This window comes from Rana temporaria, chromosome 6 (genome assembly GCF_905171775.1).
Source record: "Rana temporaria chromosome 6, aRanTem1.1, whole genome shotgun sequence".
Classification (NCBI taxonomy): Eukaryota; Metazoa; Chordata; class Amphibia; order Anura; family Ranidae; genus Rana; species Rana temporaria.
The window spans coordinates 6,016,394-6,593,109 of NC_053494.1; the positions used below are offsets into that span (position 1 = coordinate 6,016,394).

General features: G+C 45.3%; 17 protein-coding genes, 2 long non-coding RNA genes and 1 pseudogene across 30 annotated transcripts in view; 3 read left to right on the forward strand and 17 right to left on the reverse strand.

Moving 5' to 3' along the window:
* The first annotated feature begins 1,332 nt into the window (after positions 1 to 1,332).
* Positions 1,333 to 9,809, forward strand: LOC120942958 (serine protease 27-like). The gene is made up of 5 exons (XM_040355953.1): positions 1,333 to 1,474; positions 4,470 to 4,623; positions 6,580 to 6,854; positions 6,962 to 7,125; positions 9,124 to 9,809. Exons 1-5 carry the CDS (start codon positions 1,402 to 1,404, stop codon positions 9,463 to 9,465), a joined length of 1,008 nt encoding a protein of 335 aa, XP_040211887.1. The 5' UTR covers positions 1,333 to 1,401; the 3' UTR covers positions 9,466 to 9,809.
* A 2,463-nt stretch (positions 9,810 to 12,272) lies between these two features.
* On the reverse strand, positions 12,273 to 50,727 carry LOC120942864 (polyserase-2-like). Its single transcript, XM_040355788.1, has 9 exons — positions 48,652 to 50,727; positions 45,619 to 45,829; positions 43,033 to 43,304; positions 34,921 to 35,090; positions 31,354 to 31,579; positions 18,693 to 18,894; positions 17,636 to 17,907; positions 15,380 to 15,549; positions 12,273 to 12,638 (listed from the first exon to the last, which is right to left on the reverse strand). The coding sequence occupies exons 1-9, from the start codon at positions 48,683 to 48,685 to the stop codon at positions 12,426 to 12,428; spliced, it is 1,770 nt and encodes a 589-aa protein (XP_040211722.1). The 5' UTR covers positions 48,686 to 50,727; the 3' UTR covers positions 12,273 to 12,425.
* Positions 50,728 to 65,948: 15,221 nt separating this feature from the next.
* Positions 65,949 to 168,987, reverse strand: LOC120942965 (serine protease 33-like). Of its 3 annotated transcripts, none has more exons than XM_040355969.1 (5): positions 168,762 to 168,987; positions 127,971 to 128,175; positions 123,890 to 124,161; positions 120,080 to 120,237; positions 65,949 to 66,529 (listed from the first exon to the last, which is right to left on the reverse strand). In XM_040355969.1, exons 1-5 carry the CDS (start codon positions 168,796 to 168,798, stop codon positions 66,152 to 66,154), a joined length of 1,050 nt encoding a protein of 349 aa, XP_040211903.1. In that variant the 5' UTR covers positions 168,799 to 168,987; the 3' UTR covers positions 65,949 to 66,151. The 3 variants fall into 3 exon arrangements, with proteins under 3 accessions (XP_040211903.1, XP_040211904.1, XP_040211905.1); XM_040355970.1 differs by lacking the exon at positions 168,762 to 168,987 and adding an exon at positions 134,782 to 134,872; XM_040355971.1 differs by lacking the exons at positions 120,080 to 120,237; positions 123,890 to 124,161; positions 127,971 to 128,175; positions 168,762 to 168,987 and adding exons at positions 69,929 to 70,086; positions 74,250 to 74,521; positions 75,985 to 76,180; positions 77,910 to 78,717.
* Positions 79,772 to 109,971, reverse strand: LOC120942962 (serine protease 33-like). Of its 2 annotated transcripts, XM_040355961.1 has the most exons (6): positions 109,867 to 109,971; positions 105,088 to 105,283; positions 103,038 to 103,309; positions 100,660 to 100,817; positions 80,746 to 81,029; positions 79,772 to 80,568 (listed from the first exon to the last, which is right to left on the reverse strand). In XM_040355961.1, the coding sequence occupies exons 1-6, from the start codon at positions 109,901 to 109,903 to the stop codon at positions 80,421 to 80,423; spliced, it is 1,095 nt and encodes a 364-aa protein (XP_040211895.1). In that variant the 5' UTR covers positions 109,904 to 109,971; the 3' UTR covers positions 79,772 to 80,420. The 2 variants fall into 2 exon arrangements, with proteins under 2 accessions (XP_040211895.1, XP_040211894.1); XM_040355960.1 differs by lacking the exons at positions 79,772 to 80,568; positions 80,746 to 81,029 and adding an exon at positions 98,808 to 99,524.
* On the reverse strand, positions 139,198 to 189,108 carry LOC120942967 (serine protease 33-like). Of its 3 annotated transcripts, none has more exons than XM_040355975.1 (5): positions 188,940 to 189,108; positions 146,269 to 146,473; positions 144,268 to 144,539; positions 143,037 to 143,194; positions 139,198 to 139,571 (listed from the first exon to the last, which is right to left on the reverse strand). In XM_040355975.1, the coding sequence occupies exons 1-5, from the start codon at positions 188,974 to 188,976 to the stop codon at positions 139,275 to 139,277; spliced, it is 969 nt and encodes a 322-aa protein (XP_040211909.1). In that variant the 5' UTR covers positions 188,977 to 189,108; the 3' UTR covers positions 139,198 to 139,274. The 3 variants fall into 3 exon arrangements, with proteins under 3 accessions (XP_040211909.1, XP_040211908.1, XP_040211910.1); XM_040355974.1 differs by lacking the exon at positions 188,940 to 189,108 and adding an exon at positions 152,414 to 152,840; XM_040355976.1 differs by lacking the exons at positions 139,198 to 139,571; positions 143,037 to 143,194; positions 144,268 to 144,539; positions 146,269 to 146,473 and adding exons at positions 172,624 to 173,168; positions 175,038 to 175,195; positions 184,167 to 184,438; positions 186,464 to 186,668 and having other exon boundaries at positions 188,940 to 189,098.
* A 2,846-nt stretch (positions 189,109 to 191,954) lies between these two features.
* On the reverse strand, positions 191,955 to 239,141 carry LOC120942964 (serine protease 33-like). Of its 4 annotated transcripts, none has more exons than XM_040355966.1 (5): positions 239,013 to 239,120; positions 233,147 to 233,339; positions 200,744 to 201,015; positions 195,421 to 195,578; positions 191,955 to 192,439 (listed from the first exon to the last, which is right to left on the reverse strand). In XM_040355966.1, exons 1-5 carry the CDS (start codon positions 239,047 to 239,049, stop codon positions 192,140 to 192,142), a joined length of 960 nt encoding a protein of 319 aa, XP_040211900.1. In that variant the 5' UTR covers positions 239,050 to 239,120; the 3' UTR covers positions 191,955 to 192,139. The 4 variants fall into 4 exon arrangements, with proteins under 4 accessions (XP_040211900.1, XP_040211901.1, XP_040211899.1 ...); XM_040355967.1 differs by lacking the exons at positions 191,955 to 192,439; positions 195,421 to 195,578; positions 200,744 to 201,015 and adding exons at positions 207,461 to 207,944; positions 208,632 to 208,780; positions 210,619 to 210,890 and having other exon boundaries at positions 239,013 to 239,111; XM_040355965.1 differs by lacking the exons at positions 191,955 to 192,439; positions 195,421 to 195,578; positions 200,744 to 201,015 and adding exons at positions 221,421 to 221,881; positions 223,004 to 223,161; positions 226,533 to 226,804 and having other exon boundaries at positions 239,013 to 239,141.
* LOC120942970 lies at positions 210,471 to 212,587 on the forward strand. Its single transcript, XR_005750266.1, has 3 exons — positions 210,471 to 211,074; positions 211,542 to 211,629; positions 212,494 to 212,587. It is a non-coding gene; the product is annotated as an uncharacterized LOC120942970 (long non-coding RNA).
* On the reverse strand, positions 219,773 to 219,908 carry LOC120944528 (annotated as a pseudogene).
* An 8,584-nt stretch (positions 239,142 to 247,725) lies between the features above and the next one.
* Positions 247,726 to 351,614, reverse strand: LOC120942963 (serine protease 33-like). 2 transcript variants are annotated; one of them, XM_040355962.1, is made up of 5 exons: positions 351,424 to 351,614; positions 253,717 to 253,921; positions 252,261 to 252,532; positions 249,553 to 249,707; positions 247,726 to 248,329 (listed from the first exon to the last, which is right to left on the reverse strand). In XM_040355962.1, exons 1-5 carry the CDS (start codon positions 351,506 to 351,508, stop codon positions 247,964 to 247,966), a joined length of 1,083 nt encoding a protein of 360 aa, XP_040211896.1. In that variant the 5' UTR covers positions 351,509 to 351,614; the 3' UTR covers positions 247,726 to 247,963. The 2 variants fall into 2 exon arrangements, with proteins under 2 accessions (XP_040211896.1, XP_040211897.1); XM_040355963.1 differs by lacking the exon at positions 351,424 to 351,614 and adding an exon at positions 264,937 to 265,963.
* LOC120942966 (serine protease 33-like) lies at positions 298,383 to 311,503 on the reverse strand. The gene is made up of 5 exons (XM_040355972.1): positions 311,283 to 311,503; positions 306,418 to 306,622; positions 303,610 to 303,881; positions 301,134 to 301,291; positions 298,383 to 298,750 (listed from the first exon to the last, which is right to left on the reverse strand). The coding sequence occupies exons 1-5, from the start codon at positions 311,311 to 311,313 to the stop codon at positions 298,418 to 298,420; spliced, it is 999 nt and encodes a 332-aa protein (XP_040211906.1). The 5' UTR covers positions 311,314 to 311,503; the 3' UTR covers positions 298,383 to 298,417.
* Positions 318,427 to 341,006, reverse strand: LOC120942961 (transmembrane protease serine 9-like). The gene is made up of 7 exons (XM_040355959.1): positions 340,741 to 341,006; positions 336,645 to 336,799; positions 333,775 to 334,060; positions 328,314 to 328,485; positions 325,820 to 326,091; positions 323,784 to 323,941; positions 318,427 to 319,514 (listed from the first exon to the last, which is right to left on the reverse strand). The coding sequence occupies exons 1-7, from the start codon at positions 340,973 to 340,975 to the stop codon at positions 319,227 to 319,229; spliced, it is 1,566 nt and encodes a 521-aa protein (XP_040211893.1). The 5' UTR covers positions 340,976 to 341,006; the 3' UTR covers positions 318,427 to 319,226.
* Positions 351,615 to 358,472: 6,858 nt separating the features above from the next.
* Positions 358,473 to 359,495, reverse strand: LOC120942969. The gene is made up of 2 exons (XR_005750265.1): positions 359,462 to 359,495; positions 358,473 to 358,593 (listed from the first exon to the last, which is right to left on the reverse strand). It is a non-coding gene; the product is annotated as an uncharacterized LOC120942969 (long non-coding RNA).
* Positions 359,496 to 362,591: 3,096 nt separating this feature from the next.
* LOC120942865 (serine protease 33-like) lies at positions 362,592 to 383,555 on the reverse strand. The gene is made up of 5 exons (XM_040355789.1): positions 382,910 to 383,555; positions 378,577 to 378,763; positions 372,019 to 372,290; positions 366,681 to 366,838; positions 362,592 to 363,271 (listed from the first exon to the last, which is right to left on the reverse strand). The coding sequence occupies exons 1-5, from the start codon at positions 382,944 to 382,946 to the stop codon at positions 362,957 to 362,959; spliced, it is 969 nt and encodes a 322-aa protein (XP_040211723.1). The 5' UTR covers positions 382,947 to 383,555; the 3' UTR covers positions 362,592 to 362,956.
* Positions 383,556 to 392,764: 9,209 nt separating this feature from the next.
* On the reverse strand, positions 392,765 to 401,699 carry LOC120942866 (serine protease 33-like). The gene is made up of 5 exons (XM_040355790.1): positions 401,139 to 401,699; positions 399,478 to 399,682; positions 396,969 to 397,285; positions 395,224 to 395,378; positions 392,765 to 393,229 (listed from the first exon to the last, which is right to left on the reverse strand). Exons 1-5 carry the CDS (start codon positions 401,227 to 401,229, stop codon positions 392,795 to 392,797), a joined length of 1,203 nt encoding a protein of 400 aa, XP_040211724.1. The 5' UTR covers positions 401,230 to 401,699; the 3' UTR covers positions 392,765 to 392,794.
* Positions 401,700 to 411,413: 9,714 nt separating this feature from the next.
* LOC120942968 (serine protease 30-like) lies at positions 411,414 to 413,792 on the reverse strand. Its single transcript, XM_040355977.1, has 2 exons — positions 412,823 to 413,792; positions 411,414 to 411,855 (listed from the first exon to the last, which is right to left on the reverse strand). The coding sequence occupies exons 1-2, from the start codon at positions 412,943 to 412,945 to the stop codon at positions 411,487 to 411,489; spliced, it is 492 nt and encodes a 163-aa protein (XP_040211911.1). The 5' UTR covers positions 412,946 to 413,792; the 3' UTR covers positions 411,414 to 411,486.
* An 11,986-nt stretch (positions 413,793 to 425,778) lies between these two features.
* Positions 425,779 to 462,734, reverse strand: LOC120942867 (transmembrane protease serine 9-like). Its single transcript, XM_040355792.1, has 10 exons — positions 462,421 to 462,734; positions 460,514 to 460,712; positions 455,498 to 455,769; positions 454,611 to 454,780; positions 452,059 to 452,366; positions 445,594 to 445,679; positions 439,248 to 439,446; positions 429,247 to 429,515; positions 427,488 to 427,657; positions 425,779 to 426,225 (listed from the first exon to the last, which is right to left on the reverse strand). The coding sequence occupies exons 1-10, from the start codon at positions 462,455 to 462,457 to the stop codon at positions 425,899 to 425,901; spliced, it is 2,037 nt and encodes a 678-aa protein (XP_040211726.1). The 5' UTR covers positions 462,458 to 462,734; the 3' UTR covers positions 425,779 to 425,898.
* A 7,513-nt stretch (positions 462,735 to 470,247) lies between these two features.
* On the reverse strand, positions 470,248 to 505,941 carry LOC120944328. The gene is made up of 10 exons (XM_040358380.1): positions 505,812 to 505,941; positions 503,173 to 503,371; positions 501,135 to 501,406; positions 498,772 to 498,941; positions 496,466 to 496,855; positions 486,757 to 486,883; positions 484,065 to 484,263; positions 480,260 to 480,531; positions 471,939 to 472,108; positions 470,248 to 470,828 (listed from the first exon to the last, which is right to left on the reverse strand). Exons 1-10 carry the CDS (start codon positions 505,846 to 505,848, stop codon positions 470,403 to 470,405), a joined length of 2,262 nt encoding a protein of 753 aa, XP_040214314.1. The 5' UTR covers positions 505,849 to 505,941; the 3' UTR covers positions 470,248 to 470,402.
* Positions 505,942 to 514,967: 9,026 nt separating this feature from the next.
* On the reverse strand, positions 514,968 to 569,540 carry LOC120944329 (transmembrane protease serine 13-like). Its single transcript, XM_040358381.1, has 11 exons — positions 569,101 to 569,540; positions 561,447 to 561,633; positions 555,287 to 555,558; positions 551,705 to 551,874; positions 549,335 to 549,561; positions 546,442 to 546,577; positions 528,087 to 528,243; positions 524,635 to 524,869; positions 523,231 to 523,502; positions 519,384 to 519,538; positions 514,968 to 515,330 (listed from the first exon to the last, which is right to left on the reverse strand). Exons 1-11 carry the CDS (start codon positions 569,141 to 569,143, stop codon positions 515,100 to 515,102), a joined length of 2,085 nt encoding a protein of 694 aa, XP_040214315.1. The 5' UTR covers positions 569,144 to 569,540; the 3' UTR covers positions 514,968 to 515,099.
* On the forward strand, positions 531,220 to 536,115 carry LOC120942960 (E3 SUMO-protein ligase ZBED1-like). Of its 3 annotated transcripts, none has more exons than XM_040355957.1 (5): positions 531,220 to 531,731; positions 532,463 to 532,623; positions 532,749 to 532,866; positions 533,804 to 535,349; positions 535,550 to 536,115. In XM_040355957.1, exons 4-5 carry the CDS (start codon positions 533,901 to 533,903, stop codon positions 536,036 to 536,038), a joined length of 1,938 nt encoding a protein of 645 aa, XP_040211891.1. In that variant the 5' UTR covers positions 531,220 to 531,731; positions 532,463 to 532,623; positions 532,749 to 532,866; positions 533,804 to 533,900; the 3' UTR covers positions 536,039 to 536,115. The 3 variants fall into 3 exon arrangements, with proteins under 3 accessions (XP_040211891.1, XP_040211890.1, XP_040211892.1); XM_040355956.1 differs by having other exon boundaries at positions 531,220 to 531,727; XM_040355958.1 differs by lacking the exons at positions 531,220 to 531,731; positions 532,463 to 532,623 and having other exon boundaries at positions 532,657 to 532,866.
* A 6,224-nt stretch (positions 569,541 to 575,764) lies between the features above and the next one.
* The window catches only part of LOC120944330, a 110,079-nt gene continuing 109,127 nt past the window's right edge, over positions 575,765 to 576,716 (reverse strand). Inside the window, exon 22 of the mRNA XM_040358382.1 lies at positions 575,765 to 576,474. Coding sequence (XP_040214316.1) covers positions 576,244 to 576,474 — 231 coding nt within the window. The 3' untranslated portion in view covers positions 575,765 to 576,243. The remainder of the gene's footprint in view (positions 576,475 to 576,716) is intronic.

Consider the following 576,716-nt stretch of genomic DNA (forward strand, 5'->3'; position numbering starts at 1 on the left):
TCAGATGGATCTGATGGGTCTGATGGGTCTGATGGGTCTGATGGGTCTGATGGATCTGATGGGTCTGATGGGTCTGATGGATCTGATGGATCTGATGGGTCTGATGGATCTGATGGGTCTGATGGATCTGATGGGTCTGATGGATCTGATGGGTCTGATGGCTCTGATGGATCTGATGGGTTTGATGGATCTGATGGGTCTGATGGGTCTGATGGCTCTGATGGATCTGATGGGTCTGATGTCTCTGATAGATCTGATGGGTCTGATGGGTCTGATGGGTCTGATGGGTCTGATGGGTCTGATGGATCTGATGGGTCTGATGGGTCTTATGGATCTGATGGGTCTGATGGGTCTTATGGATCTGATGGTTCTGATGGGTCTGATTAATCTGATGGGTCTGATGGGTCTTATGGGTCTGATGGCTCTGATGGATCTGATGGGTCTGATGGATCTGATGGATCTGATGGCTCTGATGGGTCTGATGGATCTGATGGGTCTTATGGCTCTGATGGATCTGATGGGTCTGATGGGTCTGATGGGTCTGATGGCTCTGATGGATCTGATGGATCTGATGGCTCTAATGGGTCTGATGGGTCTGATGGCTCTGATGGGTCTGATGGCTCTGATGGATCTGATGGATCTGATGGCTCTAATGGGTCTGATGGGTCTGATGACCCAAGCAGCCATTCTTCTTTATGGTTTGTTTCTTGCCACTATCCTTCTCCCCACCATCATCATGTGCAGTGCAGGGTGATCAATCACACCATCATGGTGGTAGGAGTGCCGCCAACATCCCAGCGCTCGAGGGATGAGGGCCGTTAGCTGTTGTGAGACCACAAGGTAAGCTAAATATTGGTGTCCACTACCTATTGATTGCTAGATGCAGTAGGGATGTGGAAGGAGAGACTATTAGCAAATATTATGTTACTGCCAATTAGGCTTTAATTAATTAGTTAAGAATTAAAGATGTTTCAGTCAATTTTTACAATTTGTCATTATGATTAAACGTCAATTTCCAAAAAAAAAAAGAAGGGAAACCATGGAACAGCCCATGTCTCTGCAGATTTAGCAATGCCTTCATTAAATGGCAAAAACCAGTTGGACGGCTTTCGGAATAGTATATAAGGAGACCTAATGTCCTGTGTCACACCAGGAGAGGGAGACAGAGGAGGACAGAGGATAAGGAGGAGGACAAGGAGAAGTACAAAAGGAGGAGGACAAGGAGGAGGACAAGGAGGAGGACAAGGAGAAGTACAGAAAGAGGACACGGAGGAGGACAGAAGGAGGACAGAAGGAGTAGGACATAAGGAGACAAGAAGGAGGACAGAAGGAGAAGGACAGAGGACAAGGAGGAGGACATAAGGAGACAAGGAGGAGGACATAAGGAGACAAGGAGGTCAGATGACAGAGGACCATAACAACCAAAGAAGCATCATGCAGAAGATTTTACTGCTTATGATGATGTTTCACTTAGGTAAGTACCAGACAACCAACAACAGGTTTACTTTAAAACACTTTTCCTTTTAAGAAAAATGTATTGCAAAATACAGAAGTCACCCCTGAACTAAAGTGTCACAGTTGTCATCGGAAAAAAGAACAGAGGTGAAATCATCCAATGGGGACACTGGATCTGGTGGCAAATAAAAGGAAATTTCCCCTCACTTTGTGAGGTTTTTTCTCATTCTTGTTGAGTTCCCAGGAAAGGATGTAAAGAGGCAGAGGCATTGCTAGGGGGTGCGGGGGGTGACACCATCCCGACGACATTGAGGATTGTCCACCGAGTCCACCGCCGGCCGCGACAGGCATAATAGAAACAGGTGGGGGGTGTCCACTGTGCCACCAGTGAGAAGAATGGCAGTGCCGACTGACTGTGTGCGATGCATGTACAGAATGTGCAGGAAACAGCTGATGAGGGATAAAGAGACGGGGAAAGGTGAGGGGGGGGGGGAGTCTCTCATCTCTGTCACCCCCCTTCTGTCTCACCCCCACCCCCTCCCTCTCTGTCTCACCCCCTCCCTCTCTGTCACCCCCCTCCTTCTCTGTCACCCCCCTCCTTCTCTGTCACCCCCCTCCTTCTCTGTCACCCCCCCTTCTGTCACACCACTTCCCTCTCTGTCTCACCCCCTTCCTCTGTCACCCCCCTCTCTGTCTCACCCCCCACCCCCCTCACTGTCACACCCCCACCCCCTCCATCTCTGTCTCACCCCCACCCCCCTCTCTGTCACACTCCCACCCCCTTTCTATCTGTCTCACCCCCCACCCCCTCCATCTCTGTCTCACACCCCCACCCCCTCCCTTTCTGTCACACCCCCCCATCTCTGTCACACCCCCCCCATCTCTGTCACCCCCCCCCCCATCTCTGTCTCACAGTGGAATCTCTGTAACAGCATAATAGCCGGATAAATAATGGATTTAAACCCATTTACTACTAAATAAAAAGTTTGGGTTATACATACTCTTAAAAAAAATATATATATACACACATACGCTTATTTGTATTTCTTTGCATTTTAAAATGAGAACTTGATGTAATTTTCCCTTTTGATCCATATTTGATCATTTATAAAAAATGTAAAAGCGTTGCAAATTTTCTTTTATTTCCCGTCCTGTATAATATGTCTACATAAACAGCCACAAACCAGCCTCCCTATTTATAAGGATGTATATATAATGAATGAGTGACTTGTAGAGCACTACTCATGCAAACTGAATCGCCTCTAGGCGCTTTTTGCAGCCAGTCTCTTCCTGGCTGGTGCGGTCACTTACCCCGTAGGATCTTGACACGCCTGGGACACACAGTCGTACATACATATATATACTGGGCCAATTTGGACAGGATATAATTAACCTACCAGCATGTCTTTGGGGTGTAGGAGGAAGCCGGAGTACCCGGAGGAAACCCACGCAGACACAGGGAGAGCATGCAAACTCCAGGCAGATGGTTTCGCGGTCGGGATTTGAACCAGCGACCCTTTTTGCTGCTAGGTGAAAGTGCTAACCACTGTGCTGCCCCATATATACATGAAATTGGCTTTATTTATATTGATGCACATAAAAATACAATTATATATATATATACTGTATATACAGTACTTTAAGGTCAATATCCACAATAAAAAAGAAAAAAATTGCAGCCTCACTGTGCCCATCAAATGCAACCACTGTGCCATCAATTATCACCACTGTGCAATGCCATAAAATGTAGTCACTGTGCCATCAATTATCACCACTGTGCCATGCCATCAAACACAATCACTGTTCCATGCCATCAAACGCAGCCACTGTGCCATGCCATCAAACGCAGCCACTGTGCCATGCCATCAAACACAGCCACTGTGCCATCAATTGTCACCACTGTGCCATGCCATCAAACGCAGCCACTGTGCCATGCCATCAAACGCAGCCACTGTGCCATGCCATCAAACACAGCCACTGTGCCATCAATTGTCACCACTGTGCCATGCCATCAAACGCAGCCACTGTGCCCCTCAATTGTCGCCACTGTGCCAATTGTCACCACTGTGCCCTTTAATTGTCACCACTGTGCCCATTGTTGCCACTGTGCATGTCACTGTGCCCTTTAATTGTTGCCACTGTGCCCATTGTCACCACTGTGCCCATTGTCACCACTGTGCCCTTTGTCACCACTGTGCCCATTGATGCCACTGTGCCCTTCGATGCCACTGTGCCCTTTGTCGCCACTGTGCCCATTGATGCCACTGTGCCCTTTATCTCCTCTGTGTCCATTGTCGCCGCCGTGCCCTGCAAAATGCACTTACCTTACTCCTTCCACGTCCCTCGATGTCTTCTCCCTCCTTGGTGACGCTTCAGCCAATCAGGTTATCGATAACCTGAACCTGATTGGCTGAGACGGCCGTCAGTCTTATCCAAGGAACGCACCCCCCGTACGTTCCAAGGATAAGACATCCGGGAGCCGAGAGCTGTATTCGAAAAGCCTATCAGAGCCGCTGGCTCTGATAGGCACTTCCGCACAGCCAAGCAGCTGCCGTTATTCAGGTGGCCGGAGCTCAAGTTCCAGCCATCTCTGAATAGACCAGCGGCAGCTGGCAACAATAACATACATTCATGCAATGCATGAATGTATGTTATTAGACTTAGTGGCGGGCGAGAGCCAGAGGGGGCGGCGCTCCAGCGCCCTCTATGGACGAACCGCCACTGCTGTATATACAGGCTGATTTTTCTGTTGTGGGTTTAGTAACACTTTTTTACTTTTTTACGCTGTTTGCTGGCCCTTTATGGATGCTGATTAGTGGTTGTTTATGTATACATGTATGGTCTTTGAGTTGTGTATGCAGTAATTATTAAAGAAATTTAGTCTTGTGGGTTCCCATGTTGTATATATAAAACTTTATAATATAATACGTTGAGTTTTCACATAATTAAATACATAGGAAGAATTCAGTATGCATACAACTAACACGTTCTACCTGTTTTCCATAATCTTACAGGCTGCGGGCAACTAATGCGCATTGTCGGGGGTGATGATGCTGCGAAGGGGGAGTGGCCCTGGCAGGTCATCCTACAGAAGGACGGATTTCCATTATGCGGGGGGTCCCTGGTTGCCGACTCTTGGGTGCTGACTGCGGCTCACTGCTTTGACAAGTAAGTTCAAGGACTGCGGTGGAAATTTGTTAAGGAGGGACCAAAATGGGCAGCTATATGTAATCTCACCCTATTTAAAGGGAACCTGTCAGAGCTTTAAGAAATTCCTAATGGCAGCTTCTTGTAAAAGAAGAGGTATTATACTGCCCCCTCTGGTGGTCTGTGTCTTCAACTTTCCAACCGTCCCAGCCTTTGTATGACTCCAGGTTCCAGCACTGCTTTTTACCAATTTCATCGCGACTTGCATAGACTTCTTATAACCACTTTACAACCGGGCCTATTTTGGCACTTCTCTCCTTCATGTAAAAATCACAAGATGCCAGATGAAGGGTCAGGTGCCAGATGGAGGGTCAGGTGCCAGATGGAGGGCCAGGTGCCAGATGGAGGATCAGGTGCCAGATGGAGGGTCAGATGCCAGATGAAGGGTCAGGTGCCAGATGGAGGGTCAGGTGCCAGATGGAGGGTTAGGTGCCAGATGGAGGATCAGGTGCCAGATGGAAGGTGAGGTGCCAGATGGAGGGTGAGGTGCCAGATGGAGGATCAGGTGCCAGATGGAGGGTGAGGTGCCAGATGGAGGATTAGGTGCCAGATGAAGGGTCAGGTTCCAGATGAAGGGTCAGGTGGCAGATGGAGGATCAGGTGCCAGATGGAGGGTCAGGTGCCAGATGGAGTGTCAGGTGCCAGATGAAGGGTCAGGTGCCAGATGAAGGGTCAGGTGCCAGATGGAGAGTCAGGTGCCAGATGGAGGATCAGGTGCCAGATGGATGATCAGGTGCCAGATGAAGGGTCAGGTGCCAGATGAAGGGTCAGGTGCCAGATGGAGAGTCAGGTGCCAGATGGAGGGTCAGGTGCCAGATGGAGGATCAGGTGCCAGATGAAGGGTCAGGTGCCAAATGAAGGGTCATGTGCCAGATGGAGAGTCAGGTGCCAGATGAAGGGTCAGGTGCCAGATAGAGGGTCAGGTGTCAGATGAAGGGTCAGGTGTCAGATGAAGGGTCATGTGCCAGATGGAGAGTCAGGTGCTTCAAACCAAAGCTCTGGTGGTGGATGGCGATGTGACCATGGAAGGAAGAGGAGTCGAGGGTATTACACTATACCGCGCTGAGCCAATCATGGCAAGCGATGTATTCTAATAATGAATACAAAGCCTGCTCAGATTGGCTTTGAGATTCAGAGAGGCGCAGGCTGATGATATTACGACCTTTGCCAATCCAAGCAGGCTTTGTATTCATTAATTGAATACATTGCTCGCTGTGATTGGCAGAGGTTGGAACATCATCAACTCGCGCCTCTCTGACTCTCAAAGCCAATCCGAGCAGTCCTTGTATTCATTAATAGAATACATTGCTCGCCGTGATTGGCTCAGAGGACATTAATGCACATCCAGCGGGCTGATATCCATATACTGGCGTATAAGATGACCCCCGATTTTTGGGGGATTTTTTTAAGTATAAAAGGTGATGAGTTGGTCTATTAAAACAGCCTTTCCCAACCTTTTTAAGGTGGAGGAACCCCTGAAATAGTATTCTGGTCTCAGGAGAACCCCTGCTAATTATTACGTTACCTACTTTATCTCAATAAATGGTAATGTGATGGTCAAGTAGAAGAATGCTCCTTACATTTGTGGTCAGTGGGAATAATCCTCCTCTTTGAGATACATAAAACAGTGGTTTCAGTGGCAACTAAGAGGCAGGAATTGCCTATTGCTCAAGGAACCCCTAGCAACGTCTAAAGGAACCTCAGGGTTCAAAGAAACTTTGGTTGAGAAAGGCCATATTTAAAAGATAATGAACGGGAACCATTAGTTCAATTTTTAGGCAGCAGGAAAAAAAACACATTTGTAGGAACATTACTTTTATTAGATTTATGTGTAATCAATCTTAATCCCCAAAAAGTTTTGTCTCTTCACCCAAATTTCTTTTTATGACAATTTCTGACTGTTGCTCCTTCCCTCAGGCCTGTGAACCCCTCAGATTTTACCATCTACCTTGGAGCGCACAAGCTCACGGACCTCCAGGACCCCAATATAGTGTCCAGAAGAGTAAAACAAATCATCATACACCCCAAATACTCTCCGCTGGGATCCGGCGCAGACATCACACTGATGGAACTGGAGCAACCTGTCAACTTCACCACGTTCATCCTTCCTGCGTCCCTCCCATCAACAAACATCGATCTGCCAGAGGGAACCCTCTGCTGGGCAACCGGCTGGGGTCACATTTCTGAAAAAGGTGAGGGCCAGCTAGGTGGAAAATGAAACCTTTTGTATGAATAGAACATCAATATCATTATATCATCATTGAATAAATAAAAAATGTATTCTCACTTTCATCCATAGAACCCCTCCCCAACCCGAAGACCCTACAAGAAGTTCAGCTAGCTCTGATTGACAACCAACACTGCCAAGCCATGTACAGCATTGGGCTGCCCCCCGGGACCAAAGTGATCAAGGAAGACATGATGTGCGCTGGATTCGAACAGGGCAATAAAGACTCGTGCCAGGTATGTGGCAACCAATATTCAAGTATCTATGAAATATTTAGGTCAGTGCCTCAAAAAGTAGACGTATATGGGGGCTGCACCTCAAAAAGTAGACGTATATGGGGGCTGCACCTCAAAAAGTAGACGGATATATGGGGGCTGCACCTCAAAAAGTAGACGTATATGGGGGCTGCACCTCAAAAAGTAGACGTATATGGGGGCTGCACCTCAAAAAGTAGACATATATATGGGGGCTGCACCTCAAAAAGTAGATGTATATGGGGGCTGCACCTCAAAAAGTAGACGTATATATGGGGGCTGCACCTCAAAAAGTAGACGTATATGGGGGCTGCACCTCAAAAAGTAGATGTATATATGGGGGCTGCACCTCAAAAAGTAGTCGTATACGGGGGCTGCCATTGCTGGCCTTCTTTTGAAAATGCTGTTTGGTGACCATATCTGGCCTCAGCACTTTTGAGTCGCATGGAAAAAGTATACTGTATGAGAGATTTAGAAGTTATTGGAATTCCCAATTTCTTTACTTTTATTACAATTTTGCCTCATCTGTGCCAATCAGTACCCCCTGTCAGTGCCACCTGCCATTGCCACCTTCCAGTGCCCACCAGTGCCACCTATAAATGCCCACAAGTGCCACCTATCAATGCCCACCAGTGGTGTAAATCAGTACCTCATCAGTGCCACCTATCACTGTAACCTACCAGTGCCGATCAGTGCCCATTATTGCCACCCATTAGTGCCCATCACTGCCACCTATCAGTGCCCATCACTGGCAGCTGTCAGTGCCACCTATCAGTGTCACTTCTCATTGCCCATCACTGCCACCTATCAGTGCCCATCACTTCCAGCTGTCAGTGCTGAAAATGGGTCTGGACAGGAGGGGGGTTTAAGTGCCCGGTAAGCAAGTGGTTAAACCAGTGGATTGGCATTAAAGAGTTTGTAGTCAACCACTAGAGGTCTCTTCGATTCAATATTCTCTGTTTCTTCCTTGGTGACTGCTCTGATAAGACATCAACCACTCATGGGGTGTATTGTTTTTATTGGGCCAGATTCAGAAAGAATGGCTTTAGTTTAGGCGGGCGTAGCGCATCTCATATACGCTACGCCGACGTAACTTAGAGAGGTGAGTACTGTATTCACAAAGAACTTGCGCCCTAAGTTACGGCGGCGTAGCGTAAATGGGCTGCCGTAAGCCCGCGTAATTTAAAGTAGGCTGGTAGGGGGCGTGTTGTATGGAAATGAATCGTGACCCCACGTAAATGACGCGCCTAACCAACGGCGCATGCGCGCGCATGCTCAGTATCACGTCGAATTTTCTCCCTAAGTTACGCCGGCTCAATGCTTAGTCGACGTGAACGTAACCTACGCCCATTCCCATTCACGTACGACTTACGCAAACGACGTAAAATACGACGCTGTTCCGACATTTTCGACGTCCATACCCAACATGACTTACCCCTGCTTTATGAGGGGTAAAGTTACGCCGGACCGACGCCTTACATAAATAAATCCGACGGGCGCAAGTACGTTTCTGAATCGGCGTATCTACCTCATTTGCATATTCAACACGGAAATATACGGAAGCGCCACCTAGCGGCCAGCGTAAATATGCACCCAAGATACGACGGCGTAGGAGACTTACGTCAGTCGTATCTTGGCCGAATTCAAGTGCAACTGATTCTAAGAATCAGTCGCATAGATACGACGGCGCTCATTTGGACATACGACGGCGAATCTGGAGATACGCCGTCGTATGTCCTTTCTGAATCCGGGCCATTGTGTTTTTAACGACTTTCATCATGAAAGGGAGCTATAAATAAAAAATATAGTTTTGCACATACTGTAACTGATCGTGATCTGGTGGCCGTGTGAGGTCAGAAGTTATCCAAGACCAATTACACAACATGTCTAAGGTGGAAAATCATTCAGGGGAGGGTTAGGCCAATAACATGTTTACACACTTTTTTAAAATTGCTTCTTTTTATTCAATTTTTTTTCTAGGGAGACTCGGGTGGCCCGCTGGTGTGCAGTGCAAATGGGGAGAGGCTGCAATTTGGTATTGTCAGTTGGGGTTTTGGCTGTGCAGAGCCGAATCATCCGGGTGTCTACACAAGGGTTCAGTATTACAAGTCCTGGATCCAGCAATACATCCCGACCGTTACATTCAGTGAAGGAGGAGCTCCGTCACATGCCGATAGAATCTTTACCAAAAGAAGGTTCCTTCGGAGTAGTGGAGACTTGAAGATGACTTCAGAGGAACAAACGATGAGCGGGGCTTCCAGAACTTATGTCTGGTCCATAGGAAAGGTTATGTTTGTCCTCTTGTGCCTGGTGATGTTTTAATACTTAACTCAGCTTCTCCATCAGAGGGGCGGCCAACCCTCAATGAAGGTTTCCATTAGATATAGTGCAAGATTTTTACCTCAATCCACTTATTGGGTCCACAACCTGACTGTTCCCCTCTTTTCTTCAAAGCGTGTTTTGTCTCAACAAACCTTCACTTCCTGCCTTCTTCAAAGGGGTTCTTCAATGAGTCGCCTGCTAGGGCTCACTTCCTTCCTGCCTTCTTCAAAGGGGTCCTTCAATGAGTCGCCTGCTAGGGCTCACTTCCTTCCTGCCTTCTTCAAAGGGGTTCTTCAATGAGTCGCCTGCTAGGGCTCATTTCCTTCCTGCCTTCTTCAAAGGGGTCCTTCAATGAGTCGCCTGCTAGAGCTCATTTCCTTCCTGCCTTCTTCACAGGGGTCCTTCAATGAGTCGCCTGCTAGGGCTCACTTCCTTCCTGCCTTCTTCACAGGGGTCCTTCAATGAGTCGCCTGCTAGGGCTCACTTCCTTCCTGCCTTCTTCAAAGGGGTTCTTCAATGAGTCGCCTGCTAGGGCTCACTTCCTTCCTGCCTTCTTCAAAGAAGTCCTTCAATGAGTCACCTGCTAGGGCTCACTTCCTTCCTGCCTTCTTCAAAGAAGTCCTTCAATGAGTCACCTGCTAGGGCTCATTTCCTTCCTGCCTTCTTCAAAGGGGTCCTTCAATGAGTCGCCTGCTAGGGCTCACTTCCTTCCTGCCTTCTTCAAAGGGGTTCTTCAATGAGTCGCCTGCTAGGGCTCACTTCCTTCCTGCCTTCTTCAAAGGGGTCCTTCAATGAGTCGCCTGCTAGGGCTCACTTCCTTCCTGCCTTCTTCAAAGGGGTCCTTCAATGAGTCGCCTGCTAGGGCTCACTTCCTTCCTGCCTTCTTCAAAGGGGTCCTTCAATGAGTCGCCTGCTTCCGTCAGTGGGGGTCACTTCCTTCCTGCCATGTCTACTATGTGTCCTTCCGCAGAGCTCACATCCACAGCCACTAATACTAATACGAGTCCTGACCTCAATCCGATAGAACACCTTTGGGACGAATTAGAGTGGAGACTCCGAGCCAGGCCTTTGAGGACATTTTAAGACATTTTCCCAGTTTAAGAGTGTCCAATTGGCAATATTTATAACTTATTTATTTTAAAGGGGTTTTCCTCGTTGTTCCTTTCTGGGGTCTCTCCTCCTTTTACTACAGGTGATCATAGATTTGTCTTTGATATATTCTAGAGATATTTTAGATGTTATGATTTTTGTGTAATTTGTGTTTTTCATAATTATATAAAAGTACTTGTTTACTTTATAGTGATGAAAATGCAAATAAATATATAAAAAAAAAAACATTAAAAACACAAAACGTTTACAGCTTATGTGTCTTCTTCCAGCTCCTTGGGAAAGGGACAGTAAAGGATTTACTTGAAACAACACGTTTTATTTTAAAATAAAATAGTTTATTTAACAAGTTCATAAAAAAATAATATTTGATTAAGAAAAAAAATAAAATGCTGGCAGGCTCTCTGAATAGTTATTATTTTTCGAACAGTTAGTGAGTTTAAAGAAGAATTCCAGGTACAGTGGAACCTCGGATTGCGAGTAACGCGTTTCACAATACAAGCATTGTGTATTTCTAAGAATCCTGACTCGGTTTGTGAGTGTTGTCTCACAATACGAGGATTCAGGCCAAAGTGGTGTGCAGTACCACGTTTATCCTGAGGTGGGGGGGGGGGCGCCGGAGCCGAGCAGAGCCGATGGGGCACTATTCCTCCCACTGACTTCAACGATGGGACACTATTCCTCCCACTGACACCAATGATGGAGCACTATTTCTCCCACTGACTTTAACGATGGGGCACTATTCCTCCCACTGACTTCAACGATGGGCCCCATGCCACTAGGGGGCCCCCTCAGGGTTGCCAGCCTCAGTAAAACCAGGGACAGCATGTAAAAATCTGTGTTTTTAAAAAAAATCCCAAGATTATAGCTGCCTCGCCTCTCCAGTACCTTTTCAGTGTGTATGTATTCTGTGTGTGTATACTGTGCATACTGTGTATGTGTATATTGTGTGTCTGTGTGTATACTGTGTATGTATAATGTATGTGTGTGTGTGTATATTGTGTGGCCCCAGAATCTATTGCCTGGGGACCCCATAATCTCCTATTGCCCGGGGTCCCCACAATCTCCTATTGCCCGGGGTCCCCATAATCTCCTATTGCCCGGGGTCCCCACAATCTCCTATTGCCAGGGGGCCTCATAATCTCCTATTGCCTGGGGGCCCCATAATCTCCTATTGCCCGGGGGTCCCCATAATCTCCTATTGCCCGTGGACCCCATAATCTCCTATTGCCTGGGGGCCCCATAATCTCCTATTGACCGGGGGTCCCCATAATGTCCTATTGCCTAGGGGGCCCTTAATCTCCTATTGCCTGGGGGCCTCATAATCTCCTATTGCCTGGGTTCCCCATAATCTCCTATTGCCTGGGGTCCCCATAATCTCCTATTGCCTGGGAGCCCCATAATCTCCTATTGCCTGGGGTCCCCATAATCTCCTATTGCCCGGGGGCCCCATAATCCCCTATTGCCTGGGGGCCCCATAATCTCCTATTGCCTGGGGGCCCCATAATCTCCTATTGCCTGGGGTCCCCATAATCTCCTATTGCCCGGGAGCCCCATAATCTCCTATTGCCTGGGAGCCCCATAATCTCCTATTGCCTGGGGGGCCCCATTATCTCCTATTGCCCGGGGTCCCCATAATCTCCTATTGCCCGGGGCTCCCCATAATGTCCTATTGCCCGGGGGTCCCCATAATTTCCATTTCCCCTGGGCCCCATAATCTCCTATTGCCCGGGGGCCCCATGAGTTGTCAGTCCGCCCCTGGTTATAACCCAACCATACTTTATTTCCAAAAAGCTTTGCCTTATTACTACTTTAATGAATTTCTTCCAGGTCCCAGTTGTCATATTGTGGAATTAATTTAGCAGTATTATCACAGTGAGGATAAATGAGTAGGTGCTGGGCAGAAGAGCTGACACTCCATTCTCCGCAATCCAAGCCTCATAGAGAGGCACATAGGTGTAGACGCCTGGCCGGTATGACGCGGCACATCCGCTGCCCCAGCTGACAATTCCCGCCTGGTACCAGGTCCCAGAGACTTTACACACCAGAGGTCCTCCAGAGTCACCCTGCAAGATACAGATTAATATGCAATTAAACAATGTAGTATTGACCGCCAGGTATGAAAATTACCGATGTGTGGGCCGATAGGAGTACCGTATATACTCGAGTATAAGCCGAGTTTTTCAGCACATTTTTTTGTGCTGAAAATGCCCCCCTCGGCTTATACTTGTGTCACCTTTTTGCGCCTGATCTCCCAGACTTTGGGGACTCGGTACCGGCCGGCCGTAGCTCCCCTGGACCCCAAACTTGGCACACACATAGCCCCCCTCTATAAGTGTGAAAAGTTTGTTGTACGGGAGACCCAAAGCCGGGGAGCACCGATGTTTCAAAGTCGGGCACCCCTTCCATAGACACCTATGTTAAACGGTAATTTTCTACGGTAACTTTGGGGACCTGGTGCCCGGCCGGCCGTAGGTCCCCTGGACCCGAAACCTGGCACACATGCAGCCCCAGTTCTCCTCTACAAGTTTGCTGTCCGGGGGACCTACGGCCGGGGAGCACAGATTTTTCAAAGCCAGGCACCCCTTCCATAGACTCCCATGTTAAACATAAGTCTAGTCATGGGCACAGTGAGGAATAGGCACAGTGAGGAATGGGCACAGTGAGGCATGGGCACAGTGAGGCATGGGCACAGTGAGGCATGCACATGGACACAGTGAGGCATGCACATGGACACAGTGAGGCATGCACATGGGCACAGTGAGGGATGCAAATAGACACCCTAGGCTTATACTCGAGTCAATAAGTTTTCTCATTTTTTTGTGGTAAAATTAGGTGCCTCGGCTTATATTCGGGTCGGCTTATACTCGAGTATATACGGTAAATGTTGGTTCTGGTTTATATACCGTAAACAGATGAAAATATAGTGTAGGTGGACCTTGTTCTCATCCTAGGCAGCTACCTCTCTGATGGCGACTATTGAAGCGTTTGCCAGATGGAAAATTCTTGAATGTGTCAGAGAAGAGACTAGTAGAAAAGTTAATTTCACGTAAAGAACTTTTTAAAATATTTAAAAGAGAAGTATCGGTTATATTTTTATTCATACTTACCTCGGTGGATGGAGCATCAGACCGATGCTCCTCCTGTCCCCCACTGTCTCTGCACTGAGAACCGAGCCACCGAACATTGTCGATGGCTCGGTTCTCACTCCTCCCCGAGAGGAAAGCTGCTGACGGTCTCTGTCTGAAGCTTAGGGAGGGAGAATTCAAACGACCAGTCTGAATATTGAACATGGTCTAACCAATCCCTTGGGAGGTGGGCCCAGATGGTGGCTGGAATGCTGATAAATAGTCTGGAGCCCTGAAGATGGCTTAGCTGTGCCTACGGCATAGCTTTGTTTACGATGCTTCAGTTTATGAATGAATGGGAATCTCTGTACAGAGCTATTCCTGTTCATTCATTCTGTGCTGTTGAGGCTGCAGAGATGGAGATTGAGATGTCCTCAATCTCCTTTCTCTGTCTAAAAAAAAACCTACTGACACCAGTGGCGAAAGTACCGGGGTTGCAAAGGTCGCACTTGCCACCGCTCCCTGATTTTCCACCACTTTGGGGAGACCCCAAGATGAGAGGAAGGGGGCCTTTTGTGGGACTATAATAAATGGTCCCATAATGGGAGTAAAGGGCTCCAGGATCAGTGGGAAGGGCCCTGGCCAGGGGGGGCCCTCATGGTTTCTTGCACTAGGACCTTGAAGTTATGCCTCGGCTAATTGGCCCTCAGCTATGAACTAATAGACTCTTCCAGTTGATGTTTTGGAGGATCCAACATCCCTCTAAATCCCCTTACAAATGTCTGCCAGCAAAAAAACGTTAAAAAAGACAAACCCTAGACTGAACAATGACATACCTCCCAACTTTTCAACTTCAGAATGAGGGACAAATGAGCATACCTCCCAATGAAGTTGTTGAGCGGGGGGGGGGGGGAATTCTGTGGATCGGAGTTGTTGAGAGGGGGGGGCCGCGGATCACAGTTGTTGAGCGGGGGGGGGGTTATAGACAATCGCGGGACCGCGGGACAATCGGGACGGTTGGGAGGTATACAATGAGCCAAAGTGAATGGACTGTAGTTGTGTGTCTGTCTGCCTCTGCACTGCCTTGGGAATGAACCTAATAATCTACAGTGGCCCCTCCATCTGCCAGAAGAAGCACTCCAGTAAGAAGGGGTTTGCGGGACTATGTATATAACCATGCTTAGTTATGTGTATAACATGAAATATAGCTTAAAACGGGACTTTTGAGTATGAAACAGTGTACAAATCATTCCCTTAGGGCAGTGGTTCTCAACCTTCCTAGTGCCGTGACCCCTTGATAAAATTTCCCAGGTTGTGGGGACCCCTAACAATACAATTATTTTCATAGCCTGGGTTGTCAGCACCCAAGACGGGTAATTTGCGCCCCTAACCCATAAACATTTAGAGCTCCCAAGGTTCCTTTCCACTTGTACAATATTAAAACCCCTTTGTGGTGTCTCGTAGCAGAGACACTTTTGCCGAAATCAGGAGATAGGGTCTCCTCCAGCCTCTCCCACTTCACATTCCACACCAGTCAGCTGACTAGTCTCTGCCCCCAAGCCATGCCGTGAACTGAATGGGTGGCTGCAAAGAGGTTGAGTGGGCGGTCGCAGGTTCCAGGAACAGCCCTGGATTCGGTGACCCCTGTCAAATCATCATTTGACCCCCGAGGGGGTCCCGACCCCCGGGTTGAGAACCACTGCCTTAGGGCTTATGACTTTTTAAGTTTGGTTACCCACCTGGCATGAGTCTTTTTGCCCATCGATATACCCAGCACAGATCTGATCAGATGCAATTATGGACTTGCTGTAACTGATTCCTGAATATTCATGGTACCACTGGTCACAGGTGTCTCTGCTAATAAAGGGGGTCATTACTTGCTGGAGGGTCTTTGGGGCTGGAAGGACAACTGCGGAACAAATAAGAAAGACATTAATGTGGTTGCTAGTTCTCAGAACTAACTCAGCGTGGCGATGAGCAATTCTGGAAACCATTTATAGCTTGATACACAATCTACATAAATTTGGAGACCATGATCACCCAACACCGATACATTTTCATCTAGCTGGGAACCAATGGGTAGAAAATTTAAAGACATTATCAGGCTGTCAAAACAAGAGTCATGTCTCCTCCTTTCAGGCAGGGGTAACCCAGATTTGAGTAAGGATAAAAGTAGGAATGCGCTATTCTATTCGATTCTAAAAAAAATCCCATGTAAAGTGCAATAATGCCTGTGCAGAAAATAAACTGTGATTTTGCTCCTGGCGAATATCCAATGTGTAGAGCTTGACTCACTCCAAGGCCCCGTACACACGACCAAACATGTATGCTGAAACTGGTCCGCGGGCCAGTTTCAGCAGACATGTTCGGTCGTGTGTAGGCGCGAGCGGGCCGAATTCCAGCAAACATTTGCCCGCCGGGCCTTTTCCCAGCAGACAAATATTCCTGGACGTGTTTTAAAACCGTTCGCTGGAATCCTGCCCGCTCGGACATGTATGGTCGTCAGTACAGACCTACCGTACATGTCCGAGCGCCCGCCGTCCCTCGCATGCGTCGAATGACTTCGACGCATGCGTGGAAGCCTTTAAATGGCAGGCCCGCCCACGTCGCCGCGTCATCGCCGCGTCGACGACGCGGCCACGCCCCGCGTAGTGTTTACGCGCGGACTTCTGTACGATGGTTAGTACAACCATCGTACAGAAGCCCTCTGGCAGGCATGTACGGTGAAAACGGTCCGATGGACCGCTTTCATCGTACATGTTTGCTCGTGTGTACCGGGCCCAAGACAGCCCTCAAAATTTGCACTCGCCTGCTCGCATTTGGCGAGTACATTTTTGAGCAGTGCGAGTATGGACAGGGCTGTTCTATGTATCCAGTTCCCCTCCCGCCGCGCACACACTCGCAGTGCGAGCTTTGCAAAGTTATGTACCAGCCAGCGCCGCCCCGCTCCACCTTCCACACATTGCCGATTGGCAAAGCCCCTCCCACACTACACAGGCTAGCAGCAAAGCAGAGCTTTGAAAGGAAGTGTTCCAGACAGTCAGAGGCGTACTAAGTGGGGGGGCGGGGCGCCCCGGGTGCCACACACTGGGGGGTGTCAGACCGGCACCCCTCCGTGACTGAAGCGCAGAAGCGGAGACATTGGGCGGCCGCGGGTTTAATCAGCGCAGTGACAGGCAAGTAACACAGACTGACTGTACATACACAGAGCCTGTGTAGCTGCAGTGGCTTTGCAAATGGGGGAGTGTTCGCCGCGCTCGAGTGACACCCGTCAGCTGGCGCACCCGGGACCCAACTATTCCCTCTCTTGTGCCCGCGCTGCGGCTCTGTCTGATCAGTCTCGGCTGTGACCTGTCTCACGCAGCCGAGCAGAGTGAATCCGCCGCCTCCTCCTCCCCCTCCTCCCCCCTCTCCTCCCTGTAGGCTACACGTGCCATGCACCATGTCCCACGGACCTGCGCTGATCATCTGAGCCGAGGCGACAGGTCACGGGCGAGGTACATTATGGGTCTGAAGGGGGGGGTCTGGGTCTGCATTGTAGGTGGGGGGTGTCTGCACTGTAGGGGGGGGTCTCATGTCTGCATTGTGGGGTGTCTGCACTGTAGGTGGGTGTCTGTATGTAGGGGGGCTGCACTGTAGGGGTGTCTGTATTCTGGGGTGTCTGCACCGTAAGGGGGTCTGCACTGTAGGGGGGTCTCAGGTCTGTATTGGCGGGTGTCTGCACTGGGGCAACAGGTGGCGAGTAACTCTTAAGGCCTGGCTAGTAGCTCAGGACTTGAAATTTTGAGGCCTGCTCTAAGCGACGCAGTGCCGAATCGCAAAAAGTGCTCTGGTCAGGAAGGGGGGGAAATTCTTCCAGGGCTGAAGTGGTTAAAATGCTGCACTAGACTGCAAAAAATGAAAGAGCAACTCTTCTACCAGAGTGGAAGAACAGAGGATTGGCCAACAACCCTTTACATCTATATTTATGACCATGACCTCGGGCTCAGACTCACCTCCAGAGGCAACATTGCCCCATCCGGTTACCCAGCATGACATGTTGGGGTAGAAGGTGATGGAGGCTGAGGGCAGACAGATGGGTTGGATGAAGTTGGTGAAGGTGATGGAGTTGGAGAGTCTCAGCAGAGCGATGTCGCCCCCGGAAACAGAAGACTGGTATGTGGAATTAATAAGGATCCTTTGCACCTTGGAGACAACCGCGTTGGAGTTATACTGCGACAGTATGTAGGTCCCGAGAGACACTTGGTAGTCAGCAGCAGACTTTGAGCTGAAAAAGAAATGATGATAATACACAGAAGTCAATAAATGAATTTCTTTTAACAGCTACAGAAGTTTGACATTTTCTGGCAAATGTTAAAGCGTTTCTAAACGTAGGAACTAATAGCTAGATTCCGAGAGACTTAGGCCGGCGTATCAGTAGAGCTGAGCTGTATGCGACGGTCGGAAGGCTGTCAATCAAATAGGAACGCCCAGTCCCGAAGACCATACCCGGAAGCCGCGGAGAACATCTATCTCTAAAACGGTAAGTACTGCATTGATTTTAAAAAAAAACACCGGATTGGGCTTCCCACAATTAGCCTCAATCTAATGTTAAAAAAAGAAATTTGGGTGTACCCCCGCTTTAAGTGGTTAAGGAGATTCACTTTCCTCACTTCCTGTCCCGCTGTCTTAAGAGAAAATCCGTTTGGGATGCTGTTCCAAAACAAAAAATTGGATAAACTGATACATTAATCTAAATAAATAAATAAATAAATTATTTATTCCGGCTCAGCCTACAACCTTGATGAAGGGGGCTGGTGAGCCCCGAAACGTGTTGGGTATTTCTTGTGCCTTTCTGTCCTTGGCATTCTCATCCCATATTCTCTAACAATACAAAACTGGCAGAAGTTCTAATTCTTCCCCCTTTACTCATCTACTTTTTACTATGTTCACAATAACATATTGTACATCTCATGAAAAAAAAGAATAATAAAATCGCAGAATGCTGCAGGTTCCGCAGTGAATGGGTATTGAGCCCTCCCATCATCTCTATGGTGTAAGATGGGAACTTACTACTGAAGGCAGTGAGCGGCAGTGAGAACCGACTTGCTGCTGATCAGGGACCCGCCGCAGACATGGCTGCCCAGATATCGCAGGCTGACCTGCCACGGCCACGCCCCTTCCGCCGCCGCTGTGCCACCGACGATTCGCCCCGACACCGATGGAGATCCGCAGGCCGAGGACTGCCCGGCTGAGCCGCAGAGCTGCCGCAAAACTGTGGAGGAAATCATAATGGGAGTGGTCAAGTCACGCCACGTTGACACAAAATTACAATTTTTACAAATAATTTGGATTTTTTTTTATAATATTTTATCGCTAATTTACTTTCTGTAATTCAGAATAAAAGAAGACGGTAGCTATGGAAATGATGAAATATGGGCCAGATTCACAGAAAAAGTACGCCGGAGTATCTGCTGATACTCCGGCGTACTTTCAAATTTCCCGCGTTGTATCTTTATTTTGAATTCACAAAGATACGACGGCATTTGGCTTCGATCTGACAGGTATACGGCTCCGTACGCCTTCGAATCTTAGGATGCAATACTTCAGCGCCCGCTGGGTGGAGTTCGCATCGTTTTCCGCGTCGGGTATGCAAATTAGCTGTTTATGGCGATCCATGAAGGTACGCGAGTTCGTCGCATTCTCTTACGTCGTCGCTAGTCGGCTTTTCCCGTCGCAAAGTTACGGCTGCTTTTTTTTTTGCGTAAGACGTCCGGGAATATGAAAGTACGTAACGCACGTCGCCGTTCAAAACATTATGTCGGGGCAACGTCATTTCGCGCAAAGCACGGCGGGAAATTTCAAAACGGAGCATGCGCAGTACGTTCAGCGCGGGAACGCGCCTAATTTTAAATGGTACACGCCCCATTTGAATTAGGCGGGCTTGCGCCGGACGGCTTTACGCTACGCCGCCGCAAGTTTACAGGCAAGTGCTTTGTGAATCAAGCACTTGCGCTGAAAACTTGCGGCGGTGTAACGTAAATGGGATACGTTACGCCGCCGGATTTCTACATGAATCTGGCCCTATATTTTTATAATTATAATTTAATGTAATAATTATATAATTACAATTTATAATCATAAATTAAAATATTATACTTTGTTATATAAACACATTATGCAATTATCATTTCTAATAATAAATTGGGATTTATAAATGATACATTTTATATCAACTTTCTCTAATTTAGCTTAACCACTTCAGTACCGGGCACTTTCACCCCCCTTCCTGCCCAGGCCGCTAATTCTCAGCTTTCAGCGCTGTCACACTTTGAATGACAATTACTCAATAATGCAACACTGTACCCATTAGTGTTGCTCACGAATATTCGCATTGCGAATATTCGGCTCGAATATGGCATATTCGAGAAATCGCGCTATATTTCGAATTTCGCGGTGAATATTCGCAATTCCGAATATTCGCATTTTTTCAATTTGATTTTTAAAACAGATCACATCCTATCGACGTCTAAAAGCATTGCTGGTATGATTAGAGACCCTGGGCCGAGTAGCTAAGCTGAGGCGATCCTTTTATGTTGCCGAATATATAAAAAAAAACATTGCGATTTTTCGCTATTGCGAATGCGAAAATGATTGCGAATTTTCGATAACTGTGGTAGGAGAACTCTGATTGTCTCTGATGCAAAAGGGGGGGGGCTTTGTGTATGTTTCTGTTATGAATATTTGTATGTTTGATATTATTTTTTTTTGTAAGAAGGAAAAAATTGCGCATACCTTAAAAAAAGGGGAGAATACAGCAGCAACTCAAAAATGTTATACAACATAATTTAATACAAGACAGAAAATGGAGTCGCTCTACAAGAATAAAAAATATGTCTAGTGACAAGACATGTGGGCAAATTTTAAAATAAGCAAGCGCAAATAACTTGTGAAATACACAGTGAAACAAATATATAAAGAAATATAGTCCCAATAATAGAAAAATAATCTTTCATAAAAATGTCTTTGATATGTGAAGTGAAAAAAAGTCCAAAGCATGCAGCATGAACGTGTTCAATCTTCAAGGTGTTTGATTGACAAACGGCTGTGACAGATGGATAGAGTAAAGAATCACCACCAATGCAAAACACTTTTTATTTTCTATTGTAAAATATCACGAATATTCTGAGCCAATCAGAGTGCTCCTTCTGCATTTGCCGAATATTCGCAATTATTTTGTATTGTAAAATATCAAGAATATTCTGAGCCAATCAGAGTGCTCCTTCTGCATTTGCCGAATATTCGCAATTATTTTGTATTGTAAAATATCAAGAATATTCTGAACCAATCAGAGTGCTCCTTCCGCATTTGCCGAATATTCGCAATTATTTTGTATTGTAAAATATCACGAATATTCTGAGCCAATCAGAGTGCTCCTACAGCATTTGTCGAAATTGCGCAATAAATATCGCATTCGCATGTTGCGATATTTCGATAAAATATCACGAATATTCTGAGCCAATCAGAGCGCTCCTCCAGCATTTCTCGAAATTGCGCAATAAATATCGCATTCGCATGTTGCGATATTTCGATAAAATATCACGAATATTCTGAGCCAATCAGAGTGCTCCTACCGCAGTTATCAAAAAATCGCAATTATTTTCGCATTCGCAATAGCGAAAAATCGCAATCATTTAATTTCGATAAAATATCACGAATATTCGAATTTAGCGAATATATCTCGAATATTCGAATATATATTCGAGATATATCGCGAAATCGAATATGGCATATTCTGCTCAACACTAGTACCCATATGAAAATGTTATCATTTTTTCCAGCCTGCGCCGTCGTATCTTAGGGTGCAATATTTACGCTGGCCGCTAGGTGGCGCGTCCATTGAGGCCGGCGTAGAATATGCTAATAAATAGTTACTCCGATTCACGAACGTACGCTTGCCCGTCGCAGTAAATTTACGCCGTTTCCGTAAGAGATACGCGGCGTAAAGATAAACATGCCCCCTAGGTGGCGTATCCAATGTTAAGTATGGCCGTCGTTCCCGCGTCGCAATTTGAAAACTTTACGTTGTTTGCGTAACTCATCCGTGAATGGGGCTGGACGCCATTTACGTTCACGTCGAAAACCAATGACGTCCTCGCGACGTCATTTAGCGCAATGCACGTCGGGAAATTTTAGGGACAGCGCATGCGCAGTACGTTCGCCTAATTTAAATGATCCACGCCCCCTACCCGGATCATTTGAATTAGGCGGGCTTGCGCCGGGGGATTTACGATACGCCGCCGCAACTTTACAGGCAAATGCTTTGCGAATCAAGCACTTGCCCGTAAAACTTGCGGCGGCGTAACGTAAATGAGATACGTTACGCCGCCGCAGATCTACGAGAATCTGGCCCACTATATTTATTACTAGTTACATGACGCTTAGCAGAGGGCGTGACGTTACACAGAGTCTCAGCCTGAAATGGTTACATAGGGCCAGATCCTCAAAAGGGATACGCCGTCGTATCCCTGTTTCTATCTTTGGAACTGATCCACAGAATCAGTTTTCCATAGTTAGGCAGAAGATCCGACATGTGTAAGGGACTTACACAGCCGGATCTTAGGATGCAGTACCGCATCCGCCGCTGGGGGCATTTTGCGTCGAAATGCCGCTTCGGGTATGCAAATTAGCACTTACGGAGATCCACGAAGCTTTTACGCTTCGTTTTTTCTCCGGAAGTATTAAGTTGCATGTGTAAAATTAGGGCTGCTTTTACAAGGCCTAAACTGTTTACACCTTGTAAAAACAGACCCTTCTGTCCAGCGACGCGTTTTTTTTTTTTGTTTTAAATTTTTTTTTTTTCGCCGTATCTTTTTTTTTTCCCGACGCAACTTTATTGACCCGACGCGATCCACAAAGCTCGGCGTAACGTAATTTTGCGCTATGCACATCGGGAAAATGACGTCACGAGCATGCGCAGTACGGCCGGCGCGGGAGCGCGCCTCATTTAAATGGGAATCGCCCCCATTTGAAGAGGAACGCCTTGCGCCGGCGGAATTTAAGTTACACAGCCGAAAATTTCTAGGTAAGTGCTTTGTGGATCGGGCACTTAGGTAGAAATTTTAAGGCAGTGTAACTTAAATGGGAAATTTTACGTTACGCTGGCTCTTTGTGGATCTGGCCCATACCGCTCATGTTATACTTGAGAGTCTTCATAGAAAAAAAGTCAACTTACCGACCAACACCAGCAGAGCTTCCACAGCCGTCATGATGTCTCAGGTGGCCTTGTGTCGTCCGAGTCTCACCACAAACCCGATCTTTGGCTCCAGACTTCACATTTTATCCAGGGGGGACATGGTGAGGTCGGTGGAGATGCAACCTTCTGAATGGCGCTGAATCCCCCCCCCCCCCCCCAGGAAGATCTGGTGGACTAAGCAAACTAAGACCTACATGAGGAGGCTGAGACCTGCCAGACTTGGCCGGGGAAAGTCCTTAATGTGCGTAATAAATAACCATAACAATACCACACAGAGACGGACATCTACACAGAGAAGTGCGGGACAAAAGTTCCTCGCATAACAGGTTATAACAAGTAGAATTACCTGCCGAGCAACTGATACAACAGAAGAGCGAGAGTGACGCTCACCTGTGAAAAGTTATTTTACGGTCAGTTGGCTGTCTTTATCTGGGTTGGGCTCCAAGGAATTCACCAACGGAGGCGGAGCTCCTTCCACCATCCCATCGTCTCTCTTTTACTGTTTAACCACTTCCTTACTGGGCACATAAACCCCCTTCGTGCCCAGGCGAAATTTCAGCTTCCGGCACTGCGTCGCTTTAACCGACAATTGCGCGGTCGTGCGACGTGGCTCCCAAACAAAATCGGCGTCCTTTTTTCCCCACAAATAGAGCTTTCTTTTGGTGATATTTGATCACCTCTGCGGTTTTTATTTTTTGCGCTATAAACAAAAAAAGAGCGACAATTTAAAAAAATATATATATATTTTTTACTTGTTGCTATAATAATTATCCCAATTTTTATTAAAAAAAAATATTTTTTTTCTCAGTTAAGGCCGATACGTATTTTTCGACGTATTTTTGTAAAAAAAAAAAAAATCGCAATAAGCGGCTGGTTTGCGCAAAAGTTATAGCGCCTACAAAATGGGGAACAGAATTATGATTTTTTTTATTATTATTTTTTTTTTTTACTAGTAATGGCGGCGATCTGCGATTTTTATTGGGACTGCGATATTGCGGCGGACGTATCGGACACTTTTGACACAAATTTGGGACCATTCACATTTATACAGCGATCAGTGCTATAAAAATGCACTAATTACTGTATAAATGTGACTGGCAGGGAAGGGGTTAACACTAGGGGGTGAGGAAGGGGTAAAATGTGTACCCTGCATAGTGTTCTAACTGTGTGGGGGGAGGGGGGTGACTGGGGGAGGTGACCGATGCTGTGTCCCTATGTACAAGGGACACAGCATCGGTCTCCTCTCTCCTCTGACAGCACGTGGAGCTCTGTGTTTACACCCCATCATTACACACAGAGCTCCACGTCCCTGCTGTGTGCCCGACGATCGCGTGTACCCGGCGGACATCGCGGCCGACAGGTACACGCATCGCTGGGACAGTGTTTACCCGCTGCGCGCCACCCAGTGGCGCGCGCGGGTAATGCTTTTAAAAAGACGTCCAAAGACGTCCACCTGGCACTTGAGAGCCGCGCTGTGTTGACGTCTTTTGTCTATAGCGCGGGTCTCAAGTGGTTAAAATAAATCTGAACTTGGTGGCCTTTAGTGTGTTAAAGCAACGGCCTTCATTTTTTTTTTTTATAAAATGTATTGATGTGTTTTTATCTTTATTTTTATCTCCTGCAGCTTCTTTATCTACTTCACATCTACAGGCACCCACTTCAACGTCAGCTGCACATGGTGGCCTTGTACCGGCTCCCTGATTGTGGCAATGGTGGACCATGCAGGGCCGTCTTAATAGCATCATGGGCCCCTGGGCAAAGTAATGCTCTGGGGCCCCTACAGTGATGACAGTGCAGGTAAACAGACATCAAGTAGGTAGGAGGCAGACTGCCCCCCCTGTGTATCTATCACTCTCAGTGCCATCATGGGGCCCCCCAATTTCGGGGCAGCGTGGGCTCAAGGACCAGCTGCTTTGGGGAAAGTGCAGGGGCCCCCAATGCAGCTGGGGCCCCTGGGCAGTGCCCAGGTGTGCCCTCTCATTAAGACAGCCCTGGTCACAAGCAGGGGGCGGGGATTGTGCTCCTCCAGGCATTCATGGCCAGGACAAGTACTGTCAGTGAGTAAAGAGGTGATGTGGTGTTTTTTTTGGGGGGCATCAGATTGGCCCGGGGAGGGGGGGGGGTGGCTGTGTCAGTTTCATTCCGGGACACTGTATTGTCCTGGAATGAAGGTACCCGGGACAGACCTGCAAATTGTGGGACTGTCCCGGGCAATACGGGACACATGGTCACCCTTGTGGTCACCCTAGTTCGGGCCTCCTGTCATGCTGCCCATGCTACACCACTGACTTTATCCGCTGATGATTCAACAACAGATTTTCAAGATTAAATTATTTTTTTAAATCAGCACTTGGGAAAATTCCATCAAAAGATCAAAAACACTCCAGCAGCTAATATCCCAAATAGGTCTCCGAATGTGTACAATATATTCCCAGCACTTAGAGACTCACCTAACGACTACAAATTGTCAATAAGAAAAAAAAGTTTCAAATTGTCTTTCGTATGGTGCAATATAAAGAGTTTTACTAATCGCCCAACAGGAAGTTAGGCCCAGATTCTGAAAGGGCTTACGACGGCGCAACGCCATGTGCGCCGTCGTAAGTCCTAATCTGGCCCGTCGTATCTATGCGACTGATCCTTAGAATCAGTTACGCATAGATAACCATTAGATCCGACAGGCGTAAGGCTCTTACGCCGTCGGATCTTAAATGCAATTATTTTTTTCGCCGCTAGGTGTCGCCTCCATCATTTTCCCGATCGAGTATGCAAATCAGCTAGATACGCAAATTCCCGAACGTACGCGCGGTCAACGCAGTGAAGATACGACGTTTACGTTAGATTTGCGACGCGTAAAGTTGCCCCTGCTATATGAGGGGCAACCAATGTTAAGTATAGCCGTCGTTCCCGCGTCGAAATTTAAAAATTTACGTTGTTTGCGTAAGTCGTCCGTGAATGGGGCTGGACGCCATTTACATTCACGTCAAAACCAATGACGTCCTTGCGACGTCATTTCGCGCAATGCACATCGGGAAATTTTAGGGACGGCGCATGCGCAGTACGTTCGGCGCGGGAACGCCCCTAATTTAAATGATCCACGCCCCCTACCCGGATCATTTGAATTAGGCGGACTTGCGCCGGGGGATTTACGCTACGCCGCCGCAACTTTACAGGCAAGTGCTTTGTGAATCAAGCACTTGCCCGTAAAACTTGCGACGGCGTAACGTAAATGAGATACGCTACGCCGTCGTAGGTTTACTCCATTCTACCAGAATCTGGGCCTTAGACTTTATATACCAATGGGTCTTGTTCAGCTTGTGCAATAATGAAAATAGCCACTAGGTGTCACACTCTACCTTCAGAAACCAACATTTCCATCATAGTAATTTCTAGTTGATAAGGAAGTGTGTGTCTCTAAGTGCTGAGAATATATTGTACAAACATTGTTCATGCTATGGTAATACTTTTTCTTAACCACTTTGGCTGCTCAAAGACCGGGCCATTTTTTGCGATTCGGCACTGCCCCGCTTTAACTGACGATTGCGCGGTCGTGCGACGTGGCTCCCAAACAAAATTGACATCCCTTTTTTCCCCAAAAATACAGCTTTCTTTTGGTGGTATTTGATCACCTCTGCGGTTTTTATTTTTTGCGCTATAAACAAAAAAAAGAGCGTCAATTTTGAAAAAAAAAGCAATATTTTTTACTTTTTGCTATAATAAATATCCCCCAAAAAATATCTAAAAAAAACGTTTTTTTCCTCAGTTTAGGCCGATACGTATTCTTCTACATATTTTCGGTAAAAAAAAACCGCAATAAGCGTATATTGATTGGTTAGCGCAAAAGTTATCGTGTCTACAAAATAGGGGATAGTTTTATGGCTTTTTTATTATTATTTTTTTTACTAGTTATGGCGGCGATCTGCGATTTTTATCGTGACTGCGACATTGCGGCGGACACATCGGACACTTTTGACACTATTTTGGGACCATTGTCATTTATACAGCAATCAGTGCTATAAAAATGCACTGATTACTGTGTAAATGACACTGGAAGGGGTTAACCACTAGGAAGGGGTTAAGTGTGTCCTAGGGAGTGATTCTAACTGCGTGGGGGCGTGGCTACATGTGACACCACACTGATCACTGCTCCATATGACAGGGAGCAGTAGATCAGTGTCCTGTCACTAGGCAGAACAGGGAAATGCCTTGTTTACAGAGGCATCCCCCTGTTCTGCAGCTCTGTGACCCGACCAAGATCACGGGCCACCGGCGAACATAGAGTTTGCGGGGGGCCGCGGTCACAGATAGTGCGGCGGCGTGCACGCGCCCATCGCACAGCTTCTTGAAGGGGACGTACAGGTACGTCCATTTGCCTACCGCTGCGATTCTGCCTACGTATAATAGTGTGCAGCGGTCAGGCCCGTCGCGACAAGGCAAGCAAACCAAGCAATTGCTTGGGGCCCCCGAGCTGGCCTGGGGCCCCAAGCAGGGCCCTTGCCACGCTTCCTATAAATGCTGCAGCCACCTGAGTGCTCTATAGAGAGCCTCAGGCGGCTGCAGCACTGCTGCCTCTCTCGTCACTCCTTCCCCTTCCCTGTAGCATGGCCGAGCTCCTCTTTCTTCTGTCAGTCCGGCTGGGTACCGCGCGGTACAGGAGATTCAGTTTCCTGTTCCCGGCCAGACTGACAGGAAGTGCACAATGAGTGCTCTTAAAATGTATCGCTATGCTGTGGTTCCTGAAGGCTTTGCGTGCGTGCATTCGAGGGGGGGTTGTCCATTTTGCTTGGGGCCCCCAAATTCCTTCAAACGGCCCTGGCAGCGGTTGGCAAGTGGTTAAAGGTCCAATGCAGGGGTCTCCAAACTTTCTAAACAGCCTTTAGGCTTTAGGGGTCTGGACTATGGCTGGTGGGAGTAAGAAATGCCATGCCCTCAATGGGAGTAGGCAATATCCCATCATGTGTTTTAATTGGGGGAATAGTGCCCCATTGTTGGTATTAGTGGGAAGAATATCCCCCCATCATTGAAATCAAATGGAGGAATGGTGTCCCTTGTTGGTGTGAGCTGCGGGAATAGGGTCCCTGGTGGGAGTAAGAAATGCCATGCCCTCAATGGGAGTAAGCAATATCCCATCATGTGTTTTAATTGGGGGAATAGTGCCCCATTGTTGGTATTAGTGGGAAGAATAGCCCCCCATCATTGGAATCAGATGGAGGAATAGTGTCCCTTTGTTGGTGTGAGCTGCGGGAATAGGGTCCCTGGTGGGAGTAAGAAATGCCATGCCCTCAATGGGAGTAGGCAATATCCCATCATGTGTTTTAATTGGGGGAATAGTGCCCCATCATTGGCATAACCCGGAGAAATAATGCCCCAAGGGCCAGATATGAATACTTATTAAAAAAAAAAAGGACAAATTTAAATCAAAAAGTTGTGTTTAATAACAAGACGGTGTAAAGGACATTAAAAACAAGATTAATCAAAAGTGCAATTATTAAACAATTTACATCTCTCTTCTGCTCTCAGAGCTCAGCTCCACATTTGCACACATAACATACTCTATATTTACAAAAAGCACATGGTGAAAAAATATTCAAACAGGAAAAAAAAAATATATATAATTTGTTCAGTCTTAATGGAGTTTCTGGAAGCCGCATTCTGATAAAACCTTATAGGATGTAGAAGACCTTCAAGATTCTACATTATCTAACAGTTGACATACTGCACGTTCTTCTTAATTTGTAAATACTTTTTACATTATGTGCACCAACAATACAACTGGGCCTGACGCTAGCCGGCTAAACAGTTAGGACTAAAGACTGTCCCTTTACAGCTGCTACACAGGGAACGTTACCTATTGTTTATGCTATAGGGGGCAAGGCACCATATCCTAGACATTCTCCTAGAGTGAACTCAAGACTAGTTATATTATTATTATTATTCACATTGCTGTTGATGTTTATTGCTGACTTTGCTGATTTACTGTATGTGTTGATTCCAGATTAGTGGTACAGAACTCTATTCTTTTTTTAACACTATAACTCTGATTCTTTAGTTCCAGAACTGTAGCATTCTAGAGATTAGGTTCTGGTTTACAGAAGGATCATCACGTTCAAGTCTCACCCAGATCTTGTAGGTCATCTATGGAGACCCCTGGCTTTAAAAAATTTACAAATGTCATAGTTAAAAGCTCAGAGGAATTTCGAAAGACCACTGAATCATTAGTAGCCATTCTTTAAAAGTTTACATACTGTATATTCTTCTTATTTGTTATTACTATTTACACTTGGCATTGGTTGTGAACATTTGGCTCAGTTCTAGAGCATTAGTTGAATGTCTAATTCTGAAGCGGACAATAATAATTATCATTCTTTACCCCCAGAACAGTAGCTTTATACGAATTAGGGGCCAGATTCACAAAAGAGATACGACGACGTATCTCCTGATACGCCATCATATCTCTCAGAGTATCTATGCGGCTGATTCATCGAATCAGTTACGCATAGATAGCCCTAAGATCCGACAGGTGTAATTGACTTACACCGTCGGATCTTAGGATGCAATACTTCGGCCGCCGCTGGGTGGAGTTTGCGTCATTTTTCAGCGTCAGGTATGCAAATTAGCTTTTACGGCGATCCACGAAGGTACGTGCGTTTGTTACGTCGTCGCTAGTCGGTTTTTCCCGTCGCAAAGTTAGGCCTGCTTTTTCATGGCTTAACTTTAGACGAGCCATGTTAAAGTATGGCCGTCGTTCCCGGGGCGAATTTCAATTATTTTTTTTTTTTGCGTAAGACGTCCGGGAATACGAAATTACGTTACGCATGTCGCCATTCAAAAAACACGTCGGGGCGCCGTAATTTCACGCAATGCACGTTGGGAGATTTTCTAACGGAGCATGCAGGGAACGTTCGCCGCGGAAACGCGCTTAATTTAAATGGTATATACATATTCGCCAGCACACCAGGGATATGATTTGCTTTCCGGTTCCCAGCCGGTGATCGTTTCAGCACCCTTTTACTTCTTGGCCATTTCGCCGGAAGGTGTGCAATCGTAATATTTTTGAGAGTAATTTAAATGGTACACGCCCTATTTGAATTAGGCGGGTTTGCGCCGGACGTCTTTACGTTACTCCGCCGCAAGTTTATACTCAAGTGCTTTGTGAATCAAGCACTTACGAGGAAAACTTGCGGCGGTTTAACTTAAAGACGATACGTTACGCCGCCGCAGTTCTCTATGAATCTGGCCCCTAGGTTCTTGTTAACAGATGTTTACAGGTGTTTTACTTGAAGTTCAAGGTAGTCCTAGACATTGGAGGTCTTCACAAATGGATATCCAAATCTTTTCATAAATTATTAATGCCTCAGTTACAAGTTTAAAAGGCATTTTAAAACCATTAGCAGCCATCATCTAAAAGTTTACGTACTGCATATCTTTCTTAATTGTTTAAATACTCATTCGGTTTGGCATTAGCGTTAATGCTGGCTTCGTTTTATGGCTCATTTGAATGTTCCATTCTGAAGCTAGCAATGGTATTATGATTCTTCAGCCCTAGAACCACAGCATTCTAAGATTAGGTTATTGTTGTTTACTAGACATGTGCATTTGTTTTCGTTTGAATGCATTTTCATCCAAATTTCAGGGATTTTCGCGAATGTGCAGAATACGAAATCCGAAAGATCCGACATAAAAAATTATTTATTTTCGTTTTGTTGTGACAACAGTTTGATATAGATAGAAGATTCGACATGACGGTGACAATAGCGATCTCTGTCTATCGAACCTGCGGTTGAATGTGCCTAACATAACTCTATTAGTCCGAGATTATTCTACATAGAGAGAAAAGATTTGACATTATAGAGACATGAAGATTCGATGAAGCAGCTAAAAACATACGATCGCCACGAGCGGACATTTATGGTCAAATGCTCGGCCCATAGGCTATAGAAGAATTCTAATGTTGGTTGAATAGTAATAATAATTAATAAATATAATTATCACTAGTGTCATACAACATTAGAATTCTACTATATCTTGTGGGCGGAGCATTCGACCGGAAATGTACGATTGCGGCGTTGTACAGTTTAGCTGCTTCTTCAAATCTTCTTAGAACATCCGACAGACACCATAAGCCTTCAATGACTGATTCTGAACCTGACAATATAATTATGATTCTTCAGTCCAAGCACCATAGAATTTGGAGTTGGTTGTCCACTTTTGAGCCAAGTTTCATGTTTTTCTTTTGATGGCCAATTCTTAACCTGACAATATAATTATGATTCACCAGTCACAGAGTACAGATTAGGGTCTTGTTTACAGAAGATCCATCAAGTTTAAGGTAGTTCCAGACCTTGGGGGTCTTCATCCACAGTAATTATTAGCTTGAATAACTCCAGGCTCAGACCATGGAGCCATTATCAACCAAAAAAATAAATAAAAAAACTTTGTAAAACATGACATCTTGGCAAAGGACAAGGCAGTGGCCAAGTCAGCCATGAATAATTAGACAGACCACTAGGAGAAGCAATGAGGCCGAGAGGCCAGAGGAAGAACTGGGAAGTGTACTCTTGTAATTGTTGATCCACGACTCGTAGGCTGAAACTGAAGTGTACACGCCAGGCCTGTTTGGAAGGGCGCAGTCATCTCCCCAACTCACAATGCCAACCTGATACCACATCCCATTAGCTTGGCAAACGAGGGGTCCTCCTGAGTCTCCCTGGAAAAAGAGAGTTTGTTATTTAATCACACCAAATCTTTAATGTGTATGTCAAGCCAGAAAAAAAAAGTTTGGTTTTGTCTAGTTTCAGACGGCGTGGAGAAACATTAGAACTCCTATTGGGTTAAATTGCTTTCTGGGACTCCATAAGATAGATTTTCCCTCACTTCCTGTTCTGACAGTGGTTTCACCAGACAGGAAGTGAGGGAAAATCTCCAACAGGTCCACAGACAGTAATACAAATTCAGCAGTCCTCTCCTACTCTATAAAGAAAAGCATTCTCATTTCTTTCTGTGTTGCTGTTTACCTTACAGTACCGTATATACTCGAGTATAAGCCGAGTTGTTCAGCACATTTGTGCTAAAAAAAACACCCCTTGGCTTATACTCGAGTCTCGCTGCCTCACTGTGGCCATCTGCAGCCTCACGTACCTGATCTCGAGCTGTGACATGCAGTCTTAACTGCAGTTGGTGGCTGTGCAGTGTAACAAAGCCCCACCTCCTTCCCGAGGAGGCAGGGCTTTGTTACACTGGACACTGGACAGGCGCCTGACGATGTCACAGCTCGAGATCAGGTACATGAGGCTGCAGATGGCCACAGTGAGGCATGTATATGGGCACAGTGAGGCATGCATATGGGCACAGTGAAGCATGCATATGGGAACAGTGAGGCATGCATATGGGCACAGTGAGGCATGTATATGGGCACAGTGAGGTTGCAGATGGGCATTGTTGACTTTCTTTTCCACTTACAGTAGCTACTGCATTTCCCACCCTAGACTTATACTCGAGTCAATAATTTTTCCCAGTTTTGTGGTAAAATTAGGTGCCTCAGCTTATATTCGGGTCGGCTTATGCTCACCCCCATAAGTTCCGTTGATTGGCCACTGATTCCTCTACCAAATGATTGCAGCAGCAGCCAGGAACACAGCAACATCCTGCACCCAGGTCTTTATTTACAATGTCCCTGGATACCTGGATGCCTCCTTCCAATACAGACATTTCTCCAGTGAACTCTCAAGACTGGATCTTCAGTGAAATCCTTGCTTAGCCACCGAAATTCTCAGAAAACAGGCCCCCTAGCTTTAGCATAGCTGGGACCTTGAAGAGCACAGATATCAGGGTTGCTGGAAGGGCAGCAACCCTTCAGACTGGGAACTTTTCCTCCTGGACAAGAACGCTATCTACTAAATCTATATTTATACTCTCCCAAGTCACCTACTGGGCATTCTCCCCCATGGACTGGCTGAGACCACACAAATATTCAGGCTGTGAATCTGCCCCCTCCAGAAGATGGGGGGGAAGCAGTTGAGCCAGTCAGTCAGTGAAGCCCAAAACAATCACAAACTGCTCCACTGATTACAGTTGAGCCAAAAGGAACTTAATGGATTTACTTTTCCTAGCAACCTTTCTAGGAATGTGCCACACATATAAAAAATGGCCTAATAACACCTCTAGCATTGTTTTGTCAGCCTCTTAAATCAAAGTTAGTTAGTTATGTAAACATTTTTTTTTAATTCTTGTTAATTACAGAGCTACTAGCTCTTATGTTAATATCCCTTTGTCTCAGGTGGTGGGTGTGGACTTTAGGGAAATGAAGTCATGGCAGGAAGTGCATCATTAGACTTGAAGCCCACTCACAAAATCTGCATATAAATCTGAAAAATAAATTTGCTGCATTGGCTTCATTTCCATTGTGGATGGGTCTAGGGGAATCTCATGTCTTCCAGTATTCCTTAAAGGGGAGTTCCAGGCTATTTTTAGTTTATTAAAAGTCAACAGCTACAAAAAGTGTAGCTGCTGACTTTTAATAAACAGACACTCACCTGTCCCACGGGCCAGCGATGCGGCTGCCCAGAGCCCAGCTCCTCTCCCCCTCCTCTCCGCCGTGCCAGCATTGGAACTGTGAGCACCTGGGCCATGACAGCTTGTAGCTTCATGGCCGGGCGCACACTGTAATTGCCCGAGTAGTGCTGCGCTTCCATTAATTCCATTCCATTTCCATCAATGTGAGGAGTATCAAGGACACCTCTAGAAGGAAAGCGGTGCTAACTTTTCTTTCAACTCAGCAGAGTGATGTCTACATGCTTGAGGAGTGCGCTTTTCCTCCCTTGAGAAGGTACACGCATCTGACCACTCAGTGGACCCTTGGTCCCTCCTACTGGTCCGGGGGTGGCGATTGTAAATCCGCAGGGGTTGCCATTCTTGTCAGGGGCGGGCGCTTCACGGTTGACTCCATCCACAAGCTAGTCCGTGGCCGTCTTTTGGTCATAGACGGCTCGAGCCGTGGGATCCATAGGGAAAGGTACCGTGAACTATTCGTGGTGCCGACCCTATGGATCTGGGCGTTCCAGGATTGACTTTATGCTCACTTCAAGAACAGTAGTGCTTTGCTTCAAAAAAATATACCATATGTAGCTTTAGTGGGGCTTCAAAGCGTCTTTAAAGCCTCAATAGAAGTCTATGACAAAGGTTGCTTAAAACCCCACGGAAACCTCATGGAAGCCCCATCGAAGCCCCACCAAGGCCTCATCGTAGCCCCATTGAAGCTCCACCAAATCATCATCGAAGCCCCACGAAGCCTCATCAAAGCCTCATCTAAGCACCAAGCAAGAGCAAGGTGTAAACAGGACTGTAATCTAACCATTTTATTTAGTGACAGGAGCTTCGACTGGCGTACAGAGAGCTTTGACAAAGCCTGTCCGAAGCAATGTTTTGAAGGAAGTGTAAACTAGTCCTAATAGAGGGGAAATCGTCCAATGAAGACACTAGTTCTGGTGACATCCCAGGATTCACTCCACACCGGGATTTCCTCTCACTTCCCATTGTAGCTATATGACAGGAAGTGAAGGGAAATCACTTCAATGGGACATAGATGGCGGAAAAAAAACCTCACAGGGATTATAACCCTTAGTTGCTCTATCCAAAATGTTTTGCCTTTAGTTACACTTTATGTTTTGGATGGAATGTGAAAAGGGTAAGAATCCCTGTCAAGTTTTAAAATGCTACCCGTGTCAAGCTGGTGTGGTCCAACCTTCTATTTGTCTTGGGTGTCCTGATGGGACATCCAAAATGTTACAGTTGTCACCAGAACAGCAGTAAATAAGAAATCTTCAACTTTCTGTTGTATCTCAAACAAAGGCAAACAAATAAAAATCTTCCCAAATGGGACACACAGACTGGTTAGTCATTCCTCCCTCTATAAAGTATATAACAAAGCTTCATCAAAATCAAACCATTCAATTGTTTTTCTCCAAGTTTTATGAATGAAGACACCATGATATTTAGATGTAAAACGCCATTCATGTGATTGTTTTTTGGTGGGTAGGTTTTTGTACTCACCAGGCAGGCGTCCTGCTGTCCAGACTGGTACCCGGCACAGATCTGATCAAACTTGATGACAGTCTGGGTGGGAGTGTACGCAGAGTCAATACGGTACATCTTGTCACATGACTCCCGGCTGATCAGTGGCACCATGACTTGCTGGAGGGTCCTCGGATAACCCAGGTTTACTGGAGAGAGGAGAGATAGATTTATAATCTAAATAAAATGGAGCATTTAAAGCTGAAATTTATTCTGTTTATTTTCTTTCTTCCCTGGTTCCTTCGTTTCAAATCCTTCAAATTGCTAAAGAAAGTAGATGGAAGGAGAAGACAAAAGAAAGTAGACAGAAGGAGAACACAGACGAAAGGAGAAGACGGAAGATAGTAGACGGAAGGAGAAGACAGAAGAAAGTAGACAGAAGGAGAACACAGACGAAAGGAGAAGACAGAAGATAGTAGATGAAAGGAGAAGACAGAAGATAGTAGACAGAAGAAGAACACAGACGAAAGGAGAAGACAGAAGATAGTAGACGGAAGGAGAAGACAGAAGATAGTAGACAGAAGAAGAACACAGACGAAAGGAGAAGACAGAAGATAGTAGATGAAAGGAGAAGACAGAAGATAGTAGACAGAAGAAGAACACAGACGAAAGGAGAAGACAGAAGATAGTAGACGAAAGGAGAAGACAGAAGATAGTAGACAGAAAGAGAACACAGACGAAAGTAGACGGAAGGAGTAGACAGAGGAAAGTAGATGGAAGGAGAAGACAGAATAAAGTAGACAGAAGGAGAAGACAGAAGATAGTAGACGGAAGGAGAAGACAGAAGAAAGTAGACAGAAGGAGAAGACAGAAGTTAGAAGACAGAAGGAGTAGACAGAGGACAGTAGACGGATAGAGAACACAGAAGAAAGTAGACGAAAGAGAACACAGAAGAAAGTAGACAGAGAGAGAAGACAGAAGAAAGTAGACAGAGAGAGAAGACAGAAGAAAGTAGATGGAAGGAGAAGACAGAAGCAAGTAGACAGAGGGAGAAGACAGAAGAAAGTAGACGGAAGGAGAAGACAGAAGAAAGTAGACAGAGGGAGAAGACAAAAGAAAGTAGACGGAAGGAGAAGACAGAAGAAAGTAGACGGAAGGAGAAGACAGAAGAAAGTAGACAGAGGGAGAAGACAAAAGAAAGTAGACGGAAGGAGAAGACAGAAGAAAGTAGACAGAGGGAGAAGACAAAAGAAAGTAGACGGAAGGAGAAGACAGAAGAAAGTAGACGGAAGGAGAAGACAGAAGAAAGTAGACAGAGGGAGAAGACAAAAGAAAGTAAACGGAAGGAGAAGACAGAAGAAAGTAGATGGGAGGAGAAGACAGAAGAAAGTAAACGGAGAGAGAAGACAGAAGAAAGTAGATGGAAGGAGAAGACAGAAGAAAGTAGACAGAAGGAGAAGACAAAAGAAAGTAGATGGAAGGAGAAGACAGAAGAAAGTAGACGGAAGGAGAAGACAGAAGAAAGTAGACGGAAGGAGAAGACAGAAGAAAGTAGACAGAGGGAGAAGACAAGAGGATAGCAGACGGAAGGAGAAGACAAAAGATAGTAGACGGAAAGAGAACACAGAAGAAAGTAGACGGAAAGAAAACCCGGAAGACAGAAGGAAGAAAGAAGAAGAACAAGAAGGAAGAAGATAGAAGACAGATGGCATAAGGAAGAATAGGCTGTGATGGTCGAGTGGTTAAGGCATTGGACTTGAAAAGAAGAAGAAATAAGTAATAGGACTAAAAAGACTGAAGGAAAAAAAAAGTAAGAAGAAAGAATAAGAAAAAAAAAGGAAGGCAGAAAAAAAATTACAGAGAATGAAGAAGAAGAAAAAAGAATAACTGTGTCCAGCACTTTCTGGGCACCAGGACTAAAACTACATCTTTATATATATTTTATCTATGTATTGAATGTTTTGCCTGGGGATCTGCTTTGACTGGAGACAACTTTTAAAGTCATCAAACAAAACCCATCACCCAAATCATCGGCAATAAAATAAATCATGGAGACTTGTGAGAATCTTGGAACACAGCAATCCATCCCAGACATCAAACCCCCTGCCAGAACACACGCCGATGTACAAGAGAACATACAAGAGGTTTCTGAGAACTGGCTCCGTTTCTAAATGGCACCATGCCTGGAACACTTCCCCTGGACGGGCGCCAACCGCATGATTAACAAAACCCATTACCACAAAGCCAGGGACTGTTTTATTAAAACAAGATTAGGAGATTTGCCTACAAGGTTTATCAGGGGATTAGAATAGAGTGAAAATGGATTAACCTGATTAAAGTAAATGGATCTGCTAAATATTTAAAACATATCTTAATTAAATGCAGTGTATCAGACACTAAGTGTGTATTTATTTGTAGTCAGGGCGTTGACAGATGTTTGGATTCAACAACTGCAACAAAAAAATAAATAAATCTTAATTCTCTCTAGTTCAGATACAAAGGGAAACCAAAGTATACAAATATCACAAGAACATTTAATGCAACAACCTGCCCCTCTGCTCTAGCAGGCAAACCCCACCCAGTTGAAGAATACTATTGCTGTAAAAGACCTTCAGCATCTATCACATTTATAAGTGTGCCATGTGCTTGCTCCTTTCCTGCACCCTGCCAGCCATGGGCGTCCGCTCCATAGGGCAAGGGGGGGGCAATTGACCCCCCCTGGAAAATCGAGAAGGTGTTGAAGAGTCTCGCGGCTGTGGGCTGTCTGAGCAGTCCCGGGCCGGATGTCACACAGACACAGCGAGCAGAGTGAAGCCACCTCCACCTCCAGTGTTTATGTTTACACAGGGAACCTGCTGTGCCCATGCCGTGCTGATGGCTGATCTGAGGTACTGAATGGGATGGGGGGGAGTCCGTCTGTGCTGAAGGGGGGGTTTGTTCTGAATAGGGGTCCATCTGTGCTGAAGGGGGGTCTGTGCTTAATGGGGGGGCTGTGCTGAAGGGGGGGTCCATCTGTGCTGAATGGAGGGGTCTGTGCTGAATGGAGGGGTCTGTGCTGAAGGGGCGGTCTGTGCTGAAGGGGGGTCCATCTGTGCTGAAGGGGGGTCCATCTGTGCTGAAGGGGGATTTGTACATTCTCTAGGCTATATTTATATGGGCATGGAGTGAAGCTGAATTACCTCAAGAGTTATTTCACACTGCCAGCTGGCTGCGCTATCTGGCCGCTTTACCATCATTTAAGCTGCGCTATTTGGGTGCTAGCAGGGTGCTTTTAACCCCTGCTAGCGTTTTAAGAAAGGGTTAAATGCATATTGCATATATAGCGCCGCCCCCCCTGAAAAAATTTCAGCGGACGCCCATGCTGCCAGCTCCTGTGTCCTGCAGTGATATTTTTGGAGGACATATGCACCCGATGGGTCCTTGACATATAGTCAAAAGAGATTGAAGCAATCACATCACAATTAGGGGTATGATTGAAAAAAAAAAATAAACAAAAATTCACATAGCTATCTGGCCCGAGAAACTGCATGTGCAAGCAAATCGAATGTTACTGGATTAATGATGGTAGAAAATAATCACTTGTGCATTATGATCATCAACTTCATCTAGTGGTCATAATGCAGAAAATAAAATAAAATGTTATTAGTTTATTTTTTGGCCACTAGATGGAGATAATGATGATAGAAAATACAAATGTATTCGTATTATCAGGGCTGTCTTAATGAGAGGGCACACCTGAGCACTGCCCAGGGGCCCCAGCTGCATGGGGGCCCCTACCCTTTCCCCAAAGCAGCTGGTCCTTGAACCCAGGCTGCTCCTCTACATCCCAGATATCCCCCCAGCACTCTGACCCCTCTACACCCCAGATACCCCCCAGCACTCTGACCCCTGTACACCCCAGATACCCCCCAGCACTCTGACCCCTCTACACCCCAGATACCCCCCAGCACTTTCACCCCTCTACACCACAGATATCTCCCCAGCACTCTGACCCCTCTACACCCCAGATATCCCCCCAGCACTCTGACCCCTCTACACCCCAGATATCCCCCCAGCACTCTGACCCCTCTACACCCCAGATATCCCCCCAGCACTCTGACCCCTCTACACCCCAGATATCCCCCCAGCACTCTGACCCCTCTACACCCCAGATACCCCCCAGCACTTTCACCCCTCTACACCACAGATATCTCCCCAGCACTCTGACCCCTCTACACCCCAGATATCCCCCCAGCACTCTGACCCCTCTACACCCCAGATATCCCCCCAGCACTCTGACCCCTCTACACCCCAGATATCCCCCCCAGCACTCTGACCCCTCTACACCCCAGATATCCCCCCCAGCACTCTGACCCCTCTACATCCCAGATATCTCCCCAGCACTCTGACCCCTCTACACCCCAGATATCCCCCCAGCACTCTGACCCCTCTACATCCCAGATATCCCCCCCAGCACTCTAATCCCTCTACACCCCAGATATCCTCCAAGCACTCTGACCCCTCTACACCGCAGATATCCCCCCCAGCACTCTAATCCCTCTACACCCCAGATATCCTCCAAGCACTCTGACCCCTCTACACCCCAGATATCCCCCCAGCACTCTGACCCCTCTACACCCTAGCTATCCCTCCAGCACTCTGACCCCTCTACACCCCAGATATCCCCCCAGCACTCTGACCCCTCTACACCCTAGCTATCCCCTACCTCCTTCCTACTTGATTTCTGTTTACCTGCACTGTCTCCATTGTAGGGGCCCTAGAGCATTACTTTGCCCAGGGGCACATAATGCTATTAAGATGGCCCTGCGTATTATTATTATTATTATTTTTATTATTAATAATTATTCTTCAACATTTATATAGTGCCAAAAAACAGACAGAATAGTAAAAATACAATAAAATATAAGTGGGTTAAGAGGGCCCATAGGATCATCAGTTCCATCTAGTGGTATTTTTCTGGAATTGCACTTTTCTTATGAACAAAGAATAAGGTAATGAATGTATGTGAGGGGCGGTATGGAGGAGGACGGGCCAGAGAGGGAGATCTGATGTTCAGTTGACAAGTTGGGATTCCAGTGCAGCAGAGTCACCATGCTGTCAGCTCAGACAGGAAGTATGGAGCTCACTGGATTTTCGGCAATTTTCAGTAATTGCCGTGTTTTTTTTACAGAGGTGAATGGGGAACAGTACACAAGGTGCAGAGATGTACAGAATGTTTTGTTCTGTGTGACATGCATTTACAGCTAATTGGAAAAGCAGCGATGTCAATAGTCACCCGACTGGAAAGTGAGCCCAGGCACATAATCAGTCACATTGCCGTGCATGGAGTCATCAGAACTATTTCGATTAACTTTGTGGCTAATTGTCCCACTGGGAGGTGTGATTATAGTTTTCTATGCATCAGGATGTTTAAAAAAAATAGAACTGGCTGTACTTTTTCCAGGAATAACTCTAGTAAAATTCCAGAGATTTAGGCCCCTTTCACACGGACGGACCGTACAGGTCTGCCTGTCAGTTTTGATGGCGGACCTGAACGCAGAGGTGTATTTAGGTTTTGTGTTGCCCTAGGCCTGACTAAACTCATGCGCCCCCTAATTTAAATACGACCCACCCTTCCTGTCAAGGACACACCCCTTCCTATTTAAGACCCGCCCTGTCCTGCCAGTAGCTTCTTTGCAGCGCATTAGGAGCGGTAAATATACCGTTCTTAAAGCGCCCCTGCCCACTGAAATTAAAATGCCGCCCCACGCAAAGTGCCGCCCTAGGCCTAGGCCTTGGGCGGCCTAGGACAAGATACAGCTCTGCCTGAACGGCCGCTCCATGCATCTCTATGGAGCGTCGGATGTCAGCGGAGACATGTCCGCTGACATCCGACCCGATCCGCTAAAAACAGACATATGGGGATACGTCCCCATCCGTCCATGCGGATCGGATAGGGTAAGATGCTGTCCGTTTTCATCAGATCGCTCCATAGGAGACAGCGGCGCCCGACAAGCCCCTCGCCGCTCAGTGAGCAGAGAGGAGCTTGTCATCCGTCGGCTCAGCGGAGATCTGCGGATAGATCTCCTGCTGAGCTGGCGGGAGCAGGCAGACCCCGTAGCGACGGGGTCCGCCTAGTGCGAAAGGAGCCTTATGTCCTGTACACACCATCGGTCCGTCTGGATTTTTTCATCAGTTATCCGATGAAGCTGACTTTCATCAGTCATGCCTACACACCATCAGTTAAAAAAACGATCGTGTCAGAACGCGGTGATGTAAAACACGACGACGTGATGAGAAAAATGAAGTTCACTGCTTCCGAGCATGCGTCGACTTGATTCTGAGCATGCGTGGATTTTTAACCGATGGACGTGCCCACAGACGATCGTTTTTTTTCTATCGTTTTTTTAACCATCAGATAATTTTAAAACAAGTTCCTAGTTTTTTTCACCGATGGATAAAAAACCGATGGGGCCCACACACGGTCCATCAGACCGTTTTCATCAGACGAACCGATCGTGTGTACGCGGCAGTAGGGACAGTCCAAAAAATGTGGGCTTAAATCTGACCTCCAGCCTTCCCTTCAGTCTTGCACCGGCTTCTCTCCTGGACTCAAATGACTTAGGGCCAGATCCTCAAAAGGGATACGCCGGCGTATCTACTGATACACCGTCGTATCCCTGTTTCTATCTTTGGAACTGATCCACAGAATCAGTTTCCCATAGTTAGGCAGAAGATCCGACATGTGTAAGGGACTTACACTGCCGGATCTTAGGATAAAGTACCGCATCCGCCGCTGGGGGCATTTTGGGTCGAAATTCCGCGTCAGGTATGCAAATTAGCACTTACGGAGATCCACAAAGCTTTTACGCTTCGTTTTTTCTCCGTAAGTATTAAGTTGCAAACGCAAAATTAGGGCTGCTTTTACAAAGTGTAAACTGTTTACACCTTGTAAAAGTAGACCCTTCTTACCCGCGGCGCTGTTATTTATTTATTTATTATTATTTTTTTCCCGCCGTATCTTTTTTTTTTTCCCGCCGCAATTTTTTTGACCCGGCGCGATTCACGAAGCTCGGCGTAACGTAATTTCGCGCTATGCACGTCGGGAAAATGACGTCACGAGCATGCACAGTACGTCCGGCGCGGGAGCGCGCCTAATTTAAATGGGACTTGCCCCCATTTGAATAGGAACGCCTTGCGCCGGCGGAATTCAAGTTACACAGCCCAAAATTTCTAGGTAAGTGCTTTGTGGATCGGGCACTTAGGTAGAAATTTTGCGGCGGTGTAACTTAAATCAGAATATTTTAGTTACGGTGGCTCTTTGTGGATCTGGCCCTTACTGCCCATACACGCGGTCGGACTTTTTGACAACAAACTTCTAAATTCCCAGGTTTTCAAAAAGATCCATAAAATACAAAAAAGGTACAGCGCTAAAAATATTGAGTGATAATAACCAAATAAGTGAAAAATAGTGACAAATTCAAAAAAATGTGAATAAGATGATATAAAATAAACGTTTGAAACCAATATTATATTAATGTAAAAGTCCCAAGTAGTGAAGTGGTTAATAATTTGAAAAAAGAAGGGGGGTGCACTGAAAAAATCTTCTTCCACCAAAAAGGGACACCCAGGTAGTGAGATGTAGTCTCCTTACCGAATCCACTGACCGCTATATCAGCGGTCAGTAAGGCACAGGGATGATTATAGTCTTCCCAATCAGACTTTCTCCGGCAGGTGAATGGAAAGGGCAGATCCTCAGCAACAGTCCCCAACACATGGAATAATATGGCTCATATATATTGGAAAAATTAACAAAAACACTCTATAGTGAAGTACTGCAAAGATCGCAGATTTAATAAAGGTTGGGTTGCACTTACAGTTAAGATGAATATGCCTTTCCCCGACGATGTCATTTACAACGAAACGTGCGTAGGAACGGCCGGATTTTGCGTGGAACGTCATCACGCTCACGAGGAGATACACACACACACGGAGACCAGCTGACAGGACTGGATCGGATCAAAACGCCACTTTCTGTCTATCCCATGCCATTTTAATTCATCTTAACTGTAAGTGCAACCCAACCTTTATTAAACCCATGATAGTTTTGGGTTCTTTCTGGTTTCAGATATGACTAGATGCATTGGCACAAGAATACAGAATTGTTTTTACCTCCATACTTTGTATCTCCCCAGCCAGTGACCCAACAACTTGTGCCGGGAGAGAAGACCACGGATGCCGGTGGGATACAGATGGGTTGAATGAACGGGGTGAAGGTGATTGGTTTTGCCAGTCCCAGCAAGGCGATGTCTCCACTGCTTCCCATTCCACTGAACTGGGAATTAACAATGAGCTGGATCACTCTGACCGCCACTTCATTGGCGGAGGGGGTGTCTATTCTGTAGGCCCCCAGGTATACGGTGTAACGAGAGGCTGATGATGAACTGAAATTCAGATAAAAATTGTTCAAATGTTAAAAAAAATCATCTGGACAAACGAGACATACTTGGTGCATCAAGCTGTATACTCAGTCTAATAGGAATAATCACATGTGGTTCCAGCTATATATATATATATATATATATATATATATATATATATAGCGAGAGATAGATAGATAGATAGATAGATAGATAGATAGATAGACAGACAGACAGACAGACAGACAGATAGATAGATAGATAGATAGATAGATAGATAGATAGATAGATAGATAGATAGATAGATAAAGAAAGGAAGATAGATAGATAGATAGATATATAGATAGATAGATAGATAGATAGATAGATAGATAGATAGATAGATGGATAAAGGAAGATAGATAGTTAGATAGATAGATAGATAGATAGATAGATAGATAGATAGATAGATAGATAGATAGATAGATACAAAGAGAGATATAGATAGATAGACAGAGAGAGATAGACAGAGAGAAAGAGAGGGAGAGAGACAGAGGGAGACATAGATAGATAGACAGAGAGAGATATAGATAGATAGACAGAGAGAGATAGACAGAGGCAGGGAGAGATACAGACATAGAGAGAGAGAGAGAAACAGAGAGACCGAGAGACAGAGAAACACAGAGATAGATAGAGAGAGAGACAGCGAGAGAGAGAGTGCTAGACAGAGGCAGAGAGAGAGATAGACAGAGAGAGAGAGATAGACAGATAGAGAGAAGCAACAAGAGATAGACAGAGAAACAGAGAGAGGGGCAGAGGGATAGAGAGACAGACAGAGAGAGAGAGGGAGACAGAGAGAGACAGAAAGAGAGAGGCAGAGAGAGAGACAGAGAGAGAGGCAGAGAGAGACAGACAGAGAGAGAGGAGCAGACAGAGAGAGAGGGAGGCAGAGAGAGAGAAGCAGAGCGAGAGACACAGAGAGAGAGAGAGAGACAGAGAGAGATAGACAGATAGAGAGAAGCAACGAGAGATAGAGAAACAGAGAGAGATAAGCAGAGGGATAGAGAGACAGAGAGAGAGGAAGGCAGAGAGAGAGACAGAGAAAGAGAGAGGCAGAGAGAGAGGCAGAGAGAGAGAGGCGCAGACAGAGAGAGAGAGGGAGGCAGAGAGAGAGAGAAGCAGAGCAAGAGACACAGAGAGAGAGAGAGAGAGAGAAGCAGAGGGACAGATGGAGAGACAGACAGAGAGATAGAGAGAGGTAGGCAGAGAGAGAAACAGAGAGAGAGACAGAGAGAAAGACAGACAGAGAAAGAGAGAGGCAGAGAGAGGCAGAGAGAGAGAGGCGCAGACACAGAGAGAGGGAGGCAGAGAGAGAGAAAAGCAGGGCGAGAGACACAGAGAGAGAGAGAGAAGCAGAGGGACAGAGAGAGAGAGACAGACAGAGAGATAGAGAGAGGTAGGCAGAGAGAGAGAGAAACAGAGAGAGAGACAGGGAGAGAGACAGAGGCAGACAGAGAGAGAGAGTGGGAGACGTGGCAGAGAGAGAGAGAGGCAGAGAGAGAGACAGAGAGAGAGATAGACAGAGCGAGAGACAGATAGAGAGAGAGATAGACAGAGAGAAATATAGACAGATAGGCAGAGGCAAAGAGAGATAGATAGAGGCAGAGAGAAAGAGACAGTGAGAGAGACAGACAGACAGATGCAGATGGACAGCGAGAGAGACAGAGAGAGAGAGAGGCAGAGGCAGAGGGACAAAGAGAGAGAGACAGAGAGAGAAAAAGATGGGGAATAGAGAGAGGGGGAGAGCGAGGATATGGATATACATAGATAGAGGAGAGAGAGAGGGGGGGAGAGAAAAAAAGAATACGATAACACTTATATTTGTCTTATTTTGGAAAAGAGATGTTCTCTCATCTCCGGTCTAGTGTTGAAAAATATAACTGCCGTTCTTTGCTCAGTGCTTAATATACAGATCATGATTTCCAATGGGGGTGGGGGTGGGCACACCAGCATGGTAAAGGAATTTTGGTGTCATCAGCCCCCTAAGTGATGCTGCATAAGAATATATGGAGGGTGCAATCCAGAGAGAGGAGCCAGAAAGCTCAGATCTCAGAAAAGTTGAGGTTTAGCGGCATCACTATGTCAGGGCCGCGGGCCAACATGGAATTTAGACTTTGGTCTATTATGTCTAAATGTAAATATTCTGTACATACAATATATTAAAAACATTTTTTAAAGGAAGTTTTAACCATAAATAACTAAAATCATAACTAAGCTCACATAATTTCAATACCCCCGCCCCCCACACAACCCCTTTGGTCAAATAAACAAGCTGCAGTTGAGAAGAACAGAGACTCACAATTGGAGGCAGTGAGCAGCAGTCATCACCCACTGATTGGAGATGAGGGACCCCCCACATATAGCACGTCCATTAAACCGCAGGCTGACCTGCCAAGGCCACATCCCCTCCATAGCATCTGTACCACCTACTATACGATTGGCCACCGCTGGAGACCCACAAACTGGAGAGCTTGGTACCGTGTCAATTGGGAGGACCGAAAATGACAAAACTGTAGTGAAAATAAATAAATAAATAAATAATAATAATAATAATAATAAATGTAGTGTACACACACCACAGTCACACACTTTCAGTATTATACATTTATATAGCTCTGACATATACTGCAGTGCTGTACAGAGGACACTGAGCTGTCACATCCATCTCTGCACCAGAAGAACTTACACTCTAATGTCCCCGTCCCACACTCCCTTCCCCAGTGACACACTGGAGAGGAAAAAGTAAATATATACAGTGGAACCTCGGATTACGAGCATAATCCGTTCCAGGAGAAATCTCGTAATCCAAAGATACCCAAGGCCAGATACAAGTCCAAAGGAGATCGAAGATTTGCAGTCCAGGGACCTCGCCTGTGGAATGCACTACCAACCACCATCCGACTGGAGTCGGACCACTTGGCCTTCAGGAGAAAGATTAAAACCCATCTCTTCTGAGGTCAAGGGGTTCCTTACCCATGAAATGGATACAGCGCCCAGAGGCGATTCAGTTTGCATGTGTTGCGCTTTACAAGTCTCTCTCTCTCCAAAGCACTTGCATATCAAAGCGAGTTTTCCCATTGAAGTCAATGGAAACTAAAATAATTTGTTCCGCATGCCAAAATCGGCCAAAAAGGCCAGAGGACACTTTGGCTCGTTTCCTGCGCCCCTGTACCTCAGGCCAAATGAGGTACTGCAGGCCTATTTTCGGCTCTGCTCGGCTCCTGCGCCCCCATACCCCAGGCCAAATGAGGTACTGCAGGCCGATTTAGCTTGAATTCTGCTCCTCTTGCAAGTCAACACTCTCAAACCGAGTCAGAATTAAAAAAAAAAAGTTGCTTGCAAATCAAAACGCTCTCAAACCAAGTTACTCTTAAACCGAGGTTCCACTGTGTATATATATATATATATATATATATATATATATATATATATATATATATATATATATATATATATATTGTACACACACACTGAAGCCACAACCCTGTTATTATTATCCATGTATATAGCTCTGACATACCATAGTGCTGTAAAGAGAACACTGAGGGATCTTATCAGAGCTTACACTCTAATATCACTCCACAGTTGAATACGTCATTCATATATAAGATAATATATTCTTTGTAATAAGAGTTTTATAAGCACACAATGCATTATGAAAACATTACAAACATAAACAGTTATAAAATATCTTTCCTTTTTGTAAAATAGTAAATACGGTTTATAAATTGCGGTGTAGATGAATGTCTCTGTGACCCGTAAAGATCTATCACTCTCCATCTACAAATATTGATGTAAAATCAGATTGTGCGATTTGTTGACATTTCTGACAAGGGTTACTTTCTATTTGATTAACAAGGTAATAAAATATAATTTGTAGAGCGGCGTGTTCCTCCCTCCCGGTGAGTAATGTGTGTCTGACATATATGTAAACTCCCAGCGTGTTGGTTCATGTAGTATACATCCCCGCTCAGCTCACGGATGCTGCGTTTGAATGTATTGCCGTGACATGCGAACCGCAGCCTAGATTGCAAGCTCCTACACCCAGACAGCATCTGATATCAGGTGCCCCCGCTCATAGGATGCAGATGTTATTGGGTGCGTATTCATATCTGGGGTCCTAATGAGCCCAGACAGGAGATAGAGAGATACAAAGTAACATTGCTTATAAACATTGATCAGACAGGAGAGAGAGAGATACAAAGTAACATTGCTTATAAACATTGATCAGGCAAGAGAGAGAGAGATACAAAGTAACATTGTTTATAAACATTGATCAGGCAAGAGATAGAGAGATACAAAGTAACATTTAGCCAGATTCAGAGAGAGTTACGCCAGCGTATCAGTAGATCAGTAAGAAGCTTTCGACGTGAACGTAAATGACGCCCAGCCCTATTCGCGAACAACTTACGCAAACGACAAAAAATGTGAAAAATTTGACGCTGGCCCGACGTCCATACTTAACATTGGTACGCCTCATGTACGCCACATATAGCAGGGGTAACTTTACGCCCGGAAAAGCCTAACGTAAACGGCGTATCTGTACTGCGTCGGCCAGGCGTACATTCGTGAATTGGCGTATCTAGCTGATTTACATATTTTTAGGCGTAAATCAGCGTACACACCCCTAGCGGCCAGCGTAAATATGCAGTTAAGATACGACGGCGTAAGAGACTTACGCCGGTCGGATCTAATACAAATCTATGCGGAACTGATTCTAAGAATCAGGCGCATAGATACGACGGCTCGGACTCAGAGTTACGACGGCGTATCTGGAGATATGCCGGCGTAACTCGTACGAGAATCCGGGCCATTGCATTTTTTTTCAAAATTGTCGCTCTATTTTTGTTTATAGCGCAAAAAATAAAAACCGCAGAGGTGATCAAATACCACCAAAAGAAAGCTCTATTTGTGGGGAAAAAAGGACGCCAATTTTGTTTGGGAGCCACGTGGCACGACCGCGCAATTGTCAGTTAAAGCGACGCAGTGCCGAATCGCAAAAAGTGGCAAGGTCCTTAACCTGCATAATAGTCCAGATCTTAACCGGTTGACAAAAAAAATAAAAAAACCCAGTGGGTGATTAAATACCACCAAAAGAAAACTTATTTATGTGAACAAAATAATAATAATGTGATATATTCAAAGTGTGACAGCGCTGAAAGCTGAAACTTGGCCTGGGCAGTAAGGGGATGAAAGTGCCCAGTATTGAATTGGTTGAGTGCAATACAGAGATAAATTATAAAGCAACATTTTTTTTACAAAGAACTGGAATTTAACATTTTACAATTTACAGACTAAATATTATGATTATGGAAGCTGGTTGCAGACTTACCGGACATAAGTAGGAGGTAGGTGGCGCTCTTCATTTAGGCTTTGAATTCGGTAGCTCTATAAACTGGAGGATGAAGCCAGGACACTATATAATGAAGAATTGGATGAGGATGAAAGATGGTTTATTTTTTAATGAGGAGTCAGAAGAGGTTGAAGTGAGCTCTTGAAATGAATATGACCCTTAATAGGATAGATAAGGTTATTCATATGGTAGAGGAGGAAATAGGCTCACTATACGGTGAGAAGGATCGCTATGTGGTGAGGATTTGGAGAAGAATAGAGGAAGCTCTCTATATGGAGAAGAAATGGACAAGGACAGAGTGTGCCCACTGTACGATGAGTAGGTGGGTGATGATGGAGAAAGTTCTCTGTATAGTAAGATAATGGGTTTTAATGGGGTCTGCTCTCTGTGGTGAGGAGTGGATAAGAATCGAGTTAGCTCTCTATGGTGAAACGTTGGATGAGGATGGAGATAGCTCTCTATAGTGAGGAATGGATGAGGAGATAGTCCTCTATGGTGGAGAGTTGGATAAGGATGGAGCCAGCGTTCTATGGTGTAGAGTTGGATGAGGATGGAGCCAGATCTCTATGGTGGAGAGTTGGATGAGGATGGAGCCAGCTCTCTATGGGTTGGATGAGTATGGAGCCAGATCTCTATGGTGGAGAGTTGGATGAGGATGGAGCCAGCTCTCTATGGTGAAATGTTGGATGAGGATGGAGCCAGATATCTATGGTGGAGAGTTAGATGAGTATGGAGCCAGATCTCTATGGTGGAGAGTTGGATGAGGATGGAGCCAGCTCTCTATGGTGGAGAGTTGGATGAGGATGGAGCCAGCTCTCTATGGTGAAATGTTGGATGAGGATGGAGCCAGCTCTCTATGGTGGAGAGTTAGATGAGTATGGAGCCAGATCTCTTTGGTGGAGAGTTGGATGAGGATGGAGCCAGCTCTCTATGGTGGAGAGTTGGATGAGGATGGAGCCAGCTCTCTATGGTGAAATGTTGGATGAGGATGGAGCCAGCTCTCTATGGTGTAGAGTTGGATGAGGTTGGAGCCAGATCTCTATGGTGTAAAGTTGGATGAGGATGGAGTCAGCTCTCTATGGTGTAGAGTTGGATGAGGTTGGAGCCAGATCTCTATGGTGGAGAGTTAGATGAGGATGGAGCCAGCTCTTTATGGTGGAGAGTTGGATGAGGATGGAGTCAGCTCTCTATGGTGTAAAGTTGGATGAGGATGGAGTCAGCTCTCTATGGTGTAGAGTTGGATGAGGATGAAGCCAGCTGTCTATAGAGAAAACGGGAGCTCTGTCTGCTTTAGGCTTCTCTGTCTCGGTACCTTTGCTGAAGGATCTGCTGACACACTGACCCAGCAAAGATCCCGGACTGGCCTCTTATTCTGGGAATCTGGATGGACAGGTTCCAGAGCCCCAAGGGATAGATGGTTGATCTACTCTATATTACATCTACTACAAGTAGATATTTACAAACAATGGGTTGGCACGTGGCACGCGGGAAGAGAAGACAATTTCAGCCTGTGATAAATATGGAGACACCCACTATTGTTTCATTTTCCTTTGGAGGAATTAGTCAATTACAAGTAATATGACTCGTGATAAAGGAATGAATCTTCTGTTCTGGTGAGTGGCGGAAACCTAGAAAACTAAAATATGTTACTATTATTAATTATTTCTCAGAATTTATATAGAGCAAACAGTTTGTTCAAACTTTACAAAATAAAAAGAAACACAACAGTTACAATACAGTTTAATAAATATAAATACTGCATACTTTGTGTCATTCAGATACATATTAATTATTTCATGAGGTTTCAATTTGCTTCTTTGTCTTATCTGCTTGACCTTTTCTGCTCCTTAGAACTATGTCTGTTGTGTGTTTCAAGGAAATTAAGCGCCAATCATTTACTGTGTCTATTCAGTAAAGGAAGGGGCCGATAAATTACATATTTCAGGACAAGAGAGTTGGATAGAGGAAGGAGTAGAGTTCTCCAGCAGTGCAGAATGTTTCAGAAGAGCGGGAGAGAAGAGTTATACCGGCCTACACACGGTCGGAAATTTGCGACAACAAATGTTCGATGTGCGCTTTTTGTCGGAAATTCCGACCGTGTGTAGGCTCCATCTGACCTTTTCTGTCGGAATTTCCGACAACAACAATTTGAGACCTGGTTCTCAAATTTTCCGACGACAAAATCCATTCTCGTAAATTCCGATCGCGCGTGGACAATTCCGACGCACAAAATTCCACGCATGCTCTGAATCAAGTACGAGACGGAAGCGTTCGGTCTGGCAAAACTAGCGTTCGTAATGGAGATAGCCATAGGCATGCGCACAGGGTGTGCCAGGTGTGCCCAGGCACACCCTAATCACCCTGTGCCGGACAGATTTCCCCTGCTGCTTGGCTACAGAGAAAGCGACTCAGGAATCTCTGTCCTGAGCCCCTTTCTCTGTCTCAAAAATGAAATATCAGGGGTCCGTTTAGGCCCCTGAAATCTCACCAAAGCCCCCCCCCCCCCCCAATGGTGCTCCTAAAAGATTGTAAAAGAAAATAATAAAAATGTATTGTAAAAAAAATAAAATAAAAAGTAAATAATAATAATAAAAATAATAAAATAAAATAAAATAAAAAGAATTGTAAAAAACATTGTAAAAAAATAAAAAATAAAATAAAATTGTAAAAATTAATAATAATAAAAATAATAAAATAAAAAGTAATAATAATAAAAATAATAAAATAATAAAATAAAAATAAACTACTGACAACAGTCCCTGCCCACTGACACCATCAACTGTACTACTGACACTGTCCATTGCCCTATATATTAATATATATATATATACACACACACATATACATACATGCATGTGTGTTTGAGCTTTGGGGTGCACACCCTAATGTAATAGGCTGCGCACACCTATGGAGATAGCACATTCGTCACGCTGTAACGGACTGAAAAGCACGAGGCTGAAAAGCGCGAATCCTCAAACTTCTACTAACACGACTGGTATTGAACTTCCCTTTAAAAGTGCCGTCGTACGTCTCGTACGTCACCGCGTTCTTGACGTTCGGAATCTCCGACAACATTTGTGTGACTGTGTGTATGCAACACAAGTTTGAGCCAAAATTCAGTCGAAAAAAAAAAAAATCCACGGTTTTCTTTTTTGAATTTCCGATGGTGTGTACGTGGCATTAGAGGAAGGTGAAGAGTTTTCCAACAGGGAAGAGCATTTTTAGTAAGGGAGAGTTAGCATAAGTAACAGGGTTGCCAACCTTTCGCAGCATTTTTTACTGACAAAATTTACTGACGGAGCACATTTTTCACTGGCGACCTGAGAAATTACAGAACCCCTATTGAAAACTAGCACAGCGAACATATAAATAGTATCAACGTGATATGGAGACACTGGCAATACCTATAACAAAGTAATTTGCTTGATTTACACTTAAAAAGTAAACACAGAAAAAGATGGCCGACTTCCTCAACTCCTTCGACATGTCCTGCCGATCCCGTCTGGCGACGTTGAACGAGAAGCTGACGGCTCTGGAGAGGCGGATCGAATACATTAAAGCTCGGGTGACCAAAGGCGAAACGCTGACATAGACCCCGCCCCTCCTCCCGCCTCTTACACTGAAATATTTTATATACAGATATACGCTATGGACTTCTCATCCTCCAATCCGCTTCTGTCTCTGATATCCCCCCCTCCCCCTCTCTGTACACTGGCCGAACACGTCACAAGACAACGGTTGAGCGTAGATGTATATCCCCTCCCCCGATCATTCCTGGGCCGCATCTTCTGATACATCGCCTCCGGAGAAGGACGCCGCGGCTCGCTGTCTGTACGAAAACACCAGATGTTCCGAGAAAACTGGTCACTGTGCCAACCAGACGATGCTTTCTACGTTTTTCTTTTATTATTTCTTTTCTTTTGTATCCGTGTTGCGTAATCTATAAATTGTGTAAAAAATAAATGTATACGGTGAAAAAAAAAAAAAAGTTAACACAGCGTGAAATGATCAGCCCCTGATATTTACTGGCAGTTGTAAAAAAAAAAAATGACCGATTTTTACTGGTGGTTGGCAACCCTGGTCCCCAAGCAACGCAGCGTATTTTAGGAGATGAGAGTTGGATAGAGGAAGGTGAAGAGTCCTCCAGCAGGGATGAGTGTTTTAGGAGATGAGAGTTGGATAGAGGAAGGTGAAGAGTCCTCCAGCAGGGATGAGTATTTTAGGAGATGAGAGTTGGATAGAGGAAGGTGAAGAGTCCTCCAGCAGGGATGAGTGTTTTAGGAAAGGAGAGTTGGCAGAAGAAGCCGAGTCCCAAGCAGTGCAAAGTATTCCGGGAGAATGGTGTAACGTAAGACTTATATAGGCACACATGATCTAGCTGTGGGCAAGGAAATGTTCTGCAGATCTGGGTAACTTTATTGCAGAAGATACAATATTTGGGGTATTAATTAAGCAATCTGTCTTGTCATCGCTGTCATTCGTCTTGTCATCGCTGTCATTCTCGCACGTTATAATCACGGTACACACACAGGAGTACTATGACTGCTCGTCACACATTTTATGAGAGTACATTGAGATCTCTGACTTTTAACTTTCTTGGCAGAGACCTCAATTCCTAATTTATTCATACACGTACTACCTATGGGCCATATTCCCGTAGATTTCCGGCGGGCGTCGCGTAAGCCATTTACACTACGCCGCCCCAACCTACAGGAGCAAGTGCTGTATTCCCCAAACACTTGCTCCGTAGTTTGGGGCGGCGTAGTGTAAAAGGCCCGGCGTATCCCCGCGTATTTCAAAGGGGGCGGCTTATATTTAAATTAAGCGCGCCCCCGTTTCGATCGAACTGCGCATGCGCCGGGCTAAAAATAGCCCAGTGCGCATGCTCCAGTTCTCGGCGGAAAACGTCAATGACGCCGACGTGTGCGTCATTGACGTAAAGTCGTATTCAAGAACAAGAACGACATACCCGACGGGAAAAGACGATGCAGACCCGACGCCATACTTAACATGGCATACGTGGGACTGGCGTAAGGTTACCCCTCATATAGCAGGGGTAACCTTACGCTTACGCAAACGACGTTAGCGACGGTTACGCGATGCGATTTTGTTCGGGAATCGGCGTATCAGGCTCATTTGCATAAACAAATGAGACCTGAACGTAAACGCCACCTAGCGGCCGGCGGTGAATTACATTTAGGATCCGACAGTGTAAGTGACTTACACTAGTCGGATCCTAGCCTAAATCCGGCGTATCTTGTTTTGTGAATACAAAATAATGATACGCCGGTGGGAAATTCGATTTACGCCGGTGTGTCAGTAGATACACCGGCGTAACTTGTTTGAGAATATGGCCCTATGTTCATATATACAGTATATTGCCTTTCTACTACCTCACACTAACATACTACCTACTGTATCTTGCAATGGGGGGGGGGGGCATCATCCGGAGCTTCTGCCTCCTCCACAGGGGAGGGCTGGGCTGGGCGGCAGGGTGGAAATTGCCTCCCAGGCTGCTCTGACTTATGGCCGGCAGCCGCTGCCCGCTACCATTTTTTTTTTATTCTGGTCTAGGAAGTTGGGCCGGGGGCATGGTCCCGGCGGCCGACCACTAGCTGTTGCATTCTGGGAGTTGTAGTCCACGCTCAAGCTCCCGGTGGGTGGAAAACAAAGCAGCGCAGAGGAAACTACAACTCCCAGAGACCGGATTCTTGAAAGCAGGGTGTGCCAGGGAGTCAGGACGCAGGGCTATGTGCTGGCTGCAACTTGACCCCAGGACCAGGAGCATTACCCCCCCCCAGGAGGCCGTGGCATGCAAGGACCTGCTGAGATCACTGTGGTGAGAGACCCTGACACCCATAGCTGACCCCCCCCCCATACACCCCATGTAACCTGCCCCAGTGATCAGGCTGCATTGATGGGCACTGGAGTTGGCTGCATTGAAAAACCAGATGGGCCATGGATGGTGAGCTGATTCTGCGGTTCAATGGGCCAATTGACTGAAATTTTCCCCCAGGCCTAAGGCTGCCAGCCCTCCCCTGCTCCTCCAGTACACACAAAACCCTTCCTGCTCTGCTAGCTCTGCATATACAACATAGGAGGGGGCGGGGCAGGGTATCCACACAGCCACTCAAGCCTACAGTGTGTATCAACAGAAGCCCGTGCCAGGAGCCTCACCTACCACTGTCAGTTATAGAGGATTCTCTTCTGTGGGGGGAAGAGAGCTCTGTGGGGGGGGGGGGGGTTGGGTATGCATACTGGCATAGCACACGCCTGGATTCTGTACCCTGTACATAGCACACTCCTGGATTCTGTACCCTGTACATAGCACAAGCCTGGATTCTGTACCCTGTACATAGCACAAGCCTGGATTCTGTACCCTGTACATAGCACACTCCTGGATTCTGTACCCTGTACATAGCACACTCCTGGATTCTGTACCCTGTACGTAGCACACTCCTGGATTCTGTACCCTGTACATAGCACACTCCTGGATTCTGTAGCGTAGGACTCTGCTCCTTCCTCTATAACTCTCCTCTCCTGAGATACTCTGCACTGCTGGAGGACTCTGCTCCTTCCTCTATAACTCTCCTCTCCTGAAATGCTCTGCATTGCTGGAGGACTCTGCTCCTTCCTCTATAACTCTCCTCTCCTGAAATATTCTGCACCATTTTTGTAAATGTTCATTAAAAATATAAGTAAATCAGAGACTGTATTTCTCATAGAACAATGGCAATATCATAGTACTTGTATCTGTTATAACAATCTCCCAACAAAAACAAGTTCCAACCATGACACAGGAGGAGAGGAGCGCATATAAACCTCTATTCTGATCTTTTTCCAAATGTGCCCCGCAGACTTCCGGCAGGTAATAACCCGTAGAGTTCTGAGTAAACATACACAAAACATCAATACACTGTACATCAAACAGCCCCATCGTCTCACGTGCGCGCACCACCCATTCCTCTATAACAATGGAGCACATGGGTCTCGTCTCCTCATCATCTCCTATGTAATTATCTTAGGCAATATTCCGAAAATTTTTAAGTGAACGCTCCTAATGAAATGATTTAAGAGCCGGGTTTAATTGTCCCATTGTGTTGAGATTTTTTAATTTGCAGATCACGGAATAATTAAAACATTAAACAATAGGAACATGGGGACGTCAGCTGAAGATACCGTGACTAATGAAAGAACCGCATTGTCACAAGATCGGGATGAGATTCCGAGTTTCTTTCTCTTTGTGAAAAGAGAAAATGGCACACACGTCACAACGCCACTTCACCCATCATGTGGAAATACCTGTTGTACAGCGACAAACAATGCAACCTGGATAGGATCTCACGGCATAAGAATTCGCAAACATAAATATCGCTAACTTATCAACATGTTGAGTATCACGAAAAAAACTCACGCAACACTCAGGTATGATTGGACCCATGGAGAACAATGGGATTCTTTATCGGGAACATCGTTACATGAGTCATGAAGTCTTCCACATTGCTGGGCATGATGCAGGGCTGGACTGGGACAAAAATTTGGCCCTGGACTTCATCCAGACTGGCCCACTTTGACATGTCTCTCCTATGGCGGCCGGACAACTCCCGCACCCCCCCCCCGGCCACCCAAGCCCCCTCTCCCACTTCACTAGCCACTAGCCGTTCTACTTTATTAGAGTAGAACAGTTGGTACTGGTACTCTTATAGGCAGTACCAGTGGGGAAGCTAGACATTATTTCACCCAGGGCAAAGAATCAGTTTGGTGCTCCACCTTATGTGACAAGTTTAGGCAGAAGTGAGAAACTCCCAGGCCATATCTGTTGAGTCAGCTGTCTGTCCCCTCCCCAATGCTCCTCTGTCGTCCCCCCTGCTCCTCTGGTCCTCCCCCTGATTCTCTGTTCCCCCCAGGTGAGCGCTGCGGGGAGGGAGAGGAGGTGAGCGCTGCAGGGAGGGAGAGACAGAGGAGCGGAGGGGGACGGCAGCGGTCCGCTGTCACTGAAGCCGGCCCACTGAGCCATCGGCCCACCGGGAAACTCCCGGTAGTCCCAATGGCCAGTCCATCCCTGGCATGATGTCACAGTCTGTCAGGTCACCTGAGGCCAGGTGACAGATGCACACCGTTGGGGTCATGAGTGCACCGCTAAGGTAGTGGACCCTATGGCTGACTGCTGCGGATGGAACTCTGGGTGGTTAAGGAAGGCAGGAGCCCCAACACGGATCCCACAGGGAGCTAGAGCATAGGATTCCCCAGGGCACGGAGTTTAAGAGCCAGCAGGTGTTCACCAGAGCCTCTAGTGGTGAGGATGGACTGCACTACAACTGGCTCCAGGTCATGGCCCCCAGGGTCTCCCAGCTCACGCTCACAGTAGGCTACAGGAGGATAGAGAGGAAGCAGCAGCCCTGGATAACAAGAGATAGTAAGGAGATAAGCCAAAGGTCGGGGCGACTAGCAGACAAGGATAAACATAGAACAGGCAGGCAGGGATAGTCGAGAACAAGCCAAGATCGGTAACTGGAATCAGACATAGAAGGCACAGCAAGTCACACACGAAAGCTAAACACACAATATTGATCAACACGGATGGCTTGCAGTGCACAGGTTAATATAGAGTTCCCTGATAGGGATAGCATGGAGCATGCTAAAGAGAAGGACCCTAACCTTCTGTGTTGTAGCAGTGATCTCTCCTCAGAGGTCCAACACTCCTTCTGAGTCTCTCCGATTAGAGCAGTGGTTCTCAACCTTCCTAGTGCTGTGACCCCTTGATAAAATTTCCCAAGTTGTGGGGACCCCTAACAGTAAAATTATTTTCGTAGCGTGGGTAGTCAGCACCCAAGGCAAGGCAAGTAATTTGCACCCCTAAGCCATGAACATTTAGCGCTCCCTGAGTCCCTTCCACTTCACATTTTAGGATGTACCACTCTTTCTCTTTGTTCTCCTTTCCTTCCCTTTTATCTCTCTTTATACTAATTTCTTGTTTTTTTCTCCTAATCCTTGTTGGGGGGGGAATGAGAAGAGTAGCAGTGCTGGGGGAGTTCTGATCATCCCATTTAGGTGTTCTTGATCAAATCTGCTGATCTGAGAACTGTAGTGAGGACTTTTAATGGCAAATATAATCACAGGCAATGTTACTCACTTAAAAAGGTAGAGCTCTTGCGCTATCTGTACTAAACACTAGGGGGCACTGCTGCAATCACCTGTTAGTCTGCCTTAAACAGAAAAAATACAAATGTGAAAAAGTGGTAGTGAAGCCTGTCAATGTTACTCACTGTGTCTCTGGCTTCGTGGTGTCTCACAGCAGTGACCCTTTGCTGAAATCAGGAAATAGGGTCTCCTCCAGCCCCTCCCACTTGACATTCCTCACCAGTCAGCTGACCCCTAGTCTCTGCCCCCATCCATGCCGTGAACTGGGCAGCTGCAAATAGGCTGAGTGGGTGGCCGTGAAAAGGCTGGAAATGTGGTGCGCGATTCAGGAACAGCCCGGGGGTTTAGTGACCCCTGGCAATTCGTAATTCGACCCCCGAGGGGGTCCCGACCCCCAGGTTGAGAACCACTGGATTAGAGGAACTTGTGAGCCTTCCTGATGGAGGAGCTTTAGCTCTTAATTTGCTGGAGTGGTGTGAAGCTTCTGCCTTGAGACCACTGCTTCCTCCACACAGAGCAAAGCGACATTGAAAATACCCAACTCTTTTTTGACCACTTCAGCCCCGGAGGATTTGGCTGCCAAATGACCAGGCTACATTTTGCGATTCGGCAGTGCGTCACTTTAACTGACAATTGCGCGGTCGTGCGACGTGGCTCCCAAACAAAATTGATGTCCTTTTTTCCCCACAAATAGCGCTTTCTTTGATCACATCTGCGGTTTTTATTTTTTGTGCTATAAACAAAAATAGAGCAACAATTTTGAAAAAAAATGCAATATTTTGTACTTTTTGCTATAATAAATATCCCCATTTTTTTTTTTTTTTTTTAAAGCTAATTTTTTTCTCAGTTTAGGCCGATACGTATTCTTCTACATAATTTTGCTAAAAAAAAATTGCAATAAGCTTATATTGATTGGTTTTTCTTTTTTTTTTCCTTTTTTTTTTTTTTTTTTTTTTTTTTTTTTTTTTTTTTTTCTTCCCACTTCAGACTCCACCAAAGATAAAAAGGATCTTTTAGGCGAGGAGGGGGCCAGACTCTTGGCCCATATTTCACATGCCGATATCATCTCCTCTATGGTATCGCATCATAAGTGGGTGGTAATCTTTTATTTGATATATATATATATATATATATATATATTATCCTTCTTTTTTTTTCTTTTTTTTTTTTTTGGTTTGCGCAAAAGTTAAGTTAAGTTAAGTTATGGCATCTTTATTATTATTATTATTTTTACTAGTTATGGCGGTGATCTGCGATTTTTATCGTGACTGCAACATTATGGTGGACACATCGGACACTTTTGACGCTATTTTGGGACCATTCACATTTATACAGCGAACAATGATATAAAAATGCACTGATTACTGTATAAATGTGACTGGCAGGGAAGAGATTAACCAGTAGGGGGCGGGGAAGGGGTTAAGTGTGTCCTAGGTTGTGATTCTAGCTGTGTGGGGGGGTGGCTTACTGTGACACGTCACTGATCGCTGCTCCCGATGAGAGAGAGCAGACAATCAGTGTCCTGTCACTAGGCAGAACAGGGAGATGTCTTGTTCGATGTCTGCAGGCACTCGCCGATCGTCGGGCAGAGACACAGAACTGTATTCTTGTCACTGGTTCCCACAAAGTGTCAAAAGTGTCAGTTAGGGCCAGATTCACAGAAGAAATACGCCGGAGTATCTACTGATACGCCGGCGTATTTTCAAATTTGCCGCGTCGCATCTTAATTTGTGATTCACAAACAAGATACGACGGCATTTGGCTAAGATCCGACAGGCGTACGGCCTTCGGATCTTAGGATGCAATACTTCGGCCGCCGATGGGTGGAGTTTGCGTCGTTTTCCAGCGTCGGGTATGCAAATTAGCTTTTACGGCGATCCACAAAGGTACTCACGTGCGTTACGTCATTTTTTTACCATCGCAAAGTTAAGCCAGCTTTTTCATGGCTTAACTTTACACCAGCCATGTTAAAGTATGGCCGTCGTTCCCGCGTCGAATTTAAAAAATTTTTTTTTGGCGTAAGTACGTTATGCACGTCGCCATTCACAAACACGTTGGGGCGCCGTAATTTCGCGCAAAGCACGTCGGGAAATTTCCTAACGGAGCATGCGCAGAACGTTCGGCGCGGGAGCGCGCCTTATTTAAATGGTAAACGCCCCATTTGAATTAGGCGGGCTTGCGCCGGACGTCTTTACGTTACTCCGCCGCAAGTTTATACTCAAGTGCTTTGTGAATCAAGCACTTACGAGGAAAACTTGCGGCGGTGTAACTTAAAGACGATACGTTACGCCGCCACAGTTCTCTATGAATCTGGCCCTTAGGCCCCATACACACGAGAGGATTTATCCGCAGATACGGTCCAGCGGACCGTATCCGCGGATAAATCCTCTCGAGGATTTCAGAGGATTTCTATGCGATGGCGTGAACACACCATCGCATTGAAATCCGCGCTGAAATCCTCTGCCGATGACGTGTCGCGCCGTCGCCGCTATTATGACGCGGCGACGGGCGCGACGCTGTCATATAAGGAATTCCACGCATGCGTCAAATCATTACGACGCGTGCGGGGAATCCCTTTGGACGAATGGATCCGGTAAGTCTGTACAGACGAGCGGATCCATCCGTTGGAATGGATTCCAGCAGATGGATTTGTTGTGCATCACAGCAAATATCCGATCTGCTGGAATCCATCCCAGAGGAGATTTCTCCGCGGAAACAGATCCGCTGGCGTGTACACACCATAGGATCTATCCGCAGAAACCCATTTGCTGGGATTTATCTGCGGATGGATTCTATCGTGTGTATGGGGCCTTAGTGTCTGATTTACTGCAATATCGCCGTCTGATTGCTGCAATTACTAGTATAAAAAAAATCCAGTAAACATCCCATAGTTTGTAGACGCTACAACTTTGCACAAACCAATCAATATACGCATATTGGTATTTTTTATTAATTTTTTACAAAAAATATGTAGCATAATACAAATATTAATGAAGAAATGTGTTTATTTTTTATTGGATGTGTTTTATAGCAAAATTGTTTCGTTTATAGCGCATAAAAAAAACAAAAAAAAAACAAAAAACAAACGCAGAGGTGATCAAATAGCACCACATCAAACATCAGATTTATGTGCCATAGTCAGTCTTTAAAATACCGAACATGCAGAGGCCACGGCTACATTGGAAGATTGGAACGCCCCCCCCCCGGCGTTCCTTCCTGTTATTGCTCTTTACTGACAGCTGATAGACAATTAATTTATCTTGACATTTGCGATTAAGGAGCCTGTCTGTAACATTGTGCAATCAATTAAATGCACAATGTTTTTTTTATTAGAACATCTTAATTTTATAGACAGTGCATCAGAGCCAGAGATGATAATTTAATAAGCTGCATTAAAAAAAATACAGCTAATTATGACTCACATGTACAACATTGTTCACAACAAGGTGCACTTATAGTTATAAATCAGACATAGAAAAAAAATAGAAAAGCCATAATCCAGGCAGATAAAAAAAAAGACCATTATTTACTTACCCTTTCAAATAGTTACTAACTAATAACAAAAAATATATATAGATATTATTATTCTCAGTATATATACATACACCCATATATATATATATATATATATATATATATATATATACACACAATATATATATAAATATATATATATGGGTGTATGTATATATACTGAGAATAATAATAATAATATTATTATTACATATAGATATATCACAATGCACTTGCTCTGTAAGTCGCGGCGGCGTAGCGTAAATGGGGCCGGCGTAAGCGCGCGTAATTCAAATGGGGAAGGGGGGCGTGTTTTATGGTAATATGTGATGACCTGACGTGATTGACGTGATTTACGAACGGCGCATGCGTCGTCCGTGTACATATCCCAGTGTGCATTGCTTCCAAGTACAGCGTAACGACGTATTGGTTTCGACGTGAACGTAAATTACGTCCAGCCCTATTCGCGAACGACTTACGCAAACAACGTAAATAATTCAAATTTCGAAGCGGGAACGACGTCCATACTTAACATTGCTGCGCCTCCTAATAACAGGAGCAGCCTTACGCCGAAAAATCCTTAACGCAAACGACGTAATAAAACGAACGCCGGGCGCACGTACGTTTGTGAATCGGAGTATCTAGGAAATTAGCATATTCTACGCCGACAACAACGGAAGCGCCCCTAGCGGCCAAAGTTATATTGCACACAGTTCTACGCCGCCGCAATCAAGTTACGTCAGTGGAGGAAGCCTATTTTTTCAGCGTAACTGCCTTTGTGAGTCGGCGTAACGCTACGTGGGCGCGGAATTCAAATTACGGCGGCATATCTGGGGATACAAAAGGTACAAAAGGTATGTACCGCCACAAAAGGTATGTGAATCTACCCCATTATATATTATATTGCAGTATACTACCCTCTCTCTCCTCGTGTAAAGGGGGGTAAAAGAGGAAGGCCATAAGCAGGACTTGTGTGCACTCTCACTCTCAGTGTGCCATGGGAAGGATACACACTACAACTTTGATAACAAAAAACATCTAACAAATCTTTACTACATAGGTAAAACATAATAGAAAAAAAATCACACAGTAGTCAGACTGCTACATAGATTTGGATAACTTGGCACATGAATCAAGTTCCCAAAACGGCGTAATGGATCGACACGTTTCGCAGTAACGCTTGTTTCTTCAGGACCAATGCCTTTTGGATGCAACTAATATATCTTTCCTGATGACGGTGGCTTATAGCTGTGGGGGGGGGGATTGGTTAATTCAGCCCACATGTACCCTCGAGTCATGGCAATGAGGGGATGCAGGACACTACTGAAAGATGTAAGCATCCTCGTCACTTGGTTCTGAGGAAGCACAATTGAAAATATAGCAGCACCAGGGCTCGAGTCCTGCGGGAACACGTGGGAATGGCGTCCCTGCACTTTTTTCACAGCAGGAACGCCGTTCCCTTTGCAGGACTCGAGCAGCCGAGCCGTTCCGATTCACAGCGGGCTCTCTGCACCACCTCCGATCGATCAACCGTGCTCCTCGCTATAATGGCCCAACACCCCAGACAGTGCACTAACATAGGACGTCACTCAGTGGGTGGTGCTGGGGGTGATAACCCCGCCCCACTTTAGTCACTGCCCCTCCTGGCCAGGCGAAAGATGCTCCTCTCTGCCCCAGGTCCCGGGGCTCTGGTTAACACACGACAAGCTCTGCCTCTGTCCAATCATGAGTGACATGCGGAGTGTCCCGCCTTCTAAAAGGGATCTGCACTGCCACGCAGGCACATTGGCAAAGTAGGGGAAGACCACATAGCATACAGCTGGTAGATGTGGGCACAGAGACAGTGAGAGCCGTGTGTGTGAGGAAGTCATAGTACTACATACAGCAATGGCATGCTTCTCTCCTTTAGACATACATATAGGTGCCTGAGGAGGCCTCTGGTGTAGCCATGTGGCGCACACGGGGTCCGTAGGGAGCGCCATGTGTTGTCAGCAGCTGCTCCCCTCTTTACATTCCTCAGTTTTTCATAGATACACAGCAAGAGATATCACCCCCCCCCCCCCCGGTCCGCTCCCCTCCATCCCCCTGTACAACACCGCGCTCCCCTCACCCTCCGTTCGGATGTTCTATACACGAATATTGTTACCTGCAGTGTGCTGGGAGCGCCAGTAGGTGGCAGCAGTGTCTTCACTTCCCTCCATCCACCAAGGAAGGTGCAGTGCCTATGAGACAGTCCACCATCCTACATCATTGTCATCTGTGTGTGTGTGTGTCTGCTTCTACATGGTTTCCAGCAACATGGCCCAGGGCTCGAGTCCTGTGGGAACGCGTGGGAACGGCGTCCCTGCACTTTTTTCACAGCAGGAACGCCATTCCCTTTGCAGGACTAGAGCCGCCTTGAGCAGCCAAGCTGCCCGAGCCAATTCTTCACTAAGCGCCGATGCCCAGCATCGGAGCATAGTGAAGGACTCGAGTCGAGTCACTGTCAGGGGCAGGCGAACTGAGCCGAGCAGACTCGGAGCTCCTCCTCCAGGTTCCGACCTCGCCTGCCACCTGTCCTTCAGTACGCGGCTGGTTACGCATGACATCACGTGGAGGCGGAGTCACACAGCAACGCTAGGGTGAGCCCACATCTCCTCTCCTCACACCGTCACACGTACTCTGCCCTGACACTGTGTGTGCAGTGAGCTGTAAAAAAAGCCTATTTTGTACCCCGGCTATAGTCTACAGCTGGTGGTGTGCTGCTGGCAGACATGCTGCAAGGGCCTGGGACACCCTGCGCTATACCATCATCCCTGTCAGTGGAGGCTGCTGATAGATCATGAGATATAGTAGGGACAGACTGGCAGCCAGCTACTACGGCACTCATGCCGCTCCTTGCCCTTACACATACTGGGCCAAATTCTGAAAGAATTACGTTGCTCCACGGCAGCGTAACGTATCTGATTTACGTTACACCGCCACAGGTTTACAGCGTAAGTGCCTGATTCACAAAGCTCTTACCTGTAAACTTGCGGCGGTGTAGCGTAAATCCGCTCGGCGCAAACCCGTCAAATTCAAATCTGGCGGGCACCATTTAAATAAGGCGCGTTCCGTCAGGTAAATTACCTGATGTGCATTGCGCTAAATGATGTCGCACGGACGTCATTTGTTTAGACGTTAACGTAAATGGCATCCAGCGCCATTCACGGACGACTTACGCAAACGACGTAGGGCTCACGTAGGGCTCATCCCTAATTTTACGCGGCGTATCTCGACGGAAATGACGTAAATTTAGATCGACGGGCAGCGCGGACGTTCGGGAATCGCCGTAACTAGTCATTTGCATATTCTACGCCAACCACAATGGCCTCACCACCTAGCGGCCGGCATAGAATTGCATCCTTAAGATCCGACAGTGTAAGTCAATTACACCTGTCGGATCTTAGGGCCATCTATGCGTAACTGATTCTATGAATCAGTCGCATAGTTAGGACGGGCGGATCACAGAGATACGACGGCGTATCAGGAGATACGTCGTCGTATCTCTTTTGTGAATCTGGCCCTCTGTCTCCATCTTCAGGAGTGTTGGATGGGAGGTGCAAGAGAGGCCTCCACATCATTCCAGTCTTTACCAGGTAAGTGATAAACATCAAAAAAAATTCCCCAACGAAAGTGGAATTAACCGTTAAATTTTCCTACCAGTACTTTGATCAATAAGGAATGATGGTGCCAGTCAAATGTATCATTTTATTGATTCATAAATACTCATAGGGTTTTTTTTTTCTACCGTGTTTTTCTGAAAATAAGGCCTACTCCCATAATAAGACCTAGCAGGATTTTTGGGGAGGGCTGCAATATAAGCCCTACCCCAAAAATAAACCCTAGTTTAAAGTGGTTATAAACTGCTAGAATCCTCACCAATGCAGTGTTGTATAGTGTGAAATGTGTGTGTTTGCTGTAGTTTGCTTTAATCAGGTACCTTCTTTTAGTGCCGCTATGTGATCTCCAGCTGCTCTCCCCTTCTCTTCTTCTGGCTGTCAGTGGGGGATCTCGAACCCTCCTCCATTTGCATTGCTCAGAGCGGGCCACGGAATCGCCACTCAGCTAATCTTCACGGCTCTCCCCTTATCTTCTCCTGGCTGCTAGCGGTGGATCTTGACCTCCCCTTCCTCTGCATTGCTCGGCGTGGGCAATGGAATTGCCGTTCATCTGATCTCCGCTGCTATCCCCTTTCTCTTGACTGTCAGTGAGGGATCTCAGCCCCCTCCCCCTGCAATGCTCAGAGCGGGTCATGGAAGCGCCGTTCAGCTGATCTTCACTGCTCTCCCCTTCTCTTCACCTCCTGTCAGCGGGGGATCTTGGCCCCCCTTCTGCAAGGAAGACAGCTCAGGCGAGTCATGGAAGCGTCGAGCAATGCTATAGAGACATACACCTTTTGGATTGTATATTGCTGTAGTGGCGATGATTCTGGCAGTTTACAAGCACTGTTGTTATTATTCAGACTTGGCACGTTGCATGGCAAGCCCTACCCCAAAAATAAGCCCTAGTAGGTTTTTGATGGCCAAAATAATTATAAGACCTGGGCTTATTTTCTGGGAAACACAGTAACAGCTGTGGGTGAAAGAAGGAGAATTGTTCTTTTTTTTAGGGCAGGGTTGATTTTATTTATACTGTATATAGATAGTACCAGTAGAACAAAATGCTACTATTTTTGATGTTCAAGTCCTGCCATAAGCTAAAAATTCAGTGTTCAGGTGAACACAATGTTCTGTCCAAACTGAGATCTCATATCTATTAGTAAACCAACCCCAGTGTCTAGGTCAGAAAAGATGGAAGCTGTCAGTTATATTAATGTGAGCAGAAAAGTAGTCTGGAGCAGGATCATCCAGCAATGGTGTGAAACGCTGGATCTGGATGTGATGGAGCTTCCTTCATATGTCGTTGCTTTGTTCCTCATACAGGCAGTACCTCTTGCATGTGTTGTGGAACGGGTGTACCCCATGTCAATGACCTTTCCTCCACATGTCCTTGTTGGTTTAGGAATTTCTGGCACTTCATTGAATGTAACTTGCAGGTAGGTGCTGATCCAGGCTTGGTAGGATGTCACCAGTGTGTACACCCCAGGGAAGCTGAAGGATGCACAGCCTATTCCCCAGCTCACAATTCCGACCTGGTACCATACACCCCGCACCTTACACACCAGAGGTCCTCCCGAGTCCCCCTGTAAGACATAGATAATCATCAGCTGCACCAACGTCTATCTGTTTGGAATAATTCCAGAAAATGTTTAAAAGCTAAGCATGTATGTAACGGTCACCACCGTTTACGACCTTCCATCCCATCCAAGACAGCTTATCGACACTCTACAATCAGGCAAACGAACAAGACCCATAAGAATTCCCCCCAGACACAAGACACACAGCTCTGTGCTTCTGGTTTCAAATGTAATACAACTTTAATGGTTTCTTTCAGTCTTATATACAGTAAAAGGCATTAAAGGAACAATCAACTCGAGTCCCCACCCACACATCACACCGTGGGGGCTCCAATCACATTCTTTCATTAACAGCATAACAAACAAAACACCATCACACACAATGATCTCTTCTAATCCACATCCCCAGACAGACGCTCTGTCTCCGACAAGTACAATTCACACATAAACAGTATTTAGCATACATAATTAGAGGTCTGGGAGCAGACCTGAATTAACACCTCTACAGCCTTACACAATGGTTAATGGAATATCTTAGGAGTCTATGCAATTAACACCTTTCAAAAGAATGTGTCCCCACATTGAATAAGCCAACAACTTGTGATATCTCAAGACATCCTGCAATATGAACTACTATTAATGTCCCATCTCATGTAATACATGAATTATGATTCACTTGCCACCCCATCTCCTGGCTCAATCTGTGCCCAAAAGTGACTCCCGCTACAATGTACAATTTTCCAGAAATGTGTCTACCTACAGTACTTGATGACCAGCAATATACACATACTTCATTGGATTTCAAGTGGTTATACTGGGATGATGCCTGCATCCATTTTTCCCCACAAATAGAGATTTATTTTGGTGGTATTTGATCACCACTGCGGTTTTTATTCATATATAAACAAAAAAAGAGTGAACATTTTTGAAAAAATACTACATTTTTTACTTTTTGCTATAATAAATATCCCCATTGCGTCAGACAGATTGGAGACTTTGACACTTTTTTGGGATCATTGACATTTATACATATAAAAATGCACTGATTACTGTATAAATGTCACTGACAGGGAGGGGGATTAACACTAGGGGGCGATCAAGTGGTTAAAAGTGTTCCCTGGGAGGTGTTTCTAACTGTGGGGGGATATGAATGACTGGAGGAGGATAGAGATCAGTGTTCCTGATCACTATGAACAGCAGATCTCTCTCTACTCCCCTGTCAGAACAGGGATCTGTCTGTTTACATTGACAGATCCCCATTCTGGCTCTCATTCCCGCTGGCTGGCAGACATTGGGTCCCCCGCTGTGCAGCGGGCATGCGTGCACGCCTGCTATGGCTCTTAAAGGAGCTGACGTACAGCTACGGCGATTTGCAGGGAGGAGCCACCCTGCCGCAGTATAATGATGGTATCTGGTTGGCAAGTAGTTAAAGTAACATTAAAGTAAAATTGTTTCATAAAACATAAGTTAAGTACAATATAATGTATGCATATTACCTGTTTTTTTTTCAATAAATGTAATCTCCTGAGCTGACTTTTGAAATAGTCCCCCAACCAAGCGGACAAACTCTGTGTGTGTATGTGGCGCTGAAAATGCTGCGCATACCGTTGTAGTACAAAGTGGGAGGATGCAAATAGAGGGCCTCCTTTGGGATGGCATAAATCCTGGTAATGTAAGGGGAACCTATAGAGCATGTAATGTGCCCTTTCGGCCGATTGCCTAGTGTAGGAAATTGTGATTCACATGGATATATCACACAAGAGATAAGTAATCAGAGGAAATCTCAATGGCACTGCATCCCAATAATATAGGACAGGACATGAAAACATGAAAGAGAGAGAGAGCTGGGATTTGTTTAGGTGCCAAACACATAAAATTACAACATCTGATAATGTTGCAACTTTTGTAAATATATTTATTTATCTATGAAGTTTTCAACTGTATATATATATATATATATATATATATATATATATATTGATGTATGTATTTGATCTATTTGTCCAGTTGTGGTAGCATTTACCTCCTGAAGAAGCCTATTAATTTGGTGAAACATGTCAGCATTGCTACACCATAACAAGCAGCTGTAAACAATTCACATTGTGGACATTTAATGTGAAATGATTCAGGCCCGGATTCTCGTACGAGTTAAGCCGGCGTATCTCCAGATACGCCGTCGTAACTCTGAGTCCGAGCCGTCGTATCTATGCGCCTGATTCATAGAATCAGTTACGCATAGATTTGTATTAGATCCGACCGGCTTAAGTCTCTTACGCCGTCGGATCTTAACTGCATATTTACGCTGGCCGCTAGGGGAGTGTACGCTGATTTATGCCTAGAAATATGTAAATCATCTAGATACGCAAATTCATGAACAGTACAGATACGCCGTTTACGTTAGGCTTTTCCCGGCGTAAAGTTACCCCTGCTATATGAGGCGTACATGAGGCGTACCAATGTTAAATATGGACGTCGTTCCCGCGTCAAATTTTAAAAATTTTACGTCGTTTGCATAAGTCGTTCGCCAATAGGGCTGGGCGTCATTTACATTCACGTCGAAAGCATTGGCTTCTTGCGGGTTAATTTGGAGCATGCACACTGGGATACTTTCACGGACGGCGCATGCGCCGTTCGTAAAAAGCGTCATTTACGTGGGGTCACATAAAATTTACACACGCCCACATATATCACATTTGAATTAGGCAGGCTTACGCCGGCCTATTTACGCTACGCCGCCGCAACTTTCATTTGAGAATACGGCACTTGCCTGTAAAAGTTGCGGAGGCGTAACCTAAATGTGATACGTTACGCCTGCACTAAGATACGCGATTCTACGTGAATCCGGGCCTGAATGTTTTAAACAAATATTATTTTATTTTTCCTTTTCTAATGGTTTTTAGCACTAATTTAGATAAATAAACTACTTTTTATCAGATGTTGTAATTTATGTTACAAAGAAAAAGAGCCGCTGCTCCAGGTGTATGATGAGAACCTGGAGGTGCCAGCCCCGCCCCGCCTCCGCGGGAAACTTGTAAGAAAAGAAATGGCTGCACATCCAGGAATTTCCGATTGCCTTTTATTGTTCAAAGTGATAACACCAAAGACACCAACACCAGGTCACGTAGACGCATTTCACACATACATCTTGTGCTTAATGATTAATCACAAGATGTATGTGTGAAACGCGTCTACGTGACCTGGTGTTGGTGTCTTTGGTGTTATCACTTTGAACAATAAAAGGCAATCAGAATTCCTGGATGTCCAGCTCTCTCTCACAGAGCATTTTTTTGTATCTCGACATGAATATACATCACTGGATAATGTTATTGATGGTGAATGTTTATTGTGGGACATTTTTTTTTTTAACCACTTCCCGCCAGCTGCACGCATATATGCTCCACCCACCTGGCAGGAATCCTTTTGCCCATCCATGTAGCCAGCACAAATCTTTTCATCCTGGATGTTGTCACCACTTCCCCCTTTGCAATACATTTCTTGACATGTACTGTGATCTATCAGGGGAGTCATGACCTCCTGGAGGGTCCCATTTATAGGCTTGCTTCCTAGTGGTGAGACATAAAAAAAAAGTTAATTTTAAGACATTGTTTGCAAGACTATACATAGGTTTATCACCTTTAATCACTTAACCTCTGGAAGATTTACCCCCCCTTCCTGATCAGGCCATTTTTTGTGATACGGCACTGCGTTTCTTTAACTGACAATTTAACTGTCATACAACGCTGAACCCAATTAAAATGCATGTCATTTTCCCCCACAAATAGAACTTTATTTTGGTGGTAATTGATCACCTCTGCCTTTTTCTATTTTTTTACGCTTTAAAAAAAAAAAAGGCCAACAATTTTGAAAAAAAAAAAACAATATTTTTTTATTTTCTGATATAAAACATATTCTGCTTTATATTTTTGGTGAAAAATCCCAATAAGTGTATATTGATTGGTTTGCACAAAAGTTATAGTGTCTACAAACTATGGAATATATACTGGAATTGATTTATTTTAATTTAATTTACGGTGCTTTAACCCCTTGCCGCCCGCCAATGACAAATTGATGTCGGCAAAGTGGTTTCAATATCCTGAGTGGACGTCATATGACGTCCTCAGGATATTGAGCCGCTGCGCGCCCCCCGGGGGCGCGCATCGCGGCAATCGTTGTTGCAGGGTGTCAGTCTGACACCCCGCAACACCGATCAAGGTAAAGAGTCTCTCACGGAGACTCTTTACCACGTGATCAGCCGTGTCCAATCACGGCTGATCACGATGTAAACAGGAAAAGACGGCAATCGGCTTTTCCTCACTCGCGTCTGTCAGAGCCGATCGGCTGCTCCTGTGACAGGGAAGGTTTGTGCTGATCGATTATCAGCACAGCCCCCCCGAGGATGCCCACTGGACCACCAGGGATGCAAAAAAAAAACCACAGGTATGCCACCCTAGACCACCAGGGATGACAATGACACAAAAAATGGATGCCAATCAGTGCCCGCAATGGATGCCAATCAGTGCCCACAATGAGCATCACTGATTGGCAGGCATTGTTTGGCACTGATTGGCATCAATTAGTACAACACATACGATAGTGCCACCTATCAGTGCCCATCTATGCCCATCCATGCCGCCTATCAGTGCCCATCCATGCCGCCTATCAGTGCCCATCCATGCCGCCTATCAGTGCCCTTCCATGCCGCTTATCCATGCCAATCCGTGCTGCCTATCCGTGCCGCCTATCCGTGCCCATCCGTGCCGCCTATCCATGCCGCCTATCCGTGCCGCCTATCAGTGCCCATCCGTGCCGCCCATCAGTGCCGCATATTAGTTCCCATCAATGCCACCACATCAGTGCCACCTCATCGGTGCCCATCAGTGCCGCCTTATCAGTGCCCGTCAGTGCAGTACCATCAGTGAAGGAGAAAACGTACTTATTTACAATGTTTTATAACAGAAACAAATAAATAAAAAAAAAATAAAAATTTTCGGTCATTTTTTTTCTTTTATTTGCAGAAAATAAAAATCACAGAGGTGATCAAATACCACCAAAAGAAAGCTCTATTTGTGGGTACAAAATGATAAAAATGTATTTTGGGTACAGTGTAGCACGACCGCGCAATTGTCATTCAAAGTGCAACAGCGCTGAAAGCTAAAGCTTGGTCTGGGTGGGACGGTCTATAAGTGCCCTGTATGGAAGTGGTTAATTTTTTTTTTTTTTTAAACTAGTAATGGCGGCAATCAGCAACATAGTTGCATAGTTACATAGTAGGTGAGGTTGAAAAAAGACACAAGTCTATCAAGTCCAACCTAATCGTTTTTTTAAACTGTTGATGCCCAATGCTTTGCCCAATCAGGGCACAGTGAATAACTGTTTTTTAAGGAGAGGGGCCTGGGAAGCTCACGCATACCTGACAGATAAGTCATCAGCTTCCCTTCTGACAGCTGAATGGAAAAAAAAAACATTGCTGGCAATAGAAAAAATGGCATGGGGGTACCAGACCAGGCCCTTACCAGAACCTTATCTGAAAGAAGGGGATGAGTAGGCCCCCCCTCTCCTGAACCATACCAGGCCACTTGACGTCAAACGGTGACCCCGCCCCATGCCAATATAAGTAGTGGCATACCATGCACCCAGCATTAGAGCCGGAGAGCGCGTTGAGTCAATATCGGAAGAAGAACAGAGGGAGAAGACAGCGGAGAGAGGAGACCCGGCAGAGGCAGAAGACAGCGGACAGAGAGAGAAGACAGTGGAGAGAGGAGACCCGGCAGAGGCAGAAGACAGTGGACAGAGGGAGAAGACAGCGGAGAGAGGAGACCCGGCAGAGGCAGAAGACAGCGGACAGAGGGAGAAGACAGCGGAGAGAGGAGACCCGGCAGAGGCAGAAGACAGCGGACAGAGGGAGAAGACAGCGGAGAGAGGAGACCCGGCAGAGGCAGAAGACAGCGGACAGAGGGAGAAGACAGTGGAGAGAGGAGACCCGGCAGAGGCAGAAGACAGCGGCCAGAGGGAGAAGACAGTGGAGAGAGGAGACCCGGCAGAGGCAGAAGACAGCGGCCAGAGAGAGAAGACAGTGGAGAGAGGAGACCCGGCAGAGGCAGAAGACAGCGGCCAGAGGGAGAAGACAGTGGAGAGAGGAGACCCGGCAGAGGCAGAAGACAGCGGCCAGAGAGAGAAGACAGTGGAGAGAAGAAGACCCGGCAGAGGCAGAAGACAGCGGCCAGAGAGAGAAGACAGTGGAGAAAGGAGACCCGGCAGAGGCAGAAGACAGCGGACAGAGAGAGAAGACAGTGGAGAGAGGAGACCCGGCAGAGGCAGAAGACAGCGGCCAGAGAGAGAAGACAGTGGAGAAAGGAGACCCGGCAGAGGCAGAAGACAGCGGACAGAGAGAGAAGACAGTGGAGAGAGGAGACCCGGCAGAGGCAGAAGACAGCGGCCAGAGAGAGAAGACAGTGGAGAAAGGAGACCCGGCAGAGGCAGAAGACAGCGGACAGAGAGAGAAGACAGTGGAGAGAGGAGACCCGGCAGAGGCAGAAGACAGCGGACAGAGGGAGAAGAACCAGAGAAGGCTAGAAGACGCGGAGAGGGGAGAAGAACCGTCAGATGCAGAAGACATCAGCGGAGGAGGCAGAAGAGCCGGAGAGGGGAGAAGAGATCGGAAGAGACGCCAAAGCTGCCTTTATAAATTACTTTAAAAATATGTGTAATGTGTTTTATTTTTGGCACTTTTTTTTTAGATGAATGGGTACAATGTACACCATACTCATTCACATAGGGTGGGGGGCCGGGATCTGTGGGCCCCCTTGTGGGGGCTCACAGATTCCGATAATTCCCCTACCCACAGATCCCAGCCAGGCTTGTGGGGATCTGTGGGTAGGGAACATATCGGAATCTGAAAGCCCCCTTTAATAAGGGGGCCTCCAGATCCCGGCCCCTCCCCTACTCATTCACCAAAGAAAGTGTCAATGATAATTACTTTATTAAAAAAAAAAAAATGTCCCCCGATGTAGATCCATCATCAATCACAAAGCCCGCCACACCGCCAGACCCAAGCTCTACCCGTGAGGAAGGCTGACCGCCAAATGCCTGCTTTTCCATCTGACAGTTCTTAAATGAGATCACCTGGTGGCCCTGCGCCTTACCTATTTAGGAACTGTCACCTTGCGGAGCAGGCATTCGGCGGTTAGCCTTCCCTGCGGGCAGAGCTTTTTTTTCTTTTTTTCGAGTCCGCCGGTGCGGCAGGAATCGTGATTGATGGTGGAGCTACATCAAAGGGCCATTTTTTTTTAATAAAGTAATTGTTTTTATTTATTATTGACACATTTTTTGGTGAATAAGTAGGGGAGGGACCGGGATCCGGAGGCCCCCTTATTCCATTTTTCCGCACCCGGAACCAGGAACAGTCTGTCTAGAACATGGCGTCCTCCCCCAAAAACTCCCGACCGTTCGCTGGAGAAAAGCGACTCTGCCTGGCCTCCAATGGCGCCACCTGCTATTCAAAGATGGAAACGTATCTTTGGAACACAAAATGAACCCACAGGACAGCCCAGCCCGACAGAAACCCAATTTAACCAAAAAAACGTGGATGAGAGCAAAGTAACTCTCTCATCCCCCTCTAAATCTCAACATAGCACCTGCACTGAAAGTACACAGGCGCTACACATGTTTGGATTCTTAGTGGGGAAAATTAGTAAAATCACTTTTAAATATAATTTCATAAACTCACCTCCAGAAGATGTTGCACCCCATCCAGTCACCCAGCACTCCATACCACAGGGGAAGGTGGTGTTGGAAGATGGCAGACAGATCGGCATGATGTACTGAGTATAGGTGACAGGTGTGGCCAGCCTTACCAGGGCGATGTCCCCGATGTCTCCAGTGTCTCTATATTTAGGATTGGTGATGATATTGCTTACATCGGCAACAATTGTTTGAGAGCCAATCACACCCAGCCTGTACAGGCCCAAATACACTTTATAATTCGATTCCTGGATAGGACTGTAGAAAGAAAACAGTATAGAAAATGTATTACTGAAGATCCATCTGCTGCAGTGATGTGCAGTATCATCACTTTTAATGAAATTCGTATTCTAATGAATGAGAAGCAACCTGATCATAATCTTTTTTATTTTTTTATGAATGGCCTGTATATACACTAGCCCAATGTTATGAAGGTATGTAGGGTCATTAGAGTTCATTGTAATGCTAACTCACAGTAATCTCTTTGTGCCATTGCATATACACAAGTGCAACTTAGAAGGTTCAAATGTGCTGTCGTGGAGCATGCCGATAGGCTCCTCTTTCTGCCACTATGTTCTCTCCTCCTATCACTGTGCTGATCCTCCTTCACTGCTCAGTCACAGGCTGGAGGTAGGTCCATGACAACCTAGGCTCAGAGGTGCTGGTTGTCATTTAACCAAGAAGACTAAATACATCTAGAGGCATGCAGAAATATAACCTAGAAATATGAATTGCACACCACATCTCTACACCAATGAAACAATAAATGTACTTTTCAGATGCTCCACATAGTCCAAATAGTAAATTCTTAGCATGACAACCAAAAAAGAAACTAAAATTGTGCTTAAAAGTAATTTATTGTACCCACGACAACAATTTTAAAATTACTAGAGATCTTCTTTTTTTTTTTGTAATGCTTTGATACAGTATACGGCTTGATTTTGTTTACTGGCATATGGCGCTGAATTGACATACTTTGTTAATTATCTTACATGTATTTATGATTTTATATATGTATATATATATCATGCTGTGTTTTATTTTTCCCCTGATTTTCTTTCCTTTTTTTTTTCTTTGGTATTGTTGTTTAGTATATTAAACACTAAAAAGAAAATAAAAAACAAAATAAAATGCAAAAGTTCAATTTTTTTTATAAGAAACAAAGCAAACTAGATGATGCTCTCAAAATATTTTACAACAATAATCCAGATATCATAGCCATCATCGTTGCCCATAGACTCACCCCAGGATTAAAAAACAGCCATTGTAAATCCAGTGTTAGATAAAATCCCATAGGATAATATTCATATCCAGGAATGAAAGCAAAACACTCCTTAATGCGTTTCACAGGAAGGCCTGCTTCTTCAGGAGGCTGTAAGGTCGTAACACACTTGTATCAGAGGAATGTATTTCTCAAGCATCAGTAGGGACTTGCAGCCGCACCGACCTCTACATGAGAGGAGGTTGCAGCAGGAGATAACTAAAATTTTCTGCCAATGTAGGGAATACACCACCAGATGTGACCACAAGTATAGTAGGTCCCGACTCTTTCCCCGAAAAGTCAATGTTGATCAGTGATACATACCTGATAGTTCTATATTTGAACACTTTATAAAAGGTATCAGAAAACATGAATGATTTTGAGAATATGTTTACCCAAAAACCGAATTATTGGAGCTTTGTGGAGAAATGAGTAAATAAAGTTAATATGTCATACTCACTGTATAATGCAATGTGCTGCAGTCAGAACCCACTCTGGTGAGATCAGGGACCCCCCACATCTATGTGATCCTGAATATTGCAGGCTGATCTGCCAGGGCCACTCCCCATCCAACGCATCTGTACCGCCAACTATCCGACTGGACACCACAGGGGAACCGCACACTGAAAAATCTGCAGCACCAAAAGCCTTTTGGGCTGAAATAAGCAAAGAAAAAAAAATTAATTAGATTTTTTTTATATTTCACATTAACCACTTTAATACCGGGCACTTTGACCCCCTTCCTGCTTAGGCCAATTTTCAGATTTCAGCTTTCAGCGTTGTCACATTGTGAATTACAACTGCGCGGTCATGCAACACTGTACCCAAACTAAATTGATATCATTTTTTTTACACACATTGAGGTTTTTTTTTGTGGGTTTTTATTTTTTGCTAAATAAACAAAAAAAAAGACCGAACATTTTGAAAACAAAAAACAAGTTTTTCTTAGCTTCTGCTATCAAATTTTGCAAATAAATAATTTTTCTTCATAAACTTAGGCCAAAATGTATTTTGCTACATAATTTTGGTGAAAATAACCCAAATCAGCATATATTATTTATTTACTGTGGTGCCAGTGGCGAAGATGGAACCAAAGAGCAGGCTGAAGAAGAAGCATGTTCCAGTTCACCCGCGGCACCGGGCAGCTTCTACACCTGTTGATTGTTCCATCTTCAGCATTGGCTCCACAGTGACAGCGGCTCCCAGTCCCCACAGATCCATCTCTCTCTTGCCGGTTTCCAAGGCAAGGCTTCCTGGTTGTCTTCCTGTCTGCAGAAATAAGGACATTTAAAATAGGGTGACCAGACATCCCCAGTTTCAGGGGACAGTCCCCTGATTGAGGACACTGTCCCCAGACCAAGTCTGTCCCTGGTTTTGTCCCCAGATTGGATTTAATAGTGGGCAGGGCCAATTTCGAAGACAGTCAGTGCAGAATTAAAATAAAAAAAATAGAATTACACACACCCGCTCCGCCGTGCCTACTACCATAGGGGGGTGATCTTCATCCGCTCCCCATCCAGTAGTAGCCGGTGATCTGACCATATGGTTCCTGTAAGGACTGCGCAATGCGCAATCCTTGCCGACGGAAATCACAGAACCTCCAGGGCGAAGTGGAATTTGAGGTAAGTGGCCAGTCGGCTCGGACGGCTCTCGCTACGCTAGCTCAGCCTCCTGGCTCTTTTTTTAACATCCTCCAATCCACAGGGATGTTAAGGAATGAGCCTGGATGCCGACCGAAGTTCGGAGATTTCCGTCGGCAATGATTGCGCCTGCGCAGTCCTTACAGGAACCATCTCGATAGGGGAACCATATCGACAAGTCACCGGGGCCGAAGAGTAAGACTTGAGAGGCTGTGAGGCGGACGGCGGCGTGCAGAGAGTCGCTGATTGTTGCCATTACTAGTAAAGAAAAAATATGTCCCCGGATTTCATTTTAAAAATCTGGTCACCTTAATTTAAAAGCAAAATGGAAGGATGAGGTAAGTGAAGGAGGACGGCACTAAGGTAATGGAAGCTATTTAGGGAAAAAAATTACCTTTACAACCCCTTTAAATGGACACCAAAAACGGCATGGTCTAAATAAGAGAGTAGATTGAATTGTTTCTAGCAGATTTTGTATAAGTAGCTCAATGGGGCAAACTTAGCTAAATTTTGCTGAGAAAATCAGAAATTTGGCAGCAAAATCAAATTAGCTAAACTTTCTCTGCTCACCCCTAGTTGTAATAACGTCAGGAATCTTCAGGTCAGTATAGAAAGTTTAGGCAGAGAATTCCCAGATATGATGATAGGAAGCTCAATTTGGCTCCAGTTTTCTTTGTTCAACTTTTTCTTTGGCAGCCCTCCATGAAATCTTAGGTCAGTGCAGAGTTTTTGGAAAGCTACTTACCTGTGGCGATCAGGATGAATATGGTGAGTGTTTCCATTCCGGCACAGTGGGGGACGTTCGGCAGATATCTCTCTCTCTCTCTCGCTGATTTGTGAAGAGCACAATTTTCTGTTCATAAATGTAAATCATTTCAGCTTCCTTGTTTTTTTGTGTGTTTGATAAAGTTTTATTTGTTTTACAAGAGAAGAAAACATGTCATATACAAGTCATTCTCTCTGTTTCCTCTTTTTTATTTGATAACTTATAGTTTCTGCGCCAATTATAGGTGGCTAGGCAAAGCAAGACATGGGTGGTGTTAGGCGAACGAGAAAAGTACAAAGTACAACTTGCGAAAAAGGCCACCAGCAGCAGTTCTTTTTATTGTTTTATAGATTCTTTATTCCTTCTTTTGCTTATTAAAGTTTTTAAATAGTTTTACAAGAGCAGAAAAGGGTGCCATATACATATCATTACATCTCTATTTTGTATATAACTTATACAGTAGTTTCTACAACAGTTTTGGGACGATAGACAAGATAAGACTCATGTAGGGTTAGGGGAGGGAGGAGGCGGAAGGTACAAAATACAACCTGGAAAAAAAGGCCACTAATTTGGTTCTTCTTATGGTTTTTCCAATGTTAACAGATGACACCTGTATTGTCTTGGCAAACAGTCCCTTGTTGTGGTGTATCGGTTCCAGGAATCTTTGGGAAGTAGTGTTGGGTTCAGTCTTTGGAAAGGCAAAAAGGGTATTCCTCTATTTCAGGGGTAGGCAACCTCTGCCCCCCCAGCTGTGGTGAAACTACAAATCCCATTATGCCTCTGCCTCTAGGAGTCATACCCGTGATTGTTAAGCCTCGTACACACAATCGGATATCTGATGGAATCTAATCCGATGGAATTTTTCATCATATATCTGATGAAGCTGACTTTCATCAGTCTTGCCTACACACCATTGGTTAAAAGTGCAGCCCGATCCACTCTGTGATAGAATGATAAGAGACTGTGAAACGGAATGTAGCTTAGGCGGCTGCAGATGGACTTGTTAGCTTCCTGGGCTCCACTCTGAAACTGACAGGCCTCGGGCCCCCTACAGCAGGGCCGGTGGTCCCCCCTTATCAGCGGCCCTGATCCCAAAATCCCAAATTTTCAAAAAAAAGGCTGGTGTCACCTTTTAAACTGAACATGTGTAGTCAAAATAAACTAGCCTTTTATTTTTAAAGTCTGTTTACATGTTTGTCATATGATGGGGACACTCCGAGAGTGGACTGGACAGGAAAGATACACAGCTGCAGTTTAAAGCTGAACTTGAGCCTTCTCTTCAGTCTTGCACAGTTGCACTGGCTCATCTATTGAACTGAATTAGCTTACTCTGATTCAAATGGAGACTGTAAACTCCTCACTAAGTGCTTTAGAAGCTGCAGCAAGTCAGAGAGACAGAACTTCTGGTGGAATCACCTAGATCATGGGTGCCCAACCAGTGGCCCGCGGAGCCCTCTGATGTGGCCTGTGACCTCCTGCACTGGGATGGTGGCTTGGCAAGCTCAGATCGCAGGTTGCTGACCCGTCATCCCAGAGCATCAGTGTTGTGAATAAAGCCAGCGGTAGAGAAAGCAAGCAGCTGCAGCGCAGAGCCACATAAGCTGATGTTTCCTGTATAGCGCCGGCTCCTGTCACAATCAATACCAAATGCACTCTGCCTGGGACAGCAACAGCCGGGAAAAAATGAATGGAAGATTGTTATTAAAAGTTACGTTTATTGCTGAAATCAGTGCAGTTAGCCATAGACTCCTGTTATTACCTGTGGGTTTGATGCGCTTTCAGAAATTGCACCACACCTGCAGGATGTAATAGCAGTCTATGGCACAGTGCAGCTAACCTGCAGGAAAGCCACAGGTGCATGTGGTGCATCAGTGTGAAAGCAGCCTTAGGACCCAATCGGACCCTCCATTCACATTCACCTCTATGTCCATTTACCCCCACTTACCTCCAATACAATCCGCAAAAAAAACAAAAAAAACAGAAGGGTATCCGTCCCCTGCATCTGGGTGGATTGAATTGGAGGGCCAATAGAGTAGCGTGGGCTGTGTCTGTGTCTGTTCAGCATATGCAGCGTGGACACAGACCTGTCATCCACCCATTCCACTCGTTTTGGCCCGCGACCAGTTACCAGGTCGCTTCAGTGGCCCTGGCTCTTCAAAAGGTTGGGCATCCCAGATCTAGATAATCTGATCGTAAATAGGACCGTGTACCTATCAAAACCAGGTAACCGCTCACCCTCTAAAAAAAAAATCCAAACAATTAAGTTTTGCTTTAACAAGCATTAACAGAGGAGCTGGCATATGTAGAACGTGTAGGGAGGGGGGGACTTATTTATTTTACATTTGGCTCCTGTCAAACATGTTAAAATTTTTGGCTTTAGGACAAATGCAGTCAAGCAAAGTTCTGTCCAAACATATTTTTGAACCCAAGTGATAGTTCACTCTTATTAGTAAATCAATTGTTTAGATCAGATGAGATTGAAGTTTTTGGTTATAATAATATTAGCAGAAGAATAGTTGGGAACAGGATCATCAAGGTAAGACGTGAAAGGCTGGATGTGATGGAACTTCCTTCAGATGTTGTTTTTTGCACATGAACATTGGTGTAGGAAGATGCAGTGCTTCCTTCATTTGTTGGTGCAGGAACATTGGTCTTTGTTGGTGCAGGAACATTGGTCTTTGTTGGTGCAGGAATATTGGTCTCTGTTGGTGCAGGAACATTGGTCTTCATATAGGCAGTGTTTCCTTCATTTGTTGGTGCAGGAACATTGGTCTTTGTATAGGCAGTGCTTTCTTCATTTGTTGGTCCTGTTGGTCCAGGAACATTGGTGGTTGTACAGACAGTACTCCTTCCATGTGTTGTTGAGCTGGTGGATCCTGTGTTGATGAAGTTTCCTCCACATGTTCTTGTTGGTTTAGGGATATTTGCCAGATCCTTAAATGCAACTTGCAGGTAGGTGCTGATCCAGGCCTGGTAGGCCGTCACCAGTGTGTACACCCCGGGGAAGTTGGGCTCTGCACATCCCTTTCCCCAGCTCACAATTCCAACCTGGTACCATATGCCCTGGACCTTACACACCAGAGGTCCTCCTGAGTCACCCTGTAAGACATTGATAATCATTAGCGGCACCAATAAGTTTAGGATAATTCAACAAACTTTTTACAAGCTAAACATGCAGAGGGGACTTATTTAAAGCTAGAACAGTCAGAATCTGCAGCAGTTGTGCATGGCAACCAATCAGTTTTTATCTTTCATTTAATTTTCAGCTTCATATGTGCATATTCCCGCTTTGTACTACAACTATACATGCAGAGTTCTGAGTACTGCACAACACAGACAGGACGGGAGGGTCTAAAAACTAAAAAAGCCATGTCCCTTCTCCTCCTCCACAGTGGTGATTGACAACGTCTCTCCATCCCTCTTGTGTCACCTTGTGTGTGGCGCTCAAAACACTGCCCTGTACAATTGTAGGACAAACTGATAGGCCCATAACATCATTGACCACATATTGTTATATCCATGTTAAAAGGTGGGAGTTGCGCTAAAAATTATATATGAGTGACCATACAAAATAAAAATAAAAGGAGCTGTACTAGAGACAGCTCGTAAAGGTGACCAAAAAGATCAACAAATTATGAGTCCCAATAAGTGTGCACATACAAAATTGGTAAAAGACTTGGTTAAAAAATTATTGTTTCTAATAGTAGTCCAAAAAATAAGAGATGAATCCAATTCTGTGGTTAGTGTTGGAACAATATCCGAGTGAAAACGTTCAGGCTTAACCCTTACCAGAAGAATAGATCCCCAAGGATCAAAAAGAGCCATCCATGGTGTAGCCAAGAGTAGATCCAACATGGAACGGTACAGGAGCTCTTACTTCAGTGGACTCAGCCCAGTAAAAAAAGAAAACAAAAGAAAAAAAATAGTGCAAAAACGTATGGTGAACAAACACTCAGACTAACTCCCGGTGGCTAATGTTGACAGACACTGTGAAGTAAAGCTGGAGTACCACCACCATAAAGACACACTGACCCTTACCAGAACTAGGCGACCCTCAAGGGATCAATATTGCATGTCAGTGTGTTACGGTCAACAGCGGGGAGGCGTTTGTCAAGCAAATCCTTTCAATCCAGAGATCAGATAGCCAGGAACCATGAAAGATATACAGACTCCTCTGCTGCCAGTTCCAGTAATGTCTTCTCTCTACTTCCTCCTTGTTATATCCATATACATGGTCAATAAAGGCACCTGGGAGACCCTGGCATTGGGGATTTGCGACTGACATGGATCTACATTGTTGGATGATGTGATTGACAGTGGATGTATATTGTAGGACTTTTTTATGTTATTAAAGTGGTTGTAAACATGCATTGTATGCAACCTAAAAGTCACAATATTAGTTTGCCCACTGTCAGGGACGTGCGCACGCGCCTATGTGGACACTCACGCGCCAATAACCAAATGCCATATAACAATGCCATATAAGTGCAGAAGGTTAACTAGTATTAGTACTTTGCTGTCTGATCTGCAGCTTGTACCCGTAAATAACCTGTTCCTGCGATCCTTGCGTGAATCCTTTATTTGACTCGGCCTCCTCTGACTACGCTTGCTATCTATTATCCTGAATCCGGCTTGCCTTGTTCACTTTGCTTAACCTCTCGTCTGCCTGATATCCTGTTGCCAAACCTTGCCTGCATCTTGACCATTCTCTGCCTGCTGTTTATGCTGATGTCTGATCCTCTGTTGCTGACCTCATATGATGGGGACACTCTCAGAGTGGACAGGAAAGGATACACATCTGTAGTCAGGCCCTGTTCCGAGCCACTTTCCTGTCTCAATATTGTGTCTGGGTTTCAGGGGCACTGGGGTGAATCCCGGACAGGTGGCAACCCTAAGGCCCCCATAACCACTGGGGCAGGTTTGTGGGGAAGAGGGCCTTGCTCCCTTAAACATGAGGACAAGGTGCCAGACACTAAGGTACCACCTATGTTGGGGGCATGTGGCCTGGTATGGTTCAGGAAAGGGAAGATGCCTGTCTCACCCACCTGGCAAGAATCCTTTTGCCCATCATTGTAGCCAGAACAAATCTTTTCATCCTGGATGTTGTAAGCAAGTCCCCCATTGTAATACATTAGTTGACATGTATTGTGGTCTATTAGAGGAGTCATAACCTCCTGGAGGATCCCATTTGATGGTGGCCTTCCTGGTGATGAAAAATAGACAAAAAGATAAATAGAAAGACATTCTTACAAGGCTTTACATACAGTGGGGATCAAAAGTTTGGGCACCCCAGGTAAAAATTTGTAATAATGTGCATAACGAAGCCAAGGAAAGATGGAAAAATCTCCAAACGGCATCAAATTACAAATTAGACATTCCTATAATATTTAAAAAAAAATGATTTTATTTCCATCATTTACACTTTCAAAATTACAGAAAACAAAAAAATGGCATTGTTCTCAATCATCGTCTGGGAAGACCAGGTGATGTCAATCTCAAAGGTTTTAAATGCCCAGACTCATCTGACCCTCCCCCAACAATCAGCACCATGGGTTCTTCTAAGCAGTTGTCTAGAAAACTGAAAGTGAAAATAGTTGTCGCTCACAAAGCTGGAGAAGCTATAAGAAGATAGCAAAGCGTTTTCAGATGTCAATATCCTCTGTTCGGAATGTAATTAAGAAATGACAGTCATCAGGAACAGTGGAAGTTAAAGCAAGATCTGGAAGACCAAGAAAAATATCAGACAGAACAGCTCGCAGGATTGTGAGAAAAGCAATTCAATGCCCACGTTTGACGGCACCATCCCTCCAGAAAGATCTGGCAGACACTGGAGTTGTGGTACACTATTCCACTATAAAGAGATACTTGTACAAATATGGTCTTCATGGAAGAGTCATCAGAAGAAAACCTCTTCTACGTCCTCACCACAAAAATCAGCGTTTGAACTTTGCAAATGAACATATAGACAAGCCTGATGCATTTTGGAAACAAGTTCTGTGGACCGATGAGGTTAAAATATAACTTTTTGGCCGGAATGAGCAAAGGAACGTTTGGAGAAGAAAGGGCAGAGAATTTAATGAAAAGAACCTCTGTCCAACTGTGAAGCATGGGGGTGGATCAATCATGTTTTGGGGTTGTATTGCAGCCAGTGGCACAGGGAACATTTCCCGAGTAGAAGGAAAAATGGATTGAATAAAATTTCAGCAAATTTTGGATGGTAACTTGATGCCATCTGTGAAAAAGCTGACGTTAAAGAGAGGATGGCTTCTACAAATGGATAATGATCCTAAACACACCTCAAAATCCATGGGGGATTACATCAAGAGGCGTAAACTGAAGGTTTTGCCATGGCCTTCACAATCTCCTGACCTCAACATAATTGAAAATCTATGGATAGACCTTAAAAGAGCAGTGTGTGACAGACAGCCCAGAAATCTCAAAGAACTGGAAGACTTTTGTAAGGAAGAATGGGCAAAGATCCCTCAAACAAGAATTGAAAGACTCTTGGCTGGCTACAAAAAGCGTTTATAAGCTGTGATACTCGCCAAAGGGGGCAGTACAAGATATTAACCCTGCAGGGTGCCCAAACATTTGCAGACGCCATTTTTTTGTTTTCTGTAATTTTGAAAGTGTAAATGATGGAAATAAAATCTCAATTTTTTTGACATATTATAAGAATGTCTAATCTGTAATTTGATGCCTTTTGGAGATTTTTCCATCTTCCCTTGGCTTCGTTATGCACATTAATACAAATTTTTACCTGGGGTGCACAAACTTTCGATCCCCACTGTAGATAGTTTACCTTTAAAGCTCAAGCCTATGAAAATCTGTCATAAGAACCAGCAAGCCTGCTAAAGAAGTGTAACAGTATTACAAAAAAGTAACACTAATTTATAATATGTAATTGTGATTGTACTTGGCAGTGGTTGGGAACATCCATGCATTATTCACTCCCCCCCCCCCTCACCATCATCATCATCATCATCATCATCATCATGACATCATGATCACATCATCATTTCATGATCATCAGCCCCCCCCCCCACCATCATCATCATCATCACGTCATCATTTCATCATCACCCCCCCCCCACCATCATCATCATTGCATCATCATTTCATCATCATCAGCCCCCCTCACCATTGCAAGCCCCCCCTCCCTCCCTCACCTCACCATCGTAAGCCCCTCACAACCTTAGTCCTTACTGTGTCAAACTGCTGTCACGGTCCCGCTGTGTCACGAAGCTCACAGGGTTGGTAACAGTTCTGACACGCTGTGATAAATGTCCCGCCCTCCTCCTCCTAGAGTGCGATAGACAGAACACTGGCTCTATCACACGAGCTAGTCTAGGAGGAGGAGGGCGGGACATTTATCACAGCGCGCCCAAACTGTTAACACTGTAATCTCCGTGACACAGTGGGATCGCTGTGTTACAACCTGCCGTGAAACCGGTGTTGCCTGTTAGGGTCGGGTGGGCCGGTTAAAAGTCATGTTGCCCGCGGGCCGTAGTTTGAGGACCCCTGTCTTAGAAGTTGCTTTAAAAGGACTCCCTCCCTTTTTATGACAATAGCTTTACTATTGAAAATAAAATGAAAATGAGTATTAACACGCCCCCCTCCACACACAGACTTCAATACTGTTATGTTCCAGTGTCCAGAATTTCAAATAGGATTTATTGAACCCAACCAACGCACAATCCTGGCAAGTTCACCCATAGCAAACTGGAATGATGTATTGGGTGTAAGTGACAGGTTTGGTTATTAGTGTGAAATAGGAGTGAAATCACTGTTCACAGACTCACCTCCATAAGATGTTCTACCCCAGCCGGTCACCCAGCACTCCGTACCACAGGGCAAGGTGGTGTTGGAAGATGGCAGACAGATTGGCATGATGTACTGAGTATAGGTGACAGGTGTGGCCAGCCTTACCAGAGCGATGTCCCCACGATGTCTCCAGTGCTTACATAATTAGGATGGGTGACGATATTCCTTACATCGGCAACAACTGTTTGAGGGCCGTTCTCACCCAGCTGGTGCATGCCCAAATATACTTTATAATTTGATTCCAGAAAAGGACTGCAGAAAGAACACAGCACAGAAAATGTATAATTGAGGATCCATCTATTGCACGGCAGTGTGATATCAATGAAATTTGGGTGGCTGGCATGTTTGCCTGGTTGCTCCGGTTGTTTTATGGTTTGCCCACCTCTTATTGAGGTGCTGGGGTTGATTTACTAAAACTGGAGAGTGCAAAATCTGGTGCAGCTCTGCGTAGAACCCAATCAGCGTCCATGTTTTTTTTTGTCAAAGCTTAATTGAAAAAGCCGTAGTTAGAAGCTGATTGGTTACAATGCACAGCTGTACCAGATTTTGCACTCTCCAGTTTTCGTATATCAACCCCACTGCTTTGGAAAAACCCTATGGTCAAGATTCAGTAGAGCTGTATCTGTCAATTTATGTAACAGAAAATAGGAATTGTATTACTCACCATAAAATCCCTTTCCCTGACGGGCACAGCCCCCAAACCTCTATTGGAGTTTAAACTTCTGACACTGCTTTTGTCATGAATCTGCAGTAATGTTTTATGCTCTGACTATCTGCTTACCTCTCAGGTCCGTGTCTCAGCTTTAGGCTGCATTCACACTGTAACGCCGCGTACGCGGCGTATTTTGCCGCGATTTGTTTAACTTTTTTTTTTTTTTTTTTCTCACAAATTATTTCAATTGCTGTCTATGGCCGAACGCCAATGCCGCCTGAAAAAAAGGGTCCGGGACTTGTTTTCAGGCGGCAGGCGTACGGCGTTTCGGCGTTCGGCGTTCGACGTGAGATGTGAACCATCTCATAGACAGCAGTGGAAATTCGCCCCTCCAGCGTATCGAGCGTCGCGCTTCAGGCGTTTTGTCGCCTAGGTGTGAATGCAGCCTTAGAGAGCGTGTCCCCACACATGGGCGTTTAAGTATGAGCTCTCAGCATGGCTCCACCCCAGCTTCTCAACAGGAAACACTATTTAACCCCGCACACTGCAAGCCAGCCTTGTCAAGCAAAGTTGTGATTAGGCCTTGGCGTGTCCTTCTGACCATTCTTGTCTGCTAGTGAGCCCGAGCTTGGCGTGCCTTCCTCACCATCCCTATCTGCTAGTTGCCCTGACATTGGCTTGTTCTCCAGACTATTCTGTGTTTACCCCTCAACTGCTGCTTGTGCTCTGTCCGCCAGAGCCAGTCTATGAGCGTGAGCTGAGAGACCCCGGGGGCCGCAACCTTTAGTCAGCTGCAGCCAAATCCATCCTCACCATCAGAGGCTGTGGTGAAAACCTGCTGGCTCTTAGATTCCGTGCCCTAGGGAATCTTACGCTCTAGCTTCCTGTTTGGTCTGTGTCTGTGTTTAGATGGAGCTTCTTTCCTGAACCACCCAGAGCTCCATCCGTAGCAGTCAGCCGAAGGGTCCACAACCTTAGCGGTGAGCTCCTAACCCCAGCGGTGCGCATCTGTCACCTGGCCTCAGGTGACCTGACAACTTTGTTACAAACTGGATTTCCAATAGCAGAGAGGTGTTTTTTTTACCAGAGGGGAGGGGACTACCCACAGGCGGTGCTGTATTCCTTTCTGCCTAGTGTCCTACTCCTGTAGGTGGTGCTATAAAACCCTACAGTCAAGATTCAGAAGAGCTGGGTCCATTAATGAACTTAGAGAAAGGGATGTTATGGTGAGTAACAAAAAATCATGATCTTTATGTTTATCAAATACATGTTTATTAGCTATCTGCTAAGTGATGGTATAGCAGAATGTTTTCTGCTATTCCAAGTTTTTTTTGAAGTGCCCAGGCCATTATCAAACTCTTTATTCACATTAAATGACCATGTAAATGCACTCTTGGTATTTTAGCTTAAAAGCACTTTCCCCGACTTGTTCATTCCTGCTTAGTTGGGGTAGGCGGTACACTCTGGTGGGGGTGGGTCAGTCACGCCTTGTGACTTTTGACCTCTGGGAACCCGCCCTTTGACCTCTACAGAGGTCCATGTACCAATTCCTGAGTCCTAGCCATATTCTTCAAGGGGAAACCCAACTCCAACCAAAAACCCCTAACCTCTAACCCCTAACCCTAACCGCCTAACCCCAACCCCACCCCTAACCCTAAGGGAGGTAACACTTGTTCTGTCTTAGCTTTGGCCCAAAAGGTACTCTTTATGGAGATATTAGATCCCTGATGTCTCTCCTACACTCCCATGCAGCTGATCAAACACATTTTTAAAGATTAAGGCCTCGTACACACGACCGAACATGTCTGCTGAAACTGGTCCGCGGACCGGTTTCAGCAGACATGTTCGGTCGTGTGTAGGCCCGAGCGGACAGGATTCCAGCATACATTTGCCCGCCGGGCCTTTTTCCAGCGGGCAAATATTTCTGGACTTGTTTTAAAACATGCCCGCTGAAATCCTGCCCGCTCGGACATGTTCGGTCGTCTGTACAGACCTACCGTACATGTCCGAGCGCCCGCCATCCCTCGCATGCGTCAAATGACTTCGACGCATGCGTGGAAGCATTGAACTGGCAGGGCCGCCCACGTCGCCGCATCACGCCAACGGCGCGGACATGCCCCGCGTATTGTTTACGCGCGGATTTCTGTATGATGGTGAGTACAGCCACCATACAGAAATCCCCGGGCAGACATGTACGGTGAAGACGGTCCGACGGACCAGTTTCATCGTACATGTTTGCTCGTCTGTACCCGGCCTAAGAGGTAGATTCAAATAGCCCGGCGTAAATTTGTGCGGGTGTAGCGCATCTCAGATACGCTATGCCGCCGTAATTTAGTGAGGCAAGTTCTGTATTCAGAAAGAACCTGCGCCCTAACTTAAGGCGGCGTAGCGTATGTGGTCCGGCGTAAGCCGGCGGAATTCAAATTATCCATGTAGTGGGCGTCTTGTATGGTAATGAAGGCTGACCCCGCGTAATTGAAGTTTTTGACTAATGACGCATGCGCCGTTTGTTCGTAACCCAGTGGGCATGCTCCAAATTAACCCGCAACAAGCCAATGCTTTTGACGTGAACGTAACTTACGCACAGCCCTATTCGCGAACGACTTACGCAAACGGCGTAATCGACGGAAAATTCGACGCTGGCCCGACGTCCATACTTAACATAAGATGAGCCTCATATAGCAGGGGTAACTTTACGCCGGAAAAAGCCTAACGTAAACGACGTAAAAAATATGCGCCGGGCGGACGTACGTTACTGAATCGGCGTATCTACCTAATTTGCATATTCCTCGCGTAAATCAACGGAAGCGCCACCTAGCGCCCAGCGTAAAATTGCAACTAAGATACGACGGTGTAAGTGACTTACGCCGGTCGGATCTGAGGCCCCGTACACACGAGAGGATCCATCCGCTGGAATTGATCCGCGGACCGGCTCCAGCGGATAGATCCCCTGGTGTGTACAATCCAGCGGATCTGTTTCTGCGGATTTTTATCCCCTGGGATGGATTTCCAGCGGATAAAAATTTGAAGACATGCTTTAAAATCTATCCGCTTGAATCCATCCCAACGGATTGATCCGCTGGTCTGTACAGACTCACCGGATCAATCCATCCGAATCAATCCCCCGCATGCGTGGAATTCATTATATGACAGCGTCGCGCACGTCATCATCGCGGCGACGGCGCGACACGTCATCGCGATGGGATTTCGGCGCGGATTTCGATCCTATGGTGAGTACACTCCATCGGATCCAAATCCGCGGAAATCCTCGAGAGGATTTATCCGCGGAAACGGTCCGTTGGACCGTATCCGCGGATAAATCCTCTCGTGTGTACTAGGCCTCAGTCAAATCTATGCGTAACTGATTCGAAGAATCAGGCGCATAGATCCGATGCCGCAACTCAGAGATACGACGGTGTATCTGGAGAAACGCCGTCGTATCTCCTACCTGAATCTACCCCTAACACTGTATCAGTAAACAAATACATGACTGATTTTTATAAAGTTTTTTATGAAAGCAGAATGATTGGTGTCTGGTGGAAGAATTGGTTTATAAAGGTGACATGTTATACTCACTTGTGGATGCAATGTGCTGCCGTCATAACCCACTCCGGTGAGATCAGGGACCCCCACATATATGTGATCCTAAATAGTTCAGGCTGATCTGCCAGGGCCACGCTCCAGCCACCGTATCCGTACCACCAACTATCCGACTGGGCACCACAGGGGAACCGCACACCGAAGAATCTGCGGCACCGAAAGCTTTGTGGGCTGAAATAAGTAAAGAAAAAAAAATATTTAAATTTATTCATCTTTCACAATAAAATATACACACAAATAATACATGAAAATGAATGAAACCATATTTATTGGTTTGTTAGTTTGCCGTGTTTTTTTCTGGCTTAAGATCACAATTTTTTGCCACAAACATGTTCTCCAGGCAGTGTTTAACCACTTCCATACCGGGCACTGACGCACCTTCCTGCCCAGGCCAATTTTCAGCTTTCAGCACTGTCGCAATTTGAATGACAATTGCGCGGTCGTGCTACACTGTACCCAAATTACATTTTTCTCATTTTGTTCCCACAAATAGAGCTTTCTTTTGGTGATATTTGATCACCGTTGTGTTTTTATTTTTTGCACAACAACTAAAAAAAGACAGATATTTTTGAAAAAAAATTACGTTTTTATTTTTTTCTGTTATTTTTTTGTAAATAAGTAAGTTTTCTTCTTCAATTATGGGCACCGATGAGGTGGCACTGATGGGCACCGATAGGCGGCACTGATGGGCACTGATAGGCGGCGCTGGTATGCTGCACTGATGGGCACTCATAGGCGGCACTGGGCACTCTTTGGCGGCACTGATGGGCACTCATGGGTGGCACTTATGGGTGGCACTTATGGGTACTTATGGGTGGCACAGATGGACACTGATAGGTGGGCTCTGGGCATAGATGGGCACTAAGAGATGGCACTGATGGACACTGTTATATCCTCTGTGTTGTGAGGGACACAAGACTCTGGCTGGAACAATGGATGTTTATTCAGTACAGGCTGTACACTGCAACATGCATCTCAGGACATTACATATCTCTGCTTTCTACATGTGCTCTCTCTAAGATGGCTACTATGCCCCTTGACCCTTGTCATCACTGCTGGGTGGAGCCAGCCTTAAAGTGCCAGTACATGTGAAACCCTTCAGGTATAACAGACACTGGGTGGCACTGATGGACACTGAGGGGTGGCACTGAGGGCATTGCTGGGCATTATTTCAGCCAGTGCCCATGTTGCCAGTCAGTGCCCATTTGTGGGCACTGATTGGCATCGATTGTGTTAATTTTTTTTTTTTTATTGGTGTTTTTCTTTTGCTCTATTGAGCACCGGGGGGCACTCCCTGGTGGTCCAGTGTCAGGAGAGCCGCCGATCGGCTCTCCTCTACTCGCATCTGTCAGACGCGAGTGAGGAAGAGCCGATCAACGGCTCTTCCTGTTTACATCGTGATCAGCCGTGGTTGGACACGGCTGATCACGTGGTAAAGAGCCTCCGCCGGAGGCTCTTTACCGAGATCGGAGATGCAGGGTGTCAGACTGACACACCGCTCCACCGATCGCTGCGCGCACCCACGGGTGCGCACCGGCATGAAATCCTGCAGGAAGTCAATAGACGTCCAGTCAGGATTTCACAACCACTTCCCGGACGTTAATTGACTATTAACCGGGCGGGAAGTGTTTAACCACTAGTTGCCAAAGTCAATTCTGAAACAGCTCCAAACGGCGCTGATCGGCTGCGATTGGCGACGTTCGGCTCTGCTCGGCTCCGGCGCCCCCCCACCTCAGGCCAAACGCAGTACTCATATAAAAGAGGTAAATATTGCGCTTACCTAAAAAAACAAAAAACTAGAAAAAAGGAGCTGCTACACAACAATGTGACAAGGATTCTAAAGTGATAAAAATAATAACGTAGCGCTGGTGGTTGAGGAGAAAACTCAGTATCTGACTAAGTGAATGTGAATGTGGGTGTAAAACAGTGAAATTTTTTTAACAAAACAACCAAGCAATTAAAGTGAATGTGCTAATAAGTCCACATAAAAAAGAAAAATAAATAATGCCCATCAATATAAGATGTGAAGTGACGGTGAAGACAATAAACGTGTAGCCGCATGTATCATCATGGGGAAATTTCTTCCAACTAAGTGAAAATAGATGGAATATGCTTACCAGAGCGAATGGATCTACCTGTCAGCGACAGCAGATCATGCATGCATAGGGGATCCCAAAAAGAATCAGCTCAACTTGTCTGGCGACTCCGGGTGGTTGGGACCACGAAACTTGGTCGTACCACCCGACAGTCCTCAGCTAAGGACCCTGGATGGATGGTATAAAAGGAGGGAGTCCGATTGTTTCCAGAAACAGATAATGGCGTCTCACAATCCCAAATAGTAAATGAAAATAAAAGGAAAGAGAATGAGAGGGACACAACTCTCCCATAGTCAGGGATTTTTTTAGTGAGAGACGTCAACGCTGTTTAAATGTAAGCACACTGGACACATATAGTTGAAAAAATGTATCAAAATGTATTAACAAACATTAAAAGCAGATAATCAAATATTGAGCATGGACCACAATAGTTACACAACCGAGGTATAGCGAGATGCAGGTGGCCAACACGTTTCGCACATTTGTGCTTCATCAGGGCCTTGACTGACGTAAGTAATTTTTTCTTATTAAACTTTAAGAAAAACTTAGAAAGTTAGTTTAACTTAAATTATAAAACTTATCTAGTATATTGACTGTCAGCCACTTTATAGTAGGCAAGTAGGCATCACTTTACATTTTCTGGAAGCAGACATGATCGCATTTTATTGACAATATACCCTGAAGAACTGAACAGTCTTTCACACGGATACACAAAGAATTGTCTGCACAAAACTGCTTAGGACAGGAAAACGATGGTTATTTTTCCCCCCTTCCCCTGATGCATCCTCCTGCTCCACAGATGCAAAGGTACCTCAATCCAATGGGTGCAGTTTTCTCGCATCCAGCAGAGTAAGTCTCACTGTCCAGGCTGTCCGGTGACGTCAAGAATTTTGATCGATCAAAAAAATGAAAGATTAATCGAGGAATTAAGCTTTAATTTCCCCAGCACTATTACAATATCAGGAATCTTCAGGTCAGCATAGAAAGTTTAGGCAGAGGGGGCCAAATCTTCAAAGGAGATACGCAGGCGGAACTGCTGTTCCGCCTGCGTATCCCTGTGGCTATCTTTGGAAACGATCCTCAGAAGGATTTTTCCAAAGATAGTCAGAAGATCCGACATCTGTAAGACACTTACACTGTCGGATCTCAGGATGCAGTACCGCATCCGCAGCTGGGGGCATTTCGAGTCGAAATGCCGGCTAGCGTATGCAAATGAGGACGTAAGCAGATCCACAAAGCTTTTAAGCTTTGTGTTTTCTGCCTAAGTTACGATTTGCACGCGCAAAATTAGGGCTGGTTTTACAATGTGTAAAGTTAGTACACCATGTAAAACCAGACCTTTTTTTCGATCGCCGCGTTTTTTTTTTAATTTAGATTTTTTTTTCCCGGCGTGTATTTTTTTTTTTTCCCGACGCAACTTTATTGTCCCGTCGCGATCCACAAAGCCCGGCGTAAAGTACGTTCGCGCGATGCAAGTCGGGAAAAATGACATCACACGCATGCGCCGAACGTCCGGCGCGGGAGCGCGCCTCATTTGAATAGGAATCGCCCCCTCGAGCAGACGACCGCCTTGCGACGGAGGCACTTAGGTTACACGGCGTGTCATTTCTAGGTAAATGCTTTGTGGATCGGGCACTTAGGTAGAAATTTAACGCCTGTGTAACTTAACTGCTGAAAGTTAAGTTAGGCAGCGTTTTTGAGAATTTGGCCCAGAGTTCCCAGATATGGTGATGGGAAGCTCAATATGGCCCAATTTTCTTTGTTCAACTTTTTGTTTGGCAGCCCTCCATGAGACCTTAGGTCAGTTTAGACTTTATGGCGAGCTACTTACCTGTGGCCATTAGGATAAGTACAGTGAGCGCTCCCATTTCGGCAGAGTGGGTGATATTCCAGAGATTTCTCTCTCTCTCTCTGCTAAAGAACGCGATTTTCTATTCATATATACTGTATGTAAATCTTTTCAGCTTTCTCGTTCCTTGTTTATGGTTCATAACATTTTTATTTGTTTGACGAGAGCAAGACACATGACACATAGACGTCATTCATGCCCCCCTCTTTATTATGTGATAACATCATTTCTGCAGCAATAATGACTGTGTGTTTCAGTTATTTTTGGACTTTTTTTACACTGAGAAAGTAGTGTGGTGTTTTTTTTCCACTTCATTCCTAATAATGAGTAGATAGATATAATAAGACTAAGGTAGGTTTAGGAGAGGGAGGAATGCAAAGATACAAAGTACAAAAAAGCCCAAAAGCAGCAGTTCTCTTTATGGTTTTATAGCTGCCCTTTACTTTTTTTTTGCATATTAAAGTTTTTTAATACCGTGTTTCCCCGAAAATAAGACACCGTCTTATATTTTTTTTCCCTCAAAAAATCACACTATGGCTTATTTTCGGGGGGTGTCTTATATGTCGAATTGTGGTGCCATTTCACGGGCAAATGTTTGAATATCAGCCCTGCGCACAACCAAAGCCTTTGCTCTCCTGTCAGCAACCCATTCACTAATCATGTCTTCCAGCTCAGAAAATAAGGGTTGCCTACCTGAACCACACTTGCGCTTCTTGGAATTTCCTCTGTCCACCTGTAGACTGAGAGTGGAGCACAGTGGAGCTGGGGTGATCTCTTTGGGCTCAGTAGCAGCTTTTCCCCCTATCCCCTGGTGTTTGTGTGGGGTGAGAGAGGTGGTACAGAGCTTCTCCTCACTTCTTTACAGCTCTGAGCTCCGCACCAGTACAGTACTACCGCATCACGTGTTGTTTACCGCTCCTCGCCGCATACGATACGCCCATTGCTACGTCTTATTTTCGGGGGATTCGACACGCCATCGCTACGTCTTATTTTCGGAGGGGTGTCTTATATTTCGATCTTGCGTCGAAATCCCGCTACGGCTTATTTTCAGAGTACGTCTTATTTTCGGGGAAACACGGTAGTTTTACAAGAGCAGAAAAAGGTACCATATACAAATCAGTCTATATATCTTTTTTTAAATGTATACCTTAAAGTTGCTAAAACAGTTCTGAGTCAATAGACAAGCCAAGCCAAGACACATGGGGGCCAGATTCACAAAGAGATACGACGGCGTATCTCCTGATACGCCGTCGTATCTCTGAGATCCGACGGTCGGATCTATGCGACTGACGCATAGATCTCCCTTAGATCCGACTGGTGTAAGTGACTTACACCGTCGGATCTTAGGCTGCAATCTCCCGCCGGCTGCTAGGTGTCGCTTCGTTTTTTTTTACGCGAGGAATATGCAAATTCCGATTTCCGCCGATTCAGAAACGAACGCCCGCCCGTCGCTTTTTTTGTACGTCGTTTGCGTTCGGCTTTTCCCGGCGGATAGTTACCCCTGCTATATGAGGGGTAGCTAATGTTAAGTATGGCCGTCGTTCCCGCGCCAAGTTTCAAATTTTTACGTCGTTTGCGTAAGTCGGTCGGGAATACGAATGGCCGGAATTTACGTTGCCGCCGAAAACAATGACGTCCTAGCGAAGTCATTTGGAGCATGCGCACTGGGAAATATCGCCGGCGGCGCATGCGCAGTAAAATCGGCGCGGGAACGCGCCTGATTTAAATTGTACACTCCCTCTAGCCGCGGAATTTGAATTCCACCGGGGGAGTTACGATCCGCCGGCGCAAGTTTGGAGGTAAGTGCTTTGTGAATACTGCACTAGCCTCGCAAAAGTGCGCCGGCGGATCGTAAATCACATAGATTACGCAGATATAAAGATCCGCTAATCTATGTGAATCTAGCCCATGTAGTAGGATTAGGGGAAGAAGGAGGGGAATGGTACAAAGTACAATTTGGAAAAAAGGATGCCAACACTGTCAATCCAAAGGTATCCAACATATTTTGAGGGTTCAAACATGCCACCTTAACCAGGGCTAGATTAAAAACAATGGCCCGGATTCACAAAGCACTTACGCCGATCTCGAGATACGCCGCATAAGTGTAACTATGTGCCGTCGTGTCTGTGCGCCGTGCCCACAAAACTAGATACGCCTGAAAATAGGCTTCCTACGACCGACATAACTTGCCTACGCCGTCGTATCATGGGCGCATATTTACGTTGTGTGCATTTGCTGCTCCCATAGATTTTCTATGCACATATGCAAATTAGGGAGATACGCCGATTCACAAACGTAGTTGCGCCCGGCGCATAATATACGCGGTTTGCGTAAGACTTACGTCCGGCATAAAGTTATTCCCCATATAGGAGGCGCAACTCATGTAAAGGTTTGGACCAGGGAACAGCCGTCGTATTTTACGTCGTTTACGTAGTAGTACGTGAATAGGGCTGGGCGTAGGTTACGTTCACGTCGTAGGCAGTGATTCGACGTATCTTAGGGAGTAGTTTCGACCTGATTCTGCGCATGCGCACTGGGTTGCGTCCACGGGACGGTGCATGCACCATATGTTATTCGTATCTTTATGACGCTCAGTACATCATTTACATGGGGTCACGCCTCATTAGCATGGCTCACGCCCACTTCCATCTACGCTGGCTTACGCCGAGGAAACCCAGCGTAGATTTGGGGGCGAGTGCTTTGTGAATACTGTGCTTGGCGCTCTGCGTTACGCCGGCATAGCCTAAAAAAGATACGCTACGCTGGCATAAATATGCGCCAATGTATGTGAATCCGGGCCAATGTCTATGGTGTACTGAATAGGGATGAACATAAGTTTGTCTCAAACATTGGGTGCTTGTTTGCTCTAAAACTTTGGCCAATCACAGTATGCTCTGAGGTGAGAGCCATCATTTCCCATGTTGGTGGGGGCAAGGGCAACTTCCCGACAACCCTGGGCCGTGGTTTTGGTGGTTTGGGGGCAGGAGGATTATCAGAATCTGGAAGCCCCCTTTAACAAGGGGGCCTGCAGATCCCTCCCCCCCCCACACGTGAACGAGTATGGGGTACCCCTACTCATTCACAAAAAAAAACTGTCAAAAATAAATAAAAACACTAGACAAGTTTTTGAGAAGTTCTTTATTAAAAAAAATTCATAAATTCAAAAACAATGTTCCCTGATCCATCGTCAATCACAGTGCCCCCCCCAAAAAAAGAGCTCTGCCTTACGAGGAAGGCTGACTACCGGATGCCTCCTCCGCTGGGTGAAAGTTCTTAAATAGGTAAAGGGCGTGGCCGGCTGGTGACATCATGGTGGCCTTGCCCCCTTGTGACATCACCAACCGCTGCATGCAGGGTCTGTGACATCACAAAGGGGTGGGCCCACCAGGTGATGTCAACAGGTGGACCCACCAATTACCTATTTAAGAACTTTCCCCCGGCGGAGGAGGCATTCGGCAGTCAGACATCAACAGGTGCAAAGTATTTTTTTGGGGGGGGGGGTCGTGGCGAGCATCGCGATTAACGATGGATCTACAGCCATATGGCTAGATTCCGTCAGTGATGTAAGCGCTATCCTTGCCCCCTTGTTTACGTAGCCGGAGATTCCCAACCAGCAAATTAATGGTGCCGAGTGTTGTCACTTCTTTCTTAACAAGCGTTGGCAAAGGACACTGTCATACATAATATTGGAACAAAAAAAAAATGCTATTATTTTAACCGCTTCTATACCGGGCCTATTCTGGCACTCCTCTCCTCCATGTAAAAATCATCATTCTTTTTTCTAGAAAATTACTCAGAACCTCCAAACATTATATATGTTTTTTTTAGCAGACACTCTAGGGAATAAAATGGCGGTCATTGCAACTTTTTATCTCACACTGTATTTGTGCAATCATTTTTCAAACAAATTTTTTGTTGAAAAAAAAAAAAACAGTTTCATGATTTAAAAAATAACAAGAGAGTGAAGTTATCCCAATTTTTTTGTATAATGTGAAAGATGATGTTACGCAGAGTAAATAGATACCCAACATGTCACGCTTTAAAATTGCGCACGCTCATGGAATGGAGCTCAACTTCAGTACTTAAAAATCTCCATAGGTGACGCTTTATTTATTTTTTACAGGTTATCAGTTTTAGAGTTACAGAGGAGTTATTGTTTAATGGGAGGTAACCTGCGCTGGGATAGGTGGTATAGGCTGCTGCCCCCCTGTGTAGCCCCTAAAAAGGGGATGTAGATGAGTAAGAGGTGTAGATGGGGTGGTGGCGCTGCCTAGTGCACGTAGGGCCTACTCTGATGTGAGTGCCTAGGTGCTCACTCTCTAATGCACGCGGCAATACCTCACATATGTGGTTTGAACGGCATTTACATATGTGGACTTACGTGTGTGCTCGCTTCTAAACACGAGCTACCGGGGACAGGGGGCGTTTAAATTTAATTTTTTCACTCTTTTTTCACTTTTTTTTAACACTTTAATTCCTATTACAAGGAATGTGGCTGGAATCCCTTGTAATAGGAATCTATTGTGACAGGTCCTCTTTATGGAAAGATGCAGGTCCAATAAGACCCCACATCTCTCCTCCAGGCTGTAAAGCATGAGATCAAGTTTTTTTTTTACCGATCCCATGCTTACTAGCCGCAATCGCGGCTTTGTTTTCATCCGGGGACCCGGGCGTGACGTCATAACGTTGCGCCCGGGCCTCCAACGGTCATAGAGATGACTGGTGACCATCTGGTCACTGGAAATCTCTATGTTCGTAATCCAGCACCGGCTGATTCTTTCTTTGGGTCCCTGATGGCACGGGAGAGCCCGGAGAAGCACCAGATGGAGGTGGGAGGAGGGGGACAACCACTCCCATCGCCTGTAAGAACGATCAAGCGGCGGAACTGCACAGAATCGCCGGCAGAAAAGAATGATATCTGAATGATGCCTGGACCCATCATTCAGGTATCCTCCCCGAAATTCAAGGACGTCATATGACGTACTGTGGTAGAGCTCGGCTTCCGTCCAATGAGCTGATATCGTTTGGTATTCGAACAAATGTATGAATAAGAAAAGTTTTTCCCAAACCTGTCTTTGTACCCAGGTGAGAGCTCATCCCTATTTGTAAATCAACCCCATTGTTTAGACAGTTTTCTGTTAGATTAATGTGAGGAGAATAACTAGGATCATCCAGTGATGGTGTGAAAGGCTGGATGTGATGGTGCTTCCTTCAGATGTAATTGGTACAGAAACCCTGGTCTGCACATAGGCAGTGCTTCCTCCATTTATTTCTACAGGAACATCGGTAGTGGTATAGGCAGTGCTTGGTTCTAGAACAGTTCCTCCATGTGTTGTGGCGCTGGTGTACAACGTGTCAGTGAAGTTGTCTCCACATGTCCTCGTTGGTGTAGAGATATTTGCCACATCATTGAATGTAACGCTCAGGTAGGTGCTGATCAAGTTTTGGTAGGCCGTCACCAGTGTGTACACCCCAAGGAATTTGGAGGCTGTGCAGTCTATTCCCCAGCTTGCAATCCCTACCTGGTACCACACATCCTGGACCTTACACACCAGAGGTCCTCCTGAGTCCCCCTGTAAGACATCAATAATCATCAGCTGCACCAACGTCTATCTGTTTAGCATAATTTAACAACACTTTTAAAAACTAGGCATGTAGAAAGAAAGTTAGCAGAAAGTGTTCCTCACAATAATTCCTCCACCACACAAACATTCTGCCTCTTACCAAAGATGTTGATCTCTAATTATGAAGATCAAAAAGCACTCGATGTGTGTATGCCTTTAAGAGCCCCTCCTGCAAGCCAATGCGGTCCTCCTGTTGTTCCAACCAACCAAACACTCAAGGGTTAATGGATCATGGAACCATGCATATATCCTCAAAGTAAGCCAAAGGAGCCAACATAGTGTAAAACAACCACACAGGATTATTTCAGTAAAGCACAAACACTTAGGCCGCTTTCACACTGGGGCGTTGCAGCGCCGGCGGAGGTATTCGGCCACTAGCAGGGCGCTTTTAACCCCCCCCCCCATCTGTGGCCGAAAAAGGATTAAAACCACCCGCAAGAGATAGTGGAGGTTGCTGCGTGTTAGTACCAGGATTGCCCCATCAGGAGGTTAGTCTAGGACAGGGGTCTCCAAACTGCGGCCCGAGGGCCAGATGTGGCCCTTTGCTAGCCTTTTTCCGGCCCTCAGGGCTTTATTCCTCCCACTGATATGAGGCACTATTCTTCCCATTGACTCCAACAAGGGGGCACTTTTTCTTCCACTGATACCAATGATGAGATACAATTACTGCTACTAATAGGGGCACCACTCTTTATCCTACTGATGGCAAACTACGAGGCCATATTTATTCTCACCAATGCTGGGCCGGGGGGATTTTCTACCCCGCTGGCCACAATCCGGTCCTCCTAAAGGCTGAAGAACAATAAACTGGCCCTTTGTTTAAAAAGTTTGGAGACCCCTGGTCTAGGAGAAGATATAGCAGGTAGGGAACAAGCAGAAGTAAAGTCAGAAAACAAGGCAAAGGTCTATAAGAAGTGGTTACAGGTTGGGATTAAGCAGAAGCAGCCAAATGAATTATGAATATATATCGACATGGAGTATCGTACATGGAGTATCGACCATGTTCCCACTCCATCCTAATTAAAAAATAAAGTTTTAGTCAGATCTAGATGAGCCATGCTAGAATGTTCTTGGTGTCACCCACCTGACAGGAGTGGTTTTGCCCATCATAGTAGCCAGCACAAATCTTTTCAACCTGGATGCTTTCATTACTGCCCCCATAGCGATACATTTTTTGACATGTGTTGTGGTCTATTAAAGGAATCATGACTTCCTGAAGGGTCCCATTGAAAGGTAGACTTCCTAGTGATGAACAATAGACAAGAAGATAATTAGAAAGTCATTCTTAGCAAGGCTTTACATAGATAGATCAATTTTAATGCTCAAATGTAGAAAAATTTGTCATAGGAACCAGCAAGGCTGCTGCAGTGTAACACCGTTACATCTTTAAAAAGCAACTTTGAATTATAATGTGTAATTGTGATTGACATTGACAAGTGCGGAAGTCATTCAAGCATCTACCACTCTTATTGGTTCCCACTTGACAACCCATACTTTAGATGTCAAGTCGTGTGGGTGGCAACTCTCCATGTTCAGGCTCTTTTTTAGCCAGCAAGGTCATGTGTGACAAAGGCACCAACCCACTGGCCACCCTTCTCCTGGCAAAATAAAATCGGACACCTTGCCTTGCACGTGTCCTCAACCTGGTGGTGCAGTCATTCATTATGAAGTACCAATGGCTTACACAAGGTCCTTTTTCAGTCCAGAAGGACTTGTAGCCACTTTAGGCAAGCCATACCTGGCCATGGCTAATCTGGCAGAAATGCATCACCAAGATAAGCAGCCCGCCAATCACCTCACCTGTGACACTCACGTGCAATGGATCTCAAAACTAACCATGTTAGCAGCAGTGTTCCTCAGTGTTGCCAACCTACCAGATTAAAATTTAATGACACAACATCCATACTTTACTGGCACAGCCAAGTTTTTACTGGCATTTCCAAAAGTTATAAAATTACAGTTTTAAGTGCAAATTAGTATTTAGGCTACAAACAAATACAATATGCAATTAGCAATATGGTTTAAGGTAGATAATAAGGCAAAAAACATACCGTATTTTCCGGCGTATAAGACGACCTTTTGGATGCAAAAAAATGCATCCAAAGTCGACGGTCGTCTTATACGCCTGTACCTGTCTCCGTCAGGCTGCGGGCATCCATGATTTAAAAGCCGCGCCTCCTCCTCAGACTGTTCCGCGATTGGCGGAACACTCATTTTCCCAGCAGGGCCTCTGTTCAGTGTTCCGCCAATCACGGATGCCTTCTCATCCTCAGACGAGAGGACATCCGTGATTGGTGGAACACTGAACAGAGGCCCTGCTGGACAACTCCCTAGACATGAACTTCCTATTTTAGCCATATCTTTGCACTTCCTGTTTGCCAGATTGTTGTGCTCTCGCCAACCAATATCTCCCTCTTGTCAATCCTGCTGATGCCTGTATCTTCACTTGATACCGACCTTTGTCTTGTTCTACGACTATTCTTTTGCTTGATCCCAAGTTCCCAACCTGCAAACACTCATTACCAATCTTTGTCTTGTTTACTGACTATGCTTCTGCTCGATTCCTTCCTGCTACTGTCTGTATCTTTTTTACCGACCTTTGGCTTGTTCCTCAACTATGTTTCTGCTTGATCCCTACCTCTAACCACTTGTTGCTCACCTTTGGCTTGTTTGACTATGCTTCTGTTTGATCTTTACCTGCTATATCTGCTACTGGACCCCGGCTTGCTCACCTCCTGGACAATATCTGGTACTAACATGCAGCAAAACCCATCTCACGTGTCAGGGGCTCTGGGGAGTACCAGTTAGTGTTTACACCCCGCACCTTTGGTGAGCCAGCGTCATTCGCCAGGATGACCTGCTTGTTCACTTATCCAGCTGGTCAGTGGGAGGCTTTCTACTGGTATAGCTGGCCTCCAAGCCTGACCCCTGCTGTTACTGTGATGTGGCTGAAAATAATGCAGAAATGTACACTGTATGGCCAGATATGGCCATGTGCATGTGCCCTAAGAAATTAATTTGCAGAATGAATTTCCAGAATACTGTATTGCTGATGCTCTCTATGGAAATTGCACTGTTCTGTAACAGCTTAAAATAATCTCCAAAGCATGTAATTTAAAGGATTTGTGCTTTTTTTCCATATTGCCCTTGAAGTTGCATTAAAAGGACCCCCTGCCAACTGTAGGGTATTTTTAGGGCTTCTTTTACTCTGTCAAGTGTTTTCTTGTGGGAGTGTCCAGCTACCCAATGCCATTCTTGACAACAGCTTTACAGAACTTAGGACCCCCACTCCATAGACTTCAAGAGAATTTGCTGTTCCAGTTTTGTGAATTTCAATTCATTGTACCCCCAGGAGCTAAATTTGACTCATCCCTAACCAGCCGTTATGTATTAAATGCAAGTCTGGATCCTTAATGTGGAAAATAAATGAAATCACTTGTGCTTATCATTTCACAGACTCACCTTCAACAGATGTTCTACCCCAGCCAGTCAACCAGCACTCCATGCCACAGGGGAAGATGGTGGTGGAAGATGGCAGGCAGATCGGCCTGATGTACTCCGTATAGATCACCGGTTTGGCCAGCCGTACCAGGGCAATGTCCCCAATGTCTCCAGTGTTTGCATAAACAGAGTTGGTGATGATATAATTTACATCGGTCACAACTGTATAAGGGCTAATCACACCCAGGCTGTACATGCCCAAATACACTTTATAATTTGAAAGCAGGAAAGGACTGTAGAAAGAAAACAATGTGATAAATGATTCAATGACTCAGGCTGAAGGTTCAACAACATAGAGGTTTCAAACCTAGACAATGTTTTGACAGTGATCCATGTATAATGCCAATAGGACCCCCTCCTGCTGTCATGTAGACCTGGACCCTGCTTAGTTCTAGGCAGAGAAAAGTTCAAAGCACCCTTCATGATGCCCCAAGTGTGCACCTGGTTTGCATTATCTACTATGAGTTCAAGGTATTGTATAGGCTGCACTTCAATATTGCAGAGAATTCAGTGCTGCTACCGATATAATCCACAAATCAACAAAGCTCACAGATGTCTGATCCACAGTCGCCCATCTGAGAGTAATGTTCCACAAAGATGATCCGCACAACTGCTGTTGCTTTTAAATCTTGACGCGTTTCAGCCTACATGGCTTGAATGATAACTACAAAGAAAACATGAAACTTTGAAATTTATAGGCCCGGATTCACAAAGCACTTACGCCAACGTATCTCGAGATACGGCGCGTAAGTGTAACTATGCGCTGTCGTATCTGTGCGCCGTGCCCAAAATCTGAGATACGCCTGAAAATAGGCTTCCTACTACCGACGTAACTTGTCTACGCCGGTGTATCGTAGGCGCATATTTACTCTGGGCGCATTTGCCACTCCCATAGATTTTTTATGCACATATGCAAATGAGGGAGATACACCAATTCACAAACGTAGTTGCGCCCGGCGCATAATATACGCGGTTTGCCTAAGTCGTACGTCCGGCATAAAGTTATTCCCCATATAGGAGGCGCAACTCATGCAAAGGTATGGACCAGGGAACACAAGCCGTCGTATTTTACGCTGTTTACGTTGTACGTGAATATGACTAGGCGTAGGTTACGTTCACGTCGTAGGCAGTGATTCAACGTATCTTAGGCAGTTGTTTCGACGTGATTCTGAGCATGCGCACTGGGATGCGGCCACGGGACAGCGCTGTTCATTTTAAGTACTTCTATGATGCTTGGCCCATCATTTGCATGGGGTCACACCTCATTAGCATGGCTCACGCCCACTTCCACCTACGCTGGCTGCTTTGTGAATTCAGTGCTTGCCTATGTGCGCTGCGCCGGCATAGCATAAAAGAGATACGCTACGGCGGCATAAATATGCGCCGATGTCTGTGAATCCGGACCATGGTGTCTAAAGTATCAAAGGCTCCACCTACTAATTGAAATAAATAATTGAAGTAATTGAAAAAAACTAAAACAGCTGATGCAGTTGAAAAAGATTTCAACTCTTTTTTTTTTTTGCAGCCAGTTGTCACCCATCCCACACCATCAATGCTATCCCACATGGGAAATTTATTTGCGCTAGACGAAACTGCTCCACCGAGTTTGCCTTTTAACAGAAATTTAAGGTCATTTCTATTCCTGACTGTACCTGCCTACTGTACACTGTGCTTTCCTGAATAAAAAGCAAGATTTTAGAGCAACAACGGTTGTGCGGATCATCTTTATCGATAGGCTGCACTGCACCTGCATCTATCTATCCGCAGTGAACAGACATATGAATTCAGTAGATGAACGAGAAGTCCAATAATACCACTCATACATGGGGCTCCTAAAACAATCGATGATCAATGATGCATGCTTGACAGTTTTAAATTGAACACTTTATAAAGACAAACACTACATCATAAATCATACCCATAATAGACTTTTAGAAAATAATTACCCAAAAATTGAATTTTTGGAGCTTGATGTAATAACTGGTTTATAAAGGTAATATATTATACTCACCGTGTGAAGCAATGCATTGCAGTCAGAACCCACTCCGGTGAGATCAGGGAGCCCCCACATCTATGTGATCCTGAATATTGCAGGCTGACCTGCCAGGGCCACGCCCTGACCAACGCATCTGTACCGCCATCTATCTGACTGGGCACCATGGGGGAACCGCACACTGAAAATTCTGTAGTACCGAAAGCCTTGTGGCCTGAAATAAGAAAGAAAAAAAATGTAATTTGAATTTATTTCACCAAAAAATATAGACATAAATATTATACAAAAAGAAAGTAAACCATATTTAATAATATGTTTGCCACATGTTTGACTTTTTGATGTCATATCTTTCTGCCACATATTTTTAACACCAACAGCTTTCATGACTGTGGGCCAGATTCAGAAAGGAGATACGATGGCGTATCTCCGGATACGCCGTCGTATATCTGAGTTGCGGGGTCGTAACTATGCGACTGATTCATAGAATCAGTTACGCATAGATTTCCCTAAGATCCGACCGGCGTAAGTCTCTTACACCGTCGTATCTTAGGCTGCATATTTACGCTGGCTGCTAGGTGGCGCTTCCGTATAGTTCCGCGATGAATATGCTAATAGGTAGATACGCCGATTCAGAAACGTACGTCCGGCCGGCGCATTTTTTTACCTCGTTTACGTTAGGCTTTTTTCGGTGTAAAGTTACCCCTGCTATATGAGGCGTAGCCAATGTTAAGTATGGACGTCGTTCCCGCGTCGAGTTTTGAAAAGTTTACGTCGTTTGCGTAAGTCGTTCGCGAATAGGGCTTTACGTAAGTTACGTTCACGTTAGACGTGACGACTTGCGGCGGAATTTCGAGCATGCGCACTGGGATTTTTTAACGTCAAATAGGTAGGGTCACAGTGAATTTAAATAAAACACGCCCACATCACCCCCATTTGAATTAGGCGGGCTTACGCCGACACACATACGTTACGCCGCCGTAACTAAGGGCGCAAGTTCTTTCTGCATATGGAACTTGCGCCCTAAGTTACGGCGGTGTACCGTACCTGCGATATGTTACGCCCGCCAATAGATAGACAATTCTCTCTGAATCCGGACCTGTGTGTTTACCAGTATTTATGCAACCATTTCCTTAACCACTTAAGACCCGGACCAATATGCAGGTAAAGGACCTTGCCCCTTTTTGCGATTCGGCACTGCGTCGCTTTAACTGACAATTGCGCGGTTGTGCGACGTGGCTCCCAAAAACAATTGGCGTCCTTTTTTCCCGACAAATAGAGATTTCTTTTGGTGGTATTTGATCACCTCTGCGGTTTTTATTTTTTGCGCTATAAACAAAAATAGAGCGACAATTTTGAAAAAAAAAATTGAAAATGCCTTACTTTGATAGAAAATTGGATGACGGAGAGTTACCTTAAACTTAATGGAACAAAAACAGAACTTCTGCTGTTCCATGCTAACCGCAAGAGACCAGCGACGGCGTCATGGACGCCCCCTCCCATCCTGGGACAAACCATCACCCCTAGGACCAAAGTCAAAAGCCTCGGAGTCACCTTTGACTCCGACATGACAATGGATGCACAAATAGGCTCAGTAGTCAGCGGATCTCACCATCTGCTGCGCCTGCTACGTAGACTCGCCCCCTTCATCCCAAAAGAGGACACAGCGGTCGTCGTGGGAACAATAATCAACTCCAGACTCGGCTATGCAAACGCCCTGTATCTAGGTCTTCCAAAATACCAGGTTGCTCGTCTACAAATCGTCCAGAACACAGCGGCACGGCTGATAACAGGGAAAAAACCCTGGAAATCAATAACTCCCTCCCTTAGGTCCCTTCACTGGTTGCCCGTGAAGGACCGGATCACATTTAAGGCCCTCTGGCTGACGCACAAATGGGTTCAAGGAATCGCTTCCCAATATCTATGTGAGAAAATAAAATACCACAACCCCAATCGTGTTCTCAGGTCAACTAACCAAAATATACTCCGAATCCCAAAGGCCCGTTATAAGACAAAAAGGAGAACGGAGATTTGCAGTTCAAGGACCCCGACTGTGGAACGCATTACCAACCCATATCCGAACGGAAATGAATCACCAGGCCTTCAGAAAGAAACTCAAGACCCATCTATGAAATGGATACCAAGCGCCTTGAGGCGATTCAGTTCGCATATGTAGCGCTATACAAGTTTTTCATTCATTCATTCATTTACTTTATATGTTTATTGTGACTCTATTTGATATTTAATTTTTTTCCACTAGTACACACATTACTTATAGGTACACATTCACTTTTTAATTAAGAGTATAGATTGACTCCTTTCTAGCAGATTTTATCTAAGCAGCTCAATGAGCAAAATTAAGCTCCAACAATATTTTGCTGAGAGCGAAATCAGAAATCAGAAATTTGACAGCAACAATGAATGAGATAAAATCAACCTGCCCACCCCTAGTTACAATGATCACAAGAATCGTATAGCTGGATTCAGGTAGACGCGCCTAACGTTAGGCAGGTGTAGCATATCTCAAGTTACGGCGGCGTAGAGTAAATGTGCTGGCCTAAGCACGTCTAATTCAAATTGTGAAGAGGTGCTTTATGCTAATGAATCGTGACCCGATGTGATTGACATATCCCAGTGCGCATGCTCCAAATTACGCCGCAAAGACTTATTGGTTTTCGACGTGAACGTAAATTATGCCCAGCCCCATTCACGGAAATTTTTTTAAAATTCGACGCGGTTCTGACGTCCATACCTAACATTGTCTGCGCCATCTTTTTGGTGGAATATCTTTAGGCCTGAAAACCCCTTACGTAAACGGCGTATCTTTACTGCGACGGGCAAGCGAACGTTCGTGAATAGGCGTATCTCGCTGATTTACGCATTCTAGGCGTAAATCAGCATACACACCCCTAGTGGCCAGGCCTAAATAGACAGCTAAGATCAGACGGCGCAGGCGGTCGTATCTTAGCTAGATTTAAGTGTATCTCAATTTGATGGCAGCACAGTGGTGTAGTGAGTAGCACTTTCGCCTAGCAGCAAAAGGGTCGCTGGTTCGAATCCCGACCACGACACCATCTGCCTGGAGTTTGCATGTTCTCCCTGTGCCTGCGTGTGTTTCCTCCGGGTACTCCGGTTTCCTCCCACACTCCAAAGACATGCTGGTAGGTAAATTGGATCCTGTCCAAATCGGCCCAGTATATATATGTATATCTGTGTGTCCCAAGCGTGTCACGATCCTACGGGGTAAAATGACCGCACCTGCCAAGCAGACACTGGCTGGAAAAAGCGCCCAGAGGCGATTCAGTTCGCATGAGTAGCGCTATACAAGTCATTCATTCATTCATTTGAGAATACACTTAAATTTACGACGGCGCAGATTCAGAGTTACAACGGCATATCTACTGATACGCCGCCGTAACTCTCTCTGAATCTGGCTATTAAAGCGGAGCTCCACCCTAGTTTCGACATTAGCCTAATCATACTGCAGACTGTAAATAATGTTAAAACTGATATTTTTGAATTTTATACATGTACAGTACCTTTTATTTCATGGCGTTTCCTGTCTGCACAACTGCGGGTATTCTTCGGGTATTGCGTCACTTCCCGTACCACGCAGTGTGCTCTGGGAGCTTCTCTCATAGCTCCGAGTATTCATTTACATGTAGCTGTAGCTGACGCCGCTGCTTCCCATTACGAGTGCGCATGTGCGGGATCGAGCGGTGGATGCTGGGACATCAGCATCACCGCAACAGGGAAGTGCCTGCTTGTGGGCTTCTAATGCCCACATGTAAAATGGGAACGGCGCAACGAGCGGAATATAAATTAATATTGCACACAGAATGGCACAGCAGAGGACGTGGGACACCAAACTAGTGAGTTTATTTATTGAATGCCATTAACCATTACACTACCCCCCCAAAAAACGTTTAGGCATGGGAGATCTGCTTTAAAGTGGAGGTTCACCCAGAAATGTTAATTTTTAAGATAAGATTCATGCTCATTTTGTGAAGGGGAATCGGCTAGTTGTTTTAAAAACGAAGCAGTACTTACCGTTTTAGAGAGCGATCTTCTCCGCCGCTTCCGGGTATGGTCTTCGGGACTGGGCGTTCCTATTTGATTGACAGGCTTCCGAGAGGCTTCCAATGGTCGCATCTATCACGTCACGATTTTCCGAAAGTAGCCAAACGACGGTGCGCAGGCGCCATATAGAGCCGCATCGATGTTCGGCTTCTTTCGGCTACTCGTGACGCGATGTATGCGACCGTCGGAAGCCTGTCAATCAAATAGGAACGCCCAGTCCTGCAGCCCATACCCGGAAGCGGCGGAGAAGATCGCTCTCTAAAACGGTAAGTACTGCTCCGTTTTTAAAAAAAATACCCGATTCCCCTTCACAAAATGAGCATGAATCTAATGTTAGAAAAAAAAATTTGGGTGAACTCCCGCTTTAAGGTTGAAAGAATTAATGTTGGGGAGGAGCAAGAATGGACTTTATAGGCACCAATTGTGACATAAAATTTGTTTTATTGATGCAATCCCACAAGGGTTATTGGATCAACATTACAGTAAGTACATTTATAAAAAGCATTAAAAACAAAGAAACATTATCACAACAAATTGTAATAATAAACAAAGGATCAGATAAAACCAATACTGGTCCAAAGGAGACATCAAAGAAGTATGATGACTAGCATATGTAGTGGTAGATTTCAATCAAGCTTTAAGGTTGACATAGAAAGTTTTCAGATATGGCAGCCCTACCTAAAACTTTAGGTCATTTGAGATTTTCGGTGAGCTACTTACCCGTGGTGATTAGGATGAGTACAGCAAGCGTTCCCATTCCGGCACAGTGGAGGGTATTCGGCAGAGGTCTCTTTCTCCGTTCTGTGAAGAAAACAGTTTTCTCTTCCTGGTTGTAAACTCTTTCTAACTCTTTATTGATTTGAATTGCTTTACAAGGGCAGAACACACGCCATTTACAAGTCATTCTCACACCCTTCTTTTTTTTTATTTGATAACTTAGAGTTTCTGCACCAATTATGAGTGGATAGACACGCTAGAACACAGGTAGGGTTAGAAGAGGAGGAAGGAAATGGTGCAAAGTGCAACTTCATAAAAAGGCCACTAGCAGCAGTTCTATTTTTGGTTTTACAGGTTCCTTATAATTTTGTTGCTTATTAAAGTTTCTAAATAGTTTTACAAGAGCAGAAAAATGTGCCCTATACAAGTCATTCTATCTCTCTCTATTATCTTAGATAATATGGCCAATAAAGGGATTTTGGCTAAGCCAGTCCCCTTAAAGCGGAGGTTCACCCAAAATAACATCTATATAGGAGCACACTCCTTACACTACTAACATGTACAGTAGACACTTTTTTTTATTTTTTATGTTGTACATACCGTATTTTGGCTGGTTCAGATTCGGCTTCCGGGTACTCACTCCCGCGGGAGTAGGCGTTTCTAGCCTGAGGGGCAATGTAATCTGGGGGTTCGCCCAGATGTGTCATGTCCTTCCGAAAAAGGCACCCCCGGCGGATAAGGAACCCCCCTGTACTGCGCAGGCGCGTCACAAACCTCAACGGAGTTTCCGAAAGTAGCCGAACATGTAGAGCTGCGAGTCAGCTCTACACGGCGCCTGCGCAGTCAGCTCTACACGGCTCCTAGTCAGTGCACAGGCGCCGTGTAGAGCTAACTCGCAGCTCTACATGTTCGGCTACTATCGGAAACTCTGTTGAGGTTCATGACTCGCCTGCACAGTACGGGGGGGGTTCCTTATCCGCCAGGGGTGCCTTTTCTAGCAGAACACCATCCACAGCCTCCAGGAAGTCAGTGCTTGTGGGCTTCACAATGCCCACAAGCAAAATGGAAACTTTATAGAGCTGATTTTAAAAGTTCATCTTTTGCCCGAAAACAGACAGGGGAGGTTTGAAGTCACCAAACACGTGATCTACAAATACATTGAATGCAACAAAAAAAAACGATCTGCTGTGGAACCCCCGCTATAAGGAAAGTGAAAAATAGCACTGAACCTATTAGGTTACCTTATTAATGTTGCTATTTTAAAGTATTGATGCTGATGTAGATAATCTTATTCTCAGGCAGGTGGCTTTTACACCCCAAAGGAACTCCAGGGTCTCCTTGGCTTGTCGAGTAATGTAATAAAAATAGAAATTGAAGTGCCACAACACTTTTTAGAGGTCCAGATAAAACTTTATTCCAAAAATAGTCAGTGGAACAATTCAATCCATTATCCAATGCATTTTGGAGTCTAAAATTTCCCCCTTCATCAGATGGAGATTGGAAACAATGTGAATGGCTATAAATGAACTAGGCCTGTAATGGTATTTCTTCCAGTGTGATTACAAGCACAAGCCTTGTCATCAGCTGGTTTGGAGGCTGTCTGACAGTTAGACACTCCTAAGCACTGTAACTCAATATTGGTCATACTGCAGAGGCTGCACTAACAGCAGTGTGTCATTAATCAGAACCTGTGTGAGTGTGGTACACGGATAGGCTCTGGGGAGCTGGGTGCCATGATCTGGGATCAGGCTTGGAGGCCAGTGGCTTTATCAATAGGGAGCTTCACAAGTAGTCTGTTGGAAATATGCAAGCAGATCCCTTAGTGGATGACATGGGTTCATCTGAGGTACGGGGTCCAAGCACTAGCCAGTCTTCACCAGAGCTCTTGATGGAGGAGATGGGTTTTGCTGCATGCTAATGCTAGCTCGTCGCTGTGACAGACTGGGAGACAGACTTTTGGAGGGGGCTGAATGCTAGCCTCTTGCCTACCGATTATGGACCCTGGCATTTGGGGGAACGGGGCTCTTTGTGAGCTGTGTGACTGGGGACCCCTGAGATGGTGTTACTTTGGATTCAGTTCCATGTCCCCCCAAGACACACAGACTCTGGGAACCCTGTATAGGCCATATTAGAAATAGTGACTGATTCATAATGTTGGGACACATACTGTTAATTGATGCTGATGTCAACTCCAGCCACCTGTCTGTCTGTTGTCTGCTATAATGTAAATGAGTCTAGTATGGCTTGTCACAGCTTCTAAGAGTCTTTCACCCATTGTTGTTTGTGTTAATTAACCCTGCAGTTTAGGCCGATACGTATTCTTCTACATAATTTTGGTTTAAAAAAATCGCAATAAGCGTATATTGATTGGTTTGCACAAAAGTTATGGCGTCTACAAAATAGGGGATAGTTTTATGGAATTTTTGTTAGTATTTTTTTTGTATTTCTATGGCAGCGATCTGTTTTTTTTGTTATCGTGACCGTGACATTATGATGGACACATCGGATACTTCTGACGCTATTTTGGGACCATTCACATTCGGTGCCCATAATTGAAAAAGAAAACCGACTTATTTACAAAAAAAATAACAGAAAAAAATAAAGACTGTTTTTTTTTCCCAAATTTTCAGCCTTTTTTTTAGTTGTTGCGCAAAAAATAAAAAATTGCAGAGGTGATCAAATACCACCAAAAGAAAGCTCTATTTGTGGGAACAAAATGATAAAAAAAATTGTTTGGGTACAGTGTAGCACGACCGCGCAATTGTCATTCAAAGTGCGACTGTGCTGAAAGCTGAAAATTGGCTTGGGCGAGAAGGTGCGTAAGTGCCTGGTATAGAAGTGGTTAAGAAAGGTCTGGATTCTTTCCTAAATGTACAGAATTTAACTGAGTACTGACATTTATAGGTGTATAACAGTAACACACAATGTTGTTGCCTTTCTGCTGGTCCAAGGAGTTCTTCTTCCCATTTTTCAGATGGGTAATCAGTTGAGTCTAGGCTCAAGAGAACTTTAATAAAGCACAGATGTGCAATGTAGAGGTTTTGAAAATGTATTCTGTAATACCGTATATACTCGAGTATAAGCCGAGTTTTTCAGCATATTTTTGGTGCTGAAAATGCCCCCCTTGGCTTATACTTGAGTCTGTGTCCATCTGCAGCCTCATGCGCCTGTTCTCACAGTGCTGTGGAGTCAGTCTAGTCAGTGGCCGTCCAGTGTAACAAAGCCCCGCCTCCTCCTCGTCCTTGTCAGTGATAGGCGGAACACTGAACACTGACTCACTGCTGGGAAACTGAGTGTTCCGCCTATAACGGATGAGGAGGAGGTGGGGCTTTGTTACACTGGACGGCAGCTGACTGACTGTGTGAAACAGTGGGAGATCAAGTATGCGGATCGGAACAGTGATGCATACAATGGGCACAGTGAGGCTGCAAATTGGCACAGTGAGGCGGCAGATGGGTATTGTTGACCCTCTTTTTCACTTACAGTAGCTGCTGCATTTCCCACCCTCGGCTTATACTATTATTATTACGTTTTACCATTTTTTTTGTGGTAAAATTAGGTGCCTCTGCTTATTTTTGGGTCGGCTTATACTCGAGTATCTACGGTAATTGAGAATAATTTGGGTTTGGGACTTACTGTACATAGGTTTGAAGAGAACCCAGCCTGTCCATGGTTTGTGAACCAGATGAACTAATGTCAATTTTTGCTGCCATACCAACCAACTAGCCATAATGCATCTCGGCCCTAGCTAGACAAAACTGCTGGCTTTGCACCCTCTCCCATTTTAGCTCTGGGAGTTGGGCACCTTCTGTAAGTTTATGGACTGTGCTACACCACAGTGACAGGTACGTAGCCTCCTTTTTTGCCCAGAAAGTCATCTCTTTCCTCCACCAGCATTTGAAAGGTAATGTATTATTGTCAGTAGACCACGCTGTCAGTGGCAGGTTCCACATGACCATGGAACAGCAAGCATGGGCAGGGATCCTTCATGTTTTTCATCATGCACTATTTGTATATCTTGGTGGCTGGGAAGGATGCAGGATAGGGCACCCTGCTGAAGCTGAAGCTGTTGGTGCTACTTGATGTCTTGTACCATGGTGCTCCTAACAGCACAGTCACCCCTACCGTCTTCTTTTTAATGTACTTATCCTTCGACTCTTCACAGAAATAACTGCCTGTCAGAAACCATGAATCAGACTGAGACAGAAGTACAGGTAAATCACACTTGTTTAATAATAATAAAAAGATAAACAGAGTAAGCGTAGTCAAAACAGAGCCAGAGTTCAGGAACCGGATCAAATAGTCAGCCAAGCCAAATGTCAGCGAGCCAGAGATAAACGTAGTAGAACAGCAAGCTGGATCTGGAGCCAGAAGGAACTTCAGCCAAGCAAGTCTTCAACAGGAACACAGGAGATGGTCTCTGTGATGTTGACCAAGGCGAAGACAGAGAACATCTGAGCTGGACGGCTTAAGTAGGCAGGACTGATGAGCATTATCATCAACAGGTGAGTCACTGTGGAGAGATAGGAGCTGGCAATTAGCCGACAGCTGAGCGGCCAGCTCAGAGAAGGAAGGGCTGAGCCCAGCCCTAACACTGCCATACTGTTTTGCAGCTAGAATGCCTGGGAAAGCAGAAGCTACACTAGGCCACTGCACTAGTTCGCCTTGTCCTTTGCCTCATTTTCTGTCCGGTGTATAGCTATATGGCATTTAGATGTGGATTTAACCCTTATTTTCTGGAAAGCTGGAAAGTGCAAGATAACATTTTATTTGATCTTTTTTTGTCTTGGCTTCTGTCCTGGCTCTGACCCTGGCTTGTTTCACTGATTTTGATTACTTCCTGCCTCCTGTGTATGACCTCACTTGATTTTGACCACGCTTCTGCTCTTGTTCCTGACTGACCTCCCTGCATGATTCTGGTTCTGGCTCCTGACTTTGCTTCCTGTATCACTCACCTGTCAAGATCTGCCTGTGCATCTAGAGTTACGTTTGTCTTACTGATACCTCTGCACTATCAAGACTTCACCTGCTCATCTAGGATGTCTTCTGCCCTGCTGACAATGCCGCATGGTCAAGTCCCCTTCTAGTGCCTCATCTACTCAGATCTTCAGGCAAGTTCACAGCTGGAAACACATGCTTCTTTGGTCTCCACCTTCAGGGGTACTCTGCACTCAGGAGCAAGGCCTTTGGCATTTCGGCTTCTGACCAGGTACATGAGAACTATACATACTAGGTCCTACAAAGTTCCCCTGGAAGACTTTTAAATGACCAGACTAGAAGCAATAACCAATCCACACCCTTAGGATTTAAAAAATAATTGGACTTGGAGTGGTTAAAAAGAAGTTGTTTTATCGTTTTTACAGCTGGTGATTAGTTGTTCAGTAAAAGTGATCACTGCTTTCCAAGGTGGTTTTTGAGCTCTCCTATTCCTCCAGGAAGGACTGTGGTAAACCATCAGAATAGTTAGATCCAGAGGAGACTGAGACACACCCATTCCCTAATCTCCTCTGTGCCTAATGAACCTGGAAGCGATGATAACTCTGAAACTACAAGCTTCAAAATTGTCATTCCCCAGCTACTGGGCTGAAACAATCCCCATTTATTTCAAATAGTGCCAAGTTCTGTTTGGAACATAATTATTTGATATTTGATAACAACTATTATCTAGAAATCAGAGGAACAGCTATGGGTGCGAGTTTCACGCCAAGTTTTGTCAACCTCATTATGGAATATTGGGTATATAACAATCAATTTAATAATATTCTCTTTTCTTCCCAAATAAAAAAATTACATTTGTTATATAGACAATATTGTTATCATTTGGTATGGGAATTCCTTTTCTGTGCTCCCCTATGTCGAATATTGTAACAGACATAATTTGGGAATCACATTCTATGCTTATGACTGTTATATGTGTTATTCTGCTAACTGTAGTAGGCAGTTTGGATGTGCACTCTGTGGTTCATTAAACCCCTTATTGCAGTTTGATGATTATATAGGTGGACCATAACTGGTTATAGACAGAATGACAAAAGAGCAACTATAAACACAAAGGTCCAGTGAAGGTGTAAGTCATGTATGCCTTCTCCCTGGCTATTGAAGCTACTGCCACATTTCAGCATTGGTGGGGAAATACCTTCGACATCATGAATGTTTGGTTCATGGGATACAAAGGATCCCCCTGTCACCTACCTGTGTGTGTGGGGTGTGGACCCCCCTCCACTCGCCTATGTGTTTACTTCTCCAACTCAGACACAGTCCCCACACAACCACCAGAGGCCCCCTCACAGCAACCAGGGACCCCGCACAGCCACCAGAGGCCGCACTCAGCCACCAGGGACCATGCACAGCCACCAGGGACCATGCAATGCCACCAGAGGGCCCCGTACAAGCACCAGGGACACCACACAGGTACTAGAGGCCCTGCATAGCTATCCAAGACCCCAAACAGCCACTTGAGAAGAAAGAGGTGGGACAAATTTAGATGGGGCGGTGCCCAGGGGGAACCCGATTTGAGTCTTGCCTTGAGCAGCACAAAATCAAAATACACCACTGAGTACAGGAACAGATTAGACAAAATTGGAGCTTGAAGCAAGTGTTGCAAACACTATCACAAACCAGACACTGAAGGTTTGGTTGGCTTAAAACAGGTTTGGCTGCCTACATCAATTACCCTGCAGGTGGGCAGACAGACAGGGGTCTAGAGGTGGGGGGGGTGACCGACAATCAGCCACTCGGTTCACCTTTATAGAAAAGACAATGGTCGGCTGAAAAAAACAAAAACAGGGGTTATGGCTGATATTGTAGCTTCAGCCATAACCCTGGTAAATTACTTTAAAGCTGCAATGTATATACTGTATATACGTATTACTGTCTTTAAGTGGTTTTGAACTATTTAAACAAACTGTATTTGTATAGTCTGTATATTTGTAATAACGGGGTATGGTGTGGGAAGAAACTGTGAAAGTGTTGCAGCTAAATATTCATGCTTTTTATAGAAAGAGCTGTAAAAATGTGAACGTATGTAGGTGCGAGGGTGTTACATGTGATGTGATACTAAAGGTTAACTTTTTCTTGAAGGACGTTGCTTCTGTTATGTAAAAATAACCAAATAATAATTAATTAACCACTTCAATACTGGGCACTTTCCCCCCTTCCTGCCCAGGCCAATTTTCAGCTTCCAGCGCTGTCTCACTTTGAATGACAATTGCGCGGTCATGCTACACTGTACCCAAACTACATTTTTTAATTTTGTTCCAATGAATAGAGCTTTCTTTTGGTGGTATTTGATCACCTCTAGGATTTAAATTTTCTGCTAAACTAAACAGTTCGGCCCAGATTCACAAAGCACTTACGCCGACGTATAACAAGTTACGCCGACGTAGGTGCAAATGTGCGCCGTCGTATCTGTGCGCCAGACCCACAAACAGATATGCGCCTAAAACCAGGCTACACCCTGCTGACGTAGCTTGCTTACGCCGGCGTAGAGTGGGCGCACATTTAGGCTGATTAGCCATTCAAACATGCAAATGAGGGAAATACGGCGATTCACGAAATTGCGTGCGCCCGACGCAGGCTACGCGAGGTGCGCGTAAGTTGTACGTCCGGCGTAAAGTTTTTCCCCATAAAGGAGGTGCAACCCAACAGCAGACATGCAAAGGTCTGCACCAGGGAACACAAGCCGGCGTATTTTACGTTGGACGTGTGTCTGGCTGGGCGTAGGTTACGTTCACGCCGTATGCAGTGATCCGGCGTAGTTTAGGCAGTTGTTCCGACGTGGTTGTGAGCAGGCGCAGGGGGATGCGTCCACGTCACAGCGTATGCGCAGTTCGTGATACGTATTTGTCTGGCGCTCGGCCCATCATTTGCATGGGTCACGCCCACTTCCACCTACGCCGGCGTACGCCTTCGAAACCCGCTCCACGCTGGCGCAGCGTTGGGAGCACTGGCTTGCTGATTTCAATGCTTGCCTCTCTGCGCTGCGTTGGCGTAGCGTACATTGGTTACTCTACGGCGGCGTAATGTGCGCCGTGCTCTCTGTGAATCTGGGCCTATCACTCCAAAGACATGCTGGTAGGTAAATTGGATCTCATCCAAAATTGGCCCAGTATATATGTATATATGTGTGTATGACTGTGTGTCCCTAGCGTGTCATGATCCTACGGGGTAAAAATGACCGCACCAGCCAAGCAGATACTGGCTGGAAAAAGCGCCCAGAGGCGATTCAGTTCGCATGCGTTGCGCTATACAAGTCATTCATTCATTCATTCATTCATTCAAGTTCAGTTTAAACAAATACTCCATCTTTTCATAAAACTGGAATTCTTTTGGCTATGTTGGGAATAGAAGGTACTATGGTTGTTTTATTAAAGGAGTAGAGCATGCTCACTTTGTAAAGTGAATTCTTTACTTAGATCAGTGAATGAGGTGAAGCTGTGCTGCCTTAAATCATCCAATCATGGGTGAGCTAAAAACCTGTTTCTCTCTCCTTCCATATGATTGGGTATTATTTTCAGAGTGAACATTCTCTGTTCCTTTAGTAAACCAACCCAATTGTCTAGGTCAAATGTGATGGCTGCTTTTGGTTAATGTAATGTGAGCAGAAGAGCGGTTGGGACCAGGACCATCCAGCAATGGTGTGAAATACTGAATGTGATGGAGCTTCCTTCAGATTGGATTGTTGTTACAGGAACATCAGTGATGAGGTTTCCTCCACATGTCCTTGTTGGTGTCGGGATATTTGACACATAATTGAATGTAGCATTCAGTTAGGTGCTGATCCAGTCTTGGTGGGCCGTCACCAGTGTGTACACCCCGGGGAAGTTGGGGTAGGCGCAGCCCATTCCCCAACTCACAACTCCAACCTGGTACCATACACCCCGGACCTTACACACCAGAGGTCCTCCTGAGTCACCCTGTAAGACATAAATAATCATCAGCTGTGCCAACATCTATCTGTTCAGGATAGTCCAACAAGAAGTTTTAATCTTAGCACATACCCTTTCCAAGAATGTTTAACCCCTTGCCAACCGCTGCACGACTAGATACATCGACAGAATGGCATGGCTGGGGAGATCTACGTATATATACGTCACCTTTAAGGCCTGGGGTTGTGGGGGCGCGCGCGCCGCGAGCTCCGTGAGTCTGACCGCGGATCCTGTGGACTCAATGTCCGCTGGGAGTCTGACCGCGGATCCTGTGGACTCAATGTCCGCGATCATCTCACGGAGAGGAAGAACAAGGAAATGCTGATGTAAACAAGGCATTTCCCCGTTCTGCCTAGTGACAAGGACACTGATCACAGCTTCCTGTAATCGGGAGCGGTGATCAGTGTCATCATGTCACATGTAGCCCTGCCCCCCTACAGTTAGAACACATCCCTAGGACACACTTTACCCCTTCAGCGCCCCCCTCATGGTTAACCCCTTCACTGCCAGTCACATTTGTACAATGATCAATGCATTTTTATAGCATCGATAAAACGTGAATGGTCCCAAAATAGCGCCAAAAGTGTCCGATGTGTCCGCCATAATGTCGCAGTCATGATGAAAAAACGATGAATGGCCGACATTACTAGTAAAAAAAAAAAAATGTAAAAAAACTTTTGAGCAAACCAATCAATAAATGCTTATTGCGATTTTTTTACCAAAAATATGTAGAAGAATACGTATCGGCCTAAACTGAGGGAAAAAAAATCATTTTTTTATATATATTTTTGGGGGATATTTATTACAGCAAAAAGTAAAAAATATAGGGCTAGATTCAGTAAGAATCACCTATCTTTAGGCGGGCGTAGCGTATCTCATATACGCTACGCCGCCGTAACTTTGAGAGGCGAGTCCCGTATTCTGAAAGAATTTGCGCCCGAAGGTATTTGATGATTTGATGATCAAATACCATCAAAAGAAAGCTCTATTTGTGGGGAAAAAAAGGACGTAAATTTTTGTTTGGGAGCCACGTCGATGACCGCGCAATTGTCAGTTAAAGCGACCCAGTGTCGAATCGCAAAAAGTGGCCTGGTCTTTGGCCAGCCAAATAGTCCGGGGCTGAAGTGGTTAAAAACCCCAAAAAAGCACAAACACTTTCCAATATATTCTTAGAAAAAAATAACATTTTGGTCACATCTAGGCAATAACCGACGTCATGCATGGCTTCTGTTTCCTGTGAAGAAATCCAGACCTGAATGTGAGCCAAGAATGATCTCAGTGTCACTCACCTGGCAGGAGTCTTTTCCTCCATCCTTGTAGCCGGCACAGATCTGATCATACTGGATGTGGTCGGTACTTCCTGCACTCTCTTGCATTACTTGACATGTATTGCCGTCTATTAGGGGAACCATGACCTCCTGGAGGGTCTTATATAAAAAGACGCTCCCTGGAGATGAAACATAGACAAGAAGAAGATTACAAGGCTTTCTTAGGAAGGCCATACATAGATAGATCATCTTTACGCTCCATTCACACTGGTGCACTCCAAGAATGCAAATAAAATTGTGTGTGTGTTCCCGTAATACACAAAACATTTAACTCTTTTTACAGGCTCGCTGTGGGGCCCTTCATTATTAAGGGCACCCAAATGCACCTGTCTAAAGTGCCTGAGAAGTCATGCAGCAAAGCCATGTGTTTTGGTGCGCCATGATTTTAGAGCTTGTAGAAGGAGTTTTTATTCTCCCACAATTGAGAATGCAGGACCCCTGACCCTCTGTTTGGACAGTGCTGATTGGTCCTGTGCTGATCACATGCATTTTCCCCCCAAAAAACTCTCTACGGTAGCAATACACACCAAACTGAGCATGTGCAGCCCGTCCCCAGGCTCTGTAAATATCAGGTTATTTTTTGGAGTCAGAAGGGGAGGATCAGAGAAGACAGGATCCTGCACTGATTGTACTGCTGTGGGTTTAGTAACACTTTAAAGATGAAAAGGTGGACCCGGACATTTAAAAAAAGCTGAAAACCAACCAGGAAATAATAATTGTGAAGCAACCGTGTAAATCGACATATTGAAACCACGTATTTAGTATTGAATACAAAAAATAAAAAATAGCCAGTACTTTTTTACAGTTGATGCACTGTATGTGGGCAATATAAAGTGTCCTTCGCGCTACTAAGGCCCCGTACACACGACCAAACATGTATGCTGAAACTGGTCCGCGGGCCAGTTTCAGCATACATGTTCGGTCGTGTGTAGGCGCGAGCGGGCCGAATTCAAGCAAACATTTGCCCGCCGGGCCTTTTCCCAGCAGACAAATATTCCTCGACGTGTTTTAAAACCGTCCGCTGGAATCCTGCCCGCTCGGACATGTACGGTCGTCAGTACAGACCTACCGTACATGTCCGAGCGCCCGCCGTCCCTCGCATGCGTCGAATGACTTTGACGCATGCGTGGAAGCCTTTAAATGGCAGGCCCGCCCACGTCGCCGCGTCATCGCCGCGGCGACGACGCGGACACGCCCCACGTATTGTTTACGCGCGGACTTCTGTACGATGGTTAGTACAACCATCGTACAGAAGCCCTCTGGCAGACATGTACGGTGAAAACGGTCCGGCGGACCGGTTTCATCGTACATGTTTGCCCGTGTGAACCGGGCCTAAGAGCTAATAATGATATGAAACCAAACAAAAGTGTAAATGCAGCAAAACCTAGTAGTGTTTACAATACACAAGTGAAATAAAAGAGGGGTTTTGCGCAAAAACTAAACACTATCAGAAAAAAGTGATGGTGATGATCAATCAAAAACAAGTTGAAGTGTACAAATATATAAAATATATAGAATAAATTAAATAGTGGTAAGTTGAATGTCCACTAAGCCAGATGTATTTAGATGACAGTGAGAGAGATGATCACATCCATAAAAGGGCTCCCAGAACTCTCACCTCAATACCAAAGGTCTAGAGCATCAAAGGTCTCCTTGCATCATCCACCTCCTCGCAGCCAAAGGACCTTCCCACCTGTCACACTTCACTGGTGCTTCTCCAACCTCTCCAGCTGTCCACAGCCTTCCCTCTATGGTGCTGACACGCACCTCCTCGATTCGATCAGTCCCTAATAGAAACTCTGTTCCAGGGGAGGGGGAGAAAGAGAGAACAAAGAGCCTCCAATAGTGTGATATGTAAAACTCAGGGGGACGTTTATTCAAGAAAAACCTGCGCTTACATCAATGTTAAAATAACGTGCAATGATAAAAAACAACCAACTCCCCACATGAAGACACGTGACTGTGTCGTAACGCGTAAGGATTGGCCGTGGACAGACGTACACCTGGAGTGACGCAAGCAGGTGCCGAGGACGCCGCTGGTTGTTTTTATCATTGCACGTTATTTTAACATTGATGTAAGCACAGGTTTTTCTTGAATAAACGTCCCCCTGAGTTTTACATATCACACTATTGGAGGCTCTTTGTTCTCTCTTTCTCCCCCCTCCCCTGGAACGGAGTTTCCATTAGGGACTGATCGAGGAGGTGCGTGTCAGCACCATAGAGGGAAGGCTGTGGACAGCTGAAGAGGCTGGAGAAGCACCAGTGAAGTGTGACAGGTGGGAAGGTCCTTTGGCTGCGAGGAGGTGGATGATACAAGGAGACCTTTGATGCTCTAGACCTTTGGTATTGAGGTGAGAGTTCTGGGAGCCCTTTTATGGATGTGATCATCTCACTGTCCTCTAAATACATCTGGCTTAGGGGACATTCAGCCTCATTTCTGTTCTCGTTTGACAGTTTGCACTGCAGTTTGATTTATGGGACACTTACCACTATTTAATGTATTCTATATATTTTATATATTTGTACACTTCAATGATCAACTTGTTTTTGATTGATCATCACCCATCACCGTCACTTTTTTCTGATAGTGTTTAGTTTTTGCGCAAAACCCCTCTTTTAACACTGTATATGGGCAGCTTTAATAGACAACAATTTTAAATGAAGAGACAAAGCGGGTTTTTATTAAGCAAAACAAATTAAAATAGAGTGTATTAGTTTACAAACAATAGCCAGAAAAAATTACAGTTACTCTATGCATCCAGATTTATTAACCCTCAATTTAAGAGGGAGAGATAAAGCAGGTTGTATTGTTTATTTAGAGACAAATATATTGTACACATTTGAATTCTATGTAAGTACTGTAGCTTCAGTAGGCCACAATTAAAGAGAGAAAGACCAGGCAGGTGTAATCAAGAAAAAATAAATAAAGTGTATTATTTCACAAAACAGTAGTGAGACATTTTGTGTAGTCCATACACAGCATGTAAGCAGGTTTGTTAGGCCACAATTTAATAGGGAGGGACCAGACAGGTTATATCATGAAAAAAGATTATAGCTTCCTAGTAGATGACAGACTCAGCAATAGCATGCAATGCCAAGCTGCAGCAAGCAAGGTCAGCAGAATATCAGCGTGCATGCAAAAAAGTTTAAAATTATAATTCTACCACTTTACAAATCCCTTGTTCAGCTACGTCTTGAGTATGCCATCTAATCTGGTCACCAGCCCTCATGAAGGATATAGTAGAACTGGAAAGAGTCCAGAGAAGGCCAACAAAGCTAACAAAAGGGCTGGAGGATCTCAATTATGAAGAACGACTACAGGCAGTAAAGTTATTCCCCCTAGAGAAGAGATACTGAAGAGGAGATATGGTAGCGATATACAGATATCTTAATGGTGATTCCAGAATTGGGAGAAAACTATTCATTCTCAGGTCACTCATAAAGACATGTGGCCACTCAATGAAGTTGGGCGAGAAAAGGTTCAACCCTAAACTGCGTAAGGGTTTTTTACTGTTAGGCCTCGTACACACGACCGAGGAACTCGTCGTAAATGAAACAGAATGTAGCATCAAGATTTGTACCCCTCCTCATCCATAGGCCTCAATAAGTAAGATTCATGTTTCAGTTTCATGGATTTCCAATAGGACCAGACCCCCTAATCCAGGCAGAGTCGCCCATCTCTAATTAACATGGTGCACTGGGTGTAAATTACGGACTTCCTAGGATGGAAAATGAGTGAAATCACTTTTGCTTATCATTTCATGGACTCACCTCCAAAATATCTTGCACCCCAGCCGGTCACCCAGCACTCTGTACCACAGGGGAAGGTGGTGTTGGAAGATGGCAGGCAGATTGGCATGATGTACTCAGTATAGATGACGGGTGAGTCCAGCAGCAGCAGGGCGATGTCCCCAGGGCTTGCAGTGTCTGTATAATTACTATTGATGATGATATTGCTAACATTGGCAACAACTGTATGATTGCTGATCACACCCAGCTGGTACACACCCAAATATACTTTATAATTCGATATCTGGATAGGACTGCAGAAAGAAAACAGAACATAACATGTATACATGAGGACCCATCTACTGCAGAAGGCAATGCAATATCATTACTATCAATGAATTTCAGAATCTAATAAATGATATATAACTTGCCTATAATGTGTTCTCTATGAAGGGCCTGTATGTACACAAGCCCAATGGTATGAACTTAAGCAAGGTGATCGTTAAATTGGTTGTAAACCTCAGACATGAAATATGAACAAAGCATATCCTCTATAGTGTGTACTTGTCTCAATCTGGGGCACTAAATGCCATTTCTTCTTTCACTATGTTCCTCTGCTATCAGATGAATCACGTCTGATAAGTTTTCCTGACACCAAGAGAAAAATGTTATGTTATGTTATTGACAGCTTCAGCTCTGTCCCTGTGCTGTATGAAGATGGGCGTGTCCCTTCCCTCCATTCAGCTCTCCCGGACTAAGATAACTTCCGCTCTCCGCCCCACGAATATCAGAGCTGAGAAATCCTGTGTATATTATGTGTAGTGTTGAGCAGAATACGCCATATTCGATTTCGCGATATATCTCGAATATATAGTCGAATATTCGAGATATATTCGCTAAATTCGAATATTCGTGATATTTTATCGAAATGAAATGATTGCGAATTTTCGCTATTGCGAATGCGAAAATAATTGCGAATTTTCGATAACTGCGGTAGGAGCACTCTGATTGGCTCAGAATATTCTTGATATTTTTTCGAAATTTCGCAAAATGCGAATGCGATATTTACTGCGCAATTTCGACAAATGCTGTAGGAGCGCTCTGATTGGCTCAGAATATTCTTGATATTTTACAATACAAAATAATTGCGAATATTCGGCAAATGCGGAAGGAGCACTCTGATTGGCTCAGAATATTCGTGATATTTTACAATAGAAAATAAAAAGTGTTTTGCATTGGTGGTGATTCTTTACTCTATCCATCTGTCACAGCCGTTTGTCAATCAAACACCTTGAAGATTGAACACGTTCATGCTGCATGCTTTGGACTTTTTTTCACTTCACATATCAAAGACATTTTTATGAAAGATTATTTTTCTATTATTGGGACTATATTTCTTTATATATTTGTTTCACTGTGTATTTCACAAGTTATTTGCGCTTGCTTATTTTATAATTTGCCCACATGTCTTGTCACTAGACATATTTTTTATTCTTGTAGAGCGACTCCATTTTCTGTCTTGTATTAATTTATGTTGTATAACATTTTTGAGTTGCTGCTGTATTCTCCCCTTTTTTTAAGGTATGCGCAATTTTTTCCTTCTTACAAAAAAAAATAATATCAAACATACAAATATTCATAACAGAAACATACACAAAGCCCCCCCCCCTTTTGCATCAGAGACAATCAGAGTTCTCCTACCACAGTTATCGAAAATTCGCAATCATTTTCGCATTCGCATTAGCGAAAATTCGCAATTTTTTTTTTTTCAATTCGGCAACATAAAAGGATCGCCTCAGCTTAGCTACTCGGCCCAGGGTCTCTAATCATACCAGCAATGCTTTTAGACGTCGATAGGATGTGATCTGTTTTAAAAATAAAATTGAAAAAATGCGAATATTCGGAATTGCGAATATTCACAGCGAAATTCGAAATATATCGCGAATACTCGAATATGCCATATTCGAGCCGAATATTCGCAATACGAATATTCGTGAGCAACACTAATTATGTGTAATTGGTTGATATTTGAGGGTGTTTTTTTCAAGAGGGTATTTAAAAAATAAAAATACACAGTTAAGTAAAATCTAAATAGTCAAAAAATAGTTTTTTTGTGTCCTTTTTTCTATATTCTTTCTGCATTTTGTTGATATTTGAGATTTTTTTATCCAATATGTTTTTAAAAACAAATTGTATTATCTTGCTTGTTTTGTGTAATTGGTTGATTTTTCAGGGTCTTTATTCAATAGTGAAAAAACAAAAAAAAGTATCCCAAATTGAGCCAAGATTAGCAGTAAGGGTTATAAAAAGAGCGTTTTGGTGAAGACATCAACACACAAAGGCTTGGTCTGCAACTAGGTTATTGGCAGAAAGGTGGCAGTACAGGACCAACGGGTAGAACCATAGTTGAAGGTTATGGTCACAATGAAACAGACATGCAAGCAAAAGCAGAGCGACAGGATGCTGGTAATCAGGTTACAGGCACACAGGCCAGACACATAAAAGCAATATAGGCGGCCAAACCTCAGTATGCAGAACAAAGCCTTTAAAGGGTAACTCCAATTTTTGGGGGAAATAAATAGCAAATTAAAAAATATTGTAGCATATACCATTGCTAAAAAATTATCAGTCATACAGGGGCTCTTTGGTGACATAAACCAGTGGCGGAACTACCAGGGCTGCAGCAGTCGTGATTTCAACCCGGCCCTGGCATTCCGACACTGACCAAGACCCAGCATCTCCCCCTGTACCCCAGGCTGGCAGTTCAATATGTAGTGGAGGGCGGCAATCGGCAGCTTTGTGGTGCTCGCAGGATCTCCCTTCGGCTAGCAGAGAGGGGAGGGGCCTCTGACCCGGGCAGGTATCGGCTTCAGTGTACAAGCAGTGCGACTCAATTGTGTAGTGAATCTGGCCCCTCCCCTCTCCACTATATAGAGGGAAGTGAACTGCTAGCCAGAGGTAGATCCCGTGAGCACCACAGAGCTTCTTGTAGAACAACGCCCAATTTAAATGCCCCACCCCCTAATTAAAGCGGAGGTCCGGCCAATTTTTTTTTTAAAAGCCAGCAGCTACAAATATGGCAGCTGCTGACTTAAAAAAAATTAACACTTACCTGTCCAGCGCGCCCGCCATGTCAGCAGACAAAGCTGAGCAATCGCTCGGTCCTCGGCTGCTTCCGCCGCCATCCTCGGTGAGGGAATCAGGAAGTGAAGCCTTGCGGCTTCACTGCCTGATTCCCTACTGCGCATGCGTGAGGATCGCGACGCGCCATCACTGGTCCCCGCTCACTCCTGGGAACAGTGTTTTCCCAGAAGACAGCGGGGGGTGATAACGTGACAGGCTGGATTCCCCGCTGGGATCTGAACCCAGAAGTGGTGCAAATACCTGTCTCAGACAGGTATCTGCACCCCCCTCCTCCCTGAAAGGTGTCAAATGTGACACCGGAGGGGGGAGGGATCCAAAAAGTGGAGGTTCACTTTTTGTGTGAACCTCCGCTTTAAGATACTTTCTCCACCTACAATGGCTGGCTGAACACATAGAGAAAAAAAAAGGTGTCCCTGAAATTTTTGGGGAAAAGTTGGCAACTATGCAGGGAGGGGTCCCACTGGAGAACACGTGAAAGGGTTCTGTTGTGGGAACACAATAAAGGGCCCAAGATGGGAGAAAAAAGCCCTGGATCAGTGTGAGGGGCCTCAGTGGCAAGGACCCTGGTATGGGGTCAGGGGGGGCCCTTCATGTTTTTTTGGTTGGCAACTATGCAGGGAGGGGTCCCACTGGAGAACACATGAAACGGTTCTGCTATGGGAACGCAATAAAGGGCCCAAGATGCGAGAAAAAAGCCCTGGATCAGTGGGAAGGGCCTCAGTGGCAAGGACTCTGGTATGGGGTCAGGGGGGGCCCTTCATGTTTTTTTTGCATTGGAGCTCTAAAGGTTCTAGTCATGCCTCTAACATAAACCAATCAATGATGATCAGTGGGGCACACTTGGCAGTTTTAAAGTGGACACTTTATAAAAGATGAACACTGGATCAATATAGATGTCCATGGCTGATCTTTAGAAACATTTTTCAAAATTGGTGTCTGATGGAGGAATTTATTTATAAAGGTCACATGTTATACTTACAGGTGGATGCAATGTGCTGCCGTCATAACCCACTCCGGTGAGATCAGGGAGCCCCCACATAAATATTCTCCATCTGCTGTTTCACCTAAAACAGCGACCTGCCAGGGCCACTGCCCGTCCAACGCATCCGTACCGCCAACTATCCGACTGGACACCGACGGGGAACCGCACACTGAAAAATCTGCAGCACCGAAAGCCTTGCCGGCTGAGACAAGCAAAATAAGATATAAACAAATGATTTTGAATGTGTTCCACAATAAAATACATACATAAATAATAAACACAAAAAAAAAAAGGAAACCATATTTATTCGAATGTTGCCTTTTCGAGCATAAAAATATTTTTGATTCATTTTGGCGAAAGAGGTTTTGATGACACAAAGTACATCCATACATTTTTTTAACATCAATCCAATCCAGGTTTTTATTTTATTTTTTTCTTATGTCCCCCAGGTAATGTTTTAAAATGTAAAAAGGAGATCAAGCTGCAATACTCACCTCTTATCTGGCGCTGTCCCCTGCAGCAAATGTTTTTGTTCCAAGATGTTCCCAGTCTTCCAGTTTAAAGGGGTTGTAAGGGTTCTATGCATGAAAAAACATCAGACGATGCCCCCCATTTTACTTATCTGAGCCCTGGAAATTCACGCTCGATTGTTGCCCAGGCTTCTCGTCTCTTCATTGGATAGATTGATAGCAGCGCAGCCATTGGCTCGCGCTGCTGTCAATCAAATCCAATGACGTGGGCGCCGGGGGTGGGGCCGAGTCCTGCAATTGGCGGTTATGGACGCCGAATGCAGGACTCGGGAGCGCGCTGGCAAGAGAGCTTCCCAGAAGGGGGTTATCTGAGGTGGTGAGGAGCTGAGAGAGCCGCCGAGGGACCCCAGAACGGGAGGATCGGGGCCACTCTGTGCAAAACAAGCTGCACAGTAGAGGTAAGTATGATATGTTTGTTATTTCAAAAAAAAAATTATCGAACTTTACAACCCCTGTAATTTACTCCTAGCCAGAGGTGTAGCTTGAAGCTTGTGGGCCCCCGATGAAAAAGTTGACCTTGCCCCTGGGCTGTTCTCACCCTGTGCTCCTCTCCATTCAGGAAATGGCTCACAGCCTGTCCCCAGCCAATGAGAACGGAGGGGTGTGGACCGTGGAAGGCAAAGTGGAAGCCCGGTACTGGAGCGTGGCTGCGGGGCCCTTGGGCAGATCGGAGCTGGACTTTGTGGAGGATATGATAATATGACAGGGAGACTGCAGGGCCCCCCTGGAGCTAGGGTTGTGACCCCTGCAACCCCTTATGCTACGCCCATGCTCCTAGCATATATCTATCTGGAAGACTGATACAATCTTGTGAATAAAGTTTGTCACCACAGCACCCTTCACTCACAATGTATAAATACAAACAGCAACAGTGGCGTCATACTATCTGCTTAATTAAGAGCAGCCCACTGCTGGGAGATCTGAAGAGGAAGATACACTGTGTGTCATGTGATCAGCCTGAAGACCTCCCAAACAAGGTATGTTTAAAAAAAAGTTAACATAAAATGATGTTGGAGAAAACCTCCAGGGGGGGAAGGAGGGCCAGAGTTAGTGTCAGGGTGCAGGTCTGAACCTGTGACCTCTATGGTGTCTGGATGTATCTCTCCTTTCTGAGCCACCTGAGATGCTGAACAGCTCCCCCCGTCTGATCTCTGTGGGTGATCTTGCCTTGTCTCTTGTGTCTCTTTAACCTTGAACTCTTTGCTCTTCCCATGAACTTCCTGATTTAAGCCGTGCCTTTGCACTTCCTGTTTGTCAGATTATTGTGCTCTATCCAGTTGATATTTTACTCCTTTTGTGTACCTGCAGCTGTCCTTATCCTTACTACCACACATTACTTACCGTTGGCTTATTCCTTGTCTATGGTTCTGCTGAATCCCAACCTGCAACCACTTGTTACTGATGTTTGGCTTGTTTACTGACTACACTTCTTCTTGATCCCTACCTGCTACATCTGCTACTAGACCCTGGTGGGGTGATCCTGAGGACTGCAACCTGGTAGTACGATGCAGCAAAACCCATGTCCACCATCAGGAGCTCTGGGAAATACCAGTTAGTGCTTAGACTGTTTATTGTTTAATAAAAAAGGCTGTGATGGCCAATTATACTCCAACTCCGGTGTGGTCTAATTATTTGGTAAAAGGGGGTAAGATAGTGGTAAATGTTGCAAGAAAGGGTAAAAGGGGGTAAGGGTTTTTTTTTGGGGAGTTGAGGATATCTCGAATACACTAGTCATGAACTCAGCCTTAAATAAGCTAGGGTGGAAAAGGAAAGGTACTAGGAATTTTTATTTGAATTCAAATAGAATATAATTTGCACCCAAATGTGCTGGGTACCATCAAAGAACGGGGATGAGGGATTCCCCAGAATGAGGCAGAAAGAACTGAATCAGCTGGATGGGATGTCAACCTTGTTGCCAAGCCGAGTGTAAATACTGAGCTGTCAAATGCTCAACATCCATCACCGAGGTTATGTTAGATAGCAACCGGAAACAAGAGTAAAGATTTCTCCTGCTCCCCTTTGTTGTATTGTTGTTTTGAAGCGCTCAGCTTTCACTTACAAGTGACACCAGTTTCCAGGTAGCTTCAGATCAGTTGTCCGGCTCCCGTGACTCCTCTTTGTCTACTCCGCATTATTAGCTGTGAGCTTTTATGGAGCTGTTGACCATTTGACAGCTCAGTATTTACATCCAACCCTGACATCTACGCCTGCCGATATGCTCTCCATTTTTGTTTTCATCTTTACATGTATCTTAGATCCTTGGAGATAAGAACAAAGCCAACAAGGATTTACAGCACCTGCTTGGAACCTGCGATACATTAGAAGGTTTTGTTAACAGAGAGATATGCAAATCACATAGGGGTTTCTACCTACTTAGTACTGAAAAACAGTATGGAATATCAAAACTATGAGTTTTCATTTCCCAGAAAATTTTGAGGAAAATTTGGAGATTCGGCATCTATGGGGAAGGCAACATTAGACTGGATTGTGAGGATTTTAAGTTTGAAATGAGCTTAAGGCCCTTTCGCTGCCTCTGCTGAGTTGTCACGTACCCAGGGCCGCCATCAGGAATTATGGGGCCCTTTACACAGCTTCAGGAAGAGAACCGTGGGGGGGCTGCCGTTAATTGAGAAGCGGGGGGGGGAGCGTGAATTGAGAAAATTGAGAAGCGGGGGGGGGGGGGGGGGGAGCGTGAATTGAGAACCGGGGGGGATGCCACAAATTGGGGGGGGGTTGCCCTGGGGACCTCTGGGCCCCTTACAAACAAAAGAAATTAAAAAATATATATAAAAAAAAGGGGGGAGAAAAAAAAATATAAGAAAAAAAAATGTTTATATATTTATTTTTTTATAAAAAAGGGGGGACCTCCTGGGGACCTCTGAGCCCTTTAATAAAAACAAAAAAATTATTATAGATAAAAAAAAAAAAAGGGGGGTTGCCATCCGGGGCCTTGGGGACCTTTGATAAAAAAAAAAAAGAAATAAAAAAAATATATATAAAAAATGTTTATATAAAAAAAGGGGTTGTGCCCTTTAATAAAAAGAAAAACATATATATTAAAAAAAAAGATTTTTTTTTTTAATATTTTTTTTTGTTTTTTATTAAAGGGCTCAGAGGTCCCCAGGAGGTCCCCTCCAATCGTCTAACCAAAACCTCCTCCACATCCCCAAGTCCCGCTACAAATCAAAGGGAGAACAAAGATTCGCAGTCCAAGGACCACGGCTCTGGAACGCTCTACCAACGAACATCCGCATGGAAGAAAACCATCGGGCCTTCAGGAAAAAACTCAAGACCCACCTCGATTGAAGGATCAGGACGACACTGGATGGAATAAGCGCCTTGAGGTGATTTAGTTCGCATTTGTAGCGCTATACAAGTTATTCACCCACTCACTCAGGGCCAGATGAACAGGGTCATACACAGGCAGACAGATCAGATGCAGATGTGTAGGCAGGAGGAATGTCAGGATACAGGCCGAGTCGAAAACATATCGGTGGAGCAGCAGCAGGGGGAACAGGTAGAAGCGAGTCAGAGGCAAGCCAGGAGCAATGCAGACAGAGTTCAGGAGTAGTCAAGACAAGCCGGGTCAGTAACAGTAGCCAGATGCAGAGTAACAGGTTGCAGGTATGCACAGGAAAGCTGTAGACAAGACAGCACTAAAGCATAGCAAAGGGTCAGTTTAAATAGCTCGCTTGGTGCCAATGTGAGGACGATGGGGGCATGTGAGAAACAGATGTGTGCTCATGCACACAAATATTTATTGCACGAGCATGCAAGCAATTTCTAATAGCATGAACAGGAACATGAATTAGCCTGTGCCTCCACATAAGACACTGTCTAGAAGAGCCATCCTGTCTGCTTAATTGTCCTTCCAGACAGGGATTGATTTACTAAAACCGGAGAGTGGAAAATCTGGAGCAACTGTGCATGGTGGCCAATCAGTGTCTAACTTCAGCTTGTTCTATTAAGCTTTTCTAAAGAAAACCCGGAAGCTGATTGGCTACCATGCAGAGCTACACCAGATATTGCGCTCTCCAGTTTTAGAAAATCAACCCCAAGGAGTGTAAATCTGAAAATCCACGTTCCAGATGTCAGACTGAAGTAAGCCGAAACACTCAACTCTTCCCGTAAACCCTAAACATCTGCAGCTCCCCCGTCCTCCATGAATGCCCCACCATGTTTTCCACGTCTCTGTGCTCCCATTTGTGGACTCAGGACCAGACATTCACTGGTCTCCTCTTCATATAAAGAATCCAAGAGCGATGTGTATCATTTTATGATCGATGCTTTATTAGCTTTCATGAGGGCAGGTGAGACATTAGGTCGGACACTTTTGACACATTTTTGGGACCATTAACATTTACAAAGTGATCAGTGCTATAAAAATTCACTGATTACTATGTAAATGTCACTGGCAGGGAAGGGGTTAACACTAGGGGGCAATCAAGGGGTTAACTGTGTTCCCTATTTTGTGTTCTAACTGTGGGGAGGATGGGGACTGACTAGAGGAGATGACAGATCGTGTACCCGCTCGTGCACGCGATCACGCCCGCCGGCCATGCGCATCGGCTTCCCTTCCCGTGCAGGGGGCGCGCACACGTGTCCTCTGGTGGCTCTCCTGGGCGAGAGCCATTCTGCCGCAGTATATCTGCATGAGCCGGTCAGGAAATCGGATAATCTACTAAAATATGACTAAGACTAAAATGCCATTTTAGTCAAAAGACTATGACAAAAACTAAATTGAAATTTGATGTAAAATTTAACACTGTCTACAATATAAAATAGTCAATGAAACACAAATTCCCATATACAGTGGTTACATACTTTATGTAATAGACAGAAAAGAAATATATGTACACGCTATATATTGACTATATTATATTGAAGAATGAGTCACCAACCATTTTTCCTGATGAAACTGAAATGTTCAATGAAGTGAACAGTCATTTCTCCGATAATTTCTTCTCTATTGTTGTCATTGTACTATGAATGCACCTGGGGGAATATTGTAAGATGGTGCTGACCTTTAAAAGCATTACTTATATTACAGCCGGGTGTACAAGCAGGAGGGTGTACCAAAGGTTTTATGCTTTGTAATGTCTATTCGTATATATCTCATTAATAAAATATTGAATTTTATAAATAGTATTGATTGAGAAATTTTTTAGTACCTTCAAACGTTCCATTTAAAATATCTAGATTTGCAACTAATGATGATAATGTGGGTACTTTGGTTTGAGTATTGAAGTCCATATATTCCTTTTTAATTGAAAACTCACCGCACTCGTGTTAATTAAATAAATGAGCTGCCAGCACCAAAAGTTTGTGATACTAAAGTTGCCATGTACATATATATATATAAAAAAAACAAGTGCAGCGCAATAAAACCCAAAGTAAAATAAAATTAATAATAAGTATTAACCACTTGCCAACCTGGCCAATTCTGATATTTCTCTCCTACATGTAAAAATATTGGGCCAAATCCTCAAAAGGGATACGCAGGCGGAACTGCTGTTCAGCCTGCTTATCTCTGTGCCTATCTTTGGAACTGATCCTCAGAATCAGTTTTCCAAAGATAGGCAGAAGATCCGACATCTGTAAGAGACTTACACTGTCGGATCTTAGGATGCAGTACCGCATCCACCGCTGGGGGCATTTCGAGTCGAAATGCCGCTTTGCGTATGCAAATGAGGACTTACGGAGATCCACAAAGCTTTTCAGCTTTGTGTTTTCTGCGTAAGTTTACGTTTGCATATGTAAAATTAGTTCTGCTTTTACAAAGTGTAAACTAGTAACACCTTGTAAAAACAGATCTTTTTTTCGATCGCCGCGTTTTTCACAAATCCACAAAGCCCGACGTAACATAATTTCGCGCGCTGCCCGTCAGGAAAATGACGTCACGAGCATGCGCAGTACGGCCGGCGCGGGAGCGCGCCTCATTTAAATGGTCATCGCCCCCTGCAGAAGAGGACCGCCTTGCGCCGGAGACATTTAAGTTACACGGCCTGAAATTTCTAGGTAAGTGCTTTGTGGATCGGGCACTTAGGTAGAAATTTTAAGTCAGTGTAACTTAAATGGGAAAAGATAAGTTAGGCAGGAAATTTGAGGATTTGGCCCATATTTTTTTTGCTAGAAAATTACATAGAACCCCCAAACCCCACAGAAAATAACAAATATAATGATGGGCAGATCATTGTGGCCCCATTTTTCTCCAGCCTTGTTTGACAGCCCCGCATGAGGCCTTAGGTCAGAGCAGACTTTTTAGGTAAGTTACTTACCTGTGGTTATTAGGATGAGTACAGTGAACATTCCCATCCCAGCAGAGTAGAGGATATTCAGCAGATCTCTCTCCCCTTCTCTCTCACTGGTCTATTAAGAACATTATTTTCTTTCCATAAATTTATACCTTTTTTGGACTTCCTCATTCTTCATAACAATGTGGTTTAGGTAGAGAAGCTCTGGTTTCCTTTCAGTCTTCTCTTGGTCTGGCCTTCCACCTATATTACAATTCTCAATCATAATTGGCTCATATGACAACACATTGCATTGTGGGAGGTGTGGGGGGGGGGCTTATTTGTTCTCTTGTCAGAAGACTAATTCTTTTCATCACGTTACAATGAGGTTTGGCTTTGACGTTAAGCTGGCCTTAGATGGGTCAGTGTTTCATCCAATTTAACCAATATGAAGATGATGCTTTTAAAACAAGAGAAAACAAGGGACAGGATACCATTGGCAGATAATATTCTAAGGCCTCGTACACACGACAGTTTTCCTCGACAGAATCCATCAAGAAACTTGGTGGCAGAGCTTTTTTGCCGGTCGTGTGTAATCCCTTTTCATCGAGAAAACTGTTAAGGAACTCAACGAGGAAAAAATAGAACAAGTTCTCTTTTTTCTCGTCGGGAGTCTCAATTTCCTCGCCGTGTTCCTCGTCGGGCTGGTTTTCGACGAGAAACACGTTGGTGTGTATGCTTAGAAACCCGCGCATGCTCAGAATAAAGTATGAGACGGGAGCGCACCTTCCGTAAAAGTAGCGTTTGTAATGGAGATAGCACATTCGTCACGCTGTAACAGTCTGAAAAGTGCAAATCGTCTCTTACCAAACTTTTAACATGAGATTAGCAAAATCAGCCCCAAGGGTTGTGCCAGTGGAATCGAACTTCCCCTGCCGTCGTATATGTGTTGTACGTCACCGCATTTGAGAACGAGGAGATTTGGTCTTGACAGTGTTGTACGCAAAGAAAGCTTGTCAAGTTTCTCGACAAGCCCAACAGGGAACTCGTCGAGGAAAACAATGTGTCTTTTCCGACGAGTTCCTCGGTCGTGTGTACGAGGCCTCACTTGATGGAATTTCATTGCTTTGGTGATTTTAACCTGCTTGTCCAAATCCTTCTCTTGAACATACAGTAAGCGATAAACTTATGGAACCTATGATAGAAATCAGGGGCCCTGGTGTAATAATAATAATAACTGGTTGTTGGCAAATAGTTTTCTTAGTACAGAAATATAAAAAAAATGCCCAGTCAATTAAATGTAAACAAACTGCCAGGGATCCCAAGAGACAGTGGCGTATCTAGGGTATGGCAGCCATGGAAAGTGCCATAGGCGCCATATGAAGGGGGCGCTGTTGGGTGGCTGGGCAGCAAGGCACTTACCAGGGTGTGAGGGTCTCTCCTTCCCTCCTCCCGAGCTTAGGCAAGATCTCCTTTTCAGCACCTCTGCTAATGGACAGCGCTATCCCTGCTGCGTTCAGCCACAGCCCTCCCCTGTTCTCCCAGGCTCTCCCATTCCATCTGGTCGGATTGGCAGCGCACAAAGAAGAAGGTGGAACATCAGTTTCTCCCTCTCCTCTGTGATGAAGGAGAGGCCTTAAGTGATGAAGATTTCATCACTTCCAGTATTGGTTCTGCATTTACCTGGCCTTGAGGGGCAGAGGAGGGATCAGGGGTCTAATAAACCCCAGATTTCTCTATAAAGAGGATATGTCACTACTCAAGGTATCACAAGGGATGATAAATATCACAAATTTTGTTAGCTGTTTTTTTTTGTTAAGGTTATCTGAAAGATGGGTTTCAAATGTTTCGACAGGGGCACAACAGTTTCAGTGCTTGGCATAGGCGCTATTTTCACTAGATACGCCTTTGCCAAGAGATGACCAAATTCACCCAAGGATCTCTGTGTGGAGGGTATGACAGTGGGCAGTATGTATAGGAGAGGAGTGTGGAGGGTATGACAGTGGGCAGTATGTACAGGAGAGGAGTGTGGAGGCTATGACAGTGGGCAGTATGTACAGCAGAGGAGTGTGGAGGGTATGACAGTGGGCAGTATGTACAGGAGAGGAATGTGGAGGGTATGACAGTGGGCAGTATGTACAGGAGAGGAGTGTGAAGGGTATGACAGTGGGCAGTATGTACAGCAGAGGAGTGTGGGTATGACAGTGGGCAGTATGTACAGGAGAGGAGTGTGGGTATGACAGTGGGCAGTATGTACAGGAGAGGAGTGTGGGTATGACAGTGGGCAGTATGTACAGAAGAGGAGTGTGGAGGGTATGACAGTGGGCAGTATGTACAGGAGAGGAGTGTGGGTATGACAGTGGGCAGTATGTACAGGAGAGGAGTGTGGGTATGACAGTGGGCAGTATGTACAGGAGAGGAGTGTGGAGGGTATGACAGTGGGCAGTATGTACAAGAGAGGAGTGTGGAGGGTATGACAGTGGGCAGTATGTCCATGAGAGGAGTGTGGGTATGACAGTGGGCAGTATGTACAGGAGAGGAGTGTGGGTTTGACAGTGGGCAGTATGTACAGGAGAGGAGTGTGGGTATGACAGTGGGCAGTATGTGCAGGAGAGGAGTGTGGGTATGACAGTGGGCAGTATGTCCAGGAGAGGAGTGTGGGTGTGACAGTGGGCAGTATGTCCAGGAGAGGAGTGTGGGTGTGGGCAGTATGCAGAGGGTATGAAATGAGCCAGTATGTAGGGAGAGCAGTGCAGAAGAAATGACATTGAGTGAAATATACAAGAGATGAGTGTAGAGGATACGATAGTGGGCAGTGTGTACAGGAGAGGAGTGTGGAGGGTATGACAGTGGGCAGTATGTACAGGAGAGGAGTCCCTCTATGACAGTGGGCAGTATGTACAGGAGAGGAGTGTGGGTATGACAGTGGGCAGTGTGTACAGGAGAGGAGTGCGGAGGGGATGACAGTGTAGAGGATATGATAGAGGGCAGTGTGTACAGGTGATGAGTGCAGTGGGTATGGCAGCGGACTACATGTGGAGGATAATGGGGATGATATGTGGGATGACATGATAGATTTACTGGAGGTGCCTTTAAATACTGCACTAGGTAAAGAACAAAATAAAGCTATTTTCAAGGGCAAAGCAATGTTCTTACCTGTCATTGTATTTTCATACATAAAAACATTGTTTGCACACCTGATTCTGATTCTTTCTCAAACCTGTTGTACAACTTCCCCTTAATCCTCTGTTGAGGGTTTTTCCTAGAAAGACAGCCTGGAATTCTTTATACTGTATATTTACCGTTGTCCCTCTGAGAACTTTACCAGAACTTTTCACCATCTTTATCCACCTGTAACCGTAAGACGTCTACTTGACTGGGGCAGCATTACCCTCTCACAATTACCCACACCCCATTCCTAAGTAAAGGTTCCCCAAATGAAACACACAGCTTTATTTTCTTTGGAATTAAGAGACATTTTGAAACACAGCAATTTTAAAAAGCTCTCAAGATATAGAATAGTTTTCTTAGTACATTCCTCTAACTCTCGGCGTGCGCTCCAACACTCCGGAGACTGGAACCAGGCGTACAGGAAGTGACGTCAGTGCCGGCGAGCGCACAGCCTCAATGCATTTCGTGATTTCACGTCCTCAGGAAGCTCGGGATTGGTGGAGCACGGACAATATAGATCATCTATTACACATTTTTTGTTTTTCGGAGTGTGGACTTTTTCTTCCAGGTTTGTTTATATTCAATTATTCACTCAATATACAGTTAATGTAATCATATACAGCCGAGATATGCAATTAGTGGACCTCCAGCTGTTGCAGACAGTTTCCCATGAGGCATAGCAATACTGACAGCCACAAGCATGACACCCAGAGGCAGAGGCATGATGGGACTTGTAGTTTTGCAACAGCTGGAGGTCCGCCAATTGCATATCCCTGATATACAGTAAGACATTGGATTGCGAGCATAATTCGCCCCAGAAACATGCTTGTAATCCAAAGCACTTGTATATCAAAGCGAATTTCCCCATAATGCCTCGCACACGCGGCTGGACTTTCCGAGAAAAAAAATCAGACAGGCTTTTTTCCTCGGAAAGTCCGGCCGTGTGTAGCCTCCATCTGATTTTTTTTTTTTTCGGAAGTCCGACGGACCTTAGATAGAGAACCTGTTCTCTTACTTTCCGTCGCATTTCCGACGGACTCACGGCGGACTTTTGCATGGTCAAAATTTCGACCGTGTGTAACGAGGCATAAGAAATAGTGAAAACTCAAATGATTCGTTCCACATTCATTTATTTATAAGTCCTTCAGTTTATAGTCCATATAAAAAGATTACAGCGATGTGATTGGTTGTGTCACCATAAAATGTCCCTCCACACATGGAAGCCTCCGCAAGGGGATTAGAAGCAAAATCCAGCAGGAGTTACAGAGTATAAAAGAGAAGAGAGGAGCCTTCAAGTGAAATATGGTCACATTTAATGAAGATAGAGTTATCGCAGTTTACTGATTATGTAGGTGGACAGTAACTGGTTATAGATAGAAGGACAGAAGAGAAGCTATAACCAAGATAGTCCAGTGAACGTGTAAGAGATGGATGCTTCCTCCATTGCTATTGAAGTCTCCTTCACATTGCAGTGTTGGTGTGGAGATGTTTGGGACATCACTGAAGGTTGCGTTCAGATAGGTGCTGATCCAGTTTTGGTGGGCCATAACCAGGGTGTACACCCCAGGGAAATATTTGTCGGCGCAGCCATCTCCCCAGCTTACGATTCCAACTTCGTACCAGACTCCCTGGACCTTACACACCAGAGGTCCTCCTGAGTCACCCTGGAAGACAAGTAACAACCATCAGCTACCATCACCGTCAGCTATTAGATCTGATATTGAGAAACACAATATGAGGGAGGATGGAAATGCATCTGATTCATCTTTAGGTTCATCTGTTTCCTCCTCAGGCACTCATTTCAATAAAAGACATCTTCACACAGCTTGAATCTTACTCTACCAAACAGAAGAAGGATCCTGAGCATGCACGGGATCACAGTGGTGGCAATTCGAAGACTTATATACAGTTTGTTTACATTTGGGACTAGCTATCTACTTAAAGCGGAGGTTCACCCTAAATTTTGACTTTGGCTCAAGTAAACCTACAGGCATAGACAATAACTAATCCGTTGTTTTTTTTTTTTTTAATCGCGATCCTTACCTTGGTACTGCAGCAGTTTCTCTCCTGTCCATCACTATTCCCCACGGGAGTGGGCGTTCCTAATCACAGGCTGTGATTGACGTGCTTCCGACCGGCGCATACTTGCGCGTCACGAGTTGCTGAAAGAAGCCAAACGTCGGTGCGGCTCTATACGGCGCATGCGCACCGACGTTTTGATTCTTTCGGCAACTCGTGATGCGCAGTATGCGCCAGTCGGAAGCACGTCTTTTACAGCCTGTGATTAGGAACGCCCACTCCCGCGGGGAATAGTGATGGGCAGGAGAGAAAATAGCTGTATAACGGTATGTACGGAAAAAAAACAAAAAAACAACAGCATACTGTCGGTCTCATAGGTCGGCTCCATGTATTGTTAGAATTTTTTTAGGGTTAACCCCCGCTTTAACACGTGGACATTTATTAAATACTGTGAAGCGCCGCACCTTTATTTGCCATTTTGTGGATTGTTGGAGGTTGTATCTTCACCTTGAGGCCCCGTACACACGACAGAGGAACTCGACGTGCTTGGCACGTCGAGTTCCTCGTCGAGTTTTGGGATGAAGCCGCCGAGGAGCTCGGCGGGCCGGCTTCTCCCATAGAAGAACGAGGACAACGAGAAAATAGAGAACATGTTCTCTATTTTCTCGTCGAGTTCCTCGGCGGCTCCATCGAGCCAAAACTGTACAGACGACAGAGTTTCTCGGCAGAATCCGGGTTTTGACCGAGTTTCTCGGTGAATTCTGCCGAGAAACTCTGTCGTGTGTACAAGGCCTCATGTGTGCTAGGTGCTTATTGAATATCTTGTCAGTGCTCACTTTTTCTACTTTATTTCATTTATTTATACATGGAGATCATATCCCCCACTTATGTATTTATACATGGAGATCATATCCCCCCTTATGTATTTATACATGGAGATCATACCCCCCCCTTATGTATTTATACATGGAGATCATATCCCCCACTTATGTATTTATACATGGAGATCATATACCCCCTTATGTATTTATACATGGAGATCATACCCCCCTTATGTATTTATACATGGAGATCATATCCCCCCTTATGTATTTATACATGGAGATCATATCCCCCCTTATGTATTTATACATGGAGATCATATCCCCCACTTATGTATTTATACATGGAGATCATATCCCCCACTTATGTATTTATACATGGAGATCATATCCCCCCTTATGTATTTATACATGGAGATCATATCCCCCCTTATGTATTTATACATGGAGATCATATCCCCCCTTATGTATTTATACATGGAGATCATATCCCCCCTTATGTATTTATACATGGAGATCATATCCCCCCTTATGTATTTATACATGGAGATCATATCCCCCCCTTATATATTTGTACATGGAGATCATATCCCCCCTTATGTATTTATACATGGTGATCATATCCCCCCCTTATGTATTTATACATGGAGATCATATCCCCCCCTTATGTATTTATACATGGAGATCATATCCCCCCCTTATGTAGTAGGGTGTGGGATTGGGGATTTTGGATTATAGCGCTGCCCAAAAACACTTATGGTACAGATTTACTTAAAAATACTAATTTGTATTATACAAGACGTATACAGAGTCAAGGGTGATTAAAAAAAGACAGAGTAATTGAATAGTCATTGATACTGGCCGAGGTATCCATATAAGAATTACTGGTGTGTAGCTAATCCCTACATGTTTCGCCACACAGTGGCTTTTTCAGGGATTTGGTATAGTCACCAGTATTGAACAAAGGCTCTAGTAACGATAAATTTATGTGGTTGTTGGATTGTTCGGGTGCCCGCCCCCTGTGGGGATTCTCTTGGCAGATGGGGTAGGACCTTGCAGAGGGGAGAAAACAGGTATGAGTCATGTCAAACGATTTGATGATGATATAACGTTCATGTAATGTATATGGGGTTTTCTATATTGCAAACACTGATGTAAATGTGTGTTGTTGTTTATTAACTGCTGGATTCACGTAGGGCGGCGTATGTTTTAGCCGGCGTAGCGTATCGTATTTACGCTACGCCGCTGTAAGTCAGAGAGGCAAGTGCTGTATTCACAAAGCACTTGCCTCCTAAGTTACGGCGGCGTAGTGTAAATGGGCCGGCCTAAGCACGCCTAATTCAAATGTGGAACAGGGGGGCGTGTTTTATGTTAATGATTCGTGACCCGACGTGATTGACGTTTTTAACAAACGCCGCATGCGCCGTCTGTGGACATATCCCAGTGTGCATTGCTCTAAAGTACGCTGCAAGGACGTTTTGGTTTCGACGTGAACGTAAATTACGTCCAGCCCCATTCACGGACGACTTACGCAAACGACGTAAAATTTACAAAATTCAACGCGGGAACGACATCCATACTTAACATTGGCTAGGCCAGCTATTTGTTCGACTAACTTTACGCCTGAAAATGCCTTACGCAAATGGCGTATCTTTATTGCGACGGGCAAGCGTACGTTCGTGAATCGCCGTATCTCGCTGATTTACGTATTCTAGGCGTAAATCAGCGTTCACGCCCCTAGCGGCCGGCGGAACTAGACAGCTAAGATACGACGGCGCAGGCCGTCGTATCTTAGCTACATTTAAGTGTATCTCAATTTGAGAATACACTTAAATGTATGACGGCTTAGATTCAGAGTTTGTATCTAGTTTGTATCTACTGATACGCCGGCTTAACTCTTTGTGAATCTAGCTATAAGACTCTGTTTTTGTATTTATTGTTACTAGAGCCTCTGTTCAATACTGGTGACTATAAAAATCCCCTGAAGAAGCCACTGTGTGTCGAAACATGTAGAGATCTGTTACACACCAGTAATTCTTATATCTACCCGCCGCAATGTCACAGTCCTGATAAAAACCGGAGATCACCACCATTACTAGTAAAAAAAAAGGGTCAGGAAGGGGGCAAATCCTTACGGGGCTGAAGTAGTTAAAAAAGGGGAGACGATACAGTTTGGATGAACTTCAATACACGGGCAGGAAGCGAGGAGAATTTCAACCAATGAGGACAAAGACAGCAATTAAAAATGTGACAGGTGAGCCATGCTGAAATGTTTCCGTTTTTACCCACCTGGCAAGAGTCCTTTCCCCCATCCTTGTAGCCGGCACAAATCTGATCATACTGGATGCTCTCGGTACTTCCCCCATTGTTATACATTGCTTGACACATATTGCGGTCTATAAGGGGAACCATGACCTCCTGGAGGACCCCACCTTGAATTAAGCTCCCTGGTGATGAAACATAGACAATGGTCATTCACAACAAGGTAATTATGAGCAAAGCTATACATACTTTGTAGATAGATCACCTTTAAAGTTGTAGTAAATTCCCTTTTTTATCTCTTACCTACAGGTAAGCCTGTAATAAGGCTTAACTCTAGGTGGTGTGAATATCGCCTAAACATACAGGCCCGGATTCACAGACAGCGGCGCACATTTATGCCGCCGTAGCGTATCTCCTGTACGCTACGCCGACACAGCGCAGAGAGGCAAGCATTGAATTCACAAAGCCAATGCTCCCAAAACTGCGCAGGGTTTCCAAGGCGTAAGTCGGCGTAAGTGGAAGTGGGCGTGAGCCATGCTAATGAGGCGTGACCCCATGCAAATGATGGGCCGAGCGCCGGACAGATACGTATCGCCTACTGCGCATTCGCCGTCCCGCGGACGCATCCCAGTGCGCATGCTCAGAATCACATCGGAACTACTCCCTAGGACACGTCGGATCACTGCCTACGGCGTGAACGTAACCTACGCCCAGCCATATTCACGTCCAACGTAAACTATGTAAATTACGCCATCTTGGGTTCCCTGGTGCAGCCCTTTGCATGGATGCTGCTGAGTTACACCTCCTTTATGGGGCATAACTTTACGCCGGACGTATGACTTTACGCATTGTCACTTTTAGGTAGCAATCTGCCGGGAATCCCGACGGGAAAATAGAGAGCAGGTTCTCTATTTTTTTACGGCAGTTTTCCTGTCAGAAAAACTGCTAGGGAGCATACACACAGCCGGGATTCCCGGCCTAAAGCTCTCCTGGCAGTTTTCCTGCCGGGAAAACCGGTTGTGTGTACGAGGCTTTTAAGTCACATTAAAAAGACCTTCTCCCCAATTGTCCCCCTTCCCTCTTCCCCATAGACTTTAAAAGGATTCACTGCTAAGTTCCGGTTTCAACAAACCCCATGTGAATTCAACCCAGGCAGGATTGTCCATCCATATTTAACATGACATCTTGGGTGTAAGTGACAGGACTTGTTTCTTAGTATGGATAATGAGTGAATGAGCTTGTCATTTCATGGACTCACCTCCAGAAGATCTTGTACCCCAGCCGGTCACCCAGCACTCCGTACCACAGGGGAAGGTGGTGGTGGAAGATGGCAGACAGATTGGCATGATGTATTGAGTATAGTTGACAGGTGTGGCCAGCTGTACCAGGGCGATGTCCCCGGGATCTCCATCACTTGTAAAATTATTGTTGACAATGATATTCCTTACATTGGCAACAACTGTATGAGAACTGACCTCACCCAGCCGGTACAGGCCCAAATATACTTTATAATTTGATTCCTGGATAGGTCTGCAGAAAGAAAACAGAACATAACATGTATAAACGAGGATCCATCTGCTGCAGAAGGCAATGCAATATCATTACTATCAATGAACATCAGAATCTAATAAATTAAATACAACTTGTTCATAATGTGTTCTCTATGAATGGACTGGATGTACACAACCCCAATGGTGAGAACTTAGGCAGGGTCATCAGAGTTTACTGAGATGTTAAGACACAGTAATCTCTATTGATGGCTCAGACGTGGGTGAGACCTCAGGCCCCGTACACACGACTGGTTTTCTCGGCAGAATTCAGCCAGAAACTCGATGGGAGACGTATTCTGCAGAGAAAACCGGTCGTGTGTACACTTTTCGCTGAGGAAACCGACGAGGATCTTGTCGGGCCAAAAAGAGAACATGTTTTCTATTTCCTCGTTAGTCAATGGGAAAAGTTGGCTCGCCGAGATCCTCGGCGGCTTCACAAGGAACTCGACGAGCAAAACGATGTGTTTTGCCCGTCGAGTTTCTCGGACGTGTGTACGGGGCCTAAAAGGAAAGATACAAAATAATGCAGCGCTGTATTAATTAACACATCATTACATGCATTTTTTTTTAATGCAAGCCGTAAAAGCACCTGAATCTGACTTTGTTACAGCCTTTTACAGCAGAACTCAGGCCAGGGGAAAGGAGACGAAACGCGAGGAGCCAGCCAATCAGTTAATTTGCTGACATGGATCATTCTAATAGAAGGAGAGAGCAGAATGACAGAGAGATGAGCCCATCAGTGTGCTGCTTCTCCTTCACTGTGTCCAGTCTCAGGTTGGAGGCGGGTTCATGACAGCTAGGGAGGAGCTTATAGTTCAGTTCAGCTCATTTGGCCCCTTTTCTGCAGGAGCCATGAATCATATATAGAAGTGGTATTTTTACATCTATCTATCTATCTATCTATCTATCTATCTATCTATCTATCTATCTATCTATCTATCTATCTATCTATCCAGGGCTGGGACAATGGGTGGGCAGGAGGGACGGTTGCCCTGGGAGTGGTGGGGATTTTGGGAGGTTGTCCTAGAATGGGTGATTTGAAGTGGAGAACTAGTACTAGAAGAGTGGATTTCTGGAAGAGAGATTTGTACCAGTAGGGATGATTGGGGGGATTTGTGCTGGGGGGGGGGTTTGGGGGTAGGATTTGGGGGGGATGTGATCTAGGAGAGGGGGATTTGGAGAGGGGGGGATGGATTTATACTTAGAGGGAAAATTTGAGGGTGAGAAGATTTGTGCTAGAAGGGGGTGACTTGGGAAGGGAGAGGATTTGGGCTGGGGGGGGGGGTTGTTACTGGAAGAGGGGGATTTTTTGTTTGGGGAGAATTTTGGTTTGCTTAGGGAATTCATGCTTAGGGGGTAAGTGTGAAGATTAGTTTATTTTGCTGACACATAATACTCAAATATTTTGGGGGATCGCCGTTTGGCATCTTTGCCTTGGGTGCTAGATGACCTTGCCCCGTCACTCTATCTATCTATCTATCTATCTATCTATCTATCTATCTATCTATCTATCTATCTATCTATCTATCTATCTATCTTCAGGGGCTCTTTTGTGATGTAAACCAATCAGTGATGATCAATGATGCGCCCTTGAAATCCTTGAGCCTTGACAGGAGACATTTATAATAGATGGACAATGTATCAGTCTACATGCCAATCACTGATTCTTGGAAACATTTATATAAATTTATAAACATAAATAAACTCACTTGTTGATGCAATGTGCTGCAGTCATAACCCACTCCGGTGAGATCAGGGAGCCCCCACATGTATATCGTAGATTTCCTTCAATATCTATAATAGCGACCTGCCAGGGCCACTCCCCATCCAACGCATCTGTACCGCCAACTATCCGACCGGACACCAACGGGGAGCCGCACACCGAATAATCTGCAGCACCGAAAGCCTTGCCAACTGATAAGAGAAAAATATTTTACATTAATACAGCTTCCACAATATAAACCTATACATAAATAATACACACAAAAAATAAAACCATATTTTTGGTATGATATCTTACAGGGTACAAAAACCTTCTTGCTGGTTTTTGCCGAGAAACTCGGCCGTGTGTACGAGGCCTTAGAAGAAGCCCAGACTAAAAAGCTCAGGCGGGACTTCTCCTTTAATCTAATGCCGCGTACACACGATCATTTTTCAGCATGAAAAAAACGTTGTTTTAAAAAAAAATTCATTTAAAATGATGGTGTGTGGGCTTCACATCATTTTTCGGCTTCTGAAACACGACAATTTTTTTTTTTTTGAACATGCTGCATTTTTTAACAACGTTTTAAACAATGTCGTTTTTCGGGTTGTAAAAAATGGTCGTGTGTGGGCTAAAACGACATTAAAAACCCGCGCATGCTCAGAAGCAAGTTATGAGACGGGAGCGCTCGTTCTGGTAAAACTACCATTCATGATGGAGTAAGCACATTCATCACGCTGTAACAGACAGAAAAGCGCGAATCGTCTTTTACTAACACGGAATCAACTAAAGTAGCCCAAAGGGTGGCGCCATCCGCATGGAACTTCCCCTTTATAGTGCCGTCGTACGTGTTGTACGTCACCGCGCTTTGCTAGAGCATTTTTTTAAAACGATGGTGTGTGGGCAACGCCGTTTTAATGATGAAGTTGGGAAAACTTTGTTTTTTTTTCATGCGGAAAAACTTCGTTTTTTTTTTCATGCCGAAAAATGATCGCGTGTACACGGCATAAGACTTGGTTCGTGAGGATTTTGTGACACATTTCCTAATATACAGACAGCCACTAGATGGAAACTTTACAAAGCCGTATAGAAAACAATTCAAAAAATGTACCTCCAAGCATGGGCGTCCGCTCCATAGGGCAAGGGGGGGCAATTGACCCCCCCTGTAAATTGGAGAAGGTGTAGAAGAGTCTCACGGCCGCGGCCTGTCTGAGCGGTCCCGGGCCGGATGTTACCCAGCAAGCAGAGTGAAGCCGCCTCCCCCTCCAGTGTTTATGTGTACACAGGGGGAGGGAACCTGCTGTGACCTGGCCGCGCTGATGGCTGATCTGAGGTACTGAATAGGATGAGGGGAGGGGAGGTCCCTCTGTGCTGAAGGGGGGTTTTGTGCTGAATGGGGGTCCATCTGTGCTGAAGGGGGGGTCTGTGCTGAATGGAAGGGTCCATCTGTGCTGAATGGAGGGGTCTGTGCAGAATGGGGGTCTGTGCTAAATAGAGGGGTCTGTGCTGAAGGGGGGTCTGTACATTCTCTAGGCTATATTTATATGGGCATGGAGTGAAGCTGAATTATCTCAAGAGCTATTTCACACTTCCAACTGGCCGCGTTATCGGTAAAGCGCTCCTAAAAAGTGCCGCTTTACCATAATTTTAGCTGCGCTATTCGGCCGCTAGCGGGGCGCTTTCAACCCCTGCTAGCGTTTGAACAAAGGATTAAATGTGTATCGCCGCTGCGGAAGCGCCCCCCCCTGAAAAAATTTCAGCGGACGCCCATGCCTCCAAGCTACAATGCAAGAGTCACATGTACAATTACTTTTACGTAATGGTGTTTTCCGGGTCTAAGCCAAAGACAACTCTCCCTTGGGCAACTTTGCTGCAAACGTCATCTGTTTTTTTTTTTTTTTTTAACATGCTTTTTAACCACATAATCACCTGAACCTAGCCAATGTAAGAAACACAAACTTGGTTTCGTATTAGCATTGAAAAGGAGCAGAATGCAGGGAATGTTCTATATGTTAGGGTGGTCCACCTTTAGGATGGCTGTCCAGATAAAAAAAGTGTCCTCAACTTTGGTAAAGAATGGGGTGGATTCGCCAAAGGCAAACACAAAGGGCCAAATCCTCAAAAAACGGGCTTAACTTAACTTTTTTTTTTTACTACCACCTCAGCTTTTTACCAAATTCTAGAGACACGCTCATGATTTGATGCTTCTTACGTCTCTGTTTGAGGTTTGCATCATGAGTGGTATTTATCCTGTATGCTATCTTTCTCTTTTTGAGTATTTATTAAATATATATATTTGTGTACATAGCAGTATAGATGCCGACCCCCTGTAGGGGCATCCAGGTCACGACCCAGCTGTTTTTCCCCCCGCGCCCCGTATTGGCTGGTCGAAACTGGATTGTTCTCAAACAAGAAAGACACTTATATATATATATATATATATATATATATATATATATATTTTTTTTTTTTTTTTTTTTTTTTTTTTTAATTTGCACCCACCCTCCCTCCCCTCATGGCTCCCAGGAATCTCCCGTTTGTCCCTAGTAAAAGAAACAAGAAAAAAGAAGTGGAAAAAGGAAGAAGACTTAGAACAAGACTTGGCCTCAGCTGTTCGGCTAATGATAACTAGGGAAATGGGAAAGAAGAGGTATAATAAGAATAGAAGAAGGCCGGAGAGGGAAGAAGGTATATGTGTCTCGCTTTAGAATGACAAGGGAAGGGATGAAAATTTTTGCGATACCCTTGCATATATCTAGAATCAATCAGACCCTAACTCTCTCTGCATAGCTCCATGTTTTTTTATATTCCTTCCATTTACCCCATTTCTCCCTATGTTCACTGTTCCGTCTCCTGCCACTTCTTAGGTATAAGTCTCTTGGCTGCATTTAAAAGGTGGGGGATTAGGGACTGCTTGTATTTTTTTACGCCCTCTTGGCTGCCATGAAAGAGGACGACCCATGGGTCTTTCTTGATCTCCTCTCCCGTGATAATCTTTATTTGTCTCAGTATTATGTCCCAATACGTTTGGATTTTGGGGCATAGCCACCATAAATGGGCCATCGTACCTCTTTCTTGGCAGCCCCTCCAGCAGTCTGCGGACTGACCTGCTTTAAATTTGTTTGCTTTGTCCGGGGTGATATACCATCCTGAGAGGCACTTATAATTTGCTTCGGCTGTAAACAGTTTACACTTTGTAAAAGCAGCCCTAATTTTACACATGAAAACTAAAACTTACGGCGAAAAAACGAAGCTGAAAAGCTTTGTGGATCGCCGTAAGTCCTAATTTGCATACGCTAGGCGGCATTTCGACACAAAATGCCCCCAGCGGCGGATGCGGTACTGCATCCTAAGATCCGGCAGTGTAAGTCCCTTACACATGCCGGATCTTCTGCCTAACTATGGAAAACTGATTCTGTGGATCAGTTCCAAAGATAGGCACAGGGATACGACGGCGGAACAGCAGATCCGCCTGCGTATCTCTTTTGAGGATTTGGCCCAAAATCCTTGTGAACCAATTCTTAAGCCCTGTACACACACACGGATATCTGATGGAATCTAATCCGATGGACTTTCATCAGCCTTGCCTACACACCATCGGTCAAAGATCCGACCGTGTCCAACGCGGTGACGTAAAACACTGCGACTTGCTGAGAAAAGTAAAGTTCAATGCTTCAATGCTACGTGAATCCAGGCCCTGGTGTCTAGGCCCGACACGCATGGATCCTTGATTGTTTACGACCCTGAAGCCACTTTAATTTTATGATTGGATGACACTATAATGGTAGTGATCGAATAGGTTGACCAACCATTACACTCATTGTGAAGACACAGGTACACATTTGATGCACATAAAAAGGAAATAGAATTGCATTTTGTACACAGGAATCACTTTAATTGACAGCGCCTCACTACTTTTAATTATTTCATCATATTAGTAGTTATGGATATGCTATTTAAGTGAAGGCCGCAGTCTTGGTTATAAACTCACCCCACATACACAGTGGTAGCGTGAGAGTAACGCACAATACTGGGGTCCGATCAGATCCACCTGAAAAACTGACAGGCAGACCTGATCGGACAGCCAGTGTGAAAGCGGCCTTACTGTGCCTGTCCTATAATGTTATGCCCCTTTCATTTCATCGGACAAACCGATCGCGTGAAAAAAAATAGAACATGTTATAAAATTATCCTATGGATAAAAAAACGATAGAAAAAAACGATCGTCTGTGTGGAAATCCATCGTTTAAAAATCCACGCATGCTCAGAATCAAGTCGACGCATGCTCGGAAGCATTGAACTTCATTTTTCTCTGCACCTCGTTGTGTTTTACGTCACCACGTTGGACACGATCGGATTTTTAACTGATGGTGTGTAGTAGGGTTGTCCCGATACCACTTTTTTGAGACCGAGTACAAGAACCGATACTTTTTTTCAAGTACTCGCCGATACCGATTACCGATTCTTTTTTTTTTTAATGTCATGTGACAGTGGCAGTATTTTTTTTTTTTTTTTTTATACAGTGATTTTTATTTTAATTTTTTTAGGGGGATTGTCAGTGTGTTTTTTTTTTTACATTTTATTTTTTTTTTTTAATTATTTTATTATTATTATTATTATTATTATTATTATTATTATTTTATATTATTTTAACAGAGCTCTGACATCTCCCCTTTAAGACAGAGAAAGGGACTAAGGACACAGATTCCCCAGTCCCTTTCTCTGCAGCCTCAGCCTAAATGAATGGAGGGACTCCTCTCCATTCATAAACTGAAGCATCGTAAACACAAGAGGTTACGATGCTCAGTTTTTTGAATGGACAGAGTCAGTGATCACTGACTCTGTTCATTCTGAAAAAGTAGGAGCCGGGTTTAGCGGCTCCTACCTCCGCTCTCCCCCTGACAGATTGAGGGGGGAGAGCGGCACGGAGCGGGGGGAGAGAAGCCGGTCACGGACCTGGGGGAGAGAAGCAGAGAAGCCGGTCACGGAGCGGGGGGAGAGAAGCCGGTCACGGAGCGGGGGGAGAGAAGCCGGTCACGGAACGGGGGGGAGAGAAGCCGGGCACGGAGCGGAGGGGGGGAAGCCCGTCACGGGGCGGGGGGAGAGAAGCCAGTCACGGAGCGAGGGGAGAGAAGCCGATCACGGAGCGGGGGGAGAGAAGCCAGTCACGGAGTGGGGGGAGAGAAGCCGATCACGGAGCGGGGGGAGAGAAGCCGGTCACGGAGCGGGGGAGAGAAGACGAGCATGGGGGAAAGATGGGCACGGAGCGGGGGGGAAAGACGAGCACGGGGGGAGAAGACTTGCAACTCCCCTGCCTGCCCATCGGGTGTATCGGGTGAGGCATCGGAGCATTTCCCCCAATACAAGTACTCGGGGAAATGCTCGGTATCGGTACTGATACCGATACTAGTATCGGTATCGGGACATCCCTAGTGTGTAGGCAAGACTGATAAAAGTCAGCTTCATCGGATATCTGATGAAAAAAATGCATCGGTCCGTTTTCATCGGATAAACCGATCGTGTGTAGTGTACGTGGCATTAGAGATCAGTGGAAATTACTTGTTTCTCTGAAATTTTTACTCTAGTGAAACACATTGGAGACCTGTGCTTGTGCCAGAAAACAAATACAAATCGACAATGCAAAAACCATTACAAAAAAGAAAGAAAGAGGCACCGTCTAAATAAATAGAACGAGTATTATCTTACTTTCCAGCAAGTGTTTTCTAAGCCGCTCAAGAGACGAAATTTCGAGTTCCCACCTTTAGTAAAATTTAATGAGCCAAATTGGTAATTCAATGGAGCTAAGATCTCTTTGTTTATCTCAAGTTACAATGATCTCTTAAATCTTCAAACCTAAATAAATAAAGGAAAGGAATAGAATGTCTTATCTTCTACCAACTTTTGCCCCAATTTCATGAAAAAAATTAATCAACATCAGAATCTGTAATTTTTGCAGAAAAAATCTTTTATCTGAAATCCCTCGGCTCCCCCCTGATTACAATGATCTCGCGAATCTTCCGGACAGCAAAAAAAAGTTTAGACAGAGCAATCCAAGATATTAAAATGGACCTCAATCTTCTTTGTTTATCTTTTTGCTTGACCACCCTCCGTTAGACCTTGGGTGAGTGCGGATATTTAGGTGATCTACTTACCTGTAGTTATTAAGACGAGTAGCGTCAACATTCCCATCCCGGCATAGAAAAAGATATTCAGCAGATCTCACTGACCTATGAAGAGCAGAACTTTGTGTTCATGAATTTAAACCTTCTCAGCTTCCGCATTCTTCATACCGATATATTTTGGATAGAAGAGCTGTGGTTTTCTTTAGAATAAAAGGTCCTTTAAGGTCATTGTAGAATACATTTTTTGCCTTGCACACATCAGTGGGAGTGGCCCTCAGCCGTGACTCCAGCCCTTTCCAGTCAGTCAAGTCTTGATCTGACATTCTACCTGCAACCTATTTCCGTGCTAGCTGACACATTGTTTACATTCTAACACACCTCACTGAGGAAGGTGAGTGGGCCGTGGATGTTATAGGTGGTTATTCACAAACAGTTTCTCACAGGGCTAAACTGGGACACAAATTTGTCCCTGGACTTCATCCAGACTGGCCCACTTTGACAGGTCTCTCCCATGGCGGCCGGGCAACTCCCGCACCCCACCCCCGGCTATCCAAGCCCCCTCTCCCCCTTCACTAGCCACTAGCCGTTCTACTCATGCACATCGGTTCTCCACTGTACTACCTACTGCTCTATTGCTGAAGATCTATGTGTGACATGCTGCCATGCTGCATTTTCTTCTCCCATTACCTGGGAGAAGGAGGCCTGAAGAAGAGCAGTGCTGCTGCCTGTCCTCCCGCAATAGATCTGACAGTCTGGGAGGAGGCGGAGGATGGTGATATCAGGGCAAGCAGGACTTCCATGCAGGTTGCACCCACCTCAAGATTCCCATCCTCATTCCGCACATCTGGCTGCTGGCTTCTTTTCGTCCTGACTCTCTTTTCTCATGCTTGTGCTGCACTGCAGGCTGGGGATGGAGTGGCAGGAGAGCGTTCTGATCCTACAGGGAATCCTAGCAGCTGGTTTTAATAACATTTATCTGTCAGCACCATTTTATTCTGCAGGGCCCGTACTTTCAGAAAATATACAATGGCCCGGATTCACAAAGCACTTACGCCGACGTATAACAAGTTACGCTGACGTAAGTGCAAATGTGCGCCGTCGTATCTGTGCGCCAGACCAACAAACTAAGATACGCCTAAAAATAGGCTTCACCCCGCCGACGTAACTTGCCTACGCCAGCGTAGGATGGGTGCACATTTAGGCTGGACGCATGGTGGCGCTCCCATTGATTAGCTATTCAAATGAGGGAAATAGGGCGATTCACGAACGTACGTGCGCCCGGAGCAGGCTACGCGAGGTGCGCGTAAGTTGTACATCCGGCGTAAAGTTATTCCCCATAAAGGAGGTGCAACCCAGCAGCAGACATGCAAAGGTCTGCACCAGGGAACACAAGCCGGCGTAGTTTACGTTGGACGTGTGTCTGGCTGGGCGTAGGTTATGTTCACGCCGTACGCGGTGATCCGGCGTAGTTTAGGCCGTTGTTCCGTCGTGATTGTGAGCATGCGCAGGGGGATGCGTCCACGTCTCGGCGCATGCGCAGTTCGTGATGCGTATCTGTCTGGCGCTCGGCCCATCATTTGCATGGGGTCACGCCTCATTTGCATGGCTCACGCCCACTTACACCTATGCCGGCGTATGCCTTCGAAACCCAGCACAGCGTTGGGAGCACTGGCTTGGTGAATTCCATGCTTGCCTCTCTGCGCTGCGTTGGCGTAGCGTACATTGTTTGAGCTACGGCGGCGTAATGCGTGTGCCCGCTCTCTGTGAATCCGGGCTAATGTTTGTAAGTAAGTAATTGTCTGGCACATAATGCAGATATTATCATGTGTACAATAAAAAATTGCACTGGAGAGAAAGTGGTTAAAAGGCCTGTCACTCTAATGCCTTGTACACACGATCGGAATATCCAAATGAAAAAGTCAGACGGACTTTTTCCATTGGATATTCCTATTGTGTGTAGCCCCATCTGAGTTTTTTCATCGGAAATTCAGATGAATTCCATCGGAGTTTAGATATAGAACATGTTCTATTTTTCTTCAATGGAATTACGTCGGAATTGCGATGAGATTTGGCCGGGCAAAAGCCTGATCGTGTGTACGCGGCATAAGGGAAAAGAAAACAACTGTACACCTAAAGCGTAAATCACTAAGGTCCACTATCCACTATTGTAGTCAAACAAACACATTGTAACATTTTGGCTGTTGCCATTTTGTATTGGGAAATTGCTACAATGTATTATTAGCAAAAGTAATATCCAACCATCAGCCAGGTTCCAAGAATAAAGCAAACCATTTTATGTATACAGATCAAAAACTACTAAAAAAGAACACCCTCTACTAATATTAAGATGTATTTATTTCTCTTAGAGCCGGTTCACACTGGGGCGACTTGGGATCCGACTTGAAGTCGCCTCAAGTCGTCCCAAGTCGCGCTGTCGAGAAAAACAATGCAAGTGAAGGGGAGCGGTGTTAATACACACGACTCGAGTCGCTCCGACTTCAAAAGAAGTTCCTGTAATACTTCAATCCGACTTGTAGGCGATTTGTACCCATTGATTTCAATGGAAGTCGCCTCCAAGTCTGATCCAAGTCTGATCACTGTCTTAACTGAAGCGACTTTCCAGGAAGATAACATACATTTCTCAGGCAAACCTCTCCCTCCCCCTCCCTCCCCTCCCTCCCCTAGAGATGATTGTTGTTTGATTGGCCACTGGAAAGTCTCCTGTCCTGGAGACGACTTCAAGTCGTGTTGTAAATCGCCCCAGATCGCCCTGTGGTTCATGCTCAAGTCGTGTCGGAGTCACCTCTGAAAGTCGCGCTGGAAGTCGTGTCGCCCCAGTGTGAACTGACTCTTACTCTAGTAGGACGGTTGGATATACTCTCTCTGGTCCATTAAACCCTTTATCACAGTTTACTGATTATGTAGGTGGACAGTAACTGGTTATAGATAGAAGGACAGAAGAGAAGCTATAACCAAGATAGTCCAGTGAACGTGTAAGAGATGGATGTTTCCTCCATTGCTTTTGAAGTTTCCTCCACATTTCAGTGTTGGTGTGGAGATGTTTGGGACATCACTGAAGGTTGCGTTCAGATAGGTGCTGATCCAGTTTTGGTGGGCCATAACCATGGTGTACACCCCAGGGAAATATTTGCTGGCGCAGCCAATTCCCCAGCTTACGATTCCAACTTCGTACCAGACTCCCTGGACCTTACACACCAGAGGTCCTCCTGAGTCGCCCTGGAAGACAAGTAACAACCATCAGCTACCATCACCGTCAGCTATTAGATCTGATATTGAGAAACACAATATGAGGGAGGATGGAAATGCATCTGATTCATCTTTAGGTTCATCTGTTTCCTCCTCAGGCACTCATTTTAATCAAAGACATATTCACACAGCTTGAATCTTAGGCCCCATACACACGAGAGGATTTATCCGCGAATACGGTCCAGCGGACCGTTTCCGCGGATAAATCCTCTCGAGGATTTGTGCGGATTTCCATGCGATGGAGTGTTCTCACCATCGCATTGAAATCCGCGCCGAAATCCTCTGGCGATGACGTGTCGCGCCGTCGCCGCGATTATGACGCGGTGACGTGCGCGACGCTGTCATATAAGGAATTCCACGCATGCGTCAAATCATTACGATGCATGCGGGGGATCCCTTCGGACGTATGGATCCGGTGAGTCTATACAGACCAGCGGATCCATCCGTTGGGATGGATTCCAGCGGATAGATTTGTTTAGCATGTCAGCAAATATTTATCTGCTGGAAATCCATCCCAGGGGATAAATATCCGCGGAAACAGATCCGCTGGAGTGTACACACCATAGGATCTATCCGCTGAAACCCATTCGCTGGGATTTTTCAGCGGATGGATTCTATCGTGTGTATGGGGCCATACTCTACCAAACAGAAGAAGGATCCTGAGCATGCACAGGCTTACGGTGGTAGAAAATTGGAGACTCCTATAAAGTTTGTTTACATTTATCTCTTGATTTTTCTTTAATAAAAATATATGCAGGAAGCCCTAAACGTAACGCACTTTGTTATTTGGATTACCTGTCTGTGAGCTCTCCCTGCTTGAAACCAATCACCCACAATATATACAGAATATAATAGTATGTACAGTGGAACCTCGGATTACGAGTATAATCCGTTCCAGTAGTCGCATATCAAAGCGAGTTTCCCCATTGAAGTCAATGGAAAATGAAAATAATTTGTTCTGCATTGATTTCAATGGGATGCAATACCACATGCGGCCAGAGGCGGGAGGCACCAGGAGAGCCTCGGAAACGACCGAAAAGGCCCGAGGACACTTCGGCTGACCTCGACAAACCTCAGAAAGACTTCCTACCCGAGATTTGCCGAGGTCAGCCGTCCGGTCCTCGGGCCTTTTTGTGCATTTCCGAAAGGCACTGAACAGCGACGTTTGGTTATGCTCGGCTCCAGCGCCCTCCACCTCAGGCCAAAAGCAGTACTGCACACCGCTTTGGCCTGAGTCGTGCTCGTTTTGCGAGACAACATTCGCAAACTGAGTCACCGTTTTTTTAAATACGGTGCTCGTATTGCGAAACGCTCGTTAACCACGCTACTCGTAATCCGAGGTTCCGCTGTATAAATAATATATTTTAGCTCTGAAAAAGGGAGGGGGGCATTCTTAATCTCCAAAAATGGGTCGTTGGATTGTCTTGCAGATTTCATTGGATTATTTCAATAAAATAAATACTTTTTGGACTTTAATTTTTGGGTGTAGTGCTCCAATTTTTCCTTCAAGATTTTATGGTTGTCTGTGCCCAAAGTGGCCAACTCCCCCGCACTTCCTGTCCAAGTGACACCAGGACTAGAAATATGTCAAAGGGAATAAGGTAACTGACAACAATGAGGACACTGTGAAAAGGTTGTCACCTTTCCCTACACTGCTGATATATTATTTTAGTGATTTACTATGGCCTATATTCACGTACGGCCGCTCTACGTTGCGCGGGCGTAGCGTATCGTATTTACGCTACGCCGCCGCAACTTAGAGAGGCAAGTGCTGTATTCACAAAGCACTTGCGTCCTAAGTTACGGCGGCTCAGCGTAAATGGGCCGGCGTAAGCGCGCATAATTCAAAGTAGGCTGGTAGGGGGCGTGTTGTATTTAAATGAGGCTTGACCCCATGCAGATGCATGGCCGAACGAACAGCGCATGCGCACGCATGCTCAATATCACGTCGTATTTACGCCCAAAGATACGTCGGCTCAATGCCTGTGAAGTGAACGTAACTTACGCACAGGGCTATTCGCGTACGACTTATGCAAACGACGTAAAAAGATACGCCTGTTCCGACGTCCATACTTTGCATGGGCTGCGCCACCTAGAGACATGCTTTATCTTTACGCCGGCGTATGTCTTACGTAAACGGCGTAACTAATTTGGACAGGCGTAAGTACGTTCGTGAATTGGCGTATCTTGCTCATTTACATATTCGACGCGGAAATCAAGGAAGCGCCACCTAGCGGCCAGCGTAATTATTGCAACCCAAGATACGACGGCGTAGGAGACTATGAATCAGGCGCATAGATACGCCGGCGGCCATTCGGACTTACGACGGCGTATCTGGAGAATTTCCCCAGCGACAAAGACAGCAAATTAAAAATGTGACAGAACATCTCAATCTTTCCAATCCATTCCAAATAAAAAAATAATAATTTTGGTCAGATCTAGGAAATAGCTGAAGCCATGCATTTCTACTGATTCCTGAGAAGAGATCCAGACCTAAAGGTGAGCCATGCTGGAATGCTCTTGGTGTTACCCACCTGGCAGGAGTCCTTTCCCCCATCCTTGTAGCCGGCACAGATCTGATCATACTGGATTTTATTAGTACCTCCCCCATTGTTATACATTACTTGACATGTATCGCGGTCTATCAGGGGAACCATGACCTCCTGAAGGACCCCATTTGAAACTAAGCTCCCTGGTGATAAAACATAGACAAGAAAATGGTCATTCACAACAAGGTAGTTCTTAGCAAAGCTATACATACTGTACATTGTAGATAGATCCCCTTTTTATCTTTCACCTACAGGTAAGCCTGTAATAAGGCTTACCTGTAGGTACCGTAGATATCTCCTAAACTTGAGCTGTTTAGGAGATATTTGGAGTGCATGCAGCAGGGGACCTCACCGGTGCATGCGCTCTGAAGGTCCGGCATACCAGACCTTAAGAGTCTGCGCTGTGAGTGGCAGTGATCTCATTGTTCCCCTGGCCACTCATGTAGTCGGAGGCCTTGAACCCAAAAGGTAAAGAATGGGTGCCCCCCCCCCCCCCATATGCCATTCCATCTGTGACCTGAAGAGCAAAGGATAAGCTTTCCCTTTTAAGCATTGATGCGGTTCCATATGCAATTCCTCTCACCATAACAGGTCAGTGCATATACTTTTCATCTAATATTCCTTGTGTGAAAGTATGAATACGGGGGATTACCCAACTTTATCAGCAGCTATGGTAAAATGGGTATTAAGGATATGGTGCTTTGGTGTACTTAACAATAGTATGCAGTCATGTGTTGCAGCTTTGCCTGTGTCATAACAAGGTCACACTTCTATTTCTGAGATAAAGAGCCAAGCTAAATTATATTAAAACAAAAAATATAGTCTCAATATATATCTCAAACAAAATAAACCTAAACCACAAACCCCAACCCTGAAAACACTAACATAGTAGAGTAGCACTCTGTCAACTTTCCCTATCTACTCCAGATCTCTCCAACACACACCGACAAATCGCTGCTGGGGACCCTGTTTTTAAAGAGAAGGGGCTGGACCATAAGACAACTCTCATTATTGATCCTTCTAATCCCTAAGGCCGCGTACACACGATCAATCTAAACTGATGAAAACAGACTGAAGGACCGTTTCATCGGTCCAAACCGACCGTGTGTGGGCCCCATCGGTCAGTTATCCTTCGGTCCAAAAATTTAGAATTTGCTTTAAAATTCAACCGATGGACGCCTAACCGATAGGTCAAAACCGATGGTTAGTACGCAAAAGCATCGGTTAAAAACCTGCGCATGCTCAGAATCAAGTCGACGCATGCTTGAAAGCATTGAACTTCATTTTTCTCTGCACATCGTTGTGTTTTACGCTACACCGCGTTGGACTCGATCGGTTTTTTAACTGATGGTGTGTAGGCACATCAGACCATCAGTCAGCTTCATCGGTTAACCAATGAGAACGGTCCTTCGGACCATTTTCATCGGATGGACTGACCGTGTGTACAGGGCTTAAGACCACAGTTTTAGTTATTAATTTCCAAGCCATGATGGCTTGGGTTGAGCTCATGTTCAATGTTCACCCCCACTCCCATGCTTGTTATTGAAAGGATTGGTGCTTTTTCTATGTTACCCTAAGGCCTCGTACACACGATAGGTTAACCAGAGGACAACGGTCTGATGAACCGTTTTCATCGGTCAAACCCGATCGTGTTTGGACCCCATAGGTTATTTAACCATCGGTTAAAAAAAAGCCAACTTGCTTTAAATGTAACCGATGGATTGCTAACCGATAGGTCAAAACTGATCGTTAGTAGGCACGACCATCGGTTAAAAATCCACGCATGCTCAGAATCAAGTCGACGCATGCTTGGAAGCATTGAACTTTTTCAGCACGTCGTTGTGTTTTACGTCACCGCTTTCTGACACGATCGGTTATTTAACTGATGGTGTGTGGGGGCGACGGACCATCAGTCAGCTTCATCAGTTAACCGATGACAACGGTCCTTCAGACCGTTCTCATCGGATGGACTAATCGTGTGTACGAGGCCTTAAAGTCACATTAAAAAGACCTTCCCTCTTCAAATGGATTCACTCCTGAGTTCCGATTTAATGGATTTCTGACAGAATTTAACCAACTCCATATGAATTGGCCATATTTGGTGTTGCCTTCTTAGTATGGACAATTATTGAAGTCACGTTCGCTTATCATTTCATGGACTCACCTCCAGAAGATCTTGTACCCCAGCCTGTCACCCAGCACTCCGTACCACAGGGGAAGGTGGTGGTGGAAGATGGCAGACAGATTGGCATGATGTACTGAGTATAGGTGACAGGTGTGGCCAGCTGTATCAGGGCGATGTCCCCGGGATCTCCATCACTTGTAAAATTACTATTGACGATGATATTCCTTACATTGGCAACAACTGTATGAGAGCTAATCACATCCAGCTGGTACATGCCTAAATATACTTGATAATTCGATACCCGGATAGGTCTGCAGAAAGAAAACATAACATAACATGTATATATAAGGATCCATCTGTTGCAGGAGGCAGTGCAATAATATGACTATCAATGAACTTCAGAATCTAATAAATGAAATACAACTTGTTCATAATGGCCCAGATTCACAGAGAGCAAGGCGCACATTACGCCGGCGTAGAGCAAACACTGTACGCTATGCCAACGCAGCGCAGAGAGGCAAGCATTGCATTCAGCAAGCCAGTGCTCCCAAAGCTGCGCCAGCGTGGCGTGGGTTTCGTAGGCGTAACTGCCTAAGCTACGCCGGATCACTGCCTATGCCGTGAACATAAAGTACGCCCAGCCAGACACAAGTCCAACGCACAATACGCCGGCTTGTGTTCCCTGGTGCAGACCTGAGCATGTCTGTTGCTGGGTTACACCTCCTTTATGGGGAATAACTTTACGGCGGACGTACAACTTAAGTGCATCTCGCGTAGCATGCGCCGGGCACACGCACGTTCGTGAATCGCCGTATTTCCCTCATTTGCATGTTTGAATGGCTAATCAATGGGAGCGGCACCATGCGCCCAGCCTAAATGTGCGCTCCCACCCTACGCCGGAGTGTGCAAGCTTCGTCAGCGGGGTGTAGCCTGGTTTTAGGCGCATGTCTGTTCGTGGGTCTGGCGCACAGATACGACGGCGCACATTTGCACTTACGTCGGCGTAACTTGTTATATATAAGTGCTTTGTGAATCTGGGCCAATGTGTTCTCTATGAATAGGCCTATATGTACACAAGCCCTGTATGAACCCTGTATGCCCTGTAAGCCCTGTATGAACTGAAGGCAGGATCATCAGAGTTTACTGTGAGGCTAAATTGCAGTAATCTCTATTGATGTCTCAGAAGATGAGCGGGATCTAAAAGGTGGAAAAGATCAACATAAAAATATTTAAACAAGGTAGAGATGAAAGCTATAAAATACAAAATACATCATTACATGCATTTTTTTTTTTTAATGCAAGCCGTGTAAGCTCCTGAATCTGACTTTGTTACAGCCTTTTACAGGCCCCGTACAGCAGAACTCTGGGGAGCCAATCAGTTCATGTGCTGACATGGATCATTCTGATAGGAGGAGATTGCAAAACGACAGAGCTGCTACTCCTTCACTGACTAGTCTCAGGCTGGAGGTGGTTCCATGACAGTTAGGGAGAAGTTTAGCCCGTTTGTCCCCCTTTTCTGCAGGAGCCATGCATAATGTAGAGAAGTGGTATATTTACATCTATCTATCTATCTATCTATCTATCTATCTATCTATCTATCTATCTATCTATCTATCTATCTATCTATCTATCTATCTAATTATCTATCTAATTATCTATCTATCTATCTATCTATCTATCTATCTATCTATCTATCTATCTATCTATCTATCTATCTATCTATCTATCTATCTAATTATCTATCTAATTATCTATCTATCTATCTATCTATCTATCTATCTATCTATCTATCTATCTATCTATCTATCTATCTATCTATCTATCTATCTATCCAGTGCTTTAACTGGGCCGGAACGCGACGGTACTCAGTACCGCCACTTCCAAAAATGGCCCTGGAGAGTACCAGCACCTCTCCGTGCGCCCAGTACGTGGGTTTCCCGCACCGGAACCAGGCGCGTCGTTAGGCCCGGGCTAAGAAGGCTGGAATGGCCCAGAGTGTCCGAGCGCCGCTGAGCAATTTGTCGCAAGAGACACAGCAGGTCCCGCCTATGATGGATGGACGTCACTGCCAGCCACTGTCCAATCCGGGACCGCGGGACGCGTGACACGTGACGTCCATCATAGGCGGGGTAAGCTCAGAAGGCGGGAATTACAAATTTACACTGCCGCCCGGCGCGCCATGATGCGGCTCTCCTCCTCGGCTCCAGGGTCACGGTCGCCCGGGCCAGGCACATTCGGTGCGACAGCACTGCACCCCACATCCCAGTTTGCTTCATCAGCTCTCCTTTCCTCTGAGCCTCCTCGAGTCCTCTCCTCTGGCTGCATCTCTACCACCACGGGCTGAGGTAGGTCACTCAGTGTTCCAGTGTTTTATCCACCTGTAACTGTAATAGATAGTAATGCTTTGTGTGATCCCGCCTGTAATAGATAGCAGTACCATTTTTTTTACCCAATTTCTGATCTATAGTTGTGCCAGTGTGTTAGAGTGTGCAGAATGACACTTAAATGTTTTCATTGCAGTGTCAGTGTGCATGCTAGTTACGCTATAATATGGAGTTGTACCAGCGTGTTATCAATTCTATTATTTATATTGTATAAAGCTGTGCCAGTGTGTGATCCATACTAATGGTATATAAAGCTGTGCCAGTGTGTGATCCATACTAATGGTATATAAAGCTGTGCCAGTGTGTGATCCATACTAATGGTATATAAAGCTGTGCCAGTGTCACACTGGCACAGCTTTATATACCATTAGTATGGATCACACACTGGCACAGCTTTATACAATATAAATAATAGAATTGATAACACGCTGGTACAACTCCATATTATAGCGTAACTAGCATGCACACTGACACTGCAATGAAAACATTTAAGTGTCATTCTGCACACTCTAACACACTGGTTCAGCTTTATATAATATTTGATGGATAGCACACTGGCACAGCTTTAATTTAGGATGCACACTGGCACAGCTTTAATTTAGGATGCACACTGGCACAGCTTTAATTTAGGATGCACACTGGCACAGCTTTAATTTAGGATGCACACTGGCACAGCTTTAAATATAGGAATAGCAGCCCACTGGCACAGCTTTAAATACCATTAGTATGGATCACACACTGCCAGTGTGTGATCTATACTAATGGTATATAAAGCTGTGCCAGTGTGCATCCTAAATTAAAGCTGTGCCAGTGTGCTATCCATCAAATATTATATAAAGCTGAGCCAGTGTGTTAGAGTGTGCAGAATGACACTTAAATGTTTTCATTTGTTCCAGGATCAATGTAATATATCTATCTATCTCTCTATCTATATCTCTCTATCTATCTATCTATCTATCTATCTATCTATCTATCTATCTATCTATCTATCTATCTATCTATCTATCTATCTTTCTATCTATCTATCTATCTATCTATCTATCTATCTATCTATCTATCTATCTATCTATCTATATCTCTCTATCTATATCTCTCTATCTATATCTATATATCTATCTATCTATCTATCTATCTATCTATCTATCTATCTATCTATCTATCTATCTATCTATCTATCTATCTATCTCTCTATCTCTCTATCTATATCTCTCTATCTATCTATCTATCTATCTATCTATCTATCTATCTATCTATCTATCTATCTATCTATCTATCTATCTTCAGGGGCTCTTTTGTGATGTAAACCAATCAGTGATGATCAATGATGCGCCCTTGAAATCCTTGAGCCTTGACAGTAGACATTTATAATAGATGGACAATGTATCAGTCTACATGCCAATCACTGATTCTTGGAAACATTTATATAAATTTATAAACATAAATAAACTTACTTGTGGATACAATGTGCTGCCGTCATAACCCACTCAGGTGAGATCAGGGAGCCCCCACATAAATATCCTCCATCTGATTCGTTATCCTGGACAGCGACCTGCCAGGGCCACTCCCCATCCAACGCATTCGTACCGCCAACTATCCGACCGGACACCAACGGGGAACCGCACACTGAATAATCTGCAGCACCGAAAGCATTGCCGGCTGATAGAAGAAAAATATTTTACATTAGGTAATACAGCTTCCACAATATAATATATACATAAATAATACACACACAAAATAAAACCATATTTTTGGGATGATATCTTACAGGGTACAAAAACCCTCAGGGTTGATTCTGATGACACAAATTTCAGCCACATATATTTAACATCAAGCCCAACATTTTTTTTTTATGTCCCTAAGGCTTAACCACTTAAGTCCCGGACCTTTAGGCAGGTAAAGGACCTGGCCAGTTTTTGCAATTCGGCACTGCGTCGCTTTAACTGACAATTGCGCGGTCATGCGACGTGGCTCCCAAACAAAATTAGCGTACTTTTTTTCCCAAAAATAGAGCTTTCTTTTGGTGGTATTTTATCACCTCTGTGTTTTTTTTTTTTTTTGCGCTATAAACAAAAATATAGCGACAATTTTGAAAAAAAAATGCAATATTTTTTACATTTTGCTATAATAAATATCCCCCAAAAACATATACATTTTTTTTCCTCAGTTTAGGCCGATACGTATTCTTCTACCTATTTTTGGTAAAAAAATCGCAATAAGCGTTTATCGATTGGTTTGCGCAAAATTTATAGCGCTTACAAAATAGGGGATAGTTTTATTGCATTTTTATAAAAAAACATTTTTTTTTACTACTAATGGAGGCGATCAGCGGTTTTTTTCGTGACTGCGACATTATGGCGGACACTTCGGACAATTTTAAAACATTTTTGGGACCATTTCATTTTTGGGACCATTTCATTCATTTTCACAGCAAAAAATGCATTAAAAATGCACTGATTACTGTGATAATGACAATTGCAGTTTGGGAGTTAACCACAAGGGGCGCTGAAGGGGTTAAGTGTGACCTCATCTCTGTTTCTAACTGTAGGGGGTGTGGCTGTACGTGTGACGTCATTGATTGTGGTTCCCTATAACAGGGAACACACGATCGATGACGGTGCCACAGTGAAGAACGGGGAAGCTGTGTTTACACACAGCTCTCCCCGTTCTTCAGCTCCGGGGACCGATCGCGGGACTCCAGCGGCGATCGGGTCCGCGGGTCCCGCGGCCACGGTCACGGAGCTTCGGACTGGGTCGCGGGCGCGCGCCCGCGACCCACGGCTGGGCATTTAAAGAGGACGTACAGGTACATGCTTGTGCCCAGCCGTGCCATTCTGCCGACGTATATGTGCAGGAGGCGGTCCTTAAGTGGTTGAGCACCTCTATACCGCGCCTATTCTGGCACTTCTCTCCTTCATGTCAAAATCATAATTTTTTTGCAAGAAAATTACTCAGAACCCCCAAACATTATATATATATATTTTTTAGCAGACACCCTAGGGAATGAAGTGGCGGTCATTGCAACTTTTTATCTCGCACAGTATTTGCGCAATAATTTTTCTGGGGAAAACAAAATGGTTTCCTGAATTAAAAAATAACAAAACAGTAAAGTTAGCCCATTTTTTTGTATAATGTGAAAGATGATGTTACGCCGAGTAAATAGATACCTAAATAGATCTTCATCCACATCAGTGCCTGACCTTTACAAGTTTCAGTCTATAATTTTAATGGTCGGTTTATTTTATCAGTGAGAGTCAGAATAACATCAACAAAAATCCAGAAAAACGCGTTTCAAAAAAGTTATAAATTGATTTGCATTTTAATGAGTGAAATAAGTATTTGACCCCTTCGCAAAACATGACTTAGTACTTGGTGGCAATACCGTTGTTGGCGATCACAGAGGTCAGACGTTTCTTGTAGTTGGCCACCAGGTTTTCACACATCTCAGGAGAGATTTTGTCCTCTTTGCAGATCCTCTCCAAGTCATTAAGGTTTTCGAGGCTGACGTTCGGTAACTAGAACCTTTAGCTTTCTCCACATATTTACTATGGGATTAAGGTCTGGAGACTGGCTAGGCCACTCCAGGACCTAATGTGCTTCTACTACTTTGTTGACTTGGCCGTGCGTTTTTGGTCATTGTCATGCTGGAATATCCATCCACAACCTATTTTCAATGCCCTGGCTGAGGGAAGGAGGTTCTCACCCAAGATTTGACGGTACACGGCCATCGTCCCTTTGATGGGGTGAAATTGCCCTTTCCCCTTAGCAGAAAAAAAAACCCAAAGCATAATGTCTCCACCTCCATGTTTGATGGTGGGGATGGTGTTCTTGGGGTCATAGTCGGCATTCCTCCTCCTACAAACACAGCGAGTTGAGTTGATGCCAAAGATCTTGATTTTGGTCTCATCTGACCACAGCACTTTCACCCAGTTCTCCTCTGAATCATTCAGATGTTCATTAGCAAACTTCAGACATGTGCTTTTTTAAAGGAGAGGGTCCTTGTGGGAGCTGCAGGATTTCTGTCCTTCCCGGTGTAGTGTGTTACCAATTGTTTTCTTGGTGACTATGGTCCCAGCTGAGATCATTGAGAAGGTTCTACCGTGTAGTTCTGGGCTGATTCCTCACCGTTCTCATGATCATGACCACAAGTTGAGATCTTCCATGGACCCCCAGACCGTGGGAGATTGACAGTTATTTTGTGTTTCTTCTATTTACAAATAATCGCAACAACTGTTGTCACCCTCTCACCAAGCTGCTTGGCAATGGTCTTGTAGCCTATTCCAGCCTTGTGTAGGTCTACAATCTTCTCCCCGACATCCTTGGACAGATCTTTGGTCTTGTCCATGGTGGAGAGATTGGAATCTGATTGAGTGATTGCTTATGTGGACAGGTGTCTTTTATGCAGGTAACAAGCTGAGATTAGGAGCACTCCCTTTAAGATAGTACTCCAAATGTCAGCTCTTTACCTGTATAGAAGACAACTGGGAGCCAGAAATCTTCCTGATAGGGGATATGCTCAGACTTCACCTTTTTACTATTAATATATTTAAAGAATTTTTTGGGGGTTTGTCCTACTATCTTCTACAATCTGTCGTTCATTTTGAATTTTTGCATCCTTGATTTCCTTTTTACATATCCTGTTATATTCTTTGTAACATTTAAACGACACTAGTGTTCCTTCATTTTTATATTTTTTTAAAAGCTATTTTCTAATTGTTTATAGCTTTTTTAACTTTGACCGTGAGCCACATAGGTTTTATTTTTAGCCCTTTGAACTTATTGCCCATGGGAACATACTTTGTAGTGAGGTTCCAAACAGTCTTTTTGAAGAATTCCCATTTCTGTTCTGTGTTCATCGGTGCCAATATTCCCTCCCATTGTATATAATTTTAAAGGGTGCCTTGAGATTGTCTATAATTTTAAAGGGTGCCTTGAGATTGTCTATAATTTTAAAGGGTGCCTTGAGATTGTCCATAATTTTAAAGGGTGCCTTGAGATTGTCTATAATTTTAAAGGGTGCCTTGAGATGTTCTATAATTTTAAAGGGTGCCTTGAGATTGTCTATAATTTTAAAGGGTGCCTTGATATTGTATATCATTTTAAAGGGTGCTTTGAGATTTTCCATAATTTTAAAGGGTGCCTTGAGATTATCTATAATTTTAAAGGGTGCTTTGAGATTTTCCATAATTTTAAAGGGTGCCTTGAGATTATCTATAATTTTAAAGGGTGTCTTGAGATTGTATATAATTTTAAAGGGTGCCTTGAGATTATCTATAATTTTAAAGGGTTCCTTGAGATTGTCTATAGTTTTAAAGGGTGCCTTGAGATTGTCTATAATTTTAAAGGGTGCCTTGATATTGTATATCATTTTAAAGGGTGCCTTGAGATTTTCTATAATTTTAAAGGGTGCCTTGATATTGTATATCATTTTAAAGGATGCCTTGAGATTTTGCATAATTTTAAAGGGTGCCTTGAGATTATCTATAATTTTAAAGGGTGCCTTGAGATTGTCCATAATTTTAAAGGATGTCTTTAGATTTTCTATAATTTTAAAGGGTGCCTTGACTGAAAAAATGTTGAGAAACACTGATCAAGCGTCTCAAGACACGAAATTTCGAGTTCCCACTTTGGTAAAATATCATGAGCGAAATTGGTAATTCTACAGTAATTTAGCTAAAATCATTTTGTTTATCTCAAGTTACAACTATCTCTTAAATCTTCAAATCTTCTAAATAAATAAAAGAAAGAAAGTAGAGTAGAATGTATTATCTTCTACCAGCTTTTGCCTGAGCAGCTTGGAGGGGCCAGATTCCAATTTTGGCAAAACTTCAGCTGTAAATCTGCAGCAAATGAATTTTATCTGAAATCCCTCCACTCCTCCCCGATTACAATCATCTCAGGAATCTTCCGGTCAGCAAAAAAGTTTAGACAGAGCAATCCAAGATATGAAATTTGGCAGCTGTCCGTGGCCTCAATTTTCTTTTGTTGAACTTTTTGTTTTTGGCAGCCCCCTGTGAGACCTTGGGTGAATGCAGACGTTTCGGTGAGATACTTACCTGTGGTTATTAGGATGAGTACCGTCAGCGTCCCCATCCCGGCAGAGAGAAAGATATTCAGCAGATCTCTCCGTCTCACTGATCTACGAAGAGTGCAATTTTGTGTTCATGAATGCAAACCCTTTTCAGCTTACGTATTCTGCATAATTATATAGTTTGGATAGAAAAGCTCTGGTCATTGTAGAATACAGTTTTGCCTTGTACTCATCAGTGGGAGTGGCCCTTAGTCTTGCCTCCAGCCCTGCAGTGACAATGACATTCTAGTTAGTCAAGTCTTGGTCAGACATTCCACACGCAACCTTTTTCTGTGCTAGCTGTCACATTGCTCACATGCGAACACACCTCACTGAGGAAGGTGAGTGGGCCGTGGATGTTATAGGTGGTCGTTGACAATTGGTTTCCTGACTATAACAATTATTTAGAAAAAGTCTGTATTTAGACAATGAAATGTGAACAGGCAACAAGGGATCCCGGTAGATGACTTTAACCAAATATGGTTATGATGTCATGAAGGATCCCTGGCCTAGTGCCAGGATCTGTAATTTAGTGAGGGAAATCGTAGGCGGGTGCAGTCTGCTTTCTCCACTGCAGGTGGTGCTCAACCACAGCAGTATTGCAGAGGGAAAAAAAATCCTAGAGGCCTTATACCGCATACACACGACCGTTATTCATGTCATTGAAAAAAAAAAAAAAGTTTTTCTCGTCGTGATTACTCTCAAGCCTGCCTTGCATACACATGTAGGGCCGGCCTTAGGTGTTCAGGCGCCCTGTGCGAGCTAATCCTGTGGCGCCCCCCCCTCCCCATCTTCACCCCTCGCCCCCTGGTCACCTAAACATACACAAAGAGGAAAAAAATATTTGCAATATTTTTAACAGTTTGCACCCCTTTACATTACACAGCACCCTGCACCCCTTTACATTACACATCCCCCTGCACCTCTGGACCCCTTTACATTACACAGCACCCTGCACCTCTGGACCCCTTTACATCACACAGCACCCTGCATCACTGGACCCCTTGACATTACACAAACCCACTCAGTGCAAACTCCTTCCATTCAGCACATGCACAGAAGGTCCCCTCCCCCTCTGTACACATAAACAGAGAGGAGGGGGAGTCGGCTTCACTCGGCTGTGCCTGTGTAACATCAGGTGTTCTGTGAGAAGTGCCGAACACCACTAATCAGGACAGCTCAGCCGCGGCCGTGAGAGGAGGGGGATGGATGGTGCAGCGATGTCACCCCGCTCCCCACCCCTTTGTATCGCGGTATCTGCCTGTGCCTGGAGTCTCTCTTCAGCTCTTATTTGCTGCCTAAAGTCATGGAGTGGCGGCGGCGCTGTCACCGCTTAAGTCACGGAGGGGGACGCCCCCCCAGTGTGTGGCACCCCGGTGCGGCCCGCCCCCCACTTAGTACGGCTCTGGCCGCACAGCGCCCCTATTGCCCATGGCACCCTGTGCAGCCGCACAGCTCGCACACCCCAAAGGCGGCCCTGTACACACGATCGTGAAAAAAAATGCTCGAGCAAAGCGCTGTGGCGTACAACACATACAACGGCACTATAAAGGGGAAGTTCCAATCCAATGGTGCCACCCTTTGGGCTGCTTTTGCTGATTTCGTGTTAGTAAAAGTAACATTTTGGTAAGAGATGATTCGCGCTTTTCAGTCTTCGTGCTTTTCAGTCCGTTACAGCGTGACGAATGTGCTATCTCCATTACGAACGCTAGTTTTACCAGAACGAGCGATCCCATCTCGTAACTCGCTTCTGAGCATGCGCGTTCCCCCCTCGTTAAAGCATACACACGATCATTTTTCACGTTTTCACGACGTGAAATAGAATGACGAGAAAAAATAGAGCAGGTTCTAAATTTTTAACGCCCATTTTTCTCGTCGAGAAAAATGCTCTGGAGCCTAAACACGACCGTTTTTCACGAAAAAAAATTGCATTTTTCTCGTCATGAAAAAACGGTCGTGTGTACGCGGCATAAGTTCCTATACGGTTTCCTGGCTCACAGGGGGGAGCTATCCATTTGGATGCTAGAGCTCCATGTGACTCAGGCAGCCATATTGGGTCATGCAGAGTCTATTTAAGACCCTGGCTCCCAGGCTTCTCCTTTAAAAAACAAATTAAAAAAAATTCAATTTCAATATACACGCAAGTGCAAAAGTGCATGTAGGTCCTGCACGTATATACAAACAGTTATTTTACCACATCAGAGCTATTTCAGAGCCTGGCCCTTGGGTTTGGCACATATTCACGTGTGGGTAGTGTAGGGACAGGTCACCCATCTGTCAGGGTCAGTATTAGCGTCAGTAATTTTACCACACATGTGAGGGGTCATCACGAACATCAGAGCAAGAGCAATAATTCTAAATTATAACCTGTAAAGAATTTTAACGTGTCACCTTTTAGGCACCATAGTTTGCCGCCATTTTCACAGATGCACATTTTTGAGTCTTGACATGTTTTGTATCTATTTATTTAACACGAGCTCATCATTTATAGTTTACAAAAAAGCCTGTTCTAAATCATTTTCTAAAAAAAGTCAGATTCTTACATGTGTGAAACATTAAAAAGTTGTCCCAGACTCAAGTGGTTAAAAGGAAGTAGAAAAGTTACCGCGCTTAAAGTGGAGTTTCCACCAAAAATACAATACAGCATAAATGTGCATATAACATCCTGAAAAAAAAACATTTGGATAATTTTTTTTTTTACTCACCTGGAAATACCTGTTGCTATGTGGTCCACGAAATCTGCCTTCTGAATCACCTTAGATTGTGTCGTCATCTCCCTCGGCTCCTCAGCGCGCTACTGCTCCTGGGAAATGTGTGTCATCATTTCCCCGGATGCAGTGCGCATCCCCTAGCGCTGGAATCGCAGGACTTTGAAACAGGAAGTGACGCGATTCAATGAAGATTTCGGTGGCTTTTTCCACTGTTCTTCATTATTGATGTTGGTTGCATAGCCGGCCAGCCATTACTATTCATGCTGTTTTTACTTTGATTTTATGAACTGTATATACTCGAGTATAAGCCGACCTGAATATAAGCCGAGGCACCTAATTTTACCACAAAAAAAATTTATTGACTCGAGTATAAGCCTAGGGTGTCCATCTGCATGCCTCACTGTGCCTCACTTTGCCTCACTGTGTCCATGTGCATGCCTCACTGTGCCCATGCCTCACTGTGCCCATGACTCACTGTGCCCATGCTTCACTGTGCCCATGCCTAACTGTGCCCATGACTAGACTGACATTTAATATGGGAGTCTATGGAAGGGGTGCCCAGGTTTGAAAAATCGGTGCTCCCCAGCCGTAGGTCCCCCAGACAACAAACGTTGCACACTTGTAGAAGAGAAATAAGGCTACGTGTGTGCCAAGGTCCGGGTCCAGGGGAGCCTACGATCGGCCAGTACTGGGTCACCAAATTCACCAGAGAAATGACCGTTTAACATGGGAAGTCTGAGGAAGGAGTGCCCCGGTATTGAAAAATCGGCCGTAGGTCACCCGGACAAGAAACTTTGCACACTTGTAGAGGAAGAGTGGGGCTACATGTGGGTCAGTACCGGGTCCCCAAAGTCCGAGAGATCAGGTGCAAAAAGGTGACTCGTGTATAAGCCAAGGGGGGCATTTTCAGCACCAAAAAATGTGCTGAAAAACTCGGCTTATACTCGAGTATATACGGTAAGTGTTTTATACCATAATAAATTCCTACTGTTTTACCCGATTGACGTTATGGTAAGCCCCTTTTATTAAGTGGTTAAAAGGCTCATCATCCGAAGGGAAAAGGATACAAGTATATCCCTAGAGTGTAAAACACCAAGTTACTTATATCCACAATTGAAGTCAAACATAGACACGGTGTAATTTTTGGGCTGTGGCTACGTTTATTGGGAAATTAATACAATAATATGTAACAGTAATACCCGACCTTCAGCAAATTTCCAAAAATAAAACAATCCATTTTATTCATACCCATTAAAAACAAGTAAAAAATAACATTGATAACTCTTCTCAACCTGTGTTCATTCCTTTTACTTTAGAAGGCAGTTTGGATGTACTCGCTGTGGTCCACTAAACCTTTTATTGCAGTCTACTGATTGTAGAGGTGGACTGTGGACAGTAACTGGTTATAGGTAAAAGGATAGAAGAACAGCTATAACCATGAAGTGAAGGTAGGAGTGATGGATGCTTCCTCCATGGCCTCCACATTCCAGTGTTGGTGGCGGGATATCTTGGACATCAATGAAGGTTGCGTTCAGGTAGCTGCTGATCCAGTTTTGGTAGTCCGTCACCGAAGTGTACACCCCGGGATAATATGGTTCAGCACAGCCATTTCCCCAGCTTACAACTCCAACCTGGTACCAGACTCCTCGGACCTTACACACCAGAGGTCCTCCTGAGTCACCCTGGAAGACAGCAACAGCCATTAGCTTCACCAGAGTCTATCTATCAACTGTTTCTTCAGAATAATTAAAAATGTTTCATTACATTTTTTCATAAATGAAAATTTAAATAAAAACGAGTTGAGCACATACAGAATCTACATTATTCCGGGAACTGAAAAAATAGGCAATCAACACAAGTTTGTTTTGGCAACGTTGATGAATGTGCAGCATTTAGTTTTCTCTTTATTAATTTTGACCAGGACCAAAATTAAAGGGGGTTGTAAAGGTTCCTTTTTTCAAAAATAACAAACATGTCATACTTACCTCCACTGTGCAGCTCGTTTTGCACAGAGTGGCCCCCGATTCTCGTCTTCTGGGGTCCCTCGGCGACTGTCTCGGCTCCTACCCACATCAGCTAACCCCCTTATGGGAAGCGCTCTCCCAAGTGGGTTAGCTTGTGGGTGCGCTCCCGTGATACGGTCGACGGCCATAGCCGCCGACTGTATCACTCGGCCCCGCCCCCGGCAAGCCGTGTCATTGATTTGATTGACAGCAGCGGGAGCCAATGACTGTGCTGCTATCAATCATCCAATGAATGAGGCGAGAAGTGTCGAGAAGCCCAGCCAGAAGCCAGTGCGTTCACAGTCGGGATCCACTCAGATGCCTGGGCTGTCAGCTGGCTCAGCCTATCATTGAGCTGCTAGGAGACTGAGCCAGCCACTCCTGCCCTCTGCACAGCGCTCCAGTGAGCGCTGGGGCAGAGCAGAAAGCCAATCACTGGCTCACTGAGAACTGAGTGATCAGCGGTCTTTGATTGCTCAGTTCTCGGTCTTATAAGCCGCAAGAACAGATGCAGCATCAGACCTTTCCTGTGACAGTTTGTGCAGCACTTAAAAAAATAAAAGACAATACAGTTACAAAAAAAATCAATACAGCATAGCTCCCAACTGTCTCTGATTTCAAGGGACTGTCCCTGATTTGGAACACAGTCCCTCTGTCCTCGTCATTTGTCCAGGGCCGTCTTTAATATTGATTGGACCCTGAGCAAACATTTTCTTGGGCCCTCCCAAATCCACTTATCAACAAACAGTGTGGACTCAAGGGGCAGCTGCTTTGGGTCCCTCAACAATGACTGGGCCTGGGGCAGCTTCCCCTTTTGCCCTGTGTTAAAGACGGCCTTGCATTTGTCCCTCATTTGGGTCTGATCTCTATAGTTGTATATAAAATGCGCTTTTTATCTTTCAAAAAGTGCTTCCCAGTGCTAAATCTTTCATCTGATTTCTTAATTGCTGCATTTGTAAATTTTAAAGGCCAATATAAGGGAATAGTAGTGGTAAAAAAAAAGCCCTTTGTTTATCTAACCTTTTGTTATGGTTAATTCTCCTTTAGGGGGGGTGTTAAGGGGGGGCGTGTCCTATGTCTACATACAGTAGGTGCCGTTGATTTTGTGTTTTCAGTGCGATGGGATCGCGCTGGAAACCGGCGATGTGAGGCTGTGCTTCTCGCGCTCGCCGCCGCCACGAGATGTCGCGCATCTATAGAAATCCATTGGGGGCGGCGAGCTGGAGGAACGACATAGCTCAGCGCTGGCTCCCGCGACGGGCATCGTGGGTGTCAATTTCGTCACTAGCAGAGGCGAGATTAATACAATATTGGTGGCAGGTATTGTACATTTGCTTGTCCCTCATTCCCATCTCAAAATGTTGGGAGGTATGATCCGGAGAAGAGGAGAAATGTCCCCACCCGGGACAAAAACAGCAATTACAGCAATTAACCTTTTCAATCCATTCCAGTTGAAAAATAACATTTTGTTGTGCATTGCTTCTGCCTTCTATGAAGAGATCCAGACCTAAAGGCAAGACATGCTGGAATGTTCTCGGTGTCACTCACCTGGCAGACATCCTTTTGCCCAGTCTTGTAGCCGGCACAGATCTGATCATACTGTATAATGAAGTCATCTCCCGCATTGTTATACAGTTTTTGACATGTATTGTGATCTATTAGGGGAACCATGACCTCCTGGAGGACCCCAAATTGAACGACATCCCCTGGTGATGAAACAGACAAGGAAATTATTACAAGGTCATAGTGTTATGGATTATTCTAAAATTCCTATTTTTAAGTTAGGCTAAAATGTTTTCTCTTCTTATATTATTTTAATTTCTTTTTATATATGCATGTGTGAAAAATATGTATCACAATAGTGTTTATTTTCCTTGAAAAGATTTGTCAGATATTGTTTTAAAGGCACAGGGCTAGATACAGGTAGCCCTGCGTAATCTTGTGCGGGCGTAATGTATCTCCGATACGTTACGCCGCCGTAAATTAGGGCGCAAGTTCCGTATTCTGAAAGAACTTGCGCCTCTATGAGGCGAACGTGTGTAGGCAAGACAGGCTTGAGAGGAATCACGACAAATCACGTCGAGGAAAACGTCATTTTTTTTGCATGACATGAATAACGGTCGTGTGTATGCGGCATAACACCATATGGTGAACACAGGTAGCAGCAACTATCTCTACCCGGTCTCCCTATTCTCTCCAGGTCTTTCTAAAGCCTCGTACACACGATAGGTTAACCAGAGGACAACGGTTTGAAGGACCGCTTTCATCGGTCAAAACCGATCGTGTGTGGGCCCCATAGGTTATTTAACCATAGGTTAAAAAAAAGACAACTTGCTTTCAAATTAACCTATGGATTCCTAATCGATAGGTCAAAACCGATCGTTAGTAGGCACGACCATTGGTTAAAAATCCACGCATGCGGGGGTGTGGCCTAATGATGGCGGAGTAGAGAGCACGCTAGTTCCAGAGCTCCTCTGACCTCCATCCCCCTCCGGATTGCATATGAAAATAGACGGACAAAATATGGCCTAAAATTGTGTTCCCTACCCGATAGAGTGAAAGGGTGTGATACGAGGCAGTTCCCGAGACCTAAGCGGTGCACTGGGGATGAAGAAGGAGGAGGGGAGACTCACTAGAGCCCGTGTCCAGGCGGAGATACAGCAGTACTTCCCTCAGACAAGAGCTGTGGCGAACCGGATTCGCGCGTCGGAGTCACGTGGGAATGCGGAAGTGAGCGGTGCGGCAGTGCCTGTACACACGGAGACGGAGGAACGAGGAGAGCCCTCCTCGGCTGTGGTCGCTGCAGACGTCGGTGTAACAGGAGTGGAGGGAGCTTGCAGCCCGTGTTACGAGGAGCGGCGGCTGCTCAGGATGGAATCACAGCACGGAGGGCAAGGTCCAGAGCTGGGGTCACTGAAAGAATTGCTTCTAACCTTGCCAACGCGAGCAGACATACTCGCACTCCCCACACGGGCAGAGATGGAGGCCCTGGTGCTGCGGATGGAGGAAGCCCACCGGAGAGAATTGGAGTCAGTCCAAGTGGAAGTGCAACTCCTGACAGATAAGTTGACTAATGTTGAACTGGAGGGGGGTATGTTGGAAAAACGGGTGGAGAAATTAGAACAAACCCAGAGCATACAATCACTGCAAGTAGATCTTATACAGCTAAAAATGGAAGAAATTGAAGACCGAAGTAGGCGCAAGAATCTGAGGTTTAGGGGGGTACCTGAAACAGTTGGGAAAGAGTCGCTGCAGCAGTACATAGAATCAATATGTCACCAATTAGTGGGAACATCCCTATCCTACCCTTTGGATTTTGAGCGACTACATAGAGCACTGGGACCCCCATCATTAGACCCAAACAGACCAAGGGATGTGATTGGCTGCTTTTTCCACCTCTCACATAAAGAACTGGTGAGCCGTAAGGCATGGGAGGCAGGAGGAATCCTATATGAAGGATCCCGGATTCAGATATTGCCAGATCTCTCCCGAGCTACCCTCCAAAGAAGGTCTATGTTACGCCTGGTACTAGACAAAATTAAACAAGCAGGTGGGACTTATCGATGGGGATATCCCATAGCGGTTATAATTAAGAGGAACACACAGACATTCCACCTGCAACAGCCTAGGGAGTTACCCGAAATGTTTAAATTCATGGAGATGGAAGCTATAGAAGTTCCAAATTGGCTACAGCAATTACCAAGACGGAACAAGCCAATAGGGAATCTGCCAGGAATAAGAAGGCCTGAGAGACTAGAAAAGGGTCAAGAGAACTCAGTGGCCACCTCATAGGAGATGGTTACCCTTTATCTTACAGTGGGACGGTGCCCGTGATAAATAGAGGGGTGGTCGGGACTATGCCCATGGAGCCCATGGTGCTTTAACAGTCCCCCTTTCTCTCTTCTCTTTTCTTTTTTATTATTCCTTTTTTTTTTCCCTTCTTCTGTCCCTCCATATAATTTTTTTTTTTTTTGTGTTTTTCCCTGGCCCTTTTTACCCCCTCCCTCTCATTCCCTTATCCTCTTCTTTTTTTTTTTTTTTTCTTTTTCTTTTTTTTTTACGCCCCTCTTCCGAGGGACTATTGTCCTCTTAGCGCGTAGGAGGAAGTGCGTTAGACTATGCTGGACGGTTAATGTGAAGCAGAGGGAGTGCTCCCGGCACCTGGATGCTTGCCCCCAACCCTGCGGCCCCTTGAGGGCTCCCTCGTGCACCTTTCCGTATTGGAGATGGGCATCCTATGGGGTGACCCACGAATAATTATAGTTATTGAACATTTGGTCATGCAGACTTAAGATATGCTCGTTGATCACATTTTAGTGGGGAAGGTTTTTCCCTTTTTTTTTTTTTTTTCTCTTCACAATATATTTGAAATGAATATTGGGTAATTAGATATAATAAGATATATATATGCATAAACACACGGAAAATGTAATAGCACAGAGGATACACAGCACAAGAGCGATACACGGATATGGTCACAGAATTCTAAGATCATAAGATCAGATGGACACCTAAGTTTTTTTTTTTTTTTTTTTTTTTTTTTTGCGTGTATGCTTCCTTTTTTTTGTTATTCGCCTGCCCTTTTTTTTTTTCGAGAGGGCAGGAACACAACATAATAGATCCTAGGGGTTAAACTAGGAAATAGTAGAAATATAAGCACGGTAATAATATGAATAATGTTATGAATATAAGATGTCACTTGTCACTTTGCACTGGGGAGGGGTGGGAGAGGTGGAGAGAGAGGGGCGGGGGAGCCCTCGGCCACTCTCTCACACCTCCTGGAACATTTAAAGAGTGGAGTAGGATAAGAGCATAGAATAATATGCTGTAGAATGTTTAAAGATAAGTGGGCAAGGAGGGGGGAGGATAACACGAGGGGGGCAGGAAGGGGGGAGGAGGGTTAAGAAGGTAGAATGCATTAAGAATGAAAAGGGGAATGGGGGAGATTAATGAGATGGGGATGGGTGGAGGAGAGGGGGGGGAGGACTGAGGTAAAGCAATAGGGGGGACAGGGGAGGTAGGGGAAGAGATGGGGGGAACGGATGAGGGGAGGCGGAGGATCAGGATGGGTAGGAGACCGAGAGGAATACATAGGTAACTAATAAAATGGAGGGGGAGGGGGGAGGGGTATGCTGGAACATATAGCATTATTTATTTATTTTTTCTTTCTTTTTTTCTGTTTTTCTGGGAAATTGTCAAGTATTTTTTCCTTTTTATTTACACTATCTGGAAGAACTTGATAGAGTGCTCTGCCGAAACTGGGTCAGCCCCAGGATTAGGATTTTACCCACTGACCAATTGGGAACGGGGGTCAAAAGTGGGGACGCTCTCGGAGTGAGACATAGAAGGGGGAGGGAGGGGGTGGGGGAGTAACGAGAGTAGTGTGAGTGAGCAGGAACAGGGTTTATACCCCAAATTTTTTTTTTTTTTTTTTTTTTTTTTTTATCCCATCTCTGCTCGTCTATTCGGTAGATGGAGGGGATAAAAATAACCTCCCTAAACGCTAGGGGACTTAACACCCCCGAAAAACGCAGGATGTTGCTGAGTGATATGTGGCGCACGGCAACCGATATAGTTTATATCCAGGAAACGCATTTTAGGTCGGGAGGACTCCCGATACTACAGAGTAAGCACTACCCATTTACTTATCATGCGGAAAATCAAGAGGCAAAATCGAAGGGGGTTTCTATCCTGGTATCCAATAGAGTCCCATGGATACTAGAAAATAAGTATCAAGATACAAAAGGGAGATACCTCTATTTAAAGGGGACGATAAGGGGGACTAAGGTGACCCTGGCGACGGTGTATTTACCAAACAAACAACAGGATGTGTTTCTGAGGAAGGCTATTAAGAAGCTGATGGCAGTCGCGGAAGGTAAAATAATTCTAGGAGGAGACTTTAATATACCTTTGAACCCAAAGCTTGATTGCTCCGGGGGGACGTCATCTGCCCCGGAAGGGGTCAGACGGGGTGTCTTGGAGAAGTTATACGAGGCCCAGCTGGTAGACATATGGAGGGTGATGCACGGAGAGGAGAGAGATTACACTTTCTACTCCAATCCACATCAGACATATTCCAGAATTGATATGTTTATGATTCCCCACTACTTGATCTCATCTGTGACTGAAGTAACTATAGGTAGCATAACGTGGTCAGATCATGCCCCGGTGAGTCTCTGTATTTCATTATCTGGAGCAGAGATGACTCAAGATAGGAGGTGGCGACTAAATGAGAGTCTTTTACAAAATGAAGAGGTGAGGGAGGATGTGGCTCGGGAAATTACAGAATATTTTAAATTGAATGATACACCAGGGAGCAATCCAGGGATGATTTGGGAGGCCCACAAGGTGGTAATTAGGGGAGTGTTGATTAGACACGGATCAAAAATAAAAAAGAAACGTGAGCAACAGGTGAAAAATCTATTAGCAGAAATCCAGAAACTGGAACTTCAGCATAAACGAATACAGGCTCCACAAATCGGTAGAGAATTGGGTTATCTGAGGAGGCAGGTTTCAGAAATTTTACGGTATAAGGCCAAAGCAAAGATACAAAGGGGAAAGAAAATAAACTATGAATTTGGGGATAAGTGCAGTAAATTATTAGCTGGGAAACTGAAAGAGAAGAACCAACTAACGTATATTCCACAGATTAAGGGGAAGGAGGGGCAATTAAAAAAATACCCAAAAGAAATAGCGGAGGAGTTTGGGAAATATTATTCGAATCTGTATAATTTGCCCCAGACATCAGTAGCCCAATCAGAGATAGATGAATTCCTCTCAACAATTGACCTGACCAGGCTTTCATCAATTGCCCAGGCCAGTCTGGATACCCCAATCTCAGTCGAGGAACTAGAAGTAACGCTAAAATCTATGAAAGAGGGGAAAGCGCCGGGACCAGACGGCTACACAATGAGATACTATAAAGAATTTATATCAGTACTGGGAAGTAGGATGGCGGGGGTCTTTAACGAGATGGGCCGGTCTGCTGCATTTCCGCCGGAGGCTTTACTAGCCCATATTACAGTGATCCCCAAGGAGGGGAAGGACCCGGCGGAGTGCGGCAGTTATAGGCCGATCTCGTTATTGAACTCTGATCTAAAACTGTTTACAAAGATTCTGGCGAGTCGGTTACAGGTGTGGCTCCCTGAGCTGATAGACATGGACCAAGTAGGATTTGTTCCCACGAGAGAGGCAAGAGACGGTACGATAAGGGCCCTTAACTTGGTCCAAGGAGCTATAGCGGGGGATATCCCTGCCGTGTTCCTAAATACTGATGCCGAGAAGGCCTTTGATAGAGTGGGATGGAAGTACCTGTTCTCTGTGCTGCAACACGTGGGCCTGGGGGAGAACATGATGAGATGGATTAGAAGTGTATATACAGACCCACGTGCTGCGGTGAGAGTTAACGGGATCTTCTCTAAGACATTCCCAATTACCAATGGAACGCGGCAGGGATGCCCCCTGTCCCCGTTACTCTATGTACTATCTCTAGAACCATTACTAAATAAAATCCGTCAAAACCCAGATATACAGGGTATTCAAATAGGTGAGGGCAGCCATAAGATAATTGCATTCGCTGACGACCTGATGTTTGCCATATCTAATCCACATGTTTCTCTTCCCAATCTGATCAAAGAAATTACAAAATTTAGCGAATTTACCAATCTTAAAATAAATCAGGTAAAATCGGAAGCAATGTGTGTAGCAGTCCCATCTAAGATGCAGAAAATCTTGCAACAAAATTTTAGATTCAAATGGAAGGCCGAGCTAAAGTTTTTGGGTACTCTAATTCCAGCAAACATACAAGAAACTTTTAAAATAAATTTCTTACCCCTCTGTAGCTCAATAAGAAAGCTGCTGGAGAAATGGCAACATGGGCTACACTCATGGTTTGGTAGAAACAATATAGTCAAAATGAGTCTACTTCCAAAAATTACATATCTGTTCCAGACCTTACCAATTAAAATACCCCCAACTTTTCTTCGGCAGCTTGACTCACTTCTGATGAGGTTTATTTGGGCTGGGAAGAAGCCAAGGATAAAAAAAGAGGTGTTGAGACTGCCCAAGAGTTTTGGAGGGATAGCAGTCCCAGATATAGTTAAATATTATCAAGCAGCCCATCTGACGAGACTGATAGATTGGTGTAGGAATGGACAATACAAAAGATGGGTGGAAGTAGAACAGCAGTCCTGTCCAATAGCATTACGTCGAGCTCCCTGGTGCTACAAATTACTGCCAAGTAAGATGAAGAAACACCCCATAATTGGGTCAACATTATCAATTGCAGCTAAAATATGTAAGAACCCAAAATTTTCTTCAAATCTTTCTCCCATTTTCCCTGTACTAGGAAATCCAGGATTTGCACCAGGGACGGTGGGAGCAATATTTAACAAACTAACTGAGAGGGGTAAGGTACAGGTATCCCATTTTTTACAAACAGATAACTGGCCATCAATCGAAGAGTTGACGAAGACAGGAGGTGGTTATGAGTTAAGTATCTGGCAAGCATTACAAATTAGACATTTTTTAAGATCTCTGGGAAATCCGTCTGAATATAGGCGACAGTTAACAAAATTTGAAAAATACTGCGATGAAGAGGAGCCAATACAGCGAGTGAGTTCAAAAATGTACAAAATTTTAAACTCCCCTCAGGAAGATGTGGAGCTACCAGGAATTATCAAATGGGAAAGAGACCTAGGGAGGAGCTTTACACAGGCCCAACGGAGTCATGTAGTGCATCTAGCATTAAACTCCTCAATCTCTACACGGACACAGGAATGTAACTATAAATTACTGTCCCAATGGTATTACACTCCAGTAAAGTTACATAAACTGTCTAGAGAGAATTCAGAGTACTGCTGGAGATGTGGAATGGAGCAGGGTACCTTGCTGCACATCTTTTGGGCCTGTGTAAAGGTCCAAGGTTATTGGAAGGAAGTGCGGAGAATAGCTCAAAAATTTACGACGTTCCAGATACCGGATGATCCTGCCCTATTTTTACTTCATAGCTCACAAATCCCAGTAGGAGAGTATAAAAAGTCGATACTACGGCATCTGATAAATGCGGCTAGAATGGGAATAACGCTTCAGTGGAGAGATAGTAGACCACCATCAATTGCAAGATGGCTTAATAGAGTCAGAGAGATTGGAGCCATAGAGGACTTAATCCTTTTTTCTAAGAACAAAAGAGAGCGGTATGTGGAAACATGGACAGAATGGAACCAGTTTATAAAAACGGAAGAAGGGAAGAGGTTAATGGAGGAGTAGGGAGTTGAAGGGGGAGCCTAGCCAACCGGAGAGGGATATGAATGAAACATTTGGGAGTGAGTCCCGATGTAGGACGAGAGGAGATGGGAATTTAGAAGGGGGGGGGGTTTCCCCCCCCTCCCCCTTTTTTTTTTTTTTTTTTGTTTGTTTGTTTGTTTGTTTGTTTGTTGTTTGTTCCTGCTTTTGGGATGCTTGTGATGTGTTGAACAAATGGGAGGGGGTGCGAAGGGGGTAGGGAATATAGGAGGATTAAGGATCAGAAGAGAGCATAAACCAGAACTCCGTGGATCCCCGGAGAGGATTAGCTACTATTTAGAAGTGACGAGGAGAAATATATGTGTGCAACCTTATGCTTAAGTTATGAACAGGCTAAATGTAATGTTAATTTTGAATATTGTTGATCCTAAACAAAAAGAAAAAATAAAGAATATAAATGTGAAAAAAAAAAAAATCCACGCATGCTCAGAATCAAGTCGACGCATGCTTGGAAGCATTGAACTTCGTTTTTTTTCAGCACGTCGTTGTGTTTTACGTTGCGTTATTAAACCGATGGTGTGTAGGCGTGACGGACCATCAGTCAGCTTCATCGGTTAACCTAAGACAACGGTCCATCAGACCGTTGTCCTCTGGTCAGTGCCGGCCCAAGACATTGTGCTGCCTGGTACCAAGAATGAAATGCTGCCCCCCCCCAAAAAAAATTACGCCCACCAAAATGCCCCCACATCCATTATTTTATATCATGATAACTAAAGTGGACCTATCATGGCTCTATACATGTATATAGGAGTATAAAAAGGACCTGTTATGGCTCTATTCATGCAATTAACACCACAGTGGAGCGGAGAGCGGAACGGGAGGAGCAGTCGGGCGGCAATTAGCCCCACAGTGGAATGGAGAGTGGAGCTGGCAGAATGGGATGGTGTGCAGGCAGGAAATTTGCTGCCCCCCTTAAAGTGCTGCCTGGTACAATGGTACCTTTGGGTCCCATGGTAGGGCCGGCCCTGCCTCTGGTTAACCTATCGTGTGTACGAGGCTTAATGCACCGTACACACAGTCAGACTTTTGACCGGCCAAAATCACATCAGGAATTCCGACGGAATTCCATCGGAGTAAAAGAGAACGTGTTCTCTATCTAAACTCCGACCGAATTCCTCTGAATTTCCGATGTAAAAAGTTTGATGGGGCATACACGCGGTCGGAAATTATGATTGTGTGTACGGGGCATAACACACACTGACAAAAGACTGCTGCCACTTTTAGAGGGTTACGCATTTCAAACAGGATTCAACAAACCCACCGGCAAATCTAACCCAAGTAAAACTGCAAATCCCTAATTAACATAATGCATTGGATGTAAATGACAGACAATGAATCTCACTATCACTTTCGCTTATCATTTCATGGACTCACCTTTTAAAGATCTTGTACCCCAGCCGGTCACCCAGCACTCCGTACCACAGGGGAAGGTGGTGTTGGAAGATGGCAGACAGATTGGCATGATGTATTGAGTATAGTTGACAGGTGTGGCCAGCTGTATCAGGGCGATGTCCCCAGGGGTAACAACACTTGAATATTGACTATTGACGATGATATTGCTTACATTGGCAACCACTGTATTAGGGTCAATCAAACCAAACTCGTACATGCCCAAAAATACGTTATAATTCGATAGCTGGATAGGACTGTAAAAAAAAAAAAAAAAAACATAACATATGAGGATCCCTCTGCTGCAGAAGGCAATGCAATATCATTACTACAGAATCTAAAGAATTAAATACAACTCGTTCATAATGTGTTCTCTATGAATGGACTGTATGTACAGAAGCCCAATGGTATGAACTTTGGCTGGTTCATCAGAGCTTACTGATGCCTGAAGGTTTAGCACATCAGAGACTTCAAATCTAGGCAGTGCTGTGACCGTCAGGGCCGATGAAAGAAATCATGGGGCCCCGTTAGCTCCACCCCTGGTCCAGCCCCTGGTCCCACCTTCCGCCCCACCTATGGCCCCTCCCCAGAACCCGCCTTGAAACAAAGTGTGGGTTTTTCTACAAGTGATATTTATTTTTCTCACCCATGCTGCCAATGCCGTAATGTTCTGCAGACAGTGCCACCCATGACGCTAATGCCAAAAACGCATGTGCTGCCTGCAAAAACAGTACCACCCATGCTGCCAATGGCATTATTCCATTGGCGGCATGGGTGACACGGTCGGCAGCACAATATGGCATTTACGGCATGGGTGGCACTGTCAGCAGGTAGCACATGCGTTATGGCATTAGCGTCATGGGTGGCACTGTCTGCAGCATATTACGGCATTGGCAGCATGGGTGGCACTGTCTCTGCAGCACATTACAGCAATGGTGGCATGGGTGGCACTGTCTCTGCAGGCAACACATGCATTATTGTCCAGTGCCACCCATGCCGCCAATGCCGTAATGTGCTGCAGACAGTGCCACCCATGCCGCCAATGCCGTAATGTGCTGCAGACAGTGCCACCCATGACACTAATGCCATTATGCATGTGCTACCTGCTGACAGTGCCGCCAATGCCATACTGTGCTGCAGACAGTGCCACCCATGCCGCCAATGGCATAATGCCATTGGCAGCATGGGTGGCACTGTCTCTGCAGGCAGCACATGCATTATGACCCATAATGCATGTGCTACCTGCAGACAGTGCCACCATGCCATGATGTATAGATGCTGGCTGCTGCTGTAAATGTTGAATCCCCCCCCCCCAAGCAAGCACACACGACACACCTTAGACTGCCGGGCCCCATGAGTCACTTCCTACCTCATCCTGCCTGGACTGGAGTGGCCACACAAACTATTCCAGTCGGATGCCAGCTGCTTCTTCTGCCGCCGCCGCTCTCCTCACTGCTTCACTCACGCGGAGGGAGAGGAATCATGGCGCGGCGCCAGGAAAGGCAATATAGAAGATGCACTGGCTGCGACTTTAGCCAGAAGGAGGAGCGGGCGCGGGAAAATGCCTCTTCCGCGCCCGAAATTTAAGAAATTGTCCCTCCCCCTGCAGCCACTAGCAGTACATTGAAGTTACAGTGCTATCAAGAAAAAAAAAAAAAAAAAACATAAAAAGAAAGCGGTGCCTGGGCGTCGGACGGACGATGGCTGGTGGATTTTTTTTTTTTTTTTTACATTAATTAGCTATCAGTTCAGGTTGCCCGGGCCCCCCTGCTGGCCGGGCCCAGTACAACAGGGCCAGTTCTAACGGCCTATCAGCGGCCCTGGTGACCGTGGCCCCTAGTTCTAGGCAAAAAAAAATTCAAAGCACCCTTCAGGATGCCCCAAGTGTGCTCCTGGTTTGTATTATTCAAGTGGCGAACTATGAGTTCAGGGTATTGTATAGTCTACACGTTATGTACATCAATCTTTGCTTTACTGACACATACACTGCTTTTCTGATACATGCATGTGTGTTTGTTTTCTGGGGTGCACACCCTAATGCAATAGGCTGCGCACACCAGTGAGATAGATAGATAGATAGATAGATAGATAGATAGATAGATAGATAGATAGATAGATAGATAGATAGATAGATGTACATCACGTGTAGACTATACAATACCCTGAACTCGTTCAGCACATGAATAATACAAACCAGGATTTTTAGAAACATTTTCTCCAAAAGCAGAATGATTGGTGTCTGATGGAAGAATTGGTTTATAAAGGTCACATGTAATACTCACTGGTTGATGCAATGTGCTGCTGTCATAACCCACTCCGGTGAGATCAAGGAGCCTCCACATAATGATTGTCCATCTGATAGATAATCTATAACAGCGACCTGCCAGGGCCACTCCCCATCCAATGAATCCGTACCGCCAACTATCCGACCGGACACCAACGGGGAACCGCACACTGAATAATCTGCAGCACCGAAAGCATTGCCAACTGACACAAGCAAAAAAAAAAAAAAACGTAATTTGAATTTATTTATATTTTACAATAAAATAATATTATACATACTGTAAATACATAAACATAAATACATAAAAATGCACATTAAAAATGAACCTATATTCATTTGTATGTTAGCTGTCAAGTGATACAAATCCATGATCCATGCTGGCATAGGAGATTTTGATGACACAGATTTCATACTTGTATTTTCACCATCAAGCCCAACACATTTTTTTTTTTAATGTCCACCTGACAGTGTTTAGAATGCAAAAAGGAGCTCAGGCTGCAATACACACCACTTCTCTGGTGCTGCCCTCCGCAGTAATTCCTTTGGAGCACAAGACATTCTCCGTTTTTTCGATTAATTGACACCCAGCGCTATTCTACCTGGAGGACTGAGATCGTAGAAACCTTCATTCACGATTCAACAATGCAGAGAATGATTCTGTCCTCATTATGTCTGTGTCATTAGAAACGGCCCACCATCAGGGCAGGACTTAGGGTGGTGGGGGTCCAGATTCAACTATACTGGTATACAGGGCCGCCATCAGGGGGGTACAGGCAGTACACCTGTAAGGGGCCCGGATGGCAACCCCCTTTAAAAAAATAAAACGTTTGATTTTTTTTTAGGGGTCCGGAGGCCCACAGGACCCAAGATGGCAAGCCCCCTTTTTTTTATTTTTTCTAAAAAAAATATATATATTTTTTATATTATTTTATTTCTTTTTTTTTTCTTTTTAGTTCTTTTTTTAATATATATATATATATATATTAAAGGGCCCAGAGGTTTCTTTTTTTTTTTTTTTAAGGGCCCAGAGGTCCCGGATGGCTACCCCCCTTTTTTTATATACATTTTTCTTTATTTCTTCTTTCTCAATTCTTCTCAATTCGCGGCAGCACCCCCCCCCCCCAGGCCCATGCCTGAAGCTGTGTAAGGGGCCCCATAATTCCTGATGGCGGCCCTGCTGGTATAAGCACCCCATAATGAAAAGTGACGGGTACAGTTCACCCACTTCAAAGGGGTATGCCTAGGGAAGCGAAAACGCATAAAAAGAATGTGTGTATGGAGATAAATAACCCAATATCTCCACAAAGAGCCCGGCAAGGAAAGAGCTTCCGCTGTACCTGTCAGATGGAGAGGGATCATATAATTTCCGCCGTACGAGCCGTCACGTCTGTCCATCGGTAGCCGCCGCAAATAAAAATAGTGTCATTCGGATGCCCGCACATGCGCAGAAGAATGACTGGGCGTAATGATGTCATCGCACCCACGTAAGGACATGATGTGTACTGCGCATGGGCATGATGTGTACTGCGCATGGGCACAAAAAAGCACTGACACAGTCAGAGTGCAATGTATTCAAAGGGCAAATCCAGCAATTGGAGCCAAAGTAACGACATGCCACATCCAGCAAAAGGACAGACATAGGGCATAATATTGCAAAAATAGCTTCAGAAGGGTAATAATAAACAAAAGGAAGTTTGTCTACTTGGACGGAGGACAAACAAGATCAATGTGCCTAAAAACAGGTAAAAATGCTAGACCAATCAATACACTTTAAATGAAAAAATAAATGACTGGCATATTATTGAAAAAAATTAGACGCAAACAAGCGGGGCCCCCTATTTGGCGGGGGGCCCATGGGCTTGAGCCCAGTCAAGCCAAATGGTAAGTCCGTCCCAGCCCACCATGGTGTAGATCTGAAGATAAAGAGGACCCTGCATGTCATGTGATCAGCCTGATGACTTGGTTATTGGGTTAGAGCAGTGTTTCTCAACTCCAGTCCTCAAGCCGCCCCAACAGGTCATGTTTTCAGGATTTCCCTGAGATGAAACAGCTGTGGTAACTACTAAGGCATTGAAACTGATCAAATCACCTGTGCAAAATAATGGAAAGCCTGAAAACATGACCTGTTGGGGTGCCTTGAGGACTGGAGTTGAGAAACACTGGGTTCGAGGTTAAATAGACAATTGTGGGCTCTAAAGAGACATCTGATCTAAATACACATCTGTTTGACTTATTTCTAGTAGATTTTGTCTAAGTAATTCAATGGGCGAAATTGAGCTACGACAAAAATTTGCTGAGGGTAAAATGAAAAATTTAGCAGCAAAATCAAATTGGCTAAAATCACCCCCTAGTTACAATGATCTCAAGAATCTTGAGGTCGGTGTAGTAAGATTAGGCAGAGAGATCTCAGATAGGATAATGAGAAGCTTGTTGTGGCCTGGTTGTCTTTGTTCACTTTCAGGTGAACTACTTACCTGTGGTGATCAGGATGAGTACAGTGAGCGCCCCCATTCCTGGAGAGTTGGATGATGTTCAGCCGACGTCGTTCTCTCTCCGATCTGTGAAGAACACAGTTTTCTGTGCATAAATCTAAACCGTTTCTGCTTTTTGAGTCTTTTTTATGTTTGATAAAAGTTTCTATTTGTTTTACAACAGGAGAACGTGTCCTTTACAACTCATTATCTCTCTCTCTCTCTTATTATCTAACGTATTGTTCTATAGCAGTTAGTAATAGATAAAAACGACAAGACTTTAGTAGGGTTAGGCGAAAGAGTAAGGAAAAGGTACAAAGTACAACTTGGAAAAAAAAAATGCTATTGTGTTTTTTTCGATATGGAATTCCAGTGTTAAGCACATGACACCTGTATTCAATGGGCAATCTATGTAATGTAGATAAGGGACACTAAAATTGTAGACGTGTTTATGTCAACATATAATTAGACAGTGTAAAAATATCTAAAATACATTACACCATAAACTTCAGTGGAATAACCATAAACTCGGAAAATATAATCAACAGTGATTATTTTCAGTGTCATGACCATAAAACTCAGACAAAAAGTATGTACCGTATATACTCGAGTATAAGCCGAGTTTTTCAGCACATTTTTTTGTGCTGAAAATGCCCCCCTCGGCCTATACTCAAGTCACCTTTTTGCGCATGATCTCCCGGATTTTTGGGGACCCGGTACCGGCTGGCCATAGGTTCCCTGGACCCCAAACTTGGCGCACATGTAGCCCCACTCTTCCTCTACAAGTGTGCAAAGCTTGTTGTCCGTATGACCTACGTTTTTTTTTTAAAGCCGGGCACCCCTTCCATAGACTCCGATGTTAAACAGTTATTTCTCCGGTGACTTTGGAGACCTGGTACTGGCCGGTCAAAGGTCCCCTGGACCCGGAACTTGGCACACATGTAGCCCCATTTCTCTTCTACAAGTGTACAAAGTTTGTTGTCTGGGGGACCTACGGCCGGGGATCACCGATTTATCAAACCCAGGCACCCCTTCCATAGACTCCCATGTTAAACGTCAGTCTAGTCATGGACACAGTGAGGCATGGGCATAGTGTGGCATAGGCATAGTGAGGCATGGGCACAGTGAGGCATGGGCAAAGTGTGGCATGGACACAGTGTGGCATGGGCAAAGCAAGACATTGACACAGTGAGGCATGGACATAGTGAGGCAAAGTGAGGCACAGTGAGGTATGCAGATGGACACTCTAGGCTTATACTCGAGTCAATACGTTTTCCCATTTTTTTGTCGTAAACTTAGGTGCCTCGGCTTATATTCGGGTCGACTTATACTGGAGTATATATGGTATTCCTCCACCACTAAAATGTCCAAATAACACCCAATGTGCTCAAGTAATAAGACCTGCCCACCAGATAGCCATGACCTCTTTAACTAAAAAGAATGTCTCAATGCGCTTGAGTGTACAATCAAACAAATGGGCTGCTGTGCCCGGGAAAACGCGGGACACATGGCGTCAAGTATTCACGCACGTGAGAAGCTACGTTAGCGAGTTAAGGCACATATAGTTGTCATTCGAGAATTCTTATGCACATGTGCGCAAGTAGGCATGTCTTTGTGCATGACTCTTCATACGATTTCTCTGACAGGAGCATAGAACAGGACACGCTTCTCCGCTATCTCATATCCACCTGGAAAAGGACTTCATTCTTTCAGCAAACACACAAGGACGGCAGGGAGTTTCATGTGATGAATTTACAGAAGAGGTGTGTGGAGGGTATGACAGTGAGCAGTGTATACAGGAGAGAAGTGTAGAAGGTGTGACAAGGAATGTGTAGGCAAATGCAGCCACAATGCAGAGGAAGAGAAAGTCGGAACATGGGTCCTCTATGGTTTCCTGAGTCCCTGGGGCAGCAATCCAATTGGATGCTGGTTGCCCATGTGACTCTGGAGACCATCTTAGGTGTGACAGAGTCTATTTAAGAGCCTGGCCCTTGGGTTTGGCACATATTCACTTGTGGGTAGTGTATGGTCAGGCCGGGTAGCTATAAAATGATAACCTGTAAAGACTTTTAAAGTGTCAACTCTGAAAATTTTTGGGCACCATAGTTGGGCACCCTTTTCACAGACACATTTTTGAGTCTTGACATGTTTGGTATCTATTTATTAAATTTTATTATATTTTACAAAAAAGTTAGTATTATATTGGGGTTTTCTTGTTTCTTCAGGGCCTTAGCGTTCAGAAAATATACAATGTTTGCCTGTTCTAAGTAGTTTTCTAGAACACATTAAAAAGTTGTCCCAGACAGCAAGTGGTTAAAAGGCTCATCATCCGAAGGGAAAAGGAAACAAGTATAGTAGAACCTTGGATTACGAGCATAATCCGTTCCATGAGAATGCTCGTAATCCAAAGTACTTGCATATCAAAGCGAGTTTCCCCTTTGAAGTCAATGGAAATGAAAATAATTCTTTCCGCATTGACTTCAATAGCATGCAATTCCGCATGCGGCCAGAGGCGGGGGAGGGGGGGTGCCGAATTGCTTCGGGAAACGGCCGAAAGGGCCCGAGGTCACTACAGTTGACCTCAGCAAACCTCAAAAAGACTTTGTTCCCGAGATTTGCCATGGTCAGCCGAGCTGTCCTCGGGCCTTTTCATGCATTTCCGAACGGCACCGATCAGCGACGTTTGGCTCTGCTCGGCTCCGGCGCCCCCCACCCAACCTCAGACCAAATGCGGTACTGCAGGCCCCATTAGCTTGAATTCTGCTTGTTTTGCGAGACAACACTTGCAAACGGAGTCAGAATTCTTAAAAAAAAAGTTGCTCGTCTTACAAAAAGCTTGATAACTGAGTCACTCCGAGGGTTCCACTGTACTGTATATCCCTAGAGTGTAAAACACCAAGTTACTTATATCCACTATTGAAGTCAAACATAGACACAGTGTAATTTTTTGGATGTGGCTACGTTTATAGAGAAACAAATACAATGTATTATTTGTAAAAGTAACACCCGACCATCAGCAAGTTTCCAAAAATAAAACAATCCATTTTATTCATACACATAAAAAAAAAAGTAAAAAATAACATCCATAACTAATATCAACCTGCGTTCATTTCTGTTACTTTAGAAGGCAGTTGGGATGTGTCTCTGTGGTCTGGTAAACCCTTTATTGCAGTCCACTGATTATATAGGTGGACAGTAACTTGTTATAGATAAAAGAAGAGTAAAGCAGCTATAACCAAGGCGGTGGTCCAGTGAAGGTGGGAGTGACGGATGCTTCCTCCATGGCCATTGAAGTCTCCTCCACATTTCAGTGTTGGTGGCGGGATATCTTGGACATCACTGAAGGTTGCGTTCAGATGGCTGCTGATCCAGTTTTGGTAGTCCGTTACCTGGGTGTACACCCCGGGGTAATATGGTTCAGCACAGCCATTTCCCCAGCTTACAACTCCAACCTGGTACCAGACTCCTTGGACCTTACACACCAGAGGTCCTCCTGAGTCACCCTGGAAGACAAGTAACAGCCATTAGCTTCACCAGAGTCTACCTATCAACTGTTTCTTCAGAATAACGAAAAATATTTCATTGCATTTTTCCATTTTTATAAATGTACACTCAAACAAACTAGTTGAGCACCTAGTGAATATCTGCTGAATCTACATTATTCCGGAACTGAAAAAATAGACAATCAACACAAGTTTGCTTTGGCAAAGTTGATGAATGTACAACATTTCATTTTCTATTTATTACTTTTGGTCAGGACAAAATATGAAGTTATTAAGATATATATATACACACACACACACTATATTACCAAAAGTATTGGGACACTGGCCTTTACACGCACATGAGTTTTAATAGAATCCCAGTTTTAGTCCGTAGGGTTCAGTATTGCATTAGCCCAGCCCTTGCAGCTATAACAGCTTCAACTCATCTGGGAAGGCCGTCCACAAGGTTTAGGAGGGTGTCTATGGGAATGTTTGACCATTGTTCAAGAAGCGCATATGTGAGATCAGGCACTGATTGATGTTGGACAGAAGGCCTGGCTCACAGTCTGCGCCAGGGGTGGACTGACAACTCATGGGGGCCCCGGGCAATAGAAGATTATCGGGCTTACAGATGGCCACCACGCCAGGAGGCAGTGCATAGGCAGGGCAGCTAAAATCCTCAGGATTTTCACATCAAAAGCATGTCGGTTTCGGACATATCAGGGACAGATGTAAAGAAAACACTGATTTTTATATACTGTCCCTGGTTTTATTGAACCTGGCAACACTGATGGGGCCCCCTAGTGGCATGGGCCCTCGGGCAGTGCCCGAGAGTCCCAATGGTCAGTCCGCCCCTGGTCTGCTCTCTAATTCATCTCAAAGATGTTCTATTGGGTTGAGGTCTGGACTCTGTACAGGCCAGTCAAGTTCCTCCACCACAAACTCACTCATCCATGTCTTTATTAATCTTGCTCAGGTTAATGCGGTCCGCATTGAAGAAGGGTCCTGTGCATCTTCTGGTCCAATTCAGGTGCAAATACAGGCACAAATATAGGGATGTACATATTAGACCCAATGCTGTGAGCCTTAAAGTGGTTGCAAAAGCAGAAGGTTTTTTACCTTACTGCAATGTATGCAGTAAGGTAAAAAAAATACTTACCTGAACCTAATCTCAATCCAGCGATGTGCACGAAAGGCTGAGGCTCTCTCATGTCTCTCGCTCCTCATTGGCTCAGATGCAGCAGAAGGAGCCACTGATGTCCATCGGAGCCAGTAAGGAGGGAGCAGTGGTGGGGCCGAGTCGTGCTTTATGTGTCTTATGGGCATATAGAGTGGGGCTCTGGAGCAAGCATGCATGAGTGCCCCCATAGCAAGAGGCTTACTGTGGAGCCAGGAGTGCCAGCGGAGGACCCAAGATGAGGAGGATTGGGGCTCCTTGGCAATGATTTTGCACAGAGCAGGTAAGAAGGGGCAGGGATGGTGATGACATCATTGCCCAAATATTTATATATTGCCATATTTAGGTAATTATGTCACCCGCTTCACTACCCACCCATTTGCTTATGCGATTTTTGGGTCACGTTTTAGCAAATTTCAGCCCTGATAAAGGGAGCATTCTCACAAAATGGGTTGGATATTTTTGTGGGTTTTAATGTATTATTTTAATAAAATAAATAATGTTTGGACTAGCGTTTTTGGTGTGGTTGTTGTCTATGTCTAAAGAGGCCAGTTTCACCCTCACTCCTGACCAAGTGAGATCAGGACTAGAGATAAAAAAAAAAAAGGTAAGGTAACTGGAAATAATGATGTCACTGTGAGAGGTTTTCACCTTTCCCCACATTACTAATACATTATTTTAAAGAAGACGTATAGCTAAAGCTATTTTGGCAACACTGTGTCACGTCTACCCCAACGCAGGTGGTCAGACACTATAGCTGGCTACTGTGTTCTTCACCTATAGCAACCCCCTTTCCCATAAGGCAAGCAGGCTACTCGGTTGCCCCCAGGTCTTAGACACAATGCTATAGTGCCTGGCTACCACACCACACAGGTGAAAACTGAGCAAAGAAAACAGGTACTTGTGGTTGGCAGACAGGTAGCATGGTTCTATGACAGTCCAAGTAAAAGGCAGGCTGAGTTCAGGGAATAGTGTAAAATCTGGTCCAAGGTCATACACAGGCAAATCCAATATAGCAGAGCAGGGCAGACAGTCAGGCGGCTTGATCAGGAATTATCACTCTCTATCACAAGCATGCGAGTCAAAGTTTGGTTGGCTTATAACAGATTTGGTTTGCACCCAGAGATTGACCACATGAATCACCTTGCAGGTGGACAGACAGATAAGGAGAGTGCCATAGTCAAAACCCGGATGCTGGAATGAGGAACAGGAGCACTAGATGCTCCTGACATACCCCCCTGGGAATCACAGGAGTGCAGTTTGTGTTCTATTCCTGTGACCCATTTTCAGTCAAAGCCTTTTGTTGGCTGGTGTCACTCAGCCAGCCCAGGCTCTGCAGTCAGGATGCACTCAGATGCCTGGGCTGGCAGTTGGCTCAGCCTATCATTGAGCTGCTAGGAGACTGAGCCAGCCACTCCCGCCCTCTGCAGAGCTCAGCGTTCCAGTGAGCGCTGGAGGGGCAGAGTAAAAAGCCAGTCACTGGCTCTCTGCTCACTGAAGACTGAAAATTGAGTGATCAGCGGTCTTTGATTGCTCAATTCTCAGTCTTAGAAGCCACGGGGACAGATGCAGCATCGGACCATTCCTGTGACAGTTTGTACAACACTTAAAAAATAAAGGGAGACAATACAGTTACAAAAAAATTCAATAGAGGGCAAGAAGTGTGGAGAAAGTTCCCCATCCAGGCTAAAGACGGCAATTACAGCAATTAACCTTTCCAATCCATTCCAGGTAAAACAATTACATTTTGTTATGCATTGCTTCTGCTTTCTATAAAAAGATCCAGGGCAAGACATGCTGGAATGTTCTTGGTGTCACTCACCTGGCAGGCATCCTTCCCCCCTTCCTTGTAGCCTGCACAGATCTGATCATTCTGTATAATGAAGTCAACTCCTCCATGGTCATACATTTGTTGGCATGTATTGTGGTCTATTAGGGGAACCATGACCTCCTGGAGGACCCCATAGTCAATGACATCCCCTAGTGATGAAACATAGACAAGAAAAGGATTACAAGGTCATAGCTATAGCAAAGCTCTACATAGATCACCTTCAGGCTGGGTTCACACTGATACTACACGACAGTCATACAACTTTCATCCTACTTTGCTCTGCGACGTCAGTCCTACATCGGTCCTACATTGGTCCGACATCCATCCAGCTTGAATGAACAGGATACTACTTTGATCCAGGGCTGGACTGGGACAAAAATTTGGCCCTGGACTTCATCCAGACTGGCCCACTTTGACAGGTCTCTCCCACAGAGGCCAGACAACCCCCGCACCCCCCGCCCCAAGCCCCCTCTCCCCCTTCACTAGCCATTTTACTTTATTAGAGTAGAACGGCTGGTACTGGTACTCTTATAGGCAGTACCAGTTGGGAAGCTAGACATTATTTCTCCCGGGGCAAAAAATCAGTTTGGTGCCCCCCCCCCCCCTTATGGGACAAGATTAGGCAGAAGTGAGAAACTCCCAGGCCCCTTTCACTGAAGCCGGCCCAGTGAGCCATCGGCCCACCGGGAAAATTCCCTGTAGTCCCAATGGCCAGTCCATCCCTGCTTTGATCCAACTTTATGATAGTCTGACTTGTCCTTTGACCAATCAAAACAATCCCAGTGTGAGATAAATTCCTTTTACTGCTGCTGTAATCCCCATGTCGGATGTCAAAAGTCAGTTGGTAAGGACCAGGATCCTACCGTATTTGCCGGCGTATAAGACGACCCCCTAATTTTCCAGCTAAAATGTTGGTTTTGGGATATATTCTCCGTATAAGACGACCCCTCACTGTGCCATTATTACATGCCTCGCTGTGCCATTATAACATGCCTCGCTGTGCCATTATAACATGCCTCACTGTGCCATTATAACATGCCTCAGTGACTGTGCCATTCCATTCCCTACCAATGTAGGACTGATGTCGCAGAGCAAAGTAGGATGAAAGTAGTATGACTGTCGTGTCGTATCAGTGTGAACCCAGACTTAGGCCGGGTTCACATTGGTACGACAAACGCTCCGACATTGGGAGCTCATGTCGCATGACGTGTGAAAATCAATGTTTCCCTATGGGAGCTGTCCTAACTGGTCCGACACAAGTCGGTCCGACTTTAAAAATGCTCCGCGTCTGAGGCAGAGGATGAGAGGACATCCATGATAGGCGGATACTGAACAGAGGCTCTGCTGGGAAAATTAGTGTTCCGCCTATCACGGAACAGTCTGAGGAGGAGGCGCGGCTTTTGAATAATGGATTGCCGCCGTCTGACACCCTCTGACACAGGTACCCGGCGTATAAGACGACCCCCGACTTTTGGGGCATTATTTTAGATGCAAAAGGTCGTCTTATAAGCCGAAAAATACGGTACTTTGATCCGACTTCAATGATATTCAATGGGCTAAAGTAGGATCAATGTAGGACCAAAGTAGTACACAGAGAATTTTTTAAGTCGGACCGACTTGTGTCGGACCAGTTCAGACAGCTCCCATAGGGAAACATTGATTTTCACACGTCATGCGACATGAGCTTCCAATGTCGGAGCGTTTGTCGTACCAATGTGAACCCGGCCCAAGGCTGGGTTCACACTGATACGACACGACAGTCATACTACTTTCATCCTACTTTGCTCTGCGACATCAGTCCTACATTGGTCCGACATCCATCCGACTTTCATGAACGGGATACTACTTTGATCCGACTTTGTGATAGACTGACTTGTCCTTTGACCAACCCAAAACAATCCCAGTGTGAGATAAATTCCTTTTACTGCTGCTGTAATCACAATGTCAAGTGTCAAAAGTCGGATGGTTAGGACAAGGATCCTACTTTGATCCGACTTCAATAATATTCAATGGGCTGAAGTAGGATCAAAGTCGGACCAAAGTAACGCAGGAACTTTTTTCAAAGTCGGACCGACTTGTGTCAGGCGGCTCTCCAGTGGCGTTTCGTCCATAGAGGGCGCAGGAGCGGCACCCCCTCTGGCTCTTGCACCGCCACTGAAATACATAGATGCATGCATTGCATGAATCTATGTATTTTCGCCGCTGCCGCCGACTAATCAGATGGTCGGATGGTGAGCGCCGGCCACCTGAATAACGGCAGCTGGTTGACTGTGTGGAAGCAGGGCTGGACTGGGACAACAATTTGGCCCTGGACTTAATCCAGACCGGCCCACTGACAGGTTTCTCATTATGTGGGTGGCCGGACAGGGAGAGGAGGTGAACGCTGCGGGGAGGGAGAGGAGGTGAGCGCTGCGGGGAGGGAGAGGAGGTGAACGCTGCGGGGAGGGAGAGGATGTGAACGCTGCGGGGAGGAAGAGGAGGTGAACGCTGCGGAGAGGGAGAGGACGTGAACGCTGCGGAGAGGGAGAGGAGGTGAGCGCTGTTGGGAGGGAGAGGACATGAACGCTGCGGGGAGGGAGAGGATGTGAACGCTGCGTGGAGGGAGAGGACGTGAGCGCTGCGGGGAGGGAGAGGACGTGAGCGCTGCGGGGAGGGAGAGGACGTGAGCGCTGCGGGGAGGGAGAGGACGTGAGCGCTGCGGGAAGGGAGAGGACGTGAGCGCTGCGGGGAGGGAGAGGACGTGAGCGCTGCGGGGAGGGAGAGGACGTGAACGCTGCGGGGAGGGAGAGGACGTGAACGCTGCGGGGAGGGAGAGGACGTGAACGCTGCGGGGAGGGAGAGGACGTGAACGCTGTGGGGAGGGAGAGGACGTGAACGCTGCATGGAGGGAGAGGAGGTGAATGCTGCGGGGAGGGATCGGAGGTCAGCGCTGCAGGGAGGGAGAGGAGGTGAGCGCTGCGGGGAGGGAGAGGAGGTGAGCACTGCGGGGAGAGGAGGTGAACACTGCGGGGAGGGAGAGGAGGTGAACGCTGCGGGGAGAGAGAGGAGGTGAACCCTTGCGGGGGGAGAGGAGGTGAACGCTGTAGGGGGGAGAGGAGGGGGAGGGAGAGGAGGTGAACGCTGCAGGGGGGAGAGGAGGTGAACGCTGCGGGGAGGGAGAGGAGGTGAGCACTGTGGGAAAGGGGAGACAGAGGAGCAGAGGGGGCGGCGGTCCGCTGTCACTGAAACCGGCCCACTGAGCCATCGGCCCACCGGGAAACTCCCTGTAGTCCAGATGGCCAGTCCATCCCTGTGTGGAAGTGCCTATCAGAGCAGGCGGCTCTGATAGGTTTTCCGAGTACAGCCCTCAGGCTGTAGTCGGCTTCCGAATGCTTATCTAAGGGACGTACGGGGGGGTGTGTTCCTTGGACAAGACTGACAGGCGTCTCAGCCAATCAGGTTCACCGGTTCTGGTTACCGGTAACCTGATTGGCTGAAGCGTCATCGAGGGCGGGAGAAGACATCGAGGGACGTGGAAGGAGGATGGCTGACCCCCAGAAAGGTAAGTGCCGGGCTGGGGGGGGGGGGGGGGGGCATTTTACAAGGAACAGAGGAGACAATGGGCACAGTGGTGACAATGGGCACAGTGGTGACAATGGGCACAGTGGCGACAATTAAAGGGCACAGTGGCATCAATGGGCACAGTGGCGACAATGGGCACAGGTTAGCGACAATTAAAGGGCACAGTGGCATCAATTGGCACAGTGGCGACAATTAAAGGGCAGAGTGGTTACAATTAAAGGGCACAGTGGCGACAATTGATGGGCACTGTGGCTGTGTTTGATGGCATGGCACAGTGGTGACAATTGATGGCACAGTGGCTGTGTTTGATGGCATGGCACAGTGGTGACAATTAATGGCACAGTGGCTGCGTTTGATGGCATGGCACAGTGGTGACAATTGATGGCACAGTGGCTGCGTTTGATGGCATGGCACAGTGGGTCAGCACCAAGGATCAATGCTGTCTGGTCTACAGTGTTCCCTGTGTTCCCTGCTATCTGTTGCTAATAGCTGTTCCTGTTGACTGACCCGGCTTGTTCCTGATTTCTCCTGCTATCTGCCTGCATCCGTCTCCCGGCTTGTCTCTGACATGGCACCTGCCTGCTCCCTCTACTACCTTGCTGCCGGCCTGTTACCAACCCGACCTGCTCCTTGACTCCGCTCTAGCCTCCGCATCAGTTTCTGATCTGCTCACCACTGTGTGACCCAGCCTGCCTGTAACCGTCTGTGTTCCGGTGGTCACAGAGCATCCATCCCACCAGCTGCCGAACCTGCTTCTTGGTCCAAGGCATTCAAGCACCAGCCTGTTCCATTTTCCAGTCTACCTGCTGTTGCTGGTCCTACTGCTGTGTCGGTGTTCCTTCACAACTCCGCCAGAATATCCGGTCCAGCACTGCTGCTAGTAACCCTGCCAGGCACTCGTGCGACTCTGCACTCTCGTGCCTCCTGTCTGCTCAGGGGCCTCGAGTCAGAGGTGTAAGAGAGGCTGTCCTCTGCATATCAGACTCTACCACCTGGTACGTGACACACTCCGTGTAGAATATCCCATTTTCCTGATCTAAGCTTCGTGTCGCTTCCCTTTTTGCAGGAAACAACGAATTATGGTGCTCTTGTACTATCCTGACTTGGAAGAGATGAGTCCAATCGTGTGTATGAGGCTTTACACACACTGACAAAAGACTGCTGGCACTATTAAGCCTCATACACACGATCGGACTTCCATCGCACTTTTCCGTGGATTTTGGTCCGAATGGGCGTTGGATGTGAACTTGTTCTTCATACACACGGCAGAACATTATCAACCAACTTTTACTGTTTTTTCAGCTCTTTACCGCCACCCTTTGGGCAACTTCTGCTATTGTTGGCTGATGTTTAGCATTGGTTCTGAGCATGCATGTTTGTACTTTGGATTTTAGTCCAATGAACTTGTGTACACACGATCGGATTATCCTCCATAAGATATTTGTTGTCAAAAAGTTTGAGAGCGTGCACAGCGAACATTTGTCCGTTGAAAAAACAATAATTGTCCAATGGAGCGTACAGACGGTCGGGTTGTCCGAAAAAACACGTCCGTCGGACCGTTGTTGTCAAAAAGTCAGATCGTGTGTATGGGCCTTTACAGGGAAAGGGTTCTACGCATTTCAAACAAGATTCGATGAACCCCCTGCAAATCTAACCAAAGTAAAATCGCAAAGCCCTAATTAACATGACAGACGTGGCTTCTTAGTATAGATAATGAGTGAAATCACTTTTGATTTTCATTTCATGGACTCACCTCCAGAAGATCTTGTACCCCAGCCGGTCACCCAGCACTCCGTACCACAGGGGAAGGTGGTGTTGGAAGATGGCAGACAGATTGGCATGATGTACTCCGTATAGGTGACAGGAGTGGCCAATCGCAGCAGGGCAATGTCTCCAGCATCTCCATCACTTACATATCTACTATTGACGATGATAGAGCTTACATTGGCAATAACTGTATAATAGTTAATAACACCCAACTCGTACATGCCCAAATATACGTTATAATTCGATAGTTGGATAGGACTGTAAAAAAAAAAAAAAACAGAACATGTATAAATGAGGATCCCTCTGCTGCAGAATGCAATGAAATATCATTACTATCAATGAACTACAGAATCTAAAGAATGAAACGTGTTCATAAATGTGTTCTCTATGAATGGACTGTATGTACAGAAGCCCAATGGCCAATTACTTGCATATAACCCTTCAAAATTAGCACTTTTGATTTTTCCTGTTCCCCTCCCATAGACTTCAATGGGGTTCACCCGTTCGGAATAGAGCATTTCCCTTGTTCGGGAGCTCTGCTGCAAACCGAACAGTTGTTCGGCCCCACCCTACTCCTTAGCAGAGGCAGTGGCCCGGATTCACAAAGCACTTACGCCGACGTATAACAAGTTAGGCCGACGTAAGCGCAAATGTGCGCCGTCGTATCTGTGCGCAAGACCCACAAACAGAGATGCGCCTAAAAACAGGCTACACCCCGCCGACGTATCTTGCTTACGCCGGCGTAGAGTGGGCGCACATTTAGGCTGGGAGCATGGTGCCGCTCCCATTGATTAGATGGCGGAAATACGGCGATTCACGAACCTGCGTGCGCCCGACGCAGGCTACGAGAGGTGCACGTAAGTTGTACGTCCAGCGTAAAGTTAAGCCCCATAAAGGAGGTGTAACCCAGCAGCAGACATGCAAAGGTCTGCACCTGGGAACACAAGCCGGCCAAGCCGGCGTATTTTACGTTGGACGTGTGTCTGGCTGGGCGTACGCAGTGATCCGGCGTATCTTAGGCAGTTGTTCCGACGTGGTTGTGAGCAAGCGCAGAGGGATGCGTCCATGTCCCGGCGCATGGGCAATTCGTGATACATATCTGTCTGGCACTCGGACCATCATTTGCATGGGGTCACGCCTCATTTGCATGGCTCACGCCCACTTCCACCTACGCCGGCGTACGCCTTCGAAACCCAGCGCAGTTTTGGGAGCAGTGGCTTTGTGAATTCCATGCTTGCATCTCTGCGCTGCGTCAGCGTAGCGTATATTATTTGCGCTACGGCGGCGTAATGTGACTCTTTGGTGATGTAAACCAATCGATAAAGATTAATGATGCACATTTGGCAGTTTTAGGCCTCGTACACACGATAGGTTAACCAGAGGACAACGGTCTGATGGACCGTTTTCATCAGTCCAAACCGATCGTGTGTGGGCCCCATAGGTTATTTAACCTTAGGTTAATTCAAAATTAACCTATGGATTCCTAACCGATGGGAAAAAAACGATCGTTAGTAGGCACGTCCATCGGTTAAAAATCCACGCATGCTCAGAATCAAGTCGACGCATGCTTGGAAGCATTGAACTTGGTTTTTTTTTCAGCACGTCGTTGTGTTTTGCGTCACCGTGTTCTGACACAATCAGTTTTTTAACCGATGGTGTGTAGGCACGACGGACCATCAGTCAGCTTCATAGGTTAACCTAAGACAATGGTCCTTCGGACCGTTCTCATCGGATGGACCGATCGTGTGTACGAGGCCTTAAAGTCAACACTTTATAAAATATGTAGACTGGATCTATTCACATTTACATGACTGATTTTTAGAACAACAAAATCCAAAAGCAGAATGATTGGTGTCTGGTGGAAGAATTGGTTTATAAAGGTCACATGTTATACTCACTTGTGGATGCAATGTGCTGCCGTCATAACCCACTCCGGGGAGATCAGGGAGCCCCCACATAAATATTCTCCATCTAATTCATTATCTATAAGAGCGACCTGCCAGGGCCACTCCCCATCCAATGAATCCGTACCGCCAACTATCCGACTGGACACCAACGGGGAACCGCACACTGAATAATCTGCAGCACCGAAAGCATTGCCAACTGCTACAAGCAAAAAAATAAAAATATATTTATTTATCTGCTATAATAAAATAATGATATACATACTGTAAATACATAAACATATATACATAAAAAATACACACAAAAATGTAACTATATTCATTTGTATGCTAGCCGTCAAATGATACAAATATATGATCCATAGGTGATTTTGAAGACACAGATTTCATCTTTGTACTTTCAACATCAAGCCCAACACATTCGTTTTTTTAATGTCCACCAGGCAGTGTTTAGAATGCAAAAAGGAGCTCAGGCTGCAATACACACCACTTCTCTGGGGCTGTCCCCCCCCCTCCCTCAGTAATTCCTTTAGAGCTCAGGTTTTTTGGATTAATTAACACTAAAGCCGTGTACACACGATCGGTTTTACCAATCAAAAAAGTCCGATGGACTTTTTCCATCGGACAAACCGATCGTGTGTGGGCCCCATCTGTCTTTTTTCCATCGGTGTTAAAAAATAGAACATGTTTTCAATTTTTCGGATGGCACATGTTTTCAATTTTTCGGATGGAAAAAAAAAACGATAGTAAATTCCGATCGTCTGTGTGGAATTCCATCGGAGAAAAAAAACATGCATGCTCAGAATCAAGTCAACGTATGCTCGGAAGCATTGAACTTCATTTTTCTCAGCACAACGTGTTTTATGTCACCGCGTTTTGGACGGTCGGAATTTAGTCTGATAGCGTGTATGCAAGACTGATGAGAGTCAGCTTCATCGGAATTCCAACGAAAAATTCCTTTGGATTTTATTTAATCGGAAATCCGATCGTGTGTACAGTACACGGCATTAGCGTTATTCTATCTGGAGGACTGAGACCGTAGCAACCTTCATTCACGATGCAAACAATGCAGAGAGTGACTCTGTCCTCATTATGTCTGTGTCATTAGAAACGGCCCACCATGGTGTAGATCTGAAGAAAATGGGGACCCTGCATGTCATGTGATCAGCCTGAAGACTTGGTTCCTGGGTTAGAGGTTAAATAGACATCTGTCTGCTCTAAATACACATCTGTTTGACTTATATTTCTAGTAGATTTTGCCTAAGTAGATTTAATGGGCGAAATTGAGCTACCGTATTTTCCGTCGTATAAGACGACTTTCTGGATGCAAAAACATGCATCCAAAGTCAGGGGTCGTCTTATACGCCGGGTACGGTCTCAGTGCTCACTTTTTTTGCCGGCAGTGACAGTCTCCGTGCTGCGAGCGCGAGCGTCAATGATTTGAAAGCCGCGCCTTCTCTTCAGAGTGTTCTGTGATAGGCTGAACACAAATCTTCCCAGCAGCGCCTCTGTTCTGTGTTCCTCCTATCACAGATGCCTTCTCATCCTCGGGCGAGATGAGAAGACGTCCGTGATAGGCGGAACACAGAACAGAGGCGCTGCTGGGAAAATTTGTGTTCCGCCTATCACAGAACACTCTGAAGAGAAGGCGCGGCTTTCAAATCATTGACGCTCGCGCTCGCAGCACGGAGACTGTCACCACCTGCAAAAAAGTGAGTGTTTGCTGTGATTGCACTGGGGGGCCAACAAGTTCAGGCACAGTGGGGGCAAGTGATGGCACAGAGAGGGGAAAGTGATGACACAGTGAGGGGCAAGTGATGGCACAGTGAGGGGCAAGTGATGGTACAGTGAGGGGCAAGTGATGGTACAGTGAGGGGCAAGTGATGGTACAGTGAGGGGCAAGTGATGGCACAGTAAGGGGCAAGTGATGGTACAGTGAGGGGCAAGTGATGGTACAGTGAGGGGCAAGTGATGGCACAGTGGGGGCATGTAATATAATGGCACAGTGAGGAATGTAATGTAATGGCACAGTGAGATTTGAAAAAGCCTGTTTCTGTCAGCGGTTTTGGCTACCCCTCAGCTTCCAGAAAGACTAGTAAGAAGGGGGTAGTCTTATACGGCGAGTATATCCCAAAACCAACATTTTTCCTGGAAAATTAGGGGGTCGTCTTATACGCCCAGTCGTCTTATACGCCGGAAAATACGGTACAACAAAAAATTTACTGAGGGTGAAATCAGAAATTTAGCAGCAAGTTGGCTAAAATCACCCGCTAGTTACAATGATCTCAAGGATCTTGAGGTCGGTGTGGTAAGATTAGGCAGAGAGTTCGCAGATAGGATAATGAGAAGCTTGTTGTGGCCTGGTTGTCTTTGTTCACTTTCAGGTGAACTACTTACCTGTGGTGATCAGGATGAGTACAGTGAGCGCCCCCATTCCTGGAGAGTTGGATGATGTTCAGCCGACGTTGTTCTCTCTCCGATCTGTGAAGAACACAATTTTCTGTTCATAAATCTAAACCGTTTCTGCTTCCTCAGTCTTTTTTTTGTGTTTGATAAAAGTTTCTATTTGTTTTACAGGAGAACGCGTCATATACAAGTCATTATCTCTCTCTCTCCTATTATGTAATATATTGATCGCTACCAGCTATAAGTAGATAAAAAAGACAAGACCTGGGTAGGGTTACACAATGGAAGAAGGAAAAGGTACAAAGTACAACTTTGGAAAAAAAAAAAGATATTGTGGTTTTTCGATATGGAATTCCAGTGTTAAGCACGTGACACCTGTGTCCAATGGGCAAACTATCGCTTGTTATTGAGTTTCCTGCATCAGCCTGATCTATTTTGACAAAACCTTTCCTTTTATAAAGGGTGGGTGCCTATACTTCAGTTTGAGATTCATGGGTTATAATTCAAGAGGTTCAGTGGTAGCATGAAGGGATAGGGGATAGGCTTGAGGGTCAGTTTGTAAATGACTGCCATTGAGTTTCGATATGTATTTTTATACATCTCACCAGTAAGCTAACCCTAAGGCGAGATGGGCCAAACACCCAACTGATTTGGTTCATGCCAGAACTTTCGAACAGCGCAAAAGTTCGGAGCCGAACAATAAACTCCATTAAAGTCTATGGGACTGGAACTTAAAAAAATCAAAAGTGCCAATTTTGAAGGCTTACATAAAAGTAATTGGGCATACAAAGGGTATTGGGGCCCGGGTACTGCCTTGGGGGACATGTATCAATGCTAAAAAAAAAAAATGTTTTAAAAAAGATTGTTTTTAAATGAGAAGTGATTTAATGATGCTTAATGGGAAACAATAAAAAGGAAAAATCCTTTAACTACTTCCTGTCCGTGCTAAAGCCGAATGGCGGCTACAGCGCAGCCCTACTTTGCTGGTTGGCCATCATATGACGTCCTCCTGTGCTCTAGCAGCCTGCGCGCTCCCTGCAGGACGCAGTGTGCTCTGTGATCAGTGAATAAAGTTCAAGGAGTTCAAGGAGTAAGGGGTTGATAGCCAATGATAGCTGATCATGTGATGTAAACAGAGCCAGTAATTGGCTATTTTTTTCTTCACGCTATTAGCGTGAGGAGAAAAAAAGAGCAGATCACCAGTGGCTGTCAGAGGGACATTGGTCCCTATCATGGAAAGCAGTGGCCCCCTCATCTGTCCCCAACAGTACCACCTATCAGTGCACAACATGCTGCCTATCAGTACCCACAGTGCCACCGATTAGTGCCCACAGTGCCACGTATCAATGCCCATCAGTGTCTCATCACCAGTGCTGCCCATCAGTGCCACCCATCAGTGCCATCTATCAGTGCCAACCATCAAAGCCACCTATCAGTGCCCATCACTGGCGTCTTATTAGTGCCACCTTATCTGTGCCTATCAGTGCAGTCTCATCAGCGCAATTCAATGAAGGATACAAATTACCAATGAAGGATAAAAATAATCAAGTGGGAAAAAGCTGCTAACACAATATTGTTGGGTGCAATAAACAAAATATGGGGTAAAGCGCTACACCTTTACCCCATACTTCTAGAGGTAATGTTGATGAAAGCAAGAATTTGCCTTGCTGTTTAAATGATATGCACCTGTCAAACTGTTGTTGAAAAATTGGTCCGTGGGTGTTAATTGTGCCCATGAAACCTATACCAAAACATGTCTTCCCAATAAAATCAACACCCACAAAGCTAGGCAGCCTAAACAGTCTTGCACATATTCAACATCCCAAAAACATTTAATTGGCGACATCAGCATCAGGGGCTTGATAGCTGCTGCTAATCCAGGAATGATTAATTTTGATAAAAGTCAGCCGGTCATTGGGGTCTGTGGACAGACGCTCTCTTTATCTGTCACAAAATCTCCGGCAGCACTAAATTCCCATTCAGAAAGCATGTTAAATGCAGCCCTGCAGCTCAATTGCATACTGGACATTATTCTCCTGAAGAACCCCAATCAGGGGGTGATACACATATAGAGGGGAGGACCCGAGCCTGTGACATCACGCAGCCGCCTCTGCGTTCAGAAAATACACAGTGTTTAACTGTTCTAAGTGGTTTTCTAGAAAAAAAATCAGATTTTTACATGTGTGAAAACATTAAAAAGTTGTCCCAGACAGCAAGTGGTTAAAAGGCTCATCATCCGCAAAGGAAACAAGTATATCCCCCTAGTGTAAAACACCAAGTTACTTATATCCACTATTGAAGTCAAACATTGACACAGAGTAATTGTTTGGCTGTGGCTAAGTTTATAGAGAAATAAATACAATCATTTGTAAAAGTAATACCCGACCATCAGCAAGTTTCCAAAAATAATACAATCCATTTTATTCATACACATTAAAAACAAGTAAAAATTAACATTCATAACAAATATCAACCTGCGTTCATTTCTGTTACTTTAGAAGGCAGTTGGGATGTGTCTCTGTGGTCTGTTAAACCCTTTATTGCAGTCCACTGATTATATAGGTGGACAGTAACTTGTTATAGATAAAAGAAGAGTAAAGCAGCTATAACCAAGGTGGTGGTCCAGTGAAGGTGGGAGTGACGGATGCTTCCTCCATGGCCATTGAAGGCTCCTCCACATTTCAGTGTTGGTGGCGGGATATCTTGGACATCACTGAAGGTTGCGTTCACGTGGCTGCTGATCCAGTTTTGGTAGTCCATCACCTGGGTGTACACCCCGGGGTAATATGGTTCAGCACAGCCATTTCCCCAGCTTACAACTCCAACCTGGTACCAGACTCCTCGGACCTTACACACCAGAGGTCCTCCTGAGTCACCCTGGAAGACAAGTAACAGCCATTAGCTTCACCAGAGTCTACCTATCAACTGTTTCTTCAGAATAACTAAAAAGATTTCATTCAATTTTTCCATTTTCATAAATGTACACTCAAACAAACTAGGTGAGCACCTAGTGAATATCTGCTGAATCTACATTATTCCGGAACTGAAAAAATAGGCACTCAACACAAGTTTGATTCGGCAAAGTTGATGAATGTACAACATTTCATTTTCTATTTATTACTTTTGGTCAGGACCAGCTGCTCCCGCCCCCTGCACAGCTCAGCGTTCCAGTGAGCGCTGGAGGGGCAGAGTAAAAGGCCAGTCACTGACAGTCACTGGCTCTCTGCTCACTTAAGACAGAAAATTGAGTGATCAGCGGACTTTGGTTGCTCAATTCTCAGTCTCAGAAGCCACGGGGACAGATGCAGCATTGGACCATTCCAGTGACAATTTGTGCAGCACTTAAAAAATAAAGGGGGACAATACAGTTACAAGAAAATTCAATAGAGGGCAGGAAGTGAGGATAAATTTCCCCATCCAGGCCACAGACAGCAATTACGGCAATTACCCTTTCCAATCCATTCCAGGTAAAAAATAACATTTTGTTGTGCATTGCTTCTGCTTTCTTTGAAGAGATCCAGACCTAAAGGCAAGCCATGCTGGAATGTTCTCGGTGTCACTCACCTGGCAGGCATCCTTTTGCCCATTCTTGTAGCCGGCACAGATCTGATCATTCTGTATAATGAAGGCACTGGTATACATTTTTTGGCATGTATTGCGGTCTATTAGGGGAACCATGACCTCCTGTAGGACCCCATTTTGAATGGCATTCCCTGGTGATGAAACATAGTCAAGAAAATTATTACAAGGTCATAGCTATAGCAAAGCTACAAAAAAATGATCGTTTAAGAAAAGAAATACAAAAATTGCATTGATACATGTCCCCCAGGGCAGAATCTGGGTCCCTATACCCTTTTTATGGCCAATTACTTGCATATAAGCCTTCAAAATGGGGACTTTGATTTTTCAAGTTTGGCTCCCATAGACTTCAATAGGGGTTTACTTTTTGGGTCAGAACCTTCTCTCTGTTCAGGAGATCTATTGCGAACCTAAGGCTACTTTCACACTGAATCACCGCTAAAGTGGCGGTCATTATTGCCATTCTTTAGCAACGCTTTTGTGCCGATTTTTGGGTGCTAGCAGGATTTTTTTTTAAGGTCACGTGACAACAGGACCTTAAAAAATCGAGAAAAGACCAGTTTTGCAACGCTTCTGATACGCTTTTCAGGTGCTTTGGAAGCACTGTCCATCCATTGCAATGGGCAGGGGCGTTTTAGGAGCGCTATTTACAGCGCTCCTAACCCGTCCCATAGATTCTGCTTGCAGGACTTTTTCTAACGCCCCACAAGCGCACCCCGCCCCAGTGTAAAAAGACTGTTGGGTCCATGCAGAAAGGGGTACACAATAATATGTAGCCCAACACACTGTATTTCACAGCAATGTAGCATAACACCATGTAGTGAACACAGGGAGCAGCAACTATCTCTACGGGGTCTCCCTATCTACTCCAGGTCTCTCTAAGACACACTGACAAAAGACTGCTGCCACTTTTAGTGGGAAAGGGTTTTACGCATTTCTAGCTGAAGTAAAATCGCAAATCCCTAATTAACATGATGTATTGGGTGTAGGGTTGTCCCGATACCACTTTCTTGAGACCGAGTACGAGTACCGATACTTTTTTTCAAGTACTCGCCGATACTGAATACCGATACTTTTTTTTAATGTCATGTGACAGTGGCGGTATTTTTGTTTTCTTTTTTTACACAATTTTTATTTTGTACTTTTTTTTTTTTTATAGTGATTTTTCACTGTCCCTTTCTCTGCAGCCTCAGCTGAAATGAATGGAGAGAGGCTCCTCTCTATTCATAAACTGAAGCATCGTAAACACAGGTTACGATGCTCAGTTATGTGAATGGAATGGACAGAGTCAGTGATCACTGACTCTGTTCATTCGGAAAAGGTAGGAGCTGGGTTTATCGGCTCCTACCTCCACTCTCCATCCTGACAAATTGAGGGGGGAGAGCGGCACGGAGGGGAGATAAGATGGCACGGGGGGAGAGCGGCACAGAGGGGGAGAGGACGGCATGGGGGGAGAGCGGCACGGAGGGGGAGAAGACAGCAGGGGGGGACAAGACAGCACGGGGGGAGAAGACAGCACGGGGGGACAAGACAACATGGGGGAACAAGACCGCATGGGGAGACAAGACAGCACAGGGGGACAAGACAGCACAGGGGGGACAAGACAGCATGGGGGAGAGTGGCACGGAGGGGGACAAGACAGCACGGGGGGACAAGACAGCACGGGGGAGAGTGGCACAGAGGGGGACAAGACAGCACAGGGAGAGCGGCACGGAGGGGGAAAAGACAGCACTGGGGAGAAGACAGCACGGAGAAGACTTGTAACTCCCACCACCACCCGATACCTGACTACCCAGGTATGGGTGAAGCATCGGTGCATTTACCCCAAGTGTAAGTATTCAGGAGATGCTCGGTATCGGTACTAATACCGATACTAGTATCGGTATTGGGACATCCCTAATTGGGTGTAAATGACGGACATGGCTTCTTAACATGGAAAATTAGTGAAATCAATACCATTTCATGGACTCACCTCCATAATATCTTGCACCCCATCCAGTCACCCAGCACTCCGTACCACAAGGGAAGGTGGTGGTGGAAGATGGCAGACAGATTGGCATGATGTACTGAGTATAGTTGACAGGTGTGGCCAGCCGTATCAGGGCGATGTCCCCAGAGTCTCCATCACTTACATATCTACTATCGATGATGATAGTTCTTACATTGGCAACAACTGTATGAGAGCTGATCTCACCCAGCCGGTACAGGCCCAAATATACTTTATAATTCGACACCCGGATAGGTCTGCAGAAAGAAAACAGAACATAACATGTATGAATGAGGATCCATCTGTTACAGGAGGCAAGGCAATATCATTACTATCAATGAACTTCAGACTCTAATGAATGAAATACAACTTGTTCATAATTTGTTTTCTACACAAGTCCAATGGTATGAACTCAGGCAGGATCATCAGTTTACTGAGATAGTAAGTAGAAGTAATCTCTATTGATGGCTCAGAAGTGGAATACAATTGTGTGTAAACAATTTGGGCTCCATAACAATGACAGGGTCCAGGGCAGACTGCGTGTAAGACTGGACTATGATGTAAGAATTTTTAAAAATGACCAATTTTGGAGGGTTTTAGTTGCCACTCTATCAACACTGCAGTTTTTAATTTATAGCTTTTTGTTCTTTTTGAATCATATTTTTATATTAAATTGATTAATAAAATTGTTTTTATCTTTATGTAATTTTTCACTTACAATATTCAACTAATAAACGTTTAGGGCACGGCACTGCGTTACCCTAGGCACCCACAGTTCAATCCTGTGTTGGTGCTTTGGTAACTTTTAGACCTAAAACCAAAATTGGATCAATTTACATTTATCACATACAGTATATGTAAAAAATACTTTTGCTGGAAATATACTTAGAACCCCCAACGCCCAACAGGCGCTGTGATTGGACGCCTATCAGGAAGAGGACGGGAGAAGACATCGAAGACTCGGAGCGTGGAGTATAGCAGCGTGACCCGAGACAGGTAAGCGCTGGGCGGGGGATGCACACTGGGGCACAGTAGCGGCAATTGATGGGCACAGTGGCAGCAATTGATGGGGCACAGTAGCGGCAATTGATGGGCACAGTGGCAGCAATTGATGGGGCACAGTAGAGGCAATTGATGGGGCACAGTAGCGGCAATTGATGGGGCACAGTAGCGGCAATTGATGGGCACACTGGCAGCAATTAATGGGGCACAGTAGCGGCAATTGATGGGTACAGTGGCAGCAATTGATGGACACACTGGCAGCAATTGATGGGTACAGTAGCTGCGTTTGATGGCACAGTGGCGGCAATTTATGGGTACAGTAGCTGAGATTGATGGGCAAACTGGCAGCAATTGACGGGGCACAGTAGCGGCAATTGATGGGCACAGTGGCAGCAATTGATGGGCACACTGGCAGCAATTGATGGGGCACAGTAGCGGCAATTGATGGGCACAGTGACAGCAATTGATGGGCACACTGGCAGCAATTGATGGGGCACAGTAGCGGTAATTGATAGGCACAGTGGCAGCAATTGATGGGCACACTGGCAGCCATTGATGGGTACAGTAGCTGCATTTGATGGCACAGTGGCGGCAATTTATGGGTACAGTAGCTGCCTTTGATGGGCACACTGGAAGAAATTAATGGCACACAGTAGCTGCAATTGATGGGCACAGTGACAGCAATTGATGAGTACAGTAGCTGCGTTTGATGGCATAGTGGCGTCAATTTATGAGTACAGTAGCTGTGTTTGATGGGCACACTGGCAGCAATTGATGGGGCACAGTGGCGGCAATTTATGGGCACAGTGACAGCAATTGATGGGCACAGTGGCTGCAATTTATGTTTTTTTTTTTCAGTTTGTTTGCGCCCCCCAAAAATGTTGAGCCCCAGTCGCCACTGATAAACAATGTATCAATAAAGATGTCCATGACTGATTTTTAGAAACATTTTTCAAAAGCAGAATGATTGGCGGCTGATGGAAGAATTATAAAGTTATACTCACTGGTGGATGCAATGAGCCGCCGTCATAACCCACTCCGGGGAGATCAGGGAGCCCCCACAGAAATATGCTGCATTTGATTCTGTATATGTGAGACCGACCTGCCAGGGCCACTCCCCATCCAATGAATTTGTACCGCCAACTATCCGACTGGACACCAACGGGGAACCGCACACTGGATCTGCAGCGCCGAGAGCATTGGTGACTGACGGAAGGAAAAAATAAATGAAAAATTGAGTTTGAACTTGTTTATCTTCCACAATAAAATAAGTACATCAACATACTGTATATTCATAAATAATACACACATTTTTTTTTTAAATTATATTCATTTGTATTTTAGCTTTCAAGAGATACAAATTCTTTGATCTCGAAGGTTACTGGTATTATTACTCCCACAAACTCTGCCTTGGCCCTACTTGCATTGACTTGACCTCACAATTTTGTGGAATAGTTGCCAACATACTACTCTCAGATAGACTAATCCTCACTAGACACTGGAAACAAAATGTGGCTCCTTTTTTTTTTCTTCCAAAAAGTTTTTATTGAAAGGTGTAATCAGAATTACAGCAATATCATACAGAGGAGGACATAACAAAAGGCATTCTTATTACAGATCAGACAGTTGAAATAAATTAATATCAACGGTTGTATTAGTCAGTAGTGTATATTTAGGTTTTGTGCTGCCCTAGGCCTGACTAAACTCGTGCACCCCCTTATTTAAATATGGCCCACCCCTTCCTGTCAAGGCCACACCCCTTTCTGATTAAGACCCAACTTTTTAAATAAGACCCCTCTCTTTCTCAGCCCCCTCTCTTTCTCTTTCTCAGCCCCCTCTCTTTCTCAGCCCCCTCTCTCTCTCTCTTTCTCAGCCCCCTCTCTTTCTCTTTCTCAGCCCCCTCTCTTTCTCAGCCCCCTCTTTTTCTCTTTCTCAGCCCCCTCTCTTTCTCAGCCCCCTCTCTTTCTCAGCCCCCTCTCTTTCTCTTTCTCAGCCCCCTCTCTTTCTCAGCCCCCTCTCTTTCTCTTTCTCAGCCCCCTCTCTTTCTCAGCCCCCTATCTCTCTTTCTCAGCCCCCTCTCTCTCTTTCTCAGCCCCCTCTCGCTCTCTTTCTCAGCCCCCTCTCTCTCTCTTTCTCAGCACCCTCTCTCTCTCTTTCTCAGCCCCCTCTCTCTCTTTCTCAGCACCCTCTCTCTCTTTCTCAGCCCCCTCTCTTTCTCTTTCTCAGCCCCCTCTCTTTCTCAACCCCCTCTCTTTCTCTTTCTCAGCCCCCTCTCTTTTTCTTTCTCAGCCCCCTCTCTCTCTTTCTCAGCACCCTTCCCTCTCTTTCTCAGCCCCCTTTCTCTCTTTCTCAGCACACTCTCTCTCTTTCCCAGCCCCCTCTCCCTCTTTCTCAGCCCCCTCTCTTTCTCTTTCTCAGCCCCCTCTCTTTTTCAACCCTTTCTCTTTCTCAGCCCCCTCTCTCTTTCTCAGCCCCCTCTCTCTTTCCTTGTCAGCACTGGATGTAGCTTTACTCCAGTCTGTTTATCTCTTGTTTTAACTCCTTTCTTACAATCATCTGCCTATACCGGTTGTAGTAGTCAGTGGTGTATTTAGGTTTTGTGCTGCCCTAGGCCTGACTAAACTCGTGCACCCTCTAATTTAAATATGACCCACCTCTTCCTGTCAAGGCCACACCCCTTTCTGATTAAGACCCAACTTTCTGATTAAGACCCCTCTCTTTCTCAGCAACCTCTCTTTCTCTTTCTCAGCCCCCTCTCTTTCTCAGCCCCCTCTCTTTCTCTTTCTCAGCCCCCTCTCTTTCTCAGCCCATTCTCTTTCTCAGCCCCCTCTCTCTCTCTCTTTCTCAGCCCCCTCTCTCTCTTGTTCTCAGCACCCTCTCTCTCTCTCTTTCTCAGCCCCCTCTCTATCTCTCTTTCTCAGCCCCCTCTCTCTCTCTTTCTCAGCCCCCTCTCTCTCTCTTTCTCAGCCCCCTCTCTTTCTCTTTCTCAGCCCCCTCTCTCTCTCTTTCTCAGCCCCCTCTCTCTCTCTTTCTCAGCCCCCTCTCTTTCTCTTTCTCAGCCCCCTCTCTTTCTCAGCCCACTCTCTTTCTCAGCCCCCTCTCTCTCTCTTTCTCAGCCCCCTCTCTCTCTCGTTCTCAGCCCCCTCTCTCTCTCTTTCTCAGCCCCCTCTCTATCTCTCTTTCTCAGCCCCCTCTCTCTCTCTCTTTCTCAGCCCCCTCTCTCTCTCTCTTTCTCATCCCCCTCTCTCTCTTTCTCAGCCCCCTCTCTCTCTTTCTCAGCACCCTCTCTCTCTCTTTCTCAGCACCCTCTCTCTCTCTTTCTCAGCCCCCTCTCCCTCTTTCTCAGCCCCCTCTCTTTCTATTTCTCAGCCCCCTCTCTTTTTCAACCCCCTCTCTTTCTCTTTCTCAGCCCCCTCTCTTTCTATTTCTCAGCCCCCTCTCTCTTTCTCAGCCCCCTTTCTCTTTCTCAGCCCCCTCTCTTTCTCAGCCCCCTCTCTCTCATTCTCAGCCCCCTCTCTCTCTCTTTCTCAGCCCCCTCTCTCTCTTTCTCAGCACCCTCTCTCTCTTTCTCAGCACCCACTCTCTCTTTCTTAGCCCCCTCTCTCTCTCTTTCTCAGCCCCCTCTCTCTCTTTCTCAGCCCCCTCTCTCTCTCTCTTTCTCAGCCCCCTCTCTCTCTTTCTCAGCCCCCACTCTCTCTCTTTCTCAGCCCCCTCTCTCTCAGCACCCTCTCTCTCTCTCTTTCTCAGCCCCCTCTCTCTCTCTTTCTCAGCACCCTCTCTCTCTTTCTCAGCCCCCTCTTCCTCTTTCTCAGCCCCCTCTCTCTCTTTCTCAACCCCCTCTCTTTCTCTTTCTCAACCCCCTCTCTTTCTCTTTCTCAGCCCCCTCTCTTTTTCAACCCCCTCTCTTTCTCTTTCTCAGCCCCCTCTCTTTCTCAGCCCCCTCTCTCTTTCTCAGCCCCCTCTCTCTTTCTCAACCCCCTCTCTTTCTCAGCCCCCTCTCTTTCTCTTTCTCAGCCCCCTCTCTCTTTCCTTGTCAGCACTGGCTGTAGCTTTACTCCAGTCTGTTTATCTCTTGTTTTAACTCCTTTCTTACAATCATCTGCCTATACATTGATGTACAACATAATTACTTGATTAACTTTATCCTCTTAAAGTGGTATTAAAGCAAAGCAAAATATTTATTATACTGCAGATTACCAATTTATAGATGGGTGGCTGCATTAGTTTTGTTTTTGTGTTTTTAGGTTTTCTCTTTTATATTCACCTGGTGATCCTGATAGTAAGTCTGTTGTTTTTCAAAAGAACAGGCTATCTTGCACATGTAGCAGTTAGATGGTTGAATCAAACCATTTAACACTGGCAAAGGGGGTGGAGTCAGGGGCGGACCCAGAGGGGGCGGCAAAATTTGGTTCGCCTAGGGTGTCAAAAATACTTGCGCCGGCCCTGCCTAGTATCCATGCGCCTGGCCCCTTTCAGGACACCGGGCACATGAATTACTATGGCAGGGGTGGCCATTTTTTTTTAAAGCACCTGATTAGAGCCAGAGGCTCTAATAGGCTTCAAAATAGGGTGGGCTTGGGATGCAGAGCATTGCGTCCAGAGCCCACCCAGGTGTGTTGCAACAGTGAAGGAATATTTGCTGTTGCCACACTGATCCTCCCCCCAGCCAATCGGAAAGTGGGTCTGATACCCATCACCCGATTGGCTGAAAGGACAGGCAATTCTATTGGACGCCTAGGAGAAGGGGAGGAGACGCACGGTGGAAGCGAGGAGGAGAAGACACAAGAGTGGCTGCCCGATGCCCTCAGCAGCCTGATGCTTGCGATGCCCCAATCGCTGTCGCTGTTCAATGTGCCCCTTTCAGGACACCAGGCGCATGAATTCCTATGGTGGGGGTAGGCAAGGGGGTGTTTTTTGAAGCACCCGATTAGAGACAGAGCATTGCGTCTAGAGCCCACCCAGGTGTGATGCAATAGCAAATAAACATTGACTGTTGCAACACTGATCCTTCTCACAGCCAATCAAGAAGTGGGTTTGAGACCCATCTCCCGATTGGCTGAAAGGACAGGCAATCCTATTGGACACCTAGGAGGAGGGGAGGAGACGCATGGCGGAAACGAGGAGGAGATAAATCAGGAACCGATGCGCGCCGCAGCCTGATGTCCACAGATTCCCTGAATCTCGCTGCTGCCAGATGTGCCCACCGCTGCCTGATGTCCCCACTGCTGCCCAATGTGCCCACTGACACCTGGTCCCCGATGTGTCCACCGCCCCGATGTGCCCACTGATGCCCAATACCTGATGTGCCAACCACTGCCCGATGTCCCCGCCACTGCCTGATCCCCGATATGTCCGCCACTGCCCGATCTCAGCCACTGACTGATGTGCCCACCGATGCCCAATACGTGATGTGCCCACCACTGCCTGATGTCCCCGCTGCTGCCTGATGTGCCCACCATTGCCTGATCCCACAATGTGCCCGCCCGATTCCCACCGCTGCCCGATGTGCCTGCCGCTGCCCGATCCCCACCGCTGCCTGATGTGTCCGCCGCCTAGATGGGGTAAGTGCCGGCAGACAGAGGGGGGGAAGGGTTTGAGGTGCCATGGGGGATGGTCGTTTGCCACCCCCCAAACAAAATTGGCTAGGCCACTAGAGCATAGCTCTAACTTTAGGCGGCCTATCCCTTACGGAAACGATGTAATTCGATGGCGTAGGCCTGGCGTACGTTTGCGTTTGGTCGTGAATCTGCGTATCCCCTCATTTAAATAATCTACGCCGGCCGCAATGGAAGCGCCATCTAGCGGCCAAAAGAAACATTGCAATCTAAGATAGAACGGCGCAAGCCGTCCTATCTTAGATATGTTTAAGTGTATCTCTGTTTGAGAATACACTTAAACATAGGTCGGCTTAGATTCAGAGTTAGGTCGGCTTATCTGTAGATTAGCCGGCCTAACTCTTTGTGAATCTACCTAAATGATCTCAGGAATCTTCAGGTCACCAAAGCAAGCCGACCGTTCCCAGATACGATGGTGGGAAGCTCATTGGGGCCCCCGGTTTTGTTTGTTTAACTTTTTGTTTGTCGGCCCTCCACGGGACCTTAGGTCTGCGCAGACTTCTAGGCGAGCTACTTACCGGCGGTGATCAGGATGAGTACAGCGAGCGTTCCCATCCCGGCAGAGAGGGTGATAATCGGTGGAGGTCCCTCTCTCTGATCGGTGAGGAACGCGATTTTCTGTTCATAACTGTCAACCTGTTCCGCAATCTTTTTTAGTGTCTCATAAACTTTCTATTTGTTCATAAGAACACGTCATATACAAATCACTCTCTCGCACTCTCTCTCTCTTTATCTCTCTTTTTTATTAGGTAACTTATTGTTCTTTAGCAGTTATGAGTGGATAGACAAGACCAGGGCAGGAGAGGGAGGAAGGAAAAGGTACAAAGTACAGCAACATAGTTATTCTTTAGCGGAATTCCTGTGTTTAGGAATCAGGACAGGACACCGGTATAAAATGGGCGCACAGTCCCTTGTTATGGTGCATCGGTCTGTTCCAGGAATCATCGCGGAGAAGTGTGAAGAAGTGTCGGGTTCAGTCTTTCTCGAATGGGGTGAAAGATATTCCTCTGTTTGCTGGAAGTGGAGCCAACACAGATTTTATACTACTTATAGTGTGTATCGTTGTAAAAATTATTGCATCTCTGCAAACTTTATCTACTGTGATAAACCTTTCCTTTATTAACCCCTCCAGCCCCGGAGGATTTGGCTGTGAAATGACCAGGCCGCTTTTTGCAATTCGGCTCCGCGTCGCTTTAACTGACAATTGCGCGGTCGTGCGACGTGGCTCCCAAACAAAATTGGGGTCCTATTTTTCCCCACAGATAGAGTTTTCTTTGGTGGTATTTGATCACCGCTGCGGTTTTAATTTTTTTCGCTATAAACTTAAAATAGAGCGACAATTTAGAAAAAAAAAAAAAAGCAATATTTTTTACTTTTTGCTATAATAAATATCCCACCCCAAAAAAAAATTATATATATATTATATATAATATATGTAGCGCCTGGTTACTTTTCAGAACCGGTGCTAGTGTAAATTTAGAGGGGGCCAAAGAGTTAATTAACTCTGACCAGGTTAATTTGTTTAAATTTGGAGCCTCTTTTTTCTATTGCAAAGAAAGTGGCGTGCAAAACACAACCCAAAAACTCCACCCGGTGCAGGAAAAAATGCGCACACACATAAAGAGTGACACAAAAAACTGTGACGGGTGCATCGTCAAATGGCCCTCCGAAAAGGGCCCAACCCTGATCCCCCGGGGCGTTAGGCTCCTGGCAGGGACTTAGGTAATCTGTGGTCCCTGCAGCCGAAGCCGACACGGACCCAACATTCTTGGATGGTCTGCCGAAACAGAACCCTCCTCGTGAGGCTCCCCCGAAGGGAGACCCCATGAGAGCAGGCGAACTAAGCCAGAAGGCCATGTCCACCTACTCCCAAGACGTTCAGGGCTGGCCCGAGGACCGGCACCCTACTGATCACACACAAGGTGTACAAAAGTGTACCAACAAAAAGAAGACAAAACATGACACACGGGGTAAAATAAAAAAGAAAGTGGGGGAGAAGGAAGGTGGGAGAGGTGAGTGGAAAGTGACCATCGTGCAATACAATGGCCGGCCCGTCCGGCCAGGAAACAAAAATTCCCCTGGTCCTAGCCAAAAGGCTTGGCCCTAGAGGCAGGTGTTAAAAAGTGTGTTGTGGAAATCGTGACCAAAGTGCCATATGGTATGTGCCCCTTAAACACTTGTGCAATGTATGGCACCCCTGGACTGCCACTCCAGGGGCACTATATCCACAGGCTTTTCAACAGACCCTGACCCCCTGGTCCGGACCAGCAGCACCCTTCCCAACCAGGAAGGTCGGGGAGAGCCCACCTCAGCAGGCTACTCCCACAACCCCCATCCTTCCCACCTAATCACGTTCGGGAAATACTAACCGCTCCTCCCGACGAAAAGAGGGTCAAGGGTTCTCTCCCGAACAACTCACTGGGGCAGGCACCACCAAATCCAGGCAAGAGGCCAGGGGCCCAGCCCTCCAGCTTCGACCTCATGCCTCTCCGTCCAAATCAGATGGCTTCCACCTCCACGCCAGCAGGTTTAGCGTCCGCCGACTGCCATCCCTTTCCACCTCGCCGTGTACTGGGGACAGTCAGCATAGCACCACCTACTGGCAACTGATAAGAGCAGATACTACACTTGATCTTAGCCAAAAGGCAGAGAAGCGATAAATTTGGAGCCTCTATCCCAGCTTTGGCTGTGCTGTGGGCTCATGCTGTCATTTCTGGGGTGCGGCCCCACCCCAGACCAACAGGTGGCAGCAGTGGAGTCAAGGTCATGGATACTTTTTCCCGGCAGCCTATTAGGAGGAGGCTTCCTCGCTGTGCATGCTGGGAGGGGTATTTATGGGGCAGACGCCATCTTCCTGGGTCTTTTCCTCGTGTGGCTCCCACCTTCAGGGTAGCCATTCCACGGCAGCCCGGCAAATGGCCTTCCGGGCCGGGGTGCACGTGCTATGCAAAGATCGTGGTTTCGGGACCACGTTGGCCCAGAGCAATTGATCTACCGCTTGGGACTCAGTAATCGTCTGGGTCCCCAATCTAAAGAGGTCCTGGGCTGTCCGTTCTGTTGGAGGAAGCTGTTCGGTGGAGAGTCTGCCTGAGGAGTGTCAAGAGAGGCTGGTGTTCCAATAGGGGCCAGACCATCCGCCGCTGGGGGGAGTGTGTGCCCGCCGCGTCAATCAGGTACCGATGCACGTGCCTGGCAGTTGTGATGTTCGCCAGGCACCCGCGATTGGCAGTCACAGAGCCAGGGACGTGGATCTCTGTGTGTAAACACAGATATCAAATAACATATATGTGTGTAAACACAGAGCTCCACGTCCTGTCAGGGAGAGGAGACTGATGGTGTGTCCCTTGTACATAGGGACACCGATCGGTCACCTCCCCCAGTCAGTCCCCTCCCCCCACAGTAAGAATCACCTAGCAGGGTACACATTTAACCCCTTCCTCACCCCTTCCCTGTTAACCCCTTCCCTGCCAGTCACATTTATACAGTTATCAGTGCAGTTTTATAGCACTGATCGCTGTATAAATGACAACGGCCCCAAAAATGTGTCAAAAGTGTCCGATGTTTCCGCCGTAAGTTCGCAGTCCTGAAAAAAATCGCAGATAGCCACCATTACTACTGTAGTAAAAAAAAAATACAAAAAAAACATAAATCTATCCCCTATTTTGTAGGCGTTATACGTTATAACGTTTGCGCAAACCAATCACTATACGCTTATTGCGTTTTTTTTTTTTTAACCAAAATTATGTAGAAGAATACGTATCGGCCTAAACTGAGAAAAAAATCTTTAAAAAATGTTTTTAATTGGATATTTATTATAGCAAAATGTTATTTTTTTTTTAAATTGTCACTCTTTTTTTGTTTATAGCACAAAAAAATTCAACCGCAGAGGTGATCAAATACCACCAAAAGAAAGCTCTATTTGTGGGAAAAAAAGGACGCCAATTTTGTTTGGGAGCCACGTCGCACGACAGCGCAATTGTCATTCAAAGCATGACAGTGCTGAAAGCTGAAATTTCGCCTGGGCAGGAAGGGGGTATATTTGCCCAGTAAGCAAGTGGTTAATCATCCAATAATATGCAAGCTAAAAACTAATTTTTTTTTTTTTTTGGTTTTTATTTTTATCTTTCATTCCATGTGATCGGGTATTCTTTTCAAAGCTAAGGGCCACTATTTTTTTTTTTTTTTTTTAGTAAAACATGGTATAGGTCAGCTGAGATGGACATTTTTCATTATATTAGTGTCAGCAGAAGAGTAGTTGGGATCAGGATCACCCAGTACTGATGGGAAAGGCTGGGGGTCACTCCATTGTGTTGATCATTTTTGATGATTGCTCCTTCTTTCGATGTTGTTGTTGCTAAAGAAACATTGGTGTAAGGATAGGCATTGCTTCCTACAGAGCCGATGTTTCCTGTGTTGGAGAACTTTCCTCCACATGTCCTCGTTGGTGTCGGGATATTTGACACGACGTTGAATGTAGCGTTCAGGTAGGTGCTGATCCAGTCTTGGTAGGCCATCACCAGTGTGTACACCCCGGGGAAGTTGGGGTAGGCGCAGCCATTTCCCCAGCTCACAACTCCAACCTGGTACCATACGCCCCGGACCTTACACACCAGAGGTCCTCCGGAGTCACCCTGTAAGACATAGATAATCACCAGTTGAACCAACGAATATCTTTTCAGGATAATTTAACATAATGTTTCAATCTTGGCATTTACACAAACTGGTTGAGCACACGGTAAATCTGTATGGAATTGGTACTGTAGAAGAACTTTAGGAAGTAGCAACCAGGTCAATTTCCATTTTGCTTAACCACTTGCTTACTGGGCACTTAAACCCCCCTCCTGCCCAAACTAATTTCCAGCTTTCAGCGCTCTCACTCTTTGAATGACAATTGCACGGTCATACAACACTGTACCCAAATAAAGGGCCCCCAGAACCCCCCACCCATGTTGAGGGCATGTGGCCTGGAATGGTTCAGGAGGGCACTTGCTTCCCCCCCCCCCCCGCCTTTCCTGGTCTGCCAGGTTGCATGCTTGGATAAGGGTCTGGTGTGGATTTTGAGGCAGACCCCATTCCAATTGTTTCTTATTTTTTTATTTTATATTAGAGGTTCCCCTTAAAATCCATACTGGACCTAAGGGTCTGGTATAAATTTTGGGGGGGACCCCACGCTGTTTTTATTTTGGTGTGGGGTTACCCTTAAAATCCATACCAGACCCAAAGGATCTGGTATAGATTGCAACAATTTTTCTTTTATATTCAGCTGTCAAGAAGCCCGCTGACAGCTGATGACTTATCCAATGCTTCAGCCAATCAGGTGCCCTAGAACGGGCGCCGTTCAGCTCGAACAGTTTGCCCATCTCTACTCATTAGTTAGTATATTAGAGAGGTCTGTGCAGTGGTTCTTCTATGGTTAATCCCTGGCCAGCATTTTTGGAACAATGAGTGGCTACACCATGGCTAGAAAGATGTCTTTGGGTTAAGGGGAAAAGTAATTTGGAAATTGTACATAGGGTGCAGTTGTACATGTGAAGAAGACATTGGCAGGGAAAGATGAAGCAAGCCTAAAGTTTAGCTTTCAATAATTATTAATTTTAGCCCAAAGACAGTAATTAAGAACCTGAAACAGAATCTAACACTTTCCAACATACTCTGAATTTTTCATTAACTGATGTCATGCATTGATTCTGCTTTCCGTGAAGAGATCCAGACCTGAATGTGAGCCATGCTGGAATGTTCTTGGTGTCACTCACCTGGCAGGAGTCCTTTCCCCCTTCCTTGTAGCCGGCACAGATCTGATCATACTGGATGGTTTCGGCACGTTTTCCATTGAGATACATTGCTTGACATGTATTGCGGTCTATTAGGGGAACCATGACCTCCCGGAGGGCCCCATGTAGAACTATGCTCCCTGGTGATGAAACAAAGACACAATAATTACAAGATTATTCTTAAGAAGGCAATACATTGATAGATCACCATTATGCTCCGTTCACATTGGTGCAATGCAGGAATTCACTCACAAATGTGCATCTTTTTTAACCACAAAGTAACTTGAGTATTTTTTAGCGTTGGCCAGCTTTCTGGTGATAACAACCAATGCGGCTCAGCAGCCGCTCAGCCATTATCTTATCAGAAGGAGTGAGATGGGATGCCCCCCCTCCTGCCACCTTTTGACGCTCCACTCGGGTCTCCCAGTTCACCGGGAGACCCGAGCGACCAGCCGGCACCTCCGGATTCCTGAACAATCGGCTTCCATCGGGTCTCTGACGTAATAACCCAAAAGCATTGTGACAACATTTAAACAAATCCACAGTATTCGAAAACGTAGATTTGGGCGTTTTGAATACTTTTAAGTGCAGTGAGTGGTTTGGGGTCTTTTAGAAAACGCATATGTAAGTCACGCCTGCAAGTGGAAACGGTGCTAAGATCACACATGTGAGGTATCACCGCGATCATGAGAGCAATAATTCTAGTAAAAGACCTCCTCTGTAATCCCCCGTACACACGATCGGAATTCCGCTCAAGCTTGGCTTGCATACACACGGTCATAAAAAAGTTCTCTGAACTTTCGACCGTCAAGAACGCGGTGGCGTACAACACTGCAGAGCCTGGTTCAAGGGACAGCACTCGAACCCCACTTAACTAAAGCGCTATCGCTCAGCTAGATCTGGCGTGGATCAGCCTCCAGGCTACCACTGAGCGATCAGCAGTCATTGTCAGTAAATACACCAGCATACACCAGCATGATGAATTTCTCTCCCTGTGGTGCAGGCCGCAATTCGGCCGCCACACAATCTAGCACTGAGTCCTTTCTTGCAGATCCAGGCCATGCTCCCAAGAGAGTGATCCCACTGCCACATAGGCTTTATATCACCTCTCTCAACATCCAGTTCAACTCTCCAGCCAACTGGGATTTGTAATCCAGAACAATCTGACTTAATGTAAAATGACTCCCTGGACTACATGTCCCAAGATGCTTTGCTCCACTCTCAGCCATTCTACTTTCCTGATGTGATGATACAGAGTCCGGGCTGTGCACTAAGAGCGAACAGCCTCACTGTAGCAATTCTGTAGAGTGTCTATTGATGATAATGCAGGCAATATTGGCCAGCTCCTGGCTACAGTAGTAAAGCAGCAACTATCTCCCCCTGCAAACATTCTGTCAGCTCTCTCTATCTACTTCAGGTCTCTCCAACACGCCCTTCTCCCGCCTCCCACTTCAATTCCCCCTCCCAGTACCAATTCCCTGCAAATCCTCCTTCCTAGCAAAAATTGTCTTCCCCCAATTCTCCTCCCAACACAAATCTCCTTAAATCACCACTCTTGGCAATCCGCCCCCCCCCCCCCACAAAAAAAAATGTTTTCCCTCCTAGAACGATACTTTATCCCTGCCACCCCCCAAATACCCACTGTAACGGTCACCACCGTTTACGACCTTCCATCACATCCAAGACAGCTTATCGACACTCCAACCAACAGGACCCGATCCATCCCATTTCCCCAGAATCAAGATGAGACACGCAGCTCTGTACTTGTTCCAAAACGAAGACAACTTTAATGGTTCACTCTCAGCTTTTATACAGTTTTCAAGGCACATGAACAATCAAACTCTCCACCCACACCCTGGGGGGGCTTCAATACACTTTCAGATGGCTAATTGCTAAACATTCTAGACATGTCGGCGCCGGCCTATAATTATCATGATCTAATCACTGCACATTCCTTCATTAACAGAACTCAAACAAAACACCATCACACAATGATCTCTTCTTAATCCACATCCCTAGACAGACGTTCTGTCTTCGCATACAGCTTGACAGAAAGGTATTCACACCTCTGAGCATCAATAGGCTTAAAGCAGTGTTATCACACAATGAAAGGTCTTCCAGGAGCCTGACTCAATTAGCATGTCACTAGCCAGGGCTAATCATAGAAATGAGTCACTATTGACTGGTTGGGTCACAATTAACCAACAACTTGCAATATCTCAAGATCCTGCAATATGAACTATCAGTGATGTCCCCTGTCCTGTAATTTAGGATATAATTTCTCAGTCACCCTATGGCCCTATCGGACATAAGGTGACCCTAGACATAAGACTCCTTGGTGACGCCGGTACAGGAGTACCCCTCATACTTACAAAGTCTCTGGGTGTCCCGGGTCATTTCGTTACACCCACCTTCCAACACAAATCTCCTTATGACACCCCCACCTCACATGATACCACACTACCCAGGGAAGCCTCCCCTCCTGCCCACCCCTGGTCCTGGCCCTGGTGTCCAGTACCCCATTCCTTTTTTGACACAAGCTTGCCTATTAGCCTTGAATGTGGCCAGAATTTTGAATTTAAAGATTTTCCCTCTTCCAAAGGCTTCCAAAGGATCCACTACTAAGGTTTCATGGATTTCTCACAGTACTTGATGAATCCTCTGTATATCTAACCCAGGCAGAATTTCCCACCATTAATTAACATAATTAGGTAGATTCACAAAGAGTTAGGCCGGCTTATCTACAGATAAGCCGACCTAACTCTGAATCTAAGCCGGCCTATGTTTAAGTGTATTCTCAAACAGAGATACACTTAAACATACCTAAGATAGGCTGGCTTGCGCCATTCTATCTTAGGCTGCAATGTTTCTTTTGCCCGCTAGATGGCGCTGCCATTGCGGCCGGCCTAGATTATGTAAATGAGGGGATACGCCGATTCCCGACGATTTACGAGCGTACGACGGGCCTACACCGTTGAGTTACGTCATTTCCGTAAGGGATAGGCCGCCTAAATTTAGAGCTATGCTCTAGTGGACTAACTATTGTTAAGTATGGCCGCCGTTCCCGCCGCGAGGTTCGAATTTTTAGCGTCGTTTGCGTAAGTCGTCCGCGAATCGGGAGTTACGTCGTTTACGTCCGCATTGAAATCAATAGGGCCGTACGGCGTACTTAGCCGCAATGCGCCCTGGGAAATGTAGTAGCCCGGCACATGCGCAGTATGTCAAGCCTCATTTCAATAATACACGCCCCCTCCCAGTCATTTGAATTAGGCGCGCTTACGCCCGCTCGTTTTAGGCTACACCGCCTAAAATTTGAAAGTAAGTGGTTTGAGAATCACTTTTAACCTAAATAATTTTCGGCGGTGTAGCCTAAAAAGACTTGGCTAGGCCGTCCTAATAATAGGCCATTCTATGTGAATCTACCTAAATGTATTGGGTGCAAGTGACAGGTCTGGCTTCTGTGTATAGAAGATGAGTGAAATCACATTTCCTTATCATTTCATGGACTCACCTCCAAAATATCTTGTACCCCAGCCGGTCACCCAGCACTCTGTACCACAGGGGAAGGTGGTGGTGGAAGATGGCAGACAGATCGGCATGATGTACTGAGTATAGTTGACAGGTGTGGCCAGCTGTATCAGGGCAATGTCTCCAGGTTTTCCAACACCTGCATACTTACTATTGATGATGATATTCCTTACATTGGCAACAACTGTATGAGAGCTGATCACATCCAGCTTGTACATGCCCAAATATACTTTATAATTCGATGGCTTGATAGGTCTGCAGAAAGAAAATAGTACAAATCATGCTGCAGAAGGTAGTGCAATACCATTACTATTAGTGAACTTCAAGTTCTATTGAATGAAATACAACTTGTTCATAATCTGCTTTCAATGGATGGCCCATAGTTATGGAGCCCATAGTTATGGAGCCCATAGTTATGGAGCCCAATGTTATGGAGCCCAATGTTATGGAGCCCATAGTTATGGAGCCCATAGTTATGGAACTCAATGTTATAGAGCCCATAGTTATGGAACTCAATGTTATGGAGCCCATAGTTATGGAACTCAATGTTATAGAGCCCATAGTTATGGAACTCAATGTTATGGAGCCCATAGTTATGGAGCCCAATGTTATGGAGCCCATAGTTATGGAACTCAATGTTATGGAACTCAATGTTATGGAGCCCATAGTTATGGAACTCAATGTTATGGAGCCCATAGTTATGGAACTCAATGTTATGGAGCCCATAGTTATGAAACTCAATGTTATGGAGCCCATAGTTATGGAACTTAATGTTATGGAGCCCATAGTTATGGAACCAAATGTTATGGAGCCCATAGTTATGGAGCCCATAGTTATGGAACTCAATGTTATGGAGCCCATAGTTATGGAACTCAATGTTATGGAGACCATAGTTATGGAACTCAATGTTATGGAGCCCATAGTTATGGAACTCAATGTTATGGAGCCCATAGTTATGGAACTCAATGTTATGGAGCCCATAGTTATGGAACTCAATTGTAGACATGTGCAAAAGGAAAAAATGTGTTTAGTTTCGTTTAGTTTTAATTCGTTTTTTAATTATTTTCGTTAAGTTAGATTCGTTAAATTTGTTAAATTTGTTTTCGGAATTCGATCGTTTTTGACTGAATTCGAAAAAAAAACAGTCGAATTGGAAAACATTTCTACCGGATTCGATAATATTTCTACCGGATTCGAATTCGATCATATTTTGATCGGATTCGAAAATATTTCAACAGAATTCAATAATATTTCATCCACTATCGTTAATATTTCAACCAAATTCGATGATATTTCAACCGAATTTGAAATTATTTCAACCGGATTGGAAATTATTTCAACCGGATTTGAAATTATTTCAACCGAATTTGAAATTATTTCAACTGGATTGGAAATTATTTCTTTTTTTTTACAATTTCTTTATTTTCATTTTTTCAAACAATTTTCTCATCATCTTTACAGAGCATATATATTGTCATTAATATTAATATAATTCAAAATCAAAAAGGTCGGTACATAATTTAATATATTTTCCCACCATCTTATTCTTTACGTACCTTTCAAAAAGGCAAACAAGGATTAGGGTCAGAGGATTCTATGCATCACACATTATAAATTCCTATTCTCTGAGGAACAAAAAAAAAACGGGGAAAGAAAGGAAAAAAAAAAAGAAGAACCAGGGATGCATAAGGACATATAAGGAGCATCTCTCCACCATCATATGCTCTCCCAATATCCCGTCATGGGGCGACGCTTCCCCAGACCCGACCTCTACATCCCCGGTTCTCACCACTCCGTCTCCCCTCTCTTTACCTCTGATTCCTACCTATCTGACTTCATACCTCCCGTCTTCCCCCCCCCCCCCCACAAAAAAAAAAAAAAAAAACCACAAAAAGAAAACAAACTACCCCTCCGCTCCCCCTCCCTCTCCCCCCCCCCCCCCCCCCCCCCCCCCGCCATCTCCCTACCCTCCTCTGACTGAACCAAATCATTCCATGGTGACCATATTTTAATATATCTTTCTCTATTCTTCCTGCTTGTCCATATTAATTCCTCCATTCTGTTTACCTCTTCGACCTTCCTAAACCACATATTCAAAGTAGGGGGTTGTGATTGTTTCCATTTAAGTGGGATGCACGCTTTAGCAGCGTTCAGCAAATGGTGTATTAATGGATTCCCTTTTATTCCCCCCGGTATATTTGACAGGTGTAGGAGGAAGAAAGCCGGGTCGTATGGTATATCTGTCTCGGTAAATTTTTGAACTACTTCCTGGATTTCACCCCAATACTTGTGAATTTTTGAGCAGTTCCAGAAGATATGCACCATCGAGCCTTCTTCTACCCGACATCTCCAACATACATTTTTAATACTTGGGAAGTATCTGTGCAGCTTCTCTGGAGTCCTTTACCATTGTGAAATTACTTTATAATTATTTTCTTGCATTTTAGTACAGGTTGCTGTTGTAAATATAGCCTGTATCATTCTAGTTTTTTGAGTTTCTGCAAAGACTCTTCCCAAATCTTTTTCCCATTTTTGAATAAAGGGCAACTGGAAATTCGCAGCTTGATTATTTAATAACGTATACATCTTTGATATTGTGTGCGTACTTAAATCTTTTCTCATACACAGCTCCTCAAATACTGTTAGTTTACGTTCCACGTAAAATGGAATCACTTTACTTTTTAGAAAGTGTATCAGTTGCGCTGCTTGCCAAAATTCTAGTTTATAAGGTCCACTTTTATCCACCAAATCACGCAATGTAGCCCAATTGCCCCTCTTTCTAAAATGAGAAATCTGGTATATACCTTTCTCGATTAATGCGCTAAAAGGGCCTTTTTGCATACCTGGTATAAAACGTGGGTTTCCCAATATAGGCATTAAAGGTGAGTCATACTTCGATATTTGTTCTCTTAAGAAGAGGTCATGACAAATCCGCAACGTGGTACCAATTGTTGGATGTTTTTTTATGTCCGCTGATATTTCTCTATAGCACCACGGGGTCCTAGATAGTAATTCTCTACACTGTGCTTGTTCTATGTTTGGCCATATCTTTGTTTCCTTATGCCGACACCAGTCTATCACCCTCCCTAAGTGGACTGCCTGGTAGTATTTAAAAATGTCTGGGATGGCCAATCCTCCACGTTGTTTAGGCAAGGATAGAAGAGACCTTTTTATTCTTGATTGTTTACCTGCCCAAATAAACTTAGTAAAGAGTGTTTGTAAGTTCCTAAAAAACGTTCTCGGTAGGGAAATTGGAATTGTCTGGAGGAGATATAGGATCTTTGGTAATACGTTCATTTTAATTATATTACTTCTACCAAACCAAGAGAACATACCCTTGTTCCATGTGTCTAATAATCCACAAATTTTGTTTAGTAGAGGTAAAAAATTCAATTCAAACATTTTTGCTGAGCTAGTGGCTATGTTTGTCCCTAAATATTTCAAACTTTGGTCTGTCCATTTAAATTTATAGCTCGAATTCATTGCTTTTGACATTTCCCTTGGGGTTGATACCATCAGGGCCTCTGATTTACTGCAATTAATTTTGAAATTTGAAAGTCTTCCATATGTACCCATTTCTTTAATCAAATTAGGTAGTGCTACCACTGGGTTTGTGATTGAGAACAGCATATCATCAGCATATGCAGTTATTTTATGCTGTCTATCTCCTATCTGAATACCTTTAATGTCTTTATTAAGTCGTATTTTACATAAAAAGGGTTCTAAAGTTAGTGCAAATATCAAGGGTGAAAGTGGGCAGCCCTGTCTTGTCCCATTGTTGATCTTAAAAGCAGATGATATTACTCCATTTGCCTTAACTTGGGCAGTCGGGTTCCTATACATGCTAGCGATCCACCTTGTCATTCTCTCCCCTAAATTTATGTGTCGCAAGACAGAGAATAGGAATTCCCACCCCACCCGATCAAAGGCCTTTTCGGCATCGGTTCCAAGAAAAACACATGGAGTTCCCACTGTATTTGCTATATGTAACAGATTTATGGCCTTGATAGTATCGTCTCTTGCTTCTCTTGTCGGTATAAAGCCTGCTTGGTCTTGGTGAATTAAGGAGGGGAGGTGTGTTTGTAACCTAAGCGCCAGTATATTACTAAAAATTTTAAGATCTACGTTCAGTAACGAAATTGGCCTATAACTACCACAGGCCTTTGGGTCTTTACCCTCTTTAGGGATTACTGTTATTGTAGCCTTAACTGTTTCAGAATGAAAAAAGGTTTTATCTCCTATCTCATTAAACAATTTGACTAAAAAAGGTATCAGTTCTGGACCAAATGACTTATAATAATATGCTGTAAACCCGTCTGGGCCTGGTGCTTTCCCATTTTCCAGTAAACGTATTGCGTTTCTTATTTCTTCTGGTGTTATTGGTGATTCCAACTCCTCGCTTATAATGTTTGGTAAACCCGGCATTCCACTTAATGCCAGATATTCCTCTATTTCTACTCGGTCTGGTGTCCCCAGTTCCAAGTTATAGAGTGAGGAGTAGAAATTCCCAAAAGTTTCTGCTATTTGGTCCGGTAACTGTACCACCGATCCATCATTACTCTTAATTGAAGGTATGTATGTTTTGGTTTGTATTTCCCTTAGTGCTCTGGCCAGTTGCCTGCCACATTTATTTCCTGATTCGTAGGAACACTTACGTCCAATCTGCAATGCCATTTTTGCTCTGTATTGTAGTAACTTAGTTACCTGAGATCTTACTTTAAATAGTTCTTGTTCATCTTCAATTGTCTGAGCATGTTTATGTCTTGCCTCTAAGATGTGAATCTTTGTTAGTAATTCTGTTAGTTTAGCCTCCCTTATCTTTTTAATTCTTGAGCCATGTTTAATCAGAATCCCTCGTATAACAGCTTTATGTGTTTCCCAAATTGTCCCTTTGGTGCATTCTAAATTGTCATTTATTTGAAAAAAAAAAAGACAGCTCTTTCTGAATGTCCTCTATCACCTCGGGTTCTTGAAGGAGACTCTCGTTTAATTTCCAAATTGTTGGTGTAGAACGAGACCTCTCTGTTAATTTATATTTTAAGAATATTGGTGCATGGTCAGACCAGGTAATTATACCAATCGAGGTCTCTTTAACCAGATGTAATTGATTGTGCGGTATTAAAAATATGTCAATTCGTGAGTATAATCTATGTGGGTTAGAATAGTAAGAAAAATCTTTTTCCTTCGGGTGTTGTAACCTCCATATGTCTATTACCTTTGCCTCCACCATTGCTTTTGAAACCCCCTTTCTTACTTTAGGTGGTATTGATGATGATCCTCCTGAGGTATCTTCGCTAGGTATCAATGGGACATTCGCATCTCCCCCTAAAATTAAATGCCCCTCGGAAAAATCCATAAGTTTACCCAACATTTTTTTGAAAAAGATATCTTGTTGTACATTCGGCGCATAATAAGTTGCAAATGTTGTCATGACCCCTCCTATTTTCCCTTTGATAAACAAATATCTTCCTCCCACATCTATCAACACTTCCCTATATTCCCACGCCACTCTATTTGAAATCATGATAGCAACCCCCTTAGTCTTAGCTTCTGAATTAGTAGAATGGTATACCATTGGGTAATCTCCGCTCTTAAGTAAAGACAGGTTTTAATAAATTATTTCAACCGAATTTGATTGTATGTATTTGTATTATTGTATTTGATTACATTCTATTAAATTCTATTCTGTTCTTTACTATTCTTTGATTTTCATTCTATAGTTTTATTATTATATATTCTATTTTATTGTATTCTTTTTTTAGAAATCGATTTATATTTTTTAGATTTTGATTCAAATTTGCTTTCAATTTTCATTCGAATTTGTTTTCGATTCGAATTGTTTTCATATTCGATTCGAATAGAATTTGTTTTCAAATCCGATTTGACATTTTTCGAATTCGATTCGAATTAGTTTTGAATTCGAATTTAGTTCGCGTTTTTTCGAATTTGTTTAAATTCGTTAATTTTGTAATTCGGAAGTGCAATTGGAAGTGCCGTCGCTGTAAATCTGAGGGGCAGATCTGAAATGAGGGGAAGCTCTGCTGATTTTATCATCCAATCATGTGCAAGCTAAAATTACGTTTTTTATTTCCCTTGCATGTCCCCCTCAGATCTACAACGACTGCACTTTGCAGTGCACTCAGGGCTGGACTGAGACAAAAATTTGGCCGTGGACTTCATCCAGACCGGCCCACTTTAATTTTGCAAACAAGCAAAAAAACAGTATATAAACTGTACGCAAAAAAATATAAGTAGCATAACATAAGGAGTCCTCACTCACCTCTTTTATTATTTCACGTATTCTCCTCTGTATTTTTCTCATCCTTCCCATATCACTGCATGAAGTGGAGGGCAAGCCGTGCAGCCATTACTTTTGACAGGCTGTCACTAAAACCGGCCCACTGAGCCATCGGCCCACCGGGAAACTCCCTGTAGTCCCAATGGCCAGTACATGCCTGAGTGCACTTGTAGTGCAAAGTGGATTTTCCTTTAGTAAATAACCCCACACTGTATGGGTCTACATGCCCAGGACTGATTTTTAGAAACATTGGTGCCTGGTGGAAGAATTGGTTTATAAAGGTCACATGTTATACTCACTTGTGGATGCAATGTGCTGCCGTCATAACCCACTCCGGTGAGATCAGGGAGCCCCCACATATATATTTTCCGTCTGTAACATAAACCTGCCATGGCCACTCCCCATCCAAGGAATTTGTACCGCCAACTATCCGGCTGGACACCGAGGGGGAACCGCACACTGAATAATCTGCAGCACTGTAAGCATTGCCGGCTGAGACGAGGAAAAAACAAAGAATTGAGTTTGAATTTGTTTAGCTTCCACAATAATATATATATATATATATATATACACACAAAGGCCCGGATTCACAGAGAGCGGGCGCACATTACGCCGCCGTAGCGCAAACCAATGTACGCTACGCCGACGCAGCACAGAGAGGAAAACATGGAATTCAGGAAGCCAGTGCTCCCAACGCTGCGTCGGCGTGGCGTAGGTTTCGAAGGCGCAGGCCGGTGTAGGTGGAAGTGGGCTTGCCCCATGCAAATGAGGCGTGACCCCATGCAAATGACGGTTTGAGAGCCAGACAAGTACGTTTAATGAACTGCGCATGCGTCGTGACGTGGACGCATCCCCGTGCGCATGCTCACAACCACGTCAGAACAACTGCCTAAGATACGCCGGATCACTGCCTACGCCATGAACGTAATCTACGCCCATCCAGACACGCGTCCAACGTAAACAACGTAAAATACGCTGGCTTGTATTCCTTGGTGCAGACCTTTACATGTCTGCTGCTGAGTTACACCTCCTTTATGGGGCTTAACTTTACGCCGGACGTACAACTTACGCGCACCTCTCGTAGCCTGCGTCGGGGGCGCGCAGGTTTGTGAATCGCCGTATTTTCCTCATTTGCATATTTGAATGGCTAATCAATGGCAGCGCCACCATGCGTCCAGCGTAAATGTGCGCCCACCCTACGCCGGCGTAGGCAAGTTACGTTGGCGGGATGAAGCCTGTTTTTAGGCGTATCTTAGTTTGTGGGTCCGGCGCACAGATACGCCGGCGCATATTTGCACTTACATGGCGTATCTTGAGATACGTCGGCGCAAGTGCTTTGTGAATTCGGGCCAAAATATTAACATAAATAATACATTTTCATTTGTTTGGTAGCTTTCAGGGGATAAAAATCCTCAGGAGTGATTCTGGCAAAGGAGACTTTGATGACTCGGATCCCAGCCATGTACTTTCAACATCAAGTGCAAAAAATTTACTTATTTTTCTTCTCCGGGCAGTGATTGAAAAAAAAAGGAACTCAGGCTGCAATACACACCTTATCTCTGGTGCTGTCCTCTACAGTTACTCTGCGAAGTGATCCGGTTTCAAATAAAAGTGGTCTCTGTGGCGGATTCGCCGCAAGATCACTTTTATCGGTGTCGGGAGAGGCCCCATCCCTCCCGCCGGTAGAGACGGAGGCGATTGGGTCCTTTTCTGTATGTGGTATGGAGCTGAGTGAGTAGAAGATGCCCCCCCCCACCCATCTCCATACCATTGCAGGGTGGAAGCAACGTTAAAACGTCACTTCCGCCCATAGCTCTTAAAGGGACATATTTTTTTGTTTAACCACTTCAGATCCGCGCTATGGCCGAAAGACGGCCGCAGAGCGAACCAGAACTCCCGGACGGACGTCCCTGGACATCCTGCTGTTTTCTTACGTGTTGCGCGCCGCAGAGGGCGCACATCGTGGAAAAGCTGTGCCCGCTGTGTCAAGCAGCTGCCGATGCGCGTGCCTGGTGGACGCGATCGGCAGTCACAGAGCCAGGGTTGTGGAGCTCCATGTCCTGTCAGGGAGAGGAGACCGATGCTGTGTCCCTTGTACATAGGGACACTGATCTGCCACCTCCCCCAGTCAGTCCCTTCCCCCCACCGTAAGAATCACTCACTAGGTAACACATTTAACCCCTTCCTCGCCCCCTAGTGTTAACCCCTTCCCTGTCAGTCACATTTACACAGTAATCAGTGCATATTTATAGCACTGTTCGCTGTATAAATGTGAATGGTCCCAAAATTGTGTCAAAAGTGTCCGATGTGTCCGCCGCAATATCGCAGTCCTGACAAAAATCGCAGATCACCGCCAATTATTAGTAAAAAAAAAAATGTTTTAAATGTCATAAATCTATCTCCTATTTTGTAGGCGCTATAACTTTTGTGCAAACCAATCAATAAACGCTTATTGCGATTTTCTTTTTTACCAAAATAATGTAGAAGAATACGTATCGCCCTAAACTGAGGAAAAAAAATTGTGATATTTATTATAGCAAAAAGTACAAAAAATAGTGTGTTTTTTTTGGTGATCAAATACCACCAAAAGAAAGCTCTATTTGTGGGGAAAAAAGGACGTCAATTTTGTTTGGGAGCCACGTCGCACGACCGCGCAATTGGCAGTTAAAACGATGCAGTGCCGAATCGCAAAAATCGGCCCAAGTCTTTGACCAGCAAAATGGTCCGGGGCTTAAGTGATTAACAAGACACGTGGTCACTCAATAAAATTAGAAGAAAAGAGGTTTAACCTTAAACTACGTAGAGGGTTCTTTAGGCTGCATTCACACCTGAGCGTCGGTCGTTCGGTCGTTTTTTTGGGCGTTTTTTTCTGGCGTTTTGTCGCGCGTATTTGCGCGTTTGCATACAGCGTCGTGCGACGTTTTTGTACTTCGGCGTTTTTTATTTTAGCCAATAGGAAAAATGATCATCTTTTCATCACTTGTTGCTATGTTGGTAGATTCCCATTACTTTCTATGGGGAAAAAAACGCTCAAATACGCCCAAACCGCACGATACGTGCGACAAAAAAAGGTCCGGGACTTGTTTGAGCTTCGCGCGACAGGCGTTTGGGCGTTCAGGCGTTCAGGTGTGAACAGTCACCATAGGGAATAATGTTAATTCTCCCCTCTGGCGTTTGTGAGCAGTGCGCTTCAGGCGTAAAAACGCCTAGGTGTGAATGGGGCCTTACTGTAAGAGTGGCAAGGATGTGGAATTGCCTTCCACAGGAGGTGGTTTAAAAAAACTATTAGATAAGCACCTGAATGACCACAACATACAGGGATATACAATGTAATACTGACATATAATCACACACATAGGTTGGACTTTTGTCTTTTTTTATCCTCACCTATTATGTAACTATACATTATTTAAAAACGATGTGATGCATTTTTGTACCTCAGTAATTGTATTTCTTTATGTTTTTATTTTTTTTGTTATTCTCTGCTTTTTCAAACCTACACCTGTTTGATTAACATATTTTAGTATTGTAGGTTTCTACTTCACAAAAATAAATTAATAAAAAAAGGTTTGTTCCAAGAAATCCTGAAAAATGTATCAAACAAAGTCCAGAATATAAAGCTTTTTTTTATTTTTCTATCTTATTACGTGTCCCCATGTAGCCTTTGAAAGCATTATAATTAAAGATGAGAAAAATTAAAGCCGGCCATACACGGTTCGAATTTCCAAAGAATTTTCTTTCCAAAATCGTATGAAAGAATTTTCGTACGAATTTCGCACCGTTATGCCGCGTACACAATATCGGTCCATCCGATGAGAATGGTCTGATGGACCGTTTTCATCGGACCAAACCGATCGTGTGTGGGCCCCATCGGTTATTTATCCATAGGTTAAAAAAAAGCAATCTTGTTTTAAATTTAACCGATAGAAAAAAAAAACGATCGTTTGTAGGCACGTCCATCGGTTAAAAATCCACGCATGCTCAGAATCAAGTCGACGCATGCTTGGAAGCATTGAACTTCGTTTTTTTCAGCACGTCATTGTGTTTTACGTCACGGCGTTCTGACACGATCGTTTTTTTAACCGATGGAGTGTAGGCACGACGGACCATCAGTCAGCTTCATCGGTTAACCTATGACAACGGTCCTTCAGACCGTTCTCATCAGATGGACCGATCGTGTGTACGCGGCAATTTTCGTGCGGCAATCAAATTTGAGGAATCTGACATGTTGGAAATTTTTTGAAAAACAAACAATTTTCTGATCAATGATGGTAGAATCGTGCGAGAAATGTAATAGAAAAGAAAATGCGCATTTGCAAGAAAAGAATATTCCAGGAGAGAAAAGAATATTCCAGGAGAGAAAAGAATATTCCAGAAGAGAAAAGAATATTCCCGGAGAGGAAAGAGTATTCCCGGCCACAATTTTTTTTTTCTGTAGCAACATGAAGGTTTGGTCGGCCGAATTTCGAAAATCAATGGTGGCGTCATTGGATCACAAAAAAAGAACTTTCTGATTTTGAAAAGAAAATTTGTTCGAAATTCGACCCGTGTATGGCCTGCTTAAGATTGTGTTTTGTTTCCCCAAAGTTTCTATCCTAGTGAAATGCGTTGGAGTCTTCAGAAAAGTACAACTACATACTATGGGGTAGATCCACAGACAAAGTACGCCGGCGTATCTACTGATACGCCGGCGTACTTTCAAATTACCCGCGTTGTATCTTTAGTTTGAATCCTCAAAACAAGATACGACGGCATCTGGGTTAGATCCGAAAGGCATACACCTTCGGATTGTAGATGCAATACTTTGGCGTCCGCTGGGTGGAGTTCCCGTCGTTTTCCGCAAATTAGCTATTTCCGTCGATCCACGAACGTACGCGCGGCCGTCGCATTTTCTTACGTCGTCTGTAGTCGGCTTTTTCCGGCGTATAGATAAAGCTGGTATTTTGCGGCGTATAGTTAGTTTTGCCATGTTAAGTATGGCCGTCGTTCCCGCGTCGAAATTTGAATTTTTTGTATTTTTTGCGTAAGTCGTCCGTGAATAGGGATGGACGTAACTCACGTCTAAGTTAAAACAAAATGACGTCCTAGCGACGTCATTTAGCGCAATGCACGTCGGAAAATTTCGGGACGACGCATGCGCAGTTCATTCGGCGCGGGGACGCGCTTCATTTAAATGAATCACTTACCTACCTACGCAAATTCTTTGAGGATTCAAGCCAGCCCAATGTAAGTTACAGCGGCGTAGCGTATCTCACATATGCTGCGCCAATCTATTTCATTGTGAATCTACCCCTATATATAACAATAAAATACACACATGAAAAATGAAAAAAAAACAAAAAAAAAAAGAACAAGAAAAAACGAAACTACTACACTAAACTACAAAAAAGGAAGCTTTAAATAAATAATAGAGCAAGTTGCCTTATTTCTAAGGCCTCGTACACACGGGCCAGAATCTCGTCAGGAAAAAAACGTCGTTTTTCCTGTTGAGATTTTTGGCAAGAACCTCTTGCCGCCCGAGTGTACACACTGACCTTTCAAAAGAACCGTGGTTCTTTTGAAAGGCAAGAATGCGGTGACGTAATCGCATACGACGATCTTGCTTCACCCTAACTATGCCGTGGAAGCTACCACGCGTGCGTCAAAGTCATTTCGAGCATGCGTGGGTTTCCATGGCGACAGGTAAGTATACACACTCTCGGGTTTCTCGGCAGGAAACAGGCCGATAATAATCTCGACGAGAAAATAGAGAGCAGGCTCTCTATTTTTCTTGTTGAGATTGTGGCCAGATTTCCAGACGAGAAACCTGAAAGCCTCGTACACACGCTCGGTTTACTCTGCCAGCAGTTTTCTTGCTGGTTCTTGCCGAGAAAACCGAGCGTGTGTACGAGGCTTTACAGATTTTGTCTAAGTAGCTCAAAGGGCAGGATTGAGCTACAACAAAATTTAACTGAAAATGAAATAAAAAAAGTTTGCACCAAATTCAAAATAGATAAAAATCACTCTGCTCACCCCTAGTTACAATGAGGAATCTTCATAGAAAGTTTAGGTAGACAATTCTCAGATATGATCATGGGCATCCTATTGTGGCCTAGGTTTTCTTTGTTCGGCTTTTTGTTTGGCTGCCCTCTGCGAGCACTTAGGTCTCTTTGGAGATCTACTTACCTGTGGTGATAAGGATGAGAACCTTGAGAATTCCCATTGTGGCAGAGAGGAAGATATTCAACAGAGAGCTCTCTCTCTCCGATCTATGAAGAACACCATTTTCTGTTCATATAAACCTTCTCAGCTTCCTCATTCTTTTTTGTGTTTGATAAAGTCTTTATTCGTTTTACAAGAGAAGAATACGTCATAAATAACTCTTTTATTTTTATTTTATTAGAAATTTATTGTTCTGCGCCAGTTATAAGTGGATCGACAAGGCAAGACAAAGTAGAGTAGGGTTAGGGAAAGGTCAAAGTACAATTTAGAAGAAGTAGCACAAGCAGCCGTTCTCTATATGGCTGTGTAGCTTCCTTGTTCCCTTTTTATGTTTGTTAAAGCGGTTGTAAACCCGCATATAATTATTATTATTTTTTTACACCTGCAAGGAAAAAGCCATAATGAGCTGATATGCACCGCATATTAGCTCATTATGAAATACTTACCTCGGAACGAGGTAGGTAACTCACCTGGTCCACGCCGAGCCGAGTCTCGGCGTGTCTTCCGGGTATCGCCGCTCCAGCGCTGTGATTGGCTGGAGCGGCGATGATGTCACTCCCGCGCATGCGTGCGGGAGATTTCCTTTCCGGCATGGGTCGGCAGGGCCGGCCCTTGAGCCGAGGATCCCCCCTGCGCATGCGCCGCTGCAATCAGCGGCGCATTGCGGGGGGAATATCTCCTAAAGGCACTTTAGAGCTGCACTGTGGACGTCTTTCGTCTATAGCGCGGGTCTCAAGTGGTTAAACTGTATATTCTGATTGTTGCATTGATCAATACTATTATAATTATCTGTCCAATAATAAAAATGTATGTCCTTTTAAAAGCAACAAATATTTTTCTGTTTTACTTGTTTTTTGGCACCGCTATAATCCCTACCTTCCTCACCTTTTCTACTGGTTAAAAAGATTCATCACTCTAAGGCCCCGTACACACGACCGGATCTGTCCACTGATATTTGTCCGCGGACCAGTTTCAGCAGACAAGTTCGGTCGTGTGTATGGCCTATCGGACCGTTTTCCGGCGGACATTTGTCCAGCCGACCGTTTTCCAGCGGACAAAAATTTCTTAGCATGCTAAGAAACCTGTCCGCTGGAAGCCTGTCCATCGGACATGTCCGGTCGTCTGTACAGACTCACCGGACATGTCCGATCGGCCGCCATCCCTCGCATGCGTGGAAGTATTTACCTTCCAGGGCCGCGCATGTCGCCGCGTAATCGTCGCGGCGACGGCGCGGCCACGTCACCGCGTATCCTGTCCGCGGGGATTTTGGTTTGATGGTGTGTACAACCATCAGACCAAAATATGGCATCGGACATGTCCGATTAAAACGGTCCGGCGGACCATTTTCATCGGACAGTCCGTCCATGTGTACGAGGCCTAAGGCCCCATACACACGAGAGGATTTATCCGCGAATACGGTCCAGCGGACCGTTTCCGCGGATAAATCCTCTCGAGGATTTCAGCGGATTTCTCTGCGATGGAGTGTACTCACCATCGCATTGAAATCCGCGCCGAAATCCTCTGGCGATGACGTGTCGCGCCGTCGCCGCGATTATATATATATAATCGCGGCGACGTGCGCGACGCTGTCATATAAGGAATTCCACGCATGCGTCGAATCATTACGACGCATGCGAGGGATTCCTTCGGACAGATGGATCCGGTGAGTCTATACAGACCAGCGGATCCATCCGTTGGGATGGACTCCAGCAGATGGATTTGTTTAGCATGTCAGCGAATATTCGATCTGCTGGAATCCATCCCAGGGGAGAAATATCCGCGGAAACAGATCCGCTGGAGTGTACACACCATAGGATCTATCCGCTGAAACCCATTCGCTGGGATTTTTCAGCGGATGGATTCTATCGTGTGTATGGGGCCTTAGGAGATAGAAAACAAATATTTCACAAGAGTGCAAAACATGAAGTTACTTATATCTACTATTGAACTCATAAACACAGTGTAACTTTTTGGCTGTCATTACTTTTGGGGGGGAAATTTCTACAATGTATCATTGGTAAAAAAAATTGTATCCAACCATCAGCCAGTTTCCATAAATAAAACAATGTATTTTATTTATACACATCAAAACATCATGTAAAAACAACATCCGCAAAAAGTATCAAGCTGTTTGGATTACTCTGTGTTCGCCATGATAATTGGTATTTCCTATGTATACAGTGCCCTGAAAAAGTATTCATACCTCTTGGCTCCATGCACACTAGCATTTTTTTTTTTAAGCTAGATAAAAAAATGCTGGATAAAAAAAACGCTGGTAATAGCTTATGTTAGTAACGTTTTAAGAGCATTTAGGAGCATCAGCATGTTATTAGTGTTTTTGTAGTTCCTTTAAATAGGGGGAAAAAAGCTAAAAAAACACTATTTAGGAGCATTTAGGAGCGTCTCTGCTGTAAAATTGCTCCAAGAAGTTCTACAAAAACTTTTTTTTTTTACCGCTCTTAGATACTGAAGCTCAAAAAAGTCTAATAGCCTAAAGTAGTGTGCATGGACACGTGCTTTTAGGACAGTGGTTCTCAACCTTCTGGTGCCGTGACCCCTTAATAAAATTTCCTAAGTTGTGGGGACCCCTAACAGTAAAATTATTTTAGCAGTGTGGGTTGTTAGCACCCAAGGCAAGACAAGTAATTTGCCCCCTTAACCCAGGACATTTAGCGCTCCCTGAGTCCCCTCCACTAGTACAATATTAAAACCCCTTATGGTACAGTTTAGGATGTACCTCTCTCTTTCTTTGTTCTCCTTTCTTTCCCTTTTATCTCTCTCTATCCTAATTTCTTTTTCCCCCCCCCAATCCCTCTCTCTGGTGTCTACAGTCCCTCTGACCTCTAGTCTCTACCCCCCATGCCATGAACTGAATGGGCGGCTGTGAAGAGGCTGAGTGGGCGACCGTGGGCTCCAGGAACAGCCCAGCTGGGCAGCCGCCAGAAGGCTGGGAGAGTGGTACAGGCTTCAGGAACAGCCCAGGATTTGGTGACCCCTGGTAAATTGTCATTTGATCCCCATGGGGGTCCCGACCCCCAGGTTGAGAACCACTGTTCTAGGAGCTAATAACAGCTTCTAGGAACCTAAAACACTAGTGTGTATGGAGCCTGAATCTGTCTTTCTGTCAACCTCACTTGAATGGGTCATGTTTGGAAGCAGAGCTGCCTGTCAAACATAATATGGGGTATAATTTTACAGCCATGTGTACCACCCCATCCAACTGGCATGTAAAGCCTCGTACGCATGATCAGATTGTCGGCAGGGAATTATGTGATGACAGACTGTTGGCCTAAAATCAGACAAAATCAGACAATTATTGTCCAACTTTCCGTCAACAAGTGTTGGATGACAGGCTGGTGAATTTTCGGCGGACAACGGTCTGTCACCCAAAAGTCTAAAGTACAAACACGCATGCTAGGAATCAATGCTCACCAAACACGAAATTAGCAGAAGTTGCCCAAAGGGTGGCGCTAAAGAGCTGAAATTTCACGTAGTACCTCTAGTATGTTACTAAGTTCCTGTTTGTTGGCCGACAATCGTGTGCCGTTAATATGCAAGATAAAATCCAGGCGTACGCCCTTCGGCAAAAAAAAAGTCTGACGCTTTGTCTGCCGAAAATCTGATCGTGTTTACAAGGCTTAAGCCTTGTAAACACGATCAGATTTTCTGCAGATAAAGCGTCAGACTTTTTTCCGAAGGGCGTGCGCCTGGATTTTGTATTGCATATTAACGGCACACGATTGTCGGTGAAAAGGTGAAAAGATGGGTAGGACAGTAAAACTGTGCCTCAGTCACCTATTTTTTACTGCAACCCCATCGGAGAGGAAATGTAAAGAAGACCTTTAGAAGTTTGTAGAGTAATTGTGTACAAAATCACCAAGGCTACATTCACAACGACAAAGGGATATGAATAGCTAAACATTGTCTCAACAACACTCTGTGCTATGGACACATACAACTAGACATGGCCGGTTTGTGTGCTTCTATAAATTCTTCAGAAATACCAACCCTTGTGTCCCGGGTTGGTTGGAGGTTCTATGTGCATGTCACAGCTCTAATAAAAGGTTACATGGAAGTGCTGGCTAGTTCGCTTTGTTCTGTGTTTTGTTTTTTTTTTTTTATGAATTTCGACAAATTCGTTAAAGTGGAGGTTCACCCTAAAACAATTATCTAACATTTACATCCAGCATACTAACGACATGTACAGTATACTGGTATTTTTTATTTTTTCGCCGTACATACCGTTATATTGTTATTTTCCCCCCGGCTTCCGGGTTCTGATTCCCGCGGGACTGGGCGTTCCTATTGAGAGGTTAGATGATTGACGTCTGGTGAAAAACTTCCCATGGCGCATAAAGCGCGTCACCAGTTTTCCGTAAATAGCCGACCTGTGAGTCGGCTCTATATGGCGCCTGCGCAGTCAGCTCTACGCGGCGGGTGCAGGCGCCGTATAGAGCCGACTCGTAGGTAAAACTGGTGTTGCGCTTTATGCGCCATGGGAAGTTTTTCACCAGACGTCAATCATCTAACCTCTCAATAGGAACGCCCAGTCCCACGGGAATCAGAACCCGAAAGCCGGGGGGAAAATAACAATATAACGGTATGTACGGCGGAAAAAAAAAAAACAGCATACTGTACATGTCGTTAGTATGCTGGATGTAATGTTAGATAATTGTTTTAGGGTGAACCTCCACTTTGATTCATAAATATCCAAATTAATAAACAACAATTTAAAGAATTTTTCTGAATAATTGTAAATTCGAAAATTAAAAAATAGAAAATTGAAAAGTTCATAAACGAGTACGTTTGTAAATTATAAATTTGTAAATTTGAAAATCCAAAAATCTGAAATAATAGCTAACTAATAATAACTTAAATATTACTAACTATTAAATTATAGGTATTGGAATTTCCTTTCAAATTTGGCGGGTAGTGAACGTAACGAATACAAATGTATCCGAAGCTACAAATTATCCGAAATAAAGGATGCCGTATCTAAACGAACGTAACAAATTAATAACAATAATAAACAACAACAATGAAAATGTTTTATTATTATTATCTATTATTAATTTGTTGCATGCGTTTTGTTTAGATACGGCATCCGTTATTTCAGATCAATCGTAACTTCGGATAAATTCATATTCGTTACGTTCACTAGCAGCCAAATTTAAAAGGAAATTCCAATACCTATAATTTAAAAGTTAATTATTATTAGTTAGTTCGATATTCTTTCAAATTTTCTGACTTTCTTATTTTTGAATTTTCGAATTTACAAATGTACAAATTTTACAAATTGATGAATTTACAAATGTTATAATTTGCAATTTTTCAAATTTACAAATAATAACTAAAAAACTTAGGCCCGGATTCACATACATCGGCGCATATTTATGCCGGCGTAGCGTATCTAATATACGCTACGCCGACGTATCGCAGAGAGGCAAGCACCGAATTCACAAAGCACTTGCCTCCCAAACTGAGCTGGGTTCCCTCGGCGTAAGCCGTCGTAGGTGGAAGTGGGCGTGACCCATGCTAATGAGGCGTGACCCCATGCAAATGATGGGCCGAGTGCCATACAAGTACTTAAAACGAACGGCGCATTCGTCGTCCTGTGGACGTATCCCAGTGCGCATGCTCAAAATCACGTCGGAACTACTCCCTAAGATACGACGGATCACTGCCTACGACGTGAACGTAACCTACGCCCAGCGCTATTCGCGTACTACGTAAACAACGTAAAATACGACAGCTGTGTTCCCTGGTCCATATCTTAGCATGAGTTGCGCCTCATATATGGGGAATAACTTTACGCCAGACGTATGACTTGTGCAAACCGCGTATATTATGCGCCGGGCGCAAGTACGTTCGTGAATCTGTGTATCTCCCTCATTTCCATATGTGCATAGAAAATCAATGGGAGGACGTAGGCAAGTTACGTCGGTCATAAGAAAGCCTATTTTTAGGCGTATCTTAGTATGTGGGTCGGCGCACAGATACGACGGCGCACATTTGTACATACGTTGGCGTAAGTGCTTTGTGAATCCAGGCCTAACTAACTAAAAAATGTATGAAACGAAAACTAACAAATTTTCCGGCAGTGCACATACCTACTGGCTATTAATTTGTACAGCGTGGCCCGGATTCAGATAGATTCGACTATCTATCTGCGGGCATAACGTATCTCAGATACGTTACGCCGCTGTAACTTTGGGCGCAAGTTCCGTATGCAGAAATAACTTGCGCCCTTAGTTACGGCGGCGTAACGTATGTGTGGCGGCGTAAGCCCGCCTAATTCAAATGGGGATGTTGTGGGCGTGTTTTATTGAAATTTAAGATGACCCCGCGTATTTTAAGTTTTTTGTGAACGGCGCATGCACCGTCCGTGAAATATCCCAGTGCGCATGCTCCAAATTACGCCGCAAATAGTCAATGCTTTCGACGTGAACGTAACTTACGCACAGCCCTATTCGCCTACGACTTACGCAAACGACCTAAACGATGGAAAATTCGAAGCTGTTCCGACGTCCATACTTAACATTGGCTACGCCTCATATAGCAGGGGTAACTTTACGCCGAAAAAAGCCTTACGTAAACGACGTAAATCAATGCGCCGGGCAGACGTACATTTCTAAATCGGCGTATCTAGCTCATTTGCATATTCTACGCGGAAGTCAGCGGAAGCGCCACCTAGCGGCCAGCGTAAATATGCACCCTAAGATACGATGGCGTAGGAGACTTACGCCGCTCGTATATAGGCAACAGTGAAGCGTATCTGATTCTATGAATCAGGCGCCGAGATGCGACGGCCCTCATTCGGAGTTACGACGGCGTATCTGGAGATACGCCAATGTAACTCCTTTATGAATCTAGACCAGTATCTGTAAGAATCTACTGATTTCCACCAGAGTCCACCCCCGGCTGCCCCCTTATGCAGCCGTGTGAACATAGTCTAAAGTTTGTCAATATCCCGCTATCGGCTGACTCTGGGGCAAAGAATAAGAAAAGTAAATGTACTCTGTGACCCAAAAGAGAAGTATGTATATGTAAGTAAATTTTGTATAAATCAATAAAAAAGAAATTGAAAACAAAAGAAGTATGTCTGAAATCGGTTTGACCATGCTTGTCATAATATAAATTATTATTATTATTATTATTTATTTTATTGAAAACCCTGGACCCTAGTAGTGCAATAACTATGCACTACTAGTTATCATGATGCCCTCCCATGACTTAGATATAATTTATGTTGACACTGCAAGCTGCTACACAATAAAAATAGCAAGGGGCCCCCATCAAAGACAGTTCATACAATCTATGTATGCAGCCTTTTGCCTGGAGTTCATTTCAGATTTTCGTCATTGCAAAAGAACTAAAAGTGGCAATCGGTGCTCACCAGTTTACATCAAAGCAATAAAGAAAAAAACAAAAGAAAAAAACAATAGTCAATCTCTGCAATACATGGACATCTCATTATACAGTGGAACCTCGGATTGCGAGTAACGCGGTTAACGAGCGTTTCGCAATACGATCGCTGTATTTTTAAAAACTGTTGTCTCACAATACGAGCAGGATTCAGGCCAAAGCAGTGTGCAGTACCGCGTTTGGCCTGAGGTGGGGGGGGGGGCACCAGAGCCGAGCAGAGCTGAACGAGCAAAGGCCAGAGAACAGCTCTGCCAACCTCGGAAAATCTAGGGAACGGAGTCTTTCCGAGGTTTGCTGAGGTGTCTTCGGGCCTTTCCAGACGTTTCTGAGGCTCTCCGGCGCCCCCCCCAACCTCTGGCCTCATGCGGTATTGCATGGCATTGAAGTCAATGCGGAACAAATTATTTTCATTTCCATTGACTTCAATGGGGAAACTCGCTTTGATATGCGAATACTTTGGATTAGGAGCATTCTCCTGGAACGGATTATGCTCATAATCCAAGGTTCCACTGTATCTGTCTCTTTAAAAATGCTCACCTACTGAAATGTACCTATTGATCTGCCAGAAATTCAGTGAGCTCCTGAATTTGACAAAAAGCTCCTGAATTCCTGTGCACTCATGTCTGTGCCGTATTAACATTTCAAGCCTTATTGTCAGCCCTGTAGACTACAGAACACCATCTATGAGGATGATGCTAGAGGAAGGTGTTTGGTAGTCCTAACAAGCGGCCCTTAATGCGTTTACCACACCCAAGGACCTGTAAGCTGAATATAATAAGTTTTTGTTCTTTAGCCTTTAAGGAGATTCTCAGTTTAAACAAATATCCAGATTTTTCCTGGAACTGGAATTATTTTTTTTGAATGTTGGGAGTAGAAGACAATGTGGTTGATTTCCTAAAGGAGTAGACTATGCTCACTTTGTAAAGTGAATGTTTTACTTAGCTCAGTGAATGAGGTCAAGCTCTGCTGACCTCAATCATCCAAGAATGTGCCCGCTAAAATTCGGTTTTGGTTTACTTTCCCTTAAGACTCGTACACACGGCCGGTTTTCCCGATGGGAAAACTGCAAGGAGAGCTTTTGGCCGGGAATCCCGGCCGTGTGTATGCTCCCCGCTGTTTTTCAGACGGGAAAACTGCCCAAAAACCACCGGACAAAAAAAAGAGAACCAGCTCTCTTTTTTTTCCCGCTGGGAAAACCAGCCGACTTTTGCCCTATGGGAAAAACTGGGATGGAGCATACACACGGCCGGGATTCCCAACCATCGCAGTTTTCCTGTCAGGAAAAACTGTTGTGTATAGGGGAAAGACTGACCGAGCAGGTTCTCGGATTTCCCCTCGGGATTTTCGACGGTAAATTTTCCCGTTGGAAATACCTTACGGGTGCACGAGGCATAACATTAGATTGGGTCTTCTTTGCAAAGTAAATATTTTCAGCACTTTTAGAAGAATAAACCCCATTGTCTAGGTCAGCAGAGATGGCTGTTTTTTGGTTATATGAGTGTCAGCAGGAGAATAGTTGGGACCAGGATCACCCAGCGATGGTGTGAAAGGATGGATGTGATGGAGCTTCCTTCAGATTTGCCTGATGTGCTTGAAGCTGAATTGGCATATGGATAGACGGTGGTGGTGTTTCCTGTGCTCTTGAAGCTTCCTCCACAAGTCATCGTTGGTGTAGGAATATTCGACACATAATTGAATGTAATAGTCAGGTAGGTGCTGATCCAGGCTTGGTAGGCCATCACTCTTGTGTACACCCCGGGGTAGTTGGGTTCTGCACATCCTTCTCCCCAGCTCACAACTCCAACCTGGTACCATACACCCTGGACCTTACACACCAGAGGTCCTCCTGAGTCACCCTGTAAGACATCAATAATCATCAGCTGCACCAACATTTATTTGTTAACGATAATTCAACAAAATGTCTCAATCTTAGCATTCACCTTTTCCACAAATGTGTAATTAAACAAACTAGTTGAGCACTCGGGAAATGTGTATGGAACCGGCACTGCACAAGAACATTAAAGCGGATGTGCCACTAAAAAAAAAATATTAAAAGCCAGCAGCTACAAATACTGCAGCTGCTGACTTTTAATATTAGGACACTTACCTGTCCTGGAGTCCAGCGCTGTCCGCAGCAGAGGACGAGCGATCGCTCGTCACTCTGCTGCTCCCCCCACCATCCTCAGTGAGGGAACCAGGAAGTGAAGCGCTCCGGCTTCACTACCCGGTTCCCTACGGCGCATTACGCGAGTTGCGCTGCGCCGCTGATTGGCTCCCGCTGTGCTCTGGGAGCCGAGTGTTCCCAGAGCACAACGGGAGGTGACGTCATGCCCGGAGAAAACCCGAAGCTGTGTGGCCGGAAGTGGGTGCAAATACCTGTCTTTAGACAGGTATCTGCACCCCCTCCCCCCTGAAAGGTGTCAAATGTGGGGGGAGGGTTCCAATCAGCGTGAGTTCCACTTTACGGCGGAGCTCCGCTTTAAGTTAATTAACTTGAAGAATTTCCCCCTCCGCCCCAGAAGAATTTACCCCTGTTCCTGACCAGCGCACTTTTTGCGATATACGGCACTGCGTCGATTTAACTAACAATTGCGCGGTCGTGCAACACTGTACCCAAACAAAATTGACGTCCTTTTTTCCCCACAAATAGAGATTTCTTTTGGTGGTATTTGATCACCTCTGCGGATTTTATTTTTTGCGCTATAAACAAAAATAGAGCACCAATTTTTGCTAATAAATATCCCCAAAAAATATATATAAAAAATATATCTTGACGGTCGAAAGTTCAGAGAACCTTTGTGTGACCGTGTGTATGCAAGCCAAGCTTGAGCAGAATTCCGTCTGAATAACCACCCAAGGGTTTTCCGAAGGAAAATCATATTGCGTGTACGGCGGCATTAGTGACCTTACTGAGCAATATCCATTCGCAGAGCAGGTATGTATAACCTCTTTTTTATTTTAGAAAAAGAAAACAGATTGTAGTATTACTTTAACCGATGTCAAGCATTGCTTTTGGTTCCTGTGAAAAAGATTTGGACGTAAAAGTGAGCCATGCCAGAATACTTTTGGTGTAACCCACCTGGCAAGAGTCCTTTTGCCCATTCTTGTAGCCGGCACAAATCTGATCATCCTGGATACGGAAGTTACTTCCTGCACGGTAAAATGTTTGACACGTATTGCGGTCTATTAGGGGAACCATGACCTCCTGAAGGGGCCCATTCGCAACTACGCTCCCTGGCGATAAAACACAGACAAGAAGAGGATTACAAGATAGATATACAGTGCCTTGAAAAAGTATTGATACCCCTTGACAATTTCCACATTTTGTCATGTTAAAACCCCAAAAAAACATAAATGTATTTAAGACCCGTGGCTTGGCCTCAGGGCCGGCCTTAGGTGTTCAGGCGCCCTGTGTGAGATAATCCTTTGGTTCCCCACCCCATCTTCACCCCTCGCCCCCTGGTCACCTAAACATACACAAAAATATTAAGTCCCTTATATCCTCCTCCCCTTCTGTGTGTAGGCTGGCTATAAAAAGTAAATACTTTTCTTTTTTCTTTTTATCTGAAAAAGTAGATGCATGCAGGGCCAGGGGCTCAGTGTAACTTACCTTTCGGTGGATGGTGTGGCTTTGCATTAAAAATGGCGCTGCCCGGCGCTTAGACGCCACTGTGCATGCGCCGTCTGCTCGAGAATAGCCAAGCGTTTTCCGGCTTTCCCGAGCAGTGGCGGCGCATGCGCAGTGTGTGTGAGTAACTGACTGCGACCCACATTCTTCGAGCTGTGATGGCCGCACGGTGCCCCTGTTGCCCATGGCGCCCTGTGCGGCCGCACAGCTCGCACACCCCAAAGGCCGGCCCTGCTTGGCCTCTCCCTCCCTCCACATTGGCTGTGATTGACAGCAGTGGGAGCCAATGGCTCCTGTTTCTGTCTCAGCCAATGAGGAGAGGAAGTCCCGGGGACAGCCAAGGCTCTCGGGCACATCGCTGTATTGAGATGGGGCTCAGGCAAGTATTAGGAGTGGCGGTGGGGGAAGCAGCACACGGAAGTTTTTTTTTTACCTTCATCTATAGAATTCATGAAGGTAAAGAACCTTTAGCCTTTACAACTACTTTAAAGGATTAGAGTTTTTCCACATCACACTAAAAGTCACAGGTCACATTAAAGTGATGAAAAGGGAGTAGCCGCTCCAGGTGGGAACCCAGATGAATATCCTCCGTTACAGACAACTCAGGTGCAGGCAATGCACTTAGCAAAGCAGGAACAAAGATTGTCTCTGGACAGCCGCACTGTGAACAAATTGTAGCCTTTTATTAAAAGAAGGACAGCACTACTAGTCACAGCAAAATAAAATAAAACCTGACTGCTGACGCGTTTCGCACTGAAACTAGTGCTTAGTCTAGCTATGACTAAGCACTAGTTTCAGTGCAAAACGCGTCAGCAGTCAGGTTTTATTTTATTTTGCTGTGACTTGTAGTGCTGGCCTTCTTTTAATAAAAATCTACACTGTGCAGCTTGTTTTGCACAGAGTGGCCCCGATCCTCGTCTTCTGGGGTCCCTCTGCGGCTGTCTCGGCTCCTCCCCGCTTCTGATAACCCCCTCTGGGAAGCACTCTCCCAAGGGGGTTACCTTGCGGGCGTGCACCCGAGTCCTTTATTAGCCGAGAAGACCGAGCAAAGGAAGAGCGTGTTTGCGACGCGGGACTTTCCAAGGCTCAGTTAAGTAAAACGGGGGGGGGGGGGCTGGGGGGACGCTAATTATCAGATTTTTTTTTTAGCTTAATGCATAGGACACTAGGGTGAAAAAACATGAACCTTTAAACCCCTTTGAAGGCTCGGTTCACACTGGAAGCGGCTGCGGATTGCACAGGATCGCTGTGCATCTCCATTCTCTGGTCAGGGGTGAATCGGGGCCGAATCTTTGTCTGAATTCAGCCCTGAAACGGAGCCAAAGAGACACAGCATTTCTGTGCAGTGCAATGGAAAAACCCATATCCAATTAGCATAGGTGTGAACCCAGCCTCAAAGGACTCCTTTTTTTTGGTTTACGGTCTCCAAAACCTTATTTTTTTTTGTTTTTAGCTTTGGTAAATATCCTCGTATGGCAGTGCCCAGCTCTCCATGTCCTTTTTTTTTTACAACAGCTTTGTGTATTAGCCTTAAATGTGGGCAGAATTTTGTAAAAAGCATCGCCCCCTCCTATCCCTAATTAATATGATGTATTGGGTGTTAGTGACAGAAGATACTGACTTCTAGGCCGCGTACAGACGAGCATACATGTACGATGAAACCGGTCCGCCGGACCGTTTTCACAGTACATGTATGCCCGGGGATTTCTGTATGGTGGCTGTACTCACCATCATACAGAAATCCGCGCGTAAACAATACGCGGGGCGTGTCAGCGCCGTCGCCGCGACGATGACGCCGCGACGTGGGCGGCCCTGCCAGTTTAATGCTTCCACGCATGCGACAAAGTCATTCGATGCATGCGAGGGATGGCGGGTGCTCGGACATGTACGGTAGGTCTGTACAGACGACCGAACATGTCCGAGGGGACAGGATTCCAGCGGGCTGTTTTAAAACAAGTCCGGAAATATTTGCCCGCTGGGAAAAGGCCCGGCGGGCAAATGTTTGCTGGAATCCTGCCCGCTCGGGCCTACACACGACCGAACATGTCTGCTGAAACTGGCCCGCGGACCAGTTTCAGCAGACATGTTCGGTCGTCTGTACGGGGCCTTAGTAAGGAAAATTAGTAAAATCACTTTTGCTTGCCAATTCATGGACTCACCTCCAGAATATCTTGTACCCCAGCCGGTCACCCAGCACTCCGTACCACAGGGGAAGGTGGTGGTGGAAGATGGCAGACAGATTGGCATGATGTACTGAGTATAGGTGACAGGTGTGGCCAGCTGTATCAGGGCGATGTCCCCAGGGCTTCCACTGTTTGTATAATTACTATTGACGAAGATATTCCTTACAGTGGCAATAACTGTATGAGAGCTGATCACACCCAGCTGGTACAGGCCCAAATATACTTTATAATTCGATACCTGGATAGGACTGCAGAAAGAAAACAGAACATATCATGTATAAATGAGGACCCATCTACTGTAGAAGGCAATGCAATATAATTACTAGACATCTCTATCTCTATCTCTATTATCTCTATCTCTATTATCTCTATCTCTATTATCTCTATCTCTATTATCTCTATTATCTCTACCTCTATCTCTATTATCTCTATCTCTATTATATCTATCTCTATTATCTCTATCTCTATTATCTCTCTCTCTCTCTATTATCTCTATCTCTATTATCTATATTATCTGTATCTCTATTATCTCTACCTCTATCTCTATTATCTCTATCTCTATTATCTCTATTATCTCTATCTCTATTATCTATATCTCTATTATCTCTACCTCTATCTCTATTATCTCTACCTCTATCTCTATTATCTCTACCTCTATCTCTGTTATCTCTACCTCTATCTCTATTATCTCTACCTCTATCTCCATTATCTCTATCTCTATTATCTCTATTATCTCTATCTCTATTATCTCTATCTCTATTATCTCTACCTCTATCTCTATTATCTCTACATCTATCTCTATTATCTCTACCTCTATCTCTATTATCTCTATCTCTATTATCTCTATCTCTATTATCTCTATTAGCTCTATCTCTATTATCTCTACCTCTATCTCTATTATCTCTACCTCTATCTATATTATCTCTATCTCTATTATCTCTATTATCTCTATCTCTATTATCTCTATCTCTATTATCTCTATTATCTCTATCTCTATTATCTTTACCTCTATCTATATTATCTCTATCTCTATTATCTATATCTCTATTATCTCTATTATCTCTATCTCTATTATCTCTATCTCTATTATCTCTATTATCTCTATCTCTATTATCTCTATCTCTATTATCTCTACCTCTATCTCTATTATCTCTATCTCTATTATCTCTATCTCTATTATCTCTATCTCTATTATCTCTATCTCTATCAGGGGCTCCTTGGTGACATAAACCGATCAATGATGCACACTTGTGGACACTTTATCTCTATAAACATTCTATAAACTGTAAAAACAACTTTAGAAACTATATAAAAAATGAACACTGTATTAATAAACATGTACATGACAAATTGCTAGAAACATTTTTCCAAAAGCAGAATGATTGGTGTCTGATGGAAGAATTGGTTTATAAAGGTCACATGTTATACTCACAGGTGGATACAATGTGCCGCCGTCATAACCCACTCCGGGGAGATCAGGGACCCCCCACATAAATATTCTCCATTTGATTCTTTATCCTTAACAGCGACCTGCCAGGGCCACTTGCCATCAATTGCATTTGTACCGCCAACTATCCGCCCGGACACCAGCGGGGAACCACACACCGAATAATCTGCAGCACCGAAAGCCTTGCCGGCTGAGACAAGCAAGAAAAATCTGCTCAGTTTCCACAATATAATTCAAACATAAATAATACACACAATCAATAGAACGATATTCATTTGGTATGTTACTTTTCAGGTGATAAACATCTTCAGGACTCATTCTGGTGCAAGAGATTTTAACTACATCAATACCGGGGGGCACTTTCGCCCCCTTTCCTTCCCAGACCAATTCTCAGCTTTCAGCGCTGTCACACTTTCAATGACAATTGCGCGGTCGTGCTACGCTGTACCCAAATGACATTTTTATCATTTTGTTCCCACAAATAGAGCTTTCTTTTGGTGGTATTTATTCACGACTTCGTTTTTTATTTTTTGAGATATAACCGAAAAAATCTAGGAAATTTGGAAAAAAAACACAATATTTTCTTTATTCTATTTTAAAAGAAATCCAATAAAATCAAATTTTGTCATAAATTTATGCCAAAATGTATTCTGCTACATGTCTTTGGTAAAAAAAAAAAATCCTGTTAAGTGTATAATAATCGGTTTGTGTGATCATGGAGCTTGGAACAACGATCTGTCACCTCCTCTAGTCAGTCCTATCCTCCCTACGGTTAGAACACACACTAGGGAACACAATTAACCCCTTGATCGCCCCCTAGTGTTAACCCCTTTCCTGGCAGTGACATTTACACAGTAATCAGTACATTTTTATAGCACTGATCGCTGTACAATTGTCCCAAAAAATATGTCAAAAGTGTCCGATCTGCCTGCCAAAATGTTGCAGTCTCGATAAAAAAAAAATAACAGATCACCGCCATCACTAGTAAAAAATAAATAAATAATAAAAATGGTATAAATCCATCTCCTATTTTGTAGATGCTATAACTTTTGCGCAAACCAATCAATAAAATAAATACAAATTCTGATATTTATTATAGAAAAAAAAGTACAAAATATTGTATTTTTTTCAAAATTGTCGCTCTTCTTTTGTTTATAGCGCAAGAAATAAAAACCGCAGAGGTGATCAAATACCACCAAAAGAAAGCTCTATCTGTGGGGAAAAAAAGGACGTCAATTTTGTTTGGTCACAACGTCACAGGACCGCGCAAATGTCAGTTAAAGCGGCGCAGTGCCGTATCGCAAAAAATGGCCCGGTCATTAAGGGGGCAAATTCTTCCAGGGTTTAAAGGTAAAAAAAAAAATCTAAATATCTTCCCTTACCTTAGTGCATCACAGAGGTCTTGTTATACAGAAGCCGTTATAGGGAGCAAAGTCTTCCTCTGCTTCCTTCTTCTCTATTTACACAGCACACTCAGCTTTCACTTATAAAGCCTCGTACACTCTCCAATTAGGTGGTACATGCCTTCTCTCCCCACTATAGCCAGTCCAAGCAGTCACACCCCGGGGCGGCGGTATCAGGCCCAAAACATCAAGTTGCACCAAGTGATCACAGGGGGAACAAGGTGACCAACTATATGGCAATATATGGGCTAGATTTACTAGTACAATGGAAATGAATGGACTAATAAATTGGACTTTTGGCGGTACAGGTTGTTAATGTAAAAGATCTATAAATATTTATTTTGTAAAAAATGCATAAATAGAAACTTGTATATGTAATTTCATGAGACAGTATCAGCATATGATATCAGTGCATCTAACACAAAGTAAGAGATACATTTGTACTTATACAGATACATTCATGGCATAAAAGCACATAGCGTCAAGAAGGTATAGAACTCCTATGCCGCGTACATGCGATCGGTCAAACTGATGAGAACGGTCTGATGGACCGTTTTCATCGGACCAAACCGATCTATTTAAATTTAACCAATGGATTCCTAACCGATAGGTCAAAACCGATCGTTAGTAGGCACGACCATCGGTTGAAAATCCACGCATGCTCAGAATCAAGTCGACGCATGCTTGGAAGCATTGAACTTCGTTTTTTCCAGCACGTCGTTGTGTTCTCAACGGATTGACCGATCATGTGTACGCGGCATAAGTGTTTGATGCTGAATACGATATGCATAGTGGTAGATCTTGCATTTACTCTCGACATGTTTTGCATACAGGACGCTTCATCAGGAGCATAAAGGTGGATCAATCGAATCTCAGAGAGTCGATCCAACCACTGATTGTGTGGGGAAGAGTGTACAACGCTTTTAACCTAACCAGCCTCCTAGGCATGTGGTAGGTACTCTTTGTGTCTAAAGGTACAAAGGGAGGACTATGGTACAAACTGTTGGTAAACAGTATATGTAAATGGGCATAAAAGCCCTAACCGGGATCCCACTGGCAGACCTTGGACTGAAGTAGACTCCAAATGGCAAATTGCGCGCCTGCGACCCGGTCCGAAGCTTCATGACTGCGGCCGCGGGATCCGCGGACCCGATCGCCGCCGGAGTCCCGCGATCAGTCCCCGGAGCTGAAGAACGAGGAGAGCTGTGTGTAAACACAGCTTCCCCGTTCTTCACAGTGGCAGCTTCATTGATCGTGTGTTCCCTAATATAGGGACACACGATCAATGACGTCACACGTCCAGCCCCGCCCCCCTACAGGTCACACATAACCCCTACAGCGCCCCCTAGTGGTTAACTCATAAACTGCACTGTCATTTTCACAGTAAACAATGCATTTTTATAGCATTTTTTGCTGTGAAAATTACAATGGTCCCAAAAATGAGTCAAAATTGTCCGAAGTGTCCGCCATAATGTCGCAGTCATGAAAAAAATCGCTGATCGCCGCCATTAGTAGTAAAAAAAAAATTAATAAAAATGCAATAAAACTATCTCCTATCTCCTTTGTAAACGCTATAAATTTTGCGCAAACCAATCGATAAACGCTTATTGCAATTTTGTTTACAAAAAATAGGTAGAAGAATACGTATCGGCCTAAAGTGAGGGAAAAAAAACATTTTTTTATATATTTTTGGGGGATATTTATTATAACAAAAAGTTAAAAATATTGTATTTTTTTCAAAATTTTCGCTCTATTTTTGTTTATAGCGCAACAAATAAAAACTGCATAGGTGATCAAATACCACCAAAAGAAAGCTCTATATGTGGGAAAGAAAGGACGCCAATTTTGTTTGGGAACCACGCCGCACGACCACGCAATTGTCAGTTAAAGCGACGCAGTGCCGAATCGCAAAAACTAGCCAGGTCCTTAACCTGCATAAAGGTCCGGGTCTTAAGTGGTTAAGTAGAACAATGTCTGATCATAACGAAGTTGAAACAGCCAGGAAAAGAGACCAGCAAAAAAAACGGAGGTCCATGCATAGGCGCCGTGATCCCGTGTGTAGAATAGTTTCTATTTATGCATTTTTTTACAAAATAAATATTTATAGATCTTTTACATTAACTACCTGTACCGCCAAAAGTCCAATTTATTAGTCCATTAATTTCCATTGTCAATCTCCCGGGACGTTGGTACATTAAAATTAGTGCATTCACAGTGATTAGTCGCCCTGTGATTATATGCAAGTCTGGCAAGACCCATTTAAATAGATCTACTAGTAGCCTAAATCCCGGGACTATGCTGATCACTAAGTTAAAAAAAGGAATGATAACTCCGAAGAACTTAAAAGTTGTGGGAGCATATATTGTCCGAGGGGCTCAGCAGCGAACTTGGTGATCAGCATAGTGCCAGGATTTAGGCTACTAGTAGATCTAGCCCATATATTGCCATATAGTTGGTCACCGCCCCGGGGTGTAACTGCTTGGACTGGCTATAGTGGGGAGAGAAGGCTTGTACCACCTAATTGGACAGTTTTCCCTTTGAAGAAGCCTGAATCAGGGGTGAAACATGTCGGGAATACATTCCATTTGACTGTCCTATTAAAGTGGAGGTTCACCCTATAAAAAATTTCTAACACTACATCCAGCCCAGTTCTGCATATAAAATGACACTGACCTTTTTTTTTTTTTTTGCCGTAGATAGCGTCAGCCTTAGAATTCACCGCAGCTTCCGGGTAGGGAATCCCGCGGGAGTGGGCGTTCCTATTGACATGCCAATTGATTGACATGCTAAATGACGGTGCACACAGCGCGTCACGACTTCCCGAAAGAAGCTCGGGTCGGCTCGGCTCTATTCGGCGCCAGTGCGCAGGCGCCGAATAGAGCCGACCCGACCCGAGCTTTCTTTCGGGAAGTCGTGACGCGCTGTGTGCGCCATCATTTAGCATGTCAATCGATTGGCATGTCAATAGGAACGCCCACTCCCGCGGGATTCCCTACCCGGAAGCCGTCAGTGTCATTTTATATGCAGAACTGGGCTGGATGTAGTGTTAGAAATTTTTTATAGGGTGAACCTCCACTTTAATTATATTTTTATACTACCACTCTCCAACCAGGGCCAATCCTAGGGTCACAGGTGCCTGGGTGCAGAAATATTTCTGGCGCCCCCACATGGGCGTCGACATTTTACTAACTCCTCCCCTTTATAAATGGCAATGACTCAACCACAGAGATGCTCACCCACGAAGTCTTCATTACCCTGGGATCCTTACATGATCTCTTAACAAAAAAACAAAATACAGGAAGAGAAGCAGAGTACTTTATTGGGACCTGGAGGGGGGGGCTCTCTAATGGACACAGAGAGGGCTTCTGTTAGCTGTTAGGTGCCCCCACCTCTGCAGGCGCCTGGGTGCAATGCACCCTGTGCACCCTGCCTAGGATCGGCCCTGTCTCCAACTATTTACTTTTAATACTGTTTTTATTTTGTTGTTCAAAATAAAATCATTTTAATATAATCTACTCGATATATTGCATTTGTGCACCTAAAAAAAAAAATACATTTCTTTCTTCTTTGTCTATTAAAGGGAAGTTCAATACCAGTCGTGTTAGTAGAAGTTTGGTGAGAGACGATTTGCGCTTTTCGGCTTCGTGCTTTTCAGTCTGTTACAGCGTGACGAATGCGCTATCTCCATTACAAACGCTACTTTTACCAGACCGAGCTCTTCCGTCTCGTAACTTGATTCAGAGCATGCGTGGAATTTTGTGCGGCAGAAATTTTCTACACATGGTCAGAATTTACGACAAAAGGATCTTGACTACGAACTGAAGGACCTATGAATAAAATGGTTGTGGAACGAATCATTTGAGTTTCCATTATTTCTTATGGGAAACATCGCTTTGATATACGAATGCTTTGGATTACAAGCATGTTTCCGGAAACCAGGGCAGGACTTAGGGTGGCGGGGCTTAATAATCGAAGGGGGCCCCTGGAGCAGAGAAGTGGGGGGGGGTGGGTTGTTACCGCCGACCGATCATAGTTGTTGAGGGGGGGGGGGCTGGATCCGCCGACCTATCTCGAAGTTGTAGAGTGGGGGGGGGCAGTCATTTTGGTGCAGTGCAGGGGCCTCCCCAAAGCATCGAAGTTGTTAAGTTGTCGGGCGGGGGGGGGGGGGTACATCCATCCGCCGGAGTTGTTGAGCGGGGGGTGCCGAAATTGCCACGAATCGGGGAGTGCCGCGATTGCCGGAGGGGTTTGCCGTCATTGCTGAGGCTGGGGCCCCCAATGGTAAGTCCAGCCCTGTCTGGAACGAATTACGCTCACAATCCGAGGTTTTACTGTTTATGAAATCTCTCTCTCTCTCTCTCTTCCCCTCTTAAGCCAGCCAACCATGGGTTAATTGGTGTAACCTTTAAACTTGCAATGTCTTGCTTTTTATTTGTAGATCCCACTGCGGGATTGCTTACCTCTTGTATGATGTACTATTGTACCATGTTATCGTCTCAACTACGCTGCTGGCTGGATCTTACATCTTCTATCTGATGTACTGTTTGGACTTTGTTTGTTAATGCCTTCAATAAAAATGTTATTGAAATTTTTTGAATTTATTTTGCCAACAGCTAAATCCATTCTCCTGAAATGACTCTGCTCATTCCTATTACACATTGGCTGTGCCGTACCGTACCTATTGTACCAGCTTGCATCTGTGTGACATTTCTCCTGGTTTATTACCAAAATCTTACCTAGTTACATGGTAAGGGAGGTTGAAAAAAGACACAAGTCCATCAAGTCCAACCTAAGGCCGAGACTCTCTATCCTCATTGGCTGAGACAGCAAGGGGGCGCCACTGGCTCCCGCTGCTGGAAATCAAAGTCAGTGAGCCAATGAGGAGAGAGAGGGGGTGGGGGCCGAACCGCTGCTCTGTATCGGAATGGACAAACCGAGTAGCAGCTTAGCTCGGGTGCCCCCAGAGAAAGCTGTTTGCTTTGGGGACACTCATCAGGAGGGAGGGGCTAGGAGCTCCGACGAGGGACCCAAGAAGAGGAGGATCCAGGATGCTTTGTGTAAAAACACAGAGTGCCCCAGTACATAAATTGCACCCCATCAGAGTGCCCCAGTACATGAATTGTCCTCATTAGAGTGCCCCTGTACATAAATTGTCCCCATCAGAGTGTCCCCATACATGAATTTTCCTCATTAGAGTGCCCCCGTACATGAATTGTCCTCATTAGAGTGCCCCAGTACATAAATTGTCCCCATCAGAGTGCCCCCATACATGAATTTTCCTCATTAGAGTGCCCCGGTACATAAATTGTCCCCATCAGAGTGCCCCTGTACATGAATTGTCCTCATTAGAGTGCCCCAGTACATAAATTGTCCCCATCAGAGTGCCCCGTACATGAATTGTCCTCATTAGAGTGCCCCAGTACATAAATTGTCCCATCAGAGTGCCCCAGTACATAAATTGTCCCCATCAGAGTGGGGTGATCCTTTTTCCAACTCTGGTGATTCTGCTTTTGAAAATAAATAAATCTAACATGTTGGTGTTATATCTTTCCCTTGGATGTTTTAAGTTGCACTAATAAATACAACTGGATACAACAAAAACTGTGTCTGTCTTCATTTCAGGCTGCAAAGCAACAACATGTGATTATTTTAAAGGGAGGGGAGGGGATTATTTTCTATACCCATTGTATGTACACACTATACATGGAATTCCTTCATCTACTTCATAGACTGTATCATATTGTAGAATGTTTAACAACCATTTATTTTGCTGAGGTTAGAATGTCATTGTTCAAATATTCCATCGCTATTGTTGTTGTTGTAAAATGAATGTCCCTGCGGGCGGCAATATTGTAAGATGATGCTTTACTTTTAAAGCATTACCTGTATTACAACATGATGTGGAATGATATGTGAGTACCAAAGGTTTTATTCTTTACAAAGTGCATTCTTTTATGCAGCTTATCGGGCGGGATCTAGTCTATCTTATCTGAGGGGGGGGGGCAGTAAAAAAAAAAAAAAAAAACAGTATGACCGAGATACAGGGAACCAGTATTCCCTGTTGATCTGGCATGCTTCTGTATCACAAATCACAGCCTGGGCAACACAAGTATGTATCAGGCTGTCATTAGAATTATTACAAAAAACCTGTATCAAGTTATATCAAGTCTCCCTATCAGAGCCCCCCTTATATCAGGAGTTTTTATTAGAGTGCCCCCATACTTAAGGGTCGCCATCAGAGTGTCCTCTTACATCACCTGTCCCCATCACAGTGCCCCAGTACATGAATTGTCCCATCAGAGTGCCCTCTTATTTGAATTATCCCCATCACAGTGCCAGGGGAGGGCTGGCAGGGGGGGCAGGGTGGAAATCTCCCCCCTGGCTGGTGACACTATGCACAGCCACCGGCCGCCACTACCAAATGCTGTTTTTGCAAAGCAGGAATATGCCTGCTGGAGCTCTGTTAACACAGGTCACGGCCGCTGCTCACCTCCTGCTGTGCAGCCGTGCCTGTGTCAGCTCCGAGGTAGATGGCTGCAGAACTGAGCTATGTCTCGTCTCACATATAGCTCAGCCTCAGTGCACACCAGCGCTGACATCCCCTTCTCTCTCTGCACAGACACGAGGAGAGATAGAGCTCATCTGCTCCTCCTCCTTCTGAGTCTGCCCTGCCCACACTCCCCAGGCATGTGTGGGCACTGGACAGGAAGTTTTAACCCAAAAAAACATCAGACAGCCTGCCTGCGCCTCAGCCTCCATCCTGGTAAGCTCACCCTCTCTAGTCTCTCCTGCCTCCCAGTGTATAAAAAGAGGTGCTCGGTGGACTTTTTTTTAAAGGGGAGGGGGGCAGGCTTTGGTGAGCAGAGATCCTCTTTACACAATAGTCCACAGCATGCACCCTTAAATCAAGTTTCCCAGAACACCCCTTACATCAGATCTGATGTATATGATTTCTGTGCGGACTCTGATGTATATGGGGTCTGTGCGGACTCTGATGTAAGGGGGGCCTCTGTGCGGACTCTGATGTAAGGGGGGGCCTCTGTGCGGACTCTGATGTAAGGGGGGGCCTCTGTGCGGACTCTGATGTAAGGGGGGCCTCTTTGCGGACTCTGATGTAAGGGGGGCCTTTGATGTAAGGGGGGCCTCTGTGCGGACTCTGATGTAAGGGGAGCCTCTGTGCGGACTCTTGTGATCATGAAAAATTTTAGACTGTTGGGCCACTTGACTGGACTTGCCCCCCAGGCCTAAGGCTGCCAGCCCTCCCCTGCACAGTGCCCTCCCCATCACAGTGCCCCCTTACATTGCTAGCCTTCATCAAAGTGCCCCCTTACATAAACTGTCTGCATCAGAGTGCCCCTCTACATCAGTTTTCCCCCTCAGACTGGCTCATTGATCAGTAGATGGCTTTTCAGAGACCCAGGGGGACTGAAATCCCACGGGGCACAGAGAACCCGAAAGAAAGAATAATGGTTCAACCTACGTAAATCTATTACAGTTGGATAATTTTGTTTTTCGTATTTTCTACTATAATTAAATTATTAACTATTATTATATATTTTGTATTAATAAATAATATTATTAATAATAATAATAATAATAATAATAATAATAATAATAAACTATAATAATAGTTATAAACTATTAAATTATAGGTATTAGAATGTAACGAATACGAATGCATCCAAAGTTACAAGGTATCCAAAGTAACGAATGCTGCATCTAAAAGTATGGAACAGAACGAATATGAATGAATTCGAATTTACGAATCATCTAAGCAACGAATGGCGATCATAACAAATGATCCGATAAACGAAAAGAAAAATACAAATGAAACAAGAACGTAAAAAAAAAAAAAAATTCGGTAGTACACATGTCTAATAAACTACTTTAAAAACACTCCATTCACAAAAATATTTAATGCAAAATAATATATTTCCTTTGTAAAAACAAAAACGTGTTCTGAATAAATAAAAGCAAAGGGTAGAGATTGTCTTTATTTTCAAACAAGCTTCGTGTAAGCATCTCAGTAGGTGAAATTGACGGTTCCCACTTTCGAAAAACATTGCAGAGGACGAAATTGATAATTCTGCAGTACATAAATTTACCGTATATACTCGAGTATAAGCCGAGTTTTTCAGCACATTTTTTTGTGCTGAAAATGCCCCCCCTCGGCTTATACTCGAGTCTCCTTTTTGCGCCTAATCTCCCAGATTTTGGGGACCCCGGTATCGGACCGATCCCCTGGACCCCAAACTTGGCACACATGTAGCTCCACTCTTCCTCCACAATTGTGCAAAGTTTGTTGTCCAGGGAGACCTACGGTCGGGGAGCACTAATTTTTCAAAGCCGGCACCCGTTCCCTAGACTCCAATGTTAAGCGGTCATTTCTCCGGTGAATTTTGGGACCCAGTACCGGCCGGTCATAGATCCCCTGGACCCAGAACTTGGCACACATGTAGTGCCATGTCTTTTCTAGAAGTGTGCAAAGTTTGTTGTCTGGGAGACCTACGACCAGGAAGCACAGATTTTTCAAACCTGGGCACCCCTTCCATAGACTCCCATGTTAAACGGTCATTTCTTTGGTGAATTTGGGGACCCGGTACCGGCCGGTCGTAGATCCCCTGGACCCAGAACTTGGCACACATGTTTCCCTGTTTCTCCCCTACAAGTGTGCAAAGTTTGTTGTCTTGGAGAACTATGGCCGGGGAGCACCAATTTTTCAAACCCGGGCACCCCTTCCATAGACTCCCATGTTAAACGTCAGTCTAGTCATGGACACAGTGAGGCATGGGCACAGTGAGGCATGGACACAGTGAGGCATGGGCACAGTGAGGCATGGGCACAGTAAGGCATGGACACAGTGAGTCATGGGCACAGTGAGGCATGGGCACAGTGAGGCATGGGCACAGTAAGGCATGGACACAGTGAGGCATGGACACAGTGAGGTATGGACACAGTGAGGTATGGACACAGTGAGGCATGGGCACAGTGAGGCATGGACACAGTGAGGCATGCACATGGACACAGTATATACGGTAGCTAAAATCACTCCATTCATACTACAAAATTACCCCATTTCTCCTCTACAAGTGTGCAAAGTTTGTTGTCTGGGAGACCTACGGCTGGGGAGCACCGATTTTTCAAACCCGGGCACCCCTTCCATAGACTCCCATGTTAAACGTCAGTCTAGTCATGGACACATTGAGGCATGGGCACAGTGAGGCATGGACACAGTGAGGCATGGGCACAGTGAGGCATGGACACAGTGAGGCATGGACACAGTGAGGCATGGGCACAGTGAGGCATGGGCACAGTAAGGCATGGACACAGTGAGTCATGGGCACAGTGAGGCATGGGCACAGTGAGGCATGGGCACAGTAAGGCATGGACACAGTGAGGCATGGACACAGTGAGGCATGGACACACTTAGGCATGGACACAGTGAAGCATGCACATGGACACAGTATATACGGTAGCTAAAATCACTTCATTCATACTACAAAATGACAAGGAGTCTCCAAAGCTTCTAAATACACAGAAAGAAAAAAGTTGGTTGTCTTATTTCCTAGCAATGGTTTCCTAAGCAGCTTAATGGGTGAAATTCCCACTTTGCCAAAATTTCACCAAGAGCGGAATCGGTCATTTTGCAGCGAGATAATTTTGTAAGGAATCACACCACCCCTCCCTAGTTATCAGGATCTCAGGAATTCTCAAGCCGACTAAGAATGTTTACACAGAAAGTTCCCCGTAGATGATGAGGAAGACTCCAATATTTAGTTTGACCTTAGGTCGGCACACTTACCTGTGGTTATTAGAATGAGTAGAGAGAGCATTCCCGTCCCGGAGGATATTCAGCAGATCTCTCTCTCTCACTGATCTGTTCAGAACACTATTTTCATGAATTTAAAGCTTCCTTATTCTTCATAACAATGGAGTTTAGATAGAAAGAGATTTTGTTGTCTTTCCGGTCAGTCCTGTCTTGGTCTGACATTCCACCCACCAACTATAATACTGGCCTGGCTGATAAAGAGCTCAGATCCTAGCACACTGCTTTGAGGCATGGGGGGGAGGCTTATGGTGTCATATGGTGTCAGAAGGTGAATTCTTTTTTAGCTCAATACAATGAAAGTTGGCGTAAGACTGGCTATAGACAGGTTGGTGTTTCATCCAATTCAACCAACATGAAAGGTAATTGAAAGAGAAAAACCCGGGAAAGGACTCTTCTGGTGGATAATATTCTGACCTGTTGGAATTTCATCCTCTATCGAGCGATCGCTTTGGTGATTTTAATCTGCTTGTCTAAATGCTTCTCTTGAATGTGGGTGCCAAATGTATGGAATCTATGTTTCTATGTCATATTTTGTTTACTATTAGACCGTTATGCTCCTGATGAAGCATTTTTGAACGCAAAACATGTTGAGTAAACGCGAGTTAAAGCAACCTCCATCACTCCGCATATCCAATCCAGTTCCAAGGATTTAAACGTTTTTTTTATATATTTTCTGGTGCTGCATGGTTTTGTTAGATAAGCATATGTGCACTAGTAGAAACTTGTATGCAATATTTCCTATGTATGTACTGTGATAAATATCCCGATATTGTATTTGTGTGTTTACGAAGCTCGGTATATCATTTCTTTCTTTGTATACTTTCTATTTTTATGAATAAATATACTTATATATTTTTTACTATATTTACTTGTACCATGTAAAGTTCATTTCATTAGCCCACCTTAATTCCTAGTTACATATTATCGGGACGTTGGTACACTGTTACATTGGCATTCACAGCGTTAGTCGCCCTGTGTTTTATGCACTTTTTCTAGCTAGACCCATCGAAAAACATGTCATACTTACCTCCACTGTACAGCTAATTTTGAACAGAGTGGCCCCGAACATCCTCTTCTGGGGTCCCTCGGCGGCTCACTCAGCTCCTCACCCGCATCAGATAACCCCCTCTGGGAAGCGCTCTAACATGGAGGTAACCTTGCGGGCGCATTCCCATGACCAGCCTTCGGCGTCCATAGCCGCCGAATGCAGGACTCTGTGCTGCCCCCCAGCGCCCACATCATTGGATTTGATTGACAGCAGTGGGAGCCAATGGCTGCGCTGCTTTCAATCTATCCAATGAAGAGCCGAGAACCCGTGGAGAGAGCAATGGCGGGATCGCGCCCACAGAAATTCAGGGCTCAGGTAAGTAAAATAGGGGGGGCTGGAGGGTTGGACACTGCAAGGTGTTTTTTCACCTTAACGCATTAATGTAAACAAAGGTTTACAATCCCTTTTAATATGAAGCCAAGATCAAGAACATGGGGACATGATCTCAACAGGAGCAGTGGCGGCCTGACCATAAGGGGTGCCTCCCCCTTGCAGCCCCCTGCATTCAGGGCATCGGATGCATGGATTTAAATGTGTTTTTTATTTTTTTAAGCTCATGTGTATTGGCTTAAAAAAAGGGTGGGCTTGGGACGCAGAGCACTGCACCCTGAATCCACCCAGTTTTGTGACGATACCAAAGTAATATTTGCTATTGTCTTACTGATTCTCCTCCTGGCCAATCAGAAAGCAGGTCCTGAGACCTGATTGTCCAGGGAGTCTTAGGACACCCTGGCCAATGGCGCCTCAGGACACACTTCCTGGTCGGCCGGGAGGAGAAGCAATGGCCCCGGCTCTTAAAAAAACAGGCAGATTCAATAAACCACTTGGTTTTATCTCTGTCATTACTTTTCTACGTTTCTTAGTGGTTGTTGGAAAATATTTTCCTATTTATAGAAATTATTTTGAAAAGGTTCAAATCTCTGGCTGATGAAATGCAACCAGGGATCCCAGGAAACTACATTGATCAAATATTTTCATGGCATCATCAAGAATCAGCGGCAGTGCGTCCACAGTGGGCGCAGGAGCGCCGCCCCGTCTTCTGCACCGTCACTCAAGTCAACAATACATAGATTCATGCATTACATGAATCTATGTATTGTCGCCGGCGCCGCTGCCGCCCACTATTCAGATGGCCGGCCCCCTGTTGAGAGCCGGCCATCTGAATAACAGCAGTTGGTTGGTTTTGGAAGTGTCTATCAGAGCCAGCAGCTCTAATAGGCTTCCCGATTACAGCCGGTGGGCTCTAATCGGCTTCCAAATAGTTAGCCAGGGGACGCACAGGGTGTGCGTTCCTTGGTTAACACTAAGGCCCCGTACACACGACGGAGTTTCTCGGCAGAATTCAGCCAGAAACTCGGTCCGAGCCGTATTCTGCCGAGAAACTCGGTCGTGTGTACACTTTTCAGCAAGGAAGCCGAAGAGGGACTCGTCGGGCCAAATAGAGAACATGTTCTCTATTTTCTCGTTGTTCAATGAGGAAAGTCGGCCCGCCGAGATCCTCGGCGGCTTCCACACTGAACTCGACGAGGAACTCGATGTGTTTGGCACGTCGAGTTCCTCGGTCGTGTGTACGGGGCCTAACACGCATCTCAGCCAATCAGGTTCACTGGGTCTGGTTACCGGTAACCTGATTAGCTGAAGCGACATCGAGGGCGGGAGAAGACATCGAGGGATCGTGGAAGGAGGATGGCTGACCCGAGAAAGGTAAGTGGCGGGTGGGGGCAATCTGGTGGCATCCTGACTCTCCTGTAGTACAAGGGAGGGGGTGAGCACGACACTCCACACCAGGGAAGTGAGGATTTCTCAGAAGAAATAAGGACATTTAAAAGCAAAATGGAAGGATGAGGTAAGTGAAGGAGGACTGCACTGAGGGAAAGGAAGATATTTAGGAAAAAAATTACCTTTACAACCCCTTTAAGTTCTTTTAACCAGGTGGGCTCAGCATAGGATGGTCTGCTTGCAAACACCTAGGGTAAGGTGACCAGATTTTTAAAATGAAATCCGGGGACATATTTTTTCTTTACTGGTAATGGCAACAATCAGCGACTCTCTGCCCGTCGCCGCCCCGCCTCACAGCCTCTCAAGTCTTACTCTTCGGGCCCCGGCTACTACTGGATGGGGAGCGGAGGAAGATCACTCCGCCAGGGAAGGCAAGGAGATAGGCGGGTGGCTGGCCAGGACTTGAGCCAAGGCAGAAGAACATGCGAGCGAAGCTGAATGGGCATGCACCCGAAACTGAAGAAATATTCCCTCCGCTCCGACCAGCACATGATCATCAGAAAGGGGCACAGATAATGGGAATAATACAACCCCCCTATGCTAGTAGGCACGGCAGAGCGGGGGGTGTAATTCTATTTTTTTAATTTTAATTCTGCGCTGATTGTTTTCGAAATTGCCCCCGCCCCCTATTAAATCCAATCTGGGGACAAAACCAGGGACAGACTTGGTCTGGGGACAGTGTCCTCAATCAGGGGACTGTCCCCTGAAACTGGGGATGTCTGGTCACCCTAACCTAGGGCTGCCCACTCCTCCATATTGACACCAACTCATTAAGGCATTTTGGCTATTTACATAATTCCTTCCAAGAGTCAGGTTACTGCGTGCCTCATGGTTAGGGGGTTCCTGAAAGGAGTATTGAGGCACGAGGAACGAGGCTTCCTGAAAATATCACAGCACCCTGTGGCCCCTCCCACCATGCCAGCCATGAACTATGCATAGAGAACGACATCACTAAATTTATAATTATTATTATACAGGATTTATATATTGCCCACAGTTTACGTAGCGCTTTACACCGGTAGGGCAGACAGTAGAGTTACAATACAGTTCAATAGAGGGGGGATCAGAGGGCCCGGCTCGTTAGAGCTTACAGTCTAGAAGGGAGGGTCAAGTGGAACAAAGGGTAATAACTGTGGGAGATGAGATGATGGAGAAAATGAAAATACAGATGTTAGGTGTGGGTTGGCTTCTCTAATGCCCCTTTCACACTGGGGCGGAGGCGGTAAAGCGCCGCTATTTTTAGCGGCGTTTTGCCGTAAATGTCGCTGCGCTATTCGGCCGCTAGCGGGGTGCTTTTACCCCCTGCTAGCAGCCGAGAAAGGGGTAAAACCACGGCAAAGCTCCTCTGCAGGATCGCTTTGCCGGTGGTATAGCCGTGGTGCCCCATTGATTTCAACGGGCAGGAGCGGCGGAGGAGCGGTATACACACAGGCCCAGATTCACAACTGAGATACGCCGTCGTATCTCTGCGTTGCGCCGTCGTATCTATGTGTCTGATTCTTAGAATCAGTTACGCATAGATATCAATTAGATCCGACAGGCGTAAGTCTCTTACGCCGTCGGGATCTTAAAGCGGAAGTAAACCCATCTATTTGATAGTTTAAAAAAACAGTTAACATTCCCGGCATGCCGGAAATACTAGATGTCACATTTGCTTGTGCTCTCAACCAAACTGTCAAACCATCCAATGGCTGGTTTCATAACTGATCACATGTGCAGCATCGTGGCAGTTGCAGATTAAACAGAGGCCAAGATGGCAGCTTCCTTGGCTGAAAACAATAGGAGGGTTTACTTCCACTTTAACTGCATTTTTTTTTGACCGCTAGGTGGCGCTTCCGTCGAATTCCGCGTTGAGTATGCAAATTAGCTAGATACGCAAATTTTTCGAATGTACACGCGGCCGACGCAGTAAAGTTACGACGTTTACGTTAGGCTTTTTCCGGCGTAAAGTTGCCCCTCCTATATGAGGCGCAGCCAATGTTAAGTATGGCCGTCGTTCCCGCGTCGAAATTTGAAAAAGTTACGTCGTTTGCGTAAGTCGTCCGTGAATGGGGCTGGACGTCATTTACGTTCACCTCGAAACCAATGACGTCCTTGCGGGGTACTTTGGAGCAATGCACACTGGGAAATTCCACGGACGGCGCACGCGCCGTTCCGCAAAAACGTCAATCACGTCGGGTCACAGTAGTTTAACATAAAGCACGCCCCCCTGATCCAAATTTGAATTAGGCGGGCTTACGCCGGCCGATTTACGCTGCGCTGCCGCAACTTACGGAGCAAGTGCTTTGAGAATACAGCACTTGCCCGTGTAAGTTGCGGAGGCGTAACGTAAATCAGATACGTTACGCCCGCACAATTTTACGCGGCTCTACGTGAATCCGGGCCACCGCTCCAAAGATGCTGTTAGCAGGACTTTTTTTTAACGTCCTGCTAGCGCACCGCTCCAGTGTGAAAGTCCTCGGGTGCTTTCACACTGGAGAGACAGCAGCGGCTGTCTCAGGTCGGATTGCAGGTGCTATTTTCAGGGTCTCAGTGTAAAAAGGGGTCTAAAGAGAGGAGTTTTCAGGGATCGTCTAAAAGCTAATAGAGTAGGAGATAATCGGACAGAAGCATAAAGAACAATAATAATCTGCCAGAAATCCAGTGAGCTCCTAAATTCATGTGCACTCTGCCTGTTCTGAACTTGCACCTCAAATCAAGTGGACTATAGACCCCCCCCACACCAGTAAACATGACGGGAGAGGGAGGTGTTCTAACACCTAGCCCTAAAGCCTTGTACACACGATCGGACATCCATCTGACTTTTCCATGGATTTTTGTCCGGAGGGGGCATTTTCCGTCAACTTGGTATGCATAAAGACTGCAGAACCTTTTCAGCCAACATACACCAAACCACGTGATTTTTCAGCTCTTTACTGCCACCCTTTGGGCAACTTCTACTATTGTTGTCTGATGGTTAGGGGTTCCAAATTTAATCGCTGCATCGGTGCATCGCGATTTGGGTGTCCCCGATGCGGCACCGATGAATGCGACCGTAATAATCTATGTCTAGCCCCGCCCCTCCCGGGAGAGCGCTCCGTGCGCATGTTACCTCGTTTCTCAGTGTTTGCATATGCCGCGCTCATGTGACTGCCCGGCCCGCCTCTCTCCTCTCTGCTCTCACGTCTCTCCTGGCGTCAGCCCCCGCCCACTGACTGTAACTATCAGATCAGTAGTGAGGCGGGCGGGGCTGACGCCGGGAGAGACGTGAGACGTGAGAGCAGAGAGGAGAGAGGCGGGCCGGGCAGTCAGTCACATGAGCGCGGCATATACAAACACTGAGAATTCCCTGATGACGAGAGAACACCGGCGGCTGGAATGGAGATCGGGGGATGGTGAGCAGGCAGATCGCGCTTCTCATTACAAAGCTGCGATGACACAAGTAAGTTCCCTCCAATCATCCTCTGTGCACAGAGCAGCATGTAAGATGGGCGTGTAGTGGAATCTGAATCTGATGTGTCACCTGTGATAAGTCAGTGTCACTGCAGGCAGGGACTGGGCTGTATGGAGAAGAAATATAGACCATCTCCTGTAGCATGTCCGCAGTCTCTGATCATCTCCTGTAGCATGTCCGCAGTCTCTGATCATCTCCTGTAGCATGTCCGCAGTCTCTGATCATCTATTGTAGCATGTTCGCAGTCTCTGATAATCTCCTGTAGCATGTCCGCAGTCTCTGATCATCTCCTGTAGCATGTACGCAGTCTCTGATCATCTCCTATAGCATGTCCGCAGTCTCTGATGATCTCCTGTAGCATGTCCGCAGTCTCTGATCATCTCCTGTAGCATGTCCGCAGTCTCTGATCATCACCTGTAGCATGTCCGCAGTCTCTGATCATCTCCTGTAGCATGTTTGCAGTCTCTGATCATCACCTGTAGCATCTCCGCAGTCTCTGATCATCTCCTGTACTATTTCTGCAGTCTCTGATCAACTCCTGTACCATGTCCGCAGTCTCTGATCATCACCTGTAGCATCTCTGCAGTCTCTGATCATCACCTGTAGCATGTCTGCAGTCTCTAATAATCTCCTGTACTATGTCTGCAGTCTCTGATCATCTCTTGTACCATGTCTGCAGTCTCTGATCATCACCTGTAGCATGTCCGCAGTCTCTGATCATCTCCTGTACCATGTTTGCAGTCTCTGATTATCACCTGTAGCATGTCTGCAGTCTCTGATCATCTCCTGTACTATGTCTGCAGTCTCTGATCATCTCCTGTACTATGTCTGCAGTCTCTGATCATCTCCTGTACAATGTCCGCAGTCTCTGATCATCTCCTGTACTATGTCTGCAGTCTCTGATCATCTCCTTTAGCATTTTGGGGGGAGAGCCTGGAGCTCCTTTAAGTTGTCTGCTGTGTTTAGACTTTGCTACATGCAGGAAGTGTTGTTTTTTTTTTTAAGAACAGATAGAATAAAAAAAATGGAGTACTTTAATTTTCTTTTGATTAAAGAGCAATGCGCACTTGCGCTGTAATTGTGATGCATCGTGAATCGTTGACATGATAATCGTAATCAAATCGAATCGTGAGGCCAGTGAAGATGCGCGCCCCCTACTCATGGTTAGCATTGGTTCAGAGCATGCGTGTTTGTACTTTGGATTTTAGTACGATGGATAATCCGACGGATCTCGTGTTTTGTCGGACAATTTGAGAGCATGACCATCCAACATTAGTTGTCCGAAATTCCAACAACAATTGTCCGATGGAGCGTACAGACGGTTGGAATGTCCGACAAGAGACGTCTGTCGGACAGTTGTTGTCGGAATATCCGATCGTGTGTCCGCACCTGAATGCAACCACCACATCCAAGGACTGCTAAGTTTAATATATTACATTTTTGTCCTTGACTTTGGATAGACTTTAACCACTTAAGCCCCGGACCATATTGCTGCCTAAAGACCCAAGGGGTTTTTACAGTTCGGGACTGCGTCGCTTTAACTGACAATTGCGCGGTCGTGCGACGTGGCTCCCAAACAAAATTGGCGTCCTTTTTTCCCCACAAATAGACCTTTCTTTTGGTGGTATTTGATCACCTCTGCGGTTTTTATTTTTTGCGCTATAAACAAAAATAGAGCGACAATTTTGAAAAAAATGCAATATTTTTTACTTTTTGCTGTAATAAATATCCCCAAAAACATATACATTATTTTTTCCCTCAGTTTAGGCCGATACGTATTCTTTTACCTATTTTTGGTAAAAAAATCGCAATAATCGTTTATCGGTTGGTTTGCGCAAAATTTATAGCGTTTACAAAATAGGGGATAGTTTTTTTGCATTTTTATTTTTTTTATTTTTTTTTACTACTAATGGCGGCGATCAGCGATTTTTTTCGTGACTGCGACATTATGGCGGACACTTCGGACAATTTTGACACATTTTTGGGACCATTGTCATTTTCACAGCAAAAAACGCATTTAAATTGTGCATTCTTTATTGTGAAAATGACAGTTGCAGTTTGGGAGTTAAACACAGGGGGCGCTGTAACATTTAGTGTTCACTTTGTGTGTGTTTACTAGTGTAGGGGGGTGTGGCTGTAGGAATGACATCATCGATCGGGTCTTCCCTATAAAGGGAATCACCCGATCGATGCGCCGCCACAGTGAAGCACGGGGAAGCCGTATTTACATACGGCTCTCCCCGTTCTTCAGCTCCGGGGAGCGATCGCGACGGAGCGGCTAAAAACAAATAGCCGCGCCGTCGTCCCGGATCGCTCCCCGAGCGGACCCGACCTCCGCATGTACCGGGGGGGGTCCCGATCGGACCCCCCACCCACGTCTAGCAGAGGTTGTACAGGTACGTACATGTGCCTGTCCGTGCCATTCTGCTGACATATATGTACATGAGGAGGTCGGGAAGTGGTTAAGGAGCCCCTTGGTTTAAACAAATACCTCTGTATGTTCATAAAACTCAAATAATTTTTCCTATATTGGCAATAGAAGACAGTGGCCTGGATTCAAGAAGCAATTGCGCCTGTGTAACCATAAGTTACACAGCGCAATTGCTTACTTGCCCCGGCGTAACGAATGCTCCTGATTCAGGAACCTCGTTACGCCGACTGCAGCCTAAGATATGCGCGGCATAAGGCTCTTATGCCCGCATATCTTAGGCTGCATTCTTGCGATGGACGCTAGGTGGCGTTCCCGTTGTGCTCAGCATATAGTATGCAAATTGCATACTAACGCCGATTCACAACGTTGCGCGAGCCCTGCGTACGCAATTTACGTCGTTTCCGTACGGCGGTTTCCGCGCAAGGCTGCCCCTGCTATTAGCAGGGGCAGCCAATGTTACGTATACCCGTCGTTCCCGCGTCGCGAAATTTGAAAGTTACGTAGTTTGCGTAAGTGAATCGTGAATGCCGCTGGACGCCATTCACGTTCACTTTGAAGCAAATGACGTCCTTGCGACGTCATTTGCCGCAATGCACGTCGGGAAAGTTTCCCGACGAAGCATGCGCTCTACGCTCAGCGCGGGAACGCGCCTAATTTAAATGACTCCCGCCCCCTACGGGATAGTTTAAATTGCGCGCGCTTACGCCGGGCATTTTGCCGGCGCGCCCACGCAATTTACGGAGCTACTGCTCCGTGAATCAAGGGCAGCGCAGTAAATTTGCGGGGGCGCAGGGCAAAAACGTTGCCCTGCGCCTCCGTAAAAAATGCGCAAATCTACTTGAATCCGGGCCAGTGTGGTTGATTTATTAAAGGAATAGCACATGCCCACTTTTATTTAGCTCATCCGATTTTCCTAACATGTCCAATCATATGTGACCTCAAATACATTTTCTTTACTTTTTCCTTCCTTGAGATTCTGTATTCTATGCTAAGTGAACTTTCTGTATGCCTGTCTAGGTCAGCAGAGATGGCTGTTTTTGGGTTATATTAGCGTCAGCAGAAAAATAGTTGGGACCAGGATCACCCAGCGATGGTGTGAAAAGCTGAAAGCATTGGTGTTCCCCGTGTTGATACTTCCTCCACATGTCCTTGTTGGTGTCGTGATATTTGAAACATAATTGAATGCAACGTTCAGGTAGGAGCTGATCCAGGTTTGGTGGGCCGTCACCTGTGTGTAGATCCCGGGGAAGTTGGGGTATGCACATCCTATTCCCGAACTCACAACTCCAACCTGGTACCATACGCCCCGGACCTTACACACCAGAGGTCCTCCTGAGTCCCCCTGTAAGACATCAATAATCATTAGCTGCACCAACATCTCTCTGTTCGGGATAGAAGGAATCAAGGAAATGTGTCAATCTTGGCTTTTTGTGAATGTGTAATCACACAAATTAGTTAAGCGAGTTAGGAAGAGCCGATCCACGGCTCTTCCTGTTTATATTGTGATCAGCTGTGATTGGAGGCTCTTTACCGAGATCGGAGATGCAGGGGGCCAGATTCACAAAGGTTAGCGGATCTTTAGATCCGTGTAACCTATGTGTTTTAAGATCCGCCCTCGCAAGTTTGTGAGGAAAGTGTCAAATTCACAACACACTTACCTCCAAACTTGCGACGGCGGATCCTAACTCCCCCGGCGGAATTCTAATTCCGCGGCTGGGGGAGTGTACTATTTAAATCAGGCGCGCTCCCGCGCCGATTTAAATACGCATGCGCCGTCCGGGGAATTTCCCGGCGTGCATTGCTCCCACTGACGTCGCTAGGACGTCAGTGGTTTCGATGCGTACGCAAACTACGTAGTTCCGTATTCGAGAACGACTTACGGAAACTACGTAAAAAAAATACAAATCGACGCGGGAACGACGGCCATACTTAACAATACTTACCCCTGCTTTTAGCAGGGGTAAGTATACGACGGGTACCGCGCTACGGAAACGACGTAAGAACACAGCGTCGGGTCCGCGTACGTTCGTGAATTTCGCGTATCTCGCTGATTTACATATTATTCAGTGTAAATCAGCGGGAACGCCCCCGGCGCCATTTTTAAATCAAAAAAAAGATCCGACAGTGTAACACAGTGTGACACTGTCGGATCTCAGCCCTATCTATGCGTATCTGATTCTATGAATCAGGCGCATAGATAGGACCAGTAAAAATCAGAGATACGATGGTGTATCTGAGATACATCGTCGTATCTCTTTTGTGAATCTGGCCCAGGGTGTCAAACTGACACCCTGCATCACCGGTCGCCGCGCAGTGCGCCCCTACGGGCGCGCGCCGGCATGTTATCCTGCTGGACGTCGATAGACGTCAAGTCAGGATAACAGAACCACTTCCCGGACGTCAATTGTCTATTGACCGGGCGGGAAGTGGTTAACCACTTCCCGACCGCCGCATGTAGATATACGTCGGCAGAATGGCAGCACGGACAGGCACATCAACGTACCTGTACATGCCTGCCTAGACGTGGGTCGGGGGTCCGATTGGGACCCCCCCCGCTACATGTGTCAGTCGGATCCCCTCGGGGAGCGATCCGGGACGACGGCGCGGCTATTCGTTTATAGCCACTCCGTCGCGATCGCTCCCCGGAGCTGAAGAACGGGGAGAGCCGTATGTAAACACGGATTCCCCGTGCTTCACTGTGGCGGCGCATCGATCGTGTCATCCCCTTTATAGGGAGACTCGATCGATGATGTCAGTCCTACAGCCACACCCCCCTACTGTTGTAAACACACACTAGGTGAACACTAAATCCTACAGCGCCCCCCTGTGGTTAACTCCCGAACTGCAATTGTAATTTTCACAATAAAGAATGCAATTTAAATGCATTTTTTGCTGTGAAAATGACAATGGTCCCAAAAACGTGTCAAAATTGTCCGAAGTGTCCGCCATAATGTCGCAGTCACGAAAAAAATCGCTGATCGCCGCCATTAGAAGTAAAAAAAATAATAATTAATAAAAATGCAATAAAACGATCCCCTATTTTGTAAACGCTATAAATTTTGCGCAAACCAATCGATAAACGCTTATTGCGATTTTTTTTTAGCAAAAATAAGTAGAAGAATACGTATCGGCCTAAACTGAGGAAAAAAATGTTTTAGATATGTTTTTGGGGGATATTTATTATAGCAAAAAGTAAAAAATATTGCATTTTTTTTTTCAAAATTGTCGCTCTATTTTTGTTTATAGCGCAAAAAATAAAAACCGCAGAGGTGATCAAATACCACCAAAAGAAAGCTCTATTTGTGGGGGAAAAAGGACGCCAATTTTGTTTGGGAGCCACGTCGCGCAATTGTCTGTTAAAGCGACGCAGTGCCGAATTGTAAAAAACCCTTGGGTCATTTAACAGCATATTGGTCCGGTCCTTAAGTGGTTAAGGTGAGTCATGTTCTTGGTGTCATTTACCTGGCAGGAGTCCTTGCCCCCATCCTTGTAGCCGGCACAGATCTGATCAGACTTGATAGTGACGGCACTTCCTCCATTGTTATACATTGTTTGGCATGTATTGCGGTCTATTAGAGGAACCATGACCTCCCGGAGCGTCTCATATGGCACTGTGCTCCCTGGTGATAAAACACAGACAAGAAGGCAATTGAAGGTTATTCTTGGCAAGGCTAGACATAGACTGATCACCTGTTTGCTCTACTCACACATGTGCATTGTGGGATTGCACTTAAAATTGTGCGGTTTCTCCTCATGCACAAGAAATGACCATCCTTTTTGCAAAAGAACAGCAGTGCCATTAATTTTTAACCAGAGGCGGCTCTAGGCTTTGTGAGGCAAAATTTAGACACGAGGCCCCCACTCACGCAAGCGGCGCGGGCAGAAGGAGCAGCTCAGCTGCTTTAGGGCCCCACATGGACTTGCGGCCCTGACCGCTGTGCCCTATGGCTGACCGCACAGCTTTTACAGATGGCACCTGGAGCCTGTTGGTCAGTCCAGTGATTGAGCAGAGGCAAATTAGGCAGCCGTGAGGCCCTTGTGAGTGCGAGGCCTTAGGCGGAGATGTTTTGCCTTAAACAGCTTCCTATCAGTGTTGCCAACCTACCAGATTGAAATTTACTGGCACAACACCCGAAATTTACTGGCGCAGCCACGTTTTTACTGGCATTTCACAAAAGTTACTAAATTACATTTTTAGGTGCAAATTTCAGTATTTAGGCTACAAACAAGTACGCTAGGCAAATAGCAATGTGATTTAAGGTAGATATTAAGGTAAAAAAACATATTTTTGTTATTTTCGATATAATAAGGGCAAATTATTTAGTCACATCACCCCCTGCCTCCATCCCCCTCTACCACCAACACCCCCTGCCTTCACCCCCCTCTGCGGTGACACAATCTCCCCCTGCCTCCAATCACCCCCTGCCTCCACCCCCCTCTGCGGTGCCACCAACAACCACTGTCTCCATCCTCCACCCTCTGCTGTGCCACCATCACCCCCTGCCACTAACACCCCCTGCCTCCAATCTCCCCCTGCCTCCAATCTCCCCTTGCCTCTATTGCCCCCTGCCTCCATCCCCCTATGTGGTGCCACCGCAGCCACCATCACCCCCGGCCTCTAATCACCCCCTGCCTCCATATTTCTCCATCCCTGAAAAAAGGAGGATTGGGACTTTGAATGAGGTATGCATAAGAAGACTCCGGGAACTGCGATGCTCTCAGGTGCCTTCCCACCCCCCCCCCGGTCACTCAGTTTGAGAGCGGCATCTCGGACGATTCATGTCACCTTGGCTGACCAATGGGAAGCTCTGTCCGGTTTCAAATGAGCGGCTGCTGCCTCTGTGATCCTGGACACCTCTTCCTGTTGTCATGCCAGCGTGACGCTGGTCGGGCTGGGTGGTTCACATGCGATCAGCTGCAGGTTAATCTTGCTCTACACATACCTATATACTGGGCCTTATCTCCATACAGGGAAACAAATGCCTCTTTATTTTTCCCAGCTACTACTTGGGTTAAGGGCTTTTGCCATACCCCATGTACTACTCACCCATATGGGTTTTACTAATGTCATTAAAGCAGGGTTCCAACCACAATTTGCATTTTTTTAAAGTATGTCCTTTCATCAATCATTGTTGGGCTATACTTACGGTCACTTACTAATTGAAAATCCGCCGCCACTCTGCAGACTTATTCACATCCAACACTTTATAAACTTGTCTGCAGATCGGTGTCATTTTGCTTGTGGGCATTGTGAAGCCCACAAGTAATTACTTCCGGGAATCCGCTGGTGACGCGTGCTAAAGGGCCACCCGTCCCGCCCCATTCTCGCACCTGCGCAAGACAGCAGCAGCGCCGCGCCGTCAACCACTTGGGTTGCCATCACAACGGGCGGCGGCGTCTGACATGCCTGCCGTTGTGATGGCAACCAACAACAACTAGAACAGTGTAAGGAGCTGGAATCGCGTCACTTCCTGTTTCGAAGTCCCGCGATTCCAGCGCTAGGGGTAGCGCACTGCATCCTGGGAAATGATGACACACATTTCCCAGGAGCATTAGCGTTCTGAGGAGCTGAGGGAGCTGACAATTTCAGCGACCTATACGTTCCAGTTTGCACATCCTCACATGCTGGAAATGAGTATGTTTTTTGGAGATGGCCATTTTCCCATCTCTCTTACTGTCTCCCATTATTTGGGTGTTATGCTCAAATTTACATATTATACTTGTGTCCTTCTGCAGATCTTACTCCACTACGCATCCGCCCCTGAAGATTGGCAATAATGCCATGAAAGGCGTCTCGGGCTTACACAGATGCTACATGTTTCAGTTTTAGGACTTGTAACGGTCACCACCGTTTACGATATTCCATTCCATCGCCCCACGACAGCTTATCCGACAGTCCGACAAGCCAGCAGACACGATCCATAAGAATTCCCTCAGTAAGACGAGACATACGCTCTGTGTTCTGAGTCAAATAATGAACCCTTTTAATGGTATCTTAGCTTTCTTATATACAGTACAAGCATGTTACAGTTAATCACAGGGACAAGAAACACTCCACCCACACATCACACAATGGGGCTTCAATCACATTCTTTTAGATAATGACATTCAGGTGAGTTACTTACTACTCATTACCCTGACGGTCTGTCTCTGCGACAAGTTCCCCTCACCTGTTACACAAAACACATTCTTTTACTAAACATAATTGACATGCTAATTCCCTACCCCTGAAAGGAGACATCGGACCTTTCAGACTTAATCAGTACAATAGACACAACACAGTATTAGCATCACACAATGGACAATGGAATGTCTTTCAGGAGCCTATTGACCTGTTGTGGGTCAGCATGAAATCACCTGCAATATGTCCAGATCTCCTGCCATACATGAATTATCGGTTATCAGTCACCCTATGCCCAAAAGGGGCACAGGGTGACCCTAGACCCAAGAGTCATTAGTGACGCTGGCACAGGAGTACCCCCCATCCTTTAAAAGTCTCTGGGTGTCACGGGTCATTCCGTTACAGGACTAACCTCTGGTTTAATGATTCTATTTATGAGGATTTTTTAAACAATGCAAGGAATTCGTTGCTGAGATACACCTAAACCTAGCTAAGATACGACAGCCTGCGCCGTCGTATCTTAGGGAGCAATATTTAGGCTGGCCGCTAGGTGGCGCTTCCGTTGAGTTCGGCGTAGAATATGTAAATGATTAGATACGCCGATTCACGAACTTACGTGCGCCCGTCGCAGTAAAGATACGCAGTTTCCGTAAGAGATACGCCGCGTAAAGATGAAGCTGCCCCCTAGTTGGCCTAGTCAATGTTAAGTATGGCCGTCGTTTCCGCGTCGAAATTTGAAAATTTTCCGTCGTTTGTGTAAGTCGTCCGTGAATGGGGCTGGGCGTAATTTACGTTCACGTCGAAAACCAATACGTCCTTGCGGCGTACTTTGGAGCAATGCACACTGGGATATGTACACGAACGGCGAATGCGCACGTTGGGTCACGAGTAATTAACATAAAACACGCCCCCATCCTCATTTGAATTAGGCGGGCTTACGCCGGCCGCATTTACGATACGCCGCCGTAAGTTAGGAGGCAAGTACTTTGGCCCAGATTCACAAAGGAGATACGCCGTCGTATCTCTCAGAGTATCTATGCGACTGATTCATAGAATCAGTTACGCATAGATGGGCCAGATCCACAAAAACCTGGCGTAACTTAAAAAATCCCATTTAAGTTACACTGCCTTAAAGTTTCTACCTAAGTGCCCGATCCACAAAGCACTTATCTAGAAATTTCAGGCTGTGTAACTAAAATTCCGCCGGCGCAAGGCGTTCCTATTCAAATGGGGCGAGTCCCGCGCCGGCCGTACTGCGCATGCGCGAATTTACGTTACGCCGAGTTTTGAGGATCGCGACGGCTTAAAAAAGTTGCGTCGGGGAAAAAAAAAATGACAGCGTCGCTCGGCATGCATTCCTGAGGGAGAACTCCATGCCAATTTTCAAAGAAAAAAACGGCATGGGTTCCCCCCCCAGGAGCATACCAGGCCCTTAGGTCTGGTATGGGTTGTAAGGAGACCCCCCCTACGCCGAAAAATCGACGTAGGGGGTCCCCCTACAATCCATACCAGACCCGTATCCAAAGCACGCTACCCGGCCGGTCAAGAAGGGAGTGGGGACGAGCGAGCGCCCCCCCCCCCTGAGCCGTGCCAGGCCGCATGCCCTCAACATGGGGGGGTTGGGTGCTCTGGGGCAGGGGGGCGCACTACGGGCCCCCCCACCTCAGAGCACCCTGTCCCCATGTTGATGAGGACAGGGCCCCTTCCCGACAACCCTTGCCATTGGTTGTCGGGGTCTGCGGGCGGGGGCTTATCGGAATCTGGGAGTCCCCTCAAATAAGGTGGCCCCCAGATACCGGCCCCCCACCCTAAGTGAATGGATATGGGGTACATCGTACCCCTATCCATTCACCTGTAGGCAAAAAGTTAGTTAGTAAACACACAACACAAGGCTTTTTAAAATATTTTATTATTCTGCTCCGGATGCCCCCCCTGTCTTCGTTATTAGCTCAATTGGCAGGGGGGGCTTCTTCTTCCGCTCTCCGGGGGTCTTCCACTCTCCGGGGGTCTTCCACTCTCCGGGGGTCTTCTCCGCTCTCCGGGGGGGCTTCTCCGGACTCCGGGGGGCTTCTTCCATCTTCTCCCCTCTTCCGCTGTTGACTCGGCGAACCCCGGTTCTTCTGCAGCTGTCCGGTGCCTTCTTCTTCAGCGCTGGCTGCCTGCTATCTTTGTGTGTTAGCTCGATTTCAAACAGGCAGCCGGCGCGGTCTTCTGTGACGTCAGGGTCTTCTGTTCTTCTTCCTTCTTCCGATGTTGACTCGTCGCCTGTTGTCGCTGTAATGATGGAAGCGCGCCTTGCATCCCATTTATATAGGCATCACCGTCCCATCATGCTCCGGTAGGTACCCACGTGGTGGGTGCCTACCCACGTGCACCCACCACGTGGGTACCTGCCGGAGCATGATGGGACAGTGATGCCTATATAAATGGGATGCAAGGCGCGCTTCCATCATTACAGCGACAACAGGCGACGAGGCAACATCGGAAGAAGGGAAGAGAAGACCCTGACGTCATAGAAGACCGCGCCGGCTGCCTGTTTGAAATCGAGCTAACACACAAAGATAGCAGGCAGCCAGCGCTGAAGAAGAAGGCACCGGACATCTGCAGAAGAACCGGGGTGCGCAGAGTCAACAGCGGAAGAGGGGAGAAGATGGAAGAAGCCCCCCGGAGTCCGGAGAAGCCCCCCCCGGAGAGCGGAGAAGACCCCCGGAGAGTGGAAGACCCCCGGAGAGTGGAAGACCCCCGGAGAGCGGAAGAAGAAGCCCCCCCTGCTAATTGAGCTAATAACGAAGACAGGGGGGGCATCCGGAGCAGAATAATAAAATATTTTAAAAAGCCTTGTGTTGTGTGTTTACTAACTAACTTTTTGCCTACAGGTGAATGGATAGGGGTATGATGTACCCCATATCCATTCACTTAGGGTGGGGGGCCGGTATCTGGGGGCCCCCTTATTTGAGGGGACTCCCAGATTCCGATAAGCCCCCGCCCGCAGACCCCGACAACCAATGGCAAGGGTTGTCGGGAAGGGGCCCTGTCCTCATCAACATGGGGACAGGGTGCTCTGGGGTAGGGGGGCCCGTAGTGCGCCCCCCTGCCCCAGAGCACCCAACCCCCCCATGTTGAGGGCATGCGGCCTGGCACGGCTCAGGAGGGGGGGGGGCGCTCGCTCGTCCCCACTCCCTTCCTGACCGGCCGGGTAGCGTGCTTTGGATATGGGTCTGGTATGGATTGTAGGGGGACCCCCTACGTAGATTTTTCGGCGTAGGGGGGTCCCCTTACAACCCATACCAGACCTAAGGGCCTGGTATGCTCCTGGGGGGGAACCCATGCCGGTTTTGTCTTTACAAATTGCCGTGGAGTTCTCCCTCGGGAATGCATACCAAATGCCGTCGCTGGAATGGGCTTTTACATGGTGTGACTAGTTTACACTTTGTAAAATCAGCCCTATTTTTACACTTGCAAAATAACACTTACGGCGCAAAAAGGAAGCTGGAAAGCTTTGTGGATCGCCTTAAGTGCTAATTTGCATACTAGCAACGGCATTTCGACTCGAAATGCCCCCAGCGGCGGATGCGGTACTGCATCCTAAGATTCGGCAGTGTAATTCAATTACACATGCCTGATCTTCTGCCTAACTTTGGAAAAAGCCTTTTGAGGATCGTTTCCAAAGTTACACACAGACTGAACAGCAGTTAAGTCTGCGTATCTCTTTTGAGGATCTGGCCCAGATATTCCTAAGATCCGACATTGTTTTACACTGTCGGATCTTAAGATGCAATACCGCGGCCGCTGCTGGGGGGAGTTTGCGTCGTAAACCAGCGTCGGGTATGCAAATTAGGAGTTACGGCGATCCACAACGGTTTTTCGTGTTCGCAACGTCGCCGCTAGTCTAGTTTACCGTCGCAAAGTTAGTCGTCGTTTTGGGTACTTAACTTTAGTCAGCAATCGTATTGCTGTCTAAAGTATGGCCGTCGTTCCCGCGTCGAAATTTAAAATTTAACGCCGTTTGCGTAACACGTCCAGAAATACGGAAGTAGGCTACGCGCGTCGCCGTTCGAAAAAATGACGTCACTTCGCGCAAAGCACGGCGGGAGTTAAGAAACGGAGCATGCGCAGTAGGTCCGGCGCGGGAGCGCGCCTAATTTAAATGTTAGCCGCCCATTCGATTTGGACCGCCTTGCGGCGGACGTATTTACGATACACCGCCGCAAGTTTACAAGTAAGTGCTTTGTGGATCGGGCACTAAAACTGAAAACTTGCGGCGGTGTAACGTAAACGGCTTACGTTACACCGGCGCTAATGTACCTGAATCTGGCCCTTTGTGAATACAGTACTTGCCTCTCTGACTTAAGGCGGCGTAGCGTAAATACGATACGCTACGCCGCCTTAAATTTGCGGCCGCGTCTCTGAATCTAGGTATAAGTTCAGGTTTGATGGATTTCAAGCAGGACTTGACGAACCACTTTCAAATATAACCCAGAGAGATTTGCCCATCATTAATTATCATAATGTATTGGGTGTAAGTGACAGGTCTGACTGACTTATATTGAAAATGTATGAAATTACTTTTGCTTATCATTTCATGGACTCACCTCCAGAAGATCTTCTACCCCATCCGGTCACCCAGCACTCCGTACCACAGGGGAAGGTGGTGTTGGAAGATGGCAGACAGATTGGCATGATGTACTGAGTATAGGTGACAGGTGTGGCCAGCTGTATCATGGCGATGTCTTCGCGGCTTCTAGTGATTATATAGTTACTATTGACGATGATATTCCTTACATTGGCAACAACTGTATGAGAGCTGATCACATACAGCCGGTGCATGCCCAAATATACTTTATAATTCGATACCCGGATAGGACTGCAGAAAGAAAACAGAATATAACATGTATAGATGAGGACCCATCTGCTGCAGAAGGCCAATCAACATTATTACTATCAACAAACTTCAGAATCTAATGAATGAAATACAACTTGTTCATAATTTGTTCTCTATGAATGGTCTATATCAGCGATGGCGAACCTTGGCACCCCAGATGTTTTGGAACTACATTTCCCATGATGCCCATGCACTCTGCAGTGTAGTTGAGCATCATGGGAAATGTAGTTCCAAAACATCTGGAGTGCCAAGGTTTGCCATCACTGGTCTATATGTACACAAGGCCAATGGAAAGAACTCAGGTAGGATCATCGGAGTTTACTGTGATTGCAAAGTCATAGTAATCTCTATTGAAGACTCGGAAGTGGAATGGAATTGTATGTATACATGTGAGACCTATAGGCCCGGATTCACAAAGCACTCACACCCACTTCCACTTACAACGACTTACGCCGAGGGAACCCAGCGCAGATTTGGCTTTGTGAATCCAGTGCTTGCCTCTCTGCGTTACGTCGGCGTAGCGTATATTAGATACGCTACGCCGGCATAAAAATGCGCCAATGTATGTGAATCCAGGCCAACATCTTCCCATTCTTCCTAGTGACATGTCACTGATCGTCTGTTCTCTGAAATCGGGAACAGCAATCAGTGACGTGTCACAGCAAGCCACGCCCCCTAACAGAAGCACTCCCTAGGTCACACTTAAAGCGGAGGTTCACCCTTAGAGAGCACATTTTCCCCTTAGATTCCTGCTCGTTTTGTCTAGGGGAATCGGCTAGTTGTTTTAAAATATGATCCGTACTTACGGTTTACGAGATGCATCCTCTCCGTCGCTTCCGGGTATGGGCTGCGGGAATGGGCGTTCCTTCTTGATTGACAGTCTTCCGAGAGGCTTCCGACGGTCGCATCCATCGCGTCACGCTTTTCCGAAAGAAGCCGAACGTCGGTGCGCAGGCGCAGTATAGAGCCGCACCGACGTTCGGCTTCTTTCGGCTACGAGTGACGCGATGGATGCGACCGTCGGAAGCCTCTCGGAAGACTGTCAATCAAGAAGGAACGCCCGCTCCCGAAGACCCATACCCGGAAGCGACGGAGAAGATGCATCTCGAAAACGGGTAAGTACTGCTCATATTATAAAACAAATAGCCAATTCCCCTAGACAAAACGAGCAGGAATCTAAGGGGAAAAGAGGAAAAATTAAATAAATGGGTGAACTCCCGCTTTAACCACTTCAGCGCCCCCTAGTGGTTAATCCCTTCCCTGCCAGTCACATTTACACAGCAACCAGTGCATTTTTATAGCACTGTTCGCTGTATGAATGTGAATGGTGTCAAAAGTGTCCGATGTGTCTGCCATAAAGTCGCAGTCACGATAAAAATCGCAGATCGCCGCCATTACTAGTAAAAAAATAATAATAATAATAAAAATGCCATAAAACTATCCCCTATTTTGTAGCCGATATAACTTTTGCGCAAACCAATCAATGAACGCTTATTGTGATTTTTTTTTACCAAAAATATGTAGAAGAATACGTATCGGCCTAAACTTAGGAAAAAAACATTTTTTTATATATATTTTGGGGGGATATTTATTATAGCAAAAAGTAAAAAAACTTTTTTTTTTTTTTTTTTAAATTGTCGCTCTATTTTTGTTTATAGCGCAAAAAATAAAAACCGCAGAGGTGATCAAATACCACCAAAAGAAATCTCTATTTGTGGGGAAAAAAGGACGCCAATTTTGTTTGGGAGCCACGTCGCACGACCGCGCAATTGTCGCAAAAATTGGCCTGGTCTTTGGCCAGCGAAATGGTCCGGGGGAACTTTTTACCTTTTATCTATATAATCACAATGAAATAGCATATGGACTCGGAAGCGGAATGAAGGGCCCTATATTAGCTTAGCAATCATACTGGGGCTTTTTGGTGACGTAAACCAATCAGTGATGATCAATGAGGCACACTTGACACTGGATCAATAAACATGTACATGATTGGTTTTTAGAAAGATTTTTCCAAAAGCAGAATGATCGGTGTCTGGTGGAAGAATTGGTTCATAAAGGTCACATGTTATACTCACTAGTGGATGCAATGTGCTGCCGTCATAACCCACTCCGGTGAGATCAGGGACCCCCCACATAAATGTCGTCCATCTGTAACAGCGACCTGCCAGGGCCACTCCCCATCCAACGAATCTGTACCGCCAACTATCCGGCTGGACACCGAGGGGGAACCGCACACCCAATCTGCAGCACCGAAAGCATTGCCGGCTAAAAAGCAAAAAAAAGGTTTGAATTTGTTTAGCTTCCATAATAAAATATATACATACATTATACACAAAAAAGAAAACATTATGTATCGGTATGTTATGTTTCAGAGCAGGGTTTGACAAATTTGCTTGGAATCTCGGAGCCAGCTAAAAAGTTAGTCCCGCCGAGCTCGCGCGCAGAAGCGAACGCATACGTGAGCAGCGCCCGCATATGTAAACGGTATTCAAACCACACATGTGAGGTATCGCCGCGATTGGTAGAGCGAGAGCAATAATTCTAGCCCTAGACCTCCTCTGTAACTCAAAACACGCAACCTGTAGAATTTTTTAAACGTCGCCTATGGAGATTTTAAAGGGTAAAAGTTTGTCGCCATTCCACGAGCGGGCGCAATATTGAAGCGTGACATGTTGGGTATCAATTTACTTGGCGTAACATTATCTTTCACAATCTAAAAAAAAGATTGGGCTACCTTTACTGTTGTCTTATTTTTTAATTTAAAAAAATGTATTTTTTTCCCAAAAAAGTGCGCTTGTAAGACCTCTGCGCGAATACGGTGTGACAGAAAGTATTGCAAGGACTGCCATTTTGTTCTCTAGGGTGTTCGAATAAAAAATATATATAATGTTTGGGGGTTCTAATTAGAGGGAAGGAGATGGCAGTGAAAAACACATTAGAACTACTGTTTTGCTACTTGTAATGTAATGTAATGTAATGTAACCTGTAATGCCAACGGCCACCACAAGATGGCGCCAGATCACAGAAGGAAGCTTAGGCCTGCAGAAGGCCGCAAAGCCGAGGCCTCAATTACCGGCCGGCCCGCGCCCATCCATGCCCATCCGGGCCGCCTATCTGTGCCCATCCGTGCCGCCTATCTGTGCCCATCCGTGCCGCCTATCTGTGCCCATCCGTGCCGCCTATCTGTGCCCATCCGTGCCGCCTATCTGTGCCCATCCGTGCCGCCTATCTGCGCCCATCCGTGCCGCCTATCTGTGCCCATCCGTGCCGCCTATCTGTGCCCATCCGTGCCGCCTATCTGTGCCCATCCGTGTTGCCTATCTGTGCCCATCTGTGCCCATCCGTGTTGCCTATCAGTGCCCATCCGTGTTGCCTATCCGTGCCCATCCATGCCGCCTATCTGTGCCCATCCGTGCCGCCTATCTGTACTCATTTGTGCCACCTATCTGTGCCCATCCGTGCTGCCTATCAGTGCCCATCCATGCCCATCAGTGCCGTCTTATCAGTGCCCGTCAATGCAGCTCCATCGGTGCCCATCAGTGAAGGAGAAAATGTACTTATTTACAAAGTTTTGTAACTGAAACAAAAAAAAACTTTATTTTTTTCAAAATTTTCGGTCTTTTTAAAAAAAAAATTGCAGAAAATAAAAATCCCAGAGGTTATCTAATACCACCAAAAGAAAGCTCTATTTGTGGGAACAAAATGCTAAAAATTTCATATGGCTACAGAGTAGCACGACCGCGCAATTTTCATTCAAAGTGCAACAGCGCTGAAAGCTGAAAATTGGTCTGGGCGGGAAGGTGTATAAGTGCCCCCCGGTATGGAAGTGGTTAAAGTGATTGTAAAGTCTCGTTTTTTTTGTTTCCTATAAAAATCAATAACATGTTATACTAACCTCCTCTGTGCAGTGGGTTTGCACAGAGCAGCCCGGATCCTCCTTTTCTCGGGTCCCTCTTCTGTGCTCTTGGCCCCTCCCTCCTATTGTACAGCAAGAATCTTTTCTGTTAGTAAAATATTTGGGGAAAATAAATTGCAGTGCACTGGTGTGAACCTACTGTAGCCTAATCAATGTCACCGGTTACCAGGGATCAGCGAATGATTGTTCTGTGACTCAGCGAGTCACTCGGTGTCTCACGTACCTCTGTTTACTTTGGTATTATCATTTGTAAATTCACCGTGTGACAGCTTCAATCTGACTCTGCGACACGCGTCACATCTCAGCCTTTGTCTGCCATCAATGAGACATCTCATTAAAAAGAACCTGAAAGCAACAAAGTATCACGGAGGAGACTTTTCATGTCCCCTACTTCATAAAGAAAAGATTGTGAGTTTGCCTCAAAGTTAAATAGCTGGATTCAGGTAGCCGGGCGCATCTTTGAGGCGGCGTTGCATATCGTATTTATGCTACGCCGCCGTAAATCAGAGAGGCAAGTGCTGTATTCACAAAGCACTCGCCTCCTAAGTTACGGTGGCGTAGCGTAATAGGGGCCGGCGTAAGCGCGCCTAATTCAAATGAGGGTGAGGGGGCGTGTTTTATGTAAATGATTGGTGACCCGACGTGATTGACACGCCGTGTACATATCCCAGTGTGCATTGCTCCAAAGTACGCCGCAAGGACGTATTGGTTTCGACGTGAACGTAAATTACGCCCAGCCCCATTCACGGACGACTTACGCAAACGACGTCAAATTTTCAAAATTTGGCGCGGGAACGACGGCCATACTTAACATTGGCTAGGCCAGCTATTTGTTGGAATAACTTTACGCCGGAAAACGCCTTATGTAAACGGCGTATCTTTACTGCGACGGGCGTGAATCGGCGTATCTAGTCATTTGCATATTCTACGCCGAACTCAACGGAAGCGCCACCTAGCGGCCAGCGTAAATATTGCACCCTAAGATACGACGGCGTAGGAGACTTACCCCGCTCGTATCTTAGCCTAATTTAAGCGTATCTGGTTTCCAGAATACGCTTAAATTTACGACGGCGTAGATTCAGAGTTACGACGGCGTATCTACTGATACGCCGGCGTAACTGTTTCTGAATCTGGCCAATAGCCTTGTACATAGGCAAAAGAAAAGTACCCTCATCCAATAATTACATGCAAAATAAAAGGAGGGACAGTTGGTGAAGCTGTCTTCCTACAGAAAGGGGGGGGGGGAACTATCTTGGTATGATGTCCGCCCATGATCGCCCCCCCGCTGCACACCCCCTGCGGCGAGGGCGGCACGCTCTGTGATTGCCATCTCCTTCGGACACAGCTAATCACAGATCAGGGTAAAAACGAAGTTCAATGCTTCCAAGCATGCGTCGACTTGATTCTGAGCATGCGTGGATTTTTAACCGATGGTTGTGCCTACTAACGATCGTTTTTTTCCCATCGGTTAGGAATCTATTGGTTACATTTTAAACAAGTTGGTTATACAATCATGTGTAAATTCCTGAATGGAAATTAATATTGAAATAAATAAATAAAGAAAGTCCGATAAGTAGTAAAGTCCATATAAACGAATCACCACGTGAATACAGATGGGAAATCTTGATGATGTTCCAAAATGATATATTCAAAGTGTAAATAATCGCCACCACCTGTGAGGATGAGTGAAGGCTTACCAGAGTTGGTGGACTTGAGCTGACATATGTCACTGCAAGTCAAAATACGCTTGTAGTACTAAATCTAGTACATGGAATCAGGTAGTACAGATATCCAGAATCCAGGTTCAGCTGTCAGTTCAGATATACCAATACACATGGAAAGCCTTTGATCCATAGAGCTCCGTAGTGAGCCGGGTATTCAAAAGAAGTAAGGGAAGAAAAATAGCCACATAGCGTAATCCAATAAAAAACTATGTAGTTTAATCAAAATTAAAAGTCAAGTACACTCACATGTATCCTGATTTAAAAACGCAAGGTAAATAAGTTTGAGGCGGCAGTGGAGACGGCCCAACGTTTCGTGTTAAAAACACATCATCATATCTGCCACACGCAAGGGCTGTTACACTTCTCTCTATCAACCTAGATTCTACAATCATCCACTGGGAGTTGTGATCGTTCCCTTCATGGGACATCTACATGCCGAGGGACTGATGTTAACCTCTCCTCATCTGGATTCAGCAGTGGTATCGTTGTACACATTTTTTATACCAGTATCATACTTAGCTACATGTTTTTATGACTGCTTTTGGCACCGTTTGGTATTATGCGCACCATTTTTACAGTTTATGTAGCTACATTTGTAGCTACGATTTTATCTCCAGTGCGATATTTATTTGGTTACCTACTTGAAGGCTATAACAGGCTATAACAGTTTTAATGCTATTCCCATCGAGCGCGGCCTTTGTGTGCTTTTTGTATCCTGCTATCCATTTTTCCAGTGGTTGGTGGGCTGCACTGGGAATCGGCCTGCAAGGAGGAGAACAGCTAAAAGTAGTTGGATCTGTATGTCCGTTATAATTAATCGAAATTAGTCGATTAATCGATTTAAAAAAAAAAAAGATTAATCGAACAGAAACATTTTGATCAGTAACAGCCCTAATATATATATATATATATATATATATATATATATATAATATCCCACACAAATCGGCCAACATATTACAACATATATTACAACACTCCTTCCCTTAAAAAAAAAAAAGTTCTAAGTAAATAAAAGGAAAGAGTAAATTGTATTATTTGTAGCAAGTTTTGCCTAAACAGCTCGATAGACAAAATTGACCGTTTCCGACTTTGACAAGACATTGCCAAAGAGGCAAAATTAACAATTCTGCAGCAAATCAATTTAGCTTAAAGCGGGAGTTCACCCAATTATGTTTTTTTTTCTCTTTTTCCCTTAGCTTCATGCTCGTTTTGTCTAGGGGAATCTGCTAGTTGTTTTAAAATATGAGCCGTACTTATCGTTTTCGAGATGCATCTTCTTCCGTCGCTTCCGGGTATGGGTCTTCGGGAGCGGGCGTTCCTTCTTGATTGACAGTCTTCCGAGAGGCTTCCGACGGTCGCATCCATCGCGTCACTAGTAGCCGAAAGAAGCCGAACGTCGGTGAGGCTCTATACTGCGCCTGCGCACCGACGTTCGGCTTCTTTCGGAAAATCGTGACGCGATGGAATGCGACCGTCGGAAGCCTCTCGGAAGACTGTCAATCAAAATAGGAACGCCCATTCCCGCAGCCCATACCCGGAAGCGGCGGAGAAGATGCATCTCGTAAACAGTAAGTACAGCTCATATTTTAAAACAACTAGCCGATTCCCCTAGACAAAACGAGCATTAATCTAAGGGGAAAAAGTGTCATGTGCGGGTGAACCTCCGCTTTAAGGAACAAAATTTCACCCACATCAGCAAAATTTCAAGAGCAGAATCAGTAATTTTGGAACGATTTTACAGCAAAATAATTTTATCTGACATCACTTCATTCATTCTTCGTTGCAAGGATCTCCGGAATCTGAGATAAAGTTTAGACGGAGAGTTCCCAGATATGATAATAAAGAATTCATTGTGGCCCCAATTTTCTTTGTTCAACTTTTTGCCTGGCCGCCCTTCATGAGACCTTAGGTCAGTGCAGACTTTTTGGTGATCTACTTACCTGTGGCTATTAGAATGAGTACAGTGAGCATTCCCATCCTGGCAGAGTGGAAGATAGTCATCAGATCTCTCTCTCTCTCTCTCTCTCTCTCTCTCTCTCTCTCTCTCTCTCTCTCTCTCTCTCTCTCTCTCTCTCTCTCTCTCTCTGATCTGTGAAGAACACAATTTGGTGTTCACAAATTTAAACAGTTTTCACTTCCTTATTCATTATAATAGTGTCGTTTGGGTAAACAAGCTCTGGTTGCCTTTCTGGTCAACCCTCGCTTGGTCTGGCATTCTGCCTGCCACTTACAGTATATTACAATGGTGGCTGACAGATTGATCAAATGCTAACACACTGAATTGTGGAAGGTGAGGAGGAAATTGGCTAATTTTCTCTGGTGTCAGAAGATGAATTATTTTCTGAGCATTTAGGTTGGCATCAGCAATCTGGCCATAACGTGTTTCATCCAATTCAACCAATATGAAAGAAAATTGCAAGAGAAAGGCAAGGGAAAGAATGCCTTTGGTAGATAATAATCTGACTTGTTGGAATATCATTGTCTACTAAGGGATCGCTTCAGTGATTTTAATCGACTTGTCCAAATGGTTCTCTTGAACACGGGGTTTGTGGATTCCATTGGGTGAGGAGAAAATTCTGGACAGCCGCACTCCAAAAATGCAAGCCACAGCAAACAACGGAATACAGGAACTGACGCGTTTCACACTTTCAAAAGTGCTTTTTCATACAGTAGCTTATGTGGATGTGTGGATTCCATAATAGAAGTCTGAGTCTCAGCGTGCCATAAGTGGTTGTTTGAAAATGTTTCCCTAATTATAAGAAGCTATTTTGAAAAAATCCAAATCCCCAGCCAATGAAATAAAACATGTATTTACATTTTCATTTTGCGGGGAATGAGTAATACTGTAAGTTCCCCCCTCTTTGCAAGGCACCCCCTTCCCTCAATGTTGAAATGCATGTGGCCTGGTATGGTATAGAAAGGGGGGGATGCACAATTCCTATTGGGGAGAATATCACAGGCTTCCCTTCTCTCTGCTTTCTCATATCCACCTAGGAAACAGCTTTTTTGCATCAACAAATACAAGAGAATTGCAAAGAGTTTGATGATGGTGGGCAGTATGTACAGGAGAGGTGTGCGGAGGGTATGACAGTGGGCAGTATGTACAGGAGAGGTGTGGGGAGGGTATGACAGTGGGCAGTTAGTACAGGAGAGGAGTGCGGAGGGTATGATGGGTGCAGTTAGTACAGGAGAGGAGTGCGGAGGGTATGATGGGTGCAGTTAGTACAGGAGAGGAGTGTGGAGGGTATGATGGTGAGCATTATGTACAGGAGAGGAGTGTGGAGGGTATGATGGGTGCAGTTAGTACAGGAATAGGAGTGTGGAGGGTATGATGGTGAGCATTATGTACAGGAGAGGAGTGTGGAAGATATGACAGTGGGCAGTTTGTACAGAACAGGAGTGTAAAGGGTATGATGGCTGGCAGTATGTACAGGAGACGAGTGCGGAGGGTAAGACAGTGGGCAGTATGTACAGGAGAGGAGACATTATTTTAGTAGATAAGATGCTGCTCCAATCTGTATCTTCTTCCACCATTCATGATATCTCATAGTCCAACCACAACCCAACCTCTATATCAATAGTGGAAAAACATACACCCAACCCTACTTACATAGGGAGAGTCAACTCCTAGGTGTTCAAATTTACCTCAGCATGTGTCTGTTATTGACAAGCACCTTCAAGAGTACTTTGCATTGAAATCTCAATCTGTATCTGACCCATTTACTGTAATATTTTATTCAATTAAGTTCACATCTAAAGAGGCAGAGGATCCAAGAGAGAGAGAGATCCGTATCCTGGAATCTTTGAATAAATCCAATTCCACCCTTTCTTTCTCCCAAACTCTCTCCAAAGTACGCTCAGATCTCCAACTTCTACAAATAGAGCAATATGATAAACATCTCAAAGGTCTTAAACTATCATATTATTCTGTTGGCAACAAAGCCGGGAAAACTTTTGGTAAATCGCCCTTAGGCTAGGAAAACTCAAATCAAAATTGCCTATTTACTGGACCCTCATTCTAAACGGAAGATTTTTAACCCAAAGCAGATTCATTTGCCTTGCACTATAGATCATTGTAAAATGTAAAAACTGACCCTCGTACTCCAAAAAACTGTTGACAACCATATTGACTCTTTCCTTGCTACTCTACAGCTACCTACTCTTACAAGCTCCCAACTGGAAGCATTGAAACCCATTATCCTCCATGAGTTTGCCAAGGCTATTCAATCTCTCCGGATTGGAAAATCCCTGGGACCTGATGGCTTATTGAATGCCTAAAACAAACAATTTCACTCCACCCTTGTCCCACTCTCTCTTGGGTGTTTGTAGCGGCAGCGTCCTCTGCCTCCTTCCCGTCTGAGATGCTTAAGGCATAAATAGTCATTACACCAAAGCTTGGTAAAGCACCCACTCCCCCGGCTATTTCCATACCAATTTAATTGTTAAATACTGATGTTAAGCACTTCCAGGCTGTCCTATAGCACTTTTACTGCTACAGAAGAGATCCTGCACTCCCAGGTCTGGGGCACACATGCGCGCCTCCTGTGATAATGATAATAGTGAGCTCATTGTGGCTCCAATTTTCGTTGTTCAACTTTTTGTTTGGCCGCCCTTCATGAGACCTTAGGCCAGTGCAGACTTTTCGATGATCTACTTACCTGTGGCTATGAGAATGAGTACAGTGAACATTCCCATCCTGGCAGAGTGGAAGATAGTCATCAGATCTCTCTCACTCACTGATCTGGGAAGAACACGATTTGGTGTTCACAAATTTAAACCATTTTCACTTCCTTATCCTTTATAATAGTGTTGGGTAAACAAGCTCTGGTTGCCTTTCTGGTCAACCCTCGCTTGGTCTGGCATTCTGCCTGCCACTTACAGTGTATTACAATGGTGGCTGACAAATTGATCAAATGCTAACACACTGAATTGTGGAAGGTGAGGAGGAAATTGGCTTATTTTCTCTGGTGTCAGAAGATGAATTATTTTCTGAGCATTTAGGTTGGCATCAGCGATCTGGCCATAACGCGTTTCATCCAATTTGACCAATATGAAAGAAAATTGCAAGAGAAAAGCAAGGGAAAGAATGCCTTTGGTAGATGATGATCGGAATTGTCAGACAGACTTTTTCCATCGGATATTCCGATCGTGTGTAGCCCCATATGAGTTTTTTAATCGTAAATTCCGATGAATTCCATTAGAGTTTAGATATAGAACATGTTCTATTTTTCTCCGATGGAATTCTGCCTCGGAATTCCGATGTGATTTGGCCCGGCAAAAGCCCGATCGTGTGTACGCGGCATTAGAATATCATTGTCTACCAAGGGATCGCTTCAGTGATTTTAATCTGCTTTGTCCGAATGGTTCTCACGTTCATGGAATCCATAATAGAAATCTGAGGCTCCGCGTGCCATAAGTGGTTGTTTGAAAATGTTTTCCTAATTATAGAAGATATTTTGAAAAACTCAAAATCCCCAGCCATTGAAATTGTAGTCAAATATATTTTTATTGCATTTAACAGAACAAAATGATACAGATAATTTTCAAATGTCCACAACTTAGGGTAATACAATGCGAATCACACTGTCCGCTCATCGCAGGAAACATTTTCAACATAAACACTAACACACCGCCGCCCTCTAGGAGCGGAGGGTGTCACTCCATATAGAGGACAGTGAGGGCTAATAAAATTATATAGTATGACATTTGACTATTAAAATTAAATTACAAACAGAGAGAGAAAGAGGGAAAGAGAACAATAAAAGATAGAGGGAGAAAGAAAAGAAGATAGGGAAGACAGAGAAAAAGGGGGGGGGGCGAGCAGACCACGGCGTATCAAACCTGCATGATGGAATCAAAGTGGACGACTTGGTTGACCCAGAGGAGTCAATAATGTTTTCAGAGAGTCCGAGGCAGAGTAGTCAATCCAAATGAGCCATAAGGTCTTAAATTTGTCAAAGGTGTCAGTATCAAGGGCCAGCATCTCTTCCATGCACATGATATCATTGATCGTGGAGACCCACAAGGTCAAGGGGGGGGGTAGTAGTTTTACAAAACAGGGGGATAAGCTGCCTGGTGGCTGACAGGAAGAAGCGCAGTAGGGTGCGTTTCTTGGGAGGCTATGGAGCCAGGAAGCATGGACAATACAATAAAGCTATCTTTGGGGAGGGCGATTTTTTAGACTGCTGTATATGGCGAAAACCTGGAACCAGAGCCCAGCCAATGAAATTAAACATTTATTTACATTTTCAGCGGGGGGAATTAGTATTTTCCCCCCTATTTGCAAGGCACCCCCTTCCCTCAATGTTGAAATGCATGTGACCTGGTATGGTATAGAAAGGGGGGGTGCACAATTCCTATTGGGGAGCATATGACAGGCCTCCCTTCTCTCTGCTATCTCATATCCACCTAGGAAACAGCTTCTTCGTTTCAACAAATACAAGAGGAGTGCAAAGAGTTTGATGAGGGTGTATGTGCTGGAAAGCAGTGCAGTGGATATGACAGTAGGCTGTATGCGCAAGAGAGGAGTGCAGAGGTTGTGACAGTGGACAGTATGTACAGGAGAGGAGTGTGGAGGGTATGACAGTGGGCAGTATGTACAGGAGAAGAGTGTGGTGAGTATTACAGTGGGTGGTATGTACAGGAGAGGAGTGTGGAGGGTATGACAGTTGGCAGTATGTACAGGAGAGGAGTGTGGAGGGTATGACAGTGGGCAGTAAGTACAGGAGAGGAGTGTGGAGGATATGGCAGTGGGCAGTATGTACAGGAGAGGAGTGTGGAGGGTGTGACAGTAGGCAGTATGTACAGGAAAGGAGTTTGGAGGGTATAACAGTGGGCAGTATGTACAGGAGAGGAGTGTGGAGGGTATAACAGTGGGCAGTATGTACAGGAGAGGAGTATGGAGGGTATGACAGTGGACAGTATGTACAGAAGAGGAGTGTGGAGGGTATGACAGTGGGCGGTATGTACAGGAGAGGAGTATGGAGGGTATGATAGTGGACAGTATGTACAGTAGAGAAGTGTGGAGGGTATGACAGTGGGCGGTATGTACAGGAGAGGAGTATGGAGGGTATGATAGTGGACAGTATGTACAGGAGAGGAGTGTGGAGGGTATGACAGTGGGCAGCATGTACAGGCGAGGAGTGTGGAGGGAATGATGATTGGCAGCATGTACATGAGAGGAGTGTGGAGGGTAGGACAGTGGGCAGTATGTACAGGAGAGGAGTGTGGAGGGTATGACAGTGGGCAGTATGTACAGTAGAGGAGTGTGGATGGTGTGACAGTGGGTAGTATGTACATGAAAGGAGTGTGAAGGGTAAAACAGTGGGTAGTATGTAAAGGCGAGGAGTGTGAAGGGTATAACAGTGGGTAGTATGTGCAGGAGAGGAATGTGGAGGGTATGACAGTGGGCAGTATGTGTAGGCGAGGAGTGTGGAGGGTATGATGATTGGCAGTATGTACAGGAGAGGAGTGTGAAGGGTAGGACAGTGGGTAGTATGCACAGGAGAGGAGTGTGGAGGGTATGAACATTCTCTATGCCTGTCTAGGTCAGCTGAGATGGCTGATTTGGGTTATATTAGAGCAGTGGTTCTCAACCTGGGGGTCGGGACCCCCTCGGAGGTCGAATGAGAATTTGCCAGGGGTCACCGTGTCCTGGTCTGTTCCTGAAGCCTGCATCACTCTCCCAGCGTTTTTGCTATCCCTGGAGCCCATGGCCACCCAGCTGGGCTGTTCCTGGAACCCAGAGCTGCCCACTCAGCCTCTTCGCAGGCGCCAATTCAGTTCACGGCATGGCTGGGGTGCAAAGACTACAGGTCAGCTGACTGGTGAGGAATGTGAAGTGGGAGGGGATAGAGGAGACCCTATCTCCTGATTTCGGCATAGGTGTCACTGCTATAGGTGTCACTGCCACGAAGTCAGAAACACAGTGAAGCCGGAGGCACAGTGAGTGACACTACCTGTGATTATAGTTGCCATTAAAAGGGAGCGCTAAATATCTGTTGGTTAGGGGAGCAAATTACTTGTCTTGCCTTGGGTGCTGACAACCCACGCTATGAAAATAATTTTACTGTTAGGGGTCCCCACAACTTGGGAAATTTGTTCAAGGGGTCACGGCACTAGAGGGTTGAGAACCACTGTATTAGAGTCATCAGAAGAATAGTTGGGACCAGGATAACCCAGCGATGGCGTGAAAAGCTGGATGTTGGTAAAAGATCATTGGTGTACCCCGTGTTGAAGAGACTTTCTCCACATGTCCTCGTTGGTGTCGGGATATTTGACACATCATTGAATGGAACGTTCAGGTAGGTGCTGATCCAGGTTTGGTAGGCTGTCACCAGTGTGTACACCCCGGGGAGGTTGGGGGCTGCGCATTCCATTCCAGAACTCACAATTCCGACCTGGTACCATACGCCCCGGACCTTACACACCAGAGGTCCTCCTGAGTCCCCCTGTAAGACATCAAAAATCATCAGCTGCACCAACGTCTATCTGTTCAGGATAATTCAAAAAAAATTTCCAGTCTTGGCTTTTCCATGAATGTGAAATTACACAAGTTAATTGAGCGATCAGTAAATGGGTATGATTTATTTGCTTATATGTCCTTCTGATTGCAGAGCAATGCCCTTTTCACATCTAACATACTTACGGGAGTGTCACATGATTGGTTCCCTGCCCTACCCTGTGGTTCCTCTAGCCAACTTCTACATCTCTATAGGGCACAGGAATGATGGTCAGCAGATGGAACCATAGTGCATGGGGAGGATACAGGTGTTGAATGTAAAGCCTAAAGGCTCGTACACACGGTCGGACATCCAACAAAATTTCCCTTGGATTTTTGTTCTAATTGATTTGTCCGGTCACACCCATAGCTTACACACACTCTGACTTTTCTTCAAACTTTTCTAACACTTTCCCAACATCACATGGTTTTTCTGCTCTTTACCGTCACCCTTTGGTTAACTTCTGCTATTGTTGGTTGAGTTTAAAATTGGTTCTGAGCATGCACATTTGTACTTTGTACAAAAGTCCGATGGTTTGCTGTACACATGGTTGGACAAGGCACCATCGGACTTTTGTTGCCGGAAAGTTGGTCTGTTCGCAGACCCAACTTTTTGTCCGATGAAACCCAAAAAAGTTGGTCCGATGGAACGTACACATGGTCGGAAAGTTGCAGATTTTGAAGTTGGTTGGCCAAAAGTCCGACCGTGTGTACGGGGCTTAATACACATGATCGGACTTCCATCCAACTTTTCGATGGATTGTGGTCTAAATAAAGGGCGTTGGCCGTGAACTTGGTCTGCATACACACGGCACAACATTTTCAGCCAACATTCACCAAACCACATGTTTTTTCAGCCCTTAACTGCCACCCTTTGGGCAACTTCTGCTATTGTTGCCTGATGTTTAAGATTGGTTCAGAGCATGCGTGTTTGTACTTTGGATTTTAGTTGGATGGACTTGTGTACACACGATCGCATAAACCAACGTAACAGATTTATTGCCAGACAGTTGGTGAGCATGAACAGCCAACATTTGTTGTAGTTTATTCAGCCAATAATGGAGCATACACATGGTTGGATTATTCGACACACAGGGCAGCCATCACAAATGTTGGGGCCCCTTACATCACCCTGGAGATAACGAAAGTGTAATCTCTTCTCTTCTCTCTCCTGCCACGAGATGATAAGCGAGATGGGGGGATTGGTGCTGACGAACAAAACAAAGTCAAGTCTTCTCTTCTCTCTCCTGCCGCGAGTTGCTAAAGTCAGACAAAGAAAAAAACAAAAAAAAGGGAGGGGGCTGGGCGGGCCCCTGCCACGAGTTGCTAAAGGTGGGGGGGTCAGACAAAAATAAATAAATAAATAAATAAGGAGGGGGAGGGGGGGCGGCCGGGCCCCTTACAGGTGTAATGCCTGTACCCCCCTGATGGCGGCCCTGTCGACACAACACGTCCATCAGACAATTATGGCCATAAAGTTTGATCGTGTGCACGAGGCTTTAAGGTCCTAGTTTTTGATTTTTTTTTTACTTAGGGCTAAGCCTCATACACACGATCCAACTTTATGGCCATAATTGTCTGATGGACGTTTTGTGTCTGATAATACGACCGTGTGTACGCTCCATCACAAAAATAGGCACATCGTGGTAGATTGTACGCACTAGTCCATGGTATAGAGCTGTCTAAGCCGTTCTGACGACTTTAGTGGCCGGCAAATTGGTAGTGTTGATAATGTGATGGAGAAAGCCGTGGCTGAGGCTTGGATTGCTCTTTGCAAATTTTGGAGATTGCTTCAGCTCCTCTACACAAGGCTGGTCCTGAAACAGTGGACTTACATACACATACAGTAGATGCACATTGTAAAGACTTTTACCAAACATTATGGGGCGTTCGCAGCAAATTCAAGCACCGCGGAATGCCCCATAATGCACTGCAAGATGCCATTGTTGTTTGTGCTAATTAGCCCTACAATTGTATGAAGGAGTTCTGTGTTGATATGTATAATAATGTGTATTGTAGTTAGAGAGTCACATTGGCAGCTTTAAGAGATTAGTTAATTAGCTCATGTTAATTTATGTTTTTGGTTACAGGTGTATTGTTAGAGTAATATGAGCAGGAGGGGGAACCTCCCTATTAACTGTATAAAAGACTGTATTTTTGTTTTAATAAACTTTCCATGTTTGGCAATCAAACAAGTATCGTCTTGTTTGTTGTTGATAGCGGATATCTATATTCAGACTGGAAGGAAGCGTTATATGACGAAAGCACTCAAGCGGAGTGTGTGGGACGTTTCGTTACATGAGCCATGCTGGAATGCTGTTGGTGTCACTCACCTGGCAGGAGTCCTTCCCCCCATTCTTGTAGCCGGCACAGATCTGATCGTACTGGATGGTGATGTCATCTTTTCCATTGTAAAACATTTTTTGACATGTATTGCGGTCTATTAGAGGAACCATGACCTCCTGGAGGGTCGCATATAAAACTACACTCCCTGGTGATAAAACACAGACAAGAAGATGATTAAAGGTCATTCTTGGCAAGGCTAGACATAGACTGATCACCTTTATGCTCCATTCACACATGTGCATTGTGGGATTGCCTTCAATCAAAATTGCACAGTTTCTCGTAACACACAAAAATTGTGAATCTTTTTTTTTGCAAAAGGACTGCAGTGCCATTCATTTTTATTTTCAAGTAGTCTGTATTGAAGTTTTGAATGCAGTGCCATCCATTTTTAATGCTGCCACTATACTAACCTATACTGCCCTAACATGTCACTATACTACCCTAACCTGCCCCTATACCACCTTATACTATCCTAACCTGTCACTATGGTACCCTATACCCACCTATACTACTTTAACCTGCCACTATACCACCCTATACTACCCTAACCTTCCATTATACCATACTCTTATCACTGTCTTCTATAGATCATTCTCTCTGTGATCAATGACTGTCCATAGGCACACTGCTCCTTTAACGTCATCAGGTCCTGGGGAAGTCTATATTTACCCTCATGCATAGCCCCCCCCCCCCTAGTCACATACTTTAAAGCAAAGGTGATTGTTGCATGGAGCTGATCTCCTCCTCTTTTTCTTAGATGTCCCCTATACGCCCTACATATCCCCCCAGCACTCTGACCCTTCTACACCCCAGATATCCCCCCAGCACTCTGACCCCTTCTACACCCCAGATATCCCCCAGCACTCTGACCCCTCTACACCCCAGATATCCCCCCAGCACTCTGACCCCTTCTACACCCCAGATATCCCCCCAGCACTCTGACCCCTCTACACCCCAGATATCCCCCCAGCACTCTGACCCCTCTACACCCCAGATATCCCCCTAGCACTCTGACCCCTCTACACCCCAGATATCCCCCCAGCACTCTGACCCCTTCTACACCCCAGATATCCCCCCAGCACTCTGACCCCTCTACACCCCAGATATCCCCCAGCACTCTGACCCCTCTACACCCCAGATATCCCCCCAGCACTCTGACCCCTCTACACCCCAGATATCCCCCCAGCACTCTGACCCCTCTACACCTCAGATATCCCCCCAACACTCTGACCCTTCTACACCCCAGATATCCCCCCAGCACTCTGATCCCTCTACACCCCAGATATCCCCCCAGCACTCTGACCCCTCTACACCCCAGATATCCCCCCAGCACTCTGACCCCTCTACACCCCAGATATCCCCCAGCACTCTGACCCCTCTACACCCCAGATTTCCCTCCAGCACTGTACCCATATACCATAAGATTCCCCTCGTATTGTGACCCCACTACATCCCTAATACCCCCCACACTGTGGCCTCTCTACATCCCTAATACCTTTGACACTATATCCACCCAAGCTACCCCAAGCATTGCCACCCCCTATACACCCCAGATCCCCCCTAAGCATTGTTTTCCCCCATACACCCTTGATATCCCCGAGATCCATTATTCCATCCATGTAGTACCCCCTTTTCCAGTGGAGATACAGTGCATGTAAACTTTTGGCTCTGTGCCCACCTCCAGCACTGCACTCACCTATACCAATCAAGCAGGCAGAAGGAGGGGCAGAGGAGGGAGCATCCCTCCGGGCATTTCAAGCCTTTCGGTGCAAACAGTGCTGAACAGCTGGGCTCACCGTGACACCATCCAGGTGGGCTCTCAGTGCTGCCAACTCAGCAGCTCCCACTCCAGCTCTTACCCCACAGCCTTCGAATCCTGAGCATTCAAGCTGCATGGGGTGGGCTCAGAGCATCACTAGCGCTCTGGTCCTGCCCCTCCCTGCTGGCTGTGAAATAATAGGTAGCGTTCTGCACAGCACGGTGCACTGCTGCCAGCCTGCACTCCCCTGTGCATCCATTACTCTCAGTGCCATCATGGGGCCCCCAATTTTGAGGCAGAAAGGACTCAAGGACCAGCTGCTTTGGGGAAAGTGCAGGGGCCCCCCATGCAGCTGGGGCTCTTGGGCAGTGCCCTCTCATTAAGACAGCCCTGCTGCTTATACCAATTCAGCAGTGGTCATTGGTAAGCAGATCAGCCACCCTAGAAAAAATGTGGGTGTCATGTCACAGATTCTGAGAAATGATGTTGGTCCCAGAACAAGGCAGGCATCATCAGATGCAAGGTCAATCAGCCTCGGCTCAAGGAGCCTCTAGGAGGAACCTCTAGAGAAACCCTAGTGAATCTAACCCAGGTAGATTTGCGCATCATTAACAAATATGATGTATCGGGTGTAAGTGACAGGTCTGGCTTACTTGTATTGAAAATTAATAAACTCACTTTTGCTTATTAATTCATGGACTCACCTGCAGAATATCTTGCACCCCAGCCAGTAAGCCAGCACTCCGTTCCACAGGGAAAGATGGTAGTGGAAGATGGCAGAGAGATTGGCATGACGTACTTAGTATAGGAGACAGGAGTGGCCAGTCGCAACAGGGCGATGTCTCCAGCGCTCTCACTGTTTGTATATTGACTATTGACAATGATAGTCCTTACATCGGCAACAACTGTATGAGGGCTGATCACATACAGCCGGTGCATGCCCAAATATACTTTATAATTCGGTACCCGGATAGGACTGCAGAAAGAAAACAGAACATAACATGTATACATGAGGACCCATCTGCTGCAGAAGGCAATGCAATATTATTATAAAACTAGTACGAGTGGATCTATCAACCTTGGTTGAAGAATGTCACTCTCCCAGCGCACATGGAAATATAAAATTATTTAAACAAAATACAATGGCAGCTGCTATAAATTATACAATGTGAAACGCGTATGCTCTAAAATAAACAGTCATGGATATCCTATAGCATTAGCAGCGCTTCCTGGAAAAAAAAACACCCACTGTGTCCAAACAGATTAAAATCCAAAGGAACACGATCCTAAAGCCTCGTACACACGATCCAACTTTATGGTCATAGTTGTCTGAAGGACGTGTTGTGTCGGATAATCGGACCGTGTGTACACTCCATCAGACGATTATTGGCTGAATTAATGACAACAAAAGTTGGCTGTTCATGATCACCAACTGTTGGGCAATAAATCTGTTACGTCGGTTTATTCGATCGTGTGTACGCAACTTGGTCCAACTAAAATCCGATGTACAAACACGCATTCTCAGAACCAATGTTAAACATCAGCCAACAATAGCAGAAGTTTCCCAAAGGGTGGCGGTAAAGAGCTAAAAAAAACAAGTGGTTTGGTGAATGTTGGCTAAAAATGTTGTGCCGTGTGTATGCAGAACAAGTTCATGGCCAACGCCCTTCGGACCAAAATACACGGAAAAGTTGGTTGGAAGTCCAATCGTGTGTACAAGGCTTTAGACCAGTGTCCAAAAGCAATCCTCGGATCCCGTGACCGTCATCACACCCCGTGAGCCCTCTCCCTTAGGTATTAGACTCACCAGAAGGTTTATGATTATAAGCCTGTAATCAATCTGGGCCAGATCCACAGCCGCCGAGCGCAACTTAACTTTTCAGAGTTAAGTTACACTGCCGCAAATCTCCCAAGTTAGGTGCCGATCCACAAAGCACTTATCTGGAAATTTGCGGCGGTGTAACTTAACTCCGTCCGGCGCAAGGCGTTCCTAATACAAATGGGCGATTCCCATTTAAATTAGGCGCGCTCCCGCGCCGGACGTACTGCGCATGCTCCGTCGGGTAACTTACCCGACGTGCATTGCGCTAACTGACGTCGGAGGTAACTTACCCAACGTGCATTGCGCTTACTGACGTCCAGCGCCATTCACGAACGTCTTACGCAAAAGACGTAGAGTTGAAAATGTTGACGCGGGAACGACGGCCATACTTAATAGGGCTTAGTCAAATAGGACTCAGCCCTATTTTTATGTGGCGTAACTTGACGTAAACGACGTAGATTTAGCGCGACGGGCCCGTCGGAACGTTCGTGGATCGCCGTACGTGTTCATTTGCATATTCTAGGCCGGCCGCAATGGCCTTGCCACCTAGCGGCCGGCCTAGAATTGCATCCTTAAGATCCGACAGTGTAATTCAATTACACATGTCGGATCTTCTGCCTATCTATGGTAAACTGATTCTGTGGATCAGTTCCATAGATAGAAACAGGGATACGACGGCGTATCAGTAGATACGCCGGCGTATCCCTTTTGTGGATAACCCCCTCTGTTCCTGGACATGGGACCCTCTTTGATCTAGGCAGCACTCATAACAAAAGATATAGTGCACAGGTAGACTTCACCTGCTTACACCTACGATAGCCGAGTGGTTGCACCCTGAGCGGTTTCGTCCTTACTTTGTCAGAGGGTGTGGCCACACAGCGTTGCTCCTTACATTTATAGGGTGTGAGACCAAAGCATTAACCCTGCCCTAATATTGCAGCCCTCCTGGAAAATAACGCTAGGTCTTATTTTCGGGGTATGTCTTACTTTCGGGAAGGAAAACACGGTACACAGGACAGACACACTGAAGCAATGTATCCTGCCAAACCTCCATATGCAGTATGAATCTTATAAGTGTTTTTTGATGAGGGACAGGTATAGGAATAGTTAAAAAAAATATACTCATGCGCATAAGTGAGTTAACCATGTCGACTAAAGTTTGTGCTTTTTTTTAGGTCATTTTTACCCGCACAGTATTTATTTTGAAATCTTTTGAAATCTTTTTTAATGAAGATATTTTTGAATACAAGTCAATCTATATGACATAGTCTATAATATGAAACTTATTCACGGAGACGTATGATCATACTAAATAGCTACATTTATTGGTTGACAAAGATATGAATATTTACATGAAATTAAAATACCAATTGCTTTACATGAACGACTTGAAAATCAATCAAAATTGGCATGCAGTTTATATATTTGCGCTTTTAATCACTCATACTTGTATGTCTATTTTCATGGCAATGACAAACGATGTTCTTGTTTTTTATTGTATTCTTTTGAAACTTTAATAAAAATATTGGAAAAGAAAAAAATGGGCATGTAAACCAACCAATGATGATCAATGAGGCACACTTGACAGTTTTAAAGTGGGCACTTTATAAAAGATGAACACTGGATCAATAAACATGTCCATGACTGAATTTTAGAAACATTTTTCAAAGCAAAATATAATTATACTTACTGGTGGATGCAATGCGCTGCCGTCATAACCCACTCCTGTGAGATCAGGGATCCCCCACATAAATATTCTCCATTTAATTCTTTATTTCTAACAGCGACCTGCCAGGGCCACACCCCATCCAACGCATCTGTACCGCCAACTATCCGACTGGACACCGAGGGGGAACCGCACACTGAAATATCTTCAGCACCAAAAGCATTTCCGGCTGCCACAAGCCAAAAAAAAAAAAAGGTTTGAACTTGTTTAGCTTCCATAATAAAATGTATACATACATAATACACACTTCAGACATATCAACAGACCTAGACCGCCTGATCACCAAACAAGAATGGGAAGAGGCTCTTAAGCATCTGAAACCGGGCAAAAGCACAGGTCCTGATGGCCTATCGGCCGCTTACTATATAACATTCTCAGATGTGTTATCAATCCACTTTCTTAATACATTCAACTCCAAATCTGCAACCACTCCGCTCCCCCCGAGCTTACTTGAAGCACACATTTCAGTTATACCCAAAGAAGGAAAATACCCCACCCATACGGCAAGCTACTGTATAGACCTATTTCCCTACTAAATGTAGACATCAAAATATTCACCAAGGGCCAGATCCACAGCCAGCCGGTGTAACTTAAATCTTCCTATTTAAGTTACACCACCGCAAAATTTCTACCTAAGTGCCCGATCCACAAAGCACTTACCTAGAAATTTTCGTCTGTGTAACTTAAATCTGTCCGGCGCAAGGCGTGCCCAATCTAATGGGGAAAGTCCCATTTAAATTAGGCGCGCTCCCGCGCCGGACGTACTGCGCATGCTCCCGACGCGATTTTCCCGACGTGCTTTGCGCGAAGTTACGTTGCGCCGAGTTTTGTGAATCGCGCCGGGTAAAAAAAGTTGCGTCTGGAAAAAAAAGAGATGCGGCGGGGGAAAAAAAATGTAAAAAAAAAATTGACAGCGTCGCGGGAAAGAAGGGTCTACTTTTACATGGTGTACTAACTTTACACTTTGTAAAAGTAGCCCTAATTTTGCGTTTGCAAACTAACAACTTACGGAGACTTCACGGAAGGGAAACCGATTCGTGGATCTCCGTAAGTGCTAATTTGCATACCCGACGCGGAATTTCGACGAGAAATGCCCCCAGCGGCGGCCGAGGTAGTGCATCCTAAGATCCGACAGTGTAAAACTATTACACCTGCTGGATCTTAGGAATATCTATGCGTAACTGATTCTGTGAATCAGTCGCATAGATAGAAACAGGGATACGACGGCGTATCAGTAGATACGCCGGCGTATCCCTGTTGTGGATCTGGCCCCAAAATCCTAGCCAACCGTCTACTCCCTCTTTTCCCCTCCATTATTTCACATGATCAAGTGGATTTTATCCCTAGTAGGGAAGTAGGGAACCTGCACCATCTTCTGACTTCCTCCAACCAAGGGGGATTTTTTTCTATCCCTCAACGCAGAGAAGGCATTTGACAGGGTGGCCTGGGACTACATGGAAGCAGTACTGAGATTCATGGGTTTGGGTACTCGCCTATTAAGCTTCATAATGGCCCTATACACCAATCCCACAGCCCGGGTCTTAGTCAATGGCCTCCTGTCAAATGCCTTCTCCATCTACAACGGCACAAGGCAGGGATGCCCCCTCTCCCCTCTGCTGTTTACACTTACCCTCGAACCCGTCTCAGATCCAACCCAAACATTAAAGGAATAAATACACCTGAAAAGGAATACAAATTGTCAGCCTTCGCTGATGATATACTTATTTTTCTTACAGAACCACACATCTCTCTTCCCAACCTTCTGGCAGAATTCTGCCATTTTCGATTAATCTCTAACCCTAAAAAAAATGTCTCCAAGTCTTGCGCCCTGAACATTTCTCTGGCCAAACACTTAGTGCCAAAGAAACTTCCCCTTCCAATGGAAAGAAGAAGTAATAACCTACCTAGGTATCCAACTAACCAGACACCTTAGTAACCTTTACACCAAAAATTACTTACCAATCCTACAAAACCTTACCATCGATCTTAAGCGCTGGAATAATCTTCTCATGGTTCGGCAGACCCGCCATATTAAAAATGGACGCCCTACAATGATTACTCTATATACTACAAACTGGCCCGATTCATATTCCCACCACCTTCTTTAGTAATTATAAAAGTTTATGCACCAAATTTCTCTGGGGAAACAACAGACCAAGAATTAGCTATTAGCACCTGTCACTACCGAAACAGAAAGTAGGGATTGGGCTCCCTGACCTCCAAAAATTATTACAAAGCTTGCCACCGTTGCAGAATCCTGGACTGGAACATACATCATAAATACAAAGACTGGGTCACCCTCAAAGCCTCATTTGCATCCTCCCCCCTCCGCTTACTACCCTGGAACATCCCGAAAAACATACCACCCGAAACTCGGTTTCACCCCTTAATAGGCCCAACAATCAAATTCTTCCACAACATCTGCAAATCAACCTCCATATCCTCTACACCTGGCCCTCTCACCCCATTATGTCTCAATCCTGACTTCCTTTCTGGAATTCATAATAACTTCCTGACACCTGGCCACACAGAGATGTCCAGATACACCATTTCTTTTCACAAGGCAAAATTTTACATCGGGAAAAACTTCCCTCAAAAGGTCAATGACACTTACATCTCACCCTGGAATTATACATTACTTGTACACTACAAAAATGCATTGGATAGATAATTCAAGGTCTCCACCCTTTGAAACACTATGCACAAAACAATCCCCGCAAAGCCACTTGATCTCCACTATGCATTCCCTTTTATTCTTGGATGTCCCTTCCAACACGGGCCTGGCTTGCAAAGCATAGGAAAACGACCTCCCCATACCCATGTCACAGGAGGAATGGGAGCGAGTCTATTCGAACATCCACAAAGGATCCGTAAACGTCTCCACACAGTGGTACCGCACCCCTTCCCTCATCCACAAATTCAACACAGACATCCCAGACACATTCTGGAGATGCAAACAGGAAAAATGGACCGTCCTACATATTTGGTGGAGCTTTCCCGCCATCCAGACCTTCTGAGGCAAAGTCCACTAAATTATAAAGAAAGTAACCACATACACGCTTGACTTCCCTCCAGCACAATTCCTCCTACACTTTATCACCTTACAAATAGCAACTACTTCAAATTTTTAGCCATGCTCATGGTAAACACGGCAAAACAATGCATTCCAGTACACTGGGGCACCTCACATACCCCATCAATAAAAGAATGGCTAAATAGAATCTCCAAGATATCTGAAATGGAATGCCTCATCAGCGATGCCCATGATACACCCACTAAATTCTCAATCAAATGGGCATGCTGGACCCACTTCCAGACAACAACAGATTACAAAAATCTCATCACTGCCAATACACTTCCCATCTAACATTTCCCTACTACACGGTGTAGGACGGACATCACAGGCTTCATTCATAACAGGCTGGCTGGCTGTGGTGGGGGGATGGCGTTGGTTCACACTGCAGTGAGCCGGAAAACCGGAAGTGACGTGGGTGTGCTTAAAAAAGCACTGCCCACCATCCTCCAATCCCCGCCAATTAAAATGCAGGAAGGGAGGACAGAAACAAATCAGTGTAGAGTGGGAGTGTGTGCGGGCGCACAGCTTGCGCCCTGCACATGCCTTAAATGCGGGCAAATCAGCTTCCCAGCTTGCAATCAGCTGATTGCAAGCTGGGAAGATTCCCATAGACCGCCGCATGTCCGGCACCGGACACTCTTAAAGGGCACTTTTTTCTTTTTTTACAGCTTGGGGGTGCCGCGCCATGTGCCCCCTATGGACGGGCCGCCACTGACTACACCTGCATAATTCCGGACTCAACTCAGACATCCCCTAACACCCATTTAGATCAAAAACATTGATCTATCTGCACCAGCCATATTTCCACAATTCCCGTTACTATCTTCCTCCACCAGGGGGGAAAGAGAGATGGACAACAAACACCCCCCCACCCCCCACCTCGGTTCCCTATCGCCACCTACAAACATCATACCACCTATACCACCCTCCCTTAACCCCCCTTGAACATAATAACTACCCCTTCTTATAATACATACGCTTCTTCCCAGACACCCATACATTCTCCTAGATACACAGAAATCCATGCTCTGAAAACCCAGACTCAACCAAATCATTTCCACCTCCTCCATAACTCATTTCTCACTCTCAAGATTATAAAATTCACAAGCCCAACCTAAAGTTATGAACCCAACAGGCTTCTAACTCCACAGATACAGGGATCTCCCTCTATAGTTTAATGACATTTTACATGTTGATGTTCATGACCTATAAGTTCCGATGTTATCATACCTTGACCATTGTCATTTGACCTGTATTATGTATTTCTGTGACACTCTACGCATGCGTGTTCTTTACTATTTCCAATAAAAACGTTACGAAAAAATAAACACACAACAATAGAGAAAAAGCAAATACAAAAAACAAAATGAATTTTACTAAATTAATTCAAATAAACCCTTAAAAGAAAAAGGCAGATTATAAATGAATAAAAAGAAAGAGTATATTGTCTTATCTTGTAGCACGTTTTACGCTAAGCAGCTAACCCTAACCCCTAACCCTAACCCCTAAAATTGACTGTTCATAATTTTGCAGTAAATCAATTTAGCTAAAATCACTCTGTTCATACCAAGTTACAATGATCTCAGGAATCTTCAAATCTTCTATATATATAAAAAAAAATAAAAGAGTAGATTGTCTTATTTTCTAGCAATTTGTTCCCAACGCCGAATGGATACAATTCCCATTTTTTTGTTTGGATGCCTTCCATGACCATACCTTGGGTCAGAGCAGACTTTTTAGGTGAGCTACTTACCTGTGGTTATTAGAATGAGTACAGTGATCATTCCCGTCCTGGAGGATTTTCAGCAGATCTATCTATCTCTCTCTCTCTCTCTCTCTCTCTTTTCTGTGAAAAACAAAATTTTCTGTTCATGAATTTAAACCATTTCAGCTTCCTCATTCTTGATGCTAATGTAGTTTAGATAGACGATGAGCTCTGGTTTACTTTCTGGTCAGTCCTGTCTTCCACCAGCCACCTATATAATCTTTATTTAAATATGTTTTTTTTGGGGGGAGGAAGATACAGTGGACGCAGAGCCCTTGCTGTCCCCTAAGGCCCCTTTCACACTTGTACGGCTTGTCCTACGACTTCGGACTGCAAAGTCGCAGGACGAGTCCTTCCTCATGATTTGTAATGACAACCATTCATATTAGTATGACTTCAAGTCGTGCTGACTATAAAGATTTTTTTTTTTTAGTGATGATCCCAACAGCTCTGTGTTTGGTTGGCGCCGGGTTTAACCTGAACCTCATTGAAACCAATGGGAGATGAATCTGTCAAATTAAAAATGGGAGAATTTTCTGGGCCGGTAGGTGTCACAATTAGCATTAGGGAGGGGTGAGAAATGCCCTGGGGAACATGTACCAGTACAAAAAAAAAAGTCAAACATTCCACATGGCTGGGAGCACTGACATTTCGGATGCCGAACACAAACCCCACTAAAATCAATGGAAACGAAATCTGTCAAATTTAAAAATGCCAATTTTCTGGGATAATAGTGTAGCGCCCCCCCCTACTTTCAGTAGGAGCACTACACCAAAGTTAGTGGGGAATGGGAGAGTTACTTTGCTCCCATTCACTAATTGTTTAAATTTCTGGGACTTCTGTCATTCCAGAAATGTCCGCTGGGTCAGTCTGTGGTCCAGGGATGCAATATCATCCCTGACCAGCAGTTGGCACCAGAGGGATTCTGGCAGAGCAAGTTTTCCCCAGCAGCCAATTGGAAAAGTTCTTCCTCGCAAGGCATGCTGGGAAAGAGTATATCTGTGACAGGTGTCATGTGTTCTAAAATCTTCGCGGGGTCCCGTTCCAGGTGCGGCATCCACCTCCAGGGTGCGCGCATCCATGGACCCCGCCGGCGTGGCCCACCTGGCCAAAGTTGCAGTCTACGGAAACCCTCAGGTACAAGGGGACCCCAGTGATTCGCTGGGTTCCCGGTTCTACTGAAAGTATCCCAGGCTGAGTGCCGTGCGATTGGGGAGTCGGTTTGAGGAGGACCCAGAGGCAGGTCGTCCAACCGAGCCTGAACGAACCAATTGGGGATCCGTAGACCAGAGTACTGACAGGTATGTTTGCTGTCATCTGGTGACCAACGCAGAAATCTACTGGGAGGATTGCTTCATTCATCTACCTAGCTCAGTTATTGTATTTGGTCCGTGAGACAGGCCCGCATCCTCCCAGAAATCCTAAGTGACACCTTGGCTGCCAGACTTGTGAAAAAGGGGTCTGTCCGGGGGCACTTTACCCACTCAGATGGAGTGGCGATGTGTTACAAATTTGTACTATGCAGAGCAGTACTGACTGCTTCACTTAATATCCAGGCCTGATATTGCAAAGTTCTCTCCTTTCTTTCCCTTCATCAACCTTGACCTTCCCACTGATGTTGATGTTGGCCGTGTTGGGCCTGGAAAATAAAGCATTGAGAAAACCCTTATTCACTGTCTGGACCTTCGCTCACTGCTTTTGCTCTCACTATTACACTTCTAGACAACGCCAGGGTAACTTAGCAGGCTGGTCCCAAAACAAATCAGCGCCTCCTTCGGAGGTGAGCGCTACAATAGTCAAATGGGATGTCCAAAAATAGCATGGGAGTAATTTTTTTTATCATGTATGTAGTGCCTGGTTACTTAAAAAATACTGGTGCTAGTTAAATTTAGAGAGGGATCAGAGTGTTAACTGACTCTGATCCAATTATTATGTTTAAATCTGGTCTCTGTCTCAGCTTGGCTGTGCTGTGAGCTGGCTATTGTTACTGGGGTGTAGTTCCTACCCCAGGACAGTGGGTAGCATCAGTGGAGTCGAGGTTTGGGTGCTCCCAGCAGCCTATCAGGAGGGTTCAGCTTCAACTTCTTCGGAGTGCGGCACCCACCTTTAGGGTGACTGCGCATCACGGCGCCCCGGCGTAATGGCCTTCCAGGCCGGGGGGTGCGCATGCCACGCCGTGTTCCTGGTTCCGGGACCATTTTGGTCTGGAACATTTAAGCTGTGGCAGGGAACCCAGTAGTCGACTGGGTTCCCAATCCTGAAGATCCCAAGCAAGATAGCTGTTCGATGGGGAGTCCATCTGAGGAGAGCCAATGAGAGGCTGGCGATCCCATAGGGTCTCGACAAACCACCAGGGAACAAGGTAGCCGGACACTGAGAGGCTGGTCACCTGTCAGTCGGTACCTGCAAACTATCTGAAGGAGATCCAGATGCAATTCTATCAAGGAGGATCATCTCCACAATCACAATCACAGGGAGGGCCTGTGGCAGAGGTCTTTTCCCTGAGTCCATTCCAGGAGGGTCTGTGGCAGAGACTTTTCCATCAAATTCAAGCGATACTCTGGCTGCCAGGTCAGTGAGAGAGGCCTGTCCAGGTACACTATACCCACTCTGGCTAGAGTGGCGAAGAATACAAGGTATTGTTGGGAGCAGCACTGTTGCCCTATTGTTGCGCCTGAGTCTGAGGTAGTACCGGAGAGAATCCAAAGCCCATTTCACCACCAAACATTCTTTCTCAATGGTGGCATAATTCTCCTCATGGGCCTTCAACTTTTGGCTGAGGTACATAACAGGGTGTTCCTCCCCCTTGATAATCTGGTCGCTTGTAGACTTTAACAACGGGGAAAAAAACGTGCATACTCAGAAGCAAGTTACGAGAAGGGGAATCAGCATAATCAGCCCAAAGGATGGCGCCATTCGAATGGAACTTCCCCTTTATAGTGCCATTGTACGTGTTGTACGTCACCGCGCTTTGCTCAAGATTTTTTTTTTTCACGATCGTGTGTATGCAAGGCAGGCTTGACAAGAATCACGTCGAGAAAAACTTTGTTTTTTTCCATGGCATGAAAAACGGTCGTGTGTATGCGGCATAACAAGCGCACCTTTTTAAAAAAAAAAATAATTTTAATAAAAAAATAAGTAAAACAGTAAAGTTACCGCAAATTTTTTTAATATCGTGAAAGATAATGTTACGCCGAGTAAATTGATACCCAAAATGTCACGCTTCAAAATTGCGCCCGCTCGTGGAAAGGCAACAAACTTTTACCCTTAAAAATCTCCATAGGTGACGTTTAAAAAATTCTACAGGTTGCATGTTTTGAGTTACGGAGGAGGTCTAGGGCTAGAATTATTGCTCTCACTCTAACGATCGCGGTGATACCTCACATGTGTGATTTGAACACTGTTTTCATATGTGGGCGCTGCTCACGTATGCGTTCGCTTCTACACGCAAGCTCGGCAGGACACGGCGTGTTTAATTTATTTTTTTATTATTTTACCTTTTATTTTATTTTTTACACTGTTCATTAAAAAAATGTGTCACTTTTATTGCTTGTAACAGAAAAAAAGCATAACAGGTCCTCTTAAATATGAGATCTGGGGTCAAAAATAAAAAAAAATTGTAATAAAAAAAAAATGACCCTTCAAGAGCTATGGACGTAAGTGACGTTTTGACGTCGCTTCCGCCCTTCTATGGTATGGAGACAGGTGGGGGCCATCTTCTCCTCATCTCCATACCCAGCCACAGAGAGGACCCGATCGCCTAAGGGAGAGCGGCGGGAGGGGGGCCTCTCTCCCACCGCCGATAAAGGTGATCTTGCCGCAGAGACCACCATTGTCGAATACCGGACCTCCGGCTGAAGACGAGGATACCTGGGTAATGGTAGCTAGCTGCTGCCATAGCGGAGATATCCCTCTTCAAAGTACCGACGAATTCTGGTCCAGAATTATTCAAACCTTCAGGTAAGCCCACCACACATCATACATGGTATCAGTGTTGCCAACCGTCCGTATTTTTACGGACAGTTCGTAAAAACTGGCACTTTTTTCCCCCGTTCGTAAATGGCTGTGGTTGCGGGAATGTGCCAGTAAAAATAGCCGAGATCAGTTCGGCTTGGAACTGCACATGTAGATTGGAGGCAGGTGGTGATGGTGGCTGCGGTGGCACCGCAGAGGGGGATGGAGGCAGGGGGCAATGGAGGCAGGGGGCAATGGAGGCACGTGGTGTTAGTGGCAGGGAGTGATTGGAGGCAGGGGCTGTTGGTGGCACCGCAGAGGGGGGGTTGCGGCACCACAGAAGGTGGGGGATGGAGACAGGGGTTGTTGGTGGAACCGCAGAGGGGGATGGAGGCAGGGGACGATGGAGGCAGTGGTGATTGGAGGAAGGGGGCCTGGGGGAGATTGGAGGCAGGGAGAGATTGGAGGCAGAGGGAGATTGAAGGCAGAGGGAGATTGGAGGCAGGGGGAGACTGGAGGCAGGGGGAGATAGGAGGAAGGGGGTGATTTGGGGCAGGGGGAGATTTGAGGCAGAGGGAGATTGGAGGCAGGGGGTGATGTGACTAAATAATTTGCCCTTATTATATCGAAAATAACAGAAATATGTTTTTTTACCTTAATATCTCCCTTAAATCACATTGGTATTTGCCTAGCGTACTTGTTTGTAGCCTAAATACTGAAATTTGCACCTAAAAATGTAATTTAGTAACTTTTGTGAAATGCCAGTAAAAACGTGGCTGCGCCAGTAAATTTCGGGTGTCGTGCCAGTAAATTTCAATCTGGTAGGTTGGCAACACTGCATGGTATCCTCTTGTCTGCATTCCTTATGGGCATCCAGATACATTTAGGTGATTCTGGATGGGACTGGGTATCAAGGAGTTAGCCCTTATAATTTGCTTTGGCAGGTGTAGTTTTCAGGATCCGCCAGAAGTAAAGGAAAATCTTTCAATTGGAAAATAAAAAACAGAAAGGGGTATTTACACTTTTCACACTCTATTCAAATGGAAAAAATAAATAAAATGGCTGTAGATATACTTTAACCTGTCGATAAAGTTAGACGTGTCAACACTTTCTGACCATCTCAAGATGTTTGCAGGATACCCAGGTCATATAAGAACTGGATTATTGCCAGTGATCTGCCAAACGTCAGTGCGAGGTCACCATTAAATCTTTTTTTTTTTATGAAGTTTTTTTATTGATTTTATAAATGAAAAATAAGTTACAGACAATGTCTTAAATAAGGACACAATACATTTAAATAGTAACTCAGTAACAATATAGATGTAAACATGAAACTCAGAGCAATATAGATATAAACATGAAAAAATAATAACATCTTAGGCAGCTCATAGAAATTAATAAAGCAAGTTAATATTAAAGGGGTTGTAAAGGTACAATTTTTTTCCCTAAATATCTTCCTTTCCCTTAGTGCAGTCCTCCTTCACTTACCTCATCCTTCCATTTTGCTTTTAAATGTCCTTATTTCTTCTGAGAAATCCTCACTTCCTGTTCTTCTGTCTGTAACTCCACACCGTAATGTGAGGCTTTCTCCTTTACAACCCCTTTAAGATTTAGCCAACCACAAGGTCAACAGGTGCCAGGATCTCTCCCAAGCAAAGTAGTTATCATATCTTAGACCCCTTTTTCACACTGCCAGCAGGCCATGTTAGCGGTAAAGCACCGCTAGTTTTAGCAACATTTTTTGTCCACTAGCGGGGCACTTTTAACCCTGCTAGCGGCCGAAGAAAGGGTGACCCCTCTTCTTATGACGTCACTGCCCCATCATGCCCCGGGTGGTGACGTCATAAGGGGCAGGGTCGCCGGATGACATCACCCGGTGACCACGCCCCTTGCCAATATAAGTCTTGCGCACCGCGCACACGGCATTACAGCGGGAGAGAGTGTCACGTCAACATTGGAAGAAAAAAAGAGGGAAGAACCCGCCGACTGTATCACTCGGCCCCACCCCCGGTGAGCGGCGTCATCGGATGTGATTGACAGCAGCGCCAGCCAATGGCTGCGCTGCTATCAATCCGTCCAGCCTAGCCAATCAACAGCCAGGCTGGGAACCGAAGAAGATCACATGGACGCGTGCGGGACTTTCTAGGGGTGAGGTAAGTAAAATGGGGGTTCGGGGGGGGGGGGGGGGGCGGGGCGGTACCGTCGGATGTTTTTTCACCCTAATGCATAGGATGCATTAAGGTGAAAAAACATTTACCTTTACAATCCCTTTAACTGGTCCAACATAAGTCGGTCCGACTTTAAAAAAGGTTCCTGCACTACTTTGGTCCGATTTCAGCCCATTCTATATAATTGAAGTTGGATCAAAGTCTGATCCTCGTCCTAACCATCTGACTTGTGAAATCCAAGTCAATGAAAAATCTTCCCCTGTTCATTCAAGGCGGTTTGAAGTTGGACTCTATCTGCAACGTAGAGAGCGTCCTGACTCTCCTGTAGTCCAAGGGAGGGGGCGAGCACGACACTCCACACCAGGGAGAAAGCCTGGCATTACTGTGTGGAGTTACAGACAGAAGAACAGGAAGTGAGGATTTCTCAGAAGAAATAAGGACATTTAAAGCAAAATGGAAGGATGAGGTAAGTGAAGGAGGACTGCACTAAGGTAAAGGAAGATATTTAGGGGGAAAAATTGTATCTTTACAACCCCTTTAAAGCAAGAAAAAAAATGTCATCCACCTCTGCAATACATGTACATCGCCATTGTGTATTGTCTCTCAGGCCTCGTACAGACGACCGGATCTATCCGCTGGGATTGATCCGCGGATCAGTTCCAGCAGATAGATCCGGTCGTCTGTACGTCCGAGCGGACATTTCCCAGCGGATAGAAATCCAGCCAATGGATTCCCAGCGGATAAAAATTTTGTAGCATGCTACAAAATCTATCCGCTGGAATCCAGTCCAGCGGACTGATCCGGTCGTCTGTACAGACTCACCGGATCAGTCCGTCCGCTCCCCTCCCTCGCATGCGTCGTAATGATTCGACGCATGCGTGGAAGTATTTACCTTCCAGCGTCGCGCACGTCGCCGCGTCATCGTCGCCGCGACGGTGCGACACGTCACCGCAGATGTATTTCGCGCGGATTTTGATCTGATGGTGTGTACAGCCATCAGATCCAAATCCGCCAGAGGATATATCCGCTGGAAACGGTCCGGCGGACCGTTTCCAGCGGATATCCTCTCGTGTGTACGGGGTCTTAGAGAGACCTAATGAAACATATCAATCTGGCAAAAATCCAGTGATCTCCTAAATTCTTGTGCAGTCTGCTTGTTTTGAACTTGCATCTCAAGTCAAATAGACTACAGAGGCCCCCCCCTCAGGTTTGCCAACTTTCAGTAAATTTACAAACAGTTTGTAAAATCCGTACTTTTTGTATCTGTCCTTGAATTTCCATTACAGTCATGTAGGCTGCATGTCAATAATTGACGTCCATGGACAGACGCAACAATTATGGATTTTACAAGCTGTTTGTAAATTTACTGAAAGTTGACAACCCTGCCCCCCCGGCCAGTGAACGCGATGAGAGAGAGAGAGAGAGGCGTTCTGTTGTCCTAACACCCAACCCTAATGTAGCCACCACATCTAAGAACTGCTCATTTCAATTGTTGTCCTTGACTTTGGATAGGCTATAAGGAGCTCCTCAGTTTTAACAAATACCTCCATATTTTCATAAAACTTAAATTCTTCTTTAAATGTTGGCAATAGAAAACAGTGTGGGCGATTTATTAAAGAAGTAGGACATGCTCATTTTGTAAAGTGATTTTTTTTTTTTACTTAGTCCATCCTATTTCCTTAACACATCCAATCACGTGTGAGTGCAAACACCTTTCTTGTATTCTTCCTTCCATGCGGTTTGGTGTTCTGTGCAAAGTGAACGATCTCCACGCCTGTCTAGGTCAGCAGAGATGGCGGTTTTATGGTTATTATATGAGTGTCAGCAGAAGAATAGTTGGGACCAGGATCACCCAGCGATGGTGTGAGAAGCTGGATGTAAGTAAAGGACTTCCTCCACATACCCTCGTTGGTTTCGGGATATTTGACACATCATTGAATGGAACGTTGAGATAGGAGCTGATCCAGGCTTGGTAGGTCGTCACCTGTGTGTACACCCCGGGGTAGTTGGGGTAGGCGCAGCCTATTCCTGAACTCACAACTCCAACCTGGTACCATACGCCCCGGACCTTACACACCAGAGGTCCTCCTGAGTCCCCCTGTAAGACATAAAAATTCATCAGTTGCACCAATGTCTATCTGTTCAGGATGAATCATTAAAATGTTTCAGTCTTTCCATGAATGTGTAATTACACAAATTAGTTGAGCACTCAGTAAATGGGTTCAGAATTGGCACTGCACCAAAACTTTAAGAAATTGCAACTAACCACATATTCCCCTTTGGTTTAACCCTTCACTCTCAGGCCCCATACACACGGGAGGATTTATCCGCAGATACGGTCCAGCGGACCGTTTCCGTGGATAAATCCTCTCGAGGATTTCAGCAGATTTTAATGCGATGGAGTGTACTCACCATCGCATTGAAATCCGCGCCGAAATCCTCTGGCGATGACGTGTCGCGCCGTCGCCGCGATTATGACGCGGCGACGTGCGCGACGCTGTCATATAAGGAATTCCACGCATGCGTTGAATCATTGCGACGCATGCGGGGGATCCCTTCAGACGGATGGATTCGGTGAGTCTGTACAGACCAGCGGATCCATCCGTTGGGATGGACTTCAGCAGATGGATTTGTTGAGCATGTCAGCAAATATTCATCTGCTGGAAATCCATCCCAGGGGAGATTTATCCGCGGAAAAAGATCCGCTGGCGTGTACACACCATAGGATCTATCCGCAGAAACCCATTCGCTGGGATTTATCTGCGGATGGATTCTATGGTGTGTACGGGGCCTCAGAGTTAATGTCAATTCCAGATCCTAATATCTGGGCTATTAGGGGTATTAAATATATAGGCCCGGATTCAGAAAGGACATACGACGGCGTATCTCCAGATACGCCGTCGTATGTCCGAATGAGCACCGTCGTATCTATGCGACTGATTCTTAGAATCAGTTGCGCTTGAATTCGGGCCAAGATACGACTGACGTAAGTCTCCTACACTTTCGTATCTTGGGTGCATATTTACGCTGGCCGCTAGGGGCGCTTCCGTATATTTCCACGTCGAATATGCAAATGAGGTAGATACGCCGATTCAGAAATGTACTTCCGCCCGTCGGATTTAGCTACGCCGTTTACGTAAGGCGTCGGTCCGGTGTAACTTTACCCCTCATAAAGCAGAGGTAAGTCATGTTAAGGGATGGACGTCGGAAACGTCGGAACAGCGTCGTATTTCACGTCGTTTGCGTAAGTCGTACGTGAATGGGGATGGGCGTAGGTTACGTTCACGTCGACTAAGCATTGAGCTGGCGTAACTTAGGGAGAAAATTCGACGTGATACTGAGCATGCGCGCGCATGCGCCGTTGGTTAGGCGGGTTATTTACGTGGGGTCACGATTCATTTCCATACAACACGTCCCCTACCAGCCTACTTTGAATTACGCGGGCTTACGCCGGCCCATTTACGCTATGCTGCCGTAACTTAGGGCGCAAGGTCTTTGTGAATACGGTACTCGCCTCTCTAAGTTACAGCGGCGTAGCGTATATGAGATGCGCTACGCCCGCCTAAACTTAAGCCATTCTTTCTGAATCTGGCCCATAGACCAGATCTGTGCCGGGGTCGGTTGCAGACCTTTGATGGATTGAAACAGAAATATGAATCGCCTAACTCATATTTGTTTGGATTCCTGCAGCTTCGGCATGCTTTTAGTGCTCAATTTGAAAATTCTCAAGTTGCTTTTTATACTTTGCCTCTAGAAGACTTACTCAGGGACAGATCTGTAACCAAACATCTGTCCAACATATACAAAGTAACGTCACCTAATATACACACAGGACTTGAAACTCTTAAGGCCAAGTGGGTGAAAGGCTTCCCAGGCTTGGATATGGAGGACCGGGAGGATGCATGGGAATTTTCCTTCACACAATTTCTTTCGGCAAGAGACAGACTAATACAATTTAAGATCATGCATAGGGTGTAATACACAGTTTGTGCTGGAAGTGTGTTGCTCCGTCGGCAGATTTTATTCATATATTCTGGTCCTGTCCTCAAATAAACAATTTTTGGAGGGAGGTAGCTACGGTTGTCTCCGCTGTTACCACCATCCAGATACCACTGATGGTGGAGGTGTGCCTACTGGGTCTTGCTGAACCTGGGGAGGTTACTAAAATAAATTATCAGAGAGCAGGTCCTATTACAAAACACCTCTGAGAGTCTCTGCCTTTGATGAGAGGGGGTGTGTGCCTTTCCTCCAATCAGCAATTTGAGCTATCTTGGCTGTATGCCCAGACATCCCACTCTGTGTTAAAGCGGAGTTCCACCTAAAAATGGAACTTCCACTTAACCCACTCCTCGCCCCCTTACATGCCACATTTGGCATGTCATTTTTTGGGGGGGGGGGAGTGGGGGCTTCAGGAGAAGGGGACTTCCTGTCCCACTTCCTCCTTCCGCCGAGGGGCTGGTAAGGCGATTAGCTTAATCGCCTTATTGCAGCCCCTCCCTGTAGGCGAGCGCCTGTCCAATCGGACGGCGCCGCGCCGCTCGCGCAGTGCCGCTCACGCATGCGCAGTGGGTGCCCGGCCTTGAAGCCAAAAGCTGTCACTGCTGGGTGCCCACACTAGGAATGAAGACGCCGGCTGGGGAGGGGGGGAGAGGAGCGGAGCCCCGGCCGGCGTGTCGCTGGAGCCGTGGAGCAGGTAAGTGTATGTTTATTAAAAGCCAGCAGCTACACTTTTTGTAGCTGCTGACTTTTAATAAACTTAAAAAAAGGCTGGAACACCCCTTTAACCAGGAAGAAAAAATCTCCTAACACAATCTCAACTTTCAAAACAGTATATAAATGTGAAGACAGCAGATATACATATACAACTTATGTAGGGAGATTTAGGTCATCCCTGTGTATCATCTGAGGTTGTTTACTACCCTGGGTGTGTGGAGGGTTTACATCTACTTTAAAGAGTGCCTAAGATAAACAGCCTTCTGTGTGCAGCAGGTGCCCCAGCACCCCCTCATACTTACCTGAGCCCCATCTCTGTCAAGCGATGTCCACGAATGTCTCAGCCACCGAGACTTTCCCTTATGATTGGCTGAGACACAGAAGTGGTGCCATTGGCTCCCGCTGCTGTCAATCAAAGTCAGTCAGCCAATCAAGAGAGAGAAGGGGGCAGGGCCAGGCAGCAGCTCTATGTCTGAATAGACAGAGGGAGCTGTGACTCGGCTTGGGTGCCTCCATAGCAAGCTGCTTGCTGTGGGGGCACTCGACAGGAAGGGGGGCTAGGAGCTCCAGGGAGGAACCCGGAAGGAGGAGAATTACAGCCACTTTAAGAACACTTGACCATGAGAATTTATAGGCTAAGAACAATCGACCATTAGGGAAAACACTATGTGGGGGACTTCCGCACTGTGTGCAGCCTATGGAGAAATTTGTACAAATGCCCGAATGAATAGGTGTTTGGCTGAATAAATAAGTGTTTGGCCAAATTAACCTCCAGCTGTAAAGTGAATTATTTAGCATTGGCATTACTACCTCTGATAAATGTGATGGCTTCCTCCTTGGTGTTATCAGGTAACAGACAAGGCAAGAATAACCTCTGTTTTATTTGTTCTTAAAAATAGACTTTAGTATCACTTTAACCATGGGCATCCGCTCCATAGGGCAAGGGGGGCAATTGACCCCCCCCCCTGGAAAATCGAGAAGGTGTTGAAGAGTCTAGCGGCCGCGGGCTGTCTGAGTGGTCTCGGCCCGTATGTCACACAGGCACAGCGAGCAGAGTGAAGCCGCCTCCCCCTTCAGTGTTTATGTGTACACAGGGGGAGGGAACCTGCTGTGCCTGTGCTGCGCTGATGGCTGATCTGAGGTACTGAATGGGATGGGGGAGGGGGGTCCGTCTGTGCTGAAGGGAGGTCTGTGCTGAATGGAGGGGCCTGTGTGCAATGGGGGGGGGGTCTGTGCTGAAGGGGGGGTCCATCTGTGCTGAATGTAGGGGTATGTGCAGAATGGGGGGGTCTGTGCAGAAGGGGGGTCCATCTGTGCTGAATGGAGGGGTCTGTGCTGAAGGGGGGTCTGTACATTCTCTAGGCTATATTTATATGGGCATGGAGTGAAGCTGAATTATCTCAAGAGCTATTTCACACTGCCAGCTGACCGCGTTATCGGTAAAGCGCCACTAAAAAGCGGCGCTTTACCATTGTTTTAGCTGCGCTATTCGGCCGCTAGCGGGACGCTTTTAACCCCCGTTAGCATTTTAAGAAAGGGTTAAATGCGACTGTGTATCACCGCTGCCGAAGCGCCCCCCTCTGAAAAAATTTCAGCGGACGCCCATGACTTTAACTCATGAGATCCATTCTGGAACGCTCTTGGTGTCACTCACCTGGCAGGAGTCTTTCCCCCCTTCCTTGTAGCCGGCACAGATCTGATCATACTGGACGGTGATGTCACCTCCTCCATTGTTATACATTTTTTGACATGTATAGCGGTCTATTAGAGGAACCATGACCTCCTGGAGGATCCCATAGGACACCGCACTTCCTGGTGATAAAACAGACAAGAAGATGATTAATGTCCATTCTTGGCAAGGCCGTACATAGACTGATCACTGTTATGTTCCATTCACATGTGCTTTGTAGGATTGCACTCAAAATTGCTCGGTTTCTCGTAACACACAAAAAAAAAGTGCATCTTTTTTGCAGAAGTAGAGCAATGCCATTTTTTTTCTTTCAGCCCTGCTGAGTTAAATGAAAACAAAAACTACTAGTGTGTACTAGGTTTTAACAAAAATAAAATCATTGGCCACCTTGTCCCTAGGCAAAAATAAAACGTTGAGCCCTGTGTGCTCTGCTCTAATTAGGATGTCTTTCTTCTTGTGTTATACTATACAAAAGGGAAGAGTGGCAGCGTGTGTCCCGTGCTCCTGATGATGTCATCGTTGGCGAAACTTGTAGGGCATAGACGGAACACATACCAATACCCTTACGCGATCCCACGGGCATCTTGGATTCTGGAATATGAGTTGTTTATATGATATGAAGTGCCTGGTTGTCATCTCTTTATTGTAAGTGCGTTTACCACATTAAATTGGTATTTTCTGTCTCAGCTTGGCTGTGCTGCGGGCTTATTCTGTTGTACTGGGGTATTCCTCCAGCCCCAGTGCTGCAGGTGGCAGCAGTGAAGTCAAGGTTTGGGTGATCTTTCCCAGCAGCCAATTTTTTTGGTGGGGGAGTGGATCTTGGGTGGGAGTTCCCACACTTTTTTCCCCAGGACTTGACCCCTGGTACACACCCTACACATACTCTTCCAGCTTCCTCCTGCACAAAACTGCTTGAAGCCTATCACTCCTCACTCAAGGTGGTCCCAACTGCATCCGAGCCCAGGCCCAAGGTCACCCCCCCCCCCAGACTGGGGAGCTCCATTAAAGGGCCTCGACAGCCTCCATACTCTCTCACTCCAGCACTTCCACCTAACAGGGTCAGCCCAGCTCTCCCCAACTTTGGGCTGACCCTGGGTATTTAAGGAAGCCTGCGCCCTGCCAATCCAAGCTGGGGATTTGTCAGAGCTCCCTAGAATACCCCAGGTGGCTCCACCTCCCCTCCAGCCTTTCTTTGTAGAAAACACTAGAAGATTCTAGATGGAAGTAGGAGGTCCTAGTGATGCCACCTGTGAGTCACCCAGCACTACACTGAGCCACTCCCAGCCAAGAATAAAAACAAACAGGCCTAGCTACCAGCCAGGCTGGCTTAAATTTACCTATCCTCTCTAGCACACTACTAGAGGGCATGAATCATGAATAATCATGAATTATGGGGCCCCTTACACAGCTTCAGGCATGGGCCCCCAGGAGCAGAGAACCCGGGGGGGGGGGGGGGTGCTGCCGCCTGAAATTTGAGAAGCGGGGGGGGCTTCCGCGTCCGCGAACTGAGAAGTGGGGGGGCCCTTTACAAAAAAAAGAATAAAGAAAAATATATATTAAAAAAAGGGGGGTAGCATCCGGGCCCTGGGGACCTCTGGGCCCTTTAATAAAAAGAAAAAAAGAAATAAAATATATATATAAAAATGTATATATTTTTTTTTTTAAAAAGGGGGGTTGCCATTTAAAGCTCTGGGCCCTTTAATAATAATAATAATAATAATATATATATATATAAAAATAAAATAAATAAAAAATATATATATACAAAAAAACATATTTTTTATAAAAAAAAGGGGGATTGTCATCCGGGGCCCTGGGGATCTCCGGGCCCCTGGGGACCTCCGAACCTCGAAAAAAAATATATAAGGGGGAGGGGGTTGCCATCCGGGCCCCTTACAGGTGTACTGCCTGTACCCCCCTGATGGCGGCCCTGCTAAAGGGTGCTACAATTGTATTGAAAATGAGTGAAATCACTTTTGCTTATCATTTCATGGACTCACCTCCAGAATATCTTGCACCCCAGCCGGTCACCCAGCACTCCGTACCACAGGGGAAGGTGGTGGTGGAAGATGGCAGACAGATTGGCATGATGTACTGAGTATAGTTGACGGGTGTGGCCAGCTGTATCAGGGCAATGTCTCCAGGGCTTGTAGTGTCTATATAATTACTATTGACAATGATAGATCTTACATCGGCAATAACTGTATGAGAGCTGGCCGCATCCAGCCGGTACAGGCCCAAATATACTTTATAATTCGATACCCGGATAGGTCTGCAGAAAGAAAACAGAACATAACATGTATAAATGAGGACCCATCTGCTATAGAAGGCAATGCAATATCATTACTATCAATGAATTTCAGAATCTAATGAATGAAATACAACTTCATTTGCTCTTTATGAATGGCCTGTATGTACACAGGCCAAACAAGTTCAAAAATAAAATATTAAAAGAGGCAGATAAAAAGATACAAAATAATGCAGCTCTGTATTGATATATCATTACATGCAAAAAAAAAATTTTTTTAATGCAAGTGGTGTAAACACCTGAATTAGTATCAGCCTCTTACAGTCTTTCTACAGCAAAGCTCAGCCTTGGGAAAGGATATACAGTAGAAGGAGCCAACCAATTATGGAGCATGTTGCTATAGGAAGAGAGCAGAGTGACAGAGAGATGAGCTTATCACTGTGCTGCTTCTCCATCACTGTCCAGTCACAGGCTGGAGGCAAGTTCAAGACAGCATAGGCTCAGAGGAGTTGGGTTGAATGATGATGGCCGTCATTATCCCCAATCTAGTCTAGTGGAAAATTTATTTTGGGAACAGCTATGGATTTAAGGTGAGTATTGTAGCAAAACTGCCTTTTATATCCTTTAATAGGCTATTACTTTTTGATAGAATTGCACTTTGAAAATAAATGTTTCCTTTCCCTTTATTTTAATAAATTTTTTACATATTTTGTATATTTTAGACTCACATGAGGACTTAAAGGAGTTGTAAAGGAATTTTTTTCCCCCCCTAAATAGCTTCCTTTACCTGAGTGCAGGGCCGCCATCAGGGGGGTACAGGCAGTACACCTGTAAGGGGCCCGGATGGCAACCCCCCTTTTTTTTTTGTTTTATTATTATTATTTTGTAAGGGGTCCATGGGTCCCCAGGGCTCTGAATGCGGCAACCCCCCTTTTTTTTTTTTTTTTTTTATAAAAAAATATATATATATATTTATTTTTTATTAAAGGGCCCAGAGGTCCCCAGGGCCCCGGGTGACAACCCCCCTCCCCTTTTTTTTATTAAAAAAAAAATATATATATTTTTTTTATTTCTTTATTTTATTTTTTATTTTATATATATTTATTTTATTTATTTTTTTATTAAAGGGCGCAGAGGTCCCCAGTAGGGTTGTCCCGATACCACTTTTTTAGGACTGAGTACAAGTACCGATACTTTTTTTCAAGTAGTCGCCGATACCGAATACCGATACTTTTTTTAAATGTGTCCCCAAATGCAGCCATGTCCCCCACATATGCAGCCATGTCCCCCCCAGCCATGTCCCTCACATATGCAGCCATGTCCCTCACATATGCAGCCATGTCCCTCTAGCCATGTCCCTCACATATGCAGCCATGTCCCTCTAGCCATGTCCCTCACATATGCAGCCATGTCCCTCTAGCCATGTCCCTCACATATGCAGCCATGTCCCTCTAGCCATGTCCCTCACATATGCAGCCATGTCCCGAGTCCAGCCATGTCCCGAGTCCAGCCATGTCCCGAGTCCAGCCATGTCCCGAGTCCAGCCATGTCCCCCATACCTTTGCCGCCACCGCATGGAGAAGATCACAGCATTCATTTGAATAGCTGTGATGTTCCCGCACGGCGTTTAACCCATGCGGCGGTGCGGTGCGATGCGGCGGCTTTCGATGCGGCGGCAGCAGCGGCGGGGGGGAAGTATTCTATTTAGGTATCGGGGGTATTTGCACGAGTACGAGTACTCCCGCAAATACTCGGTATCGGTCCCGATACCGATACTGGTATCGGTATCTGGACAACCCTAGTCCCCAGGGCCCTGGGTGGCAACCCCCCTTTTTTTTATAAATATATATATATATATATATATATATATATATATATATATATATATATATATTTTTTTTTTTTCTTTTTTCTTTTTATATCCAAATGGTAGACTATGAGTTTCGGGTATTGTATCGGCTACTCTTCCCTTGCATTTATCTATTCACAGTGAATAAGCATATAAACTCAATAGCTGAATGAAGAGTCCAATATTGGCACTCATTATTGGGATCTTTGGTGATATAAACCAATCACTAATGATCAATGAGGCACGCTTGGCACTTTTAAAGTGGACATTTTATAAAAGATGAACACTGTTTCAATAAATATGTCCATGACTGTTTTTTTAGAAACATTTTTCCAAAAGCAGAATGATTGGTGTCTGATGGAAGAATTGGTATATAAAGGTCACATGTTATACTCACTTGTGGATGCAATGTGCTGCCGTCATAACCCACTCCGGGGAGATCAGGGAGCCCCCACATAAATATTCTCCTTCTAATTCATTATCTATAAGAGCGACCTGCCAGGGCCACTGCCCATTTGTGGAACTTGTACCACCAACTATCCGATCGGACACGGAGGGGGAACCGCACACTGAAAAAAAAATGTTGATGACACAAATTTCAGCCACATATATTCAACACCAAACCCAACTAACTTGTATTTTATTTCAATTAATGTCCCCCCCCAGGCAGTGTTTACAATACAAAATGGATCTCAGCCTGCAATACACACCTCTTCTCTCGTGTTGTCCCCCTCAGTAATTGCTTTTTTGTCAAAGGATGTGTTCAGTCTTCTGATTTAATTGACACCCAACCTCATTCTTACTAGAAGACCGAGATACGCTTGTGCATGGAGGGCATCACCACAGCACTTCATTCACAAGGGAAAAATGCAGCGAGGGGTGCTGATTTTGTCATGTCTACATAATTAAAGCGGAGTTCCACCCAAAAGTGGAACTTCCGCTTAATCCACTCCTCGCCCCCTTACATGCCACATTTGGCATGTCATTTTTTTGGGGGGAGTGGGGGCTTCAGGAGGAGTGGGACTTCCTGTCCCACTTCCTCCTTCCGCCGAGGGGCTGCAAAGGCGAATAGTCTAATCGCCTTTTGGCAGCCCCTCTTGTAGGCGATCGCCTGGGACACGTGACAGGTCCCAGGCGATCGCCTGTCCAATCAGATGGCGCAGCGCCGCTCGCGGTAGCGCAGTGAGTGCCCGGCCGTGAAGCCGAAAGCTGTCACGGCCGGGTGCCCACAGTTAGGATGGAGACGCCGGCGGAGACGGGGGGAGAGGAGCGGAGCTCCGTGCGGCGCGGCGTTGGACGGGTAAGTGTATGTTTATTAAATGTTTATTAAAAGCCAGCAGCTACATTTTTTGTAGCTGCTGACTTTTAATAAACATAAAAAATGAGTGGAACACCCCTTTAAAAACTGCCCACCACCAGGAGAAGACCTGAAGAGAAAGAGGACCCTACACATCATGTGGTTGGCCTGAAGATACCCAAAAAGTGTAAGTTGAAAAAATATATATATATTTCTTTCTATATCATTATATATAGTCAACAATTTGTAAGGAGAATTTTATACCTCTTTCTATTATCTATCATATAACCAGATTATTGTAGACATGTGCACAACAAAAATTTTTTTTTTTTGTTTCATCTCGTTCAGTAGATTCATAAAGATTCATAATTTCGTAAGAGGCAAATTTTCCTATTCAGACCCGTTCGTATTTCGTAAGACGCAAGTTTCCCTATTCGGACCCGTTCGTATTTCGTAAGACGCAAGTTTCCCTATTCGGACCCGTTCGTATTTTCGTAACAGTTTTATTTTCATTGATACTGAATGATTCGTAATTCTGTCTAATTTATTTTCCTTGATTCGAAATTCATAATTTTGTTAGATAATAATTTTCGTCTAAAGGAGTCGTAATTTTGTACTTTCGTAAATACATTGTGGCGCGGTCATTGGCCTGAAGATTTTATACCTCTTTCTATTATCTATCATATAACCCAATTATTATTTAGAGTAATGATTCGAATATTTGATAACCTTGCCCCCACCCATCCACAGTTTGAGCCCATTTGGGGTGGAAGGGTGGTCTGGAGGCATGCCCTACAAAATTTCATAAATCATTTTTGGACCATAATTTGGGCCCACACCTTTATATATCTTAGGTCAATTCTATTTATGTATTGTGATTTCTTCTTTCCTTAGAGTTATAAATATTTAGACATGAGTCTTTTGGCTATATTTGTTTTCAATTTCTCTTTACCAAATACAAGAAATTTTACATTTATACATGATTCCTTTAAAATTTGCATCATTCCCTTTTTTCAATATACGGAATCTTGCTAAACTTCGATTGGTTACTTTGGGCCAGATTCACAGCCGAGATACGACGGAGTATCTCTCAGAGTATCTATGCGGCTGATTCATAGAACCAGTTACGCATAGATAGCCCTAAGATCCGACAGGTGTAATTGTTTTACTCTGTGGGATCTTAAGATGCAATACCGCGGCCGCCGCTGGGGGGAGTTCGCGTCGTAAACCAGCGTCGGGTATGCAAATTAGGAGTTACGGCGATCCACGACGGTTTTTCGTGTTCGCTACGTCGCTGCTAGTCTAGTTTCCCGTCGCAAAGTTAGTCGTCGTTTTGGGTGCCCTAACTTTACACAGCACACGTATGTGCTGTATAAAGTATGGCCATCGTTCCCGCGTCGAAATTTAAAAATTCACGTCGTTTGCGTAAGACGTCCGGGAATACGGAATTGCGCTACGCACGTCGCCGTTCGAAAAAATGACGTCACTTCGCGCAAAGCACGACGGGAATTACGAAACGGAGCATGCGCAACAGGTCCGGCGCGGGAGCGCGCCTAATTTAAATGGCACACGCCCCTTTAAATTACGCGGGCTTACGCCGGAGGCCGCCAGCGTAGGTTTTCATTGCAAGTGCTTTGTGAATCAGGCACTTGCGATGAAAACTTGCGGCGGTGTAACGTATCTACGATACGTTACGCCGCCGCAGTTCTACATGAATCTGGCCCTTTATTCTTAAAACCCAATACCTTTTACCTTACATTTATATCCTCACATTCTCTCCCACTCCCATTCATCCCCTCATTAAAAAAAAACACACACACAACACCATCTACCGTACATACAGTACTTATGTATGTATGTATGTATATATATATATATATATATATATATATATATATATATATATATACAGTATATAAAATATATATTTTTTTCTCCTACTATACCCTATATACATATTCTTTCATTCCTTCCGATAGCCTATATTCATCCCATTTTTTCCCATAATTCTGACGCTTGACTATTTATATATCCTTATTCTCTTATCTGTTTTTCCATGTATTGTATTTCGCTCAGTTCACATATCTAATCTGCTACGTTTGGACTTGTATTTTCCCTCCAATTACGAGCTAGGATTGTTCTAGCGGCCGTTGTCATATGATGAAACATATCCTTCTTTATACTATTTGTTGAATCTGGGGTCAGAGATAGCAGTGAAATATCTAAACCTGGATTCCTCTCTACTCCCGACACTTTCCCATATATTTCATGAACTTTTTCCCAAAAATTTCTCACTCATCATGTGATTGGCCTGAAGATTTTATACCTCTTTCTATTATCTATCATATAACCCAATTATTATTTAGAGTAATGATTCGAATATTTGATAACCTTGCCCCCACTCATCCACAGTTTAAGCCCATTTGGGGTGGAAGGGTGGTCTGGAGGCATTTCCTACAGAATTTCATAAATCATTTTTGGCTATATTTGTATCCCATATTACAATACATGTTATACTTTGTGTTTCCTTCTGTAAATTTCAATACAAATATTGAAAAAGAAATATAATAAGATATTGCTGGAAGGAAACTCCAGGGGGGAAGAGAAGGTCCAGTCAGAGGTTAGCATCACTGAAGTTGATTATCCTCAACCATTTATATAAAATTGTTTAAAAAATATCTACCAACTAGAGGAAATAATCAAAAGAATCTTCTTTTTTGAATCTCTATGAACGTTATCTAATCTATGGAAATAATCCTATTAATGTAAGGAAAGGTTTTCAGAAACATTATGTAACAGTGGCCCGGATTCAGAGAGCAATTGCGCCTGCGTAACCATAGTTACGCAGCGCAATTGCTTACTTGCGCCGGCGTAACGAATGCTCCTGATTCAGGAACCTCGTTACGCCGACTGCAGCCTAAGATATGCGTGGCATAAGGCTCTTATTCCCGCATATCTTAGGCTGCATTCTTGCGATGGCCGCTAGGTGGCGTTCCCGTTGTGCTCAGTGTATAGTATGCAAATTGCATACTAACGCCGATTCACAACATTACGCGGGCCCTGCGTACGCAGTTTAAGTCGTTTGCGTACGGCGGTTTTCGCGTAAGGCTGCCCCTGCTATTAGCAGGCGCAGCCAATGTTACGTATACCCGTCGGTCCCGCGTGGCGAAATTTGAACTTTACGTAGTTTGCGTAAGTGATTCGTGAATGGCGCTGGACGCCATTCACGTTCACTTTAAAGCAAATGACGCGACGTCATTTGCCGCAATGCACGTCGGGAAAGTTTCCCGACTGAGCATGTGCTCTACGATCGGCGCGGGAACGCGCCTAATTGAAATGATTCCGGCCCCCTGCGGGATCATTTAAATTGCGCGCGCTTACGCCGGGCATTTTGCCGGAGCGCCCACGCAATTTACGGAGCTACTGCTCCGTGAATCGCAGGTAGCGCAGAAAATTTGCGGGGGCGCAGCAGGGCAAAAACGGTGCCCTGTGCCTGCGTAAAAAATGCGCATATCTTACTGAATCTACCCCATTATGTATAAGGCTCAGTTCACAAAGCTGGATAGCTTTCTACTTATCTGCTTAAGGACATGTCACCCCGATATATGTCGGCAAAATGGAACGGCTGGGCAGATTAACGTATATATACGTTGCCCTATAAGACGCCGGATTTGGGGGGGGGGGGCGCACGAGGTATCGCCACGATCGTTAGAGCGAGAGCAATAATTCTAGCCCCAGACCTCCTCTGTAACTCAAAACATGCAACCTCTAAACATACTAGCTCATTATGCCTTTCTCTTGCAGTTTTTTTTTTAAATAAATGCTTTAGAGGGTTTACTTCCTCTTTTATCCTTTCACGTAATTGGGTATTCTTTGCAAAAGTGAATGTCATCTGCTATTTTAGTAAATCAACCCCATTTTGTAGGTCAACTGATATGGAAGTCTTCTATTATATAAGGCCCCGTACACACGACCGGATCTGTCCGCTGGGATTTATCCGCGGATCAGTTCCAGCGGACAGATCCGGTCGTGTGTAGGCCCGAGCGGACATTTCCCAGCGGATAAAAATCCAACCGACGGATTTCCAGCGGATAAAAATTTCTTAGCATGCTAAGAAATCTATCCGCTGGAATCCAGTCCCTCGGACTTATCCGGTCGTCTGTACAGACTCACCGGATAAGTCCGCCCGATCCCCATTTCTCGCATGCGTCGAAGTGATTCGACGCATGCGTGGAAGTATTTACCTTCCAGGGTCGCGCACGTCGCGGCGACGGCGCGGCCACGTCACCGCGGATGTTTTCCGCGGAGATTTTGATCTGATAGTGTGTACAGCCATCAGATCAAAATCCGCCAGCGGACATATCCGATGGAAACGGTCCGGCGGACACTAAGGCCTCGTCTGTACAAGGCCTTAGTGTCAGCAGAAAGAGTAGTTTGGACCAGAATCATCCATTGATTATGTGAAAGGCAAGGGGGGGGGGGGGGCAACGGGTAACCCCATTGTCTAGATGAGTTATGAGGATGCATCATCCAGTTGTTTGTGATGATAATATGACGTTACCGTTAGATGGCATTGTTGATAATGGAACGCTGTTGTTTGGATAGAAAGTGCTTCCTACGGAGCCTGAGTTGATGTAGTTTCCTCCACATGTCCTTGTTGGTGTCGGGATATTTGACACATAATTGAATGCAACGTTCAGGTAGGTGCTGATCCAGGTTTGGTAGCTTGTCACCAGTGTGTACACCCCGGGGTAGTTCAGTTCTGCACATCCTATTCCCCAGCTCACAACTCCAACCTGGTACCATACGCCCTGGACCTTACACACCAGAGGTCCTCCCGAGTCCCCCTGTAAGACATAGATAATCATCAGTTGCACCAATGTCTATCTGTTCAGTATAATTCAACAACATGTTTCACTCTTACCATTTGGCTTTTCCATGAATGTGTAATCATGCAAACTAGTTGAACACTCAGTAAATAGAAATAGAATAGGGACGGCACAAGAACTATGGGCCAGATTCACGTAGCCCGGGCGCAGCGTAACGTAACCGATTTACGTTACACCGCCGCAAATTTTCTGTCTAAGTGCCCGATCCACAAAGCACTTACCTGGAAATTTGCGGCGGTGTACCGTAAATCCGTCCGACGCAAGGCGGGGCCAATTCAAATGGGGCGGGTACCATTTAAATTAGGCGCGCTCCCGCGCAGGACGTACTGCGCATTGCTCCCGACGCAAATTTCCCGACGTGCTTTGCGCGAAATTACGACGCGCCGACGTTTTGTGAATCGTGACGTGAAAAAAAGACTTGCGCCGGGAAAAAGAAAAAAATGTAAAAAAAATTCAAAAGCGACGCGGGAAAGACGGGTATACTTTTACATAGTGGAGTAATTTTCCACTTTGTAAAAGGTGCCCTATCTTTGCATGACGGCAAACTTACACTCGCGGCGACGTAACGACGGGAAAAAGCTTTGTGGATCGCCGTAACTCCTAATTTGCATACCCGACGCTGGTTTACGACGCGAACTCCCCCCAGCGGCGGCCGCGGTACTGCATCCTAAGATCCGACAGTGTAAAACAATTACACCTGTCGGATCTTATGGATATCTATGCGTAACTGATTCTATGAATCAGCCGCATAGATAGAAACAGAGATACGACAGCGTATCAGCAGATACGCCTTCGTATCCCTTTTGTGAATCTGGCCCTTTAAGAATTAGCAACCAAGTCAATTTTGATTTGGAAAACTTGCTTGACCGGTTCCCTAATGACTCCTGCAGATATACGTCGGCAGAATGGCGCGGCTGGGTAAAGTGATGTGTATATATACGTCACTTTGAAATTCTCGCCATGCTGGCGCGCACTCCCTGTAGTGAGCTCCGTGACCGCGCCCGCGGGACCCGCAGACGCGATGTCCGCCGGTGTCCCGCGATCGGGTCACAGAGCTGCAGAACGGGGAGAGGCAAGTGTAAACATGCCTCTCCCCGTTCTGCCTAGTGACACTGTCACTGATTGTCTGTTCCCTGCGATCGGGAACAGCGATCAGTGACGTGTCACATGTAGCCACGCCCCCTAACAGTAAGAATCACTCCCTAGGGCACACATAACCCCTTCAGCGCCACCTAGTGGTTAACCCCTTCACTGCCAGTGGCATTTTCACAGTAATCATTGCATTTTTATCGCACTGATCGCTGTAAAAATAACAATGGTCCCAAAAATGTGTCAAAAGTGTCCGATGTGTCCACCATAAAAATCGCAGGTCGCCACCATTACTAGTAAAAAAAAATTATTTTAATAAAAATGCCATAAAACGATCCCCTATTTTGTAGACGGTAGACGCTATAACTTTTGCGCAAACCAATCAATAATCGCTTCTTTTACGAAAAATATGTAGAAGAATACGCATCGGCCTAAACTGAGGGAAAAAATAGTTTTTTTATATATTTTTGGGGATATTTATTATAGCAAAAAGTAAAAAATATTCTTTTTTTTTTCAAAATTGTCGCTCTAATTTTTTTTTTTCTGCGCAAAAAATAAAAACCGCAGAGCTGATCAAATACCACCAAAAGAAAGCTCTATTTGTGGGAAAAAAAGGACGTCAATTTTGTTTGGGAGCCGCGTCGCACGACCGCGCAATTGTCAGTTAAAGCGACGCAGTGCCGAATTCGCAAAAAGTGGCCCGGTCATTGACCAGCAATATGGTCCGGGGCTGAAGTGGTTAAATAACAAAACATGTTATACTTACCTCCACTGTGCAGCTTGTTTTGCACAGAGTGGCCCCGAACCTGGTCTTCTGGGGTCCCTCGGCAGCTGTCTCGTCTCTCACCCCGCAAGGACTCAACACCTTAATGAGAGCTCACATGGTGTTGAGTGCTTGCGGGCACGCTCCCGTGATACAGCCGGCGGCCATAGCCGCTCACTGTACAGTATCACTCGGCCCCGCCCCCCGGCTTCAATGCTTTGTACGTTTGCTGACGACTGAAGTGTAAACAAAACAGTTGCTGGCAGGTATCGCTAAGGCCTCGTACACACGATAGGTTAACCAGTGGACAACAGTCTGAAGGACCGTTGTCCTAGGTAACCGATGAAGCTGACTGATGGTCCGTCGTGCCCACACACCATCAGTTAAAAAAACGATCGTGTCAGAACGCGGTGACGTAAAACACAATGTTGTGCTGAAAAAAACGAAGTTCAATGCTTCCAAGCATGTGTCGACTTGATTCTGAGCATGCGTGTATTTTTAACCGATGGACGTGCCTACTAACGATCGTTTTTTTCCCATCGGTTAGGAATCCATCGGTTAATTTTAAAGCAAGTTGGCTTTTTTTTAACCTACGGATAAATAACCTATGGGGATGCATTGATTCTTCTTCCTGTGAAGAGATCCAGACCTAAAGGTGAGCCATGCTGGAATGTTCTTGGGGTCACTCACCTGGCAGGAGTCCTTTCCCCCATCCTTGTAGCCGGCACAGATCTGATCATACTGGATGCGGTAGGAACTTCCCACATTGTAATATGTTTGACATGTATTGCGGTCAATTAAAGGAACCATAACCTCCTGGAGGATCCCATTCCTAACTAGGCTCCCTGGTGATGAAACATAGAGAAGAAGATGATTATGAGATAATATACAGATATATAAATGGATCACCTTTATGATCCTTTCACACACATGTGCATTGCAGGAATGCACTAAAAATGCCATGTGTTCCCTTAACATACTTTAGCACCCTCCAAACTAGATTACTAAGAGTTTAGATACATTTCATTCGGCTCCTCTGTAGCCAGTGGAAAGAGGTTTGATTGCTTTTGGCTGTTCTGGGTCCTGCTAGCTGCAGGTTTGACTGCTTTTCCACAGATTTCTGGAAGGTTCCAGAATTGAGCGGATGGAAGAGGCAATCCCTGGCAGTATAAATGACCAGTAGGTGAGGTGTGTATAAATGCACTGGGGACTGGAACAGCAGCGTCCTTGTTCCTATGGGAGCATACCAAGCCTGAGGGCTTAGGCTCTTTGAGCTGATTAGCTGCAGCTTAGAAGAAGTCTTTCTGGGTTCCAACTCCAGCTATAACTAGGGGACCCATCTCCAGGGATGGACTGGCCATTGGGACTACAGGGAGTTTCCCGGTGGGCCGATGGCTCAGTGGGCCGGCTTCAGTGACAGCGGCCTGGGAGTTTCTCACTTCTGCCTAATCTTGTCCCATAAGGGGGGGCACCAAACTGATTCTTTGCCCCAGGTGAAATAATGTCTAGCTTCCCCACTGGTCCTGCCTATAAGAGTACCAGTACCAGCCGTTCTACTCTAATAAAGAGTGGCTAGTGAAGAGGGAGAGGGTGCTTGGGTGGCCGGGGGGGTGCGGGAGTTGTCCGGCCGCTGTGGGAGAGACCTGTCATAGTGGGCTAGTCTGGATGAAGTCCAGGGCCAACATTTTGTCCCAGTCCAGCCCTGCCCATCTCCAGTGTTCTTCAGCAGTGCAGGAAATCCACAGAGGATTTGACTTGGAGCCATCCAGTACTGCAAGAAAGCATACACAGTGGGCCAGATTCACAAAGAGATACGCCGTCGTATCTCTGACTTAGGCCCGTCGTATTTATGCGACTGATTCATAGAATCAGTTACGCATAGATATGCCTAAGATCCGACAGGTGTAACTGTGTTACACCATCGGATCTTACCTGCAATTTAAAAATGGCCGTGGGGGGCGTTCTCGCTGATTTACGCTGAGAAATATGTAAATCAGCGAGATACGCCAATTCACGAACGTACGCGGGCCCGACGCAGTGTTGTTACAACGTTTTTTTTTACGTCGTTTGCGTACGCCGATTCAGAAACCTGTGCGCCGCAAGTTACGCTCACACCGAAACCACTGACGTCCTAGCGACGTCAGTGGGAGCAATGCACGCCGGGAAATATTTATTTCCTTTTCCAGGTCGGGAACTTATTTTTTTTGGTGAATGAGTAAGGGTACTACTCTCTGCTACATTCACATCTGGCCCCCCCCCTTGTTAAAGAGGACTTCCAGATTCAGATAAACCCCCCTGCAGACTCCCACAAATGCTGGCCAGGGTTGTGGGGAAGAGGCCCTCATCCCCATTAACATGGGGACAAGGTGCTTAAGAGGGGGAAAAGCACCAAAGCACCCCCTCAAATTGAGGACATGTGGACTGGTATGGTTCAGGAAGGAGGGCGCTTCCCCCCCCCCTTTCCTGACCTGCCAGGCTAGATTTCAGCATGGGGGTTACCCTCAAAATTCACACCAGACCTGAAGGGCCTCCAAATACAATTTTTTTTCTTAATTTTTTTTTAAGACGCCGGCGGCTGCCCGCTCCTTAACAATGTGTTATTTACTACTGTAAATAAATATACCAGCTATTGCCAGGCATAAAAATTGACCCATGTTTTCACTATTAAAATACTGCATGACTTCATACAATCCTTTAGATTGTAAGCTCCTATTCGGCTTGCGAGTAAGAACACAAGAGTGCCCCTATGGCAAGCAACTTGCTATTGGGGAACTCAGCGGGGTGGGGAGCCAAGAGCACAACCGGGGGAACAGGCTCGGGGCTGCTCTGTGCAAAACCATTCCACAGAGCAGGTAACTATGACATATTTGTTTTTTAACCACTTCAGCCCTGGAAGAATTGCCCAATGACTGGGCCATTTTTTGAGATATGGCATTGCGTCGCTTTAACTGACAATTGCGCGGTCGTGCAACGTTGCACCTAAGCAAAATTTACATACTTTTTTTCCCACAAAAAGCTTTCCTTTTGGTGATATTTGATAACCTCTGTGGTTTTAATTGTTTGCGCTATAAACATAAAAATAGCGACAATTTAAAAAAAATATATATATATTTTGAAATTGTTGCTATAATAAATATCCCCCAAAAATATATATGCAAAAAATGTCTTTCTCAGTTTAGGCCGAATCGTATTCTTCTACATATTTTTGGTAAATAAAATCGCAATAAGCGTTTATCGATTGGTTTGCTCAAAAGTCATAGCGTCTACAAAATAGGGGATAGATTTATGGCATTTTTTATCATTTTTTTTATTAGTAATGGCGGCGATCTGCGATTTTTATCGCGACTGTGACATTATGACGGACACATCGGAAACTTTTGACGCTATTTTGGGACCATTGTCATTTTTCAGCGATCAGTGCTATAAAAATGTGATGATCACTGTGTAAATAACACTGGCAGGGAAGGGGTTAAACACTAGGGGGTGATGAAGGGGTTAAGTGTGTCCTAGGGAGTGATTCTAACTGTGTGGGGGGGGGGGCTGGGCTACAAGTGACATGACAGTGATCACTGCTCTTGATGACAGTGAAGCCATGTACACACAATCAGTCCATCCGATGAGAACGGACTGAAGGACCGTTTCATCGGTTCACCGATGAAGCTGACTGATGGTCTGATGTGCCTACACACCATCGGTTAAAGAAGCGTTCAGTTCAGAACGCGGTGACGTAAAACACAACGACGTGCTGAAAAAAACGAAGTTCAATGCTTCCAAGCATGCATCGACTCGACTCCGAGCATGCGTGGACCTTTAACCGATGCTTTTGCATACTAACCATCGGTTTTGACCTATCGGTTAGGCGTCCATCGGTTCAATTTTAAAGCAAGTTCTACATTTTTGGACCGAAGGATAACTGACCGATGGGGCCCACACACAATCGGTTTGGACCGATGAAAAGGACCTCCAGTCCGGTTTCATCGGTTTTGACCGACCGTGTGTATGCGGCCTGAGAAGTAGATCACTGTCCTGTCACTAGACAGAACAGTGAAATGCCTTGTTTACATCTCCCCGTTCTGCCGCTCTGTAAGACAATGGCATGACCCGCGGGCACGCTCACAGAGCATGGCAACAAATTCAAAGGGGCACCTGGACGAAGTAAGTTATTACGAAACGGACGTAGGTCGGAGCGGCGTACTGACGTCACCTCGAGCTCCATACGATTCCCCAGTAGGGCGGGTGTCTGTGTTTTGTGTATCGGCCGTCACACCAGACTTTAAGGCCTATTTGATCTGCAACATTGTGAGTGTATTAACAAACCTTTTTAATAAATTATTTTTACCTCACCTTTTTACTGTATGAAAAATCCCTGATTTCTACAGTCAACTGGTTATTCCTGCACTCAGTGGCCCGGATTCACAGACAACTTACGCCGACGTATCTGTTGATACGCCGCGTAAGTTGTAGTATGCGCCGTCGTATCTATGCGCTGTATTCAGGAATCCAGAAACGCCTGAATTTCTGCTTGATCCGACCGACGTAAGTCTCCTTACGCCGTCGTATCTTGGGGTGCAGTGGCGATTCAGTTCGCATGTGTAGCGCTATATACATTTCTCACTCACTCACTCATGGACTTTCACATTATTATATTTAGTTGTCTGTTATTACCACTTATTGTAACACTATATATTGGTTATCATCCATCATCTTGTGGTATTTCTGTTAAGTGTACCACTCACGACTGTATAGCGCTGCACTATTTATTTTTATTATCATTTCATGGACTCACCTCCAGAATATCTTGTACCCCATCCAGTCACCCAGCACTCCGTACCACAGGGGAAGGTGGTGGTGGAAGATGGCAGACAGATTGGCATGATGTACTGAGTATAGGTGACAGGTGTGGCCAGCTGTATCAGGGCGATGTCCCCGGGATCTCCATCACTTGTAAAATTATTATTGACGATGATATTCCTTACATTGGCAACAACTGTATGAGAGCTGGTTACATCCAGCTGGTACATGCCCAAATATACTTTATAATTTGATATCCGGATAGGACTGCAGAAAGAAAACAGAATATAACATATACATTTGGATCCATCTGCTGAAGGCATCATTACTATCAATGACCTTCAGAATCTAATGAATGAAATACAACTTATAATTTGTTTTCTATGATTGTATGTACATAAGCCCATGAACGGATCATCAGAGTTTACTGTGATGCTAAGTCACTGTAATCTCTATTGAAATCTCAGAAGTGGCTATAAAGGAGACCAATTAAGGCAGCTCTGTATTGAATAATACACCATTGCATGTGAAGCGCCCCCTTACTTTCAGTATGGGCACTACGCTAAAGTTAGTGGGCAATGGGAGAGTTACCTTGCTCCCATTCACTATTTGTTCAAATTGTGGGACTTCTGTCATTCCAGAAATGTCCACTGGGTCAGTCTGTGGTCCAGGGATGCAATGTCATCCCTGGCCAGCAGTTGGCGCCAGAGGGGTTCTGGCAGAGTAAGTTTCTCCAGCAGCCAATCAGAGGAGTTTTTCCCTCACAGCGAGTGCTGGAGAGGAGTATATCTGTGACAGGTGTCATGTGTTCTAAAATCTTCGCGGGGTCCCCGTTCCAGGTACGGCATCCACCTTCAGGGTGCGCGCATCCATGGACCCCGCCAGCGTGGCCCACCTGGCCATAATTGCAGACTACTTGGGACCTCATCCGGAGGTACAAGGGGACCCCAGTGACTGTCTGGGTTCCCGGTTCTATTGAAAGGATCCCAGGTTGGGTGCCATACGATTGGGGAGTCGGTTTGAGGAGGACCCAGAGGCAGGTCGTCCAACAGAGCCTGGACAAACCAATTGGGGATCCGGTGACCAGAGTGCTGACAGGTATGTTTGCTGTCATCTGGTGACCGATGCAGAAATCTACTGGGAGGATTCGCTCCATTTATCCATCTAGCTCAGTTATTGTAATTGGCCTGTGGCAGAGGCCCGAGCCGGGTCTGTGGGAGTGGCCCGTTCCTCCCAGGAATCCTAAGTGACATCTCAGCTGCCAGGCTCATAAAAAGGGGTCTGTCCGGGGGCACTTTACCCACTCAGTTGGAGTGGCGACGAGTTACAAATTGGTACTACGCAGAGCAGTACTGACTGCTCTATTTAATATCCAGGCCTGATACTGCAAGGTTTTTCCTCTCTCTCTATTCATCAACTTTGCCCTTCCCAATTGATGTTGATGTTGGCCGTGTTTGGCCTGGAAAATAAAGCATTGGAAAAAAACCTTTATTCACTGTCTGGACCTTCGCTCGCTGTTTGTCTCTACAATTGCACCCCTAGACAACGCCAGGGTAACTTAATAGGCCGATCCCAAATCAAACAGGCTCAGAGGAGCTGGGTTGAATGATGCCAGCCATTATTCAGTCTGAAAGGCTGAGCACATCTACTGGCAGTAAAGAAGTACTCTTAGGAACAGATGGGGATTGAAGGGAATGTAGCAGAATCTCTAACCTCTTCCAGTCTAACGAGAACCTTTGAGGCCACAGACCGCTGACATCCTTCAATATGTAGTGGATTGTGAGGCATAGTGGGTGCAAAGGTGGTAAAAGTCATTGGGAGCCAGACACTTCTTGGATGCAAAAGAGGTTTTATTCCTTTTAACAGTCCTTTTTATATTTTGCAAGGGAAAGAGGGTTAGGGCCAGGACACCCTTAAGTAGTTGCAATTTCAATAGGCAGATTCAGAGACTTCAATAGGAAGACAGCCGTACAGGGAAAGGCATCCAGCAAGGTGCCACTTCTGCATGTGCAAGTTTGCTGTCTCATATGGCGACACTATTTAACAGTTCCTAACGCAAAGTTCAACAGTTCTTTCAACTTCACTACAATGTCCACTTGTTGCTCTTCAGCCCTTTAAGCTCATGGTCTCTCACTGGACTCTCTGATTCACTGACTCTGAATCCCATGAGCTCCTCAAGGCTTTTGCTTAGTCCCTAGCTTGGCACTCCAGATACCTTTCAAGCCCTTGAAAGCTTGGTCCCTGGCGTGACACACAAGGCTGCTCTGCATGCATCACCACTGCTGGGTATCACGTGGGTAGGTACCGGAGCATGATGGGACTGTGAGGCCTATATAAGTCGGATGCAAGCCGCGCACCCGTCATTGCAGCGGGAAGAGGCGTCGTGTCAACATCGGGAGAAGGCAGAAGAAGAGAAGAGAAGAAGAAGAAGACGTCACAGAACAGCGGGCTGGCCGCCGCTAGTATAGCGGCGGGCAGCCCTGAAGGAGAAGGCACCGGACAGCGGGAGGAAGAACCGAGGTGCGCCGAGTCAACAGCGGAGAGCGGCGAACATAGAAGAAGACCCCCGTAGAGTGGAGAAGACCCCCGGAGAGTGGAGAAGACCCCCTGAATAGCGAAAGAAGAAGCCCCCCTGCTAAAAGAGCTAAAGAAGACAGGGGGGGCCCCCGGAGAAGACTAATAAATTATTTTAAAAAACAAAGCTTGTTTTGATGAAAATATCAACACACAAGGACTTAGTCCATAACTGGGTTACCAGCAAATAGACAGGACCAACAGGTGGAACCATAGGTAAAGGTCACACTGGGGGTTATTTACGAAAGGCAATTCCACTTTGCACTACAAGTGCAAACTTCAAGTGCAAAGTGCACTTGAAATTGCACTCAAAGTGCACTTAGAAGTGCAGTCGCTGTAAATCTGAGGGGTAGATCTGAAATGAGGGGAAGCTCTGCTGATTTTATCATCCAATCACTTGCCAGCTAAAATGCTGTTTTTTATTTTCCTTGCATGTCCCCCTCGGATCTACAGCGACTGCGCTTCCAAGTGCCCTTTCAGTGCAATTTCAAGTGCATTTTGCACTTGTAGTTTGCACTTGTAGTGCAAAGTGGATTTGCCTTTTAGTAAATAACCCCCCAGTGTTATGAATGAGTCAATGGCTCAGGCTGAAGGTTCAGCACCCCAGAGACTTCAAATCTAGTCTGTATTGTGACAGTGGGTCATTTATACTGCTGCTAGAACCCCCTCTGCTGTCCTGTAGACCTGAATCCTGCTTAGTTCTAGGCAGAAGTGCAAATTACCCTTCATGATGCCCCAAGTGTGCTCCTAGGGCCAGATTCACGAAGAATCGCGGCGGCGTAACGTATCGTAGATACGTTACACCGCCGCAAGTTTTCATCGCAAAACTGTTACAAAACTGTTTTATTTCCCAAAAAAATGCGTTCAAAAAATTGCTGTGCAAATACCATGCGCGATAAAAAGTTGCAACGACCGCCATTGTATTCTCTAGGGTCTTTGCTAAAAAAAGCATATATAATGTTTTGGGGTTCTATGTAATTTTCTAGCAAATAAATGATGATTTTTACATGTAGGAGAGAAATGTCAGAACTGGTCTGGGTGCTCCAGAACGCCTGATGGTGCTCCCTGCATGTTGGGCCTCTGTATGTGGCCACGCTGTGTAAAAGTCTCACACATGTGGTATCGCCATACTCGGGAGGAATAGCAGAATGTGTTTTGGGGTGTAATTTGTGGTATGCATATGCTGTGTGTGAGAAATAACCCGCTAATATGAAACTTTTGTAGAAAAAAAATAAAAATAAAAAAAACCTTGATTTTGCAAAGAATTGTGGGAAAAAATGACAACTTTAAAAAACTCACCATGCCTCTTTCTAAATACCTTGGAATGTCTTCTTTCCAAAAAGGGGTCATTTAGGGGGTATTTGTACTTTTCTGGCATGTTAGGGTCTCAAGAAATGAGAGAGGCTGTCAGTACTTCAGATGTGATCAAATTGATAAATTTTCAGTAATTGGTACCATAGCTTGTAGACCCTATAACTTTCACCCAGACTAAATAATATCCAAATTTTTTTTTTTAACCAAAGATATGTAGCAGTATACATTTTAGGCCAAATTTATGAAGAAAAATTCATTTTTTGCAAAATTTTATAATAGAAATGAAGAAAAATTCATTTTTTTACTAAATTTTCGTTCTTTTTTCATTTATAGCGAAAAAAATTAAAACCGCAGAGGTGATCAAATACCACCAAAAGAAAGCTCTATTTGTGGGGAAAAAAAGGACAAAAATTTCATTTGGTTACAGTGTTGTATGACTGAGTTATTGTCATTCAAAATGTGAGAGCACCGAAAGCTGAAAATTGGTCTGGTTATTAAGTGGGTTTAAGTGCCCAGTGGTCAAGTGGTTAATTAGTTGGGCGAGCGGAAGCCACTGGAGGGATTGACAGAGGGGAGAAGCAGAGACAGAGCGGTTGGTAAGGTGGATGCGCGAGTCTGGCCGCAGCATTCATGATGGACTGAAGGGGGGTTAGAGTATGCCGAGGTAAGCCAATGATGAGGGAGTTGCAGCAATCAAGGCGAGAGATGATCTATCTATCTATCTATCTATCTATCTGTCTGTCTGTCTGTCTATCTATCTATATGTATATCTATCTATCTATCTATCTATATGTATATCTGTCTGTCTGTCTGTCTGTCTGTCTGTCTGTCTGTCTACCTGTCTATTATAAGCATGGGGGGCCCAATATTAGCAATCAGTGATGATCAATGGGGCACACCTGACACCTGTTTTATAAAAGATGAACACTGTATCAGTTAACATGTCCATGACTGTATTTTTAGTAAACATTTTTCCAAAAGCAGAATGATTGGTGTCTGATGGAAGAATTGGTATATAAAGGTCACATGTTATACTCACTAGTGGATGCAATGTGCTGCAGTCATAACCCACTCCGGGGAGATCAGGGAGCCCCCACATAAATATTCTCCATTTGCCTCTTTATCCTTAACAGCGACCTGCCAGGGCCACTCCCCATCCAACGCATCCGTACCGCCAACTATCCGACTGGACACCAAGGGGGAACCGCACACTGAATAATCTGCAGCACCGAAAGCATTGCCGGCTGATAGAAGAAAAAAAAGGAAAGAAATGAGTTTGGACTTTTTTATCTTCCACAATAAAATAATTATAAATAAATAAATAATACACACAAACAACGAAACCATATTTATTAGTGTGTTACCTTTAACCACTTGGGACCCACGTTGTAGACGAAAGACGTCCACAGCGCGGCTCTCAAGTGCCGGGTGGACGTCCCTGGACGTCCTGTTGTTTACATTCCCTGTGCGCGCCGCTGGGGGCGCGCAGTGGGGAAACACTGTGCCCGGCGCATCGCAGGGAAGCCGATGCGCGTGCCTGGTGGCCGCGATGTCCGCCGGGTACCCGCGATCGGCGGTGACAGCAGGGACGTGGAGCTCTGTGTGTAATGATGGGGTGGAAACACAGAGCTCCACGTCCTGTCAGGGAGAGAGGAGACCGATCTGTGTCCCTTTTACATAGGAACACAGCATCGGTCACCTCCCCCAGTCAGTCCCCTCCCCCCACAGTTAGAACACACCTAGGATACACATTTAACCCCTTCCTCACCCCTAGTGTTAACCCCTTCCCTGTCAGTCACATTTATACAGTAATTAGTGCATTTTTATAGCACTGATCGCTGTATAAATGTGAATGGTCCCAAAATTGTGTCAAAAGTGTCCGATATCTCTGCCGCAATATCGCAGGCCTGACAAAAAAAAACGCAGATCGCCACCATTACTAGTAAAAAAATAAAAATTAAAAATAAATCATAAATCTATCCCCCATTTTGTAGGCGCTATAACTTTAGCGCAAACCAATCAATATACGCTTATTGCGAATTTTTTTTAACAAAAATATGTAGAAGAATACGTATCGGCCTAAAAGGAGGAAAAAAATATTATTATTTTTTTTTTTAAATTGGGATATTATTATAACAAAAAGTAAAAAATTTTGTTTGTTTTTTTTCAAAATTTTCTGCCTTTTTTTTTATATAGCGCAAAAAATAAAAACTGCAGAGGTGATCAAATACCACCAAAAGAAAGCTCTATTTGTGGGAAAAAAACGATAAAGATATAATTTGGGTACAGTGTTGTATGGACGCGCAATTGTCATTCAAAATGCGTCAGGGCTGAAAGCTGAAAATTGGTCTGGGCAGTAAAGGGGGTTTAAGTGCCCGGTAATGAAGTGGTTAAAAGGGATGGAAATACTCTTAACTGATTCTAGCACAAAAGATTTTGATGGCAAAAATTTCAGCCATGTATTTTCAACATCAAGCCCAATCAGTTTATATATATATATTTTTTTTTAATGTCCCCTAGGTCATTACTCTTCATTCACAATGTAAAATGCAGACAGTTATCACCATATTAAAGTCACGCTTAAAAAAAAAATAATTGCAAACATTTTAATAGTACCTGCTCTGTGCAATGTATTTATACATGGAGATCATATCCCCCCTTATGTATTTATACATGGAGATCATATCCCCCTTATGTATTTATACATGGAGATCATATCCCCCTTATGTATTTATACATGGAGATCATACCCCCCTTATGTATTTATACATGGAGATCATATCCCCCCTTATGTATTTCTACATGGAGATCATATCCCCCCCTTATGTATTTATATATGGAGATCATATCCCCCCTTATGTATTTATACATGGAGATCATATCCCCCCTTATGTATTTATACATGGAGATCATATCCCCCCTTATGTATTTATACATGGAGATCATATCCCCCTTATGTATTTATACATGGAGATCATATCCCCCCTTATGTATTTATACATGGAGATCATATCCCCCTTATGTATTTATACATGGAGATCATATCCCCCCTTATGTATTTATACATGGAGATCATATCCCCCCTTATGTATTTATACATGGAGATCATATCCCCCCTTATGTATTTCTACATGGAGATCATATCCCCCCCTTATGTATTTATATATGGAGATCATATCCCCCCTTATGTATTTATACATGGAGATCATATCCCCCCCTTATGTATTTATACATGGAGATCATATCCCCCCTTATGTATTTATACATGGAGATCATATCCCCCCTTATGTATTTATACATGGAGATCATATCCCCCCTTATGTATTTATACATGGAGATCATATCCCCCCCTTATGTATTTATACATATTGATCATATCCCCCTTATGTATTTATACATGGAGATCATATCCCCCCTTATGTATTTATACATGGAGATCATATCCCCCCCTTATGTATTTATACATATTGATCATATCCCCCCTTATGTATTTATACATGGAGATCATATCCCCCCTTATGTATTTATACATGGAGATCATATCCCCCCTTATGTATTTATACATGGAGATCATATCCCCCCTTATGTATTTATACATATTGATCATATCCCCCTTATGTATTTATACATGGAGATCATATCCCCCCCTTATGTATTTATATATGGAGATCATATCCCCCCTTATGTATTTATACATGGAGATCATATCCCCCCCTTATGTATTTATACATATTGATCATATCCCCCTTATGTATTTATACATATTGATCATATCCCCCTTATGTATTTATACATGGAGATCATATCCCCCTTATGTATTTATACATGGAGATCATATCCCCTCTTATGTATTTATACATGGAGATCATATCCCCCCTTATGTATTTATACATATTGATCATATCCCCCCTTATGTATTTATACATGGAGATCATATCCCCCCTTATGTATTTATACATATTGATCATATCCCCCTTATGTATTTATACATGGAGATCATATCCCCCTTATGTATTTATACATGGAGATCATATCCCCCCCTTATGTATTTATACATGGAGATCATATCCCCCCCTTATGTATTTATACATGGAGATCATATCCCCCCTTATGTATTTATACATGGAGATCATATCCCCCTTATGTATTTATACATATTGATCATATCCCCCCTTATGTATTTATACATGGAGATCATATCCCCCCTTATGTATTTATACATATTGATCATATCCCCCTTATGTATTTATACATGGAGATCATATCCCCCTTATGTATTTATACATGGAGATCATATCCCCCCCTTATGTATTTATACATGGAGATCATATCCCCCCCTTATGTATTTATACATGGAGAACATATCCCCCTTTATGTATTTATACATGGAGATCATATCCCCCTTATGTATTTATACATGGAGATCATATCCCCTTATGTATTTATACATGGAGATCATATCCCCCCTTATGTATTTATACATGGAGATCATATCCCCCCCTTATGTATTTATACATGGAGATCATATCCCCCCTTATGTATTTATACATGGAGATCATATCCCCCTTATGTATTTATACATGGAGATCACCCCCCCCCTTATGTATTTATACATGGAGATCATATCCCCCCTTATGTATTTATACACCCATGGATATTTAGCGCTCCCTGAGTCCCTTCAACTCGTACACTATTAACCACTTAACCCCCGGACCATATTGCTGCCCAAAGACCAGAGCACTTTTTGCGATTCGGGACTGCGTCGCTTTAACTGACAATTGCGCGGTCGTGCGACGTGGCTCCCAAACAAAATTGGCGTCCTTTTTTCCCCCACAAATAGAGCTTTCTTTTGGTGGTATTTGATCACCTCTATGCGGTTTTTATTTTTTGCGCTATAAACAAAAATAGAGCGACAATTTTGAAAAAAATTAATATTTTTTACTTTTTGCTGTAATAAATATCCCCCAAAAATATATATATATATATATAAAAAAAAAATGTTTCCTCAGTTTAGGACGATACGTATTCTTCTACATATTTTTCGTAAAAAAAAATCGCAATAAGTGTTTATTGATTGGTTTGCGCAAAAGTTATAGCGTTTACAAAATCACGTCCGGCGCAAGCCCGCCCAATTCAAATGGGGTGTGTACCATTTAAATTAGGCGCGCTCCCACGCCGGACGTACTGCGCATGCTCAGTTTTGAAATTCCCGCCGTGCTTTGCGCGATGTGACGTCATTTTTTTGAACGGCGACGTGAAGTTACGGCGTTTCGTATTCCCGGACGTCTTACGCCCAAAAAAAAATAAATTGAAATTCGAAGCGGGAACGACGGCCATACTTTAACATGGCTCGTGTAAAATTAAGGCATGTAAAAGCATGACTAAATTTGCGACGGGAAAAAATTACTAGCGACGACGTAACGAACGCAAAAACCGTTGTGGATCGCCGTAAATGCTCATTAGCATACCCGACGCAGGAAAACGATGCGGCGGCCGAAGTATTGCATCCTAAGATCCGACAGTGTAAGTCAATTACACCTGTCGGATCTTAGGGCTATCTATGCGTAACCTGATTCTATGAATCAGCCGCATAGATACTCTCAGAGATACGACGGCGTATCAGGAGATACGCCGTCGTATCTCTTCTGTGAATCTGGCCCTCTGTTCATATGAAGTTACAATGATCTCAGGAATCTTCATTTCATCTAAATAAAAAAAAAAAAGTAGGATTGATAGCACTTCTTACCGTAGAAGCTTAATGAGCAAAATTCCGACTTCAGCAAAATCTCATCAATAGCGGAATCAGTGATTTCACGGCAAAATAATTGTATCTGAAATCACTCCACTCCTCCCTAGTTACAGTAAAACCTTGGATTGAGAGCATAAATCCTTCCGAAAACATGCTTGTAGTCCAAAGCACTTGTATATCAAAGCGAATTTCCCCATAAGAAATAATGGAAACTCAAATGATTCGTTCCACAACCATTTATTCATAGGTCCTTCAGTTTATAGTCCATATAAAAAGATTACAGCGATGTGATTGGTTGTATAACCATAAAATGTCCTCCACAAGGGGATTAGAAGCAAAATCCAGCAGGAGCTCCAGAGTATAAAAGAGAAGAGAGGAGCCTCTAAGTGTAGAAATATGTTGCTAAAATGTTGTACTTTCATTAAATGTAACCATATTGCTACACTTAGGCCTCGTACACACGATCAGTCCATCCAATGAGAAGGGTCTGAAGGACCGTTGTCATAGGTTAACCGATAAAGCTGACTGATGGTCCGTCGTGCCTACACACTATCAGTTAAAAAAACGATCGGGTCAGAACACGGTGATGTAAAACACAACGACGTGCTAAAAAAAACGAAGTTCAATGCTTCCAAGCATGCGTCGATTCTGAGCATGCGTGGATATTTAACCGATGGTTGTGCCTACTAACGATCGTTTTTTTCCCATCGGTTAGGAATCCATCGGTTACATTTAAAGCAAGTTGGCTTTTTTTAAACCTATGGTTAAATAACGATAACACGCGATCGGTTTGGACCGATGAAAACGGTCCATCAGACCGTTGTCCTCTGGTTAACCTATCGTGTGTACGAGGCCTAAGAGGAGCCTCTCTTCTCTTTTATACTCAGTTGTGACATGACACTACTTGTATATTAAGACATCGCTTGTATATCAAGTCAAAATGTATTTAAAAAAATGTTGCTTGTCTTGAAAAACGCTCTTAACCAAGTTACTCTCTAGTGAGGCTCTAGGTGAGTGCAGACTTTTAGGTGAGTTACTAACCTGTGGCTAGGAGGATGAGTACAGTCAACGTTCCCATCCCAGCAGAGTACAAGATGTTCAGTAGATCTCTTTTGCTCTCTCTCATTGAACTGTGAAGAGCACAATTTTCTGTTCATGAATTTAAACCTTTTTAGTTTCCTCATTCTTCATTATGTCTCTGGCCAGTCCTACCCTTATCTGGAATTCCACCTGACACCTAAATTATGGTGCTGACCGACAAATTCCCCATATGCTAACACAAGATCAATTATGTACAGGAGAGGAGTGCAGCGGGTATGACAATGGGCAGTTTATATACATGGGCGTCCGCTCCATAGGGCAAGGGGGGTCGTTTGCCCCCCCCCTGGAATTGCCAGGGAGAGCCAGGAGCAGGGCCGAACTGGCCAGAGGACAGAGGGAAGGGAGCGCTGTTTTATATTGTTTACCAGGCCTGTGCTTTGTTTTTTCCAACATCTGTTGCCACAGGTAATACTAGACTATTTTTTTATGTGTTTTTAGCAAGTCTGGAACCGCAGAGCAAACACAACACAGAGTTGTAGCCTACGGCACAGTTTCTAGTTGTCCCTTATTTAGAGTGCCTGTCCCTCTTCTGGAATCAAATCCATTTGTCCCTCATTCCAAAAGGTTCCTCTTTTAGACCTGAAATAAATATACTGTCAATATAGTGTAGTGTTTCAGTCAAGGGAAAGGGGTGCTGTGTAATGTAAAGGGGTCCAGTGATGCAGGGTGCTGTGTAATGTAAAGGGGTCCAGAGGTGCAGGGTGCTGTGTAATGTAAAGGGGTCCAGAGGTGCAGGGTGCTGTGTAATGTAAAGGGGTCCAGTGATGCAGGGTGCTGTGTAATGTAAAGGGGTCCAGAGGTGCAGGGTGCTGTGTAATGTAAAGGGGTCCAGTGGTGCAGGGTGCTGTGTAATGTAAAGGGGGCCAGTGATGCAGGGTGCTGTGTAATGTAAAGGGGTCCAGAGGTGCAGGGTGCTGTGTAATGTAAAGGGGTCCAGAGGTGCAGGGTGCTGTGTAATGTAAAGGGGTCCAGTGATGCAGGGTGCTGTGTAATGTAAAGGGGTCCAGAGGTGCAGGGTGCTGTGTAATGTAAAGGGGTCCAGTGATGCAGGGTGCTGTGTAATGTAAAGGGGTCCAGTGGTGCAGGGTGCTGTGTAATGTAAAGGGGTCCAGTGATGCAGGGTGCTGTGTAATGTAAAGGGGTCCAGTGGTGCAGGGTGCTGTGTAATGTAAAGGGGGCCAGTGATGCAGGGTGCTGTGTAATGTAAAGGGGTCCAGTGATGCAGGGTGCTGTGTAATGTAAAGGGGTCCAGTGGTGCAGGGTGCTGTGTAATGTAAAGGGGGCCAGTGATGCAGGGTGCTGTGTAATGTAAAGGGGGCCAGTGATGCAGGGTGCTGTGTAATTTAAAGGGGGCCAGTGATGCAGGGTGCTGTGTAATGTAAAGAGGTCCAGTGCTGTGGGATGCTGTGTAATGTAAAGGGGTCCAGTGATGCAGGGTTCTGTGTAATGTAAAGGGGTCCAGAGCTGTGGGGTGCTGTGTAATGTAAAGGGGGCCAGTGATGCAGGGTTCTGTGTAATGTAAAGGGGTCCAGAGCTTTGGGGTGCTGTGTAATGTAAAGGGGGCCAGTGATGCAGGGTTCTGTGTAATGTAAAGGGGTCCAGAGCTGTGGGGTGCTGTGTAATGTAAAGGGGTCCAGAGCTGTGAGGTGCTGTGTAATGTAAAGGGATCCAGAGCTGTGAGGTGCTGTGTAATGTAAAGGGGTCCACAGGTGCCATTGTGGAGAGGGGGTACACAGTAGAGACAAAGAGATATTAAAAGATGATGGGGACAGTATGTGCAGGAGGGAGTGTGGAGTTTATGATGAGGGCAGTATGTGCAGGAGAGAAGTGTGGAGGGTATGATTGGGGCAGTATGTGCAGGAGAGGTGGGTGGAGGGTATGATGGGGACAGTATGTAGCAGGAGAGGTGGGTGGAGGGTATGATGGGGGCAGTATTGCAGGAGGGGAGTGTGGAGTTTATAATGGGGGCAGTATGTGCAGGAGAGGTGGGTGGAGGGTATGATGGGGACAGTATGTGCAGGAGAGGTGGGAGGAGGGTATGATGGGGGCAGTATGTGCAGGAGAGGAGTGTGGAGTTTATAATGTGGGCAGTATGTGCAGGAGGGGAGTGTGGAGGGTATGATTGGGGCAGTATGTGCAGGAGAGGTGGGTGGAGGGTATGATGGGGATGGTATGTGCAGGAGAGGTGGGTGGAGGGTATGATGGGGGCAGTATGTGCAGAAGAGCGGTGTGGAGGGTATGATGGGGCAGTATGTGAAGGATAGCATATGGTATATGATATGAGGAAGGATATGATAGATTTACTGTAGGTGTTGTTAAAATGTGCCCTAGGTATAGAGCAAAATTAAGGTTTTTTTAAAGGAAAAGGCCATTTTCTTACCCGTCAGTGTTTTTTTTTCAAGCAACCTAATACTTTTTGAACCTGTTCTTCAACTTACAGTAAATTCTCTAATTGGGTTCTTTCTGGAAAGATTATTTGCATAATCACTTTAGTTCCCCTGAAAACATTTACAAAACTCAGCATTCAGCATGTTTAGCATGCTTTTCACCTGAAATCATAAGATGTCTTTGCTTGTGTGGAGTTCACCTCTCAGAATAACACATGTGGACGCCTGGGGCAGGACGGCCATTAGTAAGTAAAGGTCCCCCAATTAAAACATACAATTTTATTTTATTTGGAATGATATGATATTTTTAAACACAATGCAAATAAAAAATCAGGATACAGAACAGCAGTTTAGTAATCTGAAGCCCTGTACACACGACCAATGGACTGTTTTCATCGGTCGAACCGATCGTGTGTGGGCCCCATCGGTTTGTTTTCCATCGGTGAAAAAAAATAGAACATGTTTTAAATTTTTCCTATAGATAAAAAAACGATAGAAAAAAACGATCGTCTTAGAAAAATCAATGCAAGCTCAGAATCAAGTCGACGCATGCTCGGAAGCATTGAACTTAATTTTTCTCAGCACGTCGTAGTGTTGTACGTCACCGCATTGGACGCGGTCGGATTTTTGACCGATGGTGTGTAAGACTGATGAAAGTCAGCTTCATCGGATATCCGACGAAAAAATCCATCGGATTAGATTCCATCAGATATCCGATCGTGTGTACAGGGCTTTAAACTAAATTCAACCTTTATTAAACCAATGAAAATCCAATTTTCTGACCTGAGTGGTGAAATAAGCATGGGGCATTGGGCACTGCCATTGAGGACATGTGCCAATGAAAAATAAAAATACACAATGCGTTTACGTGATATTCTTGTGGGATGCCTTAAACCTGTCTATGAAGTTGTGCACCTCTATGATATTCTTCAGAAAAACGACATTTACGCAGAAAAAAATTACTTTTGCTGTTAACCACTTCCCGCCCGGTCAATAGTCCGGGAAGTGGTTGTGAAATCCTGACTGGACGTCTATTGACGTCCTGCAGGATCACATGCCGGGGCGCGTGCCCGTGGGGGCGCGCAGCGTGGCGATCGGTGATGCGGGGTGTCAGTCTGACACCCTTCATCTCCGATCTCGGTAAAGAGCCTCCGGCGGAGACTCTTTACCACGTGATCAGCCGTGTCCAATCACGGCTGATCACGATGTAAAAAAAGGAAGAGCCGTTGATCGGCTCTTCCTCACTCGCGTCTGACAGACGCGAGTAGAGGAGAGCCGATCGGCAGCTCTCCTGACAGGGGGGGTTCGCGCTGATTGTCTATAAGCGCAGCCCCCCCTCGGATGCCAACACTAGACCACCAGGGAGTGCCCCCCGGTGCTCAATATAGCACACAAATGTCACAAAAAAAAATAAAAAAAATTAACACAATCGATGCCAATCCGTGCCCACAAATGGCTGGCAACATGGGCACTGAATGAAATGATGCCCAGCAATGCCATCAGTGCCACCCCTCAGTGTCCATCAGTGCCACCCAGTGTCCATCAGTGCCACCTCTTAGTGCCCATCTATGCCCAGTGCCCACCTATCAGTGTCCATCTGTGCCACCCATAAGTACCCATCAGTGCCACCCATAAGTGCCGCCTATTAGTGCCTATCAGTGCCACCTCATCGGTGCCCATCAGTGCCGCCATATCAGTGCCCATAATTGAAGAAGAAAACTTACTTATTTACAAAAAAAATTAACAGAAAAAATAAAAACTTAATTTTTTTCAAAAATGTTGGTCTTTTTTTAGTTGTTGCGCAAAAAATAAAAATCGCAGATGTGATAAAATACCACCAAAAGAAAGCTCTATTTGTGGGAACAAAATGATAAAAATTTCAATTGGGTACAGTGTAGCATGACCGCGCAATTGTCATTAAAATTGCGACAGTGCTGAAAGCTGAAAATTGGCCTGGGCAGGAAGGTGCGTAAGTGCCCTGTATGGAAGTGGTTAAACTACATTTCCCGTCCACATCGCTCCCAAAACAGAGCCAGCCAACTTCTCTGTCTGGATACATGCCATCTCTTCCTGCATTCCCATGATCTTCATCTGATGAGTCGGTGCCACTCAAGTAGGGTGACCACATTTACAAACTACAATTCAGGGACACCCCCCTTCCCAAAAATCAGCTTGTGCTGTAACGAATCACAGCACAGTGATTGGACACAAGAGGCGGGATTTATGATTTCTCCAATCACAAACAGGGGGCGGAGACTGTGCTCCTCCAGGCATTTCCGGCCAGGACAAGTACTGTCAGTGAGTAAAGCGGTGATGTGGCGGCCTTTTTGGGGGGCATCGGATTGGCACAGGGGGTGGCTGTGTCGGTTTCATTCTGGGACACTGTATTGTCCTGGAATGAAGGTGCCCGGGACAGACCTGCAAATCCGGGACTGTCCCGGGCAATCTAGGTCACCCTACACTCAAGGGAGATTCCATTTCTGCAATGGCCTGCAGCAATCTGCCATTTTCCTCAACCTCCTCCTGAGATGGCCCAGGCTGTTGGAGAGGGAGGAGGGCAGATACTGACTCACCATGTGAAACCACCTCCTTGCCCCCCATTCATACTGTCGCCGTTGCTGTGGCATCCACCCTCTGGCTGGTACTGGCACAGGCACTCTCCTTCATCTGTTGGAATCTCTCCTCATTCTCACACTGTTCTCTGAACGCACAGCTGCTTTTCTTCAGAGAACCCATTGACCCCTGACACAACCTCAGGGCATAACCCATTCTGCCGTTGACCAAAATTATGAAAGCATGCAGAGAGCTGAGGAACAAACTACTCGCTTCCTTCTGTGTCCAGCCGTAAAGAGAGAGAGGCGGGACCTTTATTGGCTTTTTATAGGCAAAATGACATCATACACATGAGCACATTTGATTGGCTTAGTCCATATAAAGGGTCTTTTCCAGTGAATCTATTCTTGGCAGAAGTCCTCATGGCACACAGGGCTCCCCATTGAAGATCACATTGGACACAGCCAAACACAGATCGCGGTAAATAGCCAATCGCAGCGGCTATTTACAGCGCGATCTGTGGGGCCAATGAGAGATGATCTCATATGTAAACATATGAGATCATCTCTCATTGCCGGCTCTCCCCTCCTCACACAGACAGCGCGTGTGAGGTGGGGAGAGGAATCAAAGGTAACCAGCGCTGAAAAAAAAAAAAAAAGACTAACCAGTGCCACCACCTGTGCCCCCCACAGTACTACAGTGCCCCCCACAGTACTACAGTGCCCCACACAGTACCCCCCAGTACTACAGTGCCCCACACAGTACCCCCCAGTACTACAGTGCCCCCCACAGTGCCTGCCACAGTGCCCCCCACAGTGCCCCCCAGTACCACCGTGTGCCCACCAGTACCACCGTGTGTCCACCAGTACCACCGTGCCCACCTGTGCCACCAGTATCACCTGTGCCCAGTGCCCATCTGCCACCTCAGTGCACATCTGCAATCAGTGCCCACCTGTGCCACCTCATCAGTGCCCACTTGTGCCACCTCATCAGTGCCCACCTGTGCCACAGTCAATCAGTGCACATCAGTACCCATCTCATCAGTACCCATCTCAGTGCCATCTGTGCCACCTCATTAGTACCATCTGTGCAGCCTCATTAGTGCCATCTGTGCCGCCTCATTAGTGCCATCTGTGCCGCCTCATCAGTGCCCACCTGTGTCCACCAGTACACATGCCTCATCGGTGCACATCAGTAAACATCTCATCAGTACCCATCTCAGTGCCATCTGTGCTGCCTCAGTGCCATCTGTGCTGCCTCAGTGCCATCTGTGCCCCCTCATCAGTGCCATCTGTGCCACCTCATCAGTGCCATCTGTGGGCATTCCTGGCTTGTTAGGGTCTCAAGAAATTAGATAGGCCTTCAGTACATCAGGTGTGATCAGATGTGATCATTTTTTATGATTTGCGCTATAGCTTGTAGACCCTAAAACTTTCACACAGACCAAATAATTTCCCAAAATTTGGGGTTATTTTTATCAAAGACATGTAGCAGTATAAATTGTGGCCAAAATTTATGAAGAAAAATTAAGAATTTGCAAAATTTTATCACAGAAACTAAGAAAAAAAATATTTTTTTCCAAATTTTCGGTCTTTTTTCATTAATAGCGCAAAAAAAACAAAACGCAGAGGTGATCAAATACCACCAAAAGAAAGCTTTATTTGTGGGAAAAAAAGGACAAAAAAATCATTTGGGTACAGTGTTGCATGACTGAGTAATTGTCATTCAAAGTGTGAGAGCCCTGAAAGCTGAAAATTGGTCTGGTCAGGAGGGTGTTTAAGTGCCCAGTATGGAAGTGGTTAAAGTTGACCCCAGAATTAAGACAATGATGGATTCAGACCAAATTTCTAGAGGTTTGCTCCTTCTAATGCTCATCTCTAACTTTCTTTACTCTGTGCTATCAAGTAAAAGGAATGGACGCTGACAACTAAAATGTGAAGGTGTAGTAGGGTGTGAATTGAGTGACCTCAGGAGATCCGGCACCTCATCCCTTGTATTGATAGAATAGATGTAAAGGGATTTGAGTTCGGGATTATAAAGGTGCCCAAATGCATTTGAAGATACAAATTTACTTAAAAATTAAATTTTTATTACATGAATAGTACGACAAAAACAATCAGCCCTAATGCAGCCACCACATCCAAGTAGACATGTGCATTTGTTTTTTAACCTCCCTGGCGGTATGATTCTGTCTGGAATTACGTACCAAAAGCGGTACATTTATTTTGCAAGGAAATTGGCGTTTTATACTGTAGGCCTGTAATTTTTAGGAATAACTCACTTAAATCTGACCAAGCAAGAGTCTTGTAGGCATCCCGGGTATGATTTTTTTTTTTAAAACAAAATTATAAATTATAATATAATAAATAATTATAAATAATTATAACAAATAATAATATAATTATAATAAAAATTATTCAATAATGTAATCAACTCAAAATCACTGAAATTTGTAGTTGCAGAATTGTCGCTGTCATTATTTTATTTTTTTTATGACGAATTTCCCCGCAAATCGCTATCGCACATTTCTGCAAGTGATTATAATTTATTATCGCTGTTTTCTAGCTGATCTAAAACCATTTTTGACATAAAGGGACACTTTTGGACAATCTACAGTTTTTAGGCAGAAATTACATTTTTTATTATATAAAAGTACATGTAGGACACTGGGCAGACCACTAGGGACAAGGGGGGTGTGTATTTTTTACATACAGTACTGTAATCTATAAGATTACAGTATACTGTATGTAATGTGTTTGTTTACTTTTTTGAATTTGGCGCCGTTCTCCGCTCCCGTGCGTCGTAACGTCGCAGGGAACGGAGATCGGCGTCACACGGGGACTGTGAATCGAGCGAGGAGGTCCCGCTCGCTCACACAGCGGGTGGCATCGCTGGATCCAGGGACAAGGTGAGTAAACCAAGCCTGTGGATCCAGCGAAAGGTAAGCCTGTCCAGCCCGAGCGTGATTCGGGTTTGCCGATCCTAACATGTAAAACCAACCCAGAGTCACGCTCGTGTTTACCGTCAGGGGGGTTAACAAACAATAACGAATGCGCAGAATTCGCAAAAGATCCGACATCAAAAAATGCTTTATTTTTTTTATTTTTTTGCGACAGCAGTTGGATACAGATAGAAGATTTGACATGTCGGTGACAATAGCAATCTGCGTCTATTGAATCTGCGGTTGAATGTGCCTAACCTAACTCTATTAGTCCGAGATTATTCTACATAGAGAGAAAAGATTCTACATAGAGAGAAAAGATTCTTCATAGAGAGAAAAGATTCTACATAGAGAGAAAAAAATCTACATAGAGAGAAAAGATTCTACATAGAGAGGAAAGATTCTACATAGAGAGGAAAGATTCTACATAGAAAGGAAAGATTCTACATAGAGAGAAAAGATTCTACATAGAGAGGAAAGATTCTACATAGAGAGAAAATATTCTACATAGAGAGGAAATATTCTACATAGAGAGGAAAGATTCTACATAGAGAGGAAAGATTCTACATAGAGAGGAAAGATTCTACATAGAGAGAAAAGATTCTACATAGGGAGGAAAGATTCTACATAGAGAGGAAAGATTCTACATAGAGAGAAAAGATTCTACATAGAGAGGAAAGATTCTACATAGAGAGAAAATATTCTACATAGAGAGGAAATATTCTACATAGAGAGGAAAGATTCTACATAGAGAGGAAAGATTCTACATAGAGAGGAAAGATTCTACATTATAGAGAAAAGATTCTACATAGAGAGAAAAGATTATACATAGAGAGGGAAGATTCTACATAGAGAGGAAAGATTCTACATAGAGAGGAAAGATTCTACATAGAGAGGAAAGATTCTACATAGAGAGAAAATATTCTACATAGAGAGGAAATATTCTACATAGAGAGGAAAGATTATACATAGAGAGGAAAGATTCTACATAGAGAGGAAAGATTCTACATTATAGAGAAAAGATTCTACATAGAGAGAAAAGATTATACATAGAGAGGGAAGATTCTACATAGAGAGGAAAGATTCTACATAGAGAGAAAAGATTCGACATAGAGAGACATGAAGATTCGACGAAGCAGCTAAAAACATACGATCGCCACGTGTGGACATTTCTGGTCAAATGCTCCGCCCATAGTCTATAGAAGGATTCTAATGTTGGTTGACTAGTAATAATAATTGATACAAAAAAGATTCACTGGCGCTCTATGGGTTAACACTATAGTCCAATATAATATTTAAGACCCTCGTATGGGCTGTAAACGATCCGTGCTGCAGAAATCCAGGTACCTAGAAGCACCACCAAAATACAGTTACAACAAAAAGGATTCCTGCGCTCATAAAGGTTTACCACTCTAATTCCACATAATGTTTGTGAGGAATAACATTCAGTAGATCTTAGTTTGTTCGGAAGAACCAGTTCTTTATGTAGAAAAGATAAACAAATGTATACAGCACAACGCAAAAAAATGTTCCCAGTGCATTACCCAGGACGTCACTATGGCGTTTGATGTCACTTCCTAGTTACTATCTGGCATCTGGGCTCCTGTACATTTTTCCTGTATGCGTCCAAACGTGCTCCAGCCTCAGTGTTTGCAGCTGCAAACACTGAGGCTGGAGCACGTTTGGACGCATACAGGAAAAATGTACAGGAGCCCAGATGCCAGATAGTAACTAGGAAGTGACATCAAACGCCATAGTGACGTCCTGGGTAATGCACTGGGAACATTTTTTTGCGTTGTGCTGTATACATTTGTTTATCTTTTCTACATAAAGAACTGGTTCTTCCGAACAAACTAAGATCTACTGAATGTTATTCCTCACAAACATTATGTGGAATTAGAGTGGTAAACCTTTATGAGCGCAGGAATCCTTTTTGTTGTAATAGTAATAATAATTAATAAATATAATTATTACTAGTGTCATACAACATTAGAATTCTACTATAACTTGTGGACGGAGCATTCAACCGGAAAAGTACAATTGCGGCGTCGTACGGTTTAGCTGCTCCGTCAAATCTTCTAAGAAGACACCATAAGCCTTCAATTGACAGATTCAACCTTAATTCGGATTTTTGGACGAATGCATTTTTTAACGAAACAAAATAAAATAAAAACGAATTTCAGGAGTAACTAAATAAATGTATTTTTCGGCCGAAAACAAAACTCCAAAACAAAATATTTCAGTGTGCACATGTCTACCTCCAAGGACTGCTAAATTTTTATTTATTACATTGTTGTCCTTGACTTTGGATAGGGTTTAACCACTTAAGGACCGCCTAATGCCGATATACGTTGGCAGAATGGCACGGTTTGGCACAGGAACGTTCATGTACGTCGCCTTTAAGAGCCCAGCCGTGGGTCGCGTCTCGGCCCGGTCCGAAGCTCCGTGACCGCGGCCACGGGACCCGCGGACCCGATCGCCGCCGGTGTCCCGCGATCGGTCCCCGGAACTGAAGAACGGGGAGAGGTGAGTGTAAACACACCTTCCCCGTTCTTTACAGTGGCAGTGTCAATGATCGTCTGTTCCCTGATATAGGGAAAGACGATCAATGATGTCACAGGTCCAGCCCCGCCCCCCTACAGTTAGAAACACATATGAAGTCACACTTAACTCCCACAGCACCCCCTAGTGGTTAACTCATAAACTGCAATTGTCATTTTCACAGTAATCAGTGCATTTTTATAGCACTTTTCGCTGTGAAAATGACAGTGGTCCCAAAAATGTGTCAAAATTGTCCGAAGTGTCCGCCATAATGTCTCAGTCACGAAAAAAATCGATGATCGCCGCCATTACTAGTAAACAAAAAAATTATTATTAAAAATGCCATAAAACTATCCCCTATTTTGTAAACGCTATAAATTTTGCGCAAACCAATCGTTAAACGCTTATTGCGATTTTTTTTTTTTACCAAAAATAGGTAGAAGAATGCGTATCGGCCTGAACTGAGGAAAAAAAATGTATATCTTTTTTGGGGATATTTATTATAGCAAAATGTAAAAAATATTGTTTTTTTTCAAAATTGTCGCTCTATTTTTGTTTATAGCGCAAAAAATAAAAACCGCAGAGGTGATCAAATACCACCAAACGAAAGCTCTATTTGTGGGGAAAAAAGGACGTCAGTTTTGTTTGGGAGCCACGTCGCACGACCGCGCAAGTGTCAGTTAAATCGACGCAGTGCCGAATGGCAAAAAGGGGCAAGGTCCTTGACCTGCATATTGGTCCGGGTCTTAAGTGGTTAAGGAGCTTCTTAGTTCAAACAAACACCTTCATATTTTCATAAAACTCTAATTATTTTTCCTATGTTGGCAATAGAAGACAGGGTGGATGATTTTTTAAAGGAGTAGAGCATGCTCTATGCTTTGTAAAGTATTTTTTGTTTTATGTAGCTTGGTGAAGGAGGTGAAGCTGGGCTGATTATCATCCAATCATGTGTGAGCTAAAACATTTTTTTTTTCTTCCATGCGATTTGGTATTCTATGCAAAGTGAACATTCTCAATGCCTGTCTAGGTCAGCAGAGATGGCTGATTTGGGTTATATGAGTGTCATCAGAAGAATAGTTGGGACCAGGATCATCCAGCGATGGCGTGAAAAGCTGGATGTTGGTAAAGGAGCAGCATTGGTGTACCCCGTGATGAGACTTCCTCCATGTGTCGTCGTTGGTGTCGTGATACTTGACACATAATTGAATGTAACGTTCAGGTAGGTGCTGATCCAGGCTTGGTAGGCCGTCACTCGTGTGTACACCCCGGGGAAGTTGGGGTAGGCGCAGCCCATTCCTGAACTCACAATCCCAACCTGGTACCATACGCCCCGGACCTTACACACCAGAGGTCCTCCTGAGTCACCCTGTAAGATATCAATAATCATCAGTCGCACCAATGTCTATCTGTTCAGGATACTTTAACAACTTTTTTAAATCTTAGCATCAGTCTTTTCCATGAATGTGGAATTACACAAACTACCGTATTTATCGGCGTATATCGCGCACTTTTTTGCCCTGAAAATCAGGGCAAAATCGTGGGTGCGCGATATACGCCGATACCCGATTTCCCGTGCCGAGTTTTGAATACTGCGCCGACATATACCGAGCGCAGTACACTCGGGTATAGTCAGCCAGTCTCGGCTTCTTCCGCGGTCACGTCCTGGACGTACAGGACGTGAGCGCGACAGTTGCCGAGCCTGCCCGAGTGTACTGTGCTCGGTATATGCTGGCGCAGTATTCAAAACTCGGCGCGGGAAACGAGCGGGGAGGACGCACGGACGCCGCAGAAGGATGCCGGACCCGCCGAAGAGGACACCGGACCCGCCGAAGAGGACACCGGATCCGCCGCAGAAGGACACCCGAAGCCGCAGAAGGACACCCGAACCAGCAGAAGGATGCCAGACCCGCCGAAGAGGACACCCAAAGCAGCAGAAGGACGCCGGACCCGATGAGGCCGCCGATGAACCGATGGACGCCGCGCAAGACACCAAAACTGTAAGTACAAAAATAACTTTTTTTCCACAGGATTGGGGGTGTGCGGTATACGCGGGAGCGCGTTATACCGCAATAAATACAGTAGTTGAGCAATCAGTAAATGGGTATAGAATAAGCACTGCCTAAGAACTTTAACCCCCCCCCCCCATACTAAGGTGACCAGATTTTTTTTATGAAATCCGGGGACAAATTTTTTTAGTTATGGCAGCAATCAGCGACTCTCTGTCCATTGCCACCGCCCGCCTCACAGCCTGTCAAGTCTTACTCTCTGGGCTCCGGCTACTACTGGGTGGGGAGCGGAGGAAGATTACTCTACCAGAGAAGCCAAGAAGATAAGCAGGCAGGCCGCTGCCCGTACTTAAGCCAAGGCAGAAGAACATGCGAGCGCAGCTGAAAGGGCATGCACCCAAAACTGAAAAATTATTCCCTCCACACATGATCATCAGAAAGGGGCATAGATAATGGAAAAAAAAACACATCCCCTACGCTAGTAGGAGCGGCGGAGCGGGGGGGTGTAATTCAGATATTTTTTTTTTAATTCTGCACCGACTGTCTTTGAAATTGCCCCAGCCAATGTTCAAATCCAATCCGGGGAGAAAACCGGGGACAGACTTGGTCCGGGGACAGTGTCCACAATCCGGGGACTGTCCCCTGAAACCGGGGATGTCTGGTCACCCTATCCCATACCCAATCTGATACAACATCCAAAAGTAAGATCCAGCCGGCAACTCAGCATTATCCAAATGTGTAGAAGTCTATTAGATACATGGTTAATGCAGCATTAATACGTTCTCAGGCCTTAGTCATAGCATGTTTACACCAGACATACATGTAGCGCCTGTGTACTTTTCGTACAGGTGCTATATTAAATTTAGTGGGAGAATGAGAGAGTTACGTTGCTCTCATTCTTTTGATTTGTTAAATTTGGCTGTGGCCAAATCTGGATTGTCCTGTGGGTCAGTCTGTGCTCCAGGGATGCAGTTTCATCTCTGGGCGGCAGGTGGCGACAGAGGGGTCCAGGCGGAGCCGCTTCTTCCCAGCAGCCAATTAGAGGTGTTTTCCCTCGCGGGGCATGCTGGGGAGGGGTATTTCTGTGGCGGAGGCCGTTGTCCGGGGTTCTTTTCCAACTCCGCGGGTTCCTGGTTCCAGGGGCGGCACCCACCTTTAGGGTGTGCGCACATCACGGGCCTCACCACTATGGCCTACGGGGCCGGGGTCACGTGCTACGAGGAGTTCCTGACTCTGGGCTCTCATAACCCGGAGCAACTGATGCTACCAGGGGCCCCAGTGACTTACTGGGTTCCCATACCTATTGAGAAGATCCCAAGCTGGGTGCTGTTCGGTGGGGGATCGATCTGAGTAAAACCCGGAGGCAGGTGATCCAACAGGGCTTGAACGAACCATCGGGGATCTGGGTGACCGGACACTGAGGCCCCGTACTCACGACCAAACATGTCTGCTGAAACTGGTCCGCAGACCAGTTTCAGCAGACATGTTTGGCCGTGTGTTGGCCCGAGCGGACCATTTTGGGACGGATCGGACAGGTTTCCAGCGGACAACTGTTTCCCGGACTTGTTTTAAAACAGTCCGCTGGAAACCTGTCCGCCCGGACATGTACGGTCGTCTGTACAGACCTACCGTACATGTCCTGCCGCCCGCATCCCTCGCATGCGTCGAATGACTTCGACGCATGCGTGGAAGCATATTTAAGGCGGCCCGCCCACGTCGCCGCGTCATTGTCGCGGCGACACCGCGTCATCGACGCGGCGACACCGCGGACACGCCCCGCGTAATGTTTACGCGCGGGCTTCTGTTCGATGGTGTGTATAGCCATCGAACAGAAGTCCCCGGGCAGTCCCCGGCCAGACATGTCCGATGGAAACGGTCTGCAGACCGTTTTCATCGGACATGTCCTGCCGTGAGTACAAGGCCTCACAGGTCGCATTCAAACTGTCAGTCGGTGACCCCAAAAGACATACTGGGAGGATTTGCTCTACCGTTCAACCTTTCAAGTACTAGGCCTGTGGCAGAGGTCTCATCTTAACATCCCAATTTAATTAGAGCCAAGCCAGTGGCAGAGACTTGTTCCTCCAAGAAGTTATAAGTGGCGCTCTGGCTGCCAGGCCTGTGAGAGAGGTCTGTCCAGGGGCACTTCACCCACTCCGGCTGGAGTGGCGACGTGACGAGTACAATTACAGAAGGCAGGACTGCTTTCTCTATCCATAGCCTGATACTGCAAAGTTATTCTCCTTCACCAACCTATCCTGTCTACCTCAAGTTGACATGTTGGTCGTGTTTGACCGGAAAATAAAGCATTGAAAATGTCAGCCAACGGTCTGGACATTCTATTACTGCTCTCAACATCGCCATCACCCCTAGACACAGTATAGAGGTAACCTAAATACGCCGATCCCAAATCTAATCAGCGGCTCCTCCGGGGGTAGCGCTACATACACTTCTGTTATATACTTAAAAAAATAGACATTAGTATCACTTTAACTGATGTCATGAACATGGGAGTCCACAGGTAGGGGCAAGGGGGGTCAAGTGCCCCCCCTGGCAGGGCTGGTGCTACCTATAGGCAAGTGCACCAAATCAGTCGGGGGCGCTGCATGTCCCTGAGGGGAGGCAACGCGGCCATAGGCAGGAAATAGAACGCTCTCCTGCAGCTTTGACCTTAAAATGATAACCTTAAAGTTATGCGGACGCCCATATTCACATTTTCTGTGAAGAGATCCTAAAATTGAGCCATGCTGGAATGATCTTGGTGTCACTCACCTGACAGGAGTCCTTCCCCCCATTCTTGTAGCCGGCACAGATCTGATCATACTGGATGGTTTGGGTACTTCCCCCATTGTTATACATTGCTTGACATGTACTGCGGTCTATTAGGGGAACCATGACCTCCTGGAGGGCGCCATACTCAACTACGCTCCCTGGTGATGAAACAGAGACAAGAAAATTACTATAAGGTCATTTTTTTTTTTTAGGAAGGTCATATCGATAGATCACCTTTGTTCTTCTCTTACACTTGTGAATTGTGGGATTGAACTTTAATTGTGAGAATCTTTTTATACAGAAGGGCTGCGGTGCCATTAAAATAAATAATGCTCCAATGTACCCCGCTAAAGTTTATAAAAAGTCACAGGAATAAATACATGGTAACAAAGTAGCATGTGTTTTGGTGCTGAACTTTTTATTTTTTTTAAAGTTTCACGTACCCCTTTAGTGAGATTTAGATGCAACAGTCTGCTCTATAGCGGTAAACGATAACGTGTGCAAAAAAAGAGCGCAGCAGCATATGTGTGCGTTCCCTAATTTTAAAGCTAAACTCCGGGTAAATATATATTTTTTAAATATATATCTCAGTCAGACTTAAGATTAAGCACATAACCCACGGACCATATTGCTGGTCAAAGACCAGAGCACTTTTTGCGATTCGCCACTGCGTCGCTTTAACTGACAATTGCGCGGTCGTGCGACGTGGCCCCCAAACAAAATTGGCGTCCTTTTTTTCCCACAAATAGAGCTTTCTTTTGGTGGTATTTGATCACCTCTGCGGTTTTTAGTTTTTGCGCTATAAACAAAAATAGAGCGACAATTTTGAAAAAAATGAATATTTTTTACTTTTTGCTATAATAAATATCCCCCAAAAATATATATAAAAAAAAAAAAATTCCCTCAGTTTAGGCCGATACGTATTCTTCTACCTATTTTTCGTTAAAAAAAATCTCAATAAGCATTTATTTATTGGATTTACAAAATAGGGGATATTTTTATGGCATTTTTATTAATATATTTTTTTACTAGTAATGGCGGCGATCAGCGATTTTTTTCGGTACTGCGACATTATGACGGACACTTCGGACACTTTTGACACATTTTTGGGACCATTGGCATTTTTATAGCGATCAGTGCTATAAAAATGCATTGGATTACTATAAAAATGCCACTGGCAGTGACGGGGTTAACACTAGGGGGGCGGGGAAGGGGTTAAGTATGTTCCCTGGGTGTATTCTAACTGTAGGGGGGTGGCCTCACTAGGGGAAATCACTGATCTTCTGTTCATACATTGCATGAACAGAAGATCAGCATTTCCCCCCCTGACAGGACCGGGAGCTGTGTGTTTACACACACAGCTCCCGGTCCCCGCTCTGTAACGAGCGATCGCGTGTGCCCGGCGGCGTGCGAACGGGAGTCGGGGGCGCGCGCGCGCACCCCTGGTAGCTTGCGAGAGAGCCGACATAGATACGGGCTCTCGCGCAGGGGAGCCAACCTGCCGCCGTAGAATGACGGCGGCAGGTCGCCAAGCAGTTAAATAAAAACAATTCATAGGGTAGTTTCCGCCTACCTAAACCTAAGTGGGATAAATATGTACTTTTAGCCGATAAAGACATATACAAGATGGCGGTATTCCCAAAGCGCGGGGCTACAAGACTTGGGGACAAAATGGCGTTAGGAAAATGTAATGAATGTCCCTATATCACCTGCATCCCATCCCCCCCTCTTGTTATTGTGTTAATTATGTTAGGTCATGGCACATAGACAAAGGGTCTGGAGACACATCCCAGCAAGGGATGTGTAAGGAGGGGCTGCCTGCTTATCATAATCCCTTTATGTGTCTCAATTTTACTTTCTGTTTTAAAGTGGATGTAAACCCCCAAAAATAATTGGTTTTGATGTCACAATGTAGAGAATACGATTTCCTATCATCTGTGCCCAGTCTTGCCACACAGAGTTAACCCAGCGCTGAGCAATCCTCTTTTTATTGTTCAGTGAAATAAAACAGACTTCCAGATAAAGACCAAAGTCCTTGCTCGAGTGACAGGTTATTTACATATCTCGTGCACTAGCTTGCAGACATGCACAGCTTCTTGTCTATGTATATTCTGATGGCTGTTTACACTGAACTGTGGATCACCCCATATTTTGAAAACATTTAATCAAAACACAGGAAAGACAGCCAATCCTGGGAGAGCTGGACGGGAGAGGAGAGGAGGAGAGGGGAGGGGGATGTGAATTGTGCACTTTACAGAAGTTGTGCATGTCTGCAAGCTAGTGCACGAGATATGTAAATAACCTGTCACTCAAGCAAGGACTTTGGTCTTTATCTGGAAGTCTGTTTTATTTCACTGAACAATAAAAAGAGGATTGTTCAGCACTGGATTAACTCTGTGTGGCAAGACTGGGCACAGATGATAGGAAATCCTATTCTCTACATTGTGACATCCACTTTAATGTACAAGTGTTGAGTTCCCATTGGTTCTTCCTTGTCCCCCATCCCCTCTATGACAAGGCTAAGGGGAGTGTCCCTAACTGTGTTTAAAGGTGTATGTTTTGTATTTAATAAACAGTTTATGCCCTGCATGTTTAACCCTCGAAACCTGTGTGGCTTGTCTCGTGATTGGGGGGTTAAGGTAAGGTGACCAGATTTTTAAAATGAAATCCAGGGACATATTTTTTTTTCACTAGTAATGGCGGAAATCCGCGACTTTCTGACCGTTGCCGCCTGCCTCACAGCCTGTCAAGTCTAAAGCCGCGTACATACGATCAGTCCATCCGATGAGAACGGTCTGAAGGACCGTTGTCATCGGTTAACCGATGAAGCTGACTGATGTTCCGTCACGCCCACACACCATCGGTTAAATAACCGATCGTGTCAGAACGCAGTGACGTAAAACACAGCGATGTGCTGAAAAAAATGAAGTTCAATGCTTCCAAGCATGCGTCGACTTGATTCTGTGCATGTGTGGATTTTTAACCGATGGTCGTGCCTACAAACGATCGGTTTTGAACTATCGGTTAGGAATCCATCGGTTAAATTTAAAGCAAGTTGGCTTTTTTTGGTTAAATAACCTATGGGGCCCACCAGGCCCGGACTGGCCATAGGGCAAACTGGGCATATGCCCGGTGGGCTGCGGTGGCCCGCAGGCTGGTTGCGGCCCTTGAACGACCATTGGCGGCCCGCGGGCCAGTTGCGGCCCGCGAACGGCCCTCAGTGGGCCGCATGTCACATTTCCCCAGGGGTGTACCAAGGGGTTGCAGACCGAGAGGGGACGCCCAGTTTACCTGATAGCAGAGATCCCCCACCTCCGCCACAGTGCCAGATAGAGAGAGATGAGCAGGGCGATTTTTCCCCTCCCCTTGCTGCCCGCAGGATCAGTCAGAGGAGAGGAGCTGCTTCTACTCCTCCCCTTCCTCTCGTCCTCGCCTCATGTGTCTGCCCCGCCCACTCTCCCCGACAGACAATGTTCTGCTGCCTAAGGAATGTGGGCGGGAATATTCAAGATAAAGCCAAACAGAAAGGAAAGATGGAGTCTGATATCCATCCAGTCAGTCCCTCCTGCCTCTGAGTGAGTACTGTGAGTACTGTACACTGATTTAGGGGTGCCCTTCATTTCTATCTCTCTCTCTCTCTCTCCCCCACATCCCATCATTAACCCCCGCTGCATGCCCCCTGCGGGCTGCTTAGTCTAAAATGCCCGGGCCTATTTTTTGTCCCAGTCCGGGCCTGGTTATAACACACCTGGGTGGGATCGGAGCGCACTCTTTGTGACCCAAGCCCATCCTATTTTGAAACCTATTAGCCCCCATTCACACCTAGGCGTTTTGTCGCCTGTAGTGTGACGCCGCTGCCGCCAGAGGGATGATTTAACATTGCCCTCTATGGAGATGGTTCACATCTCCAAGCCGAACGCCTGAAAAAAGGTCCCGGACCTTTTTTTCCAGGCGGCTTTCGGGGTTCGGCATATGAGATGGGAACCATCTCCATAGAGGGACAATCTTGGGGCACATCTAGGCGGACAATCGCTGCGTTTTGTCGCGGCAATTCGCGGGACAAAACGCAGCGAATTTGTCTGCCTAGATGTGAATGGAGCCTTAGAGCCTCTGGCTCTAATTAGGTGTTTAAAAAAAACTGGCCGCTAAAATTCATGCGCCCTGGTGCCCTGATAAAACGTCCAAAAATGTAATGCATAATAGCGATCCAAAAAGCAACGTTTCGAGGTCACGCAGGACCTCTTCGTCAGGCAAAAGATGCCTGACGAAGAGGTCCTGCGTGACCTTGAAACGTTGCTTTTTGGATCGCTATTATGCATAAAATGTTTGGACGTTTTTTCAATGATCCTTGGTGTGCTGGCGAATATGTGTACATGATTTGCTTTCCGGTTCCCAGCTGGTGATCGTTTCAGCACCCTTTTACTTATTGGCCATTTTCCTGGAAGGTGTGCAGTTGGAATATTTTGTGACTGGTGCCCTGATAGACGCTGGCAGACGCCGGACCTTGCCGTGAAGAAGTCTCCCGCACGCATGCGTGGGAATGACAACATCGTGGCTCCAGCCACTCACAGCGCTGGAGCAGCGATACCCGGAAGACATGCCGAGGCAACATGTCAGCTACCTCGGACCAGATAAGTTACAGACGCCTCGTTTTAAGGTAAGTGTTTCATATTGAGCTAGTATGCGGTTCATTCTAGCTCATTATGCCTTTTGCCTTACAAGTGAGAATTATGAGACTATACAACCGCTTTAAGTGCCACCCTTTGGGCAATTTGTGCTAATGTTGTCTGATGGTGAGCATTGCTTCTGAGCATGCGTGTTTGTACTTTGGATTTCTTTCCGACAGAACACATTTGTTGTTCGGAAAATTTGAAAGCATGCTATAAAACATTTGATGTCGGAAAACCTGACAACAATTGTCCGATGAAGCGTACAAACAGTCAGATTTTCCGACTAAACCCTTCCATCACACATTTGTTGTCGGAAAATCTGTGTGTACGAGGCTTTAAAGTTGCATTCAGAGGACCCTCTCCCTGCTGTATGCTATTCCACGTTTTTGTTTTAATAAAATGTCCCTCGTGGCTGTGCCCACCTCCCCATGCCCTTTTGAACAATAGACTGCCAATTCACCTTGTAAACTGTATGCATGATCAGATCGTATCAAGATTTACCCTCCCCCATAGACTTCAGTAGTATTCAATGCTAAGTATTGGAATTGATGAACACATATAACCTAGGTAGATTTTCCCATCAATAATTATCGCGATATGTCGGGTGTAAGTGACAGGTCTGGCTGACTTGCATTGAAAATTAGTGAAGTTACTTTTCATGGACTCACCTCCAGAAGTTCTTGTACCCCAGCCGGTCACCCAGCACTCCGTACCACTCGGGAAGGTGGTGGTGAAAGATGGCAGACAGATTGGCATGATGTATTGAGTATAGGTGACAGGTGCGGCCAGCTGTATCAGGGCGATGTCTCCGGGGGTAGAGATGTTTAAATAATTAGGATTGGTGATGATAGTCCTTACATTGGCAATAACTGTATGAGAGCTGATCACATCCAGCTTGTACAGGCCCAATAATACTTTATAATTCGATATCTGGATAGGACTGCAGAAAGAAAACAGAACATATCACGTATAAATGAGGATTCATCTACTACAGACGGCAATGGTGTGTCATTGTTATCAATTAACTTCAGAATCTAATGAATGAAATGCAACTTGTCCATAGTTTGATCTCCATGAATGGACTGGATGTACACAATCCCGATGGTATGAGTGGAATGCAATTGTATGTATATATGTGAGACCTACAAGCAGGGCCGCTGATAGGGAGGGACCACCAGCCCTCCTGTAGGGGGCCCGGCAGGGCTGGACTGGGAAAAAAATTTGGCCCTGGACTTCATCCAGACTGGCCCACTTTGACAGGTCTCTCCCATGGCGGCCGGACAACCAACGCCCCCCCCCCCCGGGCCACCCAAGCCCCCCCTCCCCCTTCACTAGCCAACTAGGTACTGGTACTCTTATAGGCAGTACCAGTGGGGAAGCTAGACATTATTTCACCCGTAGCAAAGAATCAGTTCGGTGCTCCCCCTTTACGGGACAAGATTAGGCAGAAGTGAGAAACTCCCAGGCCATAGCTGTTGAGTCAGCTGTCTGTCCCCTCCCCCATGCTCCTCTGTCGTCCCCCCTGCTCCTCTGGTACTTCCCCTGCTTCTCTGTTCCCCCCAGGTGAGCGCTGCGGGCAGGGAGAGGAGGTGAGCGCTGCGGGAAGGGAGAGACAGAGGAGCGGAGTGAGCGGCAGTCCACTGTCACTGAAGCCGGCCCACTGAGCCACCGGCCCACCGGGAAACTCCCTGTAGTCCCAATGGCCAGTCCATCCCTGGGGCCCGGGCAAACAGGGGGGCCCAGACAGCAGAGGGAATCGTTGTGGTCAGATGGAGGGGCAATTACAGAATTACTTCCTACTTCCTGTTCTGCCTGCCTCTGATCCCCCCTCTGTGCCCCATGGCACTGCTGGCTTACCTGTCTCATAAAAAAATTACAAATTGTAAAATAAAATACATTTTAATACATTTTAACATTCTTTAAAAAATTATATTAACAAAAGTGTATTTGTTTGTGAAAATATTGTTTTGATATTTTTTTTTGGGGGGGGGGCTGTCAGATAGGCTGTACGGGGCCCCGTGATTTCTAGCAGCAGCCCTTCCTCCAAGGTTCAAAATAAAAATATTAAAACAAGCTAGATATAAAATATACTAATTAATGCAGCTCTGTATTGATTAATACTTTTTTTTTATTTATTTTTTTACAGTTCCTTTACAGCAGGAATGCCCAACCTTTTGAAGGCCGAGGGCCACTTAAGCGACTTAGTAATCAGTCGTGGGCCACAATGAGCAGAGTGGGCAGATGACAGGTCTGTGTCATCTCTGCATATGCAAAGCAGACACAGGCACAGCCCAATCTACTTTATGGGCCCTCTGATCCAATCAGATGGAAGGGGACGGATACACTTCTGCTCGTAGAAGGACAGGTTCCAGGAACTGGTAATCAGGTCACAGGTACACAGGACAGACACACAAAAAGAATATGGGCTGCCAAACCTCTGAATGCAGAATGGTTCCCATCCAGAACATGCGAACGGACCGAAAGTTTGTGCGAACATTGGAACACCGTTAAAGTCTATGGGACTCGAACATGAGAAATCAAAAGTGATAATTTTAAAGGCTAATATTCAAGTTATTGTCCTGAAAAGTGTTTGGGGACCCAGGTCCTACCCCAGGGAACATGTATCAATGCAAAAAAAAGTTTTAAAAACAGCCGTTTATTCGGGAGCAGTGATTTTAATGATGCTTAAAATAAAAAAAATAAAGGTGAAATATTCCTTTAACTATCGTACCTGCTGGATGTCTATAGTATGCCTGTAAAGTGGCGCATGTTTCCTGTGTTTAGAACTGTCCCTGCACAAAATGACATTACTAAAGGAATAAAAGTCATTTAAAACTGCTTGCGGCTTTGAAGCGGGGTTCCCATCACATATTTCAAATTTTAAAAAATATCTGCTTTCATCTCTCTTTCCATATGTCTCTATGGTGTCACTTACTATTTTAGGATGTCCCGCCGTTCCGCCGAGTTATTGTAAAGGAACACTTTATATATTTGCCTCTTGAACGTTTTAATTTTGCTTGTGGGCATTGTGAAGCCCACAAGCAGTTGCTTCCGGGAATACTGTGGATGACGGTGCCCGTCCCGCCCCATTCTCGTGCGTCCGCAATAGCACTGCAGCGCCGTCAAACACAACGTCCGCGGACCAGTTTCAGCAGACATGTTCGGTCGTGTGTACAAGGCCTTACAGATACTCTTGTTGAGTGCAGGAACGGGCCCTGCTGTGAAATATTTTACATCAAAAATTTTAATTACACGCCCATGTTAAATAGGGGCAGACAAATTGGGCTTTAAGCACTGGTGCTGGTGCCACAACACTGAAACCCCTCACAGATAATCTAGTTGAGCGCAGGAACGAGCCCTGTTGCGAAATATTACAAAAACAAATTTAATTACACGCCCCTGTTAAACAGGGGCAGAAAAATTGGGCTTTAGGCACTGGTGCTGGTGCCACGACACTGCAACCCCTCACAGATACTCTAGTTGAGCGCAGGACAGAGCCCTGGTGCGAAATATTACAGCAAAAATTGTAATTACACACCCCTGTTAAACAGGGGCAGAAAAATTGGACTTTAGCCACTGGTGGTGGTGCCTAGAACCAAAAATGTTCTTAGAAGCTATCAACATGAACATTGAGGAGGAAGAGGATAGTCACTCAGCATAACAGGATAGTCACTCAGCATCAGCATAGGCAGTCTTCAAGGGATCTCACATTCATAAAAAAAAATATCGGTTACATTAGCATCAGGTGCTTGGTAGCTGGTGATCCAAGACTGATTAATTTTTATGAAGGTGAGCCGATCAACCGAGTCTGTGGACAGACGCACTCTGTGATCGGTTACAAAGCCTCCAGCAGCACTGAATGTGCGTTCCGAAAGAACGCTCGATGCAGGACAGGCCAGTAGTTCAATTGCATACTGTGCAAGCTCTGGCCAGTGATCCATCCTCAAGACCCAGTAATCCAGTGGATTTTTGGTTGAAAAGGCCTCCAAGTCTGATCTTGCCCCTAGGTATTCCTGCACCATGTAAATCAGACGCTGTTAATGGTTGCTGGAACCGATCAGACCATGGGGCTGCGGACTAAAAAATTGTCTGAAAGCATCGGTCAGACGGCCACCTTCTCCACCGCTCCTTCTGTGACTGACCAAAGCCTCAGCAACACGTTGTCCAGGACCAGAAAATTGTAACCTCCCAGGCTTTGGAAACCTTTGCCTTTGGACAGATAAACTGCTGGACCCCTTACAGTGTCATGGGGAAGTCTGCCTCTCCTTGTTGTCCACCCAGACATTATGGGGGAGGGGGGGGGGTGCTTATTAACCAAATGTAATAAAGATGTGTAAATTTGTTCATGGATGGACTTTAATCAATGGAAAGTGGTGTTTGGTGCACTTTAAGTTAAGTATTCATGACACAGACACACTCCACAGATACACTACAATATATTGCAAAATAATGCGTTGAACGTGCAGTAATGCACAGAACTATATGGCTTTAAACTTTAAGTAACTCAATGAAATATATGGTATTAAACTTGCAGTAACGCAATGAAATATATGGCATTAAACTTGCAGTAACTCAATGAAATATAAGGCGATAAACTTGCTGTAACGCAATGAAATATATGGTATTAAACTTGCAGTAACGCAATGAAATATATGGTATTAAACTTGCAGTAACGCAATGAAATATATGGCATTAAACTTGCAGTAACTCAATGAAATATAAGGCGATAAACTTGCTGTAACGCAATGAAATATATGGTATTAAACTTGCAGTAACGCAATGAAATATATGGTATTAAACTTGCAGTAACGCAATGAAATATATGGCATTAAACTTGCAGTAACGCAATGAAATATATGGTATTAAACTTGCAGTAACGCAATGAAATATATGGCATTAAACTTGCAGTAACGCAATGAAATATATGGCATTAAACTTGCAGTAACTCAATGAAATATAAGGCGATAAACTTGCAGCAACGCACAGAACTATATGGCGTTAAACTTGTAACGTAATGAAATATACGTTGTTAAACGGTCACAAATTCCGATGGAGCCTACACACGGTTGAAATATCCGACCAAAAGCTCACATCGATCTAGTAGTACTGAACTATGAGTCCTGTTCTATCTCTCAACACAGTGATATCACATTAAAAATGTCCGCTATGGGAAGTATACTTTTTATAGTGTGGTGCGGGATTAAAAGCAATGAGCCATGATTGGATACAGTGATCATGACAGCGTCCAACCAGGCCTGTCGCTACAAGGCAGGCAAACCAAGCAATTGCTTGGGACCCCTGAATTGGCCTGGGGCCTCAAGCAGGGGCCTTGCCGCGCTTCCTGTATGCTGCAGCGCTCTGCAGGAAGCCTGTAGCACTGCTGCCTCGAGTCGTCACTTCCCCTTCTCTGTAGCGTCGCCAAGCTCCTCTTCCTTCCTCCTATCAGTCCTGCACACTGAGGCCCGGATTCACGTAGAATCGCGTATCTTTGTGCGGGCGTAACGTATCCTATTTACGTATGCCTCCGCAACTTTTACAGGCAAGTGCAGTATTCTCAAACGAAAGTTGCGGCGGCGTAGCGTAAATAGGCCGGCGTAAGCCCGCCTAATTCAAATGTGGTAGATGTGGGCGTGTGTTATGTAAATTTTATGTGACCCCCACGTAAATGACGCTTTTTACGAACGGCGCATGCGCCGTCCGTGAAAGTATCCCAGTGCGCATGCTCCAAATTAACCCGCAAGAAGCCAATGCTTTCGACGTGAACGTAAATGACGCCCAGCCCTATTTGCGTACGACTTACGCAAACGACGTAAAATTTTCAAAATTCAAAAACGACGTCCATACTTAACATTGGTACGCCGCATCTACGCCTCATATAGCAGGGGTAACTTTACGCCGGGAAAAGCCTAACGTAAACGGCGTATCTGTACTGCGACGGCCGGGCGTACGTTCGTAAATTTGCGACTCTAGCTGATTTTCATATTTCTAGGCGTAAATCAGCGTACACGCCCCTAGCGGCCAGCGTAAATATGCAGTTAAGATACGACGGCGTAAGAGACTTACACCAGTCGGATCTAATAGAAATCTATGCGTAACTGATTCTAAGGCCGGGTACACACGAGAGGATTTATCCGCGGAAACGGTCCGGGGGACCGTTTCCGCGGATAAATCCTCTGGCGGATTTTGATCTCATGGTTGTACTAACCATGAGATCAAAATCCCCGCGGAATTCCGTCCGCAGTGACGTGTCGCGCCGTCGCCGCGATGATGACGCGGCGACGGCCGCGACGCTGTCATATAAGGAATTCCACGCATGCGTCGAATCATTACGACGCATGCGGGGGATTCATTCGGACGGATTGATCCGGTGAGTCTGTACAGACCAGCGGATCAATCCGTTGGCATGGATTCAAGCGGATAGATTTTAAAGCATGTCTTCAAATTTTTATCCGCTGGAAATCCATCCCAGGGGATAAAAATCCGCGGAAACAGATCCGCTGGATCGTACACACCAGGGGATCTATCCGCTGGAGCCGGTCCGCGGATCAATTCCAGCGGATGGATCCTCTCGTGTGTATGGGGCCTAAGAATCAGGCGCATAGATACGACGGCTCGGACTCAGAGTTACGACGGCGTATCTGGAGATACACCGGCGTAACTCGTTTGAGAATCTGGGCCTGAGTGCTCACTGCCTTTCAGTCCGGCTGGGATTAGGAAACTGAATCTCCTGCTGCGTGGTACAGACCCGGTAGGGAGGGGGCGTAAAAAGAACATAGGGAGGGAGTAAAAAGAACATCGGGGGGCTTTGCGGGAGGCCTCCATGTCCATTTTGCTTGGGGGCCCCAAATTCCTTCAAACGGCCCTGCGTCCAACCATGGCTTTGACAGTACTCTGTGCCCTGATTGAGTGAAGTTTTCATTGCTTCAGCCAATCAGGGCTTTCAATGCACTGTGCAGAGAGACGCAGTGCATTGTGGTCGTTCAGAGAGCTGAACAAACTGTCGAACGACCCGATAATTTGGTTGTTCGGCGAACAGCCAATGTTTGACCCAAACTCATGCTCAAGGTCATCCCTACTGATGATCAATGATGCACAACTGGCAGTTTTAAAGTGGACACGTTATAAAAGATGTCCATGACTGATCTTTAGGAAAACAATTTTCCAAAAGCAGAATGATTGGTGTCTGGTGGAAGAATTGGTTTATAAAGGTCACATGTTATACTCACTTGTGGATGCAATGTGCTGCCGTCATAACCCACTCCGGTGAGATCAGGGAGCCCCCACACATATATTTTCCGTCTGTAACATAAACCTGCCAGGGCCACTCCCCATCCAAGGAATCCGTACCGCCAACTATCCGGCTCGACACCAACGGGGAACCGCACACTGAATAATCTGGAGCAGCGGGTGCAGCTGACACAAGCAAAAAAGAATGAATTTGTTTAGCTTCCACAATTAAACATACAAATAAAGCACACAAAAATGTAACTATATTTATCGGAATGAGATAAACTGGGTAGGCATTACCTCTCTTATACAAGAAAGGATTTTGCTGCCTTTGGAATCCACAGCTTGGCATTGCATGCTATTATTAAGTCTATAATCTACTAGAACACCCAGATCCCTCTCCACCATTTATTCCCCCAGTTTTACCCCCACTATTATTTATGATTCATGCTTTTAGCCCCAAAGTGCATAACTTAACATGTATCAGCACAGCAGTAAACATAGTTTGCCACACAGTTGTCCAATTAGTGCATTGAGGTCGACAGGTGACAGACTATTAACACCCGAGGCTACAGACTGAGGCTGAGGCTAACATCATTCTTTACAATCACTTTAAGGACTATTTGGGTCCTATTTGGATCTTCAAGAGATGTAAGCAGAATGTTTTTGTCTCTCATTATATTACTACTGGAAGCTCCGATCAACTTCTTAACCATACATAGCTCTGTTTAATGTACTCTTTTTTTTTTTTAACCCAAACTATTATTAACCTATAACTAAAATCACTCTATTCATATCAAGTTACAATGATCTCAGGAATCTTCAGATCTTCTAAATAAATGAAAGAAAATAGTAAATTGTCTTATTTTATAAAGCAAAAGTGGGGGAAAAAAAGTGTGGGTACCCTGCGCTGCCAATACAAGTAGTAGCTGCTAACACGGCTGATTTGACAAAAAGCAAAAAGAACAAATGGAAATATATGTGTAGCGCTAGACATCGATAATCATAATGAAAAGCATTGAAGAAATAATGAATATAAATATATACCGTATTTATCAGCGTATACGCCGATACCCGCGCCGAGTTTGAATCACTGCGCCGGCATATACCGAGCGTAGTACACTCGGGTATAGTCGGGCAGGCTCGGCTCCTCTCGCGGTCACGTCCTGGACGTACAGGACGCACAGGACGTGACCGCGAAAGGAGTAGCGCGAGAAGCGCCGGACCCAACGAGGAGGACACCACCGAAGCCGCAGACGAACGCCGGACCCGACGAGGCCGCCGATGGACGCCGCGCAAGACACCAAAACTGTAAGTACTAAAATGTTTTCTTTACAGGAATGCGGGTCCACTTTAGGGGTGCGCGCTATACGCCGGGGCGCGCAATACCCCGATAAATACGGTATATCATAAAACAATAAACACAACAGTGTAAATTCAAATGTGTATCAATTGTATGTCATCTGACAAAATAATAAATAAATAAAGTCCATAAATGTTTGACGATCCATCAAGTGAATGTGTGAAGGATATCAGAACATCGAGTAAGTAACTTCTTCCATGTGCAATATTCCCACCACTGGAAAGAATGCAGGCTTACCGGACCAAGTGGACTTAAGGGGACATATGTCACCGAAAGTCAAAAAAGGCTTTGTGATCTTGCTCTTAATGAATTAGAAAACTACACAAAAATTTGAAAATTCTATCAGAAATACTACTCACTTACACTTCACCCCCCTTATACTCAATTTGAACAAATTTGTATCTCCTCCCCTCGTGATAGGGGTTTGATCTCCAAAATATATAAGAGCTTGAATGAAACAAACATGCCTGAGAAGTCGCTTCCAATGTTACAATGGGAATCGGATTTAAATACTTAATTTACCCTGGAGCAATGGGATACCATTTTCATTAACCTCCATAGAAGTACCAAAACAACATCTATCAGAGAATCAGCTATCAAATTGCTCTATAGATGGTATCTTACACCAGCTAAACTTAACAAATTTTATCCTTCACTGTCTCCACTCTGCTTCCCACCCAGGATTCGCTAGTACATACATTTTGGGACTGTCCCCATCTAAAAGACACTTGGCACAAGGCCAGCATTGTGATTGACAATCGTGCCGGCGGTAGGATCTCTCTTACACCCCAAATCTGCCTCTTATTCTCCCCTTTCAGGATATTCCAACATCTAGCATAAGGCTTATCCACACATTTCTCACTTCCATTCACTGGGCCATAGCCTTTAATTGGCGCTCCACTCTGGTACCTTGGCCACAGATCCTCAACCGTATGACATACATCAAACTCTCCGAAAGAATTCATCATACATTATATGATTCTATGCCCCAGTATCAAGAAAAATGGTCTCTCTGGGACTCCACCCTTCTAGTTCAAGTTTAACTATTACTAACCATAACCTTTTCTTCCTATACAATGTTCACTGCCAATGATACTTGTATACATTCCTGTACCGTCATTGTCATTTTTAATTTTTTTTGTACCTTGACCTTTTCTACAATAAAATCGTTTGTAAACAAAAAAAAAAAAAAGGCTTTGTAAAGACTACCGACATCAACGATCAGTTGAAGGATCGAGGACTAACCGATCTTCAGAGCCTCTGCTGGGCAAATGGATGGTATATAGCCAGACTTTGTACTGGAAATGGAGTCACAGGGCTGGTTTCTCAAGGGGTGTCAGTGGTATGAAGAGAAGGGAAAGAAAGGTGGCCACATAGCGTAATCTTTTTTGAGTATAAAAAAGATTTATTGCAGCTATCACACTTACATTTAGCTGGACTGTTACACGCTTGTATACAAGTGGGGCGGCAGTGGAGTCCTCCCGATGCGTTTCGTGTCACAACACTTCGTCTGGGGTCTACTGCCGCCACACTTGTATACAAGCGTGTAACATTCCAGCTAAATGTAAGTGTGATAGCTGCAATAAATCTTTTTCATACTCAAACAAGATTACGCTATGTGGCCACCTTTCTTTCCCTTCTCTTCATACCACTGACACCCCTTGAGAAACCAACCCGGTGACTCCATTTCCAGTACAAAGTCTGGCTATATACCATCCATTTGCCCAGCAGAGGCTCTGAAGATCAGGTATTCCTCGATCCTTCAACTGATCTTTGATGTCGGTAGTCTTTACAAAGCCTTTTTTGACTTTCGGTGACATATGTCCCCTTGAGTCCACTTGGTCCGGTAAGCCTGCATTCTTTCTGGTGGTGGGAATATTGCACATGGAAGAAGTTACTTACTCGATGCTCTGATATCCTTCACACATTCACTAGGTGGATCTTCAAACATATATGGACTTTATTTATTTATTATTTTGTCTGATGACATACAATTGATACACATTTGAATTTACACTGTTGTGTTTATTGTTTTATGATATATATATATTTATATTCATTATTTCTTCAATGCTTTTTATTATGATTATCATTGTCTAGCGCTACACATATATTTACATTTGTCTTATTTTATAGCAATTGCCTAAGAAGCTTAATGGGCGAAATTCCCACTTCAGCAAAATGTCACTAACAGCCGAAATCAGCAATTTTGCATCAAAATAATTGTATCTGAAATCACCCCACTCCTCCCTAATTATAATGATTCCAGGAATCCTAAATTCAGCTAAGAAAGTTTAGAAAAAGTTCCCCATGCTTGATAATGGGTGGTTAATTGCGGCCCGAATTTACAATGTACAATGTAGACATAGCAGTCGTGGTGGGAACGATTATCAAATCCAGACTTGACTATGCAAATGCCCTCTATCTCGGACTCCCAAAGTACCAAATCACTCGTCTGCAAGTCGTTCAAAATACGTCCGCTCGACTTGTGACTGGGAAAAAACCATGGGAATCAATCTCACCTTCATGGAGATCCCTTCATTGGTTGCCAGTAAAAGACAGAATCACTTTCAAGGCACTCTGTCTAACGCATAAGTGTATTCTGGGAAATGCCCCCCAATATCTATGCAAAAAACTAAAAGCTCACAACCCCAATCGCGTTCTGCGATCCACTAACCTAAATCTACCCCAGATACCCAAAGCCAGATACAAGTCCAAAGGATAACGAAGATTTACAGTCCAAGGACCCAGACTATGGAACGCGCTCCCAACCAGCTTCCGATTGGAGGAGAACCACTTGGCCTTGAGAAGAAAGATCAAAACCCATCTCTTCTGAGGGCTCAGGGAATGGTTACCAAGCGCCCAGAGGCGATTCAGTTCTCATGTGTTGCGCTATATAAGTTTCTCACTCACTCACAATGTACCTTCCGTGAGACTTTAGGTCAGTGCAGACTTGGTGAGCGACTTACCCGTGGCTAGGAGAACGAGTGCAATCAACATTCCCATCCCAGCAGAGTGAAAAATGTTCAGCAGATCTTTCTTGCCCTCTCTCTCATTGATCTATGAAAAATAAACATTTCAGATCATGAATTTAAACCCTTTAAGCTTCCTCATTCCTGAGAATAGTGTACATTGGTAAACATGCTGTAGTTTCCTTTGTAGTCATTCCTAGCTTGGTCCGGAATTCCACCTGCCACTTATATTAAAGTGATGGCTGTCAAATTCCTCATATGCTAATGCACTGCATTGCAGGAAATGTATTATTTTTAGTGCATTTTGGAGTGGCTTCACCATTAGATTAACTTTAGATGGGTCAGTGTTTCCTCCAATTCAACCAACATGAAAGATAATTGCAAGAGAAAAAAAAAGGAAAGGATGCCTTTAGCAGATGCTATTCTGATCTGTTGGAAATGCTATCATCTACCAAGGGATTCCATCAGAAATTTGTATCTGCTTGTCAACAAAAGGGCTGGATTTACCCTGTCTGATGTCAGGATGCAGTAAAAAATGTCAGGTGGGCAGAGGATAAGAATTCAGCAGGGCAGTGTACAGGGGGTCAGCAAGGCAGAGGCTAAGGTTAGTAGTTTGTAGGGCAGTGTACAGGGGCTATTAGCTTGCAGGACAGTGTAGAGGGTGTTAGCAGGGCAGAGGACGGTAGGTCAGCAGGGTGGAGGACAGTGTTCAGCAGAGCGGAGGATGGGAGGTCAGCAGCGGAGTGTAAAGGAATTGGTAAGGCTGTGTGCTGGGGGTCAGTAGGGCAGAGGACAGGGGTCAGCAGGGCGAAGGACAGGGGTCAGCAAGGGAAGGTGTACAGGGCTGGCAGGAGAGAGGACAGGAGTCACTGCTGGCAGGAGAGAGGACAGGGGTCACTGCTGTCAGGAGAAAGAACAGGGGTCACCACAGGCAGGAGAGAGGACAGGGGTCACCACTGGCAGGAGGGAGACTAGGGGTCACCGTTGGCAGAGCACTGGGCAGAATTCCTTCTCACATCCCTGCAAGGTACACAGCCTGAATACAGGCAATAAGAACCCCTTCTCCCCATAGCATACACTGTAGCTGAAATCGGATTCCATTACTCATAACTGCGATCTGCACAGTGTATAGCTGGTTACTGTGTTGCAGTCCTGACCTGTGAAATTCATTTTCGAAAAATGGCAGCTCAGCAGCAGTAGCCAGCTACACACTGTGCAGATCGTAGCTTTGTGTAATGGAATCGGATTTCAGCTACAGTGTGCGCTGTTGGGTGGAGGACTTCTTGCTGTCTGTGCTCAGGCTGTGTACTGTGGAAGGATAAACAGCATCAGTGCAATAATAAACAGCATCAGGGGTGGTGGGTGTCTTGGGGGGCACAACAGAAATCTATGGGGGTCTAGCCATGTTGTCTAAATGGTTCCCTTGAACATGGATTCCAAATCTATGGAATATATTATAGAAATCTTGGGCCCTGGAAGTCATAAGTAGTATTGGGTGAATGGTTCAGGCCAAGCATACGTTCAGTCTGAACAGTGCCTGTTCACCCGTTCTGCACAAATTGTTGGGGCATTCGACCGTTTGGCTCACCAAACACCCACAATGCACTGCATGCTGCACAGTGAATTGTAAGGCCTGATCGGCTGAAGCAAAGAAAGGCTTTGCCCAAACAGGGCACAGAACACATTCAGATATCCTTTTTTTCAGCTGGCGATTCTGCACAACGTAAAAGTGTCAGTTCCTGTTGCTTGATCGTTCTTATAGGCAGCGGGAGGAAACGCCCCCCCCCCTGCCACCATCCGGTGCTTCTCCGGGCTCTCCCGTGCCATCGGGGGCCCGGAGAACGAATCTGATTTCCGGTGAACAGATGGTGCCCGGTGACCGTCGGAGGGCTGGGCGCGATGTTATTATAAAGGGGCTATATGTGCAGGAGAGGAAGGTGGAGGGTATGATGGGGCAGTATCTGCAGGAGAGGAATGTGGAGGGTATGATGGGGACAGTATGAGCAGTAGAGGAGTTCCCAGGGTATTACAAATGACAGTATATGCAGGAGTGGAGTGCAGACAGGGGTGGACTGACCATTAGGGCACTCGGGCAGAGGCAGAGGGCCCGGGGGCCAGTAGCAGGCCGCATAAGAAGCTTTTGGCAGGGACGGCGCCAGGGGCGATTTTATTTTTTGCCAGCAGCTGTATTCCCTATAGGAAGCAGGCTGACAGGCAGCTCCATGTCTCTCAATGTGGCAGAGCGATGTGCAGGGAGAGAGTGAGGCAGGCAGCGGGGAAAATATTGAGCCTGCTATACTGCTCTGTGGTGCCTGGCATCTCCACCTTCACCCAGCAGTTCACACTGTAGAGTGGAGGGGTAGGGTTGTCTGACCACCCGGGCGCACAAGTGGGTGAGCTGCCGATCAGAAGTGCAGAGTTGTGTGTGTGTGTGGGAAGGGGGGTGTGTTCAGAGATGTGCTAGAGGTGCAGAGGTGTAAAGGAGGGGGCTGCCGAGATATACAAGTGGGTACAAAGGGGTGTTCATGGTTTAAGGGTTGCAGAGATTTGTAGTAGAGCACATAGATGTATTGGGGGGTTCAGAGACTTGCTGGGGGATGCAGAAGTGTGTGGAGAGATGCAGAGGTAGGGATACAGCAAAATGCACCTTCACCTGTGTAGACAAAAATCCTAGCACCGGCCCTGACTCCTGGTACCTTTATTGGATCACCAGCTTTAAGTCTCTGCTTCCCTGGACACTCTGCCTCCTCAGCCCCACCCCAGGGGATATTGTGGGTGGGGGGGGGTTCTGAGAGAAACTGGGGGTAGGGGAGACCAGGGATACATGATTGCATGCAATGTGGGCAGTTCAATATGTAACCCACAAAAGATTAGATTAAATTAGGCTCATGTATGCTATCCTGCACATACTGCCAGCTGTCATAGCCTCCACACTCCTCTCCTGTATATACCACTCACTGCCATATCCTCTGCACTCAGGGGTAAACTGACAACTCATGAGGTCCCCGGGTAGTGGGAGATCATAGGGCCACCTGTGTCCCTGCCCACACTGAAATCCCACCCACACAAAGCCCCACCTTCATATTGAACTGAAGAGAGGAAAAGAGGGGATCCCCAATGCCGCACATTCAAGTGAAGTAATAAAAGAAAAAACCTCAGCCTGGGGTACCGACAGGCCATGCCCCCAACATGTTTTGCTCTGCCCCCGGAGCTTAATCAGGGGGTTCAGCCCCCTGATTAAGCTCCGAGTAGGGGGAGTGAAACGGAAACGGAGTGAAACGGATCTTCGGTTGATAGATTTGCTGTAGGTGTTGTTAAAACAACACCTAGGTAGAACACAATGTGTCTTTTTTCAAGGTCATTATTAGTTCTTAAATTTCTGTTTTTTCAAACAAATAAAACAAAAGTTGTTTGCACACCTGATACTTAAACCTGTTCTCCAATTTACGGTAAATCTTCAATTCGGGTTTTTTTTTCTGGAAAGACAGGTTGGAACTCTTTGTACATTTTCTGTAGTCCCCCTGAAAACTTTACCATGCTATCCACCTGTAATCATAAGATGACTTCACTTGACTTGCACGGAGTTCAGCAACTCTCAGAAAAACACTGGCCCGGATTCAGAGAGAATTTACGCCGGCGTATCCATAGATACGCCGCGTAAATTCAAATCTGCGCCGGCGTATCTACAGAAAGTATTCAGAAAGCTACATACGCCGACATTAGCCTAAGATACGACTGGCATAAGTCTCTTACGCCGTCGTATCTTAGGGTGCATTCTGACGCTGGCCGCTAGGGGCGCTTCCGTTGTTGTCGGCGTAGAATATGCTAATTACCTAGATACGCCGATTCACAAACGTACGTACGCCTGGCGCAATTTATTTACATCGTTTTCGTTAGGCTTTTTCTGCGTAAGGTTGCTCCTGCTATTAGGAGGCGCAGCCAATGTTAAGTATGGACGTTGTTCCCGCTTCGAAATTTGAATTTTTTACGTCGTTTGCGTAAGTCGTTCGCGAATAGGGCTGGACGTAATTTACGTTCACGTCGAAACCAATACGTCGTTGCGCCGTACTTGGGAGCAATGCACACTGGGATATGTACACGGACGGCGCATATTTACATAAAACACGCCCCCTTCCACATTTGAATTACGCTCGCTTACGCCGGCCCCATTTACGCTACGCCGCCGCAACTTACGGAGCAAGTGCTTTGTGAATACTGCACTTGCTCCTGTAAGTTGCGTCGGCGTAGCGTAAATACAATACGCTGCGCCGCCGTAACTAGGCGCGCAGCTATGTGAATCTACCCCGCTCATCCCATTAGAAAGTAAAGGTTCCCCAAATAAAACGCACAACTTTATTATTTTTTATTAAACAATAGTTTTTGTTGAAATTAATCAAACATCAAACAACAAAAATGTCCAACCTTAGCAACGTCTATATAATAACTTAAAGGGGTTGTAAAGGTTTGCATACATTTTGAGTATAGCCTCAGATTTAATTATTTAAATAATAATAAAATGTACCATCATCCAGAGTTGATTAGAAAAAAGAAGGGGGACCGGTGAATAGAGAGGTAGCGGCTGCTAGTACCGCAAACTCACACCAACTATCACCCAGACAAAATATATGAATGGACTTTCTCGGTACTGATAACACAAACCAATATGGTAAAAAAATTCATTTATTATACAAAAAATTATACATCTTAAAAACAGAACCAAGACGATCAACCTCACTTAAGATACAGTGATGGAATTAACAACGGAGGACCGTAGAGTATCAAAGATTGTGAGGTGGAGTCATAGGAAGACCTCACAATCCTCAGTCTAAGGGGGCATATACCTGAATGGTGTATAGCATTTTTATGTTGGTTCAATGCTGCTGTGAATAAGCACTGATTTTGTGCGAAACGTCGGCTGTCCCCTGTTTCTGTTGCTGTGATCTGGTAATGCTTTTGCTGTTCATTTAATAAAAGACAACCTGTACGGTTTTTGGAGTGCGGCCTTCCATCCTTCATTCAACCTTTAATTTTGTGTATTTTAATAAATCACCATTTTTTCAAAAAACAGCAAGACACATTGGCCCGGATTCACAGACATCGGCGCATTATTATGCCGCCGTAGCGTATCTCCTTTACGCTACGCCGACGCAGAGCAGAGAGGCAAGCACTGAATTCACAAAGCACTTCCTCCCAAATCTGCACTGGGTTTCTCAGGCGTAAGTCGGCGTCAGTGGAAGTGGGCGTGAGCCATGCTAATGAGGCGTGACCCAATGCAAATGATGGGCCGAGCGCCAGACAGATACGTATCGCCAACTGCGCATGCGCCGTCCCGTGGACGCATCCCAGTGCGCATGCTCACAATCACGTCGGAACAACTGCCTATGATACGTCGGATCACTGACTGTGAACGTAACCTACGCCTAGTCATATTCACGTCCTACGTAAACTACGTAAAATACATTGGCTTGTGTTCCCTGGTGCAGCCCTTTGCATGGATGCTGCTGAGTTACACCTCCTTTATGGGGCATAACTTTATGCCAGACGTATGACTTTACACGCACTGTGTCGGACGGACGGACGTTCGTGAATCGGCGTATCTCCCTCATTTGCATATGTGAATAGAAAATCAATGGGAGCGCCAAATACATCCAGCGTAAATATGCGCCCACTCTACGCTGGCGTAGGCAAGTTACGTCGGTCAGATGAAGCCTATTTTCAGGCGTATCTTGGTTTTGTGGGCACGGAGCACAGATACGACAGCGCATATTTGCACTTACGCGGCGTATCTCGAGATACATCGGCGTAAGTGCTTTGTGAATCCGGGCCTAAGTATGTCTTTATTCCCTTTGAGCGGAGGAGCCAGTGGAGGAATATTAAAATGATTGCAGTCATATAGAAGGATGTTCTATATTTTTCTGATGGAATTCCATCGGAATTCCGATGTTATTTGGCCCGGGCAAAAGCCTAATCGTGTGTACGTGGCATTAGAGTGGGCGTGAAAAGAGACTATAGAATTGTACTATAGACATAAATATTGTTTGTGTAAAACGGGTTGTGTGAAGAATATCTTGATACATTAATTAGTAATCTTAAAGGGGTAGTAAAGGTAAATGTTTTTTCACCTTAATGCATCCTATGCATTAAGGTGAAAAAACAACCGACGGTACCACCCCCCCCCCCGAACCCCTGTTTTACTTACCTGACCCCTCGAAAGTCCAGCGCGCGTACATGTGATCCTCTCCGGTTCCCAGCCTGGCCGTTGATTGGCTAGGCTGGACGGATTGATAGCAGCGCAGCCATTGGCTGGCGCTGCTGTCAATCACAGCGAATTGCCTTTAGTGACCCTTTAAACTCAATTCAACCTTCAGTAAAATTATTAAAATCCCATTAGCTGAGTGGTGAATCAAGCATGACACTAATGTAATCCTTTATGTCAGTACAGCCAATAATCCTGCCAACTGCCCCACCTACGGCTTCAGCAGATCTGGTCCTCCAAACAACAGAAGATCCAACCAATGTTTTGCTAAGAAGAAGCGCCTGCAGAAGCTATCAATGCAGTAGTGGTGAGCGAATGTGCTTAGGTTCAAGTCATGGAGCACTAGTTGAATTAATCCTAAAATCTGCAAACTGTGAAATGGAATGTAAATCCCTTTAAAGTCAATGGGAGGTGAAAATCAAATACGGCCATTTTTTAAAGCCAATAGGCAAGGGATTGTCAAACATAAGACATGGGGAGCTGGGTACTGCAATGGAGGACATGTACCAAAGAAAGACATAAAAAAAAAAGAAGCAGGAGCAGCTCTTTTAATAATAGCAACATTAAAAATACACAATTTCTTTAAATGAAATGCTTGAGTGATACCTTAAACCTGTCTATGAAGTTGATCACCTCTATGATATTCTACAGCAAAACTGACATTTACACCAAAAGAATGTAAATACTAATTGCTCCTAAATTACATTTCCCATTACGTTTCATGTGGAGGGTATGATGGAGGTGGTATGTACAGGAGGGGAATGTGGAGGGTATGATGGGGGCAGTGTTTGCAGGAGGGGAATGTGGAGGGTATGATGGAGGTGGTATGTACAGGAGAGGAATGTGGAGGGTATGATGGAGCTGGTATGTACAGGAGGGGAATGTGGAGGGTATGATGGAGGTGGTATGTACAGGAGGGGAATGTGGAGGGTATGATGGGGGCAGTGTTTGCAGGAGGGGAATGTGGAGGGTATGATGGAGGTGGTATGTACAGGAGAGGAATGTGGAGGGTATGATGGGGGCAGTGTTTGCAGGAGGGGAATGTGGAGGGTATGATGGAGGTGGTATGTACAGGAGGGGAATGTGGAGGGTATGATGGAGGTGGTATGTACAGGAGAGGAATGTGGAGGGTATGATGGAGGTGGTATGTACAGGAGGGGAATGTGGAGGGTATGATGGAGGTGGTATGTACAGTGAAGGAATGTGGAGGGTATTATTGGGACAGTATGTGCCAAAGAAGAGTGCCCAGGATTTTACAAATGCCAGTATATACATGAGTGAAGTGCAGAGGATATAGCGGTGAGTGGTATATACAGGAGAGGAGTGTGAGCGGTATGTCAGCTGACAGTGTTTGCAGGATAACATACAGTACATGATATGAAGGGGGGTGTTAGATTTAGTGTAGGCGTTGTTAAAACTTGCAATAGGTATAGAACAAAATGTGTGTTTTTTCAAGGGCAAAGCAATGTTCTTATCTGTCTGTGTTTTTTCAAAACAAAAATGCTGTTCGCACACCTGATACTTGAACCTGTTCTTCAACTTACAGTAAATTCAGGGTATTTTCTGGAAAGTTACTGTACATTTCCTGTAGTCCCCCTGAGAACATCACGAGAACGTTTCATTACCGTTTACCATATTATCCAGCTGCAATCAAAAGATGTCTTCACTTGACTTGAGTTGACCTCTCAGAAAAACACTCATCCCATTAGTGAGTAAAGGTTCACCAGATAAAATGCACAACTTTATTTTTTTTTACTAAACAATAATTTTCGATAAAATGAAGTCATTACAGTAAAGAAATGTTAAGATGTAACTACTAAGGTTGCTTTCCGCAAACAACAAAAATGTCCAATATTAACAACATCTATAAACAACTTAACACATTTATAGTCAGTCAACATACTTACTGTGTTTCCCCGAAAATAAGACCTACCCTGATAATAAGACCTAGTATGATTCTTTGGGAGGGCTACAATATAAGCCCTCCCCCCGAAAAAAAGCCCTAGTAAAATTAGTTTAACATTTTATTTTAATCCATTTTGCAGAATGATTGCAGCGGCTCCCCCTCTCCTCTCTCCTCCCGCCCGATGCCCACAGCCCCTCCCTCCTCAGCACATGGAGCAGGCAGACGCCAGCGGGACACTGGCTCCCCCCTCCTCCGCTCTCCTCCCGCCCAATGCCCCTACCTCCTCAGTGTACAGAGCGGGCAGACGCCAGCAGGACACCGGCTCCCCCCTCCTCTGCTCTCCTCCCGCCCGCGGCCCCCTCTACAGTGCACGGAGCAGGTATGGAGCAGGCTGATCCCAGAAGGATGCAGGCTCCCCCCTTCTCTGCTCTCCTCCCGCCCGACACCCGCGGCCCCCTCCCCAGTGCACGGAGCAGGCTGATGCCAGAAGGACGCAGGCTCCCCCCTCCTCTGCTCTCCTCCCGCCCGACACCCATGGCCCCCTCCCCATTGCACGGAGCAGGCACGGAGCAGGCACGGAGCAGGCTGATCCCAGAAGGATGCAGGCTCCCCCTCCTCTGCTCTCCTCCCACCCGACGCCCCCTCCCCAGTGCACGGAGCAGGCACGGAGCAGGCTGATGCCAGAAGGACACCGGCTCGCCCTCCTCTGCTCTCCTCCCGCCCGACGCCCACGGCCCCCTCCCCAGTGCACGGAGCAGGCACGGAGCAGGCTAAAAATAAAAATGCAATAAAACTATCCCCTATTTTGTAAACGCTATAAATTTTGCGTAAACCAACCGATAAACGATTATTGCGATTTTTTTTACCAAAAATAGGTAGAAGAATGCGTATCGGCCTAAACTGAGGGAAATAAAAATGTTATATATGTTTTTGGGGGATATTTATTATAGCAAAAAGTAAAAAATATTGCATTTTTTTCAAAATTGTCGCTCTATTTTTGTTTATAGCGCAAAAACTAAAAACCGCAGAGGTGATCAAATACCACCAAAAGAAAGCTCTATTTGTGGGGAAAAAAGGACGCCAATTTTGTTTGGAAGCCACGTCGCACGACCGCGCAATTGTCTGTTAAAGCGACGCAGTCCCGAACTGTAAAAACACCTTGGGTCTTTAGGCAGCATATTGGTCCGGTCCTTAAGTGGTTAAAGGAGTAGAGCATTCTCACTTTGTAATCATTTTTTTACTTGGATTAGTAAATGAGGGGAAACTGTGCTGACTTCAATCATCCAATCATTTGCAAGCTAAAACCCTTCTCTTTTTGTTTTCCTTCCACATGGTTGAGTATTCTTTGCAAAGTGAATGTTCTCTACTATTTTAGTAAAAATCTCAATTGTCTTGGACAGTTGAGATGGAAGCAGGGGCGGACTGACAACTCATGGGGCCCCCGGACAATAGAAGATTATGAGGCCCCTGGGCTTTCAGATGGCCACCACGCCAGGAGGCATTGCAGAGGCGGGGCAGCTAAAATCGCGGGATTTTCACTTCAAGAGCATGTCGGTTTCGGACATATCAGGGACAGATGTAAAAAAAACATAGATTTTTACATACTGTGCCTGGTTTTACTGAGCCTGGCATCCCTGATGGGGCCCCCTAGTGGCATAGTGCCCTCGGGCAGTGCCCGAGTGACTCAATGGTCAGTCCGCCCCTGGATGGAAGTGTTTCATTATATTAGTGTCAGCAGAAGAGTAGTTGGGACCAGGATCATGCAGTAATGATGGGAAAGGCTGGGGGTCACTCCATTGTGTGGATCAATTATGATGATGGGTCCTTCTTCTTCAGATGTGTTTTCTGGTAAAGAAGCACTGGTGTACGGATAGACAGTGCTTCCTACAGTGCTTATTGAAAAAAGGTGTGTATTTGCACTGCTGATGTTCCCTGTGTCGACGAAACTTCCTCCACATGTCATTGTTGGTGTAGGAATATTTGACACATAATTGAATGTAACGTTCAGGTAGGAGCTGATCCAGGCTTGGTAGGCCGTCACCTGTGTGTACACCCCGGGGAATTTGGGTTCTGCGCAGCCTATTCCCCAGCTCACAACTCCAACCTGGTACCATACGCCCTGGACCTTACACACCAGAGGTCCTCCTGAGTCACCCTGTAAGACATTGATAGTCATTAGCTGCACCAATGGATAACTTTTCAGAACATAATGTTTCAACCTTAGCAGATTTACACAAACTAGCTAAGCACTCAGTAAGTGGGTACAAAATTGGTAATGCAGAAGAGTTTTAGGAAGCCGCAACCAGGTCAATTTTCATTTGGTAACTTTGCCTAAAGCAACTCTGTAACCAAGTAAAAAAAAAAGTCAACAACCAGGACCTGGAAAAGGAGGAGTTACACTTACATGCAGTCCATTCTTCTGACTGCAGAGCAAAGGCATTTTCACATCTTACATACTTGCCAGTGTTTTTCATGACTGGTCCCCTACTGTGCCCTGTGGTTCCACTAGCTGGCTTCTATAGTGATGTTCTCTTTTTTTCTCGCCGAGTTCCACGTCAGTTTTCTCGACGAAAAACATACACACGACCGTTTTCCTCTGCAAAAAAGCTCTGCCACCAAGTTTCTTGATGGATTCTGTCGAGGAAAACGGTTGTGTGTACGGGGCCTAACAGCCCTATTTGATATATATTGTATATATTTTAACATGATTTTGTAGAATGTGTCTCTAAATGGCATTTGTCTTTTAGTGTCCGTTCAATGTACTCCTCAACGAAGAACTCCCTGAAGAAGACTGTCTTAGTTGAAACACGTAGGGGTATTGTTGTGTTGCAGTATTATTTTGAGGAATGATATCATGTGCAATTCTTTGACATGACATGTATTGCTTACTTTGTTGTATGCATCATGTTTCAATTTTATATAAATTTTAAAATGTTTTTATCATTTTTTTTTTATTATTGTTTAGGTGGATGTTGCTCCTGAGCAGAGCCATAATCAGAGAAATGGACAATCAAGGTCTTGGTCTTGAAATTTTTGCACTTAGTTATAGTCAAAAAAGTGGGGTAATGGGCTGTAGGATAGTGGTGTGTAAATGGAAAAGGGACATGGTGGATTGTAGCTAGAGATGGGCTGAATATGAGCCATGAACTCAATTGAAAAGATTATGCTCGGGCCAAGCCGTTCGTCCAACACTAATTATGACCCTTTTTTATATCATACTTATGCACATACAATATATGTATTAAAACTGAACCCAAGACAAAACTATTTTAGTATATATTTATATTTAGGGCTGATTTATAAAAAAAATAGCTTTGCAAATGCCTCAACATTTGTGCAAGCGTAACAAACAATTCCCATAATATTTGTAACATGTGTGTGTTAGATTCCTTGTTGCCTTTCGCTGGCATATGTAACAACCCCTAACATTTGATTTGACAGCTTCCTCCTGGTTGTTAGGGAACCAGCACCCGTCAATGCCCTAACAACCGGTGACTCTCCCCCTCCCAGCACTTTAAGTTGTCAGCTAGGGATTCCCAACTGACAGGGGAATGTAAACAAACTGCAGGCATAGTGTACCATATAAGACCTTTATCCAATCGTGCAACCTTGGTTGCCGGGAAAGAGGCTGGCGAGTGTGTACCCCCTCCCTGAACCATACCAGGCTACAAGCCCTTAAGTACTTTGTTTGGCAAGCACCTTGTTCCCATCGATGAGGCATAAGGGTCTGTGATCAGAGGACTTGTTAAAATCAGAAAGCCTCCTTTAAGAATAAGTCACCACTTTAGCACTGTACATGGTTCCATCATCTTTCCCATTAGTTCCTGTTTTCGGAGCTGAAACCAAGGACAATGCTACCATCAGTCAAACTCTGTGAGGAGGGAGTGGGGGTGTGGCCCAGGAGTGCACACGCACAGGTGCTTGCTTAGCAGACTTGCTAAGGCGGTACCAAAAGGAGAGAAGAGCCAATAGAACCAGTAAGGACAGCTAGAAGCTGATCAGGTACAGTAGGTAAAACCTCTTCTTTTTAATAAAAAAAAATTGAATTTAGTGTAACTTTAACTGATGTCATGCATTGATTCCACTTCCTGTAAAAAGAGAGCCAGACCTAAAGGTGAGCCGTGCTGGAATAATCTCATCGCCTCTCACCTGGCAGGAGTCTTTTCCCCCATCCTTGTAGCCGGCACAGATCTGATCATACTGAATGCGGTCGTAACTTCCCTCATTGTAATACGTTTGACATGTATTGCGGTCAATTAGGGGAACCATGACCTCCTGGAGGATCCCATTCTTAACTACGTTCCCTGGTGAAGAAACAGAGAAGAAAAAATAAAGTCTTATGGACACACATAGATGCCCCAAGAGCAAGCATGCATGAGTGCCCCCACATCAAGCAGCTTGCTATAGAGACACTTAGTGCGGGGGAGGAGACAAGAGCACCGCCGGTAGACTCAAGAATAGGAGGATGGGGCAGCTCTGTGCAAAACCATTACACAGAGCAGGTAAGTATGACGTTTGTTTTTTTAAAAGCATAAACATTTTAAGGTTTGCACGTTGCCTGTCAGACTGCATGCTTGGATAAGGGTCCGATATAGAATTTAGGGGTAACCACAGACCTTTTTTTGGTGTGGTGTGCCCCATTTACATCTGTGTTAGGCCCTCATCTAGGATAAGGCCATACCTGCCTTGGTAAAGCAAACACAGGTGAAATAAATGCTAAAATAAATATTATCTGAGGGTGGTTGGTTACGGATTCTCTCTATTTATTCCATATATGTATTAATTTGTATTAATTTGTCTATTCCTATAGTTAGCTAGTCTATTAAAACTCTGATAATGTTACTGTAGCACAATAATATAAGGTTAGCTAGGAAAACAAACTTCTTAACTACTTGCTGCCCGCACTATAGCTGAAAGATGGCTACAGCGCCGGGAGTGCGTCCATGGACGATAGGAAAACCCTCATTATTGACCATTGTAAGCCACACGACTCCAATTTAGAGACCAGGATAAGCAATAATAATAATGGGTTACTATAGCAGTGAAGGAAATATTCATTATTCTTTCTCTTGAACTGCTAATGACTTGGGTTTGCGTAGAGCTTATGGTTGACCAATCTTGTAATTGAAAGTATTGTTTTTTTCCATAATGCACTTAAAGTTGCAAGTCACTTTAAAAAGGAACCCCTTCCCTCCAAACTGATTTTTTTTTCTTTGTTAAATGTCCCCCAAGGCAGTGCTCAGCTCCCTATGCCCTTTTTGATAATGGCTTGCTATTAGCCTTGAATTTGGCCACAATTTAGTATCAAGATTTGCTGAACTGGCACCTACCCCGCAAAAAAAAACATTTCAATAGAATGAATGAATGAATGACTTGTATAGCGCAACGCATGCGAACTGAATCACCTCTGGGCGCTTTTTCCAACCAGTATCTGCTTGGCTGGTGCGGTCATTTTTACCCCGTAGGATCATGACACGCTAGGGACACACAGTCATACACACATATATACATATATACTGGGCCAATTTGGACGAGATCCAATTTACCTACCAGCATGTCTTTGGAGTGTGGGAGGAAACCGGAGTACCCGGAGGAAACCCACGCAGACACAGGGAGAACATGCAAACTCCAGGCAGATGGTGTCGTGGTTGGGATTCGAACCAGCGAACCTTTTGCTGCTAGGCGAAAGTGCTATTCACTGCACCGCTGTGAATCCTCTGCTAAGTTTAAGTTTCATGGATTTCAAAAAGTATTCGACAATCCCCTTGTGAATCTAACCAAGGCGGAATCACCCATCCCTAGATAACAGGATGTATTGGGTGTAAGTGACAGGTCTGGCTTCTTAGTATTGAAAATTTATGAAAAAGGTTTGCCCTATCATTTCATGGACTCACCACCAGAAGATCTTGTACCCCAGCCAGTTACCCAGCACTCCGTACCACAGGGGAAGGTGGTGTTGGAAGATGGCAGACAGATTGGCATGATGTACTGAGTATAGTTGACAGGTGTGGCCAGCCGCAACAAGGCGATGTCCCCAGGGTATCCATCACTTGTATAATTACTATTGACAATGATATTTCTTACAGTGGCAACAACTGTATGATTGCTGATCACACCCAGCTTGTGCATGCCCAAATATACTTTATAATTTGATACCCGGATAGGACTGCAGAAAGAAAACAGAACATAACATGTATCAATGAGGATCCATCTGCTGCAGAAGGCAGTGCAATATCACTACTATCAACAAACATCAGAATCTAATGCATGAAATACAACTTGTTCACAATTTGTTCTCTATGATTGTATGTACACAAGCACAATGGTATGATTGGGGTCATCAGAGTTTACTGTAATGCTAAGTCACAGTAATCTCTATTGACAGCAATTTAATAGGACAAGTACAGGGTCTTAATGAAGAATTTACCTTTCTTCGTCAGGATGTACAGAAAATAAGAGAAAGAATGTCAGCTCTGGAAAGGCGTGTTAAAGAATTCGAGAATATCTCACAGCCATTGAATAAAGATATTAAAGAAGTGATTAAAAAATCAGGTATCCATGCTCGCAAGTTAGAAGATTTAGAAAATCGTCTTAGACGTAATAATATTAGGCTGGTGGGCTGGTGGGTCTCCCAGAGCACTCTGAGGGAGGTAGCCCTACAGAATTTGCCGAAACATGGCTTTGGGAGACGATTGGGAAAGAACAACATGTCATTTTCGGTTGAAAGAGCACATCGAGTACCTAGTAGGCCTCTACCAGCAGGATCACCCCCACCGCCATTTCTAATATGATTACTTAACCAACGAGATAGAAGTTTTTTTTCTCAGAAGAGTTAGATTACTGAAGGAAGTTCTTTTTAATGGAACTAAAGCTATGTTCTTTCTGGAGTTTTCTCCTGATGTGCAAAAGCAGCGTGTCAAATTTCAAGATGTAAAAAAAAAGAGTAGCGGCAAATGAAGTTGCACATTTTTTTAATAATACTAAGGCTACCACTGAATGGGTGGATAGACACTATACATAAAATAGAATTAGAGGAAGAGAAAAAAATATATATTTATTTTTCTTCCTCTCCTTTCTCTCTTCCTTTACAGGTGGGAGCTAGTCAGTTTCACTCTTTTGTATTATTTTTTTCTTATGCAGAGCCGGCGGAGCAAGTCCAGTAGAAAAATAATTTTCTTTTTTTCCTTTCTTCTTTTTCTTTTTTTACTGAATGCCCTCATTGTTTTTCCTTCGAGAAATGTTTGGTTGCTAATTTTTGGTATTTTTTTTTTTTTTTTTTTTTACACATATAGGTATATGTCGATTTATTTTAGAGATTTTTTTTAAATAAACTTCAATACTTGGTTTCTACTATTGATAAATGTTTACTGTGTGCAAATATAGATTTCCCATAGGCGCTCACCAGATAGATAAGACAAAATTAGAAATTCTCTCCCCACAAGGAGGGGGCTTTTTCTCAATTTTTAGTATAGCAAGCTGTTTAATATAATGCTTTGGTATGTTGGAATATTAGGGGACAAATATATATATATATATATACCACTCCCGGTTCCTCAGAGGTACTTAAAGAATTATTGAATTTTACTTCTGATAAAACTGATGTCCCTTGTTGAGAACTATGTACAGTATATGGCATGTATCAAAATACCCGCCAACGATAGATCAATGGGAAAAAATAATAATATTAATTTAGGCGAGAGGAATTAACATATAAACATAGGAGGAGTCTTAAAAAATTTGCTAAAATTTGGCATTGGTGGCTGATTTCTAATTTATACAGTAATCAGTGGCTATTTTTAGCTCTGATCACTGTATAGATGTCACTGGTCCCAAAATCGTGTCAAAAGTGTCCGATCTGTTCACCGCAATGACGCAGTCCTGATAAAAATCGCAGATCGCCACCATTACTAGTAAAAAAAAAAAAAATAATGATAAAAATGATATAAATCTATCCCCTATTTTTTAGACGCTAAAACTTTTGGGGAAAATATTCTATATACGCTTATAGTGATTTTTTTTAACCAAAAATATGTAAAAAATACATATCAGCATTACTGATGAAGAAATTTGTATTACATTTTTTTAATTTGGGGGACATTTTTTTTATAGCAAAAACAAAAAATATTGTTTTTTACATAAATGAATACATTACACACAGTGAATCACAAATGAACAGCTGAATAAGGGGCTCAATTTCAGTACTCACAGAGGGGGGCATAAACTAATCAATGATGATCAATGATGCACACCTGCCAGTTTTAAAGTGGACACTTCATAAAAAAATAATACTGTATCAATTTACATACTCATGACTGATTATTATTTTTTTTTTTTTTTTACAAAAGCAGAATGATTGGTGCCTGGTGGAAGAATTGGATTATAAAGGTCACATGTTATACTCACTTGTGGATGCAATGTGCTGCCGTCATAACCCACTCCGGTGAAATCAGGGACCCTCCACATAAATATTCTCCTTCTAATTCTTTATCTATAACAGCGACCTGCCAGGGCCACTCCCCATCCAACGCATTTGTACCGCCAACTATCCGACTGGACACCGAGGGGGAACCGCACACTGAAAAATCTGGAGCACCAAGAGCATTGCCGGCTGACATGAAAAAAAAATGAGTTTGAATTTGTTTGGCTTCCATAATAAAATAATTATCTAAATGAATAATACACACAAACAATGGAACCATATAGTGTGTTGCCTTTTTAGGGTATAAAAATCCTCAGGACTGATTCTAGTTCAAGGGACTTTGACGACACAAATTTCAGCCATGTATTTTCTTCTATTTTCAAACCCAACAAACTTTTATATACCGTATATACTCGAGTATAAGCCTACCCAAATATAAGCTGAGGAACCTAATTTTACCACAAAAAACTGGGAAAACGTATTGACTTGAGTATAAGCCTAGGGTGTCCATCTGCATGCCTCACTTTGCCTCACTGTGTCCATGATCATGCCTCACTGTGTCAATGCCTCACTGTGCCCATGGCTCACTGTGCCCATTCCTCACTGTACCCATGCCTCACTATGCCCATGCCTCACTGTGTCCATGGCTCACTGTACCCATGCCTCACTATGCCCATGCCTCACTGTGTCCATGACAAAACTGACGTTTAACATCTGAGTCTATGGAAGGGGTGGCCGGTTTGAAAAATCGGTGCTCCCCATCCGTAGGTCCCCCAGACAACAAATTTTTAACACTTGTAGAGGAGCAATGGGGCTATATGTGTGCCAAGTTCCGGGTCCAGGGGACCTACGACCGGCCAGTCCAGCTCCCCAAAGTCACCGGAGAAATTACTGCTCAACATGGGAGTCTATGGAAGGGGTGCCCGGCTTTGAAAAATCGGTGATCCCCGGCCGTAGGTCTCCTGGACAACAAACTTTGCACACTTGTAGAGGAATAGAGGGGCTACATGTGTGCCAAGGTTGACACATGGCCGGTACCTATGACTGGCCGGTACGGGGTCCCCAAATTCGCCGGAGAAATTACCGTTTAACATTGGAGTCTATGGAAGGGGTGCCCGGCTTTGAAAAATCGGTGCTCCCCGGCCGTAGGTCTTCCGGACAACAAACTTTGCACACTTGTAGAGGAAGAGAGGGGCTACATGTGACACACAGCCGGTACCGCGTCCCAAAAATCCGGGAGATCAGGCGCAAAAAGGTGACTCGAGTATAAGCCGAGGGGGGCATTTTCAGCACAAAAAAAGTGCTGAAAAACTCGGCTTATACTCGAGTATATACGGTATATATTTTTTAAATGTCCTTCAGGTCATTCAATCTGGAAGCCTGAGATGATCTTCTGAATGATGCTTGTCAACAACGGAACAACGGAAACAGTAATTTCACAGCAAACTAAATGTATCTGAAAATCACTCCACTCCTCCTTAGTTATAATGATCCCAGAAATCCTCACGTCAAAGAAAGTTTAGACAGAGAGTTCCTAGGTAGGATTATGAGCACCTTATTTGCGACATACTTTGTTTACCTTTTCATTGGACAGCCTTCCATGAGGGCTTGGGTCAGTGCAGACTTTTAGGTGAGCTGTACTTACCTGTGGCTAGGAGGATGAGTAGAGTCAACGTTCCCATCCCAGCAGAGTGGGAAATATTCAGCAGATCTCTCTCTTTCTCTCTCGCTCCCATTAATCTGTGAAAAATAAAAATTTCTGTTCATGAAATTAAACCCCCTTTTTAGCTTCCTCATTCCTGATAATAGTGTAATTTGGGTAGACAAGCTCTGGTTTCCTTTCTAGTCATTCCTAGCTTTGTCTAGAATTCCACCTGCTCCTATTGTTAAGTGCCAGCTCACTAATTCCTCACATGCTAATACTTTGCATTGCAGGACATTAATTATTTTTAGTGCATTACAGTGAGGGGTGGCTTCACCGTTACATTAGCTACAGACGGGTCAGTGTTTCCTCCAATTCAACCAATACGAAAGATAATTACAGGAGAAAAACAAAGGAAAGGATGCCTTTTGCAGATGATATTCTGATCTGTTGGAAATGTTATTGTCTACCAAGGGATTTCATTATTTTTGTCTACCAGGGCCAGATCTAGCCTGTCTGATGTGGGGGTGCAGTAAAAATATGTCAGGTGGGCAGAGGATGAGAGGGAATGTGTACAGGGGGTTAGCAAGGCAGAGGATAGAGTAGCAGTTTTTAGGACTGTGTACAGGAGCTATTAGTTTGTAGGACAGTGTAGAGGGTGTTAGCAAGGCAGAGGTAAGTAGGTCAGCAGGGCGGAGGACAGGGAGGACAGGGGTCAGTAGAGAGGAGGATGGAATGTCAGCAGGAAGTGTACAGGAATCGGTGAGGCAGTGTACTGGGTCAGTAGGGCTGAGGACAGGTCAGCAGGGGAGTGAACAGGGCTCGCAGGGTAGGGGACAGGAGTCATTGCTGGCAGCAGGGAGGATGGGAGCTGGCAGGAGTAAGGACAGGGGTCAAGAGTGACCACTGGCAGGAGAGAGTACAAGGGTCACTGCTGGGAATAGAAAGAACATGGTTCACAGCTGGCAGGCAGGAGGACAGGAGTCACCATTAGCAGGGTAAAGGACAGGGGCCACCACTAGCAGGAAAGAGGACAGGGGTCACTACTGGCAGGAGGGAGAACAGGAGTTATGGCTGGCAGCAGTGACAGGGGTCACAGCTGGCAGGCAGGACAAGAGTCACCATTAGCAGGGTAAAGGACAGGGGCCACCACTAGCAGGAGGGAGGACAGGGGTCACTACTGGCAGAAGGGAGAACAGGAGTGATGGCTGGCAGTAGTGACAGGGGTCACTGCTGGCAGGACAGTGGGCAGAGTTCTTTCTGCCATCCCTGCAAGGTACATAGCCCTAGTACAGGCAGCAAGAACTCCTCCTCCCCAGGGGCACTATAGCTAAAATCTGATTCCATTGCACACAATTACAATCTGCACAGTGTATAGCTGGTTACTGTGTTGCAGTCCTGACCGGTGAAATTCCCTGGTCAAAATGGCAGGTCAGTAGAAGTAGCCAGTTACACAGTGTGCAGATCATAGCTGTGTGTAATGGAATCAGATTTCAGCTACAGTGTGTGCTGTGGGGAGGAGGACTTCTTGCTGTCTGTGCTCAGGCTATGTACTGCGCAGGGATAGGAGAATGCTGGTGCACAGAAGCAGGGGTGGTGAGTGTCTTTGGGGGGGGGGCGCAACTGAAATCTGTGGGGTGCAGCCCACCCCAGTACCCCCCTAGATCTGACCATGTTATCTAAATGGTTCCCTTGGATGTGAATTACAAATCTATGGAATTTTTGCTAGAAATATGGGGCACTGGATATCATAAATGTTTGTTAAAAAGTGGTTTCTTGACCATAGAAATTATTTTCAAAATGTCTAAATCTCAGGCCATTGAAAAGTAAAAAAGCCGCAAAGAATCCCACGAGACAGTATTGACCAAATATAGTCACAACACCATCAAAGATCCCTGCCCTAGTGTCAGGATCTGTCATTTAGTGAGGGGAGTGCAATGCATTGTGATTGACAGGATTTGCCACTGTTGATGATGGATTGACACCCTCTCCCCTTGCAAGGCCCCCAATGTTTAAAGGCGCATTGTCTTGTATGGTACAATAGGACTCCCTTCTATCTGCTATCTCATATCAACCTAGGAAATGGCTTCTTCTTGTCAACAAACACCCAAGGAGTATAGAAGGTTAGATGGTGATGTATGTTCAAGAGTGGAGTGCCAAGGCTTTGACATGTGCAGGAGAGTGCCAGTGGTTTGACAGCTGGTAGTATGTACAGGAGTGGAGTGTGGAGGTTATGATGGGTCAGTATGTGCAGAAAAGGAGTGTAGAGGGCATGATGGGGTGGTATGTGTAGGAGAGAAGTGTGGAGGGTATGATGGTGGTGGCATATGCAGGAGAGGAGTGTGGAGGGTATGATGGGAGCAGTATGTACAGAAGAGATGTGTGGAGGGTATGATGGGGGCGGTATGTGCTGGAGAGGAGTGTGGAGGGTATGACAGTGGGCAGTATGTACAGGAGAGGAGTATGATGGGTATGATGGTGGCGGTATGTGCAGTAGAGGAGTGTGGAGGGTATGATGGGGTAGTATGTGCAGTAGAGGAGTGTGGAGGGTATGATGGGGGTAGTATGTGCAGTAGAGGAGTGTGGAGGACATTATGGGGGCGGTATGTGCAGTAGAGGAGTGTGTAGGGTATGATGAGGGCAGTATGTGCAGGAGAGGAGTATAGAGGGTATGACGGGGTAGTATGTGCAGGAGAGGAGTGTGGAGGGTAAGCTGGGGAAGGTGTGTGTAGGAGAGGAGAATGGAGGGTATGATGGGGGCAGTATGTGCAGTAGAGAAGTGTGGAGGGTATGATGGGGGCAGTATGTGCAGGAGAGGAGTGTGGAGGGTATGATGGGGTGGAATGTGCAGAAGAGGAGTGTGGAGGGTATGATAGGGGCAGTATGTGCAGTAGAGGAGTGTGGAGGGTATGATGGGGTAGTATGTGCAGGAGAGGAGTGTGGAGGGTATGATGGGGAAGGTATGTGTAGGAGAGGAGTGTGGAGGGTATGATGAGGGCAGTATGTGCAGTAGAAGAGTGTGGAGGGTATGATGGGGTAGTATGTGCAAGAGAGGAGTGTGGAGGGTATGATGGGGAAGGTATATGTAGGAAAGGAGTGTGGAGGGTATGATAGGGGCAGTATGTGCAGTAGAGGAGTGTGGAGGGTATGATGAGGGTGGTATGTGCAGGAGAGGAATGTGGAGGGTATGATGAGGGCAGTATGTGCAGTAGAGGGGTATGGAGGGTATGATGGGGTAGTATGTGCAGTAGAGGGGTATGGAGGGTATGATGGGGGTAGTATGTGCAGGAGAGGAGTGTGGAGGGTATAATGGGAAAGGTATGTGTAGAAGAAGAGTGTGGAGGGTATGATGGGAAAGGTATGTGTAGGAGAGGAGTGTGGAGGGTATAATGAGGGCAGTATGTGCAGTAGAGGGGTATGGAGGGTATGATGGGGTAGTATGTGCAGTAGAGGGGTATGGAGGGTATGATGGGGGTAGTATGTGTAGGAGAGGAGTGTGGACAGCTGGCATTATGTGCAGGATAGCATACGGTATATGATATGAGGGGGGATGTAGGTGTTGTTCAATAAGTATAAAACAGAATTAGTCTATTTTCAAGGGAAAATGTTCTTACCAGTCAGTGTTTTTTCAAACCAAAAATTTTTTTTGCACACCTGATACCTAATTGAACCTGTTCTCCGACTTACATCCTCTACATCTTCTATTCAAGTTTTTTTCAGACAGGTTGGAACTCTTTGTACATTTCCTGTAGTCCCCCTGAGAACATTAGAAGAACTTTTCATCATCTTTACCATCCTATCCACCTGTAATCATAAGATGTCTTCACTTGACTTGCACGGAGTTCAGCACCTCTACTTATTATCCCAGTAATAAGTAAAGGTTCCCCAAATAAAATGCACAACTTTATTTCTTTATTTAATTATTTTTAAACAATCGTTTTTGTTGGAATTAGGTCATTACAATAAAAGAAGATTGGAAGAAAGAAAAATCACAGATTTAATTACTAAGGCTGGTTTAATAGTTGCATCTATATAATAAGTTAAAATTTGCTATTTGCAATTTTTCAAGGGCAAATCAATGTTCATAACTGTCAGTGTATTTTTTTTTTTTTTTTTTAAACAAAATAAAATGTTGTTTACATCTGATACTTTTTGAACCCGTTTTTCAATTTACAGTAAATTCTCTATTCAGAGTTATTCCTGGAAAGACAGATTCTTCTTTTGCATATTTACTTTAGTTCCCCTGAGGACATTATCAGAACTCTTCATCTTCAGCATCTTTATCGTGTTATTCACCTGAAATCATCATGTCTTCACTGTGCAGAGTTCACCTCTAAGAATAACACCCACCCCATTAGTAAGTAAAGGTCCCCTAATTACCAACTTCAGCTCCGAAAGTTTTACCCCCCCCCCCCTTCATGACCAGGCCTTTTTTTGCGATACGCCACTGTGTTACTTTAAATGACAATTGCACGTTTGTGTGACGTTGTACCCCCCAACAAAAATGGATGTGCTTTTTTTCCACAAATAGAGATTTCTTTTTGTGGTATTTGATCACCTCTGCGTTTTTTTTTGCGCTATAAACAAAAAAGAGCGACAATTTTGAAAAAATAAATATATACTTCTCACTTTCTGCTACCAAAAATATCAAATAAAAACATGTAAAAAAACAAAACGAATTTCTTTATCTTTATTCTGCTACATATTTTTGGTAAAAAAAAAATTGCAAAAAGCTTATACTGATCGGTGTGCGCAAATTTTATAGCGTCTACAAACTATGAGATATATTTATGGAATTTTTATTTTATTTAATTTTTTTTACTAGTAATGCCAGCGATCACCGACTTATAGCGGAACTGCCACATTGCGGCGGACAAATCGGACACTAAGTGACACTTTTGACACTTTTTTGGATACCAGTCCTGTTACTCTCAGGAGAAAAACTTTAAGCTCCTCTCTTGGTGGTATAAGGATCCTCTCTCTTTACATAGGATATTTCCATCTATACCCCCGATATGTTGGAGATGCGGCTCTACAGATGGTAGCTACCTCCATATTTGGTGGACATGTCTGGCCATTCAGCCCCTCTGGTCTCAGGTCTTTACTATATATAATAAGCTATATGATCAAACCCTGACACCCTCACCTGAAGTAGCCTTACTATCCATGTTACCTGGCTCCATAGCATCACAAAAGGGTACCTTACTACGTTTCTTTCTATCAGCTGCGCAACAACTTATCCCCTTGTTCTGGAAATCTACCTCTACCCCTCCATTATCCCTATGGGTCTTTTTAGTTAATGATATCATGCAAATGGAAGAGATGTTAGCCCTAGATTCTGACACATACGATAAATTCAAGACTTTATGGCTCTTATGGGTTGATTACTCTTCCTCTGACTCATTAAAGGCATTACTGACTCCTCAAATTCAGCCCGGATGCTCTCCACAAGCCCTTTACACAAATGAGACGTGATTGGCCCGCTCGGTTCCCGGTTCTTCCTTCCTCCCTCCCTCCCCCCACCCATCCCCCACCCGAGGACTACACTAAGGTAAAGGAAGCTCTTTAGGGAAAACATTTTTTTACCTTTACAACCCCTTTAAGTGGTTAATGTGCACATACCTCCATCATAATAATATAATTATTTTTCAAATATTGGAAATAGAAGACATAGAAGACGGTTTGGCTTATTTATTAAAGGAGTAGTAGACATTGCTCACTTTGTAACATTTGTGCTTCAATCATCCAATCACATGCAACCAAAACATTTTTTGTATTTATTTCCTTTCACATGATTGGGTAAAGTGAATGTTCTCTACTATTTTAGTAAACATCTCCATTGTATTGGACAGCTGAAATGGAAGTGTTTCATTATATTAGTGTCAGTAGAAGAGTGGTTGGGACCAGGAGGATCATCCAGTAATGATGGGAAAGGCTGGGGGTCACTCCACTGTTTGGATCAAATATGTCGATGGGTCACACTGGTAACACTGGTGTATGAATAGAAACTTCCTCCACATGTCATTGTTGGTTTAGGAATATTTGATACATCATTGAATGTAACTTTCAGGTAGGTGCTGATCCAGTCTTGGTAGGCCGCCACCAGTGTTTCCCCCCGGGGTAGTTGTTGTAGGCACAGCCTATTCCCCAGCTCACAACTCCAACCTGGTACCATACACCCTGGACCTTACACACCAGAGGTCCTCCTGAGTCACCCTGTTAGGCCTCGTACAGACGAGGGGTTATCCGATGGAAACGGTCCACCGGACCGTTTCCATCGGACATTTCCCCTCCGGATTTTGATCCGATGGCTTGTACACACCATCGGATCAAAATCCGTGCGGAAAACATCCGTGGTCACGTGTCACGCCGTCGCCGCGACGATGACGCAGCGACGTGTGCGACGCTGGAAGGTAAATACTTCCACGCATGCGTCGAATCTTTACGACGCATGCGAGGGATGGGAGCGGACGGACTGATCCGGTGAGTCTGTACAGACGACCGGATCAGTCCGCTGGACTGGATTCCAGCGGATAGATTTTGTAGCAAGTTACAAAATTTGTATCCGCTGGGAATCCGTCGGCTGGATTTTTATCCGCCGAAAATTGTCCACTCGGGCCTACACACGACCGGATCTATCCGCTGGAACTGATCCGCGGATAAATCCCAGCGGATAGATCCAGTCGTGTGTACGGGGCCTAAGACATCAATAATCATCAGCTGCAACAACAGATATCTTTTCAGGATAATTGAACAAAATGTTTCAATCTTAGCATTTACACAGGATATGTTAAGGACCGATCCTAGTGACCCTTTACCCACTCTCTACCACTCTCTACCATACCCCAACCCCCTTATAACTTACCCCACAAACCCAATGATACAAGGGACCACGTTGTGGAGTAAAATTGGCCTTCCGGCCTTCTTTATTTAACCATATAAAACTTTAACATAAATAACCGTTTAAATAACTTTTAAATAACTATATACACATTTTGGTGGTCTAGAAGACCACCCCTCTCAACTTGGACACTGGGACAACAACTATTACCTAGGCCTCAGTCGCGAGACACCGACTCAGAGGCAGTATAACCGTCCTCAGTGACCTGAGGACGGTTGTGCAGGAGCGGAGTGTGAAGGGTTTGATGTGCCGGAAAGGAATGTGGAGGGTATGACAGGGGCAGTATGTGCAGGAGAGGAGTGTAGAGGGTAGGATGGGGGCAGTATGTGCATGAGAGGAATGAGGCGGGTATAATGGGGAGTGGTATGTGCAGGAGAGGAATATGGAGGGTATGATGGGGGCATTATGTGCAGGAGAGGGATGTGGAGGGTATAATGGGGGCAATAGGTGTATGAGAGGAGTGTGGAGGGTATGATGGGGGCGATAGGTGCTGGAGAGGAGTGTGGAGGGTATGATGGGGGCGATATGTGCAGGAGAGGAATTTGGCGGGTATGATGGGGGCAGTATGTGCAGGAGAGGAATGTGGCGGGTATGATGGGGGCAGTATGTGCAGGAGAGGAGTATGGAGGGTATTATGGGGGCAGTATGTGCAGGATAGGAGTGCAGAGGGTATGATGGGGGAAGTATGTGCAGGAGAGGATCAGGGGCGGACTGACAACTCATGGGGCCCCCGGGCAATAGAAGATTATGGGGCCCCCGGGCTTACCGATGGCCACCAAGCCAGGAGGCATTACAGAGGCGGGGCTGCTAAAATCTCAGGATTTTCACATCAAAAGCATGTCCGTATCAGACATATCAGGGACAGATGTAAATAAAACACAGATTTTTACATACTGTCCCTGGTTTTAATGAGCCTGGCAACCCTGATGGGCCCCCCTAGTGGCATGGGGCCCTCGGGCAGTGCCCGAGAGCCTCAATGGACAGTCCGCCCCTAGAGAGGAGTATGGAGGGCATGGTGGGGGCATTATGTGCAGGAGAGGAATATAGAGGGTATAATGGGGGCAATAGGTGGAGGAGAGGAGTGTGGAGGGTATATAGGGGGCAAAAGGTGCAGGAGAGGAGTGTGGAGGGTATGATGGGGGCGGTATTTGCAGGAGAGGAATGCGGCGGGTATGATGGGGGCAGTATGCTTCCTCCTTTCCTCCTGTGTAATCAAAGCAAATTACGTCTTCTCCACATTTCAGGGTTGGTGGAGAGTCTTCTGGTCCAACATTAAATGTTTAGTACTGGTAGGTGTTGATTTAATTGTGGTAGGCCATCACCAGGGAGTATTGCTGCTCTATGGATGTCAGGCTGTCTCAAGCTCCCACAGGCAGTGTAACTGGGGGTTTTCTGTGATACTTTTGAACTTTGGAAGATAGGGTCAGTTCCTTCCTCATGCTGTCGCCCTCATTTGGATGAAATACTCAGATTTCAGTTGTCTCTTAAATATTCAATAATTACCTCTGTGTATTTTCTTTGATAAACTCTGTGGGTTTCAGTGTGGTGCACCCTATTTCATGGCTTAGATAACACTGTACTCGTCTACATCTCTATGAAAACGAAATGCCATGTGGACACTGGACACCTGCAGTGGTGGGGTTCACTTATTCCTCAGTGGCTGGAGAAGCGGGTGAGTGGCACCCCCCTCCCTGTTGGTCTTTCTATGATATTTGGCAGCAAAGGATAAGCATTTCCTTTTAATCATTGATGCGATTTTTTGTTTCTAGCCTCTTACTCTCAACAGATAACTATTTATTGACCAAATAACTTGCCCCTGAAGAAGAGAAAACTATATGTATCATTAAATTCGAAACGCGTTGGGCTCTTTTTTTGTCATCATCATATCTGTGAATCTGTAAATCATCATATCTGTAAATACGGCAGTCATAAAAACATGTAGCTAAGTATGATACTGGTATAAAAATGTGTACAATGATGCCACTGCTGAATCCAGATGAGGAGAGGTTAACATCAGTCCGGCGGCATATAGATGTCCCATGAAGGGAACTATCACAACTCCCAGTGGATAGTTGTAGAATCCCAGGTTGATAGAGGGAAGTGTAACAGACCTTGCATGCGGCAGATATGAAGGTCCCGCCGGCATGTAGATATGAAGGCACAGCAAAGGAGCCCTCCAGATGGACATGGCAAGACCCGCCGGTGTCCGTGACGTCACTGGATCTCCGATGGAACTCCCTGAAGGCCCGGAAGCCGGCGGAGAGGTGAGTGCCAATCAAAATAATTTTGATTGATCAAAAAAATTAAAGATTAATCGATGAATTAATAGTTAATTTCCACAGCCCTAGTTAAAATCAATCATTACCAAGTAGAAGAATACAGAACAGTCCAGGTGAGTCTTTGGAGTCGCAACCAAGGAGGTCCAGCTGGTTCCCCGGAGAACGTTCCAATCTCAGAGTGCTCCTACACGGGCGTCCCAATGGGTGCTGGGTGATCGTGTGTGACTCTACAAGGGGTCACCTGATCTGGGGCGACGCCCAACAAGGTGGTAGGCTGGGAGGGATCACATGGGGAAGTAAATGGCCTGCAGTAAAATAATTGAGGGGCAGTGTTCAATTGGGGTTTGTTGCAATGTATACATGTATATACATGCATAAAACACGCCTATAAATTAATTGATTAATTAGGATGCCATAATTGGCCAGCCCTGACACAAATTTAACATTGATTAAAAATAAATGTAATTTATTCACTTTAATGTTAGAGTTACCACTTTGGGAGAGTTACAAATCATACACTAGGGAAAGGGGAAGGTGGGATGAAAGTGGAGGGGTATATTCTTGGGTAAAATGGTTCAGCAGTGGAGCATTATTCCTTACATTTCCAAATTGATACCCACATTCCTTACACTCCAGAACTATTCCTAAGACATTTAAATCACCACATCAAAAACATTTAAAGGCTTAACACTGTAAGGAAAAATTAAATAAGTATATCCCTATAGTGCAAGAACCCCAAGTTACTTATACCCACTAATGAAGTCAAACATAAAGTGTACATTTTTGGCTGTCATTACTTTCATTTGGAAATTGTTGCAGTGTATCAAGCAAAGGTATTTTTTATTTTATCAATATTTTTTATTTATTGATAGTTTTTAATTTATCGATATTTTTTATTTAATTGATATTTTTTATTTAATTAGATATTTTTTATTTAATTAGATATTTTTTATTATATATATATATTATTATTATTATTATTATTATTATTATTTTTTTTTATGGTTGAACTAGGTGGACTTATGTCTTTTTTCAAGCTGACTAACTATGTAACTATGTAAGTGTATGATTGATAAAAAAAAAATGTCCACCCATCAGTCAACTTCCATAAATAAAACAATCTATTTTATTTTTACACATTATCAAGTTCTGCTTGAATATTCATCTTACTCTAGTAGGCACTCTGTGGTCTATGAAACCCTTTATTGCAGTCTACTGATTGTATAGGTGGACAGTAACTGGTTATAGATAAAAAGAAGAGTAAAGCAGCTATAACCAAGGTGGTCCAGTGAAGGTGGGAGTGATGGATGCTTCCTCCATTGCTGTTGAAGTCTCCTCCACATTTCAGTGTTGGTGGGGGAATATCTCGGACATCACTGAATGTTTGATTTAGGTGGGATCTGATCCAATTTTGGTAGGCAGTCACCTGGGTGTACACCCCGGGGTAATATGGTTCAGCGCAGCCAATGCCCCAGCTTACGATTCCAACCTGGTACCAGATTCCCCGGACCTTACACACCAGAGGTCCTCCTGAGTCACCCTGGAAGACAAGTAACAACCATCAGCTGCACTAATGTCTACATTCAGGTATCAGCTGTTTCCTCAGAATAATTCAAAATGTTTCATTACATGTTTCTATTTCCCTAAATTTAATACAGTAACTAGTCTAAAGTACAGTACATCTAAAAACAAATCCGAAAGACTATAAATGAGTTTATGTGGCATCTCTCTCTCTCTCTCTCTCTCTCTCTCTCTCTCTCTCTCTCTCTTTCTCTCTCTATCTTGATCTCTCTCTCTTTCTTTCTCTTTCCCTATCTATCTCTATCTCTCTCTCTCTCTCTCTTTATCTCTCTCTTTATCTCTCTCTCTCTTTATCTCTCTCTCTCTTTCTCTCTCTCTCTCTCTCTCTCTCTCTCTCTCTCTCTCTCTATCTATCTCTCTCTCTCTCTTGCTCTCGCTCTCTCTCTATCTCTCTCTATCTCTTTCTCTCTCTCTCTCGCTCTCTCTCACTCTCTCTATCTCTATCTCTCTCTCTCGCTCTCTTTATTTCTCTCTTTTGCTCTCTCTCTTTCTCTCTCTCTCTTTCTCTCTCTCTATCTCTATCTCTATCTCTCTATCTCTCTCTATCTCTCTATCTATCTCTCTCTCTCTCGCTCTCACTCTCACTCTCTCTCTCTCTCACTCACTCTCTCGCTCTCTCTCATGTTTTCCTTGCTTTAAAAAGCAAAATACTTTTGGGAGATCTCACTTACATAGTTACATAGTTACATAGTTACAGTCAGGTTGAAAAAAGACACAAGTCCATCTAGTTCAACCATAAAAATAAATAAAATATCATACAATCCCAAATACCCAATTCTATCCCCACAGTTGATCCACTTAAAACACATCAGAAATGATAACACCCCCCATTCCATCTACACCTAAAGATAAACTTTTAGCTTCATATTAGAAGATTTGGACCTTGGACGGGTGATCTTTGCCTCAATGCTAATGGCGTCACTCACCAGGCAGGCATCCTTCTGTCCGTTTCTGTAGCCAGCACAAATCCTATCATAGTGGATGGGTGTGCTGGATCCCACGCTGTTGTATATTTCTGTGCATGTGTTGTGGTCGATAAGTGGAACCATGACCTCCTGGAGGGTCCCATTTACAGGTGGTGTCCCTGGTGATGAACGGAGACAACAAAAAGGTCACAAATGTATCAGTTACATTATTTCCATTGTTTTTCTCTGTGAAGAAAAAAGTCCATAAAGTCATGAAAAATTGGGGTGTATAGCAGTAGAGCATTTGATTGGATATCAAACGGTTCCCAGCTCAGATGTGGGGGTTCCCTGTTGTTGCGTGAAAGGAATGGTCATTCCGGTTTTGAATGATGGCCTGCAAACTTTTTTTCAGGAAGAGGAAAAAAAAATTGAAATAGAAAAAAATGTTTGTCAAACAAAGTGGGCGTGTAACTTAGTGGTTGAGCATTGGACTGCAGGTTGAGCGGCACCTTAATGTGGGTGTCCCTGTAATTCATAGGCCTTGTCTGTGTCTGCAAGAAAAGGTGATAGCCTTTGATTTTCAAATGACAAGCTTTTAAACCCATTTGCTGGAAGAGTATATTCAAAAAGAAGAAAAAAAAAATACTGTAGAAAATGCAGAGGATGGCATGGGGGTGGAGTAATCAAGTGAAACCCACCCACCTGGGTGGAGAGAAAGTGCTGCTAGCCCAAAATATGATTCATTTGAAAAATTGTTCCCAAGGGCCTATAGGCAGCTAAAAAAAATTGACTGAATAGAATATATCAAAACAATTAAACTAAAATATTTTTGTCTTTTTGTAGTCCAGACCCTTATAGATTTACACATATATTAAGGCACTTAATCCCAAGTAATATTGAATTAAATTAAAAACTGCATGAGCTCTGGTATGCCTGGTATCCAAACATGAGATGTCAATATTGCAAATAGCAAAAAATAGTTTCTTAACACTAAATGCTATTGCTCACAGAAGAGATCCAACGTGTTTCGATCGTGTCTTGATCTTCCTCAGGGGGATGAAGACATTGAATATCAAAAAACATATCGAGAATATGGCATTCTAATTGGACGATGTGTCCATATATGTACACGTCTTCATTTAGAATGCCATAACTTTGATATGTTTTGTGATATTAGATTTCTTCATCCCCCTGAGGAAGATCAGAACAAGATACAATCAAAACGCGTTGGTGCTCTTCTGTGAGCAATAGCATTTAGTGTTAAGAAACTATTTTTTGCTATTTGCAATATTGACATATCCTGGTTCAAATGGCCAGAGGCAGGGCTGTCTTAATGAGAGGGCACACCTTGGCACTGCCCAGGGGCCCCAGCTGCATGGGGGGCCCCTGCACTTTCCCCAAAGCAGCTGATCCTTGAGCCCACAATGCTCTAAAATTGAGGGCCCCATGATGGCACTGAGAGTGATAGATGCAAAGGGGAGGCAGTCTGCCTCCTACCTACTTAATGTCTGTTTACCTGTACTGTCATCATTATAGGCGCCCCAGAGCATTACTTTGCCCAGGGGCCCATGATGCTATTAAGATGGCCCTGGCCAGAGGTGGTTCTGACCAGCTCAGTAGATTGCTTTAAGAAAGGTCTGGATACTTTCCTAAATGTACAGAATATAACTAAGTACTAAGATTTGTAGGTAAAGTTGATCTGGGGTAAATCCGATTGCCTCTCGGGGGATCAGGAAGGATTTTTTTCCCCTGCTGTAGAAAATTGGATCTCATGCTCTGCTGTTTTTTTTTTTGCCTTCCTCTGGATCAACTGTGGGTATGGAGTTGGGTGTATGGGATTGTACTGTGTGTTTTTTATTTTGTTTGTTTATTTATTTTTTTGTGGTTGGACTGAAAGGACTTGTGTCTTATTTCAACCTGACTAACTATGTAACTATGTGAGCAGTAGATCACTGGGAGCACTGTCATGTCACTAGGCAGAACCCCACCGGCACCCCACAATCCCACAAACCCCACGGGCACGCGATTTACATGATTGTGTCGTCTCTGAGCCAGTATATCAGGAAGTAGATGGTGACCCTGGATGATGCCTAAACAAAGATAATGCAATCTGGAGAGAAAAGCAGGTGAAGGAATTGTAATGGTTCCTTAGCATGGAAAATAAGTGAAATCCCATTTGCTAATCGTTCCATGCAGGGCCGTCTTTACCATAGGACAAACAGGGGCAGCTGCCCAGGGCCCTGTCACTGTTGGGGGCCCAAATCAACCCCCTTTTTTTAGGGGTCTGGAGGTCCCCAGGGCCCCAGATGGCAACCCCCCTTTTTTTATTTATTTTTAAATAAAAAAAATATATTTTTTTTTAATATATTTTTATTTTTTATTAAAGGGACAATTTTTTTTTTAGGAGGCCCCAGATGGTTACCCCCCTTTTTTTATTTATTTTTAAATAAAAAAATATACTTTTTTAATATATTTTTATTTTATTTTTTATTAAAGGGCCAATTTTTTTTTAGAGGTCTGGAGGTCCCCAGGGCCCCGGATGACAACCCTCATTTTTAAATATAAAAAAAAACTTTTTTTATATATTTCTTTATTTCTTTTATTTTTTATATATGCGAAGGCATGGCAGCCCATTCAAATAAATGGGCTGCTGTGCCTGCACAAATGAGGGACGCCAAAACACATACATGTGAACCAGCCAGGCCCAAAAATAAGCTGGAGGGGGGCCCAAAAAAAATGTTTGCCCAGGGCCCAAACCATATTAAAGATGGCCCTGGTTCCTTGTACTCACCATCAGAAGATATATCACCCCAGCCGGTCACCCAGCACTCGGTGCCACAGGGGAAGGTGGCTGAGATAGATGGCAGACAGATCGGCTTGATGTACTGAGTATAGTTGACAGCCAAGGCCAGCCGCACCAAGGCGATGTCTCCGATGTCTCCAGTGCTTTCAAAATTGTTGTTAACAATGATAGTCCGTACATTGGCAACAACTGTATGAGGACTGTCCACATCCAGCCGGTACAGACCCAAATACACTTCATATTCCCAGATCTCGTCAGGACTGTAGAAAGAAAATGGTACAGAAAATGTTACGATGAGATGCTATCTGCTTGTGTAGACAGTGCAGTATTCCATGTTCTAGTGTTGTGTTCTACACCCCTCTTCTCCATACCATCTCATCCTTATACACACATGTGTAACCCCCTATCATTACCTAGAGCAGGGATAAGCAATTAGCGGACCTCCAGCTGTTGCCAAACTACAAGTCCCATCATGCCTCTGCCTCTGGGTGTCATGCTTGATGCTGTCAGAGTCTCGCTATGCCTCATGGGACTTGTAGTTTGGCAACATCTGGAGGTCCGCTAATTGCTTATCCCTGACCTAGAGACATTTGCATTGGGTACCCTCAGTCCTTTGTGAGCCCCTCTGGCAATATGTTATAGAAATGAGAGTCAGCAGTCACTATAAGTACATTTTTCCTTAAAGCGGGGGTTCCGCGGGAATACTTTTTTTTTTTTCCAGATGATTCTCCTGCTGTTACCTTTGCTAATCCGGTACTCACCTGTCCTAGTATTGCAGCCGCCAGGATAGTCAATCTGCCGCAAAAGATATTTTGCAATGTGAAGCCATAAAACTATCCCCTATTTTGTAGACGCTTATTGCGATTTTTTTTACCAAAAATATGTAGAAGAATACGCAGAGGTGATCAAATACCACCAAAAGAAAGCTCTATCTGTGGGGAAAAAGGACGTCAATTTTGTTTGGGAGCCACGTCGCACGACCGCGCAATTGCCAGTTAAAGCGACGCAGTGCCGAATTGCAAAAAGTGTCCCAGTCATTGGGCAGCCAAATGGTTCGGGGCTGAAGTGGTTTAGCTGTATATGATGAAAACAGAAAACAGTTTCATCACAAAACAGAATTATTGGTCCTTGATGGAAATAAAAATAAATAAAAATGTTATACTCACTCTTCAAAGCAATGTGTTGCAGTCAGCACCCACTCAGGTGAGATCAGGGACCCCCCACAGATATGTGATCCTTCATAGTGCAGGCTGACCTGCCAGGGCCACTCCCCATCCAATGCATCTTTACCGCCAACTATCCGACTGGACACCGCAGAGACACCGCACACGGAATAATCTTCAATAGAGAGCACCCTGCGGACTGCACAGAAACAAAGGCGCTTTGAAATAGAATTGATGTAAGTCATAAATCACAGTACGTCGGCCCTTTAAACAGCTATAGCAGGCATGTGCGCGCTGCACAAGGTAGGGAACCTGATTCGTGTGGCCGCGGCCCACGATGTTCACCGGCACGAGAGTGAGTGTAAACTAGAGCCGCACAATTAATCGTTAAAAAAATCGTGATCTCGATTCAACCCCCCCTGACGATCTCCAATGCAGAGTTTGACGATTCTTTCATATAACAAGTAGAGAGACTTTTCAGCTGTCAAAAGAAAATATCCGGGCAGTCTGCCAAGTTTTTAACAGGAAACATAGGGCCAGATTCACAGATGAAATACGCTGGAGTATCTACTGATACGCCGGCGTATTTTCAAATTTCCTGTGTCGTATCTTTAGTTTGAATCCTCAAACCAACATACGACGGCTTCTGCCTTCGATCCGACAGGCGTACGGCTTCGTACGCCTTCGGATCGTAGGTGTAATACTTTGGCGCCCGCTGGGTGGAGTTTGCGTTGTTTTCCGCGTCGGGTATGCTAATTAGCTGTTTACGGCGATCCACGAAGGTACACGCGGCCGTCGCATTCTCTTATGTCGTCGCTAGTCGGCTTTTCCCGGCGTATAGTTACAGCTGCTATTTCTTGGCTTATATTTAGACCTGCCATGTTAAAGTATGGCCGTCGTTCCCGCGTCGAATTAATTTTTTTTTTTTTTTGCGTAAGTCGTCCGTGAATAGGAAAGGACGTAACGCACGTCGCCGTTCAAAAAATGACGTCGGGAAATTTCAAAACGGAGCATGCGCAGTACGTTCCGCGCAGGAACGTGCCTAATTTAAATGATACACGCCCCATTTGAATTAGGCGGGCTTGCGCCGGACGGATTTACGCTACGCCGCCGCAAGTTTACAGGCAAGTGCTTTTTGAATCAAGCACTTGCCCGTAAAATTGCGGCGGTGTAACGTAAATGCAATACGTTACGCCGCCGGAATTCTACCTAAATCTGGCCCATTGTAACTAACGCTTCCTTCTTAGATCAAAGGGATAAACTTCTGTGTGTCTAAAGAGAAAATCTGGGCAGTCTGCCAAGTTTTTAACAACATGAAACATTGTAACTAACTTCCTTCTTAGATCAAACTTGCAGGAAGTTTACCCACTTAAAGTCTAGGGGCCAGATTCTCAAAGGACTTACGATGGCGTATCTCCACGTACGCCGTCGTAAGTCCGAATCTGTGCGCCTGATTCACAGAATCAGATACGCCTCTCTGTTGCCAAGATACAAGCGGCGTAAGTCTCCTACGCCGTCGTATCTTGGGGTGCATATTTACGCTGGCCGCTAGGGGCGCTTCCATAGATTTACGTATCGAATATGTAAATTAAGTAGATACGCCGATTCACGAACGTACTTGTGCCCGCTACGCCGTTCACGTTAGGCTTACGTCCGGCGTAAAGTTACCCCTGCTATATGAGGCGCAGCCAATGCAAAGTATGGACGTTGGCAAGCGTATCTTTTTACGTCGTTTACGTAAGTCGTACGTGAATGGGGCTGTGCGTAGGTTACGTTCACGTCACAGGTATTGGGCCTGGCATATCTTATGGAGTAAATTCGACGTGATACTGAGCATGCGCGTGCATGCGCCGTTCGTTAGGCGCGTCATTTACGTGGGGTCACAATTGATTTACATACAACACACCCACCTCTTCCACATTTGAATTACGCGGGCTTACGCCGGCCCATTTACGCTACACCGCCGCAACTTACAGAGCAAGTGCTTTGTGAATACAGCACTTGCCCGTCTAAGTTGCGGATGTGTAGCGGAAATAGGATACGCTACGCCCGCACAAAGTTATGCGCTCGTACGTGAATCTGGCCCTAGATCTTTTTCTGACACTTGTTTCTTAAGTTAAAATCAATATTTTTTGCTAGAAAATTACTTGGAACCCCCAAAGATTATATACATTTTAGCCGAGACCCTAGGGAATAAAATGGCAATTGCTGCAATATTTTATATCACACTGTATTTGCCCAGCGGTCTTTCAAATGCAATTTTTTGGGGAAAAAAAATTACACTTCAATGAATTAAAAAAAAAAAAAACAGTAAAGTTAGCCCAATTTTTTTGTTTTAATGTGAAAGACGATGTTAGGTCGCGAGAATCGAGAGAGAATTGTGATCTAAGCAAAATAATCGTGATTCTCATTTTACCCAGAATCGTGCACAGGGCCGCCATCATGGGGGGTACAGGCAGTACACGTGTAAGGGGCCCGGAGGCCCCCAGGGCCCCAGATGGCAAACCCCCTTGTTTTTATTTATTTTTTATAAAAAAAAAATATATAATAATATATTTTTATTTTATTTTTTATTAAAGGGCCAATTTTTTTTGTTCAGAGGTCCGGAGGTCCCCAGGGCCCTGGATGGCAACCCCCCTTTTTTTATATAAATGTTTATTTTGAAATGTTTTATTTTTTTATTAAAGGGCCCAGGAGGTCCCAGATGGCAACCCCCCCCCCCTTTTTTTTGTAATTTCTTTTTATAAAAAATAAATGCAATATATATATTTATTAAAGAGCCCAGAGGTCTCCAGGGCCCCAGACGGCAACCCCCCTTTTTAAAAAAAATATATATAATTTGTTACTCCTTTTTTTCTTTTTATTAAAGGGCCCAGAGGTCCCCAGGGGCCTGGATGGCTACCCCCCTTTTTTTAAATATATATTTGTCTTTATTTCATCTTTTTTTTGTAAAGGCCCCCCCGCTTCTCAATTCGCGGCAGCCCACCCCCCCCCCCCCCCGCTTCTCATTTTCTGGTGGCAGCACCCCCCCCCGGTTCTCTGCTCCAGGGGACCCATGCCTGAAGCTGTGTAAGGGGCCCCATAACTCCTGATGGCGGCCCTGATCGTGCAGCTCTAGTGGGGGGATATTTAGTATAGCAAAAAGTATAAAATATTGTTGTTGTTTTTTTTCAAAATTGCCGCCTTTTTTTGTTTATAGCGCAAATAATAAAAATCGCAGAGGTGATCAAATACCACCAAAAGAAAGAAAGAAAGCTCTATTTGTGGGGGAAAAAATACATACATTTTTTTTTTTGGGTGCAGCATCGCACGACGCAGTGCCGAATCGCAAAAAAATGGCCCGGTTATTAAGGGGGAAAATGCAGAAGTGGTTAATAACCAACAACATTTTATAGTTAGATTTTCTTTTTTAAATAAGAAATATTTTATACTTACCTGCTTTATGCAATGGTTTTACACACTTAAAAGTTGGTCTAGGTATGTGGATGACATTTTCATTATCAGGAGATGTCCCAGAGAAAGGGATTCAAGATTTTGTTGGGGTTTTTGTATTTAGTTTTTCTCTAATTTCATTAATAAATACATTGTTTTCAATCCTGAAATTTTGTGTCCTGACATTACCTTTCTAGATGTCAAGGGAAAGTCACAGAAAGTCGCCAGTACACTACATATGACATCAAAATGACTGATAGGAACACCTTGCTAACATACCAGAGCACACACCCTGAGAACCTAAAGACTAGTCTACTGATTGATTTTACGGTCTTTCTGGGTCATACAGTACAGACCAAAAGTTTGGACACACCTTCTCATTCAAAGAGTTTTCTTTATTTTCATGACTATGAAAATTGTAGATTCACACTGAAGGCATCAAAACTATGAAGTAACACATGTGGAATTATACAGAACAAAAAAGTGTGACACAACTGAAAATATATTTCATATTCTAGGTCCTTCCACCTTTTGCAGCAGACACATCTCTAGAACTGGTAAGAGGAGACGGTGTGAATCAGGCCTTCATGGTAGAATATCTGCTAGGAAACCACTGCTAAAGAAAGGCAACAAGCACAAGAGACTTGTTTGGGGTAAAGAACACAAGGGATGGACATTAGACCAGTGGAAATCTGTGCTTTGGTCTGAGGAGTCCAAACTTGAGATCTTTGGTTCCAACCCCCGTGTCTTTGTGCGACCCAGAAAAGGTGAACGGATGGACTCTACAAGCTAATAAAGGGTCTGGAGGATATTAGTTATGAGGAAAGGTTTTGAGCACTGAACTTATTCTCTCTGGAGAAGAGACGCTTGAGAGGGGAGATGATTTCAATTTACAAATATCGTACTGGTGACCCCACAATAGGGAGAAAACTTTTTCATGGAAGGGAGTTTAACAAGACACGTGGCCACTCCCCCACTCATTAAAGTTAGAAGAAAAGAGGTTTAACCTTAAACTATGTAGAGGGTTCTTTACTGTAAGAGCGGCACAGGCGCATCGTTTATGGACTTATGTTTTTACATTGAATGCCACAGTTGCGCCACTACCCCCTGTATTTTTCAGTAGGTGAGAAGCCCCCAGTATAAGTGGCTGTCCCATTCTTGCCAAAATGTTCTACTGTTTGTGTAGTAGCTCTCCATAACACTCCAGATCTTTCCAGACAGGTGACATTGGTGGCTTATAAGTGCCCTCCTTACCTGAAGCCATCATGATGAGTAGAGCGAGTGTTCCCATTCCTGCCAAGTAGAGGATACTCATTCCAGATCTCTCTCTCTCTCTCTCTCTCTCTTTCTTTCTCTCTCTCTCTCTCTCTCTCTCTCTCTCTCTCTCTCTCTCTCTCTCTCTCTCTCTCTCTCTCTCTCTCATCTGTGAATAATATACTTTTCTGCTCCAGAACTTATATGTCCTCTGTCTTGGAAAAAAAGTGCGTTTAGGTTGGACAACCTCTGATTTGCATACCATAAAGCATATTGTGCTCTCCACCTTGGATCCAACTGTGTGTGCCAAGTATTTCCCACAAACACTTCGATACTATAGTATCATAGAGACCACAATAACACACTTGTGCAGAATTAAATGTATCAATATGTATCAATCTATAAACAAAAAGTCATACTTGCTACAAATAGATACTTCTGATACAGCACAAGTGTGTTATTGTGGTCTCTATGATACTATAGTATTCAAGTGTTTGTGGAAAATAGTTGAACCTTGGCACACATAGTGGATCTGAGGTCGAGGGCACGATCTGCTTTTATATGTGTTTTTATTTAATGTGAGTTTGGCTGCACTCTACACACCTGCAGTTAGTAACACAGGGCCAGATCCAGAGAGAATTGGATCGGCGCAGCGTATCAGAGATACGCTACGCCGCCGTACCTTACCTGGCGGATCTTCGAATCCTCAAAGAATTTGCGCCTTAAGTTACGGCGGCGTAGTGTATTTCTGGCGGCGGAATTCAAATTGGCGGGTAGGGGGTTTGATTCATTTAAATGAAGCGCGTCCCCGCGCCGAATGAACTGCGCATGCGTCGTTCTGGAATTTCCCGCAGTGCATTGCGCTAAATGACGTTGCTAGGACGTCATTTTTTTTAACTTAGACGTGAGTTACGTCCATCCCTATTCACGGACGACTTACGCAAAAAAAAAATCTAATTTCGACGCGGGAACGACGGCCATACTTTAACATGGCAAGTCTATCTATACGCCGGATAATACCAGCTTTAACTATACGCCGGAAAAAGCCGACTACAGACAACGTTAGAAAATGCGATGGCCGCACGTACGTTCGTGGATTGTCTTAAATCGCTAATTTGCATACCCGACGCGGATAACGACGCAAACTCCACCCAGCGGGCGCCGAAGTATTGCACCTACGATCCGAAGGCGTACGAAGCCGTACGCCTGTCGGATCAAACCCAGAAGCCGTCGTATCTTGGTTTGAGGATTCAAACTAAAGATACAACGCAGGAAATTTGAAAGTACGCCGGCATACTCCCTATGTGGATCTGGCCCACAGTGTTGCTCCATACATTTTGGGGAATCTTTTATTTGTGGTCTTACAGTTAGTGTTTGCCTTGCGCTAGGAATGCCGTCTACCCCAATACATGATAATGCTGGTCAATAAATGACTCGCGTATAAATGCATTTCATTGTGGGAGGTGAGGGCCAGTGCACCTATTTGCATGAATGCCAGAACACCAGTGGCGGCTGGTGCTCAAAATTTTTAGGGGGGTGCAAGAAAACTTAAAAAAAAAAAAACATCAAATGCAGCCACTGTAACCATCAATTGTTGCCAGTGTGCCCCATCAATTGCTGCCAGTGTGCCCCATCAATTGCAGCCAGTGTGCTGCCAATTTGCCCCATCAATTGCCACCAGTGTGCTGCAAACATTCCCATAGACACCCTCCTAAACCTTGTGGACGGCCTTCCTAGAAGAGTTGAAGCTGTTATAACTGCAAAGGGCAGGGCCAGGGCCGCTGATAGGGGGGGACCACCAGTCCTCCTGTAGGGGGTCCGGGCACACAGGGGGCCCAAACAGAAGGGGGAATTAGTGTGGTTTGGCGGAGGGGCTGTTACAGAATTATGCCCTGTGCAGCTCTCTGCAGCAGCCGAAAGCCATTTTCTACTCCTCATGCCAGCTTTCAGCTGCTGCAGGTAGAGACACAGACACAGTGCATCATTCCTGTAATTGCTTCCCCAACACTGACACTGATTCCCCTCCCTGTTCTGCCTGCTTCTGACCCCCCCCCCCCTGTGTGTCCCTCACTGTGAATATATATTTTGTTATGTAAAAAACTAAATAAAAGGGCTAATTCACATAGGTTCAATATTATGTTTGTGTCCACTAATAATGAATTTAGTGTATTTTTTTGTGAAAATATGGTCTTGATATATTAGGAGGGCCCTGCCAGTTAGGCTGTATGGGGCCCTGTGATTTCTAACAGCAGCTCTGGGCGGGGCCAACTCAATATGGACTAAAGCTGGGATGCCATTAAAGTTCATGTGCATGTAAAGGCAGGTGTCCCAAATCCCAATACCTTTGGTAATCTAGTGTATATTGAACAATATATGCAGTTCTTTTAGTGATGTTTGGGGGATGAATTTGAGGCCCCCTTTAGCTCATAAGTTGACAACCACAGTGCTAAACCCTCCCCATTATGGAAACTACCATAGACCTAAGCTAAATACAAGTTTATGTATATACTCCTATCCAGGGCCGCCATCAGGGGGGTACAGGCAGCACACCTGTATATATATATATATATATATATATATTTTTTTTATTATTATTATTAAAGGGCTCAGAGGTCCACAGGGCCCCATGTGGCAAACCCCCTTTTTTTTATATAAATGTTTATTTTTTTTATTTTTGTTTATATATTTTTTTTTATTTTTATTTTTTTTATTAAAGGGCCCTGATGGCAACCCCCTTTTTTTTATTTTTTATAAATGTTTATTTTTATTTTTTTTATATATTTTTTTATTTATTTTTTATTACAGGGCCCAGAGGTTTCTTTATTATTATTATTATTATTATTATTATTATTATTAAAGGGCCCAGAAGTCCCGGATGGCAACCCCCCTTTTTTGTAATTTCTTTTTATAAAAAAAAAAATATATATTTGTGTGTGTGTGTGTGTATATATATATATATATATATTTTATATATATTTTATTAAAGGGCCCAGAGGTCCCCAGGCCCCCGGATGGCTACCCCCCTTTTTTTTAATATATATTTTTCTTTATTTCTTCTTTTTTTTGTAAAGGTCCCCCCCCCCCCGCTTCTCAATTCGCGGCAGCACCCCCCGCTTCTGAATTTCTGGCGGCAGCACCCCCCCCCCCCGGTTCTCTGCGCTCCAGGAGGGCCCATGCCTGAAGCTGTGTAAGGGCCCCATAATTCCTGATGGCGGCCCTGCTCCTATCCAAGAGATCTAAAAAAAAAAAAAGAACAGGAATAACGAATAAAGGATAAATAAATAATGACCAATTGTGCTATTTTGTGTTCTCTTTAGTCTTTACTAGGCACATATTTATGTCCTACACCCTCCCCATTATGGGAACTACCATGAAGCTAAGCTAAAGGCAAATGTGGGATATAGCGCTATAAGAGAGAGAAAACACAAAAAACAAAAGACAAAGATAAATGACTAATAAACCAAAGTGCAGCTGTGTGTGCTCGTTGGTGTTTACTGAGCTTATTAAATCCTCATTTCATTGATCTCTATTTGTTTTTCCACATTTAGATCTCTGTACGTGTTATTTATATAACCGGTTAAACTTTTGAGCCAATAATAATTGCTGACAGCGGGAAGCCGCCACGTATAAAAGCGGTATTATTACACCGAACGAGAATTGTTCTTGGGTGCTCATCCTCAGTTGTATAGAAACGTATTAATCACTTTATCCAGTTCACGGCTGCCCCATAGAAGATTTAATGCTATAGGGCGACCGTTATGTGCGGAATCACATACAGTGGAACCTTGGATTACAAGTATAATCTGTTCCAGGAGAATGCTCGCCATCCAAAGCACTCGCTTATCAAAGCGAGTTTCCCCATTGAAGTCAATGGAAACGAAAATAATTTGTTCCGCATTGACTTCAATGGGATGCAATACCGCATGCGGCCAGATGCCGGGGACGCCGGAGAGCCTCGGAAACGGACGAAAAGGCGTGAGGACACTTCGGCTGACCTCAACAAACCTCGGAAAGACTTCCTACCCGAGATTTGCCGAGGTCAGCCGTGGTGTCCTCGGGCCTTTCCGTGCATTTCTGAACAGCAGCTGCGATCGGCGACGTTTCACTCTGCTCGGCTCCGCCCCCCCCCCCACCTCAGGCCAAAAGCGGTACTGCAAACCGCTTTGGCCTGAATCCTGATCGTTTTGCGAGACAACACTCGCAAACCGAGTCACGATTTTTTAAATTACAGTGCTCGTATTGCGAAACGCTTGTTAACCGCGTTACTCGCAATCCGAGGTTCAACTGTATATATACACGATTCTGCACTTCTTGTCAGTTAAACCGACGCAGTGCCGAATCGCAAAAAGTGCTCTGGTCAGGAAGGGGGTAAATTCCGGGGCTGAAGTGGTTAATAAAGATGGGAAGATGCAAGTTCCTCTTCTGATTCTGAAGACAGTTTGTGGTTAAAGATAAGTGAGAAGAAGACCAGCTAGGGCCGGGATCATCCAGTGATGGCGTGAAAGGTGATAGGCCTTGTCTGTGACTGTGCTGGATGGATAAGCAGTGGTTTTGCTGATGAAGTCCCCTCCACATGTGTTTGTTGGTGGAGGAATTCCTGTCACATTGACGAAGGTCACATTGAGGTATCTGCTGATCCAGGCTTGATAGGCTGTCACCAGGGTGTACACTCCGGGGCGGTTGGGAGCCGCGCAATCTTCTCCCCAGCTTACAACTCCAACCTGGTACCAGACGCCATGAACTTTACACACCAGAGGTCCTCCGGAATCACCCTAGAAAACATCAAGAATTGTCAGCTGTATTGGTGTCTATCTTTCTAGGTCTCGCATGGCCAACCCAAATCAAACATTGGACCAAACTGATGGAAAAAACCTTCAAGGGGGTGCATTATGTCTATAGATATCAGCTTGAGGCCCCCTTCAATTTAAGTTCTCAATCTAGCTGAAGGCACCAGAGAAGCAGTGAGAGGGCCATGTCTACCTGTATCAAGTTTCTTCAGATTTCTCTGCTATGCTAAAAAGTGTGCTGGGGAACTTGGGAGAAGCTGCCAAAGGACTTTGCAGGAGACCTCATTATTCAATAGACATGTGCAATTCATTTAGTTATGAATTCCTTTTTTTAACAAATTCATTAATTCCGAAATGTCCTAATTTCCGAAATTTCAAATTTCCAAATTTCAGAAATTTTCCTATTTTGAAATTTTCGAATTTCCGAATTTTCGAAAATTTTGAAATTCAACATTTCGGAAATTCGAAAATTTCCGAAATTGGAAATTACGGAATATTTAAATTTCGGAAATTTGGAGGCTCGTTATTAATTCAACATTTTAAGGTACCCATGACTGATCACATAGGGAATTCTACTGAGAACACAAGAAGCTTTTGCTCTTCAATTGTTATTGGGAGGTTGCTACTAAAATATTAGGACCCCCAAACAGCTGCTGTTAAAGGGCCACCAACTTTTGGGAGGCTGCTACTAAGCAAATGTAGGGCCACCAATAACCATGATGCTACCAGAAGGTCTCAATGATATTTTTCTTTTTTGGGTGACCTCTAACCCCCTCTCCAACTTTTATTGAATGAGCGAAGTACAGAAAAGACTAAAGCCCTGTACACACGATCGGCTCGTCTGATAAAAACGGACCGATGCACCGTTTCCATCGGACGAACCGATCGTGTGTGGGCCCCATCGTTTTTTTTATCCATCGGTGAAAAAAAATAGAACCTGTTTTTCTTATGGTTAAAAAAACGATAGAAAAAAAACAGGTGTCTGTGGGGAAATCTATCGGTCAAAAATCAGGTGCAGGTGCTAATAACATTCACACCATTCAGAGCACTGCCGGCAGCCTGTTGTACTCTATGGGAGGCTGACAGCTGCTGAGGCTGAATGGGGCTGGAGGTTGCATTGAGCAATAGTATTGGCCCAGGGATGAATGCCCAGAATGCAAGCGGTCTGCATTAAATATAAGAACTTCTCAGTACATCACCCAGCCTTGCACGACCCTACAAGCTGAGCCCCTTTAGGTGTCACCCACCTGACATGCATCCTTCAGCCCATCTCTGTAGCCAGAACATATCTTTTCATCTTGGATAATAACTGTATTGTTGTTTTCATTGCTGTTCACGTGATACATCAGGTCACAAGTTTTGTAGTCGATGAGTGGAGTCATCACTTGCTGGAGGATCCCATCTACAGGTGAATCCCCTGGGGGACATGAACAGCAAGAAGATGATAATCTGAAGGACACAACTACTGTAAACATCTAAAGATCGCACAGGCTCTTTGGGGATAATATACGGAAGTGGACAATTTCACTGGTCTTTGACTGTCAATGCTCTCTCAGGCTTAGATACAGTACGTCCTGTAATATGGAATATCTCATGGTTGGTACTTCCTAAAGACGATTGCAATAAATCTGTAAGGATAATTGGAAATACAGCTAACGGTCATTTTACCTTGTAATGTAGTGACCTTGTCAAGTCTCTGGTGTGAGGCCGGGTTGCTGAGGGGGCGCCCCTTGCGGCTAAGTGCAATGTTCCCCTGGGAGTGATACAGGAGATACGGTGCCAGTGTTGCCAACCGTCCGTATTTTTACGGACAGTTCGTAAAAACGGGCACTTTTTTCCCCCATTCGTAAATGTCCGTGGTTGTGGAAATTTGTGGAAATTTGCCAGTAAAAATAGCCGAGATCGGTTTGGCTTGGAACTGCGCATGGAAATTGGAGGCAGGGGGTGATTGGAGGCAGGGGGTGATGGTGTCTGCAGTGACACCGCAGAGGGGGATGGAGCAGGGGGCAATGGAGGCAGGGGGAGATTGGAGGCAGGGGGTGTTAGTGGCAGGGGGTGATTGGAGGCAGGGGGTGTTAGTGGCAGGGGGTGATTGGAGGCAGGGGGTGTTGGTGGCACCGCAGAGATTAAGGACTCAGAGCGCAGAGGACAGGTAAGTGCCGGGCGGGGGATGCACACTGGCAGCATTTGATGGGGCACAGTAGCGGCAATTGATGGGGCACACTGGCGGCAATTGATGTGGCACACTGGCGGCAATTGATGGGGCACACTGGCGGCAATTTATGGGGCACACTAGCGACAATTGATGGGGCACACTGGCAGTAATTTATGGGGCACACTGGCGGCAATTGATGGGGCACACTGGCAGTAATTTATGGGGCACACTGGCGGCAATTGATGGGGCACACTGGCAGTAATTGATGGGGCACACTGGCAGCAGTTGATGGGGCACACTGGTGGCAATTGATGGGGCACACTGGCAGTAATATATGGGGCACACTGGCAGCAATTGATGGGCACACTTCAGTGATATATGGGGCACACTGGCAGCAATTGATGGACACAGTGGCGGCAATTGATGGGTACAGTAGTGACAATTGATGGGCAAACTGGCAGCAATTGATGGGCACAGTAGCAGCGTTTGATGGCACAGTGGTGGCAATTTATGGGCACAGTGGCTGCGTTAGATGTTTTTTTTTTTTTTTCATTTTTTTTTGCGCCCCCCCCCAAAAAAAATTGAGCACCAGCCGCCACTGGTCTTCCAGCAACTGTCTTCCAGCTTCTTTCTCAAGTCTCCCCTTTCTTAGTTTAACTATTTTTCTATTTTAGAATGCCTTCTTCATTTAAATTCTACAGTTGATTTTTATGAAATGCTATTGGTTATCAGCAGCAGGTGAGAAGCCAAGGAGAAGAAGAAGACGATACAATTGAAGCCACTGCAATTAAATATTGTTTGTGAATAACAAAGAGGTGAAAGGTGTTTTAGTTACATTGTTGTGGACTTACCATTGTAAGATGTTGTCCCCCAGCCGGTCACCCAGCACTCCATTCCACAGGGGAAGGTGACAGAAGAAGATGGCAGGCAGATTGGCATGATATATTTATCATAGCTGACTGGGTGTGCCAACTTCACCAGGGCGATGTCCCCAACGTCTCCGGTCTTTGCATAGTTCTCATTAACAATGACAGACTCTACGTTGACGGAGGTGCTGGAAATAGACCCAAACAGCTTGTAGGGGCCGAGATACACTTTAAGAAGCTCTACTTCGAGTGGCCTACAAAGAGACAAGGAAAGATCATCACTACGGCGCCATCTACTGTACAAATATCACCACTGAAAATAAAGATCCTTCTGAAATCCACCCTTCCTTTACACACACCCAGAGACAATTGGAATGCTTTGATCTATTGCCAATTGTCTTTTTACAATCAGAAACATTTTTCAAATATTCCTCTGCCTTTTCTTTCCCTGAGTGCTGAGAGGTGACTTCCCAGGCCCCGGCCGGTGTTAACATTGCTTTATTTACAACACACCTGCTGTGTTTACATTGTAACTTCAGGCGCTGAAATCGAGGAAGGTATCTGTTCTTATAGTCCTCGTTGAATATTTCTTCAGTGCCATGAACCATAAATGATCATTTATATGCTGCAACACAGTCTTGTACAGATGTACTGCAGGGCTCGACAAATCTCGGTCGCCAGGTCGCCATGGCGACTAGAATTTTTTTTTAAGGCTGAAAATACCCCCCTCGGCTTATAGTCGAGTCAGTGTACCTGATATTCGTGACAGGCTATGGGCGTCCATTGTTTAAAAGTCACGGCTTCCTATTGACGCCGTTCCGTGATAGGCGTTTTCCAGCAGACACTGACTGTGTTCAGTGTTCCGCCTATCACGGACGTTCTCTCATCCGAGGATGAAACACAGTGAACACAGTGTCTGCTGGGAAACTGAGTCCGAGGATGAGAGAACATCAGTGATAGGCAGAACACTGAACACAGTGGGCCAGATCCACAAAGATCTGCCTATCTTTAGGCAGGCCTAGCGTATCTCAGATACACTACGCCGCTGTAACTTAGAGCGTATTTTCCGTATCCAGAAAGAATTTGCGCCGTAAGTTACGGCGGCGTAGTGTAAATGTGTCGGCGTAAGGGCGCGCAATTCAAATGGATAAGATGTGGGCGTGTTTTATGATAATACATCTTGACCCCACGTAAATGACGTTTTTTTTTAACGGAGCATGCGCCGTCCGTGGGGTATCCCAGTGTGCATGCTCGAAATCACGTTGCAAATAGTCAATGCTTTCGACGTGAACGTAATTTACGCAAAGCCCTATTCGCAAACGTTTTACGCAAACTACGTACACGACGGAAAATTTGACGCTGTTCCGACGTCCATACTTAACATTGCGTACGCCTCATAGAACAAGGGGTAATGTTACGCCGAAAAAAGCCTTACGTAAACGACGTAAAAAAAATTCGCCGCTTGGACGTACGTTTGTGGATCGGCGTATCTACCTAATTTGCATATTCCTTGCGTAAATCTTCGGGAGCGCCACCTAGCGGCCAGTGTAAATATGCACCTAAGATCCGACGGCGTACTAAGACGTACGTCAGTCGGATCGAGCCCACATTCAGTCGTATCTTGTTTTGTGGATACAAAACAAAGATACGACGGGGCATCGTAGAACTTACGCGGCGTATCAATAGATACGCCGGCGTAAGTTCTTTGTGGATCTGGCCCAGTGTCTGCTGGGAAACGCCTATCACAGAACGGGACCCGGAGGCCGCGACTTTTAAATAACGGACGCCCACAGCCTGTCACGAATATCAGGTACACTGACTCGGCACAGTGAGATTGTAATGGGCACAGTGATGTTGCAATGGGCAGAGTGAGATTGGGTACAGTGAGGTAGTAATCGGCACAGTGAGGTTGGGCACAGGGAGGTTGGGCACAGTGAGGTGTGCAAATGGGCACAGTGAGGCGTGCAAATGGGCACAGTGAGATTGGGTACAGTGAGGTAGTAATGGGCACAGTGAGGTTGGGCACAGTGAGGTGTGCAAATGGGCACAGTGAGGCGTGCAAATGGGAATTGTTGACCCTCTTTTCCGCTTACAGTAGCTGCTGCATTCTCACCCTAGGCTTATACTCGAGTCAATAAGTTTTACCATTTTTTTGTGGTAAAATGAGGTGCCTCGGCTTATATTCGGGTCGGCGAGTATATACGGTATATAGTGTTAAAATATTATCACAAATAAAGATAACATTGTATGCATGGTTATGATCAATCTACGAGGGTTCTTCACAAAGTCTCCACACTTTTTATTAACTCTATTAGATATAAAATAAAGTGTTGAAACTTTTTGAAGACCCCTCGTATTATTTATTTCCCTTTTTTACATATTTTTCAAATAAATAAAATAATAAGTAAACGAAAAAGAAACAATGCGGATGGAAACCCAATGTACCATTTTTTTATTTTTGATATTAGATTCCCTTTAACGTGAGGCCTACAAGTAGCTTCCCATCAAAGATAACTAGCCATCTTCTTCTTTTGCCCCTTTAGGCGAAGCAGTCAGCCTGCGCCTGAAGAGGTGGGCAGATCCCGCGTCTATTGTTCAAAAAACAATTTAATTTATTCCGTCCCTCTGCCAAGCGCACATCTTTGGATCAGAAGATAAAGATGCAGTTGGCAAATGTTTCTTGAGAACAATGGGAAAAATGATGAGACATTCGGCTGTTTGGTTGGAAACTCCCCGAAATCCCTGAAAGGCATCTTACACCCAGATATTGCCCCATGGGAATACGGTTTAATAATAATATATGCGATATAATGATGAGAAAAACTTGACGTTTTTATTTCATCAAAATTTCTGCAAATGTATCCATTCAACCCAAATTGTGCGTACTTGGTGCAATGCATTGTAGTTAATAAGGAAAGTTTATATGGAAGGTTGTTTTTAGTGTTTCAATAGTGCTTTAATAAGAAGTAGGGAAGTTCCTATCAGCCATACTGGACAGGAACCTTAAGTTTGGTGATAACCTTCAGGGCCGGCCCTACCATGGGACCCGATGGTACCATTGTTCCAGGCAGCACTTTCAGGGGGGCAGAAAATTGCCGCCCACACGCCATGCCATTCCGCCAGCTCTGCTCTCCACTCCACTGTGGGGCTAATTGCCGCCCGACCGCTCCTCCCGTTCCGCTCTCCGCTCCACTGTGGGGTTAATTGCATGAATAGAGCCATAACAGGTCCTTTTTATACTCCTTTATACATGTATAGAGCCATAACAGGTCCTTTTTATACTCCTTTATACATGTATAGAGCCATAACAGGTCCTTTTTATACTCATTTATACATGAATAGAGCCATAACAGGTCCTTTTTATACTCCTTTATACATGAATAGAGCCATAACAGGTCCTTTTTATACTCCTTTATACATGTATAGAGCCATGATAGGTCCACTTTAGTTATCATGATATAAAATAATGGATGTGGGGGCATTTTGGTGGGCGTAATTTGTTTTGGGGGGGGGGCAGCATTTCATTCTTGGTACCAGGCAGCACAATGTCTTGGGCCGGCACTGATAACCTTCATTCTATACTAAAAACATAAGTTAAGCCACCAAAAAATTCTGTCTAATTTTATTGCAATCTGCCTTATTTTCTGTCCGGCTGACAAGGGTTTTACCAGACAGGAAGTAAGAGAAGATCTTCAAACAGAAATAAAAATCTGTCGGAGGTTCTAGCTTTCATCTTCTGTACTGAGGTAACAATTTTTTTATCAGTGTTGCTGGTGGTACATTCCCTTCACTTCCTGTCTGGTAAAATGTTGTCAGCAGGACAGGAAGTAAGGCATAAGGAAGGGATAATCTGTTTAACAACTTGGAGACCGCCCGCCGTTTACGTCGGTACTTTGACGTAGAATACTGGGGTTATGGCAGCAGTAAGCTGCCATAACCCCGGTATAATCCTAAATGGCAGACAGTCCTCTTTCTGATAAAAGTGGTCTCTGTGGTGGATTCGCCACAAGATGTTATCGGGGGTGGAGCCCCCCCTCCAGCCGCGCTACGGTCGTCTCCGCTTGTCTCCGCTGCTTACTGAAGCTGTTGTAGCAGCGGAGATGATCGAGTCCTCTCCCCACTGAGACATGGAGCCGAGTGAGGGGAAGATGGCCCCCACTGGGCTCCATGACATTGGATGACGGAAGCGACGTCAAACGTCACTTCCGCTAAATGGCCTTAAAGAGGATTTAATTTTTTTTTTTTTAAAGCTACGTATTTATTTTTTATTGCATCGAAGTGTAAATGTGAGACGTGAGGATTTTTTTGACCCCAGATCTCACATTTAGGAGGTCCTGTCATGCTTTTTTCTATTACAATCGGTCATTCGGAGGCCCCACCCCTTGTGACGTCATTGCATCCATCATGCCCAGGGCAGTGACTTCACAAGGGGCTGGGCCTCCAGTGGACGTCAGCGGGTGGCCCCCCGCCCCATGCCAATATTAGTCATTTCACACGACGGACCCAGTATTACATCGGGAGATCACATTGAGTCAACATAGTAAGAAGAACAGAGAGAGAAGACCCGACAAAAGAGCGAGAAGACATCGGAGAAAGGAGACCCAGCAGAAGAGGGAGTAGAAAGTGCAGAGAGGAGAAGAACCAGAGAGGGAGGAGAACCGGCAGAGGGAGAAGACATCACCAGAAGAGAGAGAAGAGCTGGGGAGGGGAGAAGATGTCGAAAGAGACGTCAGAGCTGCCTTAAAAAATACTTTAAAAACCTGTGTAATGTGTTTTTAATTTTGACTCCTTTTTTTAGGTGAATGGGTAGGGGTACAATGTCCCCCATACTCATTCACATAGGGTGGCGGGCCGGGATCTGGGGGCCCCCTTACTAAAGGGGCTTCCAGATTCCGATAAGCCACCCGCAGATCCCAACAACCAATGGCTAGGGTTGTCAGGAAGAGGTCCTTGTCCGCATCAACATGGAGGCAACCCCCCAATGTTGAGGTTATGCAGCCTGGTATGGTTCAGGAGGGGGTGGGGCCACTCGCTCATCCCCACCCCCTTTCCTGACCTTCCGGGCTACATGCTCGGATAAGGATCTGGTATGGATTTTGGAGGGGACCCCACTCCCCTTTTTGGCGTGGGGATTCCCACTTAAAATCCATGTCAGACTGAAGGGTCTGGTAGGGTCTTGGAGGGGAACCAATGCCGTTTTTTTTTATTTGGCGTGGAGTTTCCCCTAAAGATTCATAACAGACACAAAGTGCCTGGCATTGTCGGGGATCAAAGTTGGATCCTCTTTCACTGAAGTCGGACAGATGTTGGACTTCAAGTCGCAGGGCAAGGTCGGATCCACAGTGGTACGACTGTCATGTCATACCAGTGTGAGCCCAGCCTTAAAGTAGTTCTAAAGGCTGGAGGGGTTTTACCTTCATGCATTGAAGGTAAAAACCTTCTTTGTACAGCCCCCCAATCCTTACCTGAGCCCCCTCCGATCGAGCAATGTCCACACTAGCTTCTGCTGTTTGGAGACTCTCCCTCCTCATTGGCTGAGACAGCAACGGGAGCCGGTTTGCTCCCACTGCTGTCAATCACAGCCAGTGAGTCAATGAGGAGAGAGTGGGGGAGGTTGGGCTGACCTGTGGCTCTCTGTGTCTTATGAGAGCGAGCATTCAGCAGTGCCCCCAGGTCAAGCAGCTTTCTCTGGAGTCACTGTTTGAGGGGAAGCGTCTGCGGGTGACCCGAAAGATAAGAGTATCGGGGCTTCTCTTTGCAAAGCCACTGCACAAAGCAGGTAAGTATACCATGTTTGTTATTTTTTTTTAAAAAACACAAAGCTTTAATATCATTTTAAGAAAATGGCTGATAAGGACTTGGACAGTAAATAAAATATGAATATCAAAAGAAGCTTTTAAACGATACCAAGCTACTTTTGACATACAGATTTTATTTAACGTCCGAGTCCTCATCAGTCATTTTCTTAAAGTGATTGTAAAGTCTCAGGTTTTTAATTAAAAATAACAAACATGCTTTACTTATCTGCTCGGTTGCACAGAGCAGCCCCGATCCTCCTCTTTTCAGGTCCCTCTTTGGTTCCCCTGGCCCCTCCCTCCTGTTGAGTTCCTCCCACAGCAAGCAGCTTGCTTTTGGGTCACCGAGTCGAGTCACATCTCCCTGTATCCATTCAGACATGGATCCCCAACCAGGCCCCTCCCCCTTTCTCTTCTTATTGGCTGACTGACTTTGATTGACAGCAGTGAGAGCCAATGGCGCCAGACTGCTGTCTCGGCCAATGAGGAGGGAAATCCTGGGCAACCGATATATTCCAACCACATAGCTGGATCTAGAGGGACCTCAAGTAAGTATTAGGGAGGCTAAGGGGGGCTGCTGCACACAGAAGGTTTTTTTATCTTAGATAAAAAACCTTCTGCCTTTGCAACCACTTTAAGTCCTGATGAAGGGGGCGAAGTGTGGCTCCTGAAATGCGTTGTTTTTAAATTAAACCTTATTATGGACTTCAACATTTTGGTATCACGCTCTAATCTTCTGATCCAGTTATTCGTGACAATATTGGCAGGTGAAGCACAAGCTGGAAATTTTACAATAGTAACTGGAATGGGGAATCGCTGAAAGTACATTAACCACTTGAGATCCGCGCTATGGTTCGAAAGACGTCCACAGCGCGGCTCTCAAGTGCCGAGTGGACGTCTTTAGACGTCCTGTTGTTGTTGCTCCCTGTGCGCGCCGCGGGGAAACAACGTGCCCGGCGCATCGCTCGGGAGCCGATGCGAGTGCCTGACGGCCGTGATGTCCGCCAGACACCCGCGATCGTCGGTGACACAGCAGGGACGTGGAGCTCTGTGTGTAATGATGGGGTGTAAACACAGAGCTCCACGTGCTGTCAGGGAGAGAGGAGACCGATCTTTATCCCTTGTACATAGGGACACAGCATCGGTCACCTCCCCCAGTCAGTCCCCTCCCCCCACACAGTAAGAACACAATGAGGGAATACATTTAACCCCTTCCTCACCCCCTAGTGTTAACCCATTCACTGCCAGTCACATTTATACAGTAATCAGTGCATTTTTATAGCACTGATCGCTGTATAAATGTGAATGGTCCCAAAATTGTGTCAAAAGTGTCCGATACGTCCGCCGCAATATCGCAGCCCTGACAAAAAAATCGCAAATCGCCGCCATTACAAGTAAAAAAAAAAAAAAAAATCATAAATCTATCCCCCATTTTGTAGGCGCTATAACTTTTGCGCAAACTAGTCGCTTATTGCGATTTTTTTTTTATACAAAAATACGTCGAAAAATACGTATCGGCCTTAACTGAGAACATTTTTTTTTTTTTTAAACAAATTGGGATATTTATTATAGCAACAAGTAAAAAATATATATATATTTTTTTTTAAATTGTCGCTCTTTTTTTGTTTATAGCGCAAAAAATAAAAACTGCAGAGGTGATCAAATACCACCAAAAGAAAGCTCTATTTGTGGGTAAAAAAGGACGTCAAGTTTGTTTGGGAGCCACGTCGCACGACCGCGCAAATGTCAGTTAAAGTGACGCAGTGCCGGAAGCTGAAATTTCGCCTGGGAACGAAGGGGGTTTATGTGCCCAGTAAGCAAGTGGTTAAGAAAACATCGGCATTAGCATGAGGTCAGCAATGAGGTCAGCAATGAGGTCAGCAATGAGGTCAGCAATGAGGTCAGTAATGAGGTCAGCAATGAGGTCAGTAATGAGGAAAGAAATGAGGACAGCAATGAGGTCAGTAATGAGGTCAGCAATGAGGTCAGCAATGAGGTCAGCAATGAGGTCAGCAATGAGGTCAGTAATGAGGTCAGCAATGAGGTCAGCAATGAGGTCAGTAATGAGGTCAGCAATGAGGTCAGCAATGAGGTCAGTAATGAGGTCAGCAATGAGGTCAGTAATGAGGTCAGCAATGAGGTCAGCAATGAGGTCAGCAATGAGGTCAGTAATGAGGTCAGTAATGAGGTCAGCAATGAGGTTAGCAATGAGGTCAGCAATGAGGTCAGTAATGAGGTCAGTAATGAGGTCAGCAATGAGGTTAGCAATGAGGTCAGCAATGAGGTCAGTAATGAGGTCAGCAATGAGGTCAGCAATGAGGTCAGCAATGAGGTTAGCAATGAGGTCAGCAATGAGGTCAGCAATGAGGACAGCAATGAGGTCAGTAATGAGGTCAGCAATGAGGTCAGTAATGAGAACAGCAATGAGGTCAGTAATGAGGTCAGCAATGAGGTCAGCAATGAGGACAGCAATGAGGTTAGCAATGAGGTCAGTAATGAGAACAGCAATGAGGTCAGCAATGAGGTCAGTAATGAGGTCAGCAATGAGGTCAGCAATGAGGTCAGTAATGAGGTCAGCAATGAGGTCAGTAATGAGGTCAGTAATGAGGTCAGCAATGAGGTCAGTAATGAGGTCAGCAATGAGGTCAGCAATGAGGTCAGTAATGAGGTCAGCAATGAGGTCAGCAATGAGGTCAGTAATGAGGTCAGCAATGAGGTCAGCAATGAGGTCAGCAATGAGGTCAGTAATGAGGTCAGCAATGAGGTCAGCAATGAGGTCAGTAATGAGGTCAGCAATGAGGTCAGCAATGAGGTCAGTAATGAGGTCAGCAATGAGGTCAGTAATGAGGTCAGCAATGAGGTCAGCAATGAGGTCAGCAATGAGGTCAGTAATGAGGTCAGTAATGAGGTCAGCAATGAGGTTAGCAATGAGGTCAGCAATGAGGTCAGTAATGAGGTCAGTAATGAGGTCAGCAATGAGGTTAGCAATGAGGTCAGCAATGAGGTCAGTAATGAGGTCAGCAATGAGGTCAGCAATGAGGTCAGCAATGAGGTTAGCAATGAGGTCAGCAATGAGGTCAGCAATGAGGACAGCAATGAGGTCAGTAATGAGGTCAGCAATGAGGTCAGTAATGAGAACAGCAATGAGGTCAGTAATGAGGTCAGCAATGAGGTCAGCAATGAGGACAGCAATGAGGTTAGCAATGAGGTCAGTAATGAGAACAGCAATGAGGTCAGCAATGAGGTCAGTAATGAGGTCAGCAATGAGGTCAGCAATGAGGTCAGTAATGAGGTCAGCAATGAGGTCAGTAATGAGGTCAGTAATGAGGTCAGCAATGAGGTCAGTAATGAGGTCAGCAATGAGGTCAGCAATGAGGTCAGTAATGAGGTCAGCAATGAGGTCAGCAATGAGGTCAGTAATGAGGTCAGCAATGAGGTCAGCAATGAGGTCAGCAATGAGGTCAGCAATGAGGACAGCAATAAGGTCAGTAATGAGGTCAGCAATGAGGTCAGCAATGAGGTCAGCAATGAGGTCAGCAATAAGGTCAGTAATGAGGTCAGTAATGAGGTCAGCAATGAGGTCAGTAATGAGGTCAGCAATAAGGTCAGTAATGAGGTCAGTAATGAGGTCAGCAATGAGGTCAGTAATGAGGTCAGTAATGAGGTCAGCAATGAGGTCAGTAATGAGGTCAGCAATGAGGTCAGCAATGAGGTCAGTAATGAGGTCAGCAATGAGGTCAGCAATGAGGTCAGTAATGAGGTCAGCAATGAGGTCAGCAATGAGGTCAGCAATGAGGTCAGCAATGAGGACAGCAATGAGGTCAGCAATGAGGTCAGTAATGAGGTCAGCAATGAGGTCAGCAATGAGGTCAGTAGTGAGGTCAGCAATGAGGTCAGCAATGAGGTCAGTAATGAGGTCAGCAATGAGGACAGCAATGAGGTCAGCAATGAGGTCAGCAATGAGGTCAGTAATGAGGTCAGCAATGAGGTCAGCAATGAGGTCAGCAATGAGGTCAGCAATAAGGTCAGTAATGAGGTCAGCAATGAGGTCAGCAATGAGGTCAGCAATGAGGTCAGCAATAAGGTCAGTAATGAGGTCAGTAATGGCAACCTATGGATCTCTTTGTTGATGGGCGCACGTAAACAAAGAGGGGAAGGAAGGGAAAGAGAAGGGAAAGGAGACGCACTCACCCTTCGAAGCAATGTGCTGCGCTCAGCACCCATTGGGGGGAGATTAGGGAGCCCCCACAGAAATGTATATTCGCAAGCTGCAGACTGACCTGCCAAGGCCATTCCCCATCCAAAGCATCTGTACCTCCAACTATTCGATTGGAGGAGACCACAGGAGAGCCGCACACCGGAGGGTTTTCCACAGAGGCAACATGGCGGACTGCATGATACAAGAAAAGGAGGAGAACTTCATTAAAAGAAAGTAATTAATCAGCAAATAGTGCATGTAAGTCATGTGTTGGTGAAGGAACAAGAAAAGCAGCATTTGTACGTTGTACGCTACACTCATAAATCAGGTAATATACTTATGAGGGTCCCTAATACAGGCAGAGAAATTACCATAAATATAAAGAAGAATTCCAAGTATGGAAATGATTACATAGTTGCATTACATGTTCCAGCTTGTATCAATGTACCTATGTATATACCATACCTGCGGGATCCCTCTAGACCAGTGTTTCTCAACTTCAGTGCTCAAGGAGCCCCAACATGTCGGGCCAGATTCACAAAGAGATACGATGTTGTATTATCTACAGATATCTACAGATCCTCCATCGTATCTCTGACTTACACTGGTCCTATCTATGCGCCTGGTTCATAGAATCAGATACGCATAGATAGGGCTAAGATCCGACAGTGTTACAATGTGTTACACTGTCGGATCTTTTTTTCAATTTAAAAATGGCGCCGGGGGGCGTTCCCGCTGATTTACGATAAATAATATGTAAATCAGCGAGATACGCAAATTCACGAACGTACGCGGACCCGTCGCAGTGTTCTTACGTCGTTTCCGTAGCGTTTTTCCGTCGTATACTTACCCCTTCTTTTATCAGGCGCAGCCAATGTTAAGTATAGCCGGCGTTCCCGCGTCGAATTTGAATTTTCCTACGTCGTTTGCGTACGCCGATTCACGAACACGCGCGTCGCAAGTCCCGCTCACGTCGCAACCACTGACGTCCTAGTGACGTCAGTGGGAGCAATGCACGCCGGGAAATTCCCCGGACGACGCATGCGCATTTAAATCGGCGCGGGAACGCGCCTAATTTAAATATGACACTCCCCTAGCCGCGGAATTTGAATTCCGCTGGGGGATTTAGGATCCGCCGTCGCAAGTTTGGAGGTAAGTGGTTTGTGAATTAGCCACTTGCCTCCTAAACTTGCGGGAGCGGATCTTAATTCACGTAGATCGAGCGGATCTATAGATCCGCTGCGCTACGTGAATCTGGCCCGTCATGTTTTCAGGCTTTCCATTATTTTGCACAGGTGATTTGATCAGTTTCACTGCCATAGTAATTACTAGGGTTGTCCCGATGCCACTTTTTTAAGACCGAGTACAAGTACCGATTCTTTTTTTCAAGTACTCGCCGATACCGATTACCGATACTTTTTTTTTTATATCATGTGACAATGGCACATGTGTCAGTATTTTTTTTTTTTTACAATTTATTTATTTTCCCCGGAGCTGAAGAACGGGGAGAGGCGAGTGTAAACACAGCTTCCCCGTTCTTCACAGTGGCAGCTTCATTGATCGTGTGTTCCCTAATATAGAGAAACACGATCAATGACGTCACACGTCCAGCCCCGCCCCCCTACAGTTAGAAAAACATATGAGGTCACACATAACCCCTACAGCGCCCCCTAGTGGTTAACTCCCAAACTGCAATTGTCATTTTCACAGTAAACAATGCATTTTTATAGCAGTTTTTGCTGTGAAAATGACAATGGTCCCAAATATGTGTCAAAATTGTCCGATGTGTTAATGTCGCAGTCACGAAAAAAAATCGCTGATCGCCGCCATTAGTAGTAAAAAACAAAAAAATTATAAAAATGCAATAAAACGATCTCCTATTTTGTAAACGCTATAAATTTTGCGCAAACCAATCAATAAACGCTTATTGCGATTTTTTTTACCAAAAATAGGTAGAAGAATACGTATCGGCCTAAACTGAGGGAAAAAAAAGTGTTTTTTTATATCTTTTTGGAGGATATTTATTATAGCAAAAAGTAAAAAATATTGCATTTTTTTCAAAACTGTCGCTCTATTTTTGTTTATAGCACAAAAAAAAAAACAACGCAGAGGTGATCAAATACCACCAAAAGAAAGCTCTATTTGTGGGGAAAAAAGGACGCCAATTTTGTTTGGGAGCCACGTCGCACGGCCGTGCAATTGTCAGTTAAAGCGACGCAGTGCCGAATCGCAAAAACTGGCCAGGTCCTTTACCTGCATAAAGGTCCGGGTCTTAAGTGGTTAAAAAAAATTATATATTTTTTTTGCATTGGTACACATCCCCCATGGCAGTGCCCAGCTATCCATGCCCTTTTTAAAGAAAAGTTTGCGATTCTATTCCCGTAGATTTCAAAAGAGTTTGGCATAGCGTCGTTTGTGGACTTCGAAACCTCCTGAGAACAAAACTTTGCCCAGTTCATTCATCTCTACTGGGAATTAAGGCATAATAAGTCATGTATAGTCGTTATATGCAATAACATGTATTTATTACTTTAATGAGCGCATAATTACGTTTAATGGTATTTTTATATCTTCCTGAAGTTTAACTGTAAGTAATAAATCGAGGTATTGATGTTTTTTTTTTATTGCTTGGTCAATGTTCACACATTATTGAAGATGACATTTCACCATCTGGGAGGGATCGGTCCCAAGACTGGAGAAAAGGTTACCAATTAACTTACCCCTTTCCTGCCGCGACTTCTCTTTTATTTGCACAAGCAGGATTTTTATACCGATGATTGACCAATATAATTCCCCAGACATTTTTTTGCAAAGTAAATGACAAAATATAAAACACAGACAGGAAAACCAGGACCAAAAGCACCAAAAAATTTGCCAAGTGACGACAGACTGGGCATTCTCAAAAGCAGCCACAAGATGTCACTGCAAGAACCTGTCATCAATTTAAAGGGCTATAATGTAATAAGGTATTATGAAGCAATACATTTGAATGAAAAAAATAAAATAAAAAATACCTGTCAATAATCTGGCATAAAATAAATAAAAATCATTTATAATAGATCCCTGACGTCTCCATAAAGAGTACATGTCACCTGCCCAAATATATTTAAATGAAAATAATTGTAAATCATTTGACATCAAATAAATACAATTAATTTATAATAGACCCCTGATATCTCCTGTCACCTGCCCAAATACATTCAAATAAAAATAAATGTAAATAATTTGACATAAAATAAATAAAATTAATTTATAATAGACCCCTGATGTCTCCTGTCACCTGCCCAAATACATTTAAATGAAAATTAATGTAAATAATTTGACATAAAATAAATACAATTAATTCATAATAGACCCCTGATATCTCCTGTCACCTGCCCAAGTACATTTAAATAAAAATAAATGTAAAATAATTTGACATCAAATTAATTTGCACCCACTTCCGGGCATAGATAGCGGCAGAATCTGCGGGTATCTACGCCACTACCCAGAAGTATTTACCCCCTTCCTGTCCAGAGCACTTTTTGCGATTCGGCACTGCGTCGTTTTAACTGACAATTGCGCGGCCGTGTGACGTGGCTCCCAAATAAATTTTACGTTCTTTTCCCCCCACACATAGAGCTTTCTTTTGGTGGTATTTCATCACCTCTGCGGTTTTTGTTCTTTGCGCTATAAACAAAAATAGAGCGACAATTTTGTAAAAAATTCAATATTTTCTACTTTTTTTTGATATAATAAATATCCCCCAAAAAATGTATAAAAAAAAATATTTTTCCTCAGTTTAGACCGATACGTATTCTTCTACCTATTTTTGTTAAAAAAAATTGCAATAAGCGTTTATTGATTGGTTTGCGCAAAAAGTTATAGCGTTTACACAATAGGGGATAGTTTTATGGCATTTTTATAAAAAAATAATTTTTTACTAGTAATGTCGGCGATCTGCGATTTTTATCGTGACAGTGACATTATGGCGGACACATCGGATTCTTTTGACACCATTTTGGGACCATTGTCATTTTTACAGCTATAAAAAATGCACTGATTACTGTAAAAATGACACTGGCAGTGAATGGGGTTAACATGTAGGGGGCGAGGAAGGGGTTAAGTGTGTCCTAGGGAGTGATTCTAAGTGTTAGGGGGCGTGGCTACGAGTGACACATCACTGATCGCTGCTCCCGATGAGAGGGAACAGACGATCAGTGACATGTCGCTAGGAAAAACGGGGAGATGTGTTTACACTGACATCTCCCCGTTCTTCAGCTCCGTGACACGATCGCGGGACACCGGAGGACATCGAGTCCGTAGGTCCCGGGGGCATGGTCACAGAGCTCGCAACAGGGTCGCAAAAAAAAAAGCCACAGGCGGCAAATTAAAGGGGACGTAGCTGTACGCCCATCTGCCTGTCCGTGCCATTCTGTTGATGTAAAGGTTCGTGCGACAGTCCTTAAGCGGTTAACTGAAGCATAGTAAACTATGTGTACTGCAGGCTGCAGAGAAAGGGGCTGGGGAATCTCTGTCCTCAGTTTCTTTCTCTGTCTCAAAAGTGAGACATCAGGGGCATGGGCTTCCACAGCAACAATACACAGTGGCATTTAACCCTTTCGTCAAACGCTAGCAGGGGTTAAAAGCACCCTGCTAGCGGCCAAATCGCGCAGCTAAAACGATAGTAAAGCGGCGCTTTACCGATAACGCAGCCAGCTGGCAGTGTGAAATAGCTCTTGAGATAATTCAGCTTCACTCCATGCCCATATAAATATAGCCTAGAGAATGTACAGACCCCCCTTTAGCACAGATGGACCCCCCTTCAGCACAGACCCCTCCATTCAGCACAGACCCCCCATTCTGCACAGACACCTCCGTTCAGCACACATGGACCCCCCCTTCAGCACAGCCCCCCCATTCAGCACAGACCCCCTTCAGCACAGATAGACCCCCCCAATCCCATTCAGTACCTCAGATCAGCACGGCATGGGCACAGCAGGTTCCCTGTGTACACATAAACACTGGAGGGGGAGGTGGCTTCACACTGCTCGCTGTGTCTGTGTGACATCCGGCCCGGGACTGCTCAGACAGCCCACAGCCGCAAGACTCTTCAACACCTTCTCCATTTTCCAGGGGGGGTCAATTGCCCCCCCTTGCCCTATGGAGCAGACGCCTATGATCAGGAGTTTGTTTAGACCCTCGATATTTCACCAAAGCCCCATAGCAGGGCTCCTAAAAATAATAATAATAGTAATAATAATAATATTGTAAAAAATAATAAAAAAAATAAAATTGAAAAAAAATTATACAAAATAATAAAAATAAAAAACTACTGACATTGTCCACTGCCCTACTGACACCAATCTTTGCTCTACTGACACCGTCCACCGCTCTGCTGATATACATGCAGTGTGATTGTGTGATTGTGCTCTGGTGCGCACACCCTAATGCAGCAGGCTGCGCACACCAATGGTTTCTTGTGATATTTGTCTATGAATACAGTACATAAATAACAAATAGCAAATAAATAAAGCCCAAATAGGTAGATTCACAAAGAGTTAGGCCGCCTTATCAGTAGATAAGCCGACCTAAGTCCGAATCTACGACGGCGTTTGTTTAAGCGTATGCTCAAACAGAGATACACCTAAACAAAGCTAAGATAGGCCGGCTTGCGCCGTTCTATCTTAGCTTGCAATGTTTCTGATGGCCGCTAGATGGCGCTTCCATTGCGGCTGGCGTAGATTATGTAAATGAGGGGATACGCCGATTCACGAACGTACACCAGGCCTACGCCGTCGAATTACGTTGTTTCCGTAAGGGATAGGCCGCCTAAAGTTAGAGCTATGCTCTAGTGGACTAGTAATGTTAAGGTATGGCCGCCGTTCCCGCCGAGAGGTTCGAATTTTTTACCTCGTTTGCGCAAGTCGTCCGTGAATCGGGAGTTACGTCGTTTACGTCCACGTCTAAATCATTAGGCCCGTACGGTGTACTTAGCCGCAATGCGCACTGGGAAATGTAGTCGCCCGGCGCATGCGCAGTGTCAAAAAACGTCAAAAAACGTGAGGTCAAGCCTCATTTCCATACAACACGTCCCCCTCCAAGTCATTTGAATTAGGCGCCCTTACGCCCGCTCGTTTGAGGCTACGCCGCCGTAGATTAGCAGGTAAGTGGTTTGAAAATCACTACTAGCCTAGTTAATTTACGGCGGTGTAGCCTAAACAGGCTAGGCTAGGCCGCCCTAAAGTTACACCAATGTACGTGAATCTACCTAATAGATTTCAATGCAAATAGAATAGAGGTAGCACACCCTTCTTCTACACCTTGTGGGCTACATGATCAGAGAGGGGACAGTCTTACCTGCGGCCATTATGGTCAGCAAAGCAAGCGTCCCCATTGGTACAGAGTGAAGGACGATGAGACCAGGTCGGCTTTTCGGTGAATTTCAGCTTCTCGTTCCCGAGAATTATGTCTTTATGATACACCTGCCTCAGGTTTCTCCTCTTGTGTTCCAGATGGAACCTTAACCCTCCATAAATCTGTGAGCGCACAGGGACATCATTTAACCCTTCCAGCTGACTCATCTCCCATTAATGTTTTTTTACGTGTTGAGTTTCGATGTTGTGGCTGAAATAAAAGAAGGTTTTGTACAAAGTCCTTTTCTCTTCTTTTCCCGTTAATGGAGAGAATTTCAAACCAAAATTCTTCAAAAGGTTAGGTTAGGACAACTTGTACGAAAAACGTTCTGGGCCGGTTCAGGGCAAGTTCACACCAGAACCTACATTCTGGGCCAGATCCACGAAGCAGTTACGCTGGCATATCTTTTGATACGCCGCGTAACTTCTATTTTGCTCCGGCGTATCTTTGTTTTGATCGTTCCTACAGGGGACTCCCGCCACCCTCCGGTGGTCTACCGACTCACCTGTGCAATCGGTGACAGGATCCGCCAGCCCCGGATGCTGATCATAGAGATTTCAGGCAGACCAGATGGTCGCCAGAGTCTCTATGATCGTCGGAGCCCGGGCGCGATGTTATGACGTCACGCCCGGCCTCTGCATTAAAAAAAAATGGCGCCGCTTCGGCTGTTTTTTTTTTCTCAGGCTTCCCAGCCTAGAGGTGATATGTGAGGTCTTATTGACCCCACATCTTAGGCCTCGTACACACGACCGAACATGTCTGCTGAAACTGGTCCGCGGACCAGTTTCCGCGGACATGTCCGACCGTGTGTACGGCCTAGCGGACCGGATTACTGGGCTAGCGGACAGGTTTCCAGCGGACAAAAGTTTCTTAGCATGCTAAGAAACATATCCGCTGGAACCATGTCCGTCAGACATGTCCGATGGTTAGTACGACTCATCGGACATGTCCGCTGGGCCGAAATCCCTTGCATGCGTCGAAGTGATTCGACGCATGCGTGGAAGCATTGAACTTCCTGGTTCGCGCACGTCACCGCGTCATCGTCGCCGCCACGTCACCGCGTATTCTGTCCGCGGGAAATTTGGCGGTTTTCATCGGACATGTCTGGTCGTGTGTACGAGGCCTCACTGTAAAGAGGTCCTGTCATGTCATATTCCTATTACAAGGGATGTTTACATTCCTTGTAATAGGAAAAAAAGTGATACATTTTTTTTTTTTTTTTTAAAGTTTCAAAAAAAAAAAAGTAAAATTAACAATAATATATATGTTTTTTTTAAAGTGCCCCTGTCCCCATGTGCTTGCACGCAGAAGCGAACGATTACGTAAGTCCCGCCCACATATGAAAAAGGTGTTCAAACCACACTTGTGAGGAGAGTGAGAGCAATAATTCTAGCACTAAATCTCCTTTGTAACTCAAAACATGTAACCAGTAAAAAAAAATGTAAGCGTTGCCTATGGGGATTTTTAGGTACCGAAGTTTGACGTCATTCCACCAGTGTGTGCAATTTTTGACGCGTGACAAGTTAGGTATCTACAGTTGCAATAAAAAGTATGTGAACCCTTTTGGAATGATATGGATTTCTCATAAAATGTGATCTGATCTTCATCTAAGTCACAACAATAGACAATCACAGTCGGCTTAAACTAATAACACACAAAGAATAAAATGTTACCATGTTTTTATTGAACACACCATGTAAACATTCACAGTGCAGGTGGAAAAAGTATGTGAACCCCTAGACTAATGACATCTCCAAAAGCTAATTGGAGTGAGGTGTCAGCCAACTGGAGTCCAATCAATGAGATGAGAAGGGAGGTGTTGGTTGCAGCTGCCCCGCCCTATAAAAAACACACATCAGTTCTGGGTTTTCTTTTCACAAGAAGCATTGCCTGATGTGAATGATGCCTTGCACAAAAGAGCTCTCAGAAGACCTACGATTAAGAATTGTTTACTTGCATAAAGCTGGAAAGGGTTATAAAAGTATCTTTGGGCTAACTTGAATGTTTTTTTTTAAAGCATGAAAAATTCCCCCAAAAAACGTGTTTGAAAAATTGCTGCGCAAATACCGTGCGAGATAAAAAGTTTCAATGACCGCCAGTGTATTCTTTAGGGTCTCTTCTAAAAAAAACATATATATAGCCAGATTCAGAAAGGTTTACGCCGGCGTATCAGTAGATACGCCGTCGTAACTCTGAATCTGCGCCGTAGTACATTTAAGTTTATTCTCAAATTGGGATACACTTAAATGTAGCTAAGATACGACGGCTAACTATTTATGCCGGCCGCTAGGGGCGTGTGCGCTGATTTACGCCTAGAATGCGTAAATCAGCGAGATACGCCTATTCACGAACGCTTGCCCGTCGCAGTAAAGATACGCCGTTTACGTAAGCCGTTTTCAGGCGTAAAGTTAGTCCGACAAAAAGCTGGCCTAGCCAATGTTAAGTATGGACGTTGGTCCCGCATCAAATTTTTTAATTTTTACGTTGTTTGCGTAAGTCGTCCGTGAATAAGGCTGGGCGTAATTTACGTTCACGTCGAAACCAATAAGTCTTTGCGGAGTAATTTGGAGCATGTGTACTGGGATATGTCCACGGACGGCGCATGCGCCCTTCGTAAATAACGTCAATCACGTCGGGTCACGATTCATTTGCATAAAACACGCCCACCTCTTCACAATTTGAATTAGGCGCGCTTGGGCCGGGACATTTATGCTACGCCGCCGTAACTTAGGACGCAGGTGCTTTGTGAATACAGCACTTGCCTCTCTAATTTACGGCGGTGTAGCGTAAATACGATACGCTATGCCGGCTCAATCATACGCCGCCCTACGTGAATCTAGCTAATAGTGTTTGGGGGTTCTATGTAATTTTCTAGCAAAAAAAAAGAGCAACAAAAATGATGATTTTTACACGTAGAAACGAAGTGTCAGAATTGGCCCGGGCCTGAAGTGGTTAACAATCAAAGGCGGAGTTTTTTTTTTTTGAAAAATGATACTGTTGCTACATATTGTATGCCAGACATTTTAGCCAAGAGAGAATTTCTTCTATTTCTACGTTTAAACTGATACATTTGTAAGACGGAAATGACATTATTGCCTTTCATCAAACTTTCCAGTCTTGTTGTGTCTTCCCGTCTCATGGGTGAGACTCGCCCCTCTTTTGTCTCCCCGGACAATAACTACTGGTTGGACCAGTTGGGTGTTCTACATCTTTCGTCTTCCTTACAATACATATACAATTGCTCTTTTTCTTTTTTCTTACAGATTCTCCCTTAGCTGAAGGTCAGGTCCAGATCTGAGAATTTATAGAAGAAAAGCCTCGTGGTCTTCTCTGCGTGATAAAACCGCGTTGCATTCGTGAAGGTTTTCATTGCCGGGATCTGAAGTCGGGTTTGATGTGGTTAAAACATGGCTGGTCCTGAAATCGTACAATGGGGACAAGAGCTTCTGAACTTCTCCTAAATCCACACACTCTTCTCAATGTTTAACCCCTTCCATACCGGGGGGGCACTTACGCACCTTCCTGCCCAAGCCAATTTTCAGCTTTCAGCGCTGTCGCACTTTAAATGACAATTGCGCGGTCGTGCTACGCTGTACCCAAATGACATTTTTATCATTTTGTTTCCACAAATAGAGCTTTCTTTTGGTGGTATTTGATCACCTCTGCGATTTTTATTTTTTGCGCAACAACTAAAAAAATACCGAAATTTTAGAAAAAAATTATGGCCCAGATTCTCAAAGAAACGCCTATCTTTAGGCGGGCGTAGCAAATCTCAGATACACTACGCCGCCGTAACTTAGAGCGGCAGGTCCTGTATTCAGAAAGGACTTGCGCTCTAAGTTACGTCGGCGTAGTGTAAATGGGCCGGCGTAAGCCCGCCTAATTCAAACTAGGCTGGTAGGGGGCGTGTTGTATGTAAATGATTGGTAAACCCACGTAAATGACGCGCTTTACGAACGGCGCATGCGCGCGCATGCTGAGTATCACGTCGAATTTTCAAAGTAAATTACGCCCGCTCAATGCTTAGTCGACGTGAACGTAACCTACGCCCAGCCCCATTCACGGACGACTTACGCAAACGACGTAAAATACGACGCTGTTCTTACGTTTCCGACGTCCATACCTAACATGACTTACCCCTGCTTTATGAGGGGTAAATTTACGCCTGTCCGACGCCTTACGTAAACGACGTATCTTGTTACGCCGGGCGCACGTACGTTTGTGAATCGACGTATCTAGCTAATTTGCCTATTCAACGCAGAAATATACGGAAGCGTCCCTAGCGGCCAGCGTAAATATGCACCTCAAGATACGACGGCGTAAGAGACTTACGCAGCTTGTATCTAGGCAACAGTGAGGCGTATCTGATTCTATGAATCAGGCGCAGAGATGCGACGCCTCACACTCAGAGTTACGACGGCGTATCTGGAGATACTCTGTCGTAACTCCTTTGTGAATCCGGGCCTAAATTTTTGTTTTGTTTTTTGTTATTTTTTTTTTGTAAATAAGTAAGTTTTCTTCTTCAATTATGGGCACAGAAATGGCGGCACTGATGGGCACCGATGAGGTGGCAGAGATGGGCACCGATGAGGTGGCAGAGATGGGCACCGATAGGCGGCACTGATGGACACTGATAGGCGGCGCTGGTATGCTGCACCGATGGGCACTCATAGGCAGCACTGATGGGCACTCATAGGCGGCACTGGGCACTCTTTGCGGCACTGAAGGGCACTCATGGGTGGCACCTATGGGTGGCACTGAAGGGTACTTATGGGTGGCACAGATGGGCACTGATAGGTGGGCACTGGGCATAGATGGGCACTAAGAGGTGGCACTGATGGACACTGGGTGGCACTGATGGACACTGATGGGGTGGCACTGATGGCATTGCTGGGCATCACTTCAGTCAGTGCCCATGTTGTCAGTCAGTGCCCATTTGTGGGCACTGATTGGCATCTATTGTGTTAATTTTTTTGTTTTTATTGTTTGTTTGTTTTTGAGACATTTGTGTGCTATATTGAGCACCGGGGGGCACTCCCTGGTGGTCCAGTGTTGGCATCCGAGGGGGGGCTTCACTGATAAACAATCAGCGTTAACCCCCCCCCCCCCGTCAGGAGAGCCACCGATCGGCTCTCCTCTACTTGCGTCTGTCAGACGCGAGTGAGGAAGAGCCAATCAACGGCTCTTCCTGTTTACACCGTGATCAGCCGTGGTACTGCACACCGATTTGGCATGAACCCTGCTCTTCATCCTGCCAGCACACAATTCCCGTCGGGCTAAGAAGCCAATAGTAGGCATGTATGGGGGAAAAAAAATTCTGATACAAGGTCCACTTTAATCTTTATTTGTAATTCCTGATTTCAGTTCATTGTGGCACCATAAGAACAAATATGTACTACTAACCCAGGCGAAAGCACAAACATTAAACTATTACTATAGCAAAAATGAATAAGGTCATCGGGCCAGATTCTCGTAGATCCTGCGGCGGCGTCGCGTAAGCTATTTACACTACGCCGCCACAACTTACTGGAGCAAGTGCCGTATTCCCCAAACACTTGCTCCGTAATTTGCGGCGGCGTAGTGTAAATGGCCCGGCGTATGGCCGCGTAATTCAAAGGGGGCAGCTTGTATTCAAATTAAGTGCGCCCCCACGCCGATTGAACTAAGCATTTGCTGGGCTGAAAAATAGCCCAGTGCGCATGCTCCAGCTCACGACGGAAAACGTCAATGACGCCGACGTGAGCGTCATTGACGTAAAGTCGTATTCAAGAACGACTTAGTAAAATGACGTAACCGACGGAAAAAGACGTTGCGGACCCGACGCCATACTTAACATGGCATACGGCGGACTGGAGTAAGGTTACCCCTCATATAGCAGGGGTAACCTTACGCTTACGGAAACTACGTAAAACGACGACGACGCGGCGCAAATTTGTTCGGGAATCGGCGTATCAGGCTCATTTGCATAGTCAAATGAGACCTGAACGTAAACGCCACCTAGCGGTCGGCGTTGTATTGCATTTAGGATCCAACGGTGTAAGTGACTTACACCAGTCGGATCCTAGCCTAATTCCGGCGTATCTTGTTTTGCGAATACAAAACAATGATACGCCGGCGGGAATTTCGAATTACGCCGGTGTATCTGTAGATACACCGGCGTAACTCTTTTGAGAATCTGGCTCTATCTATCTATCTATCTATCTATCTGATTATCTAGTAGCTGCACCTCCACCTCACCATTCCTGGTTCTTCAGCCTTGGTGGATAAACTGTATAGTGATGGCTGAGAGAAGCATATTTGAGCAGAAGTAATTTTTTTTTTTTTTACGTCACAAGTATCTGTAGTTTATTTTCAGGATTGTTAGTATCTCTTTTCCTTCTTTTGGGGGTGATGATGGTTTGTGGTTACATGTAAGAAGTGAACAGAAGACCGCCTAATGCCAGGAGCATCCATGGGTTGTATGAAAGGTTAGCAGCCCCATCACCGATTAAACCCTCTGGTTTGAGGAATTCTTCACATGTCTTGGTTGGTGGTGGGATTTCTGGCACGTTGGTAAATGGTACTGACAGGTAGGTGTTGATCCAGGCTTGATAGGCTGTGACAAGGGTGTACACCCCAGGACGGAAGAAGAAGCCACAGCCTTCTCCCCAGCTTACAATCCCAACCTGGTACCAAACATTCTGGACGTTACACACCAGAGGTCCACCTGAGTCACCCTGGAAGAAATCAACAGTCATCAGTTGCAATATGTATCTATCTATCTATCTATCTATCTATCTATCTATCTATCTATCTATCTATCTATCTATCTATCTATCTATCTATCTGTCTGTCTATCTATCTGTCTGTCTATCTATCTATCTATCTATCTATCTATCTATCTATCTATCTATCTATCTGTCTGTCTATCTATCTGTCTGTCTATCTATCTATCTATCTATCTATCTATCTATCTATCTATCTATCTATCTATCCATCTATCCATCTATCCATCTATCTATCTATCTCAGGGCTGTCTTTAAGGCAGGGCAAAATGGGCAGCTACCCTGGGCCCTGTGATAGTTGTGGGGCCCAAAGCAGCTACCTCATACTTGCCAACTATCCCAGTTTAAATTCCCTTGTCCCTTGAAGTTTTAGTCCTTTGCTGTGTCCTGATATCTCAGTGTGAAGTGCTGCTACTAATGCTGCCCAGCTCTGCCCTATTGTTGTGTACAGATGACTCACCTGCAGACCCTGTGTTTACTTGTAAATAACCGTCATTCATTTGTAAACAATGGCAGTATTTATATGTAAATAGCTGAGGCCGGCGGCATTCATAGGCCTCATGGATAACTACCCACTTCTGTTAGGATGCACATCTGTGTGCTGTTGGCTGGAAGGGGTTATTATCCATAGTCTTTTAGCATGTTGTTAAATGTAAACCAGACCTTACATTTAACATGCTAGAAGGCTATGGACATTCAGCTTTCCTTTTTTTCATTTCCCCATCCCCTTTTACTTTCCCTTCCCTTTTCCCATTTTCCTATCCTTTTTCTGTTTCCCTTTTCCCTTTCCCCTTATTCTTTTCTCTTTCCTGTTCCCCTTTCCCTTTCCACTTTCTCCTATCCCTTGTCCTTTCCCTTTTCTCTTGTCCTTTGCCTTTTCTCTTGTCCTTTCCCTTTTCCCTTGTCCTTTGCCCTTTTTCTTTCCCTTTTCCCATTTTCTTTCCCTTTCCACTTTCTCCTTTCTCTTGTATTTTCCCCTTTCTCTTGTCCTTTCCCTTTTCCCTTGTCCTTTCCCCTTTCTCTTGTCCTTTCCCTTTTCCATTGTCCTTTCTCTTTTCCATTGTCCTTTGCCATTTTCCTTCCCCCTTTTATTTCCCCTTTCCCATTTTCTTTCCCTTTCCACTTTCTCTTTTCCCTTGTCCTTTCCCCTTTCTCGTGTCCTTTCCCTTTCCCATTGTCCTTTTCCCTTTCTCTTGTCCTTTGCCCCTTCTCTTGCCCTTTCCCTTTTCCCTTGTCCTTTCCCTTTTCCCTTGTCCTTTTCCTTTTCCCTTGTCCTTTCCCTTTTCGCTTGTCCTTTCTCTTTTCTCTTGTCCTTTCCCTTTTCCATTGTCCTTTCCCGTTTACCTTGTCCTTTCCCTTTTCCCTTGTCCTTTCTCTTTTCCATTGTCCTTTCCATTTTACCTTGTCCTTTCCCTTTTCCCTTGTCCTTTCTCTTTTCCCTTGTCCTTTCCCTTTTCCCTTGTCCTTTCCCTTTTCCCTTTTCCTTTCCATTTTCCCTTGTCCTTTCCCTTTTCCCTTGTCCTTCCCCTTTTCCCTTGTCCTTTTTCACTTTTCTCTTGTCCTTCCCCTTTTCCCTTGTCCTTTATCTTTTCCCTTGTCCTTTCCCCTTTCTCTTGTCCTTTGCCCTTTCTCTTGTCCTTTCTCTTTTCCTTTGTCCTTCCCCTTTTCCCTTGTCCTTCCCCTTTTCCCTTGTCCTTTTGCTTTTCTCTTGTCCTTTCCCTTTTCCCTTGTCCTCTCCCTCTTCCCTTTTCCCTCCCCCCCTTTACTTTTCTTTTTCCTTTCCCATTTTCCTTTCCCCCTTTTCTTTCCCCTTTCCCCTTTTTCTTTCCCCTTTCTCCTTTCCCCCTTTTCTTTCCCCTTTTGCTTTCCCTTTTCTCCTTTCCCCTTTCTCCTTTCCCCTTTCTCCTTTCCCCTTTTTCTTTTCCCCTTTCCCCTTTTTCTTTTCCCCTTTTCCTTTCCCCTTTTTCTTTCTCCTTTCCCCTTTTTCCTTTCCCATTTTCCTTTCCCATTTTCCTTTCCCATTTTCCTTCCCATTTTCCTTTCCCATTTTCCTTCCCATTTCCTTTCCCCTTTCTCCTTACCCCCTTTCTTTCCCCTTTTCCTTTCCCCTTCTCCTTTCCCCTTTCTCCTTACCCTCTTTCCTTCTCCTTTTCCCTTTATAATGTGATACCCAATGACCACAAATATGTCACTCACCTGGCAAGAATCCTTATGTCCATGTTCAAAGCCAGCGCATATCTTCTCATCCGGGATAATTACATTGTTAGGATTTTCCAAGGACCACATGTGGTACATCTGGTCACATGTTTTGGAATCAATTAAGGGAACCATAACTTTCTGGAGGATGCCGTTAACAGGTTGTTGCCCTGTTGATAAATATGGAAAAATAGATGGTTAAAGTTTCTTCTGGAACACAATCTTTTTTTATATATATACCATATATATATATATATACCGTATATATATATTTATTATAGCAAAAGTAAAAAATATTGAATTTTTTTCAAAATTGTCGCTTTATTTTTGCTTATAGCGCAAAAAATAAAAACCGCTGAGGTGATCAAATACCACCAAAAGAAAGCTCTATTTGTGGGAAAAAAAGGACGCAAATTTTGTTTGGGAACCACGTCGCACAACCGCGCAATTGTCAGTTAAAGCGACGCAGTGCCGAATTGCAGAAAGGGTAATTTTGGTCCGGGTCTTAAGTGGTTAACTGGTAATTGCGCGGTTGTGCGACGTTGTACCCAAACAACATTTGTGTACTTTTTTTAGGGGTTTAAGCAGAAGAACAGTCAGCAAACAAGTCAATGGTCGGTAACAAGTAGTTGTAGGTTGGGATCAAGCAGAAGAGTAGTCGAGGAACAAGCCAAAGGTCAGTAATGTGTGGTAGAGAAGTTACGGACAGCATCAGGAGTGACAGGAGTGAAATATTGGCTGTTCAGAGCACAATAATCTGGCAAGCAGGAAGTGCAAAGGCATGGCTTAAACAGGAAGTTTATGGGAGGAGCAAGGGGTTCAAGGTTCAAGAGAAACAAGATACAAGGCAAGGTTGTCTAGAAGAAGAGATGGGTCCTGACTCTTACCTTCAAAGGATGTTGTTCCCCAGCCGGTCACCCAACAATCCATGCCACAGGGGAAGTCATCAAAGGCTGTTGGCAGGCAGATGGGCATGATGTATTTTGTGAAGGTGACAGGATTGCTTAGCTTTACCAGAGCTATGTCCCCGACGGACCCTGTGCTGGTATATTGGCTGTTCAAGATGATGGTTTCTACGCGGGAAACAACCATATGAGTTGAATTCACATGCAGCTGGTTTAGCCCCAGATAAACTTGGTAATCCTTTGGCAATATTGACCTGGAATAAAGCACATGTAAAGAATATACTCCATTAGCTAGATTCACATAGATGGCCGCAACTTTAAGGCGGCGTAGCTTAAGGCATTTAAGCTACGCCGCCGTAAGTTAGCGAGGCAAGTACATGATTCACAATGTACTTGCCTGCTAAGTTACGGCGGCGTAGCCTAAAGCGGGCGGGCGTAAGGGCGCCTAATTCAAATTTGTCTGAGGTGGCGTGTTTTATGATAATGAGGCTTGACCCGACGTGATTGACGTTTTTTTCCAACTGCGCATGCGCCGGGCGCCTACATTTCCCAGTGTGCATTGCGGCTAAGTCCGCCGCACGGGCCTATTGATTTCGACGTGGACGTAAACTACGTAAATCCCTATTCACGGACGACTTACGCAAACAACGTAAAATTTACGAATTTCGATGCGGGAACGGCGGTCATACTTTAACATTGGCTACGCCACCTAGGGGGCATCTTTAACTTTAGGCGGCCTATCTCTTACGGAAATGGCGTATCTGTACTGCGTCGGCCGGGCGTACGTTTGTGAATAGGCGTATCTAGTGATTTACATATTCTACGCCGACCGCAATGGAAGCGCCACCTAGCGGCCAGCCAAAATATTGCACCCTAAGATAGGACGGCGCAAGCCGTCGTATCTTAGATAGGTTTAAGTGTATCTCTGTTTGAGAATACACTTAAACATAGGTTGGCGCAGATTCCGAGTTAGGTCAGCATATCTACTGATACGCCGACCTAACTCTTACTGAATCTAGCCACATGACTTTCATTTTCAGAGGTTTCTTTTAGATGAAGCATTATCATGTAAATATGTGAATGTTTAGAGCCCAGCCCACAGGTTCCTTCTAATACCAGCAACCAATGTCAGTCTACAGCTGCAGTTCACAAAAAAGATGTTCTTATAGATAAATATTGGTTGTCATAGATAATTATGGATCCCTCCGCACATGCTAGGGTGCGAGGTGTAAGCCTAGATTTTGACTTCTCCTTTGGGGCCCACATCCATTCATTGGCCAAATCTTGCCACCTTAACCTCCACGGCATTTCCAGAATTTGCCCCTTCCTAACGATACCCCAACACTCCTTGCTTATATCCCGCCATTGACTACTGAACTCCCTTCTCACTGGTCCACCTTTACACAGGCTATTCCCCCCTTCAGTCTGTTAGGAATGCTGCTGCTAGACTTATAAGGGAAAAACTTGCACGCTACTATGTTCTAATGTTTAAGTAAATATAAACCATCAACCTCCAGTGAATATAGTGAAAATAAACTCAGAAAAAAAATATATATATAGTACGTGTATAGTACGTGACCAGTGACGCAACGCGTCGGGTGACGCCTTGTGACATCAGTTCTGGTGGTGTTTTAACAGTACGGAGAGGAGGCCTGTGTGTCACTACTCACATTGCTTTTTACTGCGGTTTTTATCCTTACTTGATGTAAGCAGTTTTTTTTACTAAATAAATTTACTTTTCATTTGGCAATATTGCACTATGGCTGTTCTTTGTTTCCTTTGAGCGCCATTTATACAAGAAGTGTCATTCCTTGGAGCGAGCAGTTTCCTCTATATGTGGAATTACCCAAGATGTTTTGATGCCAAGTTTTGGACGTAGTTCTTCATCTTCGCCTGGAACCCGGATGCCTTTACAGATCCATCGGCAGGATTCCTTATCTGACTATCTGATGAGCCTTGTTTAACCCTTGGGGTCATTGTTGGAGGTGAGCGGCCAATTCATAAATATATCAGGTCGATGTTTGGATAGATGTTTTATCTGGTTTTTCTTCTATCAAGTTATCTCTATGAGATTTTTGCCTTTATATGAACTAACTCCTACCATTGGGCTTTAGTTGGACTTTATTCGCATTTATTTATTTGTATGTTTGGATACTCAGGCCCGGATTCATAAAGTAACTTTGTGCGGGCGTAGCATATCTCAGATACGCTACGCCGCCGTAACTTAGTGAGGCAGGTTCTGTATTCAGAAAGAAGCTGCGCCCTAAGTTACGGCGGCGTAGCGTATGTGGTCCGGCGTAAGCCCGCGTAATACAAATTACTCAGGCAGTGGGCGTGTTGTATGTTAATAAATGGTGACCCCACGTAAATGACGTTTTTTACTAACGGCGCATGCGCCGTCCGTGGACGTATCCCAGTGCGCATGCTCCAAATTACGCCGCAAAGCCTCATTGGTTTCGACGTGAACGTAACTTACGACCAGCCCCATTCACGGACGACTTACGCAAACGACGTAAACAACGCAAAATTCTACGCTGGCCCGACGTTCATACATAACATTGGCTACGCCTCATATAGCAGGGGTAACTTTACACCGGAAAAAGCCTTACGTAAACGATGTAAAAAAAATGCGCCGGGCGCACGTACGTTTCTGAATCGGCGTATCTACCTAATTTACATATTCTATGCTTAAATCTACGGAAGCGTCACCTAGCGGCCAGCGTAAATATGCAACTAAGATACGACGGCGTAAGAGACTTACGTCAGTCGTATCTTAGCCAAATTTCGGCGTATCTTGCTTTCTGAATACAGAAAGAAGATACGCCGGCGCATCCTAGAATTTACGCGGCGTATCAATAGATACGCCAACGTAAATTCTTTCTGAATCCGGGCCTCAGCATATTTTTCCTTTGAGTATACTACTTTATGGCACATTATTGAATAAGCGCACCATTCCCATCTTTTTCTTCTGCTGTTAGACTTCTACACCTCACTAACCGATCCGTGACTGCTGCCCATCTCTGCAAATCTCTTCATTGACTTCCATTAGCCCAACATATAAAATTCTAATAACTAACCACAACAAACAAAGGCATAAAGCCATCAAAGACACAACACTGACTCCAGCTACATCACCAACCATGGGCGTCCGCAGAACTTTTTCCAGGGGGGGGGGGGGGCATCATTTTAAGGCCACCCATGCTCTGCCCTTTTCGACAATCTCATGAAAGACTTTCCAATGGAGATAAGAGATAATTCATCTTCACTTTGTATTGAAAGTTATACTTCATACTGCACAACTCAAGCAGGCTGGCAGCCAATAACTGGAGCAGATTGGCCGAGGCGAGCATCAAATTGGATGATCGGGCCAGGGTGAGGGGCATAGGCGTGCGCAGGGGGTGTGCCTGGACACACCCTAATTACCCCTGGGGCACAGATTCCCCCTACTGAAATTTCCCGATGGGGCTCCTAAAAAAAAGAAAATTGTAAAAAAATAAAAAGAAATGTAATATAATTGTAAAAAATAATATAAAAATAAGATTGTAAAAAATAATACAAAAATAAAATAATAAAAACACTGTCCACTGCCCTACTGATTTTTACATGTATTTATAAGAGTGTGTCTATGTATATATATGCCTGGGCACACCCTAATTACCTTTGGGGCACAGATCCCCCCTTCTGATATTTCACTAAAGCCCCCCAACGGGGCTCCAAAAATTTTTATTTAAAATAATAATAATTTTTAAGTAAAATTGTAAAGTATATATATTTATTACACACACGTGTGTTTGAGCTTTGGGGTGCACACCCTAATGCAATAGGCTGCGCACACCTATGGTGAGGGGGCAATGTCAGATTATGGATGTCAGAGTTTTAGAGACACAGAGAGCAGCCAGCAGTCTCAAAAAAAAAGTCTGCAGCATGACAGCGGCCGCGGCGGACCGTGTTGGCTTATATATATTTTAGCCGAGACCCTAGAGAATAAAATGGCAATTGCTGCAATATTATAATATGTCACACTGCATTTGCCCAGCGGTCTTTCAAATGCAATTTTTTTTAGGGAAAAAATACACTTCAATAAATAAAAAGAAAAAAAGAAACAGTAAAGTTAGCCCAATTTGTTGAGGTTTTAATGTGAAAGATGATGTTACACCGCGAGAATCATGAGAGAATCATCTAAGCAAAAAAATAGTGGCCCAGATTCAAGAAGCACTTGCGCCCGCGCAACCATAGGTTACGCAGCGCAAGTGCTTACTTGCTCCGGTGTAACGAGTGCTCCTGATTCAGGAACCTCGTTACATCGACTGCAGGCTAAAATCTGCGCGGCATAAGGCTCTTATGCCTCGCAGTTTTTAGGCTGCATTCTTGCGGGGGCGGCTAGGGGGCGCTCCCATTGTGTATCAGCGTGTAGTATGCAAATTGCATACTACCACTGATTCACAAGCTTGCGCGGGCCCCGCGCAAGCTAGGTACGGAGTTTCCGTACGGCTACTTTTAGCGCAAGGCTGCCCCTGCTAATAGTAGGGGCAGCCAATGCTAAAGTATAGCTGGCCTTCCCGCGCCGTGAAATTTGAATTTTTTACGGCGTTTGCGTAAGTGAAACGTGAATGGCGCTGGACGCCATTCACGTTCACTTAGAAGCAAATGACGTCCTTGCGACGTCATTTGCCGCAATGCACGTCGGGAAAGTTTCCCGACGGAGCATGCGCTGTATGCTCGGCGCGGGAGCGTGCCTAATTTAAATGATTCCCGCCCCCCGCGGGATCATTTAACTTGCGCGCGCTTACGCCGGGCAAATTTGCCGGCGCGCCCTCGCAATTCACAATTCACGGAGCTCACTGGGCCAGTGATTCTAATTTTAGCCAGAATCGTGCGGCTCTACTACCTACTTTGAATAAACACTTCCATACCGTGCAAACTTTTGGAACTATATAAATCCTGTATAATAATAATAATAATAATAATAATAAAAGAAAAAAAAATCAGAATACTCACTCGCCAAAGCAGTGGGCTGCAGTCAGCACCCATTGTGAGGAGATCAGGGAACCTCCACAAATATGCTGGCCTTTGAAGTAGAGACTGATCTGCCAAGGCCATTCGCCTTCCACGGAATCTGTGCCGCCAACAATTCTGTTGGAGACCGTCGGGGTGCCGCACACTGAATTATTTGCCGCAGATCCCAGATCTGACAATGCTGTATGAAAACAGAAAACGGAACAGTTTTAGTTTTTCGCTCAAAAACGAATGAGGGCACCTTACTTGAAAAGAGTACGAGTGGGAGAAGACCAAGCAGAGCTGTATTTATATTTTTCAAACTAAATTGCCTTTAGTGCCAAAATGTTGTGTGGGAATATGTTGGGAAAAGCCACCCACTGAGTTCCTGTGCTCATAGCAGGGAGGGCTGGCAGCCTTAGGCCTGGGGGGCAAGTCCAGTCAAGTGGCCCACTGAACCGCCGAATGAGCTCACCATCCATGGCTCACCTGGTTTTTCAATGCAGCCTCACCAGTGCCCATCAGTGCAGCCAACTCCAGTGCCCATCAATGCAGCCTGATGACTGGAGCAGGTTACATGGGGTGTATGGGGGGGGGGTCAGCTAGGCATGTCAGGGTCTCTCACCTCAGCGATCTCAGCTCAGCAGGTCCTTGCACGCCATGGCCTCCTGGGGGGGGGGGGTAATGCCCCTGCCTGCCCAGCCCTGCCCTGCAGCCCTGCGTCCCAACTCCCTGGCACGCACTGCTTCTGCCTTCTTCCAAGTATCCGGTCCCAGGGAGTTGTAGTTTCCTCTGCTCTGCTCTGTTTTAAAACCCACCGGGAGCTTGAGCATGGACTACAACTCCCGAAATGCAACAGCTAGTGGTCAGCCGCTGTGGCCGTGCCCCCCGGCCCGACTTTCTAGTGCAGGATAAAAAAAGAAAATGGTAGAGGGCAGAGGCTGCCGACCATTTTGAACATAAGTTAGAGCGGCCTGGGAGGCAATTGCCACCCTGCCCCCCAGCCCAGCCCTCCCTTGGCTCATAGTGTTTTATTCGGGGGTTTGGGGAGCAAAAAAAAAACTGTGGACAAGTACCTCCTAAGCTGTTCCTGCAGGAATATACACATTTTGGTAGTTCTTGTAACACCCTCACCTATTTTATACAGCATACAGTAAAACCTCGGATTGTGAGCATAATTTGTTCCAGAAGCATGCTTGTAATCCAAAGCACTCTTATATCAAAGCAAATTTCCCCATAAGAAATAATGGAAAGATGATTCGTTCCACAACCATTTGTTCATGGGGCTGGACGTAATTTACGTTCACGTCGAAACCAATACGTCCTTGCGGCGTACTTTGAAGCAATGCACACTGGGATATGTACACGGACGGCGCATGCGCCGTTCGTAAAAAACGTCAATCACGTCGGGTCACGAGTAATTTCCATAAAACACGCCCCCCTCATCCTCATTTGAATTAGGCGCGCTTACGCCGGTCCCATTTACGCTACGCCGCCGTAAGTTAGGAGGCAAGTGCTTTGTGAATACAGAACTTGCCTCTCTGACTTAAGGCGGCGTAGCGTAAATACGATACGCTACGCCGCCTTAAAAATGCGGCGCTCTCTCTGAATCTGGCTAATAGACAAGACGCTGTGCATGTCTCCAAGCTAGTTGCACGAGATATGTAAATAACCTGTCACTCAAGCAAGGACTTTGGTCTTTATCTGGAAGTCTGTTTTATTTCACTGAACAATAAAAAGAGGATTGCTCAGCGCTGGATTAACTCTGTGTGGCAAGACTGGGCACAGATGATAGGAAATCGTATTCTCTACATTGTGACAGAAACAAAAAAATTGGGGGTTTACATCCACTTTAAGTGGTTAAATGGGATTTAAAAGAACAATGATAAATATTTAAGAGATCTGCTTACCTGCTGCCAATACGATGAATCCGAAGAGTGCCCCCATGTCTGTAGAGTGGAGGGAGATGCTCGGAGGTCTCTGGGTGTCTCTGCTCTGAGAAGGACAGAAGTTTCTCTCCACTTCTATAGAGTTTCCTTTTTCTTTAGAAGAATGGATTTATGATGCTCAGTTCTCAGGTTTCTTCTCGTATAGACCTGGATGGAACCCAAGACTGTTGTGAAGATACAGAACTCATCCATCTATTATATGTGTTAAAAATAAAAAATAACATGAAGAACAAAGTAACCCTTTTGGTCGGTGGGAACTCTCACCAGTATATTGTCACCGGCTAGAATAATAAAGACAGATGGCTAGATTCAGGTAGCTGTTACGGCGGCGTATCTCCAGATACGCCGCCGTAATTTCAAATCTGCGCCGGCGTATCTGTACGCCGATTCTCCAAGGCAGATACGTACAAAAAATAGGCTTCCTCCGCCAACGTAACTTGAATACGGCGGCGTATAATTGTCTGCAATATTACGCTGGCCGCTAGGGGCGTTTCCGTTGTTTTCAGCGTAGAGTATGCAAATTACCTAGTTACGCCGATTCACAAACGTATGTGCGGCCGGCGGTAGTTTTTTACGTTGTTTGCGTAAGGTTTTTTCGGCGTAACGTGGCTCCTGCTTCTATGAGGCGCACGCAATGTTAAGCATGGACGTCGTTCCCGCTTCGATTTTGGAATTTCTTACGTCGTTTGCGTAAGTTGTTTGCGAATAGGGCTGGACGTAACTTACGTTCACGTCGAAACCAATACGTAGTTGTGGCGTACTCGGGAACAATGCACACTGGGATATGTACACGGACGGAGCATGCGCCGTTCGTAAAAAAACGTCAATCACGTCAGGTCATCACACATTAGCATAAAACACGCCCCACCTTCCACATTTGAATTAGGCGGGCTTACGCCGGCCCCATTTACGCTACGCCGCCGCAACTTACGGAGCAAGTGCTTTGTGAATACTGCACTTGCTCCTGTAAGTTGCGGCGGCGTAGGGTAAATACGATCAAGCGCAGCTACCTGAATCTAGCCCAGAGAAACAGAGAAATGGTTTGGCTTAAAGAATATGTAAACCCAACATTTCATATTCCTGATCTGTGTCTGCTGTACCATGTACCGTATTTATCGGCGTATATCGCGCACTTTTTTGCCCTGAAACTCAGGGCAAAATCGCGAGTGCGTGATATACGCCGATACCCGCTTCCCGCGCCGAGTTTGAACTACTGCGCCGGCATATACCGAGCGCAGTACACTCGTGTATAGTCGGGCAGGCTCGGGTTCTCTCGCAGTCACGTCCTGGACGTACAGGACGCGCAGGACGTGACCGCGAGAGGAGCCGAGACTGCCCGACTATACACGAGTGTACTGCGCTCGGTATATGCCGGCGCAGTAATTCAAACTCAGCGTGGGAAGCGGAGATCGAGCGTGGAGGACACCGCAGAAGGACGCCGGACCCGACGAAGAGGACACCACCGAAGCCGCAGACGGACGCCGGACCCGACGAGGCCGCCGATGGACGCCGCGCAAGACACCAAAACTGTAAGTACTAAAATCTTTTTTTTACAGGAATGCGGGTCCACTTTAGGGGTGCGCGCTATACGGCGGAGCGCACAATACCCCGATAAATACGGTACATGCATGAGAAAGTCTTCTGTTCTCTTTGTATTGCTTCCTTTGTGTGAAATCCCCAAGGTTTTACTGTACTGTATATATATCAAATCATTTGGTGGAGGGGGGATTATGATGTGGAGTTGTTTTTCAGGGGTTGGGATTGGTCCCTTAGTTCCAGTTAAGGAAACTCTTATGCCGCGTACACACGATCAGTCCATCCGGTGAGAACGGTCTGATGGACCGTTTTCATCAGTTAACTGATGAAGCTGACTGATGGTCCGTCGTGCCTACACACCATCAGGGCCAGATTAAGAACATCATGGGCCTGGTGCTGAGGATTTTGGTGGGGCCTTTTAGGCTGCATTCACACCTCCGCGACAAGTAACGCCGCGTACGCGGCGTATTTTGCCGCGAATAGTGTAACTTTTTTTTTACAAATCCTTCCTATTGCTTTGTATGGCCGAACGCCAATGCCGTCTGAAAAAAAGGGTCCGGGACTTTTTTTCATGCCGCAGGTGTACGGCGTCTATGAGATGTGAACCATCTCATAGACAGCAATGGGAATTCTCCCCTCCAGCGGCACGAGCGGCCGGCGTCGGGCGTTTTGTCGCGGAGGTGTGAATGGGGTGTAATAAATAATAAATAAATGCGTGGGAATGACATGAACGCAGCCCAGCCAAGGCAAGTGACCAAAGGCACAGAGCCCAGAAGGAAGACCGGGTGAAGATGTAAGTGCCCGGGCCCCGCCTGATTCATCGCAGCGCAGCACTGGAGGGCTCAGTCTGAAAATTGAAGTGTACACTAATGTGCTAATATGCTGTGCATACTTGTACGTTGTAGCATAACCTACCCCAGGGCCTCTAAAAAGTAGTAATGTCAGGAAAGTTTACTACCGCTTTATTATCACAGGATCCCAGGAGCCTCTCATGGGGCCCCCTACTGACCCGGTGGACGGTGGCCCTTGGGCAGTGCCTAAGTGCACAGTTGCCAACATTTAAAAAATATTATATATTATATATGACATATATGACAGTGAACACTATGTATAGGAGAGGAGTGTGGAGGGTATGACAGTGGGCACTATGTATAGGAGAGGAGTGTGGAGGGTATGACAGTGAGCAGTATGTACAGGAGAGGAGTGTGGAGGGTATGACAGTGGACACTATGTATAGGAGAGGAGTGTGGAGGGTGCGACAGTGGGCACTAAGTACAGGAGAGAAGTGTATGACAGCAGGCACTATGTACAGGAGAGGAGTATGAAGGGTATGACAGTGGGCGCTATGTATAGGAGAGGAGTGTGTAGGGTATGACAGTGGGTACTATGTATAGGAGAGGAGTGTGGAGGGTATGACAGTGGGCACTATGTACAGGAGAGGAGTGTGTAGGGTATAACAGTGGGTACTATGTATAGGAGAGAAGTGTGGAGAGTATGACAGTGGGCACTATGTACAGGAAAGGAGTGTGGAGAGTATGACAGTGAGCACTATGTACAGGAGTGGAAGGATATTTAGGGACTGAGTAGTGGTTAAGCGGGTCATACATGGATTGAAATTACGCCAATTATGCAGAGACCAGCCATAGTCAATCTATGTATGGGCTAGCTGGTTTTACACAAGTCAATCTATTAATCAACTTGAGTACAACCAGCCTGTTTTTTTTTTCTTAAAACAATCAGTGCTGCCAGCTAAAGTTAGCAACACTGATCATTGTATGCACTGGCAGAACACAATAACACTGCAGGAGTGATTCCCCCATCCACAGGTCAGCAGGTGAGAGGGTGTGTGGGGACAGGCTGGGGAGAGATACTAGTCAGCAGGTGAGAGGGTGTGTGGGGACAGGTGAGAGGGTGTGTGGGGACAGGCTGGGGAGAGATACTAGTCAGTGGCTGGGTAGGCACTGGTAGTATCAGAGCCAGATACACACAGGTTACATACGCTACGATCGTTAGAGCGAGAACAATAATTCTAGTACTAGACCTCCTCTGTAACTCTAAACATGTAACCTCATAAAATGTAAAGCATCGCTTAGGATACCAAAAAAAATTGTGCTTACTTAACTAACTAACTGTTTTTTTAATGAATGAAACATTTTTTTCCAAAAAAACATGTTTGAAAAATTGCTGCGCAAATCCCGTGCTAGAGCTGCACAATTAATCGTTAAAAAATCGTGATCTCGATTCAACCCCCCTGACGATCTCCAATGCAGAGTTTGCTGATTCTTTCATGTAACAAGTGGAGAGACTTTCAGTTATCAAAAGAAAATATCTGGGCAGTCTGCCAAGTTTTTAACAGGAAACATTGTAACTGACACTTCCTTCTTAGATCAAAGGGATACACTTCTGTGTGTAAAGAAAAAATCTGGGCAGTCTGCCAAGTTTTTAACAGGAAACATTGTAACTAACACTTCCTTCTTGGATCAAAGGGATACACTTCTGTGTGTAAAGAACAAATCTGGGCAGTCTGCGAAGTTTGTAAACAAAATGAAACATTGTAACTAACTAACATTGTAACTAAATTTAACCACTTAAAGTCCAACACTTGTTTCTTAAGTTAGAAAGCAATATTATTTGCTAGAAAATTACTTGGAACTGCCAAACATTATATATATTTTAGCAGAGACTCTAGGGAATACAATGGCTATGCAATATGTTATGTCACACTGCATTTTCCCACTTCAATGAATAATAAAAACCATAAAAACAAAACAGTGAAGTTAGCCCATTTTTGTTTTTGTTTTAATGTGAAAGATGATGTTACGCCGCAACAATCGTGAGAGAATCGTGATCTATCTTCTAAGCAAAAAAATTGCAATTCTCATTTTAGCCAGAATCGTGCAGCTCTGTACCGTGCAACATAAAAAGTGCAAAGACCACCATAGAGTAATTTTCTAGCAAAAAACAAATGATGATTTTTACATGTAGTAGAGAAGTGTCAGAATTGGCCTGGGTGGCAAGGGGTTAATTACCATGAGTAATATACAAATAATTATTATAAGCCCTGTGATCCTATCAGTCTGCTGCAGTGTGTCAGCTTGTATTTATATTGGCCGCTCTGAATGTAGCTTCTGACAGGCTATGCAAGCAGGCCCGTATCTCCGGAACCATAAATGATAGCCGTCCCATATTTTAACCAGTTGTGGGGTAGCTCTTCCCATGCCTACCCCCAAATGTGGGGTTTCTGTGACCTCTGGTCATCGAGCTACAACCCCCCAAATTCGATCTTAAAAAAAAAAAAAATCTTAAAAAAAAAAAAATTTTTTTTTTTTTTTTTTGGGCAAATGGGCCTATCTTGAGAAAGGGGCCTGGAGCTGCAGCTCCATCAGCCCCATTGTTAATCCGGCCCTGCACACCATCGGTTAAAAAACGAAGTTCAATGCTTCCAAGCATGCGTCGACTTGATTCTGAGCATGCGTGGATTTTTAACCGATGGACGTGCCTACAAACGATCGTTTTTTTTGTATCGGTTAGGAATCCATCGGTTAAATTTAAAACAAGATTGCTTTTTTTTAACCGATGGATAAATAACCGATGGGGCCCACACACGATCGGTTCGGTCCGATGAAAACGGTCCATCAGACCATTCTCATCGGTTTGACCAATCGTGTGTACGCGGCCTTAAGGTGTCAGCATGCCAATTTCGAGCATGCGCAGGTTTCCACGGCGACAGGTAAGTATACAGACGCTCGGGTTTCTCATCGGGAAACAGGCAGACATGAATCTCGACGAGAAAATAGAGAGCAGGTTCTCTATTTTTCTCGTCGAGATTCTGGGCAGATTTCCAGAGGAGAAACCCGAAAGCCTCGTACACACGCTCGGTTTTCTCGCCAAGAAAGCTCTGCCAGCAGTTTTCTTGGGCCCCATACACACGAGAGGATCCATCCGCTGGAATTGATCCACGGACCGGCTCCAGCGGATAGATCCCCTGGTGTGTACGATCCAGCGGATCTGTTTCCGCAGATTTTTATCCCCTGGGATGGATTTCCAGCGGATAAAAATTTGAAGACATGCTTTAAAATCTATCCGCTGGAATCCATCCCAACGGATTGATCCGCTGGTCTGTACAGACTCACCGGATCAATCCGTCCGAATCAATCCCCCGCATACGTCGTAATGATTCGACGCATGCGTGGAATTCCTTATATGACAGCGTCGCGCACGTCGCCGCGTCATCATCGCGGCGACGGCGCGGCACGTCATCGCGATGGGATTTTGGCGCGGATTTCGATTCGATGGTGAGTACACACTCCATCGGATCAAAATCCTCGCAAATCCTCGAGAGGATTTATCCGCGGAAACGGTCCGGTGGACCGTATCCGTGGATAAATCCTCTCGTGTGTATGGGGCCTTGCTGGTTCTTGCCGAGAAAACCGAGCGTGTGTACGAGGCTGTTGTGTTAGAACCTGAAATGTTTTGGCTGTTTAATGTAACCATATTATGGTCATTAAGGGGAACAAATATTAATAAGTAGTTAAACTATATACAGAAATTGTTTTGGATTTCAGAAACATGGAAGATCTGAGTGGCTTGGTGATCCTTCAACCAGGATATCAAGGTGACTAATGTACTTAGTTTCTGTTTAAAAAAAAAAAGAAATATGCTTTTGTGATGTCATCACCAGATTGTGGGTGAGCTCATCATGACAGATCAGACAGGTTGAGATCTTTAGTAATAGGATCATTGTAAAAAAAAAAAAAGAAGAAGAAAAACAAACAATAAAATAGTTTAGTGTTGTTATAAGTACATTGCATGAGAGTCTGGGCGTGGTCAGATGTGGTGTGGGGGTTGTCAGATGTGGTGTGGGCGTGGTCAGATGTGGTCTGGGTGTTGTCAGATGTGGTGTGGGCGTGGTCAGATGTGGTCTGGGTGTTGTCAGATGTGGTGTGGGCGTGGTCAGATGTGGTCAGATGTGGTTTTTAGCCGTCACACCCATGCAACCTTTATAGAGTAAAGCAGAGAAATGTTCACATTTCCACATTGTCAATAATTAACCCCTTGGCGTCGAGCGTAGGGAAATATACGGCCCCACTGGACTCTCCTCTGGACTGGGCTTTTTTTTCCATAGGGCCGCATATTTGCGTATCTCCCTTTCTATCTTCCTGTGATCCAAAACCACCCCATATTTATTTAATTAATGCCCGGTACGCACAATTTTTTTTTTTTGCATGCTAATCTCAGATTGAATCTGAAGAGTTTACAGATACGCCGTCGTAACTCTGAGTGCGGGCCGTCGCAACTCGGCGCCTGATTCATAGAATCAGATACGCCTCACAGTTGCCTAGATACGAGCAGCGTAATTCTCCTACGCCGTCGTATCTTAGGGTGCATATTTACGCTGGCCGCTAGGTGGCGCTTCCGTATATTTCCGCGTTGAATATGCTAATTAGCTAGATACGCCGATTCACGAACGTACGCGCGCCCGGCGTATCGTTTACATAAGGCGTCGGAACGGCGTAAAGTTACCCCTCATTAAGCAGGGGTAAGTCATGTTAGGTATGGACGTCGGAAACGTCCGAACAGCGCCGTATTTTACGTCGTTTGCGTAAGTAATCCGTGAATGGGGCTGGGCGTAGGTTACGTTCACGTCGACTAAGCATTGAGCGGGCGTAATTTACTTTAAAAATTCGACGTGATACTGAGCATGCGCGCATGCGCCGTTCGTAAAAAGCGTAATTTACGTGGGGTCACCAATCATTTACATACAACATGGCCCCTAACAGACTAGTTTGAATTAGGCGGGCTTACGCCGTGTCAGATACACTACGCCGCCGTAACTTAGAGCGCAAGTTGTTTCTGAATACAGGACATGGCGCTCTAAGTTACGGCGGCGTAGTGTATCTGAGATACGCTGCGCCCGCCTAAAGATAGGCGTTTGTATGTGAATCTGGGCCATACCCTCTACAAATTATGGAATAGATTTATGGACTTTTTATTTATTTTTTTATTGTTTTTACTAGTAATGGTGGCGATCAGCGATTTTTAGATGGACTGCGACAACGCTGCCGACAAATCTGACACATTTTCCAAATTTTCGAATTTACAAAAAAATTACAAATTTAATTTTTTTTTCGAATTTATGAACATTTGAAAAAAATTTGTTAAACAGGTTTTTGTGGTTTCGGATATTTCCGAATTAATGAATTTGTTGAAATACGTTAAAAAACAGATTTGGAACAAAACTAATTGCACATCTCTAGTAATCTGCATTTTTTATATATAACACAAACACAGGGGGGGCATATAATGTTATGTTACAGAGAGGGGGATGGGATGTTTATAGTGTAATGGCTTAACAACCAAAAGCTTCAAAAATGGTCATTTCTTTTGATTCTGATGAAAGTTTTTGGTTACAGATAAGTGAGAAGAAGAGCGGTGAGGGCCAGGATCATCCAGTGATGACGGGAAAGGCTGAGGGCCACTCCATTGCCCGGATCCACTATGACGATGGGTCCTCCAGTTGTTTTTGTTGATAAAGTGACACTTGCCGTGCTGTTGAGTGGGGTGACCGAGGTTCTTCCATTGGGTGGAACGGTGGAGGTTCCTGAATTGTTTGTGTTGATCATGTCTCCTCCACATGTGTTTGTTGGTGAAGGAATTCCCGTCACATTGAGGAACGGTACTTGGAGGTAACTGCTGATCCAGTCTTGATAGGATGTGACAAGAGAGTAAACCCCAGGGCGGTTCGGGGAAGCACAACCATCACCCCAACTTACAACTCCAACCTGGTACCAGATACCCTGGACTTTACATACCAGAGGTCCTCCTGAGTCACCCTGAAAGACATCAGTGTCCATATATTACATCTGTCCTGTCTGTCTGTTTAGTCTATCTATCAATCTATCTATCTATCTATCTATCTATCTATCTATCTATCTATCTATCTATCTATCTATCTATCTATCTATCTATTTGTCTGTCTATCTATCTATCTGTCTATCTATCTTGTCTGTCTGTCTGTCTATCTATCTGTCTATCTTGTCTGTCTATCTTGTCTGGCTATCTTGTCTGGCTATCTTGTCTGTCTATCTATCTTGTCTGTCTATCTATCTTGTCTGTCTGTCTGTCTATCTATATATCTATCTATCTATCTATTTGTCTGTCTATCTATCTATCTGTCTGTCTATCTATCTTATCTGTCTATCTATCTTGTATGTCTGTCTATCTATCTATCTATCTATCTATCTATCTATCTATCTATCTGTCTGTCTATCTATCTATCTGTCTGTCTATCTATCTTATCTGTCTATCTATCTTGTCTGCCTGTCTATCTATCTATTTATCTGCCTATCTTGTCTGTCTATCTTGTCTGTCTATCTTGTCTGGCTATCTTGTCTGTCTATCTATCTTGTCTGTCTATCTATCTTATCTGTCTTTCTGTCTGTCTGTCTATCTATCTATCTATTTGTCTGTCTATCTATCTATCTGTCTGTCTGTTTGTCTGTCTGTCTGTCTATCTATCTTATCTGTCTATCTATCTTGTATGTCTGTCTATCTATCTATCTGTCTGTCTGTCTATCTTGTCTGTCTATCTATCTTGTCTGTCTGTCTATCTATCTATCTATCTATCTATCTATCTATCTATCTATCTATCTATCTATCTATCTATCTATCTATGTATATGTCTGTCTGTCTGTCTGTCTGTCTATCTATCTATCTATCTATCTATCTATCTATCTATCTATCTATCTATCTATCTATCTGTCTGTCTGTCTATCTTGTCTGGCTGTCTTGTCTGGCTGTCTTGTCTGTCTTGTCTTGGCTGTCTTGTCTTGGCTGTCTTGTCTTGTCTGTCTTGTCTTGTCTGTCTTATCTTGCCTGTCTTATCTTGCCTGTCTTTTCTTGTCGTGTCTACATATTATAATTGTTGGGAAGACGTCACTCACCTGACATGAGTCCTTCTCTCCATTTCCATACCCAGCACATATCTTCTCCTCTTGGATGATGACAGTACTGGCATTGATGGAGTTTTCTACATGATACATACGGTCACATGTCTGATAGTCAATTAGGGGGACCATGACCTCCTGGAGGATCCCATTCACAGGCCCCGTCCCTGAAGATAAACACATAGGCCCAGATTCACGAAGCTCAGCGCATCAATAGGCGGGCGTATCGCAATGCAGATACACTAGACCGTCGAAACTTAGAGAGGCAAGCAGCCTATTCAGCAAGCAAATGCGCGCTGCGATGCGCCATCGTAATGTAATTTTGATGGCGTAACCCGACGTAATTCAAATTGGGAAGGAGGTGGGCGTGATCCATTTAAATGAATCGTGACCCCATGCAAATTAAGGTCCGAACGAACGGCGCATGCGCCGTCACGTGATCGCATCCCCCGCGTCCCACTGCGCATGCGCCCCAATTCGCCGATCGTATTCCCCCCCACGATAACCCAGCCCACCGTTTCCGCCCAGGGCATAAATCCGCCCGGACATGCGCCAGTCAAGTGCAAAAGTACACCTGCTGGTTTTGGTCGTTTGGTGTGGCTACTTTTGCTTTGTTCAGATCTAAAAAGATGTCTGAGGCTGGCACGAAAGATAGGAGGGAAAAAAACTTTCTTATTGAGGAGAAGGCGGTGATTATAGATGCCATGAGGAAGTATAACAAGTTCCTCCACGGCAAGGAAAGTGGCTCGACCAGCAAGGTCCGTAAGGATCAAATCTTGGCACAGATTGCTGCGGAGGTGAGTGCCCTTGGCTATGCCAACCGGACCCCAGACAAGATCGCCAAGAAGATCAACGACCTGCGGCGTCTTGTGAAGGAGAAGGTGGCCAAGATCAAAAAACACAGTAGGGGCACCGGAGGTGGACCAGCCCTGAAACTAAGACTGACACCTGATGAGGAGGTCATTGCCAGGTGCCTGGAGAAGGAGCAGGTGGAGGGCCTGGAGGGCTTCGAGTCAGTTGATCAGCCCTTGAGGACAGGTGAGTGTGTTTTTTCTTTTATCTGGTGTATAGCATGTGGGGGGGGGGGGGGAGTGAATATGTGACAAGTGTGTGGGTCCACCAACATGTTACTGTTTTGTGTCATCCACAGATGTGCAGGATGAAGCGGGCCCATCCTCGGCTGCTGGCCAACCAAGCCCATCCCAGGATACCAGTGTCCACACCTCTCCATTAGAGGAAGTGGAGGAGGAGCACGGGCACCTGGATGATGGCATATATCTGGGGGATGAGACCACCGTCGCTGGACCCTCCCATACCTCCATAGGGGATACCCCCCCAAGGGACTCCAACTTTATTGTAACCCCCCCAAGGGCCTCCACCCTTTTGGGAAGCCCCCTAAGGGCCTCCGACCTTTTGGGAAGCCCATCCTCCCTAAGGGAAGTTCCCTCAGGGTCCTCCCCATACATTCGTCCCCAAGCCTCACCTGCACCCAGGAAGGCAATTAGGAAGACGAGGGGTGATCCTGATGCCTTAGAAGCCACTTTGGCTATGGACCTGGCCAGGCAGACCCACCATGTGGGTTCTGTTGCATGTGATATGCGCCGGGTGGCAGCCAGCCTGGCCTCCATGCAGCAGACCCAGGCTGCTTTCACTGCCACCATTAGTGAAAATGTGCAGGAGGTCAGTGCCAACAGCACTGCGTTGGTGACCTGCGTTAGGGACCTGGATGACACTAATTCAGGCCTTGTGGCAGAGGTGAGGAGCCTGGGAGTGGCCATACAGGCCAATACAGCAGCCATTGAGGCGGTGGGGAATCAGACCACTGCGGTCCTCACCCGCATAGCCCTGGCTTTAGAGGGTATCCAGGCAGCCAGGGAGAGACCGGGGGATGTTCCTCCTCCCAATGACCCACCCCCCCCACCCGCGGCTGCCCCCAGGCAACAGAGGGCACGGAGCCTTGGCACTAGGCGTAGTACACGTCGGGCCAGATGAGTGCCATTTATATTATTTTATTTTTATATTCTATTTGATTTTTGGTTATTAATTGATACTCATGATATGAGTGATATTTTTTTATTATGATACTCGATTGGAGTTGTATTTATTTTATTTTTATTTGGGATATATATATTGACAAATATTTTCTGAAAAACATACAGCAACATAATTGGAGCCTTGACGTGGCGTTGCTGCTCCCAAGTACCGCACGGTGTACTTCGGTCTAATCCAATTTATTGGTGTTTGGGGGGGGTGTGTTAGGGACCACAGTGGGGTGCATGCGTGCATTAGCATTGTGACATGTTTCATGTGCGTGTTGCACGTGAAAATAAGCCTACCACGAGGCATCTCCTGACTGCTCTTCCCTCTGCAGACGGGGGACCCTCGGGTGGGGGGGGAATGTCTGGTTCGGGGGTCAGGTCATGACGGACTTCAATCTGCAGGCCCCTTCTCATTGCGAAATTGTGCAAAATGCAACATGCCCCGATTATCTGGCACACAAAGTCTGGGGCATACAACAGTGTACCCCCAGACCTATCTAGGCATCGGAACCGTGACTTCAGGAGGCCAAACGTGCGCTCCACCACTCCCCGGGTACGTATATGAGCCTCATTGTAGCTTCTTTCTCCTGGTGTTTGTGGGTTCCGGAATGGAGTCATGAGATGGGGTCCCAGGGCATATCCAGAGTCACCTGTAAGGGAAAAGACAGGAGGATGTTAGTCATGCATGTGCCCCTCGTGATGTCAGCATCATGGGGGGGGGACAGTAATGCCTGACACCCATGTCACTCACCAACCAGCCAGCTGTCCCCATACACGTTCTCTTCAAATTGTCTTGGGATGTCGCTTTGCCGGTAGATAAAGCTGTCATGGGTGGCTCCAGGGTGTTTAGCACATACGTGCCATATGAGGCCTTGAGCATCGGTTATTACTTGTACATTAATGGAATGCCAATTCTTCCTGTTACGGTACATATGCTCAGCGTCACGGGGGGCCTGGAGTGCCACGTGAGAACAATCAATGGCCCCCACAGTGCGTGGAAATCTGGCTATTTTATAGAAATCGGTTCTTGCCTTCATCTGCTGGACCTCCTGGGTGGGTCTCACAATGTGGTGGGACATCCGTCTCAGGATGGCGGGTACAACTTGGTGCACGCACCTACTCATTGTGGATTGGGACATCCCAGCCAAATTTCCACTGGTTCTTTGAAATGATCCACTGGCAAAAAAATGCAGGGTTGCCATGACCTTGAGCAGTGGCGGCACTGCTTGTGATCGATGTGTTGGGTTGGTGAGGTCATCCTGCAGGGATCGTACTATTTCCATGATGGCTTCAGTGTCAAATCTCAACAAGCGAAACACCTCCGATTCCACCATGCCAAAGAGGTCCATGCGATCTCGGGGTACCCTCTCCTGTGCCCTCCTCCTCCTCCTGCGTGCTCGTAGACGCCGTAGTACTATGACCACGGCTGCCCCTGACATGTTGGCACACAGATGTGTTGTCCTGCAAGTGTTGTTGCTCAGCTCCTCTGTCACGCTGCTGCTGTTGTTGCTGCTCTCCAGCTGACCTGTGCAAGTCCGTTGCAAAGTTACCCCTGCTTTTATGAAGGGTAACTTTAGATCGGGCTAGCAGCTTACGCGCACCGCGCGTAGCCTACGACGGACAATCGTACGCATGTGAATCGGCATTTCGCCCTCATCTGCATAATTGAATAGCTAATCAATGGGAACGAAGAATACGCCTAGCCTAAATATGCGCCTAAGTTTCGCCGGCGGAGGACAGTTGCGTTGGACGGGTGAAGCCTAAGTTCACGTGTATGTGCTTCTGTGGGTACCGCGCATCGATACGACGGCGCACATCTACACTTACGCCGCGTATCTCGAGATACACCGTCGTATCTGCTTCGTGAATCTGGGCCATAGAAGACAAAACTTAGAAAAAAGTCTCAAATTCTATTTCTTTCATTATTTGTGTGTCATATAAGATAGAGGATCAGAGCACAATAGTCTAAGTCGGTGAAGTAAAATTAGAAATATACATAAAACTATTTTTCAGAAAACAAAATGATAATTGTCATGTGCGTAAGTATTCACCCCCTTTGTTATGAAGCCCATAAAAAGCTCTGGTGCCACCAATTCCCTTCATAAGTAACATAATTAGTGAAATGATGAGAATCCCAGTGGTAAGATGTGGCAAGATCATAGAGACTTATGCAAAGCGACTTGGAGCTGTGATCCGGACTAGGACAAAAATAGGCCTGGGCATTTTATACTGAGCAGCCCGGGGGGGGGGGGGGGGCGCCTTGCCGCGGCGGCGCTTGGCGGCAGCGGTTAATGATAGGATGTGGGGTTCCAGCACCTTGTACCTCTGGACCCCTTTACATTACATAGCACCTTGCACCTCTGGACCCCATAACATTACATAGCACTGCACCTCTGGACTAGACATGTGCACAGCAAAAAAAAAAAATTATTTCTGTTTCGTTTCTGTTCGTTTATCGTGATTCGCAACAAGTCGTAATTTCGTAAGACGTTAGTTATCGTATTCGTACTCTTTAGTATTTTCGTAACACTCTTTTTTCCGTTTCCGTTTTTTTCTGTTTGTTTATTTTTCGTTGAATCGAGATTCGTATTTTCGTTATATTTTGTATTCTGCCGCGTTCGTATTTTTAAAATGATCTTATTCGTTCCTTCGTTTTTACGTTAGTTTAATTTTCGTTGTTTTGTTATTCGTATTTACATTATATTTTCCATCATGCCGCATTCGTATTTTCGTAAGAAATATATCTTCGTTGCTTTATGATCATTCGTATTTTCGTGTCTAATTTCCTTTGATTGTAAAAACGTACTTTTGTAGATTTTATTGCATTCGTAATTCTGTTAGAATACATTTTACGTTTATTCGACACACTACTCGTCGTAATTTTGTAATTCGTACTTTACTGTGATTGACTTGTCTTAGTTAGCACACACACCCTGTCTAGAATGAAGTCTGACGTAGAAGAAAACTAAAATATGTCAGATATTACAAATACAAATCTAGAAATGAGATGCACTGCAGTCTAACACAGAAAAAGACACAAGGAGCCAGGAGGTAATGAGAAAGAAGCTCATTGGGGGAAGGAACAAACCTCTTCAGAGGAAAGGGACAGCGCTCAGTGGCTATTGGTCAATGTCCAGAAATATTTCAGTACTAACGAAAGCTAATTTACATTATTTTGTATTTTCGTTGTTTTCATTTCCGTTTTCCGAAGATTCGTAATTTATTTTTCGTTAGTTTTGATTTTCGTTTTTTAGCCTTTGTTCGGCATTTCGGTTGTTTTCTTTTCGGTCTTCGAATATTAGTAAGTTTGCATTTTCGTTCATTTTGTTTTTCGTAATTATTTTTTTTTTTGGGTTCGGTATTTTCGTTGTTTCTATGTTTTCGTTTCTTTCATCTTTCGTATCTTCGTTGTTTTTCATATTCGTTATTTTGAAAATATCGTTATTCGTTATCAATTGCGCTAAACCATTCGTTCATTCGTATGTTAACGAATCAACTAAAATAACGAAAATTGACGGAAAACGTATTCGTAACTTAAAAAATTGCACATGCCTACTCTGGACCCTTTTACACTAAACAGGACCCTGCACCTCTGGACCCCTTTACATTACACAGCACCCTGCACCTCTGAACCCCTTTACATTACACAGCACCCTGCACCTCTGAACCCCTTTACATTACACAGCACCCTGCACCTCTGAACCCCTTTACATTACACAGCACCCTGCACCTCTGAACCCCTTTACATTACACAGCACCCTGCACCTCTGGACCCCTTTACATTACACAGCACACTGCACCTCTGGACCTTTTTACATTACACAGCACCCTGCACCTCTGGACCCCTTTACATTACACAGCACCCTGCACCTCTGGACCCCTTTACATTACACAGCACCCTGCACCTCTGGACCCCTTTACATTACACAGCACCCTGCACCTCTGGACCCCTTTATGTTACACAGCACCCTGGACCCCTTTATATTACACAGCACCCTGGACCCCTTTACATTACATAGCACCACATCTCTGGACCCCTTTACATTACACAGCCCCCCACAGTTTGTTACACAGACATCCCCTAACAGTTCTGGACCCCCTGCATGTTACACAGACCTCCCTACAGTACAGACCCCTCCCTACAGTACAGACCCCTCCATACAGCACAGACCCCTCCCTACAGTGCAGACCCCCCTCCCTACAGCACATACCCCCTCCCTACAGTACATACCCCCTTACATTACAGACCCCCTCTACAATACAGACTCCCCCACATTACAGACCCCTCTACAATACAGACCCCCCCACATTACAACCCCTCTCTACAATACAGCCCATACAGACCCCCCTACTTTACAGAGACGTGACGTCACGGCCGTCGCGGAATACCGGGCATTTGCCCGGTGCGCCCTATGGCCATTTCGGGCCTGGCTGTGATAGCCGCAAAAAGTGGCTGTACAAAGTGTTTTGACTTTTTCTGTTATTTTGTCCTATTTGTTGTTAGCTTCACAATAAAAATAAATAAAAAGAAACATCTTCGAAGTTGTGGGCGTGTTCTGTAAATTAAATGATGCAAATCCTCAAACAATCCATGTTAGTTACAGGTTGTGAGGCAACAAAACATGAAAAATGCCAAGGGGGGTGAATACTTTTGCAAGGCACTGTAGCTGTGTAAATCTCAGAACTGGACGGACAGTAATACAAATGCTGTAGGAGTTAAAGGGGTTGTAAAGGTACAATTTATTTTCCCTGAATATCTTCCTTTCCCTTAGTGCAGTCCTCCTTCACTTACCTCATCCTTCCATTTTTCTTTTAAATGTTCTTATTTCTTCTGAGAAATCCTCACTTCCTGTTCTTCTGTCTGTAACTCCACCCAGTAATGCGAGGCTTTCTCCCTGGTGTGGAGTGCCGTGCTCGCCCCCTCCCTTGGACTACAGGAGAGTCAGGACGCTCCCTACGTTGCAGATAGAGAAAGGAGCTGTGTGTTAGTGGGCGTCCTGACTCTCCTGTAGTCCAAGGGAGGGGGCGCGCACGACACTCCACACCAGGGAGAAAGCCTTGCATTACTGTGTGGAGTTACAGACAGAAGAACGGGAAGTGAGGATTTCTCAGAAGAAATAAGGACATTTAACCACTTCCCGACCGCCGCATGTAGATATACGTCGGCAGAATGGCACGGACAGGCACATCAACGTACCTGTACGTGCCTGCCTAGACGTGGGTCGGGGGTCCGATCGGGACCCCCCCGCTACATGCGGCGGTTGGGTTCCCTTGGGGAGCGATCCGGGACGACGATCCCCCCTCGCGATCGCTCCCCAAAGCTGAAGAACGGGGTGAGCCGTATGTAAACACGGCTTCCCCGTGCTTCACTGTGGCGGTGCATCGATCGTGTCATCCCTTATATAGGGGAGACTCGATCGATGACGTCATTCCTACAGCCACACCCCCCTACAGTTGTAAACACACACTAGGTGAACCCTAACTCCTTCAGCGCCCCTTGTGGTTAACTCCCAAACTGCAACTGTCATTTTCACAATAAACAATGCAATTTAAATGCATTTTTTGCTGTGAAAATGACAATGGTCCCAAAAATGTGTCAAAATTGTCCGAAGTGTCCGCCATAATGTCGCAGTCACGAAAAAAATCGCTGATCGCCGCCATTAGTAGTAAAAAAATAAAAATAATAAAAATGCAATAAAACTATCCCCTATTTTGTAAACGCTATACATTTTGCGCAAACCAACCGATAAACGCTTATTGCGATTTTTTTTACCAAAAATATGTAGAAGAATACGTATCGGCCTAAACTGAGACATTTTTTTTTTATATATATATATTTTTTTGGGGGATATTTATTATAGCAAAAAGTAAAAAATATTGCATTTTTTTCAAAATTGTCGCTCTATTTTTGTTTATAGCGCAAAAAATAAAAACCGCAGAGGTGATCAAATACCACCAAAAAAAAGCTCTATTCGTGGGGAAAAAAGGACGCCAATTTTGTTTGGGAGCCACGTCGCACGACCGCGCAATTGTCTGTTAAAGCGACGCAGTGCCGAATTGTAAGAACCCCTTGGGTCATGTAGCAGCATGTAGGTCATGTAGGTCCTTAAGTGGTTAAAAGCAAAATGGAAGGATGAGGTAAGTGAAGGAGGACGGCACTAAGGTAAAGGAAGCTATTTAGGGAAAAATAAATTGTATCTTTACAACTCCAACAAATTCCTAATTTGCATGTCATTTGTGTGTTTAGCTTTAAAAAATACCATTAAAAGTCTGATTTACCATTGAAGGTGGTGGTGCCCCAGCCGGTCACCCAGCAGTCCAACCCACACGGGAAGGTGGCGGGGGAAGCCGGCAGACAGATCGGAGTGATGTATTGGGTGAAATTGATGGGATTGGCCAACTTTAGCAGAGCGATGTCCCCAAGAGATCCTGTACCGTTATACTTGCTGTTTTTGATGATCAATGCGACTTCGGAAGCCACTGTATGATTGGAGTTGGCATCCAGCTGGTTCAGGCCCAGATACACTCTAAAATCCTGTAGCTGTATTGGACTGAATCAAGAAAAAAATGATCGTTTACTGAGGGGCCATTTCTGTTTTCTGAAAATCAATACAGCTAAATAAATAAACCACCATATATGGGCGGCCTGTCCCAGGGCTGTCTTAATGAAAGGGGCACACCTGGGCACTGCACTCTGACCCCTCTACACCCCAGATATCCCCCAGCACTCTGACCCCTCTACACCCCAGATATCCCCCCAGCACTCTGACCCCTCTACACCCCAGATATCCCCCCAGCACTCTGACCCCTCTACACCCCAGATATCCCCCCAGCACTCTGACCCCTCTACACCCCAGATATCCCCCCAGCACTCTGACCCCTCTACACCCCAGATATCTCCCCAGCACTCTGACCCCTCTACATCCCAGATATCTCCCCAGCACTCTGAACCCTCTACACCCCAGATATCCCCCCAGCACTCTGACCCCTCTACACCCCAGATATCTCCCCAGCACTCTGACCCCTCTACATCCCAGATATCTCCCCAGCACTCTGAACCCTCTACACCCCAGATATCCCCCCAGCACTCTGACCCCTCTACACTCCAGATATCCCCCCAGCACTCTGACCCCTCTACACCCCAGATATCCCCCCAGCACTCTGACCCCTCTACACCCCAGATATCCCCCCAGCACTCAGACCCCTCTACACCCCAGATATCCCCCAGCACTCTGACCCCTCTACACCCCAGATATCCCCCCCAGCACTCTGACCCCTCTACTCCCCAGATATCCCCCCAGCACTCTGACCCCTCTACACTCTAGATATCCCCCCAGCACTCTGACCCCTCTACACCCCAGATATCCCCCCAGCACTCTGACCCCTCTACACCCCAGATATCCCCCCAGTACTCTGACCCCTCTACATCCCAGATATCCCCCCAGCACTCTGACCCCTCTACACTCCAGATATCTCCCCAGCACTCTGACCCCTCTACACCCCAGATATCCCTCCAGCACTCTGACCCCTCTACACCCCAGATATCCCCCCAGCACTCTGACCCCTCTACACCCCAGATATCCCCTTAGCACTCTGACCCCTCTACACCCCAGATATCCCTCCAGCACTCTGACCCCTCTACACCCCAGATATCTCCCCAGCACTCTGACCCCTCTTCATCCCAGATATCCCCCAGCACTCTGACCCCCTCTACACCCCAGATATCCCCCCAGCACTCTGACCCCTCTACACCCCAGATATCCCCCCAGCACTCTGACCCCTCTACACCCCAGATATCCCCCAGCACTCTGACCCCTCTACACCCCAGATATCCCCCCCAGCACTCTGACCCCTCTACATCCCAGATATCCCCCCAGCACTCTGACCCCTCTACACCCCAGATATCCCCCCAGCACTCTGACCCCTCTACACTCCAGATATCCCCCCCCCCAGCACTCTGATCCCTCTACACCCCAGATATCCCCCCAGCACTCTGACCCCTCTACACCCCAGATATCTCCCCAGCACTCTGACCCCTCTACACCCCAGATATCCCCCCAGCACTCTGACCCCTCTACACTCCAGATATCTCCCCAGCACTCTGACCCCTCTACACCCCAGATATCCCTCCAGCACTCTGACCCCTCTACACCCCAGATATCCCCCCAGCACTCTGACCCCTCTACACCCCAGATATCCCCTTAGCACTCTGACCCCTCTACACCCCAGATATCCCTCCAGCACTCTGACCCCTCTACACCCCAGATATCTCCCCAGCACTCTGACCCCTCTACATCCCAGATATCCCCCAGCACTCTGACCCCCTCTACACCCCAGATATCCCCCCAGCACTCTGACCCCTCTACACCCCAGATATCCCCCCAGCACTCTGACCTCTCTACACCCCAGATATCCCCCCAGCACTCTGACCCCTCTACACCCCAGATATCCCCCCCAGCACTCTGACCCCTCTACATCCCAGATATCCCCCCAGCACTCTGACCCCTCTACACCCCAGATATCCCCCCAGCACTCTGACCCCTCTACACCCCAGATATCCCCCCCAGCACTCTGACCCCTCTACACCCCAGATATCCTCCCAGCACTCTGACCCCTCTACACCCCAGATATCCCCCCCAGCACTCTGACCCCTCTACATCCCAGATATCCCCCCAGCACTCTGACCCCTCTACACCCTGCACTCTGACCCCTCTACACCCCAGATATCCTCCCAGCACTCTGACCCCTCTACACCCCAGATATCCCTCCAGCACTCTGACCCCTCTACACCCCAGATATCCCCCCAGCACTCTGACCCCTCTACACCCCAGATATCCTCCCAGCACTCTGACCCCTCTACATCCTAGACATTAAGCCCATACACACAATAGGACTTTTTAAAAACAATTGTCCCATGGACGTGTTTGATCGGACAATCCAACAGTCTGTACGCTCCATCGGACAATAGTTTTCAGTTTTTCAATGGACAAATGTTCGCTATCAAACTTTCCGGCAACAAATGTTTGATGGAGGATCATCCCATCGTGTGTACACAAGTCCGTCCGACTAAAGTCCAAAGTACAAACACGCATGCTCAGAACAAATGCTAAAGATCAGACAACAATAGCAGAAGTTGCCCAAAGGGTGGCGGTAAAGAGCTGAAAAAACACGTGAATTGGTGAAAGTTGGCTGAAAATGTTGTGCTGTCTGTTTGCAGAACAAGTTCGCAGCCAACGCCCTTCGGATAAAAATCCACGGAAAAGTCAGATGGAAGTCCGATCGTGTGTACGAGGCTTTACACTCATGCAAAATACTATGGGCTAGATTCAGGTACGAGATACGCCGTCGTATCTCTGAGTTGCGGCGTTGTATCTATGCGCCTGATTCATAGAATCAGTTACGCATAGATTTGACTAAGATCCGACCGGCGTAAGTGTCTTACACCGTCGTATCTTAGTTGCAATTTTACGCTGGCCGCTAGGTTAGCGCTTCCGGAGATTTACGTGTTGAATATGCAAATTAGGTAGATACGTCGATTCAGAAACGTACGTTCGCTCGGCGCATTTTTTTACGTCGTTTACGTTAGGCTTTTTCCGGCGTATAGTTACCCCTGCTATATGAGGCGTATCCGATGTTAAGTATGGACGTCGTTCCCGTGTCGAGTTTTGAAAATTTTACGTTGTTTGAGTTCGCGAATAGGGCTGGACGTAATTTACGTTCACGTCAAAAGCAATGACGATTTGCGGCGGAATTTCGAGCATGCGCACTGGGATTTTTTCACGAACAGCGCATGCGCCATTCACAAAAAACGTAAAATACGCGGGGTCAAGTGAAATTTAGATAAAACACGCCCACAACATCCCCATTTGAATTAGGCGGGCTTACGCCGCCACACATACGTTACGCCGCTGTAACTAAAGGCGCAAGTTGTTTCTGAATACAGAACTTGCGCCCTAAATTACGGCGGCGTAACGTATCTGAGATACATTACGCCGGGCGGATAGATAGACCATTCTATCTGAATCTAGCCCTATTTCTTTTCCTTTTTAGAGGATAGAATTTTAGAAAAATGCGGTGTACTTACTCATCGAAGCAATGGGCTGCACTCAGTACCCACTGGTTAGAGATAATGGATCCTCCACAGCTGTGTTGGCCTTGAGCGTAAATACTGACCTGCCAGGGCCACTGACCGTCCACGGCATCTGTGCCACCAACAATTCTGCTGGAGATCGCCGGGGAGCCGCACACCCAATTATTATCTGCTGCAGATGCGTCAAAAAGTGCTGAATGAAAGCAAAAAATGTGTTTTAGGTTTTTTTTTTATCCTAAATTCTGTCTACTGTAAGAAAACATCATATATGCTTTTTTTGAAGATCTAAAAAAAGTGTAAAAATAAAAAAATTAACTGAAATAAAAAAAAAAATGATAATAAAAAAAAACGCTCCTGTCCCCGGTAGCTTGCGCTCAGAATCGAACGCATGTGTAAGTCCCGCCCACATATGTAAATGCCGTTCAAACCACACATGTGAGGTATCGACGTGTGCGTTAGAGCGAGAGCAACAATTCTAGCACTAGACCTCCTCTGTAACTCTAAACTGGTAACCTGTAAAAAAAAAATCAAAGCGTCGCCTATGGAGATTTTTAAGTACCAAAGTTTGGCGCCATGAGTGTGCGCAATTTTAAAGCGTGACATGTTAGGTATCTATTTACTCGGCGTAACATCACCTTTCATGTTTTACAAAAAATTGGGCTAACTTTACTGTTTTGTTATCTTTTAATTTATGAAACCATTTTTTTTTTTTTAAAAAGGCGTTTGAAAAATTATTATGCAGATACTGTGCGAGATAAAAAGTTGCAATGACCGCCATTTTATTCCCTAGGGTGTCTGCTAAAAAAACATATAATGTTTGGTGGTTCTGAGTAATTTTCAAGCAAAAGAATGATGATTTGTACATGTAGGAGAGAAGTGCCAGAATAGGCCCGGTATGGAGGTGGTATAAAAGCCCGGTATTGAAGTGGTTAAGTATCAAAGTTTGGAGCCATTCCATGCAATTTTAAAAGGTGACATGTTGGGTATCTATTTACTCGGTGTAACATCATCTTTCACATTATACAAAAAAATTGTGCTAACTTTATGAAAATTCTCCAGATGTAATTGATTTGTTAAACTCGTCCTTTCAGGTTTTTCTTCTTTCAGATTTTCGTTCTTCGGGTTTTCATTCTTTTGGATTTTCGTTTTTTTGGGTTTTCGTTCTTTTGGGTTTTTCGTTCCTTTTGATTTTGTTCTTTTGGATTTTCGCACTTTTGTTTTTTTTTGTTCTTTCGGGTTTTTTGTGCTTTCAGATTGTCATTCTTTTGGGCTTTCTTTTTTTCGGGTTTTCTTTATTTTGGATTTTCGTTCTTTCGGGTTTTCGTTCTTTCGGGTTTTTGTTCTTTCTGACACATTTCTCAAAAGAGTCTTCGTTCCTTCGGATGCTTCTGAATGAACGAATATGCAGAATTTCACCTGAAAACGAATTGCACGTGTCTACTGCCCATACATGGTTTGAATCTTGGCCGGTCCCTGCTGTAGGTCCCTGGTTCGGGGACGGGACCTGTGAATGGGATCCTCCAGGAGGTCATGGTCCCCCTAATTGACTACCAGACATGTGACCGTATGTATCATGTAGAAAACTCCATTCTTTTGGATTTTCGTTTTTTTGGATTTTCGTTCTTTTGGATTTTCGTTCTTTTGGGTTTTCGTTCTTTTGGGTTTTTCGTTCCTTTTGATTTTGTTCTTTTGGATTTTCGCACTTTTGTTTTTTTTTGTTCTTTCAGGTTTTTCGTTCTTTCAGATTGTCATTCTTTTGGGCTTTCTTTTTTTCGGGTTTTCTTTATTTTGGATTTTCGTTCTTTCGGGTTTTCGTTCTTTTGGGTTTTTGTTCTTTCAGGTTTTCGTTCTTTTGGGTTTTTCGTTCCTTTTGATTTTGTTCTTTTGGATTTTAGCACTTTTGTTTTTTTTTGTTCTTTCGGGTTTTTCGTTCTTTCAGATTTTCGTTCTTTTGGGCTTTTTTTTTTTCGGGTTTTCTTTATTTTGGATTTTCGTTCTTTCGGGTTTTCGTTCTTTCTGACACATTCGTCAAAAGAGTCTTTCGTTCCTTCGGATGCTTCTGAATGAACGAATATGTCGAATTTCACCTGAAAACGAATCGCACGTGTCTACTGCCCATACATGGTTTGAACCTTGGCCGGTCCCTGCTGAAATGGTCAAGATTCAAACCTATGGACTAATTTGGAGATAATTCAGTGATGAGGGCTCATTAATATTAATATTGTATATACAGTAATTCAGGAGGTAAACAGTTCCACAGGGAATGTAATCCCAACCATTAAAAATCCCGCCAAAGAGATCACCAAAGGACACGGGGCTACCCTGACTCCAAATCAACAATGGCAGTAACAAGATGTGAAGAGCTTCAGGTGTTCCACAATAACAAAAAAATTTAAATAAACAAAAAGCAATAACGTAAAAAAAAATTATATTTTTCTAGATTTTAAACCAATAGAATAATGTGTGGTATAGAGCATAACAAAGTGCTCATTGTCGGTCTAGAATGTCTCTAGGAATAACAGAGTGATCGTAATTTTTCTGTTGACTTTAGTGGACCATAAAATCACGTAATTAAAATAAATACTGTCAGCTAAAGCTCTGTAACCCCTGTATACCTTACAGCAAAATATCTTCTAGAAATAAAACATCATAAGAAGGGTTTGTTCTAAAGGGTTGAGGGTCTCACCTGCGGCCATAATGACCAGCGCAGTGATCGCTGCCATTTCTTTAGATTGAAGGAAGATCAGTTGAGGTCTCTCTGTCTTGGTGATAAGTGAAGGATAAAGCTTTTTTTCCCCTGAATATCGGCTTTTCTAGAAGATTAGTATGCTTGGTGATTGACAGTCCTCTTTGAAAGGTGACAAAGGGCTTGACTTTTTTTACTTTTGTGAGCAAAAAAAAACACTCAGAACACTCAGCACAGAAAAATGTTACCCTTTACAACAAAGAATTCTGCTTTTGTGTCCCTACTAGGAATTCTAAATCTCATGACATTGACGAATTACACGTGATTTACCTTTGTGTTACCACAGTGTGACTCGATCTTTACATGCCACCAGCCTGGACCCTGGAGAACTTCTCAGCCTTAAAGCGGAGTTCCACCCAAAGGTGGAACTTCTGCTTTAAGCACTCCTCGCCCCCTGGCATGTAATTTTTCTGGGGGCGGGGGGCTTAGTTAGGAGTGGGACTTCCTGTCCCACTTCCTCCTTCCGCTGCTGCTACAGGCTGCCTAGGCGCCCGCTCCTCTCCACCTAGGCGGCCCCTCCCTCTAGGCGATCTCCTGGGACACGTGACAGGTCCCAGAAGATCGCCTGTCCACTCAGAGAGCGCGACACGCGCATGCACAGTGCGTGCACGGTCGTGAAGCTGAAAGAGTGGCAATTAAGGCACCGGCGGAGAGGAGGGGGAGAGGAGCGACGCTCCTGGCGTAAGTGTCTGCTGACTTTTAGTAAACATAAAAAGCCTGGAACTCCCCTTTAACTGTGCTTACATTGGTAGTCAACACTCTATTGGTCCATAGACATTCACCTGAGCACCAATCATAATAATTTATATATGTGTACCCAAGTCCCGGGGGCCCCTGAAGCCCAATGATGACCTCCAGAGTTAAGGGCAGCTGACATCCTTCAGTGTAGAGTGGGTTACAAGGCATGGTGGGTGTAATACAAGATGAAAAGACACAAAGAGATTTATTATCTCTTAAACAGAACTGTGGGAGAGAGGATTAGGGCCAGGACACCCTTAGGTAGATGCAATGTTAATTGGTAGACTCCAAGACTTCTAGAAGTAGACAGCTATTCAGGTGAAGGCCTCCAGCCGGACACCACTTCTGTATAGGCAGGACCACTGTCTCCTATGGCAGCAATCTTGTAGCTGTTACTAACAGTAAAGGTATTCAACTCTCTGCAACATGAACAGTTCTCTTCATCCCACACTCACTCGCTGTGTGTCTTCACTCAACGAGCTCACGGTCTCTCTCACTAGAATTCAGATCCAGTGGTGTCACTAGGGTTGGTGTCACCCGGTTCGGTAAAACATGGTGTCACCCCCCTCTGTCTAGGCTGCCCAGCACCAAGCAGACAGTGCACAGGCACGGGGTGCACCCAAAACCAGCCCCTGTAAATGATAGTATAGGGCAGTATAGTGGCAGGTTAGGGTGGTATAGGGCTGTTTGGGGTGTTACATGGCAGGCTGGGGTGGTACAGGGCAGGCTGGGGTGGCACAGAGCAGGCTGGGGTGGTACAGGGCAGGCTGGGATTGCACAGGGCAGGCTGGGCATGTCAGCTAAAAAAAAAAAAACGGGATGGTGTCACCCCTCTAGCGGGTGTCACCCGGTGCGGACCGCACCCCCCGCACCCCCCTAGCAATGCCTCTGTTCAGATCCACTAGCCACTGGATCCCCTGAGAGCTTTCACTTTAGCACTCAGTATCTTCCTCAAGTGTCACCCCTACTTCACTGCTGGGTCCCTGGCTTGGCACTCACAGATACTCTTCAAGCTTCACCCCTGCTCAAACATTAGGTCCCTGGTTTGGCACTCCAAAAGCACCCCCTCTGCTGTCCCGCTGGGTCCCTGACTTGGCACTTGCTGATGCTTTCTCACTTCTTCACCATCCCCGGTTGGAGAGACGCCTGCTCTGGTACTGGCCTCAGCTTACTCACTGTGTTCTCTGGTAGCAAGGTGGATGGTCCCTTTGTGGGGACAGCTTCCCGTCCAACTCTGACCACGACTGGTTCCCAGGCTGGCAGAACTATTACGTCTGGTTGGACTACAAGCCCGGGAGCCGTGTCCTCTGCTGGTGTTGGTCCTGTGTGCTTCATTAAGTCCCGGGTCACCGCAGCCGTCTACCAGGAGATTTTGGAGCACTTCATGCTTCCTTCCGCAGACGAGCTCTATGGGGCTGCTGACTTCATTTTCCAGCAGGACTTGGCACCTCCCCCACACTGCCAAAAGCACCAAAACCTGGTTCAATGACCGGGGGACTACTGTGCTTGATTGGCCAGCAAACGCGCCTGACCTGAACCCCATAGAGAATCTGTGGGGCATTGCCAAGAGAAAGATGAGAGACATGAGACCCAACAATGCAGAAGAGCTGAAGGCCGCTATTGAAGCATCCTGGTCTTCCATAACACCTCAGCAGTGCCACAGGCTGATCGCTTCCATGCCACGCCGCTTTGAGGGGCCCAAACCAAGTACTGAGGGGCCCAAACCAAGTACTGAGTACATATGCATGCTTCTACTTTTCAGAGGTCCGATATTGTTCTCTGTACAATCCTTGTTTTATTGATTCCATGTAATATTCTAATTTTCTGAGATTGTGGATTTGGGGTTTTCATGAGCTGTAAGCCATAATCATCACAATGATGACAAATCACGGCTTGAACTATCTTGCTTTGCATGTAATGAGTCTCTCTCATATATTACTTTCACCTTTTAAGTTGCATTAGTGAAATAAATTAACTTTTTCACAATATTCAAATTTTTCGAGTTTCACCTGTAAGTGGTATAGCAGGAGCATGGAAAATGTTCTTACGTATTTTCGAAATCTTTTGCATGTAAATGCCTTATCGCCATATTACGCCATATTACTTTTGTCACCTAGAATGTGGGCGAGTTAACTCTCCAAATAGTTTCTACTAGTCAGACAGGTTGGGATTAGTTTCACTGTAACAGAGACAACAATTCATCGATTGCAATCCTTGCCCCTATTTCACATGCTTTGACTTTTACATCATCGAAAATCAGCATTTTTAATATATTAGGCAATACATCTCAACTTCTAATCTTGGTAAGAGTTCCTTTGACTTGTAGGAAGGCACTGCCACCTCAACCTGGACCATGAACCGGAATCAGGACCCTCCACTGATTGATAGTCACATTACCTCCATGTGTCCTGCCTATTGAGTGTTTGTAGCAGGGGCGGCCCGTCCATTAGGGCGCACGGGCGCCGCCCCCTCTATCTACACCACCCCCTATATGGTTAATGGATAGATTCATGCATAGATAGATTCATGCATAGAATAGATTAATTTAAAAAAAAAAAAAGTTTGTATTACCAGCAATGGTATTTTATTGTCATTCTTTTTTCTTTATATATGTTCGTTTTGCTGCAGTAGGTTCTATACATGCTACAGATGTGGTACTTTACATACAGACCAAGGGGACCCCACAATAGGCATTTAAAGCATTTAAAGGATTTTTTTATTTTTGTTTCACTATAAGCATCATTAAAATCACTTCTCCTGTAAAAACATTTTTAAATAACAATTTCAGTACCCGGGCCCCTATATACCCTTTTTATGGTCAATAACTTGCATATATTCCTTCAAAATGGGGACTGGTTGTTGTTGTTTCAGTTGTTGTTGTATTCAGTTGTTGTAGTTGTTGTTTTCAGTTGTTGTTGTTTCAGGGGTGGTTGTTGTTTCTGTTGTTGTTTCTGTTGTTGTTTCATTAGTTGTTTTCAGTTATTGTTGTTTCAGTTGTTTTTTCAGTTGTAGTTGTTGTTTTCAGTTATTGTTGTCGTTGTTGTTTCAGTAGTTGTTTCTGTTGCTGTAGTTGTATTCAGTTGTTGTTGTAGTTTTCAGTAGTTGTTGTTTCAGTGGTTGTTGTTGTTTCAGTTGTTGTTGTTTCAGTTGTTGTTGTATTCAGTTGTTGTTGTTGTTTTCAGTAGTTGTTGTTTCAGTTGTTGTTGTTTCAGTTGTTGTATTCAGTTGTTGTTATTTTCAGTAGTTGTTGTTTCAGTGGTTGTTGTTGTTTCAGTTGTTGTTGTATTCAGTTGTTGTAGTTGTTGTTGTTTCAGGGGTGGTTGTTGTTTCTGTTGTTGTTGTTGTTTTTTCAGTAGTTGTTTTCAGTTGTTGTTGTTGTTTCAGTAGTTGTTTTCAGTTGTAGTTGTTGTTTTCAGTTATTGTTGTTGTTGTTTCAGTAGTTGTTGTAATTGTTTTCAGATGTTGTTGTTGTTGTTTTCAGTAGTTGTTGTATTCAGTTGTTGTAGTTGTTGTTTTCAGTTGTTGTTTTAGGGGTGGTTGTTGTTTCTGTTGTTGTTTCTGTTGTTGTTGTTGTTGTTGTTGTTGTTGTTTCTGTTGTTTTTTCAGTTGTAGTTGTTGTTTTCAGTTGTTGTTTTCAGTTATTGTTGTTGTTGTTTCAGTAGTTGTTGTAATTGTTTTCAGATGTTGTAGTTGTTTCAGTTGTTGTTGTTGTTTGTTTTAGTTATAACTTAACTATTACTAACTATTCAATTATAGGTATTGGAATTTCCTTTCAAATTTGGCTGTTAGAGAATTTTCCGAAATAACGCATGACGTATCTAAATTAAACAGAACGGAACTAATTAATAATAATATATAACAATAATAATAATTAAAAAAAAATGTTATTATTATTAAAATTGTTATTAATTAATTTCATTCGATTCTTTTAGATACGGCATTCGTTATTTCGGATCATTAGTAACGTCAGATAAATTTGTATTCGTTAAGTTGACTAACAGCCAATTTTGAAAGGAAATTCCAATACCTATAATTTAATAGTTAGCTATTGTTGGTTAGTTAGGTTGTTAGTTATTAATTATAATTTTCGTATTTTCGTTCTTTCGAATTTTCGTATTTCCTTTCTTATTTTTGATGATTTTCGGATTCTCGAATATCTGAATTTTTCCATTTCCGAACTTATAAATTTTAGAATTTCCGAATTATTTCTGAATTTCCGAATTTTTGCATTTACGAATATTCACATTTAAAAATTTACAAATTTTGATCATAGCGAATGACCCGAAAACCGAAAAACAAAAATAAAATAAATGGATGAAACGAAAATGAACAAAGTTTTCGGCAGTGCACGTGTCTACTTGCCTCTGAAAAGTGTTACTGGTTGGCAGGCAAAATTTTCATGAGATCGGATTTAGAGTCAAACCTATTTTTCATGCTACATGCATGTAAACTATATATATATATATATATATAAAAATTATATAAAAAAAGGGGGTTGCCATCAGGGGCCCTGGGGACCTCCGAGCCCCTGGGGACCTCTGGGCCCTTTAATAAAAACAAAAAATAAATAAAAAAAATATATATAAAAAAAATTGTAGAAAAAGGGGGGGTTTGCCATCTGGGGACCCTGGGGACCTCTGGGCCCTTTAATAAAACAATAACAAATTAAAAAAAATTATAAAAAAATATAAAAAATATATATAATTTTTTTTTATAAAACAAAAAATAAAAAAAAGGGGGTTTGCCATCCGGGGCCCTGGGGATACACACAGTTCCCAGAAGACACTGTGCCCCATTCCCCAAGTAGTCAACACGAGGAGGATGAGGAAGAAGACCTGCCGTGGAATAGGAAGAGGCAGATTGGGAAGATCTGCCTAGCAACCGTCATTTCTGGTAAGTAAAAAAAAAAATTTTTATTTTTTTTTTATTTATTTTTTTAGAGCATTCTTATGTAATTTTTTATTTATTTAAGGTGGACCTCCGCTTTAAATTAGCACATACTTGGCTTATTATAAAAGTTCATAAAATGCAAAAAAATTAATTTATGACAGACATGAAATCAATCGAAAGGAAAAGCATAGGTCTATGGGACTTTGAATGAGGCTAATCATTCATTGGAGAAATCAATATATACACATAATAATAATAATAATAATAATAATAATAATAATAATAATGTATTTATTGCATAATTAAAATATATATATATATATTATGATAAACAATTTACAGACATAATGGAATAAGTGTAAAAACATTTCATTGAGCTGAGTCATATTGACTAATAGTACTACTATTAATATCATTTCATTGATAAAACAAAAACACCAAAATGCATAACAGAAGGACCATTTGGTTATTTGTTATGAATTTGGGTGTTTGGTTTTATTAATGAAAGGATATTATTAGTTACGTAGTACTTTTATGAATTAGTCAATATGACTCAGCTCAATTAGATATGTTTACCCTTATTCCATCATGTCTGTAAATTGTTTATTGTACAGTGGAACCTCGGATTATGAGCATAATCCGTTCCAGGAGAATTCTTGTAATCCAAAGCACTTGCATATCAAAGCAAGTTTCCCCATAGTAGTCAATGAAAACAAAGATAATTAGTTTTGCATTGACTTCTATGGCATGCAATACCGCATGTGGCCAGAGGTGGGGGGGCACCGGAGAGCCTCAGAAATACTCGGGGACAGCTCGGCTGATCACGGAAACCCTTGGAAAGGTTTAGAAACACCCGGGAATGGAGTATTTTCTAATGTTTCAGAGTATTTCCACCGGCGCCCCTCGTACCTCTGGCCAAATGCGGTACTGCACACCCCAATAGCTTGAATTTTGCTCGTGTTGTGAGACAACACTCGCAAACCGAGTAAAGTAGTTGTAGTTGAAAATGTTGAAAATGACCCCCCTTGCCCTATGGAGCGGACGCCCATGGTTTCAGTAGTTGTTGTTTCAGTAGTTGTTTTCAGTAGTTGTTGTTTCAATAGTTGTTGTTTCAGTAGTTGTTTTCAGTAGTTGTTGTTTCAGAAGTTGTTTTCAGTATTTGTTGTTTCAGAAGTTGTTTTCAGTAGTTGTTTCAGTAGTTGTTGTTTCGGTAGTTGTTGTTTTCAGTAGTTGTTTTCAGTAGTTGTTGTTTTCAGTAGTTGTTTTCAGTAGTTGTTTTCATTAGTTGTTGTTTCAGTAGTTGTTTTCAGTAGTTGTTGTTTCAGTAGTTGTTGTTTCAGTAGTTGTTTTCAGTAGTTGTTGTTTTCAGTAGTTGTTGTTTCAGTAGTTGTTGTTTTCAGTAGTTGTTGTTTTCAGTAGTTGTTGTTTCAGTAGTTGTTGTTTTCAGTAGTTGTTGTTTTCAGTAGTTGTTGTTTTCAGTAGTTGTTTTCAGTAGTTGTTGTTTCAGTAGTTGTTGTTTCAGTAGATGTTGTTTTCAGTAGTTGTTGTTTTCAGTAGATGTTGTTTTCAGTAGTTGTTGTTTTCAGTAGTTGTTGTTTCAGTACTGTAGTTGTTGTTTCAGTAGTTGTTGTTTTCAGTAGTTGTTGTTTCAGTAGTTGTTTTCAGTAGTTGTTGTTTCAGTAGTTGTTTTCAGTAGTTGTTGTTTCGGTAGTTGTTGTTTCAGTAGTTGTTTTCAGTAGTTGTTGTTTTCAGTAGTTGTTGTTTCAGTAGTAGTTGTTTCAGTAATTGTTGTTTCAGTAGTTGTTTTCAGTAGTTGTTGTTTTCAGTAGTTGTTGTTTCAGTAGTTGTTGTTTCAGTAGTTGTTTTCAGTAGTTGTTGTTTTCAGTAGTTGTTGTTTCAGTAGTAGTTGTTTCAGTAATTGTTGTTTCAGTAGTTGTTTTCAGTAGTTGTTGTTTTCAGTAGTTGTTGTTTCAGTAGTTGTTTTCAGTAGTTGTTGTTTCAGTAGTTGTTTTCAGTAGTTGTTGTTTTCAGTAGTTGTTGTTTCAGTAGTTGTTTTCAGTAGTTGTTGTTTTCAGTAGTTGTTGTTTCAGTAGTAGTTGTTTCAGTAATTGTTGTTTCAGTAGTTGTTTTCAGTAGTTGTTGTTTTCAGTAGTTGTTGTTTCCAGTAGTTGTTGTTTTCAGTAGTTGTTGTTTCAGTAGTTGTTTTCAGTAGTTGTTGTTTCAGTAGTTGTTTTCAGTAGTTGTTGTTTCGGTAGTTGTTGTTTTCAGTAGTTGTTGTTTCAGTAGTTGTTGTTTCAGTAGTTGTTGTTTCAGTAGTTGTTTTCAGTAGTTGTTGTTTTCAGTAGTTGTTGTTTCAGTAGTAGTTGTTTCAGTAATTGTTGTTTCAGTAGTTGTTTTCAGTAGTTGTTGTTGTTTGTGTCAGTTATAACTAAGCTATTACTATTAAATTATAGGTATTGTAATTTCCTTTTAAATTTGGCTGCTAGAGAACGTAATGAATACAAATTTATCCGAAGTTAAGAATTATCCAAAATAACGGATGCCGCATCTGAACAAATGGAACATAACAAATTAATAATTATAAATAACACTGGGCCATATTCTCTCTAAATATCCGCCTGCTGCACTTAGGGCACTTACACTCCGCTGTCCCAACTTACTGGAGCAGGTGTTGTATTCCCCAAACACTTGCTCCATAAGTTGGGACAGCGGAGTGTAAGTGTCCCGGCGTAGCCTGGCGGATCTCCAAGGGGGCGGCTTCTATTCAAATGAAGCGCGCCCCCGATGCGAAAGAACTGGGCATGCGCCGGGCTGCAAAAAGCCCAGTGCGCATGCTCCAGTTCTCGGCGGAAAACGTCAATGGTGCCGACGTGTGCGTCATTGACGTAAAGTCGTATTCAAGAACGACTTACGTAAACGGCGTACCCGACGAAAAAACACGACGGGGACCCGACGCCATCCGTAACATGGCCTACGCGAGACTTGCGGAAACTTACCCCTCATATAGCAGGAGTAAGTTTCCGCTTACGCAAACGACGTTAGCGACGGTTACGCGACGCGAACACGTTCGGGAATCGGCGTAGAAGGATCATTTGCATACGCAAATGACTCCTTCACGTAAATGCCATCTAGCGGCGGCCGGCGTCATTGCATTTAAGATCCGTCAGTGTAAGTGACTTACAGATGGCGGATCTTAAGTGTATCTATGCAAAAATGATTCTAAGAATCAGGAGCATAGATACACGGGCCAAAAAAGGGAATTACGATGGAGTATCCTGAGTTACTCCATCGTAACTTCACTGAGAATATGGCCCTCTAATAATAAAAATGTTTTTTTATTACTATTATTATTATTATTATTATTATTATTATTATTATTATTATTATTAATTATTATTATTATTATTATTAATAATTAATTCCGTTCTACTTGTGACATTCGTTTTTTTGGATTATTCGTAACCTCAGGTAAATTTTCTGTTTGTTACATTAACTAACAGCCAAATTTGAAACGAAATTAAAATACCTATAGTTGAATATTTAGCTATTGTTATTTAGTTAGTTAGTAAGTAAAAACCCATCAGGGTTTACTTCCTCTTTAAAGGATCCTTTGGATATCACGTCACTTATGGACTTCCTTGCTTTTTATACATATATACTTTCTTTATTCATATTCACAATTTTATTTTAGCGCAGTTAATTTTTGATTCATTGTTTATGATGTGTGTATCTCACTTGAAAATTGCAGCTTGCACGGTCACATTTATTTATGATATCAGTCACACATTGCATTATTTTTGATAGCGCTGTATTATTCTTTGATTACAAAACATATATATAATTCCAGTCACAATACAGACATATTTTAATTGCAAACATCAAGAAAAATGATCTTTAATTATTGAAAATAAACTAGTGCCCCAGGGCGACGTCATCTGTGATGAAACGCGTAGGAAGTTACACAGGTAAAAAAAAAAACTTAAGTCCTTCAAGATCAATAAAAAAAGACAGTTCCTGGTTATAAGCTTAGAATCAGAATAGAAAGAGCCAAACTTGTACAATGGTGGTGAAAATGTCCAGTGGTCGTCCCTTCATTGCCAGTTTCACCTGTAATGATAATGGAGTCTCCTCCACATGCATTTGTTGATGGAGATTTACCTGTTATTTTGCTAAATGGACAGACTGGGCCACTGATGATGTAGTCTCCACCACATGGATTTGTTGGCGAGGGAATATCTGTCACGTTGGCAAAGTTTACCTGCACATAACTGCTGATCCAGGCTTGATACGCCGTCACTAGAGTGTAGACTCCAGGGCGGTTTTGCTTGGCACAACCCTCTCCCCAGCTCACCAGTCCAACTTGGTACCAGACACCTTGGACTTTGCACACCAGTGGTCCTCCAGAGTCACCCTGGAACACAACAGTATTCCTTAGTTAGACTTTCTTTTTGTCTATCTACTCTACACTACTCAGGGACACTTGAGTTCCTTCACATCAAACTGATCAAACCATGTCTCTATGGAGCTGGCTTTGTGCAGAGTCATGATGAAGCAAATAAAATGGTCTTCCCAAACTGTTACAAGTATAAAATTGCACAATTGTCCAAAATGTTTTTGTATGCTGTTATATTGGGGTTAAATTCCTATTGACAACGTCACGTATGACGAAAAGCGTCTGGAGGTACTGACGTCACCACGCTGTCTCATTTTACCTTCGAAATGTAAGTGCAATTATTTGTATTGCGCAATAAATTATTACCTAGACAGTATCACGATATAGTCACTTTTTTCTCTTTTTTGGGCTGACTACTGAACAATACGATATGGAGCTTATGGTTATGGGCTTGTGAGTCATTACCACCATCCATCCAGGGTTCCCTGAGATCTTCTGCACAAGCAAAGGCCTTGGCTGGGCTATAGCCACATGCCTGGTTTGTTTGCTTTCTGGTAAGCACATTTTCTATAAGGTAGCTGTAACGGAATGGCCCGTGGGACCCAGAGGCTCTTGAAGGATACGGGGTACTCCTGGTTCAGCTTCACCAGTGACTCTTGTGTCTAGGTTTATCCTATGTCCACTAGGGGCATAGGATGACTGAGAACTGATATCATGGATTACATGAGATGGGACAGTAATGATAATTCATGTATTGCAGGATATCTTGAAATATTACAAGTTGTTCATTCTGACCCCAACAGGTCAATAGAGTGTCTCCTTCAATGTGGAACATAGACTTTTGAGATGTTAATTGATATTAATCACCTCCAGCTACCTGGCTGTAGTGATGAAAGCTTGCTGTGATTGCATTCTATTGTCTATTGTGTTAATTAAGTCTGGCTCATAAGATATTTCATGGTGCTATGCTAACTAACCCTGTATTGTGTGAAAGTTCTATTGATGATAATATGTGTTGTGAGTTAGCACACTCTAAAGGTCAGACGTCTGACTTATGTTCACTAAAGGAATGTGTATTGTGTAGCAGGTGAGAATAGCTTATCGCGGAGTCAGAAAGTCTGTCTAAGATGTGGATTGAGGGGGACACGTTAGCACCCACTGTGTGATATTGTGGGTGGAGTGTGTCATTGTCCCTTTAATTACAACACTGTAGCTGCTGACTTTTAATAAGGACACTTACCAGTCCAGGGAGCCCGTAATGTCGGCCCCCCGAGGACAATCCGTCCATCGGATCGGGTGCAGGCGCCTCCATTGCAACTAAGGGAAACCGGTGGTGGAGCCTTACGGCTTCACTGCCGGTTTCCGACTGCGCATGCGTGAGCCCCGCGGAGCTTTGTGAATGGCCAGCTTGTCTTCTGGGACACATACAGGTCCCAGAAGACAGCGGGGGTGTTCGGGGACGAAGAGGACATGAAGTCCTGGGCCGCAGCCCAGCCAAAACGGAAGTACACTTATACTTCCAAAAAAGTACTATTGGAAATAAATTCAATATCCAAAAACGAGGGGTGGAGAGGTGGTCTTTTGTTTAAGACCACCTCTCAAAAGTGGGTGGAACTCCACTTTAAAAAATGAGGTCTTGTTATCTCATTCTCTGTTATAGAGTATTGTTTCTTTATTATATGCAATATTGTACTGATTGATGTTTGTTTTATCAATTTGTAGTTTCACCTGGATCATTCTAATAAATTTAAGATTAAAGAAATATGGTATCTGAAGTTTATGGAGCGGGAAGGTTTAGTTCTCTGTCCTAAAGACAGAGCACACATCCTATTAGCCTTTAGTAAACCCTATAGTGTATCGAATGGCCAATGCCAATGGCTTAATACTATCCGTGCTTTGATTTGCATCTTCTGTATAACATAAGTGTCACCTACCTCACAGGAGTCCTTCTGTCCATTTCTATAGCCAGCACATATCTTCTCATCTTGAATAATGATGGTATTGGCATTTTCTGGACTCCCTATATGATACATCTGGTCACATGTCTTGTAGTCAATTAGTGGAACCATGACCTTTTGAAGAATCCCATTGGCAGGCATTAACCCTGGTAATACACCAAAATATAAGATGATAAAAACCACAGGATAAAACATGGTTTATATCCTACTTCTTGGATATTTTTTGCCCATTAGGAAGGACAATTTATTGTCTCTCTATGTCTGCATGTGCTCCTGGTCCACTAATTGGTAGATTTTGTGTGACAGATCCAACCCACCTTACAGAGACCCACAGTGGCCAAAAAATAGGACTGATATAAAATAGGACACACGATCGGAATTTCTGACAACAAAACCGTGGATTTTTTTTTTAGACGGAATTTTGGCTTAAACTTGTGTTACATACACACGGTCACACAAATGTTGTCGAAAAATTTCCAAACGCGGTCACGTACAACACTATTACGAGCCGAGAAAAATTAAGTTCAATGATTCCGAGCATGCGTAGGATTTTTGTGTGTCGGACGATTTGCATAGAGACGATTGGGATTTCCGACAAGAACTTTTGCCGTCGGAAAATTTGAGAACCAGCTCTCAAATTTTTGCTGTCCGGAATTCCGACAGAAAATGTCAGATGGGGCCTACACACGGTCGGAATTTCCAAACGAGAGCTCACATCGAACATTTCTTGTTGGAAATTCCGGATTGGATGATGGAAAGCTCCCTCAAACTCAATGGATCCAAAACAGAACTTCTCTTTCTCCACGCAAACCGAAAGACAAACCCTAGGACGACATGGACACCACCCACCTACCTTGGAAAAACCATCACCCCGATCACCAAAGTCAAAAGCCTCTGAGTCATCTTTGACTCAGACGTGACTATGGACGCACAAATAGGATCAGTAGTCAGCGGTTCTCACCATCTTCTCCGCTTGCTGCATAGACTCATCCCCTTCATCCCAGAAGAGGACACAGGAGTAGTAGTTGGAACAATTATCATTTCCCGACTCGACTACGCAAACTCCCTCTACCTAGGACTACCCAAATACCAGATTTCTCATCTACAAGTCGTCCAGAACACGGCAGCCAGACTGGTAACGGGAAAAAAAAACTGGAAATCAATCACCCTGTCCCTGAGGACTCTCCATTGGCTACCTGTAAAGTATCGGGTTACATTCAATACCCTCTGTCTCACCCACAAATGCACACAAGGAAACATACCTCAATACTTATGCAAGAAAATAAAACACTACACCCCTAATCGCGCCCTCCGATCAACTAACCAAAACCTCCTCCACATCCCCAAGACCCGCTACAAATCTAAAGGTGAACGAAGATTCGCAGTCCAAGGACCACAGCTGTAGAACGCTCTACCCACGAACATCCACATGGAAGAAAACCATCGGGCCTTCAGGAAAAAAACTTAAAGCGGATCTCCACCCTAAAGTGATGTCGCGCTGATCGGCACCCTCCCCCCTCCGGTGTCACATTTGACACCTTTCAGGGGGGAGGGGGGTGCAGATACCTGTCTACAGACAGGTATTTGCACCCACTTCCGGCCACACGTCACGAGCAAAAGACGGGTTTTTTCTGACATCCCGTCCGTCCCCCGTTGTGTGCTGGGAACACTCGGCTCCCAGCACACAGCGGGAGCCAAATGGCGGGCGCAGCGCGACTCGCGCATGCGCCGTAGGGAACCGGGCAGTGAAGCCGGAGCTCTTCACATCCTGGTTCCCTCACCGTGGATGGAGGGCGGAGCAGCAGGGTGACGAGCGATCGCTCGTCCTCTGCTGCGGACAGCGCTGGACTCCAGGACAGGTAAGTGTCCTAATATTAAAAGTCAGCAGCTGCAGTATTTGTAGCTGCTGGCTTTTAATATTTTTTTTGAGCGCACATCCGCTTTAAGACCACCCTCTTTTGAAGGATCAGGACAACATTGGACACTAAACGCCTTGAGGCGATTTAGTTCGCATTTGTAGCGCTATACAAGTTACTCACTCACTCGCTCACCCTAAAAGCCTAGTCTTGTAAAAAAATGAAGGCTGTTATAGCCAAAAAAGTGGGTTAACTCCTTATAAATGCCTATGGTTTTGGAATAGAATGTCCAACAAGCTCATATTAACACCTATGGTTTTAAAAAAGGATGTCCTTCAAGCTCATATGGGTGTGATGGTCAGGTGTCCACAAACTATTGGCTATATAGTGTATGCACAGGCTTGGCTTGGACGTCATTAGAAAAAAGAATTGGTGTAAAATAAACAGGATTTTGGATGCATCCTTGCAATTTAACCAACTTACCATTATAGGATGTTTTTCCCCAACCAGTCACCCAGCATTCCATGCCACATGGGAAGGTGATGAAAGAAGATGGCAAACAGATTGGCATAATGTATTGGGTGAAAGTGATCAGATTGGCCAGCTTTAGTAGAGCGATGTCCCCAACTGATCCAGTACTTTTGTATTTGGTGTGTACAATGATTGCTGCTATATCAGAAGCAATTGTAAAATCGGTATCTGCGTCCAGCTGGTTCATGCCCAGATAAACTTTATAATCCTCCGGCCGTTCGGACCTGTGAATGACACAGAAAGGAACAATAAAAGGTAACAGGTGGAAAGACCACAGGTGAGAGAATGACAGAAAATAACCTACAATAGGAGAGATGCAAAGACAAGAAAAGGAAAGATAGGACACTACAAAGGGAGAGATGGAGAGGCCATAGATGAGAGAAGGAGAGAAGAGACACTACAAGTGGAGAGATGGAGAGGCCATAGATGAGAGAAGGAGAGAAGAGACACTACAAAGGGAGAGATGGAGAGGCCATAGATGAGAGAAGGAGAGAAGAGACACTACAAAGGGAGAGATGGAGAGGCCATAGATGAGAGAAGGAGAGAAGAGACACTACAAAGGGAGAGATGGAGAGGCCATAGATGAGAGAAGGAGAGAAGAGACACTACAAAGGGAGAGATGGAGAGGCCATAGATGAGAGAAGGAGAGAAGAGACACTACAAAGGGAGAGATGGAGAGGCCATAGATGAGAGAAGGAGAGAAGAGACACTACAAATGGAGAGATGGAGAGGCCATAGATGAGAGAAGGAGAGAAGAGACACTACAAAGGGAGAGATGGAGAGGCCATAGATGAGAGAAGGAGAGAAGAGACACTACAAAGGGAGAGATGGAGAGGCCATAGATGAGAGAAGGAGAGAAGAGACACTACAAAGGGAGAGATGGAGAGGCTATAGATGAGAGAAGGAGAGAAGAGACACTACAAAGGGAGAGATGGAGAGGCCATAGATGAGAGAAGGAGGGAGAGACACTACAAAGGGAGAGATGGAGAGGCCATAGATGAGAGAAGGAGAGAAGAGACACTACAAAGGGAGAGGTGGAGAAGCCATAGATGAGAGAAGGAGAGAAGAGACACTACAAAGGGAGAGATGGAGAGGCCATAGATTAGAGAAGGAGAGAAGAGACACTACAAAGGGAGAGATGGAGAGGCCATAGATGAGAGAAGGAGAGAAGAGACACTACAAAGGGAGAGATGGAGAGGCCATAGATGAGAGAAGGAGAGAAGAGACACTACAAAGGGAGAGATGAAGATGCCATAGATGAGAGAAGGAGAGAAGAGACACTACAAAGGGAGAGATGGAGAGGCCATAGATGAGAGAAGGAGAGAAGAGACACTACAAAGGGAGAGATGGAAAGGCCATAGATGAGAGAAGGAGAGAAGAGACACTACAAAGGGAGAGATGGAGAGGCCATAGATGAGAGAAGGAGAGAAGAGACACTACAAGTGGAGAGATGAAAAGACAAAGGTGAGAAAGAGAAAATAAATAACAAAAGGAAATAAAGGGAAAGACCAAAGGTAAGAGAAGAAGAGAAGACAATGTACAAAGGAAACAATTTAAAGACGAAAGAAGGAAAGAAAAGAAACTACAAGTGGAGAGATGGAAAGACAGGCGAAAGGGAGAAATGGAAAGAAGAGACACTACAAGGGAATAGATGGAAATACCGAAGGTGAGAGGAAGGGGGAAGACAACCTACAAGGGGAGAGATGAAAAAGGGTGAGAGAGAGAGGTAGAGGAGACATATGAATTGAGAACAAAAGAGAGAAAAAAGAGTGGGGAGGAGACATTGAGGGACAGAGAAAAGCAAGGGGGAGAACTGAGGGATGGGAACAAAGAAGGAAAGATCGGTTGAGTGGAGCCTAGGTGAAACTGAGAGGACATCTTTTACCCTTGTAGAAATGTTTTTTTTTTTTTTATTGGTAATTATAGCTATACATAAATGTACAAATGCACAGTATATAAAAAAGGAAAGAAAATACAATGTACTACTCACACACTAAAGCAGTGGGCTGCAGTCAGCATCCAGCGGGAGGAGATCAGGGAACCCCCACAGTTCTGTTGACCCCTAAAGTAGACATTGACCTGCCATGGCCACTCACGATTTACAGAATCTGTGCCACCAACAATTCGGCTTGAGACCCCTGGGAAGCCAAACACCGAACTGTCCGCCGTAGACCCGGAACTGGACAACGCTGTTTGAAAGTAGAGAAACAAAGCAGAATGGCTCGATTTTCATACCAGGTTCCACAAAGACAACTTTAAATTTGCAATTTTGTTAATACCGTTCGTTGAGATAGATGACAATCCAGATGACCTGGTAGTAAGAAGAGCCGGCAAAACTGTGATCCTTGAAGTGTTGTTTATTGGTACATCAGAGTGACAATAAAACAATCATACCGACGCGTTTCGTCAATAGCCTTAGTCTAGATGACCTGCTTCTTCTTTTCTTTAAATTCATTTGCTACATTTCTGCCTGTTTTAAAACCTCATCCTGCTAGTACTGATCTCCTTTGGAGAAAGTGCTTGTTTTATTTGTTTAATAACCCAACAGGAGTTGCCTTGTCCCCTTTAGTAGGCTACCATTAAAAGTCTGAGAACGTATAAAGTATCACCTCTTAAGCATACAACCCATATTTTGCCATCAAAGTTCAGTCCAAAGAGGACCCATTCACACCTATACATTTTGATTCCCAGTAAAGCAGAGGTTTACATGCAGCGGCCTTGACATTCATTGGCCCCACACCCTAAAAAAAAATGCATGTTATAAGGGTTTTCCAGTAAATCACATTACACCTCTCCAAAGCAATTACAGAACACATGGTAATGGAGGTATATAGGGGTGAAACGAATTAAACAGATCAGAAATTCACGGGTTACTTTGAGGGCCCATTCCTTTTTTATGAACATCAATGCATATATGAAAGTTAGCCATTGTTCAAAATTGTGTTAGTTCACATCTGGGCAATACAGTTACGTATATTGTCCATTATTTGATACACTGAGGCACGTAAGGCCCCATTCACACAGGGGGGCTGTTACTGTTTATATGTGCAAGACCATGCCCGGTTCCCAGTGGTTAGCTGCAGGTGGCAGTCCCATTGAAAGCAATAGAAGACATCCAGGGCTGTGATAAGCTGTGTGGGGCTGTCCGCCCCCCATTGCTTTCAGTTGGGGAGCTTTCCCACAGCTAATCGCTTGAAACCCCCCTCCGGGTCTTGCACATGAAGTCGGTAAGGGCCCCAGGCACAAGTGTGAACAGGGCCTTATAGGGCTTGCTGATGGCAATAGCGGGACTTGAATTTGTATTATTGGTAATAATGCATGTCATAAATCCTTCTTATTGCCTGTCAGTGTTTTAATATAATAAGTCGAGGATTCATACCATAAAGTCCCATCTATCCACCTCCTGCTCCAACATGTTTCACCCTGCAAAGGGCTTAATCATGGAGACATACAAGTATATGGCTAAAAACTTCTGGGGCGCAATTATTTAGTTTTTGTTTAATTCCACTTTAAGTCTACAGTCCCCCCTCACACCTCTACGCACTCAGCCTCCCTACACACCCATAGACAGTAAGCTGGCCCCCCCACACACACACCTCTACTCACTCAGCCCCCTACACACCCATAGACACTAAGTTGCCCCCCCACACACACACCTCTATGCACTCAGCCTCCCTACACACCCGTAGACACTCAACTGCCCCCACACACACACGTTTACGCACTCAGCCCCCTCACACCTCTATGCACTCACCCCCTCACACCTCTATGCACTCACCCCTAACACCTCTATGCACTGAGTCCCCCCCCACACCTCTACACACTCAGTCCCCAACACACCTCTACACACTCAGCCCCCCTCACACCTCTATGCCCCCCGTAGACATGCAGCTGCCCCCCACACACACACACACCTGTACACACTCAGCTCCCCGCCCCCCCTCCACACACACACACACCTGTACACACTCAGCACCCCCCCACACACACACCTGTACACACTCAGCTCCCCACCCCCCCCCCACACACACACACCTGTACACACTCAGCTGCCCCCCCACACACACACACACCTCTACCTGTACATACTCAACTGCCCCCCCTGTACACAAACAGCCTCCTACCCCCACTTGTAAGGTGGTCTTCCTAGTCCCAGGTCCTGTTTCTACATGTCCCTGTGAGACAAGAGAATAGCTGCAATCCAAAATATAGTACACACGAGGGGTGCACACATGCAGGAAGCAGCCAGAGGTGGCAGTAAAGAGCCTGACTGTGAGCTGAATAACACAGATGAGCAGCCGCTGCTGACACGCACGAATATAGAGAGCCAGCCGCAGCTACAGAGCATCTGCCCCGCCTTGCCCCATCCCTAATAGCTGGCCTGACACCCCCCCAATGTGTGGCACCCGGGGCGGCCCGCTCCCTGCCCCCCCCCATAGGTACGCCACTGAATCTGGCTTCACTGTGTCATTGACCTTCAGGTTGGAGTTTGGTAAACCCTAAAAATAAAAATAAATCCTGACTTTGCCACTTTTTATTAGAAATACATTTTTGGGGAAAATGTGATTCAGAACAACTAAATAACATCATTCAGAGAAAAGTATGTAGTAAAAGGAATATTGTACTTACCTGTGGTTATAGTGATCAGCGCAGCAAGCACCACCATTGCCGTAGTAGAGTTTTTTTTCCTCTGATTTTTCACTTTGTAATTCCTGGAAATGAAGATGGGACTTGAGTCGCTTCTCTAATATAGCCATAGAGTGCAATTGTGAAGTGACCGATGGTTTGACACAAATATCATGTCTTGTATGTTATTAAACCTAACACTCAGATCAAAACAATTTAACCCTTCCATTACACATAATCTTTACTATTCCATGACTCAAAGCTGGGAGTTCAGGAACCAGAGAAAGGGTTGATGGTACATGTTTTGTTTTCATGTCACTGTGACTTGAGCTTTACTCATCGCTGGCCTACTTCCCCAGATCCTACTTCTCTTCCTCTTCCTCATGTCTGTTGTTCATTGGCAGACTTTATACACATTTTCCAATCAAATCATTTTAAAAGCAAACATTTGCATGATTTGATAATTGATTTTTTTTCTGAACAGGTACAATTCACTTTTTTAGCTCTTTGGAGCATTTATGCAAATATCATAATGCTTTCAGGGGTAGATGTCAGCCTGAAATGTTGGGCTCTAGTAGTTGTATTGTCATGCAGACCACCCTAGGTAATGCCCACATGTGATGCTGAACTGAAATCCAATGAATGAAAGGGGCAAGCCAGATACAGTCAGGCAGGAAATTAAAAGGCTATATGATTTTGGGCATCCTTTAGCCAGGAACTGAAGTGAACTCCCATCTGATGTGCCACATCCCCTAAGGATTCATTGTGAGTGTGACAGGAGTCACTTTGGGTGGGAGGTTTGTGCAACTCAGCTTACCTTGGAAAGCTCTGAAAACACTGTGTCCAGCTTCCCCGACCCCTCTTATGTGTAAATCACCCTGTGTCTTTAATAGGAAGACAGGGTGACCGAGAATTCCAGTCTGATCTGTACTATTTGTACTCTTTGCTGGGTCGTTTGGGGTGTGGTTGTATTTCATTGTTCTGTTGTGTCTGTCTGCCTTAGGAGAAAGTTATTACGGGATGTATATTAGTATTTGTGTTCCTGGCATGTAGACTGGGGTGCACGGTGTAGAGGGGAGGGGCGGATTCCTATAGCAGCCCCCCCGCTGATAAGACTGATTACTGATGAGAATTTGAATACACCTGACATGTGTGTCTATTGTGATTGGACAGTTCACCCCACCCTGAATCCAAGGGAAGAGGGGGAAGTGTCTGAGTTGAATATCTGTTTTAACATGTGCTTGAATAAAGCTAGTCTGCTGGTTTTTACCTTACATTTAAGTACTGTAGTGCCCCTGGACGACGTCATCTGTGACGAAACGACGTAGGGAGGAGCGGCGTGCTGACGATACCGCAACCAAAAAACGCAAGGTCCCGTAACATACAAATATTGAAACGCTATTTTTATCTACACAAATGTGGGTGGATTATTGTTTTTTATGGTTTTAATAAAGTGCTTATAGCTTGATTACGCTATGTGAGCCTTTCTTCTTTGCTCTACTATATGGAACTGCTGGGCTGCTGAGCTACGAATTCCACTGAAATTCACTTAACTAGGAAGTGGAGGGATTATGTTGGGAGTTATAGAGACCTTGGCTGGGGTGTAAGCCACAAGTGATTCTGATCTCCTTTAAACGAGATCAGGAAATCTGGTAAGCGGCAGTATATTCATTGGTGGAGGAAACTTCTCTCTATCTGAGACCATCACTATTTCTTTGGGTGTTTTTGTTTGTTTGAAGTCACAGACATCACGTTTGGAGAGGACTTTTCTATTGAAACTAACACCTGGATCATCAGATTTTTTGGACTTTATACTTACTTTATTTTTAAATTTTCAAGTTATTTTGATTCTTTTTATTTCACAATAGTTGCACTATTACCAGTTATTGGTTAGGTAGTCCCATTTTATGGGATAGTGCTAATTTATTAAGTTCTAACAGACAGGTGTGTATGAGGCTTTAGAATATAAATACTCAATGGAGCCATCGGGCCAGATTCACGTAGCGCAGCGGATCTATAGATCCGCTCGTTCTACGTGAATTAAGATCCGCTCCCGCAAGTTTAGGAGGCAAGTGGCTAATTCACAAACAACTTACCTCCAAACTTGCGACAGCGGATCCTAAATCCCCCGGCGGAATTCAAATTCCGCGGCTAGGGGAGTGTACTATTTAAATCAGGCGCGTTCCCGCGCCGATTTAAATGCGCAGGCGCCGTCCGCGAAATTTCCCGGCGTGCATTGCTCCCACTGACGTCGCTAGGCATCAGTGGTTTCGACGCTTACGTAAACGACGTCCGTCCGTATTCGCAAACGACGTTAAAAAATTCAAATTCGGCGTGGGAACGCCGGCTATACTTAACATTGGCTGCGCCTGATAAAAGAAGGGGTAAGTATACGATGGGTACGCCGCTACGGAAACGTCGTAAGAAGACTGCGTCGGGTCCGCGTACGTTCGTGAATTTGCGTATCTCGCTGATTTACATATTATTTATCGTAAATCAGCGGGAACGCCCCCGGCGCCATTTTTAAATTGAAAAAAAGATCCGACAGTGTAACACAGTGTAACACTGTCAGATATTAGTCCTATCTATGCGTATCTGATTCTATGAATCAGGCGCATAGATAGGACCAGTGTAAGTCAGAGATACGATGGTGTATCTGTAGATATCTGTAGATACACCGTCGTATCTCTTTGTGAATCTGGCCCATCGTATATGGTGAGGACTGGTGAGATGCAATTCATCATATTTTTGTTGTTGAGTTTACATATACTTTATATAGTTACACTTCAGAAGCCATTTAATGGTCCACATGTGACCCAATTGCTTGTGTAAATTGTAATCTTGTACTTCTATATTATATTGTCCTCAGGCGGTATAGACAGCTTACATCTTGATTCGAAGCAGGTGAGGCAAATAACTGTGTAGGTGTTCATCATCACTATAGCACTAATTACTCTGTGATGTGATTGCTTTATTATACAGTATACCTGGCTGTGTGACAAGGATCCGTGGTGTGCTGGTGACGTACCTATTCATCCATCACTGTACTTATACAAAGGACAGCAGCCAACTGCTTTAGTACTAGCAGGGCCGTTTGAAGGAATTTGGGGGCCCCAAGCAAGAAGCGAGGGGGGGGTTGTCGCTGTGGAAGCATTTTGTTTTAAATGCTCATTGATTCTGCTATAAACCGGGTAGTACCGATAAGTGGGGGTGGGGGGGTGGTGGGTGCGCTGCTTCCGCCGAACGGTTAAGTACTTTTTCTGAGAAGCATTGGGTAGTACTTTTGACTGCCTCTCCCCCTTACCCCCCCATGTTCTTTTTACCCCCCCTCCCTACCGCATACCGCGCAGGAGGAGATTCAGTTTGCTGTTTCTAGCCACACTGAAAGGAAGCAAGCACTGAGTGTGTGCACTTTCTGTCAGGTCGGCCGGGAACTGAATCTCCTGTACTGCGCGGTTACGGTACCTGGCCGGACTGCAGGAGGAACTAGGAAGAGGAGCTCGGCCACGCTACAGGCTGCAGCCCTGCTGGGGCCCCAGGCCAGCTCGGGGCCCCAAGCAGTTGCTTGTTTTGCCTGTCTTGTTCCAACGGGCCTGAGTACTAGAGGGATCCAGTTTATTTTGACTTTGACGCTCTTCAAATGCCCGAGGGGTGGAGAAGGTGAGGTGCTGTGTACAGATCTTTAAACCATCTCACTGAATCTGTAAATGAGCCTAGTGGCTTGGATTTACAAACTTACATAGTTAGCCAGGTTAAAAAAAGACACTAGTCCATCTAGTTCAACCAAATAGAAACACACAAATAGAGAACCTCCATGTACACAATCCTATACCCATAGTTGGCACTTGATTGGTCTCAGCCAGCTCCAGACCAAGCCGAGTGTCACAGCCATATTTTTTACTGGCAACCTTTTACTTTTACTGGCGTTTACTGGCAGGAGAAAATTCTCTTTTTTTTTTGACTGGCTGTCAGTAAAAATACTGATGGTTGGCAACACTGGCACAAAGCAAGGTCCATAAAGACATGGATGAGCAAGTTTGGGGTGGAGGAACTTGACTGCCCTACACAGAGTCCTGACCTCAACCCAATAGAACACCTTTGGGATGAATTAGAGCGGAGACTGTGAGCCAGGCCTTCTCGTACAAAATCAATGCCTGACCTCCCAAATGCTCTTCTGGAAGAACGGTCAAACATTCCCATAGACATGCCGCAATGTCTCCTGGGAGCCTTTGTCATTGTTCCCAGGTGACATTGCGGAGGTCTGCCGCGAGTTATCGCGGGATTTAGAAAGAACATCTTTCTGTCTCCTGGGAACAATGACAAAAGCTCCCAGGAGACATTGCTGCATGGAGGAAGTGACGGAATACTCGCATACTACCCGATGAATCCATATACAGGAAGCGGCCAGTAACATAAAGGATTACTAAGGTACAGTGGATCGAAAAAAATAAAAACATGCGGTTTAGTAATTATGCATATGAACGTATCATTTTTATTTTTTTTGGTGGGGGAGTGGATCTTGGGTGGGAGTTCCCCAGGACTTGACCCCTGTACACACCAGTATGCCAAAAGTATTGGGACGCCTGCCTTTACACACATATGAACTTTAATGGCATCCCAGTCTTAGTCTGTAGGGTTCAATATTGAGTTGGCCCCGCCCTTTGCAGCTATAAAAGCTTCACCTCTTCTGGGAAGGCCGTCCACAAGGTTTAGGAGGATGTCTATGGGAATATTTGACCATTCTTCCAGAAGCGCATTTGGGAGGTCAGGCATTGATTTTGTACGAGAAGGCCTGGCTCACAGTCTGCTCTCTAATTCATCCCAAAGGTGTTCTATCGGGTTGAGGTCAGGACTCTGTGTAGGGCAGTCAAGTTCCTCCACCCCAAACTTGCTCATCCATGTCTTTATGGACCTTGCTTTGTGCCAGTGTTGCCATATGCAGGAAGCGGGCAGGAACATAAAGGATTACTATGGTTCGCCTGCCCCTGACTTGAGCTGGGCATCGCCGCTTAGTGAAGGATTGGCTCGGGCGGCTCGGCTGTTCTAGTCCTTGAAAGGGAACTGCGTTCCTGCTGTGAAAAAAAGTGCAGGGACTCCGTTCCCACGCGTTCCCGCAGGACTTGAGCCCTGGGTGTGTATATATATATAAATGTGGGAGAAAACTGAGGTATAGAGAAAATAAACCAAAACACAAAAAAAATTCCACTCCAGGTAGACTCTTGGTTGCACTCACATTTTTGGGAGACATAAATGAAAGACTGCAAATGTATCATTTTTCTTTTCACTTAAGCAAGATACAGCAAATTAAGAAGATTTATTTTCAATTTGTGACACCTCACTTGATATAATATTGGGACTTGACGTCATTGAATTGGTTCATAGAGACACTATACATTTGTATTATTTATAATTAATCTACATTGTCTAGCTTATTATGATCACTTTACCAATGAATAATTGATTTATCAGTGGGTGGTCTAGCGCCCTCTATTTTCCATTTTCACTCATTACAATCAGCATTGTCTAGGAGGAGCAGCTTTATATTATTTTAGTAATTTGTTTTAATAATTTTTTTGGCGCTGAATTCACTTTTTTCACTTGCAAACGTATCATGCCAACGTCTCAGACACTCAGAATCACTCCGGAGCTTCAAAGGTAAAGACACGTGGATGTTCTCTCTGGTGACGTCTAAATATAAACTTTACAATGCGGCTTTTATTATACATATCACCCGATATCCTTTAATTTCTTCATGTCATGTACAATTTACTTTTATGAAGCCATAACCCGGAGAATGGGTGAGGCCATTTTCCCCAGACAGCCGTGGCTGGTCAGACAGGTTGGGATTTTTGTGCGTCGGATCATTGTACCGGGGAGAAATGACACATCTCGTGAAGATCAGGGTGTCAGCTTATTAACCCTTTCATCACCTCTCAAATCTCTTCACCCTGCTATGGACCAGAGCGATTTTTAGAAATTCTGTTACATTTATTCAACAGTAACTCTGTCATTACCTAAAATAAAAATAACAAGGTAATACATAAATTCATTGGTGTGCGCAGCCTATTGCATTAGGGTGTGTCCCCCAGAGCACAAACCCACATGTGTGTATATCAACAGAGCAGTGGACGGTGTCAGTAGATCAGAGATTAGTGTCAGTAGGGTGGTGGACGGTATCAGTAGAGCAGAGATTGGTGTCAGTAGGGTGGTGGACGGTGTCAGTAGAGCAGAGATTGGTGTCAGTAGGGTGGTGGACGGTGTCAGTAGATCAGAGATTAGTGTCAGTAGGGTGGTGGACGGTGTCGGTAGAGCAGAGATTGGTGTCAGTAGGGTGGTGGATGGTGTCAGTAGAGCAGAGATTGGTGTCAGTAGGGTGGTGGACGGTGTCGGTAGAGCAGAGATTGGTGTCAGTAGGGTGGTGGATGGTGTCAGTAGAGCAGAGATTGGTGTCAGTAGGGTGGTGGACGGTGTCAGTAGATCAGAGATTAGTGTCAGTAGGGTGGTGGACGGTATCAGTAGAGCAGAGATTGGTGTCAGTAGGGTGGTGGACGGTGTCAGTAGAGCAGAGATTGGTGTCAGTAGGGTGGTGGACGGTGTCAGTAGAGCAGAGATTGGTGTCAGTAGGGTGGTGGACGGTGTCAGTAGAGCAGAGATTGGTGTCAGTAGGGTGGTGGACGGTGTCAGTAGAGCAGAGATTGGTGTCAGTAGGGTGGTGGACGGTGTGAGTAGAGCAGAGATTGGTGTCAGTAGGGTGGTGGACGGTATCAGTAGAGCAGAGATTGGTGTCAGTAGGGTGGTGGACGGTGTCAGTAGAGCAGAGATTGGTGTCAGTAGGGTGGTGGACGGTGTCAGTAGAGCAGAGATTGGTGTCAGTAGGGTGGTGGACGGTGTCAGTAGAGCAGAGATTGGTGTCAGTAGGGTGGTGGACGGTATCAGTAGAGCAGAGATTGGTGTCAGTAGGGTGGTGGACGGTGTGAGTAGAGCAGAGATTGGTGTCAGTAGGGTGGTGGACGGTGTCAGTAGAGCAGAGATTGGTGTCAGTAGGGTGGTGGACGGTGTCAGTATTTTTTATTTTTTTTATTATTTTTTACAATTTATTTTATTTATTTTTACAATATTATTTTTTATTTTTTTATTTTTTACAATCATAGTAAGTGACACAATAACAGGATTCTTCATTGTTGGAGGGTTGCTTTTTATGTGTTGAGTGTTTGTTTTACTCACAAAGAAGAACATAATATTAACCACTTGCTTACTGGGCACATACACCCCCTTTCCTGCCCAGGCGAAATTTCAGCTATCGGCACTGTCGCGCTTTAACTGACAATTGCGCGGTCGTGCAAAACAAAATTGACGTCCTTTTTTTCCCACAAATAGAGCTTTCTTTTGGTGGTATTTGATCACCTCTGCGGTTTTTATTTTTTGCGCTATAAACCAAAAAAAGAGTGACAATTGAAAAAAAAAACACAATGGGGCAGTTCCACTAAGCGAGTACGCCGGTGTATCTAGTGATACGCCGGCGTACTTTCAAATTTCCCGCGTCGTATCTTTGTTTTGAATCCTCAAACCAACATACGACGGCATCTGGGTTAGATCCGACAGGCGTAAGTCTTCGTACGCCTTCGGATCTAAGATGCAATTCTTCGGCGTCCGCTGGGTGGCGTTCCCCTCGTTTTCCGCGTCGAGTATGCAAATTCGCTATTTCCGACGATCCACGAACGTACGAGCGGCCGTCGCATTCTTTTACGTCGTCTCTAGTCGGCTTTTTTCGGCGTATAGTTAAACCTGCTATTTGGTGGCGTACTCAATGTTAAGTATGGCCGTCGTTCCCGCGTATTATTTTAAAAAAAAAAATGTGTTTGCGTAAGTCATCCCTGAATCGGGCTGGACGTAATTTACGTCCACGTCAAAACAATGACGTCCTTGCGACGTCATTTAGCGCAATGCACGGCGGGAAATTTAGGGACGGCGCATGCGCAGTTCGTTCGGCACGGGGACGCGCTTCATTTAAATAAAACACGCCCCCCTACTCGCCGATTTGAATTAGGCGCTGTTACGCCGTGAGAGATACACTACGCCGCTGTAACTTACGGCGCAAATTCTTCCAGGATTCAAACCAAAAAAAGTAAGTTACGGCGGCGTAGCGTATATCAGATACACTGCGCCGGGGCAGATCTTTGTGGATCTGCCCCATTATTTTTTACTTTTTGCTATAATTAATATCCCAATTAACCACTTGCCGACCTCCTCATGTAGATATACGTCAGCAGAATGGCACGGACAGGCACATCAACGTACCTGTACGTGCTCTGCTTGACGTACCCCCCCCCCCCCGCGCTACATGCGGCGGTCGGTAAGCCTCGGGGAGCGATCCGGGACGACGGCGCGGCTATTCGTTTATAGCCGCTCCGTCGCGATCGCTCCCCGGAGCTGAAGAACGGGGAGAGCCGTGTGTAAACACGGCTTCCCCGTGCTTCACTGTGGCGGCGCATCGATTGAGTGATCCCTTTTATAGGGGAGACTCGATCGATGATGTCAGTCCTACAGCCACACCCCCCTACTGTTGTAAACACACACAAAGTGAACCCTAAATGTTACAGCGCCCCCCGTGTTTAACTCCCATACTGCAACTGTCATTTTCACAATAAAGAATGCAATTTAAATGCATTTTTTGCTGTGAAAATGACAATTGTCCCAAAAATGTGTCAAAATTGTCCGAAGTGTCCGCCATAATGTCGCAGTCGTGAAAAAAATTGCTGATCGCCGCCATTAGTAGTAAAAAAAATGTTTTTTATAAAAATGCAATAAAACTATCCCCTATTTTTTAAACGCTCTAAATTTTGCGCAAACCAATCGATAAACGTTTATTGCGATTTTTTTTAACAAAAATAGGTAGAAGAATACGTATCGGCCTAAACTGAGGAAAACAACAATTTTTATATATATTTTTTGGGGGATATTTATAATAGCAAAAAGTAAAAAATATAGAATTGTTTTCAAAATTGTCGCTCTATTTTTGTTTATAGCGCAAAAAATAAAAACTGCAGAGGTGATCAAATACCACCAAAAGAAAGCTCTATTTGTGAGAAAAAATGGACGCCAATTTTGTTTGGGAGCCACGTCACACGACCGCGTAATTGTCAGTTAAAGCGACGCAGTGCCGAATCGCAAAAAGGGGCAAGGTCCTTAACCTGCATAATGGTCCGGGTCTTAAGTGGTTAATATGTTTTCATTTAAACACTGCACCTTTTAAAATGGCAGCTTATTCACCCATTCCACAGCCAATGTCCTTTACTTGTGCAGCAGTAAGCAAGTTAGTACTAGCAGCAGGGACGCGGTCATCACAGACGCAGATGAGACAGACTGAGTGGCTTCGATGGAAGAGATCCAGTAATTATAGTCAGGGACGTAGGTGTAAACTCCGGGCCGGTTAGGTTCAGCGCATCCATATCCCCAGCTGACGATGCCAACTTGGTACCAGCAACCATTAACTTGACAGACGAGGGGACCTCCGGAGTCTCCCTGCAAAAGGAAAAATCAAACTTTAGATGGTTTCATAATATAACTGGACCACTGGGAAGGTTTTCGCAAACACAAGGTCACTTTAATTTTGAATGGCATTTCTACAACATGATTAATTAATGGTGATGAACTGGAAACAATGTGATTGGGTCAGTGAGGGAAATGTATCATTAATATTTGTTAGGAAAATATGTACAAAGAAGAGGACAGGACAGAGGAAACAAATGCAATTCAGTTACTGCTATAGTCTCTGCCCGAATGGCATGACCATGAGACCATGAGACCATGAGACCCTGAGACCATAAGACCATGAGACCCTGAGACCATGAGACCATGAGACCCTGAGACCATGAGACCATGAGATCCTGAGACCATGAGACCATGAGACCCTGAGACCATGAGACCATGAGACCCTGAGACCATGAGACCATGAGACCCTGAGACCATGAGACCATGAGATCCTGAGACCATAAGACCATGAGACCCTGAGACCATGAGACCCTGAGACCCTGAGACCATGATACCCTGAGACCATGAGACCCTAAAGCCTCATACACACGATCAGTCCATCCGATGAGAACAGTCTGAAGGACCGTTGTCTTAGGTTAACTGATGAAGCTGACTGATGGTCAGTCGTGCGTACACACCATCAGTTAAAAAAAACGATCGTGTCAGAACGTGGTGACGTAAAACACAACGACGTGCTGAAAAAAACGAAGTTCAATGCTTCCAAGCATGTGTCGACTTGATTCTGAGCATGCGTGGGTTTTTAACCGATGCTTTTGCATACTAACGATCGGTTTTGACCTATAGGTTAGGCGTCCAATGGTTAAATTTTAAAGCAAGTTCCTATTTTTTTAACCAAAGGTTAAATAACCTATGGGGCCCACACACGATCGGTTTTGACCGATGAAAACAGTCCTTCAGACCGTTGTCCTCTGGCTATCCAATCATGTGTACAAGGCTTTAGACCATGAGACCATGAGACCGTGAAACCCTGAGACCATGAGACCGTGAAACCCTGAGACCATGAGACCATGAGACTCCAAGACCATGAGACCCCGAGACCATGAGACCCTGAGACCATGAGACCCTGAGACTATGAGACCCTGAGACCATGAGACCATGAGACCATGAGACCCCGAGACCATGAGACCCTGAGACTATGAGACCCTCAGACCATGAGACCCTGAGACCATGAGACCATGAGACTATGAGACCCTGAGACCCCGAGACCATGAGACCCCAAGACCATGAGACCTCAAGACCATGAGACCCCAAGACCCTGAGACCATGAGACCCCAAGACCATGAGACCCCAAGACTCTGAGACCATGAGACCCCGAGACCATGAGACCCTGAGACCATGAGACCCCGAGACCATGAGACCCTGAGACCATGAGACCCCGAGACCATGAGACCCCGAGACCATGAGACCCTGAGACCATGAGACCCTGAGACCATGAGACCATGAGACCCCGAGACCATGAGACCCTGAGACTATGAGACCCTGAGACCCTGAGACCATGAGACCATGAGACCGTGAGACCCTGAGACCATGAGACCATGAGACCCTGAGCCCATAAGACCATGAGACTATGAGACCCTGAGACCCTGAGACCATGAGACCATGAGACCGTGAGACCCTGAGACCATGAGACCATGAGACCATGAGACCCTGAGACCATGAGACCCTTAGACTATGAGACCCTGAGACTATGAGACCATGAAACCCCGAGACCATGAGACCCTGAGACCATGAGACCCTGAGACCCTGAGACCATGAGACCCTTAGACTATGAGACCCTGAGACTATGAGACCATGAAACCCCGAGACCATGAGACCCTGAGACCATGAGACCCTGAGACCATGAGGCCCTGAGACCACGAGGCCCTGAGACCATGGTCACTTTTGGCCCTGAGACCATTTTTGACCATGAGACCCTTTCCAAGAGGGTGTCCAAATATACCAATCTTAACCATCTTGACAGTTCTACACTGGTCTGAATTAGTTACATTTCACCAAACTCTTTTAATCTACAGAAGTGTCCCATCTCTTCATGTTCTCCTCAGCTACCTTACTACCACCTACAACTTTGACTCCTTTCTTGCTTGAATGTACATTTACAGTTGCATATACTGAAAAATGTATGGGTATATATTTGTTTCTAAAGTTTACATTTGAAATAAAAAATGATAATTTGTTTGTGGTTAGGTAATTGGCATCATCATGTTTTGATTTCTCCTTTTGACCCAGCAGATAAGGTTTTCCTCTTAGTTTCCCCACATGTCTCACCCAGATACATTACATTCTAATACACACATATCACGCCCAGATACATTACACCCCCCCCCCCCATACACACACAATCATAAGTATGGAGAACTCCCCTCCAATAATTTTTTATATCACAAGCTTCAGATTACATTAGAGAGAATTAAATGGATCACTAACCCCAGAAAAGGCAGATAGAAGTAATGATTAAGCACAAGATGTTTGGGTGAAACGCGTCTACGTGACCTGGTGTTGGTGTCTTTGGTGTTATCACTTTGAACAATAAAAGGCAATTGGAATTCCTGGATGTGCAGCCATTTCTTTTCTTACAAGGCTCCAACAACTTCTGCACATGCCAAGCAGCTCAGATGAGGCTGGGGCCCCACGCAGTGGGTGTTCTCGGGGCCCCTATCTAGAAGGGAGCGTTGGGCCTCTCATATGTGTCTGGGCAGAGCACACACAGCCGGCAGTCCGAGGAGAGGAGATAAATCATTGACCGGCCCTGGGACATGCAGCGCGGCCCCCCTGACTGATATGCACACTTGCCTATAGGTAGCACCAGCTCTGCCGGGGGGGGGGCACTTGACCACCCTTGCCCCTACCTGCGGACACCCATGGGAAAAACGTTAACATTTTTTGAAAGGGAGGTACTATAAAAAGACGGGAGGAAGGCAGGGGCAGACTGACCATTTGGGCACTTGGGCACTGCCCGAGGGCCCCATGCCACTAGGGGGCCCAATCAGGGTTGCCAGCCTATGTTTTTTTTAACATCTGTCCCTGAAATGTCCCTTACCGACATCCTTTTGGTCTAAAAAAAAAACAAGATTATAGCTGCCCCGCCTCTCCAGTACGTTTTCAGTGTGTGTATGAGTATTCTGTGTGTATGTATACTGTGTGGCCCCATAATCTATTGCCTGGGGGCCCCATAATTTCCTATTGCCTGGGGGCCCCATAATTTCCTATTGCCCGGTGGCCCCATAATCTGCTATTGCCCGGGGGCCCCCTGTAAGTTGTCAGTCCGCCCCTGGAGGAAGGGACGTAACTGCTTCTCTGGGTCACCAATACAAATTATCTCAGTGCTGGCTGAAGAGAAGCTTCCACATAAATCCTGCCTATGCCAAACTGGACCACTAACTATAACTATGCAATAAAATCCATACCTGGAATTCAGCTTAAAGGAGTTGTAAAGGTAAAAGTTTTTTTTACCTTAATGCATCCTATGCATTAAGGTAAAAAAACATCTGACAGCACCGCCCCCCCCCCCCGAGCCCCCGTTTTACTTACCTCACCGTTCGAAAGTCCCGGGCGCGTGCTTGTCATCCTGCTCGGTTCCCAGCCTGGCCGTTGATTGGCTAGGCTGGGCGGATTGATAGCAGCGCAGCCATTGGCTGGCGCTGCTGTCAATCACAGCGGATGACGCGGCGCGCCGGGGGGCGGGGCCGAGTGATACAGTCGGCGGCCATGGCCGCTGCTGTATCACGGGAGCGCGCTCGCAAAAGCTTTCCACCATGCGAGGGAGCTCGCATGAACGTGGAAAGCTTTTGCGAGGAGGAGCCGAGACAGCCGCCGAGGGACCCCAGAAGACACGGATCCGGGTCACTCTGTGCAAAACGATCTGCACAGTGGAGGTAAGTAGAACATGTATGTTATTTAAAAAAAAAAAAAATTGTACCTTTAGTGTTCCTTTAAAGTTTGAGGTTTGCAAACTGAAGTAAAATGTACTGTATGTATGTGCAATAAATATATATAACATTCATTTTCAGGGCATTTATAACCCACCTGGCAGGAATCTTTGTACCCAGCCTGATACCCGGCACAGATCTGGTCACTGGAGACATTCAGGTTGGTATCAGTGTGGTACATTTTGTTACAATTACTGTTGCTGATAAGTGGTACCATCACCTGCTGGAGGGTTTGTGGGTACGACAGCGGCTCTGCAAAGACAAGACCACCATATATCTGTGCTTTCAGGTCAACAAACAACAACATCCAACCATAGAACAAGATACTGTATATGTGTGACTATTTCTTACTAGTTTCTAGTACCATAGGGTTAAGGTGTCTATGTGTTTTAAAGTGGAGCTAAACTAATGTATATCTGAGCACCGCAACCTGGAAATATAAAATGTATTGTAACGGAATGACCCGTGACACCCAAAGACTTTTGAAGGATGGGGGGTACTCCTGTGCCAGTGTCACTAATGACTCTTGGGTCTAGGGTCACTCTGTGCCTCTTTTGGGCATAGGGTGACTGATAAATGATAATTCATGTTTTGCAGGATATCTTGGGAATATTACAGTTTGATTTCATGCTGACCCCAAACCGGTCAATAAGAGTGTCTACCTAGGCTGTTGAGATGCTAAGTACGTCTGCTCCTAAGACCTTTCGTTGTGTGAAGATGCTATTGATGATAGATATGTGTTGTGAGTTAGCAGTCTAAAGGTCAGACGTCTGACTTAAGGAATGTGTATTATGAAGTAGGTGAGAACAGCTTGGCGGAGCCATGCTGTCTGGATAATGTTTAGTAATTAGCCCATCTGAAGGTGAATTAGCCCCATTGTGTGATGTGTGGGTGGAGAGTTCCTTTGATTACTGTAACATGCTTGTAACTGCATAAAAAGCTGAGAAGGAACCATTAAAGTTCGTTCATACATTTTGAAACCAGAGAACAGAGCTGTGCGTGTCTCGTTCATTCTGGGAAATGGGATGGATCGTGTCTGCTGGCTTGTGGAGTGTCAGATAAGCTGTCGTGGTTGATGGAATGGGAATATCGTAAACAGTGGTGACCGTTACATGTATCTATTTAAAATGATCTCCCCCAACCATCTATGTCTCCATGCGTTATTTTGTTGAGAAATCACCAATATTCATACCAGAGGCACAAAAATCTCATCTCCTTTCCTAATACTTTCAATTGCCTTCCTCCCATTGTTTCAGGATGGAGAGCGGGGAAGAGGCTAAATATTTCAAACGCATATGTGCTGGAGCTTTGAGGTGCACACCGTAATGAAATAGGCTGTCGCTATAGGTATTGTGGAGAAATTAATCTTTAAAGTTCCCAACGGAGGCACTAAAATCTCATCTCTTTTCCTATTGCTTTATATTGAAGCAGAATCTTGGCAGGCTCTGTCGCTATAGGTATTGTGGAGAAATTAATCTTGAAAGTTCACAACGGAGTAACTAAAATCTCATCTCCTTTCCTAATACTTTCAATTGCAGCAGAATCTTGGCAGGCTCTGTCGCCATAGGCTTGCGCAAGTGGTGTGCCAGGTGTGCCTGGGCACACCCTAATCCTGGGGTTGGCAACCTGTCGATGTTGGGCAGGTGACAGGTAAACCGCAATCCTTCCTTCTTGACCCTCAGAACCTGGACAGTAGAGTTGGCGGGGATGGAATTTAGTGGAACCGATCTGTATTTTCCACCTGCAGCAGATGAAAGTAGGCTTCTCCTCCTCTCCCTTTTGTCAACATTCAGCTTCCACAGGAGGAAAAAAAAGGGGATCGGTACTAATATATATGCCACCCCCGCCACCCCTCCTTTCCCTGTTCCTCTTCCTTCTGTTGCCCGGGTCCCTTGCTCCCATTGTTTCAGGATGGAGAGCGGGGATGAGGCCGGTAAACATTTGAAACGCATATGTGCTGGAGCTTTGGGGCGCACACCGTAATGAAATAGGCTGCACAAAATAACTGTCAGACTTGTTTATATAGCTATGTATTCTTTTGTTACTGATGCAAATCCTTTAAATAAAAAAAGAAAAAAAAGAAATAGGCTGTGCACACCTATGTCTGTGGACCTACAGGTATTGTGAAGGAATTAATCTTCAAAGTTCACAACGGAGGCACTAAAATCTCATCTCTTTTCCTATTGCTTTATATTGCAGCAGAATATTGGCAGGCTGCCAACATACAGCCGCTGTTTCTAAGCTGTTAAAAACTGACTGAAACAGTCTTTGTTGTGATCTTCGAGGATGAATTATTTCAGAGTACAAGCAGCTAGAGAGGTCAATGATGGTGTGTGTTGAAGCTCTTTTACTCCTCGCTAATAACATGTAAAAACTTTAACGTTCATATAGCTGGATTCAGGTAGGGGCGCGCATCTTTGCGGCGGCGTAGCGTAGCGTATTTACACTACGCCGCCGTAAGTCAGAGAGGCAAGTACTGTATTCACAAAGTACTTGCCTCCTAAGTTACTGCGGCGTAGCGTGAATAGGCCGGCGTAAGCGCGCCTAATTCAAATGAGGATGTGGGGGGCGTGTTTTATGCATATTAACTGTGACCCAACGTGATTGACGTTTTTTATGAACGGCGCATGTACATATCCCAGTGTGCATTGCGGCAAAGTACGCCGCAAGGACGTATTGGTTTTAACGTGGACGTAAATTATGTCCAGCCCTATTCACAGACGACTTACGCAAACGACGTAAAATTTTCAAATTTCAATGCGGGAACGACGGCCATACTTAACATTACTAGTCCAACTATTTGATGGAATAACTTTACGCCTGAAAATGCCTTACGTAAACGCTGTATCTTTACTGCGACGGGCAAGCGTACGTTCGTAAATAGGCGTATCTAGTGATTTACATATTCTACGCCGAGCGCAATGGAAGCGCCACCTAGCGGCCAGCCTAAATATTGCACCCTAAGATACGACGGCGCAAGCCGTTGTATCTTAGATAGGTTTAAGTGTATCTCAGTTTGAGAATACACTTAAACTTAGGTCGGCGCAGATTCCGAGTTAGGTCGGCGTATCTACTGATACGCCGGCCTAACTCTATGTGAGTCTAGCTAATAGTCTAGACACAGGCGAAGTTTATTTATATTTTCTTGGTCCTTTTGTGGAGATTTTAATTAACTTTCTGCCCAAGAAACATAACAAAAAGTGAGAGGAAATCTCTGAAAGTTAGAGCAGACCCTCTTTTTATTGCAAATGGGACTGGTGTCAATACCCTCTATTCCTGTTCTCACGACAATTGTAACCTTTTGGATTTCCCATCATATTCTTTCTCAATGAAAAGGCCAACAGGACAAATAAAGAGGGTAGATCTCCCCAGCGGATGGACTGCATGTTAGTATTGTGGTTGAGTTTATATATTCAATCAACATTCATCGTATGACTATCCTCAAACATTTGGCATCCCTATGTAAATTTGGCAGAACTCTAAAGCCTCGTACACACGATAGGATAGCCAGAGGACAACGGTCTGAAGGACCGTTGTCCTAGGTTAACCTATGAGGCTGACTGATGGTCCGTCGTGCGTACACACCATCAGTTAAAAAAACGATTGTGTCAGAACGCGGTGACGTAAAACACAACGACGTGCTGAAAAAAAACGAAGTTCAATGCTTCCAAGCATGCGTCGACTTGATTGTGAGCATGCGCGGGTTTTTAACCGATGGTTTTTCATACTAACGATCGGTTTTGACCTATCAGCTACCAGTCCATAGGTTCAATTTTAAAGCAAGTTCAAATTTTTTTAACCTAAGTTTAAATAACCTATGGGGCCCACACACGATCGGTTTGGACTGATGAAAACGGTCCTTCAGACCGTTGTCCTCTGGCTATCCTATCGTGTGTACGAGGCCTAAGTTTATGGTATATTATTTTCCATTTTTTTGTCCTTACCACCACTCCCGACGTTACCCCATCCAGTCACCCAGCAGTTCATGCCCTCTGGGAAATACATGGATGCTGGTGGCAGGCACACGGGAAGAATGTACGCAGTGTAAGTGATGGAGCTGGAAAGTTGGATCAATGCGATGTCTCCAGGGCTCGTTTCACCACTCCACAGGGAGTTTATGAACATACTCTGCACATTGGACGTAATCTGGTGAGAATTGGAGTTCTGCAGCTGGTAAGCGCCCAGAACAACCGTATAGTCTGATGGGTTGGTAGACCTAAACAGCACAGAGAAGGTAACAAAAAACAAAAAATGTAACAAAAAAAAAGTTTAACATAGATATTTGTGTGTTATATTTAATACATTACACTCTGAATTATTGAATACATTACAGTCTGAATAAGGTGACCCTTTATACAAACTGGTGTACCCCAGTCATATCGTTTTTGGAAAGCAAATTGTGTTTATAGGTCATTAGTGTTCTAAAAAATTTTAATTTTACAGTGGGCTCAGTATAGAGTTTAACATTTTAGATTTCTGCTTTAAACTGTGTTTAAAGGTGATTTGTTACAAAAAAAATATTGGGCCAGATTCTCAAAAGAGATACGCCGTCGTATCGCCTGATACGCCGTCGTATATCTGAGTCTGCCCGTCGTATCTTTGCTAATGATTCTTAGAATCAGTTACGCATAGATAACCATTAGATCCGACAGGCGTAAGGCTCTTACGCTGTCGGATCTTAAATGCATTTTTTTTTTTCGCCGCTAGGTGTCCCTGACGTCGCTTTCCCGATCGAGTATGCAAATTAGCAAAATACGCGAATTCCCGAACGTACACCCGACCGACACAGTGAAGTTACGACGTTTACGTAAGATTTGCGACGCGTAAAGTTGCCCCTGAGGCGCAGTCAATGTTAAGTATGGCCGTCGTTCCCACGTCGAAATTTGAAAATTTACGTCGTTTGCGTAAGTCGTCCGTGAATGGCGCTGGACGCCATTTACGTTAACGTCGAAACCAATGACGTCCTTGCGACGTCATTTAGCGCAATGCACCTCGGGAAATTTTAGGGACGGCGCATGTGCAGTACGTTCGGCGCGGGAACACGCCTAATTTAAATGATCCACGCCCCCTACCCGGATCATTTGAATTAGGCGGGCTTGCGCTGGAGGATTTACGCTACGCCGCCGCAACTTTACAGGCAAGTGCTTTGTGAATCAAGCACTTGCCCGTAAAACTTGCGGCGGCGTAACGTAAATGAGATACGTTACACCGCCACAAAGATGTGGCGATCTACAAGAATCTGGCCCATTGTGTTTATCATTGGAGAAAGCAAACTTTTATGTTATTTTGCTAGATGAGTATGAACACCCCCCCCCCCCATTCATATATAAACACATACAACTACTTACCATTGAAAGCAATGGGCAGCACACAATACCCATTGGTTGGAGATCAGGGAGCCCCCACAAATATGGGAGCCCTGGTATTGCAGACTGATCTGCCATGGCCAAGCTCCATCAGTTGCGTCTGTACCACCAACTATCCGGCTCTTAAAGAGTGGCCTGCCACAGGCTGGCTGGCTTGATAGGGTGAGGTTGGACTGGGCCGATGTGGTGAAGTAAGACTGGGCTGATGTGGGATACACTGAAAAATAATACAACCAATTAGAGATAAATGGATCTATTAGAATCAGATCTCAGATCTTTGACTAGTCATAACTAAATCCAGACAATTGTGACTCAGATGATCCAGCCTTGTAGTAACTGTGTGGAGTCCCATAGATAGAAGGGTAGCTTTTCAACAAATCTTTGGAGATGAAAAGAAAAAAAATGGTGACAGGATGGTGGGGAAGGAATTAATTCCTGATATTATGGATCTTCTTGGGATTTCTGTTAGAGATTTATGGATTTTAGGCAATTACAGAAAAAATACACTTACAATACAATTTACAAAAATAAATTTAGAATATATTTAAAATATCCAGCACTAAAAGCTAAACACAGAAATAGCCTCAGGTACGGAGGTATGCATACTCAGGTCATGCCAAGCTGAACCTAATGTAAGCATGCAATAAAGATCAATCCTGGAGTCCAGTTTTATGGGTGAAGGGAAATCTCCTTAATTTTTATTGAAATTATCTACAAATAAGGGTATGTCAGACGTGACTTCATCCCATATTAGAATAAATAAAATAATCATCAATATATCTTCTATAAAGACAAAGTTGAGGACAAATAAGGTATCAGGATAAAATAGTTAAGATTCCAAATCACTCATTATTAAATTAGCGTAACTCGGTGCAAATTTAGTGCCCATCGCTGTTCCTTTTTTTGTATGATGTAATCAAATGAAAAGAAAAAGGTTAATCATCATAATGATCTGTTTAGCCTCCAGTAAGACATCTTTCTGTCCATCTGGAATGAGCGGGTCTGTGTATAAGTAACTGGAAACAGCTTTTAATGCTGTACTTGTGTGATTGGCTGTATTCCTATGTTGGTATAGAGCCGTAGTCTCCAAACTGCGGCTCAGGGGCCAAATGTGGCCCTTTGCTTGCTTTTATCTGGCCCTTGGAGCACTTACATCCACTGACACCAACAATGGGGCATATCGATAGCTGGGTGAAAACATGGACTACTAAGAAAGAATCTCAGAAAAAGAGTCAAAAGTTCACCAGGCAGCGCTGGACACAAAACTAGCCACAATTAAATGCAAACATAAAATTTGAAATAATTTAAGCAAATTATATACAATGTCCTTGGAAAAAAAAGTCCTTTCTGTGAATATCGATTTTAAATGCGATAGCTGAAGAGATCTTATTGGCACAGAGTCCACTAATGCCCAAGATGCAGCATTTGGAAAATAAGACACCTCAAGATAGTGCTCATAAAAGTTGGAGGGGGGTGTGTGAAAGGGAACCCCCTCTTGAGTGTCCTCTTACCCCAAAGATGCAAACAATCAGCGTATCTGTGACTCCAATCTCGGCCGCGATCTCCAAACAGCTTCTCTGGTTTGCACAGGATTTAACCATAAAAAGAGAAAGGAACAGGGCACATAGCGTAATCCTGCTTAAACTTTTTATTCTCCCAAAATTTAAAATCTTCATACAGTACACTCACATGAAGGCAGTTTTTATTTTGGCATATCTCACAGTGATACCACACCCCCCTCCAACTTTTATGAGCACTATCGTGAGGTGTCTTATTTTCCAAATGCTGCATCTTGGGCATTAGTGGACTCTGTGCCAATAAGATCCCAGCTATCGATATCAGATTGGTTCGTGAACCAAATTTAATGGTAGCAGCTGTGGCCACCTGAACGTGGTTTATTTGGAATTTGGCTTTTTGTTTCCAATTCTAATTAGTTAATTTCATGAGCGCTTGTATTGTGTTCCTGTGTGGGCGGTCTACTTGAACGCAACTATTTTTTGACAATGGGGCATAATTCCCCCCATTGACACCAATAAATGGGGCACAATTCTTCCCAATGACACCAACGATTGGGCACAATACCTCCCACTGACACCAACAATGGGGCATAAGTCCCCCCACTGACACCAACAATGGGGCATAAGTCCCCCCACTGACACCAATGAAGGGGCAGAATTCTTCCCAATGATACCAAGAATGGGGCCCAATGACATCAACAATAGGGCACAATTCCTCCCACTTACATAAATAATGTGTTGCAATTACTCCCACCCTCTCTATGTGATGTCGAGACCTTTATTACTCCCACTGGTCACAGTCCAGCCCTCCTAAAGTCTGAAGTCTGGTAAACTGGCCTTTTGTTTCGTTCGGGTACGATCGTTAGTAGGCACAACCATCGGTTAAAATTCCACGTGTGCTCAGAATCAAGTCGACGCATGCTTGGAAGCCTTGAACTTCGTTTTTTTCAGCACGTCGTTGTGTTTTACGTCACCGCGTTCTGACACGATCGTTTTTTTAACCAATGGAGTGTAGGCATGACGGACCATCAGTCAGCTTCATTGGTTAACCTATGACAACGGCCCTTCAGACCGTTCTCATCGGATGGACTGATCGTGTGTACGAGGCTAAAGTGTGATGATCGAAGAACTCAGGGATGTTGGGAACTCTTCATAATGGGGAAGAAAGATGTGTGGACCTGAGAATTCAGCACAGATATGGTGGGACCCACTCATAATGGGCATATCAGGTGTTCAGACCCAGAAACTAAGGAGTACAACAGGAGTAACAGGAGTACAGACCAGTGAACTGACCAACAGTGTCTGGAGATATAGAGGAGACTGTCAGGGGATTTAACTCTCCAGCATCCACAGAACAATGAAATATTGAATCTTATGCCGCCTACACACGGTCAGAATTTTCCGACAACAAAAGTTCGATGTGAGCTTTTGGTCGGATATTCCGAACCGTGTGTAGGCTCCGTCGGACATTTGCTGTTGGAATTTCCCACAACAAATGTTTGAGAGCTGGTTCTCAATTTTTCCGACAACAAAAGTTCTTGTCGGAAATTCCGATCGTGCAAAAATCCTACGCATGCTCGGAATCATTCATTTTTCTCGGCTCGTTGTAGTGTTGACCATGTGTATGCAAGACAAGTTTGAGCCAACAATCCATCGGAAATAAAAATCCACGGGTTTTGTTGTCGGCATGTCCGATTGCCTTTCATCATCTCAAAGTCATACCGCATCATACGGCAGGTGTTTCTGGAGTTAATAATCCTTTTCCCAAAGACCAACATGTGGATAAAGAGAGACTGGGGGCACTACATGATCTTTTTAATGTACAAGGATTAGTAGGAATGGAAGCTTGAAGAAAGAAAATGATACTATTTAGATAATCATATACAGTATATGTAGAAGAAAGGAATTATCACTTACCTGCCAGGAGTAGAAAGCCAATGAGATATGTAATGCCCTCCATGATTTTCCTCTTCTGTGCTCCCTTACTCACATATGACTGAACAGGGACATCACTAGAAGACCCGTCTTCAGCTGCATTTAAAAATGTGAACAGACCTGTTCTTTCGGACTTTTTCTATTATTAGGCAATATTATGGTCCCTGTGCATTGTCATGGTGGGTGATGGCATTAACTAGAAAACAGTTAAAACAGAAACCAGTTCTAGCAGAAAAAATTCAGCTTCAACCTTTTTCTTCTGCATACTCTAAAAACTTTGAACTTAAGTTATGGGTTAAGGGTTAAAGTGTAAGTTAAAGGAGAAATAGGTCCAAAGCAATTTTGGCTATACTTCTCCTATGGGTCACAGGAGTGCACTTAGTTTTGCACACCCGTTACCCATACTCTGCCAAAGCCCGCTGTCGGCTGACGTCACTGAGCCGGGATGTCGGGATCCACTCAGTTTAGCGCGCCACTGAGAGCTTGAGCCAGCTGCCCCTGCCCCCTGCACAGCCCAGTGCTCCAGTGGAGTGGAGTAGAGGGGCCAGAGCAGAGAGCCGGTGACTGAGAGTCACCAGCTCTCTGCTCACTGAAGACATGATTGGATTGGGAAGTCCTTCCTGCCCTGGGCGTAATGACCCAGGTTTACTACTTGTCTATCAAGGTAGGTTTATAAACAGCATGGTAGACAAGGGTTTGACCACTTCAGCCCCGGACCATTTGGCTGCCAAATGACCGTGCCACTTTTTGTGATTCGGCACTGCGGCGTTTTACCTGACAATTGCGCGGTTGTGTGACGTGGCTCCAAACAAAATTGGCGTCCTTTTTTTCCCACAAATAGAGCTTTCTTTTGGTGGTATTTGATCACCTCTGCGGTTTTCATTTTTTGCGCTATAAACAAAAATAGAGCGACAATTTTGAAAAAAAAGCAATATTTTTTACTTTTTGCTATAATAAATATCCACAATTATTTTTATTTTTTTTAAAAAGCTATTTTTTTCTCAGTTTAGGCCGATAAGTATTCTTTTACATATTTTTGGTTTAAAAATCGCAATAAACGTTTATTGATTGGTTTGCAAAATAGGGGACAGTTTTATGGCATTTTTATTAATATTTTTTTTTACTAGTGATTTTTATTGTGACTGCGACTTAATGGTGGACACATCAAACACTTGACACATTTTTGGGACCATCAGTGCTATAAAAATGCACTGATTACTGTAAAAATGACACTGGCAGTGAATGGGGTTAACCACTAGGTGGCGCTGAAGGGGTTAAGTGTGTCCTAGGGAGTGATTCTAACTGTTAGGGGGAGGAGCTACCAGAGACACATCAGTGATCACTGTTCCAGATCACAGGGAACAGTAGATCCCTGACGTGTCACTAGGCAGAACAGGGGAATGCCTTGTTTTTAAAGGCATCCCCCTGTTCTGCCTTTGCCGACCGTAATCGCAGATCGCCCGCGAACTTAGAGTTCACGGAACCCTCGGGCGCACTCACATAGCATGCGGCATGCGCGCGCCTGCTGTGCCGTAAATTCAGAGGGACGTACAGGTACGACCATTTGCCTGATCGTGCCATTCTGCCGACGTATATCGGCGTGCGGCAGTCGGCAAGTGGTTAAATTAAGCTTTAGGCTGCTGCAGCTGTATCCTTAGTACTGACTTTAACTTTCAGTGAAGAGCTTTCAGTGATCCAGGTGGCTCTAAAAGTGTGAACATTACATTTTTGTGGAGGTTTAACCACTTAAGCCCCGGACCATATTGCTGGTCAAAGACCAGAGCACTTTTTGCGATTCGGCACTGCGTCGATTTAACTGACAATTGCGTGGTTGTGCGACGTGGCTCCCAAACAAAATTGACGTCCTTTTTTCCCCCACAAATAGAGCTTTCTTTTGGTGGTATTTGATCACCTCTTCCGGTTTTTAGTTTTTGCGCTATAAACAAAAATAGAGCGACAATTTTGAAAAAAATGCAATATTTTTTACTTTTTGCTATAATAAATATCCCCCAAAAATATATAAAAAAACTATTTTTTTCCTCAGTTTAGGCCGATACGTATTCTTCTACCTGTTTTTCGTAAAAAAAAAATCGCAATAAGCGTTTATTGATTGGTTTGCGCAAAAGTTATAGCGTTTACAAAATAGGGGATAGTTTTATGGCATTTTTATTAATATTTTTTTTTTACTAGTAATGGCGGCGATCATCGATTTTTTTTTCGGTACTGCGACATTATGGCGGACACTTCGGACACTTCGGACACATTTTTGGGACCATTGGCATTTTTATAGCGATCAGTGCTATAAAAATGCATTAATTACTATAAAAATGCCACTGGCAGGGAAGGGGTTAACACTAGGGGGCGGGGAAGGGGTTAAGTATGTTCCCTGGGTGTGTTCTAACTGAAGGGGGGTGGGACTGACTAGAGGAAATGACAGATCGCTGTTCATACATTGACGGTCAGGCATTTCTCCCCCTGACAGGACCGGGAGCTGTGTGTTTACACTCACAGCTCCTGGTTCTCGCTCTGTAACGAGCGATCGCGGGTGCCCGGCGGTGATCGCGACTGCCGGGCACGCGCACGGGAGTCAGGAGCGAGCGGGGGGGCGCTTCGCGAGGAGACGTTATACGACGTGCTCTCGCGCAGGGGAGCCGACCTGCCGCCGTAGAACTGCAGCGGCTGGTCGGCATGTAGTTAAAGTGCTTTCTATCAAAAAAAATATTGAAAAATAAAAAAATGACCCCGGTAGATAAGTGGTTAAGGGGTGCCGAGGCCAGGTGGGAAGGGGCTGCAGATGAAATATCCACATTTTCTTTTCAATCAGATTTATGCAGTGCGGAATGGCCTTTATCAGGTGTTTGCTGGTTGTTATGTTCAGTGATATGCTTCAAAAGGAAAAACTGTTCTTGTTTTGTGACATTCATTAGCTATTGAAAGATCAGAGGGCTTATCAAGAATAAATATGACTCCGGGCAAATGACAAACTTTATGATTAGTAGGTATTACATTCTTCTGTGTTAGCTGCGCTGTGATTCATGTAAGAGTCTAAAGGTAAAATGTATTTTTAATGAGCATTTATTTAAATTTTTTCCTTTTTGTTTCAGTAGTTATTATTAGGGCTGTCGAATATAATCGATGCAGCGATGCATCGCGATTCGACCCCCGGCGATTCTGCATCGATGCGGTTGCTTTAAATAATCGATGCATGTTGATGACGTCAGTGTCGCGTCCGCCTTGCAGAGCCGAGTCGGAAAAAAAAGTTTTTTGGCGCCTTCTTTCCCGCCTCCCGCCTCCCGCTGACGTGACGACAGTGACACCCCCCTCCCCCTGTGTCGCACGTGTGAGTCGACTCGTGAGGAGGACTGGAGAGGAGACGGACGGAGCAGCACTGAGCACAGCGGACCCGTCCTCGTACCCCCAAGAGCGCTCAGAGTGTACAAAAGAAAAAAAACAGGCTGACAGTGTCTTGCAGGGGGACAGAGGAGGAGGAGACCGCAGGACTGGAGTGAAGGAGACGAGTGAGACCCGAGCTAGGCCGCAGCCACCGCCTGACACAGTGCCGCACACTCAGACACAGTGAGCAGCAGTGGCAGGCAGCACATGCCACATGGGAGCACAAACTGGTTAGTAAGTTACCCTTCTGCATTTTTTTGGGGGATTTTTATTATTTTTGGGGGGGAGATGATGATCTGCTTCTGCACAATTGCACACTGTCTGACTGTCTGGCATATCTTTGTATTACTGTGATGCATGTGATCAGTGATCACTCACTAAGACCTCTAACTTAGTTTACAGCATTGCAAAAAGCTGCCACTGACTGTAGTGTATTCAATACACATATTGTATTTGACTTGCAGCTTTTTGCAATGCTGTAAACTAAGTTAGAGGTCTTAGTGAGTGATCACTGATCACATGCATCACAGTAATACAAAGATATGCCAGACAGTCAGACAGTGTGCAATTGTGCAGAAGCAGATCATCATCTCCCCCCCAAAAAGTCAAATACAATATGTGTATTGAATACACTACAGTCAGTGGCAGCTTTTTGCAATGCTGTAAAGTTAGAGGTCTTAGTGAGTGATCACTGATCACATCATTTACAAAGATATGCCAGACAACACTGTTTGCAACTGTTCAATACTGCTGTTCTTGGGATTGTCATGTGGTTTAAAGCACAACTATTTAACAATATAACATGCCTGCCTGCCTGTTTGGTTACTTAAAAAATAAAACATTTTGACTGTTCTGTCCCATACATCTTGAACTGGGTATTTTACAATTTTTAATTTTACCCCCCCCTTTTCACTTTCCAGTTTCGTGATGCAATCAATCAATCAATTGCTATCTTTTTTTTTTAGGAGAGGGAGACCAGCCCATCCGTTACCCGGCTCGCAGGACAGGGAGCTAGGCCGCAGCTGCCAGTGCCACACACTCCGAGTCCCTTCATCATCACAGGCAGCAGGAGAGGAGACCCGCAGGTGCCACGTGCCAGCCAGACTCTGCCACCTTGTTGTGACAGGTAGGTGACCATCACACAGATACACCACTCACAGAGACTGCAGCTGCTCACTGCCTGTTACCGTACCTAAAAAAAAAAATTGTCACTTGTGTCACCTCACCTGTCCGTTTTTCCTCACTCCTCAGGCTCAGTCCAGTCCACCACAGGCAGGAGGAGAATCGCTCCACCACCAGCAGCCAGCAGTGCCACCACCACCACCACCAGCACCACCGTCGTCGTTATCATCGTATCATCATTAATCAGGTAGGAAAACTAATAAACATCATCTTTCACATTATATTAAATAACTATGTCATGAAAGGTTTAATGAGTTTAAGTGACAATCACCAGACCATACCATTGCCATTTAATTAATTATGGTTACGTTTATGACTGTAGGTCTGCAGTGCTGGTGCTGGTCTAGGTCTATATATCTCTATCTCTAATCCATTGAATGTTCTGTCCTGACCATTTGTCCACTTGTCCAGTGTGACTGTCTTGTCTTAGTGATGAATGATGATTGTTTGATCACAACTTTATTGATACTTTTTGAGAGCATTTATGGTTTTGCTCATCACTGCCCCAGCCCCACACATGCTGCAGCTGCACTGCAAGGCAAGTGCATTGTGTGTGGGGCAGTAATGATGAGCAAAACCAAAAAGCATCATATTACAATACAAACAAGGTAAGTATGAACTTGTGAATTGTGAATCAATCACCAAGACAAGACATTCAAATGATGCATAAAACCAGAATTAATGAAATGGGTGGCACTGGCATTATGTCATTGGGGGGGGGGATGTTGGCGGGACATGTTGTTGTTGTGTTATAGCAGCCAGTTTGTGATCTCAAATAATGCCAGTGTACCAGATTGTGACCATTGCAATGCCAATGCATTGACCAATGACCATGACCACCACCAGTTGAGTTGACCAACCACCGGCGGCAGACGAGATGAGGGGCCAGGGCGCATTTTTTCTTTTACACATGATGAATAATGATAGTTGACACTTGACAAGTTGACAGCGACTGCGACTAACTGCGTGTTGTGTGGGGGGGGGGGGTAGAATAATAAATGAGGATTTTACATATCATACAATTACATACATACTAGAAAGAAACGTGTTACTTTTTCTGTTGATCTCGTGGCAGGCTTTAGGCTTAGTCACTCAAATTTTTTTTTTTTTTTTTAAACTGACAGAGTTTGACAACATCATCGTCACGTCAAGACTTGTGTCATCCCTACTCACAAATTCACATAGATGCCTGGCATGCATTGCATTTGCTAGTAAATAAAAATGGCAGAAGTAGAACAAAAGGAACGAGAGATAAAAAATGCACCTAGCTTTTTAAAAGCAAACATCTGGGAACATTTTGGCTTTTATGAAAAAAGTGGGAAGCACGAATTGGACAAGTCATACGCTGTGTGTAAAATCTGTCACACAAAAATTAAATATCTAGGGAATACTACTAATCTGAGAAACCACGTCAGCCGTTTTCACCCAGAAATGCTAAAACCTACCACCACCACCACCAAGGAAATGAACCCAGATCAGCCAAAAATTGATGCAATGTTACAGTCAACTTTGCCGCCCAACTCTGAAAAGGTAAAGAGAATAACAAAAGCTGTGGCAGCTTTCATAGCGAAGGACCTGCGCCCTTACTCTGTTGTGGAAAACAGTGGGTTTCGCTACCTTTTGAAGACGATAGAGCCGCGTTACAAGATCCCGTCACGAAGTCACTTTACAGAAAACGTCATACCTGCACTCTACCACGAAACCAAAGCTAAGATAATTGCATCAATGAGCCAAGCAAGTCGAGTCGCAATAACGTGTGATTCCTGGACTTCAGTCACGACAGAGTCTTATGTTACAATAACAGCACATTATGTTAGTAAGGACTGGCAGATTTTGTCGCATGTACTGCAAACGAGAGCCATTTATGAGTCTCACACGGGTGCTCATCTGGCAGAGCTACTTTCTCATGTTGTGGAAGAATGGCAGCTGTCCGATAAATCTGTAGTGCTTGTGACCGACAACGCGTCAAACATGATAGTTGCAGCTCAAGTTGGAAAATTCCCCCATGTGAAATGCTTCGCCCATACACTGAATCTTGCATCCCAGCGAGCGTTGAAAGTGGCCACTCTCTCTAGGCTTCTTGGCAGAGTACGTCGGATATCCACATTCTTTCACCGCAGCACTAGAGCAAGCCACTGTCTAAAAGAGAAACAGAAATGTCTTGGCTTGAAGAATCATAAGCTGATAACTGATGTGGCAACAAGATGGAACAGTGCATACGACATGGTCGAGAGGTTCTTGGAACAACAACCTGCAGTCTGTGCCACCTTGCTGTCTCCAGAAGTCAGAAGAGGAGAGTCCGATCTCTGCACTCTAAACGAAACAGATGTGTCAAATGCAGAGGACGCCGTGAGTGCATTAAAGCCAATGAAGGATGCAACCATGCTGATGTCAGAAGAGCGCAATCCAACAGTTTCTCTCATTGCCCCTATAAATGCACAACTTCTCCAGAGCATGACAGACACGATGGGAGACACACCCATGATCCATGAGATCAAGAATTCTATTAGAACAGATCTCCAGAAGAGGTACAGCAGTGAGGCCGAGAAGAAGATCCTTCATACAGCCTCTGCACTGGATCCTCGCTTTAAGGGACTGCCTTTCATCCTCACAGATGAAGAAAGATTGGAGATATTTAAAGGAGTCACTGAGGAAGCTGCATCCTTGGAGGTAATTAAATTAATTTGAAGAATTCCATCATGTTTCTTCTTGAAACGACAGTAGCACTACCACGCTTCTGAATCTGATGCGGTGCGGGAACTGTACTGTCCGTTTCCTGTGCTTTTTCATCACCCCATCAGAATCAAAGGCATTGACATTTGTGTTTTTACTTATTGTTTTTTTTCCGTTTCTTTTTTGTTCAAACACAGATTACATCAGATGAGAGTGAGAGGACACAAGAGGATCATCAAGTGCCTAGAAGAAAACGAACTCTGGAAGAAGAGGACAGTTCACCCATCGAAGACAACCATTCTCCATCTCCACCATCTCCTCCCAAAAAGGCCAGATCGCTGCTCGTGAGTTTGCTGGGACAGTCTTTCACTGACACTGAAGGTACAATAGAACCCAAAAAGACCCCCTATGCCAAGGCTGAAGAGGAAATGGAAAACTATTGTAAAGCCCCACCTCTGCCTCTCACTGAGGACCCTTTGAACTGGTGGCGTGAGCATGAGGTCATATTTCCCCTCCTTTCTCGGCTGTCAAAGCAATACTTGTGTATCCCAGGTACAAGCGTGTCTGCAGAGCGGGTTTTCTCCACTGCAGGAGATGTGGTAACTGCAAAAAGAAGCGCCCTCAAACCAGACCATGTAGATCAATTGGTGTTCTTACAGAAAAATCTACATGTTCCCAAATGCTGAGCAGTGTTTTTAATTTTATAGATTTTGTTTATAGCATTGTCTCTGCCACTGAAATTTTTTATTTCTCTGTCTCCCCTGCCAGACTCCCCTTTTCCCTTCCCCTCCCCTTTTCCCTTCCCCTCCCCTTTTCCCCCTTCCCCTTCCCTTTTCCCTTCCCCTTCCCTTTCCCTTCCCTTTCCCTCCCCTTTCCCTCCCCTTTTCCCTTTCCCTCCCCTTTTCCCTTTCCCTCCCCTTTTCCCTTTCCCTCCCCTTTTCCCTTTCCCTCCCCTTTTCCCTTTTCCCTTTCCCTCCCCTTTTCCCTTTCCCTCTCCCTCCCCTTTTTCCCTCTCTCTCCTCCTTTCCTTTTTTTCCCTCTTTCCTCCCTCTCTCCTCATTCTTTCCTTCCTCCCTCTCTCCTCATTCTTTCTTTCTTTCTTTCTTTCTTTCTTTCTTTCTTTCCTTCCTCCCTCTCTCCTCATTCTTTCTTTCTTTCCTTCCTCCCTCTCTCCTCATTCTTTCCTTCCTCCCTCTCCCTCATTCTTTTCTTCCTCCCTCTCCCTCTTTCCTTCTCCAAGAGAAGGAAAGAAGGGGAGAGAGAGAGAGAAGGAAAGGGGAGAGACTAAAGGAGGAAAGGAGGAGAACTTTTCCTCTCCTCCGGCTCCTAGTCCTACTAGTCCTTTCCTCAATTTTACCTCATTCTTTCTCTCCTTTCTCTTTCTTTTCTTTCTTTCTCTCCTTTTTTCTGTCTTTCTCTATCTCTCTTTCCGTCTCCCTATCTCTCGTTCTGTCTCCCTCTCAGTCTCTCTCTCTCTTTTTACGTTTACCGCTCTCTGTGTCTGTCTCTGTGTCTGTGTGTATGTCTGTGTCTCTGTCTGTGTCTGTCTGTCTGTGTCTCTGTGTCTGTCTGTCTGTGTCTCTGTGTCTGTCTGTCTGTGTCTCTGTGTCTGTCTGTCTGTGTCTCTGTGTCTGTCTGTCTGTGTCTCTGTGTCTGTCTGTCTGTGTCTCTGTCTGTGTCTGTCTGTGTCTCTGTCTGTGTCTGACTGTCTGTGTCTGACTGTCTGTGTCTGACTGTCTGTGTCTGACTGTCTGTCTCTGTGTCTGTCTCTGTGTCTGTGAGTGTCTGTCTCTGTGTCTGTCTCTGTGTCTGTCTCTGTGTCTGTCTCTGTGTCTGTCTCTGTGTCTGTCTCTGTGTCTGTCTCTGTGTCTGTGAGTGTCTGTCTCTGTGTCTGTGAGTGTCTGTCTCTGTGTCTGTCTCTGTGTCTGTGAGTGTCTGTCTCTGTGTCTGTGAGTGTCTGTCTCTGTGTCTGTCTGTCTCTGTGTCTTTCTTTCTCCCCCCCTTTCCCTTCCCCTTTCCCTCCCCCCTCCCCCTTTCCCTCTTCCCCCCCCCCCTTCCCCTTTCCCCCCCCCTTCCCCCCCCCCCCCCCTTCCCCTTCCCCTCCCCCCCCCCTTTCCCTCCCCCCCTTTCCCCTTTCCCCCCCCCCTTTCCCTTTTTCCTCCCCTTTCCCTTTTTCCTCCCCACCCCTCCCTCACGACGAGTTACTCCAACTCCATCCCTGTCATTGTCAACAAGACCAGTTACTTAACGGTTAACGCCAGTTATGCCACTCTCGTCCTCAACGGAATGCACTCAGTCACTGTGACTGACTGACTGGTGGGGTGCCGTCGTGGCACTGGCAGTCAGACTGGCAGTGACCGCCTGCAGGTGACTGGCAGTGGTCGACAGGTCGTGGCAATTGCAAACGATCAATGAATGTAACATTTTGTTATAATATGTATATTTGTAATTGTATAATATCATATATTCTAAGTTCACTGTGATGATTAATCAGAATATATGATATTATTCTAGCTTTTAGCAGCACTGGAGTGGAGAGGAGATGGAGAATGGTTTTCTATTATGCGACTGTCAGTCCGATCCATTTTGTATTTTTACACTGACGTGTTTTTTGGTGTTTTCCCAATGTGTCTGTCATGCTCTGTGAATTTCTGACTCTGTTTAGGGGTTTAACCTTCAACCAAAAGAATTCTGTATTTAATTCCAGACAACTGACGCCCGCCAAGCCACCAGAGGAAGGCAAATCCTTGAAAGAATAAATTGAAACTTAAAACCTGGAGTAAATCTTTATTGGATCACACGAACCAAAAAAAAAACACACCTACCTGACCTCATGTTGTCTGTGGCTGTGCCACATTGCCCGCTTGTCTGTCTGACCTGCTGTGGCCTGCCCTTTACCAATCATTATTCAGTGTCATGTGTGTGTTTTCTTTTTATTTTTGGTATTCTGTGGTGACTGTTTGTGATCCCATAAAGATTTGTCCAAGGTTTTCATATTCAGTTGCCAATTTTTTCGGTCAAGGATTTTCCAGCTTCCTCTAATGGTGGCGTGGCTTGGCTTCAGTTGGTGTATGCGACTATGCGTGGTAGAGTGCAGGTAAAATTTTCTGTTAAGTCACTGTGTGACGACAAGCTTTTCAATTTCTAGCACTGGGGAGAATGGTATTATTTTTTAAGATTGTGTCGGACACAATCTTCAAAAATGTGTCCATTCCATTGAATTTTCTAACTTGATGTACTGTCTATCTTTTGAATGTCAATTTTTAGGGGGGCTCAACTTAAAACCTCAGCCAAATATTCTAAAAGTGTATTTATTTGATTAAAGACAACTGACGCCCGCCAAGCCACCAGAGGAAGGCAAATCATTGAAAGAATAAATTGAAACTTAAAACCTGGAGTAAATCTTTATTGGATCACACAAATACACATTCACACAAACCAAAAAAACACACACCGACCTTCTGACATCATGTCTGACTATGGTGGCTGTGCCACATTGCCCGTCCTGTGGCCTGCCCTTTACCATTATGATTCAGTGAGGAGGATGTGTGTTTATTTGTTTTCTGGTATTCTGTGGTGTGTGTTTGTGATCCCATAAAGATTTGTCCAAGGTTTTCAGATTCAGTTGAAAATTTATTCTGTCAAGGATTTTCCAGCTTCCTCTAATGGTGGCATGGCTTGGCTTCAGTTGATGTATCGTGGTAGAGTGCTCGCTGAGTGCTCAGTGCAGGTAACGTTTTCTGTAAAGTGACAACTCTGAGAGCTTATAGCACTGATCTAGACGTACTACCCATCTGGTGCTGGTGGTGGTGCTGGTGCTGGTGGTGGTGCTGGTGGTGGTGCTGCTGGTGGTGGTGCTGGTGGTGGTGCTGGTGGTGGTGCTGGTGGTGGTGCTGGTGCTGGTGGTGGTGCTGGTGCTGGTGCTGGTGCTGGTGGTGGTGGTGGTGGTGCTGGTGGTGGTGCTGCTGCCAAAACAATCACGGTGAACCAGGAAGTTCTGCAACACAGACAACTTGAACACACTGTGTGACAGACAGTTCCTGACTGGCAAACATCACAGTGAGTGAACCTATAACACAGTCACTGACTGTGTTATAGGTTCACTGACTCACTGTGATGTTTTACAGTCAGGAACTGAAGTGCTCCTTTTTTTGTAGGTACTGTTTAATATTATATAATATATAATATATATTATATGGTAAAACTATTGCAAAACTTATAAACTAACTGCACCAGCCAGGCCAGCACAACAGTTTAATGTTTCAGAGACACTGACAGTACTGTTTTAAATAAATACTGTTGTCTGCTGCACTGTTTTGTTCATTCAGACTTTGCTATATGATATGCAGGGAACTTGGTATGATTTGTTTAAATAGCAGATACAAATAAATATTTTTGTGCAATTTCTGACTGATTGAATTAATTTTTTGATGTAAAATTGAAAAACAAGGGGACTTGGGTAATAATCTTGATGCATCGTGATGCATCGCCGAATCGAATCGAATCGAATCGTGGACTTGATAATCGTAATCGCATCGAATCGTGAGACGAGTGAAGATGCGCAGCCCTAGTTATTATGTATATTTGTAAATCTTCCAGTAGAGGGAGCTATGTATTCCACTGCAGGCACTGAGCTTTCCTGCTTAAACGGTAAAGTCAGCTTATCATGTAGAATGAAAAGGTCAGCTAACTCAAATGCCGCGTGCACGCGGTCGGAAAATATGACCGTGTAGTGGGCTCCATCGGACATTTGCTGTCGGAATTTCCGACAACAAAAATTTGAGAGCTGGTTCTCAAATTTTCCGACGACAAAAGTTGCTCGGAAGCATTGAACTTAATTTTCTCGGCTTGTCGTAGTGTTGTACGTCACCGCGTTCTTGACAGTCGAAAGTTCAGAGAACTTTTGTGCGACCGCGTGTATGCAAGCCAAGCTTGAGCGGAATTCTGTCAGAAAAACCATGCCGACGGAAAATCCGATCGTGTGTAGTGGGGTACATAAGGGGCGCTTTCAGCAGGGTGACTAGGGGGAAGGAGGTGGGGGGGGGGGGGGCGGGAAGTGTTTGGCTAAGATGTGGATTTACCGAACTCCTGACTGCCCATTTCAATTGTCACAATACAGCCGGACAGGGCTGTACATGCAGCGGCAGTGATACTTTACTTTGTGGCCGTGGCAGATCTCTAACTCGCTCATTGAGTTAGGTAGGGCCACACCACAACAAAGAGTCGAATGACCAGAAAACAGTTGTGGCAAGGTCCCACAATGTAGGCAATTTGGCAATTTAAAAATCTCATAAAAAAAAAAAAAGCAGCTGTCGGTAGGTGGCAGTATCACCTCCTGGATGCCGATCAACTGCTGCTCTACCACCCTCTGAAAAGTGCTCCAAGAGTTTTTCAGAGGGTGGTAAGAACTTCAACATTTCTGAAAGAACCCCAAATATCCTGGACACACCTTCAGACCCTGCTGGCCATAGTGGCTATGATGTCTATGGGATGAGTGTCTATCTAAATGCTCGCAATAGGCAAGCATGCACATGACCGTGCTGACCAATAAGAAGCGTATTTGAGGCTTCTTCTTTTGGTAAGATGTCCTAGAAGATGGAAGCAAATCTCATTGGTCACGCTGACCGTTGAGCACCGGCTGTGTTTTGCAGTGTACAGCCTGCTACATCGGCAGCACAGGGCATCACGTGAAGAGAGGTCTGGAGAGGTGGCCAAGATATTTGGAGTTATATAACCTTTTCAGTTTTCATTAATGATTTTGTGTTTCCAAGAAGAATCCTCAGTGTTTACTACTGAAGAAGATTCCTAGTGTACACTCAATGCCTCCTTGTGTCCCTGGCTTCCTAAAAAGATCCCTAGTGCAAGCCCAGTGTTTCCTACTGGAGAAGATTCCTAGTGTACCCCCAATGCCTCCTTGTGTCCCTGGCTGCCTAAAACGATTCCTAGTGGAGAAGATCCCTAGTGCACTCCCAGTGTTTCTTAGCGAAGAAGATTCCTAGTGTACCCCCAATGTCTCCTTGTGTCCCTGGCTTCCTAAAAAGATTCCTAGTGGAGAAGATCTCTAGTGTACTCCCAGTGTTTCTTAGCGAAGAAGATTCCTAGTGTACCCCCAATGTCTCCTTGTGTCCCTGGCTTCCTAAAAAGATTCATAGTAAAGAATATTGTGAGTGTACCCCCAGTGTTTCTTAGTGGGGAAGATCCTGAGCATACCACCAATGCCTCCTTGTGTCACTGGCTTCCTGAGAAGATTTCTAGTGTCCCCCCAGTGTTTCCTAGCATAGAAGATTCCTAGTACACCCCCAATGCCTCTTGTGTCCCTGGCTTCCTGAGAAGATTTTTAGTGTCCCCCAGTGTTTCTTAGTGGAGAAGATTCCTAGTGTACCTCCAATGCCTCCTTGTGTTCCTGGCTTCCTGAGAACATTTCTAGTGCCCCCCAGTGTTTCCTAGTGGAGAAGGTTCCTAGTGTACCACCAATGTATTCCAGTGATGAAGATTCCTAGTGTGCACCAATGCCTCCTTGTGTCCCTAGCTTCCTGAGAAGATTTCTAGTGTCCCCCAGTGTTTCCTAGTGGGGAAGATTCCTAGTATTCCCCCAGTGTTTCCTAGTGGAGGAGATTCCTAGTGTACCCCACATTCCTCCTTGTATCCTTGACTTCCTAAAAAGACCCCTAGTGGAGAAGCTTCTAAGTGTACTCCAGTGTTTTCTAGCGAGGAAGATTCCTAGTGTATCTCCAATGCCTCCTTGGGTTCCTGTCTTCCTGAGAAAATGTCTAGTGTCCCCCAGTGTTTCCTAGTAGAGAAGATTACTGGTGTACCACCAGTGTTTCTTAGTGGAGAAGATTCCTAGTGTACCCCCAATGCCTCCTTGTGTCCCTGGCTTCCTTAAAAGATTCCTAGTGGAGAAGATTCCTAGTGCCCCAATGTCTCCTTGTGTCCCTGGCTTCTTGAAAAGATTTCTAGTGCCCCCCAGCAATTCCTAGTGTAGAAGATTCCTAGTGCACCCCCAAATGCCTCCTTGGGTCACTGGCTTCCTAAAAAGATTCTTAATGAAGAAGATTCCTAGTGTACTCCCAATGCCACCCTGTGTCCCCAGCTTCCTGAGAAGATTTTTAGTGTCCCCCAGTGTTTCTTAGTGGAGAAGATTACTAGTGCACCCCCAATGCCTCCTTGTGTCCCTGGCTTCCTAAAAAGATTCTTAGGGGAGAAAATTCCTAGTGTACCCCCAATGCCTCTTTGTGTCCCTCGCTTCCTGAGAACATTCCTAGTGCCCCCAGTGTTTGCTAGTGGAGAAGATTCCTAGTGTACCACCAATGTATTCCAGTGATGAACACCCAATGCCTCCTTGTGTCCCTGGCTTCATGAGAAGATTTCTAGTGTCCCCCAGTGTTTCCTAGTGGAGATAATTCCTAGTATTACCCCAATGTTTCCTAGTTCAGGAGATTCCTAGTGTACCCCGCATTCCTCCTTGTGTCCCTGGCTTCCTTAAAAGATTCCTAGAGGAGAAGATTCCTAGTGTACTCCCAGTGTTTCTTAGGGAAGAAGATTCCTAGTGTACCCCCAATGCCCTCTTCTGTCCCTGGCTTCCTGAGAAGATTCCCAGTGCCCCCCAATGTTTCCTAGTGGAGAAGATTCCTAATGTACTCCCAGTGTTTCTTAGGGAAGAAGATTCCTAAATGTACCACCAGTTTTTTCCAGTGAAGAAGATTCCTAGTGTACCCCCAATGCCTCCTTGTGTCCCTGGCTTCCTAAAAAGATTCTCAGTAGAGACGATTCTGAGTGTATCCCCAGTGTTTCTTAGTGGAGAAGATCCTGCGCATACCACTAATGCCTCCTTGTGTCCCTGGCTTCCTGAGAAGATTCTTAGTGGAGGACATTCCTAGGGTACCCCCAATGCCTCCTTGTGTCCCTGGCTTCATGAGAAGATTCCTTGTGCACCCCCAAATGCCTCCTTGTGTGCCTGGCTTCCTAAAAAGTTTCTTAGTGGAGGAAATTCCTAGTGTACCCCCAATGCCTCCTTGTGTCCCTGGCTTCCTGAGAAGATTCCTAGTGCCCCCAGTGTTTCCTAGTGGAGAAGATTCCTAGTGGCCCCAGTGTATTCCAGTGATGAAGATTCCTAGTTTACATCCAATGTATTCCAGTGATGAAGATTCCTAGTGTACACTCAATGCCTCCTTGTGTCCCTGGCTTCCTGAGAAGATTTCTAGTGTCCCCCAGTGTTTCCTAGTGGAGACAATTCCTAGTATTCCCCCAGTGTTTTTCTAGTGTAGGAGATTCCTAGTGTACCCCACATTCCTCCTTGTGTCCTTGACTTCCTAAAAAGATCCCTAGTGGAGAAGATTTTAAGTTTACCCCCAATGCCTCCTTGGGTCCCTGTCTTCCTGAGAAAATGTATAGCATCCCTCAGTGTTTCCTAGTAGAGAAGATTACTAGTGTACCGCCAGTGTTTCTTAGTGGAGAAGATTCCTAGTGTACCCCCAATGCCTCCTTGTGTCCATGGCTTCCTTCCTAGTGTACCCCCATTGTTTCCTGGCTAAGAAGATTCCTATGCCTCCTCAGGTATAGCGGTGGGCCGTCTGCCAGCAACCCATTGTGCACACAGTGTAGTCACTGAAAGGTAGACAGAAGACCATAGGACACAATACTTATCAGTGAAGCCTTCAGTCTTTTGCACTGTACCATGTAAATTCCTAGAACAAGTTACATATCTCCGCCATGATACACGCTCCATCATTCCACCCGGAGTCATCACTGTTTAAACCGGAAGGTTGTAGTGAAGAGGAGAGCACCAGAGTGGTGAGTATGGTAAGTATTACAGCTTATTCCTCTACCTCTAGATCCTTTAACCCTTGAAGTGTGTATGGGGTGGACTGCAAGGGTATTTTTTTTTTTTAAACAATTTCAGACTTTAGCTTAATATTACATATCAGATTTCCAACATGCCATCTGAGATATAAGAACTGTCTTCTGATTTCTGTGCAACGGAGGCCCAACGGAGGCCCAGGCAGTTTTACATTCCCTTCCACTATTGATGGCTCTGGGCCAGAGATTGTTACACCTTCCAGGGGGTGAACAATGGTGAGCCATTGGCTCAGGCGAGACATACAGTGATGCGAGTTCTGAAGAAAATAAATATGCAACGTTTGTATTGTTGTGACGTCACTGTCCTTTGTTTGCTCTGTTTGTGGAGATATTAATTTCTGTATATGTTGCTGTGGTTTGCTGAGTCATATGTGATAACTCAGGGAAATGTTCTAAAAGCTTTGATGGTGACCTTCACAACCAAACCGATATTCTATTCCTAAAGAGGACCAGTCACAACTGCGCTAATGCAAAAAAAATGAATATTTAGACTTAACCACTTGACCTCCGGACGGTTTTACTCCATAACCAGGCCATTGTTTGCTATTCAGCACTTTGCTACTTTACCTGGCAATTGGGTGGTCATGCAACACTAAATCCAAATGGATTTTATATCATTTTACACAAATACAGCTTTTCTTTTGGTGCTATTTGATTACCACTGGGGGGAACCCAAGACGGCAGGAAGGTGGCCCACTGCGGGACCATAATAAAGGGTCCCACAATAGGAGTAAAAGGCCCTGGATTGGGGGCCTTTGTGGTTTCTTGCACTGGGGCATCGAAGGTTCTTGTTGCACCTCTGCCACCAGGCTCTTTCTATTGAGGGAGATGTAGACTCACACCACCACAGGACAGCTGGACTCTTTCCTACCAACTTCTTCCTGACTCTCTCCAGTGAGCTTCTCCAGACCCAACTTGATTCCCAGGCTTAAGCTTGCAAATAGACCCGCAGCAAAGCCTAGCTGAGACCTCAGTGTCAATGGCTTCCTTCTAGACTACATGGGTCTCCTCCTGAAGCACTGAACCCAGAAATACTCCCCTGAGGCTCAGGCCTCAGACTATGTATAGGCTCTTTCACCACCTACTAGACACACCTAGGGATTGGTTGGAGTCCCATAAATGATAGACATGTGTGCACACTGAAATATTTTGTTTCGGAATTTTGTTGGGGGGGAGGGTGGGATCAGTGTCAGTGCCTGGGGGAGGGTGGGATCAGTGTCAGTGCCCGGGGGGAGGATGGGATCAGTGTCAGTGCCCGGGGGGAGGATGGGATCAGTGTCAGTGCCCGGGGGGATAGTGGGATCAGTGTCAGTGCCGGGGGGAGGATGGGATCAGTGTCAGTGCCCGGGGGGAGGATGGGATCAGTGTCAGTGCCCGGGGGAGGGTGGGATCAGTGTCAGGGCCTGGGGGGAGGGTGGGATCAGTGTCAGTGCCCGGGGGGAGGGTGGGATCAGTGTCAGTGCCCGGGGGGAGGATGGGATCAGTGTCAGTGCCCGGGGGGAGGATGGGATCAGTGTCAGTGCCCGGGGGGATAGTGGGATCAGTGTCAGTGCCGGGGGGAGGATGGGATCAGTGTCAGTGCCCGGGGGGAGGGTGGGATCAGTGTCAGGGCCTGGGGGGAGGGTGGGATGGGTGTCAGTGCCCGGGGGGAGGGTGGGATCAGTGTCAGTGCCCGGGGGAGGATGGGATCAGTGTCAGTGCTAGGGGGAGGATGGGATCAGTGTCAGTGCCCGGGGGGGATGGTGGGATCAGTGTCAGTGCCGGGGGGAGGATGGGATCAGTGTCAGTGCCCGAGGGGGGTGGTGGGATCAGTGTCAGTGCTGGGGGGGTGGTGGGATCAGTGTCAGTGCCTGGGGGGGATGGTGGGATCAGTGTCTGTGCTGGGGGGCGCTGCTGGTGGTGGCGGGGCTGGCTGGCAGTACCAGTGGAGGGAGTATTCAGCGGAGGGGCTCAGTGGTGGTGCTGCTGGCGGGGCTGGCAGGCAATTGGATGTGGGGGACTGCACATTCAGTGCACACTGCTGCTCCGGAGCGGCGGGACTCGGAGTGAACGGCGGGTGGGCGGCGGGGGGGGGGGGGGCGCTGCTGGCGGCAAGGCTGGCTGGCTTGCTGGCAGGACCAGCGGAGGGAGTATTCAGCTGAGGGGCTCAGTGGCGGGGCTGGCAGGCAATTGGATGTGGGGGTGCTTCTGGTGCTGGCGCGGGGATGGAGCCGGTCTGTTCCACACTTACCTTCAATGGTTGGCGCTGCTCCTTTATGAGGCCCCCACACGCGCTCCAGATACCAGAATACCGGAAGTGATGTAATGGCACTGCCCACTGACCTCTCCTCCGGTCCCCGCCAATCCCATGACAACTAGTGGGCATGCTAGCAAATCAAAAGACAGTGGGAGTATGTGCGGGCACACAGCTTGCGCCCTGCACACGCCCTAAACACGGGCAAATCAGCTTCCCATAGACCGCTGCATGTCCGGCGCTTGGTCACTCTTTTTTCACAGCTTGGGGGGGCAGCGCCTGAGCGCCCCCTATGGACGGGCCGCCACTGCTGATAACATTTACATTATAGTGACGTATGCTTTATCGTGCTGTGTGTAAAAGAGCTTGGCACTGCCTGTAATAAACAGAGATAAGGAAGTAGCTGGACTGCACAGAGGTGTCAGTGTGTTACTCCCAGCGTGCATGCATATCTACACTTTACAATTCTTGAACCCCTTTGAGGTTTAGAACTATCACAGCAGCACTGCCCTATACCGTATGTATATATGCAAAAGAATAACAGGGCATATTTGAGCATTTTGAATAATTAAACATTAATTATTTTTCGTTTTCAATATATAACCAATCATCAACATTTAGCATCTTAAAAAACAAAGATAATAAAACTCAGTAATCACCATTATAACCGTCCAAAGTTCAACTAGTGCTTGAGCTGGAAAAAGGGAGTTACCGCTCCAGGTGGGTGTGCTGGACAATTAATAGCTTCTCAGGAGACCAGGAGTGCCGGCAATGCACAAGGCAAATTGTAGAGGCTGGAATAATGGACAGCCACACTTTCAAAAAAAAACTTTGGTTGTCTTTATTTTAAAACAGATGGCAAATGCACTACAAGGTACAGCAAAACATTGGAGATAGCAGGCAACGCGTTTCACACTGGAGTTAGTGCTTAATCATGAAGATTAAGCACTAACTCCAGTGTGAAACGCGTAGGCTGCTATCTCCATTGTTTTGCTGTACCTTGTAGTACATTTGCCATCTGTTTTAAAATAAAGACAACCCAAGGGTTTTTTTGGAAGTGCGGCTGTCCATTATTCCAGCCTCTACAATAGTGCTTTAGCTGGCCAATGGCCAAAATGTGTTGGAAAGGTTGGGCCTCTTATGGTGGGTTGGAAAGGTTGGGCCTCTTATGGTGGGTTGGGAAGGTTGGGCCTCATATGGTGGGTTGGGAAAGTTGGGCCTCATATGGTGGGGTGGGAAAGTTGGGCCTCATATGGTGGGTTGGGAAGGTTGGGCCTCATATGGTGGGTTGGGAAGGTTGGGCCTCTTATGGTGGGTTGGGCCTCTTATGGTGGGTTGGGAAGGTTGGGCCTCATATGGTGGGTTGGGAAGGTTGGGCCTCTTATGGTGGGTTGGGAAGGTTGGGCCTCTTATGGTGGGTTGGGAAGGTTGGGCCTCTTATGGTGGGTTGGGAAGGTTGGGCCTCATATGGTGGGTTGGGAAAGTTGGGCCTCTTATGGTGGGTTGGGAAGGTTGGGCCTCTTATGGTGAGTTGGGAAGGTTGGGCCTCATATGGTGGGTTGGGAAAGTTGGGCCTCATATGGTGGGTTGGGAAGGTTGGGCCTCATATGGTGGGTTGGGAAAGTTGGGCCTCATATGGTGGGTTGGGAAGGTTGGGCCTCATATGATGGATTGGGAAGGTTGGGCCTCTTATGGTGGGTTGGGAAGGTTGGGCCTCATATGATGGGTTGGGAAGGTTGGGCCTCTTATGGTGGGTTGGGAAGGTTGGGCCTCTTATGGTGGGTTGGGAAGGTTGGGCCTCATATGGTGGGTTGGGAAGGTTGGGCCTCATATGGTGGGTTGAGAAGGTTGGGCCTCTTATGGTGGGTTGGAAAGGTTGGGCCTCTTATGGTGTGTTAGGAAGGTTGGGCCTCATATGGTGGGTTGGGAAGGTTGGGCCTCATATGGTGGGTTGGGAAGGTTGGGCCTCATATGGTGGGTTGGGAAGGTTGGGCCTCTTATGGTGGGTTGGGAAAGTTGGGCCTCATATGGTGGGTTGGGAATGGTTGGGCCTCATATGGTGGGTTGGGAAGGTTGGGCCTCTTATGGTGGGTTGGGAAGGTTGGGCCTCATATGGTGGGTTGGGAAGGTTGGGCCTCATATGATGGGTTGGGAAGGTTGGGCCTCATATGATGGGTTGGGAAGGTTGGGCCTCATATGGTGGGTTGGGAAGGTTGGGCCTCATATGGTGGGTTGGGAAGGTTGGGCCTCATATGGTGGGTTGGGAAGGTTGGGCCTCTTATGGTGGGTTGGGAAAGTTGGGCCTCATATGGTGGGTTGGGAAGGTTGGGCCTCATATGGTGGGTTGGGAAGGTTGGGCCTCTTATGGTGGGTTGGGAAGGTTGGGCCTCATATGGTGGGTTGGGAAGGTTGGGCCTCATATGATGGGTTGGGAAGGTTGGGCCTCATATGATGGGTTGGGAAGGTTGGGCCTCATATGGTGGGTTGGGAAGGTTGGGCCTCATATGGTGGGTTGGGAAGGTTGGGCCTCTTATGGTGGGTTGGGAAGGTTGGGCCTCATATGGTGGGTTGGGAAGGTTGGGCCTCATATGATGGGTTGGGAAGGTTGGGCCTCATATGATGGGTTGGGAAGGTTGGGCCTCATATGGTGGGTTGGGTGTGTTGAACTTAATTTCCTTGAAAATTATTATCACAATGCCACCAGGTAAAGCACAAAATGTCCACAACCAACGTTTGGACATAGATGTTGAGTGCCAGATTGTTGTTGACTATCCAGGATCTCCCCATTTTTTTTCAGCTTGTTTGTAGTTTTAATTTAAACAGTGATAATAAAAAAATTAAAAAAAATCACAGCTTTTTCGCCATCCATTCCGCAGCCAATGTCCTTCACCTTTGCATCAAAAATAAAGTTAGTATCAGCAGCAGGGATGCAATCAAAACAGACATAGATGAAGCAAAAGGAGGGTTTCCATTCGCCTGGATCCAGTCATAATAATAAGGGACATAAGTGTAAACTCCCGGCCGGTTAGGTGCGGCACATCCCTCTCCCCAGCTGACGATGCCAGCCTGGTACCAGCGACCACCAACGTTACAGACTAGAGGACCTCCAGAGTCTCCCTGCAAAAGAAAAACGAAAATCATCAGCTGGTTTGATATTAAAATGAACACAACTGGAGCTAGATCGCCGAGAGCGTTTTCTTCGAATTAGGTTTTCTTTAAAGCGGGGGTTCACACAAAACGTGAACCTCCACTTTTTGGATCCCTCCCCTCTCCGGTGTCACATTTGGAACCTTTCAGGGGGGAGGGGGGTGCAGATACCTGTCTTTGCACCACTTCCGGGTTCTGACGAGTCTAGCCTCGTCACGTTACCCTCAACACCCCCCCGCTGTCTTCTGGGAAACACTGTTCCCAGGAGAGAGCGGGGCCCAGTGATGGCGTGCCGCGATCCTCGCACATGCGCAGTAGGGAATCGGGCAGTGAAGCCACAAGGCTTGACTTCCTGATTCCCTCACCGAGGATGGAGGCGGAAGCTGCCGAGGACTGATCGATTGCTCGGCCTCGTCTGCTGACATCACGGGCACGCTGGACTGTCAAGTGTCCATTTTTTAAAAGTCAGCAGCTGCAGTATTTGTAGCTGCTGGCTTTAAAAAAAAAAAAAAAAACGGGTGGACCTCCGCTTTAAATGACAACCCGACATCAAGATTTATTGATTGAAACTTTAAAAACATGAGGGGTGTGAATATAGTTCAGGAGCAGTGGCAGTGCGTCCATAAAGGGGGGAAGGAGCGCCACCCCCTCTCTCCTGCTCACCCCCCTCTCCTGTCACTCACCATAGATAGATTCATGCATTGCATGAAGCCGTCTATGGTCGCCGCTGCCGCCCCCTGTTCATGTGCCCGGCCCCTTGTCGGGCGCCGGGTACATGAATTACAGCGGCGGCTTTTGTATGGAATCGCCTGATTAGAGCAGTAGGCCCTAATAGGCTTCTTGATTAGAGCCATGGGCTCTAAGGCCGCGTAAAGACGAGCATACATGTACGATGAAACCGGTCCGCCGGACCCTTTTCACAGTACATGTCTGCCCGGGGATTTCTGTACGATGGCTGTACTCACCATCATACAGAAATCCGCGCGTAAACAATACGTGGGGCGTGTCCGCGCCGTCGCCGCAACGATTATGACGCGGCGACGTGGGCGGCCCTGCCAGTTCAATGCTTCCACGCATGCGTCAAAGTCATTCGACGCATGCGAGGGATGGCGGGCGCTCGGACATGTACGGTAGGTCTGTACAGACGACCGAACATGTCCGAGTGGACAGGATTTCAGCGGGCTGTTTTAAAACAAGTCCAGAAATATTTGTCTGCTGGGAAAAGGCCCGGCGGGCAAATGTACTCTGGAATCCTGTCCGCTCGGGCCTACACATGACCGAACATGTCTGCTGAAACTGGTCCGCGGACCAGTTTCAGCAGACATGTTCGGTCGTGTGTACGGCCCATAACAGGCTTTCAAAAGGGAAAGCAGCGGGCGCAACGCTGTGTGTTCGCTGCTTACTCAGTGGTATGTTAGGGAAGCTTCCCTCACACTGACCCGCCTCTCAGCCAATCAGGTTGCCGGGTATGTTACCGGTCACCTGATTGGCTGAAACGACAGGTGCTGTAATTGGATGCCGCCTATCAGGTTTAAGAGATATTTGCAAATAATTGCAGCACCAATGTCTACGGCACATGTGCCGCAGACATCGGGCGCAGGCGCACTGAGCGTGACGCTACTAACGGCATCATGCCGGGAGTGACGTCATCGCGGCTCCGGCCAGTCACAGCGCCGGAGCAGCGATACCCGGATGTCACTCTGGGTATCATGGCGGCAGTGTCGATCCTGACCTCCCTGGGGCCCTAAGCAAAATGACATGTCACATTCAAGTTAAGAGGGGGGGGCGCTGGCGACAGTGACATGTCACATTAAAGGGAGGGGGTGTTCTGCTGTCGAAAATTACATCTTACATTAAAGTGAGAAGCGGGGGTTGCTGACTTCTTACCTCTTCTCCCATGCAGCCAGCGAGTTGAGAAGCGGGGTGAGGGGCAGAAAATGACTTATCACTAGGCGGGGCCTCTAGTAATTTGGGGGGCCCTCCGCAGCTTGCATAGTGAGCCTATAGGGCGGATCGGCCCTGCATGGCGGCGTCGGAGGAGGCGAACGAGGACCGCTGCGGGGGCTTCGATCTCAGGTAAGTCATTCATAATGAGCTAGAATCATTAACCCACCTGGCAGGAATCTTGTTTTCCAGCCGCGTACCCGGCACAGATCTGGTCACTGGGGACAATGACTGCACTGGCATCGGAGTCGGCACCAATGTGGTACATCGCATTACAATTGCTGTTGCTGATAATTGGCACCGTCAACTGCTGGAGGGTTTTTGGAGATGACAGCGGCTCTGCGGAAACAACGTCACCATAAAACCCAGTTCTCAGTTCAATGAAAACCAACATGCAACCACAGAAGAAGATAAAGACGCGTTGTTATTGTTATGTATTGCCATAGGGTTAGGTGTGTTTTGGGTGGGAATTGGATTACGAGGATAATCCGTTCCAGGAGAACGCTCGTAATTCAAAGTACTCGCATATCAAAGCCAGTTTCCCCATAGAAGTCAATGGAAACTAAAATAATTTGTTCCGCATTGACTTCAATGGCATGCAATTCCGCATGTGGCCAGAGTTGGGGGGGGGGGCGCCAAAGAGCCACGGAAACACACAGAAAGGCCAGAGGACGGCTCGGCTGCCCTTAGAAAGGCTCGGGAACAGTTAGGTAGATTCAGAGAGATTGGCCTAAAATTAGGACGGCCTAGCCTAGTCTTTTTAGGCTAAATTATTTAGGCTATTAGTGATTCTCAAACCACTTACCTTCAAATTTTCGGCGGCGTAGCCTAAAACGAGCGGGGCGTAAGCGCGCCTAATTCAAATGACTGGGAGGGGGGCGTGTATTATGGAAATGAGGCTTGACCTCACGTTTTTGACGTTTTTTGACACTGCGCATGCGCCGGGCGACTACATTTCCCAGTGCGCATTGCGGCTAAGTAGGCCGTACGGGCCGATTGATTTAGACGCGGACGTAAACGACGTAACTCCCGATTCGCGGACGACTTGCGCAAACTACGTAAAAAATTCGAACCTCGCGGCGGGAACGGCGGCCATACTTAACATTGTTATTCCACTTCATAGATGGAATAACTTTAGGCGGCCTATCGCGTACGGAAACGACGTAATGCGGCGGTGTAGGCCCGGCGTACGCTCGTGAATCGCCGTATCCCCTCATTTACATAATCTAGGCTGGCCGCAATGGAAGCGCCATCTAGCGGCCAAAAGAAACATTGCAAGCTAAGATAGAACGGCGCAAGCCAGCCTATCTTAGATATGTTTAAGTGTATCTCTGTTAGAGAATACACTTAAACATAGGTCGGCTTAGATTCAGAGTTAGGTCGGCTTATCTGTAGATAAGCCGACCTAACTCTTTGTGAATCTACCTAGGAGTATTTACAAATCTTTCCTAGCATTTCCGAATAGCTCCGCTTGGTTACGGCGCCTCCCGACCTCAGGCCAAACGCGGTACTGCACACCGCTTTGGCTTGAATCCTGCTCGTGTTGCGAGACAGCGCTTGCAAACCAAGTCAGGATTTTTTTAAATACAGTGCTTGTATTGCGAAACGCACGTTAACCGCGTTACTCGCAATCCGAGGTCCCACTGTATCCCAAAAGAAAAGAAAACAGCTGTAACTGAATATAAAGTGTGAGCTGGAGTCTGGCTTCGATTTTTTTGTGTATTTAAATCTGCTAATACATTTAACACTCCCCTCCCCCCTTGACTGGCAATGCTGCTCTGCCCCCTGTATTCTTTCATCCAGAGTGGGGGTGCTCTATACAGGAGGGGCCAGATCCACGAACATCGGCGCATATATAGGCCGGCGTAGCGCATCTCATTTACGCTACGCCGCCGCAACTTAGAGAGGCAAGTGCTGTATTCACAAAGCACTTGCGTCCTAAGTTACGGCGGCGTAGGGTAAATGTGCCGGCGTAAGCGCGCCTAATTCTAATTGCGAAGAGGAGGGCGTGTTTTATACTAATGAATCGTGACCCGACGTGATTGACGTTTTGAACGAACGGCGCATGCGCCGTCCGTGGGGGTATCCCAGTGCGCATGCTCGAAATCACGCCGCAACAAGTCAATGCTTTCGACGTGAACGTAATTTACGCAAAGCCCTATTCGCGAACGTTTTACGCAAACGACGTAAACAACGGAAAATTCTACGCTGTCCCGACGTCCATACTTAACATTGCGTACGCCTCATAGAGCCAGGGGTAACTTTACGCTGGAAAAAAGCCTTACGTAAACGACGTAAAAAAATGCGCCGGGCGGACGTACGTTTGAGAATCGGCGTATCTAGCTGATTTGCATACTCGACGCGGAAATCAACGGAAGCGCCACCTAGCGGCCAGCGTAAATATGCACCTTAGATCCGACGGCGTACTAAGACGTACGCCAGTTCGGATCTAGCCCACATTCAGGCGTATCTTGTTTTGTGGATACAAAACAAAGATACGACGGGGCATCGTAGAACTTACGCGGCGTATCAATAGATACGCCGGCGTAAGTTCTTTGTGGATCTGGCCCGAGGTGTTTTTTCCTGGCCAGATCACCAGGTGAAAACAAAGGGAAGGAAGTCTTAACCACTTCCTTACTGGGCACATATACCCCCCTTCCTGACCAGGTGAAATTTCAGCTTCCGGCACTGCGTCGCTTTAACTGACAATTGCGCGGTCATGCGACGTGGCTCCCAAACAAAATTGACTTTTCGTTTTTTCCCCACAAATAGAGCTTTATTTTGGTGGTATTTGATCACCTCTGCGGTTTTTAGTTTTTGCGCTATAAACAAAAATAGAGCGACAATTTTGAAAAAAAAAACAATATTTTTTACTTGTTACTATAATAAATTGCCCAATTTTTTTTAAAAAAATAATTTTTTCTCAGTCTAGGCGATACGTATTATTCTACATATTTTTGTTAAAAAAAAAAAAAAAATCGCAAGAAGCGTCTGGTTTGCGCAAAAGTTATTGCGCTTACAAAATAGGGGACAGAATTATTATTTTTTATTATTTTTTTTTTACTACTAATGGCGGCGATCAGCATTTTTTTTCGTGACTGCGACATTATGGCGGAGACATCGGACACTTTTGACACATTTTTGGCCCCATTCACATTTATACAGCGATCAGTGCAATAAATATGCACTAATTACTGTATAAATGTGACTGGCATTGAAGGGGTTAACACTAGGGGGTGAGGAAGGGGTTAATGTGTACCCTGAATTGTGTTACTAACTGTGTGGGGGGAGGGGGGTGACTGGGGGAGGTGACCGATGCGGGACTGTACAAGGGACACAGATCGGTCTCCTCTCTCCTCTGACAGGACGTGGAGCTCTGTGTTTACACCCCATCATTACACACAGAGCTCCACGTCTTGTCCCTGTAGCCGCCGATCGTGAGTCCCTGGCGGACATCGCAGCCGCCAGGCACTCGCATCGGCATCTCAGCGCTGGCTGCGCGCGCAGGCCGTAAAAACACGGCCTCCCAGAGATGTAGAGCCACCCTGCGGCCGTACAAAGTCGTACGGCCGCCGGGAAGTGGTTTAAAAAAATTAAAAATGCAGCCACCGTATCTGATGATTGGTGAGCTGCAAGAGATTCCATTTTTGGTTTTGGGTTTAACACCGCTTTAAGGTTTGACATCACCATCGAAATGTTGCAACACTGAAAGTTTATGTTAATGTTAAACCTCACCTATCGGTGTCCTTACCGCCACTGCCGACGTTACCCCATCCGGTCACAGTGCAAGTCATGCCCTCTGGGAAGTCCATGGATGATGGTGGCACGCACACGGGAAGAATGTAATTGGTATAAGTGATGGGGTCGGAGAGTTTGATCAACGCGATGTCTCCGGGGGTCCCGTCGCCACTCCACTGAGAGTCCACGGTGATACTCTGCACATTGGATACAAGCTGCTGAGAACCGATGTTCTGAAGCTGGTACGCCCCCAGAACAACTGTGAAGTCTGATGGGTTTTTCGAACTAAACGGGACAAAGAACACAACAGAAACCTTGAAACATTTCAGCTACTTACTATAAACGTACTGGGGCAGATTCACAGAGATCTGCCCCGGCACATCGTATCTGAGATACGTTACGCCGCCGTACCTTACCTGGCTTTAAATCGAATCCATAAAGAATTTGCGCCGCAAGTTACGGCGGCGTAGTGTATCTCAAGCGGCGTAACGGCGTGGAATTCAAATGCGGCGAGTAGGGGGCGTGTTTCATTTAAATGAAGCCCGTCCCCGCGCCGATCGAACTGCGCATGCTCCGTTTCTAAATTTCCCCGCCGTGCATTGCGCTAAATGACGTCGCAACGACGTAATTTTTTTAACTTAGACGTGACTTACGTCCATCCCTATTCACAGACAACTTACGAAAAATTTGTTTTTGAAATTTCGACACGGGAACGACGGCCATACTTAACATGGCAGGTGTAACTATACGCAACGAAATACCAGCTTTAACTTTACGCCGGAAAAAGCCGACTAGAGACGACGTAAAAAAATGCGACGGCCGCTCGTACGTTCGTGGACCGTCGGAAATAGCTAATTTGCATACTCGACGCGGAAAACGACGTGAACGCCACCCAGCGGACGCCGAAGAATTGCATCTTAGATCCGAAGGCGTACGAAGACGTAAGCCTGTTGGATCTAACCCAGAAGCCGTCGTATCTTGGTTTGAGGATTCAAAACAGCGATACGACGCGGGTAATTTGAAAGTACGCCGGCGTATCAGTAGATACGCCGGCGTACTCGCTCTGTGGATCTGGCCCACTTTGTTTAACCACTTAAGGACCTTGCCTGTTTTTCAGATTTGGCGTTTACAAGATTAAAACTGTTTTTTTTTTGCGAGAAAATTACTTAAAACCCCCAAACATTATATATTTATTTTTCTAACACCCTAGAGAATAAAATGGCGGTCATTGCAATACTTTTTGTCACACCGTATTTGCGCAGCGGTCTTACAAGCGCACTTTTTTTGAAAAAATAAATAAATAAGAGTAACAGTAAAGTTAGCCCAATTTTTTTTTATATTGTGAAAGATAATGTTACGCCGAGTAAAATGATACCCAACATGTCACGCTTCGAAATTGCGCCCGCTCGTGGAATGGCGTCAAACTTTTACCCTTAAAAATCTCCATAGGCGACGTTTAAAAAAATTCTACAGGTTGCATCTTTTGAGTCACAGAGGAGGTCTAGGGCTAGAATTATTGCTCTTGCTCTAACGATCGCGGCGATACCTCACGTGTGTGCTTTGAACACCGCTTTCATATACGGGCGCTACTCACGTATGCGTTCGCTTCTGCACGCGAGCTCGTCGGGGGCGGGGCGCTTTAATTTATTTTATTAATTTTTACACAAAAAAAAAAAATGGGTCACTTTTATTCCTATTACAAGGAATGTAAACATCCACTGTAATAGAAAAAAGCATGACAGGTCCTCTTAAATATGAGATCTGGGGGTCAAAAAGACGTCACATCTAGTGTTGCTCACGAATATTCGTATTGCGAATATTCGGCTCGAATATGGCATATTCGAGTATTCGCGAATATCTCGAATTTCGCGGCCAATATTCGCTATTCCGAATATAAAAAAAAAATTGCGAAATTTCGCTAATGCGAATTTATTGCGAACATTTTGCGAATTTTTTTTTTTCTGATTGGCTCTGATGCAAAAGAAGGGCAGAGAAAGTATTCGCGAATATTCGGAAATCGAATATTGGTGATATTTTATCTAAATTTCGCTAATGCGAATGCGAAATTGATTTTGACAACTCTGATTGGCTCTGATACAAAAAAAGGGTGGAGAAAGTATTCGCGAATATTCGATTTCCGAATATTCGAGAATACTTTCTCCGCCCTTCTTTTGCATCAGAGCCAATCAGAAAAAAAAAAAAAATATTCGCAAATGTTCGCAATAAATTCGCATTAGCGAAATTTCGCAATTTTTATTTTTTTTTAAATATCACGAATATTCGATTTTAGCGAATATTTCACGAATATTCGGCTATATATTTGTGATATATCGCAAAATCGAATATGGCGTATTCCGCTCAACACTACTCACATCTCATATTTAGACAGGTACAGGCTATACGTTGACGCGTTTCGGCTAAGAAGCCTTTATCAAATCACCTTGCTTTGATGAAGGCTTCTTAGTCAAAACGCGTCAGCGCATAGCCTGTACCCGTGTACCCATGTAACCAATAAAGTACTTTTATTCAAAAGCTTCCGAGTTGCCGGCCCTTTTTGATTCAAGTATTGTATTTATGGGGCCTAAACGTCCTGGCTAGAGCACCGGATCACAGTGCTTTTACTAGGGGAAGACAAGGATCCTTGGGCCATATTCTTAAACAAGTTACGTAGGCGTATCAGCAGATACGCCTACGTAAGTCCGTTTCCTATGTTTAAGTGTATTCTCAAACTGAGATACACTTAAACATGCCTAAGATACGACGGCTTGCGCCGTTGTATCTTAGGCTGCAATATTTACGCTGACCGCTAGGTGGCGGTCAGCGTAGAATATGCAAATGACTAGTCACGCCGATTCTCTAACGTACGCTTGCCCGCCGTAGTGTTTTAACGTCGTTTCCGTAAGCGATACGCGGCGTAAAGATAAAGATGCCCCCTAGGTGGCGTACTCAATGTTAAGTATGGCCGTCGATCCCGCGTCGAAATTTCAAAATTTAACGTCGTTTGCGTAAGTCGTCCGTGAATGGCGCTGGACGCCATTTACGTTACAGTCAAAACAAATGACGTCCGTGAGACGTCATTTAGCGCAATGCACGTCGGGTAATTTACCCGACGGAGCATGCGCATTACGATCGGCGCGGGAGCGCGCCTAATTTAAATGATCCACGCCCCCTGCCAGGATCATTTGAATTAGGATGGCTTGCGCGGGTGGACTTTACGCGACGCCGCCGCAAGTTTACAGGTAAGTGGTTTGTGAATCAGGCACTTGCCACTTAAACTTGCGGCGGAGTAACGTAAAGTACATACGTTCCGCCGCCTTAGATGTATAAGAATATGGCCCCTTGTCCCTGCTTTGCAGGAACACCGGATCAATGCTGTCAGAACAGCAATCTGCCTTTTTTACATAGGCAGACTGCCGTTCTACCTCTCTGTTCGCTGATCGGTGGGTGCCGACGGACATCGAGTCCATGTTACCCGCTGCTGTGCTCCCGCTGTGTGTGTGCTACCCATAAGAGCCAGGTCACGTATATATACACATGACCTGGCACAGAGATGCCACCCTGAAGCAGTAAAAATGCTATAAGGCGGACCTTAAGCAGTTAATGAGATACCAGTGATCTATTAGACCCCTGATTTCTCCTCTGCACTCCACTGAAGACAATGGGTTACAGATCACGCTCCATTATCTTTTTCCCCAGCCACAGGGGAAAGTGACAGCAGAAAGCAGAGATGAAATGATACATGTGGCTTCCAGGTTCTTACTAGCTTGGGGAGATCAGTGAATGGACTTTCTCCCTCTCCTCGCCCCGGCATACAGCTACCATGTGATTGGCATAATGGAGCCCAGTAAACATGGCAGAGGGGTCGCTCAGGGGGGTGGGAACCAGTGGCGGCCGGTGCTTAGTATTTAAGGGGGGTGGCAAACAAACCTGCCCCCCCCCTTTGTGGGAGAAGGGCGGCAGCGTTCAATGCCCCCCCACGCGGCAGAAGGATTGCGGTGATCAATGCCCCCCCCCCGCGCGGGAGAAGGATTGCGGCGATCAATGCCCCCCCCCGCACGGGAGAAGGATTGCGGCGATCAATGCCCCCCGCACGGGAGAAGGATTGCGGCAATCAATGCCCCCCCCGCACGGGAGAAGGATTTCGGCGATCAATGCCCCCCAACGCGGGAGAAGGATTGCGGCAATCAATGCCCCCCGCGCTGAAGATGGATTGCGGTGATCAATGCCCCCCCCCCCCGCGCGGGAGACTAACCGTGGCAATCAGCCCCCCCCCGCGCGGGAGGCAGACGGAGACGATCATTCCCACCCCCGTGGGAGACAGACGGTGGCAATCAGTTGCCTTACCTTAGAAGGCTGATGCCGATGCTGCTCCTTGCTCCAGGGAAGAGTCAGGGCCATTGCTTCCCCTCCCGGCCGAATAGGAAGTGCATACCTCCCAACTTTTCAACTTCAGAATGAGGGGCAAATGAGCATACCCCCCACCCATCAGAGTTGTTGAGCGGAGGGGGGTTCCACGGATCAAAGTTGTTGAGCGGGGGGGGTCCGCGGATCGAAGTTGTTGGGTGGGGGAAGTCCGTGGATCGGAGTTGTTGCGCGGGGGAGGGGGTTTCACAGATCGAAGCAGAGGGGGGGGTCCGCGGATCTAAGTTTTTGAGGGGGGGGTTCGTGGATCTGAGTTGTTGAGCGTTGTTGAGCGGGTGGGGGTTCCACGGATCAAAGTTGTTGAGCGGGGGGGGTTTGCCAATCGCGGGACAATGGCACGGGGGGGTGCCGCGAAATCGCTGGACAATGGCACTGCTCGCTGGACCGCGGGATTTACCGCGAATCGCGGGACATTCACGCGAAATCCGGGACGGTTGGGAGGTATGGAATTGTGTCCTCCTGAGACCCAATTTGCCAGGAGTTCTAAGACCTCTTGGCCAATCAGGTCTCAGGACCTGCTTCCTGATTGGCTGGGAGGATAATCAGGAAGACAATAGCGAATACTATTTCGCTATTGTCACACAACTGGGTGGGCTCAGGGTGCAGTGCTCTGCGCCCCAAGCCCACCCTTTTTGGGAAGCCGATTAAAGCCTCGGGCTCTAATCATGTGCTTCAAAAAAGAAAACCCGATCAGAATCAATGAGTCCGGCGCCCTGCATTGAAGATTAGGGGCCGGGGGCATGGATTAGCGGGACGGCGCCCCTAATGGAAGGGCCGCCACTTTTGGGCACATTCCAGGGATCCATGAAAGCTGCGGGACCCCTTCCATCTGAAAGCCAATTCTCGACTTGTGAGATGTACATAATATTTGCTTTGAGCTGTATCAATGAAGGTGACTATTCCCAAACATTTCGTGGTGTTCATCACGATTCACGAGCAACTGGAAATGTTTATTTTATTTTTTCCTAGACAAGCATGAACTTCCCTATATACAGTATTGGCCAGATTCAGAGAGAGATACGTCGGCGTATCAGTAGATACGCAGACGTAACTATGAATCTGCGCCGTCGTAAATTTAAGCGTATTCTGGAAACCAGATACGCTTAAATTGGGCTAAGATACGAGTGGCGTAATTCTCCTACGCCGTCGTATCTTAGGGTGCAATATTTAGGCTGGCCGCTAGGTGGCGCTTCCGGCGTAGAATATGTAAATGCCTAGATACGCCGATTCACGAACGTACGTGCGCCCGTCGCAGTAAAGATACGCCGTTTACGTAAGGCATTTTCCGGCGTAAAGTTATTCCAACAAATAGCTGGCCTAGTCAATGTTAAGTATGGCCGTCGTTCCCGCGTCGAAATTTAAAATGTTTACGTCGTTTGCGTAAGTCATCCGTGAATGGGGCTGGACGTAATTTACGTTCACGTCGAAACCAATACGTCCTTGCGGCGTACTTTGGAGCAATGCACACTGGGATATGTACACGGACGGCGCATGCGCCGTTCGTAAAAAACGTCAATCACGTCGGGTCACCAAACATTAACATAAAACACGCCCCCCCATCCTCATTTGAATTAGGCGCTCTTACGCCGGCCCCATTTACGCTACGCCGCCGTAACTTAGGAGGCAAGTGCTTTGTGAATACAGTACTTGCCTCTCTGACTTAAGGCGGCGTAGCGTAAATACGATACGCTACGACGCCTTAAAGATACGCACCCCTACCTGAATTTAGCTATCTATGTACAACGACTTACCTTTCGAAGCAATGGGTGGCACACAGTACAGTTTGGTTGGAGATCAGGGAGCCCCCACAAACATGGGTGCCGTCTTGTTGCAGACTGACCTGCCAGGGCCAAGCTCCTTCAGTTGCATCCGTTCCACCAACGATCCGACTGCCGATGACTGGCGCGCCGCAGTCAGAGACCACAGATGTGGAATACTCTGAAAAATAATACACATGATTAGAGGTGAATGAATCAGGTAGGTTCAAATCCCAGATCTCTAGGTAGTCACAATTATATCAAGTCAGGCAAATTTGGAAATGCAGACAATCAGGACTCCTGAAGAGCATCAAATACAATAAACACGTTTTTGGAGTAGAAACGTTTCCCCCTTATTTTGAGGTTTACCACTTAAGACCCGGATCCAAAATGCAGCTAAAGGACCTTGCCCCTTTTTGCGAATTCGGCACTGCGTCGCTTTAACTGACAATTGCTCGGTCGTGCGACGTGGCTCCCAAACAAAATTGGCGTCCTTTTTTTCCCACAAATAGAGCTTTCTTTTGGTGGTATTTGATCACCTCTGCGGTTTTTATTTTTTGCGCTATAAACAAAAATAGAGCGACAATTTTGAAAAAAATGCAATATTTTTTACTATAATAAATATCCCCCAAATATATATATATAAAAAAAAAAATTTCCTCAGTTTAGGCCGATACGTATTCTTCTACCTATTTTTGGTAAAAAAAAAATCGCAAAGAGGGTTTATCGGTTGGTTTGCGCAAAATTTATAGCGTTTACAAAATAGGGGATAGTTTTATTGCATTTTTATTAATAATTTGAGGGACTGAGGGAAAAAAATGTTTTTATATATTTTTGGGGGATATTTATTACAGCAAAAAGTAAAAAATATTGCATTTTTTTTCAAAATTGTCGCTCTATTTTTGTTTATAGCGCAAAAAATAAAAACCGCAGAGGTGATCAAATACCACCAAAAGAAAGCTCTATTTGTGGGGAAAAAAGGACGCCAATTTTGTTTAGGAGCCACGTCGCACGACCGCGCAATTGTCTGTTAAAGCGACGCAGTGCCGAATCGCAAAAACTGGCCGGGTCCTTTAGCTGCCTAAAGGTCCGGGTCTTAAGTGGTTGAACAGGAAATTCGCTGGGGGGGTAGTTAACTGGCTCATTGTGCGGCCAAGCTAACCTCCATTGTCACATATCAGATTTCATATATATATTATGTGGGATATAAGAACATTCTATGAACAGAGGTCAGAAAACCTGTCTGGGCAGTTTCACGTTTCCTCCCGGTATCGATGGCTCTGGAGTCGAGATCATTTTTATTGGATGAAAACCATACAAGTGTCGGGAAAGTTTCCTTATCAGTAGGTGACACCTATGACTAGTTTTATTAGGGCAGTATGGAGGTCCAACCTAAAGTGGACCTTCACCCTCTATATGAATTTCCTCCCTCTCCATCCCTCCTCCACCCCTCGTCACGAAGATCCCCGCCCCTCAATGCACATTGTCCGTCTAGTTGAATGACGTGAATAGTGTTCTCTAGGCCTCACCTCACATATCCCAGGAGGCTTTAAGTCATTTATTCAGAAATAGGAGGGGGGGGGCCTGACGGTACGTCATTGGTGTTTCATCAGATTTGGCAACCCGTCAGAATTTGTAACGGAAGTGACGTTCCGTCCCCGCCATCTTGCTACACCCCGCACCCCTCCACAGTAAGGATACGCTGAGAAGGGGGCAAGCGGACATCTTGCAACACTAGGGTGACCACGTGTCCCAGATTGCCCGGGACAGTCCCGCATTTTTCATGTCTGTCCCGGGCACCTTCATTCCGGGACAATACAGTGTCCCGGAATGAAACTGACACAGCCACCCCCCCTGGGCCAATCTGATGCCCCCTAAAAAGGCTGCCGCATCACCGCTTTACTCACTGATGGTACTTGTCCTGGCCGGGAATGCCTGGGGGAGCACAATCCCGCCCCCCTGCTTGTGATTGGAGAAATCATAAATCCCGCCTCTTGTGTCCAATCACTGTGCTGTGATTGGTTACAGTACAAGCTGATTTTTGGGAACGGAGGGGTGTCCCTGAATGGTAGTTTGGAAATGTGGTCACCCTATGCTGGGCCGCCATCATGGGGGTATAGGCAGTACACCTGTAAGGGGCCCGGAGGTCCCCAGGGGCCCGGATGGCAACCCCCTAAAAAAAAAAAATATATATATATATATATTTTTTTTTTAGGGGTCCGAAGGTTCCCAGGGGCCCGGAGGCCCACAGGGCCCCAGATGGCAACCCCCATTTTTTTTATTTTATTTTTTTATTGTATTTTTTTAATTGTATTTTTTATTAAAGGGCCAATTTTTTTAATTTTTTTTTTAGGGGTCCGGAGGTCCCCAGGTGACAACCCTCCTTTTTTTTTTTAAAAAAAAACATATTTTTTTTTATTATGTCTTTATTTATTTTAGTTTATATATATATATATATATATATATATATATATATATATATATATATATATATATATATATATATATATATATATATATACATAAAATAATAATAATAATAAAAGGGCTCAGAGGTCCCCAGGGCCCCATGGGGCAAACCCCCCCCCCCCCCTTTTTTTATAAATGTAAATTTTTTATTTTTGTTTATATATTTATTTTTTATTTATTTTTTATTAAAGGGCCCATAGGTCCCCAGGGCCCTGGATGGCAACCCCCCCCCCTTTTTTTTATAAATGTTTATTTTATTTTTTTATATATTTTTATATATATTTTTTATTAAAGGGCCCACAGGTCTCGGGTTGGCAACCCCCCTTTTTTTGTAATTTATTTTTATAAAAATAAAAAATAATAATTTGTGTGTATATATGTATATATATATATATATAAATTTTTTTATTATTATTAAAGGGACCAGAGGTCCACAGGGCCCCAGATGGCAGCCCCCCTTTTAAAAAAAAAATATTTTTTTTTTATTTCTTTTTTTCTCTTTATTAAAGGGCCCAGAGGTCCCCAGGGCCCCGGATGGCTACCCCCCCCCCCCCTTTTTTTTTTATATATATTTCTCTTTATTTTTTGTAAAGGGCCCCCCCGCTTCTTAATTCGCGGAAAACCCCCCCCCTTCTCAATCTCAGACGGCAGCACCCCCCCCCCCCCCCCGGTTCTCTGCTCCAAAATTCCTGATGGCGTGCCTGACCCTATGCAACACCCACCGGCTGAACCCGGAAGAGATGGTGGGTCTCTCGATCATGTCATAAGTAAGATGGCAGCGTGGGACCCAGCGGTGTTAGCGGGATGGATGTTAGCGGGACAATGCTGGATCCGGTGGCTGGGTAAGTATCCAAACTCTGCCTCAAACAACAAGAGGTAAGTGAGGGCAGAGAAAAAAATAAGGGGGGGTACACTGAAGGTCCTCTTTTACTATTCTTTGTACCACTCTGTTATAGTGTATCAGGCCAAATCTGCAGGATGATGGCTTTTCTCATTAAAGCCTATAGCTCTGGTGCCCAACACATGGCCCATGTGGGGCCCACAGGTTACTGGGCACCATGTAGATGGCAGAGTGGCAGCAGGCTTGCTAGGCACTGGAATCCATTTTTCATTTAACCAGTGGCTGGTGGTATGTTTCTTGGGGTGGGCGGCAAACAATGCACCAACAGCCGCCCCCCCGGTCAGTGTTGGGTCACCCGCACTAACCCCCCTCTCCTCCTGGAGGGGGGTTAGTGCGGGTGCCCGGTCGGTGTCACCAGCCCCGCACTTGCCCCATCCTAGGTCGCAGGGCAGCGCTTCCTCCAGGGCGATGGGCGGCGGCTTCCCCTGTGTCTCCTCGGCATCACAGCGGCTTCCGCCGTGCGTCTCCTCCCTTCTCCTCCTTAACGGCCAATAGGATCACTTCTCCTTTCGGCCAATTGGGTGACACTTCCTGACTGACCGGGAGGAGAATCAGGAAGACAATTGCGAATATTAATTTGATATCGTCTCACAATTGGGTGGGCTTGGGGCACAGTGCTTTGCGCCCCGAGCCCACCCTTTTGTTAATCCAATTGGAGCCTCTGGCTCTAATCACATGCTTCAAAAAAAGAAACTCATTGGAATCCATGTGTCCGATGCCCTGCATGTAGACAAGGATGGGGGGGGGGGGCGGCGCCTGTCCCCCTGCATTACGGGCCGCCACTGCATTTAACCATCTTACAGAGCATCAAATGAACAAAACTTTACTCTTCAAATGGTTGTGTGCAATGTCCAATTTGATTGGATGTCTCTTTAGGAGTTTATGCCAATTTGTCCAATGCCTGCTGTATGAACAAACACCTTAAGCCTCGTACACACAACTGACAGCTCAGGTCGGAGCCGTTGTACTAACAATCTGATGTTAGTACAGTGATCTCCCCGGTGAGCTATTGTGTTCTGACAGGTGGACGCCCCCCTCCCCCGCACGCTAGAACCCTCCAGTCACTCTCAGCCATTGGTTGGCTTCTGACGAAGGCTCATGATCTGCCGGCCGGCTTCTGTCAGAACGGCTGCTGTACACACGGGCCAAATGTCGGCTGGTTTCTATTGAACCGTCTGGTGCCAGCCGATATTCATGGCTTTAGAGTTTCGTAAACAATAGTACAAGGACATTGTGTACCTTTGTGTGGCTAGTTTGTGCTACACAACGCCCAAATTCCAGACCTTTAGCTACTTACCACACTCTAGGAATTTCAAAGAATGCCTTGAAAAAGTATTCATACCCCTTAATATTTTCCACATTTTGGCATGTTACAACCAAAAACATAAATGTATTTTATTGGGATTTTATGCGATAGGAGTCTATCAACGCAGGGATGGTGGGAACCCCTCATAATGGGCACAGCGGGTGTACAGACCCGGGAACTCAGCACAGGGATGGTGGGAAGCCCTCATAATGGGCACAGCGGGTGTACAGACCCGGGAACTCGGCACAGGGATGGTGGGAACCCCTCATAATGGGCACAGCGGGTGTACAGACCCGGGAACTCAGCACAGGGATGGTGGGAATCCCTCATAATGGGCACAGCGGGTGTACAGACCCGGGAACTCAGCACAGGGATGGTGGGAACCCCTCATAATGGGCACAGCAGGTGTACAGACCCGGGAACTCAGCACAGGGATGGTGGGAACCCCTCATAATGGACACAGCGGGTGTACAGACCCGGGAACTCAGCACAGGGATGGTGGGAACCCCTCATAATGGGCACAGCATGTGTACAGACCTGGGAACTCAGCACAGGGATCATGGGAATCCCTCATAATGGGCACAGCGGGTGTACAGACCCGGGAACTCAGCACACTGATGGTGGGAACCCCTCATAATGGACACAGCAGGTGTACAGACCCGGGAACTCAGCACAGGGATGGTGGGAACCCCTCATAATGGGCACAGCGGGTGTACAGACCCGGGAACTCAGCACAGGGATGGTGGGAACCCCTCATAATGGGCACAGCAGGTGTACAGACCCGGGAACTCAGCACAGGGATGGTGGGAACCCCTCATAATGGGCACAGCGGGTGTACAGACCCGGGAACTCAGCACAGGGATCATGGGAATCCCTCATAATGGGCACAGCGGGTGTACAGACCCAGAAATTTAGCACAGGGATCATGGGAACCCCTCATAATGGGCACAGCAGTTTTGCATACCCAGGAACTCAGCATAGGGATGGTGGGAACCCCTCATAATGGGCACAGCGTGTGCACAGACCCGGGAACTCAGCACAGGGATGATGGGAACCCCTCATAATGGGCACAGCGGGTGTACAGACCCAGAAACTCAGCACAGGGATGGTGGGAACCCCTCATAATGGGCACAGCAGGTGCACAGACCCGGGAACTCAGCACAGGGATCATGGGAACCTCTCATAATGGGCACAGCAGGTGCACAGACCCGGGAACTCAGCACAGGGATGGTGGGAACCCCTCATAATGGGCACAGCGGGTGTACAGACCCGGGAACTCAGCACAGGGATCATGGGAATCCCTCATAATGGGCACAGCGGGTGTACAGACCCAGAAATTTAGCACAGGGATCATGGGAACCCCTCATAATGGGCACAGCGTGTGCACAGACCCGGGAACTCAGCACAGGGATGATGGGAACCCCTCATAATGGGCACAGCGGGTGTACAGACCCAGAAACTCAGCACAGGGATGGTGGGAACCCCTCATAATGGGCACAGCAGGTGCACAGACCCGGGAACTCAGCACAGGGATCATGGGAACCTCTCATAATGGGCACAGCAGGTGCACAGACCCGGGAACTCAGCACAGGGATGGTGGGAACCCCTCATAATGGGCACAGCGGGTGTACAGACCCGGGAACTCAGCACAGGGATCATGGGAATCCCTCATAATGGGCACAGCGGGTGTACAGACCCAGAAATTTAGCACAGGGATCATGGGAACCCCTCATAATGGGCACAGCAGTTTTGCATACCCAGGAACTCAGCATAGGGATGGTGGGAACCCCTCATAATGGGCACAGCGTGTGCACAGACCCGGGAACTCAGCACAGGGATGATGGGAACCCCTCATAATGGGCACAGCGGGTGTACAGACCTGGGAACTCAGCACAGGGATGGTGGGAACCCCTCATAATGGGCACAGCGGGTGTACAGACCCGGGAACTCAGCACAGGGATGGTGGGAACCCCTCATAATGGGCACAGCGGGTGTACAGACCCGGGAACTCAGCACAGGGATGGTGGGAACCCCTCATAATGGACACAGCGGGTGTACAGACCCGGGAACTCAGCACAGGGATGGTGGGAACCCCTCATAATGGGCACAGCGGGTGTACAGACCCGGGAACTCAGCACAGGGATGGTGGGAACCCCTCATAATGGGCACAGCAGGTGTACAGACCCGGGAACTCAGCACAGGGATGGTGGGAACCCCTCATAATGGACACAGCGGGTGTACAGACCCGGGAACTCAGCACAGGGATGGTGGGAACCCCTCATAATGGGCACAGCGGGTGTACAGACCCGGGAACTCAGCACAGGGATCATGGGAATCCCTCATAATGGGCACAGCGGGTGTACAGACCCAGAAATTTAGCACAGGGATCATGGGAACCCCTCATAATGGGCACAGCAGTTTTGCATACCCAGGAACTCAGCATAGGGATGGTGGGAACCCCTCATAATGGGCACAGCGGGGGTACAGACCCAGAAACTCAGCACAGGGATGGTGGGAACCCCTCATAATGGGCACAGCAGGTGCACAGACCCGGGAACTCAGCACAGGGATCATGGGAACCTCTCATAATGGGCACAGCAGGTGCACAGACCCGGGAACTCAGCACAGGGATGGTGAGAACCCCTCTTATTGGACACAACAAGTGTACAGACCCGGGAACTCAGCACAGGGGTGGTGGGAACCCCTCATTAATGGGCACATCAGGGGAACAGACCCAGGAACTCAGCACAGGGATGGTGGGAACCCCTCATTAATGGGCACATCAGGGGAACAGACCCGGGAACTCAGCACAGGGATGATGGGCACAGCATCGTACAGACCCAGAGCCTAAGTAGATGAAGGCAGACTGGGGATCTCTTTAATGTGCAAGGATTAGTGGGAGGGGAAGTCTGAAGGCAATTACTACTAGTAACACAATTATATATAAATACCAGAAATGAATTATCACTTACCGGCCAGGAGTAGAAAGCCAATGAGATATTGAGCATTGTCCATCGTTTTCCTCCGCTCGGCTCCCTTACTCACACGACTGACCAGCGATATCACTAGCAGCCCCGTCCTTCAGCGCCATCCAACAATGTGGACAAACCTGTTCTATGGGACTTTGTTTTCTCCTTTTTGAATTCGAAGCATCAAATCTTCATTGGTCACAATCACACAACCCCTGCAGTCATCATGGGAGGCGATATCCTCCGCTAGGAACGAGTCTCAACAGAAACCAGTTCAAGAAGATCAATTTCCGGTGCAATTCTTATTTTCTGTTTACTCGAGTCTAGTCTGGTCTGTGTGTGTAATTATGGTGTGTTATTGTCCCCGCGAGGCACAGATACAGCATTCATCTCCACCGCCTGCAGCCTATAAAAAAATTCCAACAACAAATGTGTGTTGTCGGATTATCCGTGCCTCGTATGTACACAAGTCTTTCACACAAAGCTCCAAAGTACAAACACGCATGCTCAGAAGCAATGCTTACCACAACACAACATTAGCAGGAGTGGCAGAAGGGTGGCGCTAAAGAGCTGAAAAAACGCGTTGTTTTGTGTTTGTTGGCCAACAATTCTTTGCCGTTTGTATGCAATACAAGTTCGCGGCCAACGCCCTTCGGAGAAAAATCCTACGCTTTGTCTGCAGAAAGTCCGATCGTGTGTACAAGGCTTTAGGCAGGCTGAAAGATGCTGTGGCTGGACAGGGCTAAATTCTGTACGGAGAGGTACTCACATCGAGGAGTCAATGCACTCAGGGATATGTGCCCAGAAGGCAGGTTTCCAATCTGAATGCATAGAGCCCTAAATATAGGTAGCACTCAGTACAGCGTTCAGCCAGGTCCATCCGCAGAGTACTGTATTTGCCAGCTTATAAGACGACTGGGCGTATAAGACGACCCCCTAATTTTCCAGCACTCCTCACTGTGCCATTGCCCTCACCTCACTGTGCCATTGCCCTCACCTCACTGTGCCATTGCCTCACCTCACTGTGCCATTGCCTCACCTCACTGTGCCATTGCCCTTATCTCACTGTGCCATTGCCTCACCTCACTGTGACATTGCCTCACCTCACTGTGCCATTGCCTCACCTCACTGTGCCATTGCCCTTACCTCACTGTGCCATTGCCTCACCTCACTGTGACATTGCCTCACCTCACTGTGCCATTGCCTCACCCCACTGTGCCATTGCCTCACCTCACTGTGCCATTGCCTCACCTCACTGTGCCATTGCCCTTACCTCACTGTGCCATTGCCTCACCTCACTGTGACATTGCCTCACCTCACTGTGCCATTGCCTCACCCCACTGTGCCATTGCCTCACCTCACTGTGCCATTGCCCTTACCTCACTGTGCCATTGCCTCACCTCACTGTGCCATTGCCTCACTGTGCCATTGCCTCACCTCACTGTGCCATTGCCTCACCCCACTGTGCCATTGCCTCACCCCACTGTGCCATTGCCTCACCTCACTGTGCCATTGCCTCACCTCACTGTGCCATTGCCTCACCCCACTGTGCCATTGCCTCACCTCACTGTGCCATTGCCTCATCTCACTGTGCCATTGCCTTACCTCACTGTGCCATTGCCTCACCTCACTGTGCCATTGCCCTTACCTCACTGTGCCATTGCCCTTACCTCACTGTGCCATTGCCCTTACCTCACTGTGCCATTGCACCTCACTGTGCCATTGCCCTTACCTCACTGTGCCATTGCCTCACCTCACTGTGCCATTGCCTCATCTCACTGTGCCATTGCCTTACCTCACTGTGCCATTGCCTCACCTCACTGTGCCATTGCCCATACCTCACTGTGCCATTGCCCTTACCTCACTGTGCCATTGCCTCACCTCACTGTGCCATTGCCTCACCTCACTGTACCATTGCCTCACCTCACTGTGCCATTGCCCATACCTCACTGTGCCATTGCCTCACCTCACTGTGCCATTGCCTCACCTCACTGTGCCATTGCCCTCACCTCACTGTGCCATTGCCTCACCTCACTGTGCCATTGCCTCACCTCACTGTGCCATTTCCCTTACCTCACTGTGCCATTGCCTCACCTCACTGTGCCATTGCCTCACCTCACTGTGCCATTGCCCTTACCTCACTGTGCCATTGCCTCACCTCACTGTGCCATTGCCTCACCTCACAGTGCCATTGCCTCACCTCACTGTGCCATTGCCTCACCTCACTGTGCCATTGCCTCACCTCACTGTGCCATTGCCTCTCTATGCCATTGCCTAACTGTGCCATTGCCTAACTGTGCCATTGACTCACCTCAATTCTCCGATCTTCATTCCGTTTTTGCCTGGCAGAGTGAGTGAGTCAGACTGCGAGCGACCATTTTTTAAAAGCCGTGCCCCCTCCTCGTCCTGTTCGGTGATAGGCGGAACACTCAGTTTCCCTATGTTCAGTGTTCCGCCTATCACTGACGTACTCTCGTCCGAGGCTGAGGACGAGACGATGTCCGTGATAGGTGGATCACTGAGCCTATCACAGAACAGCATGAAGAGGAGGCACGGCTTTTAAAAAATGGACGCCCGCAGTCTGCATCCGGCGTATAAGACGCAAATAATTCAAATTTCGAAGCAGGAACGACGTCCATACCCAACATTGGCTGCGCCACCTAATAGCAGGAGCAACGTTACGCCGAAAAAGCCTTACGCAAACAACGTAAAAAACTACCGCCGGGCACACGTTTGTGAATCAGCGTAACTAGGTAATTTGCATACTCTACGCCGAAAACGACGGAAGCGCCACCTAGCGGCCAGCGTGAGAATGCACCCTAAGATACGACGGCGTAAGAGACTTATGCCAGTCGTATCTTAGGCTAATGTCGGCGTATCTTGCTTTCTGAATACAGAAAGAAGATACGCCGGCGCAGCTTTGAACTTACGCGGCGTATCTATGGATACACCGGCGTAAATCGTTGCTGAATCTAGCCCAACTTGTTTTATGCCTACCCGGCACTTAGTCATGACAAGGCATTGATAAACCCATCAAGACGTGCAGCCATCTGGATTTTATTGGTGTTCACGCACCAATATTGGACTATATCTACTTCTCACAGTACAATACTGCGATGGTCACTGCGAAGAATGCTCCTTGCATTTGTGGTCATTGAGAATAGTCAGCGGTTACTTATCTGAGAGGCAGGCATTGCCCATTGCTCAAGGAACCCCTGGCAACCTTGAGGAACCCCTGGCGACCTTGAGGAACCCTAGGGTTCCATGGAACCCTGGTTGAGGACGGTTGCCTTATATACTATAAAAATCTTTCAGATATGAAACTGACACTCATATTGTATAGCAGCCCCTTTCAACCAGGGTGCCTTCAGATCTCTTCAGGGGTGACTTGGCAAGATGCCTTTAAAATAGCCCAAAAATTGTACACAAGCCAGCCGATGGATCTAGCTTGTCTTTCGGTTACACAAAGCCACAAGTTTTCATTGTGCGCCATTACAACATTCTAACCACCTGTGTCCTAACAACTGATGACTTCATCCATTGATAGGGACAATGTCAGGTGCATGCACATCATCATTGTCTGCCCCACCCCTGACCTTCTCCATTAGCACGGAGGTCACATTAGCTGAGGGAGGGAAACTGAGGGAGAAGAGAAACATTGGAATACTAGTCAGTACCAATATGCAAATGTGTGTTTTCATTGTAAGAATTAATCACCTCTAATGCTCCGTACACACGATCGGGATTCCCGGCGGTAAAAAGTACACCGGGCATCCCAGGGGGGAAAACCGAGAACCTGCTCGGTAACTTTCCCCCTGTACACACCAGAGGTTTTCCCGTTGGGGAAAACTGCAGGGAGAGCTTTGGCCGGGAATCCCGGCCATGTGTATGTTCCACCGCAGTGTTTCCCATAGGGAAACTGCCGGGAAAAATACCGCCAGGAAAAAAGAGAACATGTTCTAATTTTTCCTGCTGCGATTCCCGGCGGTTTTCCTGACGGGAAAACTGCCATGGAGCATTATACACGGTCAGTTTTCCTGGCCAAAAGCTGTCATGGCAGTTTTCCCGATGGGAAAACTGGTCGTGTGTATGAGGCATCACGTTCGGTGTTCTATGTGTTGGATGTTGCTGCATTATGTAAAACTATTACCATGTTTGCCGGCGTATAAGACGACTGGGCGTATAAGACGACCCCCTAATTTTCCAGCTAAAATGCTGGTTTTGGGATATACTCACTGTGCCATTATACATGCCTCACTGTGCCATCTATACATGCCTCACTGTGCCATCTATACATGCCTCACTGTGCCATCTATACATGCCTCACTGCGCCATCTATACATGCCTCACTGCGCCATCTATACATGCCTCACTGCGCCATCTATACATGCCTCACTGCGCCATCTATACATGCCTCACTGCGCCATCTATACATGCCTCACTGTGCCATCTATACATGCCTCACTGTGCCATTCCATTCCCTGCCTCGACGATCTCCCTACCTTCTCCTGTTTGCAGAGTATGTCAGACGGCGGCGATTCCATTATTCAAAAGCCGCGCCTCCTCCTCAGGCTGTTCCGTGATAGGCGGAACACTAATTTTCCCAGCAGAGCCTCTGTTCAGTGTTCCGCCTATCACGGATGTCCTCTCGTCCAAGGCCGAGGATGAGAAGGCACCTGTGATAGGCGGAACACTGAACAGAGGCTCTGCTCGGAAAATTAGTGTTCCGCCTATCACGGAACAGTCAGAGGTGGAGGCGCGTCTTTTGAATAATGGATGGCCGCCGTCTGACAACAGGTATCCGGCGTATAAGACGACCCCCGACTCTTGGGGCATGATTTTGGATGCAAAAAGTCGTCTTATACGCCGGAAAATACGGTAGTTAATTTTTTTTAAATTTTAGATTGGGGTGTCTTGAGATTGTCCATAATTTTAACGGGTGCCTTGACTGAAAAAACGTCGAGAACCACTGCTGTATAGTATAACAGATAAATACCAACTTAAAACCACACCGATTCCACAGAAAGTTTATTAAAATAATAATTTATTAATGTAAATCTTTATTAGAACGGAAATGAAAAACGTTGGATGTCTTGGTCATGGAAGTGTAAACATTGTTGGGCATTTTTCAAAAGGTGAGTTGAAGTCAAAGTTGTATTTTATCCTTACAGGGAATATATAGAAAGTGGTGTTGTGGATTATTAATGGATATCAGTTATAATACTGAGGACATATCTAAAACTCTGCACAGGTATATACTGTATGCAAAAGAGTAACACACTGTATTCAAGTATTGTGAATAATTAGGTAATTAGGTTCTTTCTTCCTCTTCACATGCAGTGGATTCTGTGTATAACCAAATCACCAACATTTAGTATCTTCACTTTGTAATACAAGAACTCTGTAACCACGATATCTATCTAAAGTTTAACTGCTGCTTGAGTTGGTCTTGGCCAACATCTTCTAGGTACGGTAGGTTGGGCCTCTTATGGTTGAGTGGTTGATAATTAAATAACTGAGCTCTTCACTTTCGATGGATTTTGTGCATAACCAAAACACCAACATTTAGTATCTTTGCAATATAAAAACTCTGTAAAAACAATTTACATGCATTCAAAGTTTAAGTGCTGCTTGAGTTGGCCTTGTCCAAACTCTTCTAGGCCAATTGGGATGCTTATGGTTGGCTGGTTGATGCCCAAGTTGGCCCTGAACTCATAGTCTAAAGCAGGGGTGGCCAACCAGTGGACCGGGGGGCCACATGTGGCCCGCGGAGCCCTCTGATGTGGCCCACGACCTCCTGCTCTGCAATGGCGGGTTGGCAAGCCCAGATCGCAGGTTGCCGACCCACCATACCACAGCATCCGTGTTGTGAATGAAGCTGGTGGTAGAGGAAGAAAGCGGCTGTGGAGCAGAGCCCCATAAACCGATGCTTCCTCTACAGCGCCAGATTTTGACACAGGTGGTGTCTAAAGTTCAGCTAACCCGCAGGATAGACGCAGGTGCACTACGCTGCACCCGCGGTGTGGGTAAACTGCAGCACATCAGTGTGAAAGCAGTATTAGGCCCTTTTCACATGATCAGCCTGACCAAATGGGACCCTCAATTCACCTCTATAGAGCGACAGATGTTTGTTTACGCCCGCCTACTTCCAATACAAAAAACAGAAGGGAATTTGTCCCCTTTCATCTGGGCGGATCGGAGGGCCTATAGAGTAGCCGTGACCTATCATCCGCCCGCTCCGCTCATTGTAGCCCTTGACTGGTTACCAAGTTTCTTAAGTGGCCCTCGTTCTTCAAAAGGTTGGGCACCCCTGGTCTAAAGCCTCATACACACGACGGGACTTAAAAAAAAAATTCCGTGGATTTTTGTCCGAAGGCCGTTGGCCGTGAACTTGGTATGCATACACACGGCAGTAATTTTTCAGCAAAATCACATGGTTTTCCTGCTCTTTACCGCCAACTTTTGGTCAATTTCTGCTATTGTTGGTTGATTTTAACATTGGTTCTGAGCACGCGTGTTTGTACTTTGGACTAAAGTCCGATGGACTTCTGTACACACGCAATAGGATTTTGCACCGTAGGACTTTTGTTGCCGAAAAGTTTGTCTGTTTGCAGAGCGAACATGTGTCCGATGAAAACCGAAAAAGTTTGTCCGATGGAGCGTACACATGGTAGGATTTTTTGGAAAACCTGGGAATTTTGAAGTTTGTTGTCAAAAAGTCCGGCCGTGTGTATGGGCCTTAACAGTTATTAAGGTTGTGATATTGTACTATTGGTTAACTACTGCTTGAGATGGTCTTGGCCAAAAAAAAACTAGCTAGGTTGGGCTGCTTATGGTTGATGGCACGGAGTTGGCCCTGACTTCATAGGTTCTGACAGTTTTTGAAGTCGTGATGTTGTACAAAATAAAATCACTATTCATACCCTGAAATGTAAGTGACCAATGTGCACCTCAGAATGCACACGGGTAGAACAAAAAAAAAAAAAAACACAAGATCTATTATGTCTTATCGTTAACATTGAGCACCATATGGAAGATGACCATCCAGTTTCCACACAAATGTTCTTTGCTTGTTTGTAGTTTTCATTTAAATAGTGAATTAAAAAAAAAGAAAGCTTTTCTGTCTTCCAGTCCCCAACCGTTCCTTCACATGTGCAAGAGTAAGCAAATCAGAAGCATCAGCAGGGACGCAGTGAAAACTGACGCAGATGAGTAGGATCGAGTGGCTCCATAGGAATAGATCCACTTATAATAGTCAGGGACGTAGGTGTAAACTCCGGGCCGGTTAGGTAGGGCGCACTCATCTCCCCAGCTGACAATGCCAACTTGATACCAGCGACCATTAACTTGACAGACCAAAGGACCCCCAGAGTCTCCCTGCAAGAGAAAAAAATTACAACCATCAGCTGGTTTTACATTATTATGGACATGGAAAATTGGAAAGTAACTGCGCTAAATACTAGGAAGGAAAGAAAGAAAGAAAGAAAGAAAGAAAGAAAGAAAGAAAGAAAGAAAGAAAGAAAGAAAGAAAGAAAGAAAGAAAGAAAGAAAGAAAGAAAGAAAGAAAGAAAGAAAGAAAGAAAGAAAGAAAGAAAGAAAGAAAGAAAGAAAGAAAGAAA

Excerpts from the sequence above, each read along its gene's own strand:
- LOC120942958 (XM_040355953.1), top strand. The coding sequence starts at position 1,402 with ATGACAGAGGACCATAACAACCAAAGAAGCATCATGCAGAAGATTTTA. Across the intron at positions 1,475-4,469 it reads TATGATGATGTTTCACTTAG|GCTGCGGGCAACTAATGCGC; the intron begins GTAAGTACCAGA and ends ATAATCTTACAG. Across the intron at positions 6,855-6,961 it reads GGGTCACATTTCTGAAAAAG|AACCCCTCCCCAACCCGAAG; the intron begins GTGAGGGCCAGC and ends TTTCATCCATAG.
- LOC120942864 (XM_040355788.1), bottom strand. The coding sequence starts at position 48,685 with ATGAAGAGCGCCACCTACCTCCTACTTATGTCCG. Across the intron at positions 45,830-48,651 it reads CTACCTCCTACTTATGTCCG|TTTTGTCATTTTCGGTCCTC; the intron begins GTAAGTCTGCAA and ends TTTTCACTACAG. Across the intron at positions 18,895-31,353 it reads CTGTCTAATTATTCATGGCT|TTTTGCGGCAGCTCTGCGGC; the intron begins GACTTGGCCACT and ends TTTCCTCCACAG.
- LOC120942962 (XM_040355960.1), bottom strand. The coding sequence starts at position 109,903 with ATGGGAACGCTTGCTGTACTCATCCTAATCACCACGG. Across the intron at positions 105,284-109,866 it reads ACTCATCCTAATCACCACGG|GCCACAAGGCTTTCGGTACT; the intron begins GTAAGTAGCTCA and ends TTCTTATTTCAG. Across the intron at positions 99,525-100,659 it reads GGCAAAACCACTCCTGTCAG|GGGGACTCAGGAGGACCTCT; the intron begins GTGGGTGACACC and ends GATGTCTTACAG.
- LOC120942965 (XM_040355969.1), bottom strand. The coding sequence starts at position 168,798 with ATGGGGACGCTGACGGTACTCATCCTAATAACCACAG. Across the intron at positions 128,176-168,761 it reads ACTCATCCTAATAACCACAG|CCGGCAAGGCTTTCGGTGCT; the intron begins GTAAGTATCTCA and ends TGCTTGTCTCAG. Across the intron at positions 66,530-120,079 it reads GAGGAAAAGACTCCTGCCAG|GGGGACTCGGGAGGACCTCT; the intron begins GTGAGTGACACT and ends TATGTCTTACAG.
- LOC120942967 (XM_040355975.1), bottom strand. The coding sequence starts at position 188,976 with ATGGGGGCGCTCACTGTACTCATCCTGATCACCACAG. Across the intron at positions 144,540-146,268 it reads GCAGCACATTGCATCAACAA|ACCTATCCAGGAATCAAATT; the intron begins GTGAGTTTATTT and ends TTCTTTCTGCAG. Across the intron at positions 139,572-143,036 it reads GGGGAAAGGACTCTTGCCAG|GGTGACTCAGGAGGACCTCT; the intron begins GTGGGTAAAAAC and ends CTTGTCTTCCAG.
- LOC120942964 (XM_040355965.1), bottom strand. The coding sequence starts at position 239,049 with ATGGGAATTCTCAAGGTTCTCATCCTTATCACCACAG. Across the intron at positions 226,805-233,146 it reads GCAGCACATTGCATCCACAA|ACCTATCAAGCCATCGAATT; the intron begins GTGAGTATAACA and ends TTCTTTCTGCAG. Across the intron at positions 221,882-223,003 it reads GGGGAAAGGACTCCTGCCAG|GGTGACTCCGGAGGACCTCT; the intron begins GTGAGTGACACC and ends TATGTCTTACAG.
- LOC120942966 (XM_040355972.1), bottom strand. The coding sequence starts at position 311,313 with ATGATCACTGTACTCATTCTAATAACCACAG. Across the intron at positions 301,292-303,609 it reads GGGTGCAAGATATTCTGCAG|GGAGTGTAGTTTTATATGCG; the intron begins GTGAGTCCATGA and ends TTTTATCACCAG. Across the intron at positions 298,751-301,133 it reads GGGGGAAGGACTCCTGCCAG|GGGGACTCAGGAGGACCTCT; the intron begins GTGAGTGACACC and ends GATGTCTTACAG.
- LOC120942961 (XM_040355959.1), bottom strand. The coding sequence starts at position 340,975 with ATGTACCAGCTGGATGTAACCAGCTCTCATACAGTTGTTGCCAATGTA. Across the intron at positions 328,486-333,774 it reads ATCAACAATGCCATCTAACG|TGTGCGGTTCCCCCTCCGTG; the intron begins GTAACGTCATAT and ends TTTTTTTTTCAG. Across the intron at positions 326,092-328,313 it reads GCAGCACATTGCATCCACAA|ACCTATCCGGGTATCGAATT; the intron begins GTGAGTATAACA and ends TTCTTTCTGCAG.
- LOC120942963 (XM_040355962.1), bottom strand. The coding sequence starts at position 351,508 with ATGAGAGAGAGCAAAAGAGATCTACTGAACATCTTGTACTCTGCTGGG. Across the intron at positions 253,922-351,423 it reads ACTCATCCTCCTAGCCACAG|CCGGCAAGGCTTTCGGTGCT; the intron begins GTTAGTAACTCA and ends TGCTTGTCTCAG. Across the intron at positions 249,708-252,260 it reads GGGTACAAGATATTCTGGAG|GGAGCGTAGTTGCGAATGGG; the intron begins GTGAGTCCATGA and ends TTTTATCGCCAG.
- LOC120942865 (XM_040355789.1), bottom strand. The coding sequence starts at position 382,946 with ATGGGAATGTTGATTGCACTCGTTCTCCTAGCCACGG. Across the intron at positions 366,839-372,018 it reads GGGTACAAGAACTTCTGGAG|GGAGCGTAGTTGAGTATGGC; the intron begins GTGAGTCCATGA and ends TTTCATCACCAG. Across the intron at positions 363,272-366,680 it reads GGGGGAAGGACTCCTGTCAG|GGTGACTCAGGAGGACCTCT; the intron begins GTGAGTGACACC and ends GATATCTTACAG.
- LOC120942866 (XM_040355790.1), bottom strand. The coding sequence starts at position 401,229 with ATGGGAGCGAGAGAGAAAGAGAGAGATCTGCTGAATATTTCCCACTCT. Across the intron at positions 397,286-399,477 it reads GCAGCACATTGCATCCACAA|ATGGATCCTCATTGATACAT; the intron begins GTGAGTATAACA and ends CTTCTGCAGCAG. Across the intron at positions 393,230-395,223 it reads GGGGAAAAGACTCCTGCCAG|GGTGACTCAGGAGGACCTCT; the intron begins GTGAGAGGCGAT and ends AATGTCTTACAG.
- LOC120942968 (XM_040355977.1), bottom strand. The coding sequence starts at position 412,945 with ATGGTTCCACTTATCGACCACAACACATGCACAGAAATATACAACAGC. Across the intron at positions 411,856-412,822 it reads GACAGAAGGATGCCTGCCTG|GGTGACTCAGGAGGACCTCT; the intron begins GTGAGTGACGCC and ends CTTGTCTTCCAG.
- LOC120942867 (XM_040355792.1), bottom strand. The coding sequence starts at position 462,457 with ATGGGGGCACTCTTCGGATTCATCGTATTGGCAGCAG. Across the intron at positions 460,713-462,420 it reads ATTCATCGTATTGGCAGCAG|CATTGTCAGATCTGGGATCT; the intron begins GTAAGCAGATCT and ends GTTTTCATACAG. Across the intron at positions 445,680-452,058 it reads CTTCTGTTCACTTCTTACAT|AAATTCACCGAAAAGCCGAC; the intron begins GTAACCACAAAC and ends AACGAGAAGCTG.
- LOC120944328 (XM_040358380.1), bottom strand. The coding sequence starts at position 505,848 with ATGGTGGTGCTTGCTGCGCTGATCACTATAACCACAG. Across the intron at positions 503,372-505,811 it reads GCTGATCACTATAACCACAG|CGTTGTCCAGTTCCGGGTCT; the intron begins GTAAGTACAATA and ends ACTTTCAAACAG. Across the intron at positions 486,884-496,465 it reads CTATTCTGATTCTAAGCTTA|AAAAGCCGATATTCAGGGGA; the intron begins TAACCAGGAACT and ends CTAATCTTCTAG.
- LOC120942960 (XM_040355957.1), top strand. The coding sequence starts at position 533,901 with ATGGCAGAAGTAGAACAAAAGGAACGAGAGATAAAAAATGCACCTAGC. Across the intron at positions 535,350-535,549 it reads AGGAAGCTGCATCCTTGGAG|ATTACATCAGATGAGAGTGA; the intron begins GTAATTAAATTA and ends GTTCAAACACAG.
- LOC120944329 (XM_040358381.1), bottom strand. The coding sequence starts at position 569,143 with ATGGACAATGCTCAATATCTCATTGGCTTTCTACTCCTGGCCG. Across the intron at positions 519,539-523,230 it reads GGGTAACGTCGGGAGTGGTG|AGCCGCTGTCGTACCCACAA; the intron begins GTAAGGACAAAA and ends TTGTCTTTGCAG. Across the intron at positions 515,331-519,383 it reads GGTACAAAGATTCCTGCCAG|GGAGACTCCGGAGGTCCCCT; the intron begins GTGGGTTATAAA and ends TTCCTTTTGCAG.